This window comes from Lemur catta, chromosome 8, assembly GCF_020740605.2.
Source record: "Lemur catta isolate mLemCat1 chromosome 8, mLemCat1.pri, whole genome shotgun sequence".
Taxonomy (NCBI): domain Eukaryota; kingdom Metazoa; phylum Chordata; class Mammalia; order Primates; family Lemuridae; genus Lemur; species Lemur catta.
Genome location: NC_059135.1, coordinates 62426740 through 63003455, shown reverse-complemented (window position 1 = coordinate 63003455; position 576716 = coordinate 62426740). Strand labels below are relative to the sequence as shown.

General features: G+C 34.7%; 3 protein-coding genes across 7 annotated transcripts; all 3 read left to right on the top strand.

The window, feature by feature from the left end:
- The first annotated feature begins 28579 nt into the window (after positions 1-28579).
- PSMD14 (proteasome 26S subunit, non-ATPase 14) lies at positions 28580-130224 on the top strand. Its single transcript, XM_045559946.1, has 12 exons — positions 28580-28667; positions 35823-35946; positions 38172-38223; positions 85776-85847; positions 86081-86200; positions 88586-88656; positions 89605-89755; positions 104455-104562; positions 107858-107932; positions 111010-111135; positions 127309-127371; positions 129809-130224. The coding sequence occupies exons 3-12, from the start codon at positions 38176-38178 to the stop codon at positions 129905-129907; spliced, it is 933 nt and encodes a 310-aa protein (XP_045415902.1). The 5' UTR covers positions 28580-28667; positions 35823-35946; positions 38172-38175; the 3' UTR covers positions 129908-130224.
- Positions 130225-134731: 4507 nt separating this feature from the next.
- On the top strand, positions 134732-144513 carry TBR1 (T-box brain transcription factor 1). The gene is made up of 6 exons (XM_045559945.1): positions 134732-135668; positions 136262-136416; positions 136770-136891; positions 137477-137635; positions 138792-138853; positions 141974-144513. The coding sequence occupies exons 1-6, from the start codon at positions 134977-134979 to the stop codon at positions 142830-142832; spliced, it is 2049 nt and encodes a 682-aa protein (XP_045415901.1). The 5' UTR covers positions 134732-134976; the 3' UTR covers positions 142833-144513.
- Positions 144514-271267: 126754 nt separating this feature from the next.
- Positions 271268-575545, top strand: SLC4A10 (solute carrier family 4 member 10). 5 transcript variants are annotated; one of them, XM_045558891.1, is made up of 26 exons: positions 271268-271418; positions 397239-397320; positions 421958-422104; positions 444434-444572; positions 458248-458408; positions 465763-465951; positions 474812-474903; positions 475905-475994; positions 482016-482173; positions 485212-485299; positions 490820-490966; positions 495627-495727; positions 498732-498906; positions 499504-499637; positions 500042-500287; positions 532144-532249; positions 537288-537449; positions 538900-539013; positions 540865-541026; positions 548170-548421; positions 549638-549706; positions 554921-555094; positions 555393-555515; positions 564332-564399; positions 567426-567542; positions 573447-575545. In XM_045558891.1, the coding sequence occupies exons 1-26, from the start codon at positions 271371-271373 to the stop codon at positions 573511-573513; spliced, it is 3411 nt and encodes a 1136-aa protein (XP_045414847.1). In that variant the 5' UTR covers positions 271268-271370; the 3' UTR covers positions 573514-575545. The 5 variants fall into 5 exon arrangements, with proteins under 5 accessions (XP_045414847.1, XP_045414850.1, XP_045414848.1 ...); XM_045558892.1 differs by lacking the exon at positions 573447-575545 and adding an exon at positions 568373-568385 and having other exon boundaries at positions 271371-271418; XM_045558894.1 differs by lacking the exon at positions 475905-475994.
- Positions 575546-576716: the final 1171 nt, after the last annotated feature.

The window sequence follows — 576716 nt, the reverse complement described above, 5'->3', positions numbered from 1 at the left end:
AAAACCCCCACAATTTTCTATTTACCACAGTAGATACTATTATAAAGAGAAAACCAGAGAACCTGGAGTGTTGGTCTCACTTAGTAAACTTCTAGGTAGATATAGCTCACCATTTCTGCCAAAAAGTTAAAGACAGAATAGTTTTCAAATGCTTTTGGATGAGTAGTTATATCCCATGTTAGCATTTTATCTGATTGTCTTTTATTGAATAATATATGACTGGGCTAATATTTTTCTTTATGTATATCTTATATTACTTGAATCCTAGTAGGTATTAATAATTATTAATGTATGTTGTCTTGATATAATATTTCCTATTTGTTATTTGACTGCTTTACAGAGGACATTATTTATCCCTGAGACTAAGTCTTATCCATGCCTTTGTAATTCAAATATAAGAACTACAAAAGACATTACTTATCTCTTGTTATTTCCTACACCCTACCTTTATGTATACTTGTTTACAATCTAAAACTTAGCTATAAAATCATTTCTTGTTTGTATTTTATCATGAGAAATATTTTAAATAACGAATAATGAAGAGATATGTGACATATAATGTGAAATTGCCTTCCAAAAAAAGTAAATTTTTAAAGTGCTACAAATGCTTAAAGTTACTTGTTCTATGTAAACTCTCACTAGATTTCAGCTGTAGGTTTTGATCTCTACATTTTAAAATTCTGAATCTCTAAACTAAGTCTTTCATTATTTTCTCTAAAGCCTAACTTAGCCTTAACAGAGCTCTTACTTGAAAAAAGAAACTTTTTTTTTTTTTGAATAATTGAGGCCTGAGCTTGTCTCATTGAAGGCCACTTTAAGCTGACTTGTAACATAGACTATTAAGAAGAGAATGTAGGCATTGCCTGTCCCATAAAGCCTCTACAGAATCTGATCTGGTCAGCAGAAGAACTACAAACCAAATAATAATCATTTCCTAAAACTTACTGCTATTTTCTAAATGAAAAGTATTATACTAGTAAGATGGAACAAAATCTAGTGATGGTTACCCCCATGCCATCTGCTGTAACTATTACAATTTAGAAATAGCCACCTATTTTCCCAGGAAGAAAAAATTTCAACTGAAGAATTAGAAAATAAAACTGCTTTCATACATTTTTCTGTAAATGCATTCTAAGGAAGAAATAGGCAGGTAAAAACCTTACAACAAAAATAAATAAAAATACAGCGGTAAATAGTGTTGCTTTTTGTTTGGTTTTCATCATTTATATTATTTTCTTCATTCTTTAAATCGACTTCTCTTTTTTTTTCTATAAGAGTTGTATTTCTAAAGTCAATAGAGAGTGGAGACATTGTCACAGACCAATCAATGAAAGATGTTTTAATGATATGTAAGAATGTGAAAATTCCTACTTACATCTTAACAGTCTTTCAAGACATTGGCCTCTCTAAAACAAACTTTTTTTGTTTCTTTTAGAGAAGAGGTCTCCCTCTGTTGCCCAGGTTGGACTCAAACTCCTGGGCTCAAAGGATCCTCCCACCTCAGCCTCCCAAGTAGCTGGGACTACAGGCAAGGCTACCACACAGGATACATTGTTTTCTCACCTCCCATCAGGCATAGCCAGGCGTAGTGGTGCATGCCTGTAGTCCCTGCTATTGGGGAGGCTGAGCTGGGAAGATTGTTTGAGCCTGGGAGATCAATACTGCAATGAGCTATGATGATGCCACTATACTCCAGCCTGGGTGACCAAGCAAGACCCCATCTTTAAAAAAATTTTTTTAATAAATAAATAAAATAGAAACTGCAGTGTTGTCACAAAAATGACTGGTTTCCAGGGGACAACTGAAAGCACACGTATATAATGTCTAACATATATACGCACACAAATACCTTAAGATGAAAAACTTTGAGTTTTGTTTCAAACCTAATTCAGATAAACTGGAAATAAATTCATATATAAAGAAAAAAATTTTTGTTCTATTTTCCATTTCTGTATACAGTTTGATAAAGGACTTCTGCTTTAGTACTATTTTTCACACAAATACAAAGACTACATATTGAAAGAAAGGTCCATTTTGTCAGCAGCAATGGAATTTTAAATGACTTTACTGGAAACATTGCTAGTCCTCATGTAACCTTCACTCAAAAGAGCCAAGAGCAGGATAAATGCATATACCATTTACTGAAACCTCCATTTATCTTTCTAACTTTGATGATTTCAGTAATGTTATACTTTCTTAAAATTAATAGAATAAAAGGATTATATTTACCTGTGTCCATATAAAGGAATAGATGAGACTATAACCCAATTCTGTATATTTGTTAGTTATCTATGTTTTTACAGGAATGGAGCTCCAATAAATCTCCTAATTATATGTTTCTTGTCCTTGGTAGGTTGAATTGGAATACCATTCCTAATATTTTTTCTACTGAGGATATTTTCTTAGTACTTCAAAATCCAAATAATCTTGAAGTTTCCATTTGGCACAACTTTGGTTAAAGATATATTACCTACTTGTAATTAAACAACAAAGATTTTTTTTTTTTTCAACAGCAAAGTGAGAAAAGTATTCTGAGTTTTATGTGAAACTTGGTCCATTTTTCTTTAGGGTACACGGGAGGATTAATTATTTTTTTTTTCTGCCATTTCCTTGGTTAAATGAACATTTCATAATAAGCCACCTAAATGGTTTTCCATTGTGATGAGCAGTTCTATAAAGACGTTGGGTTATTTACTCAACACTTTTTGCAGTGACCAACTCATGATTATGTTCTGAGCTAGACTGTCACGTGCCTTTCATGGTCCAGTTTTAAAGATTTTGAGGAACGGAGCTTCCACTACTTTCCTGGGAAGATAATTCTCCAGGATAGCCCCTCTAATTATTTAAGGTAGGTCTCCATTTCTTTAAAATAGCTGAGTTATGCAAGTTTGAAAAGCAGCTACTGCGTAAGCAGCCTGACTTAAACTGACAAAAGCAAGGAAATTCTGGATCCATAATTCACCTTCCACCCCTTGACCTCACAAACCGCCATATTAGCGTGATCACACCAAAATACCAGCTTGTGTTTACAGTTTCAGTCCTCCTGATGGCGGACGGGCGCGTGTACACGAGCACTCGCTCTGTGTGCACTGAATAGGATCACGATCCGGAGAGCTGAAAATGTAAACACAAGCTGGTATTATGGTGTGACTGGCGGTTTGTGGTTCTTTGTTTGAATACTTTAAAAATGGGCACCCTGGCAAGAACAAAAGAGGCAGAAAGCAGAACTGCTCTTAAATGGCTTCTCTCATCTTTGTCCCTCCTCAGGTAGACCCAAAATAACTGATCCACTTGACGGGGTCCCCCAGAACCATGTGTTTTTGCCTAGTTGGCTACACTTCAACGCAACAGTTTTGTTTTCAAATTCAGGCCGTTAATACTTTGCCTTTGGTAGTTTTAAATTATTTTCTGACTATTTGCAAGCACTATACTTCTCAAATTATTGTTTGCATCAAAACCTTCCATGTTGCAAACTCATTGCAATGTTGATGTGTTTAAACAAGAACCTAAACACCTTATATGGCCTTTTTCTTAATATTTGCAAATTAACCATGGTTCTTTCACCCCAAATGAGGATTGGCGTCAACATAACCCTATTAGACATGTCTACCTACCGTTCTTGTTTATGCTATTTTAGTTGTTGATTTTGAAGTGCAGAAGTTGACCTCAAGAGAAATGTGAAGAGTAAAGGATTAAAAAAGTTAACATTATGAGCTTTATGTTAGAGTAGCATCTAATTGCATAGTTGGCCCATTAGTTTCCTCTGCAGTCTTTGTCTTTCCTCCATCTTAACACTAGATAAGTTTGATTAATGGCCCCTCCACTGAAAACTCTGATTCTGAAATAGATTTACTTATAGAGTGAAGAGATGACCATATCATTTCAGGGAGAAAATTAAGACATATAAAGGAAGAAGTTTGAAAAAAAACTTATTTCCTGAAAAATGTGAACACAGCCCATGATATGCTTGACTTGGTGATAAAGTATTATACATCGTCTTGTTTTTTGAAGAACAAAATTTTCTGTTTGGAGTTAGGTATACCATTGCTACCAAAAATCAGTAACTAAAGGAACAGTGGGTAGTTTGGCAGATCCCTTTTCTTAAATAAAAGTTACAAATTGATTTTACACCTATTGAAGCAGCCATTCGTGACTGTAAACTTATTTCTGACAACTGTTTCTTTTAGAATCCAATAAGTAATTGAAAAACAAAAGTGATTTTCTCAATACAGTTGAAAAGTAGTTAATGTAAAGACATAAATACAAACAACTCATGGTCGTAGACAGTTTTGATGCTGCAGTTCTTAATAAAGGAATAAAGAGGGATCTTAGCTTGGGAAGTTTTAATGAAATGCCACTCAAATGGAAGCAAGTGATTTCAGAAGTGTTGTCAGTCACTTTAGACTGAAAGAAATAACAAGACATAGCTTTTAGGATATCAAATAATTTGCACTAAAATGTTATACTATAGAACCTTGCCTTTGAATAGGCCAACAACTTGCCTTGTTTAAAATATATTGTACTTGATCACTTCACAAAACTGTACAACTTGACTGACCTTTGCCATCTTGTACCTTGATTATCTCTCTCCATGTGAAGTCCCTCACCAAGACAGCTTGCAAGCATTTCACAAATTATAATAAAAGAACCACCTGCTTGTACATCAATACTGACATATCTGGATCATCTTATTTTCACCTGAGATATGTTCAGGCTCAATTGAAAACTAAATTATGGAATGAATAGATTTCCTGGAAGATGGAGTTTGGCCTTAACTTATACACATGTTTTGAGAACAACCATATGAACCTGTTTTGGAGATTCAATATCTATGGTAATATATTCAGCTATACAAATAATGTACAAAGAACTGATGTTTTCACAGGTTTTATCCCTAATATCATATAAACTCATATCTTGTGCCATGTATCATATTCTGGAGAAAAAATTGTATGCTATGGGAATTCACAGCTGTAAACTTTAGCTTTTAGAGTTTTTTTTAATTTCTTCATTTCAAATATATGATTATAATTTTACAGATAGTTCAAAATATCTATGAACTTCCAGACATCTTACTACTCCTCATGATTGGCATTGGTTTATCCACTTTCTAATGTTACCACTTTCCTTAGCTACCTCATCCTATTAGCATCTGTTGGTAGCAAATACAGATAAATGGGGCCTTTGGATTAGAAGATCTTTGGCAAATTTATCTTGTGGAAATAGGCTAACAAAGGTAAAGCAGGGGTCACAAAAGCTGCAGCAAGGGCTCAACTCTACATGTATAGCAATAAGAATTTTTAAAAAAAGATGAGAAAGTTCTAGAGATGGATGGTGGTGAAGATTGTACAACAATATGAATAGTTAAAATAGTAAGTTTTATGTTATATATAATTTACCACAATAAAAAAATAAGATTAACATTAATTTGAATGAGAAATTAGGGACTGATTGTAAGAACCTACTTGCCCCACAAAAAAGCAATTATACTACAGAAAGTATGCAAATATATCTTAGAGATTAAGCAGGAAACCCAAGCATTCTTCCCAATTCATTGGAGCGAACACTTAGGAATTCTTTGCCAATGGAGTTCATTCAAACACAAATTACCATGTAAAGTAGCCAAAAGATAACATTAAAGTGAGACAAAATTTATTAAATATTCTTTCTTCCCTCCTCTATGTTTTTTTTTCAACTGGCCATCTTTTTTTTTTCCAGGTTGTTATTTTTTTAAAGTCCATGCACATGAGCATATAAGTTATCTGTATGACTATTTCTAAAAATGAAAAGGAATAAAGTAAAAAGAAGTGAAAAATAACACTGCCTGAAATACTAGTGAATTTTAAGTAGTTGAATTTTTAAAAGTAAACTCTAAGTCATACTTTAGGGCCTACTTTCCCACTTTTTAATAGCTTTCTAAAAAAACTCAAACCTTGAAGTGCATGCAATTAGAAACATGCAACAGTGAGGCTAGGCTTAGTCACAGTACTATTTCAATGCAAGCGGCTTCTATTTTTGGTGTCCTACAGAAAAATAGAATTAGAATGTTCTAACCTCTGCTCATTCTGTAGGTGAGAGTATTAAGCTGACTGTTTAAAAAATTGGGGGTTGGTTCCTTTCCTAGTCAGTTCTTACGTTTTCGTTATTAGGTGATTATTTTACTATGATATGGAGCATCAAGGACATATAATCAATTTTGTATTCATAGTTAGCTCCAAGTTCTCCTGGAGAGATCACCATGAATGTGGCCTATCTATGAGCATCAGGATATAGTTTCTGCCTCGTACTCACATCGTCCTGCTGGTTTTGTGCCCTAACTGCATAGTTTTTAAGGCTCTCCATCATCTAAAATAGAGCACCATTACATAAATTTATAGAATCTCAGAGTTGGGTAAATTTTGAATTCATCTAGTTCAAGCACCCATCTGATGTTTGAATCGTTTCAAGTACTTACACAGCTTTGCTGTTAATAATTCTAGTGATGGCAACATTTACTATTGCTGGGGCATATATGATTGAGAACAGGAAAACTAATAAGCCAGGAATAAATTATTATTTCCTCATCTGCAAAAGCTGTATAAGTTTGAGGATTAAATGAAATAACCTATATAAGCATGCCTAACATAGTGCTAGAAATATAATACATATAAAAAATAGTTATATTTAAATCCATTTGCATCACATTCACTACTCTTTATATTCCAAGTATCTAGTGCTATTTAACATCACATGGTTTTTTTGGTACTTGGTTGTCTGGTATTATGTTAAGGTTGAAGTTGTTGAAGTGTCATTAATCTAATAGTATGATCCAGAACCAGTTCACAATTTGTTTAAGTGAAAGAAAAATGTACATACTTCTACTATGTATTAGATTCTTGTGGTGATAGGGCTTTGGCTGTATTGAGATAAATTTACATAAGTATTTACCTGTTCGTTTAATTCACCTTTCCACTCTCTCATTCTAATGCTAAAAGCTCAGTCACAAACTGTAAACATCACTAGAAGTTTTGGAATGTTATGATAGCCTCAATAAACGTTTGTCTTCAAAAATTCAAGGTTCCTCTTCTACTTCGTTCTACATCTTGATTGACTAAATACTCAGGAATATGAAAATCTATTAACTTCTAAATCTAATATAGCCCATGTGTCTATTTCTTAATTGCACATGTGGACATATTTTAAAAAAATAAACAAACTTCCGTCTGGTAAAACTGCATTCAGCTAGATATTATAGTCTTTGAGCTATGTTTTCAAATGTTCTTAAAGATTTCTAGTTCTATGATTAATTATTATCACAGCAATCTGATTATAAGTAGTTTTGTAGAAGATAAATTAATTCAAATTATGAATATGTGACCTAAATTTTTTGAAAGTAATTAGCACCTCTGGTTTACCTGAAAAGATGCAGTTATCAGGAACATGTAATTTAATATCAGCACATCTCTAATATCAATGTTATTTAAAGCCATACATTAAGAGTCATAAGCATCTGTAGTGACAGAAGAAGCATGCAGCAAAGTACTGAAAAACTGGAATAGAATTAATTGGTTTTGGTCTACCCACTTCAAATTAGAAAATAGCAACAGAAAAAAAAAATTAAACACTAAATGTATTCGTTAGGCAGGATCAGCAATCACGCTGCCCACACATGATCTGCAGTGAATTTGTAAATAAGAAGATTCATCACCTGGAGTATAATAAACTCTAGTTTAATGGTCCAAAAGACTAGACAAGTAAAAACCACTAATGAATGTACCGTATAAACACAGGGGCAAGAATGTACATTGGTTGAGCAACTGGGATAACAAGGAGACTCTGTTTTGTTATTAAAGTAGACCAAAAGACACATGACACATATCTGGAGATTTTTCTGAAGTGTTAACACTACTCAAAACAGGGTCACTTAAAAGAAATGGAAAAGTGTTACTACAAGATAAGGAGGGCAAAAGTTGACTTTTAGAAAGACATAGCATTTAAAAAAGTAAAGATCAGTGTAAAAAAAAATTGAGATAGTCACCTTAATTTTAAATTATTTTTTCATAATTGCATATTAGAAAGTCTTACTAATGATAACCTGGGAAACTAAAGTGATTTTAGTTTGCCATCTTCAGATGTGACTTGGACTATAAGAAGATATCAGCAAACATTATTTATCGAGACAATAGATATTAAATGGAATTTTAACTATTGCCCTACTTTGGAAATCTTTGATGTGAAAAACTACATTTCCTCTTGTAAGTTATAGTTGTATAATACATCTTAATTTTGAATCTAAAATCAAACACTCAACTTTACATCCATTCAAGTGAGAATTTATTCTTTAGTGCAAACTAAGAACTTTGAGAAGCACAGAAGTAAAAGAATCAATTGGGATGTTTATTTAAAATACAGAGTCCCTCATATCATTGAAACACAGTATCTGGAAGTGAGTTCCTGTCATCTGTAACAATTGTAACAAGAACTCTACCTGACTCTTATGCATACTAAAGTTTGAGAATGACTATACTGGTTAATATCCATGCTTGTCACAAATTTCTTCAAATATTTCCTTTTTACAAACAAAATTATTTTTTCAATAGTCATATGGAAATACTTTTGTAAAGTTTAAAAAATAGACTTGAAATTATTTATATGAAATAAGTAAGTTCTCAGACCCAGAGTCACCTTAGTGGGATCAATCAACAATATTGTTAATGCTAAAATTAGGAGAAAGAAGTCAAAGGGAAGTCTTAATATAGTAAATAATATTCAAGCTTTTGAATGCTCTAGAACTCAGTTATTAATTACAAATATAATCACTTTATAAAATATATCACTTTGAAAGAACATTAACTGTCAAAACATCTCAGTACTCAAAATAGATGTCATAGAGTACTTAAAACAGATACCATAAAATATAAAATATACTAAAGTCCATGTAGTTCACCGATAGGAATTATATTAGACCCAATTCTAATAATTTTACTTATCTGGTTTATTTGATCATAGTATATTAGAGGTAGCAATATTTCAAAACAAAAGTTGGAGAAGGAAAATATTTGCTGTTAGCAGTTACTTTTAAGAAGTAATATCTGGAAAAAGGGAAAAATTGCTTACTAAAAAACAAACCCCCAAATACTATACTAGTAAAATACTGTAAAGAGTAGATGCTCAAAAAGCACAGTTATCTGGAGCCATTTAATGTAAGGTCAAACGATAGAATAATCTGCATGTGCTTGTGTAGTACTGTAATTAATTTTTATGATGATCACTAGTAATCATCAGGAAGCAGGTTTATATACCCTGGTTTAAGAAGGGAGAGAAATGTATATTCCATTTTCAAAAGATTTTAATATAGATTGTTTTAACAATTCTTTAAAAATTAATAATTCTGGCCAGGAGCAGTGGCTCACACCAGTAATCCTAGCACTCTGGGAGGCCAAGGCCGGCAGATTGCTTGAATTCAGGAATCTGAGATGAGCCTGAGCAAGAGCAAGACCCACTCTACTAAAAATAGAAAAATTAGCGGGCATCGTGGTGTGTGCCTATAGTCCCAGCTACTCTGGAGGCTGAGGCAGGAGGATTGCTTGAGCCCAGGAGTTTGAGGTTGCAGCGGGATGCCACTGCACTCTACCCCAGGGCGACAAAGTGAGAATCTTTCTCAAAAAAATTAATAATTCTTAAAGGGAGAAATTTCACTTATCATAAAAATCCATTGGTTGGATTTACCTCAAAGGAAGACAAGGTTTTTTCCCAAATAATTTAATTAAAAAAAAAAGAGGTTGTGTCACTTACACATAGTCGCCATCTAGTGGCAAACATCAATAGTTTGAAAGTAATTGTTTTGTCATTGGATGACGACAATATACATCCAGAAGTTTAAATGTATATGTATATATGCATACATCTGGCTACATCCAGAGGTTTTACTAAAAGCTTTAAAAAATTGTCTATCTTAAATTGCACAGATTAAACTGATAATTGTTTATTTAAGTTCACAGGAGTAGAGACTAACAAAGATCACAAATTAAGGAAGAAGTTGAAGATGATGATGGTATTGTCAACATAAATAGTGAAGTTATGAGACATACAAAATGAAAGTCAATACCAATATATTTTTAAAAAACTTTGTTAAATAGTGATTATAGATCTATTATTATTATGTACAGACATTTATGGGGAGCGTTTTTCTTACATTTTATTAATATTTTCTTATATTTTATTAATTTTTTTTACATTTTATTAATGTGGGGTGGGATTATCTCTTCTTTGATGAGGGTGGTTACATGAGACATTATTATACATTTAAAAATTAGCCCATTATGAGGCAACCTGGGTTTTCTGATTAATTATAGTTAACCAGCAAATATTTATTAAGTAACTACTCTATACAACTAGACAAATTCTAGAAGAATAAGATTGAAAGGAAAAAAATAGTTTCTGCATAATCTAATAAAATACAGCTGAAACGACAAGAAATTAATCATAACAGATAATATTTAGTAGGAAAAATAATATAAAAGGCATTCCAAACCTATAACCACTGTCTAATCAAAGCTGAAGAAAGGGTGTTCCTGCTTATCCTTGTACTTTCTGCTAGCCTAAAAGAAAGCAACTCTATTAAAAGTTTATAGTGTGGGCTCATTATTTGGTTTGACATATGTTACTATAATTTCAGATATTGCTGTGTTCAAATATAAATACAAAGTCAACTTTTTTCCAAAGTTAGGAATTCTTTTTGACTCGGTCACCATTTTGGATGAGGAGGCAGCATATGAGATGGAAAGCAGAGAGGGTTTGTAGATAGATGGCCAGAGGTTGAATTCTAGTTCTGCCAATATTTAGTTTTTAGACTGTTTGCAAAGTATTCAAATTTTCTGAGCCACAACCTTCTCTTCTATAAATAATGAATAATGTCAATTATGTGAAACCATAAATGGCACTGCCTGGCTCTGGTAGGCATTCAATAAGCTTTAGATCCTTTAATTCTTTGACTCTTCCATTAATATAGATAAGCAAAGCTAGTCAATAGTCAAAACTGAACAAGTACTGAAGAGAAATATTTTCGATGGACTATGATTCGATAAGGTAGGATTTAAGATGTTTTGAGTAAGACCTAGAGGAGAATGATAGATACAAAGTGACAAAGGGAGCAAAAAGGCATATAAGCTAGGAGCATAAAATTGAAATTAACGTGCAACATTGATGCAGACACCAAGGTGGAGCATAAAAAGAAGTAACACAAGAATGGCATTAGTAAGTTAGGTAAATAATCATTTCTAAAATATTTATTTTATATGATGGACAATAGGGAACCACAGTATTTTCTTTTCTTTTCTTTTCTTTTTTTTTTTTTGAGACAGAGTCTCGCTTTGTTGCCCGGGCTAGAGTGAGTGCCGTGGCGTCAGCCTAGCTCACAGCAACCTCAAACTCCTGGGCTTAAGCGATCCTCCTGCCTCAGCCTCCCGAGTAGCTGGGACTACAGGCATGCACCACCATGCCCGGCTAATTTTTTCTATATATATTTTTAGTTGCCCAGATAATTTTTATTTCTATTTTTAGTAGAGATGGGGTCTCGCTCAGGCTGGTCTCGAACTCCTGACCTCGAGCGATACACCTGCCTCGGCCTCCCAGAGGGCTAGGATTACAAGCATGAGCCACCGCACCCGGTCCACAGTATTTTCTTGAAAAATAATGAAATACATCAGAAAAATAGCTGGTTTGCTACTTTATTTTGCCATTGAACTGACTTAATCTAAATGCACAGCGATTTGTGAGTCTTTCTACAAAAAGAAAAAAAGTTGGAGGGTCAAGTATTTCATGTATGTACGTGGTCAGAAACCCTTAAAGAAAATCTTTTTTTAAAAGATTTCCTAAAATGTACAATAAATTATTATTAACCATAGTCACCCTATTGTGCTACTAAACACTAGATCTCATTCCTACTAACTGTATTTTTGTACCTATTAACCAACCCCTCTTTATCTCCTCCTTATAATCCTTTAAAGTAAGTCTACCTGAATATGGCTCTTGTCTCATAAAAATAAAACAAAATAAGACAAAAATTATATCTAGGTAAATAATTTGCAAATTGATTCTTAATTATCATAAATTATAGTAGGTCCTTTCAAAAAGTATTAGATTATAGTTTGTCTTCAGCAGAGCACAGACATAGTTGATAATCCATAACCTTTTCCTATCTCTTATAAAGTAAGTACATGGGTTCCCATGTTTGCAAACTTCACACTTCTGTTTTTTAATAAAGTAAATAATTAGGTAAATTATGTATGCCTCAGAGCAGTTGTTCTTTTCTTTTTAGAGACAGGGTCTCTCTATGTTGCCCAGGCTGGACTCAAACTCTTGGGCTACAGGGATCCTCCTGCCTCAGCCTCCCGAGTAGTGGGGACTGTGCCTGGCTAATTTTTCTATTTTTAGTAAAGACAGGTCTTGCTTTTGCTCAGGCTGGTCTCGAACTCCTGAGCTCAAGTGATCCTCCTACCTCGGCCTCCCAGAGAGCAGTTGTTCTTAACCTTCATGCTGAAGTTCATTGGTGTGGGTGTTATGATGAATTGTGAGATTTGCCAAAGGTAATACGTTAGTAATAAAAAATAAAGCTGCAACATTTGCAAATAATTTACTTTTAAAAACTTATGGAAGATTCAAATTTACCTCCATAATGATATAACTCACCTGTTGGAATTCACAGATTATTCTTAAAAACAAAAGAAAGGGCTAAAATAAACTTCTATTTCCATTTCCACCAATTGTCTGCATCCTTCAGAAGATAGGACTACATTGTTATAGCACAGACATAAACTCTATTCAAAAAAACCTATGAAATAAATTACTTCACTATCCACCCTGCAGAGTTGTTTTGTGGTTAGCATTCATTTATTCTGCTTCTGAAGAACTGTGCAAGATATTAGGATTTTAAAGATGAATGAGATTAGCTTCCTGTACTGAAGGAGATCATAGTAAATTAGGGTAAAACGTTTGCTGGGTGTCCAAAATTACAGCTTATGGAGTTAACAGGAAGATGATTTTAAAAATGAAATACCTTTATGTTTATGTCCTAACATTGATAGGATAATAATAAGTAAAATGTGCATATTAAAAATTTAAGGGTAGCAAATAAGAAAGATAAAATATATGGCTTATTAATTAAATCAATTGATTCATAGATTATGTGTGATAATAACACATAATTCTTACTAAGTACTTTATAAATATTAAGTCATTTAATCCTCACAACAACCTTATTGAATACGTAGCATAATTGTCCTCATTTTGGCTCCAGAATTCATGCTCTTAACAACTATGCAAATATTTTACATATAGTAGTCCCCCCTCTATATGCAATTTCACCTTCTGTGGTTTAGATTACCTGTAGTAAACCATGGTCAACCTTGGTCTGAAACTATTAAGTGGCAAATTTTAGAAATAAGCAATGTATATGTTTTAAATTGCATACCATTCTGAGTAGTGTTATGAAATCTCATACTGTTCAATTTCATTTGACGTAGAAGCGAATGATCCATTTGTCCAATTGTCTCCACACTGTAGATGCTACCTGCCCATTAGTCACTTAGTAACCATCTCAGTTATCAGATGGATTTTTGCAGTATCCCAGTGCTTGTTTTCAAGTAACCTTTCTTTTACTTAATAATGGCTCAAAAGTACAAGAGTAGTGATGCCAGCAATTTGAATATGCCAAAGAGAAGCTATCAAGTGCTTTCTTTAAATGAAAAGGTAAAAGTTCTAGACTTAGTAAGGAATGAGATTGCTAAACTGATACTGCTAAGATTTACAGTAAGAACAAATTTTCTATCCATGATACTGTGAGGAAGAAATTCATGCATAGTATACATAGGGTTTGGTACTATCAGGCATCTGCTGTGGGTATCCCCCTTGCATAAGGGGGGGACTACTGTATGTTTTATTTGATTGCCAATTCAATAGATGACAATATATTTTACACAGTTGATGATAAAGAATGATAAATGTGGCATGCAAAGTTACACAAAAAACTAACAAATTGTGTACAGAAGTAAATAATCACATTAAAAAAAACCAGAACTATAATATTTGTCCTTCTTGGCCATTGGTGAATGATGGAATGGGGAGAGACAGATGCATCTCTAAAGCTCAAATACCAGAAACAAAGAATAGATTCGGTATATGTGAGAATTTATTGCAGTAAGATAAAAGACAAATTAATAAATAGAGGAGGCTGGGCGCGGTGGCTCACGCCTGTAATCCTACCACTCTGGGAGGCCGAGGCGGGTGGATTGCTCGAGGTCAGGAGTTCAAGACCAGCCTGAGCAACAGGGAGACCCCATCTCTACTAAAAATAGAAACAAATTAGCTGGACAACTAAAATATATATAGAAAAAATTAGCCGGGCATGGTGGCACATGCCTATAGTCCCAGCTACTCGGGAGGCTGAGGCAGTAGGATTGCTTAAGCCCAGGAGTTTGAGGTTGCTATGAGCTAGGCTGACGCCACGGCACTCACTCTAGCCAGGGCAACAAAGTGACACTCTGTCTCAATAAATAAATAAATAAATAGATAGATAGATAGATAGATAGAGGAAGAGCTAGGTAGCAATCTTGAAAAATGTGAATTTGGAGTCTTTACCTGTTTCTGTGCACCAAAATAAAATCCAAATAGATCAAGGATTTAAATGTAAAATTCTTTGAAGAAGGAATAGATGAATGTTTTAAAATTTTTATACTCTAAAATCCTTTTCTGAATACAAGAGGACTTTAAAAAGTTCATGGAAAATGTGTATTATGAAAAAACTATGCATGAATTTCACATTTTTTTACCAAAATAAACTTGTACTAACTTGTTATATCATGTCTGAACAGGACATTTGCAGCATTAGAAAGGATAAGACATCAGTTTGACAAGAACCCCTATCAAAGCAGTATGAATTCTGCAAAAATTGAAGCAAAAACAAACATCAAATTTATGGTGAACCTTAGGTGGAAAAATGGTGAAATCATTGATCCTTTATGAAAAGTTTATGGGGACAATTCTCTAAAGAAATCAACAGTTTACAAATGGATAACTCATTTTAAGAAAAGATGAGACAATGTTAAAGATGAAGCCCCCAGTGGCAGGCCATCCACAAAAATTTGAAAGGAAAAAATTAATCTTGGTTGTGCACTAATTGAAGAGGACTTGATAATTAATAGCACAAATAGCCAACACCACAGATATCTCAATAGGTTCAGCTTACATAATTCTAACTGAAAAATTAAAATTGAGCAAATTTTCACTTAAAGGGTTGTCAAAACCATTGTGCCTAGATCAGCTGCAGAAAAGAGCAGAGCTTTCAAAGGAAATTTGAAACAGGTGGGATCAGGATCCTGAAGCATTTCTTCAAATGATTGTAATGGAGATGAAACATGGCTTTACCTTTATCTTCAGTACAATCCTGGTGATAAAGCACAATCAAAGCAATGGCTACTGAGAGGTGGAAGTCAAAGCAGAAGCAGACTGGTCAAGAGCAAAGGGCATGGCAACAGTTTTTTGGGATACTCAAGGCATTTCGCTTGTTGACTTTCTGGAGGATGAAAGAATGATAACATCTGCTTAATATGAGAATGTTTTGAGAAAGTTAGCGAAATCTTTAGCTTAAAAATGCCCAGGAAAGCTTCACCATAGAGTCCTTCTCAGCCACAACAATGCTCCTGCTCATTCCTTTCACTAAACAAGGGCAATTTTTTTGAGAGTTTCGATGGGAAATCATTAGGCATCCACCTCACAGTCCTGATTTGGCTCCTTCTGACTTCTCTTTGTTTCCTAATCTTAAAAAAATCTGTAAAGGGCATCAATTTTTCTTCAGTTAATAATATAAAAAAGACTGCATTGACATGGTTAAATTCCCAGAACCCTCAGTTCTTTAAGGATGGATTAAACGGGTGGCATCATCACTTACAAAAGTGTCTTGACCTTGATGGAGCTTACATTGAGAAATCAAGTTTATATTTTTTATTTTAATTTTTAATTTCATTTTTTCATGAACTTTTTGAAGTCCCCTCATATATACAACCCAGAAGCAAAATCAAAGGCATTAAAAGTTTTTTTGAAATTGTTATACAGTAAAAAATAGCATAAACAAATCTTCTGAGGGCTCTGGGTCTTCCCACCCACCACCTCAGCAAAGCACTTCTGGATTTATCTATTTTATATATCAGTGCCCTATGTAAGATTCTATTTTATAAATGTTCCATTGCTAGAATAATAAGAATTGGAAGAGGAAGAAGTTGCAAACCACTCTCTATTCTTGCACACTGAAGCCCGGAGCAGCTAAATAACTTAAAGTCACAAAGTTAGCAGCATAAGGTGGTTCAGACTTCTTGTGCTGCTTTTTTCTTTTTACTATCGTTTTGTTAAGATCAAATGAAACACTACACAATTGAAATAAATACTCTTTGCACTAATTAAATAAACAGCTTATTGGGTTTTTCAGTTTGTATAGGTCTTAGCTGTTTTGATTGGCTTTAAATCTTTCACGTGTCCTATTACTGATTATTTAATTAGTTATGATAGCACCATAGAGTCTAAACATGTGCAGGTTAGAAAAAAACTGAATAGACTCATAAAGATTAGAAAAGGTTGATAGTGAAATAGTCTACAAATCAAATAAGTTCATAGTAGAAATAGTTATACTCTAATAATAGGACTCACTATAGGCCCAATTAATATCATCCAACAAAGATGATCTTGTTTAAGCTACCTCATTAGAGGCTAAGAAAGCTTTTGAAGTTTAACCGGAGCAACATTTTTTGATACTTAACACATTTTGATTTTATCCTCATGTTTGTAAGTGGATCAAGTTTATTTTATAAAAGGCTTGGAAGCTTTATGTAAGTTCTAACCAATGAGTCACTAATATTTTTACTCTTAAAATAGGAACTGTCAGTTTGAAGATTTTATGAAATTAAGCAAAATATTTTCTACTCCAATTCTTAAGAAAAGAGTAAAATTTTATGCAAACAGTATTCTGCATATTGAACAAAAAACAAATGATAATACTGTACTTCTTTGAATCATGGAATAAAAATCAATTCATTAAGAGTCCTTCAGTAGTGATTTGATGAGGCCAATTGCCTTAAGCAGAAATACATATAAACAGTGTCTACAAATCATATCTTAAGCTAATTAAAAAAAAAAAAAAAGGTCATTGTCCAGAGACTGGGCTGTCAGATCTTCCCTCTAATACTTTCTTTTGGCTATTCTGCACCCTAACAATTTCAGGGGAGGTACATTAGCTTTTCTCATCTACAAACTTCTCAAATAATAAATCTAAGATAAGACTCTATCACTCAAATAAAATGGGTACCACCTCCTCATTCATCTTATTTCAAAGCTCTTAAGAACTGAAATACTTTATTTTAGCCTTACAGTTGATGAACTCTTCTTTATTTATCTTTAAAATTATTATACTCTGTCCTCTATGGAATAGAGGAAATTCAGCATTTTTCTTGAAATAACTTAGCATTCAGTTGAATTCATCCCTTAGTTTTATTTTTTAGGTTCAAAACCTCAAATTATTCTCATCTTTATCATGTGTTTCATTGTTAAAACAATTATTAGCGTTGTTTTTGTTTTTTTCATAAAATATGGTGATAAAAGTTAGATATAGGATTCTAAAAGAGGTCCAGTCAGTGCCAAAAACAGGAAGAGAATACTTTCTTGCATATATTTGTTATAAAAAATGGGTGGTGTTTAGAAAGTATACAAATGAAAAATATGGAAATTTTGTTGAGCTTCATAACTGAAATAGATATAAGGGAAGGGAAATATATTCTAAGTATTGAATGTGCCTATGAAAAATGTCCAGAAGTAGAGCATTACATGGGAAGGAGTGGCTTTTTGGAATGAGCAGAGAAAATATGATGAAGTTTAACCCATCAAAATAGAAATTAAACATTTTTAAAGATTAAAATTAATTATTCATCAGTCTTTATGCATATAGAGTCAGTCTGTTGCTGTGGATGATCAATTATTTTTCTCCTGATTACACTGGGAGAATTATACACCAGTTTCAAGTTTATTGTAAAAAACTCAAAATTTTGGAATATTTATGCAAAGTTAACAACACAAACTAGGACATACATATTTTGAAGTAAAAAAAAGAACAAAAAAAAATCAAAGATGAGATTTTAAAATTGACCCAGGACGAGTAAAAAGAGATCAGATGCTTCTGATAGTGCTTTTAAGGACTTGGTTGGGAGCATTTGTGCTGGGGTCTGACATGTGATAAACAGGATTCAGTCTCACTACAAGTGAAAAAGGTGGATTCTGGAGATGTGAAATAGTTGCCATCACATTTTAATTTGCAATTCCTGTAAACAAAATTCTATGCAAAATGACCCAATATTATGCTACATTTTAAAATAACAGCCAGGCTTGGTGGTGAACACCTATAGTCCCAGCTACTCAGGAGGCTGAGGCAGGAAAATTGCTTGGCCCAAAAACTTGAGGCTAGCCTGGGCAACACACTGAGACTTCGTCTCTTGGGGGGAAAAAAAGTATATATATACTTTTAAAAGTATATCTATATCTCATTGCCAGCACTTGTATATTCAGCTCATAGGCCACCATGACTATTCTAAATATTCAATTCTGAAACTTGAGTAAACTTTAAATTGTTGGACAATGTCTACCTATCACACTCAACTCTTCCGTTATCCACATTGTTTTTCAAGCTGAATATGCTTAATCCTATTATAATACTATCCTATGCAAAATTTTACAAATCTGATTTAAAAACCCTCCATAAATGAATGTGTAAAATATTCCAAAGTCAAAGTATTTGAGAATAAGAAAAAAGTGTGATATACTACAAAACTACGATGTGGGATTCAGATCTGGGTTATCTAAATTTCATTTTCATCATATAAAAAGTGGTAATGTTAGACTTTTAGATAATATCTAAAGTTCTTTAACTGTATAGTTCACCAGTTTCTTGTTAACTCCTTGTTTGAGACAGTTGAACCTCAGTGTCCTTCTAATACCCTATGGATATGATGATGATCAAGACAGATACAGTCCCTGCCCTATGGAGCCTGTGGTTTACTGGTTAATAAAGCTGGCATGCATTTATATAGGTTTAGTACTACGCTAAATGCTTTATATAGACTATTTCATTTAGTCGTATAACCCTATGAGGTTGCTAATATTATTATTTTTATTTTAGAGATAAGAAAACTGAAGCTTACAGTAGGTGACTTGCCCAAGGAAAGTAAGAGATGGAATTGGGATTTAATTCTAGAACTGATTCTAGATACCACAGTCTGGATTATTGTAGCTTTATAGTAAGTCTTCAAGTCCAGTAGTGTAAGTCCTTCAACTTTGTTCTTCTTTCTCAGGGTTGTTTTGGGTATTCTAGGTCCTTTGCATTTCTGTGTGAATTTTAGAATCAGCTTGGGGAAAATTGATATCTTAATATTCAGTTATTTGGAAACAGTTTGATCATTTTGGCTCTTGCTTTTAAACTTTTTAAGCAGGACCAGACTTGTTTTTAGTCTCAGGCTAATTATTCCCTATTCTTGAAGCACATACCCTTCTCGGTGCTCTAACTGATGCTGCCTGAATTGAGTTTTTTTCCTAAGTCTAGCTGTTGGGAAGAGGCATTATTCCTAATGCCTGGAGTTCTCTCTGTGTATCTCTCTCCTCTCCGGTACTCTGCCCTGCACACTCTGCCTGGCATCTTTGGCTTCCCCAGAGACTCCCACTTCTGTCCCCTTAACTCAGGTAGATCTCTGGGCTCTGCCTGAGTTTCCGTTTCTTGTGCTGAGGCCTGGAAACTTTCGCCAGGCAGTGAACTGGGGCAACTAGGGAAACTATAGGGCTCCCTCTGATTGTTCTCCATCTTTCAGGGATCATTGTCGCTTGTCACTTGATGTCCAATGTGTTGAGTATCACTGTTTCATTCCTTCCCACTAGAGATGCCAGTCTCTTTTGCAGGTCTCCATTAGAATGTAAACAAAGTGATGTGTGTAAGTTCTAATCCTGAGGCCTTCTGATTTCAAGATTGTCCTTTTTTAAGCACCAAAGGAGGCAAGAAAAGCTGCATCTTTCTCTGCTGCACCCCTTTTAATAAAAGAATTTGTTCTGTAAAATTTGGATTCAGTCTAAAGGCCACACTTAAGGACCTAGAAGGCCACAGGTCCCCCACCCCTATATCTAGTTCATGTTCTCAACACCTCCTCTTTTTCCCTTCCCACACGCTATAATGTGAGAAGATGATGGAGCTGCTAGGTAGAAGGAGCCCAGGCTCCTAGATGACCTCGTGGGACAGTGCCATCCTGACTCCTTAATACCTTGAACTTTGAACTTTTGTGACAAACAAAGAAATGTTATAACTTGATTAAGCCCTTACTATTTTGGTCTTTGCTAAAGCAATAATATACTAACCAGTACAGCCAAGGAAGATAAATAATTTGTCCAAATTCACCAAAATAGGAAGTGATGGAGTCAGTTTATGAATCCAGGTCTATCTACCATTAAAATCATTGCCCATTGTTTTCCGAATTTTGGTCATTTAGGTACCATCTTCACAGTTACTGTTACGGACAGGTGCAGGTTGGCAATGCTAATCACAGGAAAAGAGGAGCGGGGGCAAAAATGAGGAGGCCAATGAACATTTAGAACCTAACCTGCAATGGCAGGAACTTACAGTTAGGGAGGTTTCCTGGCCAGGAGCATGAATAGAAAGTAGGAGCTCATGTCTAAAGGTGACCTTTTTTCCCATTAACATACATTAGCATAGTAAAAATCACACCCATCAGTGCCATGACAGTTTACAATTCATGGCATTCCTGGAAGTTATCCTATAAGGATAAAATTGGGGAGTGCCCTTAGCTCTAAGAACTCTCCACCTTTTTCCCAGGAAAGTAATGAATATTCCACCCACCATTTAGGATATCATAAGGTGTAGACATAAAAGTAGAAGTGTGGTAAGACCCCAGCATCTTCTCCACTGTTTCCCCTCAGGAACCGTACTTTTGATTTCTATTTCTATTCCGAAAAGCCTGCAATAAAAGTTGCTTGTGTGGAAGTGCTAGTGTCTGTCATGTCTCTGTCGCACTGGCCCAGCTTGTGATTCTTCCAAGCCAGGAATAAAAGAACTGGGGCAACACACCTCAAAAAAATCAACCTTGACGTTACTTCCCACTTCCATACTACTTGTGTTATTGTTTACTTAATTTTTTTAAAAAAATAGATGTTTTTAAAAGAAGTTCAGTGTTGTCTTATATAATAGCCATGAAATCACAGGTCTGATATGCTTTTTATATATTTTTCTATTATACATCAAAGTAAGTATATTTCTATTAATATAAAAATGTCCATGAACCATCTAAAATTATTTTGTGTACCACCTGTGGCATTCATGACAAACAATGAGACATAAACTGTATTTTGCTTTTGTGTCTCAATCACTTTACACAAGAAGTAGATAGATCAGAACTGGTGGAAATATCAGATTTATCTGGGGGTCTTTATCATACTACACATTTCCCTCACCCCATTCCCCAAATTTGAGTTTCCAGGATTGTTGTTAACATGTTTTTTTGTTTGTTTGTTTTTTGCAAATATAATGAACAGAGCTGTGACTTCTCAAGATTCATCACTGAGTGTAGACTGCCTGGAACAACATCCCAATCTCAGTGGCCTGCCAAGCTCATTCATACATCTGCCTGGCTCAGAAAGGAAGTGATCATATGCAATCTGAAGTATAGAAGACAATCGTAAGTGTCACTGAAATCTAATATTTCACTTGTTTCCACTTTTGAAAAAAATTAAAACATAGAAGGAAATCACATTGGTTGTACATAAATTGCTTTTACACACACACATATACACACAAAATCACTGTTACTATGAATTTTGATCTGCTTCTAACTAACTACATGACCTCTCCCATGTTGTATATCCTTTTTGGGCTTCATTTTGCTGAAGTGCAAAATGAAGAGTTTGAAAGTATGCAAAAACGACAAGTAGCTCCATAGGGATAAAATGGGCCAAGGTCACGAATTGGCATTTCAGAAAAGAAATATAAATGGTCAACAAACATATGAAAGGTGTTCGACCTTGTTAGTAATCAGGAACATGCAAATTAAAGCAAAATAATATATCACTTTATTTTCACTAGACTGTCAAAAATTAACAAGTCTAACAATATTGTTAGTGACAATATAGAGCAATGAGGAAATTTGAACATCACATTGGAATACAATTTGGTATGATCTAGTAAAATTGACATGTATGTCTTAGAATCTAGCTATTTTACATCTAGGTATACATTCTTGAGAATCTCCTGGTCAGATACACCAGGGGACACACAATATCCATAGTAGCATTGTTCATTATAGCAAAAAATTGGAGAGAACCCAAATGTCTATCAGCTGGAGAACTCAACTGGAGAATGGATAGTGACATAGCCCTACAACAATGAAAAGCCTAAACAAGAGTTATGAACAGACAATAGAAATTTGCAAGTCTTCAGAATGTAGATGGTAATTCACATTTTTAAGCCTGGAAGAAATCAGCCATAGAGCCCTGTAGCATGGTAAGAGAAATGGTGAAGGATGGCAGAGCAAGAGGGGCTGACAAATTCCCTTTTCAGAAAAGCAGAGGAAACAAAGGCATATAAGATCTTTGGCTTTTTTTTTTTTTTTTTTGAGACAGAGTCTCACTTTGTTGCCCAGGCTAGAGTGAGTGCCGTGGCATCAGCCTAGCTCACAGCAACCTCAAACTCCTGGGCTTAAGCAATCCTACTGCCTCAGCCTCCTGAGTAGCTGGGACTACAGGCATGCGCCACCATGCCCGGCTAATTTTTTCTCTATATATTTTTAGTTGTCCAGATAATTTTTATTTCTATTTTTAGTAGAGACGGGGTCTCGCTCAGGCTGGTCTTGAACTCCTGACCTCAAGCGATCCACCCGCCTCGGCCTCCCAGAGGGCTAGGATTACAGGTGTGAGCCACCTTGCCCAGCCAGATCTTTGTTTTAATAATCATCTAATTTCAGTTTCCTTTTCCCACTGTAGATTGAATGCAATTTTATGTGTCTTCTGTGAGGTTTCTTTCATTAAAAATCTTTTTGTAAAGTGGAAAATTGTTTTGTAATATAAATCACCCTATTTTTTTTTTTTTACCTTAAGGATATCCTGGGCTTCTGAACTTAAGGCAAATCAATTTGGAATCATTTGAGTTACTCTGTATATTTTATTTACTTTACTAGAATACAGTAAATTAAATTCTAGAGTCTCAAAAACAGAAGTTATGCTTTCTACCCAGTAGTAATTTGAATATATACTCTGGATTCTGATTTACTCTCTTCATCATGTCCTTTCTTTGTAGATGCTAAGACAATTCTTCATTGAATTATTTTCTCAAACAGTTGAAGAGAACTAAGTAAATTACTTGAAAAGATTACATTTTATTGACACCAAGGATACTTAGACTACATTACCAAAAAAATTTTATGGCAAAATCAGTAGTGCCTTTTAAATTAAATGACAAATTGGAAGTGTTTAACAACATATGGTCGCTTTTCCTTGACATATATGATTAAGAATATATCTTTTTATCAAAATGTAAAATACCATCTGGCAGAAGTAACAATTATTCTATTGGCCTTATACATTAAATTAATTCACTGTACATTAAAATGTAAATATTTTCCTATTTTTTCTTTTTCTTCTGCTTGATCTATATTTATTTATAATACTCAAAAACTGCATAACTCATAAACTATAATTAGATATAACAATTAAAGCCGATTTTAAATTTTGAACAGAAAACAATGTGTTTCTTAAATTCTTTCCAAACGTTTCTTAAAAATTCAAATGGCAACAGCCCTTTTTTGATATTCATGATTGTAAAGCTTGGTTATCTGAAAATTTACTCTTATAATTTCTAATTAGACATACAGTCAGACTTGGTATAGGAAAGGAGTTGTCCTTAGAGCTCTTTAAAAATAGGAAGAACTTTTAATAATAAGATTAATGCATTTTAAGGTTTTTAACAGGTATGCAGTAATGCTACGAGCCAGAGTCATTCATTCATTCAATAAATCTGTCAGGTTCAGAGGATACCAAAAGAGCAAGAAAGTTTCTTTCTGATACAATATACATTACACATTTAATAATGTGAACTTTCATTGGTTTATTATTTTAGAAAACATTAAACACTTCCCAATTCTGTGCACTGTACTGTTCTCCAAAACCACATTGAGACTAACTCAAAGAATAAATGCTTTAAGCATTAGCACGTAATATTCATATCAGATATGTAGCCATATACATTTCATAAATTTTGTTTTTGAGGAATTGATTATTTCAAGAGGAGTTATATCTGGATTTAAAATGTTCCTGATCTTTTAAAGTATTCTTAGCAAGCAAAGTACTTGGACAAGTATCTCCAATATTCAACATAATTTTTTTTCTTTTTTTCTTTTTACTGGACGCTATTGATTGGATGAGCACTAATTTTTACTATCTACCATGGCCAGGCCATACTCTCTGTTCTTAAGAAGCTTAAAGTTTAGATGGGAAGGCAGACAAACAAATCAAGGATTATAGAATAGGATTATAAGGTAGGATTATACGAGTGGGTATTGACTGACTACCTCCCCCCAAAATGGGAGTGGAGTGTGGGGAGAGAAGATTGGGGAAGGACATTTCAGAAAAGAGAAATAATAGCTTTGAAGATTCTGAAGTATAAAACATCATGATTTAATTGCAAATACTTTGGTAGGGCTGAAGGAAAGGGGGAAACGAACAAATTTGAAGTTTTTTTTCCTTCTTTTAAAGCAAATTTATAGAAGCATAAATCTTATACAATAAAATGCACCCATTTTTAGAGTACAGTTTGATAAATTTTGAAATACTACTACCACAATAAAGATATAGAACATTTTCAACAACCCAAAAACTTCTCTCATGCCCCTGTGAACCACTAAGACAACAACTGATCTGCTTTCTGTTACTATATATTTGATTCCTTTAAAGTTTCATTAAAATGGAATTGTATAGTATGTACTCTTTTGCATCTCCCTTCTTTTCCTCAGTGTGATGTTTTCGAAATTCATTCCTGTTGTTGCAAGTATCAGTAGTTTCCTTTTTATTGCCAAGTAGTATTGCACAGTAAAAACATCCCACACTTTATCCATTCAACAGTTAGCAACCATTTGCATTGTTTGTAGTTTAGAGCTATTATTAATAAAACTGATATGAACTACTATGTTCATGTCTTGGTATGGACATATGTTTTTATTTATTTTTAGTAAATATTTAAAGTGAAGTCCTCGGTCAAATGGTAATTATATTTTTTAAGTTTATTTTTAAAATGCTAGAACAATTTCCAAAATGGTTGTGCCATTTTAGTTACTGTTTGCACAGCATAGTTTTTCCACCCTTTTATTTTCAACCTATTTGTGTCTTTGAATCTAAAATGTATCTCTTGTGGAAAGCATATAGTTGGATTTTTGTAGTTCATTCTGCCAATCTCTGCCTTTTAATTGGAATGTTTATTCCATTTATATTTAATGTAGTTACCAATATGATAGGATTTACATTTGCAATTTTGTTATTTGTTTCCTTTATGTCCTATGTCTTTTTTGTTCCTCTATTTCTTTATTACTGCTGCCTTTTAAATATTTACTAAAAATAAATAAAAACATATGTCCATACCAAGACTTGAACATAGTTTTTAGTGTACCATTTTACTTCCCTTGTCCTTTCTTTAATTAAATATTTTTAAAGTATTTTCTTAGTGGCTGCTCTGGGGATTATAGCTAACAAGTTGTAACAATCTAGTTTGGATTAATACTAACTTTATTTCAATAATATATAAAAACTTGCTATAAGATAGCTCATTCTCTCCCCTTTCTTCATTTCTTTCTTCCTCCCCACTTTGTTATTATCATACTAATTATATCTTTAAACATAATATGCTCATCAACACATATTTATAATTGTTTTATGCAACTGTCTTAAATCAAATAGAAGAAGAAATAAGTTACAAATAAAACATATTTATATTGTCTTTTATATTTATTTATGTAGTTACCTTTAGTTACAGGTGTTCTTTATTCCTTCATGTGAATTTGAATTACTGTCTAGTGTCCTTCCATTTCAGCCTGAAGGACTCCCTTTAGTATTTCTTATCAGGAATATTTCCTAGTGACAAGTTATCTCTATTTTTGTTTATACCTACATTTTGGGAATGAATTAATACCTCTTTCACTTTTTATTTTTTATTTTTAGAGATGGGGTCTCGCTCTGTTGCCCAGGCTGGAGTGCAGTGGCATGATCAGAGCTCATGGCAGCTGTGAACTCCTGCACTCAAGCAATCCTCCTATCTCAGCCTCCCCAGTAGCTGGGACTGCAGGCCCACACCACCAAGTCCGGCTAACCTTTTAAATTTTTTTGTAGAGACGAGGTCTTGCTATGTTGACTAGGCTGTTCTCAGATTCTGGCTTCTAGTGATCCTCTTGCCTTAGCCTCCCCAAGTACTGGGATTGTAGGTCTGAGCCACCATGTCCAGCCTCTCCCTCATTTTTGAAGGACAGTTTTGCTGAATATAGAGTTCTTTTTTATTTTTATGCTTATATTTTGAAAACTAGACATTTAAAATAATATACTGTGGTGGCTCTGTAAATCACATTCTACCCCTTCCCCAGGGAATGCTATTTTTTCTGTTGGAGTAGTTTCTGGCTTAGTGACCTTTCTGAACTCATTCTTTTAAACTCTGTATTCTTAATTGTGTGTGACCACTTAAGTTTTTGCTCAGTTAGCTTAGTAGTCAGTTCACAATTGGACAGCAGTTTCCTTAAAAACCTTCAGCTAATAAGACTCCCAGTCTTTCCCCAGGGGCCTAGTATGTGTTGGGACATGCCGTCAATAGTCAGCCAGACAGTTTATAATTTTGCCTTAGCCTTCACTTCTTGTTTGTGCAGAGCCTCAAGGTCAGCCAGAGGTGCAAGCTTAGGGTCCTCTCAGGTCTTTCTTGAGTATTCACATAGTCCTAGGCATGTGCACATCCTAAGCATGCATGCTGGATTCCCAGGAATATGTCAGAATTTTTCGAAGCTCCTATGACTATCTCATTTCCCAACTAAATACTTTAGTATGGCTAGAGCAAAGAGTGCTCTAAAGTTGAGGAGTTTTTGACCTTTATGTTGAATGTCATGGAGAGCCACCAGTAGAATTTTAAGTTAAGAAAGGGCATGACTGTATTTGTATAGCACAAAAAGTTTTTGTCAATGAGGTGGAGAATGGATTGAAAGGGGACAGACTGATAGCAGGAAGATCAAAGAGATTATTGCAGCATTCTAAGGAAGAAGTGTGGACGGTCAGAATTAAGGCTGAAGTAGGGAGTATGGAGAAATGAGAGTGGAGCTGGATTGGAAAAGCTATTATGGAGAACAGAGACTTTATGGTTTCTAGAGTGATTAATTGAGAGGTTAGCGGGGAGAGATGAGTAACAGGCAAGTGTCTATTTTCAGGTTGCTGATTAGGGAACTTAGTTGGAGGATGAGTTTATTCACTGTAAAAAGTGAATACAGGAGGCACAGGTTTGGGAGGAAGCAAAAAGATGTGGATACAACTATAATTAATATTACCTATGAGTAAGACAATTGTGTTTTTTAGATAGAGATGTAAATACCTGAGAGGAAGAAGTCAATGTAATTGTGCCATTCAAAACACAGCTTTGGATCCAGATGCTGTAATCGCTCCTCTCCTTCCAGTAGATTCATCACCATTCTTCATTTAGAATGCTTTAAAAATGCTTGTTATTTGAAGCATACTTAATAAAGTGACAGAGACTTGGTAAACATGTTGCCCTGAAAAGAGACTTGGAGTGTATCTGGACTTAAAGTGTGATATAAACTTGCCAATAGTCATTTCTTGGGTAGTTTTGCTTTTTGAAATCCTAAACGATTCCTTAAGCCCTGTAAACCACATCGAGCTTAAACCATGTGGTTTGAACATTTGGGAAACGTTACTTTTCCCTGGAATCCAATCCTCGCAACGCGGGAAAGACAAGAAGTGGGTAAATGGGACTATGGAAAAGAGCGTCTGACCGTTCCCCTCTAATCATACCGCTCACTTTTCTTTTTCTGCTCCTCAGATGACTAAGTCAAGTGAACCTTTTAGTTTCTGAGGAGGGTTACGATGGCGATTAACACCAAAACGAAAGGGGTCTGGGCTCCGCAAAACTAACAGTTCCATTTCCTAGCCCGTCACCTCGCGGGCTCGAGGTGCCGCCGTCCCGGATCTCGGCGGCCGCAGGGGAGCGCGGAGGCGGGGAGAGAAGTAGGACGTCCGAGGGGCAAGAGCAGCCGCGGCGCCCACTTCCGCCTCGCTCTGCGGCCGCGCCGTCTGTACCGCGCTCTCCTGCCGGGACACCCGCCCGACTCCCGAGTCCTCTCCCATCGGCCGTCGGGGGAACGGAAGCCGAAGTAGAGCAGTGAACCCGGAAGTGCTTCGCGGCGGAGGCCCGGGCAACTCTTTTGAATGGAATCGGGCTGATTCATCGCCGGTTCGCGGAGTCAGAGCTGGGTCGAGTCTGAGGCGCTGCCGCTGCCGCCGTCGCGTTCGCGTCAGCGTAGTGGCAAGCACGGGGGTACAGCCCGCGGCATCCCATCCTCGTCTGCTTTCAGGTAAGACCCAGCAAACAGGTCCGGGAGGCCCGGGAAGGCAGTCGCGGTAGGCCGCTGCCCGCCCCGTGCTTTCCTGAGTCACGTTGCCCAGCCGAGTTGCCACTGGAGGCCGGTGTCCTGAGGGAGGAGCCCAGGCTCTTTCGTACTCTTCCTCGACTCCCCGGGGTCTCTGGCAGGGTCAGGCCGGGATGTGGTCTCCTTTCTCCATCTCTTTCTGCTTGGCTGAATTCACCACATCTTGGGAACCTGTCTTCCCTGTACAGGGAAATCCCTTGTTTATGGCCTATTTGCCTGTGCTTTGTCGATAGTTGTTCCTGTGTTGAAAAACTTCAAAGCAGGCAGGGGAAACAAGGGAGAGAGAATAAAATGAATTTACCCGTTGAATGCATGTTTGCTTTATCATTTGCCCTTCTTATAGGCCTTGACCCTTTTTCTTAGTGTTAGGTTTTCAATTGCCTTCAAAAAATAAACAAAAATCCTCGCAGATGCACTGGTTGTTAACCTTGAATGTCTTCAAAAGAAAGTGTGGTTATTCCTGCTATGCTTGCTAAGTTACTTTTAATATTGTCCTAATTGAGTAGTTGTTAGTGAATTGATTGCATTTCCTGTTTTCATTAAAGTACAAATCTCTTGGAACTTAATTTTTCTGGGGATATAGCTATGTGTCTGTCAAAAGAATAAAAATGTGAACTTTTCGAAAGAGTCGAATTTAGTGACTAACTGAAAAATTCTTGAAATTAGAGTAACCAAAAGTTGATAAAAGTTCCGTGAGAAAAGCAGAGGAGAGGCTTTAAAAATTAGTAGAAATATAATTTAGTGTGAAAATGTTTCTTTTCACCACTCACAATAGTATGTTTTTAGTAGTGCTGACTTAATGCGTTTGAGGAAAACATTAAGACAGGCAATAATAATGTTGAAATCACGAAAAAGTGAATACAGTTTTAGTAGCAATGATTAACATGATGGCTTTCTTGTCATGTGAGGCTGCCAACTGGCTTATTTAAAGTTTGAATTATATATGTTTTAAGCAAATTACATGGGTTATTGTGCACTGATAGAGATTAAGATATATAGTGGTTCAGAATTAACTACGGTTAAGGTGTGTTTAGTGAAGTAGTATTTTGTGAAAAGCCTGAATGTTGTTTTTAATTTGTCCGAGAATAAAATTAAATCTTGCCAGGAGAAGAAACTTTGAAGTCATGACCTTTTACTGATGCCTCACCTGTTGAGTTCAGGAGAGTCTCTCCACTCCCCCCGCCAGCCCCCCCCACCCCCCACACACCAAGGTATTTGGTAAATAATATATTGCCATTCTCATTGAAAAGCTGGATTTTAACCTCTCTGACATGGGTTCATCCTATTTTTAAACTTGCCATATAAACCTTGTGCCATACAAACCTTGTGCTTAGTATCTAGGTTGAGAACCACATGTTTGATAATCAGTAACAAGAAGCGATTGTGCTTTGTTTTCATTTTTATAACAATGTTTGTTTCATAATTCATTGTCCACCTGTGAAAGTCTTGCCTGAATCCTCATGTGATTTCGTGCTCATGCACTTGTCATATGCTGTTTGTTGCACTTATTTTGACATTTCATATTCTACTTTATGATACTTTGCTAACCCCGTCTGTAAAATAAGAGAATTTGATTAAATAATCTCTTCCGGTTGTAAGGCAGTAATAATAACAACAACATCAACAATGTTTATTGGGTACCTGGGATGTTCCAGGCATTATGTTGGATACTTTAGACTTATTCTTACAACAGACTTGCTAGGTAGGTATTATCCCCATTTTATAGATGAGGCCTAGAGTTTAGAAGAAGGTAACTTGTTCCAGATCATCTAGTGAGTAGATGGTGAAGCCAGGATTCAAATCTAAGTCAGCTGGTTCTAGGGGCTTTTCTACTCTACATCGCTATCCTTTCACTTGACATATTTTTTATGGGTTTATGTCAATCCCCCCAACTGTAGCCCCTGTAGATTATAAATTCCGTCGGTGCAAGCCAGTAAATTTCTTGAGTACACAAGATAGTGTAGTTGGCTCTCCATATCCTTGGATTATGGGTTCAACCAACTGCAGTTTGAAAATATTTGGGGGAAAAAATTGCATGTGGACTAAACATGTACAGGCTTTTTTTTTCCCTTGTCATTATTCTCTAAATAATACAGTGTAACAGCTATTTATATAGCATTTACATTGTATTAAGTATTATAAGTAATCTAGAGATTACTAGATATACTGGGAGGATTAGCAGAGGTTATATGCAAATATTGTAGTATACCATTTTATATTAGGAATTTGAACATCCACAGATTTTGGAATTCAGGAGAGGTCCTGAAACCAATCCCCCACAGATACTGAGGGACTACTGTACTCAATAAATGTTTTACTTGGATGCTGAAATTAGGAGACTCCACAGTAGATGTTTATGATAATTCCATGCTCACTCTTCTAAGCTGGGGATAATCTTGCTTTCAAAATCCTATTTATATAATTAAGTTTAATGTTGACTGTAGATCTTCCACAAAAAGAAAAGTCCTTAAGAAAGTGAAGAATTCCCAGTTACTTTCCACAAATCAGAAAATTGAAAAATTACAGATACAGTGAGATCACAAATAAGGAGTAGTTTAAAGAGGATTTAACATCAGTCTGAGAATTAATAGTATTTAATTGCAGAATGTATTGGGGAGTAAAAAAATGAACAGTGAACTAGGAAACAGAATGATAAACCTGAATGTTAAGAACTTAATGATTTTGGCTGGGCGGGCATGGTGGCTCACACCTGTAATCCTAGCACTCTGGGAGGCTGAGGCAGGTGGATCGTTTGAGCTCAGGAGCCTGAGCAAGAGTGAGACCCTGTCCGTACTAAAAAAATAGAAAGAAATTAGCTGGACAACTAAAAATATATGCAGAAAAAATTAGCCGGGCATGGTGGCGCATGCCTGTAATCCCAGCTACTGGGGACGCTGAGGCAGAAGGATTGCTTGAGCTTAGGAGTTTGAGGTTGCTATGAGCTAGGCTGATGCCACAGCACTCTAGCCCGGGCAACAGAATGAGACAATGTCTCAAAAAAAAAAAAAAAAAACCACTTAATGATTTTGTTTGAATTTTATGAATTATTGGGTATCCCTGGTAAAAAGTTTGAAAAGTTGAAAAAAAAATTCTCATGTTCCAAGTCCAGATTAATATAATTTTGAAGGATTTACTTTCTAGAGTTATCTATGATTCCATACATTTCCTATAAATATTTGAAAATAGATTTATTTTAAATTCAACACGAACATGCTCAAACAATACCAGATTCTAATCAGTTATTAACTTGAGAGATAAAGGAAAAGTGGAAAGTCAACAACGTTTGAAAGTACTGGGGGTTTTTTTTGTACTATTTTTACCAATTAGTGTTCTAAACATTACTGTATGTATGACATCATATTAGGTATAGTCTACTAATGTTTAAAGTTAATTATATCATGAATGAGCTTTTGAGTCTTCTGCTTTTTGATAGGTGTAAAAACTTGGTTTAGATCCATAGACCTCTGTATTACTTCTATTTCTAAGAATTGAAAGTGTTCTCTTTTATGTTAAATGTGTGTATAACACATTCCCTTTGTGAGCCTTTTTGTTAAGTTGTGGGAATTGCAAGTCCCTGTCTCCATTGTGATTGATGAATTAATTAATTATTTTTAGGTGCAGGGTCTCACTCTGTCACTCAGGCTAGATAATAGCTCACTGCAACCTCCAACTGCTGGGCTCAAGTGATCCTCCTGCCTCAGCCTCCCAAGTAGCTAGGAATACAGGTGTGTGCCACCACACCCAGCTAATTTAAAAAAAAAAATTTTTGTGGAGATGCGTTCTGGCTATGTTGCCCAAACTGGTCTCCAACTTTTGGCTTCAAACAGTCCTCCTGCCTCAGCCTCCCAAAGTGCTGAGATTACAGGTGTGAGGCACAGGTGCCCAGCCAGTGTGATTAATTTAGTACTGTGAAATATGGTGAGGTGTTTTGCAACCCACTAAGTGACAAACTACGTGAGGAAGGATCTGTGTTGGTAGCTATGTTCATAGGATGGTGGTGCTGATGACAGCAACTAGTGTTTATTACTTATTATATGCCAGGCATTGTTTTAAATGTTTTTTATGTCCATTATCTTCTTTAATCTTCTGATCAGCTCTATGAGGTAAATGCTATCATTATCCCCATTTTGTAGGTGAGGAAACTGAGGCTGAGAGAGGTGATTGACCCAAGCAGATAGAGCTAGTAAGTGGTAGAGCCAGTTTTTGAATCCTGGCACTCTAGCTGCAGTCATAGCACTTACCCTTCATATGCTAGGAAAAACAGTCATCACTATTTGCCATCTGGGTCTGGTGGACCTTTTTAATTTTTTTACCCCTTTAGGACAATTTATGAATAATTTACAGAAGTAAAAATAAAGGGATTGTGAAAAAAAACTATGTTGGAAATGTTAATAAAGCTTAAACATAGCACATACAAATTTTTATTCTGTATTTTCTTGGTTTTGATGGTATATGTACCTGAAATGGGCAACATTGTTTGAATGTAATTAACTGCTAATCAGCTATCATGCATGAAGGTGGAATATATCTGTCTTGTAAAGATCAGTTCCATATTTCAAATACATCTCTAACAGGCCTTAGCTTATTACTTCTAGTTTTTCTTTTTGCACGCTCTGTGTGTGTGTGTGTGTGTGTGTGTGTGTGTGTGTGTGTGTGTTTATGTGTATGGTAAAATATACATCACCTAAAATTTGCCATTTTAACCATTTTTGGTTTACAGTGTCATTAAGTACATTAACAATGTTCTGTAACCGTCACCATGATCCATCACCATCCATCATCCATCACTGTCCATGAAAACACTGACAGCTCATAATTTTGTTGAAGAGAATGGCTATCATCTTTGCTCCATAATTGCAAAACATTCTTATTTTTACATTTATAAGCACCAAATAGAATTAGTGCAGTGATTTTTAAAATTCCTACATTATCTACTTCCTTTTATTCACCTTTTTGTGTACTTCAGCATTTGTTGATATGTAAACTGTATCACCATCATAAAACATCAAAGAATATGTTACACATCTCTAGCAAAAACGGATTCTTGTTGCAAAATAGTGTATGATGAAGTACTTCTTGAAGTACATACTTATCTAGTTAGATAAGAATGTAATTTCTTTTTTGATTTTAGAAATATATTGTTCACTCATTTGACCCTTTTTAAAAGTAATTTATTGAGGAGGAAATTCACATAACATAAAATTAACCATTTTGAAGTGAACAGTTCAGTAGCATTTAGTCCAATTGCCAGTGTTATACAATGACTGCCTCAGTCTACTTCCCAGGTAAAATCCCTTACCCATTAAGTAGCTTTTCCATTTTCCTCCCTTCCCCCAGCCCCTGGCAACCATCAGTGTGCCTTCTGTCTTTATGGATTTACTGGATATTTCATATATATGGAATCACACAATATGTGACCTTTTGTGCCTGGCTTCATTTATAATACATAGTATTTTGAGGTTCAGCCAAATTGTAACATGTATCAATACTTTGTTCCTTTTTATAGCTGAATAACATGCCATACGTTCCCTTGTGGGTGTATAGTAGAATTTGTTTATCCATTAATCCTTTGGTAGACATTTGGACTATTTCCACCTTTTGGCTGTTGTGAGTAGAGATCCCATAAATGTGCATGTACAAGAACTTGTTTTGAGTATGTGTTTTCAATTCTATGGGATATGTACCTGTGAATAGAATTGCTGGGTCATATGGTAATTCTATTTTTAACTTTTTAAGGAACTACCAAACTGTTTTCAGCACTCACTGGTTCTTAGGTTTGAGAAAATTAGTCTAGGATATTGTCATCTCAAGATGCATAGTCTGTGATTTTGTTTATATCAGTGGTTCTCAATTGAGAGTGATTTTGCTCTTCCAGGGGACATTTAGCAAGTTTTGGAGACATTTTTGATTATCACAACTAGGTAGGTGCTACTGGCATCTAGTGGGGCCAGGGATGCTGTTAAACATCCTATAATGGGCTGGGTGTGGTGGCTCACACATGTGATCCTCCTAGCCCTCTGGGAGGCTGAGGCCAGCGGATTGCTTGAGGTCAGGAGTTCCAGACCAGCCTGAGCAAGAATGAGACATATTCTCCCCCCCCGACCCTCGCCCCCCCAAAAAAAAGAAAAAAGAAAAATTAGCCAGGCATGGTGACATGCGCCTGTAGTCCAAAAAACATCCTATAGTGTACAAGACAGCCCTTACAACAAAAAATTATCTGGTTCTGAATGTCAGTAGTACCGAAGTTAAATAAACCTTAGTTTGTATTATCAGTTATATTGTCATCAGAGACTAGAGTGCTGTTATATATCTCCTTTGCATGCACATTGTGATTCTCTAATAATTGTGAAACTTTTCCTCCCTTTGCCATTATGGGTGGCAAATAAAAAAAATCTGAATTCTCAACTCTGTTCAGTAAAAGCTAAAAAGAAAAAAAAAGACTACAAAGACAATGTCTCTAGTGTTTTATATCTTTTTGAAACTTGAATCAATGCTTTGACTAACACAATAAGAACTGAAGGATGATGTAATAGGTATAATTTATTGCATTATTTTAGACAATTCTTACTCTTCCATTGTATTATTTTTGTCTTTTTTGGTCATAATTGGGAATAATTAAGAAATGATGTACTAATTCCTAGCGTGATAAAATAGCAAACCTTCAAGAAATAAGAAATTAATATCACTAATGTTCTATAATACATCATAGGTTTGTAATAATGGTGTAATGAATCCCTATAGTAATTGTGTGAAATAATGAATTTTGTTCTATTTAAAAATATGAGTAAATTTTCTTTTTGTTCTTTGAAAGACCTCTAGAAAGGCTAAAACTTATGAAATATCAATCTTCAAAGTTAGTGCTCAAGAGAGAAATATACAAACAAAATCTTCGTACAGGGCTATGTTCTTTAGCTCCCTGCGATGATAGATCATTCCGTACTCTCAGGAAATGATTATTAAAAAGTGGCTTTGATATCTAATTCATTTTTAGGAATTTTGATTCTTTTAAAAATTTTGGTGTAAAAATTTTCTTCTTAATTATCAAAATAATTGTATATTATTTTATTTACTTTTTTTTAGGAGAGAAAGAGAAAAAAATACCTGGGAAAATTATACCTGCCAGAATTAGCAAGAGCTTGTGTTAAGAAGAAATTTGTCAAACTCCTCAACAAACTGAAGCTTAAGAGTTATAGTTACTGATCAGGTGAGGTTTAAGAATGTATTTTATGTTTAACTGTTCTTTCAGGGTATGATAAAGAGATACTACGAAAATATTATTTTAAACAGACATCCAATTATGACTATGTGTGATAGATAACTAGATTTTAGAAACTAGTGTGATTTAGAACATTTATCAATATATTTTACTTCCAAATTTAGTATTTTCATCAACCCTGGCTGTCTTAAATGTTTTAATTTGTTAAATGTTTTTCCTGTTTGCTGAGACATCTAATTTTGCTAAAAAAATAAATTTGACCTGTCAGATTTTCTTTCCCTCTGCTTCCCACATCACTCATGTGTATTCACAGCATCTGGAGTCTGTGTAAAGTCATCAGAAACAACAGAGGGAAAATAGAAAAGCTGAACACAGTTGGGAATCAACTTTGGCCTAGAATGTGTATGTTCTAAAGTATACTGTATGTTTTTTTTTTTTTCCCCCATTGGTTCTTTAGGTTTATAAGCTTGAAATGATCCAAAAGAAATTTTTTTATTCTTTGGTAATATATTTTAGAGAAATGTCTTTTATATTTTAAAATATACAGGGTTTTTTTTTTTCTGTCTGCAGCCTTTAAAAAGTGCTATGTATTGAATGTCATATTTTAGTTGAGTAATTTTAAAGAGAATTTTCTGGAGATTTTATTTGTAAATGTTGCTCTTAGGAGGATGAGTTAAGATTGTGAAGTGGAAATTTTGTCTGGACTATCAAGTTTTCTTATTTGCCGTTTCATTTTTAAAAATGAATTTTTAAAATTGTGAATCTCACGCACATTATGTTATGTTAAACAAGCCAGACACAAAAAGTATGAGATTCCATTTATACAAAATTCAAAAACAGCAGAACTAATCTGTGCCGTTAGGAGTTGGAATTTTACCACAAGAGACTGGAAGGGGACTTAAGCAGCATTTCTGAGGTGCAGATAATGTTCTGTTTTTTGAGCTAGGTGATGGTTACATGGGTGTATTCACTTTGTGACAATTCCATGGCTGTATCATTTGTGTTCTTTTCTATATGTGGGTTTGAATAAAGCTTGCCATATTAACATTGTTAAATATTAGTAGGATTAAGTTGTTACCAGGATTCAACAAACATATTTAGGCAGTAATATGATAATCATAAGTACATTATTGAGTTTTAGTTTGTATAGCAGTTGTAACTAGTAAAATAACATGGATTAATGGTGAAGCTAATCTGTTAACGTCTAATTTAGAATATAATTTGTAATGAAACCATTTTCTAAAGCATATACTTAGGAAGAAGAGAAATTTCAGGGCATAGTAGCAATTTTCAAGTAGAAAACAATGCTTTATTGCATTTGTTAAGTAGTTGTACTGCTATTAATTTTTATAATTTGATTGTAAGGTTACATAAGTACACTTGCTATTTCTTTTCTTAATTTTTTCTGGGTTTTTCAAGCTTATAAGATTATCTTCTGTAGTTATTCTAAACATTAAAAATAAATCAGATTGATATTTCACAGTTGATCCTCTTCGTATCTGTCAACTCTGAAATGATAATTGAGAATGGCAGCTGAATTTCCTTAGTGAAAAAGGTGTATATTTCCACAACATCTGAAATAACACAAAATATCTGTGTAAGTTCTAGGACACTATCTTAACGCATTTAATGTTTACGCTATAGTATTTCTTTTAGTATAATGAGTTCATTTTAAAAAAGCCTTTGATGCTAATTCAGAGATCCATAATCTGCTCACAATGTCTTTCACATGTAGTTTTGATGATAACTGACAAGCTGTAAGTTAATTAGCACAGAACTTACTAATGAGGATGTTAAAATTTAATTTAAAAGTGAGGTTTTTTATTTGTATACTCTGGACAAATTGAAGGAAATTCAATCATACATATGATAAGCATTTCAGGCACTTTTTCCTTATTCAGGTACTTTATTAGATAACAATAAGAAAATATAATTAACTTAATGATTGCAAAGTTTTGAAAGTATGCTAAGATTGCTTGTCTTTAAAACTGGGGATAACCCAAAACCAAAGCAGTAAAATAAGGTCTGTTAATTAGCATGGAAGACAGCTTCTTGAATTAATATGTGGTGTTAATTAACAGGAAGTCTGATGTTGTGTTGTAATTACCACCAATATTTTTGACATACTGAGTGACTGAAGGTGAATTATATAGATAGCAATTGAGTAAACACTTTTGTGCTTAGGAACGTTTTCTTTTGTTTCTGTTTTCTAGAAATATGGACAGACTTCTTAGACTTGGAGGAGGTATGCCTGGACTGGGCCAGGTTAGTATATAGACTCTGAGTATTTCTTTGTAAACTACGAGCCTTTCTGTAGTTAGCCAAAGAGAATGAAATCACCCCTAAGAAAAATCACCTGACAGATAGCTTTATGGCAAGAAGCTTACCTTATTGCTGTTTGTAATGCTAAATAACATGTGGAAAACATTTTCTATTTTAACTTACTTTTTCCTAGGAATAAGAATTTTTCTCTATTTGCTTTGTTTAAAATTTTGGAATATGTGAGATTATCAAATTGCCTTTTAGGGAAAAAAGAACGCAAAATACATTATTTCTAGGTTTACAATATAAATTTTAGATGTAACACATGAAAAAGTAAACATGACATACTGTTTGCCAGATCCAGAAAATGTTTGTGTAGACCCATAGAATGTTTGTGTGTGTGGTCTTAACACTAGTACATTGCTGGTAATAATTACGATGCATAGACGAATTGATAATACCTTTTTTCCTTAAAATTTGGTACATAATAGGTTTTCTTTATAATCTTATTAAATGACCTTTCAGTTGTCAGTTGTTTTAATACTATCATCACTTATCTTGTTCCATGCTGCTGGGCAAATGTCCTCTAGATAGATTTCTGTCTCAGGATATTCACTTCTTTTTGTTGTTGTTGTTGTTGTTTTTAAAGAGATAGGGTCTTGCTCTATCGCCCAGGCTGGAGAGCAGTGGCTATTCACAGGTGCCATCATAGCACACTGCAGCCTGGGACTCCTGGGCTCAAGCGATCCTCCTGTCTTAGCCTCCCCAGTAGCTGGGACTATAGGCATGTGGGACCATGTACCAGCTTTAGTCGCCAGCTTTCCCTTATTTCTATTTTACTATCGATGGTTTTCTCTTTCTTTATTGAAAGTAATTTATATTTAGTATAAGAAACACAGTTTTCGATCGAGACTTCATGAAATTCTCAATCTTATTGAGGCATTTTTATAAGGACTCTTTGATTAAGTATATCATGGTTTATTTTAGAAGTTGAGAATTTTTTTGTGACCCTATATTGCATCCTTGAATAAATTCCTATTATTTTCATTCACTTTTGTTTTATTTCTCATGTTTCTTTGCTGTCAGCCAGTTTCTTCATGATTTTTCATTTTTGTAACGTATTTGTAACCCATTCTCTAAAGAGACCTATGCCTCTCTGAACTTGACCCTTAAGCTGCTTCTATTCTTTTGTAAACATTCTAGATTGCTTCTAGATTTTCTCCAATTTATTCTGAAATTAGTAATAATGTTAAGGCATATAAAAATGTCAGGAGTGAACTGAGATTGTATGTAGGTACTGTAAATTTACCTGCAAATAATTGTAAATAATAATAGGTAAAGACGTTGCCTTAGCATTCTTAAGGAAAATTGCATCACATTTAAATACTGAAATAACTTACCTTAAGCACAGATAGAATAAATTGACCTACTTTTAGTTCTCTTTTAACTAGACTTCAATATTTCACACTTACTATCTTAAAACTTTATCTTACATTAGCTTTTATCATGCTTCCTTTTTCTAGTTCTCATTATAGTGTCCATACCAATATATCCGTCTTAGACATCCATGCTGCAGAATTGCTGGATGTGAAATAATAGTTTTACTGACCACAAATTGAGCTGTATGTATCATATCTCAGTGACCACTGCAAACCGTTGTATAAAGTGGAAAACTAAATGTTTATATAATAATCTCATTGATTTCTGATTATTTAATCAGCCCTTGTGTCCTCAGTTTGTCTCTTTGAATTTAAAAATATGTTACTTAAGAATCTGTTATTTCAAATATGTATATATCATCTCCTCAATTAGATGACAACCTCTTAAAGGAATAATTTGTGGAGTTCTTATTTCTGTGGTATCTCTCTTATAAAATACTAGGTATTCAGTTATTTTTTTCCTGAAATTTTATTTTACTCTTGTTCTAGAACTGATTTGACAAATACTTACAGTGTTACTCCTGCAACATGAAATGTTAAGTGCATTTTTTGAATAAATGAGAATGAAATGTTAAGGATATTGTTTATTTTTAATAAGAAGTTGAAGATCTTTGGATTGATTATAGCTATCTTTTCATTACATAAGGCTTAGCAACCAGTAGTAGTGGAAAAGGGGACATAAGTTGGTCTTTCCCTCAAAAAATCAGTGGGAAATATTAATATCTTACCATATAATGGAAAAGTCAGGATTCTGTCACAGATAGGAGGAGGTCTTCTGCTGGTAAGTTGGCAAGTGGTCCTTTTAAGATGTGGGAATAGATAGGAGCAGAACAGTTAAGGACTTTATATAATTTCTTGAGAATCCCTTTGTGATTATTTAACCTTAAGAGTTGAATAGACTTTTGTTACTTTTCAAGAATTTATTTCCTTGATTGAATAATGAGAACCATGGATATTTTATGAGTGGATAGGCCATCTTAAATCATTGTCTGTGTGAATAACCTAACTTTGATGTAAGAAATGTTCAAGACTCTTTTTTTTTTTTAACAATGTTCAACAGTTGCTGCTTTATTGACTTAAAGACATTTTGTTTCACTCTTAATTGGATATGCTGCAATACAGCTCTGACATTAACTCAGAGTTAGTATCAGACTTCACAAGTTAAAGGCTCAGTCCTTCACAAGACTGCCTTTACTTCAGATGGCAGCCACACTTCAGGTGTCCCTAAGGCATCCACAGTTTTGACCGATGCTTTGATCTGGCTATAAATTTGGATGTCCCCATGACACCTTCAGGTTTGATAATTCACTAGAAAAATTCACAGAACTCAAGAAAGCACTATACTTATGATTATAATTTTATTATCAAGGGTACAGATTAGGAGCCCAGTAAAATGAAGACACATAGGACAATATCTGGGAGGAAATGCAGAGCTTCTGTGCCCTGTCCTCATGGAATTAGGGCACCCTCCTTACACATCAGTGAATTCACCAGCCAGGAAGCTTCATCTGTTTCAGTGTTGGGACTTCATTACATGGGCATGATCAGTTAAATAATTGGCCATGTGATTGAACTCAAGTCTCCAGCCTCCCTTCCTTCCTCAGAAATGGCCCAAGCTCAGTCTCAACCCTCTAATCACATTGTTGGTCTTTGTGGTCACCGAGCTATCTAGTGGCCTACTTTGAGTTACCTCATTAGCATAACAAAGATACTCTTATCACTAAGGAAATTCGAAGAGTTTTTGAGGCTTTGTGCCAAAAACCCAGGATAAAGACCAGATGTTATTATTTGTTTTCAGCCTTGACTACATTATTTGTGTGGACATAATTCAGTATTTCATTTGAATTTTTCTTGTACCATTATTTGACACTGATTTTTGTGTCCTGTTTCCAAGAGACATGATCCAATATGTAGGCATAATGCAATAAGAAGGTATTCAAGCTTTGCTCTGTGTGACAATTGGCCGTTTTTTTTAATGGAGGAGTTCACAGTAATAATACAGGCATACCAGTGTTAGAGTGGATACTGATATTTCATTGTTTGTGAGGTCAGTTGGCCTTAGTGGTTTTATTTGGGAGTTATAGTAGGGATACTAGGTAAAAAAGGAACTTGTAAATAAAGTCTCTATCAATTCTAGCCTCTTAGCTTTCTTTAAGTAGGAGGTAACTTTTCTCTTTTCCAATAGTAATCCTTCTTTGATCCTTATTCTTTGATCCTGTTCTCTTGAAACCTTGCTTATCTCCACTGACTCATTTCTTTGACTACAAAAATGTCAATCTCATGTATACAAAAAGCAAAACTCTGCTGCATCCTGGTATTAAATCTTATCTTCCATTTATTTCTAGAATTCCTGAAATAATACCTTAAATTCACATATTCTACTTCTTTACTCTCATGAGACTATATTCTTTTCTCCTCTTTTATCACTATACTGGAATTGATGAAATTGCCAAGTCTGTTGGCCTACTTTAAGTTCTCTTTTAACTAGACTTCAGTATTCCACACTATCTTGAAACTTTCTTTTCCATTTGTTTTTTTTTTGTTGTTGTTGAGACAGAGTCTCACTTTGTTGCCCAGGCTAGAGTGAGTGCTGTGGCATCAGCCAAGCTCATAGCAACCTCAAACTCCTGGGCTTAAGCGATCCTACTGCCTCAGCCTCCCGAGTAGCTGGGACTACAGGCATGCGCCACCATGCCCGGCTAATTTTTTCTATATATATTTTTAGTTGGCCAGATCATCTCTATTTTTTAGTAGAGATGAGGTCTCACTCTTGCTTCGGCTGGTCTCGAACTCCTGACCTCGAGCGATCCACCCGTCTCGGCCTCCCAGAGTGCTAGGATTACAGGTGTGAGCCACCGCGCCCGGCCTCCATTTGTTTTTTATCATGCTACCTTTTCCTAGTTCTCATGTGGTATCCATACCTACAAAGCAACTTTAAAGTTTTATTTTTTGTAATATTACATTTTAAAATGTTAATATGTGAGTAGTGGTAGGCTAAAAAAATTAAATTAGTCCACAGTCCACCACTTTAGTATAACTTATCAGTAGTTTGAAGCAGAAACAAATAGATGTTTTATTAGTCCTATTAAAATAATAGTTCTAGATTTCAAATTTAGTTTTTAAATTTTATTTTAATTAGGTAAAATGTCAGTGGCATTTAGTACCTCGTCTTCGATTTTAATTTCTTAGGCCAATATTTTGAGTTTCTGTGTGTCAGGTGTTATGCTATAGGGAATACCAAGATGAACAAGAACATCAATACTTAACCCAGGGGCCTTACCCATAAGTAATTATATTTTAAGTGTCTGGCACATAGTAACTACACTGAATGAGTGAAAACTAGTGCTCATTGTAAATAATGTGATTTGCAAGTATAGTGGAGGTAGGCTTCTTTTCACAAAAAGGGAAAAATTAGACTAAATTGAGGAGATGACGTTTGAGCTAAGTTTTGAAATATATACCAAGGCATATTCAGAAAGGCTGGAGAATAGGCAATATAGGAAGAAATACTGGGAAAAGAAGCTAGGAGAGGGGTTCTTAGTAGATTATGGAAGGTATTGAATGCAATGATTAGTGATTATTACTCATTAGTGATTATTACTTCTTTTCCCATAGATGTAGCTTCATGAAGATTCTTCTTTCTTTTTTCTTTTTCAGAAATGAAGATTTTTTTCTTAGTAGACTTGTGAGATGATTCAGTGTTTTTGAAAAGTAATTCTAGTGGTAGTTTGGATAATAGATAGAGGGGAAGGGATTAAAGGCAAAACCATCAATTTTATGAATTATTTCTGGCTTCCAATGGTCCAGAAATATAGTAGGATTATATTAGGTCATTAAATATGAAATGTCCAATTGCAAATCAAAAGTGTATTATATCTCAAAAAAGAAGCAGTATAATTAATTAAAGTATGTTCCCAAACTATTGGCACAGTTTTGCCATCTTAACAGTAGCTTGCTTATGTCATCAGTGAAGAAGCCTGGAGAGTGAGTGATGATGAAATCGTAAAAGGCATTTTCCAAAGCTTGCTGAGAATTGAATATTTTTCCTTGCAAGAAGTGGTCCAAAGCCTGGAAGAAGGGTTAGTTGGTTGATGCAAGGTCTAGTGAATACGATGGATAACAGAGAGTTTCCAAGTCCAGCCACTGTAGTTTGAGTAGTGTTGTTTTTTTTCTGACGTGTAGTCTTGCAAGAGGATTGGCCTGTCTCTGTTGAACAATCTCGGCTGCTTAATCGCAAGCATTCTAATCATTTCATCCAATTGGTTGCAGTAGACATCCACTGTAACCGATTGACCAGGTTTCATGAAGCAGTAGTGAATAATACTAGCACTGGACCAACAAACAGACCCTATTAGCTTTTTTGGATGAATATTCAGTTTTGGACTATGTTTTGGCACTTCATCTTTATCCAACTACTGTGCTGAACACTTGTGTTGTCAAAAAGAACCCATTTTTCATCGCATTTAACAATATAGTGTAGAAATGGTTTGTCTTTATGTTGTGAAAACAAAGAAAAACAAGCTTCCAGATGATTTTTCTCCAGACGCTCGTTTAATTCATGTGGTACCCATCTATCCAGCTTCTTTACCTTGCTGATTTGTTTCAGATGGTCCAATATTGGTGGAATGGTAACATCAAACCTTGCTGCTAATTTATGCTGAGGTTGAGATGGATTTGCTTCCACTATAGCTTTCAGCTAATCATTATCCATCTTGGTCTCAGGTCACCCACAGGGCTAATTTTCAAGATTAAAATCACCAGAATGGAACTTCTCAAACCATCAATGTACCGTGTGTTTATTAGCCACATCCTTCCCAAGCACTTGTTGATATTTTGAGCTGTCTGTACTCCATTGGTTCCACGACAGAACTCATATTCAAAAATTATGTGAATTTTTGACTTATCCATGGTTTCACAAAAATTGCTGTAAAGCAATTTACATTACATTATCTTTGAAGTTAACCTTACTGTGATCTTGGTTTGACCAATGAAATGTGATAACATGTCACGTTTAGGTGGAAGCTTTAAGAATCAGTGTGTGATTTGCCTGCCCTAGTAATCAGAAAATCATGAAGATAGAGCCTCTTTTAGCTGTGTCCCTGAGTAAGAATGACATATGTCTTGCAAGTTTTAAAAGCAAAGTCAGAAATCTTATGATGTTTCTGTGAAATCCCCTAATTTTTTTGGTCTCCCAATTTTTATTTTAAGACATACAGTGTAGGCCAAACTAAGTACATGTAAAGCAGACCTATATTGCCTGTAAGTTGTCAGTTTGTGTCTTTCTGATATACATCTCAGTAATTTCAGGATGCAAAAATAAGGGAAAATACTGTGGGCGAGTGATCTAAGGCTTTCTGAATGTGGTGAGATATAATGTACATTTCGAAGGTTCATTTCAGGTGGCTAGATTTTAAAAAATAATTTCATGAATTGCATATGATACTTTGTTATAACTCCCAAATCCTCACAGTGTACAGGTTTTGTGTATATTAACTAATAACGATTTTTCTGATTTCTTGTCGTGGGTCTTGGAATAGAAATGTTTCAATTATTTGTCTTAGGTTTTGGTCTACTGCTTTGTAGAAAGTATTAATTTAACATAGCAGTAGAAAAAATAAATAGAAAAAAAGGGAAAACATAATTAGGAAATAACATTATTTTCATGGATGAAGAGTTTTAATATTATATGCCAGTTCTCTCCAATTAATTGTAAGTTCAATATTGTTCCAATAAAAATATCAACCAGAATTTTCATGGAATTAGACAAACATTCTAAAATTTCTATAGGAAAAAAGTTCAAGAATAGCAAAGAAATTTCTAAAAAGGAAAAAGAAATTTGCTCTAGCAAATTTGAAGATATATTTTAATGCTATATGACTCAAGTAGTGTTATATTATTCCAGAGATAGTTGAGTAGGTCAATATAATCAAATAGAATGCCCAGAAATAGACCCATGCATATATTGGAACTTGGTTTGTGATATAGGTGACATTAAAACTTAGTGAGGAAGGAGAGGCCTATTCATTAAATGATGCTAAAGCAAGTGGCTTTCAATACGGGGGGAAACTAAAATTAGATTCCTGCCTTATTCTTTGCACAAAAATGTATACCAGATGGGTTGAAGATGTAAATATGATATCAAACTTTATAATTTTGGAGGACATACCAATTAGGCTAGCTATTGTACCAAAAAGCAAAAACAAAATAAGTGTTGGTGAGGATTAGAGAAATTAGAACTCTTGTGCATTGATGGTAGGAATGTAAAATGGTACAACTGATAATGGAAAACAGTTTGGTGGTTCCTCAAACGTTTAAACATAGGATTGCCACATGATCCACCAATTCCAATTCTGGTTATATACCCAAGCAGAGACTCCAAAGGATATTTGTATACCATTGTCCTTAGTAACATTATTCATAGTAGCCAAAAGATGGAAACACCCAAATGCCCATCAACAGATGAATGGCTAAATGTGGTATATACAATTTTCCCTTGGTATGCTTGGCGGATTGGTTCCAGGACCCATGCAAAAACCAAAACCCACAGGTGCTCAATTCCTTTATATAAAATGGTGTAGTATTTGCATATAACCTACATATATTCTCCCTTATACTTTAAATAATCTGTAGATTACTTGTAATACCTAATACAATGTAAATGTTATATAAGTAGTTGTTACACTGCAGTTTAAAAATTTTTTTTATTGTATTGTTAGTTTCTGTTTTTTCCAAATATTTTTGATCCCTGGTTGCTTGAATCTGCAGATGCTGAACTTGCAGATATGGAGGGCCAACTGTACATACAGTTGAGTATTATTCAGCTTTCAAGAAATGAATCTGTGACACATGCTATAGCATTGGTGAACCTAGAAGATATACTGAGTGAAATAAGCCAGACACAAAAGGGCAAATATTAACGATTCCACTTATATGAGGTACCTAGAGTAGTCATATTTGTAGAGATAGAAGGTAGAATGGTGGTTGCCAGGGGCTTGGGAGAGGGGAGTAATTGGAAATTATTATTTACTAGGTACAGAATTTCAGTTTGGGAAGGTGAAAAAGTTCTGGAGATAGATGGTGGTGCTGGTTGTACAACAGTGTTAATGTCACTGAACTGTTCACTTGATAGTTAAAACATTTTTGGTTATATTTTTACCACAAAAAACATATTTAAAAATTCAGTTGCCAAATGTCTTTAAAATGATGTTAATAATACCTACCTTAGATGGTTAACATTAAAGATTAAGTAAACTAGCATGTTAACATATCAAAAGCACAGTAGATACCCTCCCTCATCCCAGTTTTTTTTGGACGAAAATTGTATGTCTTTATGACCTCAAGATAGGAAAGTATAGCTCAAAAGAATTTATAATTTGACTACCTTAAGACAGTATGACTAATTCTTGTCCCAAAAAGACAATAGAAACAAAAGACAAGCAAAAGAGGGAGAGAAGATACTTGCAATACATTTCATTTGCATCACAATCAGGAAAACCACAAATCAGTAAGACAAAAAAAGACAACCTCATTTAAAAAAAGAACATGAAACGGTAATTTATAGAAGAATGGCCAAAAAGAATGTGAAAATATATTCAACATCACTGTACATCAGGGAAATGAAAATTAAAACAACTATTTAATTTATTTTTTTAAAAAAACCTATTGAATTAAGTATTAATATAAATTTAGGGAAATAAAAATTCTCAAGCTTTTTTTCTTGTATGTGTGTGGGGGAGTTGATTAGGGCTGGTAACTCAGTGCTTAGATCATTACTTGACAAATAGTAGACAATAAAATACATGTTAAATTAACATACTGTATGTAGTGAATTAGTAAATGGTTAAAATCACTTTGGAGAGCAGTTTGATAATATCTGGTAAAGTTGAAAATGCACAAACTTCTGTGACCCAGCAATTCCATTTATTCACTTTAGAGAAACTTTTATACATGTGTATCAGGAGACATGTTTAAGGATGTTATGGCATTGTTTGGAATATTGAACAATTGTGAAATACTTAAATGTCTAAATGTGTTATGATGCAATATTCTGGAGCAATTGAAATGAACTATATTCTACATATCAACATGTGTAATAGACCTTATAAACATATTGAGAAAAATTGAGGTTGTAGAAAGACATATACAGTAATGTAAATTTAAAAAACATAAAATAACACTTTTTTTTAAGGGTATATAACTCTTGAGTGAAGGTATTACAAGTTGTTCTTCAGAAGCACTGTTCAATACAACTTTCTGCAGTGATGAAAATGTTCTCTATCCGCACTGTCCAGTATGGTAGCCACTAGCCGCATGTGGCTGTTAAGCACTTGAAATGTGACTGTAGCAGCTGAAGAATTAAATTTTAAATGTTGTTTAATTTAAATTTAAAGAGTCACATATACCTATTGAGCCCATGAGATGTGCCTTTGAAGAACTGGATTTTAAATTTAATTTTATTTAAATTATAATAGTCATATGTAGTTAGTGGCTACCATATTATACAGCACAGACCTGGATAACCTATACTAAATTCATGAGAAGGGTGGGAGGCAAAAGGAACTTCAGATTTATATATATTCTCTTTTTAATACACAAAAAACTAATGTAAAAGAAAAGTCATGGAATAATACTAAATAATATTAAATGACATTAAATAACATTTTAAGTATTTTTTTAAAAAGCCACCAAATGAAACAAAATCAGAAATTCATTTCAGTTTTTCAGTACTTTTTTTATGCCTTACCGAGGTATTCCAGATCCTCTCCCAATCTTGGATTTGAAGGGGATAACACTAGAGAGGTTGCCAGAGACTAGATTTTGCAGGGCGTTACAGAAGATTATCTTCTGAGTGAGTTGGGAAGCCATTAGAGATTGTTGATTAAGAATGACTTATGCTTATTAGACTTCCTTTTTTAAAGAACCTGGATACTCTGGAGATGAAGCTGTTATATTACAATAATGTAGTTAAATAATTATAGATTATTATGTTTTATTTTTATTCTGTCTTTACTGCTAGAGAAATTCTGCTGTGGCATGAGCCATCATAGAGTAATGTGCATAGTCTTTATTTACACTTGTCACATCTGAAAAGGTTTAATTTTGGTGTAAGCAGTGGCACAATAGCATGGATGTGAGCAGGCCTTTACAAAAGGCTTTGTTATGAGTTACTTGAATATTCCTTGAGTTCTTTAGCCTACATATTGACAGTGTTTATATACTGATGAGTGCTTCTGGTTACCTTTTTTTCTTTTGATTCTTTGAGTATCTGATGTGATTCTCTGTACATTTACAAAGAGCCTTTCTAAATATTGGTAGATTAATTTAGCCATTTTCTCTCCTAAAAGGGAAGTAGGGAAGGGTCAAAAAAATTTAATTGTTTTATTACTTTGCTTAACTACAAATAACTCAGTAATGATTTTGCTTTAGAAACAAAGCTAAAATATAAGATGCCTTTAATGTTTTTTCATTTGCTGCTCTTGTCAGCTATAATTTTATTATTTTTAAAAGTGTAGTTCCAAATCATTCTATTCATATACTCTCTGATGTTTCTACTATAAAACATTAAGAAAGAGGTCAGGTCAAAAGCAAGCTAATTAGAGCATAGTCTTTCTAGTTGTCATTGTAGTGTGATTCTTCTGGGTAGATATTAAACCCTATGAAAAATATGGTGCTCCTGAGAGATCTCAAATCTCTTGAGGGTTCTCAAGTAAATAAAAGGGAAACAAATTCCTAGTGGGTGCATTATAGTTAATCTGTGTCATTTTTTTTGAATAGTCTAGTTGTGATAGGTCTTTCAAGGGGAAAGGTCTTTGACACTTGTGAATGCTAAATTTCTATTTTGATATAAAATTATGATAAACAGTTTTATTTGAGTTCCTTAGAGCAGCAGTCCCCAACCTTTTTGGCACCCAGGGACTATTTTCATGGAAGATAATTTTTCCACAGACTAGGGGGTTGAAGGAGGGAGTAGGAGGGGGATGGTTTCAGAATGATTCAAGCACATTACATTTATTATGTAGTTTATTACTGCTATTATTACATTATAATATATAATGAAATAATTATACAGCTCACCATAAGTTGGGGGCCCCTGCCTTAGAACATAAGTGGAGTGGTGATATATTTTCAATTACAAATGAAACTGTCCTTCAGAATTAATAACGTTCTGATGAAATAAGAGGAAATTAAAATTATAAGGAAAAATGAAATGTTATGGTTTAAATTTGAAGTCAAGGATACAATGGATCTATGACATCTGATACCATTTTCCGTAGAATATATAGGTTGAAAGATGAGAAGCTACCTCTGTCTAATCTAGGAAACTAAGATATTGCAGTATAATCTCAATATTCCAAATGTATGGGATGTTATGATCATAAAAGATCCAGTCTGTGTCTTTTCTTTCCCTACCGTCAACATTGTTAAACATGTTTGATTTAGTGGTTATTAATACATTGCTGATTTGGCACATTGATCTTTGGGTTTCTTATCTTAAACTTGCATTAACATAACTTCTAATATTCAGTTTATGTTATCGTGGGCAGTTCTGTAGATACGATACCCATTTAAAAACTGAGGAGGTAGGACTGGTGTCCTCTCCAACACACATAAAAGGTGATTCTTTGTGGGACATTGTCTGGGTTGAGTAACCTGGAAGCATGCCACCAGAATAGGGCAATGCTCTCCATGGGATAGCCTCTGAGTGCTGTTTTTCAAACTATTGCTAGTGATTTCACGGGCTCTTCCCTCTGAAAGATTGAATGTTGGTGAAGGGCACAATGGGAGGGCTTTTAGGGACAATAGAGTAAATTAGTGATTATGATAGTTACACTTTTCTTTTACTCATTGTACACTTCCTCTATTTTTATTTGATTACATTCTTACCTACCTGTGTTAGCTCTCTGTTAATTAGGCCTTTATTCCCTAGTGCTGTAAACACCAAAGCCTAAGTTATTGGAGACAGAAGGCTTACCAAAAGTAGATAGTAGAATGAAAAAACCTAGTTTTGGAAAAGTGCCCCATTATGTTAAAAGGGAAACTTCTTTTACTTAATGGGAAACTACTTACTTCATTACTTAGTAGAATATATTTTTGTTATCATTGTATAGCTATATCATGATGATTTTGATTTTACTTTAGTTTGCACCTTGTTCCACAGTTCCAGGCTACTATTTCCTTCCCATTTTCTGGTTACTATATACATTTTCTAATTTCTACTTTGTAGTCTAATTGAGGTCTTTGAACATTTTGTAGCTCAGTCTTTCTATTAAGTCTCTACTTTGGAAACTTTCAACTTGAAATGCTATGAAAATTGTAGTAATATAGGGAGACAGACAGATACTCTGAATAGGGAATGCCCTTTCCTGTGGAATCTAGAGCAAATGTATGGATCCATAAAGAGAACTGAAATGTTTTGAAAATTGTATTAAAATTTTCCTCTAGAATTTATAGAAGTGGGGTGGAGAAGCAGAGAACAGCCAAATGGACTAATGCTGGGTACCTTCCATGTTCTGATGTGAGGTGTTTATGTATTTAACCTTCTCTTTTAATCCTCACAACAATCCTACATGGATAGGGATAATTATTTCCATATTATAGGGTCGAGTCTTGGAACTAACAAGAAGTGGAGCTAGAGTTGGAACACAAGTTTTTCTAATGGCAAAGCCTATTCTACACCAACGTTTCCTCAGGTAGATAAAATCTCTAGTGTGATCACTGGCTACTTGTTTCATAAATTAAAAAACTTAAGTTATCATATAAATTTTATTGTAAAATGTTGATGAAGAGTAATATACTTGCTTTTTAAATTTTTAGGAAGTTTAAAATATTTAAGAGGGTTTACTACTTGGTCCATGTTTTAAGAATCTTTAAGGAAAACTGAATATTTCATTTATTTTATTCCCTATGATAATGTATATCTTGACTGACTGATAAAGGTAGAGGTTACAAATAGTACAACTTTTAGAAGACTTACATTTATTATTCCTTTTAGTTCTTAAAATATTTTTCTTACTATTCAGAAACTGATTGGTTCACTGAACTAATTGCCAAAATATGTTGTTTCATCAAAAAAATAATTTTGGGAAAGAGGCTTCTCTTCTTAAGCTAATTTCAATGACCAGTCTTGTTGTACCTTGGTGTGTAATAATGAAAAAAGAGGTACAGAGAGCTGTTTTATTTGAATAATAGACTTGCCAATTAGCCATCAAGTGCTTCCATCTGTGAAACTGTTGATCAGATGGGTTAGCTGGGATGTTTCCAGACTAGGGCATCATAAATGGCAATTGAAAACTGTCACTTTGATGATGAGGTTTCAAGTATTACACTGCTTGATGCTGTGGAACCTTTTTTCCCTTTTGCAGCACCATGTTTTTTTAGAACATACTGATCCCATTTATGAATTCTGTGGCATCAATAGAACTTGGGAGACCTGCCACTGATGTAGTAAAGTTCTGCTTAATCTGCTCTGGCCTGTGCTGGGATTAAACCAAAGTGGTAACAGCTTCTTTCATGGCCTTCACAGTAATGTTGGTTGGTGATCTGATTGGCACAGGCAGGCAAGGCAATGCTCATTGCCTGTGGGCCATGGAGCTGGCACACTTTGGCAAGTTTCTTTGCACTTTCTCACTAATATAAACTCATTTTCAAGTATTTGACTCCCTTAAATAAAGGTATAGTAGCCTAAGGCAATGTAAGTGTTGAGATTTCTACATGTAGCGCTTGTGTGAAATGACTTTGGCATCTGTCCTATATGTTTTTAAATTATTTAAGTTACTGGTAATTATTACATTTTAAAATTTGTTTAATAATATCTTAGAAATATAAATTTTTGGAAATAATTGTTATATATCTTTCCTCATTATTCTGTATCTTGCTTGCTTGACTTTATTTTTTTTCTTTTTTAACCAATTTATAGTAGAGTTTATGGCCTTATATTTTATAGGATATTTTCCTTAGTAAGTTGACTTTCTCTAATGCCTGTGGATATGATTAGATGTTAGAGTCTCTGAATGACGTTCCTCTCTGGTAGGATTATACTATGCTTTTCTTTACCCATAAATCCAGATTCCTGAAATTTGGGCAGGTTTCCTAGTTACCAGTCTGTGTGGAGACAAATTCATGGCCCTTGTCACTTCGTGGACAACAACTTGGCCTTCTTCCTGCCCTGGCATGAGTCTCTGACCTGTTATGCTCACTATGAAAGGCAGTATGTATGGGGCAATGGTAAAAAGTCAGGGCTTTGGAGCTAGGCTAGATCCAAACAGTGGCTGGGATTCATGGAAGAGAAGAGAGAATGGAAATGCAATGTAAATGTGCAGGAAAGCAGATTGGGATCTTGTTCCTATTCTTCTTCCAGAGTAGGATGCTTTAGTGTCATCCCCAGATCCTTCAACCTCCTCAAGTGAACAATCTCCCAATGAGAGAAAAGTATCAATTCAAATGTAATTTTTTTTGGAGTACCTGGCCACTGCATCTTTTTTGTTCTCAAAAAGTTTGTGTGGTGTTCCCTCATCTCAGCAAAAATGTCCAGTAGTTAATAGATAATCTTGATTAAGCAGTAAGTTTCCTTTTATAGGTGTGAGGAAACTGAGGCATGTAGCAATTAAGTAACCAGTATAATATGACGTTTGAAAAAAAATGTGGCTTCAGAGCAGAACTGAAAGACTATGTTGCTTTTAAGTGCTCCTCTGTAGAGCATTAAACTGAAGGACAAGAAAAGGAGAAGAGGCTGGGTGCGGGCTCATGCCTGCAATCCTAGCACTTTAGGAGGCCTAGGTGGGAGGATTACTTGAGGCTAGGAGTTCTGAGATCAGCCTGGGCAACGTAGAGAGACCCTAAAACATTTTTTTTTTAAAATATTAGCTGGGTGTGGCTGTGTATATCTGTTTTCTCAGCTACTCGTAAGACTGAGGCAGAAGGATCACTTCAGCCCAGGAGTTTGAGGCAGCAATGAGCTATGATTGTGCCACTGCACTTGGGCAACAGAGCGAGACCCTGTCTCAAAAAAAAAAAAAAAAGGAGAAGGGAAATAGATGTGGAGATGTGACAATGTGGCCTATGCCTTCCTTCTTGGAAAAATAGAATTTTCCCTTCTGCCATTGATCACTGCCATTCTTTCATGCTTTCTAAACAGTTTTCTTCTGATGTGTTTTTCTGTCCCTGTTCTCTTAATTCCTCAGAAATAGGACCTGTGCAGTCTCCTGTGTGGTATCCTAAGTAGCATTGTGAATAGATGAATATAATGAAGTTAGGGTAGTGGTCAGGCAGTATTTCTAGGACATCTCAGAGAGATTTCTGTTCCTTAACCTCTACCATGTCTGAGAACTTCTGAGCCTTTTATGTTTCCAATTAGCATAATTCAGGGAGTTTTTCTGAGAAACAAACAAGGTATTTTTAAATAGGTAAATAGTTATTTTTAAATAGGTACTAGTATATGACATGTTACAGAGTTCAAAAGTTATAAATGGGTATATACTGAATACTGTGTCTGTGGTATCCCTGTTCCCTTCCCTAGAAACAACTTCTAGACACAATTTTTTTATATCCTTCCAAAGTTAGTCTATATTAGCGCTGTCCAGTGGAACTTTCTGTGAAGGTGGAAATGTATTAAATCTAGCGGCCCAACATGGTAGCTATTAGCCACATGGCTATCAAGACCTGAAATATGGCTGCTATGAGTGAAGAACTAAATGTTTAAATTGTACTTAATTTTAAATAGCTGCATGTGGCCAATGGCTATTATATTGGACAGTACAGTATACATACTTAATGGTGCATCTTGAAGATTGTCCTGTCCCGTATTCATACATGCCTTGTTATTCTTAAATGATGGCTTGCTTTTCTATTTTATTGATGAACTATAATTTATTTAACCAATTTTCTATTTAACCAATTTTCTACTGATACATACTTAGATTGTTTCTTTTCTTTTCTTTTTTTTTTTTTGAGACAGAGTCTTACTCTGTTGCCCAGGCTAGAGTGCTGTGGCGTCAGCCTCGCTCATAGCAACCTCAAACTCCTGGGCTCAAGCAATCCTCCTGCCTCAGCCTCCCAAGTAGCTGGGACTATAGGCATGTGCCACCATGCCCAGCTAATTTTTTCTATATATTTTTAGTTGTCCAGCTAATTTCTTTCTATTTTTTTTAGTAGAGATGGGGTTCTCGCTCTTGCTCAGGCTGGTCTTGAACTCCTGAGCTCAAACGATCCGCCCACCTCGACCTCCCAGAGTGCTAGGATTACAGGCATGAGCCACCGGTGCCTGGCTTACATTGTTTCTTATCTTTTGATTTACTAACAATGCCGTAATAAGTATCTCTTTGAAAATATTATTTCATGTGCATATTCCCAGAGGATAAATTCCTAGAAGTGGAATTACTGTGTATAATCAGCATTAAGTTTAGCCTAATCAGAAAGAGTATAGGCTTTGGCTTTGAATTTAGGCTTTACCACTTACCTTAGTCACCTTGGACACATTGGTTAACTTCTTTGAGCCTCATCTTCCTCATTTGTAAAATAGACACAATAGCATCCCCTTTGAAGGATTATGTTATTATTAGAAATAATATATGTAATGGACCTCTGTAATAGTGCAAGGAGGTCCAGTTAGAAGTGGTAGATAATAGTAGCCCCACCAATACTTATTTTATGAATAATGAAACCATAACAAGCCCAGAGGTCTATGTTTAATGTTGAATTGTGGCAGAACATTCAGAATAGCTTTGCTTAACAGCTCATTTTAGGTTTGTAAGTACAGGCAGTATCCACCTTTTATTCATTTGACTTCTCTGAATTGTATATAGCCACCTGTAAATTACTTTTCATATGGTAACTTAGAACTTTTGTACATCAACCAGCAAAACTATACCTTTCAAGCTCCACATGGTGCCTTGCCTGTCAGCTAATAGTTAAATTAAAGCAGTCACTATCTTAATACAACATTGCTCATATTTGAAGATTTTATGGCATATTGGTGGAAAACAGGAAAATGAAACTAATACTATTTAGAAGCAGCTGTAGGTCCTAGAACTGTATGGATTATGGAAGCATATTATAAGTTTGGATATAATTTTTTATTTAGTATTTTTAGTGATGTTATTTACTTGAAACAAAACTCTTAGAATTATATTGAAGTAAACTTTGAAACTTGATTCCTTGACCACAGATAATTTGTGATTTTTATATTCTTGATATATCAGCAACTGTTAATAAGCTCATTTTAAGTTTTCCTTGACTTCATTTTTTATAAACATTAAGAAAGGTCTGTGTCAACACTTTACACTGTTGTATGAATGGTTTACTTTAGAAATAACTTATTGAAAGTTCCTAGATTTTTTTAAAAAAAGACTAACCAAAAAATTTTCACAAGTATGATTAAGGATCTGTTTCAGGCATGCTCTATTATGTCGGTCTGTATGAGCAGGAGAGAAATATACTCACTGTTTCCTTTTTTTTTTTTTTTTTTTTTAAATCTGAGTACTAAAAGACATGTTTATGACAGAATCTCAGGTAAGGGAAAAACAAACTATTAAACTTTTCTATCTAAATTTAGTGTTTACTTCTAAAGCATATATATTATATTGACATTACAATTACTGTTTTTTGGTATCAGTAATCTAAATATTAAAAATTTATTGTTAGAAGTAGTAGTAGTAGTAGCAGCAGCTATGTTCCAGGCACTATACCAAATACATTACATATGTTATCTCATTTAATCCTCACATTAGCTGGTACCATGTGGTATGATTAGCCCCATTCACAAGGGAAAGTGAGTTTTACCTTTAAACAATGGAGTTAGCAATAAACCTCAGATTTAGCCTTTTTTAAAAAAATTTTTTTTAGAGACCAAATTTTGCTCTTTCACCCAGGCTGGAATGCAGTGGTGTCAGCATAGCTCACTGTAACTGCAAACTCCTGGGCTCAAGCAATCCTCTTGCCTCAGCCTCCTAAATAGCTGGGACTATAGGCACGCCACCACACCTGGCTAATTTTTTTATTTTTGTAGAGATAGGGTCCTTCAATGTTGCCCAGGCTGGTTGTGAACTCCTGGGCTCAAGCAATCCTCCCACCTTGGCCTCCCAAAGTCTGGCCAGATTTATTCTTTCTGATTCCAGAATATCTTTGCACCTTATCAATATTTTATTTGGGGGGGGGCGTTAATCAGGTTGTTGATAGGCATTGCTGTCTTCTTTGTATACTGAATTTAAAGGGATTTTCCAGTATAAATGGTCATTCTTAGTTCATGATGACAGTCTCTTGGTTGTCAGCACAGGTGACTTTGCACAGTTAGTAATATATTTTTCAAAGTGTGTAAACAGTAAGGTACATTGGCAATAATTGAAATGATGCACTGTAGCAGAAAGGGGATTGGACTGTGGATCAGGGGATGTGGGTTCTGGTTCTGAATTTATCTTTTGACGTGTAAGTTGTGTAAGTTAATTTATCTATGTTTATTTCCATATCTGTGTGTTTTTAAAAAGTATGATTATACCTCTGACTACTTCATTGTTGTAAGGATCAATACAAAGTGATGACAGGATTTAAAAATGTTTTGTAAAAGCATCTGACACTCAACAGATAATTTAATCTAAAAGATGATGGTCTCCAAGCACATAGCATTATGGTAAGTCGTAGAGCCTTGATGAAGCATCCCTAAAGTAGATTTGTCTTTTTGGCCCAGCATTTCTTTCAAAGAATTGGGAACTATTGTTGAACTATCAATTACGAGAAAAGAAGTTTGAAAACTGCTGTGTGTGTGTGTGTGTGTGTGTGTGTGTGTGTGTGGGCGCGCGCATGCACATAGGTATGCTCGAGATAGGGTCAGGAGTATTTTTGAGAGAATGAAAAACTGCTCTTAAAAATTTTTTATGTGGGCCTTTCTCTCTGAATGAATGCTATTTTTGACAATGATAACCTGAATTTGCTGAGCTGCTATGACAAATCATGTTGTCTACTCTGTTTATAAGCCTCTTTTTCTACTCTTTCATACTTAGAAAAGCGTTTTATTTTCTAATCACTGTATTTGAGAATGATCACAAGAGGTACTAAAGAAGGTCATGAAGCAACTAAAATATTTTTTGAGTTGTAAGAATTTCAGGATAGTAGTATTTATGGGCCTTTTGTTTTTAATAACTTTATTGAAACATAATTGATGTACAGTAAACTATATCTATTTAAAGTATATAATTGATAAGTTTTGAATATATATACTTGTGAAGCCATCGCTACAATCAAGATGACGAACATCCATCATTCTCAAAATTTATTTATGCCCCTTGGTGATCCCTTTCCTCGCATTCCTCCCCCCATCCCCAGACAACCACTGATCTGCTGTCACTGTACATTAGTTTGCATTTTCTAGAATGTTAATAAATGGACTCATATGACATATGCTTTTTTTATCAATAGTTCATTTCTTTTTGTTGTTGAGTAGTGTTTCATTGGATGAATATACCAGACTTTGTTTATCTATTCACCTTTTCGTGGATATTTTGCTGTTTTCTGGTTTTTGGCTATTATAAATAAAGCTACTCTAAACACTGTGTACATGTCTTTGTATAGATATGTTTTTTCATTTCTGTTGCTTAAACACCTAGGAGTGGATTGATTGGATCATATGTAGATGTATGTTTAACTTCTAAAGAAACTACTAAATTTCTTTTCAAAGTTGTTGTACCATTTACATTCCCACCAGCAGTGTGTGAGAGTTCCAATTCCTCTGCATGCTTAACAATACTTGGTATGGTTAGTCTTTCTAATTTTAGCCATTTCAGTAGGAAGTAGTATCTGATTGTGTTTTTAATTTGCATTTGCCTAATGACATATGATATTGAGCTTCTTTTATGTGCTTGCCATCCATATAGCTTTTTTTGTGATATATTTATTCAAGTCCGTTGCCTAGTTTTTACTGGGTAGTTTGTGTTATTAATAAGTTTTGTTCTTTATATATTATGAAGACAAGTTATCAAATATATCATTTGCAGATATTTTCTCCCAGTACATTGCTTATCTTTTCACTCTTTTAATAATGTCTTTTGAAAACCAGAGTTCTTAATTTTGATGAAGCCTAATTTGCATAAATTTTCTGTCATAAATTATGCTTTGGTATGATATTTAAGAAATCTGTGTGTAATCCAGTATCACAGAGGTATTCTCCTATGTTTTCTTTTAGAAGTTTTATAGTTTTAAGCTTCACATTCATGTTTGTGACCTATTTTAATTTTTTGTATATAGTGCAATTGTGGGTCATATTCAGTTAAATTTTTTTTTTGCAAGTGGATATCCAATTGTTGCCACACCACTTGATAAAATCTAGATGCCCTTTATTTCTTGCCTTACTGATCTGAGTAGAACCTTTAGCAAAGTGTTAAATAGAAGTGATAAAATGAACATTCCTGTCTTGTTCCTGATCTTAGGGGAAAAGCGTTTATTTTTTTTTTTACCATCAAGTATGATTTAACTGTACATTTTTTATAGATACTCTTTATCAGGTTAAAGAAGTTCCCTATTGTTCCTACTTTGTTGAGAGTTTTCATCAGGAATGGATGTTGGATTTAGTGAAATCCTTTTTCTGTGTGTATTGAGGTAATCATATTGACCTCTTTATTGTTACAAGGTGATATTCTTTATTCCATCTGTTAATTCTTTTCCCTGAAGTTGTTTGATAATTAGCATAGGCATTTCAGCTTTCTTTTGATTTAGTGTTAATGTGGTATATCTTCTCCTTTTTCCCATTAACCTGTTTGGATCTTTATTTAACCTATTTTAAGTATGTTTCTTGTAGGCAGCATATAGGTAGATCTTGAGATCTTGCTTTTTGCTTTTTTTAAGAGTCCAGTCTGATAATCTCAGCTTTTAAATTGAGATATTTAGGTCATTTATATTGTATGGAGTTATTGAATGTGTTTAAGTTGAAATCTCTCATATTGCTATTTGCTTAATAATTTTCTCATTTATTCTTTGTCACTTTTTCCTTTTTCTGCCTCTTTTTAGATTAATAGAATATTTTTATGATTCCATTATATCTCTTTTGTTGGATTTTTAGGTATAATTTGTTATTTTTTGCTTTAAGGTTTATAGTATACATCTTTAACTTATCATAGTCTACGTTCAGGTGATGTCCTACTTCACTTATAGTATGTGAATATTACAATAGTGTACTTCATATATCCCCTCTGGACCTTTGTGCTATATGTTGAAACTCCATACTATAATTTTATGGTTTTTGTTTAAATAGTCTGTTATCTTTTTTTATTGTGGTAACATATACATACCGTATAATTTACCATTTTAATCATTTTTAAGTGAACAGTTCAGGTACCTTCACATTTTTGTACAACCATCACCACTATCCATCACCAGAACCTTTTCATCTTCCCAAACCAAAACTCTGTACCCATAAAACACTTAATTTCCCATCTTCCACCCCATTGTCCCTGACAGCCACCATTCTTCCAGTCTCTATGAATCTCACTACTCTAGGTATCTCATATAAGTAGAGTCATATAATATTTGTCCATTTGTAACTGGCTTATTTAACTTAGCTTAATGTCTTTAATATTCATCCATGTTGTAGTATGTGGCAGAATTTCGTTCCTTTTTTAAGGCTGAGTATTATTCCATTGTATGTATATGCCACATTTTGTTTATCCATTCATCCATTGATGTACAGTTGAGTTGTTTCCACCTTTTGGCTATTGTGAACAATGCTGCAAATGAATATTGGTGTAGAAATACCTGTTTAAGTCTCTGCTTTTAGTTCTTTTAGGTATATACAATTGGCCTTCCATATCTGTGGGTTCTGTATCCACGGATTCAACCAACTACAGATTGAAAATATTCGGAAAAGAAATTACATCTGTATTGAACATGTGCAGACTTTTTTTTTCTTGTTATTCCCAAAACAATACAGTATAGCAACTATTTACATAGTATTTACATTATGTTAGGTGTTATAAGTACTCTAGAGATGATTTAAAGTATATGGGAGAATGTGCATAGGTTATGTGCAAATAGTATGCATTTTATGTCAGGGACTTGAGCATCTGTGGGTTTTGGGTTTTGAGGGAGTTCCTGGAAGCAGTCCCCCATAGATATGACTATACTCAGAAGTGAAATTGCTGGATCATTTAGTATAATATCTTAGGCTGAGCTACTCTAACAAATTGCTATAGATTGGGTAGCTTAAACAACAAACATTTGTTTCTCACAGTCTAGAGACGGGAAGTTCAAGATCAGGGTGCCAGCATGGTTTAGTTCTACTGAGGATCCTCTTCTGGTTTGCAGACTGCTGACTTCTTGTATCGTTACATGGTAGAAAGAAACCTAGAGAGCTCTCTGGAGTACCTTTATAAGGGCATGAATCTCATTCATGAGGGTTCCACCCTCATGACCTAAATACCTCCCAGAGGCCTCACCTCCTAATACCATCACATTGAAGGGTAGGATTTCAACATATGGATTGGAGGGGGGCACAAACATTCAGTCCATAATAAATGGCAATTCTGTTTTTAATTTGAGGGTTCCACCCTCATGACCTAAATACCTCCCAGAGGCCTCACCTCCTAATACCATCACATTGAAGGGTAGGATTTCAACATATGGATTGGAGGGGGGCACAAACATTCAGTCCATAATAAATGGCAATTCTGTTTTTAATTTTTAGGGAAAATACCATACTGTTTTTCACAGCAAACTGTTATCTTTTAAAGATTTAAATAAAGATAAAAAATCATACTTACCTATATAGTTATCATTTCCAATGTTTTTTTTCTTTGTGTAGATCCATGTTTTTATCTAGTATCTTTTTCCTTTTACCAGAAGGACATAACAATTTTGTAATGTAGGTCTGCTGCCCATTTAAAAAATTAAGCAGTTTTTCTTTTTGTTATTGAGTTGTAAGTTTTCTTTATCTATTGTGGGCTCAAGCCCCCTTGTGTGATTTGCAAATATTTTCTCCCAATCTGTGACTTTTCTTTTCACTTTCTTTTTTATTTTTGTTCTTACCCAGTGTTTTTTTTCATCCTCTTGATGGTGACTGTTGAAGCACAAAAGTTTTTAATTTTGATGAAGTCCAGTGTATCAATCTTCTCTTTTTTGATTTTTGCTTTTGCTATCATGCTAAGAAATCATTGCCTGACCCAAGTTAATGAAGATTTACTTATGTTTTCTTCAAGAGTTTTATTGTTTTAGCTCATAATTATATTTAGTTCTGTGATCCACTTTGTGCATGGTGTGAGGTAGGAGTTCAAATTCGTGCTTTGGATTGTAGATATTCAGCTGTCTTAGCACCATTTGTTGAAAAGACTATTTTTTCCCCACTGAATTGTCTTGGTCCTTTTGTCAAAGATTAATTGATCATAAATGTTAGGATTTATTTCTAAACTTTCAATTCTGTTCTGTTGAACTCTATATCCATATTATTGTATAATATAATGCATTTAAGATTTTTTTATCACTGATTTTTGGTTATGATATGCATTAATGTAGTTTTCTTCATGTGTCTTGTGCTTGTTTTTTGTTGAGCTTTCTATGTCTGAAGGCTTATTATTTTCATCGATTTTGGATGAATTTTGGTCATTATTTCTCAAATATTTTTTCTGTTCTCCTACCACCCTCCTCAGGAACCCCAAAGGTATTTTTCTGCTTTTAGTTGTAGATGGCTTTGTTTATTTTTTCCCCCAGTTTTTTTGCTTTGTGTGTTTCATTTTGTATTGTTACATCTTCAGGTTCATTCTTTTCTTGTGTGTGTGCAAGATTTAATCTTCTATTAATCCTATCCAATATATTTTTCATCTTACAGCATTTTTTCTTCTGGCCAACCATTGACACCCTAGAGATAAAGTTTTACTAAGCCTCTCTTAATTCACTCCCTGCTTTATCCTTTTACCACTGATACATTGTAGTTTTCATCTCAAAAAGTTTGATTTGGGTCATTTTTATGTTTTATATGTTTCTGCTTAAGTTTTTGACAGTTTAAAAAACTTTATAATGTCTTTTCTAATTTTAACATCCATATCAGTTCTTGGTTTTGACTGATTGATTTATCTCCTCACTGTGGGTCATGTTTTCTTGCTTCTTTGCATGTCTGGTAATTTTTTGCTACATGCCTCATATTGTGAATTTGACCATGTTGCGTGCTGGCTATTTGTTATTCTTATAAATATTCTTGGTATTTGGTATGGGATGCAGTTGAATTACTTGGAACCTATTTGATTCTTTCTAGTTTTGCATTTACTATTTGTTAGGTAAGACTGGAGCAGTGCCTTCTGTAGGACTCATTATTTTCCACTATTGAGACTAGACCCTTTTGTCTAATCAGTGACTTGTGAATTTTGAAATTTTCCACTTTGGCTGTTGGGAACAGGCACTGTTTCCAGTGCTGTGTAGGAAGTAGGTACTCTTCTTTCTAATCCTTTTGGATGATTCTTTCCCCAGACTTGGGTAGTTTTCTCTCACACATGCACTGTTAAATACTTAGCTGAATACTCAAGGAGAACCCTCTGAAGATCTCTAGGGTTTTCTGTTTTTGCAGCTATTTTTTATGTGGTACTCTGTCCAGCTAACTCAAGCTATTTTGGTCTCCCAGTAATCTCAGCTCTGTCACCTCAACCCAGAGAGTCCACTAGCTTCTGCCTGGGTTTCTTTCCCCTGCGCTGTAGCCTGGAAAGTGTTTTAAGGCAGTAGGCTGGGGTAGTAGTAAGGCACACCTCATTTGTTTCCCAGTTCAGGGGTCACTGTCTTTGTTGTCTAATTACAGTATCAGTATCTTACAAATCATTGTTTCATGTAATTTTGTCTGTTTTTTATTTGTTTCAGGTGGGAATGTAAATTTAATCTCTGTTACTCTATCTTGGATATAAGCAGATGTCCCCTTTATTTACTTTTTACTGGGAGAAATTTGTGTGGGAATAGCTATTCTAGATGGAACTTAGACTTTAGAGAGATTAGTAATAAAATCATACTGAGATTTTAAGAGACTCTGCTCAAATGAGTTAATTGAAACCAAATTAACAGAAAATGCTATTCTTTCTTAACATTCAGGGGTAGTATACAAACAAGATGACCTATGTTGCTTTATGGATATTTAAAATAGAATGTGTAGGGCAGGATTTCTTAAACAAGATAGCACAAATAATAAAGGGACAGATTGATTCATTTACATTGAAATTTAAAACTTATTTTCATCTAAAAACACCATCAAAAACAGTTAACATTTGTGGAATACTTACTATGTGCCAGGCACTCTTCTAAGTACTTTAAATGTATTAAGCCATGTAATCTTAACCACTCTGTGAAGTTTTGTTATTTTCATAAGACTCATTTTTCAGATGCAACTGAGGCATGAAGAAGTGTAAAAAGCAAAACAATGAGCCACAGATTAGGAAAGATATATCTAACATACAGCTGACAAAGTATTAGTTATCAGTATACACTGAGCTTTTGCAAATCAATTAGGAAAATTCTAATTTTAAAAATGGGTAAAAGATATGAACATTAGAAGAAACACAAATGTTCTGTAAACACATATAAGCTAGTGGTAGTATACAACCCCTTTGGAAAACAGTTTGGCAGAATCTAGCGACAATAAAGATTTGCCTACCCTACAACCTAGCAGATCTTTTCCTAATTATATTCCGTAGAGAAAGTTTCCCATATGGATACTAGGACATTCGTAATAGCGTTGTTTATAACAGGTTGATAATCTTTTCCTTAAAGGGCCAGATAGTAAATAGTTTAGGCTTGTGCGCCGTATGATCCCTGTCACAACTACTCAATTCTACTCTGCCATTGTAGTGCTAAAGCAGCCATATATAATACAAAAATGAATGGGCCTGGCTGTGTTCCAATAAAATTTCATTTTAAAAAACAGTCAGCTGGTTTGTCCACAGGCTGTAGAGTGCTAATCCCTAGTTTATAATATCAAAAATTTGAAAACAACCTAATTGTCCATCAGTAGGAGAATGTGTACATAGTTGTGCTTAACAATAGAATTTTGTAAAGAAATGAAAATGAATGATCTTCACAAATCAGCCTGATTACTTCATACTAACATGATGAAGGCAAAAGCAAGTGGAGGAATAATACATTCTGTATGATTGTTTTTATATATAATTTAAAAACATTAAAAATAAAAATGTATGTTACCTGTGTACACTTATGTAGTAAAAGTATAAAGAACGGTATTCACCAGAATTGGAGTAGTGGACATATCTGGGGGTATAGAGTGAGAGTGGGGATGCAGTCAATCAGGAAAAAGGACACAGGAGCTTTAACCCAACTGCTTTAGTGATGTTTCATTTCATAAGCTGGGTGGTGAGTTCATTGTATTATTCATTAGACCTCTTTGTATTTCTTAAATATTTCACAATAAATTTCAAAAGAAATAAATAACAGTGGTTAGAGAAAACATTTGTTGTTCCCTCAGATACCTGCCTCATTGGGCTCTCTCACTCTCAAGGGGGCAACTTCCCTTCTTAGGCCTAACTCAGATGAGCTCTCTAAGTAAATGACCCCTCTGCCCAGTCTGCTGCCTAATTGGCTTACCATCTCCGTCTCTTGTTCTGTAAGTATACTTTAGTCCAAGCCCTAATAATTCCCTTTTCTCTAGCCTCTCATTTCTTTTGCCTTTTGGATATACATATCTTTCTAAGAGAAAGTTCTTAATGGAGACCACACAAGCAAAAGATTGCCTTTGGCATTTTCATGTATGCCTGGCTCACAGAGGCATCAGAGTGCTTGCTTGGCATGTTTGTGGGTGAGAGAGTGAGTCAAAAATAAAAGCTAAAACTGCATATGTTTTTAAAGAGATTGAAGAGTTATTTATTGACCATCTTTTTTGTGTGTGTTTGGTAATTTTTCTCTACTGTGGAATTCTTTCAATTATGTCAGTAGCCTTCTCTAAACTTTCTGACTTTTCTATTAAGATATTCCACCCAAGTAACAAATGTAGTATGCAGAGCACTGATCTGGATACTGTGTGGAGTTACAAACAAGTAAATGCTGAACAGAGTGTTTGACTTAATGGAGATTTAATGACATGATGAGGCGAAGAGTTTTAGCAGAGAAAATCTAGGGCAGCTATGGAGCACTACTCCGGGTATGAGAGGAAATTTCACTGTTAGCTAGACTAGGGGGAGGAATCAGAGAGACCAGCTGTGCTCTGTGCATGGTGTGGTCTGAACTGTGAATGTTTTCTTGCCTAAAGTAAAAGACATATTTGTCTGTTAATAAATGATGCTTTTAGTGTTTGCAAAGAGAAGATACTTCAAAGTAGATACCGCTTTCCAACAAGAATGAAAACACGATGTATCATTAAGATGTAAATTTAGTTTGTGTTCTTTTCATAAGAGGGTCTTGTAAGTGTCCATTTGGTGAGGATACTTTAGTCTTAAAGGTATTATTTAAAGACAAAGGTGTGGAAACAAATTTTGAAAAAAGTGTTGGTATGCTTAGTAATATAAAGTTACCGCTAGCTTAAGCTAGGCATAACAAATAAAATGTGAAAGGGACTTAGAATAGAAAGTACTTGTAGTTACTTGGAGATAGGGTTGCTAGATTTAGCAAATAAAAATACTGGATACCTATTTAAATCAGAATTTTAAATAAACAGTGAATAATTGTTTAAATATGTCCCAAATATTGTCTGGGATGTACTTAATAAAAATATCTATCTGAAATTCAAATTTAACTTGGTATCATGTATTTCTTTTTTTTTTTTTTTTGAGACAGAGTGTCGCTTTGTTGCCCTGGCTAGAGTGAGTGCCCTGGCATCAGCCTAGCTCACAGCAACCTCAAACTCCTAGGCTTAAGTGATCCTACTGCCTCAGCCTCCCGAGTAGCTAGGACTACAGGCATGCGCCACCATGCCTGGCTAATTTTTTCTATATATATTTTTAGTTGGCCAGATCATCTCTATTTTTTAGTAGAGACGGGGTCTCACTCTTGCTTCGGCTGGTCTCGAACTCCTGACCTCAAGCAATCCACCTGCCTCGGCCTCCCAGAGTGCTAGGATTACAGGCGTGAGCCACCGCGCCCGGCCCAGTATCATGTATTTTTAAATGGCAATCCTGTTTGGGGTTGAACTTCAGTAATTTATAGAGAAAGAAGCAAACTAGTCCCACTAAGACTAGCTGTTTAATTTTGAGTGAATAACTTACTTCTGTAATGGTTTTGGATAGTCTTAAATTGTTTCTCTTTGAGTAGGGCCTAACCAGCCATCTGTAGACAGACTAGATACAATGTTATTACAGCTATGTTGACTTCACGTTGAACTTTGTAAAGTGAGGTCTCAATCAGGGTAACAGGAAGGAAAGGAGATCTCAGATCATTTCCAATAAGAGTAAAAACAGAATTAGTTAAAATGATATATAAATGGATTTCATGTCCACATAAATATGCTTGTAGTTAGTCACCGGAATGCTGTAATGTAGATGTGGTTAGAAGCAGTCAGATGCTGGAGATTTGGGATATGGCTTGAAGGTATTTGGTATCTTGATTAATGGTATTGATATTTACTGAGCTGCCTAAGGCAAAACCTGCAATCCCATTGTACTTCTCCCTTTCCCTCACATGCAATCATTAATAGTTCCCAGGTATTATACTATGGAGTCTGCTTCGAATGGAGTCTGCTTCGAATGTGTTTCTTCTCTTCTGTCATTGCCTCTGCTTAATTCATAATCTTACCTGTATCCTCCTGTCACCAATCTTCCTTAGTAAATCTTCCCACCACCAGAAATTCCATAGTTCTTTTTAAAATGTGGAACCTGATTATTTTATTCATTTGTTTAAATATTCTTGAAAAGGCCTCAGTCATTTTCACTGTAGGATAAAAATTATAGTCCTCAGGTCAAAGTGTAGTGATTCTCAAGGGGATGGGAAAGGAAGGGCCATGTCTCCCAAAAGGGCATGAACAGCATCATCTGGGAGTTTTTCCAGAATGATATACGTGGTAGTATGCCATGGTTGCCAGTGAGCGTGGTCTTATCACTTAGATATACTAGGGCAGAAAAAAGGTAAAGACTGGTATATCTTTACAGAATAGCCCCTTTGGCCCTTTTATGAGTTGATCTGCTGTCTGGATTTTACATTCTTCGTGATTTGTCTCTTTCCAGCTTCATCTTCTGCTTCAACCTTCTCCTATCCTGAATTAGCTATATTATACTATTTGTAATTCCTCAAGTGTCCCATACCATTCTGTTCATCCATTATATGACTCTTTGTAAGGTACTCTCTCTAAAGAAATGCCCTTGGCTTCCATTGTTTGTTTAATGAATTTATTACTTCCTTCCTTCTAGACTACTTAAATGATCCTTTATCCACCCCTTCTCCTGGAAGTCTTCTATGGTGTGTCAGTTAAGAAGGGTGGGTTATACTTTGGGACAACCCCTAAACCTCAGTGGCTTAAAACCACAAACCTTTCTTTTTCACTCACAGTGCACATCTATTATGTCTCAGCTGGGTGCTGTGTTCCGTGGTGTCATCCTTACTCTGGAACTCAAACTGACAGAGTACTTGTCATTGAATGCTGGCTCTTAAAAAGCTTTGATTGAAAATGGCACAAGTCACTTCTACCTGTATTTCATTGGCTAAATCAAGTCACATGTTCATACTTTAGAAGGTCAGGGAAATGCAGTTCTATTATGTGCCTGAGAGAGGGACCAGAAATAATTGGACAGCAATAATTACCATATATGATGTTTCCAACCTGGTTAATCTCTTCCTAATTCATATATTTTTTTTAATTTCAGAGTTTTACAGGAATATACACATTTTGGTTACATAATTTGCTTTTGTACAGTTTGAGTCAGTTATAAGTATGCCCTTCCCCCAGTTAGTGTGCACTGTACCCATTAGGTGTGAATTTATCTATCCCCCCTCCTCCTCCCACCTACTTGATTTCTCTTGAGTTTTACTTTCATATGTGCACATAAGTGTTGATCGATTAGTTCCAATTTAGTATTAAGTACATGTGGTGTTTGTTTTTCCATTTTTGTGATACTTCACTAAGAAGAATGATCTCTAGTTCCGTCCAGGTTGTTACAAAAGAAATGATTTTTTTATGGCTGAGTAGTACTCCACGGTATACATATACCACATTTTATTAATCCACTCACGTATTGATAGGCACTTGGGTCGTTTCCACAGCTTTGCAAATGTGAATTGTGCTGCTATAAACATTTGAGTGCAAGTGTCTTTTTTATAAAATGTCTTTTTTTTCCTTTGGGTAAATACCTAATAATGGGATTGCTGGATCAAATGGTAGGTCTATGTTTAGTTCTTTAAGGTATCTCCATACTACTTTCCATAGAGGTTGTACTCCTACTGCATATTTCTATGACATTTCATAAACCTCTAAATTTCACTCAGTTGAAATTATAATAGAAGCCTGTAGTAATGCAGAACTTGATGCCTTTGGTGATTGGCTCTAGACCTCTTAAATTCCTAGCCAGCTACTTGGGCAAACTCACCCTAGCTATTTCATTAACCTCACAATAATGAAATCCTTTGCTTTATAAGCTTCTATCAGTGGTTTTCAACCTTGGCTGTACTTTAGAATCACTTTAGGAGCTAAAAAATAAAAACAAGATTCCTGAGCCTCACCTTAGAGCAATTAAATCAGAATCTCTGAGGGCAGGCCCCAGCATCAGAAGTTTTTAAACTCTCCATGTTTAAACTCTCCATGTCTCTGGGCTATAAATAGGGTTAAGAACCACTGGCTTACATGTTCATTGCTTATTTGCTTTCTGAGAAGGCTCTTTGAAGATAGAGCCCTGCTTTTATTATATCCTCAGGGCTTATTCCCTTTTCTATTATTTTGGCACCAAATCTAAGTTCTAATCATATATTCATTTTTATATATATGTATGTATTGTCTGTCTTCTACACTACATTTTAAGGGCTAGCACCACATCTAATTGGTTTATTGTATACCTGGTGCATGTCATAGTGTCTGACACACAAGTTTCCCAAGTCTTTTTTTTCCCTTTTTTCCTGATAGCCTTGCTCACATTCACCCATGTTTTTTTATTCCTTTTCCTCTCTGTATGGTGCTCTGTTTTTCTTACATATTGTTCCTTTGTCTTTCTCTCTTTTGTTTGTTAGATGAGATAAATAACATTTGAAAAATAAAGCAAAATACAAATATAACATATTTGAAAAATATAAAGGAAGATACACATATATAGGCAAGGTTATTAGTATTCTGTGTTAACACCTCCAGGGCCCAGCTTTTATGGCTGCTTAGTGGCTCTAACAGCTGATCCCAGTAGCATCCACTTAACCTTCAGCTCCTTTGATCAGTGATCCAGCTAATCCCAGCCTTGAACTCTGTGCCTTCTCTTCCATTGGTGCCCATTGCTTGGATGTGAAATCATCAGCTTTTTTTATTATTTGTTAAAAGAGCATTTTGTTCTGAGAACTGTATGTTAAAGAGAAATAACGTGGCTTCAAGACTGAGTCAGATGTATTATTTGTACCAATTCTATAAACTAAAGAGACACTCTATATCACAATAGTGAAATTCTGTTATGTCCTAAGACTTAACATTTTGTATGAAAAAACACATCATCTTATCCTTCAAGTATTGTCTTATGACTGTGTTATTTATTTTAGGCATGTCAGAGAACAAACTGATTTATATTCTTAAGTGCTGAATATTTTTCATAAAGGCAAAAGTGTGGATAAGAAAAAGCACTTCTACTTTTAAAGATGCCCTTTAAAAAAAGTCACATCCTCAGAAAAGCACCCATTAAAATTGAAGCAGTATTAACTCATGTTTGACTAATTAGGAATCCATGCTTTAGTCAGTCCATTTTATTGTTTAAAAAGCTTCAAATGGTAATATGCAGGATGATTGCTGTTTCAGGTCTCTGTGCCTTTCAATGTGTCATTTTCTCTCCTTGGAATGTCATTCCCTGCCTTTCTTCTCTGTTTTTTACTTTCATGTTTTGCTTGGAAAAGACCTACAAGTCCTTCAATTCTTAGCGTAAGGGAAGATTTTATGAAATAGATTGCTATGACTTCTGTGCTCCCTTTACATGCCTCTATTTTTGTATTTATGTTGCAATCATGGTTTTTCTAATATTTCTTGCCTGCCTTCTACTTTGTAAACCTTTTAAGGGCAGGGACCTGCTTACTGTTATTTAGACAATACATGGCATATGAGCTCTCAAGTCTGTGGTTGTTGAGTGAATAAATAAAAATGTGCGTTCTTTGTGTTTTTGTAACATTCCATAGAAGATGGGCTAATTAATGAATTACGGATGCTTCCCAGAATAACCCATTTATTTATGGCGGATTTATTTTACATGTTTTATAACTTAAATACATAAATAATAATATCATAGTTGAACGGTATGAAAAAAAGGGCCATTGGTGACTATAAGAACTCTAAAGCCAGTTGCAGGGTCTGTTGTGGAACAATTCTGATACCTTAATGTTCTGTTGTAAGACATTGAGGTTCTGCTTGATTTTAGGCCCCTATTTCCAGTTATAAAAGATAGCATGCTTTTGCCACTCCTAAAGGTTGTAGTTATCTTCTGGTTTCTGAAATTTGAAACAATCCTCTGTGATGCTTCTTTGTAACAGTGATAGTCAAGCATTGTGCTTGCTCCTTTCTCATTGCTGTGGAGCAGAGTGATTGTCATTCAGAGTGGAGGATAGTCAGTGCCTATTCTGGTGAGACAGATTTCATAGATGTCTAAAGTGATTGGTGCTCATGACATATTTCACATACATATAGACACACATTTTTAAGTAGGTGAAAATTGTTTCAAAGTGAATATCAAGGGTGGTCTTAAAGAGAAAGAAATGTCACAGCTGGGCATCGTGCACTGGGCCACCAGCCCCTATGTTACTTTGATCGGGTCTTTTTATAACCAGGTAATGGTGTCATCTTCTCCCCTCACCCCTGCTATTACGTTGCCTTACCCGGCTCCCTGTTCCCCACTGAAGTTTTTATATTCTCAAAATATTGGCTCCAGGGCAGCCACTTAGGTTTGCTATATTGAAGGAGCTCAGTAGGCCTAGGGAAAAAAAGTTTTCAGAGAGGCAGGAACTAAGTTTGTCAAATAATTGGAGGACTTAAGAGGAGGTGGCTGAGGTAGGGAAAGAGATATGAAATATAGTACAATTCCCATTTTTTGACATCCCTGAAGCATTATATTTCCCATTATCTTGGTCTTTGCTAATCAAGTTAATAAATAAGCATATTGTTGGTTATAGTTACTCAAGAACCCAGCTATATTTCAACAGTGGCTGAAATTATATCTCTACTGTCATGTTGATAATTTTTTTATTGGTTAATCACAAGGTAAATAGTGTCAGGTATAAGTTTCCTAATGTTTAGTTCTTACTCTGATACTGTGAGTTTTTACTAAAGTCAGTACTTTCAAGATTATTCAGATGAAAGATGCAGTGTATGTATGTTAATTTTTATTTGTAATATTTAGAGTATTTATATAACTATTTTATTTTAAATTCCTATAATGCTTAAAATATATGGCAATATTAGTATTTATAAATGTGGCATTTGAAAAGCAATGCATCATTATTTTGACATTTTCATTCTTATTTTCTTTCCTTCTTTTTGTCTTTTTTTTTTCTTTTGAAGAATTAATGTGCCATCTGGAAACCTCTGAGATCATGCCATAAAAGGAATTTTGGCTTTTTGGGCAACCAGTCATAGGCTGTGCTGTGATTATGCACCTTATCAGAATAATGAAACATAATTAGAAAGGTGTATTAACTCATATATGTTTCAAAACATTTTTATATTGGGGATTCTTGTATGGACATTATGGGAATTTAAAAAATTACCACTATTCTATCCCAAGGTTAAGATGATTAATGGGACAGTTGTTGGATCCTCAAACAGAAATATAAATTGAACCCTTATATGTCTAAGTGGTTCCACGCTATTTCTAAACACTATATCCTGTATCTTTTCAATGTTAGACAAATACAATTAGTTTATATGTTTTTGAGAGGGGAGAGTTGCAGTATTACATTGCAGTTAACTTGCTCTGTTCTTCTGAATAATATAGTCATTGGAACTGTCAGCCAAAGGATCTTTTTTTGGGGGGGGGGCGTTTTTTTTTAACTCTAAAAAGTAACAAGTTTTTTAAATTAATTGAAAGAAAACAGCTGAAATCATGGCATTGAAAGGGTTAAGTCGACATGAAAGAATTCATTTCCACTTTAATGACCTAGCCTTGCTGGGTTAGGACGATAGGGAACATGCTTCTGACTTGTACTCCTATTGCCAATTAACACCTCCTATAACAGGTTGCCTCAGCTAGTCATTGAAGCTCAAGCAGTAGGAATAGTTTACATGCAGCTTGTTTTTCACACTAGTTGTTTAATACTCACAAAATTAAAGTATTAAAAGGTTGTTTCTTACCTTGCTGGGTAAGAGATAAACAATACAGTGGTAGTTATTTATATATGTTTGAATTCACTTATTTTGTGTTCAGGTTTTTTTTAAAGTAGTTTTTAATTGAGGAAACTGAAGGTAGTGGTTTTGTCAAATTTTTAAATTTTATGATAGAATTTGATGAGCATTATATTGGATACCATAAAATTAAGAATTCTTTTCTTTCAACTACTCAATAAATTATATGTTTAGGTTTTATTTTGTTTGTAAAAATATAATCACCTTCATTTGTTTATAAAACCTATTTTCTTTTTGTTAATAAAACGAGTATTTTAATAGACTTTTAAAAAGAATTCTAAATATGCACCTTTAAACAGCCATTGTAAAAATAAACTCTATGTAATATTTTAATATTAGAACAACTTTTTTTTAAGTTTGAAGTGTTTGGTGTCATTTCGTAAGATGACTTTCTATTTTTAGATATTTTTGGAGTGTTGCAGATCAGTGATACTATTTATTTTACATTTCTTTTAAGTGACACTTTGGTTCATGTTTAATCAGCAGGTATTTTAATAACATAATAAAATTGGCTAAATAATTGATACCAGTTCACACTAAGAGAAAGGTGGAGTAATAAAACTAATAGTGTTAACAAATTTGTTAAAAGCCCTGAGTAGGTAACACTTTGAGGCGTTAGTTTTTGTGCTGTTGTAATGGCAAATGCCTTCCTTTTTTTTTAAGCACTTAGTCAACGAAGGCTGCCCAAGTAAAAGTCACAGCTTTTTATGCTGGATCAGATTTTAATCTTCTAAATGGGGAAGAAAAAACAACCCATGTCTCATTTAATTTGACCACATTTAAAATTTGTGGACCTAGATGATAATTTCTGTTTTACTAAATGTGGCAGTTCAAAACTCATTGTACAGTAGATAAGTACAATAGAGAAGTTTTATGGGTTTATGGAGTCCATAACAGGTTTTATATCACTGGTTGGTTAGATTTTCATGAATGAATAATGGCTGGTCACACTGCTTATGCCTATGGCTCAACTCTTTATCCTACAGTTCTGTTAGATAGCTGACTTAGACTTTTAGTCTAAGTTTTAAAAGGCATGGATTCCCCCCTTTTAAAACAAACTTATTTTAAATAAAGAGTCAGACTTAAGTGATTTCTAAGTTGCTTATAGGAAATGATTATTGAAGATTTATATAGCAAAAGTAATTATTTTAATTTCTTGTTTTTATGAGGGACATATGCATTTTAGTTTCTTTTTTTTTTTAACAGAAATAGATAACTGTAAGTTATATCCCAATTCTCAAATGGTAGCATTCATTTAAGTTTTAACAGTAGATTATAAAGTTGTAGAACATTCAGATGTTTCTTAATTTTACTTATCTGTTGTCAGTGATGTATGTGTTTTTATTTTATAGTGGCATCGTGTGAAAAATAGACCAGTTTTCTTTAGTTTTCAATTTAGTTAGCTTAAGAACCACTTTAGTTTTTCTGGTGCCTTCTGTTATTCTAATAGTTGTTATTAAAGGACTTTGAAGCTTAATTGCATATTCAGTATCAAAAAGATGACTTTCTGTTCTTGTTTATTATGGTAGTAAAATAGTTGTTGTAAGGTCAACAGAGTTAACTTGAATAGTTTACATACCATATAAACTGGTAATATTAGAGCTATGTTGTTTATTAAGCACCAGAAAGAAGACGTTGGTTTCCATCACTATTTTTTAGAATAGTAACAGCCTAAGTCAATTTTAAAAATTCAGAAAGTATTTGGCAGCCAGGTTTTCATTTAATTTATATAATTGTGTAAGTTTTTAAACCTCAGTTTACCTAACATTTAGCTAATTTCTCAATAGATGAATATAATTTCTCAATAAATGAAAGATGATTTTTTTTTTTTTTTGGAGACAGTCTCACTCTGTTGCCTGGGCTAGAGTGCAGTGGCATCAGCCTAGCTCACAGCAACCTCAAACTCCTGGGCTTAAGCAATCTTCCTGCCTCAGCTTCCTGAGTAGCTGGGACTACAGACATGCGCCACCATGCCTGGCTAATTTTTTCTATATATTTTTAGTTGTTCAGCTAATTTCTTTCTATTTTTAGTAGAGATAAGATCTCACTCTTGCTCAGGCTGGTCTCAGCTCCTGAGCTCAAACCATCCTCCTGCCTCTGCCTCCCAGAATGCTAGGATTATTAGGCATGAGCCACAGCATCCGGCCAAGATGAGTGAAATGATTTATAGTCTGTAAATTTTTTCAGGTCTTCTTTAGTCATATGTCTGGGACATGTATAATTTGTCCTCATATGTAATCACATATGTCCATTTTAGTTGAATGTAAATAGTAAACATAGCCTAACATTAGTTAACTTAAGTCTAACTTGAGAAAACAGTTTGTATCAGTTTCTACTTGTAAAATCTTTTGTTTCTCATTAAAGTCATAGGATTGGAAATATGAGATTTAAGGGTAAGGGTAGTTAAAGGGACTTGGAAACTTTTTGTGGCAAGAAATAAAAAACCATCATCTGTGTCTGTTCTACTGAGTAGCAAGCACCTCCCAAGCCTAAGGTTCTGCCTCTGTGGCTATTACCACTTCATTATCCTGACCTCTCTTACTTTGTATATTTCCCCTCTTGGATTCTCTTGACTCATACTTTTTTTTCCTTAAGTTTTTAAATATTGAAAATAGAGCTATACCTCGATATCTTTATTTGCCTAGAGCATAACCATCTAGCACTTGAAATATCTTGAAAATTCTTCATATTTGAGACCTCTGCTTCTGTAATGAATTAGTGTCCTGTTTTTGTTTTTTACATTAACTCCGTTCTTTAAAATACATTAAAGTTATACTCAAATTTTAATTTTATATGCTTACACATATATAGTCAATAGGAAATGGCTCCAGGTGGCAGAAGATTCTAAAATTATAAACAATGGAAATGAAATAAGCTCCCAGAATGAAAGTAGATCTGGGCATGTGAAAATGGGATGGTATGCTGTAGTAGAAAAAGCATATTACTAGAAGTCAGAAATTGCATTTTAGTCCTGATGATAATACTGTTTAGCTTTCTGATCTACGGCAGTGTATATTTTGAGTACCTCACAAGCTTCTTGAAGGCTTTGTTTAACCACACCGCTGACGTGCTAGGCACATGGTCAAAACTTAAGTATTATTTGTGGCCTGGGATTGATCTCTGCCACACATTTGATAAAAATGATATATTGTTCCAGAGCCTGAAAAAGAAACTCCAGATTTTCTCTGATGGGACTGTGTGGCTCATGTAATGATTTGGAAAACTTTAGGTTAAACAAAGATAAACAGATTTTTTCCACCCTAGGATTTTTCTTAAAGCCTTTTATATTCTAACATATAACATACATTTTTGGTGGTAAAGTGGATACACAGTATGTTCCAAATTTAGTTGCCTAGAAGTGAACTCTTTAGATGATATTTTCTTACAACTCATTTCTCAAAAATAAATATTTTAAAAATCTCTGCCACACTGCAGAATAACAAAGAATTGATAAAACTTGGTGGTACATGGAATATAAGGAGTGAAGGAGAAAGTTAATAAAATTTTGCCTAGATTTCTAGCTTGAGACTCAAGATATTAATTAGAATGATAAGTTGGACAGGTTAATTTGTAGAGAAAAATGATGAGTTTCATTTTTGAAGACATTGAATTTAGGCTGTCTCCCTTGGGAGACAATATGATGACTGATAGTAAATGAGGAGAGAACCTAAAAATATTGTCTGATTTAATCAGTCATTGATTGTTTGAACCCTTTTTATAACATTTTAACCAACTGGAATAGTTATGTTAGATTAACTCCAATTACAGGGAACTATTAACTTTAACTCTTCTTTAGATGGCTTCGACAAATACAAGGCTTTTCGTATATTGAACCCAAATTCACTGTCCCATAGCTTCTTCCCATTAGCTCATCGTTCTCTACACTATATAGCCCATATCAGTAGTTCTCAAACATTAGTGAGCATCAGAATCACCTGGAAGACTTTTTAAAACTAAGATTTCTGGGTTCTGCTCTCAGAATTTCTGATTCAGTTAAGAGTAAGTATTGCTAACAAGTTCCCGGGTAGTGCTGACTGGACTGGTTCAGGGACTGTACTTTGAGAACTGTTAGTCTAAACTTTGTTTATCAGGCAACTTTTTAGGTATTTAAAAAAAGATGTACCTTGAGTCTTGTCTTTTCCAAACTTCATCAAGTTCTTTTGAACATTTCCTATATATCATGACTTTAAGTCATGTTCCTGTCCTGGGTACCTCAGATATTGAGAATGAGGAACTCTCTGAAGTAGAATCCCTTACTAGAGTCAAGAATTGGCCCAAAAAAGGCTGTATCCTTGAGTGCTCTAGAATACTTTGCTCTGGTAAACATACGCCTACCTGGTTGTTGTATACGTTCATTCCTAATTTACCTCTTGTTATCATAGCTTCCAGAAAGGGAGAGAAATCTGCCTTCATGTGAATGTACTTGCCAGCCATGCTCTTTTTTCTTTCTTATTTTTTTTTTTTTATTATTTATTTATGTATTTTTGAGACAGAGTCTCGCTCTGTTGCCTGGGCTAGAGTGCCGTGGCATCAGCCTAGCTCACAGCAACCTCAAACTCCTGGGCTCAAGCAATCCTACTACCTCAGCTTCCAGAGTAGCTGAGACTACAGGCATGCACCACCATGCCTGGGTAATTTTTTCTATATATATTTTTAGTTGTCCAGATAATTTCTTTTTAGTTTTTTAGTAGAAATAGGATCTCACTCTTGCTCAGGCTGGTCTCAACTCCTGAGGTCAAATGATCCGCCTGCCTTGGCCTCCCAAAGTGCTAGGATTGCAGGTGTGAGCCACCATGCCCAGCCATGATCTTTTTTCTTAGTTTTCTTTTTTTCCCTCCTCAGCTTTATTGAGGTATAATTGACAAAACTGTTTGATGTACAATGTGATGATTTGATATATATATATTTTGTGAAATCATGACAACCAAGTTAGTGTACACATGTCACCTTACCATGCTGTATATTAGAGCCCCCAAACTTATCCATCTTATAACCAAAAGTTTATACCCTTTGACCCACATCTCGCCTTTCCCCACCCCCCTGCCTCTGGTAAGTACCTTAACCTGCTACTATACTGAATATTTTAACTTACAATCCTGAAGGAACCCTCCCCTAACTTAAAAAGAAAGAGGCAATGTTCTGTTTCACATTTCACTTTCTTGTACTTTCTTTTCCTTCCCCACCCCCCTTTTTTTGAGATAGAGTCTTGCTTTGTTGCCCAAGCTGGAGTGCAATGACGCAATCATAGCTCATTACAACCTCTGACTCCGAGGCTCAAGCAATCCTCCTGCCTTAGCCTGCTCAGTAGCTGGGACTACAGGCACTTGCCACCACACCCAGCTAATTTTTAAAATTTTTTGTAGAGACAGGGGTCTCACTATGTTGCCTAGGCTGGTCTTGAACTCTTGGCATCAAGTGATCCTTCTGCCTCAGCCTCCCAAAGTGCTGGTAGTGAGCCACTGTGCTGTCCTACTTACTGTTTCTGTGAGTTGAACTGTTTTAGATTCCACCTATAAGTAAAGTATGTGTCTTTCTCTGTCTTATTTCACTTAGCATAGTGCCCTTGAGGTTCATCTATGTTGTCACAAATGGCAGGATTTCCTTTTTATGGCTGAATAATATTGCATTGCACATATGTACATAAATATATATATACACTTTATTTAAAGAATGGAATTTTTTTATCCATTCATCTATCAGCAGACACTTAGGTTATATCCATATCTTGGCTATTGGGAATGCTGCAGTGAGCATGGGAGTGCAAATATCTTTGCATGGCGCTGATTTCTCCTTTGGGTGTATACCCAGAAGAGGAATTGCTGGATCATATGGTAGTTCTATTTTTTAATTTTTTGAGGAACTTCCATACTATTTTCCATAATGGCTGTACCAGTTTACATTCCCACCAACAGTGTACAAGGGTTTCCTTTTCCTCTACAATATCACCTCATTCTTTTTAAGTTAGGGGAGGGTTCCTTCAAGATTTAAGTTAAAATATTCAGTGTAGTAGCAGGTTAGGGTACTTACTTTTAACTTAAGGTTATGTTGCTGGTTAAGATGGCTGGAGCCATATAGATCCCAAAGAAAGGGGGTTTCAACAATGTTTTTAAATTATAGGTTAAGTTATCTACATTGTTAAAAGAATTGTCTTTGAGTGTTCTGGTTCCTGCAAACATCTCTGCTTATTTACTTAAATAATTTCTAGGAGGGAAAGAATAGGTCAAAAAGTTTGTGTAGTTGTAAGGCTCTTGATATATATATGTTGCTGAGTTGCTTTTCTGATAGATTGATTATATTAATACCACTTTATATTCCCACCAGTGGTGCTGGTAGTGTTGTTTTTTTCTCCTTATACCTTCTCTAAAATTGGGCATTGTAAAGCTTATTTGGTAGGAAAAAAACCCCACAATGTCTTAATGTGTTAATTGGCATTTCTTTAATTAAAGAAGGTTAACTAGGGAGGTTGAGCATTTTTCATATTTATTTCATCATGTATTTCTTATGTAATTAGTCTCTCTATATTCTTTGCCCATGTTTCCATTGTAGTTTTAGTATTTTAAAATTTACAGTGTATTGACTTTTTGTCCTAAATGGGAAACCTATTTTTTCAGGGTGTTTTGTTCTGCTTTTTAACTTTTTCAGTATTCATAAATTTTAGATTGTAGTTAGTTTTGTGTTCCTTTATTTGTTCAGTTGAGTTTGTACCTAAAATGTGTTTCTTTACCCAGATCATATAGACATTCACCAATTATTTTTAGCATAGTTTTTGTTATGCATTGCTTTTTGAAAAAATATAACTCTTTAATCCATCTGGGTGGTGCTATAACATGATATGGAGAAGCAAATTTAGTTTTAAATGCTTGCAGTATTAAAAAAGAAAAAATGAGAAATTAAAATAGAATATGTTCAATTCTGTGGTGATAACTTTGAAATCTAAATGAAACTTTCTGCAACAATATAATCCATCTAGTCTCAAGATATAGATAACCTGAATTTATTAATACCACTCAAAGTTATAAAAATTAGCTCCACAAACAGCCTCGGAGCCAAATGTTTTAATAATGAACTCTTCCAAATTTTAAAGATATGGATAATTTTTTATTCACACACATATTATTAGAACATAGAAAATGGAAAAATGTGTAATTGGAAAACTTGTAAAATTTTCCAGTGTATTTTATAAATCTAGCATAGTGATATCAAAACCTGACAAATTTAACAGAAAAAAGAAAATGCAAGACCAGTCTCACTCATGAGAAACAAAAACCATGAGTAAAAATGTAGTAAATAAAACATAAAAAATTAATGCAGAAGTACAAAGGTGATTTAACACTGGGAAATACTAATGTAATACATCACTGAAGAAAAGCAAGATGAGTGAACCATAGTGACCATTGTGGCTTCTTTTACATAAGAAATGTAGATCTCTTTGACAAACCTTGCTCAATCTTTTTTGTTTTAATTGTTACTTTTAAGCAGCATATACATGAATTTCTACTTTAAACCCATCATAAGAGGCTTTTATCTTTTAACAAAGGACTTTAATCCGTTTATACATTTTTATAATCAATATATTTGATCTTGTGTAGTTTGATATTCTTGTTTTTCTTCTTTCTTGAAAGGTTTTCTACTGTTGTTTTATTGTCAATGTTGTGTTTGATTTTTCTTCTCCATTAACTTGGTAAGGTGTACATTGTGTTTTAATATTTATCGTGGTTACTTTAAACTTGAGTTCACAAAACTATTTAATCTACATTCCCAGAACAGTCAAAGTCAGTGCTTAGTTACTTGGATAATAATTGTGAATTTGGACCCTGGTTATTTATGTTATTTAGCTCTGTCTCTGTTTTTAATTGTGTTCAGTGATCTTAACAGATTTTTAAAAATATATTGGCTTTTCCATTGCTTAGCTTCTAATTTTTGGGGGGGTGGGTGGGTGAGATGCTCAACTGGGTCATTTATTCAAGAAGTTCTTTCAAGGAGATTTATAAAAATATTTTCTGAGCCCTTGCATATTTATTCACGTCTGTGGACCTTTAGACATTTTAAAAAATTGAGTATAAAATTAAATTTTGACTCAGTTTCTCTCTGAAAACTCTGAAACTTTCTTCATTGTTTTTTGCCATTTAGTGTGCAAAGAAATCCCAAGTCAACCTGTGTTGCATTTTATTCTCTCCAGGCTATTTGATTTTTCTACTTGTATGGTTTTAGATGTTTTGCTTTATCCATGTAATTAAGATTTAGCTAAGATTTTTTAAGATATAGTACATTATTCATTGATATTCAGTGATTATTGCCTGACATATGATGATCCAAAAGTTGAGCTTTTCGTTAAATTCAAGAAAATTTTCTTCAGCTTTGTCTTTACTTACTGATTCTTTCCATTTCTTATTTTATCCTTAGGAACAACTGTATTTTTTAGCTAGAGTTCCTTTCTTTGTCCTCTAGTTTCATTATATTTCTGAAAGTTTTCATTTCTAACTTTTTATTTTCCATTCTGGGATGTCTTCTAAAGTTTGTATTCTGTATCACTGAATTAAATTTGTCATAATGTTTTTACCCGTGTTTCTCTCAGTATGATTTTAATTCTAAATTATTTTTCATCTTTTCATCTTGTTCTGTCCTCTGACTTTCTATTTCAAATATAAGAAACCTTATAGTCTACTGATGTCAAGTAGTTTTCTAAAATTTTATTCATGATTCCTATTTTTATATGGCAGTCTTCTCTTTGAATCATCAAAGTGCTGTTCCCCAGGAGTGTTTGCCAAAAGATAATGGATGTAGATTGTCCACAGCCCCACATTTTTCTTTTCTTGGAGGGTTAATGGGTCATCTCTGATCTGTAGCTGTACATATTCTTGTATACCTCTCTGACCTCAGTTTCCAGTGGCTTTAGTGGTGTGTTTATCTATTGCGTAGTTGTGTGCTATTCTGAACGGGTGAGTATGTAGAAAAACAACAGCTTCAGATATTCACTGTTAGTTGAGGTCCTTAACATCTTGTCCCATAATCAGTGTATTAGGTGGGGTGTCTCCCCTTTTCCCTCCTTCCCTCTCTGGATACAGTTCACCACTACCAACTCTTCTTTACTTCTTGCCAAGTTTTCACCTGGGAAATTTAGTCTCTAACTAGATCAAGAAATAGTAGTAATGGGGGTAAAAAGAACAGCAGGATATATCACTGGCTACAGCCTCAAAAACAGCACTCAAACAATAAGGAAACAGCTGCATGATTTTCTCCTAATACCTGGCTTTCTGCTAATATGTTTCTGAACCAGAAGAAAATAGATTGTGAGAGAGAAGCTAAGATCTCTTTACCTACTTGCATGTGGCACGCTGTCTCTCTCTCTCTCTCTCTCTCTCACATGGAGTAACTGGTTGGTATTTTTCTTTTCTGTTGTAGTACCTTAATTTATTCATTCATTCTTTCAGCCAATACTTAAGTTCTTATTATGTGCCAGGCACTTTGCTAGGTACTGGTTATATATAATGTTGAATAAAACAGAGTGTTTCTTCCTTCATTGATGGCAGAAATAGTTTCTGGATTCTATCCGTAACACATTTTGGTGATGGTGTGATGTTTTATTTCCCTCTTTTTTCTAAATAAATATTTTCTGGCAAGTTGAGAAAGGCTGTGTTAATAACTACAGTCAAGATACCAGTTTAACTTCTTTCTCCATATGAAATTTTTAAAATTATTCTAGATCCAGGAATAATTTTATGAATACAGTTTTCATTATTGTAACCTTTTTTTAAAGTTTATTTTTAATTGACAGTTAATTGTATGTATTTGTGAGGTACAGTGTGGTGTTTTGATAAATGTATAGGAATGATCAGATCAGGCTAATATAACTGTAATCTCAAGAATTTATCATTTTTTTATTGCGAGAACATCTAAAGTTTCTTTTAGCTATTTTGAAATATACAATACAGGCAGTCTCTGGGTTATGGATGACCCAGCTTACGGTGTTGCATACTTGTGAACGGGCTCCCAAGACTCTCCATAAGGATAATTTATAATCAACACATTAACTACTACATAAACTCACGCTAGTTTTGAGCCTGGGGCCTCGTGAAGCATGTGTAACTCGTGTCTCCGCACCTTGGGAGCCGTGAGAACTATTTTTCAAGTTGCATATAACTCACACACACAAAACAATAAAAAATAACAAATTTTTCATAAAATTAGAAAGGATCATTTTGTTTTTGAAGTTTTTATTCTATTTTTGTAATAAAACACTGTGGCCCCAAGGAAAAAAAAATTGTTTTCTAGTGTGGCAGTCGATGTGTTAAATTACTAATTCAGGAACTAGTTTCTTCCACGCATGTAGACATACCTGCGTGGTGTGAGCAGTAGGAGCTAGTCTCATTGTTTATACAGTCCCTTATGCACAGCATCACTTTTGTCTTAACATTTTTATTTGATTTTGTGAGTCTGTATTTACCCTTATGACCATGCCTCCAAAGTGAAAGTCCGCTGCTAGTTTGGGTGAGCCTGCAGCTGAGAGAAAGGTTATGACAATGGAAATGAAAGTAGAAGTATGCGTTCAGAGAGAGGCCAGACGCCATAATTCATTGGGAGAGCATTAGGCTTCAGTGGCTTCACTGTGGGAACAATTATAAAGTGAGAATCATGGAACATGTGAAAGTCAGTGCTCCAAAGAAAGCATTAGTTATTACTAAGCCAGCGTAGTAGATTAATTCTTGATATAGAAAGGTTATTGTTGATTTGGTTAGAAGATCAAATATGCATGACATTCATTTTAGCCTAGCATTGATACGACATTAGGTGAGTGTTAACCTTTAATATTCTTCTTTGAAATTTCTCCTGTCTAAACTTTTTGTATGAGTTTGGTTTTATGTGTTGTTTGTTTAAATTAAAAGAAAGAGCACAATAGATTCTGTAACTTATTACAGTACAAGAGAATTATTATTATTACAGTATTACATATACTACTATTTTCACATATGAGCCATTATAGTATTGTTGTTGTTGTTATTACCACCATAGATGCACTGTTCATCAGGGATCTGAGTTACATAGAAATCTGACCTAAAGATGTTCTCAGGAACATATCCATAACCTAGAGACTGCCTATAGATTATTATTAACTATAGTTACTATGATGTGCAATAGATCACTAGAACCTATTCGTGTTGTTTAACTTGAAACCTTGAAGTATTACTCCCTCAAAACCGCTCGCAACTTACTATTGTCCTCACCTTTTTCTTTATCTTTCTTAACTTAGTTGAATGAACAAAGTTTTCACTAAAATTAGGTTTTATCTGAAGACTTCAGCAGATGCTTTGGTCTAATAGTACTTTAGCTAGCTTTAGCAGAGTTTTCATTTGGCAGTTTTCATTCTGAAATATTCTTACCTATTTGAAAGATAAGCAATAAAGCTATGTTAGGTGATAATAGATGAAGAATTTGGTGTTTTTTCAGCTTTATTGCCTGGCATTTATAATTAAAAACAAAATTTGAGGGACTTGATTTTTCTCACTACTTTGCGTAAAAGTAAATAAAAACAGGAAATTTTTCTGTGTGATTTTATTTAAAGAAAACTTATTCTAGAACGTTTTATACTTAATGCTTCCAGTAAATATTATGAGTTTTTAAGCAAAACAAAACCACAGCATTTAGCATATAAATAGGACAAAGTACATATAAGTGTGGGATGTAGTGAGTAAAGCAGTTGTTTAATTTCAGTAAGTAAGAGCATAAAATGGAAAGAGAATTTCGGTTTACCACCTGAAAAGAAAACTTTAAGCAAAACAGGGCCTGGTAATTATAAGTCACATCTCATTGTAATTTCCCAGACTGCCCAGTATTGAAAAATAAGAAATTTTCTGTGTGTACTAATTGGGGCAGAATCACATTTATAAGATTGTAGGCATCCTGAGGGTAAGAGCTTTATGTAAGTTGCTTTGTTCAGGTAAATGTTACAGTCAAAAGATGTTTGTTTCTTTTCACGAAGAAGATAGAATTCTTAAGGAGAAACATAGTATCTTTCTTCTATAATAAGACTAATAGTAATATTTGTTTTAAAAGTAGTGGTCAGGATTTTGGAAGTATTTTCATGTTAGCTACACCTGTCTCCACCAGTTTGTTCACACCTGGGGCAATTGTGTTAAATTTGTTGTTGTGTAGAGGGAAGAAACAACTTCATTAGGTGAAGTGCAGACTATGTTGTTCACAGCTCTTTCATCTAGGGATTAGAAGTCGTCTTCCCTCTTCTCCCTATGAATCTGCAAAGCGATCCCATAGCCCTAATCTACATGCTATCTTTAGCGGAAAATCAAGCTCAGAGAATTTGCTGTTTGTGTTGATCGTTCAGTTAATTGTGCTAATCCAGCAGCATTTTACATACAAATTGTGGTAATGTGGGGCTAATTGGTACATTAGAGTTATTTTGTGGCTCAGGTAAATTAGCATTGCTGAAAGACTTAAGCTTTATGTCCATTAGAAACTAACATGAGTGCTAAGTTTTATCTGTTTTCTATAGATTAGAAATTTGCAAATGTCTTTTGATTGTGTTATAACCAAATAAAAGGGTACTGGACATGTTTTTCCAAAACTCTCTTGAAACAATCAAGTTTATATGACATGTAACTTGAATTTTAAACTCATAAACTGTTTGTATTTATAATAATTTTACTTGTTTCTAGGGGCCACCTACAGATGCTCCTGCAGTAGACACAGCAGAACAAGTCTATATCTCTTCCCTGGCACTGTTAAAAGTAAGTAATGAATGTAGTTACTTGCTTAAAGAGCTCTGTGGCTTTCACTGCATCTTTTGCTCAGAATATTTGTCACCTTTATCCTTTCAAACATAAGCTATTGTTTTACGTGCATTTCTAAAATAGAGTGTTTTATTTCCTCTGAAACAAAATTAGTTGGGTTTTTTTTTTTTAAGAGGGACCAGAGAGCTCAAAGATACATTCTTCTCGCCCACATATCTTCCTCTTTACAGATGTTAAAACATGGCCGTGCTGGAGTTCCAATGGAAGTTATGGGTCTGATGCTTGGAGAATTTGTTGATGATTACACGGTCAGAGTAATTGATGTGTTTGCTATGCCACAGTCAGGAACAGTGAGTACTTTATGCTTGCTTACTGCAAGTAACTGTGCTTCTTTTTGTTTTTCTTTTCCTATGCAAAATAACTTTAATAATATTATGTTTTCTCTTTCCAATAGGAAAAATTAATCATAAGATTAATGATAGAAATTTTTAGATTGTATTGAATTAAATCATTAATCTTTTAAATGCATCATGAATTCTTAAATGTCTACAAACCTAATGATGCCAATGCTAAATCCTTTTACTCATTCCTTCAGCTTTAACTAGCATAACATACTAGATTTAAAAGTTATTTACCCAATAATACCAGGGTATTAGTTTGATTAGTTTGAACACTTGGTTCAAATGATTTCAGAGATTATTTTATTTAGATTTTTAATTTACATACACTAAGTTCTTATGTTTGGTTTTCATTGTTTAGAAATATGCCCTTTTAGAAAAATGTTCCTGTATATGATGAATGACTTTGAAGCTTTTCCTATTAAAATTGTTAAGTTGTAAAAAAAGTGAAAAACTGTAGTGAACCTTAGTTCTTTTTGCCCAGACATGGTAATTTGTTTATAAGAGTCATATTCCATACAGATTTTGAAAGGCATCTCACTCTATCTGTTTAAAATATATTATTCTTTCTAGAGGTTTTTGTTTTGTTTTACCTTTTTCTTTAATGCATTGGACTTGTGTAGATAAATGTACATTTATATTGAAAGAAAATGACCAAAAAAAAATAACCATTCTATCTACCTTACAAAAAAATAGCACACATATCCTTCTCACCTGCTTGCCTAGAAAAATATAATGTGTATATTTTTCTGATGGATGCTTTTTTATTTGATATGCAGCATTTCACTTATGAGCCTTGTAAAATATTTGGCTTAAAGAAATTGCTCTCATAAAGCTGTTTGCTTTATTTGAGGCTCCTTACTATAAATTGATTTAGATAAGTTTGTTTAGGTACTAGAGAACAAATTATATTTTTAAATAATGCAATATATGTGCGTATATATCTATATAAAGCATCTTAAATAGAATAGCTGTTACAGAATACATTATATTTACAAATAATGTAAAATATGGAAAAATATACAAATTTTTCTTTAAATAGATGAGTTTGTTTAGGTAAACTAATTAAGATCTACTGATTTTGTCCACCTAGATATCCATTATATTTATTTTGTGCATTTGGAAATAGAGAAACACTACATATTAACTAAAGATCTAGATTTAAATCTTATACTGTTATTACTTGTATAGCTTTTCATGTCAAAATATATAAAACACATAATAAAATTAACTTATTTCTGTTACATGTGGTCCTTATATAGATGTCCACTATAATAAATGGTCCTTAGGCTTTAATATCATTACTTCCATGTAAATGCTTTTTTGACAATATAAAATGGAAGATTTTGATCCCCATATTTACTCTGTATAGTAGAATTAGAAAGTTTTTCTTCTGGCTCAAGAGTTAGCAAACTTTTTCTGTTAAGACATATGTCTCTGTTACATATTCTTCTTCTTCTTTTTTAAAACATCCCCTTTAAAATGTAAGAAACCATTCTTAGCCTATAGGCAGCAGATTGCATACCCTTGTTCCCAAGGATGCACTTTCTAGTGGAACTCAGTATATACACTGTTTGTTTTGGTGAGAAGAAAGTGCTTATGTTAACTGGTTTGTTTAAGTAGATTAGATTTAGATTCCTGATGTTAAAAGAAAGCCTTATAGGAGATATAATGACTGTCATCTATCACCAGAGAGATGATACGAACTCTTTTTATTCTTCTATTTTCTACTATCTTATTTTGGTTGAACTGTCAAAATAATGCAACATTTAAGAGATATGGTTACTGTTTCTAGTGAGGAATTTTTTGTGATTGCTTTTATATTTGAGGCAATAAATTATTTTCCTTCTTCAAAGTGTTCATTAAAAAAAAAAAAAGACTTGAGTCTGTACCATTATAATAGCTGAATAGTTATAGAATTTGGATGAGACTAGTCGTAGTCCTTATTAGTTATCATAGGATGGCAATAGGAAGTATTATTGCCCAGATAGGTCTTACCAGAAGTCACAGTTAGTTTAACTACTTGGCATTTCTGGTAAATATATACATAGCAATGGCCATAAATTCTTGAAGGATCCTGAAAGTTGTCTTAACTCATTAGCTAACATCAGTTTGGTACTTGGCAATTTTAGAAGCTTTATTGGCATAAGGTTTGTAACAAAATGGTTTCAGTGGTTATCAAATACAGTTATCAAAACCTATAAAATGGTTTTGGTACCCCAAGATAATATGCATAGCTAGGGTTCTTTTTTTAGTAGCTTTTTGTTCACTTATAATATACAGTTGCTTTTTCTCAAAGTTACAAAAGCTAATCAGTTTTCTCTCTTTCTAAACCAGGGTGTCAGTGTGGAGGCAGTTGATCCAGTGTTCCAAGCCAAAATGTTAGATATGTTGAAGCAGACAGGAAGGTAAGCATTTTAAATGATCATTTAAAGAAAGAAATATTTTTAGAAACATACCTCAAAGTTATAGGTGTTTGTTAATATCATTCCCAGGAAAAAAGGTTATGTAAAGCATCTCTTCCCTTTAGAATCAAAGAAATTTGCCAATCAGAGAACTGCCTCATATTAAAATTCTTGACTGTCACATAGTAAGCTTGGGCTGTAGCTTCCCTCTGTTTAGCATATGGAGTTACTGTCTAGTCACTTATAATTGAAAGAGCTTGTATGTTCCATGTATTTGAGAGTTGCAACTGAATGAGATTATGAATATTTAATTATGTTTGTAGGCTTAGTTTTAAAGATAGACAAAGTATAATCCAAATATTCTAAAGTTTTTTTCCTCAGACTAAGTCTAAGTCTCTCAATAGTTGTCATTCTCTTGCTTAAATTCTTCTACTGTGGAAAAAACTTCAAAATTAATGTTAGCAAAAGGCTCAGCAGCTGAGCAGAACAGTGCAAATTGGTTTTTGACTGAGTTCCTAGTTCTACTGCTGGTTTAATTGATATTTAATCCTTTCACAACAGTGGATCCTGGTGTCCATTGTTAAAAATGTACTCTGTGACTGGAAAATCCAACTCCCAGAGCTAAGGAGTTAAAGAGTAGATATTTACTTGAATGCTGAAAGGGTAAAAACTGGCTCTGAGAAAGTGTGGTAACAAGGTGAAAAACTGAAAGCCTTATCTACCACTGCTAATGTGCATCTCTTAATGATAGCACTCCTTTGTCACACATATTCATTTCCATGTTTTCTAGATAATATGGTGTATGATTTCAGTGTTTCTAATGGTGCTTTTTCACACCTGTGTGTTTTTCATCTCTTCTTAATTTATACCCTGTTAGTGTGTTGTTTCTTTTCATATCATAAATGTATTACTTGTTCTGTTCTGAGCGTCTGAATGCCCTCTTTGTTTCAGGCCCGAGATGGTTGTTGGTTGGTATCACAGTCACCCTGGCTTTGGTTGTTGGCTTTCTGGTGTGGATATCAACACTCAGCAGAGCTTTGAAGCCTTGTCGGAGAGAGCTGTGGCAGTGGTTGTGGATCCCATTCAGAGTGTAAAAGGAAAGGTAGAGTAGATTCTATCTTTATTGCCATCTACTGCCACATTCTGTTTATAGATACGTTAAATAAAAATCCATTTTGTTCAAAACAGAATTCTTAATTACACAGAAAACCACTGTCTTTTTACTTTAAAAAAACAAAAAACTGTACAAGTCAATAAATATGTCTTGGTATTATTGGCAATTTAACTATTGAGATTTATTTCTACTTTAATCACCCTTTGTCTAATCATCATGAATTTTTATCTTTAAAGATTTAAATTTCATAAAATTAGGAATGTTAAACCATACGAAAAGCCTGCTAGAAACATTTCATTAATATTTTAATAAACACTGCTCTACCTTTTATTTTTAAATAGAGAATTTGGAATCAGCACAAAATTTTTAAAAATTTATTTAAAGGACTCTGTTTTGCAGACATTGTGCAGGACATATTCTGGAGGTGTATTTTCCAAATATTTTAGTCAATGAAAACTTGCCCCAAAGACTTGGTGTCAACCATTTGTGTGTTTGGAGTGAGGACGCAGATGAATGATTAAATATGCTAAATGATTCTGAAAAGAAATTAACTTGCAAAGCATATTGGGTTATAGTTGTTCTTTGTTGAAATCTCTTTTGTTCTTGTTTAGTTCTCTCTCTCTCTTTTTTGTTCGTTCGTTCTTTCTTTTTTTTACTTCTTTCTTTCTAGCCCCATATGCCATTTTCCTATTTCCTGCCTCATGACAGCAGGGAGCAGCTCTATTATCACCTTCACAGAGCTGTCTGCAAATGTGAGAGGCAATTCGATTTTGCTCAACCACAGGGAGAGTGGATTAGAAAAACTACAGAACATACAGAAATTGGCTAGGTAGTTACTGCTTTAAAATACTGCTGAGGTGTCTTGTTTGAGCATGTACTTCCATTGTAGTGTAGAATAATTGTTAAAATAAAATCACAGTACATTTATGGAATCCTTTTTATGCAGGTTTTACAAATAATTCTTGGAGCACTTAGAAATAAATATTAGCTTGATATCTATCAGACCTAGAGTTTGATAGAAGTGCAGATTACATTTATATCTGCTCACCAGCTCAAACAAACTAAACATGGCTGTTAAAGTATGGAGTTTTTATCTGTCATGAATTTGAAGTTGAATGTTTTCTGACATCATATTACTATGATGTATAAAAAGTGAGGTCTCCTCTAAATCTCTATTAGGTGTGATTTAGCTTTTCAGAAGCAGAAACTATCCACAAAAACAATAATAGAAACTGATATACTAGACCATTCAAAATGGATAGCTTCTGATTCTTGCTATTGCCTATATTTCAATTTATTTACTTTGTTTTTTACTAAGTGTATTGTTACTTAACTGATACAGATAAAAGCAGTTGAAAATCCTTGATTTTTATTAGTTTTATAAATTAAAGTACAGTATAATACCTCAAGTTTAGTGCTCTGATATTTAAGGTATCTTTTCAGTAACTCATAAGTAATTCATTTAAGTAATACTTTTTATTTTAGAAATATAACAATTATGTGATAAAGCACCCCCACCACAATATTTATAAATAAAAACTGAAGCTTAATTTTAAATATAATTAGTTTCATTTTGTAGTTTTAGGTGGACTTAACTTTTTATTATATCTGACTCATGTTATCGTGGCTACTTTAAAAAGGAACATATAATGAAAGAAAGCATTCTCAATAAAGAATGTAATAAATTAGTTTATGTTTTATTTTTGGTTATCCTTTTTGTAATATTTAAAATGGCAGTTTTAGTTTCCAAACCTAGTGTGAGTACTGTATAATATTGGAATTTGCATTATTTCTATTTAATGGGAATTTATATTAAAAGAATGAATTTCATTTAAAAATATGCTTGTATCACATGACTGTTGACAATGTTAAATGTAGTTTTTAAAAAATAATATATCTAAAATTTATGAAATCATATGTATCACTATCTAGTTTTATATGTCATAAAAAATCTTTTTGAAAAAATTTAGTATAAATAGCTATCAGTGACGATTCATATCACTTGTGACGAACATTTATATTCATGCAATTATATCACCTGAAATAAGAATACAGTTCTTTGTCAATAGTGCAGTTTCATCTGTAAGGTGTCAGAGTTTGGTTGTAATTTATGGTTCTTTCAGTGTGGAGTCCTCTGAACACTATGAACCAAATTAAAGGCTAGTAAATACATTGCCAGAGTGTTCTAGTTAAGTCATTAAACTTAAGAATATAAACTTGTAAAAATGAAGCAAAACACAGGACTCTTCCTCTCCCTTCCCTGCAGGTGATTTATCCAAGCTGTCAAAATACTTAGTAAGGCAATGATTAGATCAAGAGTTGAAATGACAGTCTATATGTAGAGGATTTAAGTTGGGTCTCTGTGTCTTTGTTCACTTTTTAATAAACCTTTCCTGTATGCTTTTTATATTTCCATTTTTATAAATTCTAATATAAATTCTGTGTTTTTGAGTGATTAGATAAGCATGGGTTCTTTCTTTGTATCTCAGTTCATTCACCATAAGTTTCAGTTTCTTTTATGGTGACTTCTGTATCTTTATTGAATAATTGCTGTGTTCTAGGTATTGTAATCCTAGAAATAGGCACTATTTTTATTACCTTTTATCAATGAAATATTAAAATAATTAGGGCCAAAGAGGTTACTTTGCTATAGACCATGAGTAAGCAGCAGAACAAGGATACAAATGCAGGTTTATAAAATTTCAGAACTCAAGGTTTTTTACTGGTTCTTTAATTCTTTAATATTAGACTAATATGAGTGATATAATCGGAGTAACTGAGGAATAGAAAATGATTACCAGAGCTCATTGCAGGGCCTTTTCTTAAGTTACTGTGGATAAGTGTCACTCCCTTCAGCATAAGTCAGGAAAAGAGCTATATGTTTTCTCTAAGTTCTCAATAGTTTCTTTGTACTACTCATAGTAGATATTATATATATTCTGTATTGATTCTTTTCATGTAGTATTACTCTGTAAATTTGAAAAAACAATTTAGACTGACTCATCTCTGTCAGCTTTTGTGACATCCCTCAGACCGAACGTTGAGACCAACATAAGTAATGAAGTACACTATATGATAAAGAATCCCCTGTCACTCTGTATATTATATAGTATTCTAAATGTTTTAAAATGGTACAGGTGAAAATCAATGGTAATTGCATTCATAATTTAAATGGAGAGCAAGCTCATAGAAATTACCAGTGAGCTCTGCTTTAATCAGCAGAATCGGTTTTTCATTTATTTGCAAAATATACATATTCAGGTATTTTAAACTTCAGTTCTCAAATGGCACAGCGGCAACCTTTTGCTTAATGTTTCATTATCTTGTATATTCAGCCCACAACTGGATCCAGGAGCATATTGAGAAGTTAATTCAACTTTTAATATGACTATACTTAGGACAAAAAGAATGATCACTTTGGGCAAGAACATAAAACTAGCATATAACTTGTTTATGATATTTTAATATATTTATTTAAAAGTATTATTGCTTTAGAGAACTCATTTTTCTAGGCAGGATTCCTGTTGGTAAAATGTTCAGTTGTTACCTGCTAACGCCTAGCAATCATTGTATCTGTTCTCTGTTTTGACAACATAAAAAAAACCCTATTGACCATTTAGGCCAAATATATTTTCACACTGGCTGGGTTTTCTTGAAATATTTTAATTTAATCTGATCAGAAATACTCAATTGACTTTTAAAAATGTGATATTTATCTAATTGCAGGTCAGCTCATCAAGTATTCCTTAAGTATACCTGATGTGCCTGTATGCTAATGATTCTGAGGTACAAATAAATAAAAAATGTTCTTTGTCTTTTTGAGGAGATAAGTCATATACATTTAGTATCACTAGTGAACAAGATAACATTCTGCCAATTACATACTGATATCCTACATTGCATACTGATACAATGAAATATACTGATATTGCTTATTTCTGTAAGTATTAAATTGGTTGCTAGAGACGAAAATAATTCAACAAAAACTTATTCAGAATCTCATATGTGCCAATATACAATAAAATATTCTTGTATAGCAAACATGGTAAATGCAAATTAAATTAGAAGAAGGGAAAAATCAGTATAGACTGCACAAAGTAGGTAAAGCTTGGGCTGAGCCTTGAGGGTGAGCAGGATATCACTCAGAAAAGAGGAGCTTGTACCATGTGAGAAGAGTGTAGAAACATCATTCCAGGTGGCACTTACCTCTTGGTTTATTCTTCTTTCACTGATACTAGGATGTAAAATGAGTGGTTTTATTGTTACTGTTTTTTAATCAGCATTTTACAAAAGATGGGGCTTTGGAGAGAAAATGCAAATATAGGAGGAAAGTTAGGGAATGAATATTATAAGAGCTTACCTTCCATTTTTGGATATCTAGAAGATTATGTCTCTTTCAGGGGGAGGGGACAAGGGCAAAGTTTTTACTTTTCCAAGACATTTTGTTAGAAAGTTTTAAGATGCTGGACATTCTAAGCTACTCAAATAGTAGTTTTGTTTTAAGCCTTTTCTTTTTTTTTTTTTTAAGAGACAGACTTTCACTCTCTTACCCAGGCTGAAGTCTAGTGGCTCAATCGTAGCTCACTGCAGCCTCGAACTCTTGGGCCTGGCTAATTGTTAAATTTTTTTTTGTAAACACAGGATCTTGCTGCATTGCCCAAGCTGGTCTCAAATTCCTGGCCTAAAGCAATCGTCCTACCTCAGGCCATCCAAAATTCTGGGATTATAGGCGTGAGCCATCACACCCAGCCTAAGTGTTTTCTTATTAAAATATACTATATATAGAGAGAGAGAGAGTGAGAGTGTGTAGGGCACAGTCAGGGTACAGAATAATGAAGAGCACAAACTTTGGGATCAGACCTGCATTAAAATCCTATTTTTATCTCTTCTTTACAGCATGACCTTGAACAAGTTACCTAATTTTCTTGAGCTTTCAGTTTTCTCATCTGTAAAATAAGGATCTTAGTACCTGTCTCATAGTATTATGAATATCAAGGGGTAATGTATGTAGTGGTTAGATTGCACATGTCATATTAGGAGGTGTACAATATATGATACTTTATTTTTCTGAAGACTAAAATAATTGATACTTTAAAAAGGATTAAGACTTAGCATGTTTTAAAAAATAGAATGTGAATATTTCTGAAAGTTTTGCTAAGAACAAATCTATAAATTAATTTCTAACTTGCTCACATTTAGGAAGATGATGGTAGTGACTACAAAAGAAGTTAAGACTTCCTTTTTTTTTTTTTTTTTTTTTTTGAGACAGAGTCTCACTTTGTTGCCCGGGCTAGAGTGAGTGCCGTGGCATCAGCCTAGCTCACAGCAACCTCAGACTCCTGGGCTTAAGCGATCCTACTGCCTCAGCCTCCTGAGTAGCTGGGACTACAGGCATGAGCCACCATGCCCGGCTAATTTTTTTTTGTATATATATTTTTAGTTGGCCAGATAATTTCTTTCTATTTTTAGTAGAGACGGGGTCTCACTCTTGCTCAGGCTGGTCTCGAACTCCTGACCTCAAGCGATCCACCCGCCTTGGCCTCCCAGAGCTAGGATTACAGGCGTGAGCCACCGCGCCCGGCCAAGACTTCCTTTCTTACATTTTGTACATCCTGACTAATTTAGGAATAATGCTAATTTTTATTGAGCACTTACTATTTTCTAAGATATTTCCCTTGGGCATGCCACTGAAGAGGAAAATGAATATATTACTTTGAAACTCTGGCTTGTGAAGTGATTAATATATGCCACTTAGCCATTTTGTGTTTTATTCATCTTTCCATGTGTTATCTCCTTTACAAGACTGGGACCTCTTTGAGGGGAGAAAAAGTCTCATATCTTGGGATTTACATAGTGCCTGGGAGAAAGTAGTTTCCTTATAAATGTTTATTAAATAAAATCAAGGAAGGAATGAATGTGTGTCAATGTGCAGCCATTACCAATTCTGTTTTTAGCTTTTATCATATCAAAAAAACTGCAGTTAATCTTGTAAGATTTAGTAAGTAATTTTTATATGTTAGCTGTCATAGAGTCATTTATTAAATGACTGAAACATGAGATTGACAAGGTTGGTTAGCCAGTTTGCTCTTGGACCTTAACCTTGATAAATTTGAACCTTGTATAATCAGAGCTAGAGTTCAAGTTTAACATGTCATTTGTCTTCTAAAAGTAGTGAAAGACATTTAGCATAGCTATTATATTCATAAGATTCTTTTTTGATCAGTATCCCACAAGGATCAATTAGGGCTGAATAGTCCTAATGCCAAATTGTACATATACATGCACACCCCTTTTCTTCATCTAGTTTTCCAGATTGGAAGAGAAAAATAGGAAATAGAACACATAAAAATTCTATTTCCATTCCTAATATAGCTCTGTGAGTGTACCCTTCCAATTCTTGGAACCAGTTTAGTTACTATATTATTTTTTGTTTGCTTCCTGTTTTTCACTCTTATTATCAGTTTGAAGTTTTATAACACTCTCGGATCTTGTGAAGATACCTAAGAAAATATTATAGGTACTGATGTGCCTTTATTATTCCTGATAGAAAAACTTAATGTCTATAACATTTATTTAGCTGATATAATCAGAAATTGTCAGCTAGGAATGTAGAAGCAATTTCATGTTTAAAATTCTAAAAGCATGAATCTTATATAGAGCTAACAGTTCTTAGTGGAGTTCTTTTAATCTAGACATTCTATATTAATAATATAATCTCTGACCTAATTTATTATGGTTTAGTACTTGCTGTGCTTTTCGAATGATGTAAATGTACTTCAAATTAGTTTGAATCCAACTGTTTCAGTAAAAATATAGTCGTAAAACCCTTAAGATAATGTCCCATTATCTATAAGAGTATTATAATATTTATTGCCTCTTTGGCTTCTCAAATGCTTTTCTTTCCCTAGTAATCTAATCATCTCTGGTCATTGAACAGACACTTGTTGAACACTACTATGTGCATTGAAGATACAGAAAAGACTAAAAGCTACTCCCTATACTCAGTCAGTTTTGTACCAGCAAACAGAAGCTATGACTTTGATAAAGAGGCCTTTTCAGAGCCTATATATTTTAATTTTTAAAGATCACATTCTAGATAATTTGACATTAGCCATTGTTAATTGTGAGGATATTTCTGGACCTGGGACTTAGTTTTGGCAGGGTTAAGTGTTGTTGTCATTGTAATTTCCTAAAGAGGGTAAAGTTGATTATGGTGGTAAATTTTCTTCAGTCATAGTTGATTCCCCAGTGGTTATTCTTAGGCTACTACTAAGCTGATTAATAGATGCTTACTGCCATTTTTCACATTCCAAATAGCTTTACTATATGCAGTTTTTATTCCAAATTAAACACAAGTCAGTGCTCTATGATGCTTGAGTTCAGTTTAACATGCCATGGAAGAGTGTTTCATGAATTCACAATTGAGCAGCGAAAAGGAAATGGGAAGAATATATATTGTTAAAGCCAGTGGTTAGATTTTTTTAAATAAATAATGGGTATTTTTCTCTTTTTAAAGGAAAAATAAACATAAGTGGTAACACTTTATATAAAATAGTAACCAAAAATGCTTTCTTGGAGTTTTTCATTTCAATAGGCATTTATTTTATACTATATTTTGTGTGTCATATACTCTCTTATGGAATGGATATTCTGTGATGAATAAAACACAAACGTTGCTGTTGAGTAGCTGAATCTAATAGCAGTCTTTTCTTGCCTTTGTGTTAGGATAGCTGTTATGCCAAATAGCTTGGTCGTGATTGGCATTCTGTATAGGTACAAATCATAGTGGTATCACTTACTGGTTGGGTCATCTCATTTAATTTAGTAAGACCTCTAAACCACAATTTCCTCATCCATAAATTGATAATATTAATACCTATTTCTTGATGTTGAGAGGATTAGGCAAGATAATTTCTGTATAGTATTTAATTAAGCAAAGTAAAAATACATGAAAGTGATACACAACAAAATAATTGAACTTTATATATTTTTCCTGCTAAAATGGCTTTGCCTATTGAGAGAGTAGTTTGAAGGGTGTAGTTTACATTTTTCTTTAAAGGTGATGGTATAGGACAAGCAATGTATACCTTATTCCCCTCATTCACCTGCCCTACTGCCATACCAACATGGCTGAGCCCTAGTCTTTATTCTGTGGGGCCTTTTATTCTTTTACTTGATGTGGAATTGCCAACAGGCATACCAATTGTATTGCTTTAGTTTGTCTACTAGAAAGGGATCTAAAGTCACTTGTTCATTTTATGTAGGCTGACTGAGTAGGCACCGGAAAGAACTGGCACTCTTAAGTTGGTATCAGACCAGTGACCCATAGGTGATGATCTCTTATATCTTATCAGTAGTCCCCTGAAGAGTTCAAATTTAAGTTCATCATATATAAGTCTAGAAACACCTATCAGGCAGGAGTATCAAGACTTTGGGCATATTGAGTCATTTTTTAAAAAGAGATAACATTCAGTATAGCTATACATCTTTTTCTTTATTTAGGAATTTTCCTAAGGAAATACATGTTTTAAAATGTCTCTCCCTAATTTCCTATTGATTTTCATATGTCTGGTATCTCTGAATGCCAAATTTATAATTGTAATTTGATTTTTAGGGTAACTGTTTTCTAACTTTAACACTATGTACAGAAGCAGTACTCTGCTTTGTTAACTGTACCAGTTTGGGTCCTCCAAGGAGCAGATGCCAAAGGGAGATTAGACATGAAAGAGATTTATTGGGGGAGACACCCATAATGGATAAAGGTGAGAGCCTTCAGAGAGCAGTGCAGATCTAACCCTATGAAAAGAGAAAGGAATGGTAGATTGGGTTGGAAGAGCAACAGATTACCACATAGTTCTGAGAATGTTTCAGCCAGGCTGATGGGGAGTCCTTGAGCCAGAGCTGTCCTTCAGAGGAATCTCTTATTTGGCAGGAATTGCTGGATTCTAGTACCACTGCTGTGCTCAGTTGTTGGCTGGAAGCAGCCAGGGGAAGTATAACTTGGTGTGAATGCCCAGTGGATCCAAAGGTGTAAAAGCTTGAGGTTGTGAGTCAGCCATGCTATCCACAGCAAGTTCTGTTGAAAGGTTAGAGCTGCACAACTCCATCACCACCACAGTTAATGACAGTAGTGGCAGGTACACGTGTATTTTTTATTTACTCTTATTACCAACTCTGTGAGGTATTATTCATGAACAAACAGAAAGATTGAGAGGTTAATTAACTTGCTTTTAGGTCCCTTAGCTAGCAAGTGATAGACCCCAGAGTTCTAACTTTAGGCAGGATTCTGACTTCATAGTGCCTCAAGCATTTAAACCCGTATACTCTACTGACTACAGGCATATGCTGAAAAAAATTCTGCAAAACTTTTATTTTTATTATGACTTAAGTAAATTCTTTTCAAAATGTTTCGTAAATCTAAAAATGTCTAATTACCTTTTGCTATACTGGTTTCTAAGATCGATTTGTTTTCATTAAGGCATATATGTTCAAAACTTGTGGCTTTACTCTTTGAATTTTGATGCATGTCTTCACTTGTCAAAAAAAGTACATTATGCTAGTTACACCCCATCCCCCTTTGCTCCCAATATATTGAAGTTGTACTACAGATCTCTAGCTACAGTAAGCAATTCTCCGAGGATGAAGGAAGAAAATGTACATACACATAGGAATTTCTTTTCCAGAGCTAAAATTGACATTTTATAAATAATTTCCGTGTTGCAAACTTGAGACTAAGAAATCACAGCAATTCAGTGATATGCATTTGGCATGAGTCAGTTTTAGTTCTTAGTGCTTTTCATTGGAAATGGCATAAAAAGTAAGATTTCTCTGAATTTTTTATGCTGTGGGCTTACAAGAGACATAAGATGTTTTTCTCTTATAGATGTCTGGCAGTGCATGGCAGCAGAAGTAACGAAATGGTCACAAACCCCAGCAGTACTTCCCAGGTCACATGTACCCTTAATTTATAAAGAATTTAGAAACAACCTAAGCAGTTGATAACAGGTCATTTCTAGGTGATAAAGGATATTTGATATAGGGTGTTGCTTTTCTTTCCACACCTTTCATTTTTATAGTCATTTAGAGATTTACTTTATGTGGTGGTGGGTTTATATGTATTCAAATATGTAACCTAACCGGTAACTGAGTTTTCATTTTTTCTCTTTTTTTAGTATTTGACATTGATTTTGAGGTATTAAAATTTTTGAAGCTTTACTTTTATTATTCTAATTCATCTTATATATATTTTAGTGAACTGACCTCTAAGGTTATAGAAGATTCAGATTGCTTAGTTTTTTTAAGCTCAAGAAAAATGAATGCATTATAAGTTCTTAAAACATTGGTCCTATTCTGTCTTAAATACTTCCTATAGTCATTGACTTCAATATGAGTACAATTGGAAATACCCAAGGCAGCTACTACTAAAAAAAGAGAGAGAAAAAGAGTATGAATTGCAGCAATTACTCTCAGAAGTGTTTCTGCATTTTTCTTTGAAACACCTTTGTATTAAACTAATTTGAAGAGCTTTGCTTAAAAAATAGCTTCCTTTGAATGTAAAAATGGGGAACTATAGATTGGTGCTTTAGAAATTTAGTCTAGTCTTGCAGTGACCTAGCAGTTGATATGAAAACATGAATTTAAAAATAGCATATTGGATGAACTGTACCATACTCATGAAAGAAGCCAAGAAATTATGGATTAAATTGAATTTGAAAATTAGTATTTTAAGTCCTAAACCAAATTTGTCATTAAAATGAAATGACAGGTCCTTGACCCTTGTGTATGCTTGGAATAAATATGGAACTCAGTATTGTTTTAAAAACTATTTTGCTTTTATGATCTAAGACAGATGTACAAAAAACATGCAGTTTTTATTTTGTATTGGCAGCTTCCAAATATTTAGTATCTATTTCCAAGAGTTGCAATTAGTAAAGCAACCATGGTACTGAAATCTGCACATCCCACAAGCTAATTATATTTGCAAGGTCAGAGTGAATACATATTTTCAGAAAAATAAAGGGTTATATAAATATGTGTCTTCTACTTGGCTGTTATATCACAGTTTGTTGATCTGGAGTATAATGTGTACAATTCACAAATTTGTCTGATAACAGAAAGTGGTGTGTGATTGTGTTTATTTTACTAACCAGTATATTCACAGCAATCACTTCCAAATATCTCTCCAGTAAAGATGTGTTAATTACAAAACAGACAAGGTCTTCTATTATATTAAAGCTACTAACAAGAAGACAGCAGGAATCACACATGTAAATAGCATCATCAACCCCTATTTTAGTCCTCTGTTTTGATCTGTGAGTTGCGCATAGACCAAAGGTGCTATTAAAGACTGAGTGTATGAAATAGGCAGCATTATATGAACAAAATTTATTCAACAAGAAAACAGACCTTTAACATGAATTTAACAAGCCTGAGAAATTATAAACTATCATATGCTGCAGATTCATGCAGTGATAATAAACAAAAAAGGAAAGTAAGAGGTTTCCCTAAGCTAGCCAAACTGCTAATGGTTTTGTTATAAGCTGTCTACTGTTGCAGTGACCTCGGAAAAGTCTCAAGGCACTTGTACCAGAAAAAATTAAATGGTCAGGCTGGTGAATAGAGATTCAATGTGGTATGCAGAACTTCAGCGTGGAAAGTCTAGCATCATATTCCTGAAAATATTCTTCATGCTTTAGCTTGGAGGTTTTTGTTAGTACATATTAGGGTAGTAATTTTTGTACAAAGTTTTTTTATTTAATACTGTTTGAATTTATAAGATATAAACTGAACTAATTGAATGTATGTATACTTCAAAATGAACTGTTTAGAAAATTCATAGCTCCAAAGAATTATTTCCCCTGTCCCTTGTACCCCCCCCCATATCTTAATTAATGCTTGGGAGGGGGTCTTTGTTCAGTATGTTGTGTCTAAAATTTCTATTTTTAACCATGGAGTGACCGTTTTCTTGTCATTCTGTTGCATCCTGCTGTAAATACACAAACATGGAGAAAGGCCTTCCACTTATACACACCTCCAAGTGCTCACTAGGGCTTTTTCTTGAATCTTACTGTGGCATAATTAACACCTTCTTCACCCATTGCTCATTAGTACACTGGACATTAATGAGTCTATTTTGATAGGTTGCTCTAAAGGAGAAACCCACTTATTCTCACAGCACAAAAAGCAATTATAAATCTGTGCAGAAATTAAAATATGGACTATATTGCCATATTTATATTTTATTGCATACTAAATCTAATTTTGGTCTGCAGGTTGCTGAACATGTTAGTTTCCTTAAGACAGTTGCTATAGTGATGGTAGCAAATTCCTTTAATCTTTGTGTTAAGTAATCATTTTCTGTTGGCTATCATATAGCTACTCAGGAATTGTCAATCTAAGCATGTCATTTTATTAAGTCCTTGAATTTTTCTCTTACTTTCTTAACAGAATTGAAAAAATTATTTCAGATTTTTTTTAACAGATCATGATATCTACTTAACTGATATTGTAATTTCTTTTGTGAAGTTTCACATCTGCTTATAATATTCCAGAGAAATAGTATAGAGACTTCTACAGGTACCTGTAGCTGTCTGCTGTTTTAGTTTGGAAGCATTCAGTATGAAAAAGCATAGGAATTTTGTTGTGATATATAATGAAATTTTCATAGTTTTATGGAATTTTTTTTCTACAATTGATTTTACTGAAATCTTAAAATAAAATCATAAAACAATGGGACCAAAATGAATTAATAGTTAGGGTGGCAGTTCTCATTCTGTATTTAAGTTGTATACCTATCTGTCCAAATGGTCACTTCCCCCCTCCTTTGCCCACATTTTAACTTGATCTTATTTTTAGTACAAAATGTGAGAAAATTTTACTTCTGTATTTTTTAAGCAATTGTTATAAGTTATTTATTATATGATATTAGTACCTGTTTTTATTATTGCTTTATGGAAAAAATATTAGAAATTTAAGCATAAGCAACCTAGGCATATTTATTTATATATAAATGTGAAAGTCAAGTTTGGATTAAGGTTATTGTATAAAAAGAAAAAAGTTCTCATAAATAATTGAATCATTCATGTTCTGGGAATACTTAATTTTATTTTGAGGCAAGAAGAATGAATCTTAGGGAAAATTTGAACTATTAGAAATAAAAGCAAAATTCAAAGTTGATATTTTAGGATGACTGGAGTAGGCAGAGCCTTAGATTGATTCACTTGCCATGTTTTGGTTTAAATTTGTATTCTTTCTTACTGTCTTTGGACCCATCCTGGCAGCCTATTAGAAAGGGTGATTTTCATTTCTTTATTTCTTTAAATCTTGTTCTTTAGCATATAGCATGTAATAATACTTACCACAGATTTTTCAGACTTGATTAGATTTCAGTTGTCTTACCCTAAGAATAAATATTATTTTTAGTTTCTTAGTATTCTCAAAAGATAATTGTATAAATGAGAACAAATCTAGTTGACAGTTGCTTTCAAAATGTTGATACATCTCAGTTGTTCAGCACTTTTAAAGCAAATCTAGGCCAGGCAAAGTGGCTCATTCCTGTAATCCTAGCACTTTGGGAGGCTGAGGTGGAAGGATTGCTTGAGGCTAGGAGATCGAGAACAGCCTGAGCAATATAGGGAGACTCTGTCTCTACAAAAAATAAAAGAATTAGCCAGATGTGGTGCGCCTATAGTCCTAGCTACTTGGGAGGCTGAGACGAGAGGATCAGCAACCTAGATGACCGAGTGAGACCTTGTCTCTTTAAAAAATATATATATATTACCTACCGTATTATCTTGCTTTAAGATTGTTTTATGTGACCAATGTATTAAGTTAAATTTCCTTAAGGAGGCAATCCATCTTAAAGTCACATGGCTTTACATAAAACTTTATAATGTTTAAAAGCTTTAACAAATACGTGATCCTTGTTAATCTTTTAATATGTAAGAGCTAACAGATGATACTGTATCATGGAAGAATTTGACTTCTTTTTATACACACAAAAAGAAGACACTTATTATTATTTCTTTACTGTGAATTTAGGACCGTATCATTCTATACCATATTCCTGGATTAAAGCATGGGTGACCTTGTTTTTCTAATATTGTGCCTCCTTATGCTTGACAGTGGCTTGGATATTTAAGGCCATCAGACAAGGTATAAAGTCTTTCATAGTCACAAGAAGTAAAAGGTATCTGACTAGAAGAGAATATGTGGGCAAGTGCCTTGCTGGCTGTAATTTTGTTGTCATTTCAAGTACTGTGGTGGTATAATTGATGTGACAGGGCTGGGCTTTAGATGTGGTCCCTTAACTTGTGCTCACTTTCAGTTTTAGTTTCTCTGTCATTCATTTTGATTAGGTAAAATTTAGGTGACAAACATGCACACCAATGAAGGCTGTTTGGTGTAAGTTTAGTAATGACATATTTCAATAATAAAGATGCAAAGTTAATATTTTTCTTTACTGCTTCATGAAAATTGCAGTAATTGGTGTCACCTTAGATTACAAGATAGGGGGTGGTGTGCTGATGGCATAGTCAGCAGGAGGTTCTTTTTTATTAATATTATAATTAAATGATTTTCTGGAAATAGTCCAGAAACAGATGCAAGTTGATCATGCCTTGTCCACTGTTGCTTGGCATCATCACTTGCTTTTAAAAAAGAATTGACTTGACACCTTGTTTTTACAGGTTGTTATTGATGCCTTCAGATTGATCAATGCTAATATGATGGTCTTAGGACATGAACCAAGACAAACAACTTCAAATCTGGGTCACTTAAACAAGCCATCTATTCAGGTAATTCCTATATTTGATAATGTGTTAAACCTCTGTTTTACATGTTAAAAGCCAGCTATAATTAGTCATTTTAAGATCTAAATATTAGCATTTTAATTTGCTTGCAATTTTTATTATGTCTTAAAAGAGAATTATGGAAATACTATTACAAAAGTTAGATTTTCACATATGTGAATCAGTTTTTAATGGGTTATTTAAATTTTTCTACCATATTTTGAGGACACTCTTTTGGGGAGCATACTAAATCCTTTACCTTGGGAATACCTTCTGGCCTTGCATCGTTAACATTGTAGTAAAGGAACGATAGGAGTTTTGGGTGGAGGGCATTAGCTATGATCATTGATGGATTAGTAGACGTTTCTCATAGCAGGAAATAATTGGAAAATTGCTGTATATTTTAAGAGATATTCAGAAACAATTCTTAAAATAGTACGTAAAATTTTCTACTTTTTAAAAAAAAATCCTCACCTTTAAAAAAAGTCCTGTAAAACATATCTATATATTACTGTTGATGAGAGTTTGTATCTTATGTTTTCTAGTGATATTAACCACCATTATTGAAGTTATTGGTATTCAGATACTTAATATCCTCTTGAGTGATTAATGTTTTTTCTTTGTATCATTCACATGTCTTGTTGTTTTTATACATACCTTTATTGTTTCAAAAATTATTTTAAATTTGTTTTTAAAGGCACCACTGGCTTTGTCTACTAGTTAATTACTTCTCTGAAGATTAATTAAAGGACAGAAATACCATGTTTGGTTAAATAGAAGACAGACAAAGACATTATAGTAGCTATCGCTTCCCCTCTTCTGAAACTTTGCTCTGTCATAAGGTTGTCTTTGGGGAGTTGTGGCTTTGTCAGTTAACCGTGGTTAAGCCTTGGTTACACTTTGATAGCTATACTTTTAAATGCTTAATTTTACAGCAGTCTCTCATCTGAATCTTCATCAAAGTGAAATGTTTTGTATCAAAGGATTCAGGTGTGTTGCTTTTGAAAAAATTTTTACAAGTCAGGGAAAACTGCAAAGCATAATGAGTATGAAATAAGCTGCCAGTGATTTTGATTGGGTGCAGACAAGCCCATACTTGCATGTTCCAAGAGAATATATTACTGGACCTGTTTAGCCTGTGATAATGACCTTTCTTATAAACCCCCATAGCATCATACTGCTTCATTATTTTTTGCAAAAGGTTAAGTAGCATCTCACAATCCAAGATCATTGTGATTACTACATGGTATGTTTCTGCCAGAAGTTTTTAGTAATTGCAAGTCACCAGCCACCTGTTGCGGATTTCATTTTTTAAATTAAAATACTGCTTTTTAACCTTGAAATTGAGTATAATCGATACTAAAATCTGTTTCTTTCTACACCACTCTAGTTTGTATTTTTTAATTCTACTTTATAGTCTATAATTTAAGGCGGACCTTATGAGGCAGGTTTCAAACCTAAGTAAACAATTTGTGTAAATAACTGCTACAGCATCATTATTTTTCCTTTCATTTTAGTTTGGTTTGCTTTCCAATTAGAAACTGTAAATATATTTATTTCACAGTTTATATAGCGCCCATCAGAATGACATCTATCTGAGTGCTTTATAGTTTTAAGACAATTTCAATACTAAAACACACCAAAATGGGATCAAGCCAAAAAGTGACAGAACAAAGCCACACCTTAAAACACTTTCTTATGTTTCTAAGACAAGCTAGAAAGAAAGCAACTCAGAAGAGCTTGAAGTAAAAGGTAATATCCATAATAGAATTTTACCCAGAGTATTTAATTCAGGGATCAGAAGGCTTTCAGAAATGCCATGCCTTTTATTTTGAAGGGGAAGTTAGCTGTTGTTAAGAAGGGCCTTGCTCTTAAACTAATTTTCAAGTAGTGGAGATAGAAGCTTGACAGCAACCATCAGCACACAGACTGATGGTCACTAATGATTCTCCAACACTGATTTCTTTACTATTGCACTTAGAGTAGTAAAGAAAAAAATTTGGTTACATCATAGACTACTATTTAATAATTTGGGTTTGGATGGCCAGGTGCAGTGGCTCACACCTGTAATCCTAGTACTCTGGTAGGCCGAGGCAGGAGGATTGCTTGAGCGCAATAGTTCAAAACCAGCCTGAGTAAGAGTGAGACCCCATCTCTACAGAAAATAGAAAAATTAGCTGGGTGTGGGGTGCATACCTATAGTCCCAGCTGCTTGGAAGGGTGGAGGGTGAGAGGCAGGAGAATCACTTGAGTCCAGAAGTTTGAGGTTGCAGTGAACTGCAATGATGTCACTGTACTCTAGCCAGGGCAACAGAGTGAGACTCTGTCCCCAGAAAAAAATAATTTGGGAAAAGTACAAAATATATCAAGTCAGAAATAGGATATACAAGTTCTCCGTTTTGTAAATATGTATTTTATAAACTGTACCTATATTTTTACACCAAGATATTAGTATTGATTACCCTTGGGTGGTAGAATTATGTAATTTGTTTTTGTTTTTCCTTATAGCTATTTCTTAAACTTTTTACAGTGGAACATGTGTTGCTTTTAGAAAATGTTATTTTTAAGTCAGGTGTGATTGCTTGAAGCCCAGGAGTTCGAGACCAGTTTGGGCAACATAGGAAGACCCTTGTCGCTAAAAAAAAAAAAAAAAAAAAAAAAAAGAAGGGAGCGAGGGAAGGAAGGAAAAGAAAAAGAAGGAAAAATTAGCTGGATGTGGTGTTATGCACCTGTAGTCCTACCTATTTGGAAGACTGAGGCTGAAGGGATCCCTTGATCCCAGGGATTCAAAGCTACAATGAGCTATGATTGCCCTATTGTACTCTATCTAGCCTGGGTGACAGAGTGAGACCCTGTCTCTTAAAAAAATGTTATTTTTAAAATACTGGTGACAATGTTGAAGTAGTAATAGACAAAATTTATTTTCACTTTCATGTTTTACGTAAGAGAAGCCATTAATAATCCTGGGAGAGAGGGAAAAGTATAATGCCTATGCTATAGGCTTTTATATTAATATATGAGACTTTATATTAATTTGTACTTGGAATCTATCTTTCTTTCTCTTTTCTTTTCTTTTCTTTTTTTTCTTTGCTTCTTCCTTCTCTTCTCTTCTCTTTTCCCCTTCCCCTTCCCTTCCCTTCCCTTCCCTTCCCTTCCCTTCCCTTCCCTTCCCTTCCCTTCCCTTCCCTTCCCTTCTCTTCCTATACAGGTGTGCAGAATATGTCAACAGTTTCAAACTTTTGTATTTATTTTATTAGATAAAAATATTAATTTATCCTTTTAAAATCATTTATCTATATAGGCACTAATTCATGGACTAAACAGACATTATTACTCCATTACTATTAACTATCGGAAAAATGAACTGGAACAGAAGGTAAGTTTAAATTTTTATCTTGGAGGAGGGAAATCTTTTTCAAACCATTACCTGGTATATGATTTAAATTAGAATTGTTGACCTCTTTTGATGTTTCCAAATATTTTTCCATTCTTGATGAATTGCAGTATAAAATAAAGGAGTTCTTTTTGGACATATTGAAAGATATATTTTACAGTTTTAGTAGATGCTAAAGTAGAAGAGGAAGTAGGAAATAAACATTCCAGTTTGGTTTTATGATAAATCATAAAAATATTTCTCTTACTTCTGTGATTTTTCTGATTATCTTCTCCAAAGAAATGCCTTTTTATAATTACTAAATTTGAAAGGAATAAATTAAATTGTGTGTAGTTTTTAAAAACATACCATGTTTACCCAGAGTAAACTAAAAGTGAGTCAAAGGGAAACAGTTTTGTGTTTTCACATATTTTGAACTAGGTATTTATCCCTTTTTATACCAAATAATTTTCAAATTTGATTACTTTTTAACATTACCTAGTATTTTAGTACGTTAGCATTATTTTGTTTGTTTCTACTCTTTTAGGGTTATTGCTAGCACAGTTTTTTCTTTCAACTAATGCCAAATATTTAACTGTGTTGTTTTTTTAAATTACAGTCTGAACCACTTTTTCCCCTTTTACTATCATAATTAGTCATCCACCAAATTAGTTTCTTGTATTTCTCTGGGAAAGACTTCTAAATTTTTTTTTTTTTTAGAATATTAAGTTTACTGTTGATAGCCAGTTTTGGTTAGTGAATCCACTCTCAATTCTGAAAGTGATAAATAATCTGTAGAAAATAAGACCATTCTTACTTTGAAACTGTCTCTCACAAAGGAGCCTTAGAGAAAGGGATTCTGGTGTATGGCAAGCAGAGAGCAGAGTAAGTTGGGCCCTCTAGACCTACCTCCTCTTTCAACCAGATAACTTCCATTTGAATCTAATTTATATATTGGGGGAGGAGGTGCAATATGATTTTCTTTGAAACAAGAATTCTATTTTTGTTTTTTTTAAGTTTGGTAAACCTCTGCTTTAAAAGGTCAAAGCCACCTATAAACTCATCTGAAGGGCCCAGGTACTTGAGCCTAGTGATGAATGAGGGGAGCAGGAGCCCCTATGAAGCTCCTTCTAATTGTTACTTATATCCCAAAGTTTATTTCTGCCATGATAAATTTAGTTAATTGTTTGAAGTCCATTTGCAACACTTATTTTTAATTTTACGTAAAATGAGTTCAGGCTGTGAAAAAGGGCACTTCTCAGGTACAAACTGAAAATTCATTTACATAAATATTTTATCAGTCATATCTGACATCCATCTATTTGGAAATGTCCAGCTAATTGCATCAATTTTACTTTTTATGGGGACTGGGGGAGGGTATCTCATAAACTTAGCCATTATCCTTGGTGTTAAAAACATACATAAACATATTAATTAATGTTATGCTTCTGTTCTTAATAGCTAAGTTCAGCTGCATTCTTGGTAACAAAAGCCCTGCCTTTACCCTTATTCAGCCAACCTGTATACTTAACCCCAAGCCTTACCTAAGGGTTCCAATGGAATCCTTGCCCCGGCATGGTGCTTCGGAATATCCTGCTGCTCCTTGGAACTTTCATTGTTTGCTTTTGATGTGTTAGGGAAATCCAATTCTCAATACTTAATTATAGGTAGCTTTATAGCATAGGTAGTTGTAGCTTCACCAAAATTTCTCCAAGGATCTATTTTCTAGGACAGTATCAGTGGGGAAGTTGGGAAGCAATCAAATTGGAGTCACCTGTGTAAGGTCTTTCTAATGTTTTGGCATAGTATTCTTGCCCTTGGAGCCATAGAGAGGGAATGGAGGAATTCTTGACCCTGGGGAAGGGAAATGGGGGAGCTTTTGTGTCTTGAAAAGCCTCATAGGTGATTTTGACGTGCAACTGATTTTCCACTATAGGAAACACATAGGGTAATTTTTCTAAACTAAACCCATATACTTCCAAGTACATCTTCAGATTCTTATGGCTCAGGGGTCTCATTTAAAGTATACTGGTTCTAATGACAAAACAACAACAATCATTTTGTAGCCCCCATTTGTTTTCACATTTAATAATTTGTCAATCATCAGAAGGAAAAAAAATAGTCAATGATAGTCCTCACCTGAAGAAAATTTGTGGAGTAAGACTAGGAAAAACAGTCTTAAGATTATAAACTTGAAAACTTATGAACTTCCAAGAATACATACTCAGAACTCTGAGTCCAATTTGAGAAACATTGAACTAAGGTGTTTAGTTTCATGATCACTAACTAATATAGGACCCTATCCCAATTTTCTGATGTGATTGGTAGCTAAATGAAAACTTTGATTTACTTCCCAGCTTCATGGCTTTTCATTCTGACAATAAAGAAGTGTTAAGTTTTTAAATTATAGATGGAATATTAGAATTTGAAGGAAACTTTGAGGTTGTCTGATACAACCCCTTAAATCATAGATAAATTGAGGCTCAGAAAGATTGTCACAATGTCACTCAATAAATGGGGTATTTACTATCTATCTTGACATTTGAAACCTAGGCTATATGAAAAATTAGAGATCCTGTGTGTGACATAAGAGTTTAATTAATTAATTAATTCAACAGATATTGAATGCTATGATTAGATACTGTTCTAGAATCTAGATCCTGGTAATCTTGAAATAAACAGGGTAAAGTCCCTGCCCTCTTGATTTCTCCTTTAGTGGGACAGAAATGGAGTAAACAGGTTAAGAGAAAAAAGGCTTGTTAAGATAGTGTGGGGTGACTTTTAGGTAGCATTATAAGGAAAGGCATCTATCTCTAAGGAAAGTGAGTTATACAAAGATAAGAATAGCCTTCTAGGTAGAAGGACAACAGATACAAAGGCCATGGGCTTGGAGCATGCCTTAGGTTAGGTTATATTATTAGTAATATAAATTTAGGAGAATTCTAATTGGAGTTTATTTGAATTAATAAATTTCAATTCATTAATTCCAAAAGCTTTTTTGTGAAATTTTTTCTCAAGACAAGTGAAGGGAATATCCTCACGGCAGAAAAAGAATTACTTTTTTTTAATATTTTTTTTAGATGTTGCTAAATTTGCACAAGAAGAGTTGGATGGAAGGTTTGACACTTCAGGACTACAGTGAACATTGTAAACACAATGAATCAGTGGTAAAAGAGATGTTGGAATTAGCCAAGAATTATAATAAGGTAAAAGTTGCTTCCAGCATTTGTTTTTTATAATCTTTGAAATATGTATGATTAGATGCCAAGTGTATAAACATAAATAATTAAACCTAGGCCTGTTTTGTAAATCAGATAGTGAATATTTTCATTACAGGCCATTCAATCTCTTGCAACTATTCACCTCTGCTGTTGTAGTGCAAAAGCAGCCATAGACAATATGTAAAGGAATAAATGTATCTGGGTTCTACTGAAATAGACAGCTGGCCCCATTTGGCCCGTGGGCCGAGTTTGCCAACCCCTATTGTAGACTGCGTAATACAACTTGACATTTGAAATCTCTTCATTTTTCAGGGGACTTTTTTTGGAAGGGAAGGGGAGTAGGGGGGGTGTAGACAATAATAACAGCATTTTTTACTTGCTATGTATAATTTATTTTGTGAACATTTCTGTTTCTCATTTAATAATTATTTATTTAAAATCTATGTGCCATGATGCACCAGGGATATGGTAAAAAACAAGACATACAAGGTTCCTGTCCTCAGGGAACTTCCTTTCTGGTATAGGAAACAGAAGATAAACAAATAGACACAACGTAATACATTTTGATTAGTGCTATGAAAAAAATAAACAGGGTGATGTAAAGAAGAGTAAGTAGAGGAGATCACTTTATATGAGAATGTTAAAATAGTCATGTTTTCCCAGATCTCCTGAAAATGTTTATTGTGTGCTAAAATGTATATGGCCATGATAATATTTTCGCTCACAGATTTGTGTTCTTTTTATAATTCTGAAATTAAGAAAAAAATTGAAATATGATAAAAGATATCTTCCATTTTGTGTTAGTTAAGTAGGACTGCCATAGCAAACTACCATAAAGTGGGTGACTTAAAATAACAGAAATTTATTCTCTCACGGTTCTGGAGGCTAGAAGTCCAAAATCAAGGTGTTAGCTGGGCCTTGCTCCCTCTGAAGCTGTAGGGAAGGGTTCTTCCTTGCCTTTTCCAGCTTCTGGTAGTTATGAGCATTCTCTGGCTTAGAGCAGCATAACTCTAATCTTTTGCTGAAGTTAGGATTTCAGCATATCTTTTGGGGACACAATTCAACCCATAATATGTATTTTCCAACTTTTGAGACCAAAACCCACATAAAAGATAGGGTTTACATTTTGAGCCAGTACATACAAATGTGTGCATATGTGCATATAATTGCAACAAAATTTTTATAAAACAGTATTTACCCTATTACATGTGATATATTCTATTTTCTTTCTCATTTGACTCTTTTTGTTTCATTTTTATATATACACAGTCACATGTACATACAGACTGCAATCCACTAATGGGTTGAAAACCTTCAATTTGAAAAAACAGATTTACACATTATACAATGTTAGGTTTACAAATATTTATTGACTGTCTCTTGTGCAATTTGCAGTAGAAAATAGAGATCCTTGCTTCATTTATAGAAACATGGGAACAGTTAGTTGAGGTAACCAGAGCACTTGGCAAAAATCTGTCCGTTCCATAGGAGGTTAATATTCAAATTGTCCACAGACTAGCTATATCGGCATCATCTGGGATCTTGTTAGAAATGCAGTCCCTCAGACCTGCTGACTCAGAATCTATATTTTAAGAAGATTTCCAGGAGATTTATATGCTCTTAAAGTTAAACATTAGAGACACACTGCCATAGAGAAGCCCATGTGAAGTCCTATAGGAGTTCAGATGCTCTGACTTTCAGCTGAGCAAGATCTAGATTGTCTTAGAGCCGCAGTCCCCAACCTTTTTGGCACCAGGGACTGGTTTCATGGCAATTTTTCCACGAACAGGGTGGAGGGTGGGGGTCTAGTTTGGGGATGATTCAAGCACATTACATCTATTGGGTACTTTATTATTATTTTATTGTAATATATAATGAAATAATTATACAACTCACCATACTACAGAGTCCGTGGGAGCCCTAAGCTTGTTTTCCTGCAACTAGACAGTCCCATCTGGGGGTGATGGGAGACAGTGACACCCAAAGTGTGTTGCTTACGTCCAGTCTACTGTGTAATTTCATTTTGGTTGTTGTCACTTCAGAAAGCCCTCCTTCACAAAGATAGGATGTTGGAAGTGGAAGCAAGCTTTTCAGTGCTTTTATGGCAATCTTAGGATATTCCACCTTGACTTTAATCCGGAACATATATTTTAAGTTGTCTCAGACACACTTTTAAGGCCACCGTTATCTGCGATCTCAAGCAGTTGATCCTCTTCTAGCACGGACAAAGTCAGTACACCTGGCTTATTCACAAATGGGTCGTAGATTCATTTTTTCCTAGTTTGGGGGTCTTTTGTGGTTGGGAAGTAATGCTCAAACTCTTTTGAAAGCTGAAATAGGTGCTGGGAGAAAGAAGGCCCTGGCTTAGTCTCTTTCAAAATCTCTGCTAATATTTGAAACATGTCAAAAATCCCAGTATTCACTCATCACCCCCATAATTCCAGTTTGGCTTTGAATGCAGCCACTTTATCTGCCGACGTGAACACAGTTGTCGTTCTCCCCTGAAGTGACAGATTGAGTTCGTTGAGCAAGTTGAATATGACACACAAGTAAGCAAGTTTTGCGACCCATTCTGTGTCACTGAAATGTGCTGCCAGTGGTGACTGTTTTTCCAAAAGAAATCTCTGGAGTGGCTCTCATAACTCTAAAACTCTGACCAATGATCTACCTTTAGAAAGCTATCTCACTTCTGTGTATAAGAGAAGAAACATATGTTCTGTGTCCATCTTCTCACAGAGCTGCGTGAACAGACTGAGTTAAAGACATGTATTTTAATGTGGTTGATAATTGTAATCACATCCTGCAAACCACTGTTTAGTTCAGGTGACATTTTCCGGCTAGCCAGCATTTCTCTGTTGATGACACAGTGCGTAGACTCACATTCAGAAGCGACCTTCATTTGATCCAAGTAGTGAAACCAGAAAGCCGTCCGGTCATGGCAGCTGCTCCGTCCGTGCATATACTGACACAAAATGACCAATTCAGTTTTCCTGATATGTAATCATTCAAAAACTTGAATATTGAATAGTTCTGCAGCCGTGATGTTGACTGGCAACACAAGTGCACATAATATATCCTTATGCACATCTTCCTGAAAAATATATCACACAAAACCAAACATTGTTTCCTTGTTGTCAACATTGGTAGAATCATCAACCTGAATTGCATACCATGGTGACTCATTAATCCTAACAGTTGTGTCTCAGTATTCTCTGCTGTTTTATCAATTTGTCTAGTTATAGTGCTGGCTGAAAGAGGAACACTTGGCACCTTTTGAACTGCAGCCTCTCCTAAAAGTTCACAGCAACTGTCCTTAGCAGCAGGCAGGATCAACTCTTCACCAATAGTAAAGGGCTTCTCAGCTTTAGCAATGTGGTTAGGCACTAAGAATGATGCTCTCAGTGCAGACACATTTGATGAAGTGGTGGCCTTCAATAATTGCCTCTGTTCTTCGTGTTTACGGTTTTTTCTTTTGGAAAACTTCAAAGGTTTGTCTTTTAATGCAGGGTGCTTGGTCTCTATGTGGTGAAACAGTTTTGAAGGTTTCATGGCTTTTTGGATAGCTGGTTGTCACATATACAAAGTGGGCTTGGAGAATGTGAATCACCTGTTGCAATGAATCTGTAATTTAAGTAGGACTCTTGATATTTTCTTTTAAATGTAGCTTTCATTTTGTTGGCAGTCTTAGAGTCTTTTTCTGTCTCGTCATTGAGTCTTTCGCCCTTTTCAGAGAAGCTCTATAGTGACGTTTGGTTTTTGTTCATTTTTGCTAGGGTTAGCTTGTGGGCTTACTAAAACTGTGATTGAGACTAGTGCACAGTATGAGAAAGAGGTGCAGGTGGAAGTGGTAAATAAAATAATGGGCAGGCCATGCGTGGATTAAAGTAAGTGTCAGATTCTGACTTAAAGCCTGCCACCAGATGTAACAGTACAATTGAAGTACATCAACTTACTTGCCACTATAAAGCCTGCCACCGGATGCAGCTTAATTGTCACTTGCCCCTCAATGATGGGGTTTTGATATGATTCTGCAAGCAATTGGTTTATTATGGTCTCTGTGGAGTCAAACCTCTCTGCTAATGATAATCTGTATTTGCAGCCACTCCCCAGCACTAGCATCACTGCCTCAGCTCCACCTCAGTTCATCAGGTGTTAGAGTCTCATAAGGAGCACATGCACAGTTTACAGTAGGCTTTGCGCTCCTATGAGAATTTCATGCCAAGGCTGATCTGACAGGAGGCGGAGCTCAAGCGGTGATGTGAGTGATGGGGAGTGGCTCTAAATACAGATGAAGGTTTGCTCGCTTGCCTGCCTCTCACCTCCTGCTGTGTGGCCTGGTTCCTAACAGGCCATGGACCAATGCCGGTCTGCAGCCCGGGGGGTTTGAGGACCACAGTCTTAGAGAATAGACTGTGTGTGTGAACTAGGCCTTAAAGCATGAGTAAGATTTAAACATACGGAGGAATATCAGTCGAGGCAAAAGAAACATCATGGTTAAAGGCCAGGAGTTGGAAAAGGCATAGGATAGGTCTCACAATCCCACTCCTGGGTATACATCCAAAGGAAATGAAATCAATATGTTGAAGAGATATCTGCACTTCCATGTTCACTGGAGCATTATTCATAATAGACAAAATATGGAGTCAACCTAAGTGTCAATCAACAGATAAATGGGTAAAGAAAATGTGGTGTGTATATATTATATGTATAATGGAATACTATTCAGCCTTTAAAAAGAAAGCAATCCTGTCATTTACAACATGGGTGAACCTGGAGGACATGTTATGTCAAATAAGCCAGGCACACAAAGACAAATACCATATGATCTTATTTATATGTGGAATCTAAACAAGTTGAACTTGTAGAAGTAGAGAGCAGAATTGTGGTTACCAGAGTCATGTGGAGGTGGGGAGGGGCAGGTTGGGGAGTTGGGGGAAAAAAAGGCATAGGACGTGTTTAGGAAACAGTGTGCTTGGCTGTACTACATGAAGTACATGGTGGGGAATTAAGTTTTAAAAAGTTTTTAAAGTCAAGTAACAGGACTTGGAATATCAGGAATATCAGCTAGCACCATAACTAGACAAATTGATAAAACAGCAGAGAATACTGAGGCACAATTGTTAGAGAGGATTAATGAGTCACCATGATATGTAATTCAGGTTGATGATTCTACCAGTGTTGATCAGAGACATGCTATGCCTAGAACCTGACTTCAGAAACATAATTTCACAGCAGTATAGAAGAAGGAAGAATGCTGTAAGAGGAGATTTGAAATGGAGATCCTATTTAAGAGGAGCTTGCTATTACCCAAATAAAAGGTACTAAATGTCTGGATTATTGTAGTAGCAGTGGCAATGGAGGTATCAATAGGCAAGTAAATAAAGCATGACACTGGTTAGATAGGTCAAAGAAGAAGGAGGAATCAAAGATGAATTCAAAGTTTCCTGCCTAAGTGAATAAAAGTATATTGGTACCATCAGGATTTCCAATTTAGGGAGAAGTAGTAGGACTGAGGAAGGAGATAAAGAGTTTTTTAGTGGTATCAAAAATTAATGATAAGGGCTAGAGCTCAAGATTTCAGGGTCATTCTTAAGATTGATATTGGTTGTTAACTCCAAAAGGTAGTATTTCCTTTTTTAAAATAAATACATCTTACGAAAAGATTTTATCTAAAAGACAGTATATAAAATTTATCAAGTGTAGCAACAAGTCTTTTGAGAGAATCAAGCTTTGCAATAAAGCTGATGGGCCCATGCAAACTAAATTCCAGTAGAATTAGGTTTGACTTTGAAGAGTATACCCTAATTATAGTGTTTTAACTGGAAATCCCCATTGGTGCTAGATGATAGGGAAAATATTTTCAATGTTTCTAGTATATGTTTTCATGTTGTGGAGATTAAATAAAGAAATAGTTTATCATATTTAAAATAATTAACATTTTATAAATAAAAAAGTTATGACTTGTTATTATTCAGCAGACTGTAGAAATGGTTTTCATTTCTCTGTAACATTACATGTGTAAGTAAATTCATATTGATACTACTGCCAGGAAATAACCTATTTATGGTTACTGCTGCCCATCCACAGAAGTTTTTCCTACTTTACAGTTTTAAAAAATCTCTGTAGTACTCAAAAACTTGTAAGATTTGGTTATAAAATGAAAACAATGTGTAAGCTGTGATATGAAAGAGTCCAAATTTGGGAATGTAATTCCCTCTGTGATTGAAAGAAATACAGTGGATTTTTTTAGTAACACTTAAAATATAAAAAGAAAGGCCCAAGCTACCAATTCTTCATAGTATTCTTTTTAATTGGTTGGTGTTTTAAACTAAGGTAATTACTGGTAGGTGCCAGTTAGATCCTAAAATGAAAGAAGGTTAGAAAATAATTAAATTCCTATGTCCCAAGTTTTCAATTGCAAGTCTGAATTCCACACAGAAAATTTGCCTGATTATTATTAGTCATTTGATTGTTCTAATTACTGAACTACAACACCCACAGTTTTGTTATTTCCAAATCTCCTAATTTATTCATGCCAAGATGCAGCTGCTATTTTTTTTTCATTTTGGTAATATTTGGTTACATATTTGTAAATGAATGTACAAGGAGAAAAATGAATTATAAAAGATCATTTTAAGAATAGCATAGAAACAAAAATTTGCCTTGTTTTCAAGCATGTAGCTCTATAAATTTTGAAATCTGACAATTTACTTTTCAGGTGGAAATACTGACCTACTTAGTAATCTGAAAGAAAGTTTGGATATTTCTTTTATGTGCTTATATATAAAATATGTACATATACCATTACATTTGGTTTACTACAGTAGTTGTATTAAATGGGAAAATCTCTTTTTTTTGCTAGTAAAATTAAGATTAAAAAACCAAAAGATATACATATTGGGGGAAACAGGCCAGATCATCATTATTTGAATATGATAGGATATGTTTGCAATCAAACACAGAAATCTAAGAGAACAAACTAGAAAACTATTTGAACTGTTATAATCAAGAATTATGTAGGTGGTAACCACAGTTACATAGGCTAGAAGCAGTTGAAAAATATAATAGGCAAATCAGTTCACAATAGCACCTAAAATTATAAAATATTCAGGAATAACTGTCACAAGAAATTTAAATATATATGGCTTATGTGAAGAAAACAAATAGCATTTTTGAATAAATGGAGATATACCATGTTTCCAAATGGGAAGACTCAATATTGTAAAGCTGCTTTCAAGCTGCTTAAACATTACTACAATTCTAGTTAAGAATATCAATGTGAGCTTTTAAAAATTTGATAAATTGACAATAAAGTTTATCTTTAATACAAGTATAACATTTATTGAGTGCTTGTTAAGAGTCAGAGTGGGAGAAAATATTTGTACCTATAACACAGCTAGACCTAAAAATGTATAATATCCAAAGAATTCCTATAAAAATTTTTTTAAATAATAAATTGAGCAAAAAAAACTTACTGAAGAAAAAGACAAATTTCATATAAATGTAAGAAAGTTCCAATTTTATTAAGTAGTCAAAGAAAAAAAGTTAACAAATTTTTTTTCTTTTTAAATTAAAACAAAAGTTTTAGGAAAATGTATCACTAGAGGGAAAGTAATTGATATAACATTTTCAGAGGCTTTCTTTTAATTTTAAGTGCATGTAACTCTTTAACATGTTCTCTTTTAAGGATTTATTATGAAAAATAAAATTCCACAAGAACTAACTCAGAGAAATACCTGCAACCTGCTATTAGGTGTAAAAAATTAAATTGTATAACAAAATCAAAAATTCCTACCATGTTACCTTCCCTCCGTTTTTTAAAGTATCTCTATCTCACATATGTGTCAACATATTGTGTTGGTAACAGTGTCACCTCCAAGTTGGGAAGTAGGGGAATTCTATATGTAACTCCTGAATTATTTTCAGTTTTTGCATTAAGCAAGTTAGCAAATGTTACTTATGTCTGAGGTTGTGTTCGCTTAAAATAACAATGGCTTAAACAAGATAGAAAGGTATGTCTCTTGAACTTCAAGGACAATATGAAATATCAAAGTCATCAGAGACCCAGGTTTCTTCTATTTATCTGCTCTGGTTTCCTTGTATTAGCTTCCATCCTTTAGGTCACCTCATGATCATTCAGGATGATTGTTAGAGCTTGAGCCATCCCATCTAAGTTTCATGCAACAGGAAGAGGAGGGCAAAATGGGGATATATCAGTTCCTTTTCAGGATCCTTTCCATCACTTCTCATTACAGTTGACTCTTGAACAAATAGGTTTAAACGGCATGGGTCCACTTAGATGTACATTTTTTTCAATAAATATATTGGAAAAATTTTTGGAGATTTGCAACAATTTGAAAAAACTTGCAGATGAACCAAGTAGTCTACCATAAAACAGGGGTAGGTACTGGTCTCTTTATTATTTACTACTGTAAAATATATACCATTATAAAAAGTTAAAATGTATCAAAACTTAACACAAACTTACAGATTGTGCATGGTGCCATTTGCAGTTAAGAGAAATCTAAACAAAGATTCAGTATTAAATTATAACTGCATAAAATTAACTATATATATAGTACTCCTGTAATAATTTTGTTGCCACTTCCTCTTGCTATTAGAGTGAGCTCAAGTGTTATAAGTATTCACTTAAAACACCGTATGATGCTAATCATCTCCACATGAGCAGTTCATCTCTCTAGTAAACTGCATATCGCAGTAAAAAGTGATCGCTTGTGGTTCTATTGTGTTTTTCATTGTGTTTAGAGCAATACTGTAAACCTTGAATAACACCATGGGAGTCATGAAATACCACTAGTGATGCTGTGGTTTCAAGAAGTGCTTTCAGGAAGCAGAGAAAAGTCATGACATGACAAGAAAAAGTTGAATTGCTTGATATATACTGTAGATTGAGGTCTTCAGCTGTGGTTGCTCACTATTTCAGACAACTCATTGTGTAAACAGATGACGTAAACTTACAGTATCAATAATACAGTACTGTAAATGTATTCTCTCTTCCTTATTATTTTCTTATAACGTTTTTCTTTTCTCCAGTTTACTTTATTGTAACATTATATTGTATATATTAATAATATATATAACATACAAAATATATGTTAATCAACTGTTTATGTTATCGGTAAGATAGTGAGTTGTAGGCTATTAGTAGTTAAGTTGTGGGGTTACAGTCTTTTAGCTGAGAGCATTGATGCCTTTAGTAAAATCAGGGTTATGTTACAAAAGACTGAGGGGAAGATGCTTGTTGGGTAGGCAGCTAGCAGACTCTGCCATGGAAATTTTTTTCAACAAGCTGAACTACAATTTGTATTACACACACACAAACACACATACATGAGAATGCATGCATATACACATGATCCATATTTTTCATCCCTATTTTATGGAATTACATTTTAAAATTGGATTCTCTGTAAAATTTTTGTAATGAATCTATGCTGTTCAGGTCCACTTAATAAATCATGGATTTGATTTTATCATTACTATTCTGGTTGTGTCATTGAAAAGTAATGATTTCCCTAATTGCCATGAATGTGTCGTTGAGGTCTTTGGAGATTGTGTTTAAGCCACAGTTTCATTGCTTATTTCCTGTGTGGCTAGCAGCAAGTCAACCTCTCTGAACCCTGTTTCCTTTATCTCTAAAATGAGGTTATTTTAAGGATTGTGAATTACACCTGAAGCATCTGGCACATGATAGGTGTTTAATAAAATGATGGCTACAACCACTTTGTTGTTACTAATATTATTCTTGATGCCTCCCTCTTTCTTCTACATCCTGTCAGTCAGCAAGCCAGTCTACTAACTAAATTTTCAAGTTGATCTTCTTTGTGTAGCCACTGCCACTAACTTACCTCCTAACTGGTCTTCTTGCATCTCCAGTCTTTCCCATTCAAATCCATTTTCTATGCTGTAGAATGGTCTTTCTAAAAGGTACATTGATCATGCATCAAAAGAAACTCAGAAAAAAGATAACTTAGAGAATGGGAGAAAGTTTTTGCCAGTTGTATCTGAGAATATGTCAAGAATCACTTCTTGGCCTTTTGGCTAAGATCAAGTATAGAACATGTTAAGAACTTATACAACTCAACAACAAAAAGACAGTCCAATTCAAAAATAGACCAAAACTTGGATAGACATTCCCCAAAGATGATATGCAAATGGCCAAAACAAACACACAAAAAGATGTTTGTCAACACGGTCATTAGGGAAGTGCTGATCAAAACCACAATGAGTTATTACTTCATACCCACTAGGATGGCTATAATCAAATAATGGAAAATAATAAGTATTGTCGAGGGTGTGAAGAAATTGGAACCTGTGTACATTACTGGTGGGAATATAAAATGGTATAGCCATTGTAGAAAACAGTTTGGTGGTTCCTCAAAAAGTTAAACATACAGTTACCATATGAGACCCAGCAATTCTGCTCCTAGCTATATACCGAAAAGAATTGAAAACAGGTATTCAAACAAAAATTTGTACGTGAATGTTCATAGCAGTGCTATTCACAATGGCCAAAATGTGGAGACAACTGAAATGTCCATCAGTGGATGAATGGATAAACAAATTGTGGTGTGTTCATGGATTGAAATATTATTCAGCCATAAAAAAGAATGAAATACTTATACATGCTACAACATGGATAGACCTTTAAAACATTATGGTAAATGAATTCAGACACAAAAGGTCATGTATTATATGATACCATTTGTATGAAATATCCAGAACAGGTAAATTCATAGAGACAGAAATCAGATTGGTTGTTGCCAGGGACTTGGACAAGGGAAGAATGGCAAGTAACAGCTTAATAGGTACTAGGTTTCCCTTTGCAGTGATGAAATGTTTTGTAATAGAGGTGATTGTACAACATTATGAATGCACTAAATGCCACTGAATTTTACACTTTAAAATGGTTAATTTTATGTTACATGAAATTTACCTCATTTTAAAAAATGCAAATTGGTTCACTACAATTGCTTTTAAAAAGCCTTTTATGACTGACTTCTCATTGTCTTAGAATGAAGTCCAAACCAGAATTGGCTCCACTTTGCTTGTATAGCTTTATCTCTTATCACTGTTATGTTGTCACAATATTGAGTAATTTGCAGTTCTTCTATCATAAAATGCTTTTCCTTGCGTCCTGGCCTGAAGCATACTCCCATCCCAACTCTGCCTTTTCATTCAATTCTCAGCTCAACCCTCTCTCACTATTGAGACCGTACCACCAAATGAGTGCTATTAACTCCTTTATATGCCAAAAGAACTTTGTCCTTCTGTCAAACTAATTCTTTTTTTTTAATTGCCTGGCTTTACAACTAGTCTACACGCTCTGTGAATTCAAATACCAAGTCTCATTTTATCTCCAGCACACTACCAGATAAATGGTAGATACTCGATAAGTATTTGTTGAATGAATTAAATGATGCAATACTTGTATTTTTCTACCAAAAATGTTTATTACAACTAACATTAACGAAACATAAACTGCTAAAATTTTGAAGGAAATGTATCGCCTTCTAAAGGTCACCTTCAACTGTTCTCTATAATGGCACACTTTGCCCCCATCTCTTTCTTAGGATTGTTATAAATCGTATAACTGGATGAAATATAACCTCCTAGGTCGCTGATTCTTTCTTTAAGTCTGCCAATGTTCTTCGAGGCATAACCTTTCCATGATGGAGTGGGTTGCTGATGACAATTTACTATTTCCAGTTTGTTAAAAGAGGTGATTGATTTGTTTTCTTAGTACACTGAATCTTGCATCTCTCTTTTTCAGTTACTTTCCTTGTCCTCTTGTCTTCACTTCATACCTTGAAGTTCTTAAGTTTCTTCCCTTTACTTTCATGTCCATACACTCCTCTGGTTCTTCTGACTTTTTAGCAACTACCATTCTGCTGTCTTTGCTAGCCAGACCCTCTCCTCTACCTTTGCTATGAGCAGTTCCAAGGTTTAGCCTTTGTCCCTTTGCTTTTCTATTTTTATACCAGTTTAAAACACACACACACACACACACACACACGTATGTATGTATGTAAGAGATATATACACACATATATATGTTTTCATGGTAATGCTAACCACTTTGAAATTTCTTTTTTTCCCTCTCCTTTGAAATTCATTCTCATCTCCCCTGTCTCTGAGACCTTTCCATTTGCAAGTCCCATTTACTTCGAATTCTACTTTTCACAAGTGAACAGTGTTGTCTACCCTGCTTTCTGCTTCTTCAGTACAATTCCCTCTACCAGTTTGGTTATAATTGGCACTCTCGTTTTCCTAGGCATCATGTAGGCTTGAAACTGGACTCATCTTTTTTCCTCTTCTCCCATAGCCAGTCTCTCTCCAGGATTTTTCTCTTTTCCTATTACTACTAAGTATCATATGATGTGTTCTTCCCTAGTGTATTCTGCACGCTGTCACGCTGACTCTCTCTCTTTCCCCAGGTGATCAACAAGGAAAAGTTAGGTACATTTACTTACCTCCATGTACCCATCGTTCTTTGTGTGCATTCCTTTTTTTGTATGTTTTATACTGCATTATAATGTGAGACTTACAGGCAAGTAAAGCCCAAATGTAAGCTCCTTGAAAGCAGCAAGAAGAGTTTGAAAAATTCCTTTTATGGTAGAATTAATTTATGCTACCCCAAGGAGACAGTGCCTAATTTTTTCCCATATGTAAAATGTAGATTCACTACTTCATTGGGATGCTTTAAGGATTCAGTAAATTAATATTTGAAAAAGCATGTATATGTTGATGTTTAATTAGTGACAGTAGAGGAAAAACTAGTTTTAATGTCTTTCATACTCAAGCCTCATATCTTCTCAGATAGTTTCCTGATTGCTTCATGTTTGTTAATTTTGCTTTCCCGAGTATGTTTTATAAAAGGTGTTTATTTAAATTTATTCTCTACCCCTATAATTCATAATGTTATTTTTAGTTATATAGTTAGTATAAAAATAAATATAAAAATCACAAAATAAAATACATTGTCTTAAAATCCATTACCTGTTATGCAGAGGTTGTTTAATGGTGAAACAATTAGCATATGCCATTTTAGCAGTTTGTGCTTTGTTTTATGTCAGAATTGCCATATGGGTGATATTAAAAAGCATGGACTTAAATGGGATCATAGCATGTTATAGAGTGAAAAGTTAACATGTCAATGGGAAAAAAGAAGCCCAAGGAGTAGTCAGAGAAGTGTAAAGTGGAATAAGGACATGGTGTCAAAAGCAAAGGCTAAAGAACTAGAAGAGAAAACAGGTGATGGAGTAGCTAAAGGTATTCAGAATGTTAAGAAAACTGAGTCCATCGGAATTGACATGGTAGAGATCCTTGGAAGAGTGTAAGTGAAGTGCCAAAGATGCAATCCATGTTTCTTAAAAGGTAAATAAAATGGTGGAATTTGAGATATAGATTTTCTATTTGAGAAACTAGACCATTAGCAGAAAAAAGAGAATGAAGTTAATGGGTTTAGTAAAAGCCTCTTTAAGATATGGGGTACATCTGAGGGGATTATGATCACATAGCAAACCAAATTCCAAGAATTTCTTAGAACTGTGCAGACCGTGCATGATGGGATAGCCATCTGGGGGTCTTTGTTGATAAACTGTTAAAAACGTTTCTAGTGTGAATAGCCACAAACATTTTCAGTGCTTTTTTGTTGGTTGAGTAAACCGAAGAGCACGGATGCAAAAGCAAAATTTGACGCCAAATCACAGAAGTTGCCATAAACACAGAAGTTCCCTAGTGAGGACACTGCCTGTGCCTGAATTTCATTTGTTTTTGCTACTACCATTTCTTAATTTTTCCTGGTGACTAGCCAGATTAGAACTGTGAATGAAGACAAACTGGTCTTGCCCAGATGGTAAGATGAGATACAGGTAACTTAGGTAGATGGAGAAAATATTTAGGGGCTTGATGTGCCGAACTGGAATATCTTAGAATGGAAGGGATATGCTTACTCTTTTGTCATGGGGGTTTGCAACCTTAGTACATGCCTAAATCTACAGCTGCTCCTCATTTCCCAGATGGCATCTATGGCTGGGAGTACTTTTTACCATCTGCACTTCTCAAAGAGTTTGTGAACTCTCTTTTAATTATTGGGAATGAAAAAACTAATTGGTAAAGTGGTTAAATGACATAAAAGATTTAAAAATTTGAGTTAGAGCTTTTTACACCTATTTAACCTTTGAAATGAGATCAGTGTTTTAAATGCTTTTGACCTTCATCTTTGTATATCTGCCATCTTTGGTATTTACATTACTTCAAAATAGTCCCTAATAACTACTTTGTATGTGGATTGGTATTTTGAGCCAAATTCCAAAATTCTTGTCTCCTTCCAATACATATTACAGTAAGTACTGTTGTTGGCATGTTCATAGAACTACTAATACTAATACTATTAGATGAATTGTTCCATTCATCTAATATGCTTAAGTCAATAAAGTATAGTGTCACAATCTGTAAAAGTAATTTAGAGAAACAAACTATTGTGTTGTGAGTGTTTCCGTTTATGTAAAACATCAAATAGTGGGAGAAGCAATTTCCCAGTTAGGAAATACTTTTATAACTAACTGAGAATAATAGAGTGACATCTGACTCTGAAAATGAACATATTCTCTGTCTAGGGAATTCTAGATTTGGCGTGTTATTAACTTTTACTTTTTCTTCTTTCAGGTTTATGAATCATAAATGCATTTTCAAATAGTGTGTTGTAGATACATATCCTCTAATAATCAGTAGATACAATACTTATTTGCCATCTTTTCTCTTTAGGCAGGTTCTACTGTGGAAAATTCTCTAGATAGTTTGTCCATTTATAAAATTAGACACTTGCCATCTTTGCTCATTTTCAAGTTCTCTGTTTACAAAACTATTAAGAAGGTGTGAAATGCAGCCAAACTTCCAGTTTATGGGAAATGTCTGATGATTGCATTTTCTACATGTTCATTGTTCACACATGAAGAAATTTGGCAGCTGTGAGATTATTAAGTTTAGACTATCCAAATCTACCCCTCACTGGGATTTTGGTTTCCTGCTTTCTGCCACTACCATATCACCCCTTTTTGTGACCATCTTTGTAGTAAATGTTCTCGTGGCATTTCTTAAGGTTAGTGATCTTTAAATTTTCTTGTTTTTCCATTTATCAGATGCTATGAATAAATCGTAGACCAAGAGTTCACCTGATTTAGAGTCCTGTCATCTGGCCATAACATACCCAAATTGCTAAGAAGGTTCCTTAAACTTAGAATTTTCAATTAAGAGGTTTTGTGTTGGTGCCATTATTGGGAGAGAACAGTGGTGGTAGCTAATATGAATGCTGTAATTATTTCAGAATTTCTCTGCTAGAAAGTTATGATCATACATATACATAAGAGTTTGTAGCTAACTCTGAAAGTAGTGGAAAGTGGTTTGCATGTGTTTTGGTTTGGTAGTTTAATTTTGATTAGGTTTTTAATTCAGGTGATTTTTTTGATGTTGAAAAGTTCAAATGACTCTGTTCCTTCATGGTTACTAAAGATTCCTCGAGTGAAGTATTGAGAGTTTTTTTCTGGACACATGTATTACTTTTAGAAATTTAAAGATGTGACATTATTAAAAGTGAAAACCTTGTGATTTGTTAAGTGGATCAAGTCAGCACCTCCTTTGATCCTAAGTGCCACTAACAGTTAAGTTGGTGCTGGATATGGCAGGCTACATTGACAAGAAAAAAGGAGATAAAGAAATGGGAAGTTTGGGGAGAACTACTATGAAGACAGAATTAGAAAAGAAATTTTCCAGAAGAAAAGTAGTTAGCACCACAGTGCTATAAGTGCTCCCTCAAGTACTTCTATCCCCTCATCTCTCAAAGAATACAATAATGGTTTCCAAACAGTTAACACTACCATTTAGTGATCCAGTTTGATATTTTCAATACCATTTACATATTTCTTAAATCTTGTTTTCAAACTGATGGTGATAATAGTTTTCATTACCCTGAAGGCTATTCTGCAGATTAGCAAAATTGCTTTTTTGTTCAACAGATTCTTTGAATAAAAGGTTCTATGAATGAAAGTTATGATCACCATTATCTTTGGTGATTATTCTGCAGTAGAAAAAGTGAATTTAGAATTCGAAACTCTGTCCTTTGTGTTTCATTCACAGGCTGTAGAAGAAGAAGATAAGATGACACCTGAACAGCTGGCAATAAAGAATGTTGGCAAGCAGGTGAGGTATACTGTAATAGGTTATGCAGTCACACAATATCATGTTGTTATAGAATTAAAACTATTTTAGGGCCCAAATGATTTTTTTCTGTCTATTCACTCTACATTTTTCTTGTCATGCAAATGTGATACTAATTTTAAAGGTCACTGGATTTATTTGATGTTAAATTCTCTTTGCTATCTATAGAGAAGTAAATCACAAATTCATACCTATGAGATACTATCTTTAGTGAAAATAATTTACTAGAAATAAATTAGGACACGTGTCCTGAATTAATTTTTCAAGTATTATTTTTACTATAGACCAGGTAAGATAAGAGAATGGTAGATGTGTTTCATGTATGTAACAGTTTTTTGAATGATATACTTTATCAATACGAGGTAATGTTCCTGAGAAAGCTTAGAGTCTTGGTGATAGAAGATATACTGAGTGAAGAGAAAGGGTTTTAAATATTTGCTCTTTCACTTTTCTAAGATGAAATATATATTTTAGTCTCTATTATCTGAGGGTGGTGGAGCATACCAACCAATTAAAGGAATCTACAGATTAATTAGACTGTTTTTAAAGAATGTTGATTACATTTTTTTTTCCATTTCATGGAACATGGTTATCATATTGCTGATGTTGGCAGAATCTTGATATTTCAGATGCAAGACACTAAGCTGTCTTTGCTTTCAGCCATCCTACCATATGCTCTGATCCCATCACATCTCACAAGCTATGTAGGTTTGGGCCAGGACCATTCTTGGATGGGAAATCTCTAAGAATCACCCAGCTGCCACAAGAAGTAATGTAGATAACTGAGGGAAGCATGTTATCAATTCACTATAAAACCAGTTACTCCAACAGAGTGGTAGGGGCAAAGGTCTGACTTTATCATATATCATAAGTAAGGAAATCAAATGTCATTATGTTCTGAATATTATAATTTAAAAACAAGTACCTCCCAAAAACAAAATGAAATATAGTTCCTCTTATTTTCCCATCTTATAGCATATAACCCTCGTTATCTTTTTCCACTTATTTTAATCTAATATGTAATACTAGATCACTAACTCAGCCTTACACTTTATAGAGTTAAGTAACTATTTTTTAAATTAATTGACTTTCTGAGGCTGTAGTTTCTTGATGTAGATTTTATTTAACAGCAGCAAATAAAAGGGCTAAATTAAAATAAAAGTGAAACTGAAAAATATATAACAGGCAAAGTTTAATAATCATCAGAATCATTTTTTAAAATATAGTACATACCTCACTGGTTTGGTCTACTGCATGGCAAAAGCAAAACTGTCTGTTATGGAATCAAACCAATATCTTGTTTCCTGCCAGACTTTCTTAGTCTCTTTCACCTAAAATGCCCTAACGCTTATTTCTGAAATAAAAAAGAATATTGTAGTCTAGTCACTTGAAATTATTTGTAGCATGTTATCTCCCTGTGTTGTTTAATGAAATCAGCGTATTGAAATTATGGGTTAGAAAAGCACAGCCAAGAAATAATTCTAATGATGAACATTTACTTAAAAGTTAAGAGGTCTTGGGTATTTTAACAATAGCCATAAGAAAATAATGCTTTAAAGTTTTTTATTGTGTATAATATTTATCCTTTATTTCAAAGCTTTCATATTTTGCTGAAACAGCTAAACATAAATTTAAACTAAGCATTTTAACTTAAATGCCTTTATTAGAATGCAATTTTAAGCCACGTTTTTTAACTCAGTCTATTTCAAAAATAGATTTGATCAAGTTTAAGTATTGTACCTATATAATTTTTTATGATACATTTTCAAAATAGCTGCATGAAACATTCTTAACATATTAGAATTGATCCAAATTGTATTTAAATTCTTAAACTACAGTGACTTTTGATGCAAGAATATTTTTGAATCATTTAAAGCACCACTTTTGAAATATTAAAATTATACAGAATTCTGATTTTTACCAGGACATAGAGGAAGTGATGAGAATTCACATTGAACTGTTACTTATTGGTATGCCTGCTTTGAATTAAGCACTCCCTCAGACATTAAAAATATGTGAATGGCAGAGAATACACACATATATTCAGGCACATATACACAAATGCACATTTTTTTAAATCAGATGATTGCAAGCTGTATAGAATTCCTTGTTACTCTTCATAAAAATTTCTGGTACAGAGTCATAGCATTGATCGTGTAAATCAGTCCTTCATTGTGTAATCGTGTAAATCAATCCTTCATTGTGTAATCTATTATTTTATTAGCTACTTAACTTTTTAACATTTGGAAATCATAAAAATGCAACAATATATTAGGAGGAAAGTTAAATTGTAAAATATATATAAATTAGGTCTGGTTTTCTTTACCAATTTTATCAGCTACTGAAAAAATCTAAGCAATTTATCTATGAATAATATGGTTATTTTTTCTTTTTCTTTCCTTATTTTTTTTTCTTTTAGGACCCCAAACGTCATTTGGAGGAACATGTGGATGTACTTATGACTTCAAACATTGTCCAGTGTTTAGCAGCTATGTTGGATACTGTCGTATTTAAATAAAGCAACGCAAAAAGCTATTAGTGATACTTTCAGTGTATATTCCTCTGTTGTTCCTAATGCTCAAAATCAAGGGACCTCTGAAGGTGTATTTGGTTAAATGTAAGACATCTGGCATCATTTGCAGCACTGTAACACCTTCAGTCTCAGTTGTGCAATTACTTCTGTTTCTTTAGTCAGGGTCTTTGCAGATTCCAAAGTTGTACAAGAATACATCAAAGTGGACAAATTTTGTTAAGATCCCATTTAATATTTGAAAAAATCAGTAGCACAAATATATTTTGATTGTTGCTTACAAAATAAAATACATTTACAATCTATGTCTCCTGAAGTCTTTTTGGCACTGGGTGGAATTGACAAGAACATTTGACAGTGCTCTAGAAATCTCACACAAAGATATGTTTCCCTTTGCATTTTAAGGCCTTATAACACACAGAACATCAATGTGATAATAAAACTTCACAAATGCAAACTGCCATTAATGAATGGCTACCTAATTAGTGTGTAAACCAGAAAAAATGTTGACAAAGTTTATTAAAAGCATTTGTCACAAGCTAATATGGTATACTCAGTATCTTCTTAACATACTTTCAGGATTTTGGAGGAATACATTTAAGAAGAAAAAGGGGACAGTTTTAATTTAGGCTTTATCATGTTTTAAAAGAATATATTCCACCAACAGTTTTGCGACTGTCTAGCAGTCGGCTGCTTCAAACTCTACTGGACTTTCATCTAAGATAGCCATAGAAGGTATATAATGTCTTAAAGGCAAAATGACAAAAGTAGTCATAATGTGAGTTTAATATCATGAGTTTATAAGCAATAATTTTGTTACTGTTTGCTCTCAGCAGTGCTAAATTATCTTAAAAGTGCCCAGTTTTCTGATGGAGATAAAATTTTGGCTAATGACAGTTTTTGTAGATGATTTCAGCCCTTAACCCGATGTACAAAAGTAACTGCCCCTGTTAGTATTCGTGGTTCTCCACAATACTGGCTACACCAAAGGGTATGGCAGAACGGAGTCAGACAAAGATTTAATTCTAGTCTGCATCCTACCTTGTGAAACTATAGTGAGAATATTACTTAGGGACTTAGAATTAAAGGAAGGTTTTACTTAGGGACTTAGAATGTAGACTTAGTCTAATAGAAGTGTTATGAGTGCCACTGTGTACCACATTACTGTCCTACTTGAGCAATTCTAGGTTCTTATTGGTTACCAGAAACTAATAAAGTTACCAGAAACTGAAAGTAGAAATGGCTTAAATTCCCAGTATATTTCACGCTGTCTTTTTGGTGGAATAAGATATTCCAAGCATTTCTTGCTTGTTCTGTGGTTTATTCTTTTAGATACAGTGTAATGTATTTTATGCAGGACATGTAATATGTATTAATTTGACTTGTTGGAATTACATCTAACCATTTGAAATTAAAATATAAGTGGAAGTTAGTGGCAGTTAGTAGCCTGCTTCAAACTGGTGCGCAGGCTTTTTGGATATGATTTTTTCCTTTATGAAGTTCTGTAATTTCACAGATATTTTTGATTAGAGTCAGTCAAGGTTTTTTGGTGCAGTATGTCCTCAGAAGAAGGCCTTAATATTTCAAGGGCTGTTCTCAATATTCAGATTGAAAGTTTGTTTTTGTTTTTCACTTAGTCTCCTGAAAGTATTCTGAGTGACTACTGTGACTGAGAAGGCTTTTAAACAGTGCCTGTCTTTTGCCCTTATTTGATCACCTCATCTTTCTAGACTCCCCATAGCCATATACCACTTCCTCCCACTTGGTTTACGTTGGAGACATTTCCAATTTCAGAACCTTGTCAAAATCTTTCCTAGCAAAAACCTACATTTTCTTTGTAGATTTGGAGTTGATCGAAATTAGGTTGCCCTCAGAGGAGAGGCTCACTTTTGTCTTGGAATGTGCAGCTATTCTAGCAGCAGCCTGATACCCAGGCCCAGTTAGTTAAGCATTGAAAAGATGTGTTTAATCACAAGCTGTTTAAGATTGTGTGTGTGTGCTTGTGTGAGCACACACATGTATGTACGCACCACCATGCTTATGTGAGCATCTTACTCATCCACTATGCAGAGGTAAAGCCGCTCTGGAAACAAAACTCCCGATTGCAGAAATGTCCCTGCTTTCCTCTGACTAGTATGGGGGCACTTAAAGCTCCAGCCTCCCTATTCAAAGTGTGATCTGCCTGGACCAATAGCATCTGGGTCTTAGGGAAGCTTATTAAATATACAGAATCCAAGCCCCACCCCAGACCTACCGAATCACAATCAAGAATCCTAATGTGGTTCATAGGCAGTTTAAGGTTTGAGAAGCCCTGGTCTGTAGAAGTATGGTTCACAGACAGGTGTGTGACTCTGAGGAAAGCCTTTGTTTTCCTTCTCATGTAAATTCAAGGCACAGTCTACATGGGGAGGGGGGGAATTCAGTACTGATAATCCAAAGTGGATCAGAGTGCACATTTATCTCCTAATTTAATTCCTTAAAAACTATTGAGGAAGATGCACTCTATCCCTTTTCTCTCCTTTCACACCTTAATATTCCATTTTAGCATTTTTCATTGTTTAAAAAGCTAGTTCAGAGTGTGGGCAATGGCAAAGCCTCAAAAAGAGCCCAGGTGAAGTCTCACCTCAGTACACGCTTAAGGCTCTGTGTCCTACTGAGGACGGAGGAAGGTACTGTTGGAAACAGTTGGGGGAGATAGACTCAGGAACAGAAAAGTTAATAATGGAAGAAGAGAAAACAAAAATGGCCAAAATAGGTCAAAAAGCCTCTCAATGATGACAAATAGCGCGGTAAAAGGTCAGGGCAGAAAAACAATTGTCTAGTGGTGTCAGCTACTCTTCCCTCCCCCGCACTCCAACGCCTCAACAGCTAAGAAGCTTTCTGGCCAGGAGCTGAGGTTTGCTTTCGAAAGGAAAAATGGGTTTGGCTTTATTTTTCTCCCAGAAAATGGTCTCGGCTTGAGTTTGGGACAGCTGGTCATCAGCCTGTCCTGCCCAGGCCGCCCGCGCCGGCCTTGCTTGCGGCGCCCTGCTGGAGGCCGCAGCTGGTGCCCCGCGCAGCCAAGGCGCCCAGCCGGCCTCGAGGGGCGCAGCCCGGGCTCAGCGCTGACCGCTCGGCCCGCCGTGGCGCCGCTCTGAAAGTGTACCACGGAGGCGAAGCCGCGAGCCTGGTTAACCCCTCTCTGCCCATGCCCGGGACCCCCTCCCCTCCCCGCCCGGCCCCGCCCCGCCATGTCCCGGGCGCCACTCTCCCTCGAGGAGCTGCCCCGGCTCGGGGAAGGCAGACGCGCTCGCTCGACGGCAGAGGCTCCAACGCACTGAAGTGCCCAGGTGTGTGCCCCTGGGGTCTGCGCCGGACGCGGTTCAGTCTCCCCAGCGGAGCCCTACCGCCCGTCGGCCAGCTCGCAGGGCCGAGCTGAGCTCCGGCGCTGCGCTCCTCCGCCTTATTCCCGCACGGCTCGGCATCCTCGGGGAAAGCCGCGGGCGGGCAGGTCGGCAAGTGCCGGGCCGCGGGAGGCAGCTTTGGGCAGATAAAGCCTCCGCCGCTCTTGCTTCTAGGCCTTTAGGCCGAGGACTGGGGTTCTCTGTTGAGCCGGGACTAGGAGATACATTTCCCCTAACACCTCAGGGTCGCTTTAGGCCTCCTGCTATTTATTTGTGCCAACATCCTTTAAATTGATTTCTTTTCTCTATTCCTCCTTAAATTCTTCCTCCTTTCAAAATTACTGGCATGGATTCTTTTTCTCCCCTCCAGATTATATAAACATCGAACACACACACACACACACACACACACACACACACACACACACACACACACACACGAGAGTCTTCAGTAGCGATTACTGTGTTGACACCACTTCCACTCTGTCTCCCCAGATCAGCGCTTCTGGCGAACCCATTTGCACGGGGACTCGGCCCTCTCTTTTCCTGGCGAGGCTTTTGAACTTGTCGCCAAGCCAGTACCTCCGAGAGAAGGAAGTGCAGTGGGAGGCGAAGGACGCATGACGCCTGCCCCCAGTTAGATGCTCTTCAGATAATCTGCAACCAAGTTCGCTGATAAAATATTTAGTAAAGACCCGGTAAACATCACTGCAGATACATTAAGGCACTTCAGCCCGACAGCTTATGATTATTTCAAAACTTAAAAAGGAGATCATAGATTGTCACTGTTTCTGTGCTCAACCAAGAAACCGAACCTTCCCGAGGTGGGTGGATTGGGGGGTGAGTTGCTGCCTTTCGCCCCTTCTTCTCCCCCCCCCCTGCTTATCGCTGTGGCTCTCAGCAGCAGAGATTTATTTATTTATGTATGTAGTTAAAAAGGTGGGGGTGGGGGGCGCCGAGGACAGGCAGGACCTGCTCACAAAGCACCGGCTCAGGTGTTGTGTGCTTCTGTATTAACTGGAAAAGACAGACTCTGGAACTTTTACAGGGCGAGAAGAGGCCACCGGCTCGCGCTTTGTATACTTTGCACTTGAAATCGTTACATTCAACTGAATATTTGGCTCATTCAGATCCGAAAAGTCTCCTAGCATCGCTGAATTCCCTCCTCCGCCCCTCCGCTCTAAAGAGGGGAAGGGGAGGGGAAGGTAGGAAATGTTTAGTAAATTGCACATCTTTGAATCTTCCTAAAGCAGTGGTCACAAAGCTTAAAGGTGACACAACAGTGCTCACGTAAACCAACACACATTCCCCACCCCCAAGCCAACAATAAAATCATCCCCTTCAATTTGCCATGATCGTCGCGACCAGGAGCCAGGTGATTATCCTAATTAATGTCTATCTAATTAAATTACTGTCAGCAGTTAACCAATGGCAGGAGCCGTTTCATCGGCTGCACAAGCAGCAAGATCAAAAGTGAGCCTTTTCTGATTGCTGCATAGTGTCAATTGGCCAATCTCTTCTCCCAGGGAAAAAAAAAAGTAAATCAAACCTTTGAGAAGCATTTGCTGGTTGAAGTGCTTTCTGTCTAGTGAGGGGGTCTGTGGATTTCTAGTTTATGATAAATAGGACTTTAAAAACCAGGGACGGGAGGGCGAGTGTTCAGGTTCTAGAGCTATGCAGCTGGAGCACTGCCTTTCTCCTTCTATCATGCTCTCCAAGAAATTTCTCAATGTGAGCAGCAGCTACCCACATTCAGGCGGATCCGAGCTTGTCTTGCACGATCATCCCATTATCTCGACCACTGACAACCTGGAGAGAAGTTCACCTTTGAAAAAAATTACCAGGGGGATGACGAATCAGTCAGATACAGACAATTTTCCTGACTCCAAGGACTCACCAGGGGACGTCCAGAGAAGTAAACTCTCTCCTGTCTTGGACGGGGTCTCTGAGCTTCGTCACAGTTTCGATGGCTCTGCTGCAGATCGCTACCTCCTCTCTCAGTCCAGCCAGCCACAGTCTGCGGCCACTGCTCCCAGTGCCATGTTCCCGTACCCCGGCCAGCACGGACCGGCGCACCCCGCCTTCTCCATCGGCAGCCCCAGCCGCTATATGGCCCACCACCCGGTCATCACCAACGGAGCCTACAACAGCCTCCTGTCCAACTCCTCACCGCAGGGCTACCCCACGGCCGGCTACCCCTATCCACAGCAGTATGGCCACTCCTACCAAGGAGCCCCGTTCTACCAATTCTCCTCCACCCAGCCGGGGCTGGTGCCCGGCAAAGCGCAGGTGTACCTGTGCAACAGGCCCCTCTGGCTGAAATTTCACCGGCACCAAACGGAGATGATCATCACCAAACAGGGAAGGTAATACTACATTCTTGGCTACCGCCGCTCCAGGCGAGATCCGGGGGCAAGCGCACCCAGGTGGTGACCGCCGCGGCAGCGGCAGCGATGATTTGGGGTCGGGAGCGGAGCGGAAGGCGCTCTGGTGAGCCCTGGGGTTGGCTGGTTTTGGAGAAGGGGAAAGTGGAAGGGATGACCACCACGGTGATATTGGTGGGGGGAACTCCGCTCTCGGAACGTGGTTGGAGAGGCCGTCAGTGGCCAGAGGAAGGCGAGAAAGAGGAAGAGACCCCGGCCAGCGGCCGGGCGATGGGAGGGACGCATCAACGCCGGCATGCACGGACAGGTGGAGATGCAGGGTCGCCAACCTCGCTCTCCACCTGGGCAGTGATACCTGCCGACTCTCCACTCCAGCTCATCCGCCTCTCTCCCAGACTTGGGTCCCACTTCTTTTTCTCTCCCACCACCCCGTTTCTAATCCAGCAAAACATTCGCTCATATACGCTGCAAGAACAAGTTTTTCTTTGCTATCTGGCGCCCCGCTTCTTGCATTTAATCTTTAACATTTATGTTTCTTTTTTCCTTGTTTTCTCCCCCCCCCTTAATTTAAATAGGCGCATGTTTCCTTTTTTAAGTTTTAACATTTCTGGTCTCGATCCCACGGCTCATTACAATATTTTTGTGGATGTGATTTTGGCGGATCCCAATCACTGGAGGTTTCAAGGAGGCAAATGGGTTCCTTGCGGCAAAGCGGACACCAATGTGCAAGGCAAGTCCTTCCAATTAACACATTTTCTTGACACTTATTTAGGTGAGAATGATTAATTAAAGCCTTTGTGGACTGGCTCGAGCGACTTTTAAAACGATCGGCCAATGACTTCTAAAAGGAAACGAGGGGAACAAGGGGACAGACTGAGCAGTGAGGGGGGGAGGATTATGCAAAAGCTATTTTAATCACCCCCAGTTAATAGGAAGAAAGATTGGCCTAAAAAAGCCCCAGCTAATGGGCCTCACAGTGGAGTAGGGTGTGTGTGTGTGTGTGTGTGTGTGTGTCCTACTTGGTGAGGAGTTGGGACTGGGCAGTGCCCGGGGCATATGTAAACAACGTGTATCTTTCTCTAGGAAATCGGGTCTATATGCATCCGGATTCCCCCAACACTGGGGCTCACTGGATGCGTCAAGAAATCTCTTTTGGAAAATTAAAACTTACGAACAACAAAGGAGCTTCAAACAACAATGGGCAGGTCAGTGGCTCAACAGCTCGTGCACTCGCGCGCGCTCGCTCTCCCTCTCTCTCCTCTCCCACCCGTGCCTCCCTAACATCCAGTTCGTCAATTTAAAGCAGGATGCGAACCTGGATACGCTTCTTTGCTTCATTAAACGGACTTCAAAAATTCTGTATTCATCTTCCAAATTTATATTAAATCTGTAAAGTTGTTCTCCTTGACACCACCTCCCCTCGATCCAAATGAGGAGTTCCCGACCTTTCCAAGTATAAATACTGTTTGATTTTGACAAGGAAACCCACAAGATCTGCAGGTTGTGAAAATCTTTGTTCCTCCTCCTTAAAGGAGGACTAGGAGAAGGGCCCTGCGAATCGGGCAGTCGGGTTCCGTTTCCCTCCGGTGCCCCAGCGGATCCTCGCTGTCTGCCCTAGACAGCCGGTCAGCAGCCAGGCGGGTCCCGCGGTCCGTTGGCCGGGCCCAGCGGGGCCGGCGGGCTCCAGCCTGCTTCGGGCGGCCCACGGCGCGCAGCCGGTCGCAAACAGCACGCGGACAGCGACCGCGTTAACACGCCGCCCCGCGCTCCCCTTTCTCTCCGCCGGACAGATGGTGGTTTTACAGTCCTTGCACAAGTACCAGCCCCGCCTGCATGTGGTAGAAGTGAACGAGGACGGCACGGAGGACACCAGCCAGCCTGGCCGCGTGCAGACATTCACTTTTCCGGAGACTCAGTTCATCGCCGTCACCGCCTACCAGAACACCGATGTAAGGAGACCTAGGGGCTGGGCGCGCCGCGGCCCGCACGGACACCTAGCGCACCCGCCGACTTCCCCCCGGCCATCAGGGCTCGTGCACTAGCAGCACTAGCAGCTCTAACATCAGCAACAGCTGGCTCCGCTGCGCGTTTGAGGCGCAGGGCTGGGGGCCTGCTAGGCACCCTCCCTAAATACCAAGCGGGCTGGAAAATGCTTGCTATTTGTCTCCGTCGCGGGGCACCGGGGCCACCTTACAAGGGGCCAGGATTTCTAGGGCCTCTTCTTTTGGGAGTTTTAATTTGGTCCTCAAACTGGAACAGATTAAAATCTGTTTTTTTTTTTTTTTTTTTTAGTCTTTCTTTCCTTTAGAAAACAAGCAGATTTCCCCTGCATTATTCTTGGCAAGCTTTGGCATCTAAAAAAAAAAAATTTTTTTTTTTTAAATCCCAGAACTGATGGCTGAAATGAACAAACATCACTGTTCTGGGAGATCAAAAGAACATACACATTATTTTATATGAAAACTACAATAAATCAAATTACTGAGGGTTATGGGATGAATTTTCTAGCACTTGAACCTCTTCAGTATTTGCAAGTCTGCAAAAACTGATTTTAGTGGCAGATTTGACTACTAGGAATGATGATAGGGGTTTTTTTGTGTTTGTTTACTTAAATGAAAATATCAGAAATGAAAACATGCATTTATTTAAAAATCAAATCTGATTTTAAGATGCAACTTGTAATTTCTCAGGTTGTGAATCAGAAGAGATCAACTTTTTAAAAATATAGTGAAACAGTTAAAATAGGCAACATTTGGCAATGAATTCAAGTTCCCCTTAAAGATTTTTGTCTGAGTAAGTGTACTGTGTGTAACAAGCTTTAAAAATGTGAGTTTGAAACAATTTAGAACACACAGGAGAGCTAATTGAAAGCAATCCTTTAGTTTTAGGCATCATTAATTTAAACATGTGCCTTGTAACTTTCATGATACTTTCTCTGTTTTTCTTTCCCTCCATTCCCTCAAATTTTTCAGTTAGGAAGACCTTGCTATTTAATAAAATTGTAGGCCTCAAGCTCCTGTAAAAGTGGCAGATGACATATCCTCAAACACCCAATCTTCCTGTGTAGAAGGTGAGATCACATTCATTCTTTTTTCTCTTTCCCAGATTACACAACTGAAAATAGATCATAATCCCTTTGCAAAAGGATTTCGGGATAATTATGACACGTAAGTAATTTTGTACCTTCCATCTCAAATAGTTGTGGAATTGGGCTTTAGGTCAAAGGTGGACTATTATGTACAAAGCTTTTGGAAACTGGAATGTGTGAAGACAAGGTTGTTTCAGAGATTTCCCCTTTCTTTTTTTTATTGGCTCCCTGGTGACCTTATGGCTTGGTACTTTCGTGGTTTTGGTCAAAGTTTTCCTCCACCTATTTTTAGCTTTCCTGTGAATTACAAAATTGTTGGCGAGCCTCTGGGGCTGGCTGGCTGACTGGGGAAGCTGCCCTGGTTCCCGGGTGCGAGTGCTGTATGTGGCACTGCAGATGCTCAGCTCAGATTGTCTGTGTCTGAAACGGGCAATTCTGCCTGAAAGTGCATGTGGCTCTGGCAGTTGTTACAGTCTCCTTGGCATATGTGACTTTTATTTACCCATTTCCAAGTTTGTGTAATAGCATTTCCTGTGCAAGTTTACCATGGACTGAATAAAAATGCACACCCGCCACAGGCGAGTTCATGAACAGAATCTCTGTTAGGGTCATTTCAGACTTTGGGAAGGACTCAGATGCTATTGCTTGTGTATTATTTATAAGCTTCAAGAGAAAATTATTTCCTCTTATCTTCTGTATCTAGATGTGCTTTAATTAAATGTGCTGGTTCTCTTTTCTTCAGGCCTCCCTTACCTGTCTCTGTCTCTTTTCTATCAAAAGGCTATTCTCTGGTGGTGACACTAGGTATAAACTGAATGCTTTCTGGGTTTGTTCTGGCATTCTCATCCAGGGGCCACTCATGGTGCCAAAGAGATAGTGTTATACAGCAAAATCTAAATCTGGATTGTGCCCCCTCCCTGGCTTTTTCTGACCATAAAAGGGAAGGGTACATACATCTTAATTTCATGGCTTACACTGAGGGCCTGGGATAGAGCTAAAAAGTTGAAGCTATCTTTGAGTAGGAATAGATCATATGTGTGGAGAAAGAGACAGCTGGCTGCCTCTATACCACCTCCAGGCAGATATCAACCTTTTCTCCTAATATTTTATAACAAATTGAAAAGAGAGTCTTGATATTACTGCTTATAATCATCATATATATCCCTCAAAAGTAGTCCAAACGAAGCAAGTCTCATCAATATGATTCTCCGGAATAAAAACTTGGCTACTCTAGTCCTCACAATCTAAAAAGGTGTGCCCAGCAGCACAGTGGAAAGTGTGTGGCCCAAGAGACCAGAGATGTTGGAGGAGAGTCCTGTAGATTTTGAGCTTTTAATTCTGTTGTGAACATCTGTTCAAAAGCATTTTATTTTGCACAAATCAGTTCAGTAATCCCAAGTGGGTGGGACCTGGGTGGGCATCTAAACTGTATCTTTTGCAGACTGCTTTTTTCTTTTTAAAATATTGTGGTGATAAACAGAGAAGATATTTGCACCTTGCTAGTTATGTTCCCTTCCTGCCTCCCTCTACTTCTCTTATTTGAAACTGGAATTAAATTTCAGGAGGGAAATTTTGTGCACTAAACAGAATGGAGCTGAGCAGCCACAGCCTAACTCTCACCTGCCCCTCCTTCTCTGGCTGCGTTCTGTTTGAAAAACCACTTCCCTCTGATCTTAAGTCACTATAAATTTTTCATTAAAGCGTCTTTACCTACACACACACACACACACACACACATGCACACACACGCAAAATCTTAGATTTTTAGAAGATAGGGAAGAGCTGAGTCGTTTATGACACTCTCCCTTTCCCCTTTTATGTTGGTTATTTGGGCATGGCTCAATTTTGGAGGAATAGGGAGAACTATAAGAGTTCAGAGGGTACTAGGAGCTTGCTTGGCCACTCACCAGGGAATCTCCTTCCCAAAGGATTAAGGCCTGACAAGACTGAGGCTCTCCTTCAAAACAGTCTGTTGACTAAAGATTAAAACATTTATGTGTGAGCTAAATAAAAAGGGAGGCATGTGTGTATGTGTATGAGAAAACACTTCTACCGATCTTCATCCAATCCTTGGTTTCCTGTCAATTCTAATGGGATTTTCTAGGCCCAGGGCCTAAAGTTAATCCTTGATTATTTTATTTAAGGTAATCCCCAACAACACAATCACTGTCAGTGACTGGGCAAGTTACTTAACTTCCCTTTGCCTCAGTTTTCTCATCGGTAAAGTGGGATAATAATAGTACCTAACTCAGGACTGTTGTGAGTTAAATAAGTTACCATCTGTACAGCCCTAGAGACAAAAGTGCCTGGCACATAGTCAAGCTCTATAGGGGTGAGCTATTGTTAGTGGTCCATCGCTTGGAGTAGGTTGATAACTGTACTGTAAGTTTGCCCCAAAGTTTTTGCCAGTAAGGGATCAAAAGCTGGGGAGAGAAGGTCGAAGTAAAGAACATCTTTTCTTTGTAAAAAGATATTTTTGATTGATGACTATTTTTCCAAATAGTAATTCTTGTTTATATTAGTAGAAGTGGGGATTAAAGGCTCATACAAGGGAAACAATAGGCATTAAGTGTCTTGGAGGCTTCCAGTAGTGATCCTTGGGTTTTAGAACACTGGTGAAGGCCAGTTTTTGATGATTACTGCAAGGGGCACAGCAGTTTTTTCCTAGGAGTTTCTTAAACTACCTAGAAAAAGGAGAAAAATCACCTGAACAATCTAATGGACACAAGAGGTCTTAATAGGGTAGAAGGGTGGGTGCCTTGTTTAAAAATTTCTCTCAGAAATTCTGACTGGGGAGGAAAGGTCAGCTGGGCAAATGGCATCTTAGTCCCTGGGTAAATCTGCCTTAATGTTGTGTACATATGTTGGAGAAGTGAGATTAGAGCCCCCTGCTTGTGCCCCTCTCTTGGTCCTCTGCACACTTGACAAGAGATAGCAAGTGAAGAGGGAAGCCTTTCTCTTGATGTTCTGCATCTTGCTCAGATCCCTCCATAGACAAATTGGCCCCTTTATAATTCCACGATTTATTATGGAGAGGATACAGGTCTGTGACCCTTTGTGGTCTCCATCCTGGACGGCGAGCTACAGATGGAGGGTGTGGGGGCGGGCGAAAGTGGAGGTGGCCATCCCTTCTGCCCTTCCCCCTTCGAGGGACCTCTGCGCCACCCCTGGGTTCTCTCTCTCTCTCCCTGCCCCGCAGGATCTACACCGGCTGCGACATGGACCGCCTGACCCCCTCGCCCAACGACTCGCCGCGCTCGCAGATTGTGCCCGGGGCCCGCTACGCCATGGCCGGCTCTTTCCTGCAGGACCAGTTCGTGAGCAACTACGCCAAGGCCCGTTTTCACCCGGGTGCGGGCGCGGGCCCCGGGCCAGGTACGGACCGCAGCGTGCCGCACACCAACGGGCTGCTGTCACCGCAGCAGGCCGAGGACCCAGGCGCGCCGTCGCCGCAGCGCTGGTTTGTGACGCCGGCCAACAACCGGCTGGACTTCGCGGCCTCGGCCTACGACACGGCCACGGACTTCGCAGGCAATGCGGCCACGCTGCTCTCGTACGCGGCGGCGGGCGTGAAGGCGCTGCCTCTGCAGGCGGCCGGCTGCACTGGCCGCCCGCTCGGCTACTACGCCGACCCGTCGGGCTGGGGCGCGCGCAGCCCCCCGCAGTACTGCGGCGCCAAGTCGGGCTCCGTGCTGCCCTGCTGGCCCAACAGCGCCGCGGCCGCCGCGCGCATGGCCGGCGCCAACCCCTACCTGGGCGAGGAGGCCGAGGGCCTGGCCGCCGAGCGCTCGCCGCTGCCGCCCGGCACCGCCGAGGACGCCAAGCCCAAGGACCTGTCCGACTCCAGCTGGATCGAGACGCCCTCCTCCATCAAGTCCATCGACTCGAGCGACTCGGGGATTTACGAGCAGGCCAAGCGGAGGCGGATCTCGCCCGCCGACACGCCGGTGTCTGAGAGCTCGTCCCCGCTCAAGAGCGAGGTGCTGGCCCAGCGGGACTGTGAGAAGAACTGCGCCAAGGACATAAGCGGCTACTATGGCTTCTACTCGCACAGCTAGGCCGCCTCTGCCCGGCCCGGCCCGGTCGCGGGTCCCGGACCCCCAGCCAGCCCCTCACAGCTCTTCCCCAGCTCCTCCACCCCAGACCCCCACTTTGCGCACCCCTTCATTTTATTTGACCCTCGATGACCGTCTGCAGCGAATAAGTGCAGGTCTACGAGTGTGATTTTAACCTTTTTTGCACAGCAGTCTCTGCAATTAGCACACCGACCTTCAACTTTGCTGTAAACCTTTTGGTTTTCCTACTCACTCTCCTTCTGTGAAGTTATCCTCCTAATAATCCACCTCCCCCTCGTCTTTTTCTCACCTCCTCCTTCTCTCTCTCGTAATGAAACTCTTCACCTTTAGGAGACCTGGGCAGTCCTGTCAGGCAGCAGCGATTCCGACCCGCCAAGCCTCGGCCTCCCCATTAACCATAGGATGTTGACTCTAGAACCTGGACCCACCCAGCGCGTCCTTTCTTATCCCCGAGTGATGGATGGATGGATGGATGGTAGGGATGTTAATAATTTTAGTGGAACAAAGCCTGTGAAATGATTGTACATAGTGTTAATTTATTGTAACGAATGGCTAGTTTTTATTCTTATCGTCAAGGCACAAAACCAGTTCATGCTTAACCTTTTTATCCCTTTCCTTTCTTTTCTTTTTCTCCTTCTCTCTCTTATTCTTTCTTTATCTCTTTGCTCTCTCTTTTTTAATTTTCTTGTGCGATAATTAACAATATTCTGGGAGGTTCTAGAAACATGGAATACTCAGTAGTGATGGGTTTCTCACTTCTCCTCAATCCGTTGCATGAAATAATAACTATGTGCCCTAATGCACACAAATAGCTAAGGAGAATCTGCCCCAACACCTGTAAAGGATAGGTGTCTGTTCATAGGCAAGTCGATTAAGTGGCATGATGCCTGCAAAGCAAAGTTAACTGGAGTTGTATGTTTCCCCCCTTCCTTCTAAATAGAATAGCTCCACATCAGCAATATTATTTTGCCTTATTTGTTTTTCCCCAAAGTGCCAAATCCATTACTGGTCTGTGCAGGTGCCAAATATGCTGACAAACTGTTTCTGAATATCTTTTCAGTCCCCCTCCACCTTTCTATGCTGTAAATCTTTGTAATGAATACTCTACTAATGATATAGATGACTGAACTGTTGGTAAACTATAGTGTAGTCTAGTGAAGATGAATTGTGTGAGTTGTATATTTTACTGCATTTTAGTTTTGAAAATGACTTCCCCACCACCTACAAACAGCTGAAATTTGATATTCTTGGGAGAACACTAGCATTAATGCAAGTAAGGCTGATTTCCCCCTCCTCTAAGTCTTGTTATATTTGATAAGGAGCATTAATCCCCCTGGAAATAGATTAGTAGGATTTCTAATGTTGTGTAGCAAAACTATACTTTTTTTTGTATTTTAAAATTAATGTGAAATATGCATCATACACAATATTCAATCTAGATTCCAGTCCACCGGGGGGATTTTTCCTAATAGGAATTCAGGGTCTAAACGTGTGTATATTTTGGCTCTTCTGTAAATCTAATGTTGTGATTTTTATATTTGTTTCGTTTTGTCTGTGAACTGAATAATTTATACAAGTACACACTCCATTGAGAAACGTTTTGTTTTTTGCTCGTTTGTATCGTCTGTGTATAACAAGTAAAATAAACCTGGTAAAACACTAACTATGGTGTTTGAAAGCAGTTTACAGTTTGAAAATAATTTAATTATTATAGGTGATTACTTTTAAGGGTTAAAGGAAGACTAGCCCGTCTCCGCTCCAATACGGGCAGGGGCAGTCTGTTTAATGGGAACAACCTCCCATTTCCCCCTTAAATTTGTTTTATAGCACTACCAGGAATTACTTTTTCCTTCTTATTTACAATTATTTAGTTCCCCATGAGTCAAGTTTCACTTTTCTGCGCTCATTTTTTTTTCCAGGAAAATATACGCACTTACCTCATCATATTTATCCGATTGTCTCTTAAGTTGGAAATAATGCGAACAGGAAAAGGAGGGTCTTTAAATAAGGAGTTAAGAATTTCATAAAGAAAGGCGGGGGGGGGGTGTTGGGTGAAAGTAGGGTGTGATTTAAATGCTTGTCAAGATAGGCTGTTGACCGCAGATTTCTAAAATTATGGTCTTACATACGAGGCCTTGGAGGTGAATGGCGAATCTGTAAATGCAAACACAGAACCGCCTACATTTCTTGAGTGGATGGTTTCGGAAGATGGGGAGGAGGGATGTGATGAAAGGACCCATAGAAAAAATTCGTAGAAGGGTCGTTTTAACCACTGAGCTTAAAACTTGCTTTTGGGAGGTATCTGGGGGTACCACCCTATCCTTTCTATAATGGAATCTCTGTGTCAGTGCCATCCAGGCCAGATCCCCATCCCGAGAACAAATGCAGAAACGCGGAATTCCAGACTGGGGGGTGCTGCGTCTTAGTTAAGGAGTCCGCTGAGATCTGCCTTCACCTCATGGAGAAACGATTTTTGTACTTTTGTCTCCCAAGAGAGGTGATCCAGGAAAGAGGCGGAAAATGGTTCACCATTCTTAGTCTGGGCCAGCCTCAGTTTTCGAGACTAACTTTACCACCACCTGGAGATTGTCCTGTGTCCTCTTTGCAGTTTGACAGATGTAAAGGGGCTTCAAATTTCCAATTAAAATGAAAATTCGTGGGAGGATAAAACTGACTTACCTCCCCTGGACAATTCCGCCACTAGACGGCGTTCCGCGGAGTTTGGTCTGCCACATAGAAAAGCCATGACTGATTTTCCTTTGTGTTTCCTTCTCCTTCCCCAAACCTAAGAACTAAACAAGAGGACGAAAAGTACAAAACACGGTGCATGTATAGCGAGTGAAGTGGAGCGGTGCATTCACGAATCGCCCATCCGACCCGGGCAGTGCCCCTCGGCCCCCGCCCCGCGTTCCCGCCGAGCAGGAGGCGCACGTGCGGCGGGAGGGCGCGGGCCGAGCCAGGGCACGCAGGGCCTGCGCGCTCCGGGCCGCCGGGGCCGCGCTCCCCTCTCCGGACGGAGGCCTGGTCCGACCCGTCGCCCTCGGGACAGAGTCGTCGTGAGCAAAGGAGTCAGTGTCATGTGCGTAAACAGAGCTCTTAGAAGCCGAGGATAGATTTCACAGGAACGTAGTGCCTTGTACTGAGAGACGCGCTTTAGCTGATATTAGGAAGTACTTAAAAAAATTGGGGAGGTCGTTTCCCTTGCAGCTCCGCCACCATCTGCTGTGTGGACTGAGTCAGCGTGAGGTAAATTTGCAGCTTCGCGCTCCTCTCGGAGGCAGTGTGCTTTCTTGTCCCTGTAAAACATGATCATTTCTCCTCGCTTCCAAGAAGTCCAGGGTGTCTAGTGAAGTGACGCTGTCAGTGTGTCTGAGAGGCTGCTGCTCTTCAAAGGCAATCAGAGTTTGGAGTTGGGAAGCCCTGTGGGAGTCAAAGTTCGTGTCCCGGGTTAGGACAGAGTTGCTTCTTTATCTCCGCGAGGGTAGAGGTCAGTGTATGGGCGGAGAGGAGCGGCGGATTCTATCCGTACATTCAGATTTCCTCAATTTTCAACAGTGTATTTGCAAAAAGAAAAGAAGGGAAAAGAAGGCAAGCATGCGACCAGCACTTTATTCTGGCTCGTGCCTTCCCGCCACTCGCAATCCGCGCCATCTTGACTCACTTTCGGTGTCACTCGGAGCCCAGCGCGGCAGCCGCCGGTGCTGCTCGGGCGGACAGATGCTGCTGCTTGGGTTCCTGGCCTTCGAGTGGACGCGGCGCGTCGGTGTAGACGGAGGCGGGAACAGAGGGCGCAGCTGTGGTCGAGGGCAGGTCGGTCCTGTCCCCGAGGCGAGGCCGCAGCTTGGCACCGGCGCCCCGGAGCCCTGACCGGCAGGGACGGGCGCCTGAGGAGCTCGCCCCAGAGCGGAGCCTCTCCAGAGGCCGGGGCTGGCTCTGCCCTGCCTCGCCGTCGGGCGGGCGGGGGACGGGGAAGCGACTGCGCCCAGGCTGTCGCAGCCTCTGGGGGTCCAGGCCAGACGTCCAGGCTGAGAACCAGGCTGTGGGGTGAGACTGGGAGTACAGGCCCAGGTTCGGGCCTTGCGTCCTGGCCGGGTCCAGGCGGTTCTCTGAGTAGCCCCACCCCGAACCCCCACAGGCCGAGAAGGGCCTTGGCTGGGCCTTGGGGCGCGGCCTCCCTGCCGGCTGCTCCTGGAGAGCTAGGCCGGGCCGTGGATTAGGATATGGGACGTGGTGCCTTTTTAGGACTAGCAGAAATTTACTGAACAGTTTCTTCCAAAAATCAGGTTGTTTCTGTCTTTAGGACCGACTTACATCACCGGAGCTTTTTAAGATACAGTAATTTAGTGTCTGTAGCGAACTTTCTGAGCCCCTCACCTCCTGCAGTTACAGTTTCTTATGACTCCCAAGGCTAAAACTCTTTGTGATCCACCATTTTTTTGGAGATATTAAGTATTTGTCTTTTTAGCACTGAAGCTTTCTTTAAAGGATGTTATACTTTCTGTGTAAGATGCAAGTTAGGCACAAAGCTTTGTTGAATAGAGGCCATTTACATTCCCAGAGAATTTAAAATGCTCTACATATATTTGGATAATGTATGTGTGTTCATAAGTGATTTTTAGAAAACGTTCAGCCTGTCCTAAGGTGCAGCACCTTTTTAGTGGTATATGAGTTACTTCATCATGTAGGTATTTTGGCCATGAGATAGGGAAAAAAACCAGAACCTATGATCCTGTATGAAAACAAATCTGTGCAGATTCCCCTGAAAGAAATACCAACAATTATTATTTTTAGACAAACTACTTATGAAGTAGTCAGTAACTTTGAAGCTTAGTGATTCAATTCAATTAGAAAAATAGTTAATTTATTCTGGTATGTTGGCAATTGCTTGGCTAATTTTGATATTTGAAAGAGTAATATTTCAGCCTAATATCTGTGAAATCAGTTTTTTAAAAGGTAGCTGAGAATTTGAAAGCAAGTTTAATCTATATGATTTATTGAAGTTACAATCTGAGTGGAAAATTTACTTTTGGACAGTCAGATTTTCTTTTGCTGGAACAAAATAAGAGTATCAGAGAAGACAGAGACAAAGTAGGCAAAATTTTAGGCATTGCGTTATACTTGATTTAATTCAGTTGCTTTGAGATTTGTGTGTCTTCCTGGTTCCTGTCTTCAGTTTGTATGTTAGGTTGCCACACATATTTAAAAATATATTCACTTGAAAGAAAACCCCACTGCTTTCACAATAAAGTAAAGTTGATGGTGTACAAGTCCCTGGCCTCATCTGAGCTGATTATATCCTCCTTGCGTGTATTTTACACCCACAGTATGGTTTGCAGCAGTGTTCAAGGCATGGCGTGAAAAATTTGATTTGAATAGTTCCATTAAAGCAATGAAAAAAAAAAACCCATGGCTTAATAGACCTTCTGGTGATAGCTCCCCCTCTTACTATGCTAACTCTGAAATAAATATGTAATCTAGTATTAGGAACATGGCATTTAGAAGACCCTTGCTGGTAATATTTAATTTAATAAATGTACTAACTGTGTCATTATTAATGCAGCGAAGCTTGTACCACAAGCTGATTCTTTCAGGTTGTTTGACCTATTACTTATCACTGGATTCCTTATAAACATACCCTGCAATTTCTAACTTGAATTGTATATTAAAATTATTTTGAACTTCAACTCTTTAAAAATATCTACATGTCAGGGCACTCATATTATATACAAAGCATTTATACCTGGGTATCCTGGCACACCTTTTATGAGGAGGAAGAAGGAGTTTAGGAGGGGAGGACATCTCTAGTGATATGCTTTTGGTTTTTTTTTTTTAGCCAATATAGTTATTTTGTTCCAATGCTAGTAGGAAGAAAAAGGAATATAAGATTAAGTTTTGGGGCAAGAGTTGACCCTAAATTTTGATGGTTATACTAAGTTTTAAGAAATGGCAAATTAACTAAACTTTCTAGTTGAAAAAGAAAACACATCTTGCTTATATTAGGTTTAGTGCTTATATTAGGTTTATTTAGGTTTAGGTTTAATACATCTCTTCATGTTAGCAAAAGGGTGCTGTATGGGAAAAACACCTTTATATTACAATCTTTTCAGGTGCCTGAAAAGGAAAAAAGCCAACAATGTTGTTCTCGAGCCACAGGGTCTTCCTATCTCACATTTAAACTTTCAAGATGTATTTGTCATTTATTTTGCCATTCCTAGTATGAAAGGGAAGGCATTTTTCAATCTTAGGAAAATTCAGAAGCAATTTTTTGGTTCTCAGTTAATTCAGTTTCATCTTAAAAGTTCAAATTTAGCAAAGCACATGTTCCCTTGTTCATGCCAAGTGTGATAAAAACTAGTCGAAAAATAAAACCATTGCAAACAAGTAGAACACTGCACTTCACTGCACACTATACAGGCCACATCATTTCTAGGTCTGATGTCACTGCCTGCTGGGTTGCCATTTGTGGGCACATGTAAGTCTGCCTTTGAAAGCTGATAGAAGGCACTACTATTTCAGATACGTATGTGTGTTTGAATTGTGTGTGTTTTAAATATCCTCTTTGAATAGTGATATGCACGCCTGTGAATATTCAAACATTTGCCATCTTTTATCAACAAAAGGTTATTCTTTTTAGAGCTCCACGACATTATTAATATTTTCTCCCTATGCATTAGGAGACAATATTTTCTATGTATCTAAAATTTGAATTAGCAAAATCACCTCTACCCTTTTGTAAAATGGTCAAATTATAGGTTACTTTGTGGAATTTTAACTTTTTAAATTAGTTGTATTTATAATATTATCACTTTTTTTTTAGTTTAACATCCTTGGCCTTAATGAATAAAATATACATGCATGCTATATAGATTCATTTTAGGCCGTCTACAATCAACACATTTATTTTATGAGAACTTTTCAGTTATTATATAGATTTCTGTTATTTTGAATGGCTTGCTCAATTGGGAATTTACTGAAGGCAAAATATTACTTTTTAAAAATGTTTCAAAGGTGGCTAGACTTTTATAACCTGATGTGTTTTTGAATTGAAAAATTATAATTTTGGATATTATTTTACCAAATAATAGCAATGTTTACTACTCAGCACCTTCCTTTGAGGAAATAGAAAGTATAATGAGGACTTATCCTTTCACAGTTTACTTACCATTGAATGCTATATATTTTGTTCAAATAAAATCTTTTTTTTCTACCTCTGTCTTAATTTGCTATTTTTTAAAATGACTGTGTTCTTAATAATTCTTAGAGATCATTCACCTTTGGAATTCACTGTCTTAATTTATGCTCACATTCTGCTTTGTTCCTGTAGAGAAAGGCAAGAAGCTAAGTGACTTCCCTCTCAACAAATTTGTTCTTTCCTTCTCCAACTCTGCACTCTCTCTGACACTCATTTTGCCCTTGTTGACTCTCTTGCCAACAACTTTTTTTTTAACCTCCTCTTTTTTTCTCACGCTACCACCCTGAACCTGAATCTTTATAAAATCTATGCCTGATTCATCAGTTTGTTTATTTTGGGTCAGAACTTTTATGCCTTGTCCAAAAGCAATTGTAAAGTTTTTGGGAAAAACATCAGGTAGAATGTGTCTTTCTATTTAACCCCTCCAACATTGTTTTTTTTTAATTTGTGCTTTTTTCCCTATATACTTCTATAATTACTTCATCTCTTGATACTCACTTTTCTTTGTGTATTTGTAAAAGGATAACTTAATATTTTTATCTTTTGTTGGTATTTCTGTTGTCTTCTTTACACATAACATTCTTAGCTACATAAGGCACTGCATTTATCCCTGCTTTCTTTTGTTGTACTTAGGACCATCTTTCAATGCTTTCTTTGATCCTTTTCAATTCAGCTTTCTCATTTGCACGGACATTACAGTCTTTCTTGCTAAGTTCACCAGTGTACTCTTAACCAAATGTAATGGCCTTATTATAGACTAATCGTTATTCTCTTAGCTATTTTAAGTCATAATTAGTTCTTTGGGTGATTCAGAACCAAATATCCTGCAGATCCTTCACTGTTCCCTTCCCTCTTCCAGCTTTTCTTTCACAGCTCTCTCTGCTTCTTTGCTTGCTTGCTTATTTATCCATCCATCCATTCATTCCTTCCTTTTAAAGGTTTCTATAGTTTTTGCTTTTCATAGGGTATGTCCTCATATATCTTTCCTAAGAAAACTTCCAAGAAATGTGACATGCGATATGGAAGAATAGGGTGGGATAAAGAAGCTCTGGTAATGTATTTCTCATACATATCTTCAACCCATTGCTTAACAACCTTCCCCTATCTGATGGTTTCTTATTTCTTGTAACATGATGCATTTTGATTGATATTGTGGATTGTCCTTCTTTGAACCGTCTGATACCAACTCTTGTTCTCTTCACTCTTAATTTTAACACGATGATGAAAATGAATTTTAAAAAAGTTAAATTTTCTTATTTAATATTAATTTAACCCCTTAAGAAGATGGCAAATGAAGTATATGTGCCAACACCATTAAGAAGAAAGGGTTTTTATGTCTATACAATTATATGTACTATATCATACTAAGTAAACACATTGCTATCAGCCCTTTATCAACATAGCTACAAAAAAATAAAGTACTAAACCTAAGAGAATCAGGCCTTGTAGATCGTGAGAAATAGTTTTACTTGCATAACCACTTCTTTAGGAAACTTTTTGTTCCTGAGTTTCAATGTTAAAGATATACACACTTTAAATTTCATTTTCAATTCTTTTTGCTTTTGGGTCATCTTTCAAAATATAAGTTGTATGTATGTGTGAGAGTGTGTGTGTATGTGTGTACATAACAGCAGTGGCTTTCAAAGTTTTTAAATTGGGACTCACAGTAATAAATATATACACATATATGTACACACAAAAGTTTTGCATATAATATTTACCTTTATCACACTTGATGTACTCTGATTTTTTTCTTTTAGGTTCAGTTTCATTAAAACAAAAATTCTGGTTAGAATCTAGTAAATTTATATCATGATTCTCTAACATACAGTGACTTGACGATTGAAAACCATTGCCACAGCAATACTATTAATTTGAGTAGCCTAGAATGTCCTTAGTTTCCTCTTTTATCTCTATACACATATTTTAACATTTTTTCCTAGAATGGTAGAATATACATATTAGCAAAATAGAGGGAATCATTTCTTATTTAATAACCCACTTGAGTATATGGCATAAAGAGTGACTGGGCATAAAGATGGAGAGACTGTTTTTAGCAATATTCTTTCAATGATATCTGCAAGTTTTATTTTATTTTTTTAATCTTTATGGCATCTCTCTATAATATTGCTATACTTTATTTAAGACTTAATCTTAATTTTTTTTAGGCATTTCATATTTTTCTTTCCTCTCCTTTTCTCCCCCCACCTCCATGTACATGTTGATAGACTTACTCCAAGTATATTGATTTATTGAAAATCAAGGTCACTTCTAGTCTTGGGGATCAGCAGGCCCATACTTGCTGTGTGATTATTTGCATGAACTGCCTCCTTTCCCTTCCTGACACTAAGGCACAGCTGAATGGAGGCAAGGTGATAGCAGCAACTTCTCATATCCTCTGGGTCAGTGACTTCACATTAAATCGCCAGGGGAGATTAAAAATTCCAATGCCCAGATTCACACCCCATAACAAATAAATCTGGATGTGAAGGTCTGTCTGGTGGTGAGATCCAGGCATTAGTACTTTTTGAAGATTGTTAAGTGATTCCAGTGTGCTTCGAAGTCTGAGAACCACTTTTCTGGGGTTTTGTTTACTTATGTATTTATTTATTTATTAAAGTTTAATACTGCGGTTCCTAACCCCTGGGCCACAGATGGGTACTGGTCTGTGGCCTGTTAGACACTGGACCACACAGAAGGAGGTAAGTGGCTGTGAAGCTTTATCCATATTTACAGCTGCTCCCCATCGCTGGCATCACTGCTTGAACTTCACCTCCTGTCAGATCAGCCTGCATTAGAGTATCATAGGAGCACAGACCCTACTGTAAACTGTGCATGCAAGGGATCTAGGTTGAGTTTTTGAGAATCTAATGCCTGATGATCTGAGGTGGAGCTGAGGCAGTGATGCTAGTGCTAGGGAGCAGCTGCAAATACAGATTATCATTAGCAGAGAGGTTTGACTGCATAATAAACATAATGCACTCGATCATCCTAAAACCATCCCCTTGTGCCCCTGGTCTGTGGAAAAATTGTCTTCCATGAAACCTGTTCCTAGTGGCAAAAAGGTTGGGGGCCGCTGGTTTAATAGTTGTTAATGGTGGCAAGCTGCATGTGTCCATTACAATTTCATGCCTAGGGACTATGGTAATGATGACTTTCTTAAAAATAAAAATAAGTGCATAAATTTAAAAATAACTATTTTCAAATAACTTTCTATTTTTTAAAAAACATTGTGACAGTATGGTCACCATTTAGAACAGGCAGTTTATCACCTTGAGTATAAGAGAAAAGTGACCTGAAGTCATTGTAATTTTTTGTACTCTTCCTTTAGCTTATCATGATAAAACATGATGATTAGTGCTATCTCTGGAAACTCTACAGTCATTCATAAGGTAGCCTTTATCTGGATGGACTGAAATTGGAAGGTTATCTGGAAGTACTGCATGTTTGACATCTGATGTCATTCTCAAAAGAATAAATGCCAGCATATCCAGAATAGTTCTGATCCATAGAACGATTACAGAATTCTAAGGGTAGGATATCAGTAGAAGCAATGCCAGCCATAAAACATATTTCAATTCAGTTATAGGGATTACCTTTAAATATGTCAGATGAAAAAATTTCTTCTTCTCAATATAGGCCAGATACAAGCAGTTTACTTAGATAGCTTCATAGTCCGTGGCAACCTCCCAAGTCATTCATTTTTGAGTGGTTGCATCCATTTGAGTCATGATGTGAACATTACCCAGCAAACTGAGTCACTAATTTACATATTTGAGAAGTTGTTGTATTTAGTATAATAGAAATATCATAGAAACTTTGCATTCGTTTTATTCAGATTCAGAATTCACTAAAGTGTGGAGGGTTATTATTTGCTTTTATCATCCCTAGGAATAGTAAGTTAATTTTAGTTGGTTGTGTTTGTGTTTTATATAATTTTTATATGTGGAACCATTCATTATACCATAACTAGAAGATAAGATGAAATGAGATGGGTTTATTTGCTAAGGAATATAATTTAGAATATGAAAATTCACTAGTTCTAGGACTCAAAATGGTTAAGACTCAAACGGATGAAAGGAAAAAGCTTGTTTAAATATATTGGGAAACTTAAAGTATCAGAATTGCTAAGCTTAAAGTATTAGAAAAGTCATATAGTTTTTATTTTGTGTGAATGATTTAGCTTGTATAGTCTTTAGAAATCTGCAGGTTCTGGGATTTAAAAATGTAAGAGCTCCAACAAGAAGAAAATTTAATTATTGATTCTACTTAATTTTTACACTACTTATTACCTACCTCTCCAAATGCAATATTTCATCTGTGCTAGAATTAAGTATTTATTAATGTTCAAGAAACTAGGCAGTCATATGATCATGGCTTATTATAGCTCACTCCTAAATTTAGAAGTGTTCCCAGATTGAAAAATGGTAAAAGGATTAGAGAACAAATGCACCGTTTTTAGTTTATTCCTTGTTTTGGATTTTATATATTTTTTGAAACTAGATTTTATTATCCTAATCATACTGTATTGAACCTTTTAAGAGAGTGAAGTAAGATTGTGTGAGAATTTTTTAAGATCCCCAAGTTTTATTTGAATAATCAATATAATTTGTTTGTTTTGTTAATTAACATTCTTTCTAGAAATGATATATAGTCCACTTTTTATTATTCAGGAATTTCCTATTTCTGAACTATTTGTGTATATTGATTCTCACTTGCATCCATCTGCCAATCTTTTAATTACTTTACTTCTTATTTTTGCTAGATAACAAAAAAGAAGTTTATGGTAAATATGAAATCTGTTTATCAGTGAATGCAGTTTGGCAAGATGAGGATATAAATATTTCTAAAAGGAAATCTTTAGACTAATGGATTTTATTTACCCCTATTTTTTTGAGTCTTAAACTATAATTAAATGAAAAGGTTTTAGTTTATTTTTTTTGCAAACTGCAAGCAACATTGTGATAGTTCATTTCATAGACATCCTGGTGAATATGTGCTTACCAAAGTGAACTTGTAAGATAGGAATACCTGAACCAAAGCTCAGGATTTCTCTGCCATTACTTAAAACGCCTCCCTGATAGATCTCCAAACTGGTTGTCTGACCACTCCTCTTTTTTCCTGTAGATTCCCAGTTGAGAGAAGAGCAATAATGGACAGTGTTACACCCCCATTTCATACTTCTGTTTAGGGTTATTGTGGTTTAGATGAATTTCCTTTCTCTCTTTCTACCTCTGTTGGTCTCACAACTTTGATAAATGAAAAGCAGCTTCTTTTCAAAAGATTGAGGATCCTTTATCTAAGATAAACTGATATAACAAGAATGTCCTATATGGATTTCATTATTTTAATTTAGCAAGACTTTGTTGATTGCTATGATTGAGGTGTTTTATATAAGGCATAATGGAGATTGTAGGATGAATTAAATATGGATTCTTTGTGGTTTGTGAAAAGGCTATATTACAAGATAAAAAGTGGTGAGAATGGTGAGTTCTAGAATAGAAGCACAGGAAAAATCCTTTGGAAGCATAGAGGAGGGTGTGATTATGTCTAACTGAGGGAATCATGGAAGACTTTTTGGATATGATGCTTGTTGAGGCTGGACTTAGGGAAGTCCAGGGAGTGGAAAGGCATTCTGGACAGAAAAAAAAATCATAAGCAAAGTCTAGGAGGTAGGGAAATAGAGGCCTGTTTGAGAAATAGGTAATAGTTTTAATGCTTGGGAAATAGAGTGTGTAGAAGAGGTAAAAGGAGGGAAGGTTAGAAAGGCTGAGTGCCATATAATGGAACACTTTAAATGTTAAGACAAATTGGCTTCTGATCAAATTGAAATAACTCAGTTTGATTAAATTTCATTCAATTTTACTATGGATTTCATTAGAAGAAATCATGTGTATTGTTGTGCAACTTATGTTGCCCACTTAATATATTTAGGATATATTTATAACTCAATACATATTGATCATATTCTTTTTAACATCTTCACCATTGCATTGCATGGATAAACAATACCTAACTTAATTAGTCCCTTACTTACATACATGTAATTGTTTCTAGGTTTTGCTGTTGTAAAAAATGCTACACTGTACATTTATCTCTGTACTGTATACTTGTGTTAGATGTCTGTAGATAAGTTCATAAAAGTGGAATTTCTCGGCTAAAGGTTGTATCAATTTATAATTACTCCATAAGTATATGAAAATTTGTTTCCCCATCCTCTTACTAGTTCCAACTATGTCAGTCTTGACATAATTAAAAATTTGATCATACTGATAAAATTAGAAATTTGCATCTAAAACAGAAAGATATCCCTGAACTAGGCACCAGTAACTCTGGGAGATGTGTAATCCTGGGATGGGATGGTATAAGAGATAATTTATAGGAATAATGTAGATTTTTTTTTTAGATTGTTAATTTTACATAGGATTTGGGAAGAATACATGTTATTTTCATTTCAAACAAGTTGAAAAATATGAAGGTAGAATGTAGAATTTATATTATTTCTTTTTTATTAATAAAAATGAACATTTATTCTATTTCATTATTAAATAATATATATAAAAACCCTTTGCATATTGGAAAGTACTATACAAATTTTATTACTGTATTAGCCAACAACCTATTACAGGACATAAAATCTCTCTTCACTGCTCAACCAAACCATCAATATATAAGAAAAAGGAATGGCAAATTGTTTATTTATTCAAATGTTTTGATATAATTGTCACATACACAAATCAAAGGTATCATAGAGTAGAATTCAGTTAACACCCACTTCTCTTTCTTTTTCCTTTCCAGATTGTAAGCAAACTATTACATTGCCTTAAATAACTTCAGTATAACTTGTTTCTTACACACTTTATTTTTAATTAAAAAAAGTCACATTTTCAAGTTATAGGTATGAGTTTTTTTTCTGTCACCACATAATTTACGCTGCCCTCTTAACTGGTAGAGGCTAATTCATGTTTAATATAATACATTTAAAAGAAAGAAGCACTAACAAGATCATGAATTTTCGATCTACGGTTCCCAAGGAGGATGGTGGTTTTCAGGCTTAAAAAATTTTTAAATAACAGAACTCATTATCAAAATGCACTTATAATCATAATATAAAACATGTAAATGTGGAGCTGCTCTGTTGAAGCAGGATGAGGTCCCTGGACTTCTGGTCACTGAGCCTTTCTACCCCATTTCTTCCAGTGACTCCTGAGGTGCCTCCAACAATATCTAGGTTATTAGGAGCTCAGTGTAGAAAAATACTCTAAGTGATTTTGGTGCCCCTGCTTTTCAGGAGACACTAGATGAAAACCCCTGGATTGCTCAATGGACTAATCAATATCCTGCCTTATTCTAGGAAGACAATAAATCCTGAATTTGATATATGAAATGCTAACGGCCCAAGGTTTTAGATTCCAGGTTTCTTGGCTGGAGTAGACAGGTCTTTGAACTGCATTTTTTCATATTGTTTATTGATTTCCATGAGCTGAGCAAGCATTATAATAAATTAAGCTACCTCTGTGACCCTCAAAGAACTTTCCTGTTGTGATTCATCAATCCTTTCTCTATGGATTTCTTTTAAAATATGAGACTTCAAAGAAATTTAACACTTGGACTAGATGCTCTGGGCTCTGTTCCTGACTTATACGATCTCCTAAGCCAAAATAGTCATTCTGCTGGAAAAGTTAAAAAGAATTCATTAAATTTTATAACATTTTCTTTTATAATGATCATGTGTTCCTGAGATAAGCTTTGGTGATTGGCTCATTGATTCATTCTAAAGGTAGATTTATTCCAGAAATTCTGCCTTAAATATTCTGTTGTAGTAATAGTACTTTTTTATGATCATGCTGCAGATAAATCTGGTCACATAGCCAGAGAGCAATGACATGTGGCAGATGACTAAAGCCATTAATGCCAGCTCTGTGCATTGAAACTTGTGATTAAATCCAAAAGGAGATTGGAGGTGCCACAAAGTGCTCCTATTGGTGTTTAAAAAGTTTGTCTATAAAGTATGAATGCAGATCAAATTGAAAAGATATAAACTTTACAGAGATTTATTTTTCTTATTTTTTGGTCAACATTCTTTAGGATTTAAAATTATCGTAGCAGTTGTTAACAATGATGAGCAGAGGACTCGGTATAACCCGGAATGTTCTGGATAATCCTCAATATAAAAGTGTGTATGACCATCAAATTAGCTTTCTTACTTAATGCTATATTTCACAAAGGTATTAACTATGTTAATTTATGGATTAATAGGAATTTTTTTTTAAATTTTCTTTTTACCTTTGACTAATGAATGGATAAAAGAGAATAGGTTATTCTGCATTTTCTAATGAAGTTCATCGCTTCTTTCATTCTGATCAGCAGCATATGAATCCTCTGACCATTTAAATAATATTTTTATTAAAGAAAATATTTATGAAATGCTAATAAACTATTAAGTGAACAAGTAATACAATATGTGATAATTTTTACACCCTTCCTACAGTGCGTAAAATTTTAATACAAACTTGGTGTATACTTGATAACAATTTACATGTTTATTTTACCATCTGGTAAATGTGTAAACGATATTTTGAGAAGCACATTTCATATTCACTTTAACAACTTATCCTTGACAATATGTGCCCTATCTTATGTATCGACTGGAAGAATCTTGGAAATTTTTGAAAAAGATGAATCCAGGAAAAAAAAATTCATGTCCTAGTTTGTTTGTTTTAAAAATATTATGGAGATTTAAGACTTAGTTTTTCATACCAAACTGAGGGATTTCGTTGTTTGCTGACTTTTACCAGACATCCTGCTAATTAGGATAGAATAATCAGAGCAGCTTCCAAACATTATATCATGTACATCAAATCAGGTTTCCTGCTAACACGATAGGCCACATAGGTAGCGATAATAAAATACATATGGATCTGTGTGTTGCATAACAGTATCACATCTTTTCCAGAATATTTGGCTTGCTATTGCTTGTGTCTAAATAAGGGAAGATCATTTTTCCAAATGTGTTGCAATGAACCTCAAGTGGATAGCTTTTATCGAATACTTTAACAGCGTTTATGATACTTTGGCCTTCTGCCTTTTTTATTTCATTCGCTCTGCTTATTGGTCTCACTGGAATAAATCTCAGGGACTTAACACAAAATAAGCAAACAGATACTTCCCTATTTTGTTTTGTTTTAATGCATTCTTTCTTAGCTGGTAATAATCTAAGAACCTTTGTTCTTAGACATTACTACCTCTATGGAGGACTACATACTAATTACTATCTGCCTATCTACAATAAGGTGGTTTGATAAGCAAATTGTAAATGTTGGCTTTAACAAATTTATGCCTCATCACAAAATATTTAAATTGAAGTTAAAATGAAAGTCAAAGCCACATTTTTGTCTGTTAGATTTAGAAATCAGAGTATAGGATTATCTTAAAAATATTTAAGTGAATCATACCATCAATTACTTTTTTATTCTAAATAGCAACTCGAAACTCCTTAAAGTGGCTCTTACTTGCTTTCTCATGGAATGCTTCACTGTTATGATCATATAACATAATTCTGAGAAAAATTATCTGTGTGCATCTTTATCTATAGCTCTGATATTGAGCTATGTTATTCCTGATGCTTTATAAAACTTATAACCTACTCTCTACCAACAACCCTGCAAGATGAGTATCAACTTCATTTTATAGATAAGGAGATTAAGGCACAGAAAGTTTAAGCTATGTAAACTTTCCCATGGTTATACAACTAGTAAATGTTAGAACAAGAATTTAACTCCAGATTTGCCTTGCCTGAGACCATGCTTTTGTCACTATACTATTGCTGCAGATTTTTAGTTAGGAAGGCATGAAATCTACTTTTATTGAAAAGTCAAACATAGTGTCATTTAGTCTTAGAAGAATGAAGCTGCCTGATATAGGTGTGATATGGTCGGGGTAGAGATTGGGAAGAGAGGGAAAAAATGGAGATGACCTAGAATCCCTGCGGCACTTTAATTTTATAGTTTAAAATCTGCCTCTGTTCAAAGGATTATTACCATGCATCCAATCCTTACCTCAAACCAGTGCACTTAGGTTTAGTTTGTCATAAAAATGATTTGAAATTCAAATCGTGTATGTAAGAATCAACTAATATTCAGATCAAAAAAAAAATCCAAGCAAAAATAGTGTCTCAGACACCATGGCAACTCTGGAAAAAAGCTGATTTTTTTGGAAATACCCAAGGCATTATAGTGATAATATTAATAAAAAATACTCATTGAATACTTCCTTTATGACACTATTCTAACTTTTTAGAACATATACTAATTTAATACTCATAACAATCCTATGAGATTGATACTATTATTTTTCCATTTTGCAGATGAAGGAACTGAAGTATAGGCAGGTTAAATAACTTGCCCGAGGACACAGTAAATAGTAATTGAGCCAAGATTTGAACTCAGGCAATCTGGTTTCAGAGTAATGACTGTTAGTAGCAGTAGTGTTAAGTATTAAGATAAATGATATGGTAACAGATCTCTCTTTCAGGGCTTTTACTACAAAAAGCAGTATGAAGAAAAAATTGGATCAAATAGGATTTAAGAACTTGAGGAAGAAAGTAAATTTGCAATGAATCCTTCAGAACTTAAGTTTAGTTTATTTAATGATGTAAATATGAACAGAACAAATGGATAATTTGCTTTTTTTTTCAAAAAAGAATTAGTCTTTTATTTCAGGTATACAATATTCATTATTTCTTCCAAGTATAATAATAGAAGAGTATGTTGTCTATGAATCTGCCAAATATGTCTTCTTTAGTGGTCTCTCATGGTTCCTTTCTTTTTTGAGACAGAGTCTTGCTCTGTCACACAGGCTAGAGTGCTGTGGCATTGGCCTAGTGCACAGAAACCTCAAACTCTCAAGCGATCCTCCTGCCTCAGCCTCCTGAGTAGCTGGGACTACAGGCATGTGCCACCACACCCTGCTAATTTTTCTATTTTTAGTAGAGATGGGGTCTCGCTCTTACTCAGACTGGTCTCGAACTCCTGACCTCAAGCGATCCTCCCACCTTGGCCTCCCAGAATGCTAGGATTACAGGCATGAGCCACCACGTCTGGCCTCTCATGGTTCTTTATAGCTCCCAATAAGTTGAACTATTTCAGAATTAAAAACAGTTTAAGCTATGTAAGTTGTTTTATAGATAATGAACTTAAAGTTACCCTTTGTTCAGAATTGTCAGTGCCTTCGTGATATTTTTTACAACTTCCTTTGTACTACAGAAATAAAATATATCTGGTAAAATAGTTATTTTGAATTAGAAAAAATTACTTTTACCAATAACATTGCACATTGTAAAAGAAAGAACATTATTTTTAGAATTAATCAGAAGGTTGTTAAATTCATGAGGAAACATGGCCAATAACAATGGTCAGAACCTTTGAAAGAGATTACTAAAATGAAAAGTTTTAATAGTTTTTTGGTGTTTTATTAAAACACAGAATCAACTAAAATACTTATGTGGAACACATGGTAGGCTTAATTATTGAGTATTTAAGCTTAGAATTCACGTTTTTCTGTAATAGTTTTTATCCTAAAGTTGAACATCTATTTTATGTGCTTTATATTATTAATGTCAAAATGTAAATCTACTTTTATTTTTCTTAGAAAAGGAGCAATTTCTTCAAAAAAGGAAACAAATAGGACATGTAAAAAAGAAAAATAGTAATAGAATTTTTTTACTTATCTGGCTTATTTTTAGAATATCAATGAAATATAGCTAAGTCAAATTAAGAAGTTTTTGTCCCCATACTTTAAAAATGTTTATTTATGTGTTTTTATGAATGGCCTTTTATTTTGTGGTCTCAACTTTCAAATAAGGCTGTAACAGGGAGTGAATAGGGCTTCAGCATTAGTAATTATCTTTAATAGTTTATTTCATACCTTATTACTAATATAAAAGAACTTTTTGAAGCTGTTTGTGAGACAAACTCTACAAAACTCATTTCTATGACCATGGTGGTAAAATGATTGGAAACTAGATCTTTACACATTTTTTTCCAGCAGCACTGGTCCCTCCTCCTCCTATCTTGTGCTCCCTCCTCCTCCCATCCCGACACTGTCACTCTGAACAAGTTGTAGGTTTACATTGTTGGCCAAAGGCAAAATTGTAGCTCTTGCCTTTGACTACCCTAACCTTCCACTGTGTCTCTTTTATATAATGCTTCTCTAGCCTTTTTTGAGTAACCTCATATCCTTTTGCTTTCTCCTGTATCTATTCAAATTTGCTTGAATATCTTACCAGTGATTCCTAATCGTGGCTGCCCATTAGAATCATCTGTCTGTGCTTCAAAACACAACAAACAAAAACAGGACCAAAAAATCCCAGATGCCCTGGCTAATATAAGAATCTCTGGGGCTGGAGCTATGGCATTGGTGTTTTTAAGAAGTGCCCATATAATTTTCATAATTAGTCAGAGTTGAGGACCATTGAGCTAAAAAGATGAAATGCTTGCTGTAGAAATCAGCAGACAGGGTGGGAAGAAGGTATTTGGGGCCTGGAGCCTTTCTGATGTCCCTAGGCTCACATTACATAGCCAGTGCCTCCTAGGCTTATGCATAAAGCTAGCCATGGTGTTGCTGGTAACCCAGTGAGGAGTGGCTGCGCAGAAGTGTGTAACTATCAAAAGTCTTAGAAGTTGCTTCATTTGTGTTTAACATCCTCAAGTAGCTGGCATTAAGAAAACAAGGGTTCAGATTTATCTGTCCCCTTCTCCAAGAACCTGCATTTTCAGTTCTCTTAAACTGACATTAGGCATTTTGAATGAAATAAATTATTCTGACAGTCTATTCCTACTTAGTGTTCAGAAAAATTTCAATACGTTATATAATGGGAATTGATGCTGGTTTTGACAGCTTATGGATTACTCAGGTACCATTGTAGAAGAAAATAAAAACAAAACAAAACAAAACCCTTGTTTTGGATAGGTCAATAAATAATAGCCAGAGCTTGATTAAATCTGGTCACAAGCTCTGGCATTTAGATTAGGTGTTATCTGAAACTTGCATGGATTAATCGATTCTTTCCTTTTAAAGATCTTACACTGAGATGCACCATAGTGGATCAAATACTTTTAATTAGCTCAAATGAAAGCAGTATCCAGCATCTACCTATGGTTTCAGAAATTGTTTTGCTGTTTGGTTGAACTAAGAGTGTTCAGAGTATTTGACATAACTTGTTCAAACTGGTTCTTGAGGCATTAAGCTAATTTGAGGAGTCTTTAAAGCCTCTATTACTTTGGGTTAAGTAAGATTTTTGTAGAAAAATTATTTTTATATTGGGGGAAATAAAATGTGGCACTGGGAGTCACTTCTGAGTTCTGTAAGTAGTTTAATTATATTGAGCCACTGTTTCTCTGCCAAGAATTTGGGTATAATGATGCTTACCTTGTACGTATTTTAGAGGGATTTGGAGAAGGAAGATCCTGCTATAAATAAAATATTGTTTAGCCTTCGGTAAAGCTTTATTGACATCTTTTAATAAAATGTATCATAAGGATAGTGAATTAGAGCAATAAAAATTGCTAATATTATTAAGAAGCCAATAGTTACAAATGGAGTGATGTGTCTGTACTGTTCTTTGTACTACCTTTTTTGTATCATATAGCAGACTGTTTTTTTTTCCTTTAGTTTTTGTTTGTTTGTTTGTTTGGTTTGTTTTTTTTAGAGACTAGATCTCAATATGTAGCCTGTTGCCCAGGCTGGTCTCGAACTCCTGGGTTCAAGCGATCCTCTTACCTCAGCTTCTGGAGTAGCCTGGGCTACAGGCGTGCAGAACCATGCCCAGCTTGAGATTGTTTTAATGAGTTGCTTATGTCCATTTCTTCTGCTGGGAAGAAGACTATCTTACTTACTAGACTTTCATCTTACCAGATTGATTTTGAAAGCAGGGGCTCTGTTTGTCTTCATATTGTCTGCTACAGACCTTGGTACATAAATGATTCAATAAATGTTTGCTCAATGAATGTTCTTTATGTATTTTAGATAAAATATTAATTTAGTCATTTTACAAAAGTTATATCACATTTTTCTTTTTTGGGGAGGGATACTGTTAGAAAACAATTTTACTGTGTCAGACAGTATGCAAACATAAACGTACAAGGAGATTTGGTACTTTTGAAGATGCACATTGGATGGGGAGTGAATCATATTAAGCCTAAGTGTCCTAGTGGAGGACAGAGGTAGCTATTTTATCGTAGGTAGGCAGTGAGGTGTTGAGGAAAGATGATGGACTTTGGAGCTAGATGGACCTGGATTTGAATTTGCCACTTTCAAGCTGTGTGACCTTGAGCAAATTTCTTAGTGTCCTAGTTTTAATTTCTTTATCTGTGAAATAGGGATACTACTATTTACTTCATAGACTAGTTGTAATGATTAAATAGAATCCTTAGTAAAACATCTGATACATGTCTGGACATACTAGGGGCTATGATAGTATTAAATAAGTCAGGAAAAGGATTTAAAAGTATGCTTTTATCTTCCAAAGATAGTCTTTTCAATTGAACAGGGATCTCTGCCTTTTCTCTTTTTCTTTTACTTTAATTTGTTGAAAGTTAGTTTCCAAAATTAAATGTTATGAAAGATTAGAATGTATTTTATGCTTTGCTGATAAGGGATCTTGTACTATCAGAGGATTACAAGGTGAAGCTAAGCTGGTGGTTTTCATTCTAGCCCCTGTTAGTCCCTGTCACCAAACTACCACACAATTTGGAGCTTTTGCCAGAGTTGGCTCAAGAGAGGCCAATCGAGACACTAATAGATGCATTTTCTCCATGAATACACCCTTGGATCACACATGGAATTCCTATTAACAGCAATGAGAGTTAAACTTGTAAATCCCTTATGCATTGATGGGAGAATAGACCTTTTAGTTTACTTAGCCATCTTCCAGTTATTTGGCACTTTCCCCATCCCTTGTGAGTTCTCCAACATTTTCATTAAAGGCTTTTCTATTTTCTTTTCTGCTTCATTCAGTTTGGGTTGTAATTCACGTTGGCCTGATGCCTTGGCAGCAATGAATGATTCTAATTGCCTCACTATCTATCTAGTCTGGCCTACTCATAAAGCCTTTCAACTTTTCATTCAAGCTTCCTGCAGTATCAACTTCATGGGTCACAAACTTCCCACTCATATCCTTTCATTGCATCTTAGCTGCTTACCTCTTATGTATTTAAGAAACTTGAGAGAGTTTATCATTATTTCATTCCTTTTCTGTTACACCGCCTTATCTTTTCTGTAAAATTAAAGGAGCACTGCAGAAACCTAAGGATGCAAGGACGACTTTTGTCCAGACATTGTATCAGAAGAGCTAGATACCCTAGTTCGCATTTACTTGGGTTAGCTATAGTAAAGTGTTAGAAATTAGAAAATTTTAAGTATTATTCTGTACTACTGTTACCTCTTTCACTATAGTCAGTTCCACTTTCTTGTCCACCTACTGAAGTACACATTTTTCTTTTCTGATCCTGAAGACATACGCAGTATCAGAATCATAATGATAAGCTGAAAATAAAGGTCCTGCTTTGAACTTGTCATTTTTCTGGCAGAGAGGGAAGCTGTCCTATACTTTATATAGTATGGGTGTTCTGTTTTGATTCTATGTGACAATGCTATTTTGGAGATTTTATGGGAACCTTTCACATATGATAAAAAAAGTATTGTAAACAGAAACAAAAGGTTTAAAAGGAAAGAACTACATTTTAATAGATTATGGACATTTTTTTTTTGCCTTCTTTCCCTCCTTTTATTTTTAAAAAAAAGTATTCTTAAAATTTAAAGTTTTTTATTTTAGGAAATTTCAAAACATAATAATATAACAAATTCCCATTTATCCATCCATTTATAAATCTAGGGGCTTTATCAGAATCAGGCTAGATTTTTGGGCAAACTACTTTATAGATATTGTGTACCTCTGTAATGTCTGATTGTCTCTCTTTTTCAGCCAAAAGATATGTCTGTTTTGTCTTTCTTTATTAGCCAAGATTATTGTCCAGACCATTGATTCATTAGATTTTGCAAAATGAGATTTAAAAATTCTATCATATCATTTATTACCTCAAATACTTATAAGAAGTATTGCCTTCCCTATTGGGTTACAGCAAGGTAAATTAATCCTTTCCCTTTAATTTTCAATTTTAAAAATAATGAGTTGCTTCCCAATATTTTCCAAAGGTGACCAATGAGGTGTTTTCTTTTAGCACTATGAACTCATGGATTTAAACATATTTGATGTGTTTCAATCCATTGTAGTTATTATCAAAACATTCCATCTTTGGCTCATGATGGCCCATTCAATGTAAATCTTAACTACTTTTGACAGGACTCCACTAGTCTTTGATAGCATTTTTTCCTTTCTTGTATAATAAAATTTTAACTTCATCGAATTTTAACTACTTCATCAATTTTAACTACTAAATGGTTCATCGAAATTTCATTTCCCACCTTTTACATGTTCTCTAATGAGTTCTGCTTCATTTTAGTGGAAATGGAAATTAGAAACCACAATCTGGATGCTAAAGGTCCTCATTGATACTGGATTGGTTCTTTTTTTTTTTTTTTTTTTTTGAGACAGAGTCTCACTCTGTTGCCCAGGCTAAAGTGCCGTGGCATCAGCCTAGCTCACAGCAACCTCAAACTCCTGGGCTCAGACAATCCTTCTGCCTCAGCCTCCCGAGTAGCTGGGATTGCAGGCATGCACCACCATGCCCGGCTAATTTTTTCTATATATTTTTAGTTGTTCAGATAATTTCTTTCTATTTTTAGTAGAGACAGAGTCTCGCTCTTGCTCAGGCTGGTCTCAACTCCTGACCTCAAACCATCCTCCCACCTCGGCCTCCCAGAGTGCTAGGATTACAGGTGTGAGCCACCACTCCTGGCCCTGGATTCGTTCTTTTAGGGGATTGTTCTAGGGAATTTTACACACACATGTAATAAGATTATAAAATAAAATACATCGTGAATTTGTATGTATTAATACTTCCAATTCCAATGCAGAACTCCAGAGTTTTTATTTAACCATCTTCAATATTAACACATTGACTGCCACACTAGAAAAAAAATTTTTTCCCTGGGGCCACAGTGTTTTATTAAAACAAAACGATCCTCTCTAATTTGTTATTTTTTATTGTTTTCTGTGCATGGGTTATGTGCAACGCAATCCATGTTTTTAGAATTAAGTTGTCAATATTAGTTGTAACAATAAGAACATCAACAAGTAAGATTTTCAGGAACCAACTGCAGGGTTTTGCTTCACGAGGCCCTGGGCTTAAAACTAGCCTGAGTTAAATACAACTCACATGGCAGTCAGTGTGTTAAATTTGTATCTCTTTTTTTCTCATGCTGAAATCCCTGTTCCCTACCTCAGCAATCTAATTATTTATTTGTGTTTTTCACACAATATACATACAATAATACCAATAGTACTACCAATAATGTGACCACTGAAAACAGTTTCAATTTTTTTTATAGTTCTTTTTCATCCCTAGGATATATCTCATTAAGTATGTACAGTCAAATTACTGTGTTTTAAAGAAATGTGTAATATTCCTTTTTTTGTGGTTGGGCCATCAACTGGTGGGGTAGGCAGAATAATGGCCTTCTTAAAATGTTCATGTCTTAATTCCTGGTACCTGTGAGTATGTTATCTTACATGGCAAAAGAGACTTTCAAAATATGATTAAGTTAAGGACTTGAGATGGGTAAGTTTCCTGGATTATCCGGGTGGGCCTGATGTAATCACAGGGATCCTTTAAAGTGCAAGAAGAAGGCAGAACAGTAGGTTGGAGTGATGTGATATGAGGACTAAACCCATCATTACTGGCTTTGAAGATGGAGGGGGACAACTTGGTATTGTTCTTCCATGACTAGAATACACAGATCTGGTAACCAAGGGCTTGAAAACAAGGTAAGCTTCTTGCTTATTTCAATTACACATAATTATCTATTTGCAAAAATTTTACTAACTATGCTTATAATTCCAGGATTTGATAGTAGGAGAGGATTGTTCATCAGAAGCAGGCAAATGACTCTTCATTTTTAGTAAGATTAATTGAGCATTTATTATTATTAAAAAATTATTGATAGTTTTGACTAATAACCATTGGGCACTGAATCTTCCTTCTTATAGTTTTATGGGTTTCCATCAGACTAACTTCAGGCTCCATGTGTGGCTTCAAACATTTTTCTCTTCTAATCCCCAGATATTTCCAGTGTGTGAGCTGTAGGACACAGTCATCATGCAATGTGACCTCTGCTTCTGCGCCTTTATTGAATGAGTCAGTACAGTGTGGGGTAGAAGTATTCCTGAAAGCTATTCCTACAGTGGGATGGCTGGAAATAACTTGTAGAAATGACCACAAATGACCACAATGAAAACAAAACTGAATATGTCCCTGACTCAACTTTCCTGTGGCAGAATCCCTAAAATGCCTGTAGCCACTTTATCACCACATAATGTGGGAAAAGTGGAGAAGCTGGAGTGAAAAGAGACAGAGGCCTTAACTGATTGTGGTTAAAATACATTACCTTTATAAATTTTACAAAATGATATGACCATGTGAATCCAATCCAGGAGTTTGGAAGGGGTTTGTATTAGCTTTTTTATTGCTGCAGTAATAAATTACCACCAACTTGGTTGCTTAAACCAACACAAATTTATCATCTTACAGTTCTGGGGCCTCTCTATGGGAGAATTCATTTCTTTGCCGTTTGCAGCTTCTAAGGGCTGTCTGTATCCTTGACTTGTGGTCCCCTTCTTCTGTCTTTAAAGCCACCGTCTTCAAATCTTTCTGACTCTGATCCTCCTGCATCCCTTTTATAAAGGTCCCTGTGATTACAAATGGGCCACAGGATAATTCCTCATCTCAAGATCTTTAACTTTTTAAAATTTATTTCAATAGATTTAGGGGATACAAGTGGTTTTTTGTTACATGGATGAATTGTATAATGGTAAAATCAGGGCTTTCAGTGTACCTGTCAACCAAATAGTGTACATTGTACCCGATAGGTAATTTTTCATCCTTTACCTTCCACCCACCCTCCCCCTTCTGAGTCTCCAATGTTCATTATACCACTCTGTATGACCATGCATACCCATTGCTTAGCTCCCACTGAAAAGTGAGAACATGTGGTATTTGTATTTCTGTTCCTGGGATACTTCACTCAGGATAATGGCCTCCAGTTCCACCCATGTTGCTGCAAAAGACATTATTTCATTCTTTTTTTTATGGCTGAGTAGTGTTCCATGGTATTTATATACCACATTTTCTTTATTCACTTATCAGTTGATGGGTACTTAGGTTGGTTCCATATCTTTGCAGCTGTGAATTGTGCTATGTTAAACATATGAGTGCAGGTGTCTTTTTTTATGTAAGGACTTCTTTTCCTTTGGGTAGATTCCCAGTAGTGGGATTGCTGGATCAAATAGTAAGTCTACTTTCAGTTTTAAGCTCTTTTTTACCATGTCAGGTAACATATTGACAAGTTCTGGAGATTAGGACATGGACATCTTTGCGGGGGGAGCATTACTCAGCCTACCACAGGGCACATGCAGAGCCCTGAAACGAAGGAAGTTTTTATTTTTTATTTTTAGTTTCATAGTAAAACTGCCATTGTTCTTCTGTAAGATTTTAGAGTTTTCTTCATATAGGTCTTATATGGTCTTTGTTAAATGTGCTTTTAAATATTTAGCTTATATTTTATCATTACAATTATAAAGAGTTTTTTCCTCATTTCCATTTCTAGATGGTTATGGTGTTACAGAGAAGTTACTGATTTGTATAGGTTCCTCCTGTGTTAAAAAGACATAGTACATTTTATTATTAATTCTAGTGTTTTTTCACTAGAATCTAATGTTTCCTAGATATATAATTATATCATCAGCAAAAAGATTGTTTTATCTTTTCCTTGCCAATTATTTTATTTATTTTTTCTTATTGTTTTCACAATCTGCACCCAATGCCCAGGGTTTGATGAAATATTTTATTACTTTAGTTCCAGATTGTTATTAGATTTTTTTTATAGCAGCATGTCTCTTCTATTTCAAGAATTCTTATTTAGCACTTACATTACAAATTTTTGTCAAACTGTTATTATCTAAATGAATAATTATAAACTATATCAGTGGTTCTTAACTCGGGGCTGCTTTTGCCCCCTAGGGAACATTTGGCAATGTCTGGAGAAATTGCAGATTTTGAGGACTGGGGAGGGGAGATGCTATTGGAATCTAGTGGGTAAGAGCCACAGATGCTGTTAAACATCCTGCAATGAACAGCCCTTCTCTACCCTTCCCCAACAAATAATTATCTGATCCATAATGCCAAGTTGAGAAACACTGAACTAAATGTATTACAAGGTTTATTGCTTACCTGTGTTCCTCTTCTCTTCATTTTTCTCATATCCCAAGGTTGTCATTCTGATGCATGTGTTGTTTTGTTAGAGTACTATTTTGAATATTTTTTTCCTCATATGTCTTATGTTGGTGATATATTCTCTATATTCTTATATATCTGGAAGCATCTTTATTATGCTTGGCAAGTGAAAGATATAATTTTTTCCATTGTAAATAACTTGTTTTTGAATGATGTCTTGGCTAGGTATAGGATTTTTGAATTGCATTACTTCTCAGTATTCTATCAATGTTGTATTCTTTCTGTTTTCCAGTGTTGCTGGAGCCAATCTGATATTTTTCCTTTCTTTTATTAAAAACTTGCTCTTTGGCTCTGAAGTTTATATATATATATATATATATATATATATATATATATATATATATACATACATATATATATACATATATATGTATATGTATATATATATACATATATATATGTATATATATATATATTTCTTTTTAGCCTTGAAACTTGGTACTTTTACTAGGCTATGTTTAGGTATATTTCCTTCCTTCTTTCTTTCCTTCCTTCCTCCCTCCCTTCCTCCCTTCTTTCTTGCTTTCTACTCTCCTTCCCTCCCGTTTTTTCAGTTAACTCTTTTAATTGTAGGTTTGAATTGTTTCTTATTTCAGGGAAAGTTTATTCTTTTATTTCTTGAGTTATTACCTCTTCCATGCTTAATTTTTATTATTCACATTTTTAAGCCTCCTGGATCTGTTCTCCAAGCTTCTAAACTTTTTCCTCATGATTTCTTTTTGTGTTTTTTCTTCTGAGCTAAACAATAAGCCCTTTAAAAATTTTTAAAATTGAGATATTATTTACATTCAGTGAAATTTACAGATTTTAAGTGTACAGATTTGTAGGTTTTGACAAGTGCATACACTCATGTAACCCACACCCTACCAAGATACAGAACATTTTTATCATCCCAGAAAGATCCCTCATGTCCCTTCCCAGACATTTTCAAGACTTCCACCAGGAAACCACTCTTCTGATTTCCTTCATTTTGTGTTAGTTTTGCTTGTACTAGAACTTTGTATAAATAGAATTAGACTATATTAACTCTTTTCTATGTGGTTCCTTTTACTGAGTGTGATGTTCTTTGAGGTTATTCATGGGTGTTGAATATATCAGGAGATGGTTCCTTTTTACTTCTAAGTGTATTTCATTGTCTATATATATCCAGACATAGGGTAAGCACATATTTAACTTCATGAAAAATAGCCAGACCAATTTCCAAAGTAATTAGTGGGAAAATAAGATGGTACAACCACTTTGGGACATGCATGGGAAACTTGGTTGAAAATCAGTTGATCATATCAGTAGAGGTCTATTTCAAGACTCACTATTGTATTTTATTAATCCATTTCTCTATTTTTACATCAATTCCATACAGCTTTGATTATTATAGCTTTATAATGTCTTGAAATCAGGATTTTTCTTTTTCAAGATTGTTTGGCCATTCTAGGTTTTTTACATTTCCATATGAATTTTATAACCAGCTTGTCAATTTCTATAGAAAAGCTTACTGTAAATCTATTCATAAATATAAATTAATGTAATAATATTGAGTCTTTTCAATCCATGATCATGATGTTTTTATTCATTGGTCTCTTTTAATTTTTAATAGCAGTAGTTTTATAGTTTTCAGAGAAGTCTTGTACATATTACGTTAAATTTGTCCTTATATAATTTTTCTTTTGTAAACAGTACTGATTTTTAAATTTATTTTCCAATCATTTATTTCTAGTAAATAGAAAAACTATGATCACTGACCTTGTGTTTTGCAGTCTTGCTAAATTCACTTATTAGCTCTAGTAGGTTTTTTTCTTTAAAAGATGACTTAGGATTTTCTGTATACATGATGATTTCAATGGCAAATACTACGTTTTTACTTCTTCCTTCATAATCTGTATGCCTTTTACTTCTTTTTCTTGTCTTATTGCACTTGTAGTGATCTCAGTATTAAGTCAAAAAAAGAAGTGTGAGAGAAGAAGCCTCACTTTGTTCTTGATCTTATACTTGATCTTAGGGAGAAAGCATTCAATCTTTCACCATTAAATATATTAGCCTTAGGCTTTTGTATATGCTCTTTATTTATTTAGGTCATTAAATATGAAATATCCGATTTTGAATCAAAAGTGTCATTTATTGTATCTCAAACAAGAAGCAGTACAATTAATCAAAGTATGTGCCTAAACTAGTGACACAGTTTTGCCATCTTAATGGTAGCTTGTTTATGCCAGCAGTGAAGAAACTTGGAGAGCAAGTGGTGATGAAATCGCAAAAGGCGTTCTCCACAGCTTGTTGAGAACTGAATATTTTCCCTTGCAAGAAGTGGTCCAAAGCCTGGAAGAAGTGGTAGTCAGTTGGTGCAAGGTCTGGTGAATACAGTAGATGACAGAGTCCAGCTTCCAAGTCCAGCTTCTGTAGTTTGAACAGCATTGTTTGTGCGACATGTGGTTGAGCATTGTCTTTTAAGAGGATTGGCCTGTCTCTATTGACCAATCTTGGCTGCTTAATCACAAGCATTCTCATCATTTTGTCCAGTTGATTGCAGTAGACATCCACTGTAATTGATTGACCAGGGTTCATGAAGCTGTAGTGGATAGTACCAGCACTGGAACAACAAACACACACCATTAGCTTTTTTCGATGAATATTCGGTTTTGGACAGTGTTTTGGCACTTCATCTTTATCCAGCCATTGTGCCAAACACTTGTGATTGTCAAAAAGAATCAATTTTTCATCACACTTAACAATAGAAATGGTTTGAATGGTATAGAAATGGTTTGTCTTTATGTTGTGAAAACAAAGAAAGACAAGCTTCCATATGATTTCTCTTCTGATGCTCGTTTAATTCATGCAGTGACCATCTATCCAGTTTCTTTACCTTGACGATTTATTTCAAATGGTCCAATATTGTTGGAATAGTAATGTCAAACCTTGCTGCTAATTTGTGCTTAGGTTGAGATGGATTTGTGTCCACTATAGCTTTCTGCTCATCATTATCCACCTTGGCCTCAGGTTGCTCATGTGGCTTATTTTCAAGATTAAAATCACCAGAAGAGAACTGCTTAAACCATTGACATACTGTGAGTTATTAGCTACATCCTTCCCAAACGTTTTGTTGATATTTCAAGCTGTCTGTGCTGCATTGGTTCCATGACAGAATTCATATTAGAAAATAACACTAATTTTTGATTTATCCATGGTTTCACAAAAATTGCTCTAAAAAAAATTGAAAGATGATTACAAGCCAAAATGTGTATTTGAAAGACTGAGGATGTACCTTCACAATAAACATAAAACAAGAAGTGTCAAAGTGAAATGTCAGAGATGTCAACTGTCAAACAGTACTTAAGGAAATTGGGCATTTCATAGTTAAACCTAGATAGATAAGGAAGTTTTCTTTTCCTAGATTACTAAGACTTTTTAAAAAGTCATGAACAGGTATTGACTTTTGTCAAATGCTGTTTCTGCATCCATTGAGATGATCATATATTTTTTCTTCTTTATTCTGCTAATGTGATGGATTACATTCATTGATTTTTAAATATTGAACTAACCTTGCATCTCTGGGATAAAAGCCACATAATCATGCTGTATGATCCTTATTTCATATTTCTGGGTTCAATTTTGTAATATTTTGTTAAGGTATTTTTGTGACTAATAGATGATATTAGTTTTTAGTTTTCTTCTCTTGTAATTTTTTTTTTTGGTTTTGGAATGCTGATCTCATAAAATGACTAGGAAGTGTTTTTTTTCTTCTCTAATTTCTGAATGAGTTTGTGTGATACTGGAATTATTTTTTCCTCAAATGTTTCATAGCATTTACCAATGAAGCCATGTGGGCCTGGAATTATCTTTGTAGGTGGATATTTAGTAATAAATTTCTTTCAGGTATAGAGTTTTTCAGATTTTTAAATTTATTCTTGTGTCAATTTTAGTAATTTGTATCTTTCAAAGAGTTTGTTCTTTTTAATTATGTTTTAAAATTTATTGTTATGGTACTATTTATGATATAATATTATTCTTTTAATGTCTGTAATATTTATAGTAATGTCCCTTTTTACATTTCTAATATTGGTAATTTGTGTATTATCTCTACCATTTTCTGTCTTGCTAGTGATTTATCAATTTGTTGATCTTTCAAAAAATCATCTTTTGGTTTAATTAACTTCTATATTATTTATCTATTTTCTATTTCATTACACTATTTTTCCTTTTTTATACTTTCAGTTTTATTTTCTGGCTAGTGAATTCTTACTTGGCTTTTTTTTTTTCTTTAAAGGCACATAAAAATGTAATTTAGCCAGGCACGGTGGCTCAATTCTGTAATCCCAGCACTTTGGGAAGCTGAGGTGGGAGGCTTGCTTGAGGCAAGGAGTTTCAGACCAGCCTGGGCAACATAGCAAGACCCTGTCTCTACAAAAAATAAAAAAAAAATTAGCTGGGGGTGGTGGTGTGCACCTGTAGTTCCAGCCATGCAGGAGGCTGAGGCAGAAGGATTGCTTGAGACCCAGAGTTCAAGGTTTCAGTGAGTGTGACTGGGCCACACTCAGAGATAGAGATGTCACCCAGGATAAATGCACAGTGCACACAGACTTTATCTCCAAAAAAAAGTTAATTCCATTGTTTTCTAGCTTGCATAGTTTTTGACAAGAAGTCCAAATTCTTTATGATGTTTCCTCTGTAAGTAATATGTCTTTTTTTCCTGGATACTTTTAAGGTTTTTGTCTTTATCACTGGTTTTCAACAATTTGATCATGATGTGCTTGGTGGTTTTCTTTGAGTTTAATCTGCTTAAGCTTTATTGAGCTTCTAGGATCTGTAAGTTTATATTTTTCATCATTTGGAAAAAATTTGGGCCACAGTTTTTTCATTTTTTTTCTATTTTTTCATCTCTCTTTCTTGGACTCCAATTACATATATGTAAGTCTGCTTGACATTGTCTCACAATTCATTGCATTATATTAAATTAATTAATTCATTTTTACTTTTATAGTTTTAGGGGGTACAAGTGAAGTTTTTTTACATTGATATATTGTCTACTGGTGGAGTCTGGGCTTTTGGTGTAACCATCATCAAAATAATATACATTGTACCCATTGAGTAATTTCACATTCCTCACCACCCCCACCCTCCAAACTTTGCAAGTCTCCTGTGTCTACTTTTCTACTCTCTCTATTTGTACACATTATTTAGTTCATACTTATCAGTGACAACATGTGGTATTTGACTTCCTGTTTCTGAGTTATTTCACTTAAGATAATGGCCTCCAGTTCGAGCCATGTTGCTGCAAAAGACATGATTTCATTCTTTTCTATGGTTGAGTAGTATTCCACATTTTCTTTATCCAGTCATCTGTTGATGACTTAAGTTAGGTCCTTAGGTTGATTTCATATATTTGCAATTGTGAATAGTGCTGCAATAAACATACAAGTGCAGGTTCCTTTTTTATATAATGATTTCTTTTCCTTTGGGAAGATACTCATCAATGGGTTTGCTGGGTAGTTCTATTTTTAGTTTTTTGAGAAATCTCCATACTGTTTTCCATAGCGGGTATACTAATTTACATTCCCACCAACAATGTATAAGCATTCCCTTTTCTCTGCATCCATGCCAACATCTATTATTTTTTGACTTTTTAATAATTGCTGTTCTGACTGGTATAAGATGGTATCTCACTGTGATTTTAATTTGCACTTCTCTGATGATTAGTGATGTTGAGCATTTTTTCATGTTTGTTGGCCATTTGTATGCCTTCTTTTGAAACATGCCTGTTCATGTCCTTTGCCCAAATTTTAATGGGGTTATTTGTTTTTTTCGTGTTGAGTTGTTTGAGTTCCTTGTAGATTCTAGATATTGGTCCTTTTTTGGATGCATAGTTTGAAAATATCTTCTTCCATTCTGTAGGTTGTTTATTTACTCTGTTGATTATTTATTTTGCTGTGCAGAACCTTTTTCATTTAATTAAGTCCCATGTGTCCATTTTTGGTTTTGTTGCATTTGCTTTTGAGGTCTTAGTCATAAATTCTTTGCCCAGGCCAATATCCAGAAGAGTGTTTCCTAGGTTTTCTTCTAGAATTTTTATAGTTTTAGGTCTTACATTTAAGTCTTTAATCTATCTTGAGTTAATTTTTGTATATGGTAAAAGATACGATTCCAGTTTCATTCTTCTAAATGCGGCTATCCAATTTTCCCAGCGCTATTTATTGAATAGGGTGCCCTTTCCTCAATGTATGTTTTTGTCTACTTTGTTGAAGATAAGTTGATTGGAAGCATATGGTTTTACTTCTGGGATCTCTATTCTGTTCCTTTGATCTATATGTATGTCTATTTTTATATCAGTACCATGCTATTTTGGTTACTGACAGTGTAATTTGAAGTCAGGTAATGTGATGCCTCCAGATTTGTTCTTTTTGCTTAGAATTTCTTTGGATATTCAGGCATTTTTTTTTTGCTTCCATATGAAATTTAGGATTGTTTTTTCTAATTCTATGAAAAATGACATTGGTATATTGATCAGAATTGCATTGGATGTGTAGATTGTTTTGGGCAGTATGATCATTTTAATTATACTTATTCTTTTGATCCTTGAGTATGTGATGTTTTCCCATTTGTGTCATCTACAATTTCTTTTATCAGTGTTTTATAGTTCTCTTTGTAGAGATCTTTCACCTCTTTGGTTAAATGTATTAGTGGGCATTTTATTTTATTTTTTGTAGCTATTATAAAAGGGATTGAGTTCTTGATTTGGTTCTCAGGTTGGTCGTTACTGATGTGTAGAAATGCCATTTATTTTTGCATGCTGATTTTGTATCCTGAAACTTTACTGAATTCATTTATCAAATCTAGGAGTCTTTTGGAGGAGTCTTTAGAGTTTTATAGTTATAAGATTGTATTATCATGAAACAGAGATAATTTGACTTCCTCTTTTCCAACTTGGATGCGCTTTTTTTTTCTGTCTCTTGCCTGATTGCTCTGGCTAGGACTTTCAGTACTGTGTGGAAAGGAAGTGGTGACAGTGGGTATCCTTGTCTTTTTCTAGTTCTTAAGGGGAATGCCTTTTTTTCCCTGTTCAGTATGATGTTGGCTGTGAGTTTGTCATATACAGCCTTTATTATTTTGAGATATGTTCCTTCCATGCCTAGTTTGTTGAGAGTTTTTTTTATCATGAAGAGATGCTGAATTTTATCAAATATTTCATTATTTTTTAGTCTTTTTACTTTCTGTGCTTTATTCTTAGATAGTTTATGTCAATATATTTTCAAGTTTGTTTATGTTTTATTTTCCATTATCTGATCTGTTATTAATCCTTTCCAGTGAATTTATTATTTTAATAATATATTTTTAATCTCTAGAAATTCATTTGTTTTTTTTGTATTTTCATTTTCACTTCTCATTATATTCATGTTTTCCTTTAAATATTTGACCAATTTATAATACCTGTTTTAACATTCATGTATGCTAATTCCATCATCTCTGTCATTTCTGTGTCTGTTTCTATTGATTTATTTTTATCTAGTTATGGGATACATTTTCTTGTTTCTTTGCATGCCTACTATTTTTTCCTTCTGATTTCTTTGGATTTTATTTGCTCTTCTCTGTTTTATAGTTTCTTAAACTGTATATTAATGTTATTGATTTAAGCCATTTAAATTTCCTTCTAAGCATTCTTTAGCTGCATCCCACAAGTTTTGATATGTTGATATGTTTTACTTTATTTGGTTCAAAATATTTTAGCATTCCCCCCTTTTTTACTGCAGGATTTTGAGCTGTCTCCTGGGCTAGAGTGCATTGGCATCATCATAGCTCACTGCAACCTTAAATTTCTTGAGCAATCCTCCTGCCGCAGCCTCCCAAGTAGCAGGGACTACCGGTGCATGCCACCATGCCCAGCTAATTTTTCTATTTTTTGTAGAGATGTGGTCTCACTCTTTCTCAGGATGCTCTCCTGACCTTAAGCAATCCTCCCACCTCCACCTCCAAAGTGCTAGGATTACAGTTGTGAGCCACCATGTCTGGCCTAGCATTTCCCTTTTGACTTCCTTTTTACGTATGTATTCAGAAGTGTGTTGTTTAATTTCCAAATATTTAGGAATTACCAATTTATGTTTCTGTTATTGACTTCTATGTTAATTCTGTTATGGTTAGAGATCATATTTTGTATAACTTCGATTCTTTTAATTTGTGAAGGTTTTTTGACCCAGAATATGGTCTATATTGGTAAATGTTCCATTTGTGCTTGAAAGTAATGTGTGTCTGTGTTTGTTCAGCAGTGAGTTCTGTAAATGCCAGTAAGGGTAAGTTATGATAATGTTGTTCAGGTATTCTGTATTCTTAACTTATTTTCTGTCTACTTTTTCTATTGATTGTTGAAAAGACTGTTGAAATCTTCAACTATGATTTTGGATTTGTTTATTTTTCCTCTGAGTTACATCAGATTTTGCTTCATATATTTTGAAGTTCTGCTGTTGGTACATACACATTTAGGATTGTTGTCTCTTAGTGAATTGATATTTTTATCATTGTATTTATCCTTGCTAATATTTCTTGTTCTGAAGTCTACTTTGTTTGGTATTAAATAGCCACTCTAGCTACCTTTCGATTAATGTTAGCATTGTGCATCTTTCTATGCCCTTTTATTTTTAATCTATGTACATATTTATATTTAAAGTGGGTTTCTTTTCAACAGTATGTAGCTGGATCTTACTTTTTTTTCCTGTATAATATTATGATCTGTGCCTTTTAAATGGTATGTTTATACCATTTACATTTAGGACAATCATTGATGTGTTTGGCTTTAGGTCTGTTATTTTATTATGAGTTTTCAGTTAGCCTCTTCTTTTTTGTTCCTCTGTTCCCTTTCCCTGCTATCTTTTCAATTATTTGTATTTTTTAGTTTTTCATTTTAATTCATCTGTTGACTTTTTCATTATATTTGTTTTGTTAATTTTTTTAGTCATTGCTCTTTGGATCACAATATACATACCAAGTCTTTCATAGTCTATTTAGTATTGTACTAGTTCAAACAAAACATAGATGCCTTTTATAGTTTCCCAGGTATTTATCATTTTATTGTTCATCCTCTATTCCTGAAATCAAGATTTTCCTTTAGAATCATTTCCCTTCAGCCTGAACAACTTCTTTTAGCATTTCTTTTACAGCAGACCTGCTGGTGAAAAATTGTTTATTTTTCCTTCCTCTCAGAATGTGTTTATTTCACTCCTGAAGGATATTTTTGCTAGCTATAGAATTTTGAGTTAATAGTTCTCTTATCGCTTTTAAGATGCCAGTCCCCTGTCTTCTGGCTTTCATGGTTTCTGATGAGAAATTCATGGTATTCAAATTGTTGTTCCCCTGTATGTATGGCCCTGTACAACCTCTGTGGGCCATAGTTACAATCTAAGTTCAATTTTCAAAGATTTTGAAATGCTGATGTAGTCTGTCTTGCATATGAACCATTATAGGTGATAGTTTAAATTTTGTTCAGTTTCTCAAGCCTTTGTTATGCTACCTTTGGTTCTTTTCTATGCATGCACATCTCAAAAGTGAGCTCATGATTTTTTGAGTTTGCATACAGAATTTGAGAATCCTCTTCTCTAGCTCTATCTTCTCTGGAGTCCCCTCACATTCTCTGGCCTACAAGGTTTCCTGTCCTTTATTTTCTCTGGTCAGAAATATGGAATTTATTTTAGAGTTGTAATCAGGAAGCTTACCTTCTCACAAGTTTCTTGTCCCAGTTTTAATCAATTTTAAAATCAGTCTACTTTTAAAAAATTATTTTAAAAAATTAAAAAATTTTAACTATGTTAAAAACTGTATAACTTAAAATTTACTATTTTAAATATTTATAAGTGAACACTTTGGTATTAAGTATATTCACATTGTTGTGCAGCTACTCTCCAGAACTTTTTCATTGTGCAAGAATGAAACTCTATGTCCATTAAACAACAATTTTCCATTTCTTCCTCCCTCAGTCCCTGGCAACCACCATTCTACTTTCCATTTCTATTAATTTGACTACTCTAGGTACTTCATATAATTGGAATCATACAGTATTTTTTTGGTGACTGACTTCTTTTACTTAGCAGAATGTTCTTAGGGTTCATCTATATTATGGCATGTGTCAGAATTTCATTTCTTTTTTAAACCAAATAGTGTTTCTTTGTATGTATATACCATATTTTGTTTATCCATTCTTCCACTGATGGACGCTTGGGTTGCTTCTACCTTTTCAATATTGTGAATAGTGCTGCTGTGAAAATGGATGTGCAAACATCTCTTCAAGATCCTTCTTTCAGTTGTTTTGGGTATATACCCAAAAGTGGAATTGCTGGATCATATGTTAATTATATTTTTAATGTTTTGTGGAGCCACTTTACTGTTTGCATTTCCACAACAGTGCACAAGGATTCCAATTTCTTCACATCCTCACCAACACTTGTTATTTTCTGTTTTTTTTTTTTTATAGTAGTTATCCTAATGGGTAATATCTCATTGTGGTTTTGATCTGCATTTCCCTAATGACAACCTGACTAATTTTGTTCACTTTTCATTGCTGACAGATTTTTTTTTTGTATTTTGTACAGTTTTAAAAAATTTTTACTCTGTGGGAGAGATAAGCTTTAGTGGGCTAACCTTGCCATAGCAGAACCAGTTCTAGCAGTTCTTAACTGGATGTCAGACATTTTAAATTTTATGTTTTGAGTGATGGATTTTGTTGTGTTTCTTGAAAAAGTGTTGGATTTTGTTTTGGGAGACAATTAAGTTATTTGGGGATAGCTTGATTTGGGGGGCTTCTTTTTAAATATCTATGGAATTGGTCTTGTGTAGCCTTTACTTTAGAGCTAGTTTAGCCTCAGTACTGAGGCATACCCATCTAGCATCTCTACTGAATGCCAGATATTTTCAAGACCTCTTCAATCTAGTTAGTGGGAACTTGAAAAGTTCCTGAGTGAACTCTGGGAATAATTCAATTTATAGTTATCTAGAAATTGTTCTTTTCTGGCAGTTATTCTTTGTCTGGCATTGTGGAATTCCACATTCTGGGCACACAGGTTATTATTCATCCAGAAACTCAAATGACCCTATAAAGTTTTCTAGAGCTCTTTTCTTGTGCAGCTTTTTCCTATATGGTATTATCCCATAACTTGTATTCATCTCACTTTATTTGAACCCCAATGTCAACTCAGTGGCTTTGCTGGGTTCTGTTTTGGTTCCAACTCCTTGTATCACAGGTATGCCTCCAGGATTGCCTTGTTTGTTTCCCTTCTTTTAGGGATCATAGTCCTACATTGCTGTTGTCTACTGTTTGAAATTAGTTGTTTCATATATTTTGTCATTTCTTCTGGTTGTTTATAGTACAAGTGTCAGTACCAAGGCAGTTACTTTTTTGTGTATAGAAGCAGAAGTCCATCTCTTTGTATTTTTGCTCTGTGTTTTGAACTATTTCTTCCACTTAGGCTTCAAATTTGATTTTCAGTAGTGATAATCCTTCTTTTCAATTCAGCTATTGAATTTTAGAATCAGAAAATCATGCTTAATTCCAAAAAATCTTTTTTGTGTTATAACTGAATCTCGTGTATTCTTTTTATGTTTGCTGTTATAACTTCTTTAGCATTTCTATTAGTAGTGTCTTAATTTTTTGTTTTCATTTCTTTAGATGTTTGGATTACCTTAAATATATTGCTATTTAAAAAAAATTTACTTGTATTCATTGTCAGAACTTTTGGGGGTACTTGAGAAGTAGTAGCAAACTCATGAATAGAAGGAAGGACAACAGTGTTTCCTCCTATGGGTTGTTGATGTATCAGTTGAAACTGTGTAAGACATTTGTTCTGACAAGATAAGGTCCAAAATTTTTAGTATATTATATTATGTCCCTGTTATTCCACTAACTTCTCTTGTCACCTTCCCAAATTCATCCTATGTTCAAGACATTCTATTTGAAATTCTTCATACAACCCATTTTCTTTAGCATTTATACTGTTATATCTTCTGCCTGTTATACTTTTCCCTACTCTTGTCCATCCAGAATATTCTTTCTTATTGATGCCTTGAGATTCAGCTGGGCAGAGCTTTCACCTCAGGAGGGGTAGGGCATGGCCCAATGGGCTGATCAGTGATGAGGCAGGATCAGAGAAGAGAACACCTATTGGACAGTTAATTCTGAAGTAGAGAGCCTAATAGTATTTGTGCTATGCTTGTGCAGCACATTATTCATACTCAGAAGAGAAATATGCACCATAGAATAATGTCTTTCTTCATATTTCCAGAAAAATACTAAAGAGAAGTAGAGAAATGATAGATGCTTCTTGCCCCATACTTCTGAGAGGCCAGAAGTTTCATTTCATAGGACAAGGCAGGAACATGGAAGAAAAAGAAAAAATGGTTCTTCCTCCAGTACTAGTTCCCCTCTTCACGTACAAATGATGATTTTTCTTTTTTTGAGATAGGGTCTCTCTCTGTTGCCCAGGCTAGAGTGCATTGGCATCATCATAGTTACTGCAACCCCAAATTCCTGGGCTCAAGTGATCCTTCTGTCTCAGCCTCCTGCATAGCTGGGGTTATGGGTATGTGCTACCACACCTGGTTAATTTTTCTATTTTTTTTATATAGATGGGGTCTCGCTATGTTGCTCAGGCTGGTCACAAACTCCTGGCCTCAAGCAGTCTTTCTACCTAGGCCTCCCAAAGTGCTAAGATTACAAGTGTGAGCCACTGTGCCCAGCCACAACTCATGATTTTGACACCAGACTCAGGGTCTTCTCTATATTCCTAGTCTGGTCATCATGCTGGAAACTTCAGTGTCAAACACCCATTCAAGTGTTCTCAACTTCAGTGTTGTTCATTCACCCTCCAGATCCGAAAACATTTCCTAATGCCATACACGAAATTTGAACTGCCCGGATTTGAAATCTTAAACTTCAAATTTGATATATATATTTTTACAGTACTTTTTAAAATCATACTAATTCTTACACATCTCTACACATTATGTTTCTTTTGGTTCTTATTGATACTTTGAGTCCTTGAAGCTTCATCTTCTTTCAAAGTGTCAGCACCCTTCTAGTTGTATTATTGTCCAGCCAAGACACCAGGGTACTTAAATTCAATTACTTTCTTGTCAATACTCTCAACTTTCCTACTATTTGTCATTTCACTGTATCTAGTCTCCACAACCTCAAATCAGAAACAGTGCAACAGCCTGTCTGTCTTCTTTATTTCAACATAGGGGCTTCTGGAAAAAATAATCACAACTATAAATATTAGAATTAAAAATAATAGAAATGTACATGTTATCATTAATAATATTAATAATAACATATTATTTTTATTAACAATATAAACCCAACTAATTCCTTGGGGAAATCCAAGTTTTCACAGTACTATGGCTAGATAAAAATTGATCACAAAATTCACGTAAAAAATAACATGTTGTTTTGAAAATATTGTAAACAAAATAATGAGAATTTTAGAGCTGTATCACAACATACCATTGATGATATCATATGAAAGTTTACCTTAATAAAGACAGTTTTAGGAGGTCTGCACAATATCATCAAGGCTCATTATGATAGTAGTTACCTTATTTAATCCATGGAACAATATTTTTATCATTTATTATTCTTGATTGCAAACAAAAGAAAACCAACTTTGTCTAAATTGAAAACAAAAAACTGATAACTTGTTGGAAAGATATCACACAGAATAATTTATAAAAAGTTTGGAGAACCATCCTTGAAAAATGGGTGGAAATCAAGGGAGGCAAGGCTGAGAAAGGATCCTATCATAGAAATAATCTGCAAAGGACAGTTATCGTGCTGCTACTGATCAACTTAACCCCATTCTGCTGATTCTCACTTCTTCTGCCACCACTATGGCAAATAATCTCTGATTATCTCTGCATCTTTGCTTCACTTTCTCATGATACACAGTCCCAGGACAGTAGATCATCCAACTGATGAAGCCTCAACTACATGTATACATCTAGCTCCTAGAGAGTGGGGAGAGGGAATATTTGCTCTTTCTTTGATGTTTGTAAGGGGAAGTAGGACTCTGCCTCCTCACTATCATGGGATTTCCCCAATATAGGAAGGATATTTGGATGTTGAGCTCCTAAAAATAGCAAATGTCCACTCTATACTTCAAACAGTTCTCCCTAAATATTATTTATCTTGGCCAAGATTTTGATCGATATTGGACAACATAAGTTCAAGATTGTATTTGCTGACAACTACCTGGAGTGCTGCTAGTCTATGTTGCCAATTAAATAAGGACCCATATGCTTTAACAGACAGTTGAATTGAGAGTAGAATTGATATCCTCTTGTGAAAGTTAAGTTTCCTAATATAGACATAGAGCTGACTAGAAGGCCACCTCTGATGCAAAGCAAGCTGTGGGAGTACCCATAGGCATGGCCAAGAGGCCACTTTTAAAAATGATTAACAATAAAAAAAATGATTATGGATTTGCTCTATTGTACAGACAGAAGGAACATTTTTTGCCCCATCTAGCAAAACCCAAAGCCTAGAAAAATTTCAGACAGGTATATTGATGCCTCCTTAGCCATTAAAAAAAAATTTAGTAAATGTCCCATAGAATACAATGCCTAGCTTTGAAAATTGCTACTATTTGGTATGCTTTTCAAAAAATGATATTTGAGAAATGTACTTCAAAATAACCGAAAGAGGAGACTTTTATGAGATTTTTTCTTTTGAAAAATATGAATGTGCAAAAAATTTTATGTTAAAATTTTATTTTGAATAGATAATATGGTCACATGGTTAAAAAATGGTACTGCGTGCAAAATCTCCTCCTACCCCATCTGTCCAGTGATCCCTCCACAATAGTTAACCACTTAAATTGGTTTTTGTAATTCTTTCAGAGTTACTTTTATGCAAATAGAAGCAAATATGTATATGTAGTCTTACCTAGCCCCTTTAAAAAACACAAGTATCATACTAATAACCATAGGCACTTTTCTGGACATTGTTATTTTTTAAAAACTTAGATATTAGAAGTCTTTCTATAAAGAACATAAAAATCTCATTAAAAAATAGCATTCCCTTGTGTAGATATACCACAATTCTTAAAAATTTAGTCCTCTACTGAAGGAGATCTGAGATGATTACTCCTATACAAGAACATAGTTTGATTTAGCATTTGGCATCAAGTATTTTTTAGTATCTGTGAGTAGTGTTTTAAAGTTTAATTTTTATGGGTTTTGACCATTTCTTGTTAAATTTATTACTATGTGTTATATTTTGGGAAAGGGTATTGAAAGTGAAATTCTCCCTTTCTTTATATTTTCTACCCATTGTTTTTATATGTAGAATATAGTGATTTCTAGATAATGGTTTTGTATTATGCTAATATACTGAATTATTTTATTACTTTTGGTAGGTGATTATTTTGGGTTTTCCAATTAGTCTGCATTTTTATATGATCATATTGTCTAACACATTCAGTCCACATTAAAGAATAGTGATGATAATGACCTACTTTTTCCTGACTATAGTGTCAATGTTTCTAAAGTTTCCCACAAAACATGTGGACTCTGGGGGCACAATAGAAACATTTTATCATTTTTTTTTTTTTTTTGAGACAGAGTCTCTCTCTGTTTCTCAGGCTAGAGTGCCGTGGCATCAGCCTAGTCACAGCAACCTCAAACTCCTGGGCTCGAGCAATCCTCCTGCCTCAGCCTCCCGAGTAGCTGGGACTACAGGTATGTGCCACCATGCCTGACTAATTTTTTCTATATATATATTTTTAGCTGTCCATATAATTTCTTTCTATTTTTAGTGGAGACGGGGTCTCGCTCTTGCTCAGGCTGGTCTCAAACTCCTGAACTCAAAACAATCCACCCGCCTTGGCCTCCCAGAGTGCTAGGATTACAGGTGTGAGCCACCAAGACCGGCCTACATTTTATTATATTAAGGAAGTATCTATTTCTATTTCCTTCAGTTTCTTTTTTTAAAATCAAAAATGGTTGTATTTTTCAAATCATCTTTAGCACTGTAGAGATAAACTTTTTTAGTTGTTATTACTAATACAATACTATTAATACAATTTTTTTTTTTTTTTTTTTTTTTTGAGACAGAGTCTCACTTTGTTACCCGGGCTAGAGTGAGTGCCGTGGCATCAGCCTAGCTCACAGCAACCTCAAACTCCTGGGCTTAAGCGATCCTACTGCCTCAGCCTCCCGAGTAGCTGGGACTACAGGCATGAGCCACCATGCCCAGCTAATTTTTTTGTATATATATTTTTAGTTGGCCAGATAATTTCTTTCTATTTTTAGTAGAGACGAGGTCTCACTCTTGCTCAGGCTGGTCTCGAACTCCTGACCTCGAGCGATCCACTCGCCTCGGCCTCCCAGAGCTAGGATTACAGGCGTGAGCCACCGCGCCCGGCCTACAATTTTTATATGTTAGTAGATTTGAACGATTATTGCATTTCTGAAATGAATTTTACTTGATCATTTTCAACCATCCTTGCATTGCTGGATGGAATCTTAATAAGTGATTATGTATTCATCTTTTAGTATGCTGCTGACTTATGTTTACTAATCTTTTATTTAATATTTTTGCATAAATTTTCTTAAGTGATACTGATTTGTGGTTTTCCTTTTTGTGCAATCTTTGTCAGATTTGCTATTAATGTTATTTGTTTTATACAAATATATGAAACTTTGTAGTTCTATACAGTTGGGCAGTTTAAATAGCACTGGGGGCCAGACGCAGTGGTTCATGCCTGTAATACCAGCGCTTTGGGAGATCCAGGCACTTTAGGCAGGAAGTTTGTTGGAAGCCAGGAGTTTAGACCAGCATGGGCAACCTAGCCAGAATGAAGCACTATAAAAAATTTAAAAAATTAACTGGGCATGTTCCTGTGTACCCTAGTCCTAGCTAGGCTGGAAGGATCGCTTAAGCCCAGGAGTTTGAGGTTACAGTGAGCTGATTGAAACACTGCACTCTAGCCTGGGCAACAAAGTGAGACCCTGTCTCTAAAAATAAACAAACAAATACATAGATAGATAGCATTGGGACCATCTTTCTTTAAAGTTTTCATAGACTTCTTGGACACTATTATTTTTTGGGTTCAGTTTCCCCAGTTGCTTCTAAAGAAGTTGGACTTTTAAGACTTTCTGTTTTTGGGGTTCAGTTATGGTAACTTATATTCAAATACATAGTGTTATCATTAATAATGTTTTCTAAAAGTTTTGGTATTTTGGTTTATAGTTTTTCTTTGACCTGACAGTTGTTTTGCAGAGATAGTTTTAAAATTTCCAGATGGAAGGGCTTTTTTATTTTCTGATTTCATTAATTTATAGTTTTATTACATAGTGGTTAGATTCTTGTTTATGCTTTCTGGAATTTGCAGATTGAATGTAAAGCAGATAGGAGAATCTGTTCTCTCAAGCCAGATATTAATGAAATTTGCAAAATAGGTAACAATTCTACTCTTTTTCACTAAATTTTTATTTTGGAAAATGTAGTTTTTTCATAAAAATATTTATGTTTATAGGCAGTGTTACTGTTATTTTTAAATGAAGTAATAAATATTATTTAATAATAAATAACAAATGAAAATTTCAGTTTTAATTTCTAAAACAGTAAATATCAATAGATATAATCTACACAAACAGATGTTCTTTGTGGTCCTCTATAATTTTTAAGCGTTTAAAGGGGGTGGGACCTGAGACCAAAAATTTTGAGAACTGAGGCACTGTAGAATTGGGTTTTGCTTTGTGATTTATTCTGAAAAGCTTTTTCTTCTAATGATTGAATTAAACTCATTTATATTTATTGATATAACAGATGTTTGCATTTAACTTTGTCCTATTATTTTCATCTTATGTTTTCTACTTTAATGATTTTTCACAAAGTCTTTACCCTTCTTTGCTTTTCCATTTTTTTGGTATAATTCTGGTATTATAGAAGTTTTATATTTTTGTCCTAATAGTTCCTTTTATAGCTTACCTTTATGTAATATGCTTAGTCCTTTTTTACTTAAAACAGTATCTTTTGTTTCTCTACCCTGAGCAGTGATAACATTTGTGTTTCTTTTTTTTTCACACTCCTTCACTACCTGATTTTAGTTAATTACATAATTTTTCTGAAGTGTTACGGTTGTACTGTTAAATATGCTTACACTTAAATTATGATGTGTCATCTTAAAAAAGACATTCTTTGTATCCCAATTATAGGTGAGGCAATTGGTGAACATACTGTTTCTCCCAACTTTCTATCCTTCTCCATGGAACTTAATTCCTTTTGAATTTATTTTTAGTGGCTTTCATTTTGTCTTAAAGAGCTGTTCCTTCTTTTCCCTCTGTGCTTTGAATCTGTGCTTTTTCATTCTTACTAAGATACTGATCCATGAGCTTCTATTCTTTATCTTCAGCATCTCCCTTTCTATAGGCATTTTTCTTTCAGCATATGAACATTCTCAAGTTTTTATCATCTTAAAAAAATAGCTTAAAATGTTTTTCTTCTCTCTTAACTACAGCAGTTGAGATCTTTTCTTTCCTGCTTATCAAATGAATAGTACGTGCTTCCTCATCAGTCATTCACTCATGAACCACTACAATTTGGCTTCCACTCTCAATCATCATGCTTTTAAAAGTACTCTTATCATGACTTTAGTAGCTCAGAGGGGAGTTGGGGCTAGGTCCTAAGGAGGACACATGTTGCAGGGTGGGGGGCCCCTGAATTATCTTCTGGCACCTGGGGTGAGGATGGGTGGAGATGTGTAGGAGCTGGGTGGAGGATGGAGGTTTTGAGTACTAGCTTTCAGTAAGGAGAAGGCAACTTCTATAGGTTCAGTAGGTTAAGGAGGAGTCCAGGGAGTAAAAATCTTTGGGGATACTCACCAAGATGTCCACATGCCAGGTGTCCCAGCTGCAGATTTCCCCAACCACATTCCTGACCTTTGTATACAGATCTGCTTTGGTTTCATATGTAATTGTCTTCAAAGTTCAGCCACTCTGACAATTAAATCCTGGTCTTGGTTCTTACTTTCTTTGCCCTCCCACTGTGAGAGATGAGAGCTTTTTTGTATGAAACTGAAGAGGTCTGCTGGCTTTCACATCTGGCCTTCATTTGCCTGTCACTCCTTCTTATTTGTTCATTATCTACTGTTGCACATACATGGAGTTTGGAAATACTGATCTAACTTCATTACCTTTACAGCCACTATTTCTTCCATGCTAGTGCATTCTCTTCTATTAGTACATTCTCCCAATTCATTATCAGGAAAAGTTTTAACAACTGGATGCCACTTGGTGCTAGGCTGTCCATGCTCCACCTACCCATCAGTGATGGGATCTTCACTGTCAGGCAGTACTCCAAAGCCCCATCTTATTGCTCATTTTTTGAGACTACTCCCAGTACCAACTTTCGTAGGTTGGGTTCTCTGGAAGTCAGTACTGAGATTAAATTTTGGGTGCAAGATGTTTGTTCGGGATAAATTCCTTTTGAAGACAAGGGGAAGAAGCAATACTGAGAAGAGGAAGAAATTAAACTCTGAAGTAGGCCTGGCAAAGCCTTGGCCAACTCAGCAGAGAGTTCTAGCGTTGCCCCTTGTCAGACCAAAATTGCTGGGCCTTTAAATTCCTACCTCATTCAGCCACTGGATGTGGGCAACCCTAGCAAACATGTACTTTCTTGAGAGGTAGTTTTCTGCAGCTAAGGCAGACCTTGATGGAGCTGACAGTTGGAGAGTGTATGCTGGCCACTCTCCTTGATGCTGGGCAGCAAGTCCTTCCTAGAAGGAAGAATCTGGATGGTGCATCTCTGTGTTTATCCTAAGCTCTAGGAATAGGCTTGTCAGATTTAGAAAATAAAAATATAGGATGCCAAGTTAAATTTGAATTTCAGATAGATGGCTAATAATTTTTTGGTATAAGTCTGTCCCATATATTTAGTGTAAGTCTGCTAATATATTGTTTTGTAGGCACTGAATAAATGGTAGCCATTATCACTGTAACCTGACTTTCTCCAAGGATGAGATTAGGAATAATGACCAAAAAAATTTCATTGGCTTTTGTCCCCACCTTCTTGTGAAGGAGCTTAGTACCTTCAAAATTTCTAGGTGATCTTTCATATATGTTCTTAAAAGTAGAAACCTACTGTTTCTTGCCTCAGTCTCCTGCTGGGCATTGCTGCTGCCCTATCAGTTGCCCTCTCCTGGAATAACATTGAGGTAAATGGTAGTTTGTGGTGAAGTGGTAGAGAATCCTCTTCCCTTAGTGATATATTACATTAAAAGACTATCATTGAGTGCCTTCTGTGTCCCAGTGTCTCATGAGTGTAGTGCAATGGCTTTTTCAGAGTTTCTGTAGAGGCCACTACTCACCAGAGGAATCACTCACAGGCCTATGTAAGGTGAGTTTGTAAACATGGTGTATTGAGAATTACCCTTTTCTTTTGAACACTACGGGTTTCTTAGTTCTTTATGCCTCTCTGTTTCTTCCTTTAAGTTGCATTTTTTCTAGAATGGTACTTATTTTCTCATAATAGGATTCTGGGGAGTAGGGGATGGAGTGAAGGCAAGATATACCAGCTACAACTTTAGCCAGTATTCAGACATGTTTCAGCACGTCCTACAGACTGGACTGAAGGGTCACCAGAAGTCATTTTGCTTTTCAATTTTTTTTCCTGAAGAAAGGAGGACTTTGAATTGGTGCAACAGAGAGAATAGTGCATTGTCTGTCTCAGATATTGGTTCCATGATCTGGCTTGAGGAACTCATATCTAATTCTGGGGAGAGAAAGTCTTCATGTGGTAGCTGAAGATTTCATGAGGCACTCTGTGAGTATTTGGGCAAAAGTAGCACTGCTTGGGCTTAGGTGTCAAAGCATGGCACAGAGTGGGAATATGACACTTTTCTGACAACTTGAAAATTGGTAGCTGTAGTATTATTGGTTGATAGCACCTTTGGCAGCCATACTAGTCATCTCATGGTGGGTACCAGTAATATGGCAAAAGCTAGAAATCATTATAATAGATTTAAGGCAGCAAATATGTTGGGAGGAGCAGGAGAGGAAGAATTGCAGACATTGTAAGGTAGCTGTATTTGAGAAACTGATTCAAATTCACATTCAAAACACATTTTGTTGAATAGTACATTACAAGTTTAATGCTATCATATTAGGTGATTGGTTGGACCAAATGTAACTGTAAAGAGAAGAACAAACATGGGTACTGAAATTACGTGATAGTATTATTGGAAGGCAAGCATTCAGATGATAGGTAAAATGCTGATAATAATTTCTAAAAATTAACATGGAAATGATGACATTAAAAAACTCATGGAAAATAGATGTTTGGACTTCTTAGGGCTATAGAGCCATTGTGAGAGACACTAATATTTCTGTAGCTTCATCCTGGCAAAATATTTGAATCATAGTAAATGCTCTGTAGATATGAAGGATCATGCATTCCTCCATGATTCCCTTTGTTAACACTGACTTTTGAATTCCTTGGCAAACTACTTATTTCTGTCTGTTCATTTTGGACTCTGAGGGCTTTCCAATGTTTCTTCTCTCCACTATCTAGCCATAGTAGATTTGTATTCCTTAAACAAAAGTCTTAGAGAATTATTCACCTTTCCTGTCTTTCCACCCTCTGGAACAAATCTGGATTAAATTGCTACCATTTAGGATGGAAGGAAGCGTCAGGAACCAGGTTAGGTCTCATAAATTCCAGTCTGGTGGTCTTTCCACTAGGCCATGCTACAAATCTATTCTATGAAACTAGATTTGTTCTACTGCCTTAAATGTAAGAATCTGTGGATAGGAATGTTATGTAGGTTAATTATGCTTATATCACTAATATTACATAACAATTATAAGTATGTGAAATATTGTCCTGAGCATGTGGAGTTGATACTACTGATCTAGTGTCAATAGGATACATCCGTGAATGAACTGCTTTTCAAATATAGTATGATACTATTTGGTAAATCCATATACCTTGATTACCTCCTCTAATATTGATAAAATCATGGACCTTTTACTCACCGTTGAGATATAGTTTGTGACCCTAAAGCAGTATTTTGCTTTTTTCCCCCAGCTGATTGGTATTATAGCACTTGAACTCATACCCTTGGCTTAATTAGCATAATGTTTCCCAATTGGGTTAAATAGCTTAGATATTTGATCTTTGAAATGTCACTACAGGAGAAGATAAAAATGTCATGGAGATATGAAAAAGTCGATGAATGTGAGGATATTAGAATGTTATAAATGTTTCAATATGCAATATGCCTAAGAGTAAAAGCAAAACACAGCAATCATTTTGGGGAGGAGAAGAGGAACAGAGTTTTCAATGTCATTCCACTGGTGGCATGAGAAAGTCTTATGCAGTCTGGCTGGAATTAAAGGCCACATCACCAAGATGAGAAAACTTGCTGAAAATGATGGTGTACAAGATGAAATGATCATTTCCTTTCTGATGATTATGAAGTTAGGCTAAATAGTGTGGAAGTTGTAAGGGTTACAAAGAGCATTAGGTGTAAGAATAACAAGGCAGAGTGGGAGGATAGCATTTAGTGCAGATGGTAATGTACTGTGGCTATATTGTTGGGCACATTAAAACTGGCTAAAGAGATGATTTTAAAGCTGGTGAAAATGAACATTTTTCAAATAATCTTTATAAAGAACAATTATTACCTTTTTATCAAAATTAGGAATTGTTGATCCATTTATGAAATAAGACATATTTTGACGATATTAACAAAATCCATTATCATTGGGATTTATGGAAGTCTTAGTGAAGTGTTTGTACCTGTTCTGATTAAATCTGTGTAAGTAGTATATGCTGCCACATGATACTACTCTATTTTAGTAAATATTGCTTGGGACAGCTATGGCCTAAAAAAATGTAAAATAGATTGTTCAGCGAGTTGGACAGGGTGCAAGAGAAAAATCCAACTTTCTTAACTAAACTGGCAGTGACACCATAGCTCATGAATTTATACATTAGAAAATTTCCACCATAAATTTCAGAATTTTGTAACATCTATACTTCCTTCAGTGAGCCTGCAAAGAAGTGCTCCATAGTAAAGAAGTCTGAGTAATCCACACTGATTACTGCTGATAAAACATGCTTCAGCAATGCATTTATTCTGAGAAACACCTAATAACAAAACATTAGGAAAGATTTCTTTCTGCTTAAATGAAAGCCTGCCCTTCTGTGGACAACATATTTATGACCCAAGAGCACTGCATGTTGCCTTGCTGATAGCAGGCACCCAATAATGTTTATTGAATGACTGTGAATGAATGAGAGCTGCACACAATAGGGGTAATTTCATAAGTAGGCTAGCAATAGTTACATAAGTGATGTCATTTGAGGGATTTTAGGAAGGCATTTCTGCTTCATTATGTCTAAGATCATCATCATATTGCCTAAAATTGAATATTAGGAGTTCTTGCTGTTGGGTTAAGGCATTGATTTCTATAGGATTCCTTACTAAAATGAGAAACAAATCTTTAGAAAAAGGTAACAAATTACCTACAATACACCATAGCACATGGATTTATAGATTAGAAAGATTTACCCATAAAACAGGAGAAATGATGAATGCGAGATTAGCAGTTTGATTAGAGGTAGAGAGAAATAGCATGAGCATTTTGGTGGGGAGAAGAAAGGAATTTCTTAGGATGTCTGGCTCTATTTGCTACCTTAGGTAGGTGGCATGAAAATTTGTAGCCCTTGATGGGAAGAGGAATTAAGGAAAATCATCAAAGAGAAAGATCTACTTTGTTATTTTTATATTAGAGATGAGTCCAAGTATCTAAGTGCCTATTAGGGCATTACACAAACTCTACCAGAGGAAAATAGCCATGGGTGATTCTTTGGATATAAGGTTTCATGTTTTATGTCATGTGACTCTGGTACCTCTGGCCATAGAGATTGGGTACCAGATATTGGGTGCTATAGCTAAGACACCCATCTGGCTGCCTATTGGGTGACCTGAATAGATACTCACTATTGAATGGTGATTAACTCATGAAAGAAGAGTTTCTCTCAGAAGTTTTGAATTCAAGACAAATAGAGGCAGAATCAGTAGAGAGAAAGACAGACAGAGAGACACAAGAAGTAATTAGTTCATTAAACAAATATTGAATATCTACTATGTGCCAGGCATTGTTCTAAGATGTTCATGCTTCAGTAAATAAGTTTGCCTTCATGGGCTTACATTCTAGTTGGGGAGACTGGAAATAAATAAATAAAGAATAATTTATTTATTATTTTTGGTAGTAAAAGTCCAGAAAGAAAAAAAAATAAGAGAAGGGACTAGAGTCATTTTTAGGTTTCGGTAGTTAAGGAAAAAAATGGCAGAATTACTGTAAGAAAGACAACACATACTTGAAACAGAGGAGATGAATAGATGAACAAGTTATCAGGGGTGATAGAGATTCAAGTTGGGCTTTAAATCTGCTGTTGTATTCCAAAAAAGGAGCTGTTTTTATACTTCTCTATGTTTTGTGGTTATATAGGAGCTGATTCAGTTTCCTGAGTTTTCTTTCTTCCCCATGTATTTTTACAGCAAATCTGCATCACTTTAGTGCATGTGTATTCCCTGCAACATGAAAGACCCTAAATAATAAAGTTTTGCTGAGTACTTCCCACGTTCGCATAAATATTATTGGTGTTTATAATGCTTAATCCAAAGTCTTGGCAATGCTATCAAACATTAGTCTTTAATCTTTAAAAACTCTGATAGTTCAGTTTAATGCTAATGTTACAAGTCTTAATAATAATTTTACAAAGCAAATTTAAAAGTGTTTGGAATATTAAAAGTACCTTAATAGGGGCATGCCATGACCTTTTTCAGAATTATTTAGTTATTTGAATAGTAATATATTCAATATGCTGACAACAGGGTAACCTCCTTGAGAATAGGAACTGTATTTGTTCTTTCATATAACATTAGTGTTTTGCCTGGTGCCTGACAAGCTGTCTTAGGTATGTAATAGATCTTATCTTAAGGAATGAATGAATTGATGTGTGCTAACACTTCATTTGTACTGTTTTACATATATATACACACACCCATATATATGTATACATACACACAGGCACATATATATACATATAATTTTTTTCCCTAGGTACCCTGACGAGTTTAGTCGGTTGGCACAAAAGTTCTTACTCATTCACACTCAATGTAGTCATTGATTTAAATTATGGGTAGATTTCAACTTGTAGGAGTTGAGCCAGAAACTTATTTGGGTTTAAAATGTAGATGTTATTTGTTTTCTTAAAAAACCCAAAAACCTAAAAATAAGCATAATTAGAATAATAAGAGGCTGTACACATCTGTGTACAAATTATTATTAGTGCTGCTAATCCAAGAGCTTAGTCATTGTCATGATACCTGTATCACTACCAGATGCAGCTTTCTGAACCTAACAGTAAATAAATGATTTTGAATAATTTTAGTATAATGAAAAAAACATAAAAATGTAAACATTTTTTCCCTAAAGGTAGCTCATTGGTCTAAAGCTAGCCCATTTATAAATGACTATTTTAAAAATGTGCCATTGTGTTTCTAAATTACAGGTTTCTTTTCATATAAAAAAAAATAGACATCTGGGAATAGTAGTTGTTATGAAAACAGAGTTTTAGTAGATGCACCAATATAATTAGAAAAAAATACAGAAAGATTTCAAACAAACTCAATCCTAAAGACAAGAAACTAACTTTTGTTAAAAATGGAAACCTACCACCAGCCACATCTGTCAATGAAATATTTTATAGACAGGCTTGGAATAAAATAGGTTTGAAGACTCAAACTGACTTATAGAAATATAGTGAGTTAAGTATATAAAAACTGCTATGTGGAGTTGGTCCACAGTTTTTCTTATTCAATATTTAATTTCTATTGGTAGAACCAAGGAATATGTTGTAGGAGGGAAGCATTTCTTTTCCTCAGATCAATCACAAAAGGATAGGTTTGAAACAAGCTAGAACATTATAAATTTCCTCAAGTTATTATGATTGTATCATATTTCACTTTAGAAAATTTTGAAGATATTTATATCATCGGTTTGTACTTACTTGGGAGTTAAAAATCCCATGTATTTACTACCTCTTACTATTGTAATTCACTATATTTAAAAAAATCAATTATTCATTGTTGCCATGAAAGAAAGGGTACAGACTATCTTATATTTTGCCCTCTCTTTGAGTCTTCACAGTAAGTTTAATACTTTATACAAACTTTGAAAGCTTTCATAATTGGATTACCAATTTTCTTATTTCTAGAAATCTGCTTATAAGGAAAGTTGGTGTTACTAATTTATTACAATTTAAATACCATCATTGAACTTTTTTTCTATATATATTATTATGGTCAAATACATGTAACATAAAATTCATCATTTTAACCATTTTAAAGCATCCAATTCAGTGGCATTTAGTACATTCACAGTGTTCTGCAACCATCTCTACTCTTTAGTTCCAGAACATTTTCATTATCCCAAAAGAAAACCCCGTATCCCTACATAATAACTCCTCATTCCCCTCCCCCCATAAACCCTGGCAACCATTAATCTCCTATTCTGGATATTTCATGTAAATGATATCATACAGTGTATGGCCTTTTGTGTCTGTCTTCTTTCACTTAGCATAATGTTTTCAAGCTTTCTTCATGTTGTGGCATGCATCAGTAATTCATTCCTTTTTATGGCTGAATAATATTGCATTGTATGGATGTATCACATTTTGTTTATTCATTCTTCTGTTGATAGATGTTAATTTCACCTTTTGGCTTGAATAGCGCTACTATAAACATTTGTGTATAAGATTTTTCTGAACACCTGTTTTCAGTTTATTTGGATATATATTTAGGAGTGGAATTGTGGTTTCATATGGTAATTCTATGTTTAACCTTTTGAGGAACCACCAAATTGTTTCCATAATGGGGGCACCATTTTACATTGCCTCCAGTAATGTATGACGGTTCCAATTTCACTGCATCCTTGTTAGAATTTATTTTCTGTGTATTTAAAAAAAATTTTTTTAGACATCCTAATGTATTTGAAGTGTTATCTCCCAATCCGTATGCTGTCTTTCCATTTTGTTGATTGTTTTCTTTGCTGTGCAAAAACGTTTTAGGTTCATGCAGTTCTACCTGTTTATCTTTGCTTTTATTACCTGTGCTTTTTGTGTGATATCCAAAAAATTACTGCCAAAACCAACGTCAGGTATTTCCCCTTATGTTTTCTTCTAGTAGTTTTATAGTTTTAGGTCTTATATTTAAATCTTTATTCTATTTTGGGTTGATTTTTGTATGTTGTATAAAATAAGGATCCAACTTCAATTTTTTTTTATGTGGATATATGGTTTTCCAAAATCAATAATTGAGTATACTATCCTTTTCCCATGTGTGTTCTTGGAGCATCTGTAGAAGAATGTTTATATATGCATGGATCTATTTCTGGGTTTTCTATTCTGTTCCATTTGTCTATGTGTCAGTTTTTATGCCAATGTCATACTGTTTTGATTACTGTAGCTTTGTTACTTAATTTGAAATCAGCAAATGTGATGCCTCTAGCTTTGTTCTTTTTGCTCAAGTTTGCTTTGGCTATTTGGGGTCTTTGTGGTTCCATGTGAATTTTAGGATTGTTTTTATATTTCTGTGAAAATGACATTGGAATTTTGATGGAGGTTACATTGAATCTGTAGATCACTTTGGATAGTATGAACATTTTGGCAATATTGACTCTTCTGATATATGAATACAGATATCTTTCCAATTATTTGTGTATTCTTCAATTTAATAATGTTTTATACTTTTTAATGTACATATCTTGAACTTTTTGGTAGAATTTCTTTTTCAGTATTTTATCCTTTTTGATATTATAAGAGGTAGCTCACCATTTTTTTTTAATGGTCGAGTAGTACTCCATGGTTTACATATACTACATTTTGTTAATCTACTCATGTATCGGTGGCACTTGGGTTGTTTCCACATCTTTGCAATTGTGAATTGTGCTGCCATAAACATTCGAGTGCAGATGTCTTTTTTATAGAATGTCTTTTTTTCCTTTGGATAAATACCCAGTAGTGGGACTGCTGGATCAAATGGTAATTCTACTTTTAGTTCTTTAAGATATCTACATACTGCTTTCCATAGAGGCTGTACTAGTTTGCTACCTTCCATAACATCACTCTGAGCTATGATTTTTTAATCTATTATGCTAATTTTGTCTTTTAATTAGTATACTTAGATCATTTACCTATAACTTTTGATGTCTCTGCTATTTTATTGTCTGTTTTTTCTGTTTTTCACTCTTTTATTTCACTTTTCTTGCCTTTCTCTTGGTTACTTGAAATAATTTAGAATTTCATTTTGATATCTTTAGAATTTTTAAATGCATTTCTTTGTATAGTTTTTTCAGTGGTTGCTCTAGGTATTGCATTATGTATACATAACTTATCACAATCTTCACTGGTGTCTTATTTTTTAATTATAAAATTTTCATTTGGCTCTTTTTCATACCTTCTATTTTTTTTTTTTTTTTTTTTTGCTGAGACTTTTAAAAATTGGTTTCAAGCATGTCTGTATTTTCTCTTGAAGAATTTTTGTGATGGCTACTTCAGAATCCTGTCAGGTAATTCTATCATCCGTGTCTTCTCAGTTTGGCATGTTTTATCTTTTCTTATTCAAGTTAATATTTTCTTGGTTCATGGTATGATGAATGAATGATTTTTTTATTGCATTCTGGATATTTTGGGTATTATTTTGTGAGACTCAGCATCCCGTTAAATATACAGTCATCATACTTAGATGTATTGCATAGGCCCAGGTGGGAGTGGATACTCAGGTACCCACTGGGCCCTGCTGACATCACCCTGACAAACGCAGAAACTGACTCACACTGCTTTACCCTATCTCATTGCTGATAGGTGTGGGGAGGGAGTTCAGCTTCCCACTGTTCCTGCTGACATCTCCACAGAAGCAATCAGTACCACCTCATTGTGGCTGGTTGAGGGTATATGTTCAACTCTTGGTTACACTCCACTGATACTGGTGAAGAAGTAGAGTGCCAGCTAGTACCACCCCATATTTCTTTACATTTTATTGCTGTTGGGTGACAGTGGAAGTTAAGATCCCCTTTTGGCCCTTCTGACACCTGGGGGTGGAAAACAGGATGCCAACTAGCACTGCCTCACAGTGCTTGATTCTGTCTCTTTGCTGCTGAATGAGAATTGAAGTTCCAGTCCCTACTGGCCCCTGCTGGCACCAGTGAGGGTTGGAGTGGAGTACTGATTAGCACTGCCTTGCTCTGCCTTATTGTTACCCTGTGGGGATGGAGGTCATTGCCCTGCTTGTCTCCACCGACACCAGTAGGAGGACCAGGATACCAACTAGCACCACCTAGCACCCTTTCATTCTATCTTGTTGTGGCCAGGTGCGTGCAGAAGTTTAATACCTCCCTGTGCCATTCCTCAAAGCTTGAGGTCCCTAGTCAGTTCACCTTTTTATTTCCACCTTTCAGAATCTTCCTATATTTGTTTGCTATGTGATGTTCAGGGGTTTTTCTTTGTTAGAAAGAGCACTAACAAGGATTGGAAATATTCCATTTTGGCTGGAAAAGGAAGTTGATGGGTAATTAGTTTTTATATTATATTATTTTGTTTTTTTAAGAGCAATTGTTTTATAGGCTCTAAATAATCTTTTATATTTCTTATCCTGAAACTTCACCCTTCTACAGGTTTGAAATACTGATATAGATTAGGAAGCAGGGATTCATTCCCCTTTTGCCACAGCCTCAAATTGATGAAGGTATTATAGGGGTGAAAAACTCCTCAGGAAACAAAGCTTCTCTGAAGCAAAAGAAAATTCATCAGAAAAATTTTGTTAATAAAGAATAATTAAAGACCACAATCCAACATAAATTTTAAAAATTTATGAAGTAATTATAGCAAAGAAAGTGTATCATGAAGCAGAAACAAAGGACTCAGAGAAGAGATTACCACAGAAGAGGAGAGGTGTATTAGTTTTCTATTCTTGCTGCAACAAATTTCCACAAATTTAGTGGTTTAAAACAACACAGAATTTTATCTTACATTTCTGTATGTCAGAAATCTCATTCAGATCTCACAGGACTGAAACTAAGGTGTTGGCAGGCTGTGCTCCTTTTTAGAGGGGCTGGGAGAGATTCCAGTTCCTGCTCATTAGGATTATTGGCAGAATTTAGTTCTTCAAGATTGTAGGATTGAGGCTCCCATTTTCTTGCTGACTGTAAACTGAAGGCTGTTCCCACCTCTAGGGGCTGCTGCATTCCTTGGCCTATGGCCCCCCTTCCTCTGTCTTTAAGTGTTGGAACAATAGGTCAAATTCTCACATTACACTTCTCTGACCCAATCTTCTTCTGTATTCTATTTTAAATGAATCATGTAATTAGATTGCACCCACCCAGACAATCCAGGATAGTCTCCCCTTCTCAAGGTCTTTAACATCATTCACATCTGCAAAACCCCTTTTGCCGTATAAGGTAACATTCACAGGCTCCAGAGATTAGGATGTGGACATCTTTGGAGGGCCATTACTTTGCATATCAAGTAGTCTAAAAAAAGAGAGGTGGAAAGGTCTTATTATAAACACATTAGTTTAAAGATACCTACAGAAAAAAAATACTAACCTTTCTTAATATCTGAAAAGGTACAAAAATAAAAAAACAAAGCCAGTTGTGAGATGTTTTTCAAAAATATGATATTGGATAGAATGAAGGAAGCCATAAATAGACACATCCTAATTTTATAGATGTTCAAAGGGGGAAAAAATGTCCAACAGTGATTGTAAAACATCAGTTGTAAAACAGTAACCAATATAAGTGATCTCAAAATGTGAAAAAGTGTGTTTCTAAGAATAGATATATAGTATATATAACCACAAAACTCATTTGTCACTATTTTAGGTCATTACTAAAGCAAAAAATTAATTAGAAAATTGTTAATTGGAGGGAAATAATTAAACATTTGTCCTGTCTTTCCAGGGGTAACTATATTTGAGGGTAACCAAATGAAAAGAGAAAGCTCTATTTTACAAAATAATGTCCCAATTAAAGGGGAAAGCTCTATTTTTATAAAATAAAGGTATGTATGGGTAAAAAGCTAGAATCAGAAAAACAACATTTCACAATCCCTAATGGAATTATTATTTCAGACAATGAGTATTAATTGGTATTAAAACTAATAGATGAATGGTTGAAAGTGAACTGGATGTTTGAATGTTGCCAAAGTAATCCCACATAGATTCCCCTTTGAAAAAAGGGAAGAGGCAATGTACAATGGAGGGGTTGCACTGTCACCACCCTAACACAGTGGTCAATGATAGGAAATTAGATCTTTTGTATCTCCAGCTACAGTGCAATATGAATCATGTGACCTCACTTACGCTGTCTTTTAGCCAAAAATGTTTAATTTGAATCCAGACAAATCTTAGATCTAACTTGCAGCTGATTTTTTCAGGAAATTCAAGGAATAATTAATGAAGCAAATGGACCACAAGGAATCAATCAAATAAATAAATCTAGAAGATGAGATTCTATGGGACACACTTGTTACTATTAAATCAACCAGTTGGTGTCATGAAAAAGTGAAGTGTTTAAAAGAAACTTAGTGGCTGAACAACCAGAGGCAACGTGTGGTCCTAGTTTGGATCCAGTTCTGGACAACTGGGTAAGATATTTTGAGAGTACTTGGGGGAATTTTTATGAATGGGATATTAGATGACCCTAAGGAATTTGTTATATTTCTGAAAATGTTATGTTGACAGTATAGAAATGTCTAATTAAGATAACATGGCACAGAGATAGACAAATTGACTGATGAAATAGATTAGAGAATCCAGAAATAGAATGAGGATTGATATAGGACTAATACGGCATTGCAAATCATTAAGGAAAAGTGCTCTATTCAGCTAATGGTTCTGAAGCAAGTGATTCACCATATAGATAAAAAATGAAATTGGATCTCTATTTCACACCCCATTTAAAAATCAGTTAAGGGTGCACGAAAGACTTAATTGGAAAGGCATAACTTTAAAACTTTTAAAATATAAGATATCTTGATGAATTTGGTATGGGGGAGAATTTCTTCAACATAACTAAAAAATTTTAACCATATATAAAGTAAGAGATTAATAAATTTGATTATATTAAAATTAAGAGCATAAAAAGAAAAAAAACAAACCATATCCTGGGAGAAGGTATTCATAACATATAATATTGGCACAGTGTTAGTATCAAAAATATGTAAAAAAATTTTTTACAATTCAATACAAATAAGCCATTTGAAAAAAATAGTGAGTATTTTAGAGGAGTTATGAATGGCAAGTAAACCTATGGAAAAGATTCTAAATCTCCCTAGGAATAAATCATTGATTATAATGAGATATTACTTTACACCTATTAGTTTGGCAATGCAAATTCTTGATATGTATATGGAGCAACAGGAACTTTTACATTCAGCTAGTGAGAGTGTAAAGTACCCCTTTTGGAAAAAAATTTTTGAATTCAAAATTGCACACATACATATTCTACAACCCAGCTGTTTCATGTATTAATAGATACATGTTTTAGATAAATTCTTTCACAAGTACATCAACATACACAAACATATTTGTAGTAACATTGTAATAGCAAAAAACTGAAAATAAGTTAATAGTCATTTGACTAGGGAATGGATTAAGAAACTACCATGGTCATACCTCAAGAATAAATGTAATACAGCCTCATGTAATAATAAAGATGGATCTTAGAAACAATGCTGAGTGAAGAAATCAAATCAGTCTGATACTATTTTTATAGTACGTTTTAAAAGGCAAAACTAAAGAATATACGGTTTAGTGATTCATATACAGGTGGAAAATATTTTTTTTTAAAGCAAGAAAATGGTAAGAGGATAGTGGTTATTCTGAGGGAGGCAGGCATAGGATTAGGGAGGACACATAATTTTAATGTTATTGGTAATGTTCTTTATTTCATAATAAAAATTAAAATAGAATTTATGAAAGATTTCTGGATTGCACTCTTCTGTATGAATATTCATTCACTAATGAGAATGAAAAATAATATTCTTATCTTTAGATTCCTTTTCTTTGATGTTGAAAGTAGTTTAATAGCTGAATAGTTGAGATGGTGCTACTTTTTTTTTTTTTGTTTGAGACAGAGTCTCACTCTGTTGCCCGGGCTAGAGTGCCGTGGCATCAGCCTAGCTCACAGCAACCTCAAACTCCTGGGCTCAAGCAATCCTGCCTCAGCCTCCCAAGTAGCTGGGACTACAGGCATGTGCCACCATGCCTGGCTAATTTTTTCCTATATATTTTTAGTTGTCTGACTAATTTCTTTCTATTTTTAGTAGAGACAGGGTTTCACTCTTGGTCAGGCTCGTCTTGAACTCCTGACCTTAAATGATCCTCCTGCCTCGGCCTCCCAGAGTGCTAGGATTACTAGCGTGAGCCACTGCACCTGGCCGATGGTGCTACTTTTAATAGAACTTTCAGCTGGAAAAAAAGTATTAGTTCTATTTCTCCATCTGGATAGCCTAATGTGCATTTCCTAATTCCTTTTCCCTATGGTATCTAAAATGGCATTGTCTCTGAGAGGACATACCTGATTTAAATATTTTAGTGGTTATGGAAGTGAATTTGGTATAAATTTTATTTCATTTGCTATAGTATCTTAGAATTCATTAGGATGAAATTTATCCAGGAAATACAATGTGAGTAACTATATTTTTTAGTCTTTTATCACTATTTCATTAAGGATTTTTACACTTGACTGATATTTTAGAAATGTGTATTTTACCAACTGTGTAAATATAATTCCAAGACAGTAACATGGAGAAGTTTGTTTCTTTTTCTATAGTATATATTTGCAGCCTCATTACAAAAATATTTTTCAGAACTGACCTAGGTACTATATAAAAAATTTGTAAGTTCTATTTATCAATTTAATATAAGGCATAGCTCAGAGAAGCAGTTACCAAATTCTTATATGGTGTCAGTTCATTCATTTATAACTAGCTATGAATAATGTTACCACAAAATATGAGCCAGACTTATTCCTAAGGATCTCAATTTCTCATTGTGTGAGGGTGCTGTCTCTTCTTCAAAGAAACAAATAAACAAGCAAAGAGACATCTAACATAAATTCTATACAACTCCACCTTCCTCTGCTTGTTATTAGGTTATTAAGTATGAAATGCCTAATTTCCTTAAGTACTAAGTTTGACAGTTGATATCTCTGACATTTCATTTTGACACTGCTTTTTTTTTATTTTTATTTTTATTGAGGTACATCCTCAGTCTTTCAAATGCACGTTTTGCCTTGTGATTATCTTTCAAATTTTTTTTTAGAGCAATTTTTGTGAAACCATGGACAAGTCAAACATTTGTGTTATTTTCAACTATGAGTTCCATCTTGCAACCAGTGCAGTGCAGACAGCTCGAAATATCAAGGAAGTGTTTGGGAAGGATGTGGCTAATGAACTCACAGTATGTCAGTAGTTTGAGAAGTTTTGTTCTGGTGATTTTAATTTTGAACATCAGCCACATGGGCGACCTGGGACCAAGGTGGATAATGATGAGCTGAAAGCTGTGGTGGAAGCAAATCCATCTCACGTGAATTAGCAGGAAAGTGTGCCATTACTATTCCAACAATATTGGACCATTTGAAATAAATGGGTAAGGTAAAGAAGCTGGATAGATGTCTACAGCATGAATTAAACAAGTGCCAGAAGGCAAGCATCAAAGCTTGGCTTTCTTTGCTGTCATGACATAAAGGTGAACAATGTCTACACTGTATTTTTATGTGTGATGAAAAATGGATTATTTTTGACAATCACAAGCATTTGGCACAATGGTTGGGTAAAGATAAGTGCCAACACGCAGTGCAAAACCAAATCTTCATCCATAAAAGCTAATGGTGTCTGCTTGTTGGTCCAGTGCAGGTATTATCCACTACAGCTTCATGAAACCTGGTCCATCGATTACAACAGATGTCTACTGCAATCAATTGGAGAAAATGACAAGGATGCTTGCGATTAAGCAGCTGAGATTGGTCAATAGAGACAGGCCAATCCTCTTGCAAGACAACACTTGACCACATGCCACACAAACAACGCTGCTCAAACTACAGAAGCTGGACTTGGAAACTCTCAATCACTATATTCACCAGACCTTGCACCAACTATCACTTCTTCCAGACTTTGGACCACTTTTTGCAAGGAAAAATATTCGATGCTCAAGAAGCTATAGAAAACGCCTTTTGTGATTTCACTGCCACTTGGTTTCCAGGCTTTTTTGCTGCTGGCACAGGCAAATTACTGTTAAGTTGGCAAAACTGTGCCGACAGTTTAGGCACACACTTTGATTATTGTACTGCTTCTTGTTTAAGATATAATAAACTACACTTTTGATTCGAAATCAGACATTTCATATTTAATGACCTAATAACTTTTTGTTTCTATCCATGTCTTTTTATACTATTTCTCTCTCAAAAAGTTGTATTTATTTTTGATAGGTTTGTCTTTTAGTCTTCCTACTCAAGATGTAAGTGGTTTATACACTGCAATTACAGCAATATAGTATTCTGTTTGTGTACTTACTATTACCACTGAGTTGTATATCTTCAGATGGTTTCTTATTCTTCATTAACATCCTTTTCTTTCAGATTGAAGAACTCCTTTTAGGATTTCTTATAGAACAGGTCTGGTGTTGATGAAATCCCTCAACTTTTTTTTTTTTTTTTAGTTTCAGAATATTAACGGGGCTACAAATGTTTAGGTTACATATATTGCCTTTGCAGCTTTTGTTTGGTAAAGTCTTTATTTCTCTTTCATGTTTGAAGGATAGTTTTGCAGCATATATTATTCTAGGGTTAAGGTTTTTTTCCTTTAGCACTTTGAATATGTCATGCTACTCTCTGGCCTACAAGGTTTCCACTGAGAAGTCTCTTGCCATACGTATTGGAGCTCTTTTATAGGTTTCTTTTTTCTTGCTTCCCTTAGGACCTTTTCTTTATCTGTGACCTTTAGAAGCTTGATTATTAAATGCCTTGAGGTAGACTTGTTTGGGTTAAATCTTCTTGGTGTTCCATGATCTTCTTGTGCCTGAATATTGATATCTCTCTCTAGGTTTGGAAAGTTCTCTGTCATTATTTCTTTGAATAGACTTTCTACCCTAATTTTCCCCTCTACCTTCTTTTAAAAGCCAATAACTAATATTTGCTTAGTTTTTTGCTTAAGATTTTTTAGATCTTGTAGGCATGCTTCATTCTTTTTTATTTTTTTTTCTCTTCTGACTGTGTATTTTCAAATAGCCTGTCTTCAAGCTCACTAATCTCTCTTCTGCTCACTAATCTGTCAATTCTGCTGTTGAGAGACTCTGATGTACTTCTCAGTTTGTCAACTGAATTTTTCAGCTCCAGGATTTCTGTTGGATTTTTTTTTTTTTTTTTGAGACGGAATCTCACTCTGTTGCCCTAGGTTGAAGTTCCATCATTGTAGCTCACAGCAACCTCAAACTCTTGGGCTCAAGCGATCCTCCAGCCTCAGTCTCCAGAGTAGCTGGGACTAAAGGTGTGTGCCACCACACCTGGCTAATTTTTTTATATTTTTAGTTGCCCAGCTAATTTCTTTCTAATTTTAGTAGAGATAGGGTCTCACTCTTGCTGAGGCTGGTCTCGAACTACTGACCTCAATTGATCCTCCCGCCTCAGCTCAGAGTGCTAGGATTATGGGCATGAGCCACCATGCCTGGCCTATAATTTTTTTGATATTAGCAACTTCTTCTCAATAGAGATCACACCATTTTTTACTTCTATCACAAATGTTTGAGAATGCCTGTTTCCCTATAGCCTCAACAATGGAGAATGTTTTCAAACTTCTGGATTTTTTCTAACCTGATAGGTAAAAAAAATTGATCTCAGTGTAGTTTAATTTACATTTCTCTTATTGTATAGGTAGAGCATATTTTAATTTGTTTAAGGGACAGTAGCATTTCTTTTTTTGTAAACTGTTCATTTATTTTCCTATTTTTTTCTCCTGATAGATTTTTGTTTATTTTTTTTCTTGAGTTCTAGGATCTCTTTGTATGTATCTGTAGCTCTACACATACATACAGATGTATGTATTTTTGTCATGCAAATTTATTTTGTATTTATAAAGTCAAACTTACCTTTAAGCATAGAATCAACATTTTATTTTATGCCTTCTGGATTTTAAGTCACAGTTAGAAAGGCTTTCCTACTTCCAAGTTGAAAGGTATTCAGCCATTCATTCTCATATTTATGTGGTCTCAATTTTTGTATTTAGACCTATGATACATTTGGAGTTTATTCTGTATATTATGTGATATATTAATCCAATTTTATCTTCTTCCAAATGGTTATCCAGTTGTCCCAGCATCATTTATCAAAAGTCCTTTGTCCCAATCTTTGAAATGCCATTTTTATGGTATACTTAATTTTGATATGTACATGGGGGGGGAATCTATTTCTAGACTTTATGATGTGTTCCATTGGTCTATTTATGTGTCGGTACATTTCAGTATAGAGATTTTGTAGTATTTTAAGATCTGATAATGCTAGCCACGCTCATTCCAATTATTCTTATTTTTCTGTGGTTTTATGGCTAGTCTTACTTGTTTGCTTTTACATATAAACTTTAGAATCAACATACTATATCTAGATCCAAGAACTTTTTGGTATTTTCTGTTGTTATTGTTGAGATTGTAAACCAAACTTTGGTAAAATTGATAATCTCAAGAGTATTACACATATTTTTGTTGTTCATGTCTATTTTTGTGTATTTCACAAGAGTTTTATAGCTTTTTACTTATAAATTTGCACATTTATTTTCAGTCTAGGGGTTTTCTGTTATCTTCTAATTGTTTACAGTTTGAACATGAAAACTATTGATTCTAGTATCTTACTAAATTCTCTTATTGTTGTTTTACTGTTGATTTTCTTTGGATTTCTGGGTATATCACCATGCTATCTAAAAATAGTTTTTTCTTCCTCTCTAATTTTTATGTCTTTACTTGAGTGAGTTGCTAAAATTTTCAGTACAATATATATAATAGTGGAGCTTTTTTATGACTTTTATTAGGATGTATTCACCCTTTTTTTCAGCTTCCCAAGGCTCTTACTATGACCCATCATGCGTGGATAGCCTCTTTGCTCCTACTAGGTCTTTCTTACCCATCTTCTTAAACTTTATCCCAAACAAAATATGCTTTCCTTTGGCACACTTTCCTTCTGATTTGTAATTTTTAAAATTAGGAAAATTTCCTTGTAGTATTTAGTTTTAGTCTTTCATCAAGCAGCTTAAACACAATTTTTAATGCTAGTTTTTGAGTAGAAGTGGACAAAGGAATAGTCTAAGTGTGAAAACTTCTCAGAGTTTATGACTGCTGTTAAAGTATCACTTGGTTTCTACCATATACTAAGATAATATATATTTTCTATGGGAAATTATGATATAATTAATAAAGCAGGATTACCATCTTTCATGGCTCTTGGCTAAGCCTTTATAACTCTCTTCCGTTTTGTTCCAAGCTGTATGCCAATTGGTTATGTGCCTTTAATCTCTGAAGTGGCCACACTGTATTATTGGTGTGAACTTTTTAGGATATAGAGAATTGAGTAGGATGCAAACTAATCTTACAAAGGTTGAAAAAAGTGAGAAGATGAGTCTTACTATTAGAAAACAAATAGTTTAATATCAAACTTAATTTTCCCTTTTAAATATTTAGCCTCAAGCCTGATATGAATAGCATATCATCTTTATTTATCAATTTTTTTCTGAAAAAAAAAAAAGATTGTTTTACCTTGAAATTTCATCACAGTACACTATGCCAAATACAACTGACTCAAAATGACACTTTTGGTATATGAAAAATCAATCCCAAACAAGTCTATACCAGAGATAGGAAATAGGTCTCATCTCATGCGGACTTTAATTGTCTGGCTGCTTAGAAGATTATGTTAAGAATGGTTCTGAGGCTGCATCTAGGTTGAAAGGAAAGAATGATATGATGTCTGCCATGGGCAAGGATGGAGAAGTAATAGCATAAATGCCTATTTGAAATATCTCATCTATGTTTCAAACCTCTAAATACCTGGGATGGCATTTATGAACCATATTTGCTATTAATATGTTTTAAAAAGTAGCTTTTTATGTTTAAAAATAACTTTATTTTCAGTAATGAAATTTCAAGTGTATTTTAATGTGTCTCAGTCTGAATTTCTAATATCCATCTTTTTCTATGGCTTAAACATGAAAATCACTAAACAATTATGGAACATCTTGTAGATGTTCCCTAAGTCATTCACAAGGATGATGATGTAGTTGATCTCTGTCACATGGAAATGATGGCAAGATACCACTCAAAGTTTTTACAAATTGGCATTCATTACCTTGAGATCAATCCCTCAGTTCTGCAGATTTGTTTTTTCATTAAACTTAATCCATATGTCATGGGTGAACTTGCAGTAACCAAGCTCATAAAGTATATTTGTTAATTTGTACTGAGAACTTTAACTGGAATAGGGACTGAAAATTCTAGTCAGCCTGAATAACACATGATATTTGTCATCAAGTTGCTTGGCAAGCCAATTCTTAATCCAAATATCAAATTATTAATTTATAATAAGAAATATAACCACCATTAGAACTAGAATACTCAAATCTATGTGACTGATCCATCTTCTCCTTGTAGGCATACCTACATGGGAAGTAAAGTTGTAATGCTCTTTGTTGAGCATTAATTAGAACAAGGGGAATTAGATTAATTGAATCTAAGAATGGCTTTTTCAGTGGGTTTGGTTTTGGCCCAAGTATATTCTCCTGTGTACAAGTGCTTGGATGAGCACTGCCAAAGTGCTGCTTTCTGAGGCTTCATTTTCTATTTGCATTTGATTGGCCAATTCCCATTTTGATTGACACATTTAATAAAGCATGGTAATATAATTAATCAAACAGCAGCCAAGTCTTTCAAGCTTGCTTTACATTTATCTTTTAAGGTGACTTTGTATTTCATCTCTGGTCCATTAGGCATTTAGAGTTTTACATTCACAGAGCATTCTTATTTCTCTAATTTCCAGGTTATTGTGGGAAGCCTCACTACTCATAAGTACTAGGAATACATCTTATTAAAGAATTGTGTTCAGGCTTATTTTTGGGGAGTAACATGAAAACTATTTAGTTATCTCAATTATCAACAGATAATACAGAATGAGGGAGGGGAAAGATGGAAAAAGATTATGAGTTGTGTTCAACACAAAGAAAGTTTTTAATGGATGTTAATATTCAGTAAAATATTTCAGAAGTACACTGCTTTTTGCACATTTTTTGCTACATGCTCTAGCTTTAGCCCTCAGACCTCCCATGCAGACAGCACATATGTTCAATGGGGCTGTGCTGTTAAAGTTAGTGTCTAATGATGTGTGCTATTAGTCTGTGGTAATGGTCTTAGGGAAGATGAATCGGGCTCAGGATGTTATCTAAGCAGGACTTCATTGCTTACTAAAAATTTATTTCTGTTTCTTTTTCCCCACTTTGTTTGAGACTATGTTTCTAAGATTTTTCTTTCTATAAACCTCCACATTTCTCAAATTCTATTCTACTCAACCCTGGAAAACAAAAGCTGACCTTATTACTATGATTTCTTAGTAAAAGAATACTATTAAGCATCACAGCAACACTTGGTCTTTTGCAGCAATTTCTAGTTGAGGAGCTCTACACATTTCATAAATACAGCTTTCTAGTCTTTCATTTAATCAAAATTGGGGCTGAGAGGGCAGGCAAAATGGCAGGTTTTAAATTTACTTCAATTCTGTGGTTCCTACATAGATTATGGGGCACATTATAGAAGTCATTTTGTATACTTTGTTATGGTGACAACTTTTCAAAGAAAAATAAGTCTTTTGTAGGAAAATTACCATTGGGGCAAATTTACAGATATGGCTTTGGGACTTATTGGTTTTTCTTATAGAACTGGTAGACTCACAAATAATTTTTTGTTTTAACTAAAAAAATATGGTTATGTGGTAAGATAAAACAATAGAAAACAAAAAGAAAAAAGTTTCATTTTAAAAATTAGCTATTTCTGAGTTTTGGGATAGGAAGTGTCCAAAGGAAGACTGTTTTATTTAAGAATACTATCTTGCACTTGGATTGTATTTGTTATGCACCTGAAGACCATTGGCAATATTTCTAGGAGATGGAAAAAAGAGATTCCAATGGTATGCCCTGTGATTTGAAGTTAGAGAAATCTTGTTGGGATGGGCAAGGACTCTGACGGGGCAGGTTAGAAGAGAAATGGGACTGGTGGACAGAGTGAGGCAGAAGTGGCAGTGGGAGTGGATGGTGGAGGTGGTGGAAGTTGTTCTGAATCTTTGAGGCAGTGGATTCTGGAACTGATTCCAGAACTGATTTTGGGACCAGTTTTAATAATGGAAAGAGATTATGTGTGTGAACCCAGAGCTGGGCCCTAAGAACTGAAATGTTTGATGCTTGGGGTTGTTAAGTAATTACTCTCCCTCTCCTGAGCATTATTAGAGGTACATTATAACTTCCAGAGAAGAGGACTCAGGCTCCAATTCTATGTTCTATTCCTGTCCTTCAGGGATAGTTTTCAACCTCAGAAAACATTTTCTGAGTTTAGGCAGCATTTTGCTTCCTTAAAATTTGTTTTGGTTTAGAGATTTCTTGTGGCAGGTTATTGAGTTAGACTTTTTCTGATGAGTAGGACTGAAATGATAAGGTTGGGTACAAAGGCAGCTTTTTATGTTTTAAGGCATAAAACAAGTGGAGGCTAGATGCTATACTTGCTTGGAGCTTATGAAGAGGTAAACAGCCTGAGCACCAACCTTATCATTCTCTCCTCTATCCTCCCTCCACAAAGCAGAAGACCTGAAGTCTAGGGTGAAAAAGGCAAAAGCATTAGAGCTATGAGTCATTAGACTAGGGGAGAGGGCTGTGGTTTTTCCTTTCTTTCCTTTCCTTTCGGGGAAGAAGAGAGGATGCTTAGCACCTCTAAGGCAAGTAAGTGGGGAGGGTTACTCCTGGTTTGAAGTCTGCTTATGCTGTAGACTTGGTGCTCTGCCCAGTGCCTGTTTAGCAGGGAGTAGAGAATTGGAAAGGGAGTGCATGATGGAGTGAGGGGCAGTGGGGAGAAGCCTTCAGTCCCATGTTATACTTAGAAAGGATGTGTGAGTTTCTTAAGAGTCAAGTGGAAAGGTAGCTGGGCCTTAGCCATCTTGACAGAAGCCTACCCAAGACAGCTTGCCACCAGGCAAGTATATTCTGGCAGAAAAAGGATGAAAAGTGAAGGATCTCCAGGGTACACACTTAAGGGGCATTGGAAGAGGATAAGCTGGAGACAGATTTTCCACCTCATGGAACCACAGTTGCCTAATGAAAGAGCCAGCATTTGGATGTCTGCCACACAGAGTTCATCAATACCCAGCTTTGGACAAGAAAGGATAATAACAGGGATCAGATAAGAAAGAGTCACTTGTCCCTTTCTAATTCCTTCCTCCTTTCCACAGCAAGCCAGAAGAGGCCTGGGAATGGGGCTGGGAAGGAAGAGTGACAGATTAGATCACTTTCTTTCTTACTCTGAGTCTTTCAGGCTAAGGCCTGGACAACACTGCAGGGGAGGGGTTGAAATTTCCAACTGGACTGGGCTATTTTATGCCTGAAAAATGATCCAGAAAGGTCTGCAATCTTTCTAAGATGTCAGTAAGGGATGAGAAAAGGAGAATGGAGCTAGTGTAGCTGACGGTAATGATCGGAGAAATATGAAACCCTTTAAAGTCTGTATCTTATCCGGGTCAGACTGTTCTGCATTCTGGAGAATGCCTAGCCCTCTGTGTTCCATAAAAGCCACTGCTCTGTATAACCCAAAACTTCTCTTGATTCATTCCTGTGAGTTGACTGTCACCAGAACCTGTCCCACCTTCACCTGTAGCACTGTGTGAAAGTGGCTGAGGGAAAGAAGGAAAGGAATAATCACCTAGTAGGTCCTGTTCTACTCAACTGGGAGCTCTCTTCCATGACTAGAATAATAGAACTGAGATTCTAGAAGAATTACTACTACCAACCAGTTCAAGGTGTTGTCCCCATACCCAGATTGTTAACAGAAGTAGGAACTCTTGTTTTAGATTCTGGCTTCAGTCCCTACCTGCCAAGGCTAGCTTTATCCAGCAGCAATGTCTCTCTGTCACAGTCAGTGTTCCAAAATAGGATGGACATCTTAGATTCTTTTCCTAAAAGAATTGGGGAACTCTGGGTATACAAAGAGTACAGACAGGAAGAGCTTTTACAGCCTGGAGAGGGGGTAGACTGTTTTCCCAACTTCTTTATGTCTAGTGGCTTAGATAAATGAACATTGCCCTCTGGGAGGGATTTTTGTACTCCTAATTATGGTTAAATTATATTCTGCTTATGTATCATAACTTTTTTATTTTTCCATGTAATTTACAGTCTTCATAATTATTAAACTACTACATAATAGCCTATTAAGAATATGTGTCATACTTTCCTCAATTTTGGACGTTGAATTATTTTTTTCTTTAGAAATGTTGCTGTAATTTTTGTGTACCTACCATTTCCTTTTTGTGAACTTTTTTATTTCTTTAGGTTTTTAATTTTTGAGGATTGTTTCTTCAACAGAATAATTTACTGTGTGTAAACATTTAATATTTTTAAGAATCTTGAAATATATGTATAATATATATCTTTTAAAGTATTTTTAAATTGTCATTTGCTACCTCCAAACTTTCCTGCAAACCCCTATCTGATTAATCTTTTGAATACACTATTTTTTAAAAGTATCATTCTTGTGTTCAAAACTTTTAATGGTTCCCATTATCTCTTAATTTGAATGAGTTAAAACTGATATATTTTTTATTCCACCCTGGTTCCAAAAATTCTTTTAATTCTTGTACTTACTACTTTCTTATGTGAAATCTTTGTTCCAGCCTAATTGCTCTGCTCACTGTCTCCAAAATATACTATTTCAACATCTTTGCTCACACGATTCCATCCACATGGAATGCCTTCTCTCCTTTTAGGTCTAAGGAAATTCTATCCACTTATTAAGGTATACTTTTCAAGAGTATACTATTTTTATAATGTTTTACTTGCCCATCCTGCTCTGTACAAATCTATTTCTCTCAGCTCTGAATATTTAAAGTATTTATTTATTATGTTAATTTTTACCATCATTTATTTTGTTGCCTTGTATTGTAAATATGAAAGATTGCCCAGGATAAAATGCTCAAGACTGAACAAACAAAACAAAAACCAACCAAGCCAAAAAGCACCCGCCCCCCTTAATATACCCACCTCAATGGTACTAGTAGAAGCTAGAAAAGCTGTTATTTCAAAGTGGAATCAGTCTGTTTTGCAAGAAGGGATAGAAATTTGAGTAACCCTGGGTGTAGGCTCTTTATTTTGGGGAAAAAAAAAAACATTTGAAAGTGTCCTTTAATTGAAGTAGAACTCCCGCAACAATGTACATTTTTATCCTATAGTGGTGCAGTGGCATAACCAAAAAAGTATAAAATGATATTGCTATCTTGAGTTAACAAGACTATTACATATGGTGAGTAGTATGGCTAAAAATCTTGTTCTTTTAAACTCTGAGTAAATATCTTTTGAATTATTTAGAAAGTACCTACAAGGGATGGAACATTATGCTGTTGTCTAAAATTTATGCATGTCTAGGAAATGAGGTCAATAGCTTGTGAGCATTGGGGAAATTCTTACATTTTCCTAAATCTTTGTATGCAGGGTAGAGGGAAATCTGCCTCACTTCCTCCCTTAAATGTTCAAGCCTAAATGGAACCACTCTGGCACTGGCATTTCGTACAGTATCAGCTCAGCTTGAAACAATGAAAGTAGCATATCTGATCAAAAGCAGTTGATCCCCAGACATGTTTATTGATGGCACTATCAAGGAAAACAGCATACTGACATACAATACAAAGAAACTTGGCAGACTTTATAGTGGCAATTCAGTTTTGGCATTTATATTGGTAAAAACAGATTACAAGGCTTACTGAAGCTCAAACCTTATTTAAGCTTGCAAAATGTCTGATTTGATCAGTTGGCATTCCACTGAGAGCAACACCTCTATCTCTAGGAATTCCTCTTATACAGTTTACACTCTTGTAGTGCCTGTGCTTTGCTTTGAGTGTGCATTATATGATCTAATCTTTTTTTTCCTGATTGACCCCATTCAAAAGATTCTACTGAGTCACCATGCCCGTCAGAACAATTTTAAAAATTTTAGATGAACAGTGACACTTAGTGGCTAGAAATATTCATTACAGTGATCTTCTGTAGGAATCTCCATTAACACATCCCATGGTAATAAAGTAAATGACACCAAAATTTAGTCTTCTTGGCAAAGTAATATATAGTATTTGAAGTGTTGTTGGTTTTGCAGCAGCTGTCATTCCATACCAATCCATTTAGTTAAAAAGCAAACAGGTGGCTCACACATATTGTTTTTACTACATAAATTTTTAAATTTTCTTCAGTCCTACTGAAATAAATGGGGCATTTTTGCTGTTGATTTTAATTTACTGGAAAAATATATAACAATACAGTGAATATGTTATTAATTAAGAGCACTGATAAAAGTGCTTGCTTTCTTCTAGGCAGGTATCTATTGACCTGAAATATGAACAAGTACCTTAAGTGAGATAAGTAACTTACACTTATACCTGTGAGACTGAAGAAACAAAACAAAACATAAGATTACTGTGTCCTTATTTAACTCCTTTGTTTTGGTATTACGGCACACAAGAAGTTAAATTATCGTGAGGTTTTAAAATATTTACTCCAAGATTAAGAGTTTATTCCTTTAAGGTCTAGGTTAAGTATTCCCTCGATTTTATTGCATTTATAGATTTATTTTTGACCTTTAAGGAAGGTTTCGTGACAATAATTAGTGTTTTATTTTCTTGCAAAATGAAAACATGCTATCTTGCCTGAGGTTAATGTGTTTCTAAGTCTCTTGAGGTGCTGTGATTGGAAAGCAATTTAGAATATTGTCTTCTGCCAGCTTCACATACAACAGAGAGATGAGTGGAAAAATATCTGATTAGTGGGTGTGACAAAATATGGCAAGACAGTTATGGAAATATATGTAAACCATGTTGTTTGACTTACATATTGGTTTTTTAAGTACCAAAACAAATACAATGAAAAAAAATTTTTGACAGAACTTAATTAGGGAGTGGGAAGGGGGAGGTGATACAGTAGTCTTTTACAAGTGTAGTGAGTCTTTTTTAAGTAAATCCCGTGTGTAAAAAGCTGACTTTACAAAACAGATAAGTTAGAGTATGATTATGAGGTTTATAGAGGCATTTGCCAAAGCCTCAAAGTAAATCATGTATCCCCAAAAACATCCAAAACAACTATTTTGTTTAGGTACTTTTCCAGTTGATTGAATTGAACGATCAATTGACTTAATTCTCCACTCACTGGTTAGATAGAACTCTTACTTCTCCCTCCTCTCACCCTCCTCCCAATTTTTCCTCTCTCCCTGGACAGCAGGGGGTGCTGCCTGTGCTTTCAGAGTATTATGGATGTGCTCTTAACCCTTCATGTACCATATTGTAATTATCTGTAATTGTGATCTCTCACAAATGGCAAATTCCTTGAGGGTTGGGATTGTGTATCCTATTCACTGTCTAGCATCTAGCATAGTGTCTTGTATGTTTTAGGTGCTCATTAAATATTTAGTGTTTGGAGGTGCCAGAATGTTGGAATAGAGCTGAAGGGAGGAGGCAAAGTGAAATTCCTTTCCAGTCCCTGAGGGGAAAGGGGACCCCCCCTACCTGTGGGGCTCTCTTTTGTGCTTGTCCAGGAGGTATGATGAGCTTTCAGGCTACTGATGTTTCTTTTTGTTGTTGAGAACTTTGAGATATAGGTTTGGAGATCAGCCATCCTATATAAAAGAGGCCATTCTGTTCCAGAGAGTTTGTAGTTGGAATTTAGCTTTAGATGGTGTGCAGCAGATTCTTTAAATAATTCCTCATTTAGATAGACTATAAAGGAGACTGTCTCCTCTCTTGGGAATGTGTAAAACAAAGTACTATGATGAAAAGAATGTTGTATTGATGAGTGGGATCTTAGGCCCTGTTCTACTACTAATTCTGTATTTAACCTTGACCTTGTCATTTAATCTCTTTGGCCCTCCATTTCTTCTTTTACAAAATGAAAGAGTTGAATTGGATGACCTCTAAGGTCTCTTCTGGCCTTATATACTAAGCTTGCATTGTTTATTAGGACACAAAACAAAGATGTTGAGTGTGATTTTAGTTATCTACAACATCCAGATAGGGCTATCAGATGAAACATAGGTCAATAGAATTGCCTAGTCATTTAATCATTCTTTAATTTAACACACATGTTCAGCAAATATATTTTGTTGACTAGTGAGATAATATTATTTCCTTCTTCTAGTTCTTTAAACAAAAGAATGTGTTTTTTTAAATAACTTTCAAATTGAATTTTATTGTAGATTTACATACAGTTATAAGAAGTAATATAAAAAGACCCTATGTATGCTTACTCATCAGTAGCATCTTGCAAAAGTATAGTACAGTATCACAACCAGGATATTGATCATCACCATGAGGATCCCTCATGTTGCACTTTTATACCCATACCCAGTTCCCTCCTGCCTCCATCCCTTCCTTAAGGATAACCCTAATATGTTCTCCATTTCTATAATATTGTTATTTTAAGAGCATTATATAAATGGAATCATATAATATGTAAGCTTTTGGGATTGGCTTTTTTCATTCATCATAATTCTCTGGATATCCATCAAGGTTGTTGCATGTATCAATCAATAGTTCATTTTTTTTTTATTACTGAGTAGTATTCTACAGTGTGGACCATGGTTTGCTTAGCAGTTCATACATGGAAAGACATGTGGGTTATTTCCAGTTTTTGGCTATTATGCTTGACTGCTCTAAACATTTGTGTTCAGGGTTTTGTGTGACCACATCTCTGGGATAAATGCCTAGGAGTGCAATTGCTGTGTCATATGGTAGTTGCATGTTTAGTTTTAGAAAGAAGCTGTTACATTGTATTCCAGAGTGGCTGTATCATTTTACATGCCTACCATCAATATATGAGTGACTCAGTTTGTCTGCATCCTCACCAGCGTTTGGTTTTGCCATGATATTTTTTAAAATTTTAGTCATCCGATAGGTGTTTAGTGGTATCTCATGGTTTTAATTTGCCATTTAACTAATAGCTAATGATGTTGAACATCTTTTCATGTGTTTCTTTGCCACCTGTATGTCTTTGGGGAAATGTCTCTTCATGCCTTTTTCCCCCTTTTCTACTTGATTTTTTTTTTTAACAGCTGAGGTCTTAGAGTTCTTTATATAGTCTATATACTACTCCTTTGTTGGGTATGTGGTTTGCAAATATTTTCTCCCAGTCTATGGTTTGTGTTTTCATCTTCTTAACAAGGTCTTTCACAGAGCAAAATTTTTTAATTTTGATGAAGTCCAGTTTATCAGTTTTTTCCTTTATGGATTGTGCTTTTGGTGTCAAATCTTAGAACATTTTTGCTTAGCCCTATGTCCTGAAGATTTTCTCTCTCGTCTGTTTCTAAAAGTTATATTATTTTATGTTTTCTTTTAAACTCTGTGAACCATTTTGAGTTAATTTTTATATAAAATGTGAGACATGACACTTAGGTTGAGGTTTATTTTATTGCCTATACACTATACAGTAATATATAGCATTGGGAGTATTGTTGGTTTTGCAGCAGCTGTCATCCCATACCAATCCATTTAGTTAAAAAGCAAACAGGTGGCTCACACATATTGTTTTTACTACATAATTTTTTAAATTTTCTTCAGTCCTACTGAAATAAATGGGACATCTCTGTTGTTGATTTTGATTTACTAGGAAAATATATACAATACAGTGAAGATGTTATTAATTAAGAACACTGTTAAAAGTGCTTGCTTTCTTCTAAGATACTATTCCAGTACTATTTGTTGAAAGGCTGCCTTTATTCCACTGAATTGCTTTTGTACTTTTGTCAAAAACCATTTGGGCATGTTTGGATGGCCCTATTTCTGTGTTTTCAGTTCTATCTCATTTATCTATGTGTCTGTAGACCAATACCATGGAGTCTTGATTACTGTAGCTATATATTAATAGTTATGTTCTGAAATCAGGTAGACTGATTCTTCTTACTTCATTCTTCTTTTCAAAATTGTTTTAGCTGTTCTAGTTCTTTGCTTTTTCATATAAATTTTAGAATAATCTTGTCTATATATAAAAAAAGCTTACTGGGATTCTGATAGGAATTACATTAAACTTGTATATCAATTTGGAGAGAATTAACATCTTTAAAATATTGATTCATGAACATGGTGGTTTTATTTTATTTTATTTTTTTGGTTCTATCTTTGGTTTTGGTGTTAGTGTAATACTAGCTTCATAAAATGAAGTGAGAAATGTTCCTTCTTTTTCTATTTTTTGTAAGAGATTGTACAGAATTGGTATTAATTATTCTTCAAATATTTAATACAATTCTCCAGTGAAATCATCTGGAGAATTTCAATTTATTTCATAGTTACAGGAATTTTCAAATTATGAATTTCATATTGGGTGAGTTGTAGCAACTTTTGTTTTTTTGGGAATTGGTTCATTTCATATAAGTTATCAAATTTATGTTTGTAGAGTTGTTCGTAGTATTTCTTTATTATCCTTTTGATGTCTTCAGAGTCTGTAGTGAAATCTCCTGTTTTATTCCTGATATTGGTAATTTGTGTCTTCTCTTTTTTTTTTTATTATCAGTCTTACCTGAGGTTTGTAATTTCACTGATTTTTCCAAAAAATCAGTTCTTTTTTTTGTTTATTTTCTCTCTTGTTTTTCTGTTCAATTTTATTGATTTCTGCTCCTTATTATTCCTTTCTTCTGCTTTCTTTGAGTTTATTTTTCTCTTCTTTTTCTAGTTTCTTATGGTGGAAGCTTAGATGATTGATTTGAGATTTTTTTCTCTTTTCTAATATATACATTCAGAGCTACAAATTCTCCTTTCAGCATCATTTAGCTGTGTCCAACAAATTTTCATATGTTATGTTTTCATTTTTATTCATTTTCATATATTTAAAGAAATTTCCCTGGAGATTTACTCTTTGACCTATGAATTACATAGAGGTGTATTTAGTTTCCAAGTTTTTAGAGATTTTCCTGTTATCTTTCTGTTTTTGACTTCTAGTTTGATCTACTTTTGTCAGAGAAGACATTCTGCATGATTTTATTTCCTTTAAATTTGTTGAGGTTTGTTTTATAGCCCAGTAGATAGTCTCTCTGAGTATATATGTTTCTTGAGCATTTGAAAAGAATGTGTATTCTGCTCCTCTTGGGCAGAGTGTTCCATAAATGTTAATTAGATTCTGTTGGGTGATAGTGTTGTTGAGTTCTATGTCTTTGCTGATCTTTTGTTTATTCTATCAAGTTTTCAGATAGAGCATTGGAGTCTCTAACTATAATTGTGTATTTGTCCATTTCTCCTTTCAGCTGTTTAGTGCATTACCATTTATGGTTGCTATGTCTTCTTGGTGGATTGACCTTTTAGCATGTCTTTCTATGTTTTATAATGTCTCTCTCTAACACTGGTAATTTCCCTTGTTCTGAAATCTACTGCTTTACCTGATATTAATATAGTCATTCATGTTTTCCTTTGATTAGCATTTGTATGATATATTTTTCCATTCTTTTGCTTTCAATCTACCTATATTGTTTTATTCAAAGTGAGTTTCTTATAGACAGCATATAATTGGGTCATGTGTTTAACTTTACTTTGTAATTCTCTGTCTTTTAATTGGTATATTTACTGTTTACATTTGATTATTGGTGTTAGAACTTAAATTTACCCTTTATTTTTTGTTTTATGTTTGTTCTCTCTTTTTTTCATTTCTCTATTTTCTTTTTCTTGCCTTCCAGTGGGTTACTTGAACAATTTTTAGAATTCCATTTTGGTTTATTTATAGTGTTTTTGAGTGCATCCTTTTGTATAGCTTTTAAGAAAATGGTTCCTCTAAGTATTATATCATATATAGCTTATCACAATCTACTGGTGTCATTATTTTACTGGTTTGTGAAGCATATATAAATGTTACCTCCTTTTATGTCCCTTTCCTCTCCTTTGCTTATAATAGTCACAAATATTTCCTCTACATACATTTATAATATTAGTCTTATAATTTTTGCTTCAACTGTCATAATTTAGAAAACTCAACAGGTGAAGGAAAGCCCATTGTATTATATATTTTTGTTACTGCATTCTCTTTTGATTTCTGATGTTCAAGATTCCTTCCCTTAACATTCTGTTTAGAGAACTTTTTTTTTAACTATTCTTTTGGGGTAGATCTACTTTTGAAAAATTCTCTTAGTTTTTCTTCATCTCAAAATGTCTTGATTTCCCCTCAATTCCTGAGGGATAATTTCACTGGGTATAGGGTTTTGAGTTGAAAGTTCTCTTCTTTGAACACTTGAAAAATATTGTGCCCATTCTTTCTGGCCTCTGTGGTTTCTGATGAGAAACTCCCTGTCATTCAAGTTCTTTTCCCCTACAAACAAAGTGCCATGGCTGTTTTCAAGACTTTTTCTTTGTCTTTAGTTTTCAGAATTTTAATTATGGTATGTCTTGGTGTGTATTTCTTTATTATTTTGTTTGGGGTTCACTCAACTTCATGAATCTGTAGTCTTGGTTTGGGATTCTCTCAGCTTCAAGAATCTGTAGGCTTATGTCTCTTGCTAAATTTGGAAAGTGTTCAGCCATTATTTCTTCAAGTACTTTTTCATCCTTGCCCTCATTCTTCTCTGTTTCTAGGACTTCAGTGATACAAATGTTAGATCTTTTGTTATACTCCCACAGGTTCCTGCAGCATGTTTTTTTTTTCCATTCTATTTCCTCTATGTTGCTCATATTGAGTAATTTCTATTATTCCATCTTTTAGTTTGCCATTTATTTCCTCTGTCTCCATTCTGCTGTTGAACTTATCCACTGAGCTTTGTTATTTCAGTTATTGTATTTTTCAGTTCTAAAATTTCCATTTGGTTTGTCTTTATATGCTCTGTTTCTTTGCTGAGACATTCTCTTTCTTTGCTAATGCTTTCTATGGTTTTCATTTGTTTCAAGAATGTTTGTAATTACTCATTGAAACATTTTTATGATGGCTGCTTTAAAATATTTGTTAGATAACTCTAGCACCTCTTTCATCTTTTGTTGACATCTATTATCTTTTTTCATTCACTTAGAGATCTTCCTGGTTCTTAGTGTGATGAGTGACTTTTTATTGAAATCTGGACCTTTTCATATTGTTATGAGACTCTTAATCTTATTTAAACCTCCCCTTTTGGTTGACTTTCTCTGACACCACTCTGGCAGGGGAAGGAGGTGGGTGCCAGTTTGTTAATATCAGGTGGAATAGAAGTCTAGGTCTCTAATTGGCCTTGTTGACATGAGTGCGAGGGACTCCTCCTTACTGCTGGGTGGAGGTGGGAATTCTGGCTCCTCAGATGGTCTCCACTGACACTGTTGGGGGTGGCTTCATTACTGCTGAGTGATGGTAAAAGCCTAACTCTCCACTGGACCTCCTCTAACAGTACCCCAGTGGGGTGGGGAGGGTGCCTCATTAGTGTTGGGTGGGAGTGGTTGTTGTGGTTCCTTATGTGGTTTCCACACACACTGCAGGGAGGGGGAGATCATGTTATTGGCCAGAGGGATGAAAATCTTGGTTCCCTAATTGGCCTTCTTTGATAACCACTCTGCTGAGGGTTTTGGAGCACCTCATTGCTGTCTCATGAAGGTGGAAGTCTAGGCTTGCCTCTTGGCTTTTGTTAGCATGGATGGGAGTGGAGCCACATTTTTGTCTGTGGTGTTTGGCTGGAATAGAGAAATTCTTGTCTAAAAGTTTTCTGTCTCACTAGCCTGCCCTTTTTCCTGGTCCTTTGGCTAGAGAGAGCTAGCTTTTGTTGGGGCTTTGTTGTCTGTGCCTATTGGTATTCCCATGTTTCTGGCTTCCTCAGTTTCTAGTCCAGTATATATGAAGCAAAAAGAAAACCCAAGGAACTCACCACCATGCCTTCCCTTGGGTTTTGATGTTCCTAGCCAGTGTGTCTTCTCTCCACCTTTTAGAATCTTCCTTTGTTTGCATTATATAGAATGTCCAGGGGTTTTAGTTGTAGTAAGCAGGAGGAATAGGGAAAAGTACATTTATTCCATCTTCATGAAATAATGTGTCTTTTAATCTCTCAAAATAGAAAAGATTTTATTTGCTGCTGAAGTTAAGAGTTTTTGTGGACAAGAATGGGGTAGTTGTGGGGGGTGGGGAGAGAAAGGAGAAGAAAGGCAAACAGATTCTGCCACTCCTAAAGAAAAAACAAATCTGTGAGTCTGACTGAATATTTGTTCATTCATTCATCATTCAGCAAACATTTATAACTTAACACTATATGCCTAGCAGTACAGCAAGGATCAGTAAGATTATTTTTGCCTGTTAGGAGCTCAAAATCTAGTCTACTGGAGGATAACACCCACATAAGCAAGTAATTATAACATAATAAGTGAACTGAGTCCTGAAGAATGAGAAGTTCTCTAGGTTAACTAGAAGAAGATAATTTAGGCAAAAGAAATGGCTTGTTAAAAGGCACAGACGCATACAATTTTTGTGGGTCTAGGAGAATGGCAAGCATTGATGTGAAAAGAGTAAGGGGTTCATCTGAGTGAATGGTAGATTAGTCTGAGAATGTTGGTTAGGGCCAGATTGTTGAGAGTTTTAATGTTATGTCATGCTAAGAATGTTTTTCACTTTCTGTAGGCAATGGAGAATAATCTTTAACCCATTTGAATGAACATTTAAAAATAATGATTTTTGTTATGTTTGCATTTCTATATGTATCCTTTAAAATGTTTTTTACATGTGCTGGATGTAAGACTTGTCACTCTGCCTTTATCTGGCTTTTCCTATATGATTGTCTGTGGTTAGAAATGGGAGAGAGAAAGGTTTGCTTAAACATCTAGAGTTACTAGATAGAAATGTGTAAATGTAACAGATGCACAAGTGCAGCTCAGGATGAAGCTATTGTTTCAAATCTGTTCTCACAGACAGTTCCATTTTCACTAGTTGTGAGTGTGTATGTTTAAATAAGGTAGCATCCAGTTAACCCTAACAGTCACCTCACAATTCCTTTACCCCCTCAGTCATTTCAACCTACTTATCAACAGTGGTTTTTCATAGAATCTGCTAAAATTGTACACTTAAAGGACTATATTAATTTTAGGAAATGAAAAATCCATATTTTCCCCAAGACATGGGAATGTATGGTTTTAGCTGATTATATCAAAATAGATAAAATAGTTTTTATTATGCTGACCAATAACATTAATTTTTCCTTGTTTTCTTCTTCATCTACATCTATGGTCATTCTCTCTCCTAGTCTTCAGTATTAGTATCTGCAAACTCTTTCTCTCTTCTGGAATAGCATATATTCAAACCTTATGATATCCCTAATGTATCGGTATATTTTTAAAAAGCCCATATACAATAACACTTTATTTTTATGCTGTCTAAATCTTTTATTTAAAGACATCTGGTATGTTTGGCTCAGCGGACAAAATATGACAGTGCTGAAAAGTAGTATTAGCAATTCTTATGACTTTCTACATATTTTAAGATGTTTATGGCAGAAATTACATACTGTGGTGGATAGAGTAGCAGACTAAGAAAAATTTATCACTGATATGCTATTGCTTACTTATTTGTGACCTCGAAAAAGCCAGTAGCCTTTTTAATGATTTTGATTTTTAACCATAATTTTATGGTTATGAAAGAGGAAAAAACTGCCCCACATATCTGCATATTAGGAATACTAAGATATTAAACATAGTTCTTTGGTTTTTAAATATAGCATAATATATTGCTGCTGTTAGTGTAAAGTGGTTCATTTGAATTCAGTTTCTTGTAATAATTAAAAAGATGTCCTCTAAATGACCAGTAGTAACTGTTTGGTTTAAACTTCTATATGAATTATAAATGAAAATATAATATATAACTAAACTTCCATTTGTAAAAATTCTTTAAATATTAAAATATTTTAGATATTAAAATTGAATTTATATTAATCTAAATTTTAAAAATTTTTATAAAATTTATGTTTTGCTGCTTACAGTTTTAATTCAGAGACATTAGTTGACTACATACTATCTCTGTAACGAGACCATGATAAATAATGTCATAGTATTAGATGTGTATAAGCACCAGTTCGTAGTTTGGTATTTCAGCTTGTGTGCACTGTCCTCTGCTGGATGGAAAACATCCTGGTTCAAATGATCAGTACCTTGCTAACTTATTAGTAATTTACTTTGCTTAAACTTTGAAAGTCTTTCTGTTACCTTTGATGAGAGTAGCTGAAGAAATTTGTACTCACAAGCCAGATTCACTCAGATGTGAATGATTCTGGTAAGTTTCTTGATTTGTGGAATAATTAATTTCATTATAAATGTTTCACAATCATCTGGGAAATTGGCAAAAAAAGAGGAAATTAATTTAATTTACCATAGTATTTCTATATTTATATATTCATGGACCTTTTATTTAAGCCAAAGATCAAGATCCAGACAAACCAAGGAACTCGACAGGCCATGATCATTAGAAGTTTTGTGTATGGTGACTTGACATTGTGGTTCTTGTGCATTTCTTTTTCAGACTGAAGTTATTTAAAAATGGTGCATGCTTAGTAGAGGTACATGAGAAGAGGAATGTTGGATTTTGATCTTATTCACAATACACATGCCAGATATATTTTGCTTTCCTGAAAAAGTTGTACTATCTTTACTCCTTCTCTAAATCTGTTGCCTTTCTAAGCATGATACCAAAGGCAAATATCCTGCAGAAAAGAGTGATAGATTTTACTACAAAAAATTTAAAGCTCTGTCTGCCAAAATCCACTATAAACAAGATTGAAAGGCAACTGACAACTGGGAACAATGGGTGTAACACATATGGTGAACAAAGGATGAAAATCCTTCTTACAAAGAGCTCTTAAAATACATGAGCACGTAGTACATGGAAAGCAGTCATTTCATCTGGAGAGCTAGGTACTATTATTGTCTTTATTTTACAGATAAAAAACATTAGGGCTTATTGAGATCTTACAGTTTGTGATGAATGAAAGCTTCAAATCCAGGTGGTCTGACTCCAGAGTCGGTTCTCTTAACCACTAAACTATACTGCCCTTTGTTCTTACAGATAACCAGAGGCATGAACACTCAATTCACAAAGGAAAGACATCCAGTTGTCAGTAAGCATAATATTTATTTACTCTTTCTAGAAATCAAATAAATGGATATAAAATTAATGAGAGAACTTTTTTATCTGTCAAGTTGACAAAGATTTAAAAAAAATGGCCATGTTCATTTTTAGCAAGATACAGAAAAACCAGACAATTAATAAACCCTTTCATTGGGAAAATTATCTGCAAAATCCATTAAGACTTCATACAGTTTTTAACATTGAAATTAAATTTTTAGTTATTCATCCTGAGAAAATAATTGTGTATATATAAGATTTAGTTATAAAGACATTAACTCAATATTTATTTATAATAGCTAGAAATTCAAGACAGACAAAATGTTCAACAGTAGGGGATTTGTTAAATATATCAGTGTACATCTATAAAATGGAATACCAGTAATTGTTTAAAGTGACAAATTAAAGGACTATTTGATGGCATTTTATGTGTTAAGGGAATAAATAAGGTTATAAAATCATTAAATTTCCATTTAAAATGTACATTTTTGCACTGATAAAAGAGTGAAAAGGTAAAATATTAACAGTGATTTGTTTCTAGTTAATGGGAATATGAGTAGGTTTTTAAAAAAATTTTATAATTTTCTACAATAAAGACATTTTAATTTCTTAATAAGAAAAAAGTTACCTTAAAATGTCCTTTAAATTGATTTTTAAAAGCATAATCGCAGAGTTGAAAAAGAGAAATTTTAATACTTTCATCCTTCTTTAATTTCTAATGAATAGTGCATTGTGTATCATTATATTAGTCTTAAAATGAATAGTTATCAGCAATGTTATTCCCAGGTAAACTTGAATGTTTTTTTATTCATAATTTGCATGTGAATTTTTCTGTGTCTCATTTCTTGGCCAAATTTTTATATTTTTTTCTTTTCTTAACCTCTCCCCATTTATATTTGCCTTTCTATTCCTTATTCTTTCTAATGTATTTTGCATACTTTCTTCTTTTTAAAATGCCTCTCCTGTTTTAAATTCATTGTTTTGTAATATAATCTGCCAGTGTTCATCCTTCAAAAATGGTAAAATTGCAAAATTGGCATGGAATTTGTTGTGAGACATGGGAGATGCCTGCTTTCATATCTTGTATTATTTAACAGAATCAAGATCATATAACCTAGTTCTCAATAATTGGCAACTTAATTTCAGTATTTGTTTATAAGCTACCATTAATATTTTTGTTTCCTATAATGTGGGACTTATTATGTCTCATTCCTGAATGTTCATATTTAGCACCCCCCACCAACAGATGATCTCTCTCCCCTGTACTTTCAGTAAGTCAATTTATATGTGGAGACATGGCACAGTACTAGATGATTCAAGCTGAGAAAGAACAAAAAAAGATCCCTGGCACTCATCCCCTGCTTCCCCCTGAGCAAGCTCCCGACAGGTGTCTATTGTATGTGGAGTTTCTCATCTTGCTCAGACATATCAGGCAGAGTAAAGCAGGTAGGAATCAGAGATATCAAACTAATGCCTTTAAATCCTGAGGAAATATTTTGAGGTTGCAATAGACTACTCGCCTATGACAGATTTTGTTTGATTTGCTGCAATTCTATCATTTGAACACTGAGTGGCACTAAAGCCTAGGTCACAGATAATATATTGTTGATTCAAATTCTAAGATTCAGGGGTCTATTGGTGGGTAAATGGCTTTGGGAAAGTGCAAAAAGTTTCAGTAAACAAGTATTCTGAGCGGAAAAAAAAAGGCAGAAAAGTTAGTTTGACAATCAATTATTTGGGGGGACTGAGTTTAACCAAATTCTATTGTTTTATTTCAAATTATTTAAAAGAAGTAAACTGCTCTTAAAATGACCAAAGATAATTAACTTCACTACAAAATATTTTTGAATATTTTTCCTTTTTCTTTGCAGGGAGGGGAAATCTATACTTAGAGGAAGGTTTTCAGATAGGACACACCCATATGAATGTGGAACCATAAGCTCCTGTGTACCCATAGTTAGTAATATCCATGGTAAACATACTTACGGACTCAAGCATCTTTTGAAACTATTTAATTATACCTATAAATGTGTTTATACATTTGACTGAATTTGAGAAGTGTCAGTGTAATTTGAGTCTGAAAACAATTAGAATTTGGTTATTTTGGAGGAGGAAGAAAATCATTCTTATATTTTGTTGCTTCTCTGAACTGTTTAATCTTTAAAATTCTTTCTCAAGCTTTATTGAAATATAATTGACAAATAAAAATTGTATAGGTCTACAATGTGATGATTTGATGTACGTACACATTGTGAAATGATTACTACAATCAATCTAATTAACATTTCTATCACCTCACACAGTTACCATTATTTATTTATTTCCAGCTTTACTGAGGTAAAATTGACAAAATTGTATTAATATGTAGTGTACAGTGTGATGTTTTGATATATGTATATATTGTGAAATGATTAATCAAGCTAATTAACATATCCGTCACCTCACATAGCTATCTTTTTTTTGTGGTGAGAACATTTAAGATTTACTCTCATAGCAAATATCAAGTATGCAATACATTATTATTAACTATAGTCACTGTGTTGCACATTTGCTCTCCAGATCTTTCTGTGCCTGGCTTATTTCACTTGGCATAATATCCTCCAGGTTCATTCACGTTGTTGAAAATCACAGAATTTCCTTCTCTTTTAAAACTGAGTAGTATTTCTTAATATATATGACATTTTCTTTATCTATTCATCTGTTTATGGACACTTGGGTTGATTTCATATCATGGCTATAGTGAATAATCCAATGAACATGGGAGTGTAAATATCTCTTTAAGATACTGATTTTATTCTCTTTGGTTATATACATAGAAGTGAGATTGCTGGATCATATGGAAGTTCTATTTTTAATTTTTTGAGGAACTTCCATACTGTTTTCCATAATGGCTGTACCAATTTACATTCCCACCAACAGTGTACGAGAGATCCCCTTTTTTCACATCCTTGCCAACATGTTATCTTTTGTCTCTTTGATAAAAGCCATTCTAACAGGTGTAAGATGATATCTCATTGTGGTTTTGCCTTGCATTTCCCTGATGATTAGTGATGTTGAGCATTTTCTCATATATTTGTTGGCTATTTGTATGTCTTCTTTTGAGAAATGTCTATTCAGGTTCTTTGCCCATTTTTAATTGGGTTATTTGTTTTCCTGCTATTGAGTTGTATTAGTTCCTTATATATTTTGGATATTAACCTCTTAACAGATGTATAGTGTGCAAACATTTTTTCCCATTATGTAGGTTGTTTCTTCACTTGGTTAATTATTTCCTTTGCTGTGCAGAAGCTCTTTACTTTGATGTAATTTGTTTGCCAATTTTTGCTTTTGTTACTTGTGCTATTGGGTCATATTAAAAAAATCATTGTCCGGACCAATGTCAAGAAACTGTCTTATGTTTTCTTCTGGAAGTTTTGCAATTTTAGGTCTTATGCTTAAATCTTTAATCTATTTTGAGTTGATTTTTGTATATAGGATGAGATAAGGGTTCAATTTCATTCTTCTTCATATGTTTTCCCAACACCATTTATTGAAGAAACTGTCTTCTCTCAATTGTGAGTTCTTAGCACTTTTATAGAAAATTAATTGACTGTAAATATGTGTATTTATTTCTGGGCTTTCTGTTCTGCTCCATTGGTTTATATATTTATCTGTTTTTATGCCAGTAACATGCTGTTTTGATTAAAATCACTTTGCAGAATACTTTGAAATCAAGTAGTGTGATGCCTTCAGCTTTGTTCTTTTTGCTCAAGGTTGCTTTGGTTAGTTCTGGTCTTTTGTAGTTGCATATGAATTTTAGGATTGTTTTTCTATTTCTGTGAAAAATGCCATTGGAATTTTGATAGAGCTTGCATTGAATATATGGATTGATTTGGCTAGCATGGACATTTTGACAATATTGATTCTTCTAGTCCACAAACATGGGATATCTTCTTCAATTTATTTCATCAGGGTTTTATTATTTTCAGTGTATAGATTTCTCACATATTTGGTTAAATTTATTTCTAAGTATTTTATCTTTTTTTATGCTATTGTAAATGGGATTGTTTTCTTAATTTTGTTTTCAAATAGTTCTTGTTAGTATATGGAAATGCAACTGATTTTGTATGTTGATTTTGTATCTCATGTATTCATTGAATTCATTTACTAGTTCTAACAGGTTTTGGTGGAGTCTTCAATGTTTTCTACATTTAATATCATAACAGTGTTACTTCTTCCCTTCTGATTTGGATGCCTTTTTTTTTTCTCTTGCCTAATTGCTCTGGCTAGGACTTTCAGTACTAAGTTGAATAGAAGTGGTGAAAGTAGGCATTCTTCCTTTGTTCCTAATCTTAGAAGAAGAGCTTTCAACTTTTCATGATTGAGTATAAGGGTAGCTGTGGACTTTTCATATATAGTCTTTATTATGTTGAGGTACATTCTTTCTATACATAATTTGTTGAGAGATTTTTTTTTTATAAAAAAATACTGAATTTTGTCACATGGTTTTTCTGCATCTGTTGAGATGATCATATGCTTTTTGCCCTTCATTCTGTTATTATGGTGTATCATATTTATTGATTGGTATATGTTGAATCATCCTTACATCCCAGGGATAAATCTTAATTAATCATGGTATATTAACATTTCCATATGCTGTTGAAATTGTTTCACTAGTATTTTTTGAAGATTTTTACATGTATGTTCATCAGTGATATTTCTATGTAGTTTTCTCTTCTTGTAATGTCCTTGTCTGGCTTTGGTATCAAGGTAATGCTTGTCTTGGTAAAATAAGTTTAGAAATGTTCCCTCCTATTCAGTTTTTTGGAAGAGTTTGAGGGAGGGATTGACTTTAATTCTTTCTTAAATGTTTGGTAAAATTCACCAGCAAAGCCCACGATTTTCTTTGTTGAGAGATTTTTTGTTATTAACTCAATCTCTGTACTCGTTATTGTTCTGTTCAGATTTTCTATTTCTTCAGGATTTAGTCTGTGTGGGTTGTGTGTTTCTAGGAATTTATCCATTTTTTTTTTCTGGAAGATCCAATTTGTTGGCATATAATTATTTAAGTAGTCTCTTATTATCTTTTGTACTTCTGTCATACCAGTTATAATGTCTTCTCTTTCATTTCTGATCTTATTTATTTGAGTCATCTCTTTTTATTTTTTAGTCTACCTAAATGTTAAAATTTGGGTTAACTTTTCAAAAAAGCAATTCTCAGTTTCATTGATCTTTTATGTTGTTTTTTTTAGTCTCTATGTCATTTATTTCTGCTCTGATCTTTGTTATTTTTTCCTTCTTCAAACTTTGGGCTTAGTTTGTTTTTCTTTTTCTAATTTCTTGAGCTGTAACATTTGACTGTTTATTTGAGATCTTGCTTATTTTTTGATATAGGCATTTATTCCTATATGTTCTCTCTTAGGACTGCTTTTTCTGTATCCTATAAGTTGTGTTTCCATTTTTTGTTTGTCTCAAGGTATTATTTTTTATTTCCTTTCTGATTTTTTCTGTGGCCCATTGGTTGTTTAGAAACATGTTATTTAATTTTCATACATTTGTGTATTTTTCAAGATTTAGTCTAGTATTGATTTCTAGCTTCATGCCATTGTGATCCAAAAAGATGCTTGCTATGACTTCAAACCTCCTAAATTTGTGAAGATTTGTTTTGTGGCCTAACGTGATCTACCCTGGAGAATGTTTTGTCTGTGTTTGAGAAGACTATGTATTCAGTTGCTGTTGGATGAAATGTTCTGTATATGTCTTTTAGGTTTATTTGGTCTAAAGTGTAATTCAAGTCCAATATTTCCTTATTGATTTTTTGTCTGGATGATCTGTTCATTGTTGAAAGTAGCATATTGAGGTCCACTACAATTATAGTATTGCATTTTATCTCTCCCTTCAGATCATTTAATTGTTGCTTTATGTATTTAGAGACTCTGATGTTGGGTGAATAGATATTTAAAATTGTTATATCCTCTTGGTGAATTAACCCCTTTAACATTGTGTAATGAACTTCTTTGTCTCTCTTTATAGTTTTTACTTAGAATCAGTTTTGTCTGGTACAGGTACAGCCACTTTTCCTCTCTTTCATTTCCTATTTGCGTAGAATATCTTCTTCCATCTCTTCACTTTTAGTCTTGTGGGTCCTTACTCATAAAGTGAATCTCTTGTAGGCTTTTTTTTCATCCTTTCAGCTATTCTATAATTTTTTTAATCAGAGAATTTAATCCATTTACATTCAAGGTAATTATTGATAGGTAAGGACTTGCTACTGCCATTTTGAAATTTGTTTTCTGGTTGTTTTGTAGGTACTTTGTTTCTTTTTCTTCTCTGCTGTCTTCCTTTGTTTGATGGTTTTCTATGGTGGCATGCTCTGAATCTTTTCTTTTTATATTTTGTGCAACTACTATAGATTTTTGCTTTGTGGTTACCATGAGGCTTACATAAAATATTTTCTCCTTATAACAGTCTACTTTAAGCTGATAATAACTTAAATTTAATTGCATATAAGAACTTTACACTTTCACTCTCTCTTCCCACCTTTTATGATTTTGATGTCAAAATTTATATTTTTTGTAATGTTTTTAAAATAGTTTTGTCTTCTAACCTCCTAGTAGGGATAAAATTGCTTTAGATAGTACCCTTACAATATTAGAGAATTCTGAGTATGATTATGTATTACTTATACCGTCGAGTTTTTTACTTTCATGTTTTTTTAAATTAATTAGCAGACTTTTGTTTTAGCTTTAAGAACATCCTTTAGCAATTCCTAGAAAACAGGCCTACTGGTGATGAACTCCCTTAGGTTTTGTTTGTCTGGGAAAGTTTTTGTTTATTCTTCATTTCTGAAGTATAGCTTTGCCAGGTAATGTATTCTTGGTTGGCAATTTTTTTTCCTTCTGCACTTTGAATCTATCATTCATCACTCTTTCCTGGCCTGCAGGGTTTCTGCTAAGAAATTTGCCAAAATCCTTATTAGGGCTACTTTGAATGTGATATGTTTATTATCTCTTGTTGCTTTCAGTATTCTTTTTTTGTCTCTGAATTTTGATAACTTGATTACGATGTGTCTTGGTGGATTCCTCTTTGGTTTGAATTTGATTGGCAACCTCTAAACTTTCTGTACCAGGATGTTGTCATCTCTCTGCAGACTTGGAAAATTTTCAGCCATTGTTTTCATAAAAAGGCTCTCTAGGCCTTATTCTCCTTTCTCCTTCTGTAACTCCTATTATGTGAAAGCATTTCTGATGATGTCCTATAATTCCCATAAGCCTTCTTCATTGTTTTTCATTCTTTCCTTTTTTTTTTGCTTCTCTGATTAGAGAATTTCAAACATCCTACATTCAAGCTCACTGATTGTTTTTTCTCTGCTTGATCAAATCTGGTGTTGGAGCTTTCTATTTATTAATAATTTTTCAATTCAGTTATTGTATCCTTCATCTCTAGGATTTTGACTTGTTTTTTAAAAAATCCTTTCTGTTTGTTTGTCAGACTTCTCTTTTTGTTCTAGTTATTTCCCAAATTTCACTTAATTTTCTATTCATATTTTCTTAGAGTTGCCTGAACTTCTTTAAAGGGCTTATTCTGAATTCTTTGTCAGTCATTTCATAGATCTCCATTTCCTCCAGGTCCATTAATAGAATTTTATTAGTTCTTTTTGTGGTGTCAAATTTCCAAGATTTGGCTGGGCACGGTGGCTCACTCCTGTAATCCTAGCACTCTGGGAGGCCGAGGCAGGTGGATTGTTTGAGCTCAGGAGTTCGAGACCAGCCTGAGCAAGAGCGAGACCCCGTTTCTACTAAAAACAGAAAAAAATTAGCTGGGCATGGTGGTACATGCCTGTAGTCCCAGCTACTCAGGAGGCTGAGACAGAAGGATCGCTTAAGCCCAGGAGTTTGAGGTTGCTGTGAGCTAGGCTGCCACCATGGCACTCTAGCCCAGGCAACAGAGTGAGACTCTGTCTCAAAAAAAAAAAAAATTTTTCCCAGATTTTTCATAATCCTTTCATCCACATGTTGATGCCTGTGTATTTCAGGAGATGGCCACCTCTTCTGGCCTTTGCAGGTATTCTTTGGTGGTTATAGACCTTTACTGTTTAGTCTAGCCTGGGATTCTGGATGGGCTAGCTGGTAGCAACACTAGACAGGTAAACCTTGATGTCAGGCTCTCTAGTTAGGCTGGATCACTTCCTATGCTCTGAGGTCAAATGGTACTACTGCCTGTGCTCTGTGGTCTGCCGAGACCACTGGCTGGATTCTATCACCAAGTGGAGCTGCTGGCTGGGCTCTGCAGTTGTCTCTGATTGAGTGGGATTGAAGATTGTCTTATTTGGCTAGGTAGTACTGTTGTTTGTAATCTGCAGTTGGGCAGAGCCATGTGCTGGGCTCTGAGGCTAGGTGAGTTTTTTGGAGTTGCTGCTTGGCTGCATGGGGTAGGCAGGGCCAGAGGCTTTATTCCACAGATATGTGTGGACTTGGGCTTAATTTCTGGCATATAGTAGGTTTAAACAGGGTACTGAGGCTTGGTGGAGTCACCACTCAGCAGCTAGGGTTGGGCAGGGCCAGATGCTCCCTTTATGGGTAGTTGCTGATCTACAGTTGCCTCACTTCAGGAAGACTTAATGAGACTGCCAGGGCTGTGTGGGGAAGGTGGCCAGACACTTGAGCCTGTGTATTATGTACACAGAGAACCTGTGTACTATGGTTCATGCAGCACAATGCTGTTGGCTAGTTTCTCTGCTATAGCACCTCTGTTGGCCAAAATGCAGAGCAGTGGCCAAGATTGGTGCACTGGTTGCCATGAGCCCTACTCTCATTCTTGTTTCTAACTGTCCCCAGGCGTCTAGCCCTGCCATTACTCTCAATGTTCCCTGTGGGACTAAATAGTAGTGAACCTCCTGCAAAGGGTCTCAGAATTGTGGGAAGCTGAATGTTTGCCTCCAACTCACTTTTCCCACTGTAGAAACCATAGGTCCATGGGAATTCTCTGTGTGAGGCACTGTACTGTTTTGAGGAGGGGTGGTGCAGTCAACAAGAACTGTTCCTCTTACCCTTCAAACTTGGCTTTTCTCAGTTCTGTGCTCCAAAGCCTCACATTCAAGTTCTGGGATATTCACAAAGGTATTCTTGCCTGTGGATGGTTGCTAGTTGGATTTCTATAGGGAGAGTGGAGTTTGAGAATGCCTACTATTTTGACATCTTATTTCTTCCTACATTTTTTTTACAAGAGTAAAACTATTAAGAAAGAAGGGTTGGAATAAACTTTTTCAGTTGATAAAGTTTCTTACTTATTTAAAACATTACGACTTTTTCTTAACTTCTGTACTTAAGATCCATAGGTTACATTAGTTTTCATGGTTCCTGAAGAATAAAGGGTAAAAAAAAAGCAAATTTGTCAATCTGAATATTAAAATAGGATTTTAAAAATTCATTATGAGCAGCCAGGGAGGGAGTGGATGAGCAACTCATTTTGGACTTGAAGGATAGACAAGATTAAATAAAGGCCTTGAAAAGAAGAATGGGTTTTATAAAAATGGCAGGCAGGTACTCAAGAGAGAGGCAGATAGTAATAAATTCTCTGTGGTTGGAATGGGTAAGGTATTGTAAGAATAATATTTATTTATTGATTTATTTATTTTTGAGACAGAGTCTCACTCTGTTGCCGGGGCTAGAGTGCCATGGCATCAGCCTAGCTCACAGCAACCTCAAACTCCTGGGCTCAAGCAATCCTTCTGCCTCAGCCTCCTGAGTAGTTGGGACTACAGGCATGTGCCACCATGCCTGGCTAATTTTTTCTATATATTTGTAGCTGTCCAGATCATTTCTTTTTATTTTTAGAAGAGACGGGGTCTCACTCTTGCTCAGGCTGGTCTCAAACTTGTGACCTCAAGTGATCCTCCCGCCTTGGCCTCCCAGAGTGCTAGGATTACAGGCATGAGCCACTATGCCTGGCCTAGAATAATAATATTTAATATTCAAGTTCAAGTTATTTCTTGGACAAATATCCTTTATTATATCCAAAACATTAATATAAGCCTGTTATAATGGCTGGTAATGCTTTTGGAAACAAGGAGTTGTTGTTATATCCTTGGGGCAGATCAGAGTGAAAAGAGTATAACAATTGTAGGCAGTACGATGGTGAGAGGGGATTGAGAATGTAAAAAAAGGCCGGGCGCGGTGGATCACACCTGTAATCCTAGCACTCTGGGAGGCCAAGGCGGGTGGATTGTTTGAGCTCAGGAGTTCAAGACCAGCCTGAGCAAGAGCGAGACCCCGTCTCTACTAAAAATAGAAAGAAATTGTATGGACAGCTAAAAATATATATAGAAAAATTAGCCAGGCATGGTGGGGCATGCCTGTAGTCCCAGCTACTTGGGAGGCTGAGGCAGAAGGATTGCTTGAGCCCAGGAGTTTGAGGTTGCTGTGAGCTAGGCTGATGCCATGGCACTCTAGTCCAGGCAACAGAGTGAGACTCTGCCTCAAAAAAAAAAAAAGAATGTTAAAAAAAAACAAGTGGGGGTTCAGAGTAAAATGTGATTAAAAGCAGAAAGGCTTTCATAGTCTCCACTGGAACTGTTTGAAAATATTTGGGCAGGGGTGGGATACTAGGCTTCCCGTGGTTATATGAATGGGAAATTGAATCATTTCTCATGAATGGTTGAATCATTGAATCTAACTATATTGTCCAGGCTGACCTTGAAATCCTGGCCTGAAGTAATCCACTTGCCTTAGCCTCCCAAGTAGCTGGGACTACAGGTGTGAGCCACCACACCTGGCTTGGAATATGTACTGATGTAAGAAGTGAAATAAGAATTCAGCTTTATTTTATTTTTAATTAAAAAAATGACTGGTCAATTAACTCACCATTTTTCCTGAATACACCTCTCTCTTATTTGACATGGCCACCTCTTTTTCATATAGTAAATCCTTGCATGTTCCAATGGTTCTCAAACTTTAGTGTGTGTCAGAATCACCTGGTGGGCTTATTAAACTATAAATTGCTGAGACCCACATTTTTCTAACAAGTTCTCAGTGATGCTGATGATGTTGGTTTAGGGAATCACACTTTGAGAACAGCTTCTAAGTCTAATCATTAGCATGGTTATTAAGAGTTCAGGATTTGGTTTAAATGATGACTCAACCAGTTAATGCTTTGGGCATATCAGTAGTTCTCTCTAAACTTCAGTTTTGTCATTTTACAATGAAGATAATAATTCTGTCTATCTTATATAGTTGTTATGAGAATTAAATGGGGTAATATATACAAATCCCTTATATTGCTTGGCACATAATAATAGCTTCACAGCTATTTATTATCATCATCATCATTATTATCCATTTGTATATCCTTCTGTCAACAGACATAAAGATTATTTCCAGTTTTTGCTATTATGAATTTTGCTGCCATGAACATTTTTGTACATTTCTCCTGGCACACTTGTGCAAAAGTCTCTCTAATGCATATTCTTAACAATATAGTGTGGGATTGTAAGATATTAACAAGTTCAATTTTACTAGGTAAAGCTAAACTGTTTTCCAAAGTGATTGTGTCACTTTCCAAGGTCAACAGTTAAGGACAAAATTTCCTCTTGCTCCATATCTGTCCCAACACTTGGTAATTTCCATTAAATTTTTTCTTGCCAATCTTATGGGTGTGAAATTGTATCTTGTAGGTTTTTTTGCATTCTTTTTTTTTATTACAGCATATTATGGGGGTACAAAAGTTTAGGTTACTTATATTACCTCTACCCTCCCCAGTCAGAGCTTCAAGTGTGTCCATCCCCCAGACGGTGCTCAGCGCACTCATTATGTATGTATATACCCATCCCTTCCCCTCCATCTGCCCGACATCCGATTAATGGTATTTCTATATGTGTTCTTAGATGTTGATCAGTGAAACCAATTTGATGGTGAGTATCTTGTAGTTTTAATTCACATTTACTTGATTACTAACAAAGTTGAGTAGCTTTTCTTATATTTATAGGCCATCTTTGGAAAAATTTCCATTGTGTCTTTTACCAATTTTTTTTAAAATTGTTTCCTGTCCCCCCCTTTTTTTTTTTAGCAATCCTTTATATCCTTTGGATACTAATTTTTTGTCAGTAACATAAATATTTTCATCAGGATGAACTGCAGTCATACGTGTGGACAGAGAGTGTGCAAAGAAGTTTTAGTAAAGGAAGGCTTTTCTCTGGAGATGAAGCATTTTAAGGTCTTTCATTTTTGGGTGAGTGTCTCCTCCCAAAGTCCTGTCATGATTTGAAGCCACCTTCCCCTGTCACTGCTTTGGTTCTCTCTCCAGCTCTTATATAGAAGCCATGACTTCCCTTCCTGTTCCCACTGATCAAGTGAATTTCCACTTGTTTAAAGAACTATCATACCTTTATCATAGTGAAAATGGCCTAAGCAGTTGCCTTGTGTTCACAGGAAGGGAGGTGAGGAAATATATATACATATATATATATATACACACACATGTATATATATATATAAGTACTGAGCATAGATCAGGCAGTCTTTTAATTTACTTTTTTTTTTTTTTTTTGAGACGCAGTCTCTCTTTGTCTCCCCGGCTAGAGTGTAGTAGTGTGATCATAGTTCACTGCAACCTCAGATTCCTGGGCTCCAGTGATCCTCCTGCCTCAGCCTCCCAAGTAGCTGGGACTATAGGTATCTGCCACCATGCCAAGCTAATTTTTCTATTTTTTGTAGAGACGGGTGTCTCGCTTTTGCTCAGGGTGGTCTTGAACACCTGACCTCAAGAAATCCTCCTGCCTTGGCTTTCCAAAGTGCTAGGATTACAGGTGTGAGCCACCACGCCCAGCCTTATTTTACTATTGATTAGTCTAGTGGTTCCCAACTTTATTGCACTTTGGAATCACCTTGGGTCTTTAAAAAATACTTAATGTCTGGTTCCCACACTTCTATATTCTGATTCAAATGGTAAGACCTGTGACATGTATATAAGGAGTTTTAAAAATTCCCTCAGGTGATTTTAATGTGCTCTGGTTAGTCCTTGAGACTCAAAGTGTTATATATAGATCAGCAGCATTGATGTCAGCTGGAAGCTTGTAAGAAATGCAGGATCTTAGGTCTCATCTCAGAATTTGTATTTTAATAGAACTCTAGGTGATCTGAGTGCATATTAAGGTTTGAGAAGAACTGGCTTGTCCACAGTCAGCTTTTGCTCTGATTGTTAACCCAGAATTTCAACACAGAATTCTGGTTGGAAATCTTGAAGGATGTTACCTCATTAATAGCCCTCAGCTGCACCTATTTTGGTTTTGGTTTCCTGCTCTGGTTTCTCCTTTTTTCTGATTCCATTAGCTTTTAGTTTCCAGAAAATCTTCAGATTTTCTCATCAAGTCATGGCTGCTTTCCTGTTTCGTGGCATGGTTATAGATTCATTCTTTTTCTTATGTATTTTCTCACATTTCAAAGCAAGTTTTTTTTGAGGAAGACTTAATATTAAGATGGCAGTATTCCCCAAAGTGATCTACATTTTTGTTGCAATCCCTATCAAAATCTCAACAGTCTTAGAAATAAACTAATACATACATGACCAATTGATTTTGACAAGTGTGTCAAGATCACTCAATAGAGAAAGAATAGTCTTTTCAAAAAATGTGCTGGGACAACTGGATATCCACATATAAAAGAATGATGTTTAACTCTCAAGAAATTGAATCCTCATATATTACTAGTGGTAACATAAAATGGTGGAACCGGTTTGAATAACAGTTTGACAATTTCTTAAAAATTTAACAAAGACTTAACATATGACCTAGCAATTCCACACTTAGGTATGTACTCAAGAAAGTAGAAATCACGTTTCCTAAAAATTTGTCGACAAGTTCTCATAGCAGCATTTTTCATAATAGCCAAAAAGCAGAAACAACCCAAATGTTAATTAGCTGATGAGTATATCAACACAATATGGTATATCCATATAATACAATATTATTCAGTTATAAAAAGAATGAAATACCTATACATGCTACAACATGGATGACCTTGAAAACATTATGCTAAATCAAAGAAGCCAGATACAAAGACCATGTATTATATGATTCCATTTATATAAAATGTCCAGGCAAATCTGTAGAGACAGAAAGTAGATTGGAGATTAGTGGTTGCCAGGGATTAGGGGAGGGGTTTTATTTTGGGGTGGGTGATGGCAATGTTCTGGAATTAGACAGCACCTAGGGTTATATAACATTGTGAAATACTAAAAATTATTGAATTGAACACAATAAATGATTAAAATGGTGAATTTATGTTATGTGAATATGGTCTCAATAAAAATTGATCTGATAAAAAGAATGATGTTTGACTCATTTCATACCATATACAAAATTAACTTAAAGTGGATCAAGGACCTAAATATAAGAGCTAAACTATAAAACTCTTAGATGAAAACATAGGAGTAAATATTCCCGTCCCAGGATTCTGCAATGATCTCTTAGATATGACAACAAAAGCATAAGCAACAAAATAAAAAATAGCCAAATTGGTTTTCCTCATGATTTAAACTATTGTTCATCAAAGGACACTATCAAGAAATTGAAAAGACAACCCATAGAATAGGAGATAATATTTGCAAATCATCTATCTGATTGTGATCTAGTATCCAGAATATGTAAAAGAAAACCCTGACAACTCAACAGCAAAATGACAAACAACTCAATTTTTAAAATGGGTAAAGGACACGAATAGGCGTTTCTCCAAAGAAGATATACAGTGGGCCGGTAGGCATAAGAAAAGATGCTCATCATCATTAGTCACCAGTGAAATGTAAATCAATGAGATACCACTACACACCTGCTAGGATGGCTATAATTTAAAAAATGGAAAATAACAGGTGCTGGTGAGGTTGTGAAGAATTGCTGGTGGGAATGTTAAATGGTACAGGTTTTGTAGAAAACAGTTGGCAGTCCCTTAAAAAGTCAAACATATGGTTACCATATGACCTAGCAATTCTCCTTGGTATACACCCAAATGAAAGGAAAACAGGTGTTCAAACAAAATCTTGTAAATGAATGTTCATTGCAGCACTATTCACAATAGTGAAAATGTGAAAACAACCCAAATGTCTACCAACAGATGAAGGATGAACAAAATACGGTATATCCATACAATGGAATATTATTCAGCCATATGAAGGCATGAAGTACTGATTCATGCTACAACATGAACAAAGCTTGAAAACATTATGTTAAGTGAAAGAAGCCAGACACAAAAGGCCACATATTGTATGATTCTACTTACGTAAAATATCTAAAATAAGCAAATCCATAGAAACAGAAAGATTAGTAATTGCTAGGGGCTGGGGGTTGGGAGGAATGAAAGGTGACTGATTTATGGGTATGGGCTTCCTTTTGGGGTGATGAAAATGTTTTGAAACTAGATAGTGATGATGGTTGCATAACATTGTGAATACTACTGAATTGTACACTTTAAGATGGCTGAAAGGATGTATTTTAAGTTATATGAATTTTACCTCAATAAAGAGTATTTTGATTTTAAGATGGCAGGCAATGCCTGAATTTCCTATAAAATTTATTGGTATTAATTAACCACTTCTCTTTCTTTGTCTCAATCTTTAAATTGTTTTTTTAAAAATGTGATTTGAATGCTAAATAGTATCTGGCTCTTATTAAATGAGATTAAGCAAATCTATAATACTATATAAACCTTAGTCACATTTAAAAAAATACCCATATAATACATTGCACTAAATTATAAATCTGATAATTTTATCAGGTCTTAGTGGTCTATTCATTTATCTTCTGTGGAAAAGAAACATACATTTAAAATGTTATTCTTAAAGCAACAGTTGGGGTTAGAACATTTCTCACAATTTAATGATATATTGAGCCACCTGCTTTCATATTAAATGGCTGACAGTTGCTTAATAATGCACTTGTTAAATGAAAAATAAATAATATTTAAAAAAATGTTTTTGAGACTGGTCTTACTCTGTTGCCCAGGCTGGAGTGTGCAATGACATGATCATAGCTCAGTGCAACCTGTAATTTCTGGGTTCAAGTGATCCTCCTGCTTTAGCTTCCCAAGTAGCTGGAACTGTAGGTATGTGCCACCATACCTGGTAATTTTTTTTTTAGTGACAGGGTCTTGCTATGTTGCCCAGACTGGTCTCAAACTCCTGCCCTCAAGTGATCCTCACATCTCAATCTACCAAGTGGCTGGGATTAGAGGCATGGACCATTATGCCTGGCTAAAAATGTTTTTAATAGTAAGTGAACTTATTGTGTAAAATGCTGAACATTAAAAATAACATTCAAAGTACAATTTATATGTTATCACAAACCCATGTTGAAAAGTAGGCATGTACAAACATTTAAAAATAATAACAAAGTCACTGAGTCTTATTGGGGCCTAAGTATTTCCTAGAGGGTTGTTACGTTTAAAACTATACATGGCTTTTACATGCAAAGCAAAAATAAAATCCTCTAATCGACTTAAAAGATGTTTCTCAGTTGCCTTTTCCCCTTAGCTTTTGTTAATTGACACATATAATAATTTCAAGAGACAATAGCATGTATGTAGGGTACATGCAGAAATCTGTACACTTCTCTACCATATACTAATATACTGAGATCTAGCTAAAACAACTGAGATGAGTGCTCACAAAATTTGAGTTATTTAAACCTGATTGTATAAGCATACAATTGTTTTTCAAACTGTGTTTGACAGGAAGCAAGTGTTGTCCCTAGCTCAGTGTTCTTGAATTCTAGTTTCTAGCCTTAATAATTAAAATGTAATTTCTGTACATGTATAATGCTGAAATGACTTAATTTCTTTACAGATCTTTGGGGAGAAATTTCAGAGTATTCATTTGGGCTTGAGCAGGCAGGGAGCAGAATAGAATTGAGGCTGGGATAGCTTAGCATTTGGGTATGCTAGGAAATGTATCTCAAGGCAGATAATTGGGATTTTTGAGTCAGGCATGAATTAAGACTCCAGATGAAGAAGTGAATCTGAAACCAAGCAAGCAAGCAAGCAGAATTCAGGTTATAGATATAACAATTGGGTATTAGGGAAAAGCAGAAGGCCAGAAACTAGGCAGACAAGTTAGTAGAACTAGAGAATGAAGTATCATGTAAAGCAGATACTTTAATCTTGACAGATAGATAATTCACAGGAACAAAAATGCAATAGCTAACCATTATGAGGCAACCTCTTGATAAAGGAGGATACTTTTCATAAGCTTTCCATTGATCCAAAAACTAGTCTTAAGTTTTGACTTTTACAAGACTTATTGGTAGAAGTAGAAAATAGTGACTCAATCTAGCAGAAATATGGAGGGTGCCTGAAACATATAAGGCCATATTCTAAATGCTGTTGGGAATATATATATCCACTTGCCTCTTAATAATTTTTTTGCTTGGGTAGATTTTAGAATTTATATTTCTGAAGTTTATATGAGACAGAAGTTAGAAATTTTTGACAGTTCACAAAATAAATAATTCCTGATTATATATCTAAATATTATTTCATTCTAAAAAGGAGCTAATTTCACTTAAAAGATAACTCTCAGAAAACAATATGAGTTGTTTTCAAATTTGTATTTATCCATCAGCCATCCTTCAAATCATTCAATTATCCATTTGATATATATTTATTATGAATCTGCCATGATCCTGGTATATTCTAGGAATAAAAATATGAATAAGGCTGGGAATTTTATGTTAACAGTTTAACAAAAGACTTTCTAACAAATGTGTGATTAATATATAGGTGTATTAATAAACCATCTTGCTACTTATTTCTATTTGTCCTATTCAGTCTTTGTTCCTTTTCCTTTTTCTGTGTCATGTTGGATTGTGTAATTTTTACGATGCAATTTTATCTATTTTATTGACTTTTAAACTATACCTCTTTGTTTTGTTTTTAGTGTTTGCTTTAGTGTTAACATATTATATTTTAACATGTCACAGTCTACCTAGTAATATTTGTTAACTCGATATAGGGATAAGAACCTACAATAGTATACTTTCATTTCCCCCTATTGTCTTTTCAGCTATTTTTGCCATATATTCTATTACTGCCTATGTTATAAACTCCCTACTACACTGGTATTATTTGTGATTTAAACAGTTATCTTTTATATGATTTGTATGCAATAAATTTACCATTTTTGAGAATACAATTCAATGATTTCTGGTATATTTACAGAGCTTGGCAAACATCAACACGTTCTAATTTTATAATGTTTATATCACTCTGAAGAGCAACTTCATTTTTCTTTGCAGTCACTTTACATTCACACCCCCAGTCTTAGGCAACCACTAATCTACTTTCTGCCTCTATTGTTTGGAATTTACTGGATCGTTAGTATAAATAGAATTATACTGTATGTGGTCTTTGTGTGTGACTTCTGTCCCTTAGCATAAAGTTTTCGAGGTTCATTCATGTTGTAGCATGTGTCAGTATTTTCTTATTTTTTATTGTAGAAAAGTTTAATATTGTATGGATATTTCACTAATTGATGTTTGGCATTTGTGTTATTTCCACTTTTTGCCTTTTAGGAATTATGCTGTTATTATTTGCATACAATTCTTTGTGTGGATAGATGTTTTCATTCTGAGGAATATACCTAGGTGGATTACCTAAGTGGGTAGATATCTTGGAGTAGAATGGCTGCATTATACAGTAAATCTATGTTTAACATTTTAAGAAAATGCCAAACTGTTTTTCAAAGTGCCGGTATCATTTTATCGTCCCACCAGCAATATATGAGGGCTCTAATTTCTCTACATTTTTCCAACACTTGTTATCAGTCTTTTTGATTATAACCATCCTAGTGGCTGTGAAGTGGTATGTCATTGTGATTTTGATTTGCATTTTCCTAATGACTAATGATGTTGAGCATCTTTTAAAATGTTTACTGGCCATTAACATATCTTCTTTGGGAAAATATATCTATTCAAATATTTTGCTCATTTTAATGTCTATTTAGATATTTTGCCATTTCTTATCACTGAATTTTTAAGAGTTCTTTATATATTAAGGACATGAGTCCCTTATCAGATCTATAATCTGCAAATATTTTCTCTCTGTCTAGGTTTTATCTTTTCATGTTCTTGATGGTGGCTATTGAAACACAAAGGTTTACATTTACTATTTTTTTATTGCTTGTTCTTTTGGTGTCATATCTAAGAAATCAGTGCTTAACCTAGAGTCATGAAGATTTACTCCTATGTTTTCTTCTAAGTATTTTTATAGTTTTAGTTCTTATACTTAGGTCAATGATTTATTTTTAGTTAATTTTTGTATATGGTATAAGGTGAAGATCCAGATTAATTCTTCTGTATGTGGATATCCAATTCTTTCAAAATCATTTGTTGAAAAGACCGCTTTTCCTACTGAATTGTCTTGTACCTTTTAAAAAATTTGTATTGAACATAAATGTAAGGATTTACTCCTGGACTTTCAATTCTATTCCATTAATCTACATATCTATTCTATCCCAATACCACAGTATATCCTGATTATTGTAGCTTTGTAGTAAGTTTTAAAATTGGGATGCTTAAGTCCTCCAAACTACTTGTTTTCTAACATTGTTTTGGATTTTCTGTTTCCTTTGCATTTTCATATGAATTTTGGGATTGCTTTGTTAATTTCTGCAAAAAAAAAAGCCTCATGGGAGTTTAATAGAAATTGCCTTAAATCTATAGATCAATTTGGGGAATATTACCATCTTAATGAGAAGACATCTTAAAGTCTTCTGATCCGTGAACATAGGATACCTCTCCACTTATTTAGATATCCTGTAATTTATTTCAGCAGTGTTTTATAGTTTTCAGTGTACAAATCTTGCACTTACTTTAAATTTATTTCTATATTTCTTATTCTTTTTGACATTATTGGTATGGAGTCATTTTCTTAATTTTATTTTCAGATTACTTGTTACTAGTATATAGCAGCTTGATTGATTTTTACATATTCATTTTATATTCTATAACTTTGATGAACTTCCTTATTTATTTTTATTTTTTAAATTTTTGTAGATTTAGGGGGTACATGTGCAGATTTGTTACATGGATATATTGCATAGTGGTGAACTCTTGGATTCTTGTGTGACCCTCACCCAATTACTGTACATGATACCCATTAAGTAATTTATCATCCTACACCCCTCTTGTACCCTCCCACCCTCCTGCTCTTCTGGATTTCCTATGCCTATTATCTCACTTTCTATATCCATGTGTGCTCATTATTTAGCTCCCACTTATATGTGAGAATGTGTGGTATTTGACTTTCTGTTTCTATATTATTTCACTCAGGATAATGGCTTCTGTTTCCATTCATGTTGCTGCAAAAGACATGATTTCATTCTTTTTTATAGCTGAGTAGTATTCCATGGTGTATATATCCCATATTTTCTTGACCTAATCATGAGTTGGTGGGCACTTAGGTTGATTCCATAGCTTTGCTATTGTGTATAGTGCTGCAATAAACATGTATATAGGTATCTTTTTAATATAATGATTTATTTTCCTTTGACCAGATACCCAGTAGTGAGATTGCTGCATCAAATGGTAGTTCTATTTTTAGTCTTGATGAACTTGTTTATTAGTTATGGTAGTTTTATTTGGGTATGTTAGGATTTTCTCTACATGTTTTATGCTATCTGCAAATAAACATCATTTTACTTGTTTCCTTCCAATCTAGATGCTTTTTATTTCTTTTTTTTTTTCCCAGTTGCAGTAGCTAGAATCTCCAGTACAATATTGAAGTAGAAAGAGTGGGCTCTTGTATTGTTCCTGATCTTATGGGGAAAGCATTCATTTTTTATCATTAAGTATAATGTTAGCTGTAGGTTTTTCCTGAATACCTTTGTCAGGTTGAGAAAGTTCTTTTCTAGTTCTACTTGTTGATAGTTTTTTATTATGAATGGATGTTGTATTTTGTTATGTGCTTTTTCTATGTCTATTGAAATGATCATATTTTTTGTCATTTAATTAACATATTGTATTACATTAATTGATTTTTAGATGTTATACCAACCTTACATTCCTGCAATAAATCCCACTTGGTCATACTGATAATACTCTCTGGTTTGGGTTTGATATTTTTTTCGGAGGATTTTTGCATGTATGTTTATGAGGGATATTAATCTAGAGTTTTCTTTTTTTGTGATGTCTTTAGCTTTGGAATCAGAGTAATACTGGCCTTGTAGAATGAGTTGTGAAGTGTTCCCTCCTTGTCTATTTTGTGGAAGAGTTTGTGAACTATGTGTATTAATTCTTCTTTAAATGTTTAGTAAAATTTACCAGTGAAGATACCTGGGTCAGAACTTTTCTTTGTGAAAAGATTTTAAATTACTAATTTAATCTGTTTTATTATAAATCTATTCAGATTTTCTATATATTTTTGCTTCAATTTCAGTTTATATCTTTCTCAAAATATGTCCATTTTTTAATCAAAGTTATTAAATATATTGGTATGTAGTTGTTGATAATATTCCCTTATAATTTCTGTAAGAATAGTAGTGAAGTCATGTCCTTAACTAAAACAATTAAGTATTACTTTACTTCCTGGAAGTATGAAATATAATTATAATAATTGCTTTGTCTTTGTCTGCTATTAATAATTTTATTTATCTTTTTTATTTCTGGATCTATTTTTCTTGATTAATTTTTAATCTTCATTATGGGTTATATTTTTCTGCTTCTTTTTGTGCCTGACAATTTTTTATAGTTGCTAGACATTGTGCATTTTACTTTGTGGGGTACTGAATATTTTTATATTCCTATAAATATACCTGAGCTTTTTTTTTCAGGACACAGTTAAATTATTAATAATTGGAAACAGTTTGATCTTCCCAAACCTTATTTTTAAGCTTGATTAGGTAGAAACAGAAATGCCTTTAAACTAGGGCTAATTTTGCCCCATTCCTGAGGCAACATATTTTTGAGTACTCTATTAAGTGCCCTGTGAATTGCAAAGTTTTCCACTCTGGCTGCTAGGAACATGTAGTATTCCTGGCTCTGCTTGAGTCCCGAGGATTGTGATTATTCCTCTACTCCTCTCAGGTGGTTTTTCTCCGTTGTCTTCTCCTCCCATCTCCCACACAATTCAGGCAGTTTCTTCACACACCAGTGCGAATCATTATCCAGCTGAAAACTGCAAAGACCCTCTGCATATCGCTCTCTGTACATCTCTCTCCTCTTTGGTATCTGCTTTGCTAACCCTAGCTACCCGGGCCTGTCTAGTCTCCTAACTTCATCTCTTCAACTCAAGATTATCAGGATCTGCCTGGATTCCTCCTTTCTGTGTGCTATAGCCATTCTTTAAGCAGTAGATGGGGCATTCAGAGGGCTCACTTTGTTTTTCTTTCTCAGGGATCACTGTTCTTCATTGCTTGGTATCAGAGGTCGAAAAACTATTATTTAATTTTTTTTTTAGGTTTTATGTAGTTTCATGTAGGAGGGTAAATTTGATCACTGTCACTCCATAATGGCTGGAAGTAGAAGTGGAGCTTACACATAGTAGGAAGAGACAGTAAATAGTAAGAAGATGATTAATGTAAATTCAGATTTAGGTTGTTTAGAGAGTGTTCAGGGAAGACCTCTCTGAGGATGGACTTTTAGCCTGACTCAAGTGGTGAGAAGGAGCAAAGATCTGGAGGAAGAAAATTCTGGCATTGTGTAATAATCTGGCTAGTGCAGATGCCCTAAATCTAGAATAAATTATTTCGCTCAACATTCCTTTTTAACCTCATCATTTGTAATTGCCCTATTATTCTAACAATCCGAGCTCTTTTCAATCCTTTATTTATACCTCTGCTTTTCCTTCTCCACTCATGCCAGACCCCTAAATTAAAATGACTTATTATTCTATTTCTACATCTGGAAATTTTATTCTCTTGTCAGGTTAGACTAGTTTCTATCTCCTTCATGGACTCTTCCCTGATAACCTCACTTATAACTGGTATCTTTTTCCTCTGAATTCCTATAGCACTTTTTTTGTGTGTGTGCACCCCGGGTCCTAACCCCTTTGTAGGTACCAGTTTTGGTACTCAGTATATTCTGGTTTTTTTTTTTTTGGTATTTTGTTTTCTCCTGAATCCTTGTTGCCTAAAACACTGCCTGGCATTTAGTAGAAAATTAATAAATGCTTGTTGGATAAATGGTTATATTATACTTACTTGTATCTATGTCTTTCTTTGAAATAGGACATTTTGATATAGCTAGCTTCAAGTGGCCATTTTAATGTCCAAATTGTAAAAATATTCTTTACAATTTAAGGATGTGTGCAACAAAACTGACTTTTATTCATCCATGAGCCCTACCCTATGCCTCACTTTCATCCAATTCCTGATCCCTACCCAATTCCTCACTTCACCTGCTGACCACTACTTCATAAGTAAGTTTTGCTATGCTCAGCAATGGGGTAAAAATATCTGTTTCACGTATTCATTGGTTGTTATGAAATTTTTATTTAATGCCAAAATGAAACATATCCTCTTTTCAAAATCTCATTTAACAATATTAATCCATTCTAGTTTAAAAGGATGGATAAATGCATTAATTTTTTGTCTCTCAGAGTATTAGCACTTTGCTTCTCAAAATGTGGGTTGTAGACCAGCACCATTGGCCTCACCTGGGAGCTTGTGAGAAGTACAGAATCTCAGGCCCACTTCAGACCTACTGAACCAGAATCTGCATTTTAACAAGGTTCCCAATTGGTTTAGTGTTTTAACTTTGCACAGAGTTGTCACACTAAGTATTTGATAAGTATAAAAAGAATAAGTATTTCTTGAGGATAAAAAAATTCCAGAATAAAAAACAAATAGATAATAAGTATTTGTTGAGAATAAAAATCTTCCAGGTCAAGTGTGATGTGTACCACAAGTTATTTATTAGAAAATTATGTTAGATAGAAACTTAGTTATGTAATATTAACTCATTTGCCAGGTAAAGTAGTTCTGCAAACTCCTAATCCATCAATTGTTGAATCTTTTGAGTGTATTTTGTAAATAGTTCAGTAAATTTCAAGATGCCCATAGTATAGTAATTTTAGCACAGGGTAGTGGTTAACGAAGGGAAACTGGCTTTGGAATCGTGATATCTGGATTTAAAGCTCAGCATCATTATTTGCTGTCTTTTTAACCTGGGGCCAAGACATGTAAATTCTCTGAGTTTTAGTTTTCCTAGGAAAATGTAATCAGTATGTTTCTATACCTTGCCAGTCTGTGGCAATAAAATGAAGTGACACTTCTTTTAATGCCTCTATTAGGCAGGATTCTTTTGATCATAAGAGACAGAAATCCAGTTTAAACCAGCTTAGGAAAAAGGAAAATTGGCTTTAGTAATCAAACCACAGGAAGTACTGGACTGTATCTATATCTCAGGGATAATTATTATTGGTTACTCATTACAGCTCTCCTTGGTTATTTTCTGTGATTTAGATTCATTCTCCCCTACACATTTTTCTTATGGTGACAGACATGGTCTCCACCAGCTCTAAAGCCTTAAATATCCTGCACTAGAGAGGGATGGAGAGTAGGTATGTTTCATATCAAGTTTAAAAATCCAGGGGAAGGATATTGATACTGATTGGCACATATGGGGTCAGATGCCCATCTCTGAACCAATGAAGTTTAGCTGAATGAAAGCTCAGGTGGAATATTTTCCAGAAGAAAAGGACTGCTCTTCAGGACTGAGAAACAATAGATTCGCATATGATATCCAAAGTATGACTGTAAATGTTAATCCCACAGATAGGGTAGTTAATTTTTTTCTGTTAGTTTCCGCCACTCAAATAATGTGTGAGACTGCCAAAAGGATTTTGTATGTTCCACTAATCTGTCTTGTTGTTTCTTTGTGCTCCCTACTTGTCCACACTCTGAATCATTGTTATTTCAGAAATATATTTATGAATGAAGACAGTCATGTAATTCTCCAAGCTATTTTTCCTCATGTCAATTTGTTTCCATGTGGCATGGCAGGCTCAATCCCCACCAAAGAGAAATCTGTGGGAATCCTGGGCTCAGAGTCCTCACTCTTTTTTCAGAGAAGGTTCTTTTCATGCCCAGTCTAAAACCTGCCCCATGATGACTGATGGAAGTCTTTCAGGGGAGGTATGGTCTAATCTCCATTACCCAGACAAGAAAATCAAAATATTGAACTTAATACTTCTAAAAGTCTGTGTTATTATTGGCTGACATTAATACATATGTAGGACATCTTTCTCTTGTTCTAGAAGGGAAAAGTTAGGCTAAAGATTAATTCAGTTTGCATGGTTTAAACACACACATTCTTCAATCTTCAATACCAACATTCATATTTATGATAACTTCTCAGATTTCTTAGTGATGATTCTCTCAAAATAGTCTTACTCTTAAGAACAGCAACTCGTAGAAACCCCCTAGTGGTAATTTTGTTAAAACAAACAAAGCTAAATTTTTTCTTCACCAGGCACATCAGTAAAGTTAGTAATAATATCTTGTTTGGCTACTCAAACTAGACACCATATGTGTAGTCTCTAAAGTGTCCTAGATATTTAATATGTGGTACAAATAGAGTTAGGTGTGGTGTATAAGTGATTTATTAAATGAGACTCTGCCTGTGATTTACTGTGTAATGTAGTTTCATAGGGTTAAGGTGCTGTTCATCCATTTACTCATTTAACTAATTCTTGCATGCTTTCTTTCATTCATTTATTCATTAAAAATATTTATTGAATTCCTATTACACATTCAGCACCATGATAGACCCTGGGAAAATAGAAAACAAGATAGAGTTAGTCCATACTGTCATAAAACATAGACCCTGTGGAATCTTTTGAATGAAGTCTCAAATCAGTATCTTTTTTCACTCTTGGAAAAAACAAAGCGAAAAAATTCCATGCCCTTATGAAGAGAACTGCATTGTTGTTATCCCTGATGTCCTGACCTGACTCTGGGAATTATATTTAGTTTACCATAATGATTCATTCATTCATTCAGCTGAATGGCATTCTTTGCTTCCTGTCTCCAGCAGATCTATGTCTACCAGACCACAGGAATTAAAATTTCATGGTGAGAGAACTGATACCATGATACAGTTTAAAAATATTTGTGTTTCTTATGTAATCAGGCATTTTAATAAAGGAAATAACTACTATTTATTACTGATTAAACCACTAAACTCTTTTCCCAGTGAATGTTTCACCCCCTCTTTCTTGTAAAAAAGATTTGCTGTTTGTTTTATACATGTTCTTGAAATCACTTTGAGGCATTATTGTTATATTGTTGTAATTTGACTTCAATGAGTCCAATTACTTCATTATTTTACTAACTGGCTACTCGCAGGGAAGGAAGTAAAAAGAAACACAAATAGGACATGTGAAATTGGAAAGATAAGGTATAAATATTTTCACTTTACCTATGTAGTTTACAAGGTAAATAATAACTGATTTCCTTTTTTGAGCCAACTTCTCCTTCCAGCTCTTGCCCTAATTCTTTGCTTTGTTTTTCCTAATCTTCTGGAGTACAATTTTTGATGCTCCAATTTCTCTGTTCCTATTGTTTCTTAATGTGCCACCTCCCACTCCACTGAACTCTTGTGAAAGTCCCCAATAACTTCCTTGTTGCTAAATACAAGTAATGTTCTCAGTACTCATCTGTCTTGGGTAATGGAAATACCATCCTTCCATTTGCTCAGGCCAAAAATCTTGGCAGCATCATTGACTCCTGTTTCTCTTATCCCCCACATTCCAACCTTCACCAAATACTATTGCCTCTACCTGTAGAAACATCCAGAATCCCACCATTTCTCACCTGGTACAAGCCTTTACCATTTTTTGCTTCTTACTGACTTCTCTGCTTCCTTCATTGCTCACCTCTATCTATTTTCCCCACTTGTTCCCTTTGTCTGGAAAACTGATTTGCCCAAATATTGCATCTTCATCCTCCACTACTGCACTTCCCTCTGGTTTTTACTCAAATGTCACCTCTGTGAGGTCTTCTCTGGCTACCCTAATTAGCATTGGAAATCCAGACAGTCGTTATTCTCCTTTCTTGATTTATATTTTTTCATTGAATTTATCATTATCTCACATACTGCATGTTTTACTCCTATGCCTATTTATTCTTTGGCTGCCTCATTCCCCTTCCTTCAACTAGTATTTCTGAGTGTTTTATTTCCCTTCTACATCTCCAGTTCCTAGGACTGTGAATATTAAGTATCTGACACATAAAAAGTGCTCAGATAATTTGTTGAAGAGGAACAGATTTTATTGTCGTTAGGATAATTTCCCATTGAGTCAGTAATAGTCTGAATAGGTTTGTTTTCTATAGGACTGGTTTACTGAGGGAGAATGTCATGATTTTAGATTCAACTATAATTTTAAAATAAAAACTACACATTAAAACAATAAAGTATTAATCTTACAAGCACTCTTTCTTGCTTTGTATGATTTTAGTTTACTTGGATTTGAATAGCAAATTTTCTTAGATCTTTCTTTTTATTAATGTGAGAACTATTTTGGAACGACACAGCAGACCAAGCTCTTGATCTTACAAATGCTTCCACTGGCACCAGAGTCAAGTGGAGCAGGGACATCTTGGGGTATGATAACTATTAACCCAGTTTGTTAACTGTTCACTTGTTAACCCAGCTGTTCTTCATTCTTTCCACATTATTCTCAGTGTCTCCTTTGTTGAATATTGCATTATATTTTTTGAGGGCAAGCACCCCTGTCTTTGTGATTGCCCTTGCTTTAGGCTTGAAGAGTATCATTGTATTTCTTGAGAAAGCTCTAATATTCTCTCTTAACATCTCTAAAATAGAAAGGAAATATTAGTATGAGAAGCACTTTTTGAAAATTTAAGTAAATAAGGACTTTAATGCTAAAAAGTAGACTATCATAATAGCACGTAGGGGAACCCTGACTGATATCGTGGCAATCAGTGTCATCAGACATATGCGAAAGGACAAGGACCCCTTCAAAACCCATTTTTGGTCACAATTTTTTGGGGGATTAACACTGCCTATAGGTCTCAATGGCTCTTAAGCAGGAGTCAAAATTGTACATGAACACAGAAATCATCAATAACTTTTCCATTATATGTGGGTGATATTTGTGTGTCAATAAAGAATTATTTTAGCATATAGGTTGCCCTATAGAGTCTTGTTCTAAAGGATATGACAGTTTTCTAGGAAAACTGATATAGACAATAATACATTAACATAGATTTATACAAATAAAAACAATAAGAATAGATTGTAAGAATACTGATGAAGGGTTTGAAAATGGTTTGATTTATTGGAAACAATTTTTAGAGTTATAACCTGGTATATAACAGTAGTTGAAACAAAAATTTAGGTTAATGAGTGGATAAATGAAAAGTCTGGAAGTCTTTTAAATGTTGGTGTTTCCTCAGAGATCCATTCATTGAACTCTTCTAACTCTATATAACCTCTTAAGGAAATGCTATCCATACTTTAACTTTCTCCTGGTCCCAAATTCATTATTTCCAATTCTCTTCTAACCATATGCACATGGACATCCTCTAGCCACTTCAAACTCCATGAAACAATGATAACAGCCACTATTTATTGAGGAATTACCATTTGCTAGACAGTATTCTAAGTGCTTTATTTGTATTAGCCGATTTAATCCTCAGAACACTTCCGAGTTGATACTTTATACCTTAGTTTTATAGATGAGGAAACAGCCTTCAGGAGTCTAAGAACTTGCCCAAGGTCACATGAATATTAAGTGACACTTCTGACTACACGACTTATGTTCTTAACCACTGTGAATTACTTTCAAAATAGAATTCTTTGGATGTTCTCTCAAATTGCTTCTTTTATTATTTTCTGTGTTTTGTTGAATGGCACCATTATCCATCAAGCCAGAATTCTAGACATGTTCCTCTTCTTCATTCATTGCCTCTGGAGAGTCAATAAGTAATTTCTATTTTTCCTGCTTTATTTCTTGGAACCATTTCCTTTCATCCATCATTACTACAGCTTAATAGTTTAGTCTCTTATCATCTGAGTTAGTTATCAGCTAACTAGTCTCTTTTCTACCAGTCTTGTCCCAACATTTTTCATGTTACAGGTTAAGTGATCTTTGTTTTTTCTTTTTTTAATTTCTGCAAATATATGGGGTACACGAGAAAATTTGTTGCATGTACGTAATGCATAGTGATCAAGTCAGAGTATTCAGGGTGCTCATCACCTGAGTCAATACATTTTTAAGTATAGTCATCCTACTCTGCTACTAAGTCTTGAATTTATTTTTTTATCTTACTGTATGCTTGTACCCTTTAACTCACTTCTCTTCATCCTCCTCCCCTGCTCACCTTTCCCAATCTCCGTTATCTGTTTTCCATTCTCTACCTCCATGTGTTCAAATTTTTTAGCTCCCACATATCAAGAACATGCAATATTTGTCCTTTTGTGCCTAGCTTATGCTACTTAAGATGATGACCTCCAGTTCTACCTATGTTGCTGCAAACAACATGGTTTTATTCCTTTTTTATGGCTGAATAGTATTCCATTTTGTAGATCTATTACATTTTCTTAATCTGTTCATCCACTAATGGACACTAAGGTTGATTCCATATCTTAGCTATTGTGAATAATGCTGGAGTAAACATGCAAGTGCAGTTATCCCTTTGATACATATCGACTGCTTTTCCTTTGGGTAAATTCCCAGTAGTGGGATTATGATATCAAATGTTAATTCTGTTTTTAGTTTTTTGAGAAATCTCCATACTGTTTTCCACAGTGGCTGTACTAGTTTACATTCCCACCAATAGTGTATGATTTCCCTTTTCTGCACATCCTCTCTAACATCGGTTATTGCTTTTTTTTTAATAATAGCCATTCTCACTAGGGTAAGATAATATCTCATTTTGGTTTTGATTTGCATTTCTCTGATGATTAGTGATATTGAGCATTTTTTCAGGTACCTGTTGGCTATTTGTATGTCTTCTTTTGAGAAATGTCTATTCATGTCCTCTGCCAACTTTTTCCTGTTGAGTTGTTTGAATTCCTTATATATTCTGGATATGTGCATATTTTTCCTGTCAGATAAATACTTTGCAAATATTTTATCTCATTCAATTGGACGTCTTTTCTCTCTGTTGATTATATCCTTTGCTGTGCAGAGTCCCATTTGTTTATTTTTGTTTTTGTTGCCTGTGCTTTTGAGGTCTTAGTCATAAATTCTTTGCCTACACCAATGTCCAGAAGATTTTTCCCCTAGGTTTTCATCTAGTATTTTTATAGTTTTGGGTCTTGCATTTAAATCCTTAATGCATTTGAATTGATTTTTGTATATGATGACAGATAGGGGTCCAGTTTCATTCCTCTTCATTTGGGTATCTAATTTTCCAAGCACTATTTATGGAAAAGTATGTTCTTTTTCCAACGTAAGTTCTTGTTAGCTTTGTTGAAGATCAGTTGGCTATAAATGTGTGGCTTTATTGCTGGGTTCTCTATTTTGTTCCATTGTTCTGTGTGTCTGTTTTCATAGCAATACTATGTTGTTTTGGTTACTATAACCTTGTAATATATTTTGAAGTCAGATAATGTGATGCCTTCAGCTTTGTCATTTTTGCTCGGGATTGCTTTGGCTATTAGGGATCTTATTTGGTTCCATATGAATATTAGGATTGTTTATTTTATTTTATTTTTATTTTGTTTTGTAGCTGTTTTAAATGGGATTTCATTCTTAGCTAGATTTTTATTGGTATATAGAAATGCTACTGATTTTTGCACGTTAATTTTTTAAAATGCAACTTTGCTGAATTCATTTATCTAGGAATTTTATGATGGAGTCTTTAGGTTTCTATAGATAGAAGATCATATTATTAGCAAAGAGGGGAAGTTTGATGTCCTCATTTCCAATTTGGTTGCCTTTTATTTCTTTTTCTTGCCTGATTGCTCTGGCTAGGATTTCCAGTACTATGTTGAATAGGAGTGGTGAAAGTGGACATCCTTGTTTTGTTCCAATTCTTAGGAGAAAGGAAGAACTTTCAGCTTCTCCCCATTCAGTATGATATTAGCTGTGGATTTGTCATACTTGGCCTTTATTAATTTGAGGTATGTTTCTTCTATGCCTAGTTTGTTGAGTGTTTTTATCATGAAGGGATGTTGAATTTTATCAAATGCTTTTTCTGCATCTAATTAAGATGATCATATGGGTTTTTTTTGTCTATTATTTAGTTGATGTGATGTTATCACATTTATCACCTTGCTTATGTTGAACCATTCTTGTATCTTTGGTATAAATCCCACTTAATATTGTTGTATTATTAATATCTTTTGGATGTGCTATTGGATTTCATTTACTAGAATTTTGTTCAAGATTTTTGCATCTATGTTCATCAGGGATATTGGCCTGTAGTTTTCTTTTTCTGTTGTCCTTGTCTGGTATCAGGGTGATGCTTGGCCTTCTAGAATTAATTAGGGAGAATTCCCTTCTCTTAAATTTTGTGGAATAGTTTCAGGAGGATTGGTGTTAGTTGTTCTTTGTAGGTGTGGTATAATTAATCTGTGAATCCATTCTATCCTGGGTTTTTCTTTGTTGGAGACTTGTTATTACTGATTCAATCTCACTACTTGTTATTGGTCTGTTTAGGTTTTCTATTTTTTCCTAGTTCAGTCTTGGTAGCTTGTATGTTTCCAGGAATCTATCCATTTCCTTTAGGTTTTTAGTTTGTTAATGTATAGTTGTTCATCATAGTCTCTGATGGTCTTTTGTATTTCTATGGTATTATGATGTCTTTTTCATTTCTGATTTTGTTTATTTGGATATTTTCACTTCTTGGTTAGTCTAGCTAGCAGTTTATTAATTTTGTTTATCTTTTTGAAGAAACAACTTTTCATTTCAATGATGTTTTGTATTTTTTTAAGCATCTGTTTCATTTATTTCTGCTCTGATCTTTATTATTTCTTTTCTTCCACCAATTTTGGATCTGGTTGTTAATTTGTAGTCTTTCTATTTTTTTGTGTAGACATTTATTGTTATTAACTTCCCTCTTAGTGATGCTTTTACTGTATCCTACAGGTTTTTGTATATTGTGTTTCCATTTTCATATGTTTTAAGAAATGTTTTGATTTCCATATTAATTTCTTCATTGATCAAATGGTCATTCAGGAGCACATTATTTAATTTCAAAGCATTTGTGTAGTTTCTGGAGTTCCTCTTGGTGTTGATTTTTGATTTTATTCCATTGAGATCTGAGAAGATACTTGATATGATTTTGATTTTTAAAAATTTGTTGGGACCTGTTTTGTCACCTAACATATGGTCTCTCCTGGAGAATGTTGCATGAGCTAATGAGAAGAAGGTATATTTTACAGTAGTTGGGTAAAATGTTCTGTAATTATCTGTTAGGCCCATTTGGTCTAAAGTCCAGTTTAAATACAAGGTTTCTTTGTTGATTTTCTGTCTAGATTATCTGCCTAAACCTGAAAGTAGGGAGTTGGAGTCCACTATTATTGTATTGCAGCCTCTCTCTCTCTTTAGATCTAGTAATGTTTACCTCATGAATCTATATGCTCCAGTATTGGGTGCATATATATTTCAAATTGTTATATTATCTTGTTGGATCAGTCCCTTTATCATTATATAATGATCTTCTTTGTATTTTTTTACTGTTCTTGATTTAAAGTCTGTTTTATATGATATGAGTATAGCTACTCCTGCTCAATTTTTGTTTCTATTTGCATGGAATAAATATCTTTTTCCATTCCTTTACTTTCAGTTTATGTGTATCTTTACTGGTAAGGTAAGTTTTATCTAAGCAGTATATAGTTGGATTATGTTTTTTAAATCCATTCAGCCATTGTGTATCTTTTATGTTGAGAATTTAGTTTATTGATGTTCAAAGTTACTGATATATAGGGCTTTGTTCCTGTCATATTGTTAATTGTTTTCTGGTTGTTTTCTATGTTCTTTGTTCCATTCTTTTTATTTATTGTTTGTCATTGTGGCTTGGTGGATTTCCATAGTGGGACTATTTGAATCTATTCCTTTTGTCTTCTGTATGATTGCTTTACCAGTGTGTTTTATACTTTCATGTGTTTTTATGAGGTATATGTTTTCATTTTGCTACCAGGTTTAGGACTTCATTAAGCATTCCTTGTAGGGTTGTTCTAATGGTAAGAAATTCCCTTAGCATTTATTTGTCTAAGAAAGACTTTATTTCTCTTTCATTTATGAAAGTTAATTTTTCTGGATATAGTATTCTTGACTAACATTTTTTTTCTTTCAGCACTTTCAACATATCATACCATCCTTTTCTAGCCTACAAGGTTTCTGCTGAGAAATCTACTATTAGTCTGATGAATTTTCCATTATAGGTTACTAAGCACTTTTGCTGTTTTTAGGATTCTCTCTGTCTTTGAATTTAGACAGTGTGATTATAATGTGCCATGGAGAAGATCTTCTTGCATTGTATATGCCTGGGGATCACTGAGCCTCCTGTATCTGAATGTCTAAATCTCTATTAATAGGTTTTCTATCACTTTCATTTTCTCTTTGGCCTTGGGGATACCAATAATTTGTATATTCAGTCACTTTATGTTGTTCCAAACGTCATGAAAGCTGAGCTCATTTTTTTTAAGATTACTTTTTCTTTTTTTTTGCCTGTTGTGTTATTTCAAAAGCCCTGTCTTCAAACTCTAAGATTCTTTTTTCTTATCGATCTAGTCTATTGTTGAAACTTTCAAATGTATTTTGTATTTTCTTCAATGAATTCTTCAGTTCCAGAATTTCTATGGGAATCTTTTAAAAATATCTCTTTGATAAATTTCTCATTCATATTATGAATTATTTTTCTGATTTCTTTGTATTGTTTTCAGAGTTCTCTTATATCTCAAGGAGCTTCTTTAAAATCAGTATTTTGAATTCTTGATCCATGATTTCATGCATTTCTTTTTGATTGGGTTCTGCTGCTGGAGAACTGTTGTATTCCTTTGGTGATGTCATATTTCCTTGCTTTTTCATGTTTCCTGTGTTCTTATATTGACATCTGTGCATCTGGTATAACAGTCATTTTTTCTAATTTATTCAAATTGCTTTTGTAGGGGCAGATTTTTTCCTGAAGATATGTGTGTGTGTGTGTGTGTGTGTGTGTGTGTGTGTATATATATATATATATATAATGTTGTTGGTTGGGTGAGACTCTTTGATTTTGAGTGCCTGCAGTAGTGTGATCTCTGTATGATTTCTTTGGCAATACACAGCATCACTGGTATCTCTGATTTCCTTGGTAGCTTGGGATATAGTTCTTAGTGGAGGCTGTGGTAAGGTTTTACTGGGGGCTAGGATGCCAGGCAGGCCTGTTTTTAGGCCCCAGTGATGGCAGCAGTTGGCTGAGTGTGCCTGTTCTTAGGTCCCAGAGCAGCTTACACTGGATCTGGTGTAGGTAGGTCCTGGATGCCTGATTCTTGGGCTTCCAGGTGGCTCACTCAGATGCTGGTAGTGGCAGTGGTGGGATGGGCATGTGGATGGGTTCTCAGGCCCCTGGACAGCTGTGATGTGACTGATGGCAGAAATAGTGGTGGAGCAACCCCTGGAACCCATGTGGTCCATTCTGGTATTGGTGGCAGTTGTGACAGATTGGGCAGGCCAGTCCCCTGGCCCACTGGTAGCACATGAAGGTTGGTGTCAGCTGTCATGGTAGGCTGGGTTGGGTTGGCCTGATCTCAGACCCTGCTAGGAGTGATCAGGTGCCAATGGTGGTGGACTGGGCTGGGCAACTTCCAGGCGTATGGATGGTGTGTTCAACTGCTGGGAGGTTGTGACTAAAACAGCAGATGTGTCCTCAGTCCCCCTGGTAATGCATTCAGGCACTGGCTGTGATAGGCAAAGGCAAGGTAGTCCCTAGTCCACTAGCAGAATACTCAGGTGTAAACTGTTGTGGCTGCACTGTGGGCCTGCCACCAGGGAAGGCAGGACCCCTCTCAGTTGGAGCAGCATGGGCAGATAGCTGGGGGAGTGCAGTCTGCTCATGCTTAGGTCTCACAGCAGCCTGTATCAGCACAGTGGGATTTGTCCTCAGGATACATGGAAATGCCTGGTCTCCCCTCTCCTTCCTCAGCCCGGCAGCAGCAACCATATCAATCTGGCCTTAGGGCAGGACATATATCCCTGATATCTAGGATCTCAGAATAATGCCAAGCTGAAGTGCCATCTGGGCTCGGATGTCTGTGGCATTTGCATGGGTTCCCTTTCTGGAGCAATGTCTCTGTGCAATCTCTAGGCAGCTCCTTATGTTAGCCTGAGGCCTGCATCTGTTGAGAGGTTCTCTTGTAGCCAAGATTATAGAAGGCTGTGGTGGGAGTGTGGAGCCCTGGGGGTTTCTCTCTTACCCTTTTGCTGTGTCCAGGAGCTTCTCCCAGCTTCCAGCTTATGCCTGGCTAAGCAAGGTGCCTCACTTCCCTCTTCTTACTTGCTTTCAGTGCTTCCTGTTACTTTTCTGTTGAATTCCAGTGTTGTCTCTCAGCATATCTCCTCCTCTTCATCCTCATTCTCCTCCCTGGAAGAGCTGTAGGCCTCACAGTAGTGACATGGGGTAATCCAGGGGCCCATTGCCACTTCATTCTCCTCAATGTGCCTTAAGTGATCTTTCTAGTTGCTTAATATTCTTAAAAGGCTTCCTATCACCTGTGGGATAAAATCAATCTCCTAAGTATGGCAAACAGGGCATTCTGTAATCTGGTCCTTGCTTTCACTTTCATCCTTCCTTCCTGCCATTTCCTTTTATGCATCCCATGTTTCAGTCATAGAGAACTTCTTATAGTTCTTGAATACATGCTATTCTTCCTGTATGGAATACCTTTCCTCTATTCTCCCCTATAACCCAGTCCATACCTTTATTACAGTAGCTATCATGTGGAATATTGAATTAATGTTTGTCTTTCCCCACTTCCAAGTACACTGTCCTTGACACTAAATCAGAATTCATTGGAAATTTGTGCACTATTATGTCTAAAGAAGAGACAGTGACAAGCATGGAGAAAGTGTGTCATGTGTCATTTGGCCAAAGAAAGACTTAAACCACCTGTCTCAGGAGATTACCACTGCAGGATTTCTCACCATGACACAGTAGTTTTCACCTGAGTTATTTTCTGTTAAGAAATAGGATCATATGCTTCTTCCTCAGTCTTTTCTAAATGAACCCGAAGAAGCCTCAATATGAAGCAGCATTTGCATGCATCATTGATCATAGAGATTGTTCATTTTTGGCTTGACAAGGTTCATTCTTTTAAAACTTTCTGACTGTAGTACCAACTCTGACTTTGGATCTGGTGCTCTTATTCTTCTATATGGTAATTAGAATTGGAGCAAACATCTCATCTGGCAACCTGAACAAATTAGAGATCAGTTATAGGATAATGCAGAAACTGCTTTAGAGGCAGACAGCCTGGGTTGGAATTCTGACACTGTTGCTTTAAAGCTGTATGCAGCAAGTTATTTAACTTCACTCAGCCTCAGTTTTCACATATAAAAATGGAGGTAAAATTCATACTTCTCAGGTTTTATATGAAAGGTAAATTAAATAATTATGTAAAAAACTAGGCACAACCTTACATGTTGTAAATACTAAATTGTGTTTTTTAAAATAGTGGATGGCATGTTAGTTCATTTAAGAAACATTCTAATATAGTGCTGTATGTTGTCTAAATAATTATACATATTTAAACAAAGCATTTTTCTTTTAAGAAAGATAATGACTGTAGTTAGACTAACAGAAAGTATGTAAATAAAATTTGGAATAGGTAATACATAGGCCACTTGTACTAGAATTTCTTGTGAAAAATACAGAATCTTTATCCTCACCCCAATTTACTAGATTAGAATCTTGGATATGGGACCTAGATATCAAAAATTTTCAGAAGCACCTGAGGTTATTCAGATGTAAATTGGCCATGGATAAACTTTAAGAAATACTTATCTACAAGCTACATGTTTGTTTGAAAACTGTTAACTGATTTAAATATTCTTATATGAAGTCATTTCTACTGAATTTATTTAGCCTGTAACACTGACAGTGTGATAAATGGAAAACTTCTTACTTAATTTATATGTGAAGTTATAACTTCTGTATTTTCTAGGTAGGATTTCAAGATCATGTAAATTGCATTAATTATTCTATTAACTCTATTTTCAATCTTATTTGGAAAAAACATACTTTTGCTTATAATTTAATATCCAATATGAAATAACATTTGCAACAAGTCAAGTATTTAGTTTTTATGGCTGTGTTAACTATTTAATCATGGTTTGGAGACTATACAATACTTCAAGTCAAGTATTTAGTTTTTATGGCTGTGTTAACTATTTAATCATGGTTTGGAGACTATCAATCTTAAACACCAAAATAGAAACAAAAGCAAAATAAATAAACAAGCAAAAAACTAGAAACAAACTCCAACTCATCCTTTTTCCTGTACCCTGCATTGAACATTAGTTAGTATGTTTGGATATGCTGCCATGCTACTCTACAAGTAATGTTCACCTTACTTTATACACACACAGACACACACACACACACACACACACACACACACATTCTATATGGTAAATGCTTTTGTATGTTTTAGAGTTGATCTCAGATATAATCTCCTCTGGGAAGTCTTCCCTAAATATCCTCTGCCTCCACCCTGATCTGGATCAGGTGCCCCTTCTATTTCTTTCATATGCCTGTCACATTGTCCTTGGATATGTCTGATTATTTGTCACCTTTCCAGACTGTGAGCTCCTTGGGGGCAGGAACTTTGCCTTTCCAGAACCTTGAACAATATTGAGTCCATAAAAGGTATTCAGTAAATATCTGTTAAATGAATAAATCAATTTTTGTGTGTCTTTCTCCATTTATGTGATGATTGTATTCTTGAAAAATGGCATTGAATGCAAACACTTAAATAAAATTAATTTTCTCACAGAAATAAAAGCAAATTTCAGTTGTTTAGCTTTGTCCTATTTTATTAATATTGAATTAAGATAATATTTTTCTATCTTAATTAAGTTTTCCTCTTACATTTATTTAAGGTCCTTGCATTTCTTCATTTAATCATTGGTATTTAATGTTAAATGTCTCAGGAATGGATGATACAGAAATCTGGCTGTAAGTTTCATAAGCCTAAATTCAGATGAACATGGGGTCCAGATAATAGCATTGTAAAAAAAGATGAAGAGGCTGGGTGCAGTGGCTCACGCCTGTAATCCTAGCACTTTGGGAGGCCGAGGCAGGTGGATTGTTTGAGCTCAGCAGTTCGAGACCAGCCTGAGCAAGAGTGAGACTCCATCTTTACAAAAATAGAAAGAAATTATATGGACAGCTAAAAATATATATAGAAAAATTAGCCGGGCATGGTGGTGCATGCCTGTAGTCCTAGCTACTCGGGAGGCTGAGGCAGAAGGATTGCTTGAGCCCAGGAGTTTGAAGTTGCTGTGAGCTAGGCTGATGCCATGGCACTCTAGCCCAGGCAACAGAGTGAGACTCTGTCTCAAAAAAAAAAAAAAAGATGAAGAATCAGGCTGTCCATATCAAAAGATTCTCTGGAATGGAGGAAAGGAAAAATTGGAAGGAAGTAAGAGCTTTAGTCGATGACACACATCCATGAAAAAGGGCCATGTGCTCTTTCTCTACTAGTTGAGCTATAGTTTGGGGTTGAGAGAGAGAAAAAATGATAGATAATTCAGATAGGTTTGTAGATATTGGAAATAGAGAGAAATTGTGTCCCATTCCCAAGTAGAGGCTTGGAAAGTTTCCCTTATTCCTGATGCTGCCTGAGAGAAGTAGGATAGATATATCTTTATAGTAACAAAGGATCAAATTTAAGAGGTTATTTGTTATATTTTTCTAATCAGGACTTCCATTTCATATGTATATTTAATAACATAATAACATTGCTTTAAATGTGATAGAAATAATTAAAAAAAGAATGTTACCCATGCCCTGAATTGTCAAAAGGAGTCTATAATAAAACATGCTAAAATGTTAACTGTGACTATCTCTATCTCTGATTGGTGGGATTATGAATGGCTGGGGTCATTTTCATATTTATAAGGCTCTGAATTTTGAAAAATGTCCATAATGAAATGGCTTTTTCACCTTGCTTTGCCTGGCTAAACATTACTCATCTTTTAGTTTGCATTTCATCTTCCCCTCCTCCCAGCCCCGCACCCAAACTCATTAGATAGACAATGTGCCTATTTGATACTCATTTAATATTCTGGATAATTCATTCTCTTGCTACCATAGTTCACTGAAATAATCATCTGTCTCCTTTTCTAGAGAGGCAGGGATCATATCTTATTTATTTTCACACCAACACATAGCACCAAATAGATGCTTAATAAATCTTTGTTGAATTGACTAATAAAAAAGGTCAACATAAAATTTATTTTATGGTTTGCCCAAATTACAGTTATAGATAAGGTTTTCTTTCCATTAGGGGACAAAACCTCTGTTTGTAAATAAGTGATATGTAAAGACGTATGAATTGTGAAACTCTGAAAAAATACAGTAAAGTCAGAACAAAAATTCAGGCTCATAGATAGTGTAAGACCATGTAAAATATATCTGACCTTTCTTTGTTCACTAAGAGTTTGTTTGCTTATGATGAAGCTGAGAAATATGTTTTGATTTTTTCTTCTCTTTTTCCTATATGACATTTGTCATATTTCTTTGGCAGAGTGCAAACTTGATAGTTAACAGAGATATTTTTTGTCATCAGTTAAGAATGTATAGTAAAATTTACATATGTAACACTGTGAATAATGAATATTTTAGTGTAATTATTCATAACTTGTTATAGAAAAAGGACAAGTTAAGGATTATTTAGCCACAAGATTAACTCCGTAATAAGTGTGATATTGATTATTTTCAAGTTAGAAATAGAAATGATACATTCAGGAGCATTTAACAAAGACAGTGATAATTAGGCTTAAAGGCTGATAATTGGAGAAGTAATAAGTTGAGGCATGTATATACTTCTTGTTTACATAATAAGCAAAGAAAATTAGATGTTTTCCCACAAAAATAAACCCCTTAAGGATTTTAAATCTCTATAGTAAGGGTGAGAAAAATGCTATTAAAAGTTCATCATTTTGTCTTCTGGGCTACCTCTGAGTTTTGCACATATTTTTAACTTAAGCACTATGTTGAATGATGTTATCTTTCTTCTTTTCTAAACTATGACCTCTTGGAGACCAGGATCCATGTTTTATTTGTTTCTGTATAGTTGCTAGCCTATGGTGGGTACTCAAATTTTTACTGATTGGAGTAGGATGCTGCCCTCTAGTACACAATTTAGAACAGTAGGTCTTCTATCAGCTTCCTGTAGGGGTAAATTAGAGCAAAAAGTGAAAATCAGGTCTTTGTTCCAATCTTCAGAGTTGGAAAAACCAGTTATGAACTAAGAGAAGTGGGACTTGGAGGGTCTTTTAAACCTGGAGATTAGCACTACATTGGAATGGACTCCCTAATTATTATACTTATTTCATGTGTTCCTTTTCTGATAATTGATGACTAGAATCACTATCAGGGTGGGGGTCAAGAACATTTGTAAAAAAGGAGCATTATTTGACACCTTTAAATTTTAGTACTATGCAATGAAGTTTCTTATTGTGTGCCATGTTTGGGAATGGGCATGTTTTACCCTTTTCCTTAGTTGTTAAATGTCATCATTTTTTAAGCTGTCAAGAAAGAACATTTTTTATATCTCTTGAGTTGATCAAATGCAGCTAAATACTTTTGGGTCGATATGCAGTTTATCCTTGAACAACATGGGTTTGAATGGTGTGGGTTCACTTATACACAGAATTTCTTTGGCCTCTGCCACCCCTGAGACAGCAATACCAACCCCTCCTCTTCCTCCAGCTCAGCCTACTAAACATGAAGATGATGGGGATGAAGGCCTTTATAATGATCCACTTCCACTTAACGAATAGTAAATATATTTCCTTATGATTTTTAAATAACATTTTATTTTTTCTAGCTTACTCTATGATAAGAATATAGACTATATTAATAATACATATAACATACAAAATATGTGTTAATAGACTGTTTATGTTATCAGTAAGGCTTATGGTCAACAGTAGGCTTTTAGTAGTTAAGTTTTGGGGGAGTCAAAAGTTATAAATAGATTTTTGATTGCTCAGAGGGTTGGCATCCCTACCTCCCCGCATTGTTCAAGGGTCAACTCTATTTGCCAAATCTACATAATGCTTTAAATTGTTCACAACATTTGTATAGATCTCAAAGAATAGAGGTACAAAGGGATAAAACATAAGTAAAGGATATAAACAGTGCTGTGATGCATTTTCAAATGTGAAAAATATTAATTTTTTTGAAATATTAATCTTGATCTAGTAACATTACCACTAACATAGTATTACTGTTCAGAATATATTTCTGAACTCATTGCCAACCTAAAGTTCAGCTATTTTATATTAAAAAGGGCCAAAGCAAAGAACTTTGCGATCTAAGCCAGAAACCTAATACCATTAGGACTGAAACTGTTTTCTTGAAATACCAGTGTTGGCAATAACCTTTAGAATACAGTATTTTCTTCCAATACAATGAATATTAGATGGCCTTTCTCTAAGATAAACATTATATTAATGTGCATATCTTAACTCCCAGGGCTTAAAATAGCAAAAGGAGGTAGGAACTGAAAGTACATTGAATCCATGCTGACTTGCATACTTAGGGGATTAGTAAAAATTGAGGTCAGCAAGAGTCCCAGGATGCAGGACGGATCAAGGAAGGAAGCACACCATGGTGGCTGTATTCCTTTCCTATTGTCCACCACAGGGGCAGCTGGAGAGGAAGGTGGCTCTCCTGTTTAGTGTTTTCTGTAATTCCTCTCTGTCTGTATGGTTGGCTTATGGTCAACTCTACTTTTATTTCATTCTGCAGAGAGGAAAATTCCACTTTAATATTGCTGGGTATGACAGGAAATAGCATCAGTAGCATAGTACCTCACACACAGTAGGACTGATGAAATGAAAATCAGACTATTGTCTCATTCCAGTAGGGTGTCTGGAACATTTAGTTCCTTGGAGAAATTCAGTCTTGCAATACTTAATGTGATGTTTTAAATCATGGCTATCAAATTGTACTAACAGAATATCCTTGGATTTCTAAATATGAGCAGGCTAAACAGGAACCCATTTTTAATCATCTAGGATCCCAGGAAACTCTACTATAGTGGAAAGAGCTCTGGACTAGAAGAAATATAAAAGTTACCTGGGATTATTTTTCAAAAAGTATATCCTCACCTACTTCCTCTCCTATCCTCCACCAAAGACGTATTAGAATTTCCAAGGCAGATAATATGTAGTTGAAAAAAAGTTGCTCATGCAAGTTGGATTTCCTCTTACTATTTGTTTCTTTTCACCTCCTGAGTTTGAAAATCAATGGAGAAGTTGAGTTGTAAAATTCTTTGATTTTGTTAGCAAAAATTTCATTACCTAGTGATGGTTTTCTTCCCAGGAGTTGTCAGTTCTATACTTATCTTCTTCATTGGGACTTGTGTAACACAGAGAGGTATTCTCTCAGGTTATTGGCATTAAATCTAAAGTATTCTATAAAATAGAGGTAGTGGATTAAATGAGGATCATTTTCTCTTTCTTTACCTTCTTTTTCTAGGCTAGTATTCAGTATCTTGGACCAGAGAACTTTAGAAATATAGACTTTCTTGATCTTTAGAAGTAGAATGTCTACTGTTGCAACCCTGATTAAGTCCTATTATACTGTTAGGACTAGTACCTCTGGCATACAGTAAGCACTCAAGCAATGGTTGTTCCAGCAAAGTACCTTCATGGTTTAATAAAACACACTGTAAGAAAGTACTGATTAAAAGTAATTTAAAATATAATTTTATTTTTATTTTGGCTTTTGGAATAAACCAAAATGAGTTACTCTGTTACTCAGACTTTTTCCTAGATATATTTAAACTAATTTTGGAGAAATATAAACTGGATGACTTAGGCTTCTTAATAGAATGGAAATAATTTTTCCAAATAGAAGTTATTTTTATCCTAATAAATTGTTTATGATTATTGATTATGGTCATTTGAATGGCAAGGGAGATTTTATTCATCAATCTGTGATAAAGTCAAGTTGAACCCCAAATCAGTAAATTCCTAGTAGATATCCTATTATTTAAATCTGTGGTGTCATCTCAATGGGCTGTGCACAAAGTAGCCACTCAAATATATTAATAATTATGGTTTAAAAAATAAATTTTTTTCTTATAAAAATAATAGACGCTATTTTAAAGCATTGTGTTGAGAAGGAAAACAGATAAAAGTTATCTATAATTCTACCTGTGATGAGCATTATAGAAAGTTTTGGTGTATTGATGAAAATAATTTAATATCCACTCCTACTGATTAAAGGTTTTAGAATCTGGTAAGAATTTTCTTATTTAAGATAACTATCTTGCTAATTTTCAGTCATCCTCTTTTAACCTCTGAAAGTTTTTACCCCTCTTCATTTGTAACTTCTATACTCATTCTGAGGTCCAGTGATATATAGGCTTCATTGCTTAAAATACTCTAGATCTATAATCAATTTTAGGAAATATGTGTAGTCACTTAATGATCATCATCAACTATTCTCCGTATAAAAGAGCTCCTCTAACTGATTTCTTTTCTTCCATGGATTATTTAGATAACCCCTACCCTTCTTGTTGAGACTTTTAAGCTAAAGGGGTATATGCTTGGGCTACTCTTGTTCAGAATCATTGTTTTTTTCAAAGTGCTTTAGTATCTTGATCATTTCTACTATCAAAATATTTTCTTGCCCTGTCATTTTTGTTGGGAAATCATAGAAAAATATATTTTATTTTCAATAGTGTATGAATTACCTAAATTTTTTACTATGCAAATATTGAAAATATCATCTAATTTTTATTGAGTCAACAATAACTTAAATGTTTGATTTTTTTTTTTTTTGTCGTTAATGAATAGTTCAGTCTCACTAAGACATACCAATTTTGAGGTCATCTTATCTGTTTTAAAAGACCGCAGGTACTCAGAGCAGGACACACAGTAAACCTAGTTATTAACATTATCTTGTTTGAATTATGTCTCCTGTGGGGTTCTGGGAATAAAGTGGATTGCCTCAAAGTGTCAAAATCAGGCTGAGCTGGTTGGAGGCCAGATTGGACTAGTCTATATAAGAAGTCAGCATCTTAGGTGAGATTCTTAATGCCCATTAGACTTGCAGTATTACAGGCTGTATTTTATACCAGTAGCCAGGTGTGGACAGTGATACAGGGCTTGGGGGGAATCTCTCTTACCGGCCCAGGGATCCAAGGCATTCAGTGCAAAACCTGGCCAGCAGCCCGAGTGAGTAGGAGCCATGTGACTCTGGTGAGTTGGAGTGTGCAATTGCCTCCTGCTTCAGAGCTACCTGATCCGAATACTAAGCAGAGCGAGTGCCGGGCTGAGTGTAAGACACTGAAGACACTGCAGAGCAAGGTGCTTATTCCAGAGGCGTTACAAAACATGGAGATTAAAGACCAGGGAGCCCAAATGGAGCCGCTGCTGCCTACGGTAAGAGACAACCTGCTGTCACATAGATTAACAGCGTTTGCTGCAAAACCTGTCAGGCAAGTGGTCTGCTAGCTAGGTGCAGTGAGTGTACTTTTGGGGTGGTGGATAGCTCCCACGACATATGGACAGGGGTCTCCTCCCATCTCGGGAGACTGAAATGCATAAAGCAAAGCACATGATTTCCCTCAGCCCCCCCTTCTCAATATGGATGCACTACAGTGATGAAATGTCTCATGTTTGCTGCTGTTTGAAGAAATGGCTAGGTTTTAGCAGCAGGGGCAGTTGTATGTCTCTCTCCCTGCCTGTTACTGCCTGTCTCTCTGTTTCTTAGGCTGTGCAGTGGTTGTTTAAGCCCCTGCAAACAAGCCCCCCTTTATCACATTTATTCCCTGACAAATTTCCTCCCCATGCCTCATTCCCGGGCAGTGAGGTGAGGGAATCTGCCGCTGTTTCAGCTCTAGAGATTGAGTCTCCGCAGATACGGGGGGGGGGGGGGGGGGGGGGGGAGCAGGAGTGTCTGTGTGTGTGTGTGTGTGTGTGTGTGTATGTGTGTGTGTGGTCAGTCTCTTTTTCAAAGGGAAATGGGTCATGGTTCATGTGCAAAGAAGGTATGCATTTTGGGGGGACAGACACACAATTTAGATTTGAATAACTGAAAGGTTCCTGAACTGTCATTTGGAAATAGCCCATCTGTTTATCTCTGGGTCCTTAAGCTGTCTCCCTAGATTTAATTTTTGGATAGGTGATTGATTTGTCTGTCCTCTACACAATCTCTCTGTCTGGCTCGCAGACTTTGGAGATCTTCAGGCAACATCTTTTTCAGTCTGGAGCAGCTGATGTTGCTGGGTTTAAGGAAAAAAGGAAAAAAAAAAAACCCCAAAACAACCCAGTATTTTCTTGACGCAACAGAGACGCCAAACATAGCTTCCACCACAGCAGAAATCCCCTCCCTGCACCAAACAGGACGGAGGGGCTGTTTCTCAGCTCTCTGTTACTCAGGTTGGTGACCCACCTTGCAGACCAGGGACTGGCAGTAAGCTGTTCGTTTCTGAGTCCATTCCTAGTTTTTGAACACACCTTTAAGTCAAATGCTACCGTATGAGGAGTGAGAAAATTCTGGGCCACTGTATTTTCACGGCCTTACCTCTCCTGCCGGTCTCAAATGCCGCAAAAAGATTCCAGTTTGCATCCCCGGAATCAGCTGTGACTACTGAGCATGCCCAGTTCTCCTCCGGCCACCAGGTTTGGGCAGAGAGGGAGCAGGGAGATGGGAAGAATGCAGGAGTCACTACTAAGAATAGAGCCTAAATAAAGGACAGGAGACGTGTCAGAGAAGGGGGGTGGGGGCAGGGGAAAGGAGGAAATATGTCAGTGAGCCTGCCTGTTTAAAAGTAGAGATATTTCTTTGAGGAATCAAAGTGGAGTTATACAAAAATAAAGGTAAAAGGTTTGTCTACTTTCCCAAACTTAAACAGATACATAAATTAGGATTCCTAATTTAATTGCTCAGAATAAATAGTGTGAAGGATACAAGGAACAATTTCTCTGGATGAGAGAGAGGAACTGTACACAGGATTTGTGGTATGGAGATTTAGAGAAGATTAGATATAGAGGGGGAAAAAAACCTTTTTTGGCCAGTGTGTGTGTGTGTGTGTGTGTGTGTGTGTGTGTGTGTGTGTGTGTGTGAGAACCTGCCCTAGAAAAGCAGGCTGAAGCCTGTTTGATGTGGCTTATGGATTGTCCCTAGTAGGGAACAGTTAAAGGGTTTAGGACCAAATGAGGATTAACTGGAGGAATTTAGAAAAGGATGACATTACTAGGCTAGATGGGCAACCAGTTTGTGTCTAAAAAAGAGCAGGGAACCATGGCTAAAATCACATAGTGATGAAGCCAGGACCAGAATATAGGTCTTCTAAAACTAGTTAAGAAATTTTGAAAAAAATTCAATATTTTTTACATCACATTCTTAACCAGACTTAACGTGATTAGTTCTGGGACTGGAGTTTTTATGCTTGGAAGAGAGAGATAAAGAAATAGCACTGGGCTCTGATTTAGAAAACTAATCAGATGACTTTGCAAATAATTATGTCAGGGGCAATATTGCATAATATTTAAGAACACAGTCCAGTAGGTCCCAGCACTGCTATTTATTTGCTACATGACATTGGAAAGTTATAAGCCTTAGTTTCTTCAACTGAAAAATAGAAAAGCAATGGCATATAGCTCTTGGGTTTTGTGATGAGTAAGTGAAATAACCTAGGTTAAATAACTGACAGTTAGTAAGTGCTCAATAAACATTAGTTGCTATTATCGTTGTTAATGTTGCTGTTATGTTGTTAGGAAATTAATTGCTATATATTCATCTCAATACAGACATTGACATGAAGTCTAGGTTTCAGGTTTTTATGAAGGGGGCGTTGTCAGTACTGTCTACTAAGAAAGAGAAATGGGAAATGGAGTATTGGATGAGACTCTTGCAGTGGAGGTGGGACGTGCGGTTTTTTAGTTATAGTTATGGAAACTTTGCAATATGGTTGGAGAGCCAATTGGAAAGCCAAGATTAGATATGGGACAGAAGCAGTCAGAGGTAGATAGAGAAGTGAGGGAAAAAGAAAAATCACAGGAAGGGAGAAGTATGTCACATGAGTGAATGTATTTCTGATTCAAGTGAAATGGAAGAAAAGATCATCATTAAACATCCTAAGGTTTACTACCACTTAGTATATATAAAGTACATCTGAAGCGTATGAGTGGAGGAGGCCCTGATATGTTTCTCTTTTTTACCAGCTTCTTAGGAAGCTTCAAAGGTAATTGTAGGCCCTAATCACTCTAAGGGTGAGGGCATTCACTCTTCCGGACCCAAAGCAGTGTGGCTTTGGTAGCAACTGAATTATGTCAGAAGGTGTAGAACAAGCATTTCCAGAGCATTTATTCATTTATTAAGTGTTTACTATTGGCCAAACATGTTCTTGGTGTTGGAGATATAGCAATGAATAAGACAGGCAAAAACTCTGTGTATATGGAGCTCACAATCTAGCTAGTCTAGAAATAGGATTCAATTTAATTTTTTAAGAGACTGTTGCTTTCTCCACAAATATTTAATCATTGTTATAAGTTTTTTGAGATGGGTATATATGGAGAATATATGTAACAGTAATAATGGTGATATCACTTTAGTAAGGATGGAATTAATCTTTTAAAAGCATGAAGCCATATATTTAGGATTGCAGTAATGATTTCAACATTTTCCTTTGACATTCAATATTGAATTTGTTTCTAGCAACTTTTAAATTAACAACCCATGGAAGAAGCTTCTAGGAGAATATCTTTATAACAAATATTTCTACCCTATGCCATTTAATCTTGGGTGATACATAATATATCCACTTTGGATCCCTTCTAAGATTCTGTTGTCTTAAAAGTTACTTCTTTTAAGTTGAGCTTACTCATAAAACCTCTGAAGGTATAGAGGTATAGTAAATAGTAAAACTCACTTTTAAAAGGTGATTTGAGGCCAGATACAGTGGTTGATGCCTGTATTCCTAGCATTTTGGGAGGTTGAGGCAGGAGGATTGTTTGAGCTCAGGAGTTTGAGGTTGCAGTGATCTATGACCATGCCACTGCACTCCAGTCCAGGCGACAGAGTGAGACTGTCTCAAAAAACTAATAAATGATTACATAAATAAATAATAAAAGATAACTTGATAGTATGGAATAGATGGTGGACTTTAGGACCTTTTTGAAATGCTGATTCTAGCTTTCCAAATGGAAAGTGTATTGAATTGTTTTATTTGTAGAAAAAATGTTATAAAAAATCTTCTATATTATTAAATTAGGAGAAGGAAAATGGGGCTAAAATGTCAAAGTAATAAAAAAAGTACATCAGTTGGCTAAGTAATATTGTTTTTCTATTACATTTGAATTGAACTCTAACTTATAATCTGGATTTAAAGAAAACATACTCACTACACATGGTTCATAGGAAGCAAGTTGCATTCTAAGAAAGTAATCGTCATTTCTACTTTGATGATTTGAATTGTTACTCTAGAATGATGACTATAGAAATAAAATATATGTGTAGGATACTAATGTCAGGAATGCATAGTAGAATCTAAAGGCTACATGTATTAAGTTTATTTATTGATTGATTGATTAGTATTAAGTTCATGATAAAAATATTGAGGTCAGATTAGGAAGTGGGATAATTTATGATAAAGAGTTAGAAAATATCTGATCCAAAGTCTGGAACTAAGATAGAGTTAGAGAGCATGGTCAGAATATAATCTTACATCTAATGTATCATTTCTTTCTAACCTTGAATGATGTTTGCTTCAGAAGTCTAAAGTGGGCATACATAGATTGCAATGCATTACAATATGCTGCCATGCCAATGAATGGAGAAACGGCGGTGCCACTCTCAACCCTTCTATGTAGAGAAATTTCAACTCTTCTTTTCTCATATCTCATAGGATACGTGACACTTGATCATTTCACTTTTGTGAGGATGCCACTTTCACTCTATATAATAGAAATGAGTTAAGTTTTATGGGTTTTTTTTTTTTTAGATAACACAAAATGACATTGAAGTTTTGATATGTTCTCTTACCACAAACAATTGTCTCAGATACTCCTTGGGGTGTGTTACTTTTCATTAGAAAAGGGAAATTATTTATGTATGTTACATCTTTTGTGTAATTATATACATATATATTTTTAATAGGTCTTATTATTTAGAGAGGTTTAGGCTTACAGCAAAATTGGGCAGAGGGCATAGAGATTTCCCATATATCCCCCCCCATACATGTAGAGCCTCACTTATTAAAACCATCCCCCCACCATAGCGATAGATTCATGACAATTGCTGAGCCTGTATTAACCCATAATCATCACCCAAAATCCATAGTTTGCATTAGGACTTGGTGTTGGATGCTCAGTAAGTTTGCACAAATTTATAACATGTATCCACTTGTATCATATCATATAGAGTAGTTTCACTACCCTAAAAATCCTCTGTGCTCTGCCTATTCTTCCCTCCTTCCCCACTAACCTGTGGCAACCACTGATCTTTTTACTCTTTTCATAGTTTTGCCCTTTCTATAATGTCAAATAGGAGGAATCATACAGGACATAGCATTTTCAGATTGGCTTCTTTCACTTAGTAATATGCATTTATTTCCTCCATGTCTTTTCATGGCTTGATAGCTCATTTCTGTTTAGCACTGAATAATTTTCCATTGTCTGGATGTACCACAGTTTGTTTATCTATTCACTTACTGAAAGACATCTTGGTTGCTTCCAAGTTTTGGCAATTGTGAATAAAGCTGCTGTAAACATATCCATATGCAAGTTTTTGTGTGGACATAAGTTTTCAGTTCTTTTGGGTAAATACAAAGGAGTGTGATTATTGAATTGTATGGTAAGAGTATTTAGTATTTTTAGAAACTGCCAAACTGTCTTCAAAAGTGGCTGTACCATTTTGCATTCTCACCAACAATAAATGAGAGTTCCTGTTACTCCACACCCTCACCAGCATTTGGTGTTGTCAGTGTTTTGAATCTTGGACACTCTAATAGGTGTGCAGTAGTATTTCATTGTTTTAATTTGCATTTTGCTGATGACATATGATGTGGAGCTTCTTTTCTGTGCCTATTTGCCATCTGTATATCTTCTTTGGTGAGATATCTGTTAAGGTCTTTCCCCTATTTTTAAATAATTTTTCTTTTTTTATTATTTAATTTTGAGAGTTCTTTTTATATTTTCAGTAATAATCCTTATCAGGTGTAACTTGTGCAAATATTTACTCCTAGTCTGTGACTTGCCTTCTAATTCTTTTGACAGTGTTTTATGTGAGCAGAAAATTTTAATTTTAATGAAGTCTAGTTTATCAATTTTTTCTTTTATGGATTGTGCTTTTATTGTTGTATCTAAAAAATCATTGCCAAATCCTAGGTCATTTAAATTTTCTCCTCTGTTATTTTCTAGGAGTTATATAGTTTTGCATTTTACATTTAAGTCTGTAATCCATTTTGAGTTAATTTTTGTTAATGGTATAAAGTCTATGTCTAAATTCATTTTTTCATGTGAATGCAAAATGATTTTCCATCATCATTTGCTGAAAAGGATATTATTTCTCAATTGTTTTGCCTTTGCTCTTTTGTCAAAGATCAGTTGACTCTATGTCTGTGGGTCTATTTCCAGCATTGCTATTCTGTTCCATCGATCGGTTTGTATATTCTTTCACAAATACCACACTGTCTTGGTTACTGTAGCTTTATAGTAAATCTTGAAGTTGGGTAGTGCTCCAGCTTTGTTCTTCTCCTTCAGTACTGCGTTGTCTATTATGGGTCTTTTGCCTCTTCATATAAACTGTAGAATCAGTTTGTTGATACTGACAAAATAACTTGCTGGGATTTTGATTGAGATTGCATTGAATCTAGAGATCAAACTGGGAAGACCTGACATCTTAACAATATTGAGTCTTCCTATCCATGAACGTGGAATGTCTTTCCATTTATTTAGTTCTTTGATTTCTTCCATCTGAATTTTATAGTTTTCCTCATGTAGATCTTGTGCATACTTTGTTAGACTTATACCTAAGTATTTCAGTTTTTTGTTTTCCTATGTAGATGGTATTGTTTTTTTTAATTTTAAATACCATTTGTTCATTGATGGTGTGTAGAAAAGCATTTGACTTTTGTATATTAACCTGGTATCTTATAACCTTGTTATAATTACTTACTAGTTCCAAAAATTTTCTTGTTGATTATTTAGAATTTTCTGTATAAGTGATCACATCATCTACAGATAGTTTTTGTCTTTGGGAAGAACTTCCCAATCTGTATCTTTTTCTTTTTTTGTCTTATTGCATTAGCTAGGACATCCAGTACAATGTTAAAAAGCAGTGGTGAGAGGGACCTCCTTACCTTGTTCTCCTGATCTTAGTGGGAAAGTTTTGAGTTTCTCACCATTAAGTATGATAATAATTGTAGGTTTTTTTGTAGATCTTCCTTCTCAAGTTGAGGAAGTTCCCCTCAATTCCTAGTATACTGAGAGTTTTTTTTTTATCATCAATGGGTATTGGATTTTGACAATTGATTTTTCTGCATCTATTGATATGAACATGTGATTTTTTTGTCTTTACTCTGTTGATATGAGATATTGCATTAACTGATTTTCAAATGTTGAACTAGCTTTGCATACTTGGAAGAGATTCCACTTGGTTGTGATGTGTAATTAAGTCTTTTTATACATTGTTGAATTTGATTTGGTAATGTTTTTTGAGCATTTTTGCATTTATGTTCATGAGAAATATTGGCCTATAGTTTTCTTCTAAAATCTTTGTATAGTTTTGATGTTAGGGTAATGCTGGCCTTATAAAGTTAGTTAGGGAGTATTTCCTCTGCTTCTATCTTCTAAAATAGATTGTAGAGAATTGGTATATCTTTTTTAACAATTTGATAGAATTTACCAGTGAACCCATCTGGGCTTGGTACTTTCTGTCTTGGAAGGTTATTCGTTGTTGATGCCATTTTAAAAAATAGATAGACTCATATATTTTGACCAGAGGACTGTAGAGATCAACTAAAGACTAGATTTTAGACTGGCCACTTAATTTACTGATGATGAAACTGAATATCAAAAACATAAAGACGTATTTTTAAGGGTATGTTACTTATACTAGTTAATGTCAGAGCTTGCCCTAGAGTCCAAATCTTTTGATTCCTAGTTTATCATTCTTTCCACTATTTTATCATCTTTATTTTAGCATAGAGTCAACAGTTGAGTGCCAAACTAATAAAATGGTAATTAGGCAATCTTTGTGAAGTAGCAATAGATATTGTCTCAGGTTCTTGATAATAGAAACATCTCTAATCCTTATGATAATCCTGAAAGGTTGCTACTATTTCCTAGCCTTACAGATGAGAAACGGAGGCTCAGACAGTTGAGCAAATTACCCAAATTCACATCGCTAATAAGTACTAAGCTAGGATTTGAAAATATTTCATCTAGTTAATAAGTGACTCTGTTCCTTTAAAGCCAATTAAACAATAAAAAGGAATTTCACTATAAAATGAACTTTCACTTCTACCCTTTCAATCCAATATGAAAGTACTCTGATACAAGGTGCTATAAAATGTAAGGTATTGTTGGCCACGTATTGTGTGATTCCATTTATATGAAATGTCCAAAATAGGTAAATCCTTAGAGACTTAAAGTAGATTAGTGGTTGCCAGGGGTTGAGGCATAGGGGAGACTTAGGAGTGACTGCTAAAGGATACAGAGTTTCTTTCTGAGGTGATGGTAATGTTCTAGAATTAGTGATGATGGTTGCACAACATTCTGAATATACTAAAAACTACTAAATTGTACACTATAAAATGAAGGATTTGTTACATAAATTTTATGTCAAAAAATTGCAAAAAGAGTATGTTATTGTTTACTATTATTACTAACAGGGAGAAGGCCGAGGATCTGAAAAATACTTATCTCAGTCAAATTTATATAAAATAAGAAGACTGCAAATAAAATATTTTTAAAAACTAAAAATAACTTCAGATACACACACACATATGCAACTTCCCCCAGATATTTTTTACTACAAAATCTGTTCTCTTTGTGAATGTAATGGTGAGGTTGGTCAGTGTTTCAGTGAACTATCTGCAGGCCTAGAGATCCATTGGAATATATATTCAAAGATGAGTTAAAAGAGTATATGGCACATTCTATGTACTAGAGAGGAAGAAAACTATATTTTACTTGGGCCAGATTTTATTTAGATATTTAGTTTCTTGTGGTAGAGTTTAGTAGCTTTGTCTTACTGGGATCTTCTTAGGCAATACATTAAGGATGACATGAAAATTCCTGAGTGCCATTTGTATTAATGTAGTTGTTCCTACATTAAGCTTAAATACTAAGTTCATGTTGAATTCCAAATAGTTCAGAACTCTAGAGATGCTCTCAGAGGATGAAAATGGAGATTAATTTACAGATGCAGTTGTATAGAGTGAGGATGTATGATAGCTAAAGGCTCTTTGTGTAGTTTTGAAATAATGACAAAGTCCCTGTACCAGTATCAGCAAGACTTACTCATGCATTATGACAATTATACTCTAAGGATCTAATAACCAAGTTTTTAAAGCAGAATTTTCCCATTGCATATTGAATGTGTTAGGTTGCTGGAGTGCCTCCAACATTTATTTGTAACCCTGCTTGTTCTTGCTAATTCTGAAAAACCAAAATTATTTAGATAAGATTATTTCTTTCTAATGGCTTTTTTGTTTTTTTAATAATGAGACTTTGATATCAAAGATAATGACCTAGTCAAATTTCAGAAAGCAAGTGCCATAAAAAGTAGTTAGGTATATAACAACTACCAGATGGGATCAAAACATAATGTAATAAAGCACAATTAATCATTGTTAAATTCATACTCTTCTTTCATAAATAAGGTGGTGAATTTCTGTTGGTATTTAAGTTTCTCTGGGAATCAGTTTATCTGAACTCATCTAATTTGCTAAAAAATAAGAATGTGGTGGAAAAAAATGAATAAAACAAACAAAGAAACAAACAGAACAAACCCAACATGTAGACAGCAGCAAGACATAGCCCTAATGTATGTTATTTGAATGCATACCATGTACTTTGTGCTTTATTAACATGATATAATTTTGTCAAAAACATCTATATTATATAATTGACAGAGAACGTCTAGTAGATATAAAAATTTAGTATTTTTTCCTCTTAAACAAAGCAATTATTGAGAACCTTAAACTTGAGGACCATCAGCATTGGAGTTATCAGGAGGGCTAGTTAAAAATCCAAGTTCCAGGTCTTAGTCAAGCCTACAGGCTCAAAATATTAAAGAGTAGTACCAGGAAACCAGCATTTAAAAAAGCTCTCTAGGTGATTCTTGGGTACATTAAAGCTTGAGAATTTTTGCCTTAAAAAAATAACAAAATAGAAAAAATCATGTGTGTTTTAAAATTATTTTAGCTTTAAAAATGCTGGAAGACCAAGTTTTGCTATAAAACAAAGAGAGCCATTTTTAATAAATCATAATAGGTTAGGAAATTAAGTGCTTATTGCCCATTTTACTTAATATGTATTATATATTATTTTGAAATATCGTGTATATACATATATTTATATATACATACATGGTCCCAACTTACAGTGGTTCGACTTTCAATTTTGTAATGGTGCAAAAGCTAGATGCATTCAGCATTCTCCTTGACTTATGATAGAGTTACATATAGATAAACCCATCATAAGTTGAAAATACCATAAGTGGAAAATGTACTTATGATATTTTCAATTTTTGATGAGTTTATTGGAACATAACCCCATTGTAAGTTGAGGAGCATCTGTATATAAATTATTTTGCTTGTGTATAAATACAAATACATATAACTTGTTTCCTCAGTGTGCTGGATTCTTTTAAAATAGGAAACACTAATTTGTTTGGGTTTGTTAGAAAAATCAGTGAAAGAGGACCCATCTGAATTTATGTTCTTATGTATCTAAAATGATCATAAAATACACTACATTTTAAAATAAATTGATTAATAAAACATTATTGTGTTTCAAATAAAATGTTTACAATAAAAAATCAATTTAGGACTTTTTTCTTCTTATCTAAGTTTTTATTCTAAACCGCAAATGAAACAATAAGACCCCCTCCCCAGTCTGATAGGAAGGGTCAAGATTTTTGGCTCTGAAGGGTTGTTTTTTATTTTATTTTGTTATTTTAATTTTTTTAAATTTTTTTATTTCAGAATATTATGGGGTTACAAATATTTTGGTTACATGGATTGGTTTTGTACTCCTTGAGTCAAAGTTTCAAGCATGTCCATCACTCAGATGGTATACATTGTACCCGTTAGGTGTGATTTCACTCATCCCCTCCTCCTTCTCCCCCTGCTTGATTTCCATTGAGTTTTATTTTCATGAGTGCTGTTCCGTTAGTTCCAATTTAATACTGAGTGCATGTGGTGGTTTTTTTCCATTCTTGCAATACTTCACTTAGGAGGATGGTCTCCAGTTCCACCCAGATTGTTGCAAAAGGTATTAACTCATGTTTTATGGCTGAGTAGTACTCCATGGTATACATATACCACAATTCATTAATCCACTCATGAATTGATGGGCACTTGGGTTGATTCCACATGTTTGCAATTATGAATTGTACTGCAGTAAATATTCTAGTGCAAGTGTCTTTTTGACAGAATGACTTTTTTTCCTTTGGGTAAATACTCAGTAGTGGGATTCCTGGATCAAATGGTAGGTCTGATTTTAGTTCTTTGATGAATCTCCATACTGTTTTCCATAGAGGTTGCACCAGCTGGCAGTTCCACCAACAGGGTATAAGTGTTCCTTTTTCTCCACATCCACACCAGCATCTATTGTTTTGGGACTTTTTGATAAAAGCCATTCTCACTGGGATTAGGTGATATCTTATTGTGGTTTTGATTTACATTCCTCTAATGATTAGTGATATTGAACATTTTTCATTTTTTTATTGGCCTTCAATCTATCTTCTTTTGAAAAAGTTCTATTCTTGTCTTTTCCCACTTTAATGGGGTTGTTTATATTAATATAATCTCATCATAAGTTGAAAACTCATTCAACTTATATTAATATTATATATTTGTTTATCATGTAATATAAAATATATTTATATATAATTATAATATATAATATACTACTAATATAAATATATTACATAATAATTATCTCTATATTAATGTAACTATAATATGTAATTATAATATAAATATTATTACATTATATGATAATATAATCTTGTAAGTATAATAAAATACATTTTTCCTAATTATAAAATTAATAATTGTTTTTTAGGATAGCTTATAAAGCATTGAGGGTAAATCTAAAAGAAAATACTCATTTTGTAATTTTTTAGCTTTTTATTTTGAGATAATTTTGCACTTACAGAATAATTGCAAAACCAGTACACAGAGTTCCCATACGCCTTTTGTCCGCCTTACCCTAATGTTAGCATCCTACATAACTACAGTTAATTATCAAAACTAAACTAGAAAGTTAACATTGATACAATTATATTAACTAACCTACCATATGTATTCTAAAATCATTACTTCTTCCTCTAATGTCATTTTTATATTACAGGATACAACTTGGAATACCATATTGTATTTAGATATCATGTTTCTTTAATCTCCAATTTGTGACAGTTACTAAGTCTTCCCTTATCATTCATTACGTTTCCACTCTTGAAGTGTACAGGCTAGTTTTCGGGGAGATTATCTCTCAATTTGTGTGTGTTTGAGATTTGCATGATTAAATTGAGGTTGTGCATTGTTTGTCAGCAATAACATAGACATGATGTTCCCTTTTTCATGCATTATATCAGAAGATATGTGATATTTTATTTCCTGTGATGTTGACCTTGATTATAGAGGTGTCTTCTGTTTTTTCACCCTGAGAAGTTAAAAATTTTCCCTTAGGGATATACTTTGAAACTGCAAATATCCTATTTTCCTCAAACTTTTGCACACTGATTTAAGCAGTCATTGGTGAATATTTCTTGTAGCACTTGCCTCAGTGGTACTTCCTTAATAGTGATTTCATTTTTTTAAGTTTTCTTTTGTTTTAATTGATGCATAATAATTATACAGATTTTTGTGGTACAGTGTGATGTTTTGCTACGTGTATATATTTTGTAATGATCAAATCAGAGTAAATAACAATTCCATCACCTCAAGTACTTATATTTTTGTGGTCAGAACATTCAAAATCCTCTCTTCCGGCTACTTTGAAATATACAATACATAATTGTTAACTATAGTCACCCTACTGTGCAATAGAGCACCAGAACTTATTTCACTTATCTAATTGCAACTTCATACCGATTGACTAACCCCTCTCCATCACTCCTTTCCTTATACTCTCCCCAACCTCTGGCAACCACTGCTCTACTCTCTACTTCTCTGACGTCAACGTTTTTAGGTTCCACATACTAGGTGACTTCAAAAAGTTCATGTAAAAATTGAATTAAAAGATAAAAATTAGAAAACATAAGTTTCATTTCTTAACATAAGCTCCATCAAGGTCAAGACACTTTTATTGGTGATTATACTAGCTGTTTAGTCTATCCCTAAAGAACTGAGGGTCCTAGGAGTTTAACCATGTCAATGAAATCTTTTTTACATTATTAACTGAAGAAAAATGAGGTCCTTTTATAGATTTTTTTTAAGATTAGGAAACAAAGAGAAGTTAGAAGGAGCCAAATCAGGACTATAAGGAGGATGGCACATGATTTCCCATTGAAAACCCTGCAAAATTACCCTTCTTTGATAAGAGGAATGAGCAGGAGCATTGTCCTGATAGAGAAGGACTCTCTGATGAAGATTTCCTGGGCATTTTTCTGCTAATGCTTTAGATAACTTTCTCAAAATGTTATTATAATAAGCAAATGTTATCATTCTTTAGCCTTCCAGAAAGTCAACAGGCAAAATGCTTTGAGCATCCCAAAAAACTGTTGCCATGACCTTTGTTTTTGACCAGTCTCTTTTTGCTTTGACTGGACTACTTCCGTATGTTGGTAGTCATTACTTTGACTGTGCTTTGCCTTCAGGATCATACTGGTAAAGCCATGTTTCATCTCTTTTACAATTTTTCAAAGAAATACTTCAGGATTTTGATCCCACTTTTTAAAAATTTCTATTGAAAGCTCTGCTTTTATCTGCAGCTGATCTGGGCCCAATGGTTTTGGCATGCAACAAATGGAAAGTTTGCTCAACTTTAATTTTTTAATCAGAATTCTGTAAGCTGAACCAATTCGGATGCCTGTGATATTGGCTATTATTTTTGCTGTTAATCATCAGTCTGCTTCAATTAGGGCACAAACAAGATTAATTGCAAATTGATGTGAATGTTCTGTCACTGTGGGTTTCATCTTCAACATGGTCTCATCCCTTCTATAAATGAATTATCCATTTGTAAACTGCTGATTTATTTTGAACATTGTCCCCACAAACCTTTCATAAAGCATCTGTGGTTTCACCATTCTTCCACCCAAGGTTCACCATAAATTTGATGTTTGTTCTTGCTTCAATTAAAGTAGAATTTATGTTGCTGTGATAGGATCTCTTTTCAAAGTGTTGGCTTATCCTTCTTATTGCCTTAAACTAGATTTTGTTCAGACTTGTTGTAATAAGTTAGTACAAGTTTATTTTGGTTCAAAAGTAATTTGAAATCCATACATCATTTTTCATGGTATGCATTATCCCTCAACTTTTTGAATACTCCTTGTATAAGTGAGATCATGCAGTATTTTTTCTTCTGTGCTTGGCTTATTTCACTTAACATAATACCTTCTGGGTTTATCTGTGTTGTTGCAAATGACAGGATTTCATTTTTTTTGGCTGAATAGTATTCTAGTGTGTGTGTGTGTGTGTGTGTGTGTGTGTGTGTGTATGTATTACATTTTTTAATCCATTTATTCATAGATGGACACTTAGATTGATCCATATTTTGGTTATTGTGACTAGGGTTATGATAAACATGGGAGTACAGATATCTCTTCAACCTACTGACTTCATTTTCTTTGGATATCTACTCAGTAGTGGGATTGTTGGGGTCATATGGTAGTTCTATATTTAATTTTGTGAGGATACTATTGTCCATAATGGCTGCACTAATGTATATTCTCACTAACAGTGTATAAGAGTTCCTCTTTCTCCACATTCTCACTAGCATTTTTTATTTTTTGTTTTTTGGTAATAGCCATTCTAACTGGGGTGATATTTCATTGTGGTTTTGATTTACATTTTCCTGATCATTAGTGATATTGAGCATTTTTTCATATACCTCTTGGACATTCGTACATCTTATTTTGAGAAATATCTATTCAGATCCTTGGCCCATTTTAAAATTGGATTGTTTGGGGTTTTTGCTATTGAGTTGTTTGAGTTCCTTACACATTCTGGATCTTAACCTTTTGTCAGATGCATAGGTTGCAATATTTTCTCCTATTCTGTAGGTTGTCTCTTTGCTATGTTGATTGTTTCCTTCACTGTGCAGAGGCTTCTTAGCATGATGTAATCCCATTTGTCTTTTTTTCTCTTTTGTTGCCTGTGCTTCTGAGGTCTTATGCAGAAAATTCTTGCACAGACCAATGTCATGAAGCATTTCTTCTATGTGTTTTCATCTAGTAGTTTTATAGTTTTGGGTCTTACATTTAAGTATTTGGCCCATTTTGAGTTGATTTTCGTAAATTATGAGAGATAGAGGTCTAGCGTCATTCTTATGCATGTGGATATCTAGTTTCCCCAGCACCATTTATTGAAGAGACTGTTCTTTCCCCAATGAGTGTTCTTGGTGCCTTTGTCAAAAATCAGTTGGCTGAAAATATGCAGGTATATTTCTTAATTTTCTACTCTGTTCTACTGGTTTATGTGTTTGTTTTTATGCCAGTACCATGCTATTTTGTTTACTGTTGCTTTATAGCATATTTATAAGTCTGGCAGTGTGATACTTCTAGCATTGTTCTTTTTATTCAAGATTGCCTTGGCTATTTGGGGTTTTTTTGGTTCCATGAAAATTTTAAGATCAGTTTTTCTATTTCTGTGAAGAATGTCATTGGTATTTGGATAGGAATTGCATTGAATCCATAGACTGCTTTGGGTAGTGCTGACATTTTAACTATATTAATTCTTTCAATTCATGATCATGGGATATCTTTCCATTTATTTGTGTCCTCTTCAATTTCTCTCCTTAATGTTTTATAGTTTTCATTTTAGAGATCTTTCCTTCCTTGGTTAAATTTATTAATATTCATTTAGTTGTTTTTTCCTAAAAAGATAAACAAAATTGACAAACTGTTAGCTAAACTAAGAAAAAAAGAGAGGTGACTCAAATAAATAAAATCAGAGATGAAAAAGGAGACATCACAACTGATGCCAGGGAAATACAAAGGATCATTAGAGACTATTGTGAAAACTATATGCCAAATAATTGAAAAACCTAGAAAAAGTAGATAACTTCCTGGACACATACAACCTACCAAGACTGAATCATGAAGAAATAGAAAACCTGATAGACTAGTAACAAGATTGAATCAGTAATAAGAAGTCTCCCATCAAAGAAAAGCCCAAGACCTGATGGCTTTACTGCCAAATTCTACCAAACATGTAAAGAAGGACTGACACTAATTCTTTTTAAACTATTCCAAGAAATTGAAATGGAGGGAATCCTTTCAAACTCATCCTACAAGGCCAACATTACCCTGATAGCAAAACCAGACAAGGACACAACAAAAAGAGAAAACTACAGGGTAATATCCCGGGTGAACATGTATGTAAAAATCCTGAACAACATACTAGAAAACCAAATCCAATAGCACATCAAAAGATCATTTTGATGATCCCACAAAAAAGTGGGATTCGTTCCAGGGTTACAAGGACTATTAAATATACATAAATAAATAAAAATGATACATCACAGTGATAGAATGAAGGACAAAAAGTGTATAATCATCTCAATAGAGGCAGAAAAAGCATTTGATAAAATTTTACATTCCTTTATGATAAAAACCCTAAACAAATTGGATATAGAAGGAATGAAGCTCAACACAATAAAGGCCATATATGGCAACCCACAGCTAACATCATACTTGAATGGGAAAAATAGAAAGCTTTTCCTCTGAAATCTGAAACAAGACAAGGATGGCCATTTTTACCACTTCTATTCAACATAGTACTGGAAGTCCTTGCCAGAGCAATTAGGGAAAAGAAAGAAATAAAGTGCTTTTAAATTGGAAATGAAGAAGTCAAATTGTCCCTGTTTGCAGGTGATATGATCTTATATATAAAAAACCCTATGAAATCCACCAAAAAACTGTTAGAACTGGTAAACAAATTCAGTGAAGTTACAGAATACAAAATCAACATACAAAAATCAGTACCATTGGAGTAGCAAGATGGCTGACTAGAGACATCAGTTGCCAGACTGTCTCAGAAAGAAGGAAAAGTTTTAGATGAACAAAAACTTAGCACAGTTGTAATTCTGAGGGAAAAGAGGCAGAACCTACCAGAAATTCTACAGGAAGGGGTTGCAGAGCATAATAAGAAGCAGCAAGATTTCAGCAGAGATCAACCCCTGAGGAATTTGGAGCCCTGTGGAAAGGTAGATGGGAGTGTTTGTTTTTCCTCCCTTCATGCCTCTGGCAGACTGCAGGCTCCCAAACTGTTGGAGAGCTTCTCTACCCACACAAGCCCAAAAGCTGCTGTGGTTAGTGAACTGGGAGCTTCTTGAGAACAGAGCACCAGGCTGCCAGCCCCTTCGGGGTCACTCCCCTTTACCACAGACAAGCTGAGGTGATGACACCATACTGCTTTTCCACTGATAGTGTGCCTTTTTCCTCCCAGGAAGCTTCAGCCCTTCAGTTTTTTGGTCACTGGCCCCCACACAAACATTTCCCAACTCCTGCCCAAACTGAGGTGTCCACAGAAGGCTGGTGAGTCCCAGAGCTTGGACATTCTGGGTGGGCTGCCTCCAGGGGCGAGGAGAGTGCAGCAAGCCAGGAAGACCCCTTGGGGCAAAGGGGACCAGAGTTCCAGTTCTCCTCTATTCAGACTCTTCTTCTTCTCCTCCTCTTCCCTGCCCATACCTGCTGATACAGTTGTGGAAGTTCCCAGATGAGTCTACGTGGATGCCCCAAGGGACAGTTGAGCCAGAGCTCTCGAGTGGCTGCTTCCCCTCTGTTGGGATATCCACCACACCAAGACTTTCACAGAGAGTGGGGCTCACCCCTTTCCTCTTGACCTACGGTGGACCAAGGGATGATTGGACTGTAAGCTCCTTTCCCACCATCCCTCCCCAGTGCTGTTTGCCTGGCTATTCCTGAAGAGCAGGCTGTACCCCAAAGCAGAGGGACATTAAACCTGCTTGAGCACTCCACGGCAACTTGGGACCATCATACATCTCCCTGGCATGGTCAAGGATTGAACCTGGGGGAACAGAGGACAGACCTGCAGGCTGGATCCCATACCCCTCCTCAATCATGTTGCTCGGAGGCACAGAGAGGAGATTTGTGAACTAATCTTGGGAGGTGAGGGAACCCACGCAGGCAGAACTGAAAGGAGATTGCAGTATGGGTCAAAGTCACAGTGTACTTGAAGAGCACCCATTCCCCCACAGGAAAGCCATGCTTTGGTCTAGGGTGATACCCTGGGCAAGGAAGCTTCCAGTATGAAGTACCATTGCTGGTGAGCTCAGCTAGTTTGGGCTGCTGCCTGCAGCAATGTTCCAGAAGATCTGTGGGCAAGGGAAGAGAGTGAAGAGTGAAATCCACTCTCATCTTTCAGACCGTGAATCCCAGACTGCCCCTCTTTCATGAGCAAACTTTTTGGCTCAGTAGGGCTGCTTCAGCACCCCCTGCTGGCTTTCCCCAACAGCCTGGGAGCTGACACTCAACCTTTGCCAAGATAGCTCTTGTGCTAGCCTGTGTGAAGCCTGAATGCAGGCTCACCCAACCAAGCCCCACCCAGCCTCACTCTTACACCCACCTTGGTCATGGTGGAGCATAAGAAGGAGTGACTTGGGAGCTCCAGGGCCCTGCCCACCACATGGGGTATCCAAATGTTTCTCCTGATTGACTAGAGCTGGTCACAGTTTTGAAAAAACACCACTGCAGCTGGCTCTTTCCTATAAGCACCACCTATTATCAGTGAGGACAACTTGTACATCCCATTACAGCATTTCCTGATTCAATCATATAGGAGATGACTGACTTTTAACCACAAGTACCACTTGCTGACTTAGAGAATAAACTGGGCATCCCAATATAATTCGTACTGTTAAGAAGACCACAGGGCTGGGGAATGAGAAAGGATTACAAAAACCTCCATCTCCCCTTGTCAGCAAGAGACATGGAATCTCTCCACACACATTGTGCACCACTGCTGTAGCCTACCAATAACTAGCAACTGAGAAAACCACCACACTAAGGATATCCATAACCAATGTATTGATCCAGAGCCTAGATGCCCCATCAAAGTATCCATGGGCAAAGGCAAAGGTCCTCACTCATCATATGCTATAGGCACACCCTTAAGAGTAAGGGAGAAAATTCCCATCTAAACAGAAGAAAATCCAAAACCAAGAAGCAACAGCCACTCCACGTGAGAAGAAATCAGTGCAGAAACTCCAGAAGTATTAAAACTCAGAGTGAGAAGATCCCCACCCCCCAAGGAGCACACCAGGTCTCTAGCAATGGATCACAACCAAAATGAAAATACTGAGATGACAGATAAAGAATCACAAATATGGATTGTATGGAAGCTCACTGAGATCCAAGGCACAATGGAAAACCAACTCAAAGAAATCAGGAAATTAATTCAGGAAATTAATGAAAAATTTACTAAAGATATATAAAAACTTCTGAAATGAAAAATTCATGTAAGGATATACAAAATTCAGTGAAAAGTTTAAGAATAGATGAGACCAAGCAGAAGCAGAATTTCAGAACTTGAAGACAACTTTTTCAAATTAACACAGTCAGTCAGAAATAAAGAACAAAGAATCAAGACGAATGAACAAAGTCTATGAGAAATATGGGACTATGTAGAATGGCCAAATTTAAAAAGCATAGGCAGCCCTGAGGTTGAAGAAGAAAAAGCAAAAGGCCTGGAAAACCTATTTGAGGAATAATTGAGGAAAACTTCTCTGGTATTGCTACAGATTTAGCCATCCACATACAAGAAGCTCAATGAACACCTGGGAGATTCATTGCAACAAGGGAATCATCAAGGCATATAGTCATAAGACTGGCCAATGTCAATGGGAAGTAGGAACTCCTATGAGCCATGAGGTGAAAACATTGAATAACTTACAAAGGAAATCTGCTGGACTAATAGCAGACTTCTCAACAGAAACCTTGTAAGCCAGAAAGGAATGGAGTCCTATCTTTAGTCTCCTGAAACAGAATAACTGCCAGCCAAGAATTTTGTATCCCGTAAAACTCAGTTTTATAAATGAAGGAGAAATAGTCCTTCCCAGACAAGTTAACACTAAGGAAATTTGTCACCACTAGACCTGCTCTGTGAGAAATGCTTAAAAGTATTCTATACATGGAATAGAACAATCGATACCCTAGTGTAAAAACACTCAAAAATTAAACCTCACAGTTCTTATGAAACATTAACACAAGGGAGAAAACAAAGCAATGAGGAAACAATCAACATCATAACCAGAACAGTAACTCACATATCAATGTTAACATTGAATGTGAATGGTCTCGATGCCCCAGTTAAAAGACATAGATTGGCTGAATGGATGAAAAAACAAAAATATATGCTGTCTTCAAGAAACCCATTTTACTCACAAAGATTCTCAGAGACTCAGTGTAAAGGGATAGAAAACAAATTCCACACAAATGGAAACCAAAGGTCAGCAGGAGTAGCTATTCTCATATAACATTAAAAATACTAAATCAATGGTAAAATAAGACAAAGATGATCATTATATAATGATCAAGGAATCAATTCAACAAGAAGATGTAACAATCCTAAATAGATATACATGTAATACAGGAGCTCATGGCTTTCATAAAGCAAATTCTCCTAGATCTAAGGAAAGAAAAAAATAGCTACATCATTATAGCTGGGGACTTCAACACTCCACTGACAGAACTAGACAGATTTCTGAGGCAGAAGATCAACAATGAAATGCTAGACTTAAATGGGACTCTAGAACAAATGGACCTTACAGACATTTACAGAACATTGTACCCCAGAACTGCAGAATATACTTTCTTCTCATCAGCACATGGGACATTTTCCAAGACAGATCATATGTCAGGCCTACAAAACAAGTCTCAGCAAATTCAGAAAAATTGAAATCATACCATGTATCTTCTCAGAGCACAGTAGAATAAAACTAGAAACCAATTCCAAGAAGAATACTCAAAACTACAGAAATACGTGGAATTTAAACAAACTGGTAATGAATTATCCTTGGGTCAATGATGAAATCAAGATGGAAGTCAAAAGATTTTTCAAATTGCTTGACAAAGATGACACAAGCTTCCAGAATCTCTTGAATAGAGCAGTGCTAAGAGAGAAGTTCATAGTCTTAAATGCCTACATCAAAAGGACAGAAAGATCACAAATTAACAACCTATTATCACACCTCAAGGAAGCAGAAGAAGAAAAACAAAGCGAAGCCAAAGCTATCAGAATAAAAGAAATAACAAAGACCAGAGCAGAATTAAATGAAATGGAAACTAAAAAACAATAAAAGGATCAATGAAACAAAAAGTTTGTTCTCTGAAAGATAAACAAAATCAATAGAACAAATAAAGGGCATCAAAATTAGGAAAGAAGGGGTAAAATAATCCCTGTTAGCTGTTGATATGATCTTTTATCTGTTAAATGGAAAACTCTAAAGACTCCACCAAAAAGACTCCTAGAATTGATAAATGAATTCTGTAAAGTCTCAGTTTACAAAATTAATGTATACAAATCAGTAGCATTTCTAAATACTAATAGCAGTCAAGATGAGAGTCAAATCAAGAACTAAACACATTTACAATAGCTGGAAAGAAAATAAAATACCTAGTAATATACTTAACCAAGGAGGTGAAAGATCTCTGCAAGAAGAACTACAAAACGTTGAAGAAAGGAATCACAGATGAGACAAACAAATGGAAAACATCCCCTGTTCATGGACTAGAAGAATCAACATTGTTAAAATGTCCATACTGCCCAAAGTTATTTCTAGATTCAGTGCAATTCCTGTCAAAATACCAGAATCATTTTTCACAGATCTAGAAAAAACAATTCTAAATTTCATATGGAAGGAAAATATAGCCTGAGTATCTAAAGGAATCCTAAGCAAAAAGAACAAATCTGGAGGCATCACATTACCTGACTTCAAATCATACTACAAGGCTATAGTAACCAAAACAGCATGGTACTGCCATAAAAATAGACAAATAGGTCAAAGGAACAGAATGCAGAACCCCAAAATAAAGCCACACATTTACAGCCAACTGATCTTTAGCAAAGCTGACAAGAATTTACACTGGGAATTTACTTCAATAAATGTTGCTGGGAAAACTGGATAGCCACATGCAAAAGGATCAAACTGCATCCCTATCTCTCACCATACACAAAAATTAACTCAAGCTGGATTAAAGACTTACCTATGAGACTTGAAGCTATAAAAATTTCAGAAGAAATGTAGGAAAAACTCTTCTGGACATTGTCCTAAGCCAATAATTTGTGACCAACAACCCAAAAGAAAATATAACAACATCAAAAATAAATGGGACTCTTTCACTCAACTCATGGTGGATAAACAGACTGAAACTATAAGACTTCCAGAAGAAAATGTTGGAAAAACTCTTATGGACATTGGCCTAGGCAAAGAATTTATGAAGAAGTCCCCAAAGGCAATCACAGCAACAACAAAAATAAATAAATGGGACCTGATCAAATTAAAAAGCTTCCTTGGACAGCCAAGGAAACTGTCACGAGAGCAAACAACCTACAGAATGGGAGAAAATATTTGCATGTTACACATCTGATAAAGGGCTGATAACTAGAATCTATACAGAACTTAGGAAAATCAGCAAGAAAAAAATCAAACACCTCTATTAAAAAGTGGGCAAAGGACATGAACAGAAATTTTTCAAAAGAGGATAGACTAATGGCTAACAAACATATGAAAAAATGCTCAACATCTCTAATCATCAGGAAAATGCAAATCAAAACCACAATGAGATATCACTTATCCCCAGTGAGAATAGCATTTATCAAAAAGTCCCTAAACAAATAAATGTTGGTGTGGATGCGGAGATAGGAGCACTCATACACTGCTGGTGAGACTGCAAACTAGTACAACCTCTGTGGAAAGCAATATAGAGCTACCTCAAAGAGATACAAGTAGAACTACCATTTGATCCAGCAATCCCATTATTGGGCATCTACCCAAAAGAACAAAAGACATTCTATAAAAAGACATCTGCATTCAAATGTTTATAGCAGCACAATTCACAATTGCAAAGATGTGGAAACAACCCAATTGCCCATCAATACATGAGTGGATTAATAAAATGTGGTAGGCCAGGCACGGTTGCTCACGCCTGTAATCCTAGCACTCTGGGAGGCCGAGGCAGGTGGATCGCTCAAGGTCAGGAGTTCGAGACCAGCCTGAGCAACAGCGAGACCCCGTCTCTACTAAAAAAATAGAAAGAAATTATCTGGCCAACTAAAATATATATAGAAAAAATTAGCCAGGCATGGTGGCGCATGCCTGTAGTCCCAGCTACTCGGGAGGCTGAGGCAGTAGAATCGCTGAAGCCCAGGAGTTTGAGGTTGCTGTGAGCTAGGCTGACGCCATGGCACTCACTCTATCCCAGGCAACAGAGCGAGACTCTGTCTCAAAAAAAAAAAAAAAAATGTAGTATATGTATACCATGGAGTTCTACTCAGCCACAAAAATCAATGGTGATCTAGCATCTCTTGTATTATCCTGGATAGAGCTGGAACCCATTCTACTAAGTGAAGTATCCCAAGAATGGAAAAACAAGCACCACATGTACTCACCATCAAATTGGTATCAACTGATCAATGCTTAAGTGCATATATAGTAATAACATTCATCTGGTGTTGGGCAGATGGGGGCAGGGGGAAGAAGGGGATGGATATATACACATGTAATGGGTGCAGTGTGCACCATCTGGGGGATGGACATGCTTGAAGCTCTGACTTGGGTGGGGCAAGGGCAATACATGTGACCTAAACATTTGTACCCCTGTTAATATGTTGAAATAAAAAAAAGAAAAATAAATAAATGGGACTTAATTAAATCAAAAAGTTTCTGCACAGCAAAGGAAATAACCAACAGAGTAAATTGACAACCTATACAATGGGAGAAACTATTCACAAACTATACATCTGACAAAGGGCTAATGTTCAGAATCTGCAAAGAACTCAAACAATCAGCAAAAATAAATCAAACAACTCCAATAAAACGTGGACAAAAGGCATGAGGAGTTTTTCAAAAGAAGATATATAAATGACCAACAGATATATGAAAAAAATACTCAACATCACTAATTATCAGGAAAATTTAAATTAAAATCACAATGGGATATCATCTTACCCCATCAGAATGACCATTATTAAAAAATAAAAACAACCAATAGATGTTGGTGTGGATGTGGTGAAAAAGGAATGCTTATACATTGTTGGTGGGAGTATAAATTAGCACAACCTCTATGGAAAATAGTATGCAAATAACTAAAAGTAGAGCTACCATTTGAGCTAGAAATCTCACTACTAGGTATCTACCCAAAGGAAAAAAAGTCATTGTTCCAAAAAGACACCTGTGCCTGAATGTTTATCATAGCACAATTCATAATTGCAAAGATGTGAAGTCAATCTAAGTGTCCATCAGCTGATGAGTGGATAAAGAAAATGTGGTATATATTAATATATACCATGGAGTAGTATTTCTCACCCATAAAAAGGAATGAAATAATGTCATTTGCAGCAACTTGGATGGAACTGGAGAACATTATCCTAAGTGGAGCATCTGAGAAATGGCAAAACAAATACCACATATTCTCATTAATAAGTGGGAGCTAAATGATGTGTATTCATGGTCATAAAGTGATGTAAAGGACATTGAAGGGAGGGTAGGAAGGGAGTGAGGGATAAAAACTTACCTACTGGGTATAATGTACACTATTCTGGTGACAGGCACACTAAAAGTCCTGATTTCAGCATTATACAATTCATCCATGAAACAAGAGCACTTGTATCTCCTAATGTTTTGAAATAAAAATTATTTAAAAAATTAAAAAAAAAAACAGTAGCTTTTCTACAAACTGACAGCGAACTATCAAGAAAACATTCCCATTTATAATAGCTCATGGTGACTATCTATTTCTCTTATTCTATGTGCATTTATAAATTGGAGTTCTGTAGTGAAGAGCTATTATTTCTTATTTATTTATTTATTTATTTATTTATTTATTTATTTATTTATTTATTTCAGTATGCATCCAAAAGTATTTGTTTTATTCTCTTGGCCAGAATCCAATACTCAACATTTATTTTGTTGCTCAGATTGTTTCATCTTTGGACATGAGGAGCTCCTTCAGTTGGCTCTCATGTGCTTTCAATATACTTTGATCCTTTTGTGAGCACTTCTTACAATATGGCACCACGAAGTTTTCCAGGGTCATTTTGCATTTTCCCTAAGTCAAGCCTGGAATGAACCACATCATGAAAGAGCTATCAAGCTAATTTTTGAGAATATTTATAAATATTGCTAAAATTCATTCCAGAAATATTGTATACCAATTTTCACTTCCACTAGAAGCTTCACTGATATTTAATGAACTTTTTCAATTGGTCTGGTAAGCATTTCACTAACCCTTTCTTTTGTATTCCATTTCTAACTTTGCTATTAGTATTTGTCTATGAAGTAGTTCCTTCCTTCCTTCTTCCTTTCCTCACTCCATCCTTTCTTTTCCCTCCCTCCCTCTCTGTCTCTTTCTTTCTTTCTCTCTCTTTTTCCTTCCTTCCTTCGTTCCTTCCACTTTCTCTCTCTTTCCCCCCCTTTCACCCTCCCTCCCTCCTTCCTTCCTTCTTTCCTCTCTCTCTCTTCCTTTCTTTCTTTTATATTTTATTTTATTTCATTTTTTTTTTTGAGACAGGGTCTCACTATGTTGACCAGGCAGGTGTGCAGTGGTTATTCACAAACCGTGATCATTTTAGTGCACTGCAGCCTTGCCTCTGCCTTCTGAGTAGCTGGGACTGTAGGGATGTGCCACCATGCCTGGCCTGGGTTTTTTTTTTTTCTTTTTAAATCACAGCTCAGAAGAAATGTTGAACAATTTTAAAAATTCTTTAACTTAGTTCACCAGTATGGTAAACTTTACAAGTAATGAGATATAACTGAAATGCTGCATAAGACAGTTACTAACTTTATCTCTCCTATACCTGGTTCCCTTGTATAGTGAAGATACGAATTTCTAGCCACATCATTACAGATCCCCACTAGATACCATTTTGGCCATGACAATTTTCAGTCTTCTTTAAATAATGAATGAAATGATTCCCCTGCTTCCTCAAATACCACAGATATTCTTTTTTTAAAAAAAAATTTTTTTTAGTAATAAAGTTGAGAGAGGTCCAATTTACAGGGACTTTCAGTGTCTTATCTTTTTCCTCAGGCTTACTGTTTATTACCTTATGATAGACTAGATATGGGCACTCATTTTCTTTGTTATATTAAGATGATTTTTACTTAGAGTACTTTCATCTATATCACTTCTTATGAAGAGACTGTCATTCTCATTTAAACTATCCAATAGCTTTTGTCTCATCAAAGTCATGTTGAAGAAATGCCTGAAGATCCCGATATATGACAAATGTGACAGAAGTAAAAATTGCTAGACCTCTCTATATGTTATTATTTAAAATACAACATGATGATTTGAACCCTGCTCACAATGCTTTGATTTAATAACTCTGCCTTTTATCTTTATATGAGTTGAAAAAGTAGTTTTTAGAAGTTGTTTTGATATTTAATAATAATGCTAGTCTAATAAAGGGAGTTGGGATCTTCAGGAAAGACCATTTGTATAATGTAAGGTGATATAATATTTTGCCAAATCTTTATGAAGACAAAGAAATCGTGAACTTGATATCCACTTTGTCCATTAAAAACATTCATGAAGCTGCCTCATAATTCAGGAAATTATAATTATATGATATTCATTTCAAACATATTGATCCAAACTTGGACACAGCTTTAAAAAGATAAACTTTTCACAAAATTACTTTTAGTAGTTTATAATTTCACCTGTTTCCTTTTATTATTTGTAAAGATTATTTCACTCTTTCTATATACTTAACCCTCACCATCTCTCTTTGTAATATAATTCAGTATTCCTAACCTTTCTCATCTACCTAAACACATTTCCCTCATGTGTTCAGATAGTAACATGGTCTTATATAGGACAAAAAAGGGATACTTACAGTTTTTATTCCCTAGGATATTGATGTATCTCAATATAAAGATGTCTAGCTAGCTCAGTAGCCATTTTGGTTTCAAATAGACCAAATATTTTAGATTGAATTCTGTCACCTAACTTTTGGCATTAGAATCAGCTTTTCTTGGAAAAAATACACTTGCTCTGGTTCAAAAAATATCTTGAAAGGGAATGGAAAGGCTTCAAAAGTTTATTGAATCTCAAATTGTTTCATAAAACAATGATTTGATGATTATATTTCAATAATTTATCAACACATTTACATTTCTCTTAAAAAGTTCCTGTGTGGAAAACAAGGCACATGAACATTTGGCAGAATTCATTCAAAATTTAGAACAAGCATTAATGTATGAATCACTCATATAATTTAATGAATCTGAAATTTTAATTAATTCATCTACATTAATTACCTTTCTGGTAGTGTTTTAATGGGTAAGAGTGGAGAGGGTAAAGAACTGGCTTTTCTATTTCTAAGAAATGCAGGTATTCAACCCGTTTAGGGAGGAATAGTAAAGTTCTAATCATGGTCATAAGAAACATTTTGTACTGTTTTGATCATAATATCTTTGTGTGGATGATCCCATGATCCATGATAAATAAGATTAGTGCAAATAAATAAGACTCAAAGTTTATTCAGATTCTCTTTTTAAGTCAATGATTTCCGCTTCTGGTTTCTTAAACCTTATTACTAAGATTATTGTAGAGAAGGCAAAAATCCCTTGGCTGAAGGTTTCTTTTCTCCAGTCTAGGTTAGAATAATAATTGATATATCTTGATGTAAAGATGTCTAATTTCTTGAGCTATGAAATCTTCTCATGGAACTCTCATCTCAATTCTCATTTATTTTTGTGAACTGTTGCCCTGGGTGGAGTGTAGTGATGTCATTGCAGCTCACAGCAACCTCTAACTCCTGGGTTTAAGTGATCCTCTTGCCTCAGCTTCCCGAATAGCTGGGACTACAGGCACCTGCCAAGATGTCGGCTAATTTTTCTATTTCTATTAATAGTAGAGACGGGTCTTGCTCTTGCTCAGGCTGCTCTGCACTCCTGAGCTCAAGCAATCCTCCCGCCTCGGCCTCCCAGAGTGTTAGGATTACAGGCGTGAGCCACTGCGCCCAGCCATAATATTTGTAAGTATTCTAACTAGGGATGGTGGAAACAGCCTGATGAAAAGGTAATATGTAATTCAATATATCCAACTTCTATTAATGCATCTGACCATTCTATGAAGTAAATCATGTTTCTTTGAAAATTTGATAGAAGCTTACATTTCCGCTTAATTTAATAGTGAAGAATGTACCGTTGAGCTACGAAACGATTAGAAACCAACTAGCTTGAGGAAGGCAAAAGTCAACAGGCTTTAATTTTTTTATTGTTACAGTTTGGTGAGTTAGCATTTAAAAAATCAACACTTTATTGGCTATTAATTCAGAATTAGTATAAATTTGCCTTAAATAATTTGAAAATAAATTAATTTGAATTTGAATTATGTATGCGAATAAATACTTAGTAGATTGGCCATTTTTTGTTCAATTTGACTGGCAGTTATTTGTTTATACTGTGGCATAGTTGTTTCATATACAATGAAAGTTTATCAGGTTGAGGCTACTGGAGACTAGCTGGTAACTCAGTTTGGTTCTTATATTTGTTACTGATATGGTCTGCATAAGGCAAGATATTTGAACATGTTTCATTTCAAATATTTCTGTGTTTTTATTATCTGTATTCTAGTCTATAATGAAGTCATTTAAGGAACACTTTTATTCATTGCAAAGTAAAGTGAATTGATTCAAGTAGAACAGCTACTTTTGAACCTTTTGGAGGATTTGGGATGATATAATTCATGTTTATGATGGCCGCACAAGTGTGCTTGCCTGTTTCTTTACCCTTCTTTTATGTCCTGGTTTATGTATGCTATACAAAGACACTCTTTCTGTTCCTTCTGGCCTTTAATCCTCTTCTCCTTTTTATTAACTATACTTATTAGACACTTAGTTGTCTATTCAGAAAAGTGAAGTAAATATCTCAAGAATTTTTAGGTATATGGAAATATCAAAGACTGAATATGAGACAATATTCCATTAAAAAACTAGTAAATTAATGAATTAAAATTGTTTCACATTTGTGGTCAAATTTTATCACTTATTTTAATAAAATTCTGTTTTTGGATTAACTCCATTATTGGATTTGAATAAACATACTGATTTGATACAATGTTTGTTTTGGAGCAAGGTTTCAGGCTCAGCCAACATTTTGATGTGCTCCTATCAGTAATCAAATTTTTCCTTTTTTGAACTAGGAGATTAATAACCTTCTGCAATAGTATTTATGACCTTAACCATTTTGTTCTAGAGATATCTTGTACTTAGAAGCTTCTGCTTTAAGTCAGATATTTTCATAGAAATTTTCATTTCTATCCACTAGTCTTCAAAGAAAAAGCAAATATACAAAACAAAATGGAATTCATTTATTAAAACATTTTGGAGACATTTTGGACTGCAATTTAAATGGCAATAAGGTTACAAAAAACAAGAAGGAATAGATCTTTTTTTATTTTTTTTTTTGAGACAGAGTCTCACTTTGTTGCCCAGGCTAGAATGAGTGCCCTGGCGTCAGCCTAGCTCACAGCAACCTCAGACTCCTTGGCTTAAGCTATCCTACTGCCTCAGCCTCCCGAGTAGCTGGGACTACAGGCATGCGCCACTATGCCTGGCTAATTTTTTCTATATAGATTTTTAGTTGGCCATATAATTTCTTTCTACTTTTAGTAGAGATGGGGGTCTCGCTGTTGCTCAGGCTGGTCTCGAACTCCTGACCTCAAGCAATCCGCCCGTCTCGGCCTACCAGAGTGCTAGGATTACAGGCGTGAGCCACCGCGCCCGGCCAAGAAGGAATAGATCTTAATGCATCTAATGCTTTATATAATAAGTGATGAGGCATGATAGAGGAAGATGGTTTGATTTTCAGAAGTAATAATTTGATAATCAGAAGCCATGGAAAATTGGAAGGGACTATCTTTTATTCTTAAAAGTAGAATGGTTATGCTGTATTAATCCATAAATTGTCCCTAAAGAAGAAATTTAAAAAACTATTTGTGTGGTCATGCATGACCATCCCATTTTACTTATTGACATCCATGTGTGGGAAGGATTTTGGGAATTTCCAATAATTTTGTTTTTCCTTCTTGGTTTAATGTGTTCCCATGAAACTATAGTCTTTGATAGAAATTTCATTAAAAATTCCATATATACCAGTAATATTTTTTATACTGTAAGACTTCCGGTGATAATATTGCCCTTAGCTAATATACTCAGGGTTATACCTACAAATATGATTATAGCAAAAAATAATATAATAATAAAGACAAAGGTACAGAGAAGACAACATGTAATTCTTATTAGGCTCACCCTGATTTCCCCCCCTCAGTTTTTCACAAATGATTGAGTAATTATTATATTTCATCTTGAGGTGACTTTCTAATTGTATATTCCTTTCTCAAAAGCTATTACAGTAGTTTTATATTATGTGAATAAAGATATAAGATTTCGCCTTTGGTTATTTTGGATAAAGCCTGCACAAGAAAATATACTGTATTGTTTGAACTTTGTTATATTTTCAAGAGGCTTAGACTTTTGAAAAACGTAATATTCCCAAAGAATTTAGTGCTGGCTGGACATTCAAATTGAAAACCAAGTAAAGTAATTTTACATAAATCTGAGAGCCAGTCAAAATAATGAACAATGAACATTTATCAAATGCTGAGGGTATGTTTGGAAACTTCACCTTAATTCTTACTCACTTTTGACGATGTGTATTACATATAAACCTCCCTATATATTAGCAAGCATTTACCTGTGGATGGGGGAAAGGAAATAGCCTAAGGAAAAGATGATAATATAACTTAATATAGATAACTTCTATTAATGCACATGACTACCCTGTGAATTAAATCATGCTTTAAGAAAGTCTGACAGCTTAATTTTCCATTGACTTTAATAGTAAACTATTATATGTGCAAACTATAGCTACTACATCAAAGGTTTATAGCTTCTAGTGCTAGTGCCTTTTTTTTAAAGAAAGTATATGTCATTTTGTTATATATTTATAATGCAACTAAGTGCATAAGTTGATTAAATTTCCATCAGGGTCAGGTTTAGAATCAGGCTAGAGAGGCATGAAAGTAAAGTATGGTTATGGCTCATAATGATAATTTAGAGTACCCTCTGTTTACACTCCTTGGTTTAATCCCATTACAGACTTAGCTGGATTTCTTTGTGATGTTCTTCAATTTGAGCAGCTCAAATTTGCTTGACAATGCCTTTAGACCAAATTTAAAGGATGGTTGCTAAAAATAAAACAATGCAAAAAATTTCTAACTTGTTTGAATTATGCATCACAAATAAATGGGAAATATTTTGGTGCTGTGAATCAGAAAACACCAGTCTAAATTAATAATTTTCACACTATTATTCCAGATAGTGTGGAACTCTTTATAGCTACACTTTAGAGCTCAAATTCATCCTTGTGTAGCCCATCAACTGATTTGAAAGTCCTATGTGTAAATCCAAAGAGATTTGAGGACATGTTTTCAAATGTCTAAAGAAGTAAATATATATTTTGTAATCAAAACTGCTGATAATGCTCTAAACTATGACTAGCAAATGATTTCTTTCTTGTAAATTAAATTATTTGCTTCAAATTAGGCATAGCCAGTGCCACACATATTTTTATCCTTAATATAGTAACAAAAGCTTAAGGAAAGCCTAGGCACTGTTATATAAAAACATTTCACATTTGTTAAAATCCTCCCTTTCACCTGGTTTTTATATGTATTGTTTCTGAAAGTTTCATTCTTAGGTAGCAAGAGTTTTATAAGGGCATAATTTCTAACTTCGTTCTCATTTATTCACAGTTCTAAAATAGGTACTATTCTTGTAGCAGTGACATATCTTTTATGCTGAGAGATTTTAGAGCAAGCTTTTTAAAAGTCAATTTTTTCTTTTTCTGGAATTACACCGGATCTTCTTAATTGAAGACTGTTAACAAAATCTGTTGTGGTTGCTCTTTCATGTGGAGAAATCAAAGTATCCTGATTTAAATTTGAAACTAGGTAGTTCCTCAGATGTCCTTGTAACCACATAGTTAACGACATTTCCATGCCTATCATGTTTAATAGTGTAATTCTTCAAACAGTTGAACAGATTAATTTCAGGTATTTCAGTCTGTCAAGGTGATTGTCAAGAACATATTTATTTTCATGTCCAAATTAGAAGAAGAGATTAAACCATGAAAAATTTGAAATATTAGTTGATAATCAAGATGATATGTCCAAATCAATGTACAAATCCCTTTTTTATACACACAATCAAAATGATAAAAGTAACTTTTTCATGTTGTGTTTGAACAATATTTTAAAATATTTAATACAAAATACTGTACATACTTAAAGTAGTATAAACATCCACCAAAATTTGAAATTAATTTCAAAGGCAACTTGGAATGTACAAATTAACTTGTTTAAGAAAAGAACTCCTGAAAAAAGATAGAAGCACAACATAGCTATGGAGTGATTAGTTATCTTTTGTCTTCTTATTAGAGAAAAAAGGGAAATCTAGGTTGAATGAGCTAAAAATAAAACTATTAGCATAATATTATTGAAATTTATCATAATTCTCTTTCAAAGTATTTTCCCATAGATTCAGTTTTTTAAAAATTTGAATGTAGGTAATTTGTATTTCTGAATTTTATACATTATAAATCTTCTTTCCATAATACAGATGTCATATGGACCAGGAAAGTTGGGTTAGCGAGGTGGATCTAGTCTCATGGACCAGTTCTTCACTACCAGTACTTGCTGTAGTGCGATGAAACCAATCCCATTAAACAGCATGATGGCTGGTTTTTAAAAGCTCTTTAAAAGTTCTTTAGTAGTATTGCGTCCATGCATTTTTCAAAATATTGCTATATCTATGATCTCATTTCTGCCTCTGCCCCCTATGTCTCTATGAACAACATTATTTTCCAGAAAAAATGATAAACAAATTTAGGCTCACTTGGACTGATTTGACCATGATGCAGTGACAAAACCAGGATGAGAATGCAGATGTCTTAAATCTTAATTTAGTCAACTTTTTTTTTTGTTATAGAGTTTTCTTATATTTTCCTCAGTTGAGGCTTCAACTATATTTTTCAAAACAACTGTCTTAGGTGGTTACTTATTCATTTACTCTCACATTCAAATATATATTGAAAACATACAGCATATACTATCAAGAGTTAAGGACTTGGCTCGGCTGATTTCACTTTCCCATATAAACTTGGTGCTTGCTTGGTAAGAGCTTTGAAGGAATTATTGTGATATTTATCAGAGTATTGTTACTGCTGAGACTCTAATGATTTATAAATAGAACCAAAATGTTTGTTAAAAAAGACATTTTTAATACTTGAAACAGTTAATGTAATTTACTTGTAAAAAAAAACATAGAGGCTAAGGTTTCAGTTGATCACTAACTACCCTGAGTGCTGACTCCTCCATTTCCCTTAGAATTAATCATTGTCAGTTTGGTGAGCATTCTTTCAGACCTGGCATGTACCCATAGATAATATATAACATTGTGGATGTTCTCCCAAATGGCACCGTACTATTTCTTTAAAAATTGCCTTTTTATTTAAGCAATACGTTTTGGAGAACTGTATATGTTGGATGATTGATCTATGTCATTGTTTATCCGTTGCATATTCCACAGTCTATGTAACTATTTCCCTACTGTTGGGTATTTAGCTTAGTTGTTTTCATTTTTTTCCCTTTATAAATAATGCGTCAGTGAAAAATTAACATGATGAAAATCAAAACTAATTTAAAATAAAAAATTGAGTTTGTTATAAGCTTATAAATGGTGTTCTGAATGTGAAGAAAATATGTGGTCAAATTTGCAAAGATTTATAATTTGATAGTTTCTAAGATATACTATTTCAGATGATATTCAAGAGTTATGACTTTTTTTCTTCAGACAGTGAATCTATCATCATTAAAATGTCTAATAATTGTGGTAAATTGTAATAATAAAAATAAATCTATAGTATTGTAGAGTAAATGATTTTCCCCTCTGAATATTTGTTAGTTATTAGGATTCTGAGTGTTAAAAAGCTTATTCTCTGAACTTCAGTTTATTTCTCTTAAAAACAGAGATATAGTAATATCTACTTTGCATGGCTTTTGTGGGGATTAATGAGATAAGAGTCATCTAGCATAAAGCCTGGCACATAAAAATAGATCCATAAATGTTAATTCCTTCCATTTCTGCCCACACCAGATAAAATTTGTAAAAATAAATGTGTTTTATAATTTATTTATCCAGATTCTTTTCTAGAGTTAAGCTATTAAGTTTATGTAAACTACTCATATTTAATCCACTGAGCTCACTATGAATGTCTATGAAGAATAAATAAAAACAAAATTTCAATTTCATCAGTCATTTTGTTTTTTTTTTAACAATGGAGCAAATGTTCATAATTGGCTGGGAATGTATTTTATCAAGAAAATATCATAATATCAACCTTCTATTTTATGTGATATGATGATAAGCATAAATTTGTTAAAGCTGTTTCTGTTAGTTGGAAATTATTAATATAGGGAGCAAATAAGACCTTGCTATGAAATTAAAGAGATAGTTTAAAAACTAACATGGGAAATTATGATAGCTATAGGGGCCAATAGGCAATCTTCAGGGCAAAGACAGTAATTGAGAGTATTTTATTTGTTAATAACATTGCTTTTTGTTTTCTATTTATGGTGAGCTCATGCCATAAATCCGTACTGACTTTTTTCTTTTCCTGCAAGCAATGTATGTCTTTTAGATGATAACTGACTTGTTAATTTAGCAGATAGTCACTCTTTTCAACATATATTTATAGATTCATTTGCTGTCCTGGAGAAATTTAATGTTCTTACTGTTTTGTCTGTTTTTTTTTTTTAATTTGAGGTCTATTTGTGCTTCTTGAATCTGTAGCTTGGTGTGTTTTTTTAGTTTTGGGAAATTCTTAGCAATTATCTTTTGAAATATTTCTTTCATTTTTATCTCCTGTCTTTCTGGAACTCCAATGTAAGTTAGACCTACTCATCATATCATTTATATCTTCTACTCTTGCTCCTATGTTTTCTATAGAATGTTTCTCTATCCCTTTTTCTAAATAATCTCTTTTGACTCATATCCCTTATCCATTGAAGTCTTATTTTAAATCATAGATTGTGGTTCCATATTTCTAGTTGCTTATTTCACAAATATGCAATGTTAGTTTTTACAGTTTTTAGTTTTAGTTCCTTGCTAAAAATTTTAAGTTTGACTTTTATTTTCATAACCATAGTAAGTGTGGGCTTTTTTTAAAAAAAAACATTCTGTCTCTGATAATTCTTCTACTTGGACAACTAGTGGGTCTGTTTCTGCTGTTTGTTATTTATGGTGCTTCTTATTCACATTATCATGGTGCCTCTTTTGTATGATTAGGTTTAACCATGTGCTGAATATTGTGTTTGTAAAATTATTCATAGAAATAATTTAAGGTTTATGATGATGTTATAATCTTTCTGAGATGATTTCTCCCCCCTGCTACTGCCAAGCATGCAGGGAACAAGCAATTCTGGATCATTTTAATCTGATTTCAATGTGTGAGATTTTCTGGGCCACTCAGATAACTCAGTGGATGACTAAAATCAATGTGAAGGCCGTTTTACTTATAGCTCATCCTTACATCTAGATTACAGCCTTTTGGTATCTCAGATCACAAGCCCTTCAGATTTTGCTTTCTAACCCCAAGAGGCTGTCAGAGATGCTGTTCAGCTTCTCAACCAGATCAGATCAGCCCAGAACAAGTGGCACCAAATGCTGTACTCACCTGTTTGATTTTCTGAAGTAATTCCTCACTATCCCATTAGCTTTTTTATGTTTTTAGAAACATGTTATTTATAGTTCATCCATATTTTTAAGTTCATATAAAGGAGTTTAGAGTTATCAGTGGAAGGATTGGTTTGAATTACCTGATTTACCATGACCAAATGTGCAAGTCTTTCAGCAATACCTACTTATATTGAAATTAAAATATATTTTATGTGGTTCTTTGCAGGAAAACATGGACATAGAATTAAAATTTTATTCTATATTGAAAATTAAAAAAAATCCTGAGGGCTATTTTTGTTAGTTCAAAATGGGATCTATTCTTACTGAATCTGTCTCAGAGTGAATTACTATGTGTAAATTCAGAGCTTTACAAGTATCCGTAGCTTTGATAAACAATTAACTTTTAAAGCAGAGGATTAGTGAGTTTATTAGTGACCATGCTATTCCATTAGAAATAAAATTTGTAACACACATTTAAAATTTGAAGAAGGTTTGAAACTTCCTTTTCTCTGAAACTTTTTAAAGGTGAAATAATGTTAAGTGTCAGAAAATAGCATTACAGTAATTGGATTACATCTAATAAGAAGATTTAAAATGTTACTTTCTGCCTATGGTGTTCAATTTGACTTTTCATCATCCATTTGACAGAAGTCATCCATGTGCACTGTAACTAAAATGTCAGAGCCATTCATGATAAACTATAAAAAGACGTATTTAGTTATGTATTTAAGTATGATTTTATTTTTATGATGCTTTATAATTTTCATAGGTTTAGAAGCAATAGATAAGAGTGAAGGAAATATCCTTTAGTTAGTACTTTTAACTTTTAGAGAGAGAATATCTTTTGTGTGTGTGCGTGTATGTGTGTCCCTCCCCCATACAGGTCATTCTGTTTCCATTAGTTGTGAATTTACCCCCCCCCACTGGCACCCAGTGAGTATTACTACCATGTGAACAACTTAGTATTGGTCAGTTAGTACCAATTTGATGGTGAGAGAGAATATCTTTAAACATAACTTCATAATTTATTGCTGAGCATTGTGCTCCTTTCTCCTTATCCTGAGTCCCCATGGTTAATGCATAGATTTTAACAGGGTTTTATATGATTATAACACCTCTGTTCACTCGAAGTGATTTTACTGATGATCACATAGAGCAGAGGCGAATCAGTGAGAGATATTTTGGGAAGGAGGAGGTTTCAGTGTCTCTCAATTTGCCTTTGTCATGATATTTCTGTACATTGTTTACTTACGATGGGGACCATCGAGGAGAGAACCAAATAAAGCATACAAAGAAAAGATGCAAGTTATGTGAATTTGATAAAAGCTTAGTTAGTGGATATGTAGGCATCAAGGAAATAGTTATTTTAAATATCCCAAAATCCATTTACCCTTTCATATCAAAACATTTGCTTTGTTTGTTTTTTGTCTTTGGTTCAGAAAAAATATTGAGTTAAAAACATTTTAATCTTATATTACTGGTAATATGACCCCTAGAGATCTGTGGAGAACTTCCAGAACCAGGTATCATAACAGAGCCAAGTCTCCACAGGGAAAAAGGAGAAGATAATGGTTTAAGAGGCTTATGAGGAATTAGAAGAAAATATGTAGCAAATAGGAAGGAGAAATGTTTAAAGACAGCTATGGAAAGAGCAAGAATTAGCAAAAGCACATGAAAGAGCAAGAAGAGTAGAGAAATTGGGGCAGTCAGATTTGTGTGTCATTTTTGCAGAAGGCTGGAGAGGAACAGAGAATAACAAAAGCCAGGGAATATACTAATAGACCCTTCAGATGACATTGTATCTGTGAATTGCATCTACTTTTTCAGGATTACTAAAAAAAGAAAAAGGAAAGAAAGAAAGAAAGAGACTGAATAAACCGTGAATAGAGAGAATTCAGTGACCCATGTAGGGAACAAGATACTTGATTGTAGAAAATGGGGCTTCGTCACTGTTCAAGGGCAGATCCAATCAGATTTACAGATGTGTTTTCTTTCCTTTTCCTTTTTAAAAAAAGATTCTGTCCTTCTAGGTTTCTATCTTAAGTGTTTTGGAGAAGAGTATTGTGGAAAAAACATGAGACCAGATGTTAGAAGGCCAGGAGTCTAGTCCTCATTTACTAATTAAGTGACAAGTCAACCTCTGAATGGTATATTTGTGAAGTGGAAATAATAACAACAACTGTACTGCTATCTTACAGGGTTGTTATAGGATAAGCTGAAATATTTTTGAAAATGTTTTGAAAAATATATAAAATATAAGGCTTTATTTCATTAAATACTTATAAGAAGCAATATGTTATATTATCTTAATAGACCTAAGTGTAACCTCTGGCACTCCCTTCTCCCCTTGGGTCTAGTTACTTAATCTGTCTGATTAGAAGTATTTTTATTTATAAAATAAAGGTATAATAACTCTACCTTACGGGGCTGTGAAAATTAGATATGACACTATGTGTGAGGAGTCTAGTGGAGAATCTGGCATACAGTAGGTGTTTGTTGAGTGCTAGCCCCTTCTTTGTCTATAGTGACATTAGAAATCTGTTCCATGATCATTGGTCAATTTGTATGGTTCCATTCTTTACTCATTATTTATATCTACCTCGTTTGCACTATGATGTACTTTGTTTTTATGTTCCTTGGAGCTTATATGACATGTATCCGTACTATAGTTATCTGTATATTTCTGACTATGCCAATGAATCCTAAGCTGCTGAAGGATGGAAACTCATCTTGATTTTGAACTTTTCTGTTCTCTGCCATGCATAAATGATGGGCAGTTTGTCATTAAAAATAAACCTTCACTATATTATATAGGTCATAAAATAGATTCTAAATGAAGCTTTTGTGCTTGGTAATGTCTTTAGTTTGACTCTAAAGAGTATTAGCATCTATACTGTATAAGGGATATTTAGAAATGCAAGCATTTATTTCTTCATTTATTTTTTTATTTTGTCCTCATGCAAGTCCATGTAAACATGTCTTTGATGGCATTTGGGTAGGTGTCGGGTATCTTCGCAAGGTTGCTGCTTAGAGTCATCTCTATATCCTCTTTTAAAGGGTTCACTTGATTAGGTCAGGCCTTCCCAGAATAATACATCTTTTGATTGACTTAATATTAATTAGGGACCTTAATTATACCTACAAAATCCCTTCATCTTTACCATATTCCATAATCATGGGAGGTATAGCCCATTACTTTTTTCATATTGTTTTGGTTAGATTCAATTTACAGGTCCTGCCTGCCCATGATGGTAGGGGGTTGTACAAAGATGTGAATACTAAGAGGCACAAATCATGGGGCCATGTTAGAATTCTGCTTACTAGAGTACTGATATAATTTTTGTATCGAACTGTACATAATTTAGCAAACAAGAACTTCTATGACTTCATAAGTTCTATGTGTGAGTGAGTTGAAATTTTGCATTAGAATCATGTAAACTGAGTCTTTTAGATTACTTTTTAGTTAGAACCTCAACCCAGAAGAAAAAAATACCAATTTAAAGAAAAATCCAGAAGAAGAAAAACATGTAAAATAAAGCAAATGTTAGTGTTTGCCTTGCTGTGTAATAGGCATGCCTTTTTGGTTTTCTTGATAGAGAGTGGGATATAAGAATTCTTGAAAAATTCCTGGCTTTGTGTCTCTTGAAACTTAAATCTGGTGATCAAATTAATGGATGGTAATTTTGGCTGAACTCAATCAGCAAAATAAAAGGGAACTGGATTTGTGTATAGTATGGTGAACTTTACCTCCATTTTATTTATGATTATGATTATGATTATGATTTTAAGGTATTGAGACACTTACAAAATGTTTTTTACCATATGTTTAAGAAAATAGTTTTGTATTTCTTTTTAAAAAGAGCATTTAAAAATTGAATTGGAGAGGAAAACATGTGCCCACACAAACACTTGTATAGAAATGTTAATAGGAACATTATTCATAATAGATAAAAAGTGAAAAAACCCAAATGCTGATCAACTGATGAATAGTTAAATATAATGTAATATATTCATACAATGGAATATTATTTGATAATTAAAAGGAATGAAGTGCTGATACATGCTAGAATATGAATAAACCTTAAAATATATGTTAACTGGAAGAAGCCAGTCACAAAAGACCACATATCATATAAGTCAATTTATATGAAATGCCCAGATTAGGCAAATCCATAGAGACAGAAAGTAGATTAGTAGTTGCCTAGGGTGGAGATGGGGGTAGAGTTGATGAGGGAAGGGATGAGACTGCAAATGGGCACAGGGTACTTCTGGGATGATGAAAATGTTCTAAAATAGATTATGATGACAGTTGTACAACTCTGTGAACATACTAATGACCACTGGATTGTCCACTTTAAATGGGTGGACTGAGCCCGGTGTGGTGGCTCACGCCTGTGATCCTAGCACTCTGGGAGGCCAAGGTGGGTGGATCGTTTGAGCTCAGGAGTTTGAGACCAGCCTGAGCAAAAGCGAGACCTCGTCTCTACTAAAAAAAATAGAAAGAAATCATATGGACAACTAAAAAATATATACAGAAAAAATTAGCCAGGCATGGTGGCACATGCCTGTAGTCCCAGCTAATTGGGAGGCTGAGGCAGGAGGATTGCTTGAGCCCAGGAGTTTGAGGTTGCTGTGAGCTAGGTTGATGCCATGGCACTCTAGCCTAGACAACAGAGTGAGACTCTGTCTCGAAAAAAAAAAAAAATAATAAATAAATTAATTAAAAAAATAAATAAATGGGTGGACTGTATGGTATGTGAATTGTATCTCAATAAAACTGCCAAGAATTGTGGAATTGCATGGCATTCTAGCATTTTGATGCAGCCAACCAAATTATTTACTGCTCTCCTTATCTCTCCTGACTTTGCTCTGGGTCTTTTTATTGTTAGCCATGTTTCATCTGCTAAGACGTCAACATCCAAAATTGAAAAATGCAGTTATGTGTTGATGAATTTTCAGTAATAACCAGTGGAAGTATATGAGAACATTATTGTTGTCCAGGACTTCTACCATATTTGGCCGAAAGCAGCATATAATCTTTTTGGATCAAAAATAAAGGATGAAAGTACATTGTGTATTCATTAAATTTTGGCCTCTTTTTCTATTGAATTAAATTTAGATATAAGGTCTGATTATATGAATAAGATTTCAAGAATAGCCCAGAGCACATGTTGTAAATTTAAAATTTTAGCCTTAACAATTTTTAATTTATATCATATAATTTTCTTTTCCCACTGCTGCTCATGAGGGTCTTTTGATTTAATTTGTTTATGTTCCAGTGTGATGTTAACATCATAAAAGGGCAATATAAGAATAATGTTTAATGACAATGTTGATGAAACAGAATGGGTGAAAGTCCTTCTTTTGACTAGATTCAGTTTAGAAATCTTCAAGACAGTCTGATACTTAGCTCTGTTTGAAAATGCTTTATGAAATTTTACTGTATGAGATTTTCTTAGAATGCTTCTGAAAATGTACTGCTTTGCCTTTTAGCATTGTTTGTTTATGGATCTCTGAGGAATTTATTAATACTTTTAGGCTTTCTATTTGCTGGTTTCATTCCTGTTTTGCAGATTGAATTACTCAAGTTGCATAGTTAACATGATTTGTCCAAAATTTAGTAGGCAAAGTGTTGAAACTTAAGCTTTCAGAAACGAATCATAGTGTTTTACTTTAAAAGAATATGTAATACATTAGGCTACCTTAATTCAGGCAATGGAATTTTAGTTAACCTTCTAATGTTCATAAGCTAAACATGGGACCTCATATCTGGTACTTCTTAAAAGTAAAAATGATAGTCTTAAAATATGCCTTATGGAGATATTTTACTCAATAATTATTTTTAAAGTGAATGATATGTAGACTCTATGGAGTCTTTAATTTCTTCCTAATTCTATGACCTAATATGAGTGTTTTAAGTAATGTGTACATTCTGGATATTATAACCAATTACTAAAGAACCTCTTAGAGATCATCTAGGCCTTTTCTTTTTAATCTCTAGTTAGATTATTCCTGAATTGTCTTACAGCTTATTTTTTCTACAGTAAAAAACATAGCTTGAACATTCTTTTTTTTTTTTTAACTGTATCCAAGGCAACCAAACCCCTTTATTCATTGTTTTGAGGAGACAAATAGAGAATGGCTTACAACTTCCTTAAAATTGTAATTTATTATAATTAGTGTGTATTTAAAAGAGGTTTCTCTCTAAGAAGATTCAATTTTTTTTAAACATTATCTGTCAGTAATTCTGTAAGTAGAAATTATTCTACTCTATCAAAATAGGTAGCCTGTTTTATAAATACTACTTGTTCCTAATTCTCTTGTTGTTTGCCTGTGTTTTCCCTTCAGTCATCTTGACCCATTGTTAATCAGATTTCTATACGATTTGCTAGTCATGTGAATGCCTGTATATTTAAAATTGAAACCACTACATTTCAGCCTTGCCCACAGCAGGATCTTACAAAGTCATGTGCAGACAATGCTTAAAAGTTTATTTCTAGGCCTAAATACATTCATATTCCTTCCAGAGTTTTTTTGTTTTGTTTTGTTTTTTACCCAGGAACTGAGCCAGCGAATATATCATCAGTAAAAGTTACCTATTGATCTGTAAGCTGACAAACCATTGCTATCTCTGTATGTCCTAAATAAAGCTTCTTGGAAATGTCTATTGTGTTTTGAAGTGGATATTAATGAAAGAGTAACTGGTTGGTGAGGATGATTTTTAGGTTGCCAACATGTTCCTGTTTAAGTTCAGTTGAGAGAAAAATAGATGTGAACCTAGCAGTTTTGGTAGTGTGTGATGTCCCACCTGCTCGGCTATGTGTCCTAATGGAGTCCCTGTTAGGTAATGTGGGAATTTGCTCTTGTAAATTAGTTGGGGGACTACAGTATTATGCTACTGCTCACAGTACCTCACTTTCCTTTAGATAATTTCTAAGAAGTCTCTTTATAACAACCAGTTTATTTATATCTTATTTCATTTCTGAAGGGACTGAAACAATTTTAAAAATACTGGAACCAAGTTTTTCAGAAGAAAACAGCCACTTATCAAAACAATTTAAGAGAAATAAGAATACCAAACAAACACAAAAAATGAAACCTGAAGAAGGAGAAGTTTTGCCGAAGCTTATTTTGTTTACACTTACTCATCTTTTATAATAGATTTCCATTTTCTGCATGGAATTATTTTAAGTGACTGTTACCCACCATGTTTTTTCTTTCTGATTTCTCACTTTACCTTTTAAAGGGCATATGTTAAGTTGTGTGTATGATATTGTAAATATTACACCCCTTAGAATGCAATATCTAAAACTCCCTTTTAACGTAATTGAATCTAGACTTATTCCTTATTAATGAAAGGAAGAAGAAAAAAGGGAAGGAAAATGTAAATTATAAAACTATTTGGTTAATGGAAGTGGGAGGGTGGGAGTATGCAAGGGGATGCTGGACACTCTTTCCAAACATATGATTATATTTTCTGTGTTCTGGAATATTACAAAGTTGGAAAAGTTATAAAAATTTGTTTTATCTGTACATTATTTTTGTTTCAGTTGGTTTCCAGAGATGTTGATAAGACAATAAGTCAAATTATTGCTGTACTACAATGTGATTTTTTTTTAACAGCTGCTTGTTTGGTGAGAGGCCTTGATATTTATGTAGAATTGTGGAGGCTGTATGTTTCATAATTGTATACATTTTTTGTTAATAGATACTTATAACATTTATTTTGTACCTGCCAAGAAATTTTCTGAGGCAAAGGAACATGATCTTGAGGAGCATTTCTCAGATTGGCTTTAGGTTTGTTTTAGATTCACGGCAGTGAAATGTTAGGCTTTATTTAGAAAATATTTTTAATAGTGAATGGGGTTGACTGTACATAGAAAAACTAGAAACAAGAAGTTCTGGGATTCTAATTCTGACTCTTATTTTTTGATCTTGCATGTAATAATGTTTACTTAATAAAATGAATGAGCGAATGGTGGTCTTGGTTATCTCTATGACCATGTCACAAAAGTTAATGTGAAGCAATGAACAGAATAATTGAACCTTTTGTGCAGTGCTATCATTGAACTTGTAACTAATAGTCTCCTGGGCTAGCAAATAATTAGAACAGCATTTGTGTTTAAACCTTGGTAAATTGTAAATCTTCATACAAGGTAAAATTGGATATTTGATATCTAATGAATGAACCAATAGGAAAAGATTTTTAGAATTTGTAACCAGCAATAATGACATACGGAAGAACTATTATGGATTCCATTACAGTGGTTTTTTATAAATAAACTTTCTCTAGTATGTTTAGAGGCTATGGTATCCATTCCTAGACCAAATTAGATCACTTAGATGTGTAGTTCATATTTGAAAATAGACTTTTCCTATAATATTGCTGTTTTAAAAAAGTGCTGTGAATGGAATATTAGAAATTAAAAAGAATAAAATATATTTATGGGAAATATTGACTTATTATCTAAGTTTAGTGGGAATTTTTTTCTCCCCTTGGTCATTCTAATTTTTTAGGGTGTTGAATAGATATAATGTTAATAGTACCATAGTTGCTTTTATGGGCAAAGTTAACTGCTTTAGCTTACCTGCATTTCATAAATTTTATTTATATATACACATGGTTTTCTTAGTGAGGATGTTTTTGTTTGAGTTTTTGAAACTTCAAGAAACAATCTGAGAAGCAGAGGCAAAGCCAAAAATTCTATTTAATATTTTTATTTTTATTTCACTTTAATGAATATGTTACAATTAAAATTTGAAATACATTCCTAGAAAAATCTTCTATGACATTTAATATGCAAATTATTTCAGAGATCAAAGAATGTATTTCTTTAAGCAGAATTGCAGGAGTGTAACTGGAACCATCCCATGAAAGACATGTTCAGTTCAAAAATAGTAGCAGCTTTTGATAAATGTACTGAGGTGAGTCCTTAGAATGAGTATATTTCCCCTTTAGAATTGATGATAAGTGAAATAATCATGCACTTAACTTTTCAAAAGAGGTTATTTTATTTTATTAAATTTCTCTGAGTTTTCAGGACCCTATATCTGAGCGGCTGTGAAGTGTAATGGTGATAAAGATAGAAGATTAATATTTTAGCTTTGCCTCTAGCATGGATAGTCATACTTTGAATGGAGCCAGCTGTGGTGTTCTGGATCACTAACCGAATATGACACTTACGTTCTAATCTTGGTGGAATTATTTTGTTTATAAAGGTAAATTCCGTGTGAAGTTGAAATTATTTTTAGAAATAGAAGAGGAAATAGGAAAAAACAAGATAGGTGTAGTCCTTTGGAAAAAACTGTACTTGAATATTGGTTGAGCTCTGGGATTTCAATTAAGGGCTGAATGTACAGTAGTAGATACTTTGGGCCACTTAATTCTCAGAAAATGGCCAAATCTTAAGGTATTTGACAGATAGAAAAAAAAAACAGTTATTTTTATTTTGAAGAATAAACTCCATTTTAGTGTAACAATTAAGGATTTTGCACAAACTTTCACATCCAACCCTGAGCCACAGAAATTGGCTTGTGTGGTTTAAAAGGTAATATTTGAGGTATGTAGAGAATACTAAAAAGAGCCCAGAGACCATCTTTTCAGTATAGTTTTATGTTGTTGTGTCATGAGCATGCAAATCTGTGCTCTTTTTATGTTCAAATTGAAGTCTTTTTGTGAAAAACTCTTAATATAGTCTTTGAAAAGCTGTCATTTAATAGGAAACTATTTTATTGAAATGAGACTATTTGTGATTTCTTTTTGCCTTACCTACAAATGAACTTGCATGCTTTTGGGTATTTAAATTTTTAATGTTAAAAAAACCCCAAATAATAACACAAGGTCAGGCATCATATATTTGTGATAGGGGCCAATCTGAATTGAGATAAAAAAGCTGTATTAGTCAAACAGTAATAGCTAACAATGAAATATTTTTGATAATGTCAAAATTAACCTATGGTTTTCTCATGACAGAATATCGTACCAAAGAATATTTTAGAGCTTTGAAATGATACTCTCTTTGTTAGAGTGCCAGTTCCTTTGGTATGTGTTTCCTTTTGTCACCTGGGGCAATTTTTCCAACACGTAACACATGTGATTTTTTTCTGCATTTGGAATAATCAGCTTTTCCCTGTGCTCATTAAGGGGGAAAAAAACTGCAGCCAAGGTATTAGCACAAAGCAAGGTATTAACAGCGCCCAATCTCTACCAAATACCAAGTTCCTTTGTCTACTACCTAATTAACATACTTTAATGAGTTCACCAAGTTTAATGAATACTTCATGTAAAACTCAGCAGTTTCTACCTCCAAGATTAATCTGACACCTGATGTAACAGAGCTGGCTGATATTATGAATAATTCATGAGCTAGTATTTCTCAGATAACAAATAATAAAGAGTATGAAACATTTAATATGAAAGGTATTCTTAAAGATTTGCTATATACTCACTTAAACATACTATAATTCTTTCCAGCAATCTATTGAAATGTATGTTCAAGTTAATAATAGCTTGAAACAATGTAATTTATGTAAATATATTTCTATTCATGCTAATGTTTTTAAAATGCAATGAACCATTTAATAGTAAAACTCACTGCTTATGAGTTATATTCTATAAATAGACTTGCTTACTTTGACACTATTTGTTTGGTTTACAAAGTCTGTTTTAGTGTTAAGATATGAATTATAAATATTTCTTACATTAAAAAATGGACTTTTGAACTGTTGAAGTTGGAAAGAGTGTTCATAATGATATTGTTAATTGTTATTGATATTGTATGGATAAATGTAGTTTGTATGTTCACATCAATGTGAAGCATTTCATTTGCCATTGTACTGGGAGGTATAATCAATCTGAGCATTAAGGTAACATCTGGGTATTAGGATCTATTTTCCTCTCATTTTCTTCATCCTACTGAAAAATGGTGGGAGAAGAAGAGATAGGGATAAATTGTCTAATTTTATGATGTTATTTTAGCCAATATTATAAATAGCAAATATTATTACTGTGTTCCAGGTTCTGTTTTAGGAGCTAGTAAGACAGAGAGGAAAACCATCCTCTCCAACCTCAAGGAGCTTAGACTCTAATAGGGAAGACAAGTTAGTTAATGATTACAATAAAGTATGACAACCTATGAAGGAGGTTACCAGATACAAACACTTAATCATTTATGATTCAGCAATAAGAAGTAAGCTTTGATTTGACATTGTGCAGGTGGAGTAAGAAAACATGAGTGACATCCCTATTTCACATGTCAGCTAAATGTCCCGTGTAAGCTATAGCCATTAGCTAATGTTGAGGATTTTTAAATGTTGATCAAAATGTACCTACACGATGAATTGTATAATTTACTTTGAGAAAATATATTTATATATTGAATATATGTGTGCATATGTGTGTGTATATGTATATATACACACACTCAAGTAATACTGCCATCATTCAAACTATTTTTGCTTTTCTTCTTTTGGACTTGTCTGCAGGTTCTATGACATACTGTTTTGACTGTGGTAGCAGATTTTTGTGCTTTGAGGCTGGATTTAGTTTTTAAAAAGAACCAGAAATTATCCAGAACAAAATATGTCAAATAAGGTAGTTAAATAGAGTAAAATCATTCTTGTTGTTTCAAAATAATAATATAACAATAGGTACAACATCAAACAGTGTGACTATAATACAATGAGTCTAATTTTTTTTCCTATACTTGCAAACTGACTCTGAAGATAGTTTTAAAAAAAGTATTATTATATATTGCATTATAGCAGCAATGCTGGTATATATTGCTTTAGTAACCAGAACTTTACAGTTGCAGTATGTATATGTTAGTTGTCTAATAACTCTGACAATAAAACTTTTAAATACTCTACTGGTTAAAGTATGGAGTGTCAGATTTTCATGAGTCCTATTGTGGTCTGACTATATCCCGGTAGTTTTGCATTTAAGAGAAGTGCGGCTAAGGGGAAAAGGAGGAGGGAACAAACTTGAACATGCCACTAGGAATAGGTGAAGCCATCACAAAAATTTAGGCTGGAGAAGAGAGAATTCAGGGAGGATAGGATAGCTGTTTGAAATTAGCTGGAGGACTTTCATATAGAAGAATTAAGTTTACTCTGTGTGTCACAAGAGAGCAAAACTAAAGCCAGGGGAGTGGATAATACAGAAAAACACCTTTTCTCAAAATGGAGCAAGCAGCCTCAGAAGTAGTGAGTTCCTCATCACTAGATGTATTCAACTAAAGAACACATGATCACTTGTTGGTTATATTGAGGAGGGAACTCAAATATTAGATAATAATGTTTTATCAACCATATGATTCTATGACATCTGAAAATTTTTCTTTCCAAAATAGATTTTACTGGTGCAGGGAATCCATAATTTTCTGTGCATATATTTCAATTCTCATGTCTTGGAATATACTCAGGTTATAATACAGTCTTTTGGAACACATTACTTGATTTTATTTTTTTATTCCCAGAGAATATGGATATGTACAATTTTTCCCTTTTTAGAGGAATCTTTTATAGAAGATTTCCAAATGGATTAATTTATCCTTATCCCTGGTTCTCTACATTTAGTTTGTGCAGAGAAAGCTAAGGCTTCATTTTCTCCTTTCAGTTTATTTCACTTCAAATGTCCTACAAGATACCTTAATTATTATTAAATGTGCATTGTGTCGTGCTATCAAGTTCTAGCTTTTTGTGCTTTATGATAAGAATTTTGTGTAGAAGGTCTTTTCACCCTTTTAAATGAATTAGTTTATATCTGCCTCATGTTGAAGCTTGCCTTCTGTCAGTATTTGTGATAAATTAGCTTCTGAATATCATTTGAAATGCCAGACACAAGCTGTATGACTATAAAACAATTTTCAGTATATCAGATGAAACAATTTGTTTTTATCCCACTAGGTTGACTGTCTTTTATTTTTGTGAAGAAACAAGCTAAATTCAGTGTTTTTGCTACCAAATTCGGATTGTAGGATTGCGTAGGATTTGTGGCCTTTGTAGGCAAACATTTCTCATTCAGGAACACTGAAGGATGTATCTGAGTAAAAAGTCACTTGGTCTGTTTCATTTATTTAAGGTTTCTTTTATTAAGATTCATTTATTTAAGGTTTTACATACACACAGATATACATATTATATATACACACATATGTACACATATATGCCCTACATATAACATATATATAAAACACAATATATATAAAAAAATACAGATTAGTCTTTTCTTGGATTGCCTCTTTTCAAGTCCAAGCAGATTGCCTTGGTAATCAAATGTGCCATGGTTACTTTTGGTGCAATTAATTTGACACATGAATATTGTTATATACAGTGCTAATGTGACACACTTAGATTTGGAGATCATTTTATAGTGATGGGCAACATTTTGTAATATTAAATTGGTAATAATATCATGTGATTCATAAACGTAGGGCACAGTTGTTATTTTAAAATATGATCAACTCTCACTCTTCATTTGGAGTAGGCAAAGGAAAGTATGTTACTCTTATTTTAGTTTTAAAGATGAGGCTTATTGTTACCATCACTCTATAAAAAAGTAGTGAGTTGAGTCATTATTTAGTATACCAATCCGGGCTTCCAACTGTGACTCAGTGAAACTCCCTAGACTCATTATGAAGCCATGGTTTCATATATTCAGCCATAGTTTGATATATTCTCCAAAGACTGAGGGAATCCATGACATATTTTTTTTAGGATTATAAGTGCAAGGTCTGAAGTCAAATGGCCTGTGTTAAAATTCCTGTTCCACTGCTTACTACCTGTGTGTGTCTTGCTGTCTCTCTGATTCTCAGTTTTTGTGTCAATAAATTTGTGATAATAATTATACCTACTGCTTGAGTTGTGAAGATTAAATGAATTAATAAATATAAAGTGCATATCATGGTGCCTGGCACACAGTAGTAAATAATATTATCATTATTATTTCAGTTTTTAGGGTCTTTCACAGTATCTAGTTTTCTGAGAAGGAGCTTTTTAAGTTGCTAATATTCAGAACTCTGTTGCCCTCCTTCCCTTCCTTCTTCCCTTCCTTCCTCCTTTCCTCTCTTCCTCTTTTTCATCTTTCTTTTCTTCCTTTCATTGCATTTATTATTTACTATGCTCTAGACATTAGACATGAGGGGAGGAAATTTTCATTTTCCCTGTTCATTAAGTATGAAAAATCTGCTGGCCTAGAAAGCAGGTTGCTTTGAGTTGTTCTGCCATTCCAGCCAGAATGAATGAGCCAAGGGTATTAAAATTCTTGATCCCTCAACTCTTGCTATATTTCAAATTTTGACTCCTTTTTTGTCTTGGCCAGGTTTTGTCTCATGCCCACATAATTTACTCCCCTCGTGACCTTCTCTTTAGATACTAACAAATGTCACAAGATTAACTCTGTCTGCAGGTGTTTTTATAGTTTGATCCAACCCAATTTCTTTTCCTTAGTTTGCAAAACTTGTCTGTCTGTTTGTCTTGAACATGTCTGCCTCCAAACCTTTGCTCACATAGTTATTTCTACTTGGGTAGCATTTACTGTAGTTAGGACATTAAGTTTTCCAGGATCCAAATCAAACTTCACTATTCTATATAGCTTTCTCAGACCACTCTAAATGTAAGGTGTCTCTTCCTCCTCTAAGACCCTGTTGTATTCATCAGTGCCACATATTAGATGCTTAGTGAATGTCCTTTGAGTATGGGAGCCATTTTACTACTTCTTTATATTCTTTTCTCCAGAATTTGATATTTAACAGGCACAATGATAAAAAGTCTTTGGTAAATATCAGTGGTATGGTCCAAAATTCATATGTTGAAACTTAATTGCCAATGTGATAGTATTAAGAAGTGGGGCCTTTAAAAGGTGATTATCATGAGGGCAAAGGCTTCATGGATGGGATTAAGGCCCTTATAAAAGGGCTTGAGAAAGTGGGTTCTTTCCCTTCCAACTCTTCTACCATGTGAGGACACAGCTTCATCCCCTCCAGAGGCTACAGCAACAGGACGCCACCTTGGAAATAGAGAGGCTGGGCCCTCACCAGATACCAAACCTGCCAGTGCCTTAATCTTGGACTCTTCATTTTGTTATGGCAGCACTAATAGATTGAGACAATGAGTTGATTTGATTTGTTGACACAAGGAGCAGTTCTTTTACATTACTTCTCAGTCTTAAATATAATGTAAATTCAAAAACTGTCTGAAAATAATTCAACTATGTTAAATCTTTTCATAGCATTTCAGAGTTTAGGGAATTTATAGCTTTTAAATTACAGTCATAGTGCTAGGTACTAGAGGGGACAGATGGATAGCTAAAAATTATCTCTGATCTCAAGGTACTTGTAATTGAGAAAGAGGATAAAACCATAATCAAGGCAAAAGAAAACAGATTCTTAAGGAGTGGGAAGGTAATATGTTTTTGTGGTGTGGGGAAAGGACTAATTTTGATTGAGTGAATTAGGGAATGCCTCATGAAGAAAGTGGCATTTGAGCTGAGCTTTGACTCCTGAAGGGAACTCGGGAGAAAGAGATTGGGGGTGTGGGCAAGCTGTATGACAGGAATGTAGGGTACATTGTAAGACATACTGAGAACTGTGGCTGGACAAAGTAGTTTGGAATCAGTTCGTTAAAGACCTTATGGCTTTTGAGAAGTAAAATAACATGGTCCAAACTTTTTAAGCATGATTGACCTGGTAGCCTCTTTAGAGATGAAATAATATTTTAATAATTTGAAATGGAAACTTTCATTTCATAACAACCATTTTTTCTGCTTTATGCATTTTTAGAAACCTGAGAAATATCTGGAATGCCTTTCAAAATTTAATGTTTAAAAAAACCCAAAATTTTTAATAAGCAATAAAGTGACAAAATACCACTCCCCACTTTTTCTTTTTTTCAAATTAGAGACTGGAGTCTTTCTGATTCACTGAATTTCTTTGTGTTATCAATTTTCTGCATCAACTTTTACTTTGAGGGGTGGTAGAAACATGGGAACATTTTAGGTAGCATTACTTAGCTTTTTGCATATAAATTTTCGTCTTTTCAAGATTACATATAACCCAGCAATTCACAATTTAGCAAATTGCATCACAGACATTAACTTCATGATCCAAATTATTGATCTGATTCTGATTCAGTATTAAATCACAGTGCTAAATTATATCAAAGTGAGTATCTAATTTGTAATTCTTTAAGTATAAAGAATACTATGAATGGATTTTTGATTTTTTTCATTTAATTTCATTTATTTTGAAATATGTGTTCAGAGGTACAAGGTAAAAGAAAAGCATTTGGGGATGGTGCAGTTTTGGAAATGAGGACAGTTATTTTAGGTCATCAAATAAATGTCAAACCATTCTGGAGCTTTCTGAGTCTTGGGGCCAATGCTTATATAATGTGGGTATGTGAATGCAATGTTATTGGATGGCAAAACTGGCATAGGGAGATGAAGAAGTAATTGTATACTAATTGCTACACTAAACAGTCCAGCTAACACTTTTGATGAAGTAGTGGAATAACTAAGAATAGAGTTAGCTACAACATTCTTGGATGAGTGTTCAAAGAGTCTGACATTGCATATGGACTCTCCCTATAGCTTACTGTGTGACCCTGAGATTTTAGTTTCCCTATCTCTAAAATAAATCACACAATGCATTGCCTTGATTCCAGTTGATGGATTTGTTGTGAGGATCAGTTTCACCAGTCATTTACTGTGAAATAGTTGATAGAAATACATGAGTGAAATTATAATCATGGTTCCCAATGTTGGTGGTATTTTTAAAAAGTGAAATTAGGATTAGTTTTAAATAAATGACTGGAGGTGGGAGAGAAGAGGAAAAGAATAAACATTTTTTCAAAATTCTATAAAAGATGTAACCAGGTAAGATTTTCCTAGCAGTGATGAATATGATCTACTTTGACAAACAGATTAAACAAACAACAGTGCACCTTTGCTTCTCTATTTCATTAAAATTCCACATAAACATTAAAAAGCTTGCCTTGAAATACAAAAATCTTGGGTATAAAGCATTTAAGTAGTAATATATTTTTAAAATGAGGATTAGAAGTTCGTTGTTTAACAGACATGTTTGAAAAATAGATAAGTTTGTATTTAAAAATAGATAAGTTTAAACATAATGATCACATTTATTATCATTTATTATCAGCTGAAATGGTAAGAAAACATGCTTGTAAGAATCAATTGGATACATATTCATTTATCACCTCTGAAGGAGGCAGTGTGTGTACTGAAATGATGTGAAATGTGGCCTTATGCAGATCTGAATTTGAAACCCAAATCTACTACTGCTGGATGTATGACTTTAGAAAAATATCTTCAGCTCTCTGAACCTCTTTATCTATAAAATGGGATAAAATTTCCTACTTTACAGCATTGCGAAGACTACTGATAGTGCATTGAATATGGCACCTTATAGGTACTAAATGACTGCTGTATGATAGCAGATATTTAATAGATGGTAGATATAATTATTTCTACTGCTGCTGCTATTCTATTGCTGCTAAGCGCTGTGCTAGTAGTTTTGAATAAACATCTTTCTGCACCAAAAGAAAAGAGTTTCCTATTTTTTCGAAAACACTGTTGTAATGAAAAGGGAGATATTGGGTTGGTCACCTGAAGTTATATCTCAAAATGTTTTGATTTTCATAATATTATTGGAAACAGATGGCATTAGGGTCAAGACAAGAAATATATTCATAGCTTGTTTATGTATACCGTGATATGAAAAGAAAATCATCTTAGTCCCTACCCTCTATAAATACACAGACGTTTTTATTTAGCACCTACTTGATAAAAACTACTTTGTTGTCTTGGGGATACAGCAGAATGAATAAGGCAGAAATAACTCTCGCTAGTAAAGAGCTTATATTTTAGTCAGAAGGACAGACATAAAGAACTAAGAGAACTAATTTTGTTAAGTTCATTCAAGCACTAAAGAAAAAAAAAGCCAGACCAAACACCTTTAAGCATGACATTTCTCAAAATGGGCAAGCATTGTTTCTCCTTCCAAGTTATAGCAGCTTACTGGGACTTTAATAAAAACTTCTTAACAAAGTAGACCTACCCCATTTCAACGATCTTAAGAAAACAAAATCCATTTTAAGATTAGAATTGTGAAGTTGCAATCAGACCAGCTCACTGTAGATGTAATTAATTTCATGTGACAGTGGCCTGTAAGACCAGAGCTTGCATTATGTGATGAGGGGGCAACTCCTACTTGGCCACTGACTTAATTGTGCCTTTGAGGTCTTCCTGAAACCTCATGAGTTTCCTCCTACTCTATTTTTGTATTTTATTCTACAAAGATGCCACAGATGACCTTCATCATGGTGATTATCTTTCTGAGGGAGGAGGATGCACCGGAGGCTTGCTTGACAGTGTCTGCCCAGCTCAAAGGGCTCTAAGTATCAGGACAGAAATGGCACCCAGGGTTTCCTAGGATCCGTGTCTTTCCCTGGTAGCATTTTTTCAAATAACAATTTTTCTAAGAATCAAAAAATCAGTTTCATTCTTCCTTTTATTTTTTATTTTTGGAGACAAGGTATAGGATTTTTTTAAACTAAGGATGTAAAAGTGAAGAAACTATATATGTTATACTTATTAACTATGTGACTGTATGCAAGGTCTTAACCTCTTTGGGTTTCCTTTGTTCTCATCTATAAAATGAGAGGACTTGACTAGATTTTTTTGTGCTCCTTTTTAAACCTTAAATAATGCTATACTTTTATAATTACATGGATTTTTTCCTTATATTTTCTGTTAAATGATGTCTACATTTTGTTTATTTAAATATAAAATAGTTAATATTTCATATATACATAAAATAGTTATTTTTCTTCACTTTCACTGAAAAATCATGAAAAATATTACAGCATATGCTGTTTATTTTTACAAATTATTTCAAAATAAACATCATATACCTTGGCTTTGTTCTATGCCTATTTTTAATTCTTTTGCCATAAGTTTTTGAAGCCCTCAATGAAATAATATATTTTTTCCTCTTGGATTTTTATTCAAAATTAGAATTCTGCATTTTAGTCAAGGAGGCTGGGAAAACATTCTTTATGCTAAACTGCTAGACTAGAACCTGAGGACCAAAGACCAGGGGTTTTATGAATCACTCAAAATTGTAGGTATAACACTTTGTGGATGTGCCTTGTATACTTATGTGGGCAGACAGCTGACATTAGATTATAAAAGGAGCCCATAATCTGCCAAAAGTTAAGAACTACTCTCTGCATCAGGTGGACTGGCAAAAAGTGTTACTTGAAGAGATTTTTGGTAGCCTTTATAATAAAACATGGGATCAGGGGATGGTAATGACCAGTTTATGGCCCTTTTGAGAAAGTAGGGGATCTGTCATGGACCATGGATACAGATGCCGAAATGCCATTTAAAATAATTTGATCATTCATTGCCTTTTTTCTAGTCTTTTGTTGGTGTTTGTACATCAGACTTCTCATTTCTTTTCCTTACTTTCTATTTCATATCTTGTGGCAAATTTAGATGATATGGTAATGTTTGATTATCTTTGGTATCTAAGAAACTCATGTTGTAGCCAAGACAGATTTTTAAAACTCTGATATAAATTAAATGAAATTGTTTATTCTAGAGGCTAAGACATTTAAGTTTTAAGAAGAACTATATGGACATGAATTTAGTATAATTAAGTATTACAAAGTAGAATGGGCTGTCTTTCTACTTTGGAAACTTTAATTTTTTATATATTTATATGTTGACAAATACTGATATCAGAAATTGACCTTGATCCAAAGTTTCTGAGGATTACTCTTACCTTGAGTTACCTCACTGAAACATATTCAGATATGTTTGGACAATGCAGGGCTGTTCTACACTAATGTTTGTAGTTCTATGTAAATGCTGTTCTCTGATTGTTCTGTATGGTGATCCTGGGTAAATGCTTTACATATCACCTCTTAGCCTATTAAAGGCTCTGAGAAGATCTACAGTACAAGTTTTAATTTTGGTTATTTGATCATGCAGCTTTAAAAAATATAATATCTATTAATATTGGGTGAGGCTAGTTCTCTGTAGAATGCCAGGAAATTATTACAAATGGATTTAACCAAATATCTTATTCTTGAACTACAGAATCTTCCACACCTTGAAATATTCAGTTTAGTTTAATGAATTGTACAGACACCCAGATAGTTTCCCTAGAATCTCTGTAAATTTTTGGGTAAGTAGTGGGAAGTAACATTTGTCAAGCACTTATTATGTACAAGTCACTATCTTAGTACTTTGCGTCAGTTATCTCATTTAATCCTCAAAATAAGTCATGTGACAGGTGCTATTACTATCTTTATTTTATACATGAGAAAACTGCTATATAGAGAAGTAGGTAGCTTGACAAGATTTGGCACAGCTAGAGAATGACAGAGTTGGAAATGAACCTGGACAGTTTCACCATGGCACATGGAACTTTTCTGTCCCTCAGATCTTTGATTCTTACCATGGCAGTACGATATTACTTTAAGAAGAGGTTGTAGTTGCAGGGAGGTCAAGATGTGTGTCCAGAAATCACATAGTCTGACCTTTCTCATGTGCCCTTCTTATGGAGGTCTCTCAATTTCCAAAGGTTGAGATGGGAGGACCTTTTGTCCATAATTTTCACCCACCTCATTTTCTTGCCTTTATCTTTTTCACCATACTTAAAAATGTTAATTTTAGACAGATACATATTTCCTTATAACCTGAATTCTTTTAGGTCCAACTGAATTCCCCTCAGGACCCATATCTGTCCTAATCTGGATGATTGGCTTAAATAATGAATCTGGGGAATTGGGAAGTGACAATGCACAAAATGGGAATAGAACTTTGCATCTGAGCTCTGAAGACCTCTGAAGCCCTCCTAAGAGATGGAAAAAGTACTTTGCCTACTTAAAAATGGGCTCATAATCAACATTGTTAAAATGTCTATATTACCCTAAGTGATCTACAGATTCAATGCAATTCCCATTAAATACCAGGGGATTGGTATTTTCCTAAATGCAGATCTAGGAAAAATAGTTCTATGCTTCATATGGAACCAGAAAAGGCCTTGAATAGCCAAAACAACCTTAAGCAATAAGAACAAATTGGCAGGCATCACTTTACCAGACTTCAAGCTATAGTACAAGGATATAATAAGCAAAACAGCATGGTACTGACACACGAACAGAGACATAAAACTATGGATCAGAATGTAGAGCCCAGTTGTAGAACCATCCTTATATTGCCATCTGATCTTTGACAAAGTGGACAAAAACATACACAGGGGAAAAGAATCCCTATTCTATTGAATATAAATGGAGCTGGGAAAACTGGATAGCAGTATATAGAGGACTGAAACAGAATCCACACCTCTCATCACTCAAAAAAATTAATTCATAATGGATAACAAACTTAAACCTAAGACATGATACTATAAGAATTCTAGAAGAAAATGTTGGAAAAATTCTTCTGGATATTGGCTTACGCAAAGAATTTATGAGGAAGACCCCAAAGGCAACCACAGCAACAACAAAAATTAACAAATGTGACTTGACTAAACTAAAAAGCTTCTTTACAGCCAAGGAAACAATCAATAGAGTGAATAGACAACCTACAAAATGGGAGAAAATATTCATATGCTATACATCCGATAAAGGGCTAATAACAAAGAACTTAAGCAAATCGGCAAGAAAAATCAAACAACTCCATTAAAAAGTGGGCAAAAGACAGGAACAGAACATTTTCAAAAGAAGACAAATGGCCAATAAACAATGAAAAAATGCTCAAAGTCTTTAATCATCAGGGAAATGCAAATCAAAACCACAATGAAATATTACCTAACCCCAATGAAAATGACTTATATCAAAAAGTCCAAAAACAGCAGATGCTGGCGTGGATGCAGAGAGAAAGGAACACTTACACGTTGTTGGTGGGACTGCAAACTACCACAACCACTATGGAAAATAGTATGGAGATTCTTCAAAGAACTAAAAGTAGACCAACCATTTGATACAGCAATTCCACTATTGGGTATTTACCCAAAGGAAAAAAAGTCATTTTAGCAAAAAAGCATGTGCACATGAATGTTTATTACAGCACAATTCACAATTGCAAAGATGTGGAATCAACCCAAGTGCCCACTAATACATGAGTGGATTAATAAAATATGGTATATGTATACTATGGAGTACTATGCAGCCATAAAAATGGTGAGCTAAGCCTTTTGTAACAACATGGATGGAACTAGAGACCCTTCTTCTAAGAGAAGTATTGCAAGAATGGAAAAATAAATATCACATGTATTCAGTATTAAATTGGAGCTAATTGATCAACACCCACATGCACATATGGTGCTAAAACTCAACGGAAACCAAGTAGGTGGGAAGGGAGAGGAGGAGACTGATAAATTTACACCTAATGGGTACAATGCAATCTACCTTAGTGATGGACACACTTATAACTTTGACTCAAACTTCACAAAAGCAAAACGTAACGAAATTGCTTATACCCCTATAATATTCTGACATTAAAAAAAATAAGATTAAACAAACTGGCTCATTTTTGCTATTTGTGGAAAGGAAGTATTGTACACCTGAAGCTGGATACTTATCAGTTCCCCTCAGAAATGACTTTAAATCAACATAGAAAAAGTTATTTTTATTAATGCCAAAATGAGGGAGGGCACACATATTTTACACTTTTATTGAGTTATAATACACACACAATAAAGTATATTAATCTTAGGTGTACAATCAATGCATGTTTATGTGAATGTATGCCTATGTAATCATCACTCTGATGAAGATATACAACTTTTGCAACATCCAGGAAGACTTTGCCATTTCCCTCACCAGTCAATGCACTCTCTCACCCAGAGGAGACCATTACTCCAATGTCTATCACCATAGGTTAGTTTTACCTCTTCTTGAGCTTCATATACATTGAAGTCTTATGGCATGAACTTTTTTAAAAAATTAAAAATATGTTTTCAGTGTGAACTCTTTTAGTGTCTGACTTCTGTTGTTTATCATTATGTCTGTGAGATTTATCCATGTTCTTGCATGTAGCAGTTCACTCTTTTTTCTATGTAATATTCCATTATATGAACATACCACAATTTATTCATTTTACTATTGATTAACATTGCACTATTTTCATTTTTTGGCTATTATGAGTAAAAATGATATGAACATTCCTATACATTTCTTTTTTATAAATATGTGGAGACTTCCTCTTGGGTATATAACTAGGAATGAAATTATTGGGTCATGGGATATTTAGTTTAGTATCTATTGCCTAACAGTTTTCCAAAGTGGTTTTATAAATTTTCATTCTCACCAGTAATATATGAGAGGTCTAGTTGCTCAACATGGTTGATAACCCTTGGTATTGTCATTCTTAAAGTTTAGTCATTCTGGTGAGTGTTCAATAATATACACATTTTATGCACTGGAAGGAAGACTTTTATACTTTAGTTTGTTTTTCAGTTCAACAGATATTTACTTCAAGTTTTTTGTGTTCAGTGTGCTCAAAGTTACTTAGTGCAAGGCAATAAATCGTGTTTCGCTTAATGGAGCACAAAATCTTTTATTAAGTGAGTACTTACTAACACTTGCTAAGTACTTATTAGTGTGCTTAGTGATGGGAGTACTTAGAAGTCTAGTACTTGCCCTCAGTATTGACTGTTTAGGTAGGTAAAAACAAAGTACATAAAATGAGCAACTCAAAATGACATGATGACATATAAGTGCTCAATCATATGTAATGGACTATAAATAGGATAGGAAAAGGGAATTGATATTGATGTTTCTCAGGTTATATTTAGGGGCTTTCTTCTTTCTCAGTTTTCCACATCGTGCATCAATCACTATGTGCTATCATTTCTGCTTTCTAAATCTCTGGAATCTGCTTATTCTATTGCAATGGCAGGTTGGCATCTGTGTGTAATGTATTAAAATTGCCTTCTTAGTGGATACTCTGCCCACATTTTGTGTCCTTTTTTATTCATTCTTCTATCAGACTGCTTTTCTTAAAAGCTGGGTTTCATCACTTGAAGTCTCTCTCCTACTTAAAATTTTCCAGCTGTTTCCTATTGTTTTGGGGGCAAAAACCAAAACTCTTTGGCATGTCAGCTAAGACTTTTTCATACTCTATCCCTACCCCATATTTTTAGCTTTATATCTTGCCACCTTTCTTAGGCGAACATAAAATTTTTCATATATCCTGAATTAATTCATTTTTCTGAACCCACTATGATGTTTCGTACCTTTGCATGTGGTGTTTCCCTTTGTGTTTCTCTTTCTTAGAGACTTGAATGAAGGTTCTCTTCCTCTAGGAATCCATTTCTGATCCACCATCTATATCTAGTTTAAATGCCCCTTCTCTGTGCTCTCACAGAACTCTGTGCATTCTGCTCACACAGTATTGTAATTGTTGGTTCATTTATTTATTTTCTCTACTGAATAGTGACCTTTTTAAGGGCAAGGCTGCTGTCATTCATACTTAATAGTAAATATGTAGATGAGCTGAAATTTTAGCCATCTGTTGCTATATGTATAGGATTTTATTAGATGGACAGGAGGGAATAAAGTATTTCCAAGAGCCAGAACATAGAGCAAAACTGTGGAGGTGGCAATTAATATTGTGTGCACAGGAAATAGGAAGAATAAGTGTGTGGGGGTGTATGGAAAGGGTGGCCTGTATTGGAAGTACTTGACTAAGGTGGACAGTTTATGTTAAAGAACAGGAGTGTAAAGGCTGAAAAGGTAGAAAGAGGTGAGGCTATGGAGGGCCTTGAGAGTCTAATGGAGAGGTTTAGGTCTGATATAGATGACAAAAGGGAGCCATTATAGGCTTTTGAATTGGGGAGTAATTTGATGAGAACAAGTTTTAAGGAACATTTATTTTCCTTATAATAATGAATTATTATCATTTATTTATTTATTCTCCTCTGGCTTTATTAAGGTGTAACTGAAAAATAAAATTATATCTACTTACAGCATAAAATGTGATATTTTGATATTAATACATTGTGAGATGAGTAAGGAATATTATTTTAATGGCAGTCTGCAGAGTGAATTTTAGAGGAAAGATTAAAGCTAATAAGATCAGATACAAGGCTTTCATGGTAATCTAGGTGAGATGCTGAGAATTTAGGCAATGATAATGGCAGAGCAGATACAGTGGAAATGATAGATAAGCAATATTTTAAAGGACAAATTAATATGACTTAGCAATACATGAGACATAACTTCATTTTTTTTCAACTCTCCTTAGTTCAGTAAGAAGTCACGGGTATTGGATTACCCAGTGTTACTTAAAAAATATCAAATGGCAGCCTTCTCTCTTTTTCATCTTGTTGGAAGTTGATGCCACTTACTTCAAATTCTCATTATCACTTATCATCCACCTCAATCCATTTATAACTATTGTAGAGAACATAATGGACTCTCCATCTTCCTTTCCCTCCAGTCGGCTGCCAACATTCATGTTCATGACTCATATGATTCCTCATTGTCACCACTTCACATTAGCCGTTCACTGTTAAAGGCTTAATCATCATGTGGCATGAATCCATCTAGAATCAGAGGCACACAGAATTCTGAAACCAGACGGGAATATGCAGTTCATATTCATTTTGGAGATGAGGATCTGAGGCCAAAAATATTAAGTGACTTATCTAGTGTAACACAACTATTAATAATTAGTTCTAAGTCTTCTGAGTTTTAGTCCAGGATGCTTTCCATTAATATGTATTTTCTAACCCTAAATTTCTGTGGTCCAAAACATAGTTAACCTTTCCTTAGGTCAAAAACTTAATAACTTTGCTCCTATATTCCTATATTCACTTAGCAAGCAGCTCAACTTTACCAGGATTCCTGCTTTCAGGAGCTCCTATACTCCATTAAATACTTTCTGACCACATATGACTTCTTGTTCAATCTGCAGGACGTTTATAGCTATTTTAATACTTTCCTTATTAATATAATAAGCTTTCTCATATGTAATTCTTTAATCACTGTAACTCTCTTTTCCCCCTCAATTTCTGTGTTTGTTTTCTTAGAATACAGACATAAAAGAATTATGGAATTATTGGAATTATGCTAACATGAACCACTATTCCATGCTATTTGTTCTTAGTATTATCATGCCTATCCCTATCTCTACTTTGACTTGATGCTCCTATTTTTCTCTACTTTTTATTAAAATATAGTATATCTTTTAAAATATGCTTTTGCTTTTGACTTTTGAGAAAATGAAGACTTTCAGGGACAGTCTGACTTGTCCTATTTTTTCTTGACTTTGGTACTTAACTTGTTCTTACTTTGTTCATTTTCCCAAAAAGGCATTCCCAAAAAGTATGTTATAAAAAACAAGTCTCACAAAATACTTCATGGGAAAAGGACTCCATGTTTAGTATGTTTGGGAAATATTTATTTTTATATCTCCCTCTTGAATTTAGCAAGCTCAATAGCAAAGTCTCCAAGTAATCTAGTAGTAAATATATTTTTATAATTTCATTTAATCCAGTGTTTTAAAATCTTACTTGGCTATGAAACAATTTTTATCCTAACATTTGTTAATATCCTTCATTACTAGAGTACTATAAAGTGAGTGAGTATAGAAGATGTTTGCCATGCTCTGTGCTTATGAGGACGGTAAGTACTACAGGGAGAAGAAAGTTACAAATTTCAAGATTGAACTTGAATGGGGAAAGACAAATGAATTCAATTTTCAGGTGTTAACATTGAGGTGGTAACACATAAGTGGAAGTTAATAAGATTTGAGTTCAACAAGATGCTGTTTATCTATTGCTGTATAACAAATCACCCTAAAATTAATGGCTTAAAACAACAATCATTGTATTTGCTCACAATGCTGCAACCCAGGCTAGGCCCATCTGTATAGCTTTTTGATTGTTCTTGAGGTTCTCATTCATGTGGCTGCAGTGATCTGGAGTTGGCTGAGGGCTGGGCTTAGTGGGGATGCTGGATGGCTGGGTTTTTTCTCCCTCTTTTGGTGTAGTCTCAGAACCTTTTCCCCTCCACCTGACCTTTCCACATGGTGTCCCCTGCAGGGCAGACAGACTTTTTACATGGCAGCCCATGGTTCCCAATAGTGCAAAAGTCAAACCTGCTAGGACTCCTGAAAATGTGGGTTCAGAATGGGCCTAGTGTAATTTTTGTCCTGTTTTTTATTATTTCAAAATTGTATGGGGTACAAATGGTTTTGGTTACGTGGATCTCTTTTGTTATGCTTGAGTCAGGGTTCTAAGTGTGCCCATCACCCAGCTAGTGTTCATTGTACCCTTTAGGTAGGTTTTCACCCATCTCCTCCTCCTCTCTACCACCTACTTGATTTCCACTGAGTTTTACCTCCGTCTGTGCACATGTGTGCTCATCGGTTACTTCTGATTTAATAGTGAGTACATGTGGTATTTGTTTTTCCATTCTTTAGATACTTCACTTTGGATAATGGTCTCTAGTTCCATCCACATTGTTGCAAAGGGCCTTAATTCATCATTTTTCATGGCTGTGTAGTATTCCATAGTATACATATATACCATATTTTGTTAATCCACTCATGAATTGATGGTCACTTGGGTTGATTCCACATCTTTGCAATTGTGAATTGTGCTACCATAAACACTCGAGTTCCGGTGTCTTTTTGATCAAATGACTTCTTTTCCTTTGGGTAAATACTGAGTAATGGGATTGCTGGATCAAATGGTAGGTCTACTTTTAGTTCTTTGAGGAATCTCCATACTGTTTTCCATAAAGGTTGCACTAGTTTGCAGTCCCACCAACAGTGTATAAATATTCCTTTCTCTCTGCATCCATGCCAGCATCTATTGCTTTTGGACTTTTTAATAAAAGCCATTCTAACTGGGGTAAGGTGATATCTCATTGTTGTTTTAATCTGCATTTCCCTGATGATTAGTCAGGGCATTTTTCATATGTTTATTGGCCATTTGTCTATCTTCTTTTGAAAAGCTTCTGTTCCTGTCTTTTGTCCACTTTTTTATGGGGTTGTTTTTTTCTTGCTGATTTCCTTGAGTTTTTTGTAGATTCTGGTAATTAGCCCTTTATTGGATGTAGAGCTTGTGAATATTTTCTCCGATTCTATAGGTCATCTGTTTGCTCTCTTGATTATTTCTTTAGCTGTGCAGAAGCTTTTAAATTTAATAAAGTTCCACTTACTTATTTTTGTTGTAATTACCGTTGTGGTCTTCATCATAAATTCTTTGCCAAGTTGATATCTAGAAGGGTTTTTCCAACATTTTCTTCTAGAATTCTTATGGTTTCATGCCTTACATTTAAGTCTGTTATCCATCTTGAATTAATTTTTGTCAGTGGTAAGAGATATGGATCCTGTTTTATTCTAATGCATGGGGCTATCCAATTCTCCCAGCACCATTTATTGAATAGGGCTTCTTTTCCCCAGGCTATATTGTTATCTGCTTTGTCAAAGATCATTTGGCTATATGTAGATGGTTTCATGTCTGGGTTCTGTGTTCTGTTCCATTGGTCTGTCTCTATTTTTGTGCCGATACCATCCTGTTTTGGTTACTACAGCCTTGTAGTATAGTTTGAAGTCTGGTAATGTGATGCCTCCAGATTTGTTCCTTTTACTTAAGATTGCTTTGGCTATTCAGGCCCTTTTCTAGTCCTATGTGAAGTGTAGAATCATTTTTTCTTGATCTGTGAAATATGAAATTGGTATTTTGATAGGGATTGCATTGAATCTCTGAATGACCTTCTGTAGTATGGACGTTTTAACAATGTTGATTCTACCGATCAATGAGCATAGTATGTTTTTCATTTGTTTGTGGCATATGCAATTTCTTTCCTCAGTGTTTCATAGTTCTCTTTGTAGAGATCTTTCACCTACTTGGATAAGTATATTCTTAGGCATTTTTTTTTTTTTGTGGCTGTTGTGAATGGTATTGAGTCTTTGATTTGACTCTCAGCTTGACTGTTATTGGTACATAGAAATGCTACTGATTTATGTACATTAATTTTGTAACTTGAGACTTTGATAAATTTATTTTTGAATTCTGGGAGTCCCTTGGTATAGTCTTTGGAGATTTCTAGATATAAGATCATATTATCAGCAAAAAGTGATAGTTTGACCTCTTCTTTCCTGATGTGGAAACCCTTTATTTCTTTCTCTTGCCTGATTGCTCTGGCTAGGACTTCCAGTACAATGTTGAATAGGAGTGGTGACAGTGGGCACCTTTGCCTTGTTCTAGTTCTTAGTGGGAATACTTTCAACTTCACCCCATTTAATATGATGTTGGCTGTGGATTTTTTATACATGACTTTTCTAATTTTGACATGCATTCCTTCTATGCCTACTTTGTTGAGGGTTTTTATCTTTAAACGGTGCAGAATTTTGTCAAATGCTTTTTCTACATCTGTTTAGATGATCATATGATCTTTGGTTTTGCTTCTGTTTATGTGGTGAATCACATTTATCGAGTTATGTATGTTGAAGCATCCTTGCATCTCTGGGATGAAGCCCATTTGGTCCTGGTAGATTATTTTTTTGATGTGCTGCTGAATTTATTTTGCTAGACTTTTATTGAGGATTTTTGCATATATATTCATAAGGGATATTGGTCTGTAGTTTTCTTTTTTTATTATATCCTTTCCTGGCTTTGGTATTAAGGTGATACTGGCTTCATGGAAGGAGTTGGGGAGTATTCCCTCTTTCTTGATGTTCTAGAAAAATTTCTACAGTATGGGTACCAGTTCTTCTTTGCAAAGTCTGGTAATATTTGGCTGTGAATTCATCTAGTCTGGGGCTTTTCTGTTGTTGTTGGAAGCTTTTTTTATTACGGCTTCAATCTCATTACTCATTATTGGTCTGTTCAGGAGTTTAATTTTCTCCTAATTGAGTCTTGTGAGGCTGTGTGTTTCCAGGAATTTGTCCCTTTGCTCTATGTTTTCAAGTTTATGTGCATAATGGTTTTCATAGTATTCACAGGTTATATTTTGTATTTCTGTAGTATGAATTTTAATATCTCCTTTTTCATTTTCTAATTGAGATTATCTGAGTCCTTTCTCTTCTATTTCTGGTTAATCTAGCAAGAGGTCTATGGATTTTATCTATCTTTTCAAAGAACCAACTTTTTGTCTCACTGATACTTTGTATTGTTTTATTTGTTTTCCATTTTGTTTAGTTCTACTCGGACCTTCATTATTTCTTCCTTCTGTTGGCTTTGGGTTTGGTTTGATCTTCCTTTTCTAGTTCCTTGAGATGTGTGATTAGATTATTGATTTGTGATCATTCTGCTTTTTGATGTAGGCATTTAAGGCTATGAATTTTCCTCTTAGGACTGTTCTTGCTGAATTTCATAGATTTTGATGGCTTATATCCCCTTTGTTGTTCAGTTCGAGGAATCTTTTGATTTCCATCTTAATTTCATTATTGATCCAAAAATTATATAAGAGCAGGTTGTTTAATTTCCATGACTTTGTGTAGAAATGAGTGTTTCTCTTGGAGTTGATTTCTAGTTTTATTTCACTGTGCTCTGAGAAGATATATGGCATGTTTTCTATTTTTTGAGTTTGTTGAGCCATATTTTGTGGCCTAAGATATGATCAATATTGGAGAATGTTCCATGTGCTGATGAAGAGAATGTATATTCAGAGTTTTTGAGTAAAATGTTCTGTAAATGTCTGTTAGGCCCATTTGTTCTAGAGTCCGATTTAAGTTCAGTGTTGTCTTTATTTTTTTTTGGGTGATCTGTCTAATTTTGTCAGTGGAGTGTTGAAGTCCCTGACAATTATGATGCTGCTGTTTATCTCTTTTCTTAGATCTAATAGGATTTGCTTTATGAATCTTGGTGCTCCTGTGTACATAAATATTTGGGATTTTTATGTCTTCTTTTTGAATTGCTCCCTTTATCATTATATGATGACCATCTTTGTCTTTTTGTGCTATTGTTGATTTACAGTCAATCTTATCTGACATGAGAATGGCTACACCTGCTTTCTTTAGTTTCTATTTGCATGGAATATTTTTTTCATCCCTTCATCTTTAGTCTGTATGAGTGCGTGTGGGTTAGATGTGTTTCCTGGAGACAGCAGATACTTGAGTTGTACTTTTTAATCCTTTCAGCCAGCCTATGTTTCTTGAGTGGGGCATTCAGATGGTTCAAACTGATTGATGGTATATGGGATGCTATTTTGTTCAGCCTGTTGGGTAGTACCTTATTGCTTTGTTTTACCTCTTGTGCTTATTTTATAAGAGCTCTGAGCTTTAGTGTTTGGGTGGTTTTATACTGGTTGGTGTCTATTGTGCTGATTTATGTATAATGTGGTTCTGAATATTTCCTGCAGGGCAGGTATGGTCTTAACAAATCCCCTCAGTGTTTGCTTGTCTGGAAAAGTCTTTCTTTCTTCATCATATATGAAACTTAGCTTTCCAGGATACAAAATTCTAGGCTGGCAGTTGTTCTGTTTAAGAAGTCTGAAGATGGGGCCCCAATCCCTTCTGGCTTGTAAAGTCTTAGTTGAGAAGTCTGCAATTAGCTTGGTGGGTTTTGCTTTGTAAGTTACTTGATATTTTTGCCTCATGGGTTGCAAGAGTTCCTCCTTCATGTTGACTTGGCCAGTCTTTTGACTACATGTCTTGGTGATGGATTCTTTGCAGTGAATCTCCAAGGTGTTTATTGAGCTTCTTGTACCTAGATGTTAAAATCTCTAGCAAGACTGGGGAAGTTTTCCTCAATTATTTCTTCAGGTTTTCCAGCCCTTGTTCATTTTCTTCTTCACCCTCAGGGATTCCTATGATTCTTATATTTGGCTGTTTTACATAATCCCATATTTTTTATAGGCTTTGTTCATTCCTCTTAATTCTCTGTTGTTTATTTTTGACTGACTGATTTAATTCAATAGAGTTGTCTTCAAGTTCTGAGATTCTTTCTTGTGCCTGATCTAGTCTATTCTTAAAACTTTCCACTGTGTTTTGCATATCCTTAAATGAATTTTTCATTTCCAGAAGTTCTATTTGTGTTTTTTTTAGTATGTTGATCTTTTTAGTGAATTTTTCATTCATTTCCTGAATTTTTTTCTGGCTTCTTTTGTTGGTTTTCCATTTTCTTTAGGATTTCATTGAGTTTCCTTACAATCCATATTTGGAATTCTTTATCTGTCATTTCAGTATTTTCATTTTGGTTGGTATCCATTGCTAGAAAGCTGGTGTTCCCTTTTAGGTTGTCCTTTCACTCTGTTTTTTCATACTTCCAAAGTTCTTTCACTGATTCCTTCTCACCTGGGGCAGCTGTCACTTCTTATATTTGGATTTTCTTTTGTTTAGATTGGGCTTATTCCCTGCCCTACCACACATACATCTTGTAAAGGAGTGTCTGTAGCATAAGATCCTTTGGCTTTGCTTATGGGTGCTTTGAGGGTGATCTAGGTTCTGGATGAATGCCTTTGTTATAGATATCCTTAGTGTGTGGTTTTCTCAGTTTCTAGTTGTTTGTAGACTGTAACAGTGGTGAGTATGTCTGTGGGAAGATTCCTTTGTTTTGTTGATGAAGGAGGGTAGACATCTTTGAAATTATTTCTCTTTCCCCAGCCTTTTGGTCTTCTTAGCAGTCTGAATTGTATTGGCATGCCCAGTTTCATCTCTGAGGCAGTAGGTGGTGCTTGTGGGTGAGAATCATCCACACCTTGTATGATTGAGTTAGTAGATGCTGTAAGGGGCAGTGCAAATTGACATCCCTGTCAGTAGGTAGCACTTGCTGGAAGGAAAAAGCTATAGTGTTATTTTTGGGACCTGTGACTGGCTCTAGCCCTTCAGGAGAAGTACTTGAATGCTCCAGGTGGTGGGTGGGACCCTGGAACTTCCAGGTGAGTCCTTATTTTCTACCACAGCAGAGGGGGGTGGGGGAGTGAGGCTTGTTGCAGCTGGGGTGGGTGAGGGTGCCCTCAGGCTCCACGAAAGCTGGTAAGGTAGCTGTTTTGGCAGGGGTCAAAGGTCTCCTAGCTTCTGGGGAATGCTGCCAGGGAGGGGCTGACATGTCCCCCCATTCTCAAAGCCAGAAAGTCTGCTTGTGGAGGCGGGGCTGTCTGAGACTCACAGTCTGGCTGTCAGGAGCAAGTTTCACTCTTCTCCCCCTTCCCCTGCTCCACGGTCTCCATCTGGTGTCCGCCAGCAGGCAGAAGCTCAAACTAGCTGAGTTCCTGCACTATGGCACTGTGGGCTGGGAGTTTCCCTGTCCAGGATCCCACCCTGGGCTGAGAGCACAGCCTAGTATAATTTATAATAAATTTATTATATTTAAATGTCATAAAATTTATATGTAATATATAATTTATATATACAACATAAACATTTATAACATAAAAATAAATTTATAATAAAATATTGCTTTTTTTTGCTTAAAGCAAGCCACAGGTCTAGTTGAGATTCAAGTAAGGGAACTATAGAAGGGTGTGAATACAGGGTATATGTTTGATTGGGGGTCACCATGCAGCAGATTACCACAGATGCCATATGGCAAATAGAATAGAAAGTACATTGGCTTGAGGAGGAGTTTTAAAATTTCCTATTTAGTTGTCTGTTTCCCACACTACAACATTGAAGCAAAGACTATATTTGGTTTACTTTTATATTCATAGTCTTTAGCACAGTACGAGGTACTTAGGAGAAATTCAGTAAACTTTTGTTGAATAAATAAATATATATAAAGAGAACAGAGGGTTAAGTACCTAACCTTCCTTCAGAAATAATTCACAGAGAGGATACTTAGGCAACAGTCAGAGAACCAGCCAAAGGGTGAGTTTCAAAGGTAAGAATGGCGGATGATAGTGTTTATTGTAGCAGAAAAGTCAAGGAGAATAGGATAGGAAAAAAGCCTAAAGGCTTTTATTAGCATTCTTTGAAGTTGCAAATGTCATTCTTTATTCTCTGTTCTTTTGTTGGATGGTTGAAGTATTCAGAGATTTCTCAGGTTTAAAATCTCTAGCCAAATGTTATGCTTTTAGGCACTTTGAAGTATAATGGCCCCCATGAATCTGTTTTATGGTAATTAGACTGAAAGAGGAATAGTTTGACTTATAACTTTTAAACATTTTAGTAAAATGTTACCATTTTATAAAATCTTTAACAATATTAGGGAAAACTAGAGAAAATAAAATTAAAACAATCCCAACACTTTGGGAATCTGAGGTTGATTGCTTGAGGTGAGGAGTTTGAGACCAGCCTGGGCAACACAGTGAGACCTCTTCTCTAGCAACAACAAACCTAGTAAATGCAGAAAAAGACAATAGACCCCCAAGTTATGATCATAAGTAGAACTGACATTCAATTTTTTTATTGTAGTAAAATATGAATACAGTAAAATTTACCATTATAAACTTTTCTGAGTGTATAATTCTGTGGCATTAGGTATATGCACATTGTTGTGCAACCCTAACCACCCTTCATCTCCAGAACTTTTCCATCATCCCATACTAAAATTCTATACCTATTAAATAACTCCCATTCCCTTTTCTCTCAGGCTCTGGCAACCACCATTCTTCTTTCTTTCTATATGAATTTCACTAATCAGGTACCTAATATAAGTGGAATCATACAGTATTTATCCTTTTTTGTGTGTGACTTATTTGACTTAGCATAATGTTTTCAAGGTTTATCCACGTTGTGGGATGTATCAGAATTTCATTCTTTTTAAAGGCTAAATGATATTCCATTGTATGAATATACCACATTTTGTTTTTTCATTCATCTGTTGATAGACATTTGGGTTGTTTCTACCTTTTTGTTATTAGGATAATTTTTTTCTGCATGATCTTACTAATTTTGTATTTTTCCCTCCTTGTAGTCTATTTAAATTCTCTATATTCCCTTTTCTAGTTTTGCTCATTCAGGAAAATTTCTGGCACTGGAGAAATCAAAGATATTCCCAGGTATAGGTAGAAAGTAGGGCCATGTTCTTTTAATAGTTGGAAAAGGGCTTGTACAGGGACTTGGAAGAAGAGGACAGTATTTGTCTGGGGATAAAGTATTATAAAAAGAAAGGGAAAGAATTCTGTCACTTAAGTAGCTATGTGACTTTGGGAAATTCATTTGATCTGTTTGTTTCTCAGTTTTTTGAACTGTAAAACATAGAAATAATATCCATCTTACAGGTTTTTTGCAGGGATTAAATGTGCTTGGTTCACAGGAGGCTAATAGATAAAATTAAGTTTCTGTTTGTGTGTTCTTGTTCTCACATCATGGAAAAAATGGCTGGTAGATTTTCACAAATTTAGGCTGAATGTATGGTATGACATAATTTAAAATACTGGTTGTATCATAATCATTCAGGGGACTGGGGATAGCATAGCCAGAAACAAATAGTCATCTTCCAGTGTTGCTGATTCTGAGGTACAAAAAGAGACCAGGTGGGGGATCACATGATACACAAGTTAAAATGCTGTGAGAAGTGAAGATAAACACCAGGTTTGCATATGGACCCCATGGAGAGGCATCAGGCCAGAAGCCTAATTGCAGGCATTGATTTGCAATTGAGCTGCTTATCACCTGGGCAACTCACTTTTGCTAGATTCAGAGTGATTGCCAGCAGGATTTATTTATTCAGTTATGGTTAATGATTCTTATGAACAATACTGGGTAGGTCAGTAAAAACTAAGGAGAGTTACCATTTAGTGAATATTTACTATGTTCCAGGTTCTAGGCTAAACTCATTACATATGTCATTTTATATTATCCTCCCAATCATTCTGTGAGATATGTGCCTGAAGAAATTGAGGTTTAGTGAGATTAAACAATTGCACAGCTAGTAAGTGGTGAAGTTGGAATTTGAGCTAAAGCACTTTAACTTAACTGTGCTTTAACATCTACAAAGTTGTTAATACAAAGATTAATTTTCTGCCTTCTTTTTATGTCCTGATACCTATCACCGAAGGTTATTTGACTTAATTATATTATATTTACACAGAATTTAATAAGAAATTTCTCAATTACTAAGATGTAAAAAGTATAATCAGAAAGGTTAAAATGAGAAAAGGACCACTATTTTAGTTAATGTTGATTTTCTCTTAGATGAGGAAAACTATAAAACTTCCCAAATTTCTACAAAGAGAGATACTATACGTCAAAATGATTCAAGGTCAAAGATGTTGAGGTTAAGCCTGTAGAGGATGTAATAAAGTCACTTAATATTATATTTTCAAGTAATATCGTTAATAAGAAGTTGCCCTCTGAAAATTTCACCAGAACAAAGGCATATTCCTTCATTTAATTCATCTAGTAAATATTAGACATCTACTGGAGATTATGTACTATAAAGGTTTTTGGTATTAAAAAAGGCACAGTCCCTGCCCTTAAGGAGGTCATCGTCTGGTGATAAAAATGGTCCAGTAAGTGGTATTATAAAGCACAAGGTCCTGGGGCCAGAAGATTTAGCCCCAACAGAAAGGTGGAGAAAAGAAAGCTAAGGAGGAGAGACTCAGGTTGAAGCTGAGTTGTCTAAGGTTCAAGGGGAAATCATAGAAAATAGAATAAATAAAATTAAAAACCAAATGAAAAACATGGAAAAAGATTTGTAGCATATATGATACTTCTCAAAGGGTTGATATTTTTACTATATAAACCACTTTTACAAACCAATAATCTTAAAATCAAATCCTTTGGAAAGAGATTTGAGAGAGGGAATTTTCAAAGCACATTGTTAATGTTATGAGTGAAGAAAGGAAACAAGCAATTCTCAAAAGCATTACAATAGCCTCAGCAGTAATAGAAATTAGGACAAAATTGAGATATATTTTTTCAAATATCGATTTGTTAAATATTAAAAAGATCGATAATAATCAGTATTGATGAAGCAAAGATAAGGGAAAGGACGCTATCATTCACTTACAAATACAGATTAAACAGTTTCATCCTTCTTAGAGGACAGTTTGACAATATATATTGGAAGCATTAATTTCTGCTACCAAATAAATTTTACTTCCAATGATTCATTCAAAGGAAATGAATAATCAGAAGTCTGGGCAAGTGTATGTGTAGGGGCTATATGACAGCACTGTTTACGATAGAAAAATAGCAGAAATCATGTCGGTTGATTATTTCTGTGATGTCATGCCATTAGCGTTGTACAAGACTTCTAAAGAAGATGTCAGAAAACATGCATGATGAATTGCTAAGTGGAAAAGAAAGGTTACAAAAATATTAATATTTACATTATGATTCTGTGTGTATTTAAATATTGAAGGGACATACATTAAAATATATGCAGTGGCTTTATGAATATAGTAAAACTTCAGGTAAGGTTTTCTTCTCTGTCCTGTTCGTGTTTTCCATACTCTCTGCAATAAACAAGTATTATTTTAGGAATTAGAAAAAATATATAATAATGTCTTGTTTTTATAATATAGAACGATCACATGAGTCAATTCAGCAAGTGTTTTGCATTTTAATTGATGTAATTAAGTGAATTATAACAGTTTAAAACTTTAATACAGCCTGTCCTGATTTTACTTGTTTTTCCCTGTAATTTATACTGTTTCCAAAGAAAATGTCTTGCAGACATTTGTTAAGCAATGTCTACATATTAAGACACATGGCAAACAATGGTGATCTTTTTGACCAATGTAATTTTTGTATTGTTCATATCTAAATAACAGTATAATTGTATTTTATTCAGAGATAAGAATAAAAGGAATTGGGCTTAAATTATAGTAATGGAGTTACTTAGAACATTACTTAGAATTTTTTTGTAAATTTCAAAGAAAACACTAAATAGTGTTACCAAAGAAAAGCTTTCCATTCTCTATCTTGTCTAAAAATAAGATGAAGGAAAAAAAGATCTGTTTTAGGAGGGTTAGGTGTTAAATCTTCACCGAGACAGAATGGTTTGACTTGATGACCTCTTGCTACCTCTTCTAATGTAATTTTATAGACTTGAAAAAAGAATGTTTTTTGGTTTTTTTTGTATAGAATAATAAAAATTTTTTTTCTTGGTTCAATGGTTATAAAGTAAATGTATCTCTTATGTAGAGTATGAGATGCATTCATACCTACTGAAGTTTCATAGTTAAGACCACAACTAATTTAATTCTCTAAATTTATTAGATGAAACTGTTTTATAATTAAAATTGTATTTCAAAGAATTGAGTTTTAGAATTTTTTTAATGCTAAGGAAAATAACTTTTTATTTGGTAAGAATCAATTGAAATATTTTTTGGTGCTTTTATGTCCTTTCTTTAGTCTTCCACTTATAACTAAAGAATAACTTATATTCACAATTTTGTTAATGTAATTTGGCGGTTGGCTTTCATTAATGGAAAAATTATGAAAATAAGTAAAGTGGTTATCCTACCACAGATTATTGATTTTCATGTACAGTCATGTGCCACATAAGGTTGTTTTGTTCAGTGAAGGACCACATATATCATAGCGTTCCATACGATTGTAATGGAGCTGAAAAATTCCTGTCACCTAGTGACGTCTTGATGATCCTAACCCTGTGTAGGCTTGGGCTAATGTGTGTGTTTGTGTCTTAGTTTATAACAAAAAAGTTTACAAAGTAAAAAAACAATTAAAATTTTTAAAAATAGAAAAAAGCTTATAGAATAAAGATATAGTGAAAGAAAATATTTTTGTACAGCTGTAAAATATCTTTGTCTTTTAAGCTAAGTGTTATTACAAGAGTAAAAAAGTTAAAAAAATTAAAACATTAATAAAGTAAAAAAATTAGTAAGCTAAGGTTAACTTATTATTGAAGACAGATTTTTTTTTTTATAAATTTAGTGTAGCCTGTGTACTATTCAGTGTTTATAAAGTCTACAGTAATGTGTAGTATGTCCTAGGCCTTCACATTCACTCACTACTTACTGATTCAACCAGAGCAGCTTCCAGTGCTACAAGCTCCATTCATGGTAAGTGCCCTATACAGGTGTATCATTTTTTATCTTTCATACCATATTTTTACTGTACCCTTTCTATGATTAGATATATTTCGGTACACAAATACTACCATTGTATTACAACTGCCTACAGTATTCAGTACAGTAACATGCTGAATGGATTTCTAGCCTTAGTTGTGTAGTAGGCTAGGTTTGTGTAAGCATACTCCATGATGTTTGCACTACAAAAAAAAAATCGCATAAGAAAGCATTTCTCAGCGTGTGATCCCATCAAAAATTTAGAAATTGTAGTCTAAAAAATAAGATATTTCCAGATATTATATTTTCTATAAACGCTTTCGGTCACCCAGGTTTTCTATTAGTTAAGTCAACATTTTAGTGGGCAAGACAACTATGCAGTTAGCACAGCAGGCTCTTGGCAAAATCATGAAGTAAAATAAATATATCTTTGGACCTTTCACCTTTTCTTTTGGTGCACTTCCATTCAGATTCTTTATTCAGATTCTTTTTTTGGCATGTTCTGCCCTCAGCACACCAGGCTTCCAGAATCCTTAAAACTTTTCTATTCTTTAAAGAAAGTAATAGATTCATGGCATACACTAATCTTCAAAATGAATTTAAAAGTTCCATCTGAGAAGCATAATTTTTTAATCCAGTAAAATAATTTAAGGCCCTTACAGAATGACAGCTGGTGCTGAAAATTTCAGACACTGCTGGTGTCTCTCTTGGGTCTTCTCAAATCACATTGTATGATTGCCCAATCTGTCTACTCTGTCCCCAATTCCAATAATACAGAGCCTTGTTTGTTTATTTGGTGTCCTTTTACCCTATAGCAAGTGCCATTTGTATACTAAAAGATCTGGGATCAATATCATAGAATAAATTTTCTTAAACTGGAATTTGAAACAGGTGATGACCAAATTATGTCTCCAATAGATGTTAATTTCATGTACATATGAATATGGAGACTATATGTATACAGATGTCTTTTAAACTGTGCATTAATTTCTACAATCAGATCTGATGCAGTGAGATAGAACTATAAATTTTCATTATACATTGAGAAAATATAAGCACATTTATACAGATTAACCTAACAGTTTTATTCACTTAAAAATAGTTTTGAATTTAATTAAAAAAATTAGAGACTATGTTCCTATGATTATAAAATTAATATTGCCATTAAGAAAAAAAAGTAAATAAATGTTACTAAACACTTATTATGCACTCAATTCTACCATTTTAAAGAATCATAAAATATGGTTCCTGCCCTTGGGTAGTTTGAAATATCATTAAAGAGATAAGCCTTTCATTCTTTTGCTCAGCAAACATTTGTTGAATGTTTACATATGTAAATTAAAAATCCTTTCTCTTGAGGAGTTTACAGGCTAAGGAAGAGATAAAATACATACATGAATATTATGAAACAAGTTTGTAAATGGTGAACTGGTATAATAGAAGTTTAAATAAAATGTTATGTTTGGAGGCCACGTGCATAAAAAGAAAGGTGTTCATGTGAAGTAGCAGAGGCTGATGTCAAATGAGTGAGGTTAATAACACAGAGCTTTAGAGGAAGGATTAGTCACCTAGCCTGAGGGCAGTTGGGGGAAATTTCATTTGGGAAATGAGACAAATTCTCCAAAGAAAAGAAAAGAGAAAAGAAAAGAAGAAACAGAAAAAGAGTGAGTGGAGCCTGTGGGAGGACACTCCAGAAGAGAGAGGCTTGTGAACATGTGGGTTCATTCACACACTGGAATGGTTATACAATCCATTTTATAAATTAGCATTTTCCAGAGATTTAAAAAAATTTTATGTATGTATGCAGAAATATAAAATAGATAATTATTCAAATTAAAATATACAGGAATAATTAAATGTAGTACAATTTTCTATAGGCTTAAATTTTGACTGTTGAACATATTTGATTCATTTCATTGTGAAAATATTTCTTGTTTGAATTATTATAGAACTTTGTTACAGAGAGTTGCACCCTAAGTATTTGAATATTGGTAGTAAGAGTGCATTATGAGTATTAAACTTTAAAGTCAGGCCGGGCGAGGTGGCTCACTCCTGTATTCCTACCACTCTGGGAGGCCGAGACAGGAGAATCGCTTTAGGTCAGGAGTTCAAGACCACCCTGAGCAAGAGCGAGACCTGTCTCTACTAGAAATAGAAAAATTAGGCGGGAGTGGTGGTGCACACCTGTAGTCCCAGCTACTCGGAAGGCTGAGGGAGGAGAATCACTTAAGCCCAGGTGTTTGAGGTTGCTGTGAGCTAGGCTGATGCCACGGCACTCTAGCCAGGGCAACAGAGTGAGACCCTGTCTCAAAAAAATAAAAAATAAAATAAAATAAAAAATAATAAACTTTAAAGTCAATACTTAATAGATAACATGAAACATTGTTTTAAAGAGATCAAATAACTCTCAAGCCTAAAAATGTTTATTAAAACTATTTGAATATTATCATTGCTAAGGAAAGACTGTTCAGTCAGAAGGAGGAATAGTTGGCAGCCTGGAGAACATGGACAAAAGCAGGTCACTGGGGCAAATGATACTGTAGTATTCATCGAGTCCAGTGTAGGGAGTTGAGCACTCCATCCAACATGTCTAATGACCTATCTAGATATAGATGCAATGTCTTTACCTTACACGAATATTTCAATCTTAATCTTAAGTGCAGGTATCAAAATTGTATCTCTTAAGGTATGTATTTAAGAAAAATACTCAAAACTTGGCACATTCACAAAAGTAGTGCCAATCAGTGAAGTCCCTTGAGAGACAACTGACTTTTCCAGGTGACAGTTCCTTTTCTTTTATTACTCACTTTACCTGAATTTTCCAATAATTTTGTGGAGAACATGTGACTTTGAGACACATTATTTGCTACCTTCAATTTGATGTCATAGTTGCTTACTGTAAAGAAATCAAAATTATGGGGTAGGAGGGACAAATTATTTTAATTTAGAAATTAATCATAGAAAACCTCCTCAAAGGTTCAGACCCCTTAATTCCCATAAAACTTATTTGTACAACTCATGTATTTGTGCTATTATTTGTGCACAGTTTTTTTTCCCCAAACATATTTTTTGTTGCCTAAGGCCAAGACCATATCTTACTTCTTTTAGACCTCATAGTGTTAAACCAGAAACATGATAAAATTGTTTAATGAATGAAATTCAGAAACTACAGCAGATTGTTAAAAAAAAAAAAAAAAAGAATAGAGCCCTTCTGTTTCTGTGAATACTGTACTTTTTTAAAGAAAGAAACTTACATTAGAAGTAACAGAAAAAAACCCAACTTGGTAAAGATCAAGGTTTTAGTGGAGAAACATGGAGACATAACAAACTATTTTGTTTGAAACTAATGGCCAGAATAATTCAGATTCTTGTTTGATTTATGTTCTGTGATGAGTTTGCTAGTTCACCTAATTAATTTATAACAGTTTAAACCTTCTTAACCCAATTTTAAATTTAAAAATTAGCCATCAACAGAAGATAAAGTTGCAGAATTCTCTGCAAAAGAAATATTAACACATCTCCTTCTGTCATTATTATTTTAGTTTAAAATTACTGCCAGATGTAAATGATGATGACATAGATTATTTAAAAAATATTAGTATGTCAACATTCAATAATTTTTTTATATCTTTGTGTCCTGTAGTCAAAGTTATTATGATCTTAGGCTATATTTTAATAATCCATTTAGTTCTCCATGTACCTGCACACAAAAAGACTGAATGTGAAATTGTAACTAAGCAAAAATATTTGTGTATGTGAATATGATGTAGTAATTACTTTTTGTCCTCAAAGTAATAACAGTAAGATATCTGGAGTTCAATAAAATAGAGACTGGATAAATATTATAACTTTAAATACAAAGAAATTAAGAATACTAAGGTCAGTTGGATAGAGAAGAGATTGCTTTTCTTCCTTCCCTTATTTCTGTGTTTCTGAAGTTCTCTGCTCTATGCCATGGACTGCAACTGAGTTTTAGCACACCTGTAATCAGCATTTATTTTGAATATTATTTACAAATTTACTCTTACTGCTGACATTTCATTTATACCATTTAATTTGCTCTTATGTACCCAATACTGGTTGTTCTTAGAGGGAAAGAGAGTAGTGTTGGTGATTTTAAAAATTTTATTTTCTCGATGTCTTGTATCTAGTTCCATTTTCATCCTTCAGGAGGTACAATTTTGAACAACTCCTCCTTTGGCCATCCCCTTAATCTAGAATCCCACTGATATCAACTGTCATCTGTGGTTTCTGCAAAACTTTTATCTATGCATTTATAATAATTTAACAAAACATTTATTGATTGACATTTAGAGGTTTTCCAATATTTTGCCATGACAAATACTGTTGCCATTAACATCATTGCACTTTTATCTTTGTGTTCTCATTCCTTAGGCTAATTTTATAGAATACATTCCCAATAGTTAAAATGTTTAAAATTATTATGGATCTATTTAAAGTCAGGCTTAAGAAGCACACTTTCATTACATTTAAGAGCTTCTTAATGGGGTAATTTCTGTATTCTAGATTTATGAGCACTAATGAGCACAAAAATTCAGTGAAACAAATATTTGGTGGTAGCAATTACATGGCTACCTGCCACTTACCATGTTTCCCTTATTTGAGTCATCTTTGAGACTGCTCTTCTATTTGCCATGAATAATGTACCAGTTTTGCAATAACTATTCCAGCATATGTATTTTAGTGGCCTGAAAAGTGAATTCATCCTTTTATTGATTCAATACATATTTTCAAGCACATTTTAAGTTCAGGGAACTGTATTTATTAGGTGTGATGGGGGATATGAAAATGAATCATACATAGATTTTATATTAAGGATCTTAATAATTGCAAATGAGAGATAAGATTAAGTTTAAAAGAAAGTACAAATGTTTCATCAAAGTAGGAAGTTGAAGTTAAGGGTTAAAGAGCTTTGAGAGGAGGAGGCAAGATCAAAGAATGTGATCAGGGAAGGTTTCATGGAAGATGTGTTTTGTTAAACTTTGATGGACAGATTTAGAACTATGAAGATGAGGGACAAAGGCATGCAATCTGACAACAACACTTGTTAAGTACTTCTTATTTTCTAGATAGAAGCCACTTTGTAAATTAAGCACTTTATATTTTTAATTCATCTAATACTCAAAAATCACTATGTAGATAGGTATTATTATTTCTACTGATAGGAAAACTAAGATCCACAGAAGTTTCATAACTTGTAACATGTCCCACAGTTAATAAATGGTAGCACCAAGATCTGAACCAAGATCCAGTTGCAATAGCATGAATGAAGCTAGAGGCCTTACAACACAGAATGATTGTTAGGAATAGTGAGCTATTGGGGTTAGGTGGAGTATCAGAAGAATAAGAGAGTAGTGGTTAATGAAATTGGAAAGGTCTGTCAGAGTCAGCCACAGAGGTCATCAAATATAATACTACAGTAGGACATTTGTAGAGAGTTTTTGACTAGGTAGTGAAACAATTTCAGATAGCTTGAAAGTAAGACTAAAGGTTGCTGGATTTGATAACTAGCTGGCAATTAATATAGCAACCACATTTATTCTCTATAACAGAATTGTGAGGCAAATGTTGCTAGTGCTGAGAATAATGAGGGCAGAGAAATGACCACTATATGTTGAAAGGGGAAGGAACTGGTTCCATTACATACTTTCTCCCCCTTCCTTTAGCTTATCAACTTTTTAAATGATCCATTAATTCTTGTCTCAATAGTGGAGATGATAATAGCAGTAATAATAAATATCATTTATTGAGCTTATACATGTTAGACTGTGCTGATTGCCTTATATATATTATCTTATTTAGCCTTCAAAATAACTTTACAAGGTAGATAACATTATTAACTGTATTTTACAAGTGAGGAAACTGAGGTTAGAAGCTTAAGCAACTTGCTCATGGTTAACCAATACAAGATTTATTCAATGTTTGTCTCCAAAGCCATTAAAATGTAAAAGTTGTAATTCAGCACTGATTTTTTTTTTAACATGTTCTGATCCACTAGGTCTGGAGTATCTGCATTGCCATCCTCAGAGCTTGGATACTACTGCTTAGTTATATATTTCTGATTATTTTTAAATTTTATTTTACATAGTTGGGTTTTCCTTTTTGGATATTATAAGTCAGTCTATCTTAGGATGATAATAGCAAAACATTTATTTAACAATTATTCTTTGCCAGTCACTGATTTACCTGCTTGTATTAATCATATTTAATCTGTGCAACAACCCTACTAGGGTTATCATTATTTTATACTGAGGAAACAGGCAGAAAGACTATATCCAATGCTAAGGTAAAAATCAGGATTTGAACTCAGTAGTCTGCCTATCACCTATGCTTTTATCCATAGACCTATGAGTCCTTTTGTCAAATAGATAAAGGGTGGGTTTTGAAGGGTTTTTACTTTTTTCTTTTCAGTGTTTTTTACTGTTAAAAATCATATTTATTTGTGATTTGTGAACCTCGCTGCATTATAGACAAACTTGTCTTCCTTCAGTTTTTCATAAGTATCACTTTACAATCTTAGTGTTGCCAAGATTGCATTTTTTCCCACTGTACACTAATTTTATTTTTTATTAAAAAATTTTAATAAAGTTTTTTATTGCTATATAATAGTTGTACATATTTTTGGTATACATGTGATATTTTGATACATGTATACAATATGTAATGATCAAGTCAGGGTAATTGGGATATCCATCACCTCAGTTATCTTTTCTTTGTGTTGGGAACATTTTAATTTTTTCTTCTAGCTATTTTTTTTTATTTTTTTCAAACAGAGTCTTGCTCTATTGCCTGGGCTAAAGTATAGGGTCATCATCATAGCTCACTGCAACCTTAAACTCCTGGGCTCAAGTGGTCCTCCCACCTTAGCCTCCCAAAGTGCTAGGATTATAGGTGTGAGCCACCATGTCTGGCCTCTTCTAGCTATTTTGAAATATAGAATAAATTATTGCTAACTATAATCTCTCTACTGTACTAGAATACTAGAATTTATTCCTTCCATCTATTTTTGTATACATTAACCAATTTCTCCTTATCCTCCCTCTTCTTTACCTTTCCCAGCCTCTGGTAACCATCATTCTACCCTCTACTTCTATGAGATCCCCTCTTTTAGCTCCCACATATGAGGGAGAAATCATCAGGGATATGCAAATCAAAATCACAATGAGATACCATCTCACTCGAGTTAAAATGGTTACTGAGACAAAAAATAACGGATGCCAGGTGAGGACACTGAGAAAGGGGAGCACTTGTATCCTGTTGGTGGGAATATAAATTACTGTAGCCACTATGAAAAACAGTAAGGTGGTTCCTCAAAAACTAAAAATAGATCTACCATATGACCCAGCAATCCCACTGCTGAATAAATATCCCAAGAAAGGAATTCAGTATATTAAAGAGATACCTGCACTCCTGTGTTTATTGCAGCACTATTCTAATGGCCAGCCAAGATATGGAATCAACATAAGTGTCCATCAACAGATAAATAGATAAAGAAATTGTGGTACATATACACAATGGAATATTATTCAGCCATTAAAAGTAATAAAAGAAAGTCCTGTCACTTGCAGCAATATAAATGGGACTGGAGGTCATTATGTTAAATGAAATAGTCAAGATTGCATTTTAATGATAGCTGTTTGTCAAAAAATTTCACTCAAAAGATCATTATTTTGTTGTTTTTTTTCTAACAATGAAAAATTTTAAAGAATAAACACATTATGGATTTTTATTTATATTTTACACTCATTAACACTGGAAAGGTGCTGGGGGGAATAAGTTGACACATTAAAAAATATTGCCTTTACATATGATATTTTGGAGGCTCATTGGTCTCCCTGAGGAGTTTCTTGGCTACAGGTATACCTGATAGTCACTTGAAAGGTTTCCTAAGGCTACAGATTTCTGTCTTTCTGTTTCAATGAGTAAAATAGCATTGTTGTGGTTAAACAACTGCCTCTCTAGAGGTTCATTCATTCCACAGATGTCACAGAGAAAAACTAACACTAAGTGTACATTTATCATTGCATTGGTTTTTAATTAGTCTCTTTTGCCCTTTTTTAATAACTTGTATTCGAACAGTTGTTGGTTAGCTTTACAATCCTATGTACACTCCCTAGGGACCATCGTTATATCTTTGTCTATAAGCAAAGAAACAAGGAAGGTTTATTTATCCCAAGTTTTTGTTGTTATTTTTAGAAAACTTACAAAGATAATTCTATTTGGTTTAGTTATCTTTAATTTAAACCTTTTTGTTAATATATGCCCAGTTTTCCTTTGTTATTTTCATATTAACTTATTGAGACTATCATTCTCCATACAAACTGTGTGATAACCCAGTTTTGACAAGACAGGGAAGAAACAAGATATTTCTGTTGGAGAATGTAAATAGACACAGCCTTCTGAAGGGAAATTTGGCAATTTTTATCTAAAGGCTCAAAAATATTTACATCCTTTGATGCAGTACACTTATTGGAGTTTATTCTAAGGAAATAGAGGTTATGTGGAAAGCTGTGTACATAAAGATATTTATTACACTGTTATTTATAATACTGAAGAATGGAAAAAACTGAAATACTCAGAGTTGGGAATTGGTTAAATAAAGTATGGTATCTCTATTTGATAGAATAGCATTTAGCCACTAAACATTATGTTGTAGAAAAATAATTAATGATTTAGGGAAATGTTCATAATATAATACTTGGTCAAGATGAATAGTTTAATATAATTTTAAATGTATAGTAAAATACTACTAGTAAAAATCAATAAGGTTATTTCTGCATAATGGACTTTGATGAGTGATTCTCTCCACCTTTTTGATCTTCTGATTTTTTTGTCTGTATAGATATGAAGTATGTTTGTAACAATTAGTCAAATACAAAGACAATATTATCCAGCAAATTATTTTATTTTCCTCTATTGTGTGACCTACTATACAGTTTTACTAAGGGAACTAGTCGAATGATGATGAAATTAGAAAAAATGGCATCTGTTTGATAATACATCATGTCTTTTTAATTCTAGTTATAAACAGATGTTTTCATTAGTATATTGAAAAGATACCATCTCTTTACCAGTTTACACATGTAAAGGCTTTTTGTGTGTTTATTTGTTTTGCTTTTTTAGAGACAGGCTCTCACTCTATCACCCAGGCTAGAATGCAGTGGCACCATCATAGCTCACTAGAGTCTTGAACTCCTGACCTCAAGCAATCCTCCCACCTCAGCTTTCCAAAGTGCTGTGATTACAGGCATGAGCCACCACACCAGCCCTGGCTTCTTTTTTTTTTTAAGGTACAAATCCATCATCTGACACCTGTGTCAGGTGTTGTGGCACCTGACAACATCTACCCCATTAGGCAGCAGTGATTATTTATCATAATAATTAGGATTTCAACAGAAATGTTCACTTTCCTCACCATCTATATAGATGGTATTCTTGCCTGATAGTTTTGCTGTACACTATACATACTTGGTGACCTATGCCCCCATGTTCAACCATATTCCTTGTAAAAGTGAAAATAAGACAGTTTTTACACTTCTTAAAGAAGAGAAGTAGGTATTCTGCAATACTCTCAGTGCTTCTCATTGTCCTGCTGTTTATGAAAATCACTTTAGATCAAACTACAATTAGTTAGACAAATAGTGACACAAAGTCATGCCACACAAATTTTTCCCATTTTTTTTTATATAACACTAAAACTGTTGTGAGAGCTAATTTGTCAAAAACAGTCTGTACCAGCTTTAGCCCAATATAAATAAAGTGTGAAAATAAACAATCAATCATACACACATAAGAAATGATATGCAAGGCTCATAAAGAATTATTTTTAAAAGTACATTATCTAATAGAAATGGATTTGAATATTTTCATGAAATTGGAGCAGAAATATGAGTAAAACATTAGACTGAAATTTCAGAAAAATTTTTTAATGAAAAGAGGAAGCACATGAGAAATAGGGGTATTTTTCCTACTATTAAAAAACTCCTCAAAAACTAGTTCCTATTTTTTTAAGAAAAACATGAAGTCTGCAGGTATATATTTATAAGATGAGTCATACTGGGAGGCCATCTTTTAGAAATTCTATATTTTGTCTCTTTTTTTCAGTATATTTTACATTGTTGAGATTGTACTCTATAAATACATTGGGATCTTGTTTTCCATTTAATATTCTGTTATGATGTATATTTTTCTTTGTCATTAACATCTGTTGTTCAAAATATTCAATGGTTACGTTGCATTATACTTTTGGTATACTATAATTTAATCTTTTTATTATTTCTACCTTTTCTCTTCTAAATAATGTCACATCAAACAAAATGAATTACTTGTATTTTCAGAGGTATTCTCTGAAGTAAGTCAATTTTAATACAAATAAAAGGTGATTGCTTTGATAAAAAGAACCTTAATATAGAAAACTTGTGACTCTTATACAATTTTTTTCTGAAGTATTTACTATGTTTCCCAACCTAACAGAAATATAGAAAACAATATTGAGATGAATGTTATTTTAATTACTAAAGATAGCTTATTTTTACAAAAATATAATTAAAAGACAGTGATTTACATAGAGGAAAACTAGGAGACAGGAATTCTGAATTCTGGCTTTGGCTCTGCTACTAACTGACTTTGAGCTTATCATTTAACTTCTCTAAATTTTGGTTACTTCATCTGTAAAATGAGGGCATTGGATCACATGGTCCCTGAAAGATGAAAAGTGAGCGCTAAACGTGTAGTAATTATTATTAAAGCTCTTACTCTTTTTAAAATTCAATCCTTAATTATTTTTTTGATGTTCCACAAATTATTAAATAGATAAAATTGCCCTCAATTTTTGCTTTTTGCCGAGCTATGGTCTGAATGTTTTTGTCCCCCCAAAGTTCATATGTTGAAAACCTATCTCTAATATACTCAGTTGGGGCATTTGGGGGTGATTAGATCACAAGGGCGGAGTGCTCATGAATGGAATTGGTGCTGTTATAAGAGAGGCCCCAAAGAGTAGCCTTGCCCTTTTTTTCTGCCATATGAGTTATAGTGAGAAAATAACCCTCACCAGATGCCGAATCTGCTGGCACCTGGAACTTGGACTTCTCACTCAGCCTCCAGAGATGTGAGAAATAAATTCCTGCTGTTTATAAGCTACCCAGTCTGTGTCATTTTGTTATAGCAGCCTGAACGGACTAAGACACACCCTTTTGTCTCTCTCTCTCTCCATTCAATCCAAGGATGTTCTTCTGCTAGGTTTTGGCTACTCTCCTCGCTTTTATCAAGCATTTGTTAGACAGACTTGTTAGAAAAAGCATAGAGACGTTCTGCTTTGTTATTGTGGACAAACCTTAATAACACTGGCATGAGTAGACTATTGTATGAATAAATAATTTTTTTACAGAGCAATAGTTATCTGAAAAATAGGTATCTTATAGTTGTAATTGGTTAGTCATGTTAAGTTACATTAAGTGGGTCGAGTAGTAGATTGTAAATAAATAATTTTTTGGTTTAAATAGATTTTATCAACTAAATCAATGATCCCTAACCTTCTTGGCACCAGGGAACGGTTTCATGGAAGACAATTTTTCCACAGACCGGGGGTGGGAGGTGGGAGGTGGTTTCAGGATGATTCAAGTGCGTTACATTTATTGTGCAGTCGACCTCTCTGCTAATGATCATCTGTATTCGCAGCCACTCCTCAGCACTCTCATCACCACCTCAGCTCCACCTCAGATCCAGGCATTAGATTCTCATAAGGAGCACACAACCTAGATCCTTTGTATGCACAGTTTACAGTAGGCTTCATGCTCCTATGAGAATCTAATGCCACCACTGATCTGACAGGAGCTGGAGCTTGTGTGGTGATGCCAGCAATTTGCCCACTGCTCACTTCCTGCTGTGTGGGCCAGTTACTAACAGGCCACAGACTGATCCTAGTCCACAGCCTGGGGGTTGGGGACTGCAGAACTAGATAATAGAGACATTAACAGCCTCTTTGCACTCTTGGTTTGTTGTTTTTATTGGAAAAATCAATTAAATGTGTTTGCAAGAAAACACTGGGGAAAATTATATTATATATGTTAATTAATAACATCCAGAGAATAAAAGCAAAGTTTGTATCCATGCTGTGACAAAATATCTGAAAGAAAATTCAATTTTCTTATTTCCCATTTATTTATTCATTTAATAACTTTTATTGTTCATAATATATACATTATGAGAGAACACAGAAAGAATGTAAACCAAATATTCTTTTGTAAGATTTTGTCGCTTATAAAAAGGGAACATATGCACGTGAAATGGACAAATAACAAAAGCCAGAGCATGTGATGAAAGTATATTGCTTGTAAAATGAGATCTGTAATAGTATAGGAGATTAGGAATGAACTGTGCCATTTCTCTTTCCCTCATTTCTCACACTCAGTCCTCAAATTGTATCCATTCCTACTGCCTCCTCTTTGGGGCAAGCCATCATCCTCTGATCAAAATTATGTAACATCCTCCTAACTTTCTCTTCCTCCAGTTTTGGTTTACTCAATTGCTGTCCAATTGCTTTAACCAGGATAATCTAAAACAACAAAACTGGTTATGTTTATGGATTCTTATTGCACTAAGGATAAAGCTCAAACTCTTTAAATGGCTCCCGGGGCTTACCATAATCAGGCCTTGGCTTCTCTTCTCTCCCTGGGGTTCTTACACTTTATGGTCTAACCGTGCTGTATTTACTGTTCCTTGAATGTGACCTGCTCAGGATCTTCTTAGTTTTAACAGTACTTTTCTAGGGAGATCCTTTCCGATATCTAGGTTAGGGCAGGATGCTCTGCTATTTCTTTCATATCTCCGTTTTAATTTTTCAATCATAACAAAACATACTTGTTTAATTATTTACTTTCTGTGATGGCAAGCTTTGTGGCGTTTGTCATGGAGTCCCTAGCAACTATACAGCACCTGACACATAACAGATGCTTGATATTTTCTACACGAAAGAATGAATATATAAAGAGAGATGGTGTGGCTTACGAAGGTCTCATTGAGAGAGAGGTCTTGAAGAATGAGTACCTATTTTGATTACAATAAGAGGATAAATATAGCATAGCTAAATCGTATTTGTCTACATGTGATTTTTCATCCACGTATGTCATCGTATGCATACAGCCAAAATACCAAGCCCTATGTCTGAACCTGTGCAGTTAGAGGCAGTAATTTCTGTAAAAGGATAATGTGGATCTGTCTACTAAAGAAGCCTAGTTTCTTAAGATTCATTGTGACTAGTCTCCAGGATAATATATATCATACTCATCAAATATTGTGAGTGGGAGAAGGGAAATTATATTGATGTGTTATTGTTATTTATCTAAAACATTTTCTGTATAGCACTTTAACTATTATCAAATATCAATTAGTTTATTTCACAGGGATATAAAGAAAGTGTTTTTAGTGTCATTAATTCAGACTGTTTTAGGGTAGTATGTTGTACTTGATGTCCTAATTTTGAATTTAGTTAAATTGACTAAGTTAAATTGACTAAGACTAAATCTTAGTCCCTTTTTGGTTTTTGTTTTCTTTATTTCTAAAATACAGCCTTTCGCCACATGATAAAGAGACAGCATTTCCAATGATAATTTTACAGAATATTGATTCTCTATCATCAGACTGCTAATCAATCTTAAAATTTTCTGATTCTGTTATATTGTGATAAAAGGAAGCATTGCTAGAACCTTGATGAATTAGAGTGAAAATTCATAATAAAAATGCCAATAACTTACATAGATTTCTTTCCTAGGTTTAACTTTGCAGTCTTGGAATTTGATAATAGCACATTATCTTTTGCATGTTAAACTCTTTAGAAGAATATATTAAGTACAAATAAAAAAGGTATGTTGCTCAGAAGAACCTTAAATATAAATGAAGTTCCTGAAAATTAAAAAGTGAATATCCATTTACCTATCTATTTACTATAATACACAATTATCAAAGATTGACAGAATAAAAATCCTTCATTTTTAGGCACTTGTAATTATGATGGGTTGGGTAAATGATGATACATGTAGTTTAGAGGGAAGATTCCTTTAAGAGAGTATAATTTTGCTTGTTAAATCATAAAGCTTAAAGCTTAGTCATATATTGAGAAAGCTGGCTAACAATTAAGAATTGACATTTTAACATGGTATTTGCAACAGACACATTGGATACTTAATTAAATAGAGCATTGTTTATTTTTAAAGAACTGAAAAAAACATCAAACTCTCCATGGCAAGTGAAATCTTTATAGTACCAGAAATGGAAAACCTGAAGGATGTGGCTTATTTTCTGTTTGGATGATGCAGAATTGCTCTAAGCAGTAAGCCTACTGTTTTCAGACAGCATTAGCAGCATCAGCAAATACAACTGTGTCAGTCTCTCTTAGTACGGGGTGTTTGTAACTGCATGGGGAGATGATAAACAGTATGTGAGATTTGATATCTTGATGATGGCTTAAACAGATACTGATGGACAGATCTGCTGTTTGATATTTTCTTCACTAGCCCTGAAGATGCTGAGAGATAGAGATGGCTGTGATTACCTATTCTTAAGACAGGAAATGCAATCTTTAGGGGTTTCTGGAAATAGAAAGGTCATGCAGTCTGGAACGTGTGAGCCTTTTCAATCTCTAAGTCATCAGGTATGACCTCGTGAATTATGATGATACTATTAGAATGTAGGGTTATTGTCTTTTCTAGTTCTTACTCATTTAGAATATATTCATTAATGTAATTGTTTATTGTCAGATTTTCCTTAGGACATTTGAGCAAGTAATATTTATAGTAATGGACAGCAGCTAAACAATCTGAATTAGAAATGTGTGTGTATGTGTGTGCGTGCCTGTGTGTGTGTGTGCGTGCCTCTGTGTGTGTGTGTGTGTGTGTGTGTGTGTGTGGCTGTCTTTGTGTTTACTTTAGCATTTTTTGGGAAGTGAGGAGTAAAGGAAGAGATTTTTTGGATGTGAATAAAAGCAAGGTTTGGGGCTCTTCAGATTTTTCCAGATTCAGCCTGAATAGGGTCACTCTGCATCTTTTACTTCAAGTGATAAAAATACCATAAATTGATCAAACTGATAAGCCTATATAATAGCTATCTGCTTACAAATAGTGATATATTACAAATATTTTTTATTATCTGGAATTTCTTAAGCATACAGATCAATGCTGCTACCATTATAGTATGCCACACAGCAATAAAAGTTTGGTGAGTAGATTCATGTTTATCAGCATCTGGACTATAAGCTAATTTCCTGAAATTTATATTGCAATATCTGAACTGTTTTAAAAGGCATTGGTTTTAATCATTTTTCAGATCTATTGAAACACTTATGTTCTTAGTGCTTTTATTGTATATAGCTGCTAAAGCATTGCTCATAGGTGAAAGCAGATTATAAATCTGTTTTTTACAAAGAAAGCTTGTAGCATTTGAGGTTGTTGAAGATTTTTGACCCGGAAAGCTTTGGCATTTGCTTACTTTCATTTTCAAACTGAAAAGGCTTGGCTATCTTAAACATGTTAACTACAAAGAATAGAGAATCATCACAGCAAAAGACTTGAATTTTGTCCTGACATCTATCTTGTCCTGAAACTCTGGTATTTATTTTAAACTATTTTTACCTATCAAGTTACGATGCATTTAACTTTGGTTTATTATAGCATATCCTCAGAATTACATATTGGGTAGAAACTACCTATGTTTGACATTCAGATTTTGAAGGAAATATGTATTTTTTTGGTGTTACACATATTTCTGCCTCAATTTTAGAACACTTGTCAGATACCTCATATTAAATGATCAAAAAGAGACAAAAATGATGTAGCATTCCTCAACAGATAGTTTTTTTTTTCTTTATGAGTCTGTAGCATGATTATGATTTAATGCCTCATCAGGGTGAAATGACATAGATTTAAAAAAGAATGTTTTTAAGGAAGTCTGAAACTGAATTGATGCAGTTAAGGGGTTTCTCCTTTTTAATTAAAAACACACTGAAAAAATTCTACCTACTGATATTGGCTATAATTTTTATGTTATTCAGGCTACTTAACCAGCTTATATTCTTATTAGTAGGGAAGATTGCCATATTCTTAAGCTTGATTAATTTTGGAATGATTTGAATATACCTTTTAGTTGCTACAAAACCTGTTTAATCTGTTAGAATTTATTTCCAGTATTTGCATGTATTAGTCACCATGAGTACATTCTGTTTCTTGGCATTGCTTTGGGATTCCTCTAGGTATTGGTTTCACAGCTTTCTACTATTTTTCACTGTATTTGTGACCTTTTAAAAGAACCAACCAAAAAGATTTTTGATTACTTTCCTTTAGTGGCACTTAAATGAGAATGTCTCATTAATTTTGTAAGGTGAAAGAATTAGTGTCTTAGCACTGCTCTTTTACAAATCAGAGAGAAATGTCTCTGTTACTGTGTCAAAGTACATTACATTAAAAAGTAAAGACTAGTTAAATGCAGCAGACTTTTAAATATAATGTCAACTCTTCTTCCTATGTGGCAAGATGATCTTAACCTTTTGAATGATAAAATTGATTGTAAATCTGCCCAGTAATGTTTGGTCATCTTCTTTTTACAAAGGTTGCCTGTCTGTACTATTTTACACATGCATTTCATTATATATCATAAAGGTTTCTAAAGGTAGGCTGTCTGTAAACAACCATTTGAGTAATTCTTCAATTCTGTAAACACTATGTGAAAGCTGATCATTTGCACATTACTGTATTTGGTGTTGTAAGGAATAGAAAAAAGAAAAAGTCATTTCCTGCTTTCTAGGAGATTATAAGAAAATGTATACAATGAACTGTGTGCACATTTTGAATTGACTTTTCATAAGCAGCATGCTACAGTTTTAATTTAATCTGTAAACTGATGAATCCTAGGATGAGTTACATATAACTCTTTTTTTCCTCATGTAAATTTCTTAGTATTAGAGAAATAAAAGTTTGGGTCAAACTGTATCATTATGCATTCCATAAATTTATTGACAACTCTTTTAGAATGCATAATTTGTTATATCAGGGCTTTATAAACTGAATCAATGAAATAGTTAGAAGCCATCATTGTTGGTGTCTATACAGCCTCTTACTGCAGCCAGAATGAAGGTGGACCTAGCCCATTGGTAGGAGGCAGAAGCAGGGACCCCAAGAATCAGCTCAAAATAGAGATGTAACCAATCCAGTTTAATTCCAGGCCTGGCATGGTAATTAAATATTATGAAAGGGGGTCTTGACCTCCTTCCGTATTACTTAACTTTATTCAATATTAATGGGGATTAAACTTTGGAAATAAAGAGTAGCAAGTGTGGAAGTGTCTCATGGTAACTAGGTCATTTAGAGAGTCCTTTGAATAAAATGGGGAGAATAGTATTCACCTCAGGCTCTAAGAAACGGGATTGGGAGCAACCAGTGTGGAAGTAGACCTTAGCCACCGACTGGAGGACAGTCAGGCATTATTCTCTTCTCTTTCACACTAGTGTGCTTGCTGAAAGTGGCAGGGAGGAAGGCAGAGCAGATGCAAAACCCTTGTTTCTCCAGAATCCCAGACTGGGACATGCTGCCTAAGAGTGCCTCCAAAGTGCCTGTTTTCTTGTACTAGAGCAATAGAAAGTTGGTTTGCAAATTCTTCTGGTTTGTAAGAGCTGGATGTAGTAAGAGGCTGTATAGTAGTTCCGTGGTTCCATGTCTGGATTGCCATGTTCACTGAGTTCAAATCTTAGCTATACTACTTACAGGCTGTATGATCTTGGCTTGCTTCCTCAAATGAAATATAGGGATAATAATGGCACATACTGCAAAGAGTTTTTGTGAAGATTAAATGAGTTAATGTATAAAAAGCACTTATAATAGTAGCTGTCATATAACAAGCACATTATTGTCAACATCATTTGTTGACAGACTTTATCGTATACATTCTAAGAGGTAGGATGGGCTATTGGTAGGCCTTTGTAACAATAGTCATGCAGTTTATTTTTGTTCCCTCTCCCTCACTCCCCTTATCAAATAAGAAATTCATCTCAAAACATATGCTACACTGAAATAAAGATGGTTATAAAAATGCAAAGAACATTCTATATCCGATTAAATTCTACCATTTACTGACAATAAGAATCGTGACTTGATGAAAAATTTTGTATTTAAAGTTTTTTTGCATTTGCTTACTAGGCTGATTTAAACTGTTAGGATTGTATGTGTGTAGATTCTTTGCTTTCCTATATTATTAATATAACAACTACGTAATTCGTGACAGAAAGATAAGTAGGCCTGTGGGCAAATTCAAAAGTGACTTCAGGTCTTTCTTGGTTATACCTTAAGATTAAAATTAAGGGGTAAAAATTGATTTAAAGAAAATAATAGGGCCAAGTTTACATAGTTTAATGATCTGAGTTATTAGTCCTCAAAAGTGTCCAGGACAAAAAATTTCACTGAATATTAAATGCAACTTGTTTTAATAATTTTATTTATTAGTGAGTATTTTTTATTCTAAATGAAAGATTAAAATTAAATATGTTATAAATAGAGTACTATATATATGAATAGAACAATTCAATTTCCTATTTGAGAGAGTATAATATTTTGAATTGCTGGTGATTATTTAATGTAAAAACATCTATCTGCTTAAAAATTGTCAATAAGCTCCTAAGTACAAGTGAGTAATTTGTTTTTTGGATGAAATTCAAATGCTTAAATGTTACATTTTGTTACATCTCTTAATTTCTCTTCTCTTGAGCAATTTCCTCAATGTGCAGCTATTTCCCAAAAATTGGCAGAGAGTCAATTAAATCTCAGAATAATACAATTTGTTAAAACAAACGAACCAACCAACGATACAAAGCCCTGCAGTGTTCCGGTAAGCACTGTACTGGGCAAGGATATAAAGATCAATAGGTCCATGCCTTCAGTAGGTCGCAGATAGTGAGTTATAAACACTAAATAGTATACAAGTAATTATAACAGAATGTACAAAGTAGTGACTGCCTTAGAGATTTGAAAGAGAGACGAAACGGGTACAAATTATTTTGCTGGAGTTCAGTGCAGTGGGCAGAATGCTTCAGGCTAAGTGGGGAAGGGAGAGGAGAGGCTATGGGGAGTTAGAGATATATGAAAAAGATAGCATCTGAGGTTGACCTTGAAGACTGGCCAAGATAGGGAAAAGGTCATTTCAGGCAGAGGAAACAACATGATTAAAGGTAAGGAGATAGAAAGCAAAAAATGTGCTTGAGTACTAAAGAATAGTCCATTTTGGCTGTAGTCCAGTGGGGGTAATTCAGACTATATCACAGGAAAGGTTTTTCATGACCATATAGTGTAGAGTCTTGAATGTTAGATTATGATATCTCAACTGAGAACATTTCTTTGCTGATCTACTTATTCCCAGGGAAAAATGAAAAACAAAAGAGCAGTACCTATATTTTGAAGTCATTTTCAGAGCTCTAACCCTCTTGAGACTTTGAAAATGAAAATTAAATTCCTGAGTAGATTTAGTAGTTAGTAGACAAGGTAGGGGGTAGAAGCAAAATGAAGGATTTTAATAAAATTCTCTATCAGAATTGCACGTGAGAGCATTTCTCAGCCTATCCACAAGCACTAAAAAGTCCTAGATTTCAGATCCTAAGAGACCTCCTGCTTGTCCCTGATGTAAACGCTATTTTATTGGTAGGTAATCTGATTTAGCTTTGGCTTTGTTTTTGACATTTCCTAGAGCAAGGACAATCTAGTAGGATCACTTTAATACAATGAATACTCATGTCACTATGGTGAATATTTGGATAAAAAGGACTTTGTTTTAGGGAATATTGGAAATAGAAGTTGCTACTTCTAATCATGAAGTCACTGAATATTTTAGCTTTGCTCTTTGTTCATTTAGAAAGGATAAATTAAACTATCATTGCTAATACTTTTAATATTACCTTCTTCTACTCCATACACAAGAGGATTTCAGTATTGTTCAAGGTTAGAAAAAAAGCTGGGTAATATCCAAGACCAGATTTCTTTTAGATGTGACAGCTGGGATATGACTTTTGGTATCAGACCCAGGAAGATGTCATCTGTAAGTGGTAATTATGAAAAAATTGGAATCTAATACTCACTTAGTACATCATCCATAAAGGATATGTCAGAAGTAAAACTCCTGAAATTCCAGAAGGGTGAATTGAAACAAAACCAGACACAGGTGTTCTTCTGACTCTATTTTTATAACAAAAGGAAACCCATATAATTGAGAATACTTCATTTCTTCCTGTAGAAATCTGCATTATTTGAAAATCCTATTTTCTAGAAGTTTTTATGAAGTTGTTCTTGTTAATCCTTGTGACTTCATATTGCCTGGGAAAGAGCCATACATATGTTAGGGGCCCAGTAAATTTTTAGTACTTGTTTTAGAATCATAGACTCATTTCTGGAAGACACCTTGGGTATCACTGGGCTTTGAGTTGCTTTAAAACATTTAAATAGTGTTTTCTTCCTCAAAAAGCAGATAAAGGACATTTAAAGAAAAAGAACCCTTTCTTTACCCCAAGCCTTTTAAAAATGATGATAAAAGAATATCAAAAAGAAGAATAAATTAAAATATAATTGAATATTCCTTCATCAAACTCCTCTTTCTAAAAGGCAATAGAAATAGGTTCTAATGCATTATATTGCTAAATGTGCTACATATAAATGTATACCATGATTCCTACCCATTTATTTTCTTTTTCCAAATTTAATTCAATCTCTTAAGAATCTATTAAGTTTATTGTATAGTAAGGAGGGAGGCAGTATAGCACAGGAGTTAAGAGCTGAGGTTTTAGCGCTGTACTCCTGTGTTTGAATCCCGTATCTTCCACTTCCATAAAAATTCCACTGGCAATTTTTACCTTAGGAAAGTTACTTAATCTTTCTTTTCCTCAGTGCTGTCATCTGTAAAATGAGGATACTAACATGTTAATCTCAGCATTACAATGAGAACGAAATGAATTAATGAATTAATACTTTAAACAGTGCCTAACTTAATAAATATTGTCTATTATAATTATCCCCACTGAACTAGGTGAAATCGAGGAGAAAGCTACAAATATGTGTACACAGACCCCACACAAATATGTCTCTGTGTGTGTGTATATGCATATACACACATATTTAAAGCATACTATATATACACATATTTAGTACATATGTGTGCATACATACACACACACACATTCTACTTTAAGTGTATATAGTATACTAAAAAAGAAATTTAGTAACTTGCCTATGGTCAAAATTGCCAGTAAAGGATAGGGTGATATGGGATTTAAACCAGGAAGTCTAGCTCTAGAGCTGTTGCTGTCAACCACTGCATTATACTGCTTCAGGTTATAGACACCTAAATTATATAGCTATGTATAAATTAGTCTATTCCAAAAGCCAAACTGAGATAAGAGACATCAAGATAAATTGAAACTACTGTGGAAGACTTGATGAAAGAGGTGTCCCTTGACTTTCATTGATTTCATTGTACCTCATTCTGGTTTCCCTTCCACTAGAAATAATATAAAGTCATTAGCATGGTTCCTGCCATAGGAGCTCAATAAATTATAGTTGTTATTATCATAATTTTTCAGATAATTTCATCTCAATCTTTCTTACTGAGTGCAACCTACTGTTGGAAAAACACGAATCTAATCTATACCATGACTTAAAATACCCATCTGTGGTTCTTAATTGTTCTTAAATGGATCAGAATCAAATTAATAACAATAATGCCTCAAGCTTATCTCAGAATTACTAAATAAAGTCTATGGAGATAGAAATCAAGTTTCAGATTTCCAAAAAGCTTTCCAGGTGATCTAATGAACAGCCAAGATTCAGAACTGCTGCTTTCCATGCTGATGACTTCCAAATCTATAGCTCAAACCTATGCCTTAACCTCTGTCTATTGTTGCAGACGTTGCATCCTGTTAGACATTTCTGCTCATTTGTCTTATAAATATATCAAACTTGATATGACCCAAACTAAGTGTACTATTTTCTCTTCAAAACTTCTTTGTCTTTCATAGTATAATGACTTGACAACCACCATCAACTTCTTTATCCGACCCTTATATCCAATTAATCAGCAAGTTAAGTAGATTCTTTCTCCTAAGGAGTCCAAAATCTGCCCTTTCTTTCCATTTCCCACTGTCTTGGCCTTGGTGTGAGTTCCCACTCATTCCTCATGAGGACTATTGTAACCACTTCTTAACTGGTTTTTCTTTTTCTTCTCAACCATCCCCAAACCTCAGCTGCCAGAGTACTCCTTCTAAAATGTAAACCAGGAACAGGCATTTGCCTACTTGAACTCATTCAAGGGCTCCCTGTTACCTTCAAGATATAATAATTTTCAGAGTCCTTTGCATGGCATATAAGGCCCTTAGTGCTTCTTGTTCATCTCCTGCCACATCCTAGCATATGCCTTCCATTTACTCAGTCTGTACTGAGGTATTTGTCGTTTCCCCACATTTTTATTCTCCATTTCTTTGCTTACTAAACAGGTACTTAGTGCACATCCATTATGTGCTAAATGCTAGAGGATACATAGTGAACAAGATGAATATGATCTTTTCATCTAGTAGGGAAGAGAATCAGTGAAAAATTAATCAAAGTGTGATGAGTTTCACAATGAGAATGAAAGTAAAGTTTGTTATGGGAGTCCGCAACGGTCAATTTACCAAATCTGGGGGTTGTCAAGAAAAGCCTCTCTAAGAAAGTGATTTTTAAACATCTTCAGTTAAACTTAGTCTTAAATTCTACTAGTTAGATAGATACAGGCTCCCTCAAGCCTGTTAAAATGCTGTTCCTTCTGTCTATAATCCCTTGGCCCCTCATTTCTTTTTGTTTTTGTCTGGTTGACTTTTTCTTATTCATTAAGATTTATTTAGATTAAGCATAACCTCCCTTTGAAACATTCTTTCATCCCTTCAGAGTGAATTAGGTGTTTTTGTCCTTATGTTCTTCTGGCTTCTAGGATTTACCTTAATTGAAACTCAATACATGCTACGTTACAGTCATTAGTTTTCTTCTGTCTTGACTATGAACTGTTTAAAGGCAAAGGCAGTATCTTTTATTTCTTTAAAGCCAATACTAATACAGTACCTAGTAGCTGGTAACTGCTTAAAATATTTTTGTTGCTCTTGAATAACAAAATGGGAAATGAGAATGCAATGTTCATGGAAAAATACGGCCTAGATCACTTTGAACACTAATAGGAATTCATTTTAGCTAAAGTGTGTAAGGATGATTGGACCAGACTCTGGAGTGTTTTAAAGTTAAATAGAGGAATTTTAGATTTTATGCTTAACTAATATAACACCTTTATAGTGTACCATATTAGCTAAGAGCCTTGACCTGCTTTCAAACCCAGTATCCACCTCTTGTAGCTGAGTGTTCCGGGGGAAGTTTCTTAGCCTCTTTAAGTCTCAGAATAGTCTTCTGTTTTGAAGATTTTTAATGAGATAATGCGTGCAAAGTTCTAGCACTGTGCCTGGCACATTGTGAGCCTTAGAATCAATGTTAATTATTATTATTACTGCAATTATATGCAACACTGAGAAAAATCAGAGAGCTAATGGACTAGCAGCTTCAGAATGTGGAGTTAGAATTATCTAATGATTTACCATTCAGATGACAATCAGAAAACCAAAATTTTAGTTCTAATTCTAGCTTTGCTATCAGCTTGAATGTATCATAATTTTCTCCTACAAAGAATTTACAGCGAAAGTACTGGTGTTATGCTTTACTCACCAGGATGGTGCAATCCCATTTGAGATATCTAAAGAAAAAAACTATCAAATTAATAAGAGTGGGGATTTATATCCTTTAAAGTCACTGATACCACCATGCTTTTGCCCAAGCTGTGCTATCCGTCTGGAATCCCCTATTCACCATGATAATCCTGTTTGTCCTTTAACACATTAACTGCCATGTGAGTTGTACTTAACTCATGCTAGCTTTGAGCCCAGGGCCTCGTGGAGCATATGTAATTCCCATGTCTCTTCACTGGGAGCCACGTGAACTATTTTTCAAGTTGCATATAATTCATGCACAGAAAACAATAAAAAATAAATTTTTCATTAAATTAGGAAGGATCATTTTGTTTTCGAAGTTTTTATTCTGTTTTCTTAATAAAACACTGTGGCTCCAAGGAAAACAATTTTTTTTTCTAGTGTGGCAGTCAATGTGTTAAGTCTTCGTTTTAGCATAAATTAGTGGGATTAGGTGCTCATTTATATATCTCTTAGAATACTAAGCCTACTTCTGGTGTAACTCTTATAACACATATAACATTTAAAAGAATACATACTTGGATATCTTCTCCCTTAGAATGTGAAATCCTAGAAGGCAAGTCTATCTTTTAATTCAGTATCTCCACTACCTAGTACAGATTCTGGCACATGTTAAATGATTACTAAATAGTGACTCAATACATAGATTATGTTTTATCAAATTTAAGAATACTAAAAAATGCTTTAAAGCAACAAAAAGAAAATTTCTTAAACTCATGTCAGGGGTTGTTTACTGTGAAGTGAAGATTAGAAAAATGCGCTAATAATTATAGTAAATAACAATAGCAGAATAAATATTAGACTAGAATATTAAATGTAGACTAATAGTGATAAGAATAAATATTACCCTGGTTGATATGTTTTTCTGAAAACGTAGTAGAGTTAAAGATGAAGTAAAATCAGGAGCCTTTAGGTAAAACTAGCAGATACAACACACTCAGCTACTTTTTCTGTTCTTCAAAAATCACATTAAAAAGATAACTAAAGTATTTTTTAATCTTCTCTCTCTCCCAAAACTAAATGAGTGTGGGGAGAATGGGAAAGGAAAAAATCAGTGACAAAATTTTATGAGCAGAAAAGCAGAATGAAAATGGTGTCTACTGAGAAAACATAATTATAAACTGGCAGTGACAAAAACTGAGAACCAATCAAATTTACACTGAAACATCCTGAAAAGGCACCATGTACTTCTGTAAGAGAGAATCAAGTTGTTAAAGTAAAGAGTATTGGTTTAAAAGCCAATCACATTTCTAGATCTTTCTCTCTCATTTTAGACAGCCAGGCAAATCTCCCACCCCTACTCTAGCAGAAGACTGGAATTCTACTCTTTGGAGAGGTTTAAACAGAGTCTTTTTGGACTAGGTAACCCAGGTACAGGGGAGGGCAGAAAGCACGGTACTGAAAACAGCTGGATTCAGTGAGAATGCTGCAGTCCCAACTCTATGCCTTCATTTTGCCCCCAGAGGCTGGCAGCCAGGGCTTCAACTACCAGGCAGGATATTGGAGAATTTGTCTCTATGGAATCTAGCCAGTTAAGATGAAAGCCCCAAACTTATTGACATCAGAGTTCCCAAAAGAAACAGCCAAACCAAATCACTACAGAATGCTCAAGTTGACAAGACTCATCCACACACTCAGAGCTTCTAATCAGTTTTTAGTTTCATGCTCTTAAATATGAGCAGAAAACCAAAGATTATGAGAACTTCTCAAGAAAATTTATAAAAGACAGAAGCCAAAACAAATAGAAAAAAGGGATCTTTTTAGGAGTAGAGTAAGATGGGAGAAGAAAACTTTCCAAATTCTATCATTAATACCTTTAGATAAAACAGTTTTAATCCATTAAACAAAAAAGGGGTGCTATTATGCAGGAACATTGACAGAACAAATAATTTTTGGAAATTAAGAGTATGAGAGCTGAAATGAAAAACTAAACATAATGTAAGGATAGTAAAGATGAGGTAATCTTTAAGAAAATTGAGAAGGAAGTAGAAAATAGGACAGAAAGAATAAGAAAATTAGAAGACACAAGGTCCAATATCTGACATAGCAGTTACAGAAAAAAAAAAAAGAGGAATAGAAATAATCCAAGATAATTTAAAAATACGATTAGAACAGAAGGACGTGTGTGTTAAGATTTAAAGAGCTCACCAAGTGCCCAGCACACTAAATAAAAAGACTGAGATTAAAGAGATCCTGAAAGCTTTCAGAAAAAGAATTGACAAACTTCTATCAAGCCTGAAAAATAAAAATAGAAGACACAAATTACCGATATCAGGAATGAAAGAGGGAGTATTACTGTAGGTCCTGTGGACATTAGAAGGTTAATAAGGGAATACTAGGAAAACCTCTATGTACATAAATGTGTCAACTTAGATGAATGGATTAATTTCTTAAAAATCACATACTACCAAAACTCACCCAAAATGAAATAAATTGAATAGCCTGATAGCTATTAAAGAAACTGAATGCATAGTTAAAAACAGTTCAAAATAGAAATATACAGGCCCAGATGGTTTCACTGGAGAATTCTACAAAAAAAATTAATGAAGAAATAATACCAATTCTATACAATTTCTTCTAAAATATAGAAGAGGAGGAAACATTTCCCAAATCATTTTATGAAGCCAGAATTAGCCATTATACCAAAATCACACAAGTCACACAAGGAAAGAATATGCATAAACCAGTATCCCTCATGAACACAGATGCAATTATTCTCATCAAAGTATTAGCAAATTAAGTCCATCAGTTTATGAAAAGAATAATACATTGTGACCAAATGGGTTTTATCTTGGTAACATAAGGCTGGTTCAATATTTTCAAACCAATCAAAGCAATCCACAACATTAACTGCATAAGAAAACCACAGCTTCAGAATGGGAAAAAAAAAATAAAACAAAGGGGTTGAAATCATGGACAGATTTTGGTCTTATTCATTCATTCATTTGTTCACTTACAAAATTATCTGTCTATCTGTCAATCATTTATGATCTAGCCATCTTTATTGGATAAATCCTGAGAATACAAAAGTCCTGTTACAATCTAACAATATTTCTAAACATTATAACTTTCCAAAAATGGAGTGGGCTTCCGTATGCAATAGTTAGCTATCACTAGACTTGTTCAAGCAAAGGTCAGATATGTATCTTCTTTTCTTTTTTATTTCAGCATATTATGGGGGTACAAATGTTTAGGTCAGATATGTTGTAGATGATGAGACATTGGACTAGATGACCTCTAAGAGTACATCTGGAAAGCAAAAAATTAGAATTTCTCACCGAAAAATATGGGAAGCGCTAGTGTCAGCAAAATAGAATCAGAACCACATTTCAAGGCACATTTTTGTTTTTCATGGATAATCTATTATACTATTGTTCCTTATTGTAAACTATATTCATAACAGCTGGCAAAGAACTGTGAAGGTTACCTCATGAGAAATAGCTGATACTATCTTTATTTCTCTTTTGTATTTTGACATATAGTATTTGCAGTTAGATAACAATAATGGAATCCTAAATCCCATAACAGCTGACAAATCATGAAGATGTCATATAATAAATGCTACTATGAATTGAAATTGTATTTTAATTAGTTTGCTTAGTCAATCCAACAACAACTTCATGAGAATAAAAAGTATTATTATTATTATTTTTTTAAATTTTGAGTGCCTGGCAAATGGTAGGTATCCTATAAATAAATGTTGATGCATGAGTTTTCCGTAAATTAATTAAGAATCTGTTTTTTAAAAATAAAAGTTTAGCTGATTTTGTGGGTTCATTATACCACTGGTCTTTTGAAATTTTTCTTTCTTTTTTATAATGTTTATTAAAATGTTATATTTAGGAAAAAATACTTTTGGGATGCTGCTAAAGCTATGCTTAGTGGAAAATTTATAGCTTAAAATCTGTACATTAGAAGATAAATAGCAATAAATACATGTTATTTTATGCACTGAGGAGGTAAATAAAACTCAGTTACAAAAATTGGAAGTAGTTCTAGGGAGGAAGAGTTGTGGGGGCAAGTTTCTTCATAGCAAACCTATATAACTATTTGACTTTTAAATTTATCTTCATGTATAACTTTGATAAAAATAAAGATAGAAAGATAAGATCAGAAATGGATGTTTACAGCTTTAATTTAAATTAAATACAGTTTCAATTATTAGCCAGAAAGTGAATTTTAGTGAATAGGAGTCAGGAAATCTAATATTGTGAGTGGAATGAATCAGGCTTATAATTTGTTTCTTTTATAATCTGTGTGTTTTTCAATGGGTTACATGCTTAGCCCATGAAACTATTCATGGTGTAAAATTTGCATCTTGTTTTTTAATTGTTTGTTCTTTCTAGACTGTTTTTCTATCAAAATTCCTTGAAAATAGTTCTAACTCAGAATTAGATATATACCAAATCAGTAGTGCAGAAAATATTCAAAAAGTTATCCATATTCTCTGATTTCTCATTCATTCATTCATTCATTCATTCACTATTAATTTATTATTGAATATACTTAAGGTGTATAACATGATTTTGAAAACATTTAATCAGCTTATTACAAAGGATGTTATAAAGGATACAGGTGAAGAGATGCTTAAGGCAAGATATGGAAAAGGGCATGGAGCTTCCATGCCCTCTCCAGGCACTCTACCCCCCAGGAACCTCGAAGTATTCAGATATCTGAACCCAGTCTTTTTGGGTGTTTATGGAGATTTTATTACCAGGCATGATTAATTAAATCATTGGCCACTGGTGATCAACTTAACCTTTGGCCCCTCTCTCCTCCCCAGAGATTGAGAGGTGGGACAACCCTCTAATCATGCCTTGGTCTTTCCTGTGACCAGCTCTCATCGTTGAAGCTACCTAGGGGCTGCCAGCCATCAGTCAGCTCATTAACATGCAGAAAGACACATCACTTAGGAGATTCCAAGGATTTTAGGAGTTGCATGCCAGGGGACAAAGACTAAATATATATCTCATCATATCACAGTCTACTCTCAGTCTTCAAACACAAATCCCTTACAGCAAAAGGATGTATAACTCAAAAGATACTGACATATTCCTAGAATCCCACTCAGTCATCAGTAGTCCAGTTCATCATCATATTGTATGAATATGTCTCCGAGGGTGAGGCCACTCAGGTTTGCAGGCTTCCATTTGTCTTCTCAGCTCCCAAAAGCAGGAGTGGTCTCTGTAAACATATAGTTCCACCCTTTCAGGCATCTGGTATAATTAAGAGACAATATCATCTCTTGCCGTGACCCTCTTTCAAGGTGTTAATGTAATATTGGATTTCCTTAATTCATAACTCAGTTATTCATTCCTTTACCCTAAGCTACTATTCTTCCTCTTCATTTATACCTAAACTTTTCCACATTTGGAAGGGACATTAGGTTCAGACACTGTGCTTGTCTAGACTACAGGCAGTAATACTACTCTAGCAAGTGCCTCCCCCTTGGTCCACTCACATCTAGATAGGGTAAGGTTACAGAGGTGCAGAACTAGTGGGCCATCTTTACCACCAGGCAATATATAGCTGCATTCATTCTTATCCCCAATTTTGCCAAATGGGGTAAAGGTACAACTCACCCCCATCAGGCCCTTAGGTATTCTGGCATAAGGTTTAAAAACATAATTACAGTTTCTTGCTAAGGAATCATCCCTGCTTCCAGCACTTGTAGTTGTAGCCTTGGTCTTAGGACCACTGCATTAGGTAGGGGAAAAATGTTGAGTTGATATGGGGAAAAAAGAAAAGAAGTATAATGATTATACTAGCATATACCTCCCTCCCTTGGCAAGAATTGCTTTTTCATGCTTGCATCTTTCCCCACCCCCTCTTCTCCAGATTTCAACCAGAAAAAATGAAGGAAAATATAATGGGGACACCCCTTTAGTCCCACTCATGTTGAGTGTGAGCAAACACTCATGAAGCATGTAAGCCAGTCCTTCATGCTTTTATATCCTCAGGTTTTAGACAATCAATGTGTTGATTGCCCATTCCACTTCTCTATCAAATGATTCCCCTGAGGAGGACACCTCCCTGCCCACTATTGGACATGATGAGCTATGCAGTGCATTCCTTGGTCTGAAGAAATAATGGTTGGCTGTCCAAACGCATGCAATGTATTTTGTTATGGTTTGTTTTTCAAAGCACTCTGCATCTCCCATCACATCAGCAAAGCCCAGTCTAGATTCAGTGTCTATCCTTGCAAAGACCCATTTGTAACCCCCTCCCCTCCACGGCCTACCAGCATCAGTCTCACTTGCAAGCAATGTTCAGGAGTTCCTCACCGGGGAATCTGCCCCATAGCCATCAGCAGTCTCTGTCTCTTTGCTGGCAAGCAGAATAGTTCTTATTGGCATTTTGTGTCTGAGAGAGTGCCCAAAAGGAACAGGCTTAGATTCAGCCCATCTCAGCACTACTCTCAGCACCCCCACATCAGCACCCTATATCTACTCATTTCATGGGCCCAGGTGGCCACCTTAAATGAGCACATGGAGCTCCCTGCTTGATGATTCAAATCACCTTCCAAACCTGGAAAGGGGCTCTTTAAATGGGCATCAACACGTCCTACTTTAATGAACCCCTCAAATTTCCATAGGGCCATGCCCCATATGGACATTTCATTAATAGGCCAGGTTTTCATTGCCCTCTTGCCTGAGTGCATGGCCAGGCCTTCGGTCACAGCCCACAAGTCAGTAAAAACCCCAATACAGGCTTTTACCACTGTTCAATTCTTCCATCACTGCTAGGAAAACAGTGCACTTTAGCCCACTGAGCTAATTTCTTTTTACCTTCTTTGATCAGCCCTCCCGGTTTGGTAAGCCCGTTTGGAGCCTCATACCAATGGCTCCCCCTAGTGACTGGAAAAGCATTTTCTGAGCGAGACCTGCGGAGGCTCTGCAAAGCCTTTTAGCCTCCCTCATCTTAGCCATGAACTGCCTTGCTCCTCTCTCTACCTCAGTGGTGGTGGAGATCAAGCAACCCCTGGGAACTTTGGGGTCTCTCCTAAAGCTTGGGACATTCAATTACTCTGCCTGGGGGACCACAGTTTGCCATAGGCACAAAATAACATCTTGGCAGCTGGCTCTTTCATACAAACATCAATCAACCAATGACACGGTGAACAACTCTTTAGTGCATCCTAGCATCACCCAGCTCAAGCAAACAGGGTGTGACTGACTCATTCACAAATATCATGCCCCATATCAGAGATTAAGCTGGGGAACCCAACACAATTCACACTGCTGGGAAGAGGTGAAGACAACAGGACAAAGGCAACCTGAGAGAATCATCAAACCTGCTTGAACGCCCCATAGGCCACTTGAGACCAGCACTCTTCTCCCTGGCATGGTCACAGATTGATCTTTGGGGACCCAGGGACAGGAGTGCAAGCCAAGCCTCGTACACCCAGAACTTGATCAAAAGGCCAGGTGAGAGGAGTCAGTGAAAGAACTCCTGAAGTATGAAAAATCAGAGCAAAAAGTCACCTCCAAAAGGAAACAACAACTCTTTACCAACGAATACCAACCAAAATGAAAATATCAAAATGACAGATAAAGAATTCCAAATTTGGACTATAAGGAAGGTTAACAAAATACAATGGAAAATGGAAAACAAACACAAAGAAACCACAAGAATAATACAGGAAATGAATGAAAAATTCATAAAGAAATCAAATTATTTTAAAAAATCAAATAGAACTTCTGGGAATGAAAAATTCATTCAAGTAAATACAGTGGTAAGTTTTAAAAATAGGCTAGACCAGGAAGAAGAAAAGATCTCAGAGCTTAAGACAACACCTTTGAATTTAAAAAGTCAGTCAAAAGATTAAGGATAGAGAAGAGGAATGAACAAAATCTACATGAAATATGGGACGTAGAGGCCAAATATAAAAATAATAAGCATCCCTGAGGGTGAAGAAGGAAACAGACAAGGGTTGGAAAACCTATTTGAGGGAATAATTGAGGAAAACTTCCCCAGTGTTGCTAGAAATTTAGATATCCAGGTACAAGATGTTCAACGAACTCCTGGGAGATTCATCGCAAAGAGGCAATCACAATGACATATAGTCATCAGATTGTGCAAAGTTAATACTAAGGAGGAACTCCTATGAGTGTAAGCTGAAAACATCAGGTAACTTACAAAGGAAAACCCCTGAGTCTAACTACAGACTTCTCAATTGAGACCTTACAAGTCAGAAGGGATTGGGGGCGCATTCTTAGTCTTCTTAAACAGAATAATGGCCAGCCTAGAAATTTGTATGCTGCAAAACTAAAAGTTTCTCATATGAGGGTGAAATAAAGACCTTTTGAGACAAACAAACACTGACAGAATTTGTCAAGACCAGACTGGCGCTGCAGGAAGTACTCAGATCTGCATTATATATCGATCACGTTGGACACCCACAAGTGTAAAGTCAACTTGATGAACTATTACGTAGCAATTGGAAAGTATAATTTTGAGAAGTATGAATATGGAAATGTATGTTTTCTTATTAGTCAGGATATGTTAATTTGGACTGCAGTGACAATTCCAAATTTTCAGTGGCTCAATACAATAAGTTTATCTCTTGCTCACGCTACATTTCCAGGGTGAGTTAAGAGTAAGATTGGAGACTTCTGTTCCACAGAGTCATGCAGGAATTCAGGCTGACTTTATAGCTGAACCATCTGGACTACCTGATCTTCTTGATCACTAGACATGGGAAGAGAGGATCATGGAGTCACACCTGCTATTCTGTACATTGGCCCAGATATGACAAACTACATCACTTTTGCTTATACCCCTTTTGCCATCACTAGTCACTACAAGGGCCTAGGAAATGTATAATTCTCTTCCTGCAGTACAGGAAGAGAAAGAGGACAACATGATATTGACTTCTCATTACATTTAATAGCAATTTTAAGCAAAGTGATTCTCTTAATTATATAAAAATATCTCAAAGTTCAAGACATAAAGAAAGAAAATAAAAAATACTCTAAACATGGAAAAAATAGAATTAGATTTGAAATGGGACATGAAGAAAAAGGACAAGGATGAGTAAAAATGTATATTGCACTCAATGTAAAATGACCTTTACATCGAAGTAGAAACAACTTAATGAAATTAGAGTACTAATAATATCAACCACAGTTGAAAATCAAAATAATCAAAATATGTAACTGTATGTACATATATTTTCTTTATAGACATAGATTAGAGGAAAATGTGGAAGATTATAATATTTCAGAAAGAGAGTTTGAGCATCATTTAATTTTTTTCTATTTAGAATTTTTATTATTGTTGCCATTTAATGTTATTTATGTGACATGTAAAAACTGAAGAAAAATGGCTAAGCTTTTGAGAAAATGAGGCAGTATGTGTCACAAGAGAAACAACATGAATTTTAAAGTTAGATAAAGTTTGATTCAAATCTTAACGATTCTTCTTATTAGTTGGGCAAGTTATACTCTTGGACAAGTCATTTAACCTTTTTAGACTAAGCTTGAAATTCCTCATTTTTGAAGGGATGAAAATACCTACCTTCTAGTGCTCGTGGGAGGATTAAACAATATAATGTATGTTTATTTAACTAACACTAATGCAGAACTCCCAGATACTGTTATAACCAGTTCAGCACCATGTAACTCATTTAATTTTTTTTTTTTTTTTTTTTTTTTTTGAGACAGTCTCACTCTGTTGCCCAGGCTAGAGTGCCTAGCTCACAGCAACTGCAAACTCCTGGGCTCAAGCAATCCTACTGCCTCAGCCTCCCAAGTAGCTGGGACTACCGGCATGTGCCACCATGCCTGGCTAATTTTTTCTATATATTTTTAGTTGTCCGGCTAATTTCTTTCTATTTTTTTAGTAGAGACAGAGGTCTCACTCTTGCTCAGGCTGGTCTTGAACTCCTGGGCTCAAATAATCTTCCTGCCTTGGCCTCCCAGAGTGCTAGGATTATAGGCATGAGCCACCGTGCCCAGCCTCATTTAATCTTCATAATAACTGTATGAAGTAACTAACATAATCCCCATTTTGCATAGGAAGAAACTGAGGCACAAAGAACTTGATCAAAGTCACATGACTAGGTAAGTCAATATGAACCCAGGTGGTCTGGTTAGAACCTTTCTTATGACCACTCAGCTGCCTCTTATAGATCTTAGATTAGTGCCAATTAATAGTATGAGTTTAATAAATGGGAATTATTTATAGATATAATGCTAATTATAGATTAGTTTTGACTGTTTCTATTATATGCTAAGTAGAGAACCAGATTAATCACATATATTTCCAATAACTGAAGTTCTTCTGAATAGTAGAAAAAATCCTCACATCCCAATTATACACAAATTTAACTCAAATAATAGACAGTTTTTGGTTTTGTGAAGAGAATAAATAATTTAGGAAATTTAACCAGTTATTAATGAAGGGCACAATATACATTTTTACTCATCCTTTTCCTTTTTCCTCATGTCCCATTTCAAGTCTATTTTTTCCATGTTTAGAATATTTTTATTTTCTTTCTCTATATCTTGAATTTTGAGATTTTTTGACATTTGTATAATTAACAAAATCACTTTGCTTAAAATTTCTATTAACTGTAATAAGAAGTCAATTATTAGTAAATCACATGGCTATTCATATTTCTACTGCTTTTTTAAGTTATATGATAAAACATATCACTAATAAACAATTATTGAGGTTAAAGAACAATGACTGAACTGGTTAGAGCTTTTTACTGAGTTATTTAAGCACTACACTTTTCATAGCTCATGCTCATAATTAAAGTACAGTATCTTTTCCCACAGCTTGTTTGCTTATCATTGAAGTTGATCTTTTCATGTTTTATTTATCTCCCTCCTCAGTACTATTTCTAAAAATATTTTGAAATTTTCTCATTTATTTACTCTTTAATGCCTTGCAAACATTATTTCATCATTTTTACTCTATTTTTGATTTGTTATTTTACTTATATTAGGAAACTTCTTTTCATGTTCAGTTTGCAAATTGTTGACTGTTAAAATCTAATTCACCTGTAAATCATTAAAAATGCAGACACTCTGGGCTTATTTCAGTGTAAATAATTCACATCGTTGACTGTCATGTAGGCCAACTCAGAACTATCCTAATTAATGAGAAGGCTGAATACTGTGTAGTACTCTGATTTTGTAGATTCTTACAAAGTTATAAAAAACAAGCCTTTATTTGTGATGGAGAACCTAGAAATTGCTAATTGCATTTTAAAATGTATATGTCTACCTTTGTCCACTTCCATAGTTGATCCTTAAGTCTCCTACAAGTCCATAGTATATAATAAAAATATCAGGACTTTGGGTGGCAGGAATGGAGAAGGGTGTTGATATTTGGGGTCATTATAAATGTTATCTTGGGCTAAATCATGGCTAGGTCCCTGAATACAGACAAAAAATGACTTTTACATTGAAGTAGAAAACAATTTAATGAAAAAATTTCAAGTATTTTACTACTAAAAATTATCTAGAGATCATTTGGTTTTTAAACTCGTTTTTATTTTATTTATATTTATGCCCATCAATTTATCTGCTCATCATTTCCTCTTCCATCATAGACATCCCTCTGGGATCATTTTCTTTTCTTCCTGAAGTATATACTTAGAAATTCCTTTAGCAAGGATGTCTTGGTGAGAAATTCCTTGTTTCTGTTTGTCTAAAGTTTCTTTCTTTTTCCTCCAGCTTTATTGAGGTATAATTGACAAATAAAAATTGTATAAATTCAAAGTGTACAATGTGGTGATTTGATATATGTATATATTTTATAACAATTACCACAATCAAATTAACATCCATCAGCACACATAATTATTCTTTGTGTGCATGTGCACATATATGCGTGTAGGAGTATAGTGAAGACAATTAAGATCTACTCTTTTAGCAAATGTCAAGTAAATGGTACAATATTATTAAGTATAGTCACCACCCTCTACATTAGATTCCCAGAACTTATTCATCTTATAACTGGAAGTTTGCACCTTTTGACCAACATCTCCCCATTTTCCCCCTCCCTCAGCTCCTTATAACCACCCTTCTACTCTCTCTGCTTTTATGAGTTTGACTTCTTAAGATTCCACATATAAGTGAGATTGTACAGTATTTGTCTTTCTGTTTCTGGCTTATTTCACTTAGCAGAATGTTCTCCAGGTTCATCCAAGTTGTTGCATATTCTAGGATTTCCTTCTTCTTTTGTAGTTTATTTATTTTATTTTTTATTTTTACTTATTTATTTTTTATTTCCGAAAGCTGTAGTTTAGAGAGAGAGTTGGGACATGAGAAAATAAAAATATAGAGCAGAATTTACTAAGCTTCTTTTTTATGGCTGAGGAATATTCCAGTGTGTGTATGTGCCACATTTTTATTCACTTATCCATTGATGGACACTTAGGTTGTTTCCATATCTTGGCTATTGTGAATAATGTTACAATAAACATGAAATGTAGATATCTCTTTGCGATACTGATTTCATTTCCTTTGAATATATACATAGAAGTGTGATTGCCAGATCATATGGTAGTTCTATTTTTGAGAAACTTCCATACTATTTTCCATAATGGGTGCACTAATTTACATTCTATCAACAGTGTATAAGGGTTCCCTTTTCTCCACATCCTCATGAACACTTGTTATCTATCTCTTGTCTTTTTGATAATAGCCATCCTAATAATTATGAGTTGATATCTCATTGTGCTTTTGATTTGCATTTCCCTGATGATTAGTGATGGTGGGGATCTTTTCATATATTTGTTGATAATTTTTATGTCTTCTTTGGAAAAATATCCACTCAGATCCTCTGACCATTTTTAAATTAGGTTATTTGGTTTCTTTTCCTATAGAGTTGTGTGAATTCTTTATATATTTTAGATATTAACCCCTTATCAGATACATGTTTCACAAATATATTATTTCATTCTATAGGTTGTCTTTCATTTTGCTGACTGTTTCCTTTGATGTACAGATGAAGTGTGTTTCTTCAATAATGGCTTAGCTAAGTATATACTTCTAGAGTAACAAAAATTTTCCTTAGGTATCTTGAAGATATTATTTTATGGTCTGTGGCTTCTATTTTTATTAGTTTGTCATTTCTTTGTAAGTGATCTTTTTTTTTCTTACTGCTTTAAAAATGTGTCATTCTGAAGTTTCACATGATATGTGTAGATGTGAATTTTCTTTTAATTATCCTGTTTGTTATTCATTGTGATTCCTAAATTTGAGGATTCATGTCTTCTACCAATTCTGGAAATTTTTCACCTATTATTTAAAAATGGTACTTCTCCCTCATTCTCTCTACTCTTATCTTCTATAACTCCAATTAGGCATATGTTAGACTTTCTCATATTATCTTCCATGTTCTTAGTTATTTATTTTGAATTTTTTATATTTTTTTCATTCTGTGCTATGTTCTGCGCAATTTCTTCAGATTTTTTTCCTGGTTCCCTAATTCTTAGATTATCTGCCCACTTAACTGTTTTACCCATACATGGAGTTTTTAATTTTTTAAAATTTTATGAATTACACACACACACACACACACACGCACACACACACACACGTAATTTCTTAAAGTTAAAGTTTTTCCATATCAGGATATTCAGTCCTGTCTCAGGTTTTAGGAGAAGTTTTCTTTCCAGCCATTGGGTTTATAAGAACAAGCACATAAGTAGCTTGGTAGTTTGGTAGCAACCAGTCTTGCTCTGGATCCCCCTCATGTCTTTCATCCTCACTCTAATAACAGGGCTCTTGTTTTGATACTTATGACCAAATTACCACTTTTCCCCCTTGTCAGCCTGACAAAGATCCATTTATCTTTTAAAAATCAGCTCAAGTGTCTCTTATGATAGAGTCTTTACTGACTTTCTCAGGGAGAAATAGTAACCTTTATGGTTGAGCGTCACCTGTATGTATTTGTTTTTTTCGAGACAGAGTCTCACTCTGTTGCCCGGGCTAGAGTGCCATGGTGTCAACCTAGCTCACAGCAACCTCAAACTCCTGGGCTCAAGGGATTCTTCTGCCTCAGCCTCCCGAGGAGCTGGGACTAGTGCCACCATGCTTGGTTAATTTTTTCTATATATTTTTAGTTGTCTGGCTAATTTCTTTCTATTTTTAGTAGAGACGGGAGTCTCACTCTTGCTCAGGCTGGTCTTGAACTCCTGAACTCAAATGATCCTCCCGCCTCGGCCTCCCAGAGTGTTAGGATTACAGGCGTGAGCCACCATGCCCAGCCCAACCTGTATGTATTTTTTTTTTTACAATACCATTGTACTGTTATACTTACCTGAAGTCTGTAATCTCTTCAAGGGAAGGAACCATATTTTATTGATTTTTGTGGCCCTAATGGTACAAATAATAATATAAATAACAATAATAAATAAAATTTGTTGAGAACTTACTGTATGCCAGGAAAATTTATGAACTTTATATGTATTAATAAGTTGCTCAAGACACAGAGAGATTACATAAAATGCCCAAAGTCACACATTTAGGAATTCATTGAAACCAGATTTGTATCCAGACATTGTGTGCCCCTGCTTAAAAACTCTTAGTGTGTATCCAACATTGTCTTTCTGAAACCCTTCAGAATGGGAGAGTCAGAAGCAGATGAATAGGTCATCAGCAAGAACTTGGACTTGGGCACTAAACAAACTCATGGGGATTTGGCAGATGCTTAGGGAAGGACAAGGCAGGACAAATACAGGAAGACCCGCAAGACAGATGGAGCCTTGTGGTGGGGCTTTTATGAGCAAGCAACATGAAGAGAGTAAAGACAGCAAGAGGCATCAATAAGGAAATCTAGCAGCAGTTAATATCATGTTCTGGGTACAAAACTGGATTCCTAGGCAGAACTGAGGCTCTAGAAGGACTCTTAAGAACAAGTGAGGAATCAAGTCCAGAATTAAAAATAAACAAACCTCATAGGCAAATAATGCCAGTATCACTACCCTTAAAATATTTTTGTCTAGTTAAAACTGTCATTAAGTTCTCAAACACCTTTTAATCTTAAGCTACCAGATATCAGGCACACTAGGAGAGATAGTGTTCTTTAGGTCCCCATAGCAGTCATAAATGTAATACTCTATGTTGTGATGAAATTAATCCTGAGCCAGCAGTAGCTCCAGCATTAGAAGATTTTCAATCCTGAAACTTTCAACCCTGAACCTGACACTGGACTATTTCATTTCCACAGACCACAGCCTTCCTGCCCTAACTGTGTGGTCCCCCAACTAACTGATCTTTCAGTTTTGCATGGGTGGAGTTTTCCAAGTAAATGAGATACGAAAAAATGAGATTTTTACATGATGATTTAGTTCATGCCTTCTTAACACTATTCCTACAATAGCAGATTTTACTCTCCAATTCTTATTCTCAGTTCTATTTTTTTCTTGTATGTGTAAGATGAGATAGAACATTTACTTTGCATAAGTAAATGAAACCTAATTTGGTTGGTATGCCAACTTCCCAATTAGATACTATAGAAGGAAACTCAAGTGTTTCTTTAATAAAAATACATAGGAAAGAGAAAGTGATTTATTGGACTACCTTAGAGGAAATATAGACTTAACTCATTTTATCATGAAATGGTATAGTCTATATCATAGAATAGATGCCAGATTCTAAGAACCTAATTTCAAAGTAATATGCTAATAAAATGAGATGAGTTCATTTATTTTATGGAACTGTAATATATTCAGTGAAGTTGAAATTTAGGCTTGATTTATGCTTAGATTTCAGCTCTGCTAGTATTTATTGAAATCTTATAACACGCCAATGTCTGAACTGATTTTTTTCACATATATTCCTATTTAAAACAGCATAATACAATTAGAGGTTAAGTGGTTGAGCCTTTTATATTTGTATTTTACTTTAACTTACATGATAATGAAAAAAATGGAATTACTCTAGAGTAAATAATGGATGCATATGCTGAATATTAATATTGAATCTAAATGTTAATGTTCAATTTTCTTAATCTCATAATTTAAAATAAAAGTAATGAGATGGATAAGAAAACCAAGAAGTTAAAATCCTGCATCTGTTATTTTATGAAACAGTAGCAAAACATTACTAAAGCTGAGTGTGAAAATAATGTAGTGTGTGAGATGTTAAAGTCTGGAAAATACATGTTTTAACACAGTGAAATGAGTAAAATCAGCCATAATTTTCTATGAAGTATTTTAACATTAATGAGAATTAAAAAGTTTGGAGCCCTTTGGAAATAATAAACACTTAAAAAACTAGTTCTTAGGTCATGTTTATAAAAATATATGTGTCTACATATTTCTACTGCTCCTTAAATTAATATTAGAAAATGTTTTATTCATATTAACTAATATACTAATCCATAGGTTGAGAGATACCATACATTCTTTAAGTTTTGGGATATCTTCTTTGAAAGTGTTCCATACTTATATTTTACTAATTACTGTTGTTCATTTTCTTCCACACATCCAGAAGTTTATTCCATGTTCTTTTTTTCATTTCTGACAGAAATTAAAACCTTTATGAGTTAATTATGCTGTTGATAGTTCTTTGATGATCCAGAGTCTCTTCCCCACCATTTTTTCTTCTACCCTTCATTCGGCAAAGTCATGTACGTGGGTTGCCATTTTAATCGCATGTCCATTTCCACACAATTTCAAGTCATGGATTTTTTGTCATTAAAATAAATGTGACACATATGTATAGGTCAGAGTCAAAACAAGAAAGAGGTGGTCGCTCAAAAGGGATGATAAAAAGAGTTTAATGAAGGGACTATTTATAAAGGTGTAGGCAGGATAAAGGGAATCAACTAGGGACAGTGAAATCCTGAAGATCCACAGCAGCGGGAATCTGTTACTACCCCCAGGCCTAAAGGAGCAAGATACGGGAGCAGTTATGAAAACTGGCAAGAGCCATAGCTGCAAAAGTCATATGTCAAGAGCTTTGATCTTTGATAGAGGACATAGCCATTGACAAACTATAGCCCAACAGGGCACATGTCTCTCTGCTCCCACCCTCCTGTCTCTCATTGACTGAATTCAGTCAGAAGCTAGAAGGCAAGGAGCCTGGTGATTGCAGTCCGTAAAGACAGAGCGTGATGAAGAATGGAAAGTGGATCTGTAAGTGTTAGTAGAGAATATACAGCACACCATACTATCCTAATATCTAATAAAAAGGCAGAAAAAGTGATTGCTTTTAAAAGTTGATATGATAAATAATGCAGGAGGTACAACACTTATAGAGGGGAATTTAGACCATCTGGCAGAATTGCAATTTTATCCAGTCTTTGACACGGCAATCCCACTTCTAGGAATCTATCTCAAAAAATAAACTGGCAAAAATACAACATGATATATGTTCAAGGATATCCATTGCCAATATTTGAGGAGAATGGAGGCAATTCACATGTCTGTCAATAGGGGACTTGAATGAATTATGGTGCATCTATACAATGGAGTATTATACAGCTATAAAAATGAATAAAAATGATCTCAATATACTGACGTAAAATAATTTCCAAGACATATTATTAAGAAAAGGAAGATACAGAAAAATGTTTCTACTATGCTGTCTTTTGTTTAAGAAAGGGGAGTATATGAATATGTAAACATAATTGTTTGAATTACAAAGTGGTAATAATGGAAGGATAAACCAACAGTCAATAAAAATGGGGATTTATAAGGAGAGGGAAGGAACAGGGTAGAAGAGCAGGAATGCAAATAGTTGTAGGGAAGAAAGAATTCTGAATTGAAAATGAACTGCAGTGTCCTCTATTAATTCATTTTAGAATGTGAAGATAATTACTAACAGGATTACATAATGGACATTAAAAAAATCTGAATTTTCCTGCTCATGCATGCATTATTGTTAGATTTATTTTGTAAAACTGGAAAAATTATATTCCATTGAAAATAATGGACAAGAGTTGTGGTAAATCAGAATAATGCATTTTTTTACATATTCATAAAGAGATTAATGATATTCACAAACAATTCTAGAAGAAATGGTTGATATTTTTATGTGAACATTTTAACAATTAAATGTACCTGCTCATATTAGTTACTTCTTCATGAGAGAACACACTGGTTTAAGAACACTACAGATGTGAGAACTAAGTTAGAAATCTCTTTCCTCTACTATTGCTCTCTAATATTTGTTTAGTAAAAAATAACAATAAAAATTCTTCCTTTTAAAGAAAGTTTTGGAGGTGGAGATGTTCCCACCTTAAAAATATATATTTGGATTCAAAATACAAATGCCTTACTGTTTAGAAGTCGTCAAATTGCAGAGAATCATTGGATGCTTTGGGTTATGCTTTACAGTTTGTCTTTAAAATAGCTGAATACAAATTCTATTTACTTATAATCAGGGTTTAACTGGTGCAAGCAGGTAGATACTCTGTCCTTCCTTTAGAAGGCATAGGGGATATGTACTTTAGTGGGTCTAGGAAGAACAAACTATTATATTCCTGATAAAAGGAAGAAAAAATTTAAAATAATTCAGCAAAAGATATGACTTATGCAATTATAAGTTCTAAACAGTACAACTGAAACTTCAAAAATTGAAAAATATTAACTTGAAAAGTTACAAATTATAGTTTGTTCATTTAGTTAGCAGACTATGTAAACAGACTTAGGATGTGATTTCTGTATGGACTGGTTACTATTACTCTGTTCCAGGGCCATAGTCTTTACCAATGCTTTTCAAATTGCAGGTGACTACTCATTATTAAGTCCTAAAATAAATTTAATGGACAGTGACTAGTATTCTTAAATGAAATAGAATATCCTAGAACAGACAATATCAGAGTGCATTGTTTATAGTAAGGGTAAGTATTGGTTTATGAAACTTTTGTTTTGATTATATATATATGAGTATGTGACTGTGTTGGGACATAAAATATATTTCTCACTATAAGTCATGTCAGAAAAAATTTTAAAACATTGTTCTATACTACTTACTGGAATCAAGCATCTCATAAATGTTGACCCAATGGTGTAGGAAGGGTAAATTGTATTGAGGGACAATGTAATATATATTTATGTGTTTTCTTCCCTACACAGTGTTAACATGTGTCCCTAAATGAGTAAACACATGTGGAAATTAGGATGAATTAATGTGTTTGATGTTCAACAGATCTAGAGAGGAACTCAGTACAAAATGAAATAAAAATTTATCTCCCTGGTGTACTTGGGGTAACCAAAATCTCAGGCACCCAGGGCTCTAGGTCCCTCTACATTCCCTTCATCATACTCAAAGGCTTACTTGCTGTTGGTAGCAAAGGGGAGGGAAAATGCTCTATTAAAAAGTCTAGAATAACATTGAAATGATCTTTTGAACCATAACCAAAATAGAGAACTTTTAGTATATGTTTGAGTATTAATTTTTATCTTGGGAATTTTCAGCCTAAAAGATCATACATTTAATGTTTCTATGGAACATCCAGTGAGTATTTAAAGGGAATAATGTATATAAAGCTGCAAAATGAGACATTTATATTTAGTTACATTCATATTCTTACTTTTATTTTTTTTCCTTTCCAAGAAACATTAAAATTAAGTCATTTCTACTTGCAACTTGTATAGAAATTAAGTAATTATGTCGTATTTAGATTTCACTTCTACTTCTGCTGCAAAATTTCACTTTATTTCAGTATCTTTCCATTAACTATGCAATGGAATTGTCTTCTGTTCAAGGATAGCAACATGCTTTGTATAAATAAAGAGAAAAACCATTTTGTGTAAGTTGAAAATTGATTCATGACCTTGCAATAAAAATTAAATGTTTTATTGTATAGGAGAAAACATCTTCCCTATAAACCTTTCCATTTTGTAATTTTGCCATTATAAGATACAGTGAAATATGCCCCTTCAGACCTCTAAACATGGAAGCATGACTTAGCTTGTGGCATTCTGCCTAACAACACCCCAGAGGGCAGAGACACATTCCAATGTGACATATATTTGAGTATGTTTTGCACAAATAATTAATTTGATTTGTAAATACATCAAAAACATATTCTAAATGGGCTGAAACTTGCATTTGTTTCATTTATGAAAAGTATATAAATCCCATTTTAGTATTTTTTTCTTGCTTTTATTTCTCAAACCAGTTAGATTTTTTTGTATTGCATTGTAGTTTATTCTACTCTATACTTTTTTTTATATTTCAAAATATTAAGGGAGTACAAATGATTCGGTTACATGGGTCGCTTTTGTAATGCTTCAGTTACAGTTATAAGTGTGCCCATCACCGAAATGGTGTTCATTGTACCATTTAGGTAGGTTTGCATCCCTTCCCTCCTCCCCCCTGCTCCCGCTTGATTTCCACTGAGTTTTACTTCCCTCTGTGCACATGTGCGCTCATTGGTTAGTTCCAATTTAATAGTAAGTATATGTGGTGGTTGTTTTTCCATTATTTAGATACTTCACTTGAGATAAAGGTCTCCAGTTCCATCCAAATTGTTGCAAAGGGCGTTAATTCATACTTTTTATGGCTGAGTAGTACTCCATGGTATACATATACCACATTTTGTTAATCCACTCCTGAATTGATGGGCACTTGGGTTGATTCCACATCTTTGCAGTTGTGAATTGTGCTGTGATAAATGTTGAAGTGCAGGTGTCTTTTTGATAAAATGACTTATTTTCCTTTGAATATATACCAAGTAGTGGGATTGCTGGATCAAATGGTAGATCTACTTTTTGTTCTTTGAGGAATCCCCATACTGTTTTGCATAGAGGTTGTACTAATGTGCAGTCCCACCAACAGTCTATAAACATTCCTTTCTCTCTGCATCCACAGCAGCAGTGTTTTTGGACTTTTTAATAAAAACCATTCTGACAGGCATAAGATGATAGCTCTCTGTGGTTTTAATTTGCATTTCTCTGATAATTAGTGATGTTGAGCATTTTTCATGAGCATTTGTCTACCTTCTTTTGAAAAGCTTCTGTTTATGTGTTTTGCCCACTTTTTAAAATTTTTTTATTTCAAAGTATTACAGGGGTACAAACACTTTGGTTATGTGAATTGCCTTTGCACTACCCGACAAGCCTGCCCATCCTCTAGACAGTGCACTGCACATCCATTAGATGTGGATTTATTCATCACCTCCTACCCTGTCCCACCTGCCTGCCACCCTAAGACTGTTACTTCTTATATGTGCATATTAGTGTTGATCAGTGAGTACTAATTTAATGATGAGTACATGTGGTGTTTGTTTTTTAATTCTTGTGGTACTTCACTTAGAAGAATGGGCTCCAGCTCCATCTAGGATAATACAATAGGTAGTTAATCATTTTTTATGGCTGAGTAGTACTCCATGGTATACACATACCACATTTTATTAATCCACTCATGTATTGATGGTGCCCACTTTTTAATAGGAGTTTGTTCTTGTTGATTTGTTTGAGTTCTTGGTAGATTCTGGATATTAGCCCTTTATCAGAGGTATAGTTTGCAAATATTTTCTCTCATTCTGTATGTTGTCTGTTTGCTATGTTGATTATTTCCTTAGCTGTGCAGAAGCTTTTTAAATTAATCAAGTCCCATTTATTTATTTTTGTTGTTGCTGCAATTGCCTTTGGGGTCTTAGTCATATATTCTTTGCCTAGGCTGATATTTAGAAGAGTTTTTCCTGCATTTTCTTCTAGAATTCTTACAGTTTCATGCCTTACATTTAAGTCTTTTATCCATCTTGAATTAATTTTTGTGAGTGGTGAGAGAGATGGATCCTGTTTCATTTCTTCAGCATGTGGCTATCAAATTTCCCTAGGACCATTTATTGCATAGGTCTTCTTTTCCCCAGTGTATATTACTGTCTGTTTTGTCAAAGATCAGTTGGCTGCATGTAGATAGTTTTATATATGGGTTCTCTATTCGGTTCCATTGGTCTATGTCTCTATTTTTGTGCCAATACCAGGCTTTTTTTTGGTTACTATAGTGTTGTAGTATAGTTTGAAGTCTGGTAATGTGATGCCTCCAGATTTGTTCACAGCCCAATTCTAGCAGATGTACAAAGAAGAGCTGGTACCCATACTGCAGAAATTATTTCATAACATCAAGAAGGAGAGAATCCTCCCCAACTCATTCTATGAAGTCAGCATCACCTTGATACCAAAGCCAGGAAAGGACACAACAGAAAAGAAAACTATAGACCAATATCCCTTGTGATGATAGATACAAAAGTCCTCAATAATACACTAGCAAACTGAATTCAACAGCACATAAAAAAAAATAATCCACCATAATCAAGTGGGCTTCATCCCAGGGATACAAGGATGATTCAACATATGTAAATCAATAAATGTGATTCACTACATATACAGAAGCAAAAACAAAGACTATATTATCATCTCAATAGATGCAGAAAAAGCATTAGACAAAATTCAGCAAGCTTTCATGATAAAAACTTTCAACAAACTAGGCACAGAAGGAATATATCTCAAAATTAGAAAAACCATATATGACAAATCCACAGCCAACATCATATTGAATGGGGAAAAGTTTAAAGCCTTCCCTCTAAGAACTGGAACAAGACAAATGTGCCTACGTCCTCACTTCTAGTCAACATTGTGCTGGAAGTCCTAGCCAGAGCAATCAGGCAAGAGAAAGAAATAAAGGACATCCAAATTGGGAAAGAGGAGGTCAAACTATAACTTTTCGCTAATGATATCATTTTATATCTAGACAATACCAAAGACTCCACCAAGAGATTCCTGGAATTCATAAATAAATTCAACAAAGTCTCTGATTACAAAATTAATGTATACAACTCAGTAGCATTTCTGTGTACCAATAACAGTCAAGCTGAGAGTCAAATCAAAGACTCAGTACCATTCACAATAGCTACAAAGAAAATAAAATACCTAGAAATATACTTATCCAAGTAGGTTAAAGATCTCTACAAAGACTATGAAGCACTGAGGAAAGAAATCATAGATCACACAAACGAATGGAAAACCATATCATGCTCATAGATAAGTAGAATCAATATTATTAAAATGTCCATACTGCTCAAAGTGATATACAGATTCAATGCAATCCTCATCAAAATACCAATGTCATATTTCACAGATATAGAAAAAATATTTCTATGCTTTTTTTGGAACCAGAAAAGAGCCCGAATAGGCAAAGAAATTTTAACATACAAACAAAACCAACTGTTAGATTTTTAAAACTTTGCCCAAGAGCAGAGGAATGGCCTCTGAATCTTATTTTCATATCCATTTTTTTTTATTCATAGTTTATGTTTCCTTAACTCTGACCTGTTTCAGCACATGTCAGAAAGACACAGGACCACATGCTAATGAACATGTCCCTCCACTGTATACTTTGCTGTGTGTAAAGAGGAAAACTGATCTTCCTAGGTTGAAATATGTCTATAATACTTTACCTGAAAGTACTAATTTCTAAAACATGGGGGCCAAATAATTATCAAGATTATGTCCAGGAATTATAAAACATTTATATATATAAATAATACAGGCTTTTTCACAGATACAAGAATTTTTAGACTTCACTTGGTATAAAACATCATGGGTATTAGGTAAACTTTTCCCCACTTTAGACACCTGACTGTAACATCTCTTCAGTGTTTTAACACTGCTGTTTATTATGTCCTTATAAATAGTTAGGAAAACAGTTAACCATATACCTCCCACCTCATTTAGTCCAGTATCTGTTTCCCTGAAGAATTTTCTAAGAGATTAGTAAACTAATCAGAAAAGCTAATTGGAAACAGGTTATTAATGTCCAAGAATGATGCAGCTTGCTATTCTCTGTTCGTACTGGGGTTTTAATTGTCTTTAATGCTCTATTCAAAAGAAGTTGAAAATATTGTGATATTTTTCTCTGAGAATCTTTTGCCGTGATCACCTCAAATTAGAGCATTTGGGAGTAATTATCTGTTCTGATTATCCATAAAAAGGTCCCAATAATGTCCAGTAAAATATCATTCTCAAAAGGGATTTTGAATTTTTATTCTTCTCAATGACTCAATTTATTCATGTACTCATTTTGTCACTGTTGGAAGATTGTATCACCTCTCAGTTGCCCCCCAAAAGAAGATCATTTATTTAGATGCTTCCTCACATACCATTCTCTTTTTTTCTTCAGAATACCTCTGACTATATAACACCCTCCAAACATTTCTCTCAAATCTCAGAAAGAAGGGAGTCCCTATCTTTAATTCTAGTGACTTAGACCTTAGATCACTGTTATATTTATTCCTGGCACCTGGGTCAGGGAGATTTTTTTATTTACTTCTTTTCTAGCATCTCACTTCTCTTCTGTATTGACACTTTCCGTTTAGCATTCAGACAGGCAAAGTTCTAACCAACTTGAAAAAGAAATCTCTACTTTAATTTTGAAGATTTTTCTAATGATAATCTATTTCTCTTTCAATTATTCATTCTGGAACTAGGGGAATAACCACAGGATGTGTTCAGGAACCACTGGATCTACAGTGAGATAGATTTGAGCTAAAGCTCCATTGATTACCTAACATCCATAAGCCCCTACTCTGACTGATGAACAATAGTGACATTTTCTGACTGGGATTAGTGTCAATTCAGAGCCAGTGTCGAATAGTCCTCCAAAGGTCTGATTATTTCCTTTTCCCCAATGTACAGTCGCCCTGGTAAAAAGTGGAATGTCCCTTTGGGAAGACTGTGAGAAAGACTATAAATTTTTGCAATGTAGCAGGATCCTTCCTCAAATGGACCTGGCCTCTCCTTTATTCAACAGATTCTGAGTCCGTAAATTGGTTCAAGTACAGGAATTGATTGATAGGCCATCACTCTTTCTTTTTATGATTCAAGTTAGACTTCTGTTCCCCTGACCTAGAACTTTTTACTTCTATAGATCAAATAAGAATTTAGTAGACTGCCTATCTATTTCACTTGTAGGGTCACCTTGATCAGCTAGCCAATTCCATAGGTCTCTGTGAATCAGACTGTGCTGATTATTGTTTTGACTCTGCTGTCCGTATGGTAACCACACCCATCTTGTCTTTGGTGATTAAGTGCTGTTTGTTGGCCCCTGTCCCCCTGGGATCTAATTACCCCCATTGTGCTTTAGGATCCCAGTTTGATGGTAGCAGTTCAAATTATAATTCCTGACCTAAAGAGAAGAGAGACAACAGAGCTCTTCAAGGGTACTGGGCTTCTCATCATAAACTTATTTCTCACAATCATGATGAAAGCTGTGTCCTCTGGACCTTCCTGGCATGGGCAAGCAGGACTTAAATGATGAGCTCTAACATTTCAATCTCATTAAGCCTTCGTATGATTTCCTTTATGGTACATCAAAGCAGTTCTGGAATTTTAACTTCATTTAGTGTAGCCTACTTTTTGGTCCCTGTTTCAACCAACTAACTAAACAGAGCCCCTTGAACTGCAACATTAAATCTAGAATCTCTGCTTAGTGGGCACATACCAATAAATTGAGCCTGAGCCTATTTTATATTCCTTCCACTGTTATTCTATTCCTTTAATATCCATTCCCACACATATTCCCCTGATTTCTATCTGTATAAATTATAAAATTTTGCCATTATTTTGGAATGTAGCTCAACTCCTGTGGGTCACATTTTACACCTCACCTTTCGAGGCCCACTAAAACTTAAGTCCAGTTATAGGTCTAAAAGCAAAGAGAGTTGGTGGGGCTAGTCTTAATGAGAATCAGCAGTGTCTTTCAAGACAAGATCTGTAATCTCTTTCCTCATTTCTTCACTATAGATTACCTCATTTGTTTTGCCTGATTGTATTTTGACTTTGGCATTTTCCTTATATGTCCCCCCTCTCAAGGTTATCAATGTTCATGTTGTATAAGCACAACAACACTGGAAAATAATTTTGCATCATCTCAAAAAATGTCTATGTATAGTTTGATGTTATTGATTCTTTTTTTATTTCCCTTCTACTTACTCTAATTCTTCATTATTTATAAGAATTATCCAACGTTGAGACATTCTCCAAGTTTGAGGTTTGTTTTCTCCCTCTCTCTCTATTCTCTCCATGGTCTTGATTTCTTTTTTCTCTGGATTCCCATAATTCTGACTTTTCAGTACTACATATTATGACATTTAGTCGAAGATCGCTTCCTTAATGAAACAAAGGAAGGTCCCCAGTGTCTGATACTCCAGTGTAGTTGATGGATAGAAAATTGGTTTATTTTTATTTCCTTCATTAGCACACTCTATAACTTTCAAAGAAGAAGCAAAAATCTTTTTCTTTCCTACTAGTCATATATTAGAATAGACTTAGGAATAGATTTTGGAAACACTGTTCATCTATAGTCTATCTTTTCATTTCTCTTTCTGTGCTCGGTGTTCACTTTTAAGGCAATTTTTACATAGGTGTTCACAACCAGATAAAAGTTGTAAATATAATAGTTTATGTTTTACTTCATTCAATATTTTGTGTTTTGTCTATTCCTGCACGGTCAAAATGGATTATATTCAATACTCCCCCTTATTTCAATGAGTATCAAATTAGTGAGTATATTGTTTTGAGCATGTTTATAATGTTGGGGAGACATAGTCTCTGCCCGGCCATTCTAAATTGGTAAAAATATATATGGAAACTAAATTAAGGTTTAATGCAAATGATTATAATTCACTGTTTAGTTTGAATAAAATGCATTATACTGAAGCAAAATAATTAGAATTGTCATTTACTTAATAATTGCTATTAATTGCTTTTAAGGGATTAGATACCCCAATTCCATTATTAATGGCAGTGGAATTATTTCTCCTTGCCATAGCATTAGTGATGTAATACTAATGATTTGCATATTTTTCTTATATAGTTCAAGATGTCATCTTTTTAATAAGAAAGAATTCTTTATCAGGGATAAAAATGTATGTTACTAAATGACAGGATAACTGTTTTCTATATTTTATCTCACTAACAAATGACAGCAACTGAGACGTTTGACTCCCTTCAATGTCAAGGAAATCAAACGACATTCCTTCTCTGAATATGTGGCCAAATTTATTTTACTTTCCTTTTTAAACCAACACTTGATAATCAGACTACTCATGCACAAGTAGATTTAAGTGACTGAATTAAACCCCAAAATATTAGATCATGGTAAGGTATATTTTTTGAAATCCAGAGAATATATGTATTATCATTTAATCTTTCTCCTTATTCTACAGAGAAATGATGAAGAGGCAGTTGTGGATAGAGGTGGAACTCGTTCTATTCTCAAAACACACTTTGAGAAAGAAGATTTAGAAGGTAAGACATTCTGTTTGTTGGGGTAGCTATTGATGTGCTTTCTGAAAGTATTTCACAGAGAAATGTGAAGTTTGTCAAATTGTAGAGAATTGTAAAAGTTGATGTAAGAGTAATAGTAGTGCATTGGTGGTGGTGGAGTAGATATGATTGTTTTGGTGCAGTCAGACCTGCAAACAATGAGAAGCCTTCACTCATCTAAAAGATATTTAATGAACCCCACTATATTCCAAGCACTGTGTTGTATGCCAGTCTTTCAATAGTCCTTGCTTTAAGGAATTATAATCAATTGGGAAATGAAAAGAAAAGAAATGATGACAGATCAGCATATCAAGTGCTATATGAGAGGTGAGTATAGGACAGGAGGAGTGTCTAACTTAGCCTATGTTGTCAGCGTAGGCTGTCACTGGAAGAGAGTTAAGGACAATTGGAATTCTGGTTTTACTTGGATAATATATCACACAGAGGTGGAGGCACCATTTATGTGGGTTCTTTTCATTAGGAGGGGCAGCTCATCCAACAGGGAGGTAGTATGGTTGAGTGGTTAACTGTTAATTTGTCTGTACTTCAGTTTTCTTAACTGTTAAAATAAGGATAACAATGGAATATATTTCCTAAAATTTTTATGAGAATTAAGAGAAAAGTACTTAGAATAGAGTTAGCATAAAAGTTAAGTATTGACAATTATATTGTTCCATCACAATTTAACGTTCTCGAAGCATTAGTTCCTTTTTATTTTTTAACCAGAACTTATTACTAATGCGATACAAGGTATACAGTACTTGTTATCTTTTGATTGAAAAGTGAAACTCAGGTGATCTTAAGAACAAATAATCAGAGAAAGCTCCTAATAAACCACTGAGCTGAGAGGTAAGATTTTTTTCACTTATCTCTTTAATGTAATGTAACCATTTAAATTACAATTAAATTCATTGTTCTTGGATCTTATCTTTGGCCACAACAATTACACAACAGGGGAGTTAATATAATATTTAGAAACAACTTTCAACAACTATACCTACATTTTGCTTGGTACACAGAAAATACCCAGGTCCAAGAAAGTTATATTCATTGGGTTGACGTAGTGATTTGCTATGCTATACACATTCATTACATAAATTAAAGTGAGAAAAACCTTGAAAAATCTAAACTCATAATGGATAATGTAAAAATAATTTCTCTTTGAGTTTGAAATGCCATTACATTAAATTTTTTTCAATAGCATATTTGCCTTCCTATTTATGTCATGCCATGACAAGCTATTTTTGTATTCACTAAACACATACCAAAAAAAATCTAACAAAGCAAGAAGTTAGTCTAGAAATATACTCAATTCCAGGGAAAAGCCATCTTATTTAAAGATTGTCATGCATAACTACACACAGGTATTGCAAGTTAACAATTACTGATTTACAAATAATTACAGTAAAATGTTGAATGGTTCTTTTGAACAAAAAATACATAATACAAAAATAAGATTTAGTAATATCAGTTTAATTATTATATCTACATGTATTACATACATTTTCCTTTGCTGAGCATGGTTAGCAAATATAGGTGATGGTGGGCAATGCTTATTAAAAGACAATTTCTGATTGGTAGAACACAATTGGATTAACCAGATTTTGTTCTATTTACTGATTGATGTCAATAGTGGTTATTTTAACCCCAGAAGCTAATAATTGTGGCTAAGTTATTGATAACTGAAATTAACCACAGAATGCATAGGCAATATTGCATTTTAGAATTTTAAAGCAAAATAGGAATAAACCTTATTTATATTGACTTTCTAATATTTGTTCTGCTCCCAGCCCACACTAAATAGGTAAGCAATCTCCCATTTGAGGATGCTATGGAGGGTTCAGCTGTCATGATGCACACACTGATTTAATAGATCTGTTAGTGGTTATGGATTGATTACCCAGAATTAGAAAATAATGCCAGAGTAATGTGATGGATGTCATGGTTCAGGATGAATCAACTGGCAACAGAATATCAAATGAGTAAGCGGGAGAGCACCAGTGAGAATGGTAGCATTACCAAGGTAACGGTGGTGGTAATTCCTCTTCTGTTTTGTGCTGCTATAACAGAATACCAGACTGGATAATTTATAAAGAAAAGAAATTTATTTCTCACAGTTTTGGAGATGGGAAGTCCAAGATCGAGGGGCCCATATAAGGCAAGGGCCTTTGTGCTGTGTAATCACCCCATGGTGGTAGGAGGAAGCGTGAGAGATGTTGAGAGAGATGGAACGATGGAATGCAGATCCTTGAGCCCTTTTATAATTCACATTCATTCATTCATGAGAGTGGGGCCCTCATGACCTAACCACTACCCATTAGGCCCCATCTCCCAAAACTGTTGCATTGGGGATTAAGTTTCCAACTCATGCTTTGTAGGAGACAAATTCAAACCATAGCGTTCTCCTTTTGTGCAATTAAAGGAAAAGAACAGAACTACTTTCTAAGAGCTTCTTTAGTAATATAGATAATGCACAATAAATATTTTAAATGAAATAGAGTTGGGAATTGCTATTGTAGACAAACACACTTTTAAAATATAAACTCTTCTTTCAATTAAGATTTTAATTTTGAAAATCTCAGGACTTTTTTGTATATACTTAGCTAATAAAATTACAGGTATAATTTAACATCCTGAGTACAGCTTGTAGAAATGGCAGGTGGTTAAAAATAGCTATAAAATCTCAGGTGCAATATATTTAATGGAAAATGATCACCTGCTCAATAACAACAGCTTGATGTAATATATTAGTTAATTTATTCAAATATATTATACATTCTGGTGAATGATATGTGAAGTGTTTAATTTTCTCCTTCGAAACTTATTTCTTTTTTATTTTATGTATATTAATATCTTGTACCATTTTTATGTCTTCTACTACCTAAAATCAAAAGAATATGATTTATTAGATTCTGTTCACTTCCTATTTTTGTACATCATGCAGTCAGTAAATTCTTTGAATCTATCTCAGTGGTGTCTCTTCTCATCCCCTCCCTTCCATTCCCACTGCCACTGCTCTAGCTCTTTCTCTCTTCTATGTACTATGTACTGTGCCTTTCCCATAATCCAGCCTCCTTAATATTGCTACAGTATTCTTTCTAAGCCTACTTCTTCCTATGGTAAAACACAGTGAGAGCATTGAATCCCTATAATTAGATAACCTCAGGATTCTGAATAGAACAAAAATTGTTGAGATTAACCATTTCCTATTTTTGATCTCCCATGTCAGTGTGAGATCAATACTATCTAAAGTATATGATTCCAAAAGGAGAAAGACATTAATACCCTTAAAATTCTTTCTTTTACTTGCCCTTTAATACATGTGTTGTCGATAGTGTTGCCATATAAAACATAGGATGCCAAGCTAAATTTGAATTTCAGATAAACAATAAATAACTTTTTAGTAGAGGTATGTCCCATGCAATATTTTGTTTGTTGTTTTTTATTTGCTAAATCTGGGAACCCTAGTAGTGGGTATTACAATGAACTACCAATATTTCCCCAAAGGATTGAGGCATTATTTTCTCAGTTGCCAGAGGTATTACCTGCTGATGACTCACAGCTATATCTTTTCCTGGGGTTACTATCAGCTGAAAGGAGCTGCCCCTTGCCTGTGGGAGCTGCCTACCCTGTGGCATGCTAATGCAATGAATTATCAATGAAGGAATACAAAAAAGCCTGGCCCCTTTGCCTCAGTATGAGATAACTCTGCAGGAATGTCCCAGCTTCAGAGTTCCCTGTGGAATTGACTGAGGCCACTATTGCAACTGCATCATAATTCAACTTCTCCCTTGTACCAAATCCTGCTTCCCATAATCCTTCACAGGTGTTAATGCTGACAGTTCTCTTCAACAAACTCCTTGAACACAAATCTCTAAGAGTCTGTTTCCTCGGGAACCCAACACCTCCATTGATCATTTCCCTGATCCCTAAATAGTACCACTAGACAAACTTGGTAGTCAGCAGGACCCTCACATTGTTTATTTCAACTGTGGCGTTAAGAACTAGTCGGTTAGAGGACTCTGAAACTACTTGACTTGGCCATAATAGTAAATTAAAATCAGTGTTGCATCTGAAGGAATGGCAGGGATTAGTGCCACCTTTAAAGACCTGAAGTATGCATCAGTCTGGCCACAACAGAAACTTGGCAAATCCTGGAGGTTGATAGTGGACTACCTCAAAGTCAACCAAGTGGTAGCACCAGTTGCAGCTGCTGTCTCAGATGTAGAATCTTTGCTAGAGCAGGTCAACATGGTCTCAGGACCATGGTATGCAGCTATTGATCTGGAGAATGCATTATTTTTGCTGTTACTATCAAGGAGTATCAGAAATAGTTAACATTCCTTTGGGAGGTACAAGAGTATACATTTATGGTTTTGCTTCCGAGCTGTGTTAACTCTCCTACCTTCTGTCATAATAGAGTCCAAACAGATTTGCACTGAGAGGATGTTCGGTAGAACCTCACATTTGTTCACTTTACTGACTGAATTGACAAGAAATGGCAAGTTTGTTTGAGGTCCTGGTAAGACTAACACATTTCAAAGCCTGTTTCCCAGTGAATCTGATTAAAAGACAACATGAAAGTTGGGCAGAGTGCCACACTGTATTGAGCCTGAAACTCCAGGGTGGATGGATAGATAGGTTTGGTCAGTTTCCACATGGATTCAGTAAAAGTAACCCAGTGTCCCTTTAGTTACTCTTATTCACCTCAATTCTCTCTTCATTGTTTACCCTTATCCTGTCTAGTTTTTCTCAGAATGGATGACTGTATTTTTAAAAAATTTTAATGAATATTTTATTTTTTTCAGACATGACTATGGTTGTGTCTTCTGCAGGCATACTAGTAAATTAATGAAGCAAGTCCCTAAAACAGTATGTCCTGTTAACTAATTAGGTGATCATAAAGAGAATAAAATTCAATAGCCAAATGTGATATATTATCATTTTAGCCATTTTGACTGAACTGATCAATTTTTAATGAAGGCAATATTGTCAAAAAACTAGATTACTTTTTAAAATTTTGTCTAAAAATGTTTTTTATGTTGATCAAAAATGAACAATATGAAATTTACCATCTTAACCATTTCTAAGTGTATGATTCAGCAATGTTAACTGCATTCACATTGTTATGCAACTAATCTCCAGAACTTTTCATCTTAGAAAACTGAAACTCTACACACAAACAACTCCCTTTTCCTCTCTCTCCCCAGGCCCTGGCAACCACCATTCTACCTTTAGTTTCTGTGAATTTGGCTACTTTAGATACCTAATATTATACAAGTGGAATCACATAGTATTCATCTTTTTGTGACTGATATATTTTCCTTGAGCATAATGGCCTCAAATTTCAGCCATGTTGTAGCATATGCCAGGATTTCCTTCCTTTTTGAAGCTGAATAATAGTTCATTGTATGTATCACATTTTGCTTGTCCATTTAACCATCAAGGGACTTTTTAGTTGCTTTTTTATCTTGGCTATTATGAATAGTGTTGCTATGAACATGGGTGTGCAAATATCTCTTTGAGATTTTGTTTTCAGTTCTTTTGAATGTGACCCAGAAGTGAAATTGCTGCATCATATGGTAATTCTATTTTTTATTTTTGAGGAAGTGCCATATTATTAATATTTTCCATAGCAGCTACATCATTTTACATTCTCACCGTTCCAGTTTCTCCATATCCTTACCAACATTTGTTATGTTCTGGTTGTGTGTGTGTGTGTGTGTGTGTGTGTGTGTGTGTGTTGATAGTAGTTATATTAGTGGATGTGAGATATCTCATTGCAGTTTCAACTTATATTTACCTAATAATTAGTGACACTGGGAACAATATAAATAGTCAATTAAAAAATGACGACAGACTGACATCAGCAAGATGGTGGATTAGGAAGTCCTGGACCCTCCTTCCCCTCCCAAACATACCAATTCAGGAACAATTCATGGAAAAATTTCCTTTGTGAGAAGTCCAGCAACTAATTGAAAGACTCCTGCACCCCTGGTGAATGCAAAACCAGACTCATTGAAGCTGGTTAGCATATTCAGAATGCATGCTTGCCAGAATTCCTACCCTAAACATAATACCATACAACTGGGAAAAGACCCTCAACTCCCAGCTCTTCCCAGAGGAGGAAAAGAGTAGATCTATGCAACCAATGCCCCAGCTTGTATGAGGGATACATAAAGGATTGGCTTCTGTCTTGCCTGTCTCAGAGTGCTGATGGTATGGTATAATCTAGCCAACTGGGGGAAAACAGAGATAGCAGCTTAGATCATTAGCCACCATAGTTACTGCACCCCAGCTCAACACAGAGCAAGCAGACAAAATCTCCATTTTCCACCTTCTCCCTGCAGACAGAAAGAGTTGGTCCACACATCAAAGGATTGGCTTTTGATCCTTCTGGGAGTTGCCCAAAGGATTGGCTTCAGTCTCACTTTTCCTGGTGTAATGACAGGATCTGGGATACCCTAGATGCCTGGGGCTGCAAAGAACAACAATAAAAAATTGATTGGACCAGTATGAGTATTAAGAGGCCCCACAGTCTGCCTGGGCTGATTTGTGGGGGTCTTTTCCTGTATAAGGGCAGTCTCTGAAGACTGGGGGAGAAGGCTACTTTGTCTAATGTGAATATACCAACACAGAGTGTTAAGATGATGAAACAGGAAAATATGCTCCACAAAAAGGAGCATAAATCTCCAGAAATTGACCTCAATGAAATGGAGATATATAATTTATCTGACAGAAAACTTAAAATAACTGTAATAAAGATGCTCACTGAAGCTAGGATAGTACATGAAAATTTCAACAAAGAGATAGAAAATAGTTTTTAAAAGTACCAAATAGAAATCATGGAGTTGAATAATACAACTGAAAAATTCACTAGAGGGGTTAAACAACAGACTATAAAAAACAGAAGAAAGGATCAGTGAATTCAAGGACAGATCATTGGAAATTATTCAGTCTTAGGAAGAAAAAGAAAAAGCAATGAAAAAGAGTGAAGAAAACTTAAGGGACTAATGAGACACTACCAAGTGGATCAATATAAACATTATGGGAATTCCAGAAGGAGAAGGGTGAGGAAAAGGATAAGAAAGCTTATTTAAAGAAATAATTGCTGAAAACTTCCCAAATCTGGGGATATGAGATCCAAGAATCCCAAAGAACCCCAAAAAGATGAACTCAAGATGAACTCAAAACATATCCACATCAAGACCCATTAGAATCAAATTTTCAAAAATCAAAGACAAAGGGAGAATTTTGAAAGCAGCAAAAGTGAATTGTTATGTAAAAGGGAAACTTCATAAAAGTATAAGCAGATTTCTCAGCAGAAACATTATAGAGCAGAAGGGAGTGAGATAATACATTCAAAGTGCTGAAAGAAAAAAATATCAACCAAGAATGCTATACCCAATGAAACTAACCTTTAGTAATGAAGGAGTGGTAAAGTGTTTCCCAGACAAATGAAAGCTGAGGAAGTTCATTACCATAGACCTGCCTACAAGAAATGCTAAAGGAAGTTCTTCAACTTGAAACAAAAGGATACTAAATAGCAGCATGATAGTGTAAGAAAGCATAAAACTTGTTGGTAAAGGTAAATATATAGACAAATACAGAACTGTAATGCCATAATGGTGGTAGGTAAATCACTTTTAATTCTAATAAAAATGTAAAAATATTTTAATACATAAAATATAAGTATTTTATAAATAATATATTTTATTTATTAAATATACAATATAAGTAGATGTAAATTGAGACAAATATATGTATGGGAGGGAGAATTAAAAGAGTTGTGTTTTTGTATGTGATTGAACTTAATTTGTTATCAGAATAAAATAGGTTGCTATAAGATCATTATGTAAGCCCCATGGTAGCCACAAAGAACATACCTATATAAGATGCACAAAAGAAAAATAGAAAGGAATCAAAGATTATCAACAGAAAAACTCAACACCATGTAAAAGATGACAAAAAGAGAGGAAAAGATGGACAAAAGAACTACAAGACTAACAGAAAATGATTAACAAAATGGCTGCCATAAGTTCTTCCCTATCAAATAATTACTTTAAAGTTAAATGGATTAAATTCCTCACTTGAAAGGCATAGGATGGCTGAATGGATAAAAAGATAAGACACAAATGTGTGCTGTATACAAGAAACTAACTTCAGATTTAAGGAAACATAGGCTGAAAGTGAAAGAATAGAAAAGATATTTCATGAAAATGTTAAAAAATAAAAAAGGGAGAGCGGGATGGCTACACTTCTATCAGACAAACCAGACTTTAAGTCAAAAACTATCGCAAGAGGCAAAGAAGGCCATCTTATAATGATAGAAGGATCAATTCATCAGGAATATATAGCAATTATAAATATTTATGCACCCAACATCAAAGCATCTAAATATATAAAGCAAACATAGACACAACTGAAGGGAGAAATAGTTAGCAATACAAAAACAGTAGGAGACTTTAGTACTCCACATTCAATAATGGGTAAAACATCTAGACAAAAGATCAATAAGGAAACAGAGGACTTGAACAACACTACAGAAAAAATGAACCCAACTGACACACACAGAATATCCCACCCAACAGCAGCATAATACACATTCTTCTCAAGTGCACCTAGAATATTTTCTAGAATAGATGACATGTTAGGGTCACAAAATAAATCTTAAGATATTTAAAATGATCAAAATCATACCAAGTATCATTTCTGACTATAACAGGACAGTAGGAAAACTGAAAAATTGACAAATATGTCATTAGTAAACAAAACACTCTTGAACAACCAGTGGATAAAAAAAGAAAACAAAAAGGAAATTAGAAAATATCTTGAGAAATACAAAAATTAAAATACAACATACTAGAATTTATGGGATGAAGCAAAAATAGTATTAAAAGAGATTATAGCAATAAAAGTCTACATTAGGAAAGAATAGAGATCTCAAATAAACAACCTAATTCTACATTTGAAGAAACTAGATAAAGAAGAACAAACTAGGCTCAAAGTTAGTAGGAGGAAAGAAATAATAAAGATAAGAGCAAAAATAAACAAAATAAAGACTAGAAAAACAATAGAAAAAATCAGTGACACAAGAGTTGGTTTTGAGAAGTTAAACAAAATTGACAAACCTTCAGTGAGACTTAATAAAAAAAAAGAGAAGATTCAAATAAATAAAATCAGAAATGAAAGGTGAGATATCACAATTGATAGAACAGAAATAAAAAAGATCATACCAAATGTGGATATCTAGTCAATCCATAACTTCAAGTAAGAGGATTAAACCATTAGGAAATATTAATTTAATTGATATCAGGAATTGTTTATTAGCTATGGTGATCTAGATTTCATGTGTCTTTTTTATATCTTTACAGGGTACATGTGATTAAAATATATCTTTAGGTAAACATATTGGGTGAGATTGTAGGTATAGATATAAGCATAAATAAGATGCAACTTCTGCCCTCAAGATGCTTGTGTACAGGTAGAAGTTTGAGTATAGATCATTGTAATAAAGAAGTACAGTCATGCATCACTTAACAAGGATAGGTCCTGAGAAATGTTAGGCAATTTTATCATTGTGAGAACATAATAGAGTGTACTTACAGAAACCTAGATGGTATAGCCTACTAATCATCTAGCTATATGGCAGGTGTATCCTATGACTCCTAGGCTACAAACCTGTACAGTATGTTACTATACTGAATACTGTAGGCAATTGTAACACAATGGCAAGTATTTGTATATATAAGTATATGTCAACATAGAAAAGGTACAGTAAAAATATGATTAAAAAGATAAAAAATAATACACCTATATAAGGCACTTACCATGAATGGAGCTTGCAGGACTGGAAGTTGTTCAGGTTGAGTCAGTGAGTGGGTGGTGAGTAAATCTGAAGGCCTAGGATGTTACTGTATACTACTGTAGATTTTATAAAACACTGTATACTTAGGCTACACTAAACTTATAAAAATAAAAGTAATTGCACTATGACATTATGAAGGTCTATCATCACTAGATGATAGAAATTTTTCAGCTCCATTATAATCTTGTGGAACCACCATCCTATAAGCAGTCCATCATTGACTGAAATACCATTATGCAGCTCCTCACTATATATACAAATTGCCAGTAGAAGTAGAAAGTGGATTCTGCTGGGAGAAACTAATGTTGGCTTCACAGAGACAGAAGTAGGCATTGAAGGATGAATAGGAGTTCTGAAAGCAAAGAAGGAAGAATCTGTTATATGCTGGGAATGGCAAATATGATGTGACTAAAGCATTGGGACTGTTTGTGGGGCATAAAATGTGACTGGATATAAAGTTTCAGTCCTTACATGAAGTAGGTCAGAGAGCAGAGAAAGAATTAATCTTTGAGTCACTCAGTGCGATAAGTACTATATCTCCATTTTACAAGGAAGAAACCAAAGCACAGAAGATTAAACTTGCCCAGGTCACATGACTAGTAACTGGTAGAGCAAGGATTTAAATGCAAAAGAAAGACTTGGGCATGATTATTTACTTTTTCATGACTATTTTTTAAAAGTTCATACTGTCCTATTATGAAGCAATAAGGAATTTAGTATTTAGTTAGTACCCATATCACAATAGTTTCCCAAATAGTTTTGCAAAAATTTGAAAAGTTTTATAGTTAGCAAATAATCATTAGACTGGAATTCATTCGCATAAATAGGAAAGTCACTCTTCCATTGGAGACTGGTTTTATATTCACAAAATTAATAATCTTATGGCCTTCTTATTTCAAATGTCTTTCTTTGAAAAAAAATTTTTTCCTGCCATTATTGGTTGATTAATTTTTGTGCAATTTAGTATTTTTGATTATAGGATCAATGTCAATTAATGGGGCAGTTCTAAGTGGTATTTGTTCCACTGGTAATGACTACTGTAGTTAATTATACAGGATTCATTTGAAATTGTAGGTTTTGCCTGCCAAACACTGATCTCTGAGGATGAGAACTAGGGAGATAGACTAAAACTTAACATTTCAGAAAAAATAACCAATAGTAAATTTCAGTCTCTTATTGAGGTATCTTTGACACCTGTGCACATTTTATAATAAATTGTTCTGTTTTCCCATGGGTATCTTAGGAATAAGAACTAAATAAGAGAATATTCTTTTAAAGTCTTTAATAATGGAATTTACTTTCATTTCTAAATTAACTTGCAGATGTTTGATGTTTTATATTTCTTCATTTTAACTGTTTCACTTAATTTGTGCGAATCACATCAATTCATTTTGAAATATAATTCATTTTTGCTATTTGTTTATTTAGAGTGAGAGGCAACTTGATAATTATCTATACTTAGCTTTTATAGTTTACTGTATTTCAAGGTAAATTTGGAAAATCTAAAAGATCTAAAAGATTTTTCTAAATTTGATCACCGTTTATTAGATCATTTGCAAGTACTTGTAGACACATGTTTGCATGAGGATAGTAACATATGTGTATATGTGGCTAAGAAATTCTGCAAATTTGTAGTTTCATAATTTGGGAATTTTAATTATAGACTTTACATCCCTAACTTAGAATGCCAGCTTTTAGGCAGCCAACTTTAGAACAAGAACCCATATTGTTAATCTCCCTTCATAGTTCCTTATAAGTCAGGCTCTGTTAAGTACTATTCTCTACCTTTCAATGGCACAGTACAGTATTTGGGGTATTTGCTCTTTAATGTGACATGTGACATATTCTTTGTGAATCAGAACTATGTGTGTGTGTGTATGTATATGTAACATTTTCAGCCAATCACTATTTCAGAGATATAATAGATGAAAAGAAATTCATTTTTATTACATTAAATATAATCCTATAAATATTAAAAGAGGAAATTATACAGCAAGAAATTGTTCCTTTAATCCTTAAATATTTTTCTTGAAAAATATTTAATACTTTGAAGACAAACCACAAATGACCAAAGCTTCTTAATATTTACTACATAGGTTTATATTAACAGTATACTTTTGTTGAGTTTTCCAGACCTCTGAGACTTAAGTATGTTGATTATTTGGTTATACAGTTTAATAGTGTTGGGGTAGTACTATGAAAGTGACATTTTGAAGGAGATTGACTTAGTCTACTTTTTGGTTAAATTCTTAAATCTCTATTTCAGCTGCTAATTTTACTCCTACAGCTATGCTAAGAGTTCTTCAGCTGCATGCAATACATAGCCTTCACAGGTTATCTCCTTTCTACTCTGGCAAAATAAGCAGGAATAGCTAGCAATTAAGACATTTCGCGGGAAGTCATCAGCATTCACCACTATTAATTAAGTGCTAATGGGGTACTGAGCCACACACTGATGGCACTGAGCCAAGTTTTTGTTTCATGCTCTTCGTTCTCCAAGGAGGTTAGATTGTGGTGCTGTCAATAGGGCACTTGAATTTTAGACCCCAGTGGGGACAAAAAATTATTGTGGCCACTTTGCACATAGATGTTTACATTTAAAATATCAATTGATATAAATACTGATAATAATGAACAAGTATTAAATAATAATTGAAAGTGGTGATGGTCTTGATTTTTGGATAATATACATCCATAACTTTAGTAGTGCTAGAATCACTGGAACCCTGATAGAATTAATTCCGTATTGGCATACCAGTATTCTAGATTACTATTCTGAATGTTCTCTTTTATATTTTCTCCCAGCCAACCTGTTTGCTTCCCTACTCTTTTAAAAATTTTTATTATTTTTAAATAGATAAAATTGTATATATTTATCATGTACAGCATGATGTTTTGAAGTATATGTAAACATTATGGAATAACTAAATCTAGCTAATTAACACATGCAGTACCTCACATAATTATCATTTTTGTGGTGAGAGCATAACATCCACTCTTTTGGTATTTTTCCAGAATACAATATATTGTTATTAACTGTAATCACCACGTTGGACAATGGGTCTCTTGGACTTATTCCTGCTATCTAACTGGAATTCTGTATCCTTTGACCACCATCCCCCCAAACACTTCAGCCCCTGATAACCACCATTCTTCTCTCTAGTTCTATGCGTTTGCTTCCCCATTTTATCTTCCCTGTTTCCTGCCTACCTAGTCATTCCTACCTCCCATGGTATGTCAGAGCTGCTGAAAACACAATGAAAAAATCTGATTCTCTTTCCTTCCCTTTTCTCTCATTTCTACTCCTTAATGAGTTTCAGGTAGGAAGATAATAAAGGAAATCAAAATGATTGAAAGAAAGTAAAATTTCAATTTTCTGCTGGTAAAATAAGCTTTTTGTCTGGTCTCTGGAGCAGGAAAATTATACATATTCTTTTTTATTACTTTCAAAGTGCTTCTAAATATCTTAGGTGCATTTGTAATAAAAATATTACAGGCTTATTAGCAAAAGAATTTCTAATTTTGAGCTAAATTATTTAAAATTATCCCTATGTTTTTCCTTTGTATAACTCAGTTTGTTTCTTGTGATGGTAAATTGTCATTATTTAATTGGATGGTAATATAAGAAGAAAGCATTTTATGACATCACAGTGATTAATCCAAAACTGTAGCATCAGTAACAAGAGTGAAGTTAATAACAATATTGTTCATGAAAACAAAGGCATGTTTACAAAATTGAAACATTTATATGTGAATGGCATTTCTCATGCTATCTCACTAATTTTCTCTTAAGGTTTATTAAAATACATTATATCTAACTATTAAAATAGTGCTCTTAATTGCCAACTGTAGTGGCCCTCTGTCCTCAGCCCTTTTGAATTCACTGTTGCTTTTAAAACTTTAATTTTCAAACTTATCTTCTCTCAACTTTCTTCCCTTGGCTGCTTCTGTTTTCAGACCATTTCTTCCTTGATATTTTTTCTGTGTTATCCACTAGCCATTCTTATCCATCCTGAAGCTCCTGTATTGTTCCTAAAAATTAAAATAGTTTTATTGCTTTAAAAATTATTTAAATAATACTCAGAAAAATCCAAGAAATTTGGAAAAGTATAAAGAAGGCAAACAAAACAACAATCTGAAAATCCACTACCCAGAAGTAATTACTACTAATAATCTGAACAGAATACAGAATTGATATTATGAACAGAATATTAATTTAATTATGTATCATAAATAGACACATAATTATAGCTAAATTATATATAAATGGAATTATGGCACATTTTATCTTTTAAGGTGCTCTCTTTTAATAAAAAAATCAACATCTTTCCATTTTAAAAAATATAGATATTATCCATTTTAATTGGGACATATCACTTTATTGCACAGTTGTTCCTTGCTTCCTTTAAACAATTCCTTATCAATGGACATTTTGAGTATTTCCTATTTTTCTCTTTTAAACAAGGCTGCTACTAACATTATTATGTATGCATCTCTGTACTTGATGATATTCCTGGTATAAATTCTCAGATGGAGAATCACTGGATCAAAATGTTATAAAGCTAAAATTTTGATACCATCTTCCAGAATGATTATACCTGTATACACTCTTACATATAATATAAGAGGTTCTATCTATTTCTTTCAACCGTTGACATCTCTCACTTATCTTTTAAATGTTGGTTTCTCTCCATATTTGTCACTGATTTTTTAATTCTTATTCTTTTGTGCTTTCCCTGGATCACTCACTTCTGGCAATGCTATTTCCACCCACCCATAAGTGCTGTAGGAATCTATATGGGCATAACCAAAATGTTCTATGTGTGTCCTGTAACCTTTTATACATTGAGTATACCTGAGGTAGACACACTGAAAAAGATGGATATAATTGCAGTACAGGTCTAATATACTTGCTTTATTAGGGTAAATTGATCAGATTACTCTTTTGGATATAGAAAATTGTCAGTAACTAAAACAAGAAAATTAGGATGTTCCACCAGGCACCAGGTAGTGGTGTTCTAATAATCCTCCTGTTCTCCCCCTTTATCCTCCTGCCTCCCCAATAGCCTTCATTTGTAGCATTTGACAATCTCTGTGGTTAAATACTTTCTCTATGGCTGATTTCATGTCACTGAGGTGTTTCCACTAACACAGAGTTAAGATGAGATGTGCACATCTGGTTCTAGTGAGCGCGGGTAAACCAGCTCCAACACACCACTGCTGCCAGGTTAAATAACCTGGTAGAGTGCAAGCCATTGTTTTTGTAAAAATATATCCTATAAAAAATCATTGAAAAATAAGAAACATAGTTTCTGTATGTCAGTATAAGTCCAGTTTTATTGCAACTAATGTTTAAGGAGACAAAAATTCTTTTTACTTCCTAATAAAAATTTATGCAAGGTATGCTAATATATGTCCCTGGTCCCTCTGTGTTCCTGTGCCTCCCTTCACAAGGCATATTATCTATTTTTTACCTGCCGATAAAGATCTTATCTTCCTTAAAGTCCTATTCTCTGTGAGCCATTTTTTTTAATATTCCAGCCCTACTCCAGCATACAATGCTGTAAAAAAGACTTTAGATTTGATGTCATTCATTTTTTTATTCAATAAACACCTACTGAGCTTTTAATGTGCCAGGAACTGGGAATATTAACATGATTAGAAAGACCATGTTACAGCCTATAGAACCTATCATAGGCATTATACAATTCATTATACTATGTTATTTCATTGAAATTTTGAAAAGTTTTATAAGGAAGTACAAGGTTATAAGAGAGTGTATACTGACAGTTACATGTGATAAAATTAGACTGATTTGGTAGATCCGATTTTGACTTGATTCGGTCTCTGTGTGGTCTGGGGCAAATTGATCCTTTTGTTTTTTAACTTTATTGAGGTATGACTGGCAGGTAAAAAGCTGTAAATATTTAATGTATACAACTCACTGAGTTTGGGCAAGTATATAACCATGAAATCATTACTAGCATCAAAGCCATAGATACTAATATTATTATATCCATCACCTCCCAAAGTTTGCTTCTGCTCCTTTTATTATCGTTATTTGTGTGTATGTGTGTGATAAGAACACAATGTAAGATTTACCCTCTTGGAAGATTTTAGGTATACAATACAGTTGTTAGCTATAGGCACTATGCTTATGGCAGATCTCCAGAACTTACTTATCAGCAAGTTGCTTTTTTTGAACCTCATTTCCTTACCTGTAAATTAGGGGAAATAGTCCACAGTTTATAAGGATTATGTGAAGACTCAATGAGAAAATATAAATGAAACACTTAGCATAGTAATGGCACATTATAGGTTCTCCATAAAGGTAAGTTTCTTTTTTTCAGCTCTTAACTCTTACAGCTGTCTCAAGTACCAAATGACTTGGCACTTACTTATATTCTGCCTTGAATTTTGTTTGCCTTTTCTAGTATCCTCAGCTTGTACACTTAAGTAGTAGGTTCTTATACATGGTTTGTTATCCCTATCAATGTCAGTCACATTCTTGTTAATTTGTCTTTCCATTGAGATGTCTGTCATTCGTTAACATTTCCAATTATTTTCCAATTTGAATTACTTTCCTCTGTTTCTTTCAACACTGTATTTTATATTCTGTCCATCTGTCTTTTATAGTTTCTTAACTTTTCTTCCAAATAATTTTTACCTCTCAGCTATTGCATGTTAATGAACCCTCTCCAAACTTGGTGGCTTCAAATAGCAACCGCATTATTTAGATCATAATTTTATAGCTTGTCAATTTGAGTTGGACTCAGCTGGTTAGTTCTTCTGATCTGAGTTGGCTGGCTCCTGCATCTATAATACAATCAGCTGGTGGTTTGGCAGCTCAGGCTGGCTGGTTTATGAGGTCCTCAGCTGGATCCTATCAACTAGGGGTTCTCTCTATCTGGTGTCTTATCATACAGCTAGCTAGCCTAGGCATGTTTATGTAAGGTTTTTTGGATTGGCCGGTGCCAGAGAAAGAAAGACAAGCAGAGTTGAAAGGGGTAAGTAAAGAGGCTTTATTGGGGCACTCCTGGGTGAGGGTAACGGGTCCCAAGACAGGGGCCTGGGTGAGATTCTTGGGTCCTGGAAGAGAGAGAGAGACCCGAGAAGTCGCATCGCCCAGAAGTTTTAAGTGGGTTTATATATGTTTTTAGGGCCAGGGGTGGGGGTTTCTTGGGTGGGAAGATTTTGGCACGAAGAGTGAGGAATTTCTTTGTTGCAGTTTTAGGGTGAGTATTGAGAAATAGGAGGGGCCGGTGGTATGTGTGGACTCCAGGAACTGAGACTCTTATCAGGGTAACCATCCAGGTGTGGTCATCCTTTAACTTAGCTGGGCCTTGCAGGCATTGTCCTTGCCAGGTCTTGTGGGCTTCTTCTTTTTCCATTAGAGAGGGGAGGGGTGCCTGCCACCAGCCTTACAGTTTATATGCTGGTATTAGTTCCAGAAGCAACAGAGGGTAAGAACCAATGCATAAGTACCTTTCACACATCTGTTTGTGTCACATTTGCTAATGTCCCGTTGGTCAAAGCAAGTCACGTGACAAGTCCAGATTCAAAGGTTGGAGGAATACATTCCACCTCTTGAGGGAATAAGCTGCTAAAATATTGTGGCCATTTAAAAAATATGTACCATATTATTTATTTATTTCTCATTTGTAAACATCTCTCCAGAAATGCCAAGGGTTTTTTATCTTCACTTTCAGATGTTGTGTTTTATCCCTTCAGTTTCACTGTTGAATTACATCAACTTTTCTCATGGAAATCTCTTGTTTTTCTCCTCAGCAACTCTTCAGTTTTTCCAAACAAGCCTTTCTGTTCCTAATTACCGTAATTTTCAGAATGACCCATTTTTACATGTGTACATGTCTTTTGAGTTAATATAATATAAAACTGAATATGGAAAATTTTACAATTTTACATTTTTTGTTCGTTTCCTAACCTGTTTCCCTGAAGCAAAGTAGCAGGATTGCTCAGAAATTGTAATTTAATTAAAATGGGGTTGGAGACGTAAGGAAATACCACCTTCTCTTTTGCATTCATTTTTTTTTAAGTATCCCAGAATAGATGTTGATCTATTTGCACACTCTTCCTTGCAAAATAAAACAACAAAACATAAATGTTTTAAAATAATAGTCAAATTTCAAACTTTTGTGATTATACAAATGTATGCTCTATCTCACCTTGTCTTATTCCCCCTGTTCTGACATGAACCTCACATTATCTACCCAAATTATTCTTCTGTTTTTGCTCACACTATCTCCTATTTCTAGACTTCTTACTCCTCTGCTGATTCAAACCCTACTTATTGTTTAAGACTAATTCAAGTCCCACCTTCTCCATGAAACTTTCACTGCTCATTATTCTTGATTTTACTCTAGTGTGGATGAATATTTGCTTTATTTGTGAAAGAACATTTGCTTTATTACAGATTGGAATTATTTAATGCTTTTTATGTCCATTCTAATTTGTATTATTTGCTGTTTTTTTTTCATTGCTGAACTTTTTTTTTTATGATTTGAACTCTAGGCTCTCTGAGCACTGTAAACATCCAGCATTAAGCTGTTTTACAACCTACCAAAATTAGGAGTTCTCATGTCTTTTTTTTTCTTAGAAAATACATACTATTAGAATTCATCCACTTAAGAAATGTTGAGTACTTATCATATTCCAAGATTAAAAATAGCACTGCTATCTCAAGTTAAAAAGTTAATTTAGTTGCTATGTTTTAGGTAAGACAGTGTTATAAACTTGTAAGAAATAGTATTTTTGAAAATATGCCACAGTACCTTCTAAACTAGTAAATCTCAGACTATGGGTCTTTTGATGAGCAACTATAGGACTTTCAAGATTTCTACTTTCTATCTGGAATAGTCACCTTCATGAGGCCCTTTGTTTTGTAACGATTATAAATACCATCCCAGGGTCAGGCAACCGTGACCAGCACTGGTGTAATACTTTCTTTTTCTTTTAGCGAAACAACATACGGAACAACAGTGCAGTAGCCTAATAATACCTCTTTGCTATACACACACACTCATACCCTCTTGGTCTCTTTCTTCTTTCTCTCTATTATTTTCCCTTAGCAGAGAATTTCTGCTAGAGTTCTGTGATATATTATGATAAATGAAGCCTTGTTGTGTTTTCTGACTCTGTTAGAGTCTCCATGGAATTAAAGCTTATGTGCTTATTCAGCTTAAGGTTCTTGACCTTTTCCCATGATTGACACATCTAAATTTCTGTAGCAACGCAGTAATTATGTACCAGCTGTGTTATATTCATTTCACCTAGAAAAAAAAAAACACTATTCTTTTCAAAAGTAGATAGCTGGACCCCTTCCCTGCCAGCTAAATGAAGGAGAGTAGTTTATTACTAGTATTGTTAATCATAGTCTCCAAATGCATCTCTTTGCTCCATTGCATTCTGTAAGCATTCAGTATACTATGAGCACAGTCATATCAAGAATTGTTTCAATACTGGTACTTACATAATTAAAATATTTTCAATAATTCTGAATTTACTCAACACAATAATATCCACACAACTTATTTTAACAAATACTGTAAAAAATCCCATATTTGTTAGCAAGATTTGTGCTCAGACAGCAATATTTGTAAACCTTTTTTTCCTTTATGGGGAAATTGTATTTTCTCTCAACCGATATATGTATCTTTAACTTAAAAAGAAAAATGGCAACTACACTTTCAACACTCTCCTCCTCAACAAAAGGTAGCAACTGGTTACTTCCCAAAACTCCCTGTACTTTCTTGGTTTGGCTCAAACTCCAAAGGCATTTGAGTAGATTTGTTTAATTGTGGGACTTAACCTTTTTCAACCTTTTGTTTCATGAATGATAAAAAGCATTTTCTGAATGAGATAGATACTAATATTTTCATTTTATAGATGAAGTAATTGGCTTAAAGAGATAAAGTGATTTTTTCAAGGTTACGTAAATATAATGACAGAGATGAGATTTTTAATGCAAGCATTTGACTCTGTCTCAGAGATCATGATTTTAATTATTATACTACTCTATACTTTCCCACATAATATAACTTACTATTGTGGCAAGTATAATAATAAATAGGATCAGATACACATAGATATTAATTCACTTTATTTTGTTTGTCCAAAATCAAGCCTTTTTTTAATTATTAAGGGGCTTTGTGTACTTTAATTATCTACAATCAGTTAATTGAACCAATTACCATTTTCACTTGCTTACATGGATCTGTACAGGACAGAAAACCAAATATAGAAACTATTTTTCAGCTTGCAGTTTTCCCGAGGATTGAGCTATAATTATTTTTAGGATTATAAGAGATTAATATCTCTTACTGACTGAAATATATTAATATACAATATCAGATTTTCTTCCAGCAATAGAGGAATGACCTATTCTGTAATTTCCTGCCAATCCTTCTAGAATTTGGAGGTATTTTAACACTGTCTCACAAAAATAAGTATTTCATTTTTTGTTCTTAATAAAAAAATTACATAATTTAGTTAAAAATATAGCAAATAAAGTAGACAAATTCATTTAGTTATCCATTTAGTAGAATTTAGTTATCCATTTCTAAGAACACCAGCAGCCTAAATATATATTGAATATTTTAGGAATCTCATAACTTCAATTACTTGTCTTCTGAAACTTAATGTTACTATAAGGATTTTGATTTAGGGCTTTCTTGCTATATTAGTCGACTGGAGCTGCCATAACAAAATACCACAGACTGGGTGGCTTAAACGACAGAAATTTATTTCTGATAGTTCAGAAGGTTGGGAAGTTCAAGATCAAGGCTGCTAGCAAGGTAGGTTTCATTCTGAGGACTCTTGTCTTGGCTAACCTTAATTACCTCCATAACAGCCCTATATCCAAATACAGTTGGGTTGGGGCTTCAACACATGAACTTTATGGGGACACTAACTTTCAGTCCACAGTATTGCCATTATAGCATTTTACTACTTGGCATTTGAGAAAGTAAGATTTTTTAAACCTAATATATGTTTCCTTAAAAGGTTTTTCTTTCTTCCAATATAATACTCTCTTATATATAATCTAGTTGCTAAAACCAATATTCCCTTATTTGCTTATACTTTTGCTTCCTCATAAAGGAAATTTCTCTATAGTTACCCAGTGCTATGAGTAACTATTAACCTTGACTTTAAAAAAAATTTATGACTTGCTCTTTTAAAGCAGTTTTAGATTTACAAAGAAATTGCACAAGAGAGTTCCCATAGTTCCCTCTCCCTGCTGCACACAGTTTCATCTGTTATTAATATTTTGCATTAGTGCAGTACATTTGTTACCATTGATGAACCAGTATTAATAGGTTATCATAAGTCAAAGTCCATAGTTTACATTAGGATTCACTCTGTGTTGGACAGTTGTATGAGTTTTGACAGATGTATAATGTCATGTATCCTTCATTACAATATCATATAGGATAGTTTAACTTCCCTAAAAATGCCTTCTGCTCCAACTATCATCCCTACGCCAGTCCCTGAACCCCCTGACAACTACTGATATTTTTACTGTCTCTATAGTTTTAACTCTTCCAGAATGTCATATAGTTGTAATCATATAAATATACACATTTTTAAGACTGTCCTTTCACTTACCAATATGGATTTAAGGTTTTTCCATGTCTTTTTGTGGTTGATAGCTCATTTCTTTTTCCAGTAGTCCTTCCTTATATGTGGAGGATATGTTCCAAGACTTCCAGTGGATGCCTGAAACCTCAGATAGTACCAAACCCTATATATACTGTGTTTTCTCCTATACATACACACCTTTGATAAAGTTTAATTTATAAATTAGGCACAGTAAGAGATAAACAACAATAATAAATAATAATGAATAATAAAATCGAACAATTATAACATGTCAGCATCACTATTCTTGTGCTTTAGGGACATTATTAAATAAAATAAGGGCTACTCGAAGACAAGCACTGCAATGTGTGACAGTTGATCTGATAACTGAGATGGCTACTAAGTGATTAACAGGCAGGGAGTATATAAAGTGTGGATATGGTAGACAAGGGATGATTCATGTCCTGGGTAGGATAGGGAGGGACAAAGCAAGAGAGTTCAAGATTTTATTTTGCTAGTGAGAATGGCACTCAATATAAAACTTATAAATTGTTTATTTCTGGAATTTTCCACTTAATAATTTTGACCTCGGTTGACTGCAGTAACTGAATCTGAGGAAAGCAAAACCACAGATAAGGGGGGACAACTGTATTGCTGAATAATACTCCATCGTATGGATGTACCATAGTTTGTTTATTCACTCATCTGTTGAAGAACATCATGGTTGCTTCCCATTTTTGACACTTATGAAGAAAACTGCTATCAATATTTATGTCTAGGTTTTTGTGTGGGCATAGGTTTTCAACTTATTTGGGTAAGTATCTCGTGAACTAATTAGGTATTTAGATTAGAATCTGAACAGAAACCTTATGCCTTTTATAAAGATTAACTCAAAATAGATCATAGACCTAAATGTAAAACACAAAACTAAACCACTTCTAGAAGATAACAAGAGAAAATTTAGGTGACCTTGGGTTTGGCCAGGGGTGAAACGCTATGGACTGAATGTTTATGTCCCTTCTAAAACTCATATGTTGAAACCCTAATCCTCAGTGTAATGATATTTGAAGGTGGGGCCTTTGGGAGGTAATTAGGTTATGAAGGTAGAACATTCATGAATGGGATTAGTGCCCTTATAAGAAGAGACATAAGAGAGATGATCTCTCTCTCTGCCACATGAGGATACAGGGAGAAGGCATCTATCTGAAAACAAGGCCCTCACCAGAAATCAATTGGCCATCCCCTTGATCTTGAACTCCCCAGACTCTGGAACTGTGAGAAATAAATTTTTGTTGTTTAAGATACCAGTCTATGGTATTTTTGTTATAGCAGCCTGAACTCACTGGGACAACTTATATACATAATATACGAAGAAGTCTCAAAACTCAGTGATAAAAAACAAACAATTCAATTACAAAATGGGAAAATATCTGAACAGACACCTCATCAAAGAAAATAGAAAGTTGCCAAATAATCATATCAAAAGATGTCTCTGTGTAGCAACCTGTTTGCACAAGCACATACCAGATCTTACCATTATCCAGAACAGCACCTCCTCTGAATTCTTAACAATTCCTCATGTGGACCCAGCTTCAATCCTACTTTTTCACTACCTTTGAGTCTATTTCTCACTCCCCTTGGAACCTCCAACTCCTTGAAGTTTTCTGTCTCCTGGTTAATCAGGCTTCTCCCTCTTCATCCTGGATTCAGTGGTTAGCCATTCTAGCCCAAGTCTTGCCTTTGATACCCTGATTTTCTATCACATCATCTTTACTAGTTTGCAACCCTATGTGAAAACAGCATTAAGTAACAGTAGAGAGACCTGAGAATACCTGTCTATTCAGGTATGAGGGAGCACACACTGGCTTGTAGTGTGTGAGGCAGAGTGTATTTAAAAGTATGCCTGGAGAAATAGGCAGAAGTCAGATATTGTTTGGAGTATTAAAATGTGAAAATATTTAGAGACTTTATTAAAAACATCTAAAATATATATTAAAATATTTAAAGTATTAAAAATTTTATCCCATAGACAACAGAAAACAATGAGTTTAAAGCAAGGGTATAATATAGTCAGATTTGCATTTTTTTAAAAGGCATCAGCATTCAGGATGGATAAGAGGTGGGACAAGATTGGAGTTAGGGAAAAAATGGTAAGGAGAATGTTCTAATAGTCCTGATAAGATATGATAATGGTCCGAACTAAGACAAAACCAGTAGGGATATTGAAGAGGGCATGGTTTCAAGAGGTGTTTAGGAGTTGGGACTTGGTGATAAATTCATTGAGCTTTGAGATGATTGGATAAGTGGTACATTTCGTGAGATAGATGACAGTTAATACTTGTAGGACAAAGAAAAGGATGAATTCCATAGAAATGTTGAGTTTGACATGCCTGTGGAAGTATGTACAGGTGAATATGTCTGGCAGATGGGTGGATATGTAGATTTGCAGTCCAAGAGAAAGGACTGGCATCAACATGCAGGTCCCAGAGCCTGCAGCATATATGTTGTGATTGAAATCATGAAGTCAAGGACAGAGTCCTGGGGTTCCCAGCCTTGAATGGAGAAGAAAAAGAATCATCAAAGGAAGTAATATGGATGAAACAAAGGAAAAGGAGGAGAAGGACCAAGAGAAAGTATTATCATGGAGAAGAAGGTTGTCACTGGTATCAAGTGCCACAGACAGAAACAGTAGTACTGAAGAAACTCCATGGGATTTGGCATTAGTAGGGACCTTGGTGAAATCTGTTTTATTAGAAGATAGTGATTTTTTCATACACTTAACTATGAAGGGAGGGGAATTGGTGAGTTAATACAGTTAGCTGAGGGTAGGGAGATGATAAAACAAATTATTTTCTAACAAGAAGAATATAATTAAAGTATGGGGAACAGAGAGATTACAAAGACAGTAAACTAATGATGATTGCAAAATATATAGCCAAATAATTAGTATTTTAAATGTTTGTGGTAAACCTGTGGTATACTTAATTAGGAAATATGTGAAAATACAGTGCCAAGCCCCAAGCTTTACATAACATAAACACTCAAAAATGATTTGCCGGATTGAAGTCAATTGAGTTTCTATTAACATGTAAATCATCTTTTGTGCCTTAGCATAATTCAGAGTTTAATTTGTGCATTTATTTCCTAATGAAGGTCATCGAACACTCTTTATTGGAGTTCATGTGCCCCTGGGAGGAAGGAAAAGCCATCGACGTCACAGGCATCGTGGTCACAAACACCGGAAGAGAGACAGAGAGAGAGATTCGGGATTAGAAGATGGAAGGGAGTCACCTTCTTTTGGTAAGAATATTTTTCCTTGTTTTTATGAAATTTATGATTATAATATACTTGCTTGTACAATTTATAATTAGCAGTAATACCTCATACTCATAAAATTATTTATACTTTCATAAAAGAGATGGGGAGAAGTGGGAGAGAGAAAGCTTGATCTTTGTTTTTCTCTAATGCATTTGCTTTGTGAAGGTGAGAATTGATTTAAATTTATGATATAGGAAATGCAACTAAGTAGTAAAGCTTAGTTGTATAAACTCTTGATAATTTGTACAAATAATAGTCATTGCTCTTTGTAGTGTGAAAACCCAGGGGAACATGTCTTTATTCAGTTCCCATTTACACTATTGCTGATGCTGCCCAAATTTCATTCTTAGGATGTGAAGGTTTTACTATTAGTATTTTGAATGTTCTTCCTTTTAAAGTATATTCAGAATACTACCATATGTGTTTTTGTAGTTGTTTACAATTTTTGAGTGCCACGAGAGCCCATGTACATCATATAACCGAGAAGCTAGCTTTCAACTCCTCGACCTTCCCACTTCCTGTGACCTTTGCTGTCACTGCACCTACTCCTCTGGAATTCTTCCACCTCTGAAGTCACTCACTCACTCACCCTGCTCCCTGACCACAGCTTCTCTCCTTCTTACTTACTTGTGTAATTACTTGACCCCTCTATTTTTTTTCTATCTATGTTGTCTTTATTTCCTTATCTTACTCTGATTTCATAGCATATAATTTTAGTAATAGTTTAATATCACCAGTATTCTATTAGTATTACTAGTAATCTATTTAGTAATACTAGTATTCTAAATGCCTTTGGTCCCCTGTTTTAGTTTTATTCATACATTTACCCCCTCTTTTAAAATCATACTTTTGTTGAGGTTCTTCTGTTTTCCTTTTTTCTCCCTTCCTCCCGAAGTAGACACATTGTGCTGGACATAGTCATTCAACAGGGCGGATTGTAATCATTATAAATTCATGACTCAAGCAGACCTTCAACACCTCCTCCCAATTCTACTGCATTCCTTTGGCTTTTGAAAGGTTTATTTTTCACACTTTTTCACCATTCTCCAACATCCTCTTTTTTTTTTTCAACCATCACTTACTAGATAATCTTGTTTTCTACTTCAAAGGGAAAACATCACTGGAAAGAACCATTTGATTATCTGCAATATAAATTCTGCATTTTACTACTTCTGTGATGGGTTTTGATTTTGCTGTTGGATTTTTAGTTTTCTTGAATTTCTTTCTCATCTTATCCTATTTTATTTACATTTCCTCCTGCCCTAATTAGTTTTTGTTTTTCTGATTGATAGAGTCTATCCCCTAGCTATTTCTGGACATTTTCTTTTTATCCTGAAGTTGATAATTTTCAGAGCTATGATCTTCCTTTGGGCTGTCAAGATTAGTTTTACTCTTTATTGATTTTTAGTATTTTTAGAGACTCCCAGTTTTTTTCTTTTCACTCATTTTTAAACAAGGCAAGGTATCCATGCTGTATCTACCTAGCTGTATCCTAAGATAGGTTAGCCAGGCTGCTGCCAGTATACTTCTTGTCTTCATCACTTTGTATGGTTATAGGCATTAAACTTCTTCAAATGCTATGTACTTCTGCCAGGGGTGGAATAGTTGTTGGTGGGGGAGTACATAAGTAAAACTACTCTGAGTATCCTGTACTAGATGATAGAAAGATGGTTGTCTCTGAGTCAGTGAGCAGAGAGTAGAGGATGTACTGTTTCCCATATTTTCAGGTGTTTTCTGTTTCATGAGGTAGAGTCTTGGACTGTAATAAGGAGATGATTGCATATATTTTTTTCACTTAAGCTCCATCTGCTTATAGTTGGTAGAGACTCCCTCTTAGATGCTAGGAATGGATTATCTGTTGGACTAAGTTTGATAGTGAATTTTCATCATCTTGTAGTATTTGAAAAATCATATTTACATCATCTTGGAAATGTTTAGTAAACAAACAAAAATAAACTGTGTTTATCATCATTTGCTTGTTCCCTCTGCCTCTTTTTCCCCCAAAGCTCTATGCATTATGTCAGTTTTTCTATAACAGTGGTTCTCAATATTGACTGCACTTGAGAGTTCTAAAAATATACTGATGCCCAAGCCCCACACCATTCAGAATTTCTGTGCCTGAAGCCCAAGCATGGGTATTTTTAAAAAAGTACCACAGGTAATTCTACTGTGCAGCCAGAGTTGAGATCTACACTTCTAGAAACTTTGCTATTCAAAGTAAGGTCCATGAGCCAGCAATATTGGCATCACACTTGAGCTTGTTAGAAATGCCGAATCTCAGGCCTCACTCCAGATCTCCTGAATCAGAATCTGTATATTAACAATATCCTTAAGTAACATATGCATGTTAAAGATTTGACAAGTGATACTCTAGAACATCGCGTGTCAAACCTTTTTGGACATTAGAATCAACTGAGGAACTTTTAAAAAACATTGATGCTGGGCTCCACTCGCAAAGACTTTTATTTAATCAATCTTGGCTGTTTCCCTAGCCACTGGTATTTTTAAAAAGTACCCCAAGGGATTTAATATCTACCTAGGATCAAGAATCATTGACCCTAAGAAGCTTCTGCCTCTCTATTTGGTGAAACTTGGAAATAAGTCAGGTGGCCCAGATTCTCCCTCTGATGTATCAGCTGCTATTTTTGGATGCCACCTACATCATTCCTCTCCCAACCATCTGAGTATCTTTATTGACATTTAGACCTAAGATCTGTTTTATCAGGGACAAATGTTTGGCACCCTCCTGCTCTCTAAGTGGTGGAACTTCCTGGATTTCACTTTTTTTCAGTTTTTCCGGGACTAATTGTTTGCCTTTATCCCTATTCCACAGTCAGTTCAGTTGCCTTGATAGTCAAGTACCCAGTCACATGCTGAGACTTAAACCATGTCCTAAACACCATCCCACTTAATTTGGGCTTTGATATTCTGCGTGGTGAGACTATATGAGATTTATATGCTGAAAGCTTCAAAGGAAATTTCTGTCCACTTAAGAAATATTTATTTTACTTGAAAGGTTTCAAAAAAAATATTTTTAAGTCATTCTTACAGGTGTCTGAAAATTCTTCAGACTCAACTTCCAAAGAGGTATTGGGTAGAGGAGAATTCAAAGACCCCAAGGGCAATCACAGCAGCAATAAAAATAAATAAATGGGACCCAATTAAATTAAAAAGCTTCTGCACAGCCAAGGAAACAATCAACAGAGCCAACAGACAACCTACAGAATGGGAGAAAATATTCACATGCTATACATCTGATAAAGGGGTAATAACTAGAATCCACAAAGAACTCAAGCAAATCAGCAAGAAAAAAAATCAAACAACTCCATTAAAAAGTGGGCAAGAGACATGAACAGATGCTTTTCAAAAGAAGATAGATTAATGCCAATAAACATATGAAAAAATGCTCAACATCACTAATTATCAGAGAAATACAAATCAAAACCACGGTGAGATATCACCTAACTCCAGTGAGAATGGCTTTTATCAAAAAGTCCCAAAACAATAGATGCTGGCGTGGATGTAGAGAGAAATGAACACTTATATGCTGCAGGTGGGACTGCAAACTAGTGCAACCTCTATTGAAAATAGCATGGAGATTCCTCAAAGAACTAAAAGTAGACCTACCATTTGCTCCAGCAATCCTGTTATTGGGTATTTGCCCAAAGGAGGAAAAGACATTTTATCGAGAGACACTTGCACTCGAATGTTTATTGCAGCACAATTCATAATTGCAAAGATGTGGAATCAACCCAAGTGCCCATCAATTCATGAGTGCATTAACCAAATATGATATATGTATATTGTGGAGTACTACTCAGCCATAAAAATGAATTAATACCTTTTGCAACAATTTGGATGGAACTGGAGACCATCCTTCTAAGAGAAGTATCACAAGAATGGAAAAACAAACACCACATGTAATCAGTATTAAATTGAAACTAACTTATCAGCCCTCATGTGCACAGATGGAAGCAAAAGTCAATGGAAATCGTACATGTGGGAGGAGGGAGGAGAGGATGGGTGAAATTATACCTAACGAGTACAATGTACACTATCTGGGTGATGGGCACACTTGTAACTTTGACTCAAGCAGTATAAAAGCAATCCATGTAACCAAAACATTTGTACCCCTATAATATTCCAAAATAATAATAAAAAAAATAACACCAGGTCCATCTACTGGGAAGCTGAAGATTTTATGTTGTAAATTGCTGTATGGGTCTGTGAAGTCATAGAATAATTTGGGCCCAAATTCTGAAGCAAGCATCAATATAACAAAACGATTTTAGGGGAAATGTACATCAGCAGAATCTTACTTTGTCATAAGACCCAATCATGAGAATGCAGTGATGTTAACAACCTGATTTTATTAGTGTTGCATTCAGGTAAAAGAATGGGCCTTTAATATAGTCAGGAGAGACTATGCTTATGTCACAGACAGACAATGACTGGTTCCAGCCCACCAGATCTGACAGGTAAGATGTGATTCCTAGGTGAGTCCAAAGATATACTCAGCTTTTTGGCTGTGTGGTAGTGGTGGTGGTGATGTTTGATTATACAAAAAACTTTTGATACCCACAAATAAGTTCAACCTACTTTTGCTACTGTACTTAATAAATATAATAATTTGCTTATGTGATAATCATTAATTAATTTTTCCTTCTTATTGCAATCAATTCCCTAATAATAGAAAATTCCTAAAATTTTGCATCTTGTTAATTTTAATACTTTTTATTCACCTGGTATAAGTTGAAATTATATTTTCAACTGGGAACATGGATGAGCTGTTTTAAAATAATAAATTTGAAGCATAAGCTTGAAGTCAGTGAAAATATAAAAGATGATGAGGGAAATTTGGAACATTTCAACATTGATTATTCTTTTTCTTCAGCCTCCCAGCAAAAAATGTAATAGGAAAGATGATACAATTATGCCAATTATAATTAGCCAATCTATAAGAGGTAGAGATAAATCTAAAAAAACATAGACTCTTTTAAACACTTCCTTAAAATATGATACAAAAAGGTACTGAATAAATTGGCACAATCCTGAAATTAGACTAGGATTTTGCCAGTCTTGGATGGTAAATTGTGCATATCCTTCAGGAGATATAAAGCAAATATAGAAAACCTGACTTCAATGAGCTATTTTTTGATAGGCAATGGCTTTCTGTTCCTACTTTAACTCCCAATTGGGTGATATATAAGAATATCAAGGTGCTTTTCAAAAAATTATTTTATTGTAAAATATAAGACAAGTATTCACAAATGTTAAAGCATGGGGACACAAATGTACAACTCAGTGAATTATCCCACAGAAACATCTGTGTAACTACCACCTTGGCAAGCACTCCAGAGGCTCCTTTATGCTCACGCCCAGTCACTACTTTCTCCTTCTTGGAATCTCTGGCCACCTTCTTACACTGGGTATTTTGCTTGTGTTTGAACTTTATATAAATGAAATCATACAGAAGATATTTGTTGCTCAGTATTCTGTTTGTGGAATTCACCAAAGTTTTTGGGTGTAGCTTTAGTTTATTCATTTTCATTGTTGTATAGTATATTAATGTGCTTCTATATACCATATATTATTGGTGGGCATTTGGATCATGTACAATTATGAGCTACCATGAATAATGTTGTTGTGAACATGTTTGTATGCCTTTTGGTGTATACATGCATTTCTCAAACCTAGGAATGAAATTATCTATTGCTGAGTCATAGGGTTTGCATATTTTCAACTTTAGTAGATAATGCCAAGTCATTTTCCAAAATTGGGATATGTATTTACACTCTCACAAGCAAAGCATTAGAACTAATGTTTTTTTACATCCTTGCTGACATTTGATAATTTCATTTTTAAACATTGTCCATTCTGTTAAGGTATGTAATGATATTTTGTTGTTGTTTTAATTTATATTTCTTTCTTTTTTTTTTTATTAGACAGAGTCTCACTCTGTCACCCTGGGTAGAGTGCAGTGGCATCATCTTAGCTCACTGCAACCTCAGACTCCTGGGCTGAAGCAATCCTCTTGCCTCAGCCTCCCAAGTAGCTGGGACTACAGGCGAGTGCTACCATGCCTGGCTAATTTTTCTGTTTTTTGTAGAGACAGGCTCTCACTATTGCTCAGGCTGGTTCAAACTCCTTAGCCCAAGTGATCCTCCTGCCTCGGCCTCCCAGAGTGCTAAGATTACAGGTGTGAGCCACTGTATGCGGCCTTTAATTTATATTTCTTGGTCACCAATGAAGTTGGACAACTTTGCATGTATTTTTTGGCCATTTGCATATCCTTTTCTATGAAGTGCCTATTAAAGTCGTATACTTTTTTTTTTTAAAGAAAGGGTCTTGCTCTGTTGCCCAGGCTAGAGTGCTATGGTATCATCACAGCTCTGCAACCTCAAACTCTTGGGCCCAAGCAATCCTTCTGCCTCAGCCTCCCAAGTAGCTGGGACTACAGGTGCATGCCACCACACCTGTCTAACTTTTTTATTTTTTGTAGAGACAGTGTCTCCTTATGTTGTCCAGGCTTGTCTCGAACTCCTGGCCTCAAGTGATCCTTCTGCCTTGGCTCCCAAAGTGCTGGCATTATAGACATGAGCCACCATGCCTGGCCAAAGTTCTTTATATAATATGGATATAAGTCCTTTGTTATTTTTACATGTTTTAAACATCTTTTCATAATTATGGCATATGTTTTCACTCTCTTAATGTCGTCTTTTGATGTGTCTGCAGATTCCAGAAGGGGTTGCTAAGTGGTTGAGACCTATATTCTCTAGGCAAATTTCTTCATATTGTCATTTATTTCCATTACATGCTTTAGTAAACTCTTATCTTGCTCTACCATATTCTTGGCTGCAGTTTGTATTTCAATGCTCTATGATTTCAGTGACTATCAAAAAAGTAAAATACCTATCGATATAAGAGAAATATTTATATTTAACTTAGAAAATTCTTCCTGATTTTGATAGTTCTGTAATTTACATGAAATATGTAATGCTATTTTAAAGTGTCTATTTTTAATAGACATGAAAAAATAGGTATTGAGTTATACATTTTGAACATTTACTGTACTGAAACATATCTGAGTCCCTCTTTAAGATGTTAAAAATGTTTGTAGGATGATCATGAAAAGTCTTTTATGAACATAACCTAATACCTATAAAATCATTTCTATTTTAAAGAATGAACAGCCAGAGACAGGGAGCCATATGTTATATTGAATCTAAATAAAATACCTTTTGTCACTGAATAGATTACCCTACTTTAATAAATTGTCATTTTCTATATACCATTGCTGTTATCATTGTGTTTTAGAGATGTCTTTTGAATGCCTGATATTCTATCTCACACTTTCAAATCCTCTTTATTCACAACTGTAAGGGTGTTATTTCCTCATGTTTATTTTATGACTAGTATTTTAAAGGTGCGTAGCAAGTAATCCTCATGCTTTATAAGGGGGAACACTTATAAGCCTTAAAATTAACACTCATGTACATAGCAATTGAGTATTTAGAGTTTGATGGATGGTATTATAGATACCTGGATTATTGACACAGAGTAAACTGAAATATGTCATTGGAAACATTGATGAGAGAAAATGTTTCAGAGACATTATGACCATAAAATCAATGTTGAGGCATGGCTGCTATGGGATGTGGCCTCTGGCAAGCAATTGGGTAGTCAGAACAGGCTGTCACATAACACAAAATGGCTATGACTGTCCACACTGGGTAAGTCTAATGGAAAAATTTAATCGATTTCCTAGTGTAACTCTAAAATCACAAATTATACTTTTTTAATGGCTATTCAAAGTACTGATTTTTTTTCTAAAAGAACCAGCCACAGAGATAACAGGCTAATTAGAAACACACAACCATTAACCAACATAGATTTGAACTGTGTAGGTCCACTTATATATGAATTTTTTTCAAAATATATATGTTGGAAAAATCTTTGGAGATTTGAGACAATTTGAAAAAAACAAATGAACCATATAGCCTAGAAATACTGAAAAAATTAAGTAAAAGTTATATACATCATGAATGCACAAAATATAGGTAGATACTAGTCTATTTTATCATTTACTATCATAACATGTACACAAATCTATTATAAAAGTTAAAATAGATCAAAGGTTACATACATGAACACTAATAGAGTAGACCATACATGGTGCCATTCACAGTTCAGAGAAATATAAAAAAATTTAGATGTGGTACTAAAAATCTTAACTGCATAAAATTAACTGTTGTACATTACTGTACTGCTGTAATGATTTTGTAGTTACTGCCTGTTGCTATTGTAGTAAGCTCAAGTGTTGGGAGCTTAAAACACCCTGTGATGCTAATCACCTCTACGTGAGCAGTTCATCTCTTCAGTAATCTACATATTGCAGTAAAAAGTGACCTCTGATGGTTCTTGTGTATTTTTCATGGTGTTTAGTGCAATACTGTAAACCTTGAATAAAACCATGGGACCCATATAAAGTGCCACTCATGATGCTGGAAGTGCTCCCAATAAGCAGAGAAAAGTCATGACATAACCAAAAAAAAAGGTTGAATTGCTTGATATGTACTATAGATTGAGGTCTGCAGCTATGGTTGTCTCTCATTTTGAACAGATGATGTAAATTGATGACATAAACTTATGGTATCAATAAATACAGTACAGTACTATAAATGTATTTTATTTTCTTCATGATTTTCTTTGAGGAGACAGAATGTCCGCCTGAGCAGGTTTTTCGTGCAGATAAAAGTGTCCTATTCTGGAAGAAAAGCCACAGAGGACATTTATTATTAAGGAAGAGAAGTGAGCATCAGGATTTAAGGCAGGAATGGGTAAAACTCTACTGTTTAGTACAAATGCAGTCAGGTTTATGATCAGGACTGACCTTATTTATAAAGCTACTAACTCTGAGCCTTGAAAGAAAAAGATAAACAGCTTGCCAGTCTTTCTGGTGTACAAGAAGAAGGGCTGCATAATAAGAATCCTTTTTCTGGATTGGTTCTATTGATGCTTTGTCCCTAATGTCAGGAAGTACCTTGCCAGTAGGGACTGCCTTTTAAAGTTCTTTTAATTTTGGACAATGCCCCTGGCCATTCAGAACCCTGTGAGTTCAGCACCGAAGGCATCAAAGTGGTCTACCTGCCCCCCAATAAAACCTCTCTAAATTAGCCTCTAGATCGGGGGCAGGGGGTTGATAAGGATCTTTAAGGCTCAGTACACACAGTACTCTGTGGAAAGGGCTGTCAGTGCTGTGGAAGAGAACCCGACAGAGAGAACATCATGAAAGTCTGGAATGATTATACCACTGAGGAAGCCACTGTTGTTATAAAAAGAAGTAATGAAAGCTATCAGGCTCGAAACAATAAATCTCTGCTTGAGAAAACTGTGTCCAGATGTTGTTCATGACCTCCTAGGATTTGCAACAGAGCCAATCAAGGAAATCATGAAAGACATTGTGGACATGGCAAAAAAAAAAAAAAAGTTGGGGGTGAAGTATTTCAAGATACGGATCTTGGAGAAATTGAAGAGCTATTAGACACCAATACCAGAGGAATTAATAGAAGATGACCTGATGGGGATGAGTGCTTCTAAACCAGTGCCAGAAGATGAAGAATGTTAGGTAGGAATCAAATCTGCAGGTGGTGGGTGTAGGGCAGGAGGGTACTTCCTAGGGGCAGAGAAGCCAGGGCCTAATGAGGGGAAGGGACTGCAGGAAAACACAGAACACCTGACAACCATTTGGGACTGTCCCATACCCCCTGTAAGCCTGCCCCCGGCCCAGGCCAATGAAAGGAAACCACCTGGGGATCCTCAACATCTTTCTGCATTCATGGAGACTGACCCGTTCCTCTCTCTGGAATGTATTTTCACGTTGGGTAGCTTCCATCTTTACTTTCACTTTGTTTAATTTCCTTCTTTTCTGTAATAAACTATTTTTGTGGGATTGCTTTGTGTTTGTGATCACTCTGTCATCAGCTCAACTCAGCACCAGTACTCATTCTTGACACTGAGAACTGAAGACCAGGGAGCACTGAGATAGACCTAACAGGAAGAAGATGTAGAAAAAGCAGCGCCAGAAAACAATTGACATTAAGCAATCTGGCAGAAGGGTTCCAATATTCAAGACTGCTTTTGACTTATTTTATGACATGGACCCTTCTATGATACAGGCACTGAAACTAAAACAAACAGTGGAAGAAGTATTGGCACTGTGTGGAAACATTTTTAGAGAAATGAAAAACCAAAAAAGTCAGAAATTACAATGTATTTTCTTAAAGTTAAACTGTTAATAAATATGCCTGCCTCGCCTTCCTCCCTGTCCACTTCTTCCACCTCTGCCACCCCTGAGACAGCAAGACCAACCCCTGCTCTTCCTCTTCCTCTTCAGCCTATTCAATGTGAAGATGATGAGGATGAATACCTTTATGATGATCCACTTTCACTTTATGAGTAGTAAATATATTTTCTCCTTAACATTTTCGTATCTCTAGTTTACTTTATTATAAGAATATAGTATATAATACCTATAACAGACTATGCAAAGTATGTGTTAATTGACTGTTTATGTTATTGATAAGGCATCCGGTCAATGGTAGGCTATTAATAGTTAAGTTCTGGGGGAGTCAAAAGTTATACAGAGATTTTCAACTGTGCTGGGGTTCAGTGCTCCCAACACTGCATTGCTCACGGGTCAACTGTGGTTGCTCTTCTTTTTTTCCTACCTTGAAATCTTCTCCTTTCTCTAGATGCTCCGTCATCTTCCTAACTCTAGTTTCTGATCCCTTCATATTTGGAGCATAGCAAACAAGAAGAACTAAGAAGGGTAAAAAAGAAAAGTTCTTACTTCAGGGCTACTATTGAAAGCTGATGTCACCCTCTCTAAGCTTAGCAAGATTTGAGTTAACTTATTCTCTCCTGGATGGTTTCTCACCTGCACTTTCTTCTGCTTTAGTACTCATCCCTATTTAGCCCCTAAGCATTCGGTTATAGTGACAGATTCTTTCTACTGAAGTCTTCTGAGTGCTCTGTCAGAGCCTCTTAGACAGGATCTAAGATGACTCCATATTCCACATTCTCTCTCTCTCTTTTATGTGTGTGGCCCATATGTGATTCACAGAAAACACACACACATTCAATGCCCTGATAAATTCTGGGAATGCTTGTTATTCAAAGCAGCAATCTCCTCCATAAGCAGCTAGGTAGACTTTATGTTTCTCAGGCAGGAATCCTATTTCAAATTCCATCTCAGTGCAGTCAAGCTCCTCTGGTACTTGTGGAACTCCATTCACTTGGCTTGAGGCAGGGGTAGGCTCCTCTACTATCCTCCCTTTTCAGGGGAATAAGGAAACATGGGACTCATGTCACAGCTCTCTCTGAAGAAATCTCCAAAATGTGTCTACTATTTCCAATTCAAGACCCTTTTATAGCCTCAGTGTGTGTGAAGAGTTAGAGTCACATAACTAAGTTTTTAGGAAGACGATTTATAAATTCTGCGTAGACTCTTACCTCCCCTTTGGGGAGAGATATCTATTGGTGCTTCAGCAGAAACAGTCATTTTATAAATCTATAAACCTGTAACAAAATTACTAAATTAGCTTTAATAGCAAGTATATTATTTCAGTTATATAAATGAATTAAAATATAGGAATTCAAATGAACAGATTGTATATGATATTCAAATAATATGAGCAAAATTTTAAAGTTTAGCTGAAAATAGAAAATATTATTGAGCTTCAAGGAGACTGGAAATCTGACTTTGAAACAGAACCACCAAACTTGTCATCATTTCATGGTTTCATAAGATGGATTATCTGAATACTGACTTATCTGAATTATAATGAGGATAAAGAGGAAGAAAAGTATCTGTGATCCAGAAATGCATAATGGTAAACATTTCGTGATTCTGTTCCCTTAAACTAAATGTCATAATGAATGAGGCTTGTGCACTTCATAACAATAAGATCATATATTAAAATGGAAACTCTCTAATTCACTTCTGTCATTAAACTTGTTATGCTTGTATGATAAATGTATTTCTCAACATATTTGTTGACATTTTCCGGAAAGGGCCTGGAAAATGGAGAACTTTTGAGTAGAGGCTGCAAAAAGGAGGGTATTTTCACTGATTATTAGGAACAATCTCTTTAAGACCCTGATTAATTATTAAATAATATATGAATTATTAAATTGATTTGAGTAACATAGCTAATCATGCAAAGATGAAAGTTTACTAAAGAACCTGCTTATTTCCAGTTATGATTTTACTAGTGGCTTTCCTCAAATAGTGTAATTATTTAAATTTTATTTTCTTAACTAACCATTTGTTGAAAATAGAGTCTATATTCCAAATGGAGAGAGCTTGTCTATTTCTGATTATAAAAGTAATACATGTTCTTTGGAAGTTCAGTGCTATTTAAAATTAGGCTAGCCAAATCCTTTTGCTCTTATTCAGTTTTCCTCATTGACCACTCTTCAGCCTCTGATGTTATTAACTGACTACTTATTCTTTTTGAAATCCTTTTATACTTTCTTATCAGGTGTACTACTCTCTCTATCAAATGTAAGCTCCATGAGGGCAGAGGATTTTTTCTGTTTATATATATCTTATTCACTACTTAAAATAGTACCTGACAAAAAAGGTGTTCATTAAAGATTTGTTTAATGTATTAACCCTTCTACATGTCTGTCTATTCCTCTTCTGATTCTTTTGTTAACTCCTTTTCTTCCTCCCAAATCTTAAACCTTCTTATTCCCTTAGTGTGAAGTTGTCTTCTCTCTTTATTTTTTCACTTTTGAGTTATCATCCATTGTAATCATATTACCTCCTTAGTTAAAGGCCACCTATGTCTCTGTCCCTGACCATGTCCTCTTTTCCAGAATCCAGTATCAAATCTTCAACTGCCTTATGACCTTCCTCATATGTTGGTTCTGCAGTCACCTCAAACTCAGCATATCCAAAAGTTGCGTTTTGAACACTCAACCTACAATATGGCTCCACCAAAATGGCTCCTCATTCTGACAACCCTCTTTTAATTAATTGCACTATTATTTTCCCACTCTTTCTGCCTTCAAATTCTAAATCTCTCTGACAGTTAAGCCTATATATCATCATCGTAACTATCACCACTGCCACTATCATCAATGTTAAATAGTGATCATCAATAATATCTATATAATGCTTTATAGTTTGAAAAATCATTTTGCATCCATAATTTCCTCTCTTGAGGCTTGGTCATATCTCATTCCGGGAGACTAATCTGGTAGGTGGGACTATAAAGAGCCCAATGTTAGTAGTTTGCTCACTCACCACTGTAGCAGTCTGACTCCTGGCTCCCTCTGACCTTGATGCCCAGCTCTCCAGTGCTATTATTTCTTTGCCTCTTTCTGGTAATTAAGTTCCTATCTTGCAAACAGGTTTCTCTGTAATGATATATTTTATTACACTCCAGTTTTCCTGTGAAGGAACCACTTTGCTTGGGAAGTTCTGCTTATTTTAACTTGTGCTGATTACTTACTTGATACAATCTAGTCTGATAAACTTAGGTACTGGACTTTATTTAAAATATTCTTAGAAAGCGGTATTCAAGACTCACTTGTTCCTTCTCTCTTTTGCAGTTATCTCCTGACTGCAGATCTACTTTTTAGAATTTCGTTCTTGTAGTACTTGGACCCTTGGATTTGCTTGCAGAATTAAATTAGTTTTTTCTTAAACCTAGGAATTCTCAGTATTGACTGCTTCCAGTTTGATCTACCCTAATTTCAATAATTATGAAAGATATAATCCTCATTTATAATTTTATATCTCCATATTTATATTTTAATTATGTTTTTATATATGCTTATATATATTTATATATATAAAAACATATATATTTTTTGTATTACATATAGTATATATAGATGCATAGGAAAGGATATTTTTTCTGCTTCTCTAGAATTGGACTTTTTGCTTTTCTTTTTTCTGGCATTTTTTAATACTCATTTTATTCAGATGACCTGGCTATTGTTTTACTGCTTACCCTGACTCTAACACTTTAGGTTTGGCCAGATTCTAGCTTTCCCTTTGTCCTGACTTTTGGTCCATGTATGCACATTATCTGCATAAAGTCTCTCTCTAGAGCATGCAGCTGATTCAGACCTGGGATTTCACTTCAGCTTCTGTGATGTTTTCTTGCAATATCATATTTCTAAATCCATTGTCTAAACCAAACCATTGATTTTTGTCTAGTAATTCTGGATCTTTTTCTTTACCTTACAGCCCAAAATATTATGTTACCAATGCTGATGTGGCCTAGCTTAATCCTGTCTCCTCTTGTGAAAACTTCCTTGTCTGTTGTCCTTTATTTTTCCTCTTCTTTACTCTTACAGCACTAAGCACCACACGTTAATGCTTAATTACAATTACAATAAGTATAAAAAGGAGAAGCATAGGGTGCTATGAATTTGGATAACAGGGGCTTGACTTAATTGTTTGCATATGAATATGTTTATATGTGGGTATGCATGTGTTTTTGTGTGTGTTTTGCAAGGGTGATTAGATAGGCATGCCAAAGTATATTACATTTAAGCAGAAAGCAGATACATAGGACAGCTAGAAGAAGCTAGACATGCAAAGACCCTTAGGTGGGAAAGAGCATGACGTTTGTAAGTAACTTAAGGAAGGCTAATATCCCCAGAATGTAATAGCAAGGGAAAGAGTGGCAGATGAGGCTAATTAGGTGGGCAGGGGTTATCACAGATATTTATTCATACAGAAATATGACACTATATTATAATTGTGTGTATATTTTCAACTTTTACCTCTGAAATCCTATCAGTTGTGCCTTCCTTATAACCTAGATCTTTTCAATAACTTATTAATTGGTTTATTTTCATAAATGAAATGTTTAACATTATAGATTTCAGTAATCATTATATACTTGTTACTGATTTACTCATTCTTTTGTTTTAAAATGTCTAAAATATATCAGATGTTTTATTAGACTAACATTGAATTTATAAGATTTTTTCATTATTGAGTCTTCCTATCAATACATGTTTATTCATTTCTTTAGGTCTTCTTTTACATAATTCAATAGTTTTATAATTTTCATCATACATGTATTGCATAATTTTGTTGGATTTATTCCCAGATAACTTAAAATTTTTCTTCTATAGTAAATGGAATTTTTCCTACTAGACTTTCTATTAATAATAATTTTTACTGCCATATAGGAATAGTATAGATTTTGCATTTTGATCTTGTACCAAGCAACCTAGTAAAGATTTCTAGGTAAACAATCATATAATCTTTAAAAATATATATAAATGAAAGAGGAAGTAATGAAAACAAAATCCCTAGGAATTATTTTTTTAATCTTCAAAGAGTGAACTGAATAATGGGCAAATAAAACTGAGAATATTTAAAGGTAGAAAGGTTGTGGGAGTTCACAGAGAAATTTTAATTTGAACAGAAAGCTTTTAATTCAAACAAAGATTTTTTTTTTCCTGCAAGTGATCAGAATTGCCATGAAGATGGCTAGTAGGAGGCAGTTCTCCAAGGATCTCTCATGTTCCTACACATCTTGTGAGCAGAGGCACTAACAGTCTTTGTGTCTATCTTTGCAAGGGTATTTGTATAGTGAACAGACTAGGAAAATAGAGATAGTGTCTCTCTCTGGAGCAAAGGGCAGGTTTGTTTACTGTACAGAATAATAAAGATAATATCTCCTTATTGGGCAAAAACTGGGAGGGTTACTGCCCATTATAAAAGAGTTGAGTTCCCTAACCTTGGTCCTCCCTGTAACACATCCCACTTCATGTGCAGCATCTCCTGGCCCTTTGCACATCCTTCTGTGGGAGTTGGAGCTTGGGGTACAACACAAATGGTGTTACTCTGAGTACTGTTATTCTGTGAGTAATAAACTCTGTTGTCTCTAACCCAGGAGCGGCATGCCTTTTGCCAGCATTCAGAAAACTGGCAGGGTAAATGCTGACACCCTTCATAGTTCTTGATAGTTTTGGCAATGATGAAGGGTTGCTGACAGAGACATGCCTTTTGGAGAAAGAAAGATGAGGAGCTCACAGCTGATTAGTAAGATTTTAGAGAATTCCATTGGTATTAGTAGCAAACATGTTAATGAAATTGTATAGTAAGCAGAGCAATAAATGTTTCTCCACCGTATTGGCTGTTAATGAGGAGGAATTGGGGAGGTAGCTGTAGGCTGAGAACCAGGGAGAAGATTTAATGATCAACTACACGAATTGTTGGTGCTAATTCTCATCTAGGCAGGGAAAATCCTTTGACAGTCTCTCAGTAGTCTTAGGTTCACTGGATTATAACAACCAGTACTTACTAATAGATTCATTTGAGTTGTCAGGTGGGGAGTAGGGAAGAACAAGGTTGCATTTTCTCTCAGGCAGCAATTTCAGAGATACATACCTACACTGAGCATGAGAGAGAAATTCATAACAATTATGTACAGAAACCAGGCAAATCATTAGAACTTTGGCTGGTTCTCTTGGGAAGTGAATGAGATAGGTCATGTAATGGTGTTTATAGAAGAATGGCAACAGCTGGGACATCTTTTTGCTCGGATTCTTCCTACTGTCATGGCCAACTTTGAATCGATATGGAGGTGATTGATGGTAAAAGGTCTTGAAATTTTCTGCAGTGCATTCTATCTGCTACAAGAGAACTTTGGTCTTCTGATGGAGATTTCCCTGGAAGAGACAAAATCAAGGGGCACCCATAGATGAGGCATTGATTAGATTTAGGCTCTTACTGCCCAGACTGGGTTTACAAGCTGATATAAGTGACCCACTGGAGAGTGAAAAATTAAACCAAAGAATTTTAGATAAATTCTTGTAGTCAGCCTGCAGCCCTGGAAAAGTCCTGTAGCCTTTATGTTGAAACTGGGAAGAACTTAGTGAGTGTTATCTTAATATTAATAGTAGGGCAGCAGATGTCTCTAATTTGAGGTTACGGTATTGCTCTTCCAGCCTTATTAGCTCATTCTAGATACACCATCATAGCCCTTTAAACTAATCTGTGTTACGTATTCAGCTTTCTGAACCATTTACAGTCATGTAGTCATGCACTTTTTATCCCCAAAGCCACCCAACAATTGGCTGACTGTCAAGGTATCTGATCTTTCACATTCCTATTATCCATGGACATCTGGTATTGTTAAGTGTTGGGAGGGCTTTTTCAAAGATGAAAAAAAAAAAAAAGATTTCCAACTCTACCCCTCTCATCTCCTCCTGGTCACTGAATGTGGTTATCCTCAGAAAGAGATCATCTCCTCTTAGCCTCTGTGTGGACAATGATAAGGATGAAAGAGTTAAGATTTTATATAAACTTGTTTTGAAAATTTAGGATTCTACCACGACCATTTCTGAGCATTATGCATTATTCTTTCCTCTGACAGAAACCTGAGGTCAGCCTGACTGGTATACCCTCCGAGTGGTACCCCAGCTATGAGGGGGCCTCAGGAATTTATACTTAATTCTGGTTTAGCCACTTGGATACTCTTGTTTGCTGCACATGGTTCTAGATTATAACCGTAATAATCATTTTGTTGAGTATATGCTGCTTGCCAAGTACCCCCACAGTAGAGAAAATGGCCCACTAATATGGGAGACATACGGATCTCTGTAAATTTTATAAAAATCTCCTTTCCTCCCTTACTTCTGACCATTTCCAGTGAAAGGTCTGAATGTGAATAGGGGATGATAGGAAAAATGTTACAGCTACCAGAATGGAAAACATTTCATTGTTCAGGTGTGGGGGTGAAATTAATGCTCTTTCAGAACTTCTTTTGCAGCCTTCCTCATAAAGAAAACATTCTGGTGTGCCTCTCCCTAACTCTGGCAAGTGCCTTAAATATAATTGACTGCTGGCTTGCCATTCTTCGTCAGATGGCTCTTCCCATTACTTGGTCACCATGGCTTTTAACCTTAAGGAGAAGGTTATCAAAACATCAGGGATAGTCCTAAGTTCCTTCATTTCCTTCATATCCTACATATCCTTGGGATGTCTTCTTTACTCCCATTTCTATAACCATCACTCAATCATTCCATGGTATGGATGGATGCCAACTGGAGGATAGCACAGACAAATAGGTCAAATTGGACTGACTGTCCTCAAATAGTTCCTCTAAACACAGGGATAAACTTAATTATCTTAACTGAACTGATAATCCTAAGGACAACTATCTGGGCTAGAGGATATGCTGGAGACACCACAAACCTGCCAACTGATGAAAGTCCTTCTTTAGAGCCCCAGCCATGGTAATCAACATGTTCTTTCCAGGGACATCATCTGAACCCTTAAGACTGTATGTCTTGTGTCCAAGCCACACATTGTTTTGCCTTCCTACCAAGAACACAGTGACTTGTACCTTAGGGATGGTCATAAAAGACCTTTGAATGTTTAAGCAAACACCACCAGTAAATTATGTAGGCCTCCAATGATTCTAGAGATTTCTCCAAAATGAGGCTTATACTTGGCTATTTGGATAAGTTTCCTGGAAGGATAATTGATTTGTTTATGTGTGCCCTTAGGCAGTTATCCCTACAATGGGAAACATCAAATTGGAAAAATTGGTAAGGAAGTTGTCCCTGAATTTAGTTTAAGAGGTAAATGACACCACTGCACTCTTCTTCAGCCTCAACTCATTGGCTAGGGTTTTTATGGATGATAAGAATTGCCCTCAACTGCCTCGTTGTGGTCCAAGGAAGAGATTGTGCAATTGCTCATAAATCCTGCTGTATCTGACTGAACTAATACCTCAGACCAAGTGAAAAGGTCAATATTGAAACTTAAGGAGAAAGTCACTTGGTTTTGGGGATTTGTTCAGCTTGTTAGGTTCAAGAACCTGGCAGTATGGTTGAGGTATATACTACATTTCTATAACCAGGAGGCTGGTCCACCCTTCTCCTTTGAGTTCTGTTAATAGTAACCTTAAGTAAATGCTGTGTGAGACAAAGTGAATGAATTTGTTTCCACCCTCTGTTGATTAGATTATCCAGAGTAATGACATGGCATACTTATGGGAAAATTTGTCAGAGAAAAAAATGATGTCAAAATAAGGGGTGGGTATCTCAATGGATCCTGCTATCAGAGTATTAGAAGAAGAGAATGAGTAGGGAGTAAAAAAAAGTATTGATGAAATAATGGCTGAAAACTTTTGCTAATATGGAAAAATATCATAAACTTACACCTTCAAGAGGCTCAGTGTTCCCAAACAGAATAAATATAAAAAAGGAAAAGATGCACATGTAGAAATATCATAACCAAGCCTCTGAAAACTAAGGAAAAGAAATCCTGATAGTAGTAGCCAGAGAAACATGATAAATTTCATATCAGGAACAGTGATCTCAATGATTGCAGATTTTTCATCAAAAATCATGGATGCTAGAAGGAGACAGAACATCATTTAAAAGTGCTGAGAGAACACTCAATCCAGAATTCTATATCCAGTGAAATATTCCTTAGGTGTAAAGGTTAAATAAAAGTATTCTTAGACGAAAGAAAATCATCATCATACTTATTGGTGAAAGATTGATGTTTTCCCCCTAAGACTAGGCACAAAGTAAGGATGTCCACACTCATCACTCCTACTAGAATTTCTAGCCAGTACAATAATGAAAATAAATAGGTAGAGAGGGGAGAGAGAGAGAGAGGGAGAGAGAGGCTGGAAAGGAAGAAATAAAGTTGTCCTTATTCACAGATCACATGATTTTTTACATAGAAAATTCCATGAAATCTACCAAAAAAATCCTAGAAATAGTATGTTGCAGGATACAAGTTCACAAAAAAATCAGTCACATTTTTATACACTAGAATTAAAAACTAGAAATAAATTTAAAAATATGATTTACAATAGGTTCCAGAAATGAAATATCTAGGTATAAATTTTACAAAAGAGATGGAAGATCTGTATTCTGAAAACTACAAAACCTGATGAAATAAATGATTTGAAATCAAAGAAGACCTAAATAAATGAAGATACATATAGTTTCCATGGATTAGAAAAGTCATTATAGTTAAGATACCATTGTTCACCAATTGATTCATAGATTTAATACAATTGCAATCAAACTCCCAGCAGGAATTTTGTAGATACAGAAAATCTGATTTTAAAATTTATACAGAGAGGGAAAAGGAGTAGGATAGCCAGGCTTGAAAAAGAAGAGCAAAGCTGGAAGACCCATACCATCTGATTTTAATAATTACTTTAAAACTGTAGTAATCAAGAAAGGGTGGTATTGGGAAAGGGATAGACAATGCAATGGACTGAATGTTTGTCCCCCAACCCCTAACAAAAAAAAACTCATGTTGAAATGTTGAAATTCTAATCTCCAATATGATGGTATTAGGAGCTTTGGCCTTTGGGAGGAAATTAGGCCATGAAGGTGAAGCCCTCATGGATGGGATTAGTACCCTTATAAAATGGACCTCAGAGAGCTCCCTCATCCTTTTCCACCATGTGAGATTACAAGGAGAAAATATCAGTCTGCAGCCAAGAAGAAGGCTTTCACCAGAACCCAACTGTTCAGGTACCCTGATCTCAGACTTCCAGCCTCCAAAACTGTGAGAAATAAATTTCTGTTGCTTACAAGCCACTCAGTTTATGGTACTTTGTTATAGCAGCCTGTACTGATCAAGACAGCCACCTAGATCAATGGAACAGACTAGAGAGTCCAGAAAAATAGTTTAAACAAATACAGCTAATTGATTTTTGAAAAAAGTACAAAGGCAATTTGATGAAGAATTTACTTTATCTGTGTCCTTTATTTTTGTCTTTTCAGCAAATGGTATGACGTTGGAACAATTTAACATCCATATGTGAAAGTAAAAAGAACCTTGATCCTCACATCTTATACTAAAATTAACTCAAAATGGACCATATCTCTTAATGTAAATAATGAAACTACAAAACTTTGGAAGAAAACATAAGAGGAAATCTTTGTGACCTTTAGGCAGAGTTTTAAAAATTGATACCAAAAGCATAATCCATAACAGAAAAAAGTGATAAATTGGAATTTATCAAAATTTAAAAGTTTTGCTCAGTGAAAGATACTATTTAAAAAATGTAAAGACAAGTTCCAGATGGGGAGAAAAGAAAATATTTGCAAATCATATGTTCAATAAAGTCTTCTGTCCAGAATATATAAAGAACTCTCAAAACTCAAGAGTAAGGAATGAACAACCCAATTAAAAATAAGCAAAATATTTTAACAAACACTTTGCCAGAAAAGACATATGTATGTCAAATTAACATAAAAAATTGTCAACAACAGCCATCAGAGAAATGTAAATTAACAATGAGATATCACTACATAGAATGCCTAATAACAATTGATAATACCAAGTGCTGGTGAAGATTCAGAGCAACAGCAATTCTCATACATTGCTGGTGGGAATGCAAAATGGTACAGCCATTCTGAAAAGCAGTTTGGCAGTATCTCATAAAGTTGAACATATACTTACTATATGACCTAGCAATCTTACTTCTAGATATTTACCCTAGAGAAATAAAAACATGTTTTCCCCAAATCTATACAAGAATACTTACAGCAGTTCTATTCATAATTGTCATATTCATAATTCACTGGAAAGCCAAATGTCTTTCATCAAGTGAATGTATAAACAAGGTGTGGTATATTCCTACAATAGCTCATTACTCAGCAATAAAAAGGAATGAACTACTGATACATACAATGGCACAGATAAATCTCAAAATCTCAAAAGCATTACGCTAAGCAAATAAAGCCAGTCTCAAAAGGTATTATGCTGTGTTTTCACTTACGTGACATTTTGGAAAAGGCAACACTAGCAGACACCAGATTAGTGGTTTATAGAGTTTAGAGGAAGCATGTGTATATGACTACAAAGGAACATCAGAAGGGAGTTTTTTTGGTGAGTTATATTCAGCATAGTTTTAATATAAGTAAATTTTATCATAATCTATTATGCATATTATCAATAAAATATAACATTAATATAGGATGAGAGAAAATGTGAATGTGTGAGAATTAGAATTAGTTTTCATGATGTGTTATAAATCTAAAATAATCATCATATTTGATTTTTTGATTATATATGCATTAATATTTACATTTTGCTTATTTATGCTCCCGAATCATGCTAGACTTAATGTAATGATACATTTAGTTTTAATTCCTGTGTCTACTCTGGATGAGTGTTGCAGTGGAGGCCAGAGTCAGCATGAATTTGGGGTGGTAATACGACAGTGACTAGGACATTTTAAGCTCAGAATCATTGTAATACATGTTCATGTCTCTGATTTTCCGTAGACACCCCATCACAGCGGGTACAGTTTATTCTTGGAACTGAGGATGATGACGAGGAACACATTCCTCATGACCTTTTCACAGAACTGGATGAAATTTGCTGGCGTGAAAGTGAGGATGCTGAGTGGCGAGAAACAGCCAGGTGAGGATTTTTGTTGAGGGTTAAGGTATACTAAAGAATTTTCGTGTTATTAGGAAAAGAAATTTCCAATGCAATGATTTTGCAAACATCCATGACTGCTGCTGGTTTCAGAAGTTGCTCATCTGGCCCAGGCATATCCTATAATGGGATATGGGTCAGAATGAAATGTGAAGGCAGTAATTATAGTAAACAGTAATGCAAGCCAGCAACAGCTGCAGTCTTAAAGATAAACACTCACATAATTTGTGTGTCATCAACAAAACAATAGAAATCTAGAAGAAACTTATTTCTATCTTTTCAGCTGCAGGCTTGCAACCCAAATGAGTGATAATTTGAGTATGGGGCTTCTTTTAAAAGAAAGGGCAAACATGATGATAAAAGGCTTTAGGTACAGTCCTATATTTCATGTACTATTTGGTGAGGCTAAAAATATTTTGTAATGTGTTTCTAAGATACATTTAAACATAGATTTTTCAAAATATATTTTTAAAAATTCCTTTTTCTATCATGTGTAATTAATATTTTTCTATTGACATATAGTTGATGAATTGCTATAAAAAGTTAAATATTAAATTTTATATTTACTTTTCATTTAGTCTTGCTCAATTGCTCATTTATTTATTATAACAAACCTTTATGAGGTATTCATTATGTGCCAGATACAATGGATATAGAACAACAAAAATCTTATATGTTGCCTTTAGTCTAATTTAGACAATTAAACAACTTTGTAAATGCTGTATAGTGGGTACTGTGATACAGGAGTACATAAGGAACTGTGGTCACACCTAGGGCTGTCATTTACCCACTGGCTTTCCAAATTTTAATGTGAATATGAATCACCTGGGATGGTGTTAAAATGTAGCTTCAGTAAGTGTCAGGCATAGAATCTCAGATCCTGCATTGCTAACTACCTTCCATTTTCTGTCACATCAAATGGTTTTGGTTTGAAGACCACACTTTAAGCAGCAAGTATCTAAACCACAAGGGTAAAGGAGAGAGGATTGGGACAGCTTCCCTGGAAGAGGTGATTCTTGAGCTAACCATTGTAGGTTGAGTTGGAGTTAGCTGGGCAGAAAAGCAAAGGGGCCAGTATTCTAGGCAGAGAGAACAGGATGTGTGCAAACACATCAACACGGGGTTTATTGCTTTGTTAGGCTTTTCCTTCCATGGTCAGACAGCTCTACTAGAAATTCTTTCTGTTGAACATTTTTGTTAGTGGTCCTCAGATTGCAATAGGCTTCTGAAAGCCATAGTACTCCATTGGATCATGTTAAACTTGTGGCTGAATTTAATCATTGACTTAACCCCATCTACACAGAGTTAGAGTGGAATTAAATGTTCAGTCATGATAATGAATATTGTGAATAATACTGGCCTGCTTAATTCTTGTTTGATATATTTTGAGTGGCCTTTATGATTCTCCTTTATTGGAAAAATACTAAAAGTAAATAAAAGAAAACCATAGTGGCCATCGGCTAGTTTATTCTGCTGAGCAATTATTGGGTTAAGGAGGAAATTAAGATGGAAACCAAAAGATTCTTTGAACTAAATGATAAAGGAGACACAAGTGATCAAAATCTGTGTTATTAAAATAAAGTGAAAGCAGTCCTGAGAAGAAAATTTATATTTATAAATGTCTACATCCAAAGGACAGAAAGATCACAAATCAACAATCTAATGAATTGTCGCAAAGAACTGGAAAAGGATGAGCAAAAGAACCTCAAACCCAGCAGAAGAAAAGAAATAACAAAGATCAGAGTTGAACTAAATGAAATTGATAATAAAAAAACTATACAGAAGATTAATAAAACAAAAAGTTGTTTCTTTGGAAAAATAAACAAAATTGACATGCCTCTTGCTAGATTGAGAAGCAGAAAAGAAATGACTCTAATAAGCTCCATCAGTAATGAAAAAGGAGAAGTTACAACTGATACCACAGAAATATAAAATATCATCTATGAATATTGTGAAAACCTCTATCCATATAAACTTGAAAATGTGGAGGAAATGGACAAATTCTTAGAGACACATAGCCTCCCTAGGCTCAGTCAGGAAGAAATAGAATTCCTGAACAGACCAATATCAAGTACCTAAATTGAAGCAGCAATAAAAATCCTTCCTAAAAAAAGAAAGTCCTGGACCAGATGGTTTCACACCCAAATTTTACCAGACCTACAGAGAAGAACTGGTGTCTATCCTGCAGAAATTATTCCACAACATCAAGAAATAAGGAATCCTCCCCAGCACGTTTTATGAAGCCAACATTACCCTGATGCCTAAACCAGGAAAGGACACAACAAAGAAAGAAAACTACAGACCAATATCCTTTATGAATATAGAGGCAAAAATTCTCAACAAAATCCTAGCAAACCGAATTCAGGTGTTTATCAAAAAAATAATCCATCACGACCACGTGGGCTTCATGCCAGAAATGCAGGGATGGTTCCACATACGCAAATCTATAAATGTAATTCACCACATAAATAGAAGCAAAAACAAAGACCATGTGATACTGTCAATAGATGCAGAAAAAGCATTTGACAAAATTCAGCACCCTTTTATGATAAGAACGCTTAAAAAAATAGGCACAGACTCAGAACCTACCTAAAAGTGATAGAAGCTACATATGACAAACCCAAAGCCACCATCATACTGAACAGGGAAAAACTGAAAGCATTACTGCTTAGAACTAGAACCAGACAAGGTTGCCCTATATCACTACTTCTATTTAACACAGTGCTGGAAGTCCTAGCCAGAGCAATCAGACAAGAGAAGGAAATCAAAGGCATTTAAATGGGGGCAGAAGAGGTCAAACTATTGCTCTTTGCTGATGATACGATCTTGTATTTAGAAGACTCCAAAGATTCTGCCATGAATGTCAAACAGAACCAAATCAAAGACTCAATACCCTTCACAATAGCAACAAAGAAAATAAAATACTTAGGAATATATTTAACTAAGGAGATGAAAGACCTCTACAGAGAGAACTATGAAACACTGAGGAAAGAAAAAGCAAAGGATGTAAACAGATGGAAAACCATACCATGCTCATGGGTTGGCAGAATCAACATTTTTAAAATGTCTATACTACCCAAAGTGATCTAGAGATTCAATGCAATCCCTATTAAAATACCAACATCATTTTTTGCAGACCTAGAAAAAAATAATTCTATGCTTCATAGAACCATAGAACCCATATAGCAAAACAATCTTAAGCAAAAAGAACAAATTGGCAGGCATCAATTTACCAGACTTCAAGCTATACTACAAGGCTATAGCAACAAAAATAGCATGATACTGGCACAGGAACAGAGACATAGAACAATGGAACAGAACCCAGATATAAAAGAACCCAGATATAAAACCATCCTCATATAGCCATCTAATCCTTAACAAAGTAGACAAACATACACTGGGGAAAAGAACCCTTATTCAATAAATGGTGCTGGGAAAATTGGATAGCCACGTGTAGAAGACTGAAACAGGATACGCACTTCTCCCCTCTCACAAAAATCAACTCAAGGTGGATAACAGGCTTAAACCTAAGACATGAAACTATAAGAATTCTAGAAGAAAATGTTGGAAAAACTCTTATAGACATTGGCCTAAGCAAAGAGTTTATGAGGAAGACCCTAAATATCTCTCTATTTTTTTTTTTTTTTTGAGACAGTCTCACTCTGTTGCCCGGGCTAGAGTACCATGGCATCAGCCTAGCACACAGCAACCTCAAACTCCTGGGCTTACGCAATCCTTCTGCCTCAGCCTCCCAAGTAGGTACGACTACAGGCATATGCCACCATGCCCAGCTAATTTTTTCTATATATTTTTAATTGTACAGCTAATTTAATTCTATTTTTAGTAGAGACGGGGTCTCACTCTTGTTCAGGCTGCTTCAATATCTCTAATCATCAGGGAAATGCAAATCAAAACCACAGTGAGACATCACTTATCTCCAGGGAGAATGGCCTTAACCAAAAAGTCCCAAAACAATAAATGTTGGCATGGATGCAAAGATATAGGAATACTAACATACTGCTGGTGGGACTGCAAACTAGTACAGCCTCTGTGGAAAGTAATATGGAGATATCTGAAAGAGCTACAAGTACAACTACCATTTGATCCAGCAATCCCATTACTAGGCATCTACCCAAAGGAACAAAAGACAGTCTATAAAAAAGACATCTGCACTAGAATGTTTATAGCAGTGTAATTCACAATTGCAAAGATGTGGAAACAACCCAAGTGCCCATCAATACATGAGTGGATTAATAAAATGTGGTATATGTATACCATGGAGTTCTACTCAGCCACAAAAAACAATGGTGATCTAGCACCTCCTGTATTATCCTGGGTGGAGCTGGAGCCCATTCTACTAAGTGAAGTATTCCAAGAATAGAAAAACAAGCACTACATGTACTCACCATCAAATTAGTATTAACTGATCAACACTTATGTGCACATACAGTAGTAATATTCATTGGGTGTTGGGCAGGTGGGAGGTGAGAGGCAGGGATGGGTATGTTCACACCTAATGGGTGAGGTGCACACTGTCTGGGGGATGGACATGCTTGAAGCTCTGACTCAGGTGGGGCAAAGGCAATATATGTAACCTAAACATTTTTCAGATGTACCCCCATATTATGCTGAAATTAAAAAAATAATAAAAAATAAAAATAAATACACAAGGGAAAAATATAAAATTAAAAAAAATAAAACTACTGTCAATATTTAAAACTCAAAAATTATAGGAGGATAGAAAAGTAAAGAGTATTTCTCTACTCTTATTCACAGTACCTCTTTTCAAAGTTAATCACTGTTAACAGATTTTTGTGCATCTTTCCAAAAAAAATTTAATACTGAGATCTGCATGTAAATATGTGCCCTTTTTAATTTACACATTAGGGATTATATAATATACAGTATTTATACCCTACTTTTTTCACTTAATAATATATTTGGAACATTTTCCATATCAGCAATACAGATGTATACAGTCTTTTTAATGACTGAATTGCATTTAATTATATGGATGTACTTTATTTAGCCAGTGTCAATAAACATTTAGATTGACTTTTTTAAAATAAAAATTGCTACAGTGATCATTTAAACAAATACTTTGGCATTATTTTCTAGATAATTGTGTAGGATGAATTTCTAACAGTGGAATTTATGAAGCAAAGAGAGCAGATATTTTTTACTTTGATAGATAATGCAAAATTACTTTCATAACATGTTTTGGTAATTTATACTTCTGCTAATACTGTATGAGAGTGTTTATTTCTCCCAGATCCTTGCTGCACTAAATAATCAAACTGTTTAAATTGTTTGTCAATTTTATAGATGAAACATAAATCTCATTGTTTAATTTGATTTCTTTAGTTATTAGTGAGGTTCAACATCTTTTCATATGTTTTTATTTTTTTCCTGTGAATCATTTCCTTTAACTGTTTTATGTCAAATCATTATTTTCTTTATTTGCCTTTTTGAATACTTTAAATTAGTTTTATGTTATTCTGTGTGAATTATCTTTTTTAATGAAAACTTTTCATGAATTAATTTTTTGCTATGATGCTTTCTATTGTAATATTTTAAATATGAGACTAAATTTAAAATAGTTTTTATATGACATGGTATGTTTTAAGATTAACAGCCTTCTACCTTTTCCAACTGCATCAAAAAGTAATCATGTGGGAATTTATATATATGTGTGTATATATATGTATATATATATATATATGCTCATCTTCTTTATTTGGTGGCAGAGAAGCAATATGTAATCATCTTCTCCACAGATCAGTGGTATAATTTTTGCTCTTTCATCATGAAAGAGTTGTTGATAAGGAAGTGCACATCTCCCTGTTTAAGGCTAGAACCATCTGTCTGCCACTGGTCGCAAGAAACAGGTGTTCCTGGATGACTTGAAAGAAGATCTGGTGGTTGTGATGATTAGACAGCCCTTGTTAGAGTCTCTTTAATCTATTATTAATACTAAGAGGTACTTTTTGGGAGCATTCCTTTCAGATTCCTTTCTTTACCCTCATATTATATAATCGAACTGAGAAGTAAGATTGGAATAATATTTTGGCATGCGTAACTCCCTTTTTTAAAAAGTGGTTGGTGGTTTTTCATCTCCCTGATTAAATAGTGATCCATTCCTTTTAACCAATAACTTCCTTGTACCTTGCCCACCCTTATAAAGCTAGGAGATGGCAGAAGCAATACTAGAATCTAGTTCTTTCACTCTGTCACAATTCAGCAAGTAGGAGTTTATCATGGTCTAGTGGCTTAATTTGAATACCATGCTTATCCTAAACCACCAAAATATATTGCTGCTTATTTAAAAGAATAAAAGAGATGATCCAGTTAATTATTAGCATTCTCTAATGTTATTAAATAGGACCTGTGTTCTTAGCCATGCTCCTGGAAACTTTTGTATGGGACAGCTAGCTGTTTGAGGTTCAGCGAGACATCTGATAAGCAGTCAAAATAGTAACAGCCATTGCAGAAGTGCATGGATAAACTTTAGCTGAGATGCAGTACTTCAGGGAAGAGCAGAATGTATATATTAAGAACTTCACAATGTAGTGAGTTTTTAAGTGGCAGAAGTAATTTTGTTCTGGTTGCCTTAGTTCATCTAAAAAGTCTAATTTTAGTTAATTCATGAGTCCATCTGATTTTTCAAATCCAATTTAATTCTAATAAATCATTAGCATAACCATTTGAAGTACTTCTTCTTTTTTTTTTTTTTTGGTTAGTATTCCAGGTAGGATTAATAATTTTCTACCCTAATAGTAGAAGTAAAAAGGATATTTTATCAACACATGGCACCTGTCACATATCACATCTTGAATAATTTATCCCACTGTCATTGCCAAGTAAAACTCCAAGTTTTAGATTTTGAAGCTAAATTTCGAATCATAATTATTTAATAAATGTTTGTGAAAACCAGCTGTTCACTTTTAAAAGCCCTAAAAGAAGCCATATGAAGAGGCTAATGAAATAAACACAATTACAATGTCCTTCTTATAAATAACATATAATGTTATTAATAGAAAAGTGAGTAAAGCTACCACAGCTGTGCAATTGTGGAGACAACATGTTTGACTCACTGTGGTTGCCCTTTAAAAATGCTTCCCACAAATGATCTCAGAAGAGGCAAAGCAGGGGGTGGAAGTTAGGCCTCTGATACATACATGGTAGTATGGAAAAGGATTATTATATCAAAACAATTACTGATGCTGTGAAAGCATTTGATATTCAACATTAGTAAAGCTTCAAGTCATCTGGATTTTTCCATGGAATGTGAGGTATGACAATAATATTGATTAAGAACAGTTGATGTCTATAAACAGTAAGTTTTGATATACTTCATTTCCTCTTAAGATGAATATAGATATTATATGATTACATGTTATTCTCTAGCCACACCCTAACTATGTCCCCTCTCCTGTCATGTCCCCCAACTCTCCTAAAAGAGGATGTTGTTTTTGAGACATTCTTTACTTCCCCAAGGCTATAATCTTGGATGATATAGTAACTCCTTTTTGTTCGTGTAGAAGCAGAGAATAAAAATAATTAGAAAAGTTAAACTGAGTTAGTGGGAATAGAATACACAGAGTTAAGTTCTCTAGAAAACATCTATTTCTAATTATCAGAAGAATTTTATTGTGTATATTTTTAATATGAGTATTTTAGAGGAGATTATCACCAACTTAATCTTCAAAGAATTCATGGAACACCTATTTAATGTTGTTTAGTAGAAAGAAACTCCAATGTGCTAATCTTGGATGAAAAACAGATCCAGACATACTAAAGGAAATGAAAATAATCTGCTCAGGGTTTAAATCCCTCATAGAAAAGGTCATGCAATTGGCCTACAATTTTTATTTTTTATTTTTTTGCAATGTCCATCACATCTCATTCATGCTTTGGGACTCTTGTTTGCTTTGGTTTGCTGTTCAAACAAATGTCAGCAGAGTTTATTCGAATACTGGAAAAAATTGCAGCACTTTAGGTCATTAACTGCAATCATGCATTTTGCAACTGACAGCATAGTCAGTGACTACAATTCTTAAAACAGTATCTGGTGTATTCCAAGTTCTGTTAATTTCTATCTTTGAAGGATGAAATGGAATGAAAAACAGAAAAAGAGATATACTTATGTATTTATGTATATATATAATTTTTAATAGTTTCTTTAAAAATATTCATTTAAATATCTCTTAAAGCTTTTGGCATCATTCTGGAGCTGGCATAAAGCACTGAATCTTGAAATGTTTAGTATCTTTAGTAACTTGATATTTGTAACTTGTGGTCTCCTTTTTATGGAAAGTACCTTCTGCCTCCTCCTATAATACTCATAAAACCATGGGTACATCAAACCATCCATGCATATAACTTATATTTGGTTACCTTAACCGCCAAACTGCTTGGAACTCCCCAGGACTCCATTATTTTCTAATAGAACCCAGCCCCCAATTTGAAGAAAATTATTCTACAGGAAGGAATATATCTCTTCATTTGTTTTTAAAATGTCATTTCAGATAGACACATAGATCACTGGAACAGAATAGAGAACCAAGGAATAAACCAACACAAGTATGGCTTAATGATTTTTGACAAAGGACAAAAACTATTAACTGGATGAAGAAAAATCTCTTCAACAAATGATGCTGGAGCAATTAGACATCTATAGGCAAAAAAATGAACCTCGATCTAAACCTCATAGTGCACACAAAAAAAATAGATCATAAATCTAAATGTAAAACATAAAGCTATAAAACTTTTAGAAGAAATACAGGAGAAAATCTTCAGGACCTATGACTAAGGTAATAAGTTTTTAGATATATTACCAAAAGCACAGTCCATAAAAGAAAATATTCATAAATTGAGCTTTACAAAATTAAAACTTTTGTGCTGTGAAAGATCCTGTTAAGAGAATGAAAAGATAAGCTAGACACAGAGAGAAAATATTTGCAAACCATATATATTCAACAAAAGTGTTACTTGTAGAATATATAACAAACTCTCAAAGTTCAACAATATGAAAATAAACAAATCAACTAGAAAAATGGGCAAAAGACACAAACATTTTTCCAAAAAGGAGATACATATGAAAAATAGCACATGAAAAGATGTTCAAGGGGCCAGGCGCAGTTGGTTCACACTTGTAATCCAAGCATTTTGGAAGGCCGATGTGGGAGGATCGCTGGGGACCAGGAGTTTTAGACCAGCCTGAGCAACATAGAGAGACCTGGTCTCTACAAAAAATAGAAAAATTAACCAGGCCTGGTGGTGCATGTCTGTAGTCCCAGTTACTTAAGAGGCTGAGACAGGAGGATTGCTTCAGCCCAGCAGTTTGAGGTTGCAGAGAGCTATGATGACACCACTGCACTGTAGCCCAGGCAACAGAGATGCTGTTAGTCAAAATGCACATTAGAACTACTATGTGGTATCACTGCATACATAATGGAATAGTAAAAATAAAGAATAGTCATAATTACAAATGCTGGTGAGGATACGGAGAAACTGGATCTCTCACACATTGTTGAATGTAAAATGGTAGAGCCACTATGGAAAGCAGTTTGGGAGTTTCTTTCTTATAAAACTAAACATTCATTTACTATATGACCCAGCAATTGTCCTCTTGGGCAATTATCCCAGAGAAATGAAAACTTATGTTGATGCAAAAACCTCTGCATGAGAATTCATGGCAGATTTATTTGTAATAGCAAAACCTATGAACAGCTTGAAGGTATTCCAGTGGATGAATTGTTAAACTGATACATCTATCCATATAATGAAATATTACTCAACAAGAAAAAAAAATGATACATACAACAACTTGGATTGATCTCAAGAGCATTATGCTTAATGGAAAAAATGTCCATCTCAAAAGATTGCAAACTGTAGGATTCCATTTAGATAACATCCTCAAAATGACAAAACTGTAGTGATGAAAATAGATTAGTGGTTGCCAGGAACAGAGTGAGGACTGAGAATGTAAAGATGTAGCATGAGGAATTTCCTTTGTGGTGATGGAACAGCTCTGTATTTTGATTATGGTATTTATATGAATCTATACATGGGATAAAAATGCATAGAACTACACACATACACACACATATATGTCCTCCCGCTCCATATCTTATAGGAATTCTTAAAATTTACATTTTTACTTTCAAAGGAGTCAAGATAAAATGATGTAGATGCTTTTTCACTTCTTTAATAATCTTTACTGTTATCCAGAAGTAAAATTTAACCATAAATTTCCTTATAAGGAAGGATTTGATCATTTTATACAGATCAAGAGGCCCATGAGTATTTTAAAAATGAATTTTTGTTAATGTTAAAACTTAAAAACAATATTAATGTATGAGTAAGTTTATAGATTTATACTTTAAGTAATTAAGAAATAATATTGTTTTTTAGTAACATACAAATACTTTTCAGGATTTCATACTTGAGTAAAATTTTTAAATATAGTATTTTAGAAGCAATTTTATATATAGGAGTGACAGAAGTACTATAGCTCCAGAAACCTTAATCGAGGACATTTTCCCATAGATAAAAATCTATATTCCCCCAAACATTATTACAACCTTTCATTTCCTTAAGTCTTTTTTACCATCCAATGACTGGACGGTAGATTTCAAATCTGAAATAGTTCTTCAGTCCAAATGATACTAGCATAAGGGCTGCTATATAATCTCCCTTTCTTTTGATCTTTTTGTCTGAAAACCACATCATATGTTGGTAGTATACAAGGTAATAGAAGATTTGATAAAAGTTGTACCCACTCCCCTGGTGGAAAGTTCTCTATGGAAAGTTCCATTGTAGCCCATTCCACTGAATAGCATATTTGAGTCTTACTCACAAAGAAAAACCACCTGTTTTTATTTAGTATGGTAAGTAATAAACAAAAAAAATGTGGGTAATGTAAAAGGAGGGAGAGAGAACAAAGAACATTTTTCAACTTGAGATTGGTTCCCGGCAAGGATAAAAATTAAATGTTAAATTATTATTTCCCCTTATAGATATTAGCATAAGATCTTTGAGCTGAGAAGGACCATAATTTTAATTCAAGTAATTGTATTATGGTGGGAAATGGGCACAGATTCTGAAGAAAAACAAAATTAAAAACAACTTGAGTTGAATCCTGGTTTGACAAGATGGTTAGTTGATCTTGGGGACATTATTTAATGGGTTGAATTTGCCTCATCACTGTACAGATGAGAAATCTGTGGCCCAGAGAAGTTAAAAGACTTTGCCTTGATCACATGGTGGTTTAGCTGTAGACTATGGACAAAACCTATTGGTAGATTTCTTTTTATTCTCAATTAGTCCAAGGTACTTTCTACAATATTATTCCATTTCAAAATATCTGCCAAGAGGTTGATCCTTTTTAATATTGACATTCATAATATGACCATGGCCTTACTCTTTCTCTGGCAAGAAATATATATTAATATATGTATTAAATTATAATATTTAATAAAATCATATTTGCTTTCATTAATTCTAATTAGGATTTTCATGTTGGCATGAATAGCTAAAATGGTGATCTTTATCAGTTGAGATAAGTTAAATTATGCTGTAAAAAATATCCTACAATCTCAATGGCTTAAAAGTGCAAAGGTTTATTTATGGCTCATGATCCATGTCCATCATGGGTCAGTGGAGGCTCTGCTCATCTCTTCATGGTAGTTACTGAGGGGCCGCAGCTGATAGAGCAGCCTCCTTCTTGAACATTGCTGGTTGCCATGGCAGGGAAAAAGAGAGCTCCACGGGCTCTCATCTTGACAATTAAATGCTCCAGTTTGGAAGTGACACACACAAAATTTCTCCTCCCAGCTCACTGTCCAGAACCAGTCACAGTCACATGGACTCACCAGTGAAAAAGGAGCCAGGTAGCGATATCCAACTCTTTACTAGGAAGAGAGGGAGAACCAGCTATAGTTCATGAGCAATATTAACGACCATCAAATATTTATGAGGTATTAAGGCCCTATTGAGGGCTGAAAAACTTTAGAAATCACCAATATGAAAAATTCCTAACTGTGTAAATAAAAATGTTCTATAAAAGTCCCAGCCTTGAAGAGATACTGTAAGCGGTTTGGGGCTTACATGTAAATTTTTTCAACCTCCATGTGTTCTATATAGGCATAGCTATTCTTCCTTGTCTGTGAACTTCTGTTGGGCATAGCTGTTCTTCCCTATTGGTTTCCTTTTCACTTTCTAACATTTTTTTTGCCCCCTCCACACTAGAGACAGATCCATAGCTTTCTTTCTTTTTTTTTTTATTTCAGCTCATCATGGGGGTACATAAGTTCAGGTTATATACAATGTACATGTCCTGCCCATCCCCCCGAGTCAGAGCCTCAAGCGTGTCCATTCACCAGACAGTGCACCTGGCACTCACCATGTAGTCATACCTCCATCCCCTCTCCCCACCCCCCACCTCCCGGAGTCAGCACCCTCAAGCATGACCATTCCCCAGACGGTGTGCAACGCACTCATCATGTAGGCATACACCCATCCCCTCCCCCACCCCCCGTCTCAGTCTGATATCCAATTGGTACCCTTCCCCGATGTTGATCTCTTTCTACTCTACACATTAATCAGTCTGATTAGCTCTTTTGGTTAGTTACTTTGGGCTAATTTACCTAATTCCCTGTTGAAGTTGGGTTATTTGATTACATAAAACAGTACTATAACATCATATAGAGAATTTGAATTATATTACTTAGAGAGAGGAAGTAGGGCCAAAAATGACTAAGGAAAGAAGGAATGAGGGAAATGATAGGGATGAGATTGGGGGAAGGCAATTTAGGCTAAGTTTCATTAGAAATGGTGAAATTAAATTGGTCATCTATTAAGATTAGAGAGCAAGTCTCTAAAAGGATAAGAGATTGAGTGGCTTGTGCCCAAGCAATACAATCACTGGTCTCTTTTTACCGCTTCCATTTATCTTGCTTACATACAATCCCAGGTATTACTACTTGTTTCACTCCAAGAAGGCAGTGGTCTCTCATTTGACATCATGATATCAAGGCTTTTCTCCTATTATCCATCCCTGGGATACACACCTAGGAAATGGAGTCAGAGCTCGATTTTCATATATTCAGTGCCTAGGAAGTGACTACTATCATTAGCTTTCATCCAAACAAGCCTAATAAGGATTTTTTCTATAGAAGAGTCCACAAATTATACTAGCCTCCCTAAAAATCTAATATTTTACCAAGAGACTAAAATATTCAGGTTTAAGGACTTCCACTAAAGAAAAATGAATATTCTTTCATTTTCTTTGTCAATGACCGTTAACTTTCCATGAAGAAGTATACTCTGTTAGTTCTACAAAAGATTCACTGTGACTATTGGTTACACAGTTTTATTAAAATGTTTCTTCAGAGCTAGACAAATTAACAAAAATACTATGAATTTGTATTTGTTTTAAATTATCTTTCAATTACAAGAAGAATGCTAGTTCAATGGAACTAAAATGAAATTAATCAAATGCCTTGGGGTAGTTTTTAAATATTTCCAAAACCCATAAAACCAAGAAGCAATATAAATGAATAACTTTCTATTTCTACCTTTTGTCATTGGGATAAAGGATCATTCATCTACAATATAATATGCAATGTGCTGATAATAATGTTTATTTGTATAGGTGGTTGAAGTTTGAAGAAGATGTGGAAGATGGAGGAGAAAGGTGGAGTAAGCCTTATGTGGCTACTCTTTCACTGCACAGCTTGTTTGAGTTGAGAAGTTGCATTCTGAATGGAACTGTATTGCTGGACATGCATGCTAACACTTTAGAAGAAATTGCAGGTATGTCTTTTTTTCCTTTAGTTTATTTTACTTTTATGTGTACAGCTGCTTTTTGTTACTCTCTTTCCTTTATAATTCCATACATGTATGAACTTTGGAAAACAAATTCTCATGATCAGTGTGTGGGGCCTTAACAGTCATTTTCTCCTACCCCTTTGTTTGATATAAAAGAAGTTGAGTCTCAGAGAAATATGGTCTAGCTTGTCAGTGCCAAACCTAGGACAACAGCCTAGAGATCCTGACTCCCATTCAGTATTTATTGTTTTTCACTGTCATATTTAGATGGTGATCATTAGAAAATTGAAGGAAAAAAACCTTAAAGCTAAAGATTGATTTTCTAATATTCAAACACATGAAATAACCAAATGAAAAAATTTCAGAAAACATGTTAGTTTAAAATGGACAGAGAAATGTCTGGCCATTTATTTATTTAAAATGAATTAAAACTCTTGAATTCCAGAGGAAGCCAAGTGATACAGTTGAAATTTGTTTTGTAATTGAATACTATGACTAGCACCTGGGATGAATGATTTGTATTAGAATCCTATTATGTTTATATAACATTGACAGTTATATTTAGGAAATGCAGAGAAATTACAGAAATGGAGTAATCTTTTGTATCTAAACTCTTGTATCTTTTGATCTAAAGGACAGTGTATTTTAATAAAAACAAAATAATAAAAAAACCACAGAAATGAATTTTTAGAGAGTATAAATGAAATGACTGATGGAAGTTTTAAAAATAAAAACAAAGAAAAGACTGAGGCAGGTTTTTTTTTTTTAAATTCCTAGTTTGGGAAAATAAAATCAGTTTCATATGGAATTTATTTGTGAAGTAGAAAGACTTAGGGACACTTGAATATCTTAATTATATTGTAGAGTTGGGGAGAAACACCAAACCCAAAACTCTGTTTGTGTTTTTTTGAGCATATAAATAAGATAATATGTTAGAAAAATGACATATCTAAATTAATCTTCAGAACAGCTTCATAGAGTATGTGTCATTTTGATTTTTCAGTGAGAAACTAGAAACTCTAAAATTTTCATGGCTTGGATTCCATCCAAGGGCCTCCGACTTTAAGTCTAGCATTCCTTCTATTACACTACAACTGCGATCTGAGGAAAGATGAAGTAGATGCTGCTCAAATTTGCATGGCAAATTGATCATTTCAAAAATTATTGATTTGGCCATTGGTGCTGATAGGCATGCACACATTGCAATGTATGTAAAAAGAAAAGTAAGTATGGAAAGTTATGTTGGCTTACAATATTAAGCAAAAGTATTAAAAAACTAAAAAAAAAAAAAAAAAAAAAAAAACCACAAAAAAACACCAAACAGAAAAGATATGCCTTCCTTCCTCCCCTAAGTTTCATATAACAACTATAAGGTGGAGCCTAAAGGACTTTATAAAGCTGAATATAGTATAATTTTCAGAAGAACACAGCTCATACTAGTAGTTTGTGCTAAATCAAGAGTTAGACAAAACGGTTAAACTTAGAAATTAGCAAACTTTCTAAGAACGCTGAAATAGTAGCTTTCCAGCTCAATTTCTTAGCTTTACATTGTAGTCTTGCTAATACTCAATACACATTTTTATATTGTAATTAGGAATGAGATAGCTGGGCTTTTCGTAGCACTTTGAAGTTTAGGAAACTCTTAAGTTTGCACATTATCTTTTTGATACTGAAACCTGGGGCTTGTTATTATTGTTATCCTTATTTCACAAATAAACTAAGACTCAGAAAGTGAAAAGGTCTTACTCTAAGGAGTTTATTTTCTGCTGCGTAACTCAGTGATAGCATTACCTTTGAAAATGGATTAATCCAAATAAGTTTTGTACTCATTAGATATAATGAAGCTGTCAAATTCTTCAACTTGGAAAAATTAGCCTCAGAACGTACCCTTTATACTTTTACCAGGCTTTACATTTCTTAAAATGTGTAATTTTTAATGGTTTCCTTAGGAAGTTATTCCGATGAGGAAATTTTCTTTCAGTAATTTGACTAAAACTCTATTCCTTTTATCACCTTAGTTCATTTTTATTTTCTAAAATTATACTGCTTTTCCCTATCCCTGCCCCCTTGCCAAGTTCCAGTCTACAGAATATGTGAAGGTCAGCTGTGTTAAATCTAGCTTTTTCAGGCAAATTATATTCTCTAAGTCTATGCTTACAATGAAAGTAGTTCAACTGAAGTCTCGATACCCCAGATAGCATTTTAGTATTCTTTTTGTTCTTCTAATTAGTCTGTATCTTTCTGACTCTGAAGTAGCTCAACTTGAATGTCCCATTTTCAGTGGAGAGCAGCCTGTAAAATGACATTCAAAATATGTCAGTAGTTTAGAGCTAACATCATATAGAAAAATATGATTATAAATATTTGTGTTGATCATTATTATCTTAGATTCCTTTACAGCCATTAATGAGGTTTCCTCTTATTAATGTAATTTGACTTTGTTTAAGACAAAAGTTGTTTATTTCTGCCCTCAATAAAATCTCATTAAAATATTTTCTCCTTATAGCTTGTAATTATTATCTTATTTTTTACTTACTGCTATGTTTTACTTTATGACAATTGAGCTGCCTTACTACGTATGTAATAAATAAGCATGCTTTAGATTTTTAGGACTTCTAACTTTGCAAAGTATTTTTATATTCATTCTAATATTTTATTATCACAGCAACTTATGAAGTTAAGAGGAGGCCATTTCTCCCATAAACAGTAAATTGAAAGTGCAAAGGTGACATTTGCAGAAATGGAAATTTCTTTTGATTAACCCATAATCATAAGTTTTATGTTATTCTGTTTCATGATCATTTGTGACCATAGTGATTAACAATAAAATCTGGAATTTTTCTCACCTCCTAGTTATCATTATTTTTATATGTTAGGCAGTTATTAACATATATTTGTCACAAAATTCAATTGTCTAAAAGTTAGATCTGATAGTTTATCTTTTAGGGCTCTAAACCCTACTACTTTGTGAATGCACAGGCTCTGCAGCATTAATGTTTTTCAGACATTTCCTAGTAGAGGAATATGACCCAGATATTGTTTCGGAATGATCAAAGATTTTTATATCAATGTTCTGAAATATTTTTAACAGATTCAGATAATTCTTTAAAGGGATTTTGTAGACTTAGTAGTAGACAATCAATCCCATTCGTATCTGGCAGCTCTGTCAAGAATTTCTGGTATAATTAAAGTAGGATTTTCTTTTGGATAAAGTTAATTTAAAATATATTTATTTATATCTAAATAATTTATATATATTTAAAATATATCTATTTCCCAATGTTTCAGGGAACTCAATAAATTTGAACTTCATTCTTCAAAATATTACTTAAGCTTTTCAAATCCAAAATTCTCCAGATATAGTTTGCCACAATTTACTCTAATATGGAGATTAATTGTATTGAAAATGCTTCTTAATTATATTCCTATAAATTACAACCAATTTTATGTTCTATGTTAATCTCTTTGAAATTAAGCATTATAAAGATTAATAATGGAAATATTATCTCTGCAGTGTATATACTTTAACCTAATTTTGTCCATGGGAGTTAGGAAGAAATTAAAACCAAATCAAAGTTAGTACCATGGACAGATTATCAATCATAGCTCCCAACTCATTAAAACAAACTTCGTTGTTCAAAAATCTTTCATTGAAGGAAAAATCCACAGTTTGTTGCCCTGAATATAATCTGAAGATTTAGGGGTATGGAAATAGCCATATATTTTTTAACATGCTATGCTGTGATAATCCTTGGTCTGAAAAGTATGTATACCATGGTAGTTTACACCTTTTGTACACACACTCCTCTTAGTGTGGCAACCAAACCATAGAATTTAGAACCTTCAAAATCCCTTTTACTCCCCCAATATCTTTTTCAGTTAAGACAATCAGTTTTCAAAGCATTTATATGATAATCTTTAGAGAGTCAGAGATTTACATAGAATCTGCAAAATCTCATGGCTTTTAGGGACTTTCATTCAAGATAGATTGGTTATGATAAAATAATCACCTGATTAGGCTGAAAAATGAATTTTCATTTTCTGAGGCCTTTTTACAAATGTTACTAGTTTTTTAAGAGCCTGCTTAGCGTTAGAAGGCTGTGACCTATTTATCCTTTTTCTTCTTGCTTTTCCTCTCATCATCCAGATCCTAGCATTATGCTTTGGCGGGCTAGATTGTCTTATTTAGACATCATAGCCTGCTGAGATTGCAGGACTTGACTCTGGGCCCAAAGCCATTATGGTCCATTGTGCTTTCCTAATTTTCAAGTTAACACTAATACATATTGTAGCGGTAAAGAGAACCCTTTAAGTGATTACAGAATCATATTCCTTTTAGTACTTAAATCTCACCCCAGTATAAGTTATATTCTTTACTCTTCCATTTAATTAAGATGTTATTTGATGTAGTTATACTTTGGAGGAGTTTACTGTGTGACTAATGAACAGATGAGTGTTTTTTAAAAAATATTTACTTTCCCTTATGTAATTGTTTCAAATAAAGACCTTATCTCTGAAAAACTGTAAAGCTAGAGACCTACAGGTTTTTTGTAGTGCTCAAGCCTGAAAGGAATGTGCTTTAGTAGAAATTAAAAATCATAAACATGTGCAAGGTTTACTATATGATTACTTTTGATTCTGATTAGAATACCAAACTGGAGAGTCATATTATAGCTTATGGATGGAACTGCCTTACAATGAGATCATATCAGTGTTTTAATAACCTCCTTTACAAATTTAGTTATGAAGTATCTAATACACATTTTATATACACTTTTCCATCTTAGCAAGGTCTCAGTGTAATGTCATATATGTTGATAATTTATCATATCCTTTATTTCAAATTAATGAAGGGGTTTTATAACTACTTATCTCCAAAAAACTGAAAAGTACATTTAAATATTGTTTTATGGTATCATACATTTTCAAAATTGGAAGGGACTTTTGAGGTAATTATAGTGACTAACTTCCAAACATTCCAGGTATACATTTTATGGCTGACTCAAAAATATTCATTCTACCTCTTTCCATTGTAAATGGAAAAATGGTAGAGCAAACTATAACCCACGTGCCAAATATGTCCTACTGCCTGATTTTGTAGGGCTTTTAAGGTAGAAGTGGTGATTACATTTTACAGGGTTGAAAAATAATGAAAAGAAGATTAATATTTTGAGATGAAAATTATGTGAAATGCAGTTTTCAGCGTCCATATAAAAGTTTCAACCATGATCATTTGTGTACATGTTGTCTGTGGCTGCTTTTGTGCTACAAAGACGGAGTTGAGTAGTTGTCACAGAGATCAAATGGCCTAAAATATTTATTATCTGGCTCAATACATAAAAAGCTTGTCTACCTTTGCTTTACAGAATTAACTCCAGAGTGGAGGGCAGTTCTTGATTAGCTTAAGCCAATTGTGTGAATCCTCCTTTGCCAGTGATTGGTTCAGGATGAGCAGGGCTATGTCGGATGGACTTAGGAGAACTTTTACTGGACAAGGGAAAAAGAACTTTTCTTTTAAGAGAAAGTCACAAAAAAACCAGTATATTGCTCACTAGATATGAACAAAGATGTATATTTCCTTGTTGCTGCTAGAAGCCACCTTGTGACCATAAGGAAAATCAGCCTGAGGTTAAAGCTTACACCTAGAGGAGGAGGAAGCTGACCAAATCATACAGAAATGGAATTAGAGCCAACCTAACTTTGATCTTTCTGTTTTGTGAGCCAATAAAATTAAATCTTTTAGCTAGTTTGATTTGGATTTTCCATTATTGATAAGCCCAACTTTGTCCCTATGTGATATACTATTATGAAATATGAATATATTAAAACCAACCACCAAATATTTCAAACCAGGAGCCCATAACCTATTTAATGAAAATTTCAAGGAAAATGTTGTATTGGGAAATATTCACTGATGGCCTCAATATTCCAGTCAGTGCATCAGGTGCCTTATATCATTAGTCCTGGCAACAACATATGAGATAGATATTATTATCTCCATGTTATAAATAAGGACACTGAGGTTACTCAACTTTGCAAGATCACACAGCTAGCATGTGGTAGAATGGCCCAAAGTTCATTCTGTAGTTCATTTTTCTTTCACACTGAAGGAAAACATTGTTTATAAGGGAGAATTCTGCTAATTTTGAAACCTTCAGTGGAAAGCAGTTTATTGTGATCTGTTTTCCATAAAGAGTTAGTTCCTCAAGAAGACCAATTAGAGTTAATATTGGTAATCAGAAAGCTGATTACACTGAGGTTTATTGAGGCAATATTTACATTACTGAGAAATTTAAAATACCTTTACTCATTTATTTAACTTTATTGGCATTTCTGACACTATGTATGGTAAATGTATGTATGTATCAATCTGCTTAATTATAGCCTTCTGAAATCTCACCTTCTGTTCTTTGTTTTGAAGTTATGGAAAATTATTTTTTTATCCAAAATTTTCACGGAAATGTGTTTCAAGGGAAGTTTGAGAAAGGGCTGACTTTCTATCAAAATGAAAGAGAATTGTTTACTCTCCAAATGCAGACAACTAGATAGCTGCCTGGGCCTCCTTGCATCAGATTTTCACAGATGGACTTTTGCTCACTTAAAGAGAAAACAATGAAATTATTCTCTACTAGAAAATGGAAGAAAACAATATTAAAATGTAAATATAAAACCACTTCCCAATTTCAAACATACTAATGATCTTTTTTTTTTAAGACAAGAGTCTTGCTCTGTTGCCCTGGCTACAGTGCAGTAGTGCATACATTCTAGCTCACCGCAACTTCCAACTCTTGGGCTCAAGCAATCCTCCTGCCTCAGTCTCCCAAGTAGCTGAAACTATAGGCATGTGCCACTGTGCCAGCTCAGGCTCATTTTCTATTTTTGGTAGAGATGGGGTCCTACTCTTGCTTAGGCTCATCTTGAACTCCTGACCTGAAGCAATCCTCCCACCTCAGCCTCCCAGAGTGCTAGGATTACAGGCAGTAATGATTTTGATATTATCCCTACAACTATTCCCTCCCATCCATGTGAATAATGGAGAAATAAAGGATTTCTTCTCAATACCGCTATGTCCATCTGAAAAATAATATTCCATAAAAATTATATATTTAAAATTGAAAGGCTTATAATGAAAAATTATCCAAGTCTTTCTTGTGCGACATTTCTACACAGGAAGATAAACTTTTGTTTGTAACACCATACTTAGATATTTTTAAAGGAAGTCATTCCTATTTTAAGAAGAATAATATTCTTTAGAGTTTGAATATTTGGACTCTGGTTTACTGCTGGCACATGTATGACAGGAAAGCTGTGCTCATCTTCTTCCTGCCTTTTCTCACAGATATGGTCCTTGACCAACAAGTGAGCTCAGGTCAGCTGAATGAAGATGTACGCCACAGGGTCCATGAGGCACTGATGAAACAGCATCACCACCAGAATCAGAAAAAACTCACCAACAGGATTCCCATTGTTCGTTCCTTTGCTGATATTGGCAAGAAACAATCAGAACCAAATTCCATGGATAAAAATGGTAAATGTTTCTTTATTGTTCTCCTTATGTATACTATAGGTCTCTGAAATATCAAAGTGCTTCTAAATCCTTTAAAACATGTTTTATTTGAAACATTTATTCAAATTCAGATTGTGATAGGATTCTTTTCATATGCATATATAGTCTTGTTATCAAGCATCAAATTGTAGAAATTTTAGCAAAGAATTTACATTTCCTGAAAAGCTAATGAAAGAATGCAAAAATCCCTGATATTTAATGAGAACTTACAGATTTAAACGCAGCAAATGTAAATGGAGCATCTATTGCATATCAAACAAGGTCCTATTCTCTGTCCCATAGCTTGAAAATGTAATGCAATGTTTTGACTTATGCCATAAATGGTTCTGGGTTAAAAGGAATAATGATCATCATCTAGTGTTTATGGAAAAAAGATAGTGGTTTCATGTTGCTCATCATCAACAAATTCCATTAGTGATAATAATTGAAGAAACCAGTGAGTACATTCTTTGTGGCTCTCTATACATTAAGCCTGATTCCAGTTTATGGGCTCATTGCTGTTTGCAGTACGGCATGTTTGACATTCATCCATGGAGCCACTCCACTTGCCATCTTCATATACCAATATAGATGACCACCATTATCTCCTAGTAATCATGACTTACAATGATTTATGCTTTGGATTATTTTATCTTTCCTGTATTTTTGTTCTCTCCTTGAATCCATTTAACCCTTCATCATTTGCACTAAGGAAGCTGCTTAGAAATCTCCTGTTATCATCTGTCCTTTCCATTAATCTCATGAAGGAAAATGAAATTACCATGAAGATGATAAAAATTTGTTAAACTTCCATCAGCTATAAAAGTTTCCAGTTCTAAAAGATAAAAATTAATGAAAAGTATTTTGAAATGCTTTACTGGAAAGACTCTGATTTCCACAAATGGACTAAAGCACATGCATTGACAGCATGGAATATCATGTAATTTCACTCTGATTTTCAAAAGCTTCAGAGATGCCTTAAATACAAATGTATGAAAATGAGTTCTCTCCAGACTTTGCTTCATATGGGAATTTTTACCAGTTTTCATACTACTGAATGAAATATACACAAACAAATATAGAAGAAATGGTTTATTAAATAGATGAAGATGATTAAGTGTGATTTTATCTCAGGATATAGAACCAGTTCTTAATGGCAAAATTATTTTTGAAATGCTCATTTGATTTTTAAGACCTTTCAATGACTGGATAATAATCACTGTTGTTATATAGAAGAGTCTGTAGTTGTGCATATATTAAATTCACTAAAAGTGTTATGAGTACCAACTTATATTTGTAGATTCCACTGAACATTTTGAGAATGTATAACTTGCTTTGAATCAAATCATTCTAAATCACAATTTGCTTTAAAATATGTGATATATAAAATGATAAAACTTGAAGCTTTGATAATCTGAGAGACATATTATAAATGTAGTGCCTTTGTTGCAATTACAATGCTAGTATTTATTTGAGATAGTGATGTTAACAAAACATACTCAGATATTTACTAATTTTGACTACAGGCTTAAGTCTACATGATTCCAAAAACCTTATTAAAATATATCCATGAACAAACTCTCTAAGAAGGCAAGCACATTTTATAAAAATGAACTTTTGCCTTAATTTCATCAGTTTTTCTGGAAATCAGATAATATGATATATGTCTATAAGAAAGATATATATATGTTTCTTCAAAGAGGCAAGGATCTTGGATTGTGAACTAGTTAAAATATATACCTCAAATTTCATTGGGGATAATGTTTGTTACACAAAAATTTCATTGTATTTTGTTCTTTTGAGGGAAGAGGGTATGGAATATTTGGATTAACCATTTATTGTAATATCATATAGACCTAGACACACTGTTACTACTTTAAACTTTTATTAAATATAAGAAGAGGTGATAGAATTACAGTCATGAATCACAAGTCTACATATAGATACAAGGTTTTCTGAGAGCCTGCTTTTTGTCTTATTTAGGAAATGCCTTAGTTTTCCCAAAAACTAGAATCTGAGTGGTTCTGAAGTGATTCTGTCACCATCTGTACAATCAACCGTTATCTGAACACATACAAATCTTTTCAAGGCATACGTAAGGGTAATAAAAACTTGGAAACATTTCTAATAAGATTCACATACCCAATTAAGTATTGTTGTGTAGAGTATGCTGTCAGAAGTGGTTTTCTAAGCCTAGGCTTATAACACCTCCTTATGACTCTGTTTTGCTTCCTCACACACTTTGCATAATTATGTGTGTTGAGAATTCTGAAAATATGTATAGACTTCACCAATTTAGAAATAAATCTACTACACAAAAGTGGGGAAAAAAGTGTAAAAGACCTTTACTACTAAGGTTCTCAATCTCCTTATGAACTGTAAACCTGACAAACTCTAGATAAATAAGCAAACTGAAATTAATTGCCATAAATATAAATTTGATATTTTGTTTCAAATATGCAACAGAGATTTAAATTTTTTTGTGTAGTAATAGAGAAAAATGCAAAAGGATTTAAAATATCTAAAAAAGGTAAAAATAATTTTATTTTTAAAAATCTCTAGTAAAATATTTTATACAAATAGATTGACTTTTTCTTTTAAGATTATAGAATAGGAATTAAATAGAGCAAGGATTTTCTAGAAACTTGAAAACAGAACACGTTTTCCTTCCCAAGTATGGGAGTAGAAATAAGTCCCCTTCTCTTGTTTAAGGTGCTTTTTACTTTAGAGGCAAAACAATTGAAATTCCCTCAAAAACAAACTAATGCTTATGGTGAGACATTTAAAACAGTCATATAGAATAAGGTTTCGACTTCCTTAATTGAATTGTTCCTTGAGCATGCTACCTTGGTAGTACTCCCAAGGGTTAAACATTCAGATACTGTATTTCAAATGTGAATCTGCCCCATTTTATAGATCAGATTAACAAGTTAGTATATTTCCTTGCTCCTCTCCTCCTCAAGTCTACATTCTCTTGTCCATACCTTTTTGAGTAATTTGTGATAATTTGTTAATTCCACCTCTAAATACACTAGTTTGCTTTTTTGTATAATTTTCTTCTTGGTATTCTGCATTCTCTTTCAGGGCTAAGATGCAGGATAGCATGGATTCACCATGCATTTTTAATGCCACCATGCTGTGTTTAACTTTCACTTTTCATTAAGCATCAAAACTGTGAGAATTAAATGCCTGATTCTGATGTTTCAATAAAAAGTGACAGTTACATTTGGCAGAGCAACAGCAAAAATAATAGAAAAATAATATCTTCTTTGACATTAGAACCTCAAAAGGGCATGAGTGGAAAGCACTTAAAATAAGTATATCCGGTTATTCAAATGATTCATAGAATCTAGGAAGAGTTTCTAATACGAAAAATAAGACTTTCATGTTACATGACCTAGGAAGCAAAATATCAGTATCTGTATTATTTAGGCATTACAATTGCATGTTGAGACATCTGGATTACAAATCTATTATAAAATATTATTACCCTTGTGATAACTTTTATGCTTTTGAAAATAAGTTGAGATTCTTAGATTCCTTAAGTATAGGATGTCTTTATTCCACCCTGTCCTTTACTGTAATAATAATTTCTAACTCCGTTCCTTTTCCTTAATATGTATTTTCTCCATCCTAATCCAAATACTTTCCATTTGTACTTTTTATTTAGGATCTCAAAAGAAGTTACAGATCAGAAAGTAACTTACCATTCAAAGCCATAGGTTACCAAAGAACATTTAGATTTGTAACTATGGGATATCACCAGTTCACTCTTTAGTCCTGGGTAGACTGCAGCCTTAAAGCAATGTACACAAATGTATTGTGCATGATTTTTATTTACAGTTTTGGAAATCAGATTTATTGTCTTATAATCACTTCTTTTTCTCTTCAGATGCATGATGTTTTTATGTGTTTAGATATTTATTTGCTTTCTTGTTTTTTAAATACTGTGGTCTCATAAATAAAACACCCAGGGTTTAAAATATATGCTTCATAATGTTCTACCTTTGAAGAAAAAAATAAATCTAGAATAATAATTCTTAGACTCACTTGGGAGAAAACATATTAAAATATTCATGTATATGAAAGAATTAAACATTGTTTACTAAAGTTGATACTTTCCGATGTTCCAAGAAAATAAAGATGAGATTGTTGACACAACTGATGGATCTGTTCAGAGGCTATATTGTCATTAATGAATTGGAATGTTAAGACTGTATTTTAACAGCAAACATATTTCTAGTGTGATGTGTTTAAACTTATTATTTTCAGGCATACTAATTTTTCTCCAAGTTTAATTATGTGCATACTTTCCATGTTTTTGAAGTGTACCTCACCTAATCAACATTTTCTAAATATTTAGCCCTCCTTTCTTCATATTTTCTATTCCCATGAATAAATGTATTGTTACACATGTATGTAACTTTGTCATTCATCTTTATATTTCTTTATTTTGCTCTGTCTTGTGTCTAACAGGCTCATCTCATCTCTGTACCTCCCTCATCTCCTACCCTTTGGGTACTCTAAATGCGTTGAAGGTTTCTGAGGTAGTGTAAACCAGCTTGGTCTCTAGGTTAATAGTAATGTACATCCATGTCTTCATCCCAGTTTCCTTCTAGTGCACACGATTTACAGTGGATTAAGCAGTAACAAATAATAATACACTTCAGAGATATAGTCTATTGATTTGAATTTGGCCAAATATAAATTTAAAAGCTGCTGTTTTATAATACATATGTATATAATTTACTTAAAGAAGAAGCCTATAAGACAGATGAATTAATATGCTTCTCAACAGGATTTTTGAGAACATATTTATTTGCAGTTGTGTTTCATGAGGTGCTTTGAGGATACTGACATTACTTAAAGTCATGAACTAGTACTTTTGATATGATCCCATGTTCCTCCCCACAACTTTATAATGAAGGAAATGACTACACCAGTCTCACAATAGACTTAGTGAACAACTTACAGTGTAACAAGCAGAAAAGCAGAGCTTCCATTTTCTAGTTATTAGTCACTCGAAATGCTCTCAGTTTTCTCATATGCTTGCCCCACACATTTTATAATTATTCCTAGAAAAATAAATGGTCTATAATAATGTCTTATCTGACTGATATATGATCCCTATATGGAGGTCTAGAGGGAAAAAAATGCATTCATGACTCAAAGAAAAGTGATTTAAATAGATACCTTAATTATATTTATGTTGCAAGCATTGTGCCATAGTGGTTAGAAAAATTATCATATACAATTAGCATTCATAAAGCTTCCATACATATATGAGTACTAAATCCTAACTTTATACTATTTTGTCCTGAAGGGGAAAATATCCTAGCTAATTCTTTGTTATTCCATTAGGAAACACATTTACTTCTGGTTGAAGATAAAATCCTGTACTTGAAAATGATTATTCTGTGAACTACTATTGCCTTAGATATCAGCAAGAAAATAAGAGATCCCTTTCAAAATCTAAATTTATTGATTCTTCTTATATATTATTTGAGTTAATGAAATTCATTTTGAAATTCAGTCCCATCATCTTCTTCTGAAAGGTGGCAATAATTAGAACAAACTAAAGAAATAAATATTTTGGCAAAGATTATAACAGATAACAGAATTATAAAAATTATTTTAATTTATGAGGTTTACATTAGTTCTATGGACTATAATTCATGTGTGAGTTTTAGTTTTATTTATATAGCAAATAAAATTTAAAATTTTAAGCTTTTTCAAAGGCTTGTACTTTTTTTCAAAATAACCCAAACCAAACTTGTTAGTTTAATTTTTAAATACCTATACATTTTTTGTATCCTGCCAAGTTGTCAAAACTCCCTTGAAGATATATACATTTAATGTGTATTATTTCACTTTAACAAATTAATTTATATTTTTAGAAATAATACCAAGATTTGAAATGCTCCTTAAATTTTGTAGGACTTTTGATGTGATTAAATATATTTAACTACTAATACTTACTCCTATTATTTAACTGCTTACTCTGAAATATAAAAGATACCAAATTTGTACCTTATGTTTCTATATCATAGGCTGGTAGTTTTTATGTTTTTTTCCTGCATTAGCATATATTCTATGCACATATATAGGATCAAGAACTAGCAGGGAATTTACCATGTCCTAGTATGTCTTCTTCAGGTAAATAAATACTCTCAACTAGGTCATTATCAATATCATTTAAAATATTTATAAAAAATAGTTTCTAAATGCTTTCCTGATTATCAACTTTATAAAATTATCATCTTAGAACGAGAATAGCACAGAACGATATGTTATTACAATTATTACATATAATATTAATATATGAATTACTATTATTATTTACAAGAAGAAATACAAGTGCCAATATTTTACACATATTGCCTGGCCTGAAGGTAATTTATGAAATGTTCTCCTTAAAGTATACAAGTGCAAACATAAAGTATTCAATTTCTTCAAATTTTAAATTCCAGCATATTTTCTATCCAATTCAATCCCTTCACAGTTGATGATTTTGCGCTGGGTTCACTCTCTTTTTGTATGTGTATGCTGACAGAATTAAATAATTGCTCCTCCATGTAGTTTTATATCACATGAAATAAATTATTATAAGAAAGCAGATATACATTTTAAAATTTTTCCATGACTCAAATTTCACCAATTTTACAGAACATACAATAAATTTAGTTTTAAATAAATCTAATGCTCTAACTCATGAAAATATGGAGAATGATGTGAAACTGGTGATTGAAGACATCTGTTAGTAGCACAAATGCATTATGTAAAAGGTTTTTTAAAAATTACAGTTATTATTTTGAGAATGGTAAATTGAATGGCTGCTAATGAACAGTTCACAGCTATAGCTGCACATTGTAGTTAGAAATGGGAGAATGAAAATAATTTATATAACTGGTTTGACATTTCTCTGAAGTTTATATATTTCCCTGGAACATGCTATATTCAAAATTTGTGTACACAGTTTGAGATGAACTTGCTCTAAAAAGTCATTTTATTTTCTCTTCACCAAATGTATTATTTCACTTTGTTAAGTGAAAGCAGTAAAATATTTAAGTTCTAGAAGAATCTTAAGCCTATTACTTTTTGGCAATATAACAATTTTAAGCCATAAAAAATTATACCTATTAGTTAGTGACAGTGACCCCTGCCTAAGAGGCTTAATAGTCCAAAAAGCAAAATTATAGTAATATCTGAAAGTAAATAATTAGTGTTTTTAATTGCACTTGGTAATTTCTCGGTAATAAAGAGTAAGTGAGTTTTCAGGAAGAGAATTTAAAGAAAAGGGTTTCTTTTTTTTGTATTTACACTAAGAGTTTACAGAAGTTTGGACAGAGATGGAAGTAATTGGAGAAAATTACACTGAAGGTGAACTCTGAATAAAATTTGGCTTTAGCTAGGTAGAGGGGAGAGCTAGGCAGAATGAATATTTTTGACATTTAAGACTGAGAATAAGAGAAGTATTTTGGAGTCGCTAAATTAGGATCATAAATATGGTGAAGTCTTCAAAGTTGGGTTATCATTACTCATTTCATAGCAAAAGTAACAACTGAAGATGGGGAGAGATTTAATTTTCATTTCATTGCTGACTGCGGACAGATTTCAGATGATTTGAGATTGCAAAGAATGTTTCACATTTAGTTAGTGATGGAATTTAACCTTTTCTAGCCATTTCACATTCCCAGCTCTACTATCCACTTAATATCATTATCTTCCCTATAGTGGGGAAAAGAACTATAAAATAATTAAGTTTTAGTTAGTGTTAATGGGAAACTAATACATTCAAGTTTATTTTTTCTCTTATCTTATTTTGTATCATTATGCTTATGTAATAGAAGAGTCACAGGCATAAAATCAGGTTCACAGTGTTCACACTGTGTAAAATAAAGGAATTTCTAACTGAACCCCTTATATAGAAATCTCTAAAAGTTACTACCAAAGAATTTTTTCTCATTGGTTTGGCTTTTTAGATGCAATAGAACCTAAAAATATACTGTGTGATTTTCAGATAAATATTCGTCCTTGTTTTAATGCTTTACATTTTAAATTCTTCAGTCTGAGCTTAAATCCTAATAGATGTCTATCTTATCTTTTTTATATATACCATTAGTTTTGGTCGAAATTTAGAATCAATGGTGTTTAAAAATCATGGTTAAATTTATTTATTTATTTATTTATTTGTGTATTATTTTATTTTATTTTTTGAGACAGATTCTCGCTTTTGTTGTCCGGGCTAGAGTGAGTGCCGTGGCATCAGCCTAGCTCACAGCAACCTCAAACTCCTGGGCTTAAGCAATCCTACTGCCTCAGCCTCCCGAGAAGCTGGGCCTATAGGCATGCACCACCATGCCCGGCTAATTTTTTTTCTATATATATTTTAGTTGGCCAGACAATTTCTTTCTATTTTTAGTAGAGACGGGGGTCTCACTCTTGCTCAGGCTGGTCTCAAACTCCTGACCTTGAGCGATCCACCAGCCTCGGCCTCCCAGAGTGCTAGGATTACAGGCGTGAGCCACCGCGCCCGGCCTCATGGTTACATTTAGACAGATAATTTTGTAGGAAATTTTTCTTCATAGAGAAAAACTTTTTAGAGTTTCAATCTGAAAGTTGGTTTAAATGTTCTTGACTGAATTCTCCCATTTCTATCTGTAACTGATAAATAAGAATTTTTGTATCGACATAGATCTATTTATATTGATGCTTCATGCTGATATTATAAACTCATTAAGAAATGTATGTTAGTCTAGTTCAATTGAAGTTCATATTTTACTCAATATGTTTAGAACTCTGGAAGTAATTGTTTGTATTCTGTAATAACAATCTCTTTTAGCAGGTCAGGTTGTTTCTCCTCAGTCTGCTCCAGCCTGTGTTGAAAATAAAAACGATGTTAGCAGAGAAAACAGCACTGTTGACTTCAGCAAGGTAAGCTTTTCTCCCTCTCATCTAAGTAAGCTGCTAAATTACTACTAGATATTACTACCCATTTTAAGAGGTGTTGACACAATATTTTGCATGCAGTTTTTTGTTTTTTCTTAGTCAAAGCTTGATATTGTTACCAATAATGTTAGCATTAAGTCCACAAGTAACATTTTGCTTATTCAAAAACTGAACTTGTAAGTTTTATGCATAGTCTTCAGGTTTCAGCCACTTGGTATAATGTATCTCTTCCAATAAAAAGAATAAAGGGCTTCACAGGGAATTTAAGAGAAGTTTAATCTATTGTTTAAAAACTTTTGCTAGTGGTTTTTTTTTTTTCAAAATAACTTTTCCTTTATTTGTGGGAAAGCAAATTTAAAATATAAATTTTCATTGTCACTGTAATTCAGACAAAGGCATAAGTGTAAGGAAATCCTGGAAGGGCATAATAAAACTGAGCAGAGTTTTGAATGAAAACATACTGAGGACTGACTGTTGAGGAATACATCTAATTGTAGACAATTCAAATGAAATCATTTACTTGAATGTATTCTAAGAAAAGAATGAGTCAGTGAAAATAACGTGATTTGGGTTAGCAAATTCCTGACAGTGTATATGTGCCATGGTGAACTATGTCAAACTAAGAGTCAAATAGAAAAGAGGAGGAGTTTCAAGCTTGGGTAAAAATAAGGAGGGTCAACAATTCTATCTGAGTGGCTGAAACAGTAGTAACTCAGAATAATACTTTAATAAAGCCCTTAGCACTGGCAATGATTGTATAATAGTAGTGGGGGGAGGTGGGAATGGGAGGCAGCAGTAGAGGAAGTAGCCTGAATCAAGGTTCTGAAAAGATTAATAGTAATCAGCTCCTTGGACCTGTTTCAGAATCCCTCTGACAATGCCTAAATGATCTAGGTCTAGTTATGTGCATGCTCTCCCTCTGGTGCCTGGCGGAGTCTCCGTGGCAGCATGGTGTACCAGCTTAAGTCTGTTAATTATGCGTGCAGGGACTGGGAGGCCAACAAAAGGGGCATACTAGTCCATGTGGGATGAAACAAAGGCATGAAAAAGGACCTCCACACCAGCAAGAGAGAGAGGTGAGGGCATCCTCGGGGGCATTTCTACAGTGGTTCAAAGCTCATTTCACTATATGGAGGCATGTGATTCAAACATTAAGCCAGTTCAAATGCATTCCATCTGCCACTCTAAAAGTTATCTTTTTAAAGCATTACATCTTCATTCATCTGCAAGTTGGAATAAAGTTGTCACAAACTGCCATACATTTAATTTCTGATATTTTTAAGTTGAAACAATATCTTAAAAGCAATGACATAACAAGTTGCTTATTTATTCATGCAAGCATTAACAGTATTACAAAGGCACATTTAACATTTTCAAAAACAATGGTTATAAACCACATAGCTCATCTGTTTAAATGAATTACCTTTTAACTTTTTAAAAATAATATAAACTTTATACATTGCATATTATATCTCTGTATCATTTTGCTTTTAATTGTGTAACCTATCTTTGCAGCCTTCAAAAATATTTCATCACATAAGAAAGAAAATGAAGACTGCCAGTTGGAGACAGTAGTCTCATCTTCAGATCCCCCCAAACAATTAAAACTACAGAAGAGTGAAAAATAGGTTTTCTTTCCTTTAATCCTTTTCTTCCTCATTGCATTTCAGTTCACTGGCCCATTCAATCTTTTAATAGGCAAGTTAAATTTCTAGAGCCCTCTATTTAATCCCATACACCCGTATTCCTCAGTCCCTTTTTCATACCCTGGCACATTGGAAAGAACATGGCTTTTGTGAAAGAGCATGAGATCTTAAATCCTGACTCTAGCACTTATAAACTCTCTGATCTTGGAGAAGTTTGCTAAACTTCAGGCTTTTCATTTGCAAAATAAGAATAAAAATACCTATTTACAATTTTGTTGTGAAGATTTAAAGAGAAAATTTATAGAGACAGCACCTGACAGAGTGCTGGATATTACAGCAGGTGCTCAGTAGAAGGTGGTTGCTATTATTATTAATAATAATAGTAGTACAAATTATAGTATCGAAGATTGATCCGAATTTAATATGTTTTGGTTTCCACTGGATGTTTAGTGCCTTGAAAAGTGTTTAGGATGTACTTGCTGAATGAATCCTGCAAGACTCAAAACAATTTAAGCCAGGCCGGGCGTGGTGGCTCACGCCTGTAATCCTAGCACTCTGGGAGGCCGAGACGGGTGGATCTTTTGAGCTCAGGAGTTTGAGACCAGCCTGAACAAGAGCAAGACCCCGTCTCTACTAAAAATAGAAAGAAATTATATGGACAACTAAAAATATATATAGAAAAAATTAGCCTGGCATGGTGGCGCATGCCTGTAGTCCCAGCTACTCGAGAAGCTGAGGCAGAAGGATCACTTGAGCCCAGGAGTCTGAGGTTGCTGTGAGCTAGGCTGATGCCACGGCACTGTAGCCTGGGCAGCAGAGTGAGACTCTGTCCCAAAAATAAATAAATAAATAAAAACAATTTAAGCCTTTAGTTTTGGAATTAAAAAAAAAAAAAACAAACAAACCAAAAAGTAGTAACACTTCTTACTTTATAACCTGGGAGGGCAGAGAAGTAGGGTTGGAAAGAACAGTTGTGCTCCATTACTATGGAAACACATTTTACTGCCAGATTTTGCAGGTGTGTGAATTAAGATTTTTTTCTTCCTTTAGCCTTATGATTTCAGTTTTGTAGTGAATTTATCAAAACTCAGCTAGTCCCAAGGTAACTTTCACCATTAAACCCCAGTAGAACTTTGACATGTTAAGGGGAAAAAAAGGTCTTTATTCATTTCATATAACTTGATCTTATATTCTATCTATATTCAACCTACACATTTTTAACCCTTCCAATGGATAGGCCCATCAAATTTATTCATTAAGGAATGATTTAGGATATAACCTGAATTGTCAGGTTTCAGCTTCCTATAATAAAGGAGATATGTCAAAATACTATAAGTCTCTGTGTTTTAAATTGATAGTAGAAGATGGCTTTTTTATGTTGGTGATTTTTTTTTTATTTCAAATGACCCAAAGAAGGCTTCACATAATTTTAAATGTAGAAAGAACTTTCTTCTGTATCTAGCTTTAGTGTGTGAAACATGTTACAGAGAGTTGGATTATTAAACCCTAGAACTGTAGCAACCCTTAGACATCTCCTCATTAAGTTAGCAAAAAAGCTGAATTCCAGAGAGATTAAGAAAGCTACTCAAGAGCACTGGCTAGTTAGTGTCAAGACACTATTTTTCCCCAGAGAATCTCTACTCATTTTCTTGTACTTTCTATGATCGGCTTAAGACTTTAACTTTCTCCCTAAATTTGCATGCATTTTTCCTTCAACTTGGTGTCGCAGCTTAAGTATCAAATGCTTAGAATAAAGGATTTTCCCTTCTTAGCATAAAGGTGGGGCTTGGACAGTCCAGAAGCATGAGTGTAAATCCAGACCTAGAATAGTATAGCTTGATTACTTCAAGATCCCATTCAGAGGACCAGGAACTTCTAGGATTTATGTCCATTCCAAGTGTTTGGGTCCACTTGAGATTGTCTTAGGGATGTAATTCAACCTAGATTCTAAGAGCTGTTTTGGGTAGTTATAATTTTACAAAAGGTTAAATTGTGGTCCTTAAACATGATCTTTTGTTATATTAAAAGATAGTTTCATGCACAGCCAAGGAAACTATCATTAGAGCAAATAGACAACCTACAGAATGGGATGCATCCGATAAAGGGCTGATAACTAGAATCTATATGGAGCTTAAGAATATTAACAAGAAAAAAATCTAACAATCCCATCAATAAATGGGCAAATGACATGAACTGAAACTTCAAAAGAAGACAGAATAATGGCCAGCAAACATATATAAAAGTGCTCGACATCTCTAATCATTAGGGCAATGCAAATCAAGACCACAGTGAGATATCACCTAACTGCAGTGAGAATGGCCTTTACCAAAAAATCCCAAACCAACAAATACTGGCATGGCTGTGGAGAGATTGGAACACTCTTACACTGCTGGTGGGACTGCAAATTAGTACAACCCCTGTGTAAAGTAATTTGGAGATATCTCAAAGAGCTAACAATAGAAATACCATTCGATCTAGCAATCCCACTACTAGGCATCTACCCAAAGGAAAAAAAGACATTCTATAATAAAGACATCTGCACTCAAATGTTAATGGCAGCACAATTCACAATTACAAAGATGTGGAAACAATCCAAGTGCCCATCAATATGTGAGTGGATTAATCAAATATGATATATGTATACCATGGAATACTACTCAACTACAGAAAACAGTGGTGACTAGCACCTCTTATATCATCCTGGATAGAGCTTGAGCCCATCCTTTCAAGTGAGGTATCACAAGAATGGAAAAACAAGTACTGCATGTACTCACCATCAAATTGGTAGTAACTGATCAACACTAAGGTGCTCACATGATAGTAATATTCACTGGGTGCCAGTCAGGTGGGAGGGGATGGTAGGGGAGGGTAAATTCACAACTAATCCATGCAGAGTGCACTGTATGGTGGAAGGGCATGCTTGTAGCCCAGGCTTGGGTGAGGCAAAGGCATTATATGTAACCAAAATGTTTGTACCCCCATAATATTCTGAAATAAAAAAAATATAAGGTAGTTTCAATATAACAGATAAAGTTCTTTATGAATTATATAATAACACAAATACAAAAATATTTTGGGAATATTATATTCCAGGAATAATATATGATAATATAATTGGATAAAATATTCTCTATTATCCCCCCAAATATATGTATACTCCAAGAATAATATAATCTAATGAGTATAATGCCTACCCCAAATATGTAACTATAATTTATTACATTTTAAATCAAATGATAAATTTGCTAATCCTGAAATTAAATTCTGTATATTTTAATACTTTTTCTAAGTGGCAATATCAATGATATATTAGGTATTATGTAATTTTAAAAAATCACATGTAAGGACCATATATTTCCTTTTATAAAATTAAACTAATTTGGCATACTATTTCTTGATTTAATTAAATTTTTTCTTAAAGCAGTTATTTCTATAATTGGCACCTGCCTGAGGTACAGAATTTAATAGTTGAGACTATGGCATTTGTCAAGCAATAGATGAGTTTAAAGGAAGTTTTCTAGGTGGAATTTAAACTTCAAGTATTATCAATATAACTCATTGATTAGCAATTATAGATTTTTTAAAAGATATTTTCTCATTTTAAATATTGTTCCGATGTATTAGTAGTGTATCATTATTCTTTCCACTGAGGGTAAAAACTTAATTGTTTATTCTTTTAGGCTCTTAAAAACTTATGAAGATTTATTATGTTTTTCTCACAGGGCTAAGAGTGTATAGGAAATCTTTTATACTTGTCTTAGGAATTTTTGCATTATAAGGGAAATGTAAATCATGACTAATTGAAAGCATTTTTAATGTGTACACTTCTGCTAGCTAGAAATATACATGCAAAAATACCATAACAAATCCCACAAAATTTAACCTTATTAAATACTTTTTTATCTATAAATTAAAAGTTTAGATCCTACAAAAGCAAAATATTAGCTATATAATCCAATACACATTATGAATTTACAAATTTATATTTGGGAGTATATTTGTAGGTTAAAAAGTTTAGAACTTGTAATATTTGTCATTTATTTCTTTTTATAAGCAGTTTTATTTTGTTAAATCTTTCTTCCTTTTCTTTAAAATAAAATATTGGTTCTCTTTGGTATTTTCTGATGAAGTACTGACAATTATTTTCATATTTAATCCTTGTGATAAAATACACACTCCATATACTGGATTTTATGTTTTGTGGTGCCCTTATCCTACAGAAAGATTAATCAGTTATAAACTTTCCAAATAGCTACACAGAGGTCTTAATTTCAGAAAGCAACATATTTAATGCTTGATCTAAGAACATTATTTAATGTAGTCGTTAAAGTGTTATTACAGATTTTCTAAGTTACTCCTAGAAATTTTAAATTTCTTCATCTTAAACTTTTGGAGTAAATATTCTCACATCATTAGACCTACAAAAGAATTATCTAGCCTACAAAATATTCTTAGCTTCACCCGTGTTTGCCAGAGCTCTTTCCTCACCCTCTTGGTTATTCCCACTTTAATCCTTGACCCCCATTTTATTAACATGAGGGCATAAAACCAATTATTAGAGCAGATAAACAAACTCTTTTCCCCTGAAAATGGAGTTCCATAAAAAGCAATTCAAATGATTTAGAAACAAGAAATAGGCCTTTTAAAATTTACTTTAGAATCACTGCTTGATTTTCACTGAGGACTTATACCTAAAAATTGATATTTATTCTTAAGGATATTTTACATTCATTTTTCAGAGTTCACCTTTTGCTCTTAGAATTTCTTCTTATTAATGATTGCTTTTGTTTTGTATGCATTCATTTCAATCACAGACATCTCATGTCAGAAATTCAACTATGGCTCTTCAGCAATTCCAAATGTTAATATTTTTATTCTTGTTTTCTTTACTCTGTCACATCTAAATTCTCTGATGAAAAAATAAAATTGAAGAATTATCAGACCAGGTATAGAATGTGAACAATATAGAACAAACTAGAAAAAAGATGAAGTTTTAAGTCATAATTTATAGTTTAAGGGAAAACATGATTATATTTCTTTTGAGATAAGCTTATTTTGAGTATTTTAATTGAAATATGTTGTATACAAAAATTAAAGTAATATAGATGAAATATTAAATCTGTTGGTGTATTCTAATTAAATTATAGTTAAAGTATATTTATTATGTTGAGTACATATACTTTTTCCTCCTAAAATTTCAAGATTGTTGATGGTCAAGAAGTTTCTTTTAAAAATAATGAACAGAAAAACTAGAGTATTTAGCTTATTGATGACAAATTAAAATAATCCACAATTAAAGAAAAAAGTTATAGAAAAAGGCCAAATGAGATGCTATGTGTATTTATTTAAATTATATGTAGATGGATTACTGTATGTGAAGCCCCAGGCTAGAATATGATTTATCACATTTTTCCCATTTTGATTACCTTATTTACTTTGTGATAACCACAGGTTGATCTGCATTTTATGAAAAAGATTCCTCCAGGTGCTGAAGCATCAAACATCTTAGTTGGAGAACTGGAGTTCTTAGATCGAACTGTAGTTGCGTTTGTCAGGTTGTCTCCAGCTGTATTGCTTCAAGGACTGGCTGAAGTCCCAATCCCAACCAGGTAAAATATATAAGAACACCTTTTACATTTTTCTTAAATTTTTTTATTTAAAAAAGTGGGGATTAAATATGATTTCCTGTTAAATTTGACTAGAAACTAATGTGTAATCCACAAAACTGTTGTTTCTTCTTCCTTGTGGAGGAGGGAAAAAAGTATTTAAAAATTATTCTATTTTTTCTTCCTCCCTCACAAACTTCTGTGTTTTATTTGAGACATATTCCTCATCTCTAGGAATACCCTGGTCTATATAACCATACAAATCCTTTTTTAAATTTTCAGTAAAAGAAGTGATAAAGGGTTAGGCTCTTCTCAAAGATTAAACTGTATACTAAAGAAAGGGAGGATCTTGTATATGAGTGTGGTCAAACTTAAAAAGATCAAAGTTTCCAAGGTTGGGCTTATGCTGGAATGGGTAGGCCTTCAAAATGCATATAAGTGCTCTCATTAGGACAGTCCCTGACATATCAAATATACTGTATGTTTCAATCCTAGGCACAATGTGCCTCCTACAACCGGGGTCTAAAGAATCACTGGTAGTACCATCATGGTAGTGTGGTTGAATCGAGTCAAAAGTACAAATTTAATTTGATTACTGAACTTGTTTTTCATTTAGCTACACACAAAATCTAACAGTTTAGGGATAATACAAACTGAATTATGTTATGTATCATCTATCCTTAGGCTGTCCATTGGTAAAATTGTGAATAAAATGAAAAGAACAAATAGAATATTGACTTTAACACATTGGGTTCCTAGCAGTGTATCCAGGAACCTGGGTTTCTTTCCTACATTGACCATCAAATGCAATGCTTATACGCAGATAGCCTTTCACTCTAGTCCTGTTCCCACAGCAAAACGTATCTATTTACGGCCCCATTTCCCACATGACTGGTGCCCTTTGTTTGATGCTATAGCTGTCTCAGATACTGTTAGAATACCTCCTCCTCCAAACTTGCTTTAATCAAGTTAAACTGATGAAAATTCAGGTGCTGTGGCAACTGGGTTTGTAAGATCTTTGGCCTTAACACATTGCAGACTACATCACTTCATGCTTTGATTATGGATAAGATATTCCAGAAATATGGAATAGTGCAGCTAGGAGAGGCCTCATTTTGTAAAAGTTAAGCTGACTCAAATGGGACTTAGTGTTCAAGTACCTATGCCCAACTCTGTGGTTTGAGGGAGGAACCTAGTTACCACTCAGGTTATCGAAAGATGTTGCTGTTTATCCTTTTTGAGGGCTACTGAGATCTCTGATACATGTCAACCTTTATTAAAAAATGAAAGGGTGAATCGAGCACATTAAAGTGGCATCTGACTATATGATTAAGGCTGTATTTTTCTATGGACAACCTATAACTTACGCAGAGTTTCCGGGAATCTGGGATTCAGATTTAAGATGTCAGACTTACTAATTGTAGAGGTATTTTTTAGCAATTTAAAATTCCTTTTCAGTCTTCCAAGCCATACATTCTCATTCCACCATTTAGGAAGGTGTCTGGTGAACTATGATTAAATGATGGCTATTTATGACAATGGTAGTTCCTGTATTTCAAAAGAAAGAAAAGAAAAATTTCCAGAAGTAGAGAAAAGCCATAATAGAGTTATATACTCTCAGTTTCAAAACTGTCAGGGTTAAGTGACCTCATTTCATACTGACACAGCAAAGTATGTGCAGAGAACAATGGAGAAAAAAATTAGGGGCACTGGAGAGCAACTGTATAAGAGGAGATGCAAAGACTAGACTATTTAGTGAGGAAAGGTGAAAAATGAAAGAAGATTAGTTAGACAAATAGAATAGAGAAAGCCATTCAGGGTTTTTAATTATCCTTTCTTAGGGAAGCAAAAAGGTACCCCATCAATATAATGACAACATGTAATAGAAATATCAGAAAATAATCTTTTAGGACTTTATAAATAGTCCAAGGAATGAAAACCTGAAAAATAGCAAGATGTACATAGGTTAGGAAATTTCTTTAAAGTATTATACTTGATAAAGCATCTGTCACCATATTAAACTATTCCTGTTTTTGATATATAGTGAACATTTCTATATAGTGAAATTGACTTGGATTCAGTTACAACTGACACAAAAAATTCATGTCATATCCTCTAAGATTGTGTAATAGATGCATCATGTAAAAACATGTACAATCTCTAAACTTTATAACTAAATGAAAGGTAGAATTATAGTAATTATTTTAGCATACCTTATAAAGCCATTAGTCTTCATACTTAATAGCATAAACCATTTAACAAATTAACACCATAGAATGATACTGCAGAATATAGGACATTCTTTAATTTTCACAATTTCCCTTAAGCATTGACCTTCTCAGACACAGGACAATTACCAGTTCTCTAAAGTTAGAGCATATGTTGATTTCTTTAAAAGCACCAGTTGTGATGATGAATTTGCCAAACCTTCGACCTAATTTAGATGGAGTATTATAGTGCAGCTGCTGTTTTTATTTCTCTACCATTGGAATTAATAAATCATTAACTCTCCATTTTCTCCTGCCTAACTGATTTTTGATTCCTAACAGTAATTTTTTATATTTAATGTAAATTTTACATGAATCTACTGTTTTTTGACCATACATTCTCTCCTTGTTTATCCTACTATATTACCTTTTCCCCCCTTTGAACTGCTCTCCATTTTACATGCAAGTGAGTTTTCTTCCTTCCACTTTAGAAAGGTTTAATAAGATTTTTCTTTTCCCACCTTTCTCCTCTAAGGATTATAGAACGCTTATAATTCTATATATTATAAGACTGCATATGCTGTACAGATAACTAAATGGGGAAACACAGAGATAAGTAACCATGCATTTCTAATGCTCAAGGATCTTAAGCATAAGAGTCAATCATTGTAAAATGTTCAAAATAATAATTAACTGTGAAAAACTATGGGATTATTTCACACCCAAATCCCCATTTTCAGTAATTCCTTTGAGATGAATGATTCTGTACTATTAAAATTATTTTTATATTTCTATCTTGAAACATTTCTTTTTTCTTCTTCTTCTTAATTACAGATTTTTGTTCATTCTTCTGGGACCCCTGGGAAAGGGTCAGCAGTACCATGAGATTGGCAGATCAATTGCAACCCTAATGACAGATGAGGTATTTATTCCAGTTCATTGGGAACATTTTCCCCCACTAGGTACAACTAACTTTTGGAGGTCCCGTTTTCATGACAGTTTGCTATCAATCAGATTTCTCTGTATTGAATCCCATTCTCCCACGCTTCCACTATAAAATTTCATTCAGAAAAATTTGTTCCAAAGGGGTAATAAATTAACACACGTGAATATCATATTCTATAACCTCATATTCTAAAGAAAATTTGTTTAGTGGCACTTAGAATATATTAATTAATATTCCCCTTATAGTATATGTGTTGTCAAAGTAAGCACTAATGTTAATATCATTGCAAATCTTGTTTGGAGCAAAATAATTTTAAGGTCTAAAGGAAAAACAATGTCAGTAATATCTGAACAGGATATATGACATCAAAGAGCCATACAACACCTACCAATTCTCTAAAATTGCCTGAATATAGATGTTCCTAAGCTGAGAATCTTTGGACTATTAGAAGAGCCGTTGATGGATTTCAAGGGACTTGTGATCTCCCTGATACAGCACACAAATTTCTATGTAAAAAATTTATATGTAGATTTTTTTGGATTGGAAAAAGCTTTCAGCAACTTCTCAAATAGGTGAATGTCTCGTAAATGTAAGATCTTAAATATGAGAATATAAAAAGTAGTATCATACAACTATTTTCTTTGACTTGGATTCTTCAACACATTATGGAAATTTGTTCTTATTGTTAAAGGGAAGAACAGATGCAATACATCACAGAAGGGGCATTAATTCAAAATTCAGTAGTAAATGAACAAATGGGATTATATATTTTCTAGAATATCGTCTAAGTAATGTAATAATGTATTTATTGAAATACATGGCTTTAGATACTTGAAAATTCTGTAAAAAGAGCCAATTAGTATTGTATATTACTTTTCCTAGGTTTGTAAACATGAAAATATGAACTTGTTTTTAGGGTTTAATATAATAAATTCTTCTATCTGTTCAAATTATATTTTATGGTTTCATATGAATTAGTTATTTATTTTTACACATAGGGAAACCAAAAGCTGGAAGAAAAACATTGTTTTGTATCAATTTTTAAAAAGAACCAACTTAATGTGTTAATGTCCTATGGCTGCCATAAAAAAATGACCACAAACTGGATAGCTTAAAACAGCAGTAATTTTTGTTCTTTCACATTTTTGAGGCCAGAAGTCTGAAGTGAAGGTGTCAGCAGGGCCACCCTCCCTTCAAAGCCTGTAGAGGAGGATCCTTCTTTGTCTCTTCCATCTTATAGCGGCTCCTGGCATTCCTTGGCTTGTGTCAGCAAAACTTTGATCTCTGCCTTCATCTTCATATGGCCTTTCCCCCCACCCTAATCCAGGATGATTTCATCTTGCGATCCTTACCCTAATTACATCTGCAAAAACCCTTATTTCAAATAAGGTCATGTTCTGAGGTTCTAGGTTGACATACATTTTGGGAGGGCACTATTCAATCCACTACAGTGACTAACTTACTCTATTTAGGAAATCTGGGAGAAGACAGGAGAATGAATAAATGCCTTCATGAGGACCACAAACCTGGTCTAATAGAACTCTCACAGTAAACATATTTCTAAGAAATATCTGGAAGAACAAATATCCAGGAATAGTTAAAAACAGGCTTGAAGGAAAAAAAACAAAACCTCATATGCTGGAGTTTCTTCCTAATTCCTTGCTGCTGCTTCCCAGTCTCCTTTTCTGGATCCTTCCTTCCTCCCACCCACTGAATTGAAGAGAATTTTGCTCCTTAGTTTTCCACCCTGGCTCCTTCATCATCAGTTTCTCCCTCCTTACTATATCATTTCTATCAGTTCAGAAAAATGACCTAGAATATCCTATCTTTTAAAAAGAAGAAAATAAAAAGAAGGAGGGGAGGAAAGGAAGAATTGAGATAGGGAGGGAGGAAGGAAAGGTACTTCCTAGTTGTATGATCTTGGACAAGTTAAATAATCTTAACTTTTTCTGCCTCAGTTTCCTCTTTAAACTGGGAATGATAATAATAATATTTATTTTATATTGTTATTATGATGAATATATATGTATTGCCACTATATATTGGAAATAAAGTGGTAGAAATTAAAGACATGGTCATGGGCCTCATAGAACAACCCTGAAGTCATCCTTGCCTCCTCTATTTTCTTTCACACCCCAAATCCAATCTGTCAGTAGATCCTCCTGACTTGACTTTTACAATATATCTAGAATCCTCCTATAGTACTTCTCACTTTCTGCCCTATCACCTGACTTTCACTGTTACTTGGTCCATGTCACCATTGTTATTCTATAATTGCAACAGCCTTTCAGTTGTTCTTTCTGCCCTTGCTCCACTTCATTCTATTCTCAACACAACAGCTAGAGCAATCCCTCCTCTGCTCAAGACCCTCTTAATGACTTCCTGTCTCATTTACAGTAAAAGTCAAAATTCTTATGATGACCTACAAAGTCCTAGAGAATGTCTTTTAGGCTCCTCCATCTTACCTCTCAGACATCATCTCCTGCTACTCTTCCTCTTGCTCACTCCTCTCCAGGAATTGGCCACTTTGCTGCTTCTCAAGCATGATATGCATGTTCTGCACTGGCGATTCCATCTGCCTAGAAAGCTCTTCCTCCTGATAGCTGCATGGCATGCATCCTTACCTCCTCAGGCCTTTACTGAAATACCTACTCATTGAGGCCTTTCTAATCACCCTATTTAAAATTGCAGCATCCCCCAGTCATACCCTTATTCCCCTTTCTTGCTTCATTTTTCTCCATAGCATTTTCCATCATTCACCTAAACATATACTCATTTATATTGTGTATCTTCCCTCTCACCCCTACCCTTAGAAGATAAGCTCTATGAGGGCGTGGATTTTTGCTGGGTTTTGTGCACTGCTATATTCCTAGCACTTAAATGGTTTGATAAACATTTATTGAGTGTTTTAGCAGAGAAAACAGGCATTAAACATCTAATTATATAATTAACAATTAATTATAAGTAATTATAATTACAGTAAAAGCTATAAAGAAGGAGGAGAAGGTGTTAGGACAGTGTTAACAAAGTGTCTCACCTTGTTTAAGAGGGGGTCAAGGAAGGCTTTTCTGAGATGTCAGGTATGTGTTGAAATCAGAATGTCAGCTTAGCTAGACAAAGAGAAGGTAGAAAAAAATTAAATTAATTAAGTTATTAGTGAAATTTGTAATAGGAAAACAAGGATAAGCACTGTTTATAATTTAAAATCAAACAAATTGTGTTGTCTATTATCTTTACGGAGCTTTAAAATAATAAGAAATTAGTTGTCCTGGTTGAATTTGGACATTTATCTATCTAAAGTAGGGTATAGGATCCTGTGATCTCTCAAAGCAATTTTTTTAATTAAATGAGATCAAATCAAGAAAGATTTCAAGAGAGATGCTACTAACAGGAAAAGACTAAAGTCTCATTAAGGATTAAGAACATTTGCAATACATAAGTGTTCAGATTTGGTCTCAGGGCCAGGTAAAGATCTTTAAAAGAGTATATTCTGAACCATAAAATCAATGGCTTGTGGCAGTGAAATCTGTGCTTTTAAAATTTTTAAAAAATCTCTTTCTCAAAATACAACTAAGCCATTATCTTTGATATTTTCATATTATCCTAAGCAAAGCCTGTATATTTATCACATCAATGATATTTTGTAAGTGTTCTTAATTGTAAAGTCAAGAAAAAGTCTTTTAACATGTTCATTATCACTTCAGCAGCAGTTTAGATTGAGTATCAAACCAGAAACTGAAACAAATGGCCTAAAAATGGAATAGAATATTTAGAAACAGAATTTTCCTGGAAATTTTCAGATATCCAATTGCTACAATATAGGTCAGTATAAAGAATAATATAGGAGTCCCTAATCTCAAATATGTGTCTGTTGTGTTTCATCTTATATGAAATACAAAAAGTATCAGAAATATTTACATTGTGTTTACTGTAAATTAATTTTTCTTCCTTACCCTTATTTTTACTTTCCTCACTTAGCATGTTCAGTGTATCATTCTTGTGTATGTTAGTAAGGAGAGATTAGGTTATGCTGCAGGAATAACCAACAAAAATCTTAGTGGTTTAAAACAATGAAGGTTTATTTCTATCATGAACAATGTCCATCACAAGTTGGCAGAAAGACTCTGCTCATCATAATCACTCAGGCACCCAGACTCACAGAAATTCTTTCTGAACCTTTGTTTTCTCAGTCACTAAACCAGAAAAAAAAGGTAATATGATAAGTCATACATTGCCACTCAACTTCCATTCACAAATGACACGTGCACACCTGAGTAGAACACACTTAATCCAAATATTAAACAAGGCAAAGAAATGCAATCCTACCATGTGTCTAGAAGAAAATCTGGAATATCTTTGAACAGCTTAAATGACTATCACAATGTATGTGTGTGTGGTAGGGGGAGGGCAAAGTTGTAAAATGTAACTCATGCTTTGAATGGAAATATACTTTCTGCACTGTGTAAGACACAGTGGGCCCTCCATATCCATGGGTCCCACATCCTCAGATTCAACCAACCACAAATAAAAAATATTCAAGAAATATAACCAATAAAAATAACAATACAGCAATAAAATTAATATGAATAAAAAACTATGCAGTATAACAACTATTTACATAGCATTTACATTGTACTAGGTATTATAAGTAATCTAGAGATGATTTAAGTACAGATGCTCTTTGACTTTTGATGGGTTTATGTCCTGATGAACCCATCATAATTTGACTTACAATATTTTCAACTTAAGATAGGTTTATACAGACTTAATTCCGTTGAAAGTTGAGGAACATACTGAATGCACATCACTTTTGCACCTTCATAAAATCAAAAAATTGTAAGATGAACCACAGGAAGTCAGGATCCCTCTGTTTACAGGAAGGTGTGTACAGGTTATAGGCAAATACTACACCTTCACATATAAGGGGCTTGAGCCTTCACAGATTTTAGTATCTGCAGGGAGTCTTGGACCAATCTCCTGTGGATACTGAGGGATGACTGTATTTCTAGAAAATACTAACTTATAACCTTATTATTTTCAAAATTGAAACTAAATTAACCTTTTAACTTAGTTTATATATTCCAGGATATAGATATTGCTGAAATTTCTAAAACATTCTACAAATTTTGATCTCTATTTTTGGGCAAGGGCTTCCTCAAGAAAGTTTGATTTTCCCACACATAAATAAGCTTTGCCTAGCTTAAATCATTAATCCTAGCTTAATGAGCTTCCTTTCATCCTCCTTTTCCTTTCCCTTACTACTTGCTTCTAGAAATTTCAACATTCATCTTGCATCCTAAGAAAAATAGATATCTGTGTGGATTAATGAAACAAACTCAATTATACTATTTTACATTACAACCTTCTATAGTGTCAGAGCTGCCTATTTCTTCAAATTGTTATAGTCACGTGTGAGCTATCTGCGATAAAAAACACTGAACACATTACAGTTTTATAATTTTTTAACTACAAATGATATTTCTGTTTCTTCTAAAGGTATTTCATGACGTTGCTTACAAAGCCAAAGATCGTAATGACTTGGTATCAGGAATTGATGAATTTCTGGATCAGGTTACTGTTCTCCCTCCTGGAGAATGGGATCCCAGCATTCGAATAGAGCCTCCCAAAAATGTTCCTTCCCAGGTATGTATATTTGAAAACATTCTCCAAAATCTCATTATTTTGTTGTCTTTTAAATGCATGTCTTAAAATAGCATAACCATCAAAAATACTCAAATGACTTAAGTTATAATCTCTAACAAAGCAGGGGCATGAAGGTACAAAATCTTCCTTGATGCTATCGACCACCCCCCGCCCCCAGGAAATTGGCGTTTTGATGATAAGCTACAAAATGAAACGGTCCCATATGCCTGGAAAGATTTTAGAGCCAACTTAAAAGTTATTACATTGAAGGAAAATTTAAATTTTAATAACAATGTAAAATATGGCCTGAGAAAAAGTCCATATACTGTCTTTGTATAATCTGATGCATCACTTTGAAATTGGCAAGTATTAGGAAAATTCGAAGGCATGGCTTAATCACATTATGTAGAAAACTTCCTGTTACTGCTGATCACAGTAAAAATTAGGAAGATTTTAAAATTATCATTCTTATACTTGTATTACTTTTGTGTGGGTATATGGTATAAAAATTATAAAAATTCTACTTATGAAAATCTAGTGTGTATTTTAGCCCTCATACAATCCAGAAACATATAAATAAAGAGCATTTCTATTGTTTGGGGTCATTTTTTTATTGCAGGCATTACTGTTGAGAGTGGTGGCCAAATGTTTGTTAAGCCCACTCCTAATAGTGCCACCTCTATTCCTACTGAATCTGCCTCCCACAAACCTCCCAGTTGTCGCGTACCCAGCCTTGCCTTTGGCCCTTGCCCTGTAAAGTCCAGCTGGGTCTGACTCTGCTGCCCATTCAAAGTGACAGATGGCCTAATTGACCCAGCCCTGGACTTAGAAGTTTTTCTGGTTTGGTGGGCAAATGAGCAAGTGTACCTCTCAGCCATGAGTACTTACAGAGGTCATCTCAAGCCCACTGTCATTTTAAAGAAAATAATCTGACATCTCATTTCTGTATTTTCATTTTGAAGTCATTTCATAATTATTAAAGACTATTTACTTACCTTTTATCAACAATTACCATTTTGTCATTCTATAACTGCAGCCACATATTTCAGTTGATCTATTATTAAAATAAAAGCAGTTGCTTAAGATGTAATTGTAGGGGTTGTAGATTGTCTCATTTCTGTTCTTGCATACAACTCTGCACTAATGATATTAGAAAAAGCAATGTAATGCTTCCTGAAGTAATAAGATAGAAACTCTTTAATTGATGTTATTTGGAGAAATTCAGCAAAAAGATTAATACATTGAGAGTAAGACTTTAAATGTCACTGTAATACCAATTTGTTCTTCACACATTTAAGGTAAAATGAAGCACTTTTAAAAACACTTTGTTTTTGAAGAATAATGTTTTTGAAGCTAGTAGAAGTCTCAGAGATCTGTATTTTTTATTTTTATGAGACCCTTTAAAATCAGAATTATTTTATATAATTGGATTCTGGGTATTGAGAAGCAGGAGTAGAAAGAACATTAAATTAAGAATCAAGGTATCTGGGTTTGGCCATTATCCGTTTGCATGACCTTGAACAAATGCTTTAACCTCTCTACTGACGTTCTGTATCAATGCTATCCAATAGAACTTTCTGCAGTAATGAAAATGTTCTATATCTATGCTATCTAATAATCAAGCCACTGTTGAGCACTAGAAATGCTGTACTGCAACTTGAAGCACTGAATTTTTTCATTTTAATTAACTTAAATTTAAATAGACATATGGGGTTAGTATGGGGGTATATCAGACAGCACAATTCCATACAATGAGTTTGCTTTAGAGATACACTGTATGCTACTTGTCAACATTAATACTTTTAAAATGTACATTGTAGTTAAATAATAGATAGTGTCAGGCCCTCTTTTATTAGACAGAGTAAAATGAATTAAGATATATTAAGCACCCTGACCTCATACTCATTTAAATAATATTTTCCCCCATGGGATAATTCCCATGGTTTTTATTCTTTTGAAATGTGCAAATCACAGCATTTTTAAAACTTTTTCCTTTCAGTTAAGACAAGAATAACTTGTCATCTCAAGGGATAACCCTGAAAATATTCATTAGAATTTTGTGTCAGTCATTACAATCACTTCCTTGCATGTATTCTAAACTTCTTTGCTTTCCTTTCATGACATGTACTTGCTTGGCAAAACCACAACCCTGTGAGAATCCAACTCTTTACTTTGTACCTGCACTGATACAGCCGAAGCTGAAGGAGAACATAACTACCAAGGCTGTCCTCCCATAAATTCATGACCACATACTTCAAGTGGGCCCTTAATGTTGCAAGTACATCATACCATACTTCCCTAGTCCAATCATTCTCTCTTGAAGACTATTCCACACCTGTTCTTCTCTCCTCAAACCTTCAGCACATCCTTTTTGACCCTCACTCTTACATGTAACTTGCCTCTTATTTCCCCCTGAAATTTGAAACAATCAAAAAAGAACTTCCATAGACTCCCACTATCCTAAATATCCACCTGCCAGCATCTGCATCCATATACTCTGCCTTCCCGTCTTACTGTTGATAAATTATCCAAAGCCAGCCTTCCACTTGTGTACCAGATCCCATCTCCTCACACCTACTCAAGAACATTACCAATTCTCCTCTTTCTTCTCTATATCAATTCTTTTGTTCTGTACAGTATCATTTTTATTAGCATACAACATATTGTTAATTTACCGATCTTAAAAAAAGTACTCTCTTGATACCACTACCCAGCCAGCTATTCTTCTTCGTTTCCCTTTGCAACAAAATGCCACAGAAGAGTCCTCCATGCTACCTGCTTCCAATTACTCTCCTTCGATTCTCTCTTAATGCCTACTTCAATAGGCTTTTGCCCCTACCACTTCATTAAAATAGATGAAGGTCACCAATAATCTCCACAGTGCTAAATCTCGTGGTTAGTTTTCAGTCTGCATTTTATTTAGCCTATCATTCAGCAGCATTTAGCAGAGTTGGTGGCTCCCTTTTCCTTGGTATACCTTCTTTACTTGGCTTCCAAGACACTGCACTTTCTTGGTTTTGTCACTGTAAAACAAGAGTTAACTTATCTCATAAGGGCTAGTTCCCCCAAAAGACCATATAATATTACTTGCTTTCTGAAACTTGTGGAAGCTATGAAATGTTTCCCTAAGTGACTGGGAAATAGGTGTTGAAGGCCAGTCTTAAATTTCTTTACTAATGTATTTTATTTACCTGTAAAGACAGTTCTTTCATTAGTTGACAGACGTCTTCTCTTTTATCTTTGAACTTAAGTCTCACTGTATCCATGCATATACCTGGGGAAATTGTACAAATATTAAGCAGTAAACTTTCCTGTATTGTGTGTATTTCAAAACCTATTTTTATCATGTTTTAAACCTGTATCATTCCATCTAAATGTCCTATTGTATGTATGATCAGTTGATGAGTCACTTTTGTTCTTCATGTTTATACTATTTTGGAATGGTAGTGAAGTGAAAATCTTAATTGTACTAATTAAAATTTTTTATTATCCTTTGAAGTGCTTTTGAACACATTGGTGTGCTCTAAGATCATCATAGCTAGGATTTTTAGGTAGGACTTTATGATTTTTTAAAAATATCTCTGTCACTGACAAAAGTGGTATGTATAATAGACCTATGGGAAAACAGCACTATCTAAATCTCTGTTAATTTGTCATTGGTTCAATTAGAAGCCTTGTTTTTGCAACAGTCTTTGGGCCTCTATGAGTCAGAAAGGCCCATTTTACAAATTTTTTCCTGGGAAGAAAGATACCAGCCAGAATCATAGAGGGAAATATATTTTTATTTTATTTTGTTTTGTTTTGTTTTGTTTTATTTTATTTTATTTTATTTTATTTTTCTGAGATAGAGTCTCTGTCATTCAGGCTAGAGTGCATTGGTGTCATCATAGCTCACTGCAACTGCAAACTCCTGGGCTCTAGTGATCCTCCTGCCTCAGCCTCCCATGCATAGCTGGGACTACAGGTGCACGCCACTATACATAGATAATTTTTCTATGTTTTTGGTAGAGATGGGGTCTTGCTCTTGCTCAGGCTGGTCTTGAACTTCTGACCTCAAGCAATCCTGCCACCTCAGCCTCCCAAAGTGCTAGGATCACAGGCATGAGCCACTGCACCCAGCCTAGGAAACATACTTTTAAAATAATGATAATAGTTAATGTTTATTGAAAGGTTACACTATGCCAGGCACATAACACACCATGGCTAACACCTCCTCACTCCCACTTGGTCTCCCTTTGCCCCTTCCCTTTTTTCATACCTCCTATCTCTACCTAATACTGTAAATTTATTCTCTTTCCACTAACAGAATGCTTTTCCTTGCCCACCTTGCAACTCTAGCATTCATGATAATGAATGACACACAGTAGACACTCAATTAGTATCAGTTAAAGAATAAATAAGCACCCATCACCTCATTTAATTCTCTCAAGCATGATGTAAGATAGGTAACTGTTGTCACCCCCAGTAAATGAAGGAAGAAACTGATGCTTTAGGAGGCTACATAACTTCCCAGAGTTCAAGCAGCAACTAAGTAACAAATCCTGGGTTCTTATTCTCTCTGCATATTGCTTCAAGGAAAAAAAAAATTGTTACTGTTAGTAGAATTAACACCTGAAATTAAAACAAAACAAAACAAAACAAACAAAGAAACTTCCTGCAGGAGAAGAGGAAGATTCCTGCTGTGCCAAATGGAACAGCAGCCCATGGGGAAGCTGAGCCCCACGGAGGACATAGTGGACCTGAACTCGAGCGAACCGGAAGGTTAGTGAAAATCACTTGCATGGGACTTCAAGGACCAAATGACATATCATTCTTGTCTGTCAGGAATTGCTAGTTTGAGATCTAATTTGTTTTGTACTTTTAATACCTACTTTTTGTGGGTGAGAATGCCAATTAATTTGATTTCTCTAAAGTTACTAATGATTGTGTCATTACTGTTAAACTAAAGCAGTGGATACACCATTCCATTTTATCTTACTAAGTCTTTCATTTTGCTGTGCATAACATGCATTCCCAGATTCTTAGAATAAGAAAACTGTCAATTGATTCTTCCAAAAGAGCCCGTTGAAAGCGTCAAGTTCAAGATAGAAATAAAACTGAATACCAAGAACTCAGTCTTGTAGACCCTATCTCATTAAATGCAAGTAGGATGTATATAATGGTATTTTTTATTTTTACGGCTGTGATTTGAAAGAGCTATATGATTTATTTTTCTAATCACACATCTTTGAAGAGATGAAAGCTTCAATTTATTTCTTAAAATGGTTCTTTATGGTTTTTTGACAGCTTGTCTCTCTCCGAGCAATGTGTGAGCAGAAAATCAGAAACCCTTGGGTGGGTCTCTCTTCAGGGAGTATGTGAGCACAGACTCCATTATAATTAAAGGCAATTGCAAAGGCTTTGCAGGATTGGTGCTCCCTGCCCTCAAGGCCGGTTCCTGTACTGCTTGCAATGTGTCCTCTAAGCTGACTTTCCAGTTCCTGACAACTCTGCATTTTAATTCTGTGTTCTTTCCCTTTATGTATGTTTTGTCTCTGAGGAAACGTCCTTTAACGTCTTCCTCAGGCTTGATATGTAATTTGAGATGGCTCAAACAATTTTTTCCTTTTCCTTTCACTGGAAACTTTGTTACTCATTCTGTTTGCTTTCATACTTTCAAATGCTGTCTTTTTATTTTTGGTGGTATTTTTTTTTCTCTTTCTCAGGTGTAACATGCCACATAGCTCAGATTTTTTTCGAAGTTCACTTTTCCTTACTGCTTCCTAAATCCTCCCAGGTCACCAATATCCGGTATCTTCGCTTCTCCAGAGTTCTTCCACAGATTCTGTTGCTGACATGACTTGAAGTGTCCATTACTCATCTGCTCTCCTGGAGTTGCTGGTGTACATCTGGGCTGCTCTTGCACTGTTCTCTGTAATGAACTCCCACTTCCGGATTTAGATTTTTACTGCTAAAAACACATTTATTACACAGTAATATAACAGCTATTCAGACTAATGTATGCGCTAATAAGTAATTAATTAGAAAGCAATGGTCTAATATAAAGTTCTATCAAAACTATAAATATTAGTTACTAATTAATAGTTCATAATCACCTCAAATTCTTTTTGGGATTAGGTGGGATATAAATCATAAATGAATGTATAAATAGACTAGTAGGGTAAATATGTGGTGAATTATGGCTTTGATAAGTTAGAGAATTATTCAGAAATGATCTCCCAAATTAAAAATATGCATATGTCTTACCAAACACAGGTAGAGAAACCTAAGGTGATCTTTTGTGTGTGTGTAAATTTCACAGGTTCTCTGCAAGCTTCTCTGAGTTTCAAATGTCCTTTTTTTTTACTTGAAATTTCATTCTTCTCAACCCTCTCCTACTCCATATCTCCCTGATGGAAGCACTTACTAGGGAAGCATAGTGATTCTATACCCACATAATAGTAAGATAGTTACTAATATGTATTATAACTCTTAGGTCTATATCATATCAGGGAAATTAAAAATAATGCTGAAAATTTTCAGTTTTTCTGAATACATACATTTTTCATGGCCAACCAGAATTTATTTTTCAAGAGAATAATTATTTTTGAGGTAGTTCTAGGACTACTAAATGAATGTTCTTATTCATAAAATAAATAACAAGAGTTTAACATTTTTGTATGATCCACGTATATTCAGCATTCTGGCAGTATATTGGAACACAATAGGTTTTTTCACCGTTAACTTTCATGTAGGAACTTAATCATAGTCTTATTCATTTTAATATCACATTTCTATTCCATGGAGCACAAAGAACTTCCAGTAGTCAAGTGTTAAGTCTGCATATTATTATTAAATGTCCAAAGAATGAGAATACCTGTTTGTTGATGCTCTCATTTCTAATAGGTTAAAAAAAATTAATCCTAAAATTTTAAGCGATATTTTATAGTTTAATACTTCCCCCCCAAAAAAATCCTCTTTTAAATATTTCAATGTGATTTTAGATATATTTAGAATAAATGAATTTATACCAAGTAAAGTCATTATTGTCTTGTGAATCATAGATATTGGGATATGCTAAGGCAATAGTGGATCAAAATTACATTTATCTAGTTTGGTTATTATAAGGTCCACTCCTCTAATTTCCTAAAAATGAAAACAACTATGGAACTTATCTGTCTCTGTTAAGTATTGCTGTTATCCATAAGACCATTTAGATGTCTTCCTGGAACAGTATCTGGTGAGAGATTTTTTTTATTTTTATTTTTTATTTTTTGGCAGAGAGAATAGGTAACTGGAGCCATGGTTAAACACTACTTTTTCTCTCTAGGGTGATGTTCACTATTGGAGGATACAAAAGCTAGTTAACCCTCCCCCCCTCACTTTCTGCTATGTTAAATGGAATGTAAACAATTAGAAAATACTGCCAATGGTTGAGGACGGTAGGCCTGAGTTTAGGAGGAGTAGGTTGATGTAGAAATGTCACAGAGATAAGAGTGATCTTTGAATCTCATTATTTGACTTTTGATTGGTGAACAGCTCTGAACCTTGTTTTAGAGAACCTGGGATTTTTGGTTGACATGCTATTTGGTTAGGAATTGAGGTAACCTAGTGGTGCGAAGCCATCTCTGTAGACCATGATAATACAACGTAGCAGGTTAATGTGGGTCTCGCCTCTGCTGATGGAAAACGTATACTGTGACCTGGCAACAAAGCAAATGAGCATTTTGATTTGTGTGCTTTTTTTATATTTGTATTTCACTATTGTGTTTTCCCCCTATTTTAGGATTTTTGGGGGACTTATTTTAGATATCAAAAGAAAAGCTCCATACTTCTGGAGTGACTTCACAGATGCTTTCAGCCTGCAGTGCTTAGCATCTTTTCTATTTCTCTACTGCGCGTGTATGTCTCCTGTCATCACATTTGGAGGACTGCTGGGAGAAGCAACTGAAGGGCGTATAGTATGTATTATGCTTTTCTCTGAACTTTGAAACTTAATCCATTTTTAGGATTCATAGTTAGATAACTGAGCATTTTAATTTGGATTCCTTTATGAGGAGAGATTTAATAGATGGTCTGGCAGATAAACTTCATACGAATTTCCCAAATGGCTAGTGGAACTGGTAATCTGGGTGTGGAATATCTCAGAACAACTAGTTCTGAGTCTTATACAAGGTTCTGATCTGATGTCATTCCCTTTGGCCCCCAATCCTAGGCTAGCTTTAGGCTCGGTTTCTACCTCATGAGACGACCATTTCCCATATAACCAGGCCATGTTTCTGTCCAGACATTAATCTTGAATATATTTATTTATTTTGGTAAGGCAACAGAAACATGAGATAGGAAAGTGGAGAGGACTCCTCACTATTTGCTACCACTCATTTTCTGCTTACTGTTGGCCCGTTCTCTCATGTTCCTACCCTACATCCTGCCCAGGATTGCTAGGCTTTTCATAATGAAGGAGAAAGTACATACCCATGAATTTTAAACATTTTCTCCCTAGTTACTATGGCTGCATATACAGCTTAGGTAATGGAACCATTTATATCTCTACACAGAGTGCAATCGAATCTCTCTTTGGAGCATCCATGACCGGGATAGCCTATTCTCTCTTTGGTGGACAGCCTCTTACCATATTAGGCAGTACAGGACCAGTTTTGGTGTTTGAAAAGATTTTGTTTAAATTTTGCAAGTAAGTGTTATGTACTCTTGGCCCTTAGCCCCTTTCTTTTTCTTTACTGTATTTATACTTCTCCCAACATCACTTTTGGAGGACTGTTGGGAGAAATGGAAATGGCTGATTTGATTCAGTTTGTCATTTTTGTCTCTCCAGGGAAATAGAGGAAAAGTAAAAGATTTGTGTATATTGTTATTTAATCTTTATAAAAAACAAGATTCAGTTCTAGGCACTGAGAAACCCGTTTTAGTTTTTGTCCCCTTAGATGTCCCCTTTAGACAAAGTCTTGAGTTTAGATACTCATGGGATGTGAAGTTTATTTACTTACTTCCTGAATTACACTTATTTTCATTTATTTAAATAGAGTCAAGCTGTTAAATGACCTTATTTCCACTATTCTTTCCTTTTCCTCCTCCTAGAGAATATGGGCTGTCATACCTATCTTTAAGAGCTAGTATTGGACTTTGGACTGCAACCCTATGTATCATACTTGTGGCCACTGATGCAAGTTCTCTTGTCTGCTATATCACCCGGTTTACTGAAGAAGCTTTTGCTTCTCTAATTTGCATCATTTTCATTTATGAAGCCCTGGAGAAGTTGTTTGAGCTCAGTGAAGCATATCCAATCAACATGCATAATGATTTGGAACTGCTGACACAATACTCGTAAGTACCGTTTCCCCTGTTGGCTGGGGCCTTTCTTTTTACAAATATTGCTATTGTTATAAGAAATATGAGGAACTTACTCAGCAGAGAATGTGCCTTAAGTTGATTCATGACCTAAATCCTGGACTTTCAGAGCTGAACAGGATTTTAAAAGTCATCTAATCAGCCACTCATCTGATATTTATGTTCTCATTATACCATCTCTGCCAAGAGTATCTTTTTAAAGTTCTATTTATCAAGTATTCTCTAAAAGAAGGAGATAATGAACCAAGTCAATTTTAATATACACAATTTTACTTTCAAAAAAAATATATGTTTTGGTCTTTCTTCTGGGTCTTTTCAATTTACTATAATCCAAAGAAACATAGTAATGAAAATGTAAGATTTTCACTGCTCTAAAGCAGTGAGGTAAAAGAGACTGATTGGGTCTGTAGCTGGCACTAGCTTGACATTTGAAAGTGTGATAAAAGCAAATCACTGAGTTTAATTTTGGTTTTGGAACTTGTAACATTTATGATCAAAATATTCAGGTATTACTTGTTGAAGGTAATATTACAGTTAAGGACTAAAAATGAGGTTGGCCTTATTGCTGCTCTTTGTAGTTTTCGTGTGCCAGCAGTTTGGAGTTGCTCTAAGGCTTTGTCTTCAGACTATATGTGGCCATTAAATGACTCTTTTGTTTAATTTTAGAATTTTTTTGTTGCATTTATGCATAGATTCTTATGCAGCAAATTTTTGAAGTAGTATGTTTTTTATCAGACAGTTAAAACCTCTGCATCATCCATCAATGCCTTTCCTATAAACTGCTTAGATTTGGCCTCAAACCCTTTGAAAAATTTTTATCTTTATTTACTATTAGAAGTTTAAATTGTTGAAATTAGACCAGAATAGCACAATGTTATAATTTCATGTAGAATGATGAAAATAACAATTTTTTAGTACTCTGACTTTTTTTTTTTTTTTTTGGTCTTTAGAGATAGCATTAAACAGTGCACCCCCTTTGTTGGACAAGAAAAATCAAAGTGGAAATATAAAATAACTTTCCCATTCAAAGCAAATAGAGTGTTGTAAACACAACTAAGAAGGGACTAAGGAGGCTAGGAAGTAGGCAGATGGGAAAAATGGTTTGATCAGAACCAGGGATATATGCCATTTCATTTATCTCTCGAAAAGGGAGTGTGTCACTGAATTTGGATATCCATACTAGGATATATAATTATCTCTGGTTGGATTTTCAAGCCTACTACATGCCAGGGACTATGGAGGTGCTAGGGAAATCATGATGGATAATAGTCTGTCCTCAATGAGTTTCTAGTTTAGTAGGGAATGTAAACAAACAGACAACATAATGACATGAGTGCTGTGCTGGGAGGTTGGTATAGAATGCTATGGTACCACATTAGAAGATCACCTAACCTATATTTAGGGTTCAGAGAAGGCTTCCTGGAGGAAGTGATATAGAACAAAAAGTCAGCAGGGGTTAGGAAGGTTCTGAGGAATAGGACAGGAAGTAGTATCTCAGAAAGAGGCATGCACAGGCCCGGATGCAAGACATTCATTAAAGCTTTGAGATATTTGCCCAAAGTCATATAGATAGTGGTAAAACAAGAAATTAAATTCTTTTCTGCAGAAAACATTTACTCTGTTTCATTAAGTCCACATGACACTTTTAGTGGCTTTTTTGTCATTGTGATCTTTTCACACTAAATCAGTTTTTAAGTGTCACTATACTAATGCTCATCTAAAGTTTTTTTCTTTGGATGTTGCTGGCCTCATGCTTTTACAGGTTTTATTAGAAAAATTCCTATAAAATATTATAGCTAGGACATAATATGTCTGAGATTGTGATATTTGAAAACTAAATATGTGTATAATATCACATATTTTGTACAGGTATAAGATATTGGAGAAAGGGCATCATGTTTAGGATCTACATTTCAGATATCCTTTATGCTTAGGCCTCCTATATTCAGATTTCCTTAAATTCATAATTTAACAACCAGATAACAAAAATGTCTTTGATTTTTTAAAAGATTTTCCTAGCTCCTCTGGCATCCTAACCTTATAATGTGGTGATATGTAGACCTTATATTTGAAGATATAAGCTTTTCTTTCATTGTGCCAAGAGCAAGTGTCAAGATAATCTATTTAGTTTTGAGAATATATACATTATACCAGATGATCAAGCTGAATATGTCAAGTTAGCAATAAGTAATGAGTTTGTGGGAACAATTTTTTCTTGGTTGCTTTGATTTTAGGAAATGGCAAAAATAGAATGAAGTGTTCTGCTTGTGTAAAATGAAATGTTCCTTCAATGTGTAGTAATAATCTAAAATTCTTAAAGATGGCTAGCCAAAGAAAGATTAAGGATCCATATCAGTGTTTTGCAATTGTTGGGCCAAGGCAAAGTTCAGGGTCTATTTCTCTTATTTCTAATATATGTAGAGAGAGAGAGACTAGAGTTCAATAAAATATAATGATTACCAAGCTGTTGAAGGAGAGATCTCAGTACTTGGTTAGGAAAAATATTTGTTTTTATTTTTATTTTTTCTGTGTCTTTTTTGTTTTCTCCAACACTCAGCCCTCTACATAACCCAGGATAGTGATCTGTTCTGAATAAATGTTATTTACTAACTGACATTATACTCATAGAAGAATACCCTTTTTTTCATCCCCTTAACTAGATTTGAACCTCCCTTAAAGTATTAATAGAAAACATGTAATAATTTTACCTCCCATAGTCCCAGCATAATACTGTAGATAAGGTTAAGTGATAACGTGTATTGAATAATGGAACATGTTGCAAAATAATTAATATCACCTGGCCAATCTTGTTTGCAAGGAGAGACAATTGGTGCTTGTTTACATTGTCTTTAATAGTACCATTCAAGATTTCAGCTAGAAGTTTTCAATAAATTTGACACGTTATGAGAAGCTTGACATGGGATAAAGATATATAAATTTGGATTCATATAACTAGTTCTGATTGAAAATTTAGACAGGGTACTAATATGGTGAAGAAATCATCTGGAAGAACCCAGAGAAACAGGACTGCAATTTATGGCAGAACTCCAAAAGTTGACCAGAGAAGTGGGGAGAAAGAAAAGGAAAGGAAAGTTATCAGAGCTCATGGACCTTTTAGCACTCACTAGTCAAAAAATGAAGAATGAAACAGATTTTTGAAAACCTCTGTGTTTTAACTTTTTTTGAATCACATTTTTGCTACATATACACTTGACTAAATTTGTCCATAATTTCTTGCAACACAACTTTGTAATTATATTTTTATGCATTTATTTGAATAATATTGGTATATCTCCACTAGATTAATCTTAATAATGGTGGGTCATGACTATTAGACACAACTTTGTACCCACTGTACCTAGCAAAGTAGTCAGGACATATTATAATAATATGGACACGTTTGTTCATATTTTTACATTTCTGAAAATTCTTCTTACAACCGATATGTACATTTGACATAAAGATCCCCCCCCAACAAGCTTATTTTTATAAAGTGAATAATCTGACAGCTTAGAATCAAATAAATAGAAGAGTAGGCACTCAAGGGATGATTATTCAATAAATAAACTTCTAACAACACACTTCATTCTTGGTTCTTGACCCAAACATTTGCTATCCTTGTTTTCTGTTCCTTCTTTCAAACAAAATTCTTATTTTAATGATAAAGTCTTGTTTTCAGTAGCAGTAGTATCCAATATAATATTTTATTATTTACATGTTTTATTCTCATTGTCCCTAATGGATTATGACCATTTTGTGGACAGAATTAGTGTCTCTTTATCATTCTACCTTCAGAGAGCTAGTTAATTGGTAGATAGTGATAAGCTTTTGTTGTGTCCTTCAATAATGTTATCCTTCATATGCATTTTCAGCTACTATTTTCCTTTTCTATGACTATGGTTTGGAATTAGAGATCTTAAATATAATTATCTTTCATATGGTCTTATTAAATAGCTATGAAAAAGCAGCAATTTACATGGGCACCCAATGTTAGAGAGAGAGTGCTAAGCAAGTATTGGTGGTTTCTCGGTTTCTTCCTTAAAGATGCATTGAATAGCTACTGTTATGTGGCCATATTTTGGTGAGATGTGATAACTATTCTCAGAGTTCACAGTCTTTGAAGTACTGACCTCATTTCTCTTTGTTTCCTGACTTGACCTAGATTTAAGGATATATTCTGAAATATTTAAAGTGAAATGCAATAATGTTTTAATTTACATTAAAATACCTCAGCACAGTCACTGTGGTAAGAAATGTATGTTAGGTTAAGTTATAACCATGGGCAGCTAGAATTCTGATCAGGAGTCCAAACTTCAGGAGTGGTTAGTTAGCATTAAAGCAGAGAGGCTACACTCTAGAAAAGCTACTACAAATCCTGTGATTATTAGCCACATCCCAGTTCTACACTGAGGCTTTGCTGAATGTCAGAAATGGATTTTCACTTGAAAAACTACTAACTTGTTAATCAATATACTGAAATGTATTGGTAAAATTAAAAGTATTCAAGATATGTGGATTGAATATGATATTTCTAATCTTGCCAGAAGGCAATATAAAAATCTAGCAAATGAATCATGTAGTGTCAACTCCGAAGGATGGTATTCAAGGCTTAATTTGTAGCTGATCCTGAGTCCAGCCATTTTTGGTGACTGATGTCACTAAAACTGTACCAGAATCCTGAGTAGTAACATTGTTGTGTCATTCTTGAATGAACCGTTCACTCAAGATGAAGTCAAAATACGTAGAATAAGAGAGATAGAACTTCAATGAGCTGACAAAACAGATTATAGGAAGAGCTTTTCCCACATTTCCCAATAAATGTTTGTTTAATGTATATAATCTTTATGTGTAATTGGAAAAATAGTACTCCCCATCTTTCCCTTTCTGAGACACATTGGTACATAATTTTCCTATAGTCTGTGAGATCATACAGCTTTTTAATATTTCTTCCAACTGCCAGAATTTTAAAATTTCTCTAAAACATTGTTTTTAACCACTGATACACATATCAGCAGTGAAAAGAAGAAGTTTAGATAGGCAGCAAAGTTTTTTTTCTTTAAGGAAGTATTCATAATAAAATCTTCCAAATATTTCACTGGATTTTTATAACCTTAAAACTCATTGTAAATGAAAAATATAATTAATAAAGGCATATAGATATTTGCATAGATAGAAATACATAGCTATAAAAAGTTATGAACCATTGCTCTAGTAGCTGCCTTGCCATTTCCGTTTCTAAAACATCAGTTAAAATAAATTCAGACATCCCTAAAGTTTTAATTCCAGAGAAAGTAGCATTTTTTTCCAAAGTCCTTCTGAATATTTCACTTTTATTTACTGAAATCTTGTGGAGCAGATAAGATCTGTTTTATAGAACAAGTTAATGAATTATGACTTACCAATAATCAAATGAAACTAAGTGAAGGGTAGAACCCACTTTTTTTTCAAAGTAATGCTTTCTCTAATTAGGTGGCGTAATCTCTTTCTATCACTCAACTTTATCTCACCCATTGGGTTGGGCATATTGTCGCAGATTCTTTATGAGATTAATGTAATGCCAATATTGGCACTTTGTATATGATTTGATAACTTTACTCAAGATATCTGCCATTACTATTGGCTAATTTTGACCAAAGTATTCTCCTTCATGTAAGATGTTGATACATCATTCATTTATCTCTAATCTGCTGGATATTTCAAGTATCACTGCTACATATTTTATTGTATCAGTCATGCTAAATGAATGCTTAGAGACATTGCTAATAATTTGTTTTAATGGAAGAAACATCTCCCTTTAATTGTAGAAATTAATATGTTAGTTGCTGTGAACACCATTCTTACTAGATATTTATATAATAGAGCTAGCCAAATTCAGTTAGCTTAGCATATTTTTATGTTTATAAGTGCAGTTCTTGACAATATAAGGTATTTCACATATGCATTCTACATATATTACTTAACACATGGGAAAACATCAAATAAAGAAGTATATATACAACTCTGGAAAAGGAAGAAGTTTGTGAAAGCATTCTATGATCTTAGCTCTCAGTTGTAAGCAAAAGAGTTTTTATATACCACCCCAAAAAAACTATCATTATTATTACTCTCTCTACAAGACTATTAAAATATTATGAGAAAGATCACAAAATATGTTCTACAAAGAAATGCTCATTGCCCATATCAAGGAACTTTGCATCCAAGTAAGTTCTTTTACTACTCATCCCACTGTATTATTCATCTCTTCATTACACAGATACCTATTGTCTTCATGGTCTATCAGAACTTGCTCTAAAGATGATTAGTAAGAAGATGATGTATTTCTTCCAAAATTTTCACATTTTGATATCTAAATGAATGAACTACCCATGGTAGAATTTTCTTTTCAATCATAAAAGCACATTTTTGGGAGACAGCAGGGATGTTCCTACACACTTTGAAATCATATCACTGAATGTCATGTGCCGAGTTGTGTCCCTCCCAAATTCATATGTTGAAGACCTAATCCTCAGTACCTCAGAATGTGACTGTGTTTGGAGACAGGGTCTTTAAAGAAATGATTAATATTAAGTTAGGTCATATGGGGGGGGTTCTAATTCAATCTGATTGTTATCCTTGTAAGAAGAGAAAATTTGGACATACACAGAGACACTAGGGATGTGTGCATACAAAGAAAAGACCCTGTGAGGACACAGTAAGCGGCTGGGCATCTGCAAGCTAAGGAGAGAGGTCTCAGAGAAGACCAACCCCGTCAGCACCATGATGTTGGACTTTCAGACTCCAGAACTATGAGAAAATAAATTTCTGTTGTTTAAGCCAGCCTGTCTGTGGTATTTTGTTATGGTAGGCCTAGTGAACTAATACACTAGAAAAAATGCTTATAGTTTAGTCCTATTTATGTTTAGAGTTATGAGCAAACTCTTACAACTCTTTCCCCTCCGTTAATGGCAATCCCATCCTTTCAGCTATTCTTGTCCACTCTCTTTCTCATACATACGGATTTCCCAGCAAATTCTAGCAGATCTCTACATAGAATTTGAACACTTTTTACCGCCCTCTCTACCTTCATAATCTCTTGTCTGGATTATTGCAATTACCTTCTAACTGGTGTTCCTAATTTTACACTTGCTCTTCCAGACACTGTTCTCTACAAAGCAGCCAGAATTATTCTTTTAAAACCCAAGTCATATCATGTCACTCTGTTTCTCAGAGCCCACTGGTGGCTTCCCATGACCTTCAAAGTATTGCTTCATCTATTCCTGGTGCTCTCTGCTGTCTCCTTCTGCTGCTTTACCTCTCTGCTCCTGCCACACTGATCCGACCTTCTTGCCCTTCCTTAAACATACCCAGCATGTTTCTGCCCCGAGGCCTTCACCTGGCTGTTTTTTTTTTCCAGAATATTAACAAGGGTAGCAACGCTTTGTTTACATATATTGCCTTTTCACTGCCTGAGTCAAAGCTACAGGCATGCCCGACTCCCAGACAGCACACACCATACCCATTAGGTGTGAATTTACCCATCCCCTCCCCATTACCAGATGTTACTTCCATATGTGCACATAAGTATTGATCAATTAGTACCAATTTAATGGTGAGTACATGTGGTGCTTATTTTTCCATTCTTGTGATACTTAGAAGAATGGACTCCAGCTCCATCCAGGATAATACAAGAGGTAGTTCACCATTTTTTATGGCTGAGTAGTACTCCATGGTATACATATACCACATTTTATTAATCCACTAATATATTGACAGGCACTTGCATTGTTTCCACATCTTTGCAACTGTGAATTGTGCTGCTATGAATATTTAAGTGCAGATGTCTTTTTTATAGAATGTCTTTTTTCCCTTTGGGTAAATACCCAGTAGTGGGATTGCTGGGTCAAATGGTAGTTCTATTTTTAGTTCTCTGAGGTATCTCCATACTATTTTCTGTAGAGGTTGTACTAGTTTACAGTACCACCTACAGTGTATAAGTGTTCCTTTTTCTTTGTATCTACACCAGCATCTATTGTTTTGGGACTTTTTGATGAAAGCAGCTCTCACTGGTGTTATGTAATCTCTCATTGTGGTTTTGATTTGCATTTCTCTGATGATAAGTGACTTTGAGCATTTTTTCATATGTTTATTAGCCATTGGTCTATCTTCTTTTGAAAAGCTTCTGTTCATGTCTTTTGCCCACTTTTTAATGGTGTTATTTGATTTTTTTTCTTGCTGATTTGCTGAGTTCTTTGTAGATTCTGGTTATTAGCCCTTTATTGGATGTATAGCATGCAAATATTTTCTCTCATTCTGTAGGTTGTCTATTTGATCTGTTGATTGTTTCCTTGGCTGTATAGAAGCTTTTTAATTTAATCAAGTCCCATTTATACTGCCATGTGATCTTTGACAAAGTAAACAGCAATATACACTGGGGAAAAGAATCCCTAGTCAATAAATGGTGCTGGGAAAATTGGATAGCCACATGTAGAAAATTGAAACAGGATCCATATCTCTCACCATTTACAAAAATTAATTCAAGATGCATGACAGATTTCAATCTAAGATATAAAACCCTAAGAATTCTAGAAGAAAATGTTGGAAAAACTCTTCTAGATATCACCCTAGGCAAAGAATTTATGAACAAGACTCCACGGGCAATCACAGCAACAGCAAAAATCATATTCCAACTTCTCTGCATCCTTACCATCACATAGTATTTTGGTGGTACATGGTGGTACCTCTACTTATCAATCTATTATCTGTCTCCCTGATAGAGTGAAGGGACCATTAGGGCAGGGGATTTAGTCTGCTTTGATCATTGCTTTCACAGTGCCAACATTGATTCCTCGCACAAATAAATGTTCAATAAATATTTGTTAAATAAATGAATGAATGTTGACTATCACCTCTATTTAGAGCTAAAAAACAAACTGAGGCTCTAAAGGGTTTATAGCTTGACCAAGTGGAAGAACTAAGGTGAACCCCAAGACAGCTAACACTTCATTGAACACTTTTGACACTGAACTGCATTGTAGGTCAATGGTTGTACAAAGTAATTTTATGATTAATATTTGGAATATAGGAAAGTTTATATAAATTATTAATGTACTTAGATCTCAAATATTATCTTCAAGCAGTTTTAAATTTCTAACAGGAAATAAAAATATAGAAATAGAGGGATTTAAAACATAATGAAAATGATATTATACTTGTGAAGTAAAATAGATATTTTGGAGCTTATTAAAGCATAATAGTGCTTATTTTGATTATAATAATTCCTCATTTATAAGTATGTAACAAGGAAGGGAAAAAATTCTTGTCTAGAGATGAGTTTTGCTGCATCACATTAAAGCCCCACTTCACCTTGTTCTTTTAAGAAGCTTGGTAATAACTTAGCTTAAAAGGTTGGGATAGGGATCTATGCGATTATCCTAGCTAGTGGCCTTGGGTAAGCCCCTAAGAACAGCCTTCTAGATACAATGACTTAACTCCAAAATAAAAAAAAAAAATCAAACAAACAAAAACAAACAAACAAAAAATGCACATCAGAAAGACATGGAAAATGTATAGGGAATAAGTCTGGAAGTATTATACCAAGCTTACACTATTTTGGGGATAAAAGAAAGGGTTGTGAAAGGGTTCACGTTGATGGTAAAGGAGACCTTTTACTTTTTATTCTTTGTATATTTTGAATTGTTGAACTGCCATTGTATACATGTATTATTTTATAATTTCTTTCTAAAAATGAGTTTCATGCTGGGAAATGCAAATCCTATGACAAACCGTAGTATGAACTAATTTGGGCCAAGTAATGCTCTTCAAATCAGTTCCCATGTAACAAAATTTACTTTCTAATTCAGAAAAATAGAAACCTACAAAATTCAGAAGTAGATAGGCAAAATGTTTAAGGAATAATAAGTAGATTTGCCATTCTGTTCATACATTCATTTACTCATTCACTCATGCAATAATTCCTTCAATATCCATTGATCTTCCTTGTATGTATTAGCACTGATGGTATAAAAATGAATAAGATTTGGTTGCTACTCTCAAGGAGCTTAGTGATTATCAGACAAGGTCTAGAGATGTCCTTTGGACATAACAGCTGCTCAAATAGTATTTGTTGATCAATAAGTGTGGGGGAGGCTACAGTGTCAAATAATTACAAAGTGATACAATAGGAACTGTACTATATAGATGTATGTATAATGGCCCAGGGACAGAAGTAACCAACTATTCAGGGGAGCTCAGAAGCATTCACAGAGAAAAGAAGCTCAAAGTTATCTTTTCATCTCTGTTGTACCTGCCACTTGAGTTTATTGTATGTGGCATATCTATGTTTCTCTGTCTCTCTCCTTGTACCTGTGAGTTCCCCATGAGCAGGTTATCACTGGAGTGGAGGGTAGTTAGGTAGATAGAAGGGACCCCTAGGGACCAACTGGCAGAGAGCCTTAAAATCTGAAATAAGTTTTAACTGGTACAAAGGTCACTGGGGATGATGACAAGGCTCTGGGAAGAATTATGTGACAACAGGTTAAAAGGTGATCCCAGGAAGTGAAGCAAGGAACAATAACCCAGGCATGAAATGTTTACGTCCTGACTATTGACTGAGACAATGGTAATGGGAAGAAAGCAAAAAACTGGAAAAAAAGAAAAATGACAATTGCCAAGGCTTGCTTCATTCATTCAGTAAGTATAATAATAATGGAATACCCTTTAGTTTCTAGGAGCTATGACAAAAACTTTGCATATATGACTTCATGTAAACCTCAGGATAACTTTGTGGGACAAGTATTACCCCTGCTTTACAGATGACCAATCTAGGGCTCCAATAAGTTAAATAATTTGCCCAATATCACATAGAAAGTGAATGGTAAATGAGGGTCAAACCCAGGTCCATTTGGTCTTCAAGCTTGTGAACTTTCTCCTATGACATAGTAAAGTAAAAATAATAGTAAAGGATTACAATAATAGTAACTCCGTAAAGGCAGGAACTATCATAGATTTCTATGTATCTCTAATAGGACTTAGCACAGTACAGTGTTCAAAATAATTTTAAATTATTGTATCAGTCAATGAACAAACAAGGCTGCCTGTTTTGTGCCAGGTACTTGGGTGTAGAAATGACAACATAGATGGGGTCCCCACCCTCACAGAACTTACTGTCCATTGAAAGAGTCAGACATTAAATATTACACACTGAGTCTTTAATTACAATTGACATAAGTGCTATCAGACAAAGGTATAAAGTACAAAGAGAATGAGAAATATTTCCAAGGTTATATATTTAGAGGCTAAAGAGAAGATATATTTATTTGAATGGAGATGAAATTCAGATGAGAAAAAGTTTAATAATTTAGTGGAGAAAGTTTTTACATTTTTAGTATTATCTAGCGGTGGTGGTGTTTTATAAAGTTATGTTGCATATTTTTTAAAAGCTATTTTCCTCATAATGTGATATAGTAATATGTCTGAATGATATGGTGGAGAGAACTGTATAAGTACTTAGCAAACCTCGTCTAAGAATAAAATCCAAAATATAGAAATAGATATATTCATAAATGACTTGTTCCTGTATTATTTAAATAGTCATCTTAATAGGAGCTAATTAAATGTTTGATAGTAGGAGAATGAGCAATTAAGCTATGTTGTATCCCTTAAAAATGATGGTTCTGAAGGGTGATGTAGCAGCAGCATCACCCTTATGCTTATATTATAGTGCTATATAAAAAAGAGAAAAACATTGTATACTCATAAAAATATGTTGAAAATATACATAAGAACTACTGAAAGAAATATACCAAAAAATTATAGCAACTATGATAAAAAGACTATGAGAGGATTTTTTTCTTTTTTTTTATTTTATAAATATTCTGTAGTGTGGTTTTATTATTACTTTTGCAATTTTTAAAAAGAATAATCATAAAAAAACATGTTTGGCTTCTACAGATAGATCAGGATTCTCTGATTTTATGTTTTATATTAATATCTAACTTGCTACACAGCACTCTGGGAGCTAATGTAGTCAATTAAAAGTCTTAGAAAAAAATGAATCACAAACCATTACTGCTCAGTGCACACAGGAAGGTACTATTAATAACTACAAAGGCAAAAGGAGAGCATCTGCAACCCAGGGACTAAAATTAGTAATAATGTTGAAGGGAGTTGTACCAAATTATGTTTTACAGAAGACAGCCACAGGCTCTTCTTGTGTAAGGAAGACTGATCACCTCTATTAGCCTTGAAACAAAACCAAAGACTTCAGGATGAGGGCATTTAATTATAATGTTTATCTAATCACTCTGTAACCATTTATATAAACAAGACGGCTTAGAGCACTAGCTGTTCTGTGGACAGTAAAGGGTATGCTAGGGGATGTATTTTGTAAAAAGTATATTTTAAGCCAAACAATCCAACACCACAAGTCAAAATTATTGGCGTTTCATGCTGGTGTTTGCTTTCTACACAGCCAATAAGGGGCTGATTACAAGAATCTATATAGAACTTAAAAAAATCAACAAGAAAAAAAATCAAACAATCCCATCAATAAATGGGCAAAGAACATGAACCAAAACTTTTCAAAAGAAGACAGAATAATAGCCAGCAAACATATAAAAAAGTGCTCAACGTCTCTAATCATTAGGAAAATGCAAATCAAAACCACAATGAGATATCACCTAACTCCAGTGATGGCCTTTATCAAAAAGTCCCAAAACAACAAATGCTGGTGTGGATGTGGAGAGACTGGAACACTCTTACACTGCTGGTGGGACTGCAAATTAGTACAACCCCCGTGGAAAGTAATTTTGAGATATCTCAAAGAGCTAAAAATAGAAATACCCTTGGATCCAGCAATCCCACTACTAGCACACCTCTAGCCCTGGCTTGGGCGAGGCAAAGTTCTTACTTGTAACCAAAATGTTTGTACCCGCATAATATCTTGAAATAAAAAAAAGTGAAGAGAAGTGTGGATACTGCTCTTTCTTCTGCTTTATGAGTGTTAGATTTTTTTTAGTCCATGAGCTTGTAACGGTAACAATAGTAAGTAACCATAATGATGATACTTAACACCTAATTAGTTTTTACTTATGCCAGGCCCTGCTCTAGGTACCTTTACCTATATTAACTCATTTTACCTCATAATAACTTCATGAGGTTGTTTACTATCATTATCTCTACTTTACAGATAAGGAAACTGAAACATAGAGTGTTTAAATATTAATGACTTATCCAAAGTTGCTCAGCTAAATGTTTGGATTTGAAAGAACACAGGAAATCTGGCTGGAGAGTCCGGTGTCCTAAGCACCAGGCTACATTATGCATCTAAAGATATTTCCTTTTTACCTTGATACTTACGTCTTATTGCCAGAGTCACTAGAAATTATGTTGGGTAAGATTAACAGAAGAGCTTGTTCCAACCTCATATTCCATCTTCTCACAGTGCTATTTCTATTTTTCTTTGCTTTTCTCTCTTTTTTTTTTTTGCTTTTCTTTACTTTTTGTAGTTTTGGATTGGAATAATTTAGCATAAGTTCATCAGTATAGAGGAGAGACAGGAAAATGGGTTTTTTCTCATTTTATTCTTGATTTATTTATTTAGAATATCTGCTTTCAATGTTTAAGAATATAAAAGCTAAATAGCCATAAACCTTCTCTGAGCCACCAAGAGTTGGTACAGAGATCATGTTCAAACTTTCTGCACAGTGGGCAGCCTCTGAGAACTATCTGCTCAGATTTCAGATATCAAATGTGCAGACTCAGGAAAGAACAATGATTTGCTTGACTATACATGATATCTGTGATGTATAAAATAAATATTTTAGATTAAAAACATATTTTTCCACTTTGGAATTGATTTACAGATGAATAATGTTATTAGCCAGAGAGAGCCCTGACAAGGAGGCACATACCTGACTATCCACTTTATAGACCCAACTCTCCAAAAAATGTCTCTCCTGTGACAATTGTACATCAAATTTCTAACTTAGCACTTTCAGAAAGTCACTGTTAAAATGCAAATGTAAATACTCTACCAGAAGTGGATTAACACATTATGCCATTGCATTCACTAATATAGTGCGATCACTTTGGAAAGCAGAGACCATGGGCCTGAGGGAGTGAGTGGTACCCGTGGCAAGCAGAGGGAATGGGGAAGCCATAGCACCAGGTTCAGGTGGGGCTGTGAGAAACAGGAAACTGGATGAGGAGGCTGAGGGCAGTGGAGGTGGTGTTGCCGTCCCACGAAGGCAGGGCTACAAGATGTTTTGGAGGGATTTCTTAAAGGTGAGAGGTCCTAAAAGGGGAAGCCGGGAGGACCACTGAGTGACTTGTAGATTATTTCATTTGTTCTGGAGTCATCTCACTCTTTTGCCTGTCTGGACAGAAATGGCACCAAGTTACATCTAGAGGGAGCATATTATAGATAAAACAGCAGGAGTTTCAAGGTCAAACAGACCAGGATTCACATCTAATCCTATCAGTACAACCTTAGAAAAGTTATCAAACATTTAGTTTCTCTCATGTATAAAATGTAGAAATTAAATCATTAAATTGGGAAACATAAATGCCTCCTGCAATGCATATTGTAGCTATATGCATACCACATCTGTATGTGTATATATACAGTAGCTATAGAAAGCATGTATGTATATATACACACACATACATGTACGTGGATGTATGCATATATCTGCTATAGTATTAATACTATCTTTCCCCCTTGTTATGTTACTTCTGCAAGAAACTTGCCATACTTTTTCTGTTTTACATTCTAGATTCACATATATTTTTTTCACCAAATTTTGAGAATATGTAGATAATTTTCCATTAAACTAGTGTTAGACCTTTTTTCTCCTGAGGTAAACTAACTGACCAATTTGGAGAATTCTAATTATTAGCTACCTAAAAAAGAATGTTTGCCTCTTGATATACAGTTTCAGACAATATATTAATAATTTACTTTAACAAGAAAGAGACTCTTACTCCTAGTGAATGATATTAGCAGTTTTTCTACATTGCAATGGTCACCTGTGATAGAATTATTAGAATTCACGGCAATGTTGGTTTGGGATCTGAGGCAGGTCCACTGCACTTCTTTATGTTCAAATGATTTAAATCAGAAATGCAGCATATCTATGTGCCTAGGCAAATATCTAAAATAATTATTCTATTCTCCATAACAATTTAAATACATTTTATAATTCTAAAAGGAGACTAGATATAGCAGTTTCAACCAACCACACACATGTTCATGTGGACCTAAGTTAGTGCTCCCTAACCATTGGGTTGAAAATGTCTATGAGGAGGCCCTGCAGTTTTACCTGGTAGATCTCCAAGCAGCCCTCCATGCTATTTTCTGCTTTCTCACTCCCACATGCTTAGTTAGCTGGGATTCCCAGCGGGGAGGCAAAGACAGGTAGCATTTTCGTTCTTCCCATTACTGTACTCAGTACACTTTTTTCTCGGAATCATCTCCAAGGACATTTAAAATTTCAAGGAAATGGAAAACATTTCTTCCTCACAAGGTTGGAGGTCTTGAACCTGAGCTTTGCAAGATTTATTTTTATATATTTTTTTCAAATTCTCGCAATTTATGCAGAAAACAATATTATAGAGTACTTGTCCTGGTTTTTATTTTTTTATTTCTTGCCATATATATTATATAGCAAGAATATTTATAAGCATGAAGTAGTTGATACATATTTGTTGTCTAAGTATAATTTGGGACACAATTATAAATCTTTTTGTTTATGGATTAACTCTGTACCTTGTCATCTCCTAACCTACCTGGTCTTCCTAGGAATAGTAAAATATATACTGCTTGGGACCAAGATCCTTAGTTCCAGAATATTCATAGCTTTCTGGGTCTGCTACAGGGTAAAGTTAAACTGAAAATAAGACAAGGTTAAGTACAATAACCTTCCTTTGCTTAACCTACCTCCCCAGGACTCCGTTTGTATTAGTAGAAAGAGTAAAGACCAGAAATCATATCCCCTACTGGTTTCTTTCCATGGTACCAGCCTGTTGCTGAGCTTTAGTTTCTTCATTTTTTAAATAGGGACAAAAATTTCTGTCCTACCACTCATAGGAGTAATTTGTAGCTCTAATGAGATTATATCAAAGTACTTTATAACTCATAAAACAAAAACTTGTATAATGATAGCTACTTTGTACTGAGCATCTACTAAATTCTAGGAATAGCACTGCAAGCTTTACATATATAATGGTATCTCCTTTAATCCTCAAGACAACCCTGCACCGTTGTTATAATTATATTCAATGTATAATGAATGCTTAGAGGTTGGGTGATTTGCTAAGATCAAATAGCTGGAAAGGGGAAGAATCAGAATTTAACTCAGTGTTACTTCCAGATAGAGGATTTACTTTTTTTTCTACTTAGAGCTAACATGACAGCATTACTTAATGTCCTTAAGAATGGTAGGTGGCATTAAGAAAGGAGGAAATCACTGAATAACCTGCCCCTTCAGCAAAGTTGACAAAGAAAGCACTGTGATAAAATCCATGCTTATATGTTAGAACAGACCACCTGAAAACCCCTGAGCTTCATATTTTTTAAAATAGCTTTCATGTATGTATCAAGTATAAGGTAAAAAGTGGAAAATAGATGTTTCAGATGCAAGAAGAATATGGCGTCCTATCCCAGCCAGATGCAAGCCTAGATTTTTCTTAAGTTCCATTCTACTCATTATCAAGCGCATACACAAATCATAAATGACATAGAACATGAAAAACATAGGGACTTTCTTTGCTTTTGGAAAACAGATAAGAAACAACAGAAATTATCAGAAATTGCATAAAAATCACTTTTTTCATAATAGCCAGTATGCCTTTATAAGGCATTAAGCCATATTTCTGTTTATAACCTTAATACAGCCATATTTTTACACTTTATAAGAATCATGTCTCCCAGTAAAAACATGGTATTTCACCACACTAATCTTTAAATTCTATCACAAAAAATGTAGTTATATACCATATTTTCTAACCTCTAGAAAGTAGAACCTCTTTGCCCAATAGATAGTAGTCATTGGAATAAATAATTGCTCACAAAAGCAGCACTGCTTCAACTGTGATATGATTTGGTAGTCAAAATTCTTGTTTTTCAATAAAAAGAAGATTTTATGTGCAGAAACATTGAGCTCCTTGAGGTTTGTTTCATTGATCAATAGAGTATTTCTGAGCTGCTTCTGAGCAGACATCATAGCAGATTGGTCACAGATCTGGGGGCTTCACTCCTCATAATGGCACTGCCAGCCATAATCATTTTCGCTCTCACCTCTGCATATTATGGACAGTGTCAGTGCCCAACCCATCACTGGCCTCTGTGTCCAAAGACTGGAACTGGGTCCTCAACCAGTGAAGATTTGGCATCATATTGTTCATAAACTTCTGCCTTCTGAACCCAGACTCCACTGTCGTAACCAAAGCCATACTAATCTGACTAGACCATGGTGCCACATTATGCAACTGTGGCTCCTGGTTTGATGGCATGGCTGACCTTCATCCCATTCTCCCAACTGTTTTTTACTCAAAGCCCCTGTATTCTCAGTATCCTGAGAAGGAACAGTTATTGATTAGCTCCTGCTGCAGCCATTGGATTTACCCATTGTTCTGGCCTGGACAACATCCTCTGCATGTCAAAGAAAGAATCCTGGCCTCGCTGCTTTTGGAAACTTTCTATCACAGGGTGACCCAAAGTGATGTTGAGAACAAAATGCCTCTCCTTTTCATCCAGGTGCAGATAATCAGCCCCAGAGTCCAGTACCTCAAGTTGGCCAGGTTGCTGTTGAAGATGAATGGGCAATCTATAACAGCTGGACATGATGATACTGGTTCCCAAGCCAAATTATCCCAAGAGTTCTTGGCAGGATGAAAATGTCACCCAATTCATCCTTTTAAAAATTTTTTAAAAAATATGTTAGTAGTTTAAGCAGTGACGAAATTTTTTTAAGTTATTTAATTTATTTTTTTATTTCAGAATATTACAGGGGTACAAATATTTTGGCTGCATGGATTACTTTTGTACTGCTTGAGACAAAGTTGTAAGTGTACCCATCACCCAGATAGTATACATCATACCTGTCAGGTATGATTTCACCCATCTTCTCTTCCCCTGTCCCACCTGCTTTATTTCTGTTGAGTTTTACCTGCATCTGTGCACATGAGTGCTGTTCACTTACTTCTAATTTAATAGTGAGCATATGTGGTGTTTGTTTTTCCATTCTTGTGATACTTCACTAAGGAGAATGGTCTACAGTTCCATCCAGATTGTTACAAAAGAAATTAATTCATTTTTTTTATGGCTGAGTAGAACTCCTTGGTATACATATACCACATTTTATTAATCCACACATGAGCTGATGGGTACTTGGTTGATTCCACATCTTTATAATTGTGAATTGTGCTGCAATAAACGTTCAAATGCAAGTGTCTTTTTGATAAAATGACTGTTTTTTTGGTTTTTTGGGTTTTTTTTGGTAAATACTCAGTAGTAGGATTTCTGGATCAAATGGTAGGTCCACTTTTAGTTCTTTGAGGAATCTCCATACTATTTTCCATAGAAGTTGTACTAGTTTGCTGTCTTACCAACAGTATTTTTTCATATGTCTATTGGCCATTAATCTATCTTCTTTTGAAAACCTTCTGTTCATGTCTTTTTCCCACTTTTTAATGGAGTTATTAGATTTTTTTCTTGCTGATTTGCTTGAGTTCTTTGTAGATTTTGGTAATTAGCCCTTTATTGGATGTATAGCATGCGAATATTTTCTCTCATTCTGTAGGTTGTCTATTTGCTCTGTTGATTGTTTCCTTGGCTGTGCAGAAGCTTTTTAATTTAATAAAGTCCCTTTTATTTATTCTTGTTATTGCTGTTGTGGTCTTCATCATAAATTCTTTGCCTAGGCTGATATCTAGAAGAGTTTTTCCAATATTTTCTTCCAGAATTCTAATGGTTTCATGTCTTAGGTTTAAGTCTGTTATCCATATTGAATTAATTTTGGTGAGTGGTGAGAAGAGAACTCAGACATAAAACCATCCACATATTCCCATCTGATCTTTGACAAAGCAGACAGCAATGTACAATGGGGAAAAGAATCCCTATTCAATAAATGGTGCTGGGAAAATTGGATAGCCACATGTAGAAGATTGAAACAGGATCCATACCTCTCACCACTCACTAAATTTTCTTTTAAATAAGGATAGATTTCCCCAGTGTAAGTCAAAGCATGGGCATGAGCTAGAGCTTTTAAGAATTTTTTTAGAATCAGTTATGTCTTCAGTTTAGTAGCCTACTATTCAAATGAATAGAACTCACATTTGCTTTGGTTTTGTTACTTGGGTGAGTAAGACAACTTAGAAGATCTGACTTAGTGGTATTGCTAAAATATAAAAATATAATAACCTCAAATCTCTATTGATGTGGCCTTTGGTAGTAATATAAATGGAATCAAAGGACTAATAAATGATGTTTGTTCCCAAATTCTTTTCAAATAAAATTCTCTTTTGTATCTGATGCAAAATTATATGTATATAGTATACACACACATCCATTTAATATATGTATCTACTATAATGCTAGTTCTCTTTTATTATGTTACTCCTGAAAGAAATCTGGGATATTTTCTGTATTTTGCATTTTAGTTTCCTCTTATGATCAATAAATTTATGTATACCAGATTTTCTGTGTATGAAATGTTTTCCCTTCAAAGTGCCATAGTGTTGGACATTTTCTTTCTGAGATAAACTAACAGAGTGATCAATCTAGGGGAATTTCCTCATTAAAGGAACATACTACTCCTGACTAGTAAACTGGCTTACTAGTCAGAGGTTGGCAAGCTCAGATATGTATGAGCCGAACAGAAGCAAGACATTTGAAGACCTGTGATCATTCCTTTTTTCACCTAATGCTTTTTTACCTAACACTGACATAAGTGTAAAATTGGAGCAGGAGATTCAGGACAAGACATTACAGACCCAATGGACAGTTTTTTGGAGGCTGCCATAGATATAATATATAAGCCTCCAATTGGAGGAGGATCCAAGATCAATGTGGATATTATATTCTACTTTTTAAAATAAGTAATCATCTTATTTCAGACTATAGAGATGCTACCAGGAGCTTTACTATTCTTACTACTTAGTCCACTACCTGGGTATCTTCATTAAGTATAAAAGGTTATTTCTATTAGGATTTGTCTCTGGGTCCCAAACTGGGATTCAGAATCATGAGTTACACATATAAGATCAACATGCTGCTCTTAAATGGGTGATAACATGGATTAGGCATCTGTGGTGGCTCCAGAACTTCAAGACTCACCTGATCTGCCTACCTTTGGCAAATACCAGATATGGGATCTTTCTACCACAATTCTTTACCACTGTAGAGAGTTTGGTCCAGTGACTCTTCTCAAAAGACCTGTCAGTGGTTCAAGTACTTTCCTTTAATGCCATTCCTTCAGAGCTGGGGCTACAATTGCTCTAGATGGGCCTAGATCTGATCTTTTCTCCCCCACCCCACAAGCCCCTGGTAACCACCATATGACTCTCTACTTCCATGAGTTCAATCCTTTTAGATTCGGCATGTAAGTGAGATCACAGGGTATTTGTCTTTCTGTGCCTGGTTTATTTCATTTAACATAATATTCTTCAGGTTCTTTCAAGTTGTCAAAATGACAGGATTTTGTTCTTTTTTAAGGCTGAAAAGTATACCCTTGTGTGTGCATGCCATGTTTTCTTTATCCATTCATCTGTAAATATAGTTGGGTTGAATCCATATCTTGGCTATTGTGAATAATGCCACAATGGGCATGGAAGTGCAGATATCTTTTTGACATTCTGATTTAATTACCTTTGGGCATATATCCAGTAGTGGGATTGATGGATCATATGTAGCTCTGTTTTTAATTTTTTGAGGAACCTCCATACTGTTTTCCATATGGCTATACTAATTTACATTCCTACCAACAATGTGCAAGGGTTACCTTGTCTCCAAAAAGACAAATTATCTTTTGTCTTTTTGATTATAACCATTCTAATGGTTGTGAGGTGATATATCATTATGGTTTTAATTTGAATTTCTCTCATGATTAGTGATTTTGAGCTTTTTTTCATGTATCATTGGCTATTTGTATGTCTTCTCTTGAGAAATGTCTATTCAGACCCTTTTAACATTTTTTTAAATCTTGTCATTTGTTTTCTTACTGTTGAGTTGTTTGAGTTCCTTATATATTTTAGATATTAACCTCTTATCAGATATATGGTTAGCAAATATTTTCTCCTATTACATAGGTTGTCTGTTCATTCTGTTGATTGTTTCCTTGGCTATCCAGTAGCTTTTTAGTTTGATGTCATCCCATTTGTCTATTTTCGCTTTTGTTGTCTGTGATTTGGGGTTCATATAAAAAAAAATCATTGCCCAAACAAGTGCCATGGAGCTCTCTCTCTCTCTCTCTCTCTCTCTTTTTTTCTTTAGTAGTTTTACAGTTTCAGGTTTTTAATCCATTTCAAGTTGATTTTTGTGAATGGTGTGAGATAAGGATCTAATTTCATTCTTCTGCATGTCCCAACACCATTTATTGAAGAGACTGTTCTTTCCCCATTGTGTTCTTGGTTCCTTTGTTGAAAACCAATTGACCTTAAATACATGGATTTATTATTCTGGCTTCTCTATTCTGTTACATTGGTTTCTGTGTCTGTTTTTATGCCACTACTATACTGCTTTGATTACTATAGCTTTGTGGCATATTTTGAAGTCAGATAGTGTGATGCCATCAGTTTTGTTCTTTTTGTTCAAGTCTGCTTTGGCTATTTGGAGATTTTTGTGGTTCCACACAAATTTTTTTTAGGGTTGCTTTTCTTCTATTTCTTGTAAAAATTGTCATTATAATTTTGATAGAGATTGCATTGAATCTATTGATTGCTTTGAGTAGTACGGACATTTCAACAGTACTAATTCTTCTAATCTATAAACACAGGATATCTTTCAATTTGTTTGTGTCCTGTTCAGTTTCTTTCATCAGTGTTTTATAGTTTTCAGTGTATGTGTCTTTTACCTCCTTTGGGTTAAATTTATTCCTAAGTACTTAATTTTTGTGGTAACTATTGCAAATAGGATTGTTTTCCTGATTTCTTTTGTAACTAGTTTGTTATTAGTGTATAGAAATGCTACAGATTTTTGTATGTTGATTTTATATCCCGTAACTTTACTGAATTTTTATTAGTTCTAACAGTTTGTTGTTGAAGTATTTAGGGTTTTCTACATATAAGATCATGTCATCTGCAAATAGGGATAATTTTACTTCTTCCTTTCAAATTTAAATGCCTTTTACTTCTCTTTCTTGCCTAATGGCTCTAGCTATGACTTCCAGTACTATGTTGAATAGAAGTGGTTAAAGTGCACATCCTTGCCTTGTTCCAGATCTTAGAGGAGAAGCTTTCAACACCACCATTCAGTATGATGTCAGCTGTCCATTTGTCACATAGGGCCTTTATTGTGTTGAGGTACATTCCTTCTATACTTAATTTGCTGAGAGTTTCTGTCATAAAAGGATGTTGAGTTTTGTGAAATGCTTTTTCTGCATCTGTTGAGGTGAACATATGATTTTTGCCCTTCATTCTTTTAATGTAGTGTATCACATTTATAGATTTGTGTACCTATCCTTGCATCCCTGGGATAAATCTCACTTGATCATGGTGAATGATTCTTTTAATATGTTGTTGAATTTGTCTTGCTAGTATTTTTTTAAGGTTTTTGCATCTATGTTCATAGGGATATTGGCCTGTAATTTTCTTTTCTTGTAGTGCCCTATTCTGGCTTTGGTATCAAAGTAATGCTGGACTCATAAAATGAGTTTGGAGATATTCTTCTTCAAATTTTTCGGAGAGTTTGAGACTGGTATTAGTTCTTCTTTAAATGTTTGGTAGAATTCAGTAGTGAAGACATGAAGTCCTGGACTATTTTTTGTTGGGAGGTTTTTGATGATTAATCCATCTCCTTACTTGTTATTGGCCTGTTCAGATATTCTATTTCTTCATGATTAAGTCTTGGTAGGTTGTATGTGCCTAGGAATTTGTCCATTTCTTCCAGGTTATCCAACTTGTTCGTCTATAACTGTTTATAGTGGTCTTTTATGATCCTTTGTATTTATGTGGCATCAGTTATAATGTTTCCTCTTTAATTTTTGATTTTATTTATTTGAGTCTTCTTTTTCTCTTAGTCTAACTCAATATTTGTTTATTTTATCTTTTCAAAAAACCAACTTTTAGTTTTGTTAATCTGTTCTATTATTTTTGTAGTCTCTATTTTATTTATTTCTGCTCTGATTATTATTTCCTTCCTTCTGATAATTCTGGGCTTAGTTTGTTCTTATTTTTCTAGTTCCTTGAGGTGTAATATTAGGTTATTTATTTGAAATCTTTCTTCTTTTTTGATGTAGGCATTTATTGCCATAAACTTCCTTCTTAGAACTGCTTTTGCTGCATCCCACAGTTTCGATATGTTGTGTTTTCATTTTTGTCTCAAGATATTTTTTAATTTCTCTTTTAATTCCTTCATTGACCCATTTGTTATTCAGGAGCATGTTGTTTAATTCCCATGTATTTATGCATTTTCCAACACCCCCCTTTACTGAATTCTAGTTTCATACCATCGTAGTCAGACAAGATAATATGATCTCAAGTATCATTTTGGTTAATGATATGGATTTTATATGAGGGCTGCATAAACAACATTAATCACAGAAACCAAAGGCTTCTTAGTGTTTTCATTTTAATATTCAAAATATTTACTCAAGTCCCCAACAATCAGTCTGCACAGTGGGCCCTGCCTATCTCAGTCCCATACCCCATTTCTTCCTCCACCCCTTCTGTTTCAACTACACTGACACTGTTTGCTCCCTCTAGTTCACCATCCCCATGGCCCTGCCCACACTGTGTCTTACTAAATTCTGTTCCTCTTTTATATCTGTTTTCCTTGAACACCCAGACTCAAAGTGTGGCTTCTCTTTTGTTTACCTTGTTAGCAGCCTAGACTTCATTACAGTACATCTCACAAACACATTCAAATAATAGTGTAATAGGCTGTTTAATATTTTCTCCTACATTTAAAGAAAGCCCCCAAGATCATGTCTATCTTATTCAATACTACACTTAGTGTGGTGTCTTACATGATACTCATTAACTTTTTATTGAGTTAATTGAGCATTGTGCATAATGCCTTGATGACTAAGCTTTCAATCGATCCTTTTACTGTGTTGCCAAACATATGGAAGAAAACATACTGTAATCTGAGTTCTCCTGAAAGCATAGCCTAAGATAGAGGCTTGCTTGAAGGTTAATTTATTTTAGGGAGCAAAAGTGAAGAACAGGTAGAGTTATTGTTATGGACTGGATTTCCCCCCTCCCTGCATCCGTATGTTGAGGCCCTAACCATCATTGTTACTGTATTTGGAGATAGGGCCTTTAGAAGATAATTAAGTTTAAGTGAAGTCATTAGAGCAGAGCCCTAATACAATAGGACTGTGGCCTTATAAGAAGAGGAAAAGAGAGATCTCTCTCTTTCTTCTCCACTATGTGAGGACACAGCAAGAAGGCTGCCCTCTGCAAGCCAGGAAGAGAACCCTCACCAGAACTCAACTATGCTGCCACCGTGATCTCGAACTTCCACCCTACAGAACTTTAAGAAAATAAATTTCTGTTGTTTAAACCACCCAGTCTATGGTATTTTGTTATGGCAGCCAATGATATTGGAAAGTAGACAAAGTCAGCAAGAAACTGTGTTATCTAATTGGTCATCAGCACATGTGACTGATGCTTGATTTGATAGGATCTGTAGGAAGGCTTATGAAATGCAACTTACAACTGTTTGCCTTGAGGATGAAAAAGGAAAGCATATATCTGTCAGTCCCTATCCTCCATTAGTTAAGGGTGGCAGCAGCATAAGGGCAGCAAGCAAGAAACACATGGTGCAGCTTTCAGCTCAAAATAATCCTTATGCCAAAGAGGAATATTTTGGGGTGGTTCTTCTGGTCTTCTACAATGACATGATAAGCTGTTTCTACTGTTGAAAATAATCCAAATATCTTGGGCATGCAATTCTAATTGTGCAGGGCAGAATAAGTATAAAAGAAATAAATACTCTCTTATGATTTCCCCATGATTGCAAACATTTTTGAGTTTTTAGAAGAGAAAAAAAGAGACAAAGCTAGATATAAGAGGGACTTTGAGAAAAATTTGTACACACTGAAATGAGGAAGTAAATTTAGAGCTGCTGCAAGAACCAATTATTTTTTCAGATACATTTTATTGTTATAAAAATAATCCATGCATATCCTGAAAAAACACAAATTGTATAGAATGATTATAATTAAAAGCACCAGTTCACTCAAAGGCAACACTTTTAACAAAGTTTTTGATTATTTTTCATGGTACCTCTAAATCTCTGAATAATATGCTTATATTACGATTTCTTGTTTTACCGATGTTAAATGTGACTAATTTACTTTTTGGTCTTATAAATATGGATTTAGCTCATTTTTTACAACCACCCACAACCTTCCTCCTCACTCTACCTCCCTTTCAATATAAGTATATGACGTGCTAAGTTCCATCATCCCTATAGCTACATCCCTATCACTACAACCTCTGTAGCCATAAATAAATCAATAATCACAGATAACATTTATAAATTTCCATTTCTTGTTCCATCAGCCATAGACAGCACTATTCACATTCTATCTTGTAAAAGGAGATGAATAACTCTCAGTTTTCCTTCCAACTCTCTGTTCCTCCCTCTACCACCTCATCCATGATTCTATTATAGTGGCTGTTAATATATATTATGTTTTGTAGTCATGATTAACTGTTAAGTAATTTGCCTAAAGTTTGATTCTAAAAACTAAAAAAAAAAACTTTGCATAATTATAGCTATGTAAATATTATTTACTATAGAGCCAAGTTTATTAATAGTGTGCAATGATTCCTTCCTTTCCTTCTCCATGGTTCCAGTGTCATGATTCCTATGACATTTAAAAATAATATTCTGAGTATATACTTCCAGAATGATGATATAAGGAACTCTGAAGACCCTCTCCCCAATATCCCTTTGAACATAGATACAAAAATCTTCAACAAAATACCAGTAAACCAAATTCAACAGTACATCAAAAAAATAATCCACCATAATCAAATGTGATTCATCACAGGGATGCAAGGATGGTTCAATATGTACAAATCAATAAATGTAATTCACCACATAAACAGAATTAAAAATGAAGAGCATGTGATTATTTCAATAGATGCAGAAAAAGCATTTGGTAAAATCCCGCACTGTTCCATGATAAAAACCCTCAACAGACTAAGTACAAAAGGAACATATCTCAAAATAATAAAAGCCATACATGGCAAACCCCTGGCCCACATCCTACTGAATAGGGAAAAGCTGAAATCATTCCCCCTAAGAACTAGAACAAGATAAGGATACCCACTGTCACTACTTCTATATTCAACATAGTACTGGAAGTCCTAGCCAGAGCAATCAGGCAAGAGAAATAAACAAAGGGCATCCAAATTGGGAAAGAGGAGATCAGACTATCCCTGTTTGCCAATGATATGATCTTATACCTAGAAAACCTAAAAACTCCATCAAAGACTCCTAGAATTGATACATAAATTCAGTAAAGTTTCAGGGTATAAAATTATGGTACACAAATCAATAACATTTCTATATACTAATCACAGTCAAGCTGACAGTCAAATCAAGAACTCAATACCATTTACTATAAAAAAGCAAAATACCTAAAAATATATTTCACCAAGGAGGTGAAAGATCTCTACAGAGAGAACTACAAAACATTGATGAAAGAAAATATAGATGATGCAAACAAATGGAAAAACCTCCCATACTCATGGATTAGTAGAATCGACATTGTTTAAATGTCCATGCTGTCCAAAGTGATTTACAGATTCCAATCAAAATTTCAACATAATTTCTCAGGGATCTGGAAAAAATAATCCTAAACTTCATATGGAACCAAAAAGACCCTGAATAGCCAAAACAATCCTAAGCAAAAAGAACAAAGTTGGAAGCATCACATTATCTGCCTTCAAATTATACTACAAGGCTATAGTAACCAAAACAATGTGGTACTGTTATAAATGTAGACACATAGACCAATGGAACAGAATAAATAATCCAGAAATAAAACCATATAGCAATGACCAATTGATTTTTGAAAAGCAGCCAAAAACATACGCTGGGTAAGGGATACCCTATTCAATAAATGGTGCTGAGAAAGGTGGATAACCACATGCAGAAGAATAAAACTGGATCCCTACCTTTTACCATATGTAAAAGTTAACTCAAGATGGATTAAAGACTTAAATGTAAGGAGAGGAAAGGAGAGGATGGTTTTAAAACCATAAAAATTCTAGAAGAAAACATAGGAAAAATTCTTCTAGATATTGGCCTAGACAAAGAATTTATGAGTAAGACTCCAAAAGCAAATATAGCAACAACAAAAATAAATAAATGGTACTTAATTAAATTAAAAAGTTTCTGCACCCAAAAGACAATATTCAACAGAGTTAACAGACAACCTACAGAATGGGAGAAAATATTTGCTCACAAATTGTACTGCTGACAAAGGGCTAATACCCAGGAAGAAATGGTGGAAAGCAACCACTTATACATTGTTGGTGGGAATGTAAACTTGTATGACCACTATGGAAAGCAGTATGGAGATTCTCCAGGGAACTAAAAGTAGACCTACCACTCAATTCAGCAATCCCACTACTGGGTATCTACCCAAAGGAAAAGAAGTCACTTTATAAAAAAGACACCTGTACTAAAATGTTTATCACAGCACAATTCACAATAGCAAAGATATGGAATTAACCTAAGTGCCCATCAATTAACCAATGAGCGGACAAAAAAAATGTGATACATATATACCATGGAGTACTACTCAGCAATAAAAAGGAATGAAATAATGTCATTTGCAGCAACTTAGATGGAACTGGAGAACACTATCCTAAGTGAAGTATCTCAGGAATGGAAAAACAGATACCACATATTCTCACTTGTAAGTGGGAGCTAAATGAAAGATATATATGGTCATAAAGAACAGTAATGGACATTGAAAACTAAGAAGGGAGGAGGATGAGAGGAGGGCTGAGGGATGAAAATCTACCTATCGCGTACAATGTATGCTATTCTGGTAGTATACACTGAAAGCCCTGACTTCAGCATGACACAATTTATCCATATAACAAAACACACTTGTACCCCCTAAATTTTTTGAAATTAAAAAAAGAAAAGAAAAAGAGAATCTATTAAATCTTAGAAAGAATGGTGAGTCTGTGGCACTTGAGCCACAATCCACTTCTTTCCTTTCTCCCCTCTCATTTAGCATAACAGAATCTTCACTCTGGCAGGTATGGCCAAGAACATAGGGCTTTCTCTCCCTCAGTTTCCAGTTGAGGCTAACTGTATATTCCTAAGAGGTGAAGGCTGCCAGCGTTTCTTGTCCTCCCCACCTTCCTCTCCATAAGCTAAATTCCAGTTCTGTGCATCCAAGAGACTGAGGTCTCTTCTTTCCCCCAGCCCCCACTCATAGGGTGGAGACTTTACCTCAGGCATAGAACACTGAGAATATTAGGCACCCCTATTATTAACAAGACCCTGGTAGTTGCCCCTATTCAGCTCTCTGCTCCTAAAGCCCACACCCAGCTCTGGAACCATGCCTCAGAGATTTTGCCCATGGGAGCACTGAAGCTCTCCCCAAAGGAACTGACTTTATTTGAAACATAATAAAGGGGAGTTCAAGTTTAAGGGGACTCTCAAAAATAATGTTAGTTTTGGTGGAAAGCAATTAAGAGAAAGCTGCTACCTTCATGAGAAATACAAGCTAAACCGTAGGCTAGCTAGTGTACCAGAGAGAGCCATGTAAAAAAATAGCTAAGAAAAGTCCTCCTGGGTCAGAACAAACCGTAAACACTGACCTCAAAAACTACCTCTGCAAAAAAGCTGGGATTTAATTGGATCAGACCATCAGAGCAATTTATGCCCCAGGGCATTGTAAAAAACAATAGAACAATCAGCTAGCAATTAGTGGAGCAAAATATCTGGATGTATGTTGTTAGCCCTGCAACTAGGTACCACTAAGAAAATAGCTAAAAAAAAATATGTAGTGAAGGAAAGAAAATAATGTTCTTAACATCATCGTCAAATGACTTCTACTTTTCAATCTTCATGAGAGGCTCAAAATCCTTCCACATTTTGGTTTTCTTTCTCTTTGGATCATGTTCCTTTCTTGTATAGACTTTTATTTGCCTGGAATTGCTGTCTTTTTTTTTTGAGACAGAGTCTCACTCTGTTGCCTGGACTAGAGTGCTGTGGCATCAGCCTAGCTCACAGCAACCTCAAACTCCTGGGCTCAAGCAATCCTCCTGCCTCAGTCTCCCGAGTAGCTGGGACTACAAACATGTGCCACCGTGCCCAGCTAATTTTTTTCTATATATATATTTTTAGTTGTCCATATAATTTCTTCCTATTTTTAGTAGAGACGGCGTCTTGCTCTTGCTCAGGCTGGTCTCGAACTCCTGAGTTCAAACAATCCGCCCGCCTCGGCCTCCCAGAGTGCCAGGATTACAGGCGTGAGCCAGGCGCCCGGCCTGGAATTGCTGTCTTATCTTCCTCTTGCCTTCTATGCTTGAATGTCATCAAGCTTCCCCAAGAATTCACTCATACTATCCTATTGACCCCCTCTTTTTTCCTGGGGAGCTCTCTCATGAAGTCTGATGCCGTTGTGCAGAGAGGGATATGTGTATGAGTACGTGTCAAAGCAGGGAGAATTTCTGGAATCAATAATAGTTCCCTTGTTTTCAGCTCCACCTCCTACTTCTGAGTCCAGAGCCTCTCTGGAATACTACTGGGCAGGCCAGATCACTTCTTAACTGCAGTTGGAAGGAGATATATATTCTACAAGTTAGTGATTAAGAGTAGACTGCCTAGGTTCAAATTCTGCCTCTGATTTTTCTACCTGTGTAACCTTGGCCAGATCACTTGTACCTCAGTCTTTTCATGTAAATAATACTACCTATTTTAAAGATTATATGTAAAAGTACTATTATTTCCGTTATAATTGCTCTGTTATGCTTTAGAAATATCTTGGTTTCATATGATTTTTGTGTTTTATTTGTTTATATGTTTTTTGTTGATGTCTCCCCTCATGTTTCTTTTTTATATTATTCCTTTGCTTAATGAATTATAGTTAATGAGAGAAAATAAACAGTATGTTCAGTCTTCCATCTTAAACCAGAAGCCAGGCTTGACTTTTAATTTTAGAAAATAGTCAATGATTTAGTGGTTTTAGTGTTATTTCCTTTTAAATAATTTGTCCTTTTTTAACTAAATTATCCTCTTGATACGCATATATTATCTATAATGTATTTGCTTAGTGGTCTAATGACCTAGACTCAAATTAAACAGGAACTTTGCTTCTTTCAATAGGTTCTTTGTTATGGTAGCAAAACTGTTCTCATGCTGGTCAGAATTTAAGTCTCCTTAAAGCATTGGAAGCAAAATATAAAGAAATACTAGAATATTAGAGAAAGCACTAGTGTTCCTTTTGTGTTATACCAAGGTGAAAGTTGACAGTTTTATTGCATTTTGTGAAAGACTGAAGAAGGAACCAGAAAATAGTAATGATAACGATCATGATGATAGCAAGCCACAATTCCCAAACTGCCTAAGTGTATACTAGGCACCTAATACGTATCATAGCACATCATATCTATCTGTCTAATCATTTTGCTTATTCTTAACAATGGCTCTATTAAGTAAGCATTTTCATCCACATTTTACATATGAGGAAACCAAGATTTAGAGTGGGTAAATAATTTGTCCATGGTCATGCAGCCAGTAATTGATAGAGCTATCTGACATAAAGGCCTGTGTTCTATGACTGTACAACCAATCTGGAATTTAGGAACAACCTATATTCATCAATGTTTTTTACTGCATCTCTGGTGTCTTCATTTTCCTTTTGCTGGGGCTCCTGTTTCTGCTGTCATGGAAGTTACTGCAACTGACCATAGTATCTACTGCTTCCTTATCCTATTTCTTTAAAACACTTGTTACCAACTTTCTCATTGAAACCCTCTGCCCTCTTCAAGGCCCATCCCCAAGTAAGCCCAGCTGGGGAATCCTCTAATCTGCCTTAGTGAAAGCAAGAGCATGTCTGTCTGTATCATGCAACTCAAGTAGAGTTTTGTTTTTGTTTTTGTTTGCAATAATAGGCACTCAATAACTCTTCGAGGAATGAATAAGTGGTGGTAAAGTAAAATAGACTTAGTTCCCTGATGTAGAAGACAAAAGAGAGCCTATTGCTTAGGCAGAGAAGTTTACCAATTAGAAACTATAAGCTATTTTCCTATAGTAATAATTTTAGAAATGGCAGTTAGGTTTTACAGTTCTATTAATATCACCAAAAGAGCAGTCCAAGAACTTTCAAGTTATGTAGTGTATGTGGGTTAATCTGGGAGACTAACCATCATTTATGAAATGCTTCTATAAGAAAATGTTTTCTGAAGGGCAAATCAAGTTTATTTGGACCACTCATTCTAGGAAACACTATAGAGTGGTGTAAGAACATCGCAATATATCTATCCTGATTTTTGGAAACAGTCTGTTGTAGAGTAGTTTAGGAAAAACTAAGTACTTGTCTGTCAGATGAAGGAATGCTGTGACTGGGGAAGAAGAACCCACTGTACATTTGTTTTGAGTATTGAGACAAAAAGCTACTTATTTCACAAGAGATACTATTTTGCCTTTTCAGGTGTAACTGTGTGGAACCACATAATCCCAGCAATGACACATTGAAGGAATGGAAAGAGTCCAATATTTCTGCCTCTAACATAATTTGGGAGAACCTAACTGTGTCAGTAAGTAAAACATTGAAAAATAGGTCATATTTTGAGTCATTATTGTAGGGGCTTTTGTTCTCATTTTGAATCAATTACTGCCACTAAGGTAAAATTTTTTTGAATGCATAATATTGTGAAAGTGATAGATTTGTTTTAATTTTAATTTAATTCATTTCAGATATTCATCAGTATATTGGGATTATCGTTCATTATGAAATTAAAATGCTTCTAATAGTTAGTAGGCCTGAATTGCTCTAAAAGCCCACATATACAGACTGATATGACTGAAATGAACTAAAAGCACATTAAATACAAGTGGTGTTGACCTAAATGAAACCAGATGGCAGAACTAAGTCTGCCTTCTGTGTAAAGAACCCAGAACGCTTTTACTTTACTCTGTAATACTGCTCCAGCTGTTCAGAGCATGCTGAGGGGGAGGGGATGTTTTTAATGTTTTAGTGTAAATACTAAAGGCTTTAGGAAGAATAAAAGTCACTTTTCTTAACAAAATGCTAGCACCTCACTCAACAAGATCTTCCTCATTTCCATTATCTTCTACTCAATGAGGGGATGGTAACATGTAAAAATTAAATCCTATAAAAATTAAATCCTGTACCTTTGTTTTATTTTCTTTGGCTTTTCTCTGCTTTGCGATTTCTTTTTTTTTTTTCATAGCTGCATTTCTCAATTTTTCTTAATCTAGTATTATGATGTTTGTCCTTTTCCTATATACATTTGTATCCTTTACTTCTGTTCCATAAAATCTTGTAATTTGAAAAAGTGTTCTTTTTTTTTTAATAAATATTAAAACGAAAGTAGCCCTAGTTTCTTTTCTGTTCTTCCCTGTTACAAATATTACAATCCAAAGCTTCTGCCACTTTATCTACCTGTATAAGCTCAAATTTTAACCATCAGCAAAAAAATGTGTGAATTCTAGTTCATTTGATCAAACACATGCCATTTCTGTAAGTGGTCCAGTTACTGGAACATAGAATTTTGTTGTTGTTGTACAGATATTATAAAACTCTAAACACGATTCTTAAAAGAGCACATAACCTACTGCCTATTTTCTCAATTTTCCCCATTGAACATGTTCTTTCAAAACTGAAATTCTGGCCAGGCATAGTGGCTCATGTCTGTAATCCTAGCACTCTGGGAGGCCGAGGTGGGTGGATTGCTCGAGGTCAGGAAGTCGAGACCAGCCTGAGCAAGAGTGAGACCCCGTCTCTACTAAAAATAGAAAGAAATTATCTGGCCAACTAAAAATATATATAGAAAAAATTAGCTGGGCATGGTGGCGCATGCCTGTAGTGCCAGCTACTCGGGAGGCTGAGGCAGGAGGATCGCTTGAGCCCAGGAGTTTGAAGTTGCTGTGAGCTAGGCTGACGCCATGGCACTCTAGCCCGGGCAACAGAGTGAGACTGTCTCAAAACAAACAAACAAACAAACAAAAAAACTGAAATTCTATCTTGACCTGTATTTTGCTACCTTTATTCTTACCCTAGTCATTTTCTCTTAATAAGACTTCACTTACTCTTGTTGTTTTCTCTTGTTATTGTTAGCATTTATTCTGTTCCATCTATTTTTCCCTAGAAAAATAACATTGCCAGGCTGCTTTCACTCAGAGAGCCATTTAAATTGAACAATAAAAGAAATGTTGAGCTGATCACGAAAGAATGCATGGTCATTCAAAATTTATACATACGATCATGGTGGATTCATTCAGCAGTGGGTCTTCTACCTATATTCCCCTTTTTAAAATATATTATGTCTAAAGAGTCCCTTGCTTGTGTCCCTTGTCTTGATGTCCCCTTAAAACTCAAATAATCCCATATCTAAATTATTTAACATGATTATTTACTCTATGTGTTTTAGATTTTCTGATAGTTTAATATTAAATATAATATTCATTCCATGTATTAGCATATGCTGAATAATAATCTTCTAAGAGACAGACTTACAGCTTAGTTGCTTTGGCTAGCCATAAGTTAATTTTAGATATTAAAAGTTTTAGGGTCAAGCAGAGTACAGTGAAAACCATTTTGCAGTCAAAGCAACCGTAGCATTGTGTTGTTTTTTTTTCTTAAGTTCTGTACTAGCTGTTAACATTCTGGCAGAATTTTCATATTATTTTCATTAGTTAAGAGCAGTTTTTCCAATTGATAACTGGCCAGAAATAGCCTTTATAACCAAAGGGAGGGAATGTTATATAATGAAAAAAATCTTGTAACTTTTAAGTCAACAAAGACTGTTAAAATTTTTGTCTTAATTGTAATGCTAATTTTTCCTCCTCAGTATAATCAATCTACCATCATCAAAGTACTTTATTAATAAAGCATTGAGCTAATGGCTATTTTAACAAATTTTGTTAAAATAGTGATGTAATTTAATTTACATATTATTTATTTGGCAGGTCCAGTATTTTTTTATTGAGTTGTTACATGTCTCATGAATTGTAATTTATACCTTGCCAACTCAGCAAGGGCAAAGAACTTAAGATTTCTTTGATTCTCCTAAACTGCTATATGCATAGTAAGTGTTAAATACTTGATAAATACTGATCATTTTGAAAAATAGTTTCATTTGACATATTTACTATGTAGTGCAAATATTTATGGTAAGCTAGAATACTTAGATGTTCTAGGTATTTTTAGCAGTATCTGAAAATCAGCCATTATAAAGAATTTTTAAATAAAGATTTAAAATATTTACAAGCAGTTAACTAGCAATTAGTTAAATATTGTTTCAATGCCTGAATTCAGTATTTAGCTTGTACATATATAAGGGGCAGGGCACTAATTCCAACTTTAATTTCTTATTTTATCAAACATAATTTTTGCCAACTTATAGAATTGTTGAAACTTAAAATGTGTTTGAAGAGTAATTAGTAGAAATCAGTTTGTCAACAAGCATTTTTTGAGTACCCATTGCAAGTGAAACCATATGTTAGACTCAAAAGAAGAGAGCAGGATTTGGATTTGGTTTTCACTTCTAAATTTCAGGACTTATTCTGTATGTGTGTGTGCACATACATGCATGTGTGCATGTGTATGTGTACATGTACTTGTGCATGTGTGTCTGTGTTGGGGGTACAATTAGTTTAAACCTGAAAATAAATGTCAAATTTAATAAGTCATGGTTTTTCTTTTTCTTTTTTTGAAATTAACCCCTGTTTCTTCCAAAAAAAGAAAAATAAATAACATTTTCAAATTTGCTTTGAATTAAAGTAACTATGCAGACCACTGGCAATTTATTATAGGTTGTAAGATAGTTAAGTGATCCTTTAAATAGCATCTATGATCTGAAAACTTGAGACCAAGACCCAGCCAAATCCAAGGACCATTTAGAAGACTTGTATACCTGTACAAATGACTGAAGATGCTCACAAATCTATAGATAATGTGTTTATCATGGAACTTTTAGTTCCTGTTTGTTGTTTAGTCATCTTGCTTACCCATTACATTGTTTAGTGATTGCTCTACTAGCATTTCTAGACAGGCGCAGGAGAAGAGGCTAAAAAACATAAGGATTCATTTTTGCTACTTTATCTATTTTTACAGAGTTTTGAGAGAAGGAAAATTAAAGCTATAATTAAGGCCTGGGGGATTTTTCTGTGATTTTTCAATTAGCCAAGTATTATAGTCCTCTGTGTTAGCTTAATGTGGATAATGAGAATTCAACTTTAGCTATCAAGGAAGGTTTTTGCAGTTAGAATAGAAAAGAGGGCAGATACTTTTAGACAATTATAAGGTGTAATAACCATATTTCTCAATAATCTTAGGCTTAGGATAGCTACATACTCCAAGTAGATTTTACTAGTTGTTTGTTTTCTGATGACAAGGTAGCTATTTGTGATTTATTCTGGAATCTTTTGAAAGTATTTATTTTACACTATACAAGGATTCCAGGGCCTGACGTCTGATTCATTAGGCAGACTCTATGTTGGTGATCAATCTACCAGTCCATAGTTTTCCCTAAGATCTCTGTGTACAATTCAATTTTTGTTCAAGGCCAGAATACCTCAAGGAATGATGAGGTCACTGGATCATTTAAATCATTCTTATCTATGTTTTTAAATAAAAAATAAATACTTTAGTAACCTTGATTTTTAAATAAAATAAGAGAAACCAAAATGAGTTAAAATAATTTTTTTCTTTCAAAATATTTAACGTTTTTTTCTTGGAGAAAGAAAATTTTTTTGACTTTGCTGCCACCTCATGGCTAAGACAATAATTAGACGTGATTCTTCAGGGGCTTGTAGAAACAGTACCAGAAAAAAAGACCACGGAGAAGTCATAGTAAAACATGAGCTTTGCCTTGCTCATGTAGTAATTTTTTTCTCGTTTGTTCTTTAATCCAAGTTCAATAGTCCCTCCTTGACTCACAATTTAATTTCGGTAATTATATAACGTAGCTTTCTTGTTGCCTTTCTCATCTTTCTTGGTAGCTTTTGGATTAGATAATTCTACAAAATCATTGTTCTTTAATATGCAATAACATTCCCACTTCAGGAATTACATTTTCATCACAGCTCTGCTGCCACCCAGCAGTGGTGAGGCCACAACAAATTATTTAACCTCTCCTCTCTATACCTCGTTTCCTCAGACATGAAATAGAAATAATAACATCTACCTACTTTATAGGGTTGGTATGAGAAATAATTAAAGGGATGTATTTAAGTGAGTTGGCATAGTGTCTAACCTTAGTAACCATTCACTATCATATATGTCATATTTTCAATAAATCCAGTATTAGGAACTTAGAAGATACTAAGTTGAATACACATTAACTGGGAAGTCAATTAGTTTTATAGATTTAAATTTACAGTTTAAAAAATGCCTTGTGTTCAGATTTTATATAATATAAATCTTTGACATTTCTCACTATCTAGGCAAATAAAATTTGAAAAGCATAATGTAATGTCCTTAAATCATTGTGAGATCCATCAGTGAAAAGCTTCAGCATCTCCCTGCAATTGATCAGAAGATGTTAGTTTTCTGAAAGAAATGCATCCAGTTTTTCTCAATAGCTCCATTTGTTTTACCTCCTCTGGCAGGAATGCAAGTCACTGCATGGAGAGTACGTTGGACGAGCCTGTGGCCATGATCATCCTTATGTTCCAGATGTTCTATTTTGGTCAGTGATCCTGTTCTTTTCCACAGTTACTTTGTCAGCCACCCTGAAGCAGTTCAAGACTAGCCGATATTTTCCAACCAAGGTACTCAGACTATTTTAATTTTCTGATGTAATTGTAAACTAACAGACAACATATTCTGAAGTCCTGTGTGTTTTAGGATAAAAGAAAGAGCAATTGCTGTAATGAAGGAAGCCACTCAAGGCTTTTGTGTGAGTGAGCTGCCAGTTTGGGGTGGGGGGAGGAAAGGGGGCTGAGGAGAAGGCATTTTGTGCTGCAGGTGCCAGGAGTGCACATTCCCTGTAGGCTTTTCTCCTCTCTGGAGACCCAGAGGATCAACTCCCACTTTCCTACTGAGGTTTTTGGAAATTCACAGCACACATTGCGTTACTGATTGTCACTTTCTTGCCCAGTGAACAGTGGGAACTATTCCAGCGTGACAGATACCTCAGAGGAACCTATGCTACATTCTCTAATTGGGAAAGCCCCTACAAGACTCATTGGAACACTATTCTCTTTTTCAGTTTTTAAAGCGTCAGTCGCTCCCCCTAACCCACCACGTTTGCATCTGCATATTTGGAAAGGAAAGTAAACAGAGAAACAGCTTAGTTCAATATTTAACACTGCAAAGTAACACCTATAATGTCTGATTCCGCCAAAAAAAAAAAAAAGAAAGAAAAGAAAAGAAACAAGGAAGCAAGCTTTTTAGGGATGAGCTATAGATTATAATTAAAATTCCACTCTGGGAAAATGTTTCAAGAACTGTTCCTTCCACAGAGGGCTTTTTTTGGTCACCTCCTCCTTCCTTAAGGTATAATAAGATTTTTCTGCCAAAAGCATAGTCAGATTAATACAAAAAAATTTTTGTTCAACTGAAACAACAATCTCAAGCATTTTGTGTGCGTGTGTCATAAAGGCATCTTAAAAGAAACCAGATCTTGTTGATAATTGTATGAGGATATTTGCTCAAAATTGGCCTTATAAATAAAAAATGGCTTTAAAAATTGGCTTACATAGAATAAATTTTAAATTTCCCACTCTGTTGTGTATATTTCCAACTGCCATACTTATATCATAGATAAGCTAAAACATTATGCTTCAATAAAAATAGATAATTTTATTTTATGGTACTTCAGGTTTATCATATTAAAATGTTACTTATGTGAGAAAGAGCCCTAAAATTCAGCCAGATTCTGGCCATTCCACCTTATTCTGTGTTCTAAATATTCACATACTTGAGTTCATAATAAACTTAGATTTTAAATAAATACTGAAAACAGCACAACCATCATGTAGCTATTCCATAATGCCTCATTCTGGAAATTTTGAGTGTGTACCAATCTTAAAGATAGCAATACATAAACATATATTCAAGTTCTGACAGAGCTAATGATAATCTTATAGTATGCATAAAATATAATATTAAGATATTATATCATAAAATGTTTATAAAATGTGATTCTAGATTATGTTCCAGAATATTCCTCGATATTTACAGCTCCTTCAAGTGACAAAGTGTTTTCCTTATTTTTAGGTTCGGTCCATAGTGAGTGACTTTGCTGTCTTTCTTACAATTCTGTGTATGGTTTTAATTGACTATGCCATTGGAATCCCATCTCCAAAGCTGCAAGTACCAAGTGTTTTCAAGGTGAATTTATCCTACCACTTACTCTATATCTCTCCATCTCTCTAGGTCTAATCTTCATTTAAATGATGCCTATAACCCTAGTACTTATGATTTTCATGAAAATATAAAGAATATAGATTAATAGAGCAGAAAATAAAGTACACACAGCATGACCAAAATTTTGGTCTAATGTTAAAAAAATAAAAATTACAAAATACAAACCTGGGCCGGGCGCGGTGGCTCACGCCTGTAATCCTAGCTCTGGGAGGCCGAGGCGAGTGGATCGCTCGAGGTCAGGAGTTCGAGACCAGCCTGAGCAAGAGTGAGACCTCGTCTCTACTAAAAATAGAAAGAAATTATCTGGCCAACTAAAAATATATATACAAAAAAAAAATTAGCCGGGCATGGTGGCTCATGCCTGTAGTCCCAGCTACTCGGGAGGCTGAGGCAGTAGGATCGCTTAAGCCCAGGAGTCTGAGGTTGCTGTGAGCTAGGCTGATGCCACGGCACTCACTCTAGCCCGGGTAACAAAGTGAGACTCTGTCTCAAAAAAAAAAAAAAAAAAAAAAAAAAAAAAAAAAAAAACAAAATACAAACCTGTTTCTTGAAAAATTTCCTGTCAACTGTAGCAATTGATATATTTATATAAAACACTCCTAACAGTTAAAGAAGCATTTCAAAACTAAGGGAAATGCATTATCTTGATGCAGAATTGCACAGCAAATAGGGCTTGAAAAACAGATAAAGATAGGTCTGGAATAGAATTCTGACCATGTTACTAATGAGATATAGGTTGAGTATCCCTTGTCTGAAATGCTTGGGACTAGAAGTATTTCAGATTTCAGATTGTTTTGGATTTTGAAATATGTGCAAAAACATGATGAGATTATCTTGGGGATGAGACCTAAGTCTAAACACAAAATCCATTTATGTTTCATATAAAACTTATACACATAGCCTGAAGGTAATTGTATGCAATATTTTTAATAATATGTATGACCTGTCATATGAGGTCAGGTATGGAATTTTCCACTTGTGGCATCATGCTGGTGTTCAAAAAGTTTTGGATTTTGGAGAATTTCAAATTTCAGATTTTCGGATTATGGATACTCAACCTATGGTGACCCTGAGCCAGTTCCTTATCCTCTCTGAGCCTCCATTTTCTCATCTACCAAATAGGGCTGGGGACCCTCATAGGGTCATTGTCAGAGTGAGTTCCTTTAAGAATCATCTCAGACATCAGCCATGTTTGGTACCCTTCCTTGCCTCTGATGTGATCAAGTGTCTTTTTTTCCATTTTTGCACCATAGCCTGTGCACACATCAAAATAACTATTACAATACCATATTTAAATATTCTTTTTATATGTCTGTCTCTGATTCTAAACTGAAAGAAGACTCTGACTTATTTATCTTTGTATCTCAGTTCTAGGACAGTGGCCAACATGCTATTTGTAAATGTAAATAAATTTGCCAATAGTAAATAGTGAGTATTAATATTATTCTATTTTTATAGGTATTAATTAAAAACATAGATTTTTTTGAGGCACTCTGTCAGAGTTCAAATCCATCTCTGCCACTTACTAAATTTGGGACCTTGGCAATTTACTGGATTTTTCTGTGCCTCACTTTTCTTATCTGTATCATCTTCCCTCTGGTGTTGTGAAGAAAAAATGAGTTAAAATATTTACAGCACTTACGATGGTGCTTTCTACCTTATAAATGCTTTATGAGTATTATTGTTATTCATTATAGACCACTCAGCTCATCAGTTTATGATTAGGACTTTCCTTTATGCATCTATAAGACTTAATTTGATTAGGTATCCATTAATCCAGTTAATAACTATGTATATTCTTTTTACTTTTTACAGCCCACCAGAGATGATCGTGGCTGGTTTGTTACACCTTTAGGTCCCAATCCATGGTGGACAGTAATAGCTGCTGTTATTCCAGCTTTGCTTTGTACTATTCTAATTTTTATGGACCAACAGATTACAGCTGTCATCATCAATAGAAAAGAGCATAAGCTAAAGGTATATTTTAACATACATTTTAATGTAAATAATTCTAATTTAACTGACATCAATTGATGTTCATTAGACTTTGCTGGTATTCTGTATTCAAATCAGTACAGTGAAATATTGAAATAATGTTTTTAGATTCAAAATGTTTATTATCTTACGAGATATTTTGTCTTTCAATGAGATGAAAATTTATTTGTTTGTAGCACTTGGCTGAGCTGTAAAGTCTGAGCCCTTATCTTCAGGTCTTAAAAAACATTGTCAAAGTTTTAACTTTACCATATTTAACATATTTTAATGAAATAACAATCTATTCTAATGAAGTGTAAAACCTTACTAACTTGTCTTACATCAGAGATTCCTCTATTTAATCCTAGGTATATTTATTACATTGAATTTATTATTGAAAAAAAATTGCATCTTCAGATATTTCTGATTTTCTTTAATCATTATTCTCTCTGCTGCCTATAACAGCAAAACCTAGCCATAAATGTTACAGTTTGTAAGTGACATCTTTGAGTTTTATTGCAGATTTCAATAAGTTTTTTTACAAAGAGAATAACTAAACATGGATGTAGCTTACATATTCTGACCTTGCCATTTTGCAATTTTGAATAATCAAAGTTGTTTACTGGTATGCAATTTGTCTGAGATATGTAATGTGAGCACTATCACGTACAGGAATATGTTAAATAAAATCAGTGCAATCACTGAATAGTTAAAATAATCTGAATCAACCCTTGTAAAAATAGAACATGCATAATCTTGTTTTGTTCTGGTATCATGGGGAAATTTCCAGCTATCTTCACATACCCTTTAAACTCTAAGAAAAAAATCATTGTCAGAGCAACAGAAATCATATTTTATAGAATTTTATAAGTATGGTAGAGAGATGAAAAATATCTCTGATTAAACTTTTGGATGGGATATAGTAGTTACATAAATGTGGGAAAGCACACGTTTGTGATATAAGTTTTACTAAGAGGGAATTTTGTGTATATATTGGAGAGAATGTGTGTCTTTCTTAAAACAAAGGGCATTCTTCATTCTCTTTGTAGAAAGTAACTTAAGAGTTCTCAAAACCTTTTTAAAAAAGAGTTCATTCAACTCACTTGCAGTTTTTAACAAATAAAATGTTTATTAAGAATATATTTTATAAAAATATCTTATAAAGTCTTAGGAACTAGACTAGTAGTGTGCCAGTACATGTTTAACCTTAGTGTAAAAACAAGAGAGAGACCTGATTTCTAATGTTTGCCTATTTCCATGATGTGAATACTCCTCCTATGGCCCATTTCAAGCTATCGACATGACATCAGCTGGCAGGAAAATTTTGTAATTGCCTCACTAAGTCTGTATGAGTTGACTTCAAAACGCCGCTGAATGAGGCCATTCAACATTGGAAATTTGGAATCATTTATAGAGTTCTTTCTCAAAATAAGGAATTCAGATTTCCAAATTTAATAGCCCAGTTATTTAATATCAATATTTAAAAAATATTATTTGCTTTAAAATGCCACCTCTGCAAAAGCAAATATCACCATGACTTTATTATTGAAGTTACACAGTTAATTAAATAGATCTATAAAACAAGTTTAAGCACTTTATGTTAAATATTATGTTACTCTGCCACTCTTTAAAAAGTAGGAAAACATTTTTCCTAGATACAAGTTTATTGTTTTAAACTGAAAGCATCTCTATTTTTCTGATTATAAAGTAATACAGATATTTAAAAAGTTAAAAACAAAATTGAAAAACTATAATTTCATTACCTAGAGATAACATTGTTTACATTTTGATACATACTCAAATATATATTTTCATAGTACATGTTGCTCCTTTTTTTTCATACCATATCAACAATATATATCTGACTTCTCATTTTTAATTCCTATATATATTTCGTTATATAACACATGTCTAAAAATGACCTAAAAACTTCTATTTTAGGAAGAAAGTTAGCTATATTATCATTGTTTACCTTTCAAAGAATGATTTTTTTAGCCTTTATAATTCGGCAGAAATCCCAATGATTTCACTGAAAAATTACCCGGTGTAAAGGCTATCAGTTAAACTGATTCAGCCAGCATGTTTTCTATCTATTAATGAAATCACATTAAAACAAAGTTAGAAGTAAACGAAGATTTGCTGAGAGTGATACTACCTTTTTTGCTGTTCTGTATCCTTGCTCTTTCCAGGTCTCTCTGTCTTATAAATCACACATCACTCACTCTCTTACTCCTTGCTCTCCATGAGCCAATATTGGCCCTTGACATTCACAGCCTTTCCAAAGCTCCAAACTGACAAATACACTAATTTCCTCCTTTACATACAGTGCAGAATAACTAAAATGTAGTAAAGCATTCTTTAAGTGGACCTTTCAATTATAGAAGTGGGCCTTGCATTATAGAATTAAATGCAGAACTAAGGAATTTAATATTTTTGTCACTGAAATAAACCTGAGGCTACATTACTAAACTTTTTTATTGTACAAAGAAGTGATTATGTAGTTAGAAGATTCAAATATTTGCCCCTTAACATCCTGGATTTAGTAAACAATAGAGCAAATCTGACTAAATCATAAACTCTGCTATATTGCCACGGGTAGAAGAATCAGTCTGTTTTTGGCCACTATGAGCCTGAAAACTCCATGCTCCTCCTTGGGTATGGATATATTCAAAGTAAGTTACTTCCAGTGAAGACATATTTTAGCTACATCAAATGTAGCCTCTTTGGGGCCTATAGCCCTTGTCTCCAGTAAGCTTTAGCAGAGTGTGGTCTGACTCTGATGATTTTCCTGTTAATAACAACAAGATCACCTTCTCAGAACATTATTCACTCAGAGTAACTGGTTTGCTTCATAGTCGTTTTCCCCACCTGTTGCTTCACTGAAATGTTTGCAAAGGCTCCTGGCTTTGGCTTGAACCACATTTTCACTAAAAGATGTGTTTCTTGAGTTTATCCCTAGACTACAACTTAACTGCTTGTGAAAACCATTTTCAGCTTTTGCACTTTTTTCTTTATGACTTGAAAACCCATTTTTGCCTTGGTTGGAGCATTCCCTAAAATTGTTTAATGAATCATGTTTTCTAGTTTCGGTATCAAGCACCTGGTAGACTCAACATCATATATCTATTTAAGTCTACATCATATATCTAAGTCAACTCACAATTTCTCATTTTGTGCTTTCTCTCTCCCCAAACTTGTATTTTAGATATTTTCACTTTTTCTTCACCTCCATTGCCAGAACTAATAGTTGTTTTTCTTTTAGATGATGTTTCTCATGCCAGCAAAAATGTTTTTATCATTTTGTGAGTGTTACTACATACACAATAAAGCTGTGTTTTGCTGCATCAGGCCAGGCCCAACTCTCTAAGTGACTACTCCCTGAGAATGAGGGAGCTCAAAATTAGCAAAATGCCAACTCACTGCCCTCATGATCCTTTGGGTGGCTCAAGAGTGAAAGAAACGGCAAACTGTAAAAAATTTGAGAATGCAAAGTATCATATGTGTTATATATAGCTATATATATAAATCCATACTTTCTATAGCATTTTGTTTGTTTCTTCCTTAGAGAAGTGGAATGGGCATAGGTTAACTGAATCCCTTTGAAAAGCATTAAAAATATCTGCTTGGTTTTTTCTTAAGCACATTCTCTGAAAGTGAAAAGAAACAGATTTATTATCTTACAGAAAAGAAAGTTTCTGTTAAGATACAACTATGGGATTTCTACATGTTTCTGTAGACAGTTCAGGCTTCTTTTGACATCATTTTTAATAAACAGCAATACAATCCCGGATTACTTGAGTAAATGAATGCATTTGCAACATTCATTTGGCACCACATTCTCTTGATGATTATGGCATTTGATATGTTCTTTTCTGCCCTCTTTGTCAGCCTGGTTCTTCATGTCAATCTATAGTCTTTTATGTGGTTAACTTGACAGATGCAGGAAATTGCTGCCAAGCTTTGAAATGCATTTTTTCAGCAGTGGCATCTGGGTATCAGATGGTCCTCTTGGCTGGCCTCTTGTCTTGCTGCATGTGGGTTTTAGTGGGGTCTGGTGTAGCATCACCTGTTGCTGTGCTCCCTCTTCCTCCCATATGTCCATTTCCCGTGATTCATGGATGAATGTGAAAATAAAAGCTCTAGTTCTGTCTTTATTTGAGAAAAAAATCTACAGAAATATGTTAGGAGGTGCAGAGTTCTCTCTCTGACAAAGGGATACTTCCCTTTGGCTGGCATGCCTATCAGCTAATAATTTGGTTACAAAGACCAAGTTTTTAAAGACATTTTAAAATGAAAGGCAAGAAAGATGCTGATTAATTAGTGGAAGTGCCAAAACTGCTTTATTTCCTTTGGTTTGCCTTAAATCAAGATGCTCCCATTGTTGTACAACATAATCAGGGGGAGATTATATTTTTGTTTTCATTATATATTTGTACTTTTCAAAGCTAGCTTTCTAAATTTAAAAAGGAAATTATTCTCTCTGAAAGAAGTATTTTGTGCACTTTCTGCAATCCAGAATCCCACTGTTTACGTTTGTATCATATTTTCAAAACACTCAGTAAGAGCTATAGGAAATCAAGATCATGAGGAAGACCTCCCTCATGTTGTTAAGCTGTAGTGAGCTTGGACCCTGAAAAAGTTTTTAGGTGTGCTAAAAAACCCAAGCCCTACTTTCAGGGCCCCAGTGTCTGCCCTCCTCTGATGTTCATCTCACAGCAACCTGAAACTCTTACATCTTTCATTCTCTCTCAGCAGCAACCTTGCAAAATAGCTCCAGGGGCACCATTCACATTGTACTGCCTCAGAGGCAGGGGCCTGAGTGGTTAGGGCCTTCACCCTAACTACTATGTCCTCACCTTAGAATGGCTAGGACCAAACACTCCTCAAACTGCTTGACATTGTCCTTTAAAGCTGTGGTCCCCAACCCCCAGGCTGCAGACTGGTACCAGTCCCTGGCCTGTTAGGAACTGGGCCCCACAACAGGAAGTGAGTGGTGGGTGAGCAAGGAAAGCTTCAGCCGCTTTCCCATCAATCGCATCACCGTCTGAGCTCCGCCTCCTGTCAGATCAGTCACAGTCTCCCATCAGCCCCAGATGGGACTCCCTAGTTGCAGGAAAACAAGCTCAGGGCTCCCACTGATTCTGCATTATGGTGAGTTGTATAATTATTTCATTATATATTACAATGTAATAATAATAGAAATAAAGTGCACAATATATGTAATGTGCTTGAATCATCCCGAAACCATCCCCACCTCCAGACCCCCAGTCTGTGGAAAAATTGTGTTCCACAAAAATGGTCCCTGGTGCCAAAAAGGTTTGGACCACTGTTTTAAAGTAACCAAAACTAGAGTTCTATTCAGTGGAACTACATCTTCCAAAATGTTTTGCAGAAGGTCTAAGAGACCACATTATGACCCTGGTAAAGCTTCTTCCTATGCCTTTTTGGTTATGCTGACACCAGTATATTTCTCTTTCCACTCTTCAGCTCTTACAAATGAAATTCTTTCCTGAGTTACCTGCAAAAAAAGTTTCCAGAGTCATATTCATCAAAGAAACCAAGTTTAGACATTTGGTGAACTGTAGCATTGTCCCAGCTAAGCTGACCCAACAACGGGTATCATTGAATTTTGGTGACAACACAGTAGGAAAGGTTCTTAGATAGATACCTCCCATTTTCTCCTCACTATTATCTCTTGCACTTTTATAATTTGGCAGGAATAAGCAGAGAGGAAAAGAAGCACAACTGACTTTAAGAATCTTTTTCTTAATAAGAAGACAATTAACAAAATAATATAGCAGAGAGAAAACACTACCATAACAAATAAAAACAAATTCTCAGCATGTTTCACATTCCAGGCTATATGAGCTTTCACAAAAATTGCTTGAAATTTGGTAAAACTGCCTCTAAGCCAGCCAACATTATTCTTCTAAAAGAACTGGTAATTTCTGCTCATGATCAGAATAACAAATTTAACTGCTATATTTATTTTAAAATTATACTTATTAAATTTAATTCTAAGATGTTTCAGTGATACATATTTCATTATTAAAAAGTCATTCTATAACTTTTATTGATTACTTATTGTGTGCTAATGACTGTGCTAAAAACTATGGGAAATATTGAGAAATTATATGATAAGTTGTCTGCTCTTAAGAAACATACAGTTTTATTGAGGAGCTTTGAAACATAATGAGTACAATAGAAAAAGTTATTGTTTAACCACTAGAATGTAATTGTACCTTAACATTTACTGGGTGCTTACTATACAGCAAACATTCTCCTAAATGATTTTCAAAAGTAAATAATTTAATTCTTAAAACAATCCAATGAGGTGCCTTCTATTATCATCATCATCATTTTTCAGATATGAAAAAGGAGGCACAAGAGGTTAAGTGATTTTCCCAAAGTCATTGGTTGTGCCAGCATTTGATTCCAGGCAGTCTGTCACCAGAACCCATATTCTTAACTACCTTATTATACTGCCTCAGCCTCTCATGAAGTGGTCACTAAAAACTAAAAATAAAAATTGGAACATAAAATAGGCCAAGCCTTTGGCTACCGCTGAGGCTTTACAATTTCAATTCCTGTGGGGCACAGAGGGAGAAGGGAATGATGCTTTTCCCCATCTTTGAGTTCTCTCCTCACAACCTTACCTGATCAGTCTGTCCAAGAGAGCAGTCTCCACATATCCCATTGCACCTGTTCTTTCCTCCTTTACATTTCCTGCATGATCCTTGGAGGCACTTAAGTTTGCAACACCTAGAGGTCAGTGACAGTGGGCTAGAATCACAGAGGAGACAGAAAATACAAAAATTATCATTTTTAAGGGGAGGCTGAATTTTTCTAGTTCTGAAATGGAAACAAATGAGAACAAGATGGCACTCTATTGATACAAAAATGAACATATGTAAGGGAGCTTAGGTTCTATGATATTATTCTTCCCAGTAAAAGTCACCCACTGAGATGAAAGAAGGCAATTGGCAATTGAGTGTTTAAGAAAAGTTTATCTCCAGGAGATCTGATATGAAGGGTTTCTTAGGTATTGCCAGGATGTGGTTTCTATTCACAATTAGGCCGTTCTTAGCTCTGTTGCTGACACAATTTCTTTCTTTCTTCCTTCCTTTCTTTTTTTTTTTTTAACAGAAAGGTTGTGGGTACCATCTGGATCTATTAATGGTGGCTGTCATGCTCGGTGTGTGCTCCATCATGGGCCTGCCATGGTTTGTGGCTGCCACGGTCCTCTCCATCACTCATGTCAACAGCCTAAAACTGGAATCAGAATGCTCAGCTCCAGGAGAACAACCAAAATTTCTTGGCATTCGGGAGCAAAGGGTTACAGGGCTTATGATTTTTATTCTTATGGGTTCATCAGTCTTTATGACCAGTATTTTGAAGGTAATGAAATTCACCTTTATGAATTTGAGAGCAGGCAGAATATATTTATTATTGTTTAAACATTTCATTTGCATCTAAGCCATACATTTGCAAATATTGTATGGCATGTAATGAAAGTGATGACTTTCTTTACCATGTCTGTTTAATTTTTCTTAACCTAATGGAGAGAAATTATGTCCTATATTTTAGAATCCTTTACGTATATAAAAATTTAGGCTGGCAAAATAAAATTTGAAGTGTAAATTGTTTTAATAATTTTGAAATGGTGATCAAACTGTGGGAAAAAGTCACTCATTATTTCTGACAGACTTGTGACCTAAGTTCATTGCAAGCTTACATAAACTTTCTATTTTCTTGGCAATGGACAGATATATTAACAATTAATATTATTTACTATAAGATAGAGGTGCAGAGACAACACACTCATGGTCACGGTCACATACACAGTTTTGTATTTTAAATACTCCAAAAAAATGCATGGGCATCATCATTGCATGTACTTATTTTTTTCATGCAATAATTGAAATCCATTTTGAAGAGCATTAAAGAGTAATTATTTTGTCATGTAATTTTGGCAGGTATTTCCAAGGTGTGCTAATTGCATTATAAATTATAACTCATTTTAGTTGCCTACAATTTGAAATTTTAAATTTAAATTATTTAATCATTTACACAAGTTTGCAAAAATTAATTTCTACATTATATAACTAATTATAGACATAGGATGATGGTGAACTAGTCCAATAAAAAGAGAAAATTTGAACAACCCACATGTCTAAAAATATCTGATATACTGTAGGAACAAAATCTAAATGTTAGCTTTATTCTTTTCCTTTAATTCAAATATTTTACCATTGTGAAACAAAATTCAAATTATGCCTAAAGTGGCATAATGATAGTTAATATTATTATTCATTATATATCACATGATTTTTTAAACAGGTTTTGACCTATTGAATACTTATAACAACCTTATTATTATCATCTCTTTTTAGATTCTGGGAAACTAAGGCACAGAGAGCTTAAGTAACTTAAGATTACACAGCTAAAAAGTGCTAGAGCTGGAATTTGAATTCATGTCTTCTGGTTCTGTACTATACTGCTTCTATTATAAAATACCCTTTTTCCCTGTTTTTCTCTTTGGTAAGTGCAAAATAGCATGACCACATTATATTTTAAAATAATTTGTGCCTTTTCTCTAATTGTTCTTTTACAGTTTATTCCCATGCCAGTGCTATATGGAGTGTTTCTTTATATGGGTGCTTCATCTCTAAAGGGAATTCAGGTAAATTACTTACAATACTGCAAGCACATCTCTGATGGCTTATCTTAAGGTCTATTGATGATAAGTCATGGGACAGCTAAGAAAACGACATCACCCGAGGAGCAGATTTTAGATCACAATTAAATTTCTTCAAACTGATCAGAGTTACAAAAGTTAAGGAAGATTCTCTCCAGCATCTAAAGTTCATAATCTTAAGAGTACTTTATTTACCATATGTATATTAAAACTGTAAGAGGTTTAGATTTTACAGCTCTTTTAGAAAACTAATAGCAGTATACTTCTAGATATATCCAAATGCTTATAATCTTTGATACTCTAATCATTTTTATGGACTTGTATCCATGAGAATAGAAAAAAACTTTACACCAAAAGATGTTCATTGTAACACATATATTAAAATATTAGAAACAACCCAATTATCCAACAGCAGTAAAATAATTAAGTAATCTGTGGTACAGTCACTGAAAATTTATAATTATGATGACCACAAAAGCAACATGGTAAAAATGCTAATGACATAAGGCAAAGTGAAAAACTACCTACCATAGGTTGATAAAGCTATGAGTTTGAGCTAGACTAAAAAGGAAGATGGAGAAATAAAAATAATTTGTTGAAATAGTGAGATCCTACGTGATTTTTTTTACATTTATATTTGTTTTTCTGTTATTATTACAATTGTATCTATAGAATTATTTTAAAAATTAGACTAACAATGAAGGCATAGGGTAAAGCAGTTTTGAATATACAGGAGACTATGCATTGTTTAAGTAAGCATTGGTTATATATTTTAGACATTGTATTAGTTTTCTATCACTGCATAACAAATTATTATTCAACTTAGCAACTTAAAACAGCAAACATTTATTATCTCACAGTTTCTGGGAGTCATGAATTTGGCAACAGATTAGCCAGGTGGTTTTGGCTCAGGATGTCTCAGGTGGTTGCTGTCAGGATGTGGACAAGGGCCACAGTCATCTGAAGGCTTGATAGGGCTAGAAGATCTACTTTCAGATGGCTATCACACAGCTGTGGGCAAGACGCACGGTTTCCTTTCTGGCTGTTGGTAGGAGGCCTCAGTTTTTTGCTACAGTTGCCTCTTCAAAGAATAATTATGTGTCCTTGGGACATGGAACCTAATTCCCTCAGAGTGAGCAATACCAGATAGAGAGTGAGGGTGAAGTCACAGTGCCTTTTGACTTCATCTCCAAAGTCACACGCGTTCATTTCTACTTTTTTCTATTTGTTATAGAAGTGACTCATTAAGTTTAGCTTACACACAAGAGGGGGGAAAGGGAAAACTCCATTTCTTGAAGAGAAGAGTGTCAAAGAATATATGGACACATTTTAAAACCTCCACAAGTATATTCCAAACCTTTACAGAGGCTGTGGGCAAATTCTTCCTGCTTATTTCTTTTATGATACTGTTATGGATTGAATAGAGAGTGCTTCCTCAAAATTTACGTCTACTTGGAATTTTAGAATGTGACCTTATTTGGAAATAGAGTCTTTGCAGATGTAATTAGATACGGATCTCAAGGGATTATCATGGATTTAGGGTGGGCCCTAAATCTAATGACTGTGGTTCTTATAAGAGGAGAGGACACAGAAGGACACAGGGAACAAGGTTATGTGGCAATGGAGGAAGAGACTGGAGTTTTGCTGCCACAAGCCAAGGATGCCAGGAGCCACCAGAAGCTGGAAGAGCCAAGGAAATTTTCTCCCCTAGGACCTTCAAAGGGAGTATGGCCCTGCCAACATCTTGTTTTCAGACTTCTGGCCTCCACAACTGTGAAAGAATAAATTTCTAGTGATTTAAACTGCCAAGTTGTGATAATTTGTTGTGGCAGCCCTAAGAAAGTAACACAGATTTCTACTTAAATTGTCCTTTGAAGAATCTTGTTTTATAACAACATTATTTAGCCCAAACACTCACATTTTATTGGAAATGAGGCTACAGGCTTATTTATCGTATAGAGTTGTTTTTTCAATTAAAAAGAAAATATAAATTGCAGCATTTTCTGATACAACTAGATTCATTCCTGTTCAGAACATATAAAAGAATAGTCACCTGACCAAAGGACAAGTAGCACAGAACCTCAGTTCCTGAATGAACAACTAACTGACTTCTGACTTTGGGAGAAGAAACAGCACTCAGGCCTCAGGACAGTGCGGGATGTCAGACTGAGGCAACCTTCAATATGAAGTCATTGTAAGACCACTGAACACCCAAAGTAGATAGTATGACTGACCCTTCATCCCAGTGCGGGGTAAACTTAACTGGGAGAGGGAGATGGCTGAGAAGTGTTATGTGTTTAAATTTTACTCAAATTAGATTTAATTTGCTCATTTAAAAAATCTTGTGTAGGAAAATGGTATTTTGATAGAATTGGTTTGGTAAGCCAGATAGGGAAGAGTAATGAAGAGGTTTTATTTATTTGTTTTGCTGGGGTTTTTTTTTTTTTTTTTTTGGTTGTTGTTTTTATTTTTTGCCTCTGGCAAAAGTTCCACCAGTACTAATTTCATCTGTAAGTGAAAAGTATTTATTATTAGGCCCCAGGCTTACATAAATACAGCAGCAGAAGTTTAAGAAACAAAGTAAAATCATTTTGATAGGTTTCAACAGATTTTTTTCCCCCAATTCCACTCACATGATTTTATACCCATGAGTTTTAGAATTAAACAAGAATGTCAAGTGTTGGAATTATTTGGGGTGTGAATCTTTTAAATGAAAATTGAAGACAACATTGTAAAAGGCCCATAAGTTAAGTATAATGAATTTTAAATAACACAAATGAAGCAGCAAGCCAGGTCACACGTTGACAAACAGGGTCTCACACAGAGAAACAGGGTTTGTGAAAATGGAAGTGAGCCCTGAGCTCAGGCAGTTGAAAGGACTATTTGGAATTGTAGCTAACTGGGTGGGGAAATGTGATACTGATATTGGGACATGCTAACAGCCAAATGCAAAACTCAGGATACATTTACCATGATTATTATTACTTAAATATACACTGAATATCAACAGTTCAAGGAGCATGTTATTATACTTTGTTACCCTGTATGTTGGAGGAATCTGTATGTTACCTGCTTGTTTGGAAATATTAAGAAACTTATTATCTAGGCTTCTCACTGTGAAACATGGCAGAAAAAACAGATCACAGTGTTCTCATGAATGCTGTTTCTGTATTCAGATATATAACCACATCTATATTCATTCCAACACTTTAGGGATCCAAAGTAAAGCAAATGTGCCATTTAAACAATAACAATTGAAGCACCCACACACTAAAGTACACTTATGCAATAACAGAACTTCACAAATGGAGAAATGGTGGCTGGGAAAAATTAGTCCTATAGAAAAGGAAATACTCAGTTTTAAGTTAGAAGATTTTATTTCCTTCATATTCCCACCTCCATTATGTACCAAGTTTTATTTGTTTGTTTAATGAGTTCTAATTTTAAAAGGTATTTAGGAAGTAGAAATAAAAAGACCTAATGACATATATATGGACAGTATGGAGAGAGATGAATCAGGAATGAGTTCAGCACTTAGTACTCTTCCTAGAAGTTTCAAAAATGTTTTTGGAAGATATGAATGAATATGAATTAATCAATGGTCAGTGGATGAACTAATGTATGTATGAGTCTGGTTTAGGTAACTGAGGTAAGAAAGATCATGTCATGCCATAAGACAGACAGTACAGAGGGAAAGATGGGGTTATGTTGAATTTGGGATTCTTATTATAGGTATAAACAAGTTTTGGTAAAACAGGATGATTTGACTCTAACATTTTGACTCCATGGACATTTGTCTGTCTGCATATTAAAGTGATTTTGGAATATTTGATAAGAATTGCTTACAGTTTTTTAATAAGTTATCTAATAAATAAAATCTAAATACTCTTTTGAAAATGCATATTACTGTAGAAATGGCATGAAATAGAATAGTGACTGACAGTGATTGAAACCATTATTTTCTACATAATCACCTCTTGTTGGAAACATTGAAAACTGCAAAAATTGGCCTGAGAAAAATTATCCAAATGATCCACATAAAATAAAACATGCAGTATAATTTGTTAGTAAGTAAAATGTGATTAAAGATTTAAGCTTCTTGTGAAAATTTAATCTATAGAATTCAAATTGAGAAAATTTGATTTGCTTGATAAAAATGGCTTCAGAGGCAGGAGGATCGCTTGAGTCCAGGAGTTGGAGCTTGCAGTGAGCTATGATGATGTCACTGTACCCTACCTGGGGCAACAGAATGAGACTCTGTCTCAAAAAAAAAAAAAAAAAAAAAAGGCCTCAGAGTCAAATCTATAACAATAATATTAGGTAGTATGAAAATAATTGTACTATCTGGCAAAATTGAAACATAAATATCATTGATCCAAATGAACATAATTTTATTAAAATGAAATTAAAATATATAAAAGGTTTGTGCAGTATTGGACATTAATCAAGAAATTAAGTTAAAGTTTGCTCTGGAAAACACTTTATTAACAAAAATGTATCTAGCTTAAATCTTTTTTTTTTTTTTTCAGGATATTATGGGGGTAGTTTAATCTTCATGGTTAAGATGTTGTGTTTGTAAACTTAGCATCAAAACCTTTCTTGAGAATTGAAGTGGCTAAGTCAAAACAGCAGAGTCAAAGCAAGGAAGTTAAAACATCCTACTCTGCAGCCAGATACGGGTCTAGAACTCAGGAGAGAGAGAGAAAGCCAAGGCAGAGACCTAAGTTTGGGAGTCATTAGCAAGTATGTGAAAGTCAAAGCCATGAGTATGGATGAACTATTCCAGGAGAGAAGAGGACAAAGAATGGGTATCCCGGAAGCCCAATACTTGCGAGGCAAATAAGGGAAGAGATTGTGATGTGACAATGAAAAAGAGGGTGGTGATTATGTTTTAAACTCCCAGGGCTCTACTCTTCAAGAGAGCAACATGTAGCATTGGCTTTACCATTTTTAAACTCTTCTAAATTATAACCATATTTGAGAAAATGTGGGATATTCTTAAACAGAAATTATAGAAATTCAGATGTAAGCATAATAATCCCATTGTCCTGATGCCCAAATAGCAACTTTAGTGTGATTCAGATATGTCATGTGAATGTAAAATTTTGGACCATATTAACATCAACTTTTCCTATTTATTGTTATTCCTTTTATTGTTGTCTTACTCCTAAGAGAAATTTAGTGTGTTTAATCTTTTAGCTCTTTGATAGAATAAAGCTCTTCTGGATGCCTGCAAAACATCAACCAGACTTTATATATCTAAGGCATGTACCACTTCGAAAAGTCCATCTCTTCACAATTATTCAGATGAGTTGCCTTGGCCTTTTGTGGATAATAAAAGTTTCAAGAGCTGCTATTGTCTTTCCCATGATGGTATGAAACTTCTGTCAACTCTTTTTCTCTTTCTCTGACTTTTCTGGTCTCTTTGGAAACACAAACACATGAACTAAAATTGGAACAATGATTATTGGAAATCCCAGTATAAACTTTGGTACTAAAATTAGTGACTTAAGATACATGTGTTTTATACATGTATAAAACACATGTATCTTCGAATGTTACTTTAATCTCAGCCCTATTAGAAACTGACTTGTTTTCTACCAAAAAAGCAAATAAGCAAATCTATGTCTTCTATCTTTTCCATTTTAAACTATTTTATTATTTACTTCAGGTGTTAGCCCTGGTATTTGTAAGAAAGTTGATGGACTTGCTGTTTACCAAACGGGAACTCAGCTGGTTGGATGACTTAATGCCTGAGAGTAAAAAAAAGAAACTAGAAGATGCTGAAAAAGAAGTAAGTGAGAGTAAAATCAGTATTTTATAAGAGGAAAAAAGAACATGGCAATAGCTCTTTGCAAAACTATTTTTTATCTGTAGACAGTTAGTGATTATTAACAAACACAGGTGAAGTAGTTTGAAAGTTTAATGTTTAAAATCATAAAGATTTGAACAGAGAAAGTGAAGATCTTACAGGAGGAAACCAAATTCTAATGAAATATGCAGGTACTTTGTACTTAGTTACCCTAAAGGCTTATTTTTCCATTGTGGATGGCAGAAACTTGCTGATGCTTTGCTTAACTGTTTTCAGATTATGGGCATGCAATGATTGCTTTTTGGTAAAATATGTGAGAAGAAAAGAGATGTTACCACTGTTGGTATTTTCCTAAGGAACAGAGTTTTAATCAAAAGATTCTAATGTAAAATTAGTTATTCTTGAAATATGTGAAATGATTAAGAGGAAAAATGTTGCTCCGATTTGCTTTCAGAGTGATTTAAGATTGAGTAAATGTTGTTTGAGAAACTTTTGGGATTTAATTATTTTCATGGACTGCTGATTTATCCTATTCTGTTTCATAAGTTATAACAATTTAAGTTTTATGACATATTTAAAGTTCATATGTAAGCTTGGGTCTATTTTGAAGGCTAATCATAACATTTTTAAAAGTATATAAAAACTACAAAGGGTACAAATGAAAAAAAAAATGACCAGTACAACATTCAACAGAATGATTGAACCCATTCATTGTAAAATATAAAAATAAAATTAGTAGGTGAATAGAAATGAAATTGAAAGAAAATATTTGATAAGAATTGTGCACTATTCTTCCTATCTTTCTTGCTTCTACAGGTAGTCAGTACTGTATTCAGTTTCCTATCTACAGAGTATTTTCTCAAACTATGAATATATTCCCTATTTCCTTGGGGGAATTCATTTACACGTGTTTCAGGGGTCTAAGGTTTTGCGCAGTCATTTAGTGAGGCCAGATTAGGCCACAAAATCTAATGTGGTTTCTGCTCAGAAATTTCTGTAAATATGGATACATAGTGTGTGATTGGTAGTTCCTTTTCTTTCCATGGTGTCCCATCACTGGCAATGGATTCCCACATGTAGAGAGTGATCATAATGACATATCTTAATTCTGTATGAATATTTCAATTTTTCCAAATGTTGTGGAAGGCATACTTAGAATCATACTACTAGTAATAATAATGTAACACTAAAAATATCATTTTATTTATTTTTCTGTTTAACATATTCTTATTTATTAGAGTTTTTAAAAAATTATACTTTAGGATATTTTGATATTCTCTATTTCCATTTAGGGCTTTAGTAAATATTTGCTCTCATCCTCATATACCATTCAAGAAAAATATGATAGAGTTTAGCACAAGTAAAATTTAAATAAGATGGACACAAGAATATGGAAATTCTAAAATCTTAGGTTATCCATAATCTTGATGTGATTAAAATTATTCAGATTGCAACATTTTCCAAGAAGGTTTAAATTCCAAAGAAAATAATTTTGAAGACAAAACTCATTGGCTATGAGCTTCTCTTCCAGTCTTTCTGATAATTTCAGTACAGCAGGTCTTCAAATAACAGTTTTGTTATAATGTTGATGAGAAAAAAATTGATTCCCAGCCAGGCCACTGTCACGGTGGAGTTTGCATGTTTTCCCCATGTCTTTGTGGGTTTTATCTGGGGACTCTGGTTTCCTCCCACAGCTCAAAGATGTGCCATTTAGGTGAATTGGCATCATGTTCCCAGTCTGAGTGAGGGTGGGTGTATGTGAGTGCACCCTGCAATGGGATGGTGTCCTGTCCAGGGTGGGTTCCTGCTTTGCACCCTGAGCTGCCAGGAGTGGCTCTGGACACCCATATTCTGAACTGGAAATAAGCAGATTGGGAAATGAATGAATAAATGAATAAAAATTATTGCAAAGTAAAAATTCATCAAGTATACAATAATCATGTAAAATGCACAACAAAAAATTCAGTATGAAAGTATTCAGCGAGCCAGTCCATATTTGTTATTATTTTTGAACTATTTGGTGGTAGAATGTGCTCCTTATGGTTTTCACTTTGCAAATATTTATTCTTTGATTTAACCCGCCACCTCTACAACCACAGTCACTCACTGATCAGTCAACATTTAGGCAATTCATTATCTTACTTGCTTTTACTAATCTTTCTTACATTTATGTATAGCTCACATTTATTTCAATGTTTAATACCAAAAGTGCTTTAAGTCTTATTTAGAAGTTTGGTGATGTTTTTGTGATCAGAAATGTGCTGTAAGAATTTAAGTCTTGTTTATAATCATTAGCCTGTGGTAGGTTTCAGCATCCGTTGTTTCATTTGAAGTCTCAGTTTCCAAGAACCTATCAACAGCTGTAAGTGAGGACTTACTGTACTATTAATTATGCTCAAGTTGTAATGTACATATGTAATTTGCTTTATTTTCCTACTTTTATTTTGTTTCAAATGTCTTTACTGCTTCTGATGGAATTAGCTAGCAACAGCACCAGGCATATAACCATCTCTTCTGCATCATTCTCCTCATGTGATACTCATACCACGAAACATTCTTGCCCTTAGAACTTCAAAAAAATTAAAAATGATATGTAATCTACTATATTATGTTTAAAATTCTTCCCTATTGTGATTCAAAGAAAATTTCAGGTTCACCTTTTATTTTTCTGTGAAATAGGAGAGAAAAAGTTTGATTCTAATCCTAAATTTATTAGAATTTGCCATTCCCATTGCCCAGAGCCACTCACACAGCTGTGTATGTGTGGTACATGTATGTGTGCCATATGCCCATGTTGGAGTTGATGAATCTCATGGGGCAGAGACCCTGTGTCTAATCTTTTTACATTATGTACCTACTGTACTCCAATGGGTATTTACTGTTTTCTGAATATGAAGATAAAGATTTTAGAAGTAACTAAATATTAATAAATTTCCTAGAATTCATGCTTTCTGAACGAATACAAATATAGATTTAAAGATTTACTGGGGCAATTTTACAGCTAAATCCTTCAGATCCAAGTTCGAGGGGAAAGCCTTGCAATCAATACATTACCACATAGGTTTACAGATCCTTAAAATCTCAGATGGATTAATAAGATGATACTTTCATGTGATCCTCAGCACATGGAAAGAAACAAGAAAAGCAATAATACAGTCAAGAAATAATCCATAATTGAACATTAAAATATAGTTCTGACTAATACAAAGACAGCTAATTCCCTATCAAACTGGAGAAAGAAAAGGAAGTTTAATGATGTTCACTTTCTAGTTTGGAATTAGTATTAAAAGAGTATCCTCAGTAAAGAGAGTAGGAAGATTTGAGAAGGATTATATTAAATCTTAAATTCCTGGTTGATTTCTACTACCAACATGCCTAGATCTCAGTATTCTATTTTCTTGAGGCTTATGAACTTGATGGAAGGATGTGATCTTACTGTGGCATCTTATATGAAGGCCCAGTCTTCAGGAGATTGTGTGTTAAGGTGGTAAAGGGACAAGTTCTCCAGAAATGTTGCATTTCTGCAATTGCTCAAATTAATTGAGTAACTTTGATCGTGATCTGGCAAGATGGTAAATGGCAGAAATGTCTCAGCTCCCTGAGACTTGAATTTAAAGTAGGCTCACCTCTTGTCCTTTCGATGCTAGTTGCAAGCTTGTACCTTTATCCTCCAGGGTTTTCCTATCAGTAGCCCATTTCTGGTCTTATGGCACTGAGAAAACATTCATTTGACCTTAAAATTCAATAATGAGTTAAGCAGAATAAATAGCTACACAGGCCAGTCCAAGGTCGCAGAGCTTCTGTTCCAAATTTTCATGTACTTCATGCATATGCATATGCATATGCTTCAGTTTTTAGAAAGAAAGGATTATAATCAGGGTAGAAATGAATATTGGAACCCTGACATTTTGCACATTGCTCTGTGTAAAGGGAAGACTGCAGAATCAAATTCTGGATGTCCAAATGTGCTCAGAGTACCAACATGCCTTCCTTCTTACTTAAATATTCTCTAGGACATTGTACATATTTGACAAAAGGCTACTGTTAAAAGCAGAAAACCCCAGCAGAATGTTTGCTTCTGGGCAGGGGGAAAAAGGGTTAATGTTAGATAACTCCTGGAAATTCAACTGTGTGGAAATGATCACGATACTGATACTTCTTGATTTATTGGGAGCTCACTAACATACACTGTAGGAGTAAACAAAAATCAGGCATGGAGCCTTTTAATCTATATAAAGCAGGGTCATGAAAAAAGGTCAAGAAAACATAAAAGCAATTTAAAAACAAGAGCAACCTAAAAATTACAGAGGATGTCTTACTAAAAAAGGTCAGCATTGGTTGTGGCTTGGGAAGCATGGCCAAATTATTATACAGACAAATATCATTGCTAATTGAATCTTAGGGTGGTGCAAACATTCTTCTTCCTCAAGCAGTGGTTTTCCAACGTGTGGTTCTAGAACTTCTGCTGCATCAGCCAACACCTGGCAACTTGTTAGAATGCAAATTCTTGGGCCCTACTATAGACTATTGAATCAAAACTCTGGGGATGGGGCCAACCATCTGTGTTAACATGACCTCCAGGTGATTCGGATGCATGCTAACATTTGAGATAAGTCCTTTCCTCAAAACACGGAGTCTGAATCTCCAGAATATTATCTTCTAAATACAAAGACACTCTATCAGAATCTTAAAATTTTTAATAATATATATATATAATCACTTAGAGACACTGAATCAAATATTCTGATGAAAAAGATGCTACCTTCATGTATTTATTAATATATGAATTCTATACAGAACCCCTCCCCATTTTTCCTTTTCAGCTTTTAGTGAGTAGTTTCATGTATTGACTCTTCTATTCATTGCAAATCATAAGAAATACTTCTTATAAATATAACATTTACGGTTTTCAGAGATCGTATATATGTAATGTTTGCAGCATTATCTATTTTATTAGTAATTGGTGAAGGAAATGGTTTAACACTTCTTATGTTCTGTAGGCTTTGTTTTACTCTTGGGTAAAATAAAGGGCTTGATTTTGATTTCTGAAGTCCCTTCCATTTCTTAAGATCTGTAAATTTTAAAATTGCTGAATATTTTTTCTCTCTAATACTCTAAGCATCTTTGTGAACATTGGCTCTCTGCTGTTGTTGTTTGAGCTTCAAGATAGAGATATTATATATGAGGGCTCCTACATTCCTACATAGATACAGACTTTGCCAGAAAAAAATGTATATAGTAACACATTACCTATTTCCCTACAAGTAGGTAAAGGATAAAGCATTTGCTAGGTATCATGATACATGAATTGTAATATTTATGCTATCACAAAATACAGTTCAGATTCCTGGTATTATTTGGTATATAACACCCTACTTATCAAAACACATCAAAATTTGACTTCAATTTTATTTTCGCTTCTACAAAAGGCCTTTGGCGCCAACCAGGCTAGTTGTTCACTGTCATGCAAACACATCTTATTTATTCCTCCCCTTTTTGGTTGGTCCACATTGTTTCTTCCCACCTAGAGTTTCTTCTTTTCTACAGCCTCTACTCCAGTGCTTTTCATGGTGAGCCTTCATATCCTCCAACAGTAGGGTTTCTATCTTTCTTTCCATTGTTGTATCCCAGTACCTTGTAAACTACCTGCCATGTAGATTATGCTTAATGCATATTTGTTGAATGGATTAATTAATAGCTCCTGGATTGTTCTTTTTGTTTGCTATGTGCCTAGCACATAATATAAGCTTGGTGAATATTAGTGTGCTGTTGAGTAGGTTTGTTTTTCTAAGCCTCAATTTTCCTGCCCTTTACTGGATATAGCACTAATCATCCTTCACTTATTTTGTATTTGAAAAGTGCTTTGACTATATTCATTAAAAGATGGCATTTAAGTCACAATAAATAGCCCTCAGTCAAACTGGAGAAACCCTGCAAATGTTTTTGGGCAAACTTTGATCATTACCCCTTTATCATCTTCCCCATGTTGTAGAACTCTGCATATTTTTTGATGGACTCTGTAAGCTTAGTACTGAATGGAACTCATTTTAATGTACTTCTGACTTAGAAGGTGGTGAATACCCAGTGAGCGTTATGCTGTCACTCTCTTTTTCTTTTCTGGTACAATTGAGATAACCTAGGCTGTGAGTGCCATGACGGCTAGTGCACGATTTGACGGCTCCTCCTCAGAAAGCCTCGGTTTTTGGCTTCCTCACCATGCTGCCAGGACGCAGCCGGCCCTCCGTCCCCGCGCTCCAGGGCCCACCCGGCTGCCTTCTGGCACTGAAGGCAGCGGCTGCTCTGCCACCCTTCTCTTCAGATAAGCATGGCTTGGAAAAGCTATCTTTAGAGGTGATGAGTTTTTGTTTGGATAGAATTATGACTAGTATAAAGCCCACACATGCTAACAAGCCACAGAGTGCAAAATAATTATTGAAAGCAATTTGAGAGAAAAGTGGAAAATCATCTGAAGAAAAAACAAAATTGTTCACAAAGCTTTGGTCCAATTTTTACTGTTAGATTGAATCTTGAGCTTTCCTTCTCTGCTGCCAGGTAACCAATGCACTGACAACACTGTTCTCTTGGATTCAGGGGATTTTACTCTTTCTTAAACCTTTCTACCTGGCTTCTTGATATTTTATTCTGGATTGGCCAGACAAAATACTGTCTACTGGGCTTCACCTTTCAGTGGGCAACCAAGGAAAGAATTGCACTTTACTTGTATCTTGGTTTTACTTATGTAGCCTTTGGTATCACTGAATGTCTTCTCTTTATGTCCCTCCATGTACTCATTACTCCTATAGAAAAAGTAACTTTTTCTACCTGAAATTATACCTACGCTTTGCCCATGGCCTTGGGGATGTGCATATAAGTTTATAAGATGTATGCATTATATTCCATATTTTATGACTAACTTAGTTGCCAGGCATGCCTCATTCTAGGCTGCATATAAGCTCTGCAGTGCTTGAATGTGTAATGTCAAACCAATGGTATGTCTGCTCACCTTGATTTAGCTCTAAAAACAGTACTGCCAAATGACAAGGGGAATAGGCATGATACACAAGTAATAAAATACATTTAATGGATCCTAAGTTGTTTTTTTCCCTTGAGGAACAGCAGAGAAAGAGAATTAAATTAGTTCCTGGAAGGAAAAGGGGTAACACACATGCCATTGGCCCCACAGAGTATAAATATCACATAGGGTTTCTTGGGGGAAGCTTATAAGCAGAGAAGCAGCAGAGCTCACATAATTCCTGGCTCTCCATTGATTCCACAGCATAGCAATGGAGATTCTGTATCTGCCACAGCCAGAGTCCCAGCAGAGAGGGCTCTGCCTTGGCCAGCAGGTTGGGAGTGTATTCCAAGAGTGAAATGAGACCTGCCCTCACATTGCATTATATATTCATAGGTTAGCTGAAGAGGCACTAGAAAACATTTTGGTTCTTTAAGTAATGAGAAATATGGCATGGGATATTCAGACTATGGAGTGTGAGGTGGAAGGCCAAGATCTGATTACCTTAGAAACAGCCTTGCACACCAGGAATAATGACATCGAGCTACGGGATGTCTGGAAGCTGGTTAGGCCAGCTTAGCTCTGCTAAGCTACTGAAAGAGGGAGGGAGATGAGCCTTCAGGGCCATCCCTATTTTCTCTCATCAGTTCCCATTTGTGCAGGGGGTCACTTAGTTTTTCATGACTATACATCTTAAAGTTCCATTTCTGGAGTTAGAGCCATTTTTAAATGACCCTAAATAATTCTTTGAACTTAAACCATGCTAATTGATCCATTTGAAAATAAATATATCAAATAAGATCTATAATCTATAGATAACTGTCTCTTTTGGTGCATGGAAAAAGTTTGGTGGTAACATTATTTGAAAACTAAGCCAGGACATTTCAGTATGGCAGCCATAAGATTATCTTTATCCCAAAACATAAAATGAATCTAGAGTAGAGAGGACACAGGAATTTATATTTCTAACAAGAAAAATGTCATATATGAATAAATGTGTAAATGAATATATGAAACATTTCTACCCTTTGGAGAAGGGCAGATATTGTCATTGTAAGAAGAAATTTGAGGCATCAAAGTCTAAAACGCATCTAAATGGAGTCAAACTACTTAGTTTTCTCCTCCGTCAAGGCACACGTGTGTTTTGATCCATACAGGAAGATACTTTCCACTGTTTCCTTCCAAGTCTCTAGAGCAGTGGTTCTCTAAGTGTGGTCCCCAGACCAGCATAATCAACATCACTTGAAAACTTGTTAGAAATGTAAATTCTTGTGTCTTCTCTACTCCTCACTGAATCAGAACCTCTGTGGGTGGGACCCAGCAATCTATATTTTTAACAAGCCCTCCAGGTGATTCTGATGTAAACTAAGGTTTGAGAACCACTGCTTGGAGTACATCCCTCAGTCCCTCCTAACAGAGCATGCTGGGAATATAATTTCAACTTTATAACAGTAGAACTGATTATATTACCCATACTTTTGTCCTTGTAAAATTTAGATTAATTTTTTAAAAATCTGCTTGGAAATTAACCAGTTTTTCATTGAGTGACATGAAAGAGATTGTTGTTAGCATTTAAATTACTTTGTGTTATGAGACTCTCATTAATTACTTATGTTCTTAGTAGCTGATACTTTATTGAAAGGACCTGTGCTAACATTAATAAATGCAAACAGAGTGGAAGGTCCTGAGGTTAATGAGATAATGAAACATTAATCTGTGTTTCTTCTTTAATGTAAAATGGAGATTCATCAGGTTCACTTTGTATACTTTACATTTGTCTTTTCAGGAAGAACAAAGTATGCTAGCTATGGAAGATGAGGGCACAGTACAACTCCCGTTGGAAGGGCACTACAGGTAAGATAGAATTTTTTTTTAAAAACCCAAAAATTTAAATAATCAAATGTGTTGATATGTATTCTATTTAAGAATTTCATACTATGTGGACTCCCATAGAGGTTTGTTGAAGTTGTGTTAGAGAAAAAAGAACTAAGACTAATGATTAGATTACCCTAGTCCCAGTAGTAAGTTCTGCCAATTCTAGCTGTGTGACTATACCCAAGTACAGGTATAAGGAAGCAGGATGGGGAGCTGTTTTCTGATGTATTTTCTTCTCATATTTTATAATGTATATGAAAGATCCCTTTTATATTCTTAGAAAGTAGCTCCTGAAGACAGGTCAAAATTTACTTTTGGTATAAATGAGCTAGGTATTCACCAAATTGATCACAGATAAATGCTTCAACTCTAGGAATTTGCCTCTAAAAAAGGCATTTCCAAGGAGATAATCTATTTCTTGAGTTGAAGGATTGAGTCATTTCAGTCGTTTTGGGAAATATTTATGCAATTCTCCAAAATATTTTAATCTTGTTTATGTACAAAGACAGCAAAAGAAAGCAAACTGCTGTAAGTTATGATAAAAATTTTTGCAAGTATTTGGCCAAAAATTATCTCTTTTTCTTTCCCTCTCAGTATAATTTAAATAGTTTTCCTGGACAATTCTATTTTATGTTCCATTTAGTACCCAATTTTATGCTCTCAATGTACTTGAAGACAATGTGAGGCTATGGCAGTAAAAAAACAGAGAAATCTTTTCTCTGAGGAGGGAATTTGTTGAAAAACAAGATATGAGAGAGAGAATCATCTGGATCTTCAGGATCTGACTCTAAAATCACATTCCCTAGAATTTTAGGAAATATATACCACTTAAGGATGAGCACAAGTATAGAAAGCATTTTATCTTTTTTTTAACAACATTTACATTTTAAAATCCTGTTGATTGTTTAGTTGAATCAGCATATTACCAAGAATATTCTGTAGAAACTCCTCTCATGTGGTACCACTCTCAAAAGGGCTTTGTGGTTAAATAAGTTTGGAAAATGTTCTATAACTGCATTCCAGTTTGGAGATTCACAATGCATATTAGCATATGAAACAATCTAAGTAGTGCTGCATTTTTTTTTTTAAAAAAAAAACATGTTTAACTTTGTTTAAGCTATCATTTTTTTCAACTCTTTTGCTCACAAGACTCTTCTTCACATAATATGAAAAATTTTTATTTTTCATGATGCTTTTTCATAAATTAGTTGATCTCATGCTTTGACTTACTAGGAAATTATCTTTCTAGGAAGGCTAAGGAGCTGGAGGGTTTAGAGGGATTAAAGAACACATTTTTCAATTGGGCAAGGAAAGGAGATCCAAGATTTTGTTCCTCTTAAAAGTTGAATTCATTACTCTCTTGTGAAGAGCCACCAATGAGGGTCACGTGGGGTCACCTTGGGATCTCTGGAGACATGATTTTTCCATAGCAGAGTATGTTTCCTATGTAAAGTGAGAGCTTTTTTTTTTTTCATTCACCGAAAGTCTCTTTCACTTGATCTACGATTTATTGCTGCTGCCATTTGGTTGTATTTCTAGCCCTGGGGAAGTTTTGGAACATCCTGAATATTACCTATAACTGGTGCCATTTTAAAATGTAAAAAAGAGCACCTAGCATAGTACGGGCCCTGCTTTCATAATTCCCCCAGCATCTGGAAAGACTTCTGTCAAACACACAGGCTGCATTCATTTATTCAACAAATACTTACTGAGTGAGTACCAAAGGTTTGGCTCTTAGGGGAACAGCAGTGAACAAATGGTCAAGAATCCTGGTCCTTATGAAACTTATATTCAAGTAGAATAGGGGTAGAGGGAGACAGAACATAAGCAAATGAGCAAATAATGTAGTATAGTGTTTCAAATGATCAAAAGCACAATAAAAACCAAAAGCAAATAAAAAGGACAGGAGTGCTATGAGGGGATGGAAGTAGCAATTTGAACTAGTGTAGTCAGTGAGAGACTGTCTAAGAAGGTGACATTTGAACAAAGGAGGGGAATGGTTGCACCATGTGAAGGGACATTATGAGCAGAGGGAAGAACAAGAACAAGGCCCCAAGACAGCAGCAAGGCTATAGTGTTCCAGAAAAGTCAGCAGGCCATTGCATTGTGGCTGGAGAGGACTGAGAAGATGTAATGGCAGGAGGTGAAGTCAGAGGGTGGGAGGGTGGGGAGGACAGAGACTTACAGGCCCTTATAAGGACTCGGCATTTACTGAGTCAGTAGGAGCCACTGAAAGGTCTGAGCACGGGAGGGAAGTGACCTGTGATGCCATGAATGTTAGGGGCAAGAGCCTTAACCAATGGATGTGCAGAACCTAATCCCTGTAAATTGAAATGAATAAGAACATTGCAGACCAAATCAGTATCTATACAGCTCAAACTTTTCTTTAGATTTTTTATTTTTCACAAATTTTTTTAATAATTCAGAGAAATATTCAATACCTCTCCATTTTAATTATCAAAAATACTGCAGAGTAAACAAAATATTGTATAAATATATAGACAATAGAATATTATTCAGCCTTAAAAGGAAGGAAATTCTGACATATGCAACAACATGGATGAATCTTGAGGATATTACACTAAGTAAAATAAGTCAGTCACAAAGACAATACTGTATGATTCCACTTACATGAGGCACTTACAATAGTCAAAATCATAGAGACAGAAAGTAGAATGGTGGTTGCCAGGAGCTGGGGGGAGGAGGAAATGGAGTTATTGTTTAGTGGGTATGGAGTTTCAGTTTTATAAGATAAAAACAGTTCTGGAGGTGGGTGGTGGTGATGGTTGCACAACATTATGAATGTATTTAATAACACTGAACTGGACATTTAAAATGGTTGAGATGGAAAATTTTATGTTATGTGTATTTTACCAAAATAAAAAAAATTGAGAAAACATACTCTACATAGATATAAGATTGTCCTATATTTAGTTTCTATCATTGAATAACTGCAGTTATTTCTCTAATGTTTATTATTTCATTTTGGATAAACTCCTATCTAGAGATGATCCATCTGTGATCAATATTTCTGATGAAATGTCAAAGACTGCCTTGTGGAGGAACCTTCTGATTACTGCCGATAACTCAAAAGATAAGGAGTCAAGCTTTCCTTCTAAAAGGTTTGAATTTTAAAATAATGAGAATTTATTCTGATTCTAATTGTTTTTGACATAAATCCATTAGCAAAAGAATAATGTTGGTGTCCATCAAATTTAGATCTAAAATATTTCAGAAATTCTTTTTGAAAGTGGGTAGAAACGATAATTTTCACAAATGTTGGTATGTTTTTTAACATCTCCCTTTCAAGTGAAAAGCTTACCCCCAAATTATTGTAGTGGGGGGAAAATGGTGCTATAAATGAGTCCCGATGTGCATGGTCTTTTTGATGTGCATGTTGGCCTACTATTTTGCAGTATGATTTTATTTTATTCTTTATCACCCACTTCCCAGGACCCCTTTAGGTATCTGACCACATTTTGCACTCCTTCATTTCCCTTTTCTTAAGCCAGTATGCATTGTATGTAAGCAATGTTGATTTTCTATTTAGTATATTTCTAGTCCCCCATTCCAACCCCCCAAAAATCTTTTATAAGCTTCATACGCCAAAACTTTCAGCTCCTGAAAGTTCTATCCATTCTAACTTTTCTGTATGTCAACATACGAACAACTCCTATAGTTTAAGTGCATGCTGGGGCAAGAGTGTGTCCTTAAATATCACGATGAGATTTCCAACTGAATTTTTTAGAATTTATAAGTAAGAGTTCAAATCACCCAATCTGCTTAGATGCTGATCTGAAGAAAAGGCATTCTTATGTTATGCTAATATCTCTTCTTGTTAGAGAGTGATTGAGGGATTTGGGACAGTGTTTATTATAATTATTAACTTCCTTTTTCATAACCTTAAATTAACTTTTTCTACTTAATTTTTATATTACATTTTTGTCATAAGCTCCCCTTCCTAATCACTCTAGAAGCTGATTCCCCAAAGGTAAGAAAGACCCTCTCCCTCAAACCTATTCCTTGGTTGCATTTCCTTATGTTAAATGGTGTCTTCTAGAAACTGGTTAGTCTTTGTCCTCTGTGTGAGTTTTGGGGAGGCAAAAGGCATGAGGAATCTTGGGCTCAGATGCAGTATCAGATCGAGTTTCATGGCATTTCTATAACTACTCAGCTCTTTAAGTGGGTCTGAAACTTGAGTAAAGTTTGTTCCCTCCATGATTTATACAAATGCATCGTATATAAATCAACAAATGTCACAGAACTGTATTTGGTAAAGAGGCTACATTAGATTTGGAGAATGTATTTCTATATTTCTTGTTGCTGGTTTTTGTCACCCCAAAATAGCATGCTGCTTCAGTGTCATCTCTGTACCGAACAGCATAATCAAGACAAGACAAACAGCAAATGTGCAGAGTCTTCATCCCAGAAGCTGGGGATTCTGTCTCTCAACTACCTCCAAAATTTACTCCCAAGTTGGTTAATATATGTTACTCGATAGGCTTTCTCAAAAACTTTTGGTTGGTATTTTCTGCCTTTTAATAGGACTTAAAAACCTTCATGTATTTCTTTGCTTGGCTCAAGCAAAAGTAACATTTTATTCTAAAACATTCTTTAACTCCCTTTCCCAACAATCCCTGCTATAATCTGATAATTCTCACAGTAATTCTGTTTTGCTAGAACTCTTGGAAGAAAATCAGAGTTATGAGAAGGATAATTTCTCAAGCCCATTGAAATATATACTTGTGGACCCTTTCACATTAAAAATATGGCATTTCTCTAATTTTTTAAAAAAAATGTGAAATCCAGGTTTATGAGATCAAAAAGGAAAATGCTGTCTGTGGGAAATATGTGGAGAATTTGAGACAATCAAACCTGTGGATTGTTTTTCTTCCTATATAATACCGATTCCCAGTCCTAACTCTTCCTCAGTTTTTCTTTGGTTCAAGGAAAAGTTTTTATGACATGATATTTTAGTCACTCCTTAAAGTCAAGTCCAGTGACACTCCACCAAAAAAATCTTTTTTAAAAAAACATATGTATTTAGATGATTTCAGACAGTAACTTGACTCTACTGAATAATGCAATGTACTTTAAAGAAGGGCCAATTTTAAATAGATCATCCTTTATATTTCAATATAACCACTATTTCTTATTCTTTAAACATGTATTTTCACCAAATGTGAGGTAAAATAGCATTTCTTTGTTTCTTGTTGCTGAAATAAAGCTATTTCAACTGTTGTGGAATGAAAGTTTACTTAGCTTTCCTTACCTTTTGATGTGATCAAAAACATAACTTTCTGGCCGGGCACAGTGGCTCACGCCTGTAATCCTAGCACTCTGGGAGGCTGAGGCGGGAGGATCGCTTGAGCTCAGGAGTTCGAGACCAGCCTGAGCAAGAGCGAGACTCCGTTTCTACTAAAAATAGAAAAAATTAGCCGGGCATAGTGGCTTGTGCCTGTAGTCCCAGCTATTCAGGAGGCTGAGGCAGGAGGACCACTTGAGCCCAAGAGTTTGAGGCTGATGTGAGCTAGGCTAAAGCCACGGCACTCTAGCATGGGTGACAGAGTGAGACTCTGTCTCAAAAAAAACAAAACAAAAACAAAAAGAATTCTGTAGCTTCCCATTTGAAAAATATCTCTTGGTTGGTGGTTAATGTCCTTTATCCTCATAATGGCAGAAGCTCTGGACAAGGGCATAGCTTACTGAAATCCTCAAACCACCGATACTATTAATAATAAAGCAATACCCTTCCAAAACTGCTGCTTTCTCTGGGTATCTGTTGAAGGCTTTAAAGTATGATGATCAGGAACTATGAAAATGTATCCATTGACAAAAATAGCCCTAAAGACCAGGTTACCAGGGTCTGTATCTCCTGAGTCCTAAGCTGGTTTCTGTGCAGTCTTTGACACCCCCCCGACCGCCGCAGTTATTTTCTGTCCCATCCCTTGCTGTAATGTGCCTCAGAGAATGCTAGAAAACTTTTCTTGGTGGAATTTGGAATAGAAGTTATATTTTCTCAATTATTTCGTTCATTTTTTGTTGTCAAAATATTTTATCTAGTTTAACTGAGAGTAGACTCTGAGAACTAACTGCAAATTCTACTATATCTGGAGGATGTCTAATTTTGATCCTAGCACCATACATACATGCAACAAGCACCTCTGCAGCCTATTGAATGAGTTGGTGGAAATAGGGCTTATTAAAAACCACATTGCATCAGAATAGGTGAGCAACTGCTATGTTTTATAATACTAACATCCAAGATCAACGTATCTGGAAAAGGTTCCTAGCAATGCTAAGAAAAGCAGCGCTTAGTTTTGCCTCAGTGGCAGAGGCTAGGCTGTGGGACCACCCCCTTCCCCACATACCTCTCACCAGGGCCCTCCCCTTCTCCTCCTGACTACCTTCTATCCCAGATTATCCTTCTTTGCTTTGATTTCTTAAGCCTAGGCTCTCTCATGAGCCCTTGGTAAATATTGTTCATAACAGCCATTTTAGTGCCATTGAAAAATAATGATTTCACAGTACCAGATCACTTTTTACCCTCTCTTGAAATACTACTTCCTTATATTTTAAATGTTTAAACTCCTCAGGGGCAGGGACAATCTTTTCCATCTTGTATTCCAAAGTCCTTGCAGAGTAACTGGCATATAACAAATACGCAATATATGTCTATATGTAATAGATAGGCAACATATATTTGTTATAATGAAAGCATAAAATTGATTGACATCCAGAAAAATGAGTGTAACAAGGCAGCTAGAGAGCAATAGCCAAAGAGTAAGAAGATTCAAATTGAGAATATGTTTCACAGAAGTCTTGAGCTGGTTATAAAATTTCCGCTTCATAATTTGCTGAAATCTAATCTGATACCAAAACCATGGTGTTAATGAAGGAAATAAAAAAAGTCATTTAATAGGTTATTGTTTTGTTATTGTTTTGTAACCAAACAACCAATATAAACAAAGCAGGGCATCAGGGGAAAGCACATCTGTGGATCAAGTTGACATTCTGAATCTTTTATTCACTACTTGGTGATGAACAGTGCCACTGGGAACACACTTGTTTAACAAAAGATTATGGAGCATCTTCTACATTCCAAAGTGTCGTGCATATAGAAACTATGCATGTATAGGGACCAGTACATCTCTGTCCCCACAATCTCCTACAGAAAGGATCGAGTAGTTTATCTTTTAAAGGACAGAGTTCATTGGAATTGGGAATACCAGCCTCAGAATTCTGGAATTTGAGCTACAAGAGGATGTAGAGGCATCTAGTCCAAAACTAATTTTACAGATGAAGAAACCAAGTCTCAGAGAGATTAAATAACTAGCCCAAGGTCATGCAGCTCATTCTTAGCTTCTGGCAGCTGAATCCAGGTCTTTCAACACCAAGCCCAGGGCCGCCCCTTTTCACTGGCTTTGTTTGGCAAAAAAGACTAGGAGCCAGGTAAAGCCCTAAGGAAAAGTGAATTTCGAAAGCAGGAGAGCAGACACTAGTCATATAAAAGGAACTCAAAGTAGAAGAAAGTGAGTCATACAGAGAGAGAGAGGAGTTAAAAATACAGAGTTAAGGCTCTCAACACATCATGTGCACACTGTCATCTCTTCTCATGGAAGGAGAAAAGAAAAGGGAGAAAAGTTGCTTTGCTCTGACCTGTAAGTAGTATGTGCTGAGAAGTGTGGCAGGCACAAACCCGGGCGCCATAGACATGCGCTCACACCAGCTCTCAGCGCTGGCAGCGTGCCACAGATGGCAGAAGCTCCAGCACTTCTTACCTGATGGTGCCGGGTGGTGGTGACAACTGAGAAGGGCTGTTTCTAGCTTGAATTGGAGGAAAAACAATTTAAAAAACACACTCTAAGAATGTGTCTGAGTTATTGACCACTGAGAGAGCTGCACAGAAGGCCCCATAGAAAAATGGAGTTTTATTACTTTATTACTTGGAGAAGGGTTATAAAACCAAGGGTGTCCCCATGATCAACTGCTTCATAAATTTATATTAAGGGCTGAAGTTAACAGTAAAAATTGTAAATTCTTCCAGCTCAGGGCCTCAGAAGCTGGTTGTGAGTTTCCCTTCATGTCACAGTGGGAGGGTCACAGAGAAGCCTAGATGTAGAGGGCTTTGCCAGGCGCTGGAACTAGGCGGGCGGGGTGCGGGGGTGGTGAGCAGTTCTGCTGCCTCTGCCCCTCCCCCAAACACGCTCTCTTGGTGGGACCTTGATCCACGTGAAGGCATTATTTGAATTTTCCATGAAAACTGTCAATAAGAGAGTAGGAAAAATATACAGTGGAAAGATATTGAAAGAAATAGACAAAAACGGTAGAATCATATTACCAGCTTGCCCATCAGTAAAGTTAATTGGAGAATGAGATTAAACAGAAGCCACTTTGGAATGCATTCATTTGAGGAGGAGTGAGGGGAAACATCCTTCCTTTGATGTGCAGAGTAAGCATTTGTCTGTAAAGAGCACAGGTGTCTGGAGAGCAGTGTGCATGTTGACCTGGCCTCTAGGCCAGTGGAGATGTGTCTGTCTTACCTGGCCAAGGTACAGTCCTCACTAAAGGTCAAGATCCAGTCCATGTAAAAAGGATGAGCCACTTGCAGCAGAGCCCAGAAATGCCTACTGTGACATCTTGTTCATGTCATTTATTAATACTAGAGTTGGCGCTGTCTTAAGATGGGGTTATGGTTGACATTTTCAACAATCATCAGTGAGTCATTTGCCCAAATGAGGATCATGGTATTAATCTTGCATGCCTTTGGAACTGTTTAAAAAATGTCTGGTTTTTGTTTTTTAGTGTCTGTTTTGAATTGTCCCCCTCTGCAGTTCTTGGTTTCTATCTCACTGTGTGCAGAGGATTTTAAGTGTTGCTGTCTATCTGTGCTTTGCAGCATGAAAGAGTGATGCCTAAGGGCTCTTGTGGTGCTTTGGGGTTGATGGCTTTTGTGTCTGAGCAAGCAGATCTCACTGTAGCCATGCTGGATTGCAGTAATAAACTTCTCCTTTTTTCCCCTGTAGCACTGAAAGCCGAAAAGAGAAGAAAGCTGACTCAGGGAAAGGTGTTGACAGGGAGACTTGTCTATGACTTGATCTTCAATTTATTTTTTACATATATATGAGAAGAGTGTCATAATTATTAATAAAACTGCTTTGATCATGTATTGTAAATTCTGTCTCTCATCCCAAATCCACCTTCATACTGTAAGTAGTGCAATACTTGTTTCATTTCTGTGTTTAAACAACTGAGCAGTGAGACACCCTTGTGAGCAGAAACAATAGGTAATGCAAGAATCTATGTGTTCCTTGCTGTATGTTAGACATTTGTAAATACTGGATTCTCATTGTCAGTTTTACGAGAGCAATAGCTTCCCTAAAGAAATAAGTCATATTTACTGTTTGTATTTTCCTACTTTAGCTACCTGAAGATGCCTAATAATTTCATTCAGAAGAATTCTGAAGGGTAGTCTTACTTCTTTTTATTTTTTATAGCTTAGCGTTAGTGATTTATTTCAAAAGACCCAAATCAAAAAGTTAGTTTGAAAGCATTTTTAATAACTGTATTTATGCATTTCCTTGATTTAATATGATACATTTAATACTTAACAATTTATATGTAACTGAAACTTAAAGTCATTTGAAAAAATATATAGAAACCTGTTCACAACTTGTTAAAAGAATCAGATATAATGCAAAAGTGTCAAGTAGTATTTGCTTAAAATTCAAGTTGTGACTACATGATTAAATACTAGGCTTGTACAAAATGCTTTAGAAAAACTTTGTAACAGTTTTGTGGGATTTTCAATATAACCCTTTATCAGAAATGTGCTCTTAAGTTTCTCCCTCATTGAAAACAGATGTTTTCCAAATAAACCTATTATATACATGCACATGGAATATCACATGTGAATCATTGTACATGAAACTCCACTCCTGTACAGTTATCTGCTGCTGGTAGTCATGCACTGCTTAACGCTGGTCCTGAATCATGTTCTAATGTTAGACCAATAGGTCTCCAATTGTAATTTTTTTTTTCTGCAAAGTTTTTTCCACTTTTTACTTAATGCATGTTGTGGAAAACAATCTTTTAAATGAAAATTTTAGATTGTGTTTGAGAAGATTCTGTATATATTTCAGTCCAAATGGAATAATCCATCTTTATCAAGCTTATACAAGAGGAAGGAAAGTTAAGAAGTTTTTGAGTGTTACTAAAATTCAATTTCATTCCATTTTAGATGAATATGAAGTTAATAAAGACTAAATCTGATTGTGCTCTTGGTTCCTAAGTATGATCAATGATCATCAACTTTGTAATACTTCAATGCTCAAGTTTACAATAATTCAGAGCCCTGTGGCTTTTTCAGACTATCAATTATGTACTCTGTAAGTGCACATGAAAAGTGCAAAAAAAATTCCTCTTGTGATTAAGCTAATGAGAGAAAAAAATCAACAAAGCCTCCATTAGGTTCAACATTTTGATACATTTTACAAATTACCCTTACAATCCTTTAAAGAGTCTTTTTTTTTCTTATGGAACATGAGCTTAAAAATTATGGGAAGAAGAATTTGCAGTTAATAAAGTTTGTATTTATAAATGCTGAAGAAAAATACATAAACTTCCTGTTCCAGTTGTGTTGCCTTTGTGTATTTTATAATAGAGATACTATATTGTAAACATTTCCATTGTTTTATGATTTAGCCAGTCAGTCCCAGAAGCAGCCTCTTAGTGTTTTAATATATTAATGACAGTTCTGTTAAAATGATCATAGTGAGTTAAAACCTTCACATGATCTCCTATTTGAATAAGCAATCATATCCAATGAAATTCTGTATTTCTGAGTATTTTTATAGTCATTTTGTTCTTGTGTGAATTTTAATGCTATCCCTATGTTAACCTAATATTTTGAAATCATAAAAAATATAATAAAAATGTAGTGTTATATATTTACTCCTAATTTCAGATTCCTGGTCAAAATTACTGAATATCTTGAATGTAATTTAGTGCAAAGTTTAAGTAATGTGTAAATGTGACTAGGATATTGTGTTTTTCACAACTAAGAAATGTTATGTGGAAATAAATATTTATCCTAACTAATTTCCTTGTAAATTGTAAACTGTGATACAAAGTGTCTTGTCTTTTTTCTTCATATTAATTAGTAAATCAGTGTAGAATATTTTGATCATTTGAATATAATATTTAAATTTAGACACCCCCAAAGTTAAGAAAACTTGGTGAGGTAAACATTCAAGAGTATGTTTCACGTGTAAACAAGTTTAATTTTATGAACAGAAAATCATGAGAACTATATAAGGATGTATTTTCTCATTTTCCCAGAAATGGGTGCAAAGGACATTGGTCCCATGACTAGTAAAAAGTTTCAAGGACATATGGATCCCTCATTATTAGAACTCTTTAGACTTCTGTTTTTAACTTCCATGGGGAAAGCATTTTCTAAAAGTTGTCTCCTCCCTATTTGTTTCAAAAGTCAGATGGGACCATAATTCTTTTGTAGCCATCTGGCAGTGTGTTTTGGAGATAATTACATTCAGAACTCTATCTTAACCTACTGGTTGATATTTTTCTCTTGACTAGTGAGTTTACTTTGTAATTGCTACTATTTAACAGCCTACGATATTGGGAAGTTTTTTTCCTAAATATAATATGAATGTCACTTTGGTGAAGTTTTAATCTATATAGTTTGTTAGAAACTTTCCACTGATGATTCACAAGTAACTTGTATTTCAACACGATGCATAGATCTTTTAGGATTTTTCTTGACTCTTAAAAGTGTTACTTATTCTGTTTCCTATTTGCACTGACCTACCTCTGTTTTTGTTTTGACTTTAGTCTGTTTGCTCATGGACACTTGCCTATTTTAGTATCATTGCAAGATTGCTCTCCAGTTTTTCAATGTATCTATTTCATATATGCACATGATGAAATTAAATTATCACCATTTGAAACTTTTATGAGAATAATTTGGATAATATGATGATTCTTTAAATATCTACATTAAGAGGTTAGTTGTAGTCAGCCCACTGAAGAAGCCCAAAAATCAAGAATTACTGGTAATGCTTTATTTTAGAGATCTATGTGGGTATTCTCATAGAAAGCTGCTGCTAACTGATACAACTGCCATGGCCAATTCACTTGGTGTATTGGCCACTGCCGTTTGTGCTGGAACTTTGAAAATCAGACCATGATCCTTCCTTCTAAGGGAGGGTGGAATACATACCTATAATACAATATAATACTGAGTTGGTGGTTTGATTAAAGTGGTGAGTAACTCA

Excerpts from the sequence above, each read along its gene's own strand:
- TBR1 (XM_045559945.1), top strand. The coding sequence starts at position 134,977 with ATGCAGCTGGAGCACTGCCTTTCTCCTTCTATCATGCTCTCCAAGAAA. Across the intron at positions 136,892-137,476 it reads CTTCAAACAACAATGGGCAG|ATGGTGGTTTTACAGTCCTT; the intron begins GTCAGTGGCTCA and ends TCCGCCGGACAG. Across the intron at positions 138,854-141,973 it reads TTTCGGGATAATTATGACAC|GATCTACACCGGCTGCGACA; the intron begins GTAAGTAATTTT and ends CCTGCCCCGCAG.
- PSMD14 (XM_045559946.1), top strand. The coding sequence starts at position 38,176 with ATGGACAGACTTCTTAGACTTGGAGGAGGTATGCCTGGACTGGGCCAG. Across the intron at positions 89,756-104,454 it reads TTCAGAGTGTAAAAGGAAAG|GTTGTTATTGATGCCTTCAG; the intron begins GTAGAGTAGATT and ends TTGTTTTTACAG. Across the intron at positions 107,933-111,009 it reads AAAATGAACTGGAACAGAAG|ATGTTGCTAAATTTGCACAA; the intron begins GTAAGTTTAAAT and ends TATTTTTTTTAG.
- SLC4A10 (XM_045558891.1), top strand. The coding sequence starts at position 271,371 with ATGGAGATTAAAGACCAGGGAGCCCAAATGGAGCCGCTGCTGCCTACG. Across the intron at positions 541,027-548,169 it reads GAAAAGAGCATAAGCTAAAG|AAAGGTTGTGGGTACCATCT; the intron begins GTATATTTTAAC and ends TTTTTTTAACAG. Across the intron at positions 567,543-573,446 it reads TCAAGCTTTCCTTCTAAAAG|CACTGAAAGCCGAAAAGAGA; the intron begins GTTTGAATTTTA and ends TTTCCCCTGTAG.